The sequence below is a fragment of the Panthera leo genome, chromosome B4, assembly GCF_018350215.1.
Source record: "Panthera leo isolate Ple1 chromosome B4, P.leo_Ple1_pat1.1, whole genome shotgun sequence".
NCBI classification, from domain to species: domain Eukaryota; kingdom Metazoa; phylum Chordata; class Mammalia; order Carnivora; family Felidae; genus Panthera; species Panthera leo.
In genome coordinates, this window is record NC_056685.1 from 61,006,211 (window position 1) to 61,582,926 (window position 576,716).

Consider the following 576,716-nt stretch of genomic DNA (forward strand, 5'->3'; position numbering starts at 1 on the left):
GGGACTTATTGCCAGTTTCTATGGTTAAGATTTCTCAGTTACCGTATCTGAGTGTGCTAGGATTTTTGCTGTATCACTTGCTTCAGGCCTCATGCCACCCGAAAGTATTATAGGTGGAGCCATGTGAGAGCAATTTTCCTTCGGCACTTCCAGTAACTGAATCTCCTTGGATGGGATCCAAGAATAAAACCTTCTATACCAAACTGCACACCATGGTGGGCTGTATTATATATAATGAGACTCTGATGTACGTGTAATGTTTCTGTTTGTTGACGGTTTATGAAAGGATCTTGATTTCTGGTGAGTAAATTCATTGTCAAATCACTCACCCCTTGAAAATTCAGAATTTATTTCTTGCCTCAGAAGATCATTTCTAATCCAAAGGTAAGTTTTTACGTGATTATTTTGAAAGGTGAAATAATCTTTTCCCTCTCTGCCTCACCCTATGCTAAGAGGAGAAATTGATACCGAGAGAATTTTCAGGTCTTGGGATTACTTGTTCATTATACCTCCTGGAATGTATAATGGTGTTAGTACTATCATTTCCATTTTGAAGGAAGGAGGGGGAAGAGAGCTAAGAAAAATAAACAGGTGGGCAAAGTATTGTCTCTCCAAGTTGTATCTTGTGTTGGTTACCACAGTAGCTTTTCTCGGACAAGCTTTTGTTCAATGTTTGTTGCTAGGTTACTTCATTTAAATCCCATTTATACCTAAAATAAGCCACAGGGTCATTATTTTTATTTTGAATTTTTATTTAAAAAAAAATAAAAAATTATCTGTTAACCTTTGGTGGCTTTTCAGTATACTATATTCCTTTAAAATTGTCCATATTGGATCAGAATTCTAGTCAATTTTTTTTTCTTTTCCTAAAACAGTGATGTGAACATGTCAAATGACTTAGTGGTTCATCTGGCACAAGTAACTGAAAATTTGAATGCTTATCTGAACTTTATCTGAACTATCCTGAGTTTTCTTGGGTCTGTAAAATTGGAACTGAAATCTCATGGAAACTGGCTTTCTCAAGAAATTTTTGGTGAGCCAGAAATACTGTCAGAGCAGCCTTTCCCGTGGTGTTTTGGCAATTTTTACTTTGGCCCAGACAGAACCAGGAAGTTCAGAGGTGAATGAGAATGAAAAATAATGAAATGGTAACTGATCTTTTTTTTTTTTTTTTTTTTTTTTTTTTGTACTTCAGAAAGATTCAGTTCAAAATCTTTAAAGACCATATCAGGTCAGTCTTAGTAACTATAGCCCTCATGATAAACATTAAGAGAGATGTGGGATGCTATTAATGACTCAGCCCATCAGTGGTAAAGAAGGAAATTAAAAATTACCATTTCTTCTTGTTTTTCACACTGTTTGGCTACAACATTATATATGGAATTGCAGTTTCTATGAAATTATTGGTCAGTTTAATTAGCATATTTCCCCTGACATTAGCAATGACATGGCAGATAGTTTAATGAATTAATATCAACTTTCCTTACCATATCTTAATTCAAATTCTTACCACTGAGTAGATTGCATTTCCATGGATTTTCATATTTAGAGGTTGAGAACTTATTGTTACAGCTTACAGAGTTTTTAGTAGATAATCACAGATTTTCATGGAAATCAAGTTTCTATTTGTAAGCCAAATACATCTAGAAGATGCTTGAATTCTGTTCATAGAAGCATCCTGAAGGAGAGAAAGATTCTTATATATTAAAGCAGTAGTTCTCAAACCTTGGTCTACTTGTGGTACTTTTAAATAGAGATGCCCTGGGGCACCTGATGGCTCAATAGGTTTAGCTTCTGACTCTTGATTTCAACTCAGGTCATGACCTCACCATTCCTAAATTCCAGCCCCACATCCGGCTCTGTGCTGTGAGTTTGGGATTCTCTCTCTCCCCCGTCTCTCTGCCCCCACCCTGCTCCATCACTCTAAATAAACAAACTTTAAAAAAATTTAAGTAGACATGCCCTGGCCTAACCCCCATCCACTGCATCCAAATCACTGATCATGGAACCCATAGTACTGCATTTTTATCTTGTTCCACTGGTTACTTTGATGTGTACCAAAGTTCTCACTATGTACCACTGACAAGTGTTCACTTAGGTGTCATGATTGTAAAACGCAATTCTAAATGAAAAATTGTATTTATATAAGACTTGAAGAGGCTATTTCTATCATTCTTGCTTTGTGGTTGAAGGGACTGAGGCTCAGAGAGTTTCAATAGTTTTCATAGTTAAGTGGTGGCATTGAAACTCAAATCCTGCTCTTTTGCTTCAAGCTCTAGACTTTTTCACTATAACACCAATACACTGCAAGCAGAGAAAGGAGGAACATCTGTGTCTACTACTGAAAAAAATAAAAAAGGAATGTTTGGTTCAAGAAAGATATACCATCATAAACCTCAATAACACCAAGTATTTGACAGACATTTATTTCTAAATTACTTATCTAAAGAGACAGAAAGGTAATTGAGACAATCCACAAATAACTTCTCTCGGATACCTATTTGTAAGTGCTCAGTAAATCATTTGTGATAGACTGTTGACTTAAAGTTTTTGTTCTCTTTGTAAGCCTTTGCAAATCGGGGCAATGAAAGTGCTAATTGCCAATTCTGAAGGCTGTATTGTCAGTCACTGGGAAGAGTCCATCTGTCTTATTAGTCACTCCATTAATTTTGTGTTCATTTGTGTGCAGAGGCTTGGACAGCAAAGAGACCAGGAGCCATGCTGAGTTATTCCATTTTAATTTAATAACATAGAATTCCTGTAGTGTCCTAAAAAGCCAACATTTACGAATGTCTGAAAATTTTCAAAAATCTTCATGAAATTAATGCCACCAAAAGATTCTTACTTCATTGCTTTTGCTGGCTGTATTTTAAAAGCCATTTACCTTCAGTGAACTAAGGGACTGGGCTTCGAATAAATGATGCCCTTTGGATCAGTTGTGTCTGTCTGCTCTGTGATTTGTACAGGATTGGCCACCCATCACCCTGGCCTTTCTCCCAGGCATTCATCTGATATGTAGTCACATAAGATAGGGCAGGGGCAGGGGGACATGAGGGCAGAGAGGGATGATTTCCAAGCTCAAGGATAGCCAGGGGGAGGAGTCTATCCCTAGAGGAAAAAAAGTAAGTAAAGTTTGTATGTAACTAAAATACAAAAGTAGGTAAGGTTTCTGAAAAACACTGAACTGTATGCAAGTTACAACAGACTGCCCTTAGGCAGTTTTAGCGAGTGCAATTGGCACTCATACAAAAGATAACCTAACCTGACACTAACCCTGCCAGTAGTTCAGGGATAATATTTTCACTAGGATGAACTGCTCTTGAACTGTTTCTGTAATTTATTTGGTGCAAACAGGCTTTCCTTCAACATCAGACATGCATGTCTTATGGCCACCCATTTGTTTATTGTAAAAACATATTTGTTATAGCCAATGCAAGCAAACCCCTCCTTTCCACTGGTGTTTGAATTCCCCCTGAAGCCTTCTCATACTGTGTACCACAGCCCTGATGATGAAGTATACGCAAGCTTGTTCCAAACCATGTCCCATGTTTTCTTTGGACTTATCGTCAAAATCTATGGCTAAAGAGCAACTCCTAGTGTTTTATGACCTTTTAGCATGATGGTGCTTATCCTTTGGACTTGAAATGATTTTCCTTCTCTTGATGAAAATGTCAAGTATGCCTGAGGATCCAATCAGACACTGGACACTGGGCTAGCTGAAAAGAAAGGAGAACAGCTGGCTAGATGTAACAGAACAAACATGTTTTAGAAAATCATGGGAGTGTGGTAAAGATCACTTGGTAGAATCTATGTAAAGTGCTATAATGTATTATTAGTTTCATCACCATCATAGTCATTAATATATATTATATCCCACATGAGTTACCATACTTAGCTTCTGGACTGATCCTGAAAGTAAAGGAGACCTTGGATGATTCTAGAGATGATGGCTTCTATAGATACTGATCAATTCCAGAAATATTCCCTTGAGTGGCTACTATGTGCCAGTAAACCATCCAGAAAAAAAAATTATTTCTTTTGCCAAATCCAATTATTCTTTTGTATTTGGAATGACTCAATCCCCATCTTGTATTAGTAGAGCAGATTGTTTTAGGTTTATCCCCAAACTTTTGGATACCAACCATCTTTTAGAATGCCAAAAGAGTCCAAAGACCTAATGAGCATTTTAGACTTCATTTATGAGCCTGATAAGAAACGGAAATGAGGAATAATTGATTTGTCTATTCTTGTGGCCAAGGAACTTCCTGGATAGAGTTGAAGTGATTCTACAGAAGAATTAACACCTTTTAAATAACATACAATAGGACTGTTGCTAACGCGTATGATGCCTTTGAGCAAATTAGAAAAAAGTGCCTCCTTGTGACACTTCATTTCAATTTGGAATATTGTTTTAATCAATATGCAGATCCATTACATCTGTGTCACTCTTTTAGATGTGTTTCCCTGTGCAGTGCACAACTTGCCCAACCATATGCAGTGGCTCTATATGGTGGCTATCTCAGAGAGTGTGGAGGGGATGCAAACAAATTGAACAACACATCAATATGAATGGGTACCCTCCCACAAGAAGCATGTGCTAATAATACTCTGTCACCAAACTACTGTAACTCTCTCCTTCTTTTTAGTTTTCTCCCGAACACATATTTAGTTGGGAACTTGAATTTATCTCCAACATTTGAACAAGACCCATTTTTATTGCTTTTCATTTTTAATTTCCCTAGATTTTTTTTTTCTCAATTGAAAGCTCTGGTTTTTTTCCTGATTAAGCTAATTCCACTTTGTCTCTCATGGATTATAACCTATCCATATTTCTCACTAACTTCTTTTTAAGAGATCTTCCTCAAAATCCAAAAATGGATGAGAAAGCCCATGCATTATGTGACCACATAGTACTAAAAAGATATATAGATATCAGGTATCTATATAACCCCCACATATCTGAAAACAGTGTGTCACGGAAATTCTGGAACCCTGTAATTCTAAACTAAACTAAAACATGCATATTTATTTTTCTGCCCTTATCCAATGTGTACTTTCCATCATTTTTGTTATGTACCTATGTGGCAGAAAGAAGAAAGTGATTGCAAAATAAATCAGTTAAGGTCTTATTTTCTTTTCTAGCTTCAATATCTACTTATCAGAAAACCTCAATATCTTAACCTTTAGGTTGCTTTTATACTCAGGCACTTACCTCACAGATTTTGGTAAGACAAAACTGAATGGATATCTTAGAACTGGATTGATTTCAAAGGGTCAGTTTCTAAAAACATGAGCTTATCTTATATTTATCATAATTAAGACCTATGTGGAATGCTGTAATGTGCATAATGCCTCCTCCTAAGTACATGAATCCTTCAACTTGTTTGCAGACATGTGTATAGTGCCCATAGTACCCACCAGTTGATAGAGTCATTCAGGAAGACTTGAGGGACAAAATAGGCAATAAAATTATCACAAAATCTTCTCCATAGAAGTTTGGGTTTGGAAGGTCTGGTTTATTTATCAGCAATCACTTGGTTGATGTGGTAATAGAATGAGAAAGAAACTTTATCAATTGCCATCCCTCACTCCTTTTTATCTATCTCTTCTCTATCCCCCATTTATTTCTACTTTAAAGTTATGGGGCACCTGGGTGGCTCAGTCAGTTAAGCATCCGACTCTTGGTTTCAGCTCAGGTCATAATCGTGTGGTTTGTGAGTTCAAGCCTCACTGTCAGCCTGGAGCCTGCTTTGGATTCTCTCTCTCCCTCTCTCTCTCCTGCCCCTCCTCCATTCTCATGTGTTCTCTCTCTCTCTCTCTCTCTCTCCCTCTCTCCCTCTCTCCCTCCCTCCCTCCCTCTCAAAATAAACAAATAAATTTTAAAAAATAAAAATAAAAAATATTTCTACTTTAAAATAATACTTTAGTCTATGGCATGGCCATTCCAACACATATAGTGGGAAATTGCTATCTGTCAGAGGCTAGTATACATTAAATATATGCCCTCAATTAGTTGGACAAAATAAACAAATGTAAATATATAGTAAGGATTAGGAAAGCCTCTGTTTTTTCTCCCTGAGCTATCCTCAAAAACTTCAGGAGCTTCCATAGAAGAAACTTAAGGGTTCCAAGGAGGTCAGATAAGGGACCTAGCAAGAAATATTCATGGTGTCCCGTTCCTATTTCAATCAGAAGATATCTGCTTTGATGTGTCTAACAGTTTTGACTTATGTATAAGATTGCACTTGAACAAAGATTCAACCAATGCAATAAATAGCTTTGGAAACGCTTTGGCATTCAATCCTTAAGTAATTGCTGTACGTATTCTCCATTCTAACCTTTGCCTCCATCTAAATCCTCATCTCTTCAAGGGCAGCCACTGTGTCATAATCAACTCTTAGGCTGGCATAATGCTTCTTAAATAAAAAGGTCTGCAATAAAACCCTTAAAACAATTTTATTGATGTACACCGAAAATAAACTAGCCACCCCATTTTTAATATAATTTCTAGGGATATTGGTTGAGTTTAGACTGATGAAGACTGGTCAGAGAAGAGTAGGGCAATCATAAAGTGAGTAATTTCCAAAACACAAAATGGTTTTTAAAGCTTTGAGGAATGGCTGGTATGCCTGCATGGCATTTTGTGTTCTGAAACACTGGATGCCTCTAAAAGCAGCAACATTTCAAAGGACATTCTTTATTACTTATTTAATTACTACTTCTGTTTCCTTTTACATTGGTCCAGGTGTGATTCTTTATTTGTCATCTAAGAGAAGAAGGAAATAGCTCTGCTTTTCATGTTTTGTGGAACATAGTCTAGAAAAAAATGTTCTTACACCTTAAGTGCCCAGCCTGTTACAAAAAGAGAAACAGGTAAATTGTACTACGCATTTCCAATATCCATCCCCTTGAACTCAGACAGAGCCATGTGACTGATGAAACGTGACAGTAAGTCTCATGTGTCCCTTCCATGTGGAAGCTTCAAGCGATGCTACGTGCTTCCCCCTTCTTTTTTCCTTGTGCAGCAGTTTCAGTAGTGCTGTGTGTCCCCGAGTGAGATAGATAATGAGGAACAGAGACCCAGCTGACACCATGGGCATTGTAGGGTGAGCAAGAAACACAAACAACAACAGCAACTTTGGCGTTGGAAGCATAGGAGAGTGAAAAAGTGGTTTTTGGATGTATGTTTTTATTTTTGCATGTGGAGTCTGAGTCCAAATGTGTTATCAGACTCTTTTGTGGTCTTCCTGTGATCTGAGCAAAATCACTATGTACAAAATCAAACCACACTGGTTTCCAGCCCCCCCAAAAATCAGAGAAGGGGGAGATAGAACTAGTGCAGCTGTGGCAACAACCTTATTGTTCGAGAATGAGGTGTCTGATGTATAAGTGCCGAGGAAGTTGGAGTATGAGAAAAAGAAGCTACGCATATCAGGACAGGGAATTTTTCATTTAGTGGGAAGCCATTCTCGCGTTCATTTGTTGATTAGTTATTTTTGTTTTCAAAAATTGGGATGTAAATTTAAATCTCTTATTTTTACTAATTTAAGTAGAATTATGGAGTTCTAGAGTCTAGATTTAATGCTACCTTGGACCAAGTTGCTTTAATCATCTGGGGACCTAGCACTCAACCCTTTCCAGCCCACAGACTACGTGTGGGCCTGTGATGGAGAGTATCTGAGTGTTCTTCTTGGTAAGCATTAATTGCACTCCCATTGCCTTTCATGGAAAACTTGCCAGGAGCCCAAGCCAATATTTAGACTATTGACATTAATTCTGTCCCTCTCCCTCTCTAAGGTGGTATACAGTAACTTCTAAGATCAAATTGTTAGACAAGCAAAAGCTTTTTCAGATTTCCGATAATTTTATCTTTCATTTTATGCCAAAGATATAAATTTACATCCAGCATTTGCTATAATCACATGGCCCTCCACAGCTACCCAAGCAAGCAGCCAGCAGAAACAGGAAGTTTAATAAAACCCTATACTTCCATAAAATGTAGCCTGAAATGTGTCAGGGACCTAAGACTCCCCTTCCAAAGTGATAAACTAACATTTTATTTTTTATAGTTGCCTATTAATCTAAATATATTTGATTTTTTAAGTGACAAAAGGGAAAGACACTTCCAATGGTTACAGTCTTTGATATGAAAATGTATGTGGACATAAGTTTTCATCATTAATTACCAGGGTGTTTCAAAATAATACCTTTTTTTTTTTTTTACCAATTTCACACGAGCATAACCCTTGTATAATGATATTTATGGTCATATGTATATTTTGGAATGAACTGTGACATTTCATTTGTATAACATACATCATCATATTTGCTGCTTATCATGGAGAAAAAGTTTTTTCATAATTTCACTGTGATCTTTTTATTGAACATATAATTATAAAATCTTCTTAACTGTAACTGTATACTAAGAAGTGATAATTTAGAAAAATAATATGATGCTGACATATATACCAGAGGTTATAGACGAGGCTCGAAAGCAAACTGCTCTTTATGCTTTGTAAGGATTATGTCCTTATTTCTAAAATTCAATCATACAGGATGGAAAATAAGTTGTAGCTAGTCATAAATAAAGGCATGAATGTGACGAAAAAGTTAGAAATGAAAGCAATGAGAAATTCAAAGAGTATTTAAAGGTTATCTGCCATAGAAACTCTTTAAATACAGAATGTGCAGTTTCTAAGTGGATGGAATTAAGATGTTCTCACCCTCTCTTTTCTTAGAAATTACACAGGGGCGCCTGGGTGGCTCAGTTGGTTAAGCGTGTGACTTCGGCTCAGGTCATGATCTCACGGTCCGTGAGTTCGAGCCCCGCGTCCAGCTCTGTGCTGACAGCTCAGAGCCTGGAGCCTGCTTCAGATTCTGTGTCTCCCTCTCTCTCTGACCCTCCCCCGTTCATGCTCTGTCTCTCTCTGTCTCAAAAATAAATAAACATTAAAAAAAATTTTTAGAAATTACACAAATAAACAAGAAGAACAGGAAATAAAAGCCTGAAGCTCAGTTCTACGACACTAAAAGATAATTTTAACCCTGAGCCCTGATAGAAAGAAGGCTTCCAGATCTTTTGGAACAGGGATGCAAGAAGATGCTGAGGGAGAGTACAGAGGCTGTGAATCTAATGTAAGGCGGGCAAAGCCCAACTCTTGTTTGGGACAACACAGTTGGATGAATTGTCTAACAGCAAAAGCTTCCTTGGACAAGGTTTGGTGAAAAGAAGGGTAAGGTAGGGCTGCTTGAAGAAATAGGAATACAAATAGAAGCCATGTTGTCAGAAGCAGTCTCTTGGTGAGACAGGGTAGAGAAAAAATAATGCACTGTGAGAAGCCCTGAAATATCAGTCTCTATTGGCTGGAGAGAGTAACTTGTTAATACTCAGAGGCTAGTGTCTTCAGAGTTCCGTGTGGTCTAGAATATAGCCCCCGGCCCCCTCAAACACACAGGTAGATAGTTTTGGAAGAAATAACTTCATTCAAATAGGAACTTTTAAAAAACTGCCATAGAACCATCCAAATATATTCTATATAATTATTGGAAAAATCATGAACAGTGTTTGCCATTAATTTTTTAATGTTAAGAAGCTGTTGCTTCCATTAAATAGGAATTCCAAGTGTAGACATGAGAGTGTAGGAAAAATAGAGTGAGGCAACAGAATGTAATATAATTTGGATTGGCAATCTCACAAGAAGTGGAAGAGTAGACAAAACCATCAAAGAAATAAAGACCATGCTGGATGCAGCACAAAAGAGAATGCACTATAATAAAAACATAGGAAGGGACATAAAATATTGTAAAGGGAGCAAAATAGAATAGAAAGTTAAAAAGAGATTAGAAGAATTAGAAATGTTAGACCTGGAAAACAAATATAAAGGATCTAACAGACAATATCAACACTAAAAATAATGTTGTCTCCAAGAATGAAACATAAATTATGAAAAAATAAAAATATTTAAAGATATAATTAAGGAGAAGTTTGTAGTATTAGAAGTAGCCTTAGATATTTAGATTGAAGGGTCACATATAACATGAGGTAGGAAAAACTGCCTTAAAAAACAGAGAAACACACCCTGGTAAATTTTCTGGATTTACAAATAAAGAAAAAAATTACTTGAATATCTTCTCAAAAAGATAATTAAGATGGGCTTACAGAAAAGTTTGTAGAAAAGTTCATAGAATGCTAGAACATGGACAAGAAATAAAAAGAATAAACTAAGAATTTTATATCTGTCCAAATTTATTCAGAATAGGTAAAGATAATCCTCTAGAGGAAAACTTCCAGTCAACCGAGAACTGAATGAAAAAAAAAAAAAAGTAGTGGAATGGTGCATTGAATCCATTTAACTGTCAACCCCAAATTAAAAAAAAAGGAGAGAGAGAGAGTTTATATTTTGGGGGTGAAAATATTTATTTATTTAATATTTTTTAAATGTTTATTTTTGAGAGAGAGAGAGAGACAGAGTGTGAGTGGGGAAGGGGCAGAGAGAGAGGGGATGCAGAATCCGAAGCAGGCTCCAGGTTCTGAGCAATCAGCGCGGAGCCTGATGGGGGGATGTAAATATTTAAAAAATGACAATGTAACAAATAAGTAATTAACAGAAAACAAAAGACAAATATGCTTAAACACCAAAACATATGCTCAGTCTCACAAGAAAAGAAATGGAAAGTTTGTAATGAATAGCAAAAGACCCCAAATAGCCAAAACAATCTTGAGATTGAATTTAGAGATTACTTAAAAATAAAATTAAAAAAAATCACACACACTAGGGGTGCCTGGGTGGCTCAGTTGGTTGAGTGTCCGACTTCGGCTCAGGTCATCATCTCACAGCTCTTGAGTTTGAGCCCTGCATTGGGCTCTGTGCTGACAGCTAAAAGCCTGGAGCCTGCTTCAGATACTGTGTCTCCCTTTCTCTGCCCCTAACCCACTCGCATTCTGCCTCTGTTCTCTCAAAAATAAATAAACATTAAAAAAACACTAAAAAGTTTCTATACGTCAAAAGAAACAACAAAGTGAAAGGATACCCACAGAATAGGAGAACATATTTGCAATCATATATCAAAGAGGAAGTAAATATCCGAAACATGGCACCCCATAGTCCAGGGCTCAAACTTATGAACCGTGAGATCATGACCTGAGCTGAGATTCCTTATATCCGAAATATAAGGAATTCATGTAACTCACTAGCCAAAAACTAAGTCATTCAATTTAGAAATGGGCATGGGACATTAGACATTTTTACAAAAAAGGCATACTGGTGGCCAACAGGTACATGAAAATGTGCTCAACACCACTGATCTTCAGGGAAATGCACCTCAAAACCACAATGAGAAATCATCTCACATCTGTTAGAATGGCTGTTACCAAAAGACAAAAGATAACAAGTGCTGGTGAGGATGTGGAGAAAGGGGAACCCTTGTGTACTGTTGGTGGGAGTGTAAATAGGTACAATGACTATGGAAAATAATATGGAGTTTCCTTAAAAAATTTTAAATAGAACTACCATATGATCCAGCAGTTCCACTTCTACGTACTTATCCAAAAAAAGTGAAATCACTGCTTTGAGGAGATAGCTGCAGCCCCATGTTCATTGCAGCATTATTCACAATAGCCAAGACGTGGCAACAACCTGTCAGGTGACAGAGGAATGGATAAAGAAGATGTGATACACACACACACACACACACACACACACACACACACACAGGAATATTATTTAGTCATAAAAAAGAAGAAAATCCTACCATTTGCAACAATATGAATGAAACTTGTGGATATTGGTAAGCGCAAACTATCAGTAAACAAGGTATAAAACAGGTCAAAAAGTGCAGAGCAATGATGCATAAAAAAACAAAAAAAGAAAAATTATGCCGAGAGCATATTAAACACAAGATAAACATCTCTGTGATTAAATTCAATAGAATTCAATATACTGAAGACTTGGTCAGCTGGCCTGCAAGATAGGAAGCACATTCCAGGAGGTGTCATAGTTTAGCAGTTGAGAATGTAGACTTCGATATAGAATTTTAGTCAAATTTTAGTATTTTGCATGTTAGCTACATGACCTGGAACAAGTGTCATAACTTCTTTATGCCATGAATTAAAGATATGGTAAAAGATATGCCATACCAATATTAAGCAAAGCTGCTATCTTAACATTGATATCAGACAAGATAGATTTGAAAGCAAAAAGCATTAATGGAAATGAGGACTTCCATGACATAACAAAAGTAATGATCCATGAAGAACGTATATCATGAGCTTCAAATTACATTCAATAGACAAAAACCAAAAGAGATATAGAAGCTTTATTTTTTTAAGTTTATTTATTTTGAGTAAGAGTGTGAGAGAGTGGGGGAGGGGCAGAGAGGGAGAGAGAGAGAGAATCCCAAGCAGGCTCCACACTGTCAGTGCAGAGTCTGATGCAGGGCTCAAATTCATGAACCATGAGATCATGACCTGAGCCAAAATCAAGAGTCAGAAACTTAACCAACTGAGCCATCCAGGTGCTCCTAGAAGCTTTAAATAAAGAAATTTATATAGCTCTATAGCCCCCCAAGAAAAATATATATTTCTTGCAAGTGCATATGGAATATTTTTTTAAATCAACTATGTGTTAGGTCACCAAGGAAATCCTGATAAATTATAAGAAATTAATATATATAGACCACATTCTCTGACCATAATGCACTTAAATAAGAAGTCAACATTAAAAAGTAGTTTTAAAGAACCTATATATGTTTCAATTTTAAAATATTTCCTGTTAGGCAAATATTTAAATATAAATAACAATAAAAGCAGTACTATATATAACACCTGAGAAATATAACAAAATGGGTACATGGTAGCAAAAGTAAAGCCTTTAACATACTTAAAATTAAAAAAAAATGATTTGAAACAAATCAGTTAAGTGTTCAATTCAGGAATGTAGAAAAAAAGGAAAATAATAAAAACATTATACATGATAGGGAAATAATAAAGATAAGAGCACAAATTAATAAGTAGAAAATAAAGAAATAATATAGAGAATCAACAGGTCTCAAAACTAGAGCTTTAATGGAAAATTTAAAGAGCACATATAATCACTAATTAAAAGGAGACATAAATATGGATACAATAAAGATAAAAAAACAATAGGAACATACTAAATCAACTTAAAATTTAGTTGAAATGGGGGTGCCTGGGTGACTCAGTCAATTAAACGTCTGACTCTTGACTTAGGCTCAGGTCATGATCTCACAGTTCATGAGTTCAAGCCCCACATCAGGCTCTGTGCTGGTAGTGCAGAGCCTGCTTGGGATTCTCTCTCTCCCTTTCTCTCTCTCTCTCTCTCTCTCTCTCTACCTCTCCCCCATTCACTCTCTCTCTCAAAATAAGTAAATAAACTTAAAAAAAGAAAGAAAACTACAGAACAATTCCTAAATTGACATAAAAATCTAAATAAAATATTACAAATTGAAAACAGTTTATTAAAACAACACATTCATCATGTTCAAGTAGTATTTATTCAAGGAATGCAAAACTGTTTCAATATCAGAAAATTTGTCAGCCATACTAGTACATAATCAAATCACAGATGCAGGAAAAGGTAACAATATTGATACACTTATTTATTTATTCAACAGATACTGATTTAGCACCTACTTTGTGTTAGGCATTGCCCCAGGTAATGGGGAATATAACATAAATAAACAGAAGCCTCATGGATTTTACATTCAAGTGGATGAATGGGAAGATAATCAAATAAACAGCTGAATTATATAATGTCATGCATGATAATTGCTACAAAGAAAACCAAAGCAGGATAATGATATAGAATGTGATCAAGAGTGCTATTTTGAGCAGATACTTGGATGAAGCGAGGAAGTGAGACAAAGTTTTTACTCAGAGAGGACATCAGGCAAAGGGAACTGTGAGTGTGAATTCTCCAAGCTAGGAGTATGTTTGGATCAAGGATCAAGGAGGAACATTTAGGAGCCTGCTCATTGGGATAAGAAGCAATATAACTTGGATGGAGTGACTGAGCAAAAGACAGAAGATGAGATTAGAGAGATTGTTAGAATCTTGATCATTTTATGGTTTTGTGTGCCAAAATAAGGACTTTGGATATTATTCTTGATATAATGGAAACCCTTGGAGGGTATTCAGAAGAGTGACAAGATCTGATTTTTGTTCTAAATAACCTCTCTAGCTACTGTGTGGAGAATAATCTATACTAGTGCAAGCATAATTGATATGAAAGCCAGTGAAAGGGGGTAAGCCAGTCCCAAGACAATGGCCATATCCCAGACGAAATGCGTTGGTGACTTCTACTAGAGTAGCTGCAGTGGTAAGCATGATTAAATTGATTCATATATAAAATTTGGTAGCAATGTATTGATCACGGTTTTCCAAAGAAACAGAACCAATGGGATATATATGCGTTTTATCATAAGGAATTGGCATGTACAATTATGGTGGCTAACAAGTTTCAAGATCTGCAGTTGGTAAGCTAGACCCAGGATAGCTAATGGTGTAGTTCTAGTCCAAGTCCAAAGGCCTGAGAACTAAGAGAGCCGGTGGTGTAGTTCCAGCCTTAAGGCTGGTAAGCTTGAGGCCCAGAAAGAACCAATGTTCCAGTTTGGGCCTGATGGCAGGAAGAAAACTGATGTCCTATCTCAAAGGCAGTCAAGCAGCAGGAATTCCCTTTTACTCACTGGAGGATTAGCCCTTTGTTCTGTTCAGGCCTTCAGCTGATTGGGTGAGGCCCCCCACATTAGGGAGGACAATCTGCTTTACTCACTCTACTGATTTAAATGTTAATCTTGTCGAGACGCAGTATCACAGACATACTCAAAATACTGTTTCACAAAACATGGCACCCCATAGTCCAGTCAAGTTGACACAAAGTTAACCATCATGGCAAACTAGGAATAGTCTCTAGTAAGGAATAGCTATGAAAAACCTACAGATATCACACTTCAAAGGTGAAATTTTAGAAGTGTTCCCAGCAGCAAGACAAGGATTTCACTATAACCACTTGTAGTCAACAGAGTTTTGAAGGTGTCATCGAATATAATACAAGAAGAAAAAGATTAAGGGTACAAAATTTGAAAAGGAAACAAAACTGTCCTTATTTGTAAACAATGTGATTTTAAACAAAGAAAATCCAGGAGCTCTTCAAGCTACTAGAATTCATAAGAAAGTTCTATAAGTTTACTGGACTCAAATGAGCATGCTAAAGTAATTGTCATTTCAACAAACCAGCTAGAAGATTAATAGAAAGGAATACATATAAAATACCTAGTAATAAACCTAATACCTGATAGTTGAGATCTCTAAGAAGAAATTAAATATATTTGAAGAACAAAAAAAAAATATTTGAATACAGTCATGCACTCTACATTCAAAAATTGTAAAGATGTCGATTTCCATTCAAAATACTCTATAAAGTTAGTAAAACTCTAAGCAAAACATGCAACTTTATAGAACTTGACAAGTGATCTTAAAATTAATATAGAAGCACAAAGAATCAAGAATAGCCAAGATAAATCTGAAGAAGAATAAATTGGGGGAGGGGGAAATTTGTCTGAGCAAATAAATCAAGAATTTATAGAGCTATAGAAAATGAGACAGTGTGGTATTGGCATAGGAAGAGACAAATAAACCAAAGGAACATAATAGAGAGCCCAGAAACAGATACTTGCATATGTGGAAACTTGAAATATGACCAAGGTGGCACTACAAATCAATGAGAAGAGGCAGGACTGTTCAATAAATGGTACTGGGACAATTAGTTAACCATATGGAAAAAATAAAGTAAAATTGGATCCCATTCTCACACCATATACAAAAATAAAGTCCAGATGGATTAAAGGTCTAAATGTTAAAAGCAGCTTTTGGTAGAAAATATGGAATATCTTCATAGCATTTAGATGTGGAAAAACTTTTTAGACAAGACACAAAATGTAGAGCCAAAGATTGGTAAATTTGATGACACCAAGATAAATTTTAAAAGGCCTATTATATTTAACAAAGACACAAAAACAAAATGAAAAAAGAAACCACAGAATGTGAAAAGATATTTATAATTCATATAAATGACAAAGGAATTTATTTATTTTTCTAAGTAACTGAATGGAAGAATGAAAAAATCCATTAACAGGCAATTCAAAGAAAAAGTAACCTAATACTAAACATATGACATGCTGCTCAACTTACCAATAATCAGAAGGGAAAAATAACAGTAAGACATCGTGTCAGATTGGCAAAATTTAAGTAATGACTGTACCAAGAGTAACACTGATGCTCATAGACTGTTAGTAAGCATGTGAACTGGTACCACTACTGTGGAGAGCAATATTGAAATATTTCATCTCTAACTTAGCTATTCTACTGGTAGGTATATAACTTGGAAAAAATTTCGCATGTATGGGAGGAGATGGTTGTAAAGATATTTATTGCAGGTTTCTACTGAAAACAATTTAAAATGTTTATTTTGTCAGAGAGAGAAGGAGGGAGAGAATGAGTGGGGGAGGGGCAGAGAGAGAGGGAGAGAGTGAGAATCCCAAGCAGGCTCCATACTTTCAGTCCAGTGCCTGATGCAGGGCTCAAACTTATGAACCGTGAGATCATGACCTGAGCTGAGATCAAGAGTCAGATGCTTAACTGACTGAGCCACCAGGTGCCCCTCTAATGAAAACAATTTATTTTATTTCATTTTGTTTATTTATTTTTAATTTACATCCAAATTAGTTAGCATATAGTGCAACAATGATTTCAGGAGTAGATTCCTTAGTGCCCCTTACCCATTTAGCCCATCCCCCCTTCCTGCAATACCTCCTGTGGTATTTGTTCTCCAAATTTATGAATCTCTTCTGTTTTGTCCCCCTCCCTGTTTTTATATTATTTTTGTTTCCCTTCCCTTATGTTCATCTGTTTTGTCTCTTAAAGTCCTCATATGAGTGAAGTCATATGATTTTTGTCTTTCTTTGACTAATTTCATATATATATACACACACCACATCTTCTTTATCCATTTATCCATCGATGGACATTTGGGCTCTTTCCATACTTTGGCTATTGTTGGTAGTGTTGCTATAAACACTGGGGGTGCACGTGTCCCTTCGAAACAGCACACCTGTATCCCTTGGATAAATACCTAGTAGTGCAATTGCTGGGTCATAGGGTAGTTAGAGTTTTAAGTTTTTGAGGAACCTCCATACTGTTTTCCAGAGTGGCTGCACCAGCTTGCATTCCCATCTAATGAAAACAATTTAAAAGCAGAAATGTTATTCACTAGGAGAACAGATTAATAAATTATGATATAGTCATATGGTGGAATACTATATGGCATTTGAAAATAATGCACTAGAGATACATGTATTAAGGTGAATTGTCAAAAGCATAGATTGAAACACAAAAAGCATGGTGCAGAATGATATGTACAATAGTTTACTGTTTAAGTAAATTTAAAAACCAATAAACATTGCCACCTCATGTAGTATTATTTATATTGATGAATATATAAATCCTGAGTAAAGATATAAATTATGCATGGGACTTATAAAACATTAAATCTGTGACTGTAGTAGAAAGTAATACATTATATGTATATTATAATTATATTATTTATATCTATTATTTATATGCTGATTATTTATATACCACATTTATTTTATATACATTACATATATACATTTTATATATATGTATATATATCGAGAGAGAGATAAAAAACACATCCATACCATACTCCCGGCATGATTTCAATAAATTAAGAACTGATTTGGAGTGGTTCTTAAAGCATACAACAGTCCTACTTCTCAATGCAAATACCACACACAATCCCTATCTTCTAGCCCCTCACTTGGCATGTGGAAGGCAAGGACCACTTTGTATTTGTCTTTTTATCCTCAGTATCTGGAAAAATGAATAAAATAAAGCTTCTCAAAGTGTTCTTTGTATTTAGAATGTGATTGTCGGTAGTCTGCCAGGTTTCTAGGGTGTATGTCAGAGGATTTCTGAGAAACCTGAACTATCTTCATAGAAGATGATTTGTTAGAGAATCAGATACTGCAGTTTTCAAATTAAATACACGTATCCAATGAAAATGATTTAAACTGGAAGCACCAACGTCATAGAACAATTTTCTACAATGGCTATTTTCCTTTCAGCTGGAAATAAACTCGGAAGGTGAGGCTGACACTAAAATGGAGGAGAAGGGTGCCTCGGTGGCTCTGGCTCAGTCGGTTAAACATTGGACTTTGGCTCAGGTCATGATCTCAGGGTTCGTGGTTTCAAGCCCCATATCCAACTCTGTGCTGGCAGTGCAGGGGCGGCTTGGAATTCTTGCTCTCACTCTCCCTGTGTCCCCCCTCCCCCCTCAGCCCCCCCCCTCCCCCGCCTCACTTTGAATGAATGAATGAATGAATGAAATGAAGGAGAAATTTCAGAGTCTAAAATAAATGAGCTGAACAGAGTTGCCCTTCCCTGAACATCTGAAGACAAGCTACAGCTTTCATAAAGTGCAAACTACCGGAATTCCCTGCGCTGGTTCTTTTTGCCCCTGTTTACCGTGTGGCATCAACTTGAGAAGCTTGATTAAAACTGTTGTGTCAGAGGCCTTGATGAGTTAATGCCCAAATGGGTTTTTAAAGTCTTAATTCTTCGTTCAACTAGTAATTAAAATCCAAAGCTTAACTCAGTTAAGACTTTTTTTCTTCCATTGAACAGGTAGCATGCTTGTCACGGCAGGGGGTTTCTAAACTCTTTAAGCCCTGATTAAAATATTTTTACAAACACAAGACACAATCACCTGATATTATGTAGTTGCTTTTTTTTCTTTTAATCTTGTGGTAAAAATGTAAGCTGGTAACAGCAAAATTTTTTTTTCTTTTTCACTAATTTAACTCTACCAATTAATTTTACTGAAGATTTATTTCATTGAAAAAGTGTTTCACACTGTAGAAAATTTGGGAACTACAGAAAAGCAGAAAGTGGAGAATAAATAAAAACTCCATAGTCCCCTCACTTAAAGATTACTCCTATTATAAAGTTGATGCATTTCCTTTATTTTCATTTAATCACTTCTGAATGCAGTTTTTTGGTTTGGGTTTTACATCATTATAACACACCACAGCATCATTTTTTGGATTTTGTTTGTTTTTGCTTTTTAAGGAAGTGATAGAAACCTAAAAACACTTTCAGGCTAGTAGGGCTTACCTTATTTTATTTTATTTTTTTTAAGCAAGATATATAAATCAAACTTTGGTTGCATTTTCTTTGGCATGATTCTTAGCTAGATTTTTTTAGCTCATTCTTTAGCTCATGTAGGACTTAAAAGGTTTATTCGTCAGGGAAAGAACAGGGACTTTGGAATCTCACCAACTTGGGTTGGAATTATAGTTTCACCTCCTGGTAACTATATGTCCTAAGTGTGTTCACTGTAACAAATACGTACATGGTCCACTTTTTGTATGACAGACACTATTATTCAATCTGAAGCAATGTATTTAAGCTCTGAGAATCCCCATTCTTTACTCTGTAAAAGGAGAGTAATACACCCTCCCTTGCAGGGCTAATGAAGGTACTAAAGGAAATATATGAGAAGTGTGCATCATCAAGTACAAATTTCACCGAATGATGCTGATTTTAGTCGCTTAGAAAAATCTCCATTGATTTTAAACACATTAGCATCAAATTACACACATGAGCGCTGTTAATGACAGAAATAATAGTAGTCAGTTACAAAGGAGCTAATTCTCTCTGAAGAAGGTATTTTAAGTAAATCAACAAAAGGGCTTCTGAAAGATTTCACAGTAGCTGCTGTTTGCTCAGATCTACAGAAGTCCAAAAAGTTGAGACAAAGATGAGGAAGAAAAGAGGAGGTGGAAGGCAAGGAAGGAAAGATGAGGAGAGATACAGAAAGAGACACATAGATGGGGAGACAGAGACCCATACAGAGAAAGAGAGAGAGGGAGGGAGGGAAGGAGGAGGTGTAGGGAAAGGAGGAAGGAAAGGAGGGAGGGAGGAAGGAAAGAAAGAAGAATGGCTTTGACTTGAATAGGAAGACTAAAGAAATATATGCAGTATGACTTGATTAGAAGAAATGCAAATGTCTATAAATAGCTAAAGATACAAATCCTAAAAGAAGAGGAATGAACATCAGATGAGAAGGAAATACTAAAGAGTAGCTGCATTGGCTGGTGGCAATAAAGGATGAATTGGTTCCACAGCTGGATGGGGTGGTCATTGTGATTTTATTCCAATATACAAACATTTTAAGAACAAAAGCAAAACACTAATTGCCTCCTTCTGACATAGAAATCTGGAAAAAGTTTGTGTTACCTCAAGTCCTTTGGGTTAAATACCTTCTGGGAATAGTCTAACCCTAGTGACAGTGTGTTATTCAAAAAAGTCCTAACGTTGGCCAAGCTGTCACACTCCACTCCTCTTCTCCATCTAATTGTTTTCCCCAGAACACCTCTGAATGGAAAAAGAGTTTAGGGCAGGTAAGGAATGGAAGCAGTGGTATGCCTTCCTCCCATCGAAGTATATTGATTGTAATGAAATAAATAACCTCATTGTTGGGTTTGTCTCTCTAATCTTTTCAATTAAACACCAATGGGAAAAGGAATACACAATTTATAGCAGAATATATTTGTTTATCAATACTAAGTTGCATTAATTTGGAGTTTTATTTTCTTTGTTGTTTGTAAAGGAGAGCATATAAAATGTAAGGGTTAAAAATGTACAGTGTATAAACACTAATGAAGAGGTGAAACTCTGAACTTGGGTTTGGAGGCAGACGGTTGCAGGGATGGGTTCACATGGATCAGAGGCTGCCCTTCAGCAGCGGCTCAGATCCCTCCTCACAAAGGCAATGGAGCTTTTTTTTACTATAAAGAAGTGGAAATTCTTTTGATAAGTTTTCAGCGTAATTATTGAAACACATATGTGGTGCTCCTTGCCTGATTCTCTGGTTTCCAAGTTTCGGTTTTACCTCTTTAAGAGGATTACCAGCTCTTGATGGCACATTTGAATGTCTTTTATATTTCCTTCCCTCCTTTGACCTTCTCAGATAGGTCTGATTTGATTGTAGGTAAAGAATGGACCCAAATCATGACTTCTTCCATCCCTTAATCAGTTATAATCAGTACCACTTTTAACCGATTGTAAAATCCAGGGGGGGTTTCTTTTCTTTTTTTTTTTTTAATGTGAAAAGCTTCATCTTTACTTAGAGGATTTTAAGCTGAGGTATCTCTCCCATATATTGTAAATTCTTTCCTTTTATGAAATTTGGGGAAGAGTTTAAAAGAAGACATTGAAAATAAAAAGATCTATATATACAAAATAAACATAAAAATCTTTAAGTATAGTTATGGCAAAATTACATTAGTAAGAAAGTAACATTAAAACAGAAAAGCCATTTCTACATGAAGCCAAATTAAAAAAAAATTAAATACAAAGAAGTTCAAGTAGGAATCTAAACAAAAAATGAAATAAATGTATAAGGATTGCGTATATCTAGGGAATGATAACTTTTAAAAGAAAGATATACAAGAAGGGGCAGATATTATAACAGTAGTTTTGGGATGCCCTATTTCTAAATGTTTTCTTTAAGAATGAGGTTTTAATTATCAAAGGAATGTTTAAAGTGAATTATTGCATACATGTATTACTTTAAACAATCTATTGTGAATACCATGTATCAATCATTTTATACCTTTGAAGTTTATACTTTGACATCCTCAAAGCGATGAAGAAAAATCAAATTCAAGCCCCAGGGTGTAAAGAGGAACAGGGAAAGGTCAGGTTGAATTTTTTTCCATGTTAATGATGGTGAGAGTGGGTTTAATTCTTTATTGAACAAAGTGGACCTTTGTTTTGAAACAGCTTCTCTCCTTTAGAAAATTGGATGAAAACAGCCAACTTAACAGCAGATGAGAGAATTTCTTGCTGTCAGGAACAAATATAATGCTTAATCAAATTAAGAAGTGCCACAGAAATCCACACAGATAGGGTAGAATGCCAACTGGCTTGGGCACAAAACTCCCGGCTTCGTTGAAAATATCCAGATGCAGTGAAAATATGACATCTCTTTAAATATCTTCCTCTCTCTTTTTTGTTGTATTGCAAACATTTTGATTCCAGGTTCTCCCCCACCCCCGTCACTCTCTCCCCAATTTTCTAATGGCATACAAATACCATAGTTTTAAATTCTTTGGCCTGTTACAACTGGCATAACTTGTTTATTCTTCTTCCAAGAAATATCTTATGTCGAACCTTTCTTCATATTCTGATGCATACTGATAACAAAAGGGTCTCTAGTACTTTTTGTTTCAGATTAGGAAAGAAAAAAATATATCATACATCATGTACAGTCCAAAATAAACAAAATTGAAATGCTCTTAAGCATCTGCTTTGCTCTAGCTTTCAAAGTACTAGATCTGTAAAGGAGGTTCTTTTAGAAAGCACTTTAATAATGGAGTAAATTAAAGGAATAAAGATTTATATTAGAAAAAACAACAATTTTGGGAGGGGCATTTACATTTTTTTGGTCGTGTTTGGTAATTTATTTCTCCATTCTTATTTAAAAATTTGAGAATAGAAAGGTCTTATTTCAAATCATTGCAAAAATGTTTTTCCTTGATTAGTTAAAATGGTCCTTTAGATTAGAAACTGATGATAATAGAATGTATTGATTTAACACTATTTTTAGCTTTTAGTTGCAAAGTAATATATCATTAGTCTTAATCATTATGTGACCTGGAGAAGTAACACAGGCATTTTTCTCCTTACCTCGAAATTTCCAAAATATATTGCTGTTAATTGAGAAGCATTTTTTCCCCATCCATAGAAGGGAAAAAATTGCAACTTCCAATTTCAAGGTTTATAGATTTATCACTTTTAGCAGAAATAATTTTGAAACAAAAAATTGAAATAATCCAAATCTCATTGTATAGATAAGTAAAAGAAGTCCCTCAATTATTTTCTTTTCCTTTTTAAAACTAATCACTAGGTAACATAGGACTTTCCAGTAATTGTGGATTCTTTAGATTTTGGTTGCTGATTACACTGGTTTGTAAAGGTTTGTGTAGCTATAATATTGTGATAGGCATTCAATTAAGAAAAGAAATTGAAAAGTTTTTATCTTTTAAGTATCTTATAGATGAATTACCATCATTAACTAATCACAAAATAAGTCCATACTGAATTTTAATGCTATAATAAATGTGCCCTTTGATTATAATTTTTATTATATGTAGAAAAGTTTCATCTTTCTGTACACTTTAGTTAGTTTTATGGAGAAAATTTCTTTGTGTTCACTATAACACTTAGGTACAGCCACATACATAGTAGACGCTTAATAAACAATTGTTCTTTGTAAGAATGTGAAGCCAATATCATTTCACATAAAATGATCTCACGTGAACTTTCCTGTTCATTTCCCAGAAAAAAAAAGATTTTTTTGGATAACTCTTGTCTCCTCCTGGCCTTATTTCAACTGTAAACACGTCCTTTGGCAGTCTTTGAGGTAGATTTTTCTGCAACTTTGTTTGCTGATTAACTTACTCACATTTAATGTTTCATTTATTGATGCCCCCCATACATTCATTAATTCCCTGTTACCCCAGGAGACCATTATGCAGGTACGGGCAATTATCTGATTTATAGCAGTGATCTAACAACCAATATCTTTTACTTCCCTCTGCTTTGCTAACTCTGGAGGAAATTAAAACAGGTATCCTCCAAAGCGATGAAGGCAAAAATTACATATTTGCTCTTCTTCCCTCTTAGCATCCGACTTTTTTCCAAAATGAGTTAGTGGTTTCAAGTGTAAAAAAGTACTGAATGCTTTACATCACAATACCTTTTTTTTACGTAACACGATTCGTTCAAAAATGCTGTAGAATCCTAAACTCTAAAATACACACACATCTGGAACTGACATTCTATAGTTACCGACGCAAAGCCCTTTAGACCCCATCAGTTTCATTCTGCAGTACTGATTCTGCACCTATGAGAACTAAGCAATTATTGATGCCAACAGTTGGAACAATAAACGTGTATTCTTGCTTTGACTCTGAGGAGAATGATAGTGTGCTGATCTGGTAAAAATCACCGCAACAGGAAAAGCCGTGCAGGTGTACTCATGTTCGGCCCCCCTCCCTGACTCACTGCCATCAGTGAGTATGGCACTGGGTATGCCATACTCATGGGTATGGCTAGCCATTTTGACCATCATGTTACTCAAACGAAACTGCTGACCAAGGAATTTGCTGACCACCTACCTCACAGAAGTATTGTAAGGCTCAGCTGTTAAGCTTTTGTGAGGCAATCTGAAAACATAAGGCGCTGCGTAAGCGTTAATGGTACTGACTCAGCGAGGAAAGGGAGCACACCGCACATTAAATCAGGGGCATTGTTTCTTTCAGTCTTTTGTGGTCATTTCCTGAAGGGGAAAAAAGTACTCTTCCAGGGTGACCAGGTCTGAGCCTGCCCCTGGGAGGTAACTAAGAGGAATTGAATTTAAAGACCATAAAGCCATGAATGGACTGTATTACTTTTTTAATCTGGGGAAATCAAGGGTTTTTTTAATTAATAGAATTTTTTTTCAGAGCAGTTTTAAGTTCATAGAAAAATTGATCAGAAAGAACAGAGAGTCCCTACACACACACAGAATTTCCCTTATTATTTATGTCTTGTATTAGTGTGGTATGTTTGTCATATTTGATGAGCCGATATTAATACATCATTATTGACTAAAGTCTATAGTTTTTACTTCATACTCTTTGTGATGTTCACTCTGTGGGTTTGAAAATGTTTTTGTTTGTTTGCTTTAGTGAGCCAGAATGGGGGAGGGTGTAGTCGAAATCACACAAGCAATATGTGAGAAAGAATGACAAATGGGACCACACTTGGTTTTTACAATGGAGAATGCTTTACATCATTCACTTACATTGTAACTGAATATGCTAGAGAAGAGGGGGAAAGGCTGGAATATAAATGCATATTACCCTAGTCAGAATGATTACAACAAAATATTGATAGAAATTTGTAATGAAAGAATATTTTTCTGGGGAGTCTAGAGTCGTGCAAAATTTATTTCAAGCAAATGAGGTGGGAGAAGTCCTTAAAACTCTCCCCCGTGAGGGATCAATAAAAACTTAAGATTAAACTTGGGGTGGGCTTTGGAAAAGTATCAGGGTCACAGAAAAGGGAATTTAAAGCAAAGAATATGGGACGGTAATTTTGAGAGTAATTCATATCTTTCAAAAATAAGAGCCTGAAAATGTTTGAAATGTGACTTTATGAAGCCAAAAGAAATGTTGGAAAAGAGAAATGCTCAATCAGCATGCTGACTTTCTTATTTGGTTACCATTTTTCTTGTACAGAACCAGCCTTAATCTGTCCAGGGCAAACCCTTCACCTACTTCCCTCCAAGAAATACCAGTTCATGATTTATTATAACTATCAATGAAATATGGAGCCCTGTGAATGAAAAAGTATTTTTGTGAGACTTCTCATTCCTTACTTAAGCTCAAGTAAGGAGTTTGCTTGCAATTAAAATTAAAAAAAAAATGATCTTGGGGCGCCTGGGTGGCTCAGTCGGTTGGGCGGCTGACTTTGGCTCAGGTCATGATCTCGTGGTCCGTGAGTTCGAGCCCCGCGTCGGGCTCTGTGCTGACAGCTCAGAGCCTGGAGCCTGTTTCAGATTCTGTGTCTCCCTCTCTCTGACCCTCCCCCCTTCATGCTTTGTCTCTCTCTGTCTCAAAAATAAATAAACGTTAAAAAAAAAAAATTAAAAAAAAAATGATCTTGAAGGCCGTAATAATGAGATGACATGAGAAAGAACAAATAGACAAAATACCAGGCTTCACTGAATCTGAAACAGTCATCACCTATAAGAAGCACTGTTATCTTATGCATCACTAAAGAAGAGAAAGCTTTCCCAATTATAATTTTAACAAGAATCTTAATTTGAAAGGTGCAAATAAGAAAAAAAATGTGCCTTAGAGTTGATGAAATACAGTTTATGGAGTAATCTGGAAGAGGAAGAACTTAATTCTTTCAGACTGTTTAGAAATGTATTCGATTGCAGGTAACCTATTAAAGGGATCCTTAAATAGTTTTGCATGCAATCCTCCACTAGAGAGATTGCTCTCCTTTTTTGCCATTATGTTTTGTTGTATTGAATGTTACTTATTTGCCAAAAACATTACCGAGTTGCTCAATTTTAATCCCCCAATCTTGAGATACTCTTCTTCTCAGAAAAATTTTACCTTGAATCGGTGTCAGTTTGACTTAATTTCCAAGTTTCCGGAACTCACTGAGCTTCGGTTTTCTGATCTGTAAAAAAGCATCATAATGGTGATTTTAAAAGGTTATTATGAGGGACAAAAGAGCACAGTGCCTAGAATCTCGTGAACAATAATAATGATACCAACTACTGTCATAAAGGAACCAGACCGACTGAGTTTACCTTCTTTCTCTACCATTTTCTAACCATGTTAACTTGGACAAATTGATTATTCTCTGCACCTCAATTTCTTCATCATTAATGGGTTAATGACACTGGTCTTTCAGGTGCCTATAAGGGTTCAGCGAGATAGCTAAAACACAACATGTCACCTTCCGTACATGATGCCAGCCATATTCTACTGATTCACTCAAAATGGGATACTAGCGCATGGCATCTATTGAGCATTTAGGTGTTCAAACACTCTATTGTCATTTACTCATTTAATCCACACAATAATCTTAGGAAGTAGCTATAGTTATTATCCTCATTTTACAGGCAAGGAAACTGAGGAACAGAGTAGCTAAGTAACAGTCACACAGCTTTGGCAATGCTGAGCATAATGTCCAGGCAGCATGGCCCCAGAGTTTGTATGCTACTCAGGCTACTTCCTCACAGGCTTGGACTTTACCCTTTGGAATAATATAAGGGAGGCTGACAGGCCTTCTGCTACGCTAAAACAATGGAGAGATAACAATAACCTGAGACATGAGTGGCCACCACAGATGTGCTTTTCAGTGGAAGGCAAAGGCAAGGCATAGGACATGCTGTTAAAGAGGAGGATTGCTCACAGCTACAGCTTTTGGCACGCAGCTAAAGTTGAGTCACTGAGAACTCTGCACAGCCACATAAGCTGGGGAATAACATGGAAGGTATTTAACAATCTGTATGAACACGTAAACCCAGTGTAATAATGAGCAATCCGTCCCTTAGGTTAACAAAAAGAGAAATAGTTCTAGGCAAATCTGGACATTTATGAAGACAGCCATGTTTCAGGATGAAAGGAATGAAATACTTGTGCTTGAAAATATTTAATAGACAAGTCAAATGAAGTTCAAGGGAAAGCAAGCAGATCGACTAAAATGGTATAGGGAAATGGAAAGATTTAACAATCCGGGGCTGAGAAAATGGCAAGAGAGCTGGTAAGAATGGAAGAAGTATGAAAACTGGAAAATTGTGTTAGCTTATGACCTTGGACCTCCCATTGTACTTGTAAGTAATAGTGCAGAGTTTTAAGATTTAATGTTTCTTTGTTTCGTGTGTGTTTATGTGGGTTCCTAAGCAGGATTGTAAACTCTGGTGGCTGCGGCGGTACAGTGGAAAGCACACTAAATTCGGGATCAGAAGAGAGTTATCTAAGACCTAGCCTGCCTCCCCAGCCAAATGCCCACAGACACACCACTTCCTCTGTGGCAAAGCTTCCTATCCGAGACGTAAAGATAAGAATATCTACTTCAAACAAGAACGCATATGGAAGCACCGTATCAAATGTGTACCACATCACAAATATGAGGTGTTCAGCAGCAGGGAATAAAACAACGACAGCAGGAGATTAGAAGAAAACACTTGAGATCTGAAGACCTGAGATCAAGACTTTTCACTCAGCAGGTCCGTGACTTTGGCACAGAATAATCCAATAATGCCACCTCACCTTTCAGAACTCCAGTTTCCTCCTCTGCAGAACGAGTTAATGGTACTCAACTACTTCAGTTGATTTTTGTGTGTGACACACAACAGCCCCTACACTGTACAGAGCATCACCGAATTTTCTAGACAAGAGAACTGTGGGATAATGTTTTTTTTTTCTGTCATTGTTATAATGATTCTTGTAAAGTCTGTAAAAGTTCTGGATATGAAATAAAAATAAATACGTGTCGGTTGATGAATATAAGTACATAGTTATCTTAGTGGAAGAGAGCCATATGTCAAATAGAGAGAGGATCTGTTACCCACCCCAGAAGTTCATGTTGTAAAATGCCTTCATGGGAGGGTTGGTCCAGATGATCTCTCAATGTTGCTTTCAGTTATACGGTTCTGGGAAATCAAATAGAGACGGAACAAAGAACATAACAGCAGAAATGAAATTACTGCTTTTCTGTAGACAGTGCTATTTGTCTGAAAATTGTAAAATGTAGATGGGAAGGAGGAAATAACAGGTCTGTGATTCATGACACTAAATGTTAAGAAAAGGTGGGTTTTCTTTGTGGCTATAAAACAAACAAAAAAAGTATATAAACCCAGTGTTTAAATGTTAATTTGCTACAGCACATCATATGTTTATAGCAAGAATTTGATAGAAGCATCAGAATGAAAAAAAAAAAAACACAAAAAACAAATCCTTTCCCATCGCTCCATGCTTATAAAGAAGACACCCAGCTGTCTCCAGCAATGCATATTTACATTTCTGCAGGGAATACCCTGACCCTTTTTGCTGTAGAGACCATGAAACAATGCTTCTATGATGGGTAACATGAAATATTTCAGAACAAAGGAAAACCTTGTGGTTTCTTAGATAAAGAAAAGGATACCCTATCTTGCATTTCTTGTACTTGCTGCTATGTGTGTGGTTTATCTATTAGTGAATGTACCCTGGGTGCTTTGTGAACAGCCTTCAGACTTGCTCAGCTATCCACATTTTAAAGCAGCAATTTGAAAATCCAAAATGCCTACCACAGTATCTTATATGTTACAGATTTTTAGAGGAAATTCGGCCAACAATTAAATTAACAAGGAATTGATTATTCTTCTGAAATAATATCCCGGCACGGGACATGTTTCTTCCCAACCTTTCTTTCTCCAAACACACTTTCATCCACTTCGAGTTTACCTTATACTGCAGCATAAATCAGTGAGGAAAAAAAGAGCTCACAAAATTCCATAGCATTCCATTTTACAAACTGTAATAACTAGGCTGTTCTGTAAAATGTCTGGTCAGGGAAAAGGCTGAAAGTACTGACTAAAATGAGGTCTGAGTTTCTTCTGAGAATTAGAATTCCTTGTGCTCTTCCAAATCCTAGATGACATAGATAATGGAAAATTAATTTTAATGCTAATGATATGCTTAAATTGGCAAAGATCAGTAGTTATTATGGCCTGGGTTTTGTTCATGTCTTAATTTTGCCATTCTAAATTTTTGAGCAGGTTTTAAAGTACTTAATACAGCACTCCCCAGACTCTAGTGTTTACCTTCCTCCAAAACTCCATCTTTCATTATTTGACTTTCTTCCCACGCAGAGAAGTTAAGTAAGAGGGCTTTGGAGCAAGACTACAACTGAATTCAAATCCCAAGGTTTTTGCTAGGCTGTGTGGCTATGGATGAGTTATTTGACCCCTCCATGAAATGGGATGATATCTCACAAGATGGTCATTTTTATGAGTAAGTGAGGAGTAAATGAGATGGTATGGAGAAAACGCTCTGGATTAATTTAAGGTTTCTAACAGATGTTAGTTATTATTACTCCACCTCATAAGTGAAAGTTTGAATATTTAAACTTTTTTCTAGCTGATGTTAGGAGTACTTTCAAGTTTTTTCACTTCTGGGTTACAATAAAAGTTGGCCTATTACAACTATGTGAAACTGATGAACTCTACCCAAAGGAAATAGATTATATATGCAAACTAAAAAAATGTTAATGAAACACAAATCTCAACAACCTTAGTAAACTGATTTTTTAAACTCCAAACTCTTTTGTATCTCTATAAAGTATGCCTTAAAAACTCTTATAGATGTGTGAGTTTGCAGTTGACTTTGGCAGTGGTGGTGGGAAGGACACTTTTGAGTAAAATCGAATTTTAGAATTGAAAAGGACCTTAGATGTACAAGCCTAACATGGACTCTGGACTTGGACTGCCTGGGTGAGAACACTGACTTACAAGCTTTGAGGCCTTGAACAAGTTACTCAACTCAACTACGTTGTCACTTACTTTTCTCATCTGCAAAATGAGAATATTATTAGTATCCACCTTATAGTGTTACTGTAAAGATTAAATGAGTTAACATATTTGAGACTAGAGGGACGTCTGGGTGGGTCGGTCGGTTAAGCGTCTGACTCCTGATTTCTGTTCAGGTCATGATCTCACAGTTCATGAGATCAAGCCCCTACTGCCCCTCCCCCACCTCTCTCTCTCTCTCTCCTCTCTCTCTCTCTCTCTCTCCAAAATAAATAAATTAAAAAAAAAAAGAATTTGAGAGTAGTATAGTGCCTGACGTCTCCAGTGAATTCCCATTAAATGTTAGCTATTGTTATTATTTATTATTATTATTTTACAAATAGGGCTATCAAGGGCAAGGGAGGAAGTGAATTTCCCAAGGTCATATTTCAGTTAATGGTAAGGGATAGGGTCCAGTATTTCTGATTTTCCATCTGTTGCTCTTTTCCCACTAACATCAATTTACTCTTGATCGCGGCCTTGCCTCTATATACCCTTCAGTTCTCTCACCCTGTCACCTACAGCTTAGCCAGTGCAGATCTCGTCATTGATTTTTATTGCTGGTGATGTCCAAAGATTAACTTTGGACAGTGAACAGGCGAATAGATAGAGTTTGAACTAGAGAGAGTTTGAAATTTCTGCTCAGTTCCCATCTAGGGCCTTTTCTTTGCTTAACCATGAAATACACAAACAAAGAAAAACAGAAACAAAACTGCAGCAAAGCGAGAGAGGAATAATAAGAAAAATGTTCAAGAAGAAATAAAAACTGTAGCTCTTGCTCAAAGATTCATGAGGAACTTGAGCACACTACTTAGACCTGTCCCCAGACCCGCTAAACAGGGCACACAAGGAGAGCATTTGGGTGCAGATGAGCTGGAGAAGGGGCCTGCACAGTTTTCCCTGAGGAAACTGCCCTTTCAGAAAGAAGCGGCAGACAGAAAGGGTGGCAAGCTTGTGAGGGGGAATATGGTGAACCTCACTTGCTGTTTATCTCTTTGCACATCCGTGCTTCACCACCCACTGCAGCCCCTACCTGTTTAATCTCCTGTGTCACAATTCCAGGTGCACTCATCAGCGTGCAAAACAACACGTGTGAAGGGTGGACAGATTTGCATAAGAAGATGGATAAATCAAACCCGAAAATGGGTAACGACATGAGCAAGTCATCAATGTAGGCTTGCAACCAACGTTTCCAAGCAAACGAGGTACTTAATAGTCTTTCTAAAAACGAGTATGGCTTTCTTTTTTTGAGGTTAAATTTTTTGGCTTTGTTTTGGACAAGTCTTCTGAATTTATTTTGAATGTTAGAAATTGGGTGTCTGCTATTAGGAGGTTGCTTGAGCTTGGATGTTTGTGCTAAGATTTCTTTAGGCAACTTTTTCACCAAAACAGACCTAACCAGCCAAGAATGAATACGAGGGATGAGGGACAAAACCTGAAAAGCTCAAGCAGAAGCAGAGCTTTTTTTTTTTTTTTTTTAATCAAGTCTCCCGTATGTATAACATAGAGGTTAAAAGTATAGATTCTTGAAGCCCTGTGACACCACTTATTAGCTGGGTGACCTTGAACGAGCAGCCGATGTTTCCTCTGCCTCAATTACTTTATCTGTTAAGTGGGGATAGTAGTAGTGCCCTCTCTATGGGCTGTTAGGAGGATGGAATGAGTTAATTCAAGCGAAGTACTCACAAGACCTAGCATAAGGTGAGCACTCAGTAAATGTTAGCTCTGACTCTTTTGAAGACGATCACTTGCATTGTATGCTATGATACACTCTCGTTTGTTTAAAATAAAAATAACAGATTTCTACTCTCAAAAAATCAAGCAATTTATCCATGTATCCAAGAAGAATACATTGAGGACATATTAAGGGCTGATGCAATGGTAGGCATTGCAAGAGATACAAAAGATAAATGAAACACACAGTTGGGTCTCAGGGAACTTAAGGGCTTCTAGAGAAAATGCATGAAGTAGAGAATGGTCCAATAATAAAATAAATATTTATTTTGAAAATAAATATGTACTGACCAACTACTAGGTACCAAATTTTACTTAAATTAGCTAGACTCTAAATCCTGCAAGGTAGGTATTATTTTCACCATTTACTACTGTGGAAACAGGAACTCAGGGAGGTCAGGTAACATGCCCAAGTCACGTGACTTGCAGGTAATATGACAGGTAGTAATTTGCAGTCACATAATTTGCACGAGGATTTGAAGTGAAGTCTGAATTCACAGCCTGTGCCTTTTCTGCTGCACTTCCATAGTTCCAAATCATTAAATTCGTGGTCTTGGCCTGGAAGTTGGTAGCCCCAGATAATAACTGGCAACCAAGGAGGAGCAGAGGTGGGAAACATTGTGTAGGGATGTTTAGAAAATGAGAGGAGAGAAAGATCTCAAAGAAAATCCAAATCCTTGGCTCTATATTGGAGAGCTTAAGCCAGGCAAGGACAAAGGAGAGAGGTGGGTTTCATCTCCTGTACCGGCTCTGCTTGTCGATGTCTGCTGGGATACACGGCAGAGAAGTGTTACCGATCACCTGTACTCAATGGGAGGAGGGTCTTGTCCAATGAGCAGTCTTCTGTGGGCACAAGGATGGGGTGTGGCAGTATGGTATCTGCAAGTTCCAGCCTGGGGTAAACAGTGAGCCAGAAAAGCAATTAAAGCAGAAACAGATGAGGATAATTAGAAGGGACGGCTCCAAAGGGTAGAAGGAGGCAGTGAAACTAAACAGAGGATTGAGCTATTTCTGTCCATCCCTTGATGTCTGGAAAAATGGCCTTTTTTGGTTCAGACTATGGTACCACGCCCTAAATAACACTGCAACTGTTCTCAGCACTGTCCCCCTAGTTTGGATTCAGTGGTATCTGCTGGATTCTGCTCCCGAATTGCCCTGAATAGGACAACAGCCTATTGGACATGTCCATGTGGACGTTCCACAGATTCCTAACTCTACTGCATCAAAATTCAACTCCTCATGTTTTCGCAGAAAACCTTCTCCTTTTTCAGTATTCACCATTTTAGTTTAATGGCATCCAATCCACCCATTCATCTAACATAGAAACTAGTTCTATGTTTAAATAATAAAAGGCTTCCCTCAAGCTTTCTGTTTCTGTTTATGTGCTATCTCTCTCTTCTCTATCCAAAGGCCAAATGAGTGGATTCTTTGGATGAAGATATGTCACTGCCATTATGGGGTGGGCAAAGAGCTGTCGGCCCATGGAGTCCCCAGGAAAGCCCTGCCGGCAGGTAAGCCAAAGCCGTGAGGTTACCAGGGTTCATTTCCCATAACTTTATAACAATGTAGGAGGAAATATTGGGAAAGTGTATCTTTTGTTTAGAGGAAAGAGAGGCAGAAAATTTGGGGATATCCTAAAGCTTCCAAAAAGAAATGAAAAGGCACTAAGAAAAATAAACATTTTCTACTTTGTTATTTTGTGTAGAAAACATTGTCATAAGGAAACAGGCTTAGGACGTTTTAACACTGGCTGGAAAAAGATGAAAGATGAAAATACAAATTGGACAGTCCTTTCTTCTTTTGTTCTGCTATCCCCACTAATCCTTGAACCACCTGGATATGTATCTTGATTAGACATGGCAGAGGTCACAATTGCATAATTTGGCTTTTCACTAAAGCCCTTATAAATTGAACTTTTATTGATGTAGCCCCAAAGCTTTGGTGCAATATTTATATTATGAAAGCACTGACATCATTTCATATAATTTAGTGTTCTTGGCATACTCAAGAGCCAAGAATAAAACCTAGGGTGCCACAGGTCAGGCCCAAGCTACGCAGGCAGGACTGTCTGTGGGAAACTTTTTCTGTGTCTGATCAGGTATAGATTAAAGGTGACACAAATTTCTTTCTTTCTTTTAAATTTTTGTTTTATTTTTGAGAGAGAGAGAGAGAGAGAGAGAGTACAAGCAGAGGAGTGGCAGAGAGAGGGGACAGCCTGATGTGAGGCTCAAACTCACGAACCATGAGATCATGAACTGAGCCGAAATCAAGAGTCATTCACTTAACTGCCTGAACTACCCAGGCACCCCAACGTGCTACAAATTTCTAAATTTTATTTGTCCCAAGTTTACTAGGGGTTTTAAAGGATAAATCATATAGGTCAGAGTAAAAGAACCCCATGTGTTATATACGTCAATACATGAGTTGCCCTTTTGAACTATGTTGCTCTATTCATATATATATATATGTGTGTGTGTGTGTGTGTGTGTGTATGTATATATATTTTAATGTATATGTATATATTTTTATGTATATGTATTACATATATAGTTAGTTGTATATATATGTATACATATATATGTATATATGTATGTGTATATATGTATACATACATATGTATATGTATACATATATAGTTATATGTATATATTTTTAATGTATATGTATGTGTGTGTGTGTGTGTGTATATATATATATATATATATATATATATTTTTTTTTTTTTTTTTTTTTTTTTTTTTTAATTTGCCATGCTACCCTGGGTGGGTCCTATAAGCTGCTCCAAGCTGTAATGTCCTCATCCATACAGCAGGGGCAATAATATTGCCTAATTCACTCACCATTTTGAAGATTAGGCTAAGCAATCCTGGCACATGGTGTGAGCTCAAATAATGTTGTGTAATAACAATAATTCTACCAGTGAACTATTAATTTTGAGACAAAGGAATGAGCCCCTGGAAAACTTCTCTACTTCTATTACACAAAAAGAGAGGAAAAGAATATCTGCAAAGTACCCTTAATAGACAATGCTGGGATTTCACCTTGTTTTTCTTAGCCACCCCTTTTATCCCTTTTAAATCAAAGTACTGTAGGCACATAGTCTGAAAAGTCAAGTAATAAGTGCTATAGGAATGATGGTGGAAACAGCAGCTACCTCCACTATTTCCTTTCCACCCAAATCCTGCTCCCCAGAGGTAAGCCTTTAACTCTTAGTTCTTCTGGCATTTTTAAATACCAGGCCTGTGGTGATATTTTTCTCTCTTTCCTTATATTTCAATATTAGAATGTATCCATTGACTTCTAAGTACGGGAGATAAGATGGCTGCTTTTTTAAAATTATTTTTTTTAATGTTCATTTATTTTTGAGAGAGAGAGAGAGAGAGAGAGAGCTCACACAAGCAGGGAAGGGGCAGAAAGAGAGAGGGAGACACAGAATCCAAAACAGGCTCCAGGCTCTGAGTTGTCAGCATAGAGCCCGACATGGGGCTCAAACTCATGAACTGTGAGATCATGACATGAACTGAAGTTGGACGCTTAACCGATTGAGCCACCCAAGTGCCCCATGTTGGCTGCTTTTTGAATTTTACACACACACACACACACACACACTTCCTCCTTATCTATTAGGAGACTTACATTATATTTAGCATCTCTGTTTTTCCATTTTGATCACCATTAAGTCACATGATGTGCTGTGATTACATTTGCCTTATTATACTTTTTAGTTGTCCTTAGAAGTAACACATAGCATGTTTTTGGCTTTGTTTTTTCAATTTCTTCATTTTCTAGGTATATATTATTAATGTCCACTCAAATTCTCTGTCTTATCTATGAAACTGTTGTAAATGCAATCCCAAACATATTGGGTAATTTATCAATTCTTTTTTTTTTTTTAGTCACATCCCCTCACTGTCTACTACTCTATTCCAATCCAAATGGGCTGCTCATTGGGAGTACTACATAGCTGCTCTTGGGATTTCCTTTGCCATCACCCTGGGATTTCTCTCTTCTGTTGGGGCTCCTTGTTGTGGGTTCCACATCTTCCTCTTTTTTTGATTTACTTCCCCATGTTAGTGGCACATACATATACTCCGGTAGCTAACAAAGATGCAGGCAAGGTATGTTGTTTGAGTCCTTACAAGGCAGAGGTTGCTGGTTGCTACTGATACTTCTCTTCTCTCAGGGTGACAGAGTATTTAGCTGAGCCCATGCTACCTGCCCAGAATGGAGACTACATATTCCAGCCTCTTGAGCAGTTATGTGTGAATACTGTGACTGCAGTCTGGAGAGAACACTAGAACAAAAGCATAAGACCCTTCCATGAGAGAGAGCTGTAGTGCACCCTCTCTCATCGCTGGAATGTGGGCACCATCCTGAATGATGGGACGTGGGGCAAATCTAGGGATGATGGGGCAAGAAGTTGTAAGGGGTCTGGGTCCTTGAAGACATCATGGAACAAGGCCTCAATGCCAGCTCTGGACTGCACAACGCTGTGCTTTTTTATATAAGAGAGAAATAACTTCTATTTGAAGGAATAACCTGATCCTACTATTATACCTTTCACGTAAGAACGTTTCTTTACCTTTACACTTGAGTGAAAATTGGGTTGAGTTTAGAATTCTAAGTTGGAATGTTGCCTTTCAGAATTTTGAAGTTTTTTTTTAGCTGTCTTCTTGCTTCTAGGATTGTTGAGAAATCTGTTGCTCTTTTGATTCTTAATACTTTTGATATAAACTTATTTTTAATCTCTCTCTCTTTAGAAGCTTTCATGGTCATTCTGATATTTCAGGATAGCCTGCTTTGATATGGGTTATTTTTCATTTGTTGTGAAAGGAATTTGAAGGGGCTCTTCAAAACAGAGATTCATGTGTCTCAGTACTGGGAAACAATTTGTTTTTTTGGATAATTTCTTCTCCCCTCTGTATCTATTTCTGAAACTTCTATTACCTAGATATTGGACTGTTCAGACTGATCTTCTAAATTTCTTCTATGATTTTTCATATTTTCAATCTCTTTACCTTTTATAAATCTATATTCTTCCATGCAACTCTCCTATTGAATTTGTATTTCTTCTATTATTTTTCATTCATAACACACTCTTTGTTCTCTAAATGTATCCTTTTCAAATAGCAATCTATTTTTGAAGGATAATGATCATTTTTTAAAAAGTATTCTTTTTCTTTTGGGGCGCCAGGGTGGCTCAGTTGGTTAGCCGTCTGACTCTTGATTTCAGCTCAGGTCATGATCTTACCATTCGTGGGCTTGAGCCTTGAGTCAAATTCTCTGCTGACAGTGCAGAACCTGATTTGGGATTCTCTCTCTCTCTCTCTCTGCCCCTCCCTGGCTCTCTGTCTTTCTCTCTCAAAGTAAATAAACTTTAAAAAATAAATGAATAAAAGTTGTTTTTCCTTCTTTCCTGAATTAGCTATTCCCTATGAATTTCTTTTTGTCTTTGCTTTGGTCTCTGTCATGCTGGAGCTTTCTTCAAATATATATTTGGCCATATGTTCAAATATAAAAACGATCTACCAAAGAGCACACTATGAAGTCTCTGTGTGTGTAGGGCTGGGGAGCAGAAGTTTCTTACTGCTCACAACATAAGCTTTCACTTACATCTCCTATTTTAAATATGGTGCCTCATCCCTGACCACTACCTGGCTCCTCTTATTCTGAGTCTCTGTTAAATTTCTCCAAAGACTAAACTTCTAGTGTTTCTCCACACTTGAAGAAAGCTAATCACCTGGTCAAATGAAGTTGGAGAGATTAGGGATTTAATTTCTCTTACAGGAATTTCAACTGATCCACCTTCTTTTCTTTTTCTTTTTTTTCTTTTATTTTAAGTTTATTTGTTTTGAGACAGACAGTGTGAGCAAGAGAGGGGCAGAAAGAGAGAGAGAGAGAGAGAATCCCAAGCAGGCTCTGTGCTGTCAACTCAGAGACTAACACAGGGCTCAATCTCACAAACCATGAGATCAAGACCTGAGCCAAAATCAAGAGACGCTTAACCAACTGAGCCACCCAGGCTTATTTTTCAAATCTACCATCTACCCACTTCTTCTGTGGCATCTGGTGCCTCCAACTCCTGAGACTTTTCAAGGCTCTGCACTAGATTTCCACGTTCTCTTCTCTATTAAATCAGTTACCTCTCATATACTTGCTTTCCAGTTTTGAAAAAAAAAAATGTATTGACAGTCCTTGACCCACTAACTGACAATTCATTGACATCATTTTGCCCTTGCCCTCTCAGAGCTTATGTTCTAGGGGAGGAGATAGATAATAAAAACATTTAAAAAATGTCTAATGGTACTAAATGCTATGGAGAAAAGTATATTAGGGTGAGGGAGTGTGTGACAAGAGTGCTACTTTTACATGAACTATGCAGAGGAGATCCTTCCCTTAAGGTAACATTAAACAGCAACCTGAAGAAAGTTAGGGAAGGAGATATGCAGACATCTAGGGGAAATGGGCTCCAAGCACAGAGACATTCAAATGTAAAGCACCTGAAGTAGGAGCAGGAGGTCTGCCTTTGTAAGGAACAGCAAGGAGGACAGTACGGTAGGAAAGGAAGTGATGTCAGAGACTAGTGATTTGGAGACCAGTAGTGGTGACCGTATTGTTGCAGGGACTTGTAGCCATGGTAAGGACCATAGACTTTAAGTCTATGGAGGCCACTGACAGGGTTTTGAGTAGGGAGAGGTTGGATTAAGCTTCTACTTTGTATCCAATGTTGTCTCCTCTCCTGTTTTCTTGGTCCTTATGAACTTTTTATCCTTTTATTGTCTATTGTGCTTTTCATGAAGTTTGGTTATGGTGTGCAAGAGTTCAATCCACATATTTGACCAGAATTCCGAGCCTCATCTTAAGAATCTAACAGGGAGTTGTCTCAAAAAAATGGAATGACCTGCCTTGAAAGCCAGAAGCATGGATGATCACAGCCACTCCAAAACAAATGGAATTTTGCTTTCTGTGACTCCCTGTGGATCTACACAGCAAAAATGAGCTAATGAGGCAAAGTACATTCTTGGAGTGTCCCACAGTACAATGGTTCTCACTGGGATTGGACCTGCCCTCAAGGGGGCATTTGGAAATGTATCCACTCAGCCCAGAGGCATTGGAAAAGTGTGGAGACTCTTACAGTTTTCTTGTTGAGGGTTCCCCTTCCCTCTGCCACTGTTGTGCCACAAAGAATTATACTACCCCTAAATCCAATAGCAATGCCTATTGAGAAACAGCTTTAATCCTTTCCCTAAGAGGGAATCCAGGAATCCTAAACTCCTGTATCACTCGAGAATGTGAATGAGTCTGGGGTGCCTGAATTTGGCTCTAACCCTGTGGCTTCTTTGGTGTCCTGAGTTACACATGGAGGCATACTGGATGGTTACATTTGAGTTCAAACCTTCACTTTCCCTAAGTCAGACTGTGAGCTTCTTCAGGGAAAGCTAGTGCATCTTGCATTCACCATGGTTGTAGTCACATAGTTTGTAAGTAAATATTTGTGGATAACCCTGAGTTCTGACACTAATTTTATGGTTGAGGCAGTACTTGTGAAGCATGTATCTTCAATGTTGCCAAATCAGACTTGTGTAAATTAGCTCCCCTAATGAAAAATTAGTATGGCACATTTTGCTCTGGCTCCCGTGTGGTAACGCAACCTCCCTTCTTCCTCAAAACTCTGCGAGGAATAATTGCCACATGACTACAGAGCGCCATGAGAGTGTGAAATATTATGTAAGAAGGAGGTGAGGTAGGTCATTATTACATAATGCAGTTCTTCCTATCATGGCTTGGCTGTAACATGGAAGGCCTTGGAGGCAAGCCGCAGAGTGCAGACTGTGTCATCAACACACATCAACTCTAAATAATGAATACTCACCGCTTATAATCATAGATACAGCTGAGCCCACAGGAAATACCTAACCTGCAATCAATCTCCTCGTCGCTGTGGTCTGGCAGGACAGGTGATACCTGTCTTCATGAATTTTTGTGTGGGGAATTCATTTTCATTTCAGAATCAAAATCACAAACCTATATTGACCAGTTGGAAACATGTTGATGGTCTATCATGCTTTTATTTGTTTTTATAACAGCAACAGACCATCCATGGCCACCGCGATTTGTTTATATGACAGCATTTTTCATGTAAAAAGTTATTTTCTTTTAAAGTACTTTCACAATCTTTCACTTGTTCGTCTTCCAACAGTTTTGTGAAGGGGTTAGTAAAAGGGACTCGAACTTATGATAAATGGAGATTGGAAAGCCCAGGATGTTGAATAACTTGCTTACCGGTATCATGGGAAAGTGAATAAATAAATGATTAACAACCTCATGGTGAACATCACAGTAAAAACATCACATTCTTTGGGAGATTATAGTGCCATTTCTTTGCTATAATAAAAACATTTGGTTTGGTTTGTTAGCCAATTCCAAAATCTTTATCAAGGACTTGCAACGTGTCAATGTGTCAGGCACTATGGAAACCAGGATGTGGTTTATGCTGTAGTTTAAATAACTTTTGAAATAATTAGACAATCCCTACAACCATGTAAAGTATATGAAAACAGAATAAATCAATACCTTTATATTTTTAAAAAAGATACATATTGTGTGTATAATTAATAGAACTTGCCTACAATTGGCAATCAAAAGAAGAGGAAAAAGTGTTAAAGAAATGAAGTAAAACACCATATTTTAATAGTATTAAACGAATAAGAATAGTAAATGCAAATGGCTTGTTTCAGTACTAATGTAATGCCTGTTTGGACTCTGTTGAATATTCAGAAATTAAGATAAAAATGTTGCAGAGTAATGTTTACTTAAAAAGGAAACAGGGATACTTACATATATGCTAGATGGATTAAAGATTTAAGCACATATCAGAAATGATAATATTAATAGAGGTAAACTGCTTTATAATTTTGAGTCAGGGATGTCAACAATCATAAAAGAAAGGATAAATATATAAGTAGGTAAGCATTATAAGTTTCTATAATCAAAAGAAAACCTATACAGACTAATGGTAAACTTCACATAAGTTTCATGTTAGTATACCTAAGATACCTAAGATACAAGAAATATTAACAAATTAATAAAAATATATATACTCCAGGGGCACCTGGGTGGCTTAGTTAGTTAGGCGTCCTACTTTGGCTCACGTCATGGATCTCACAGTTCGGGAGTTCAAGCCCACATCAGTATCTGTGCTGACAGCTCAGAGCCTGAAGCCTGCTTCGGATTCTGTGTCTCCCTCTCTCCTCCTCCCCTGCTCTCATTCTGTGTGTCTCTTTCTCTGTCAAAAATAAACATTTAATATATATATATATATACTCCATTTAATATATATATATATATATATATATATACTCCATTTAATATATATATATATATATATATATACTCCATTTAATATATATATATATATATATATATATACACTCCAATAGAAAGGTAACCAAAGACCCTAAACAGGCAATTCACCAAAGAAGAAATATATATATGATTAACAAATGGGTGAATACACATTTTCCTTCATTAGTAACCAAAGAAATGCAAACTTAAACAATATTTTTCACATATTAGATTTGCAAAGATTAAAAGAATTCAAATATCCAGTGTTGATGAAGTTGTAAGAAAATGGACATGATCATTGGTGGAAACAAGTTGATCTGGTCTTTTTTTCAGACAGCAATCTGACAATAGATTCCACAAATTTTTATTTATTTTTTATTTATTATTTTTGAGAGAAATCGTGCATGCATGTGTGTGGGTAAGGGGGGGAGGGACAGGGAGAAAGGGAGACAGAGGATCTGAAGTGGGCTCTGTGCTAACAGCAGACATCTCGATGTGGGGCTCAAACTCAAGAACCATGAGATCATGACCTGGGCCAAAGTTGGATGCTTAACCTTCTGAGCCACCTAGGTGCCCAATTCCATATATTTTTAGAGGCATTCCCTATACCTATTCCTTAGTGGGAATTCTAAGGACAAACAAGAGCATTAAGAGTCGGATACATTAATATTCAAAGCAGCATTATTTACAGTGTTTTAAAAAGAGAAAAGTCAAGCAAAAGGAGACTACTTTCAAAATTATAGTTGGTCTATATTTCAAACTCAAGAGTGAAAATGCCCCCAAAGCCAAAAGGTCCAGAGATGAATCCTATTAACAGATGGACATATGGCTTTTCAGGAGGTTTTATATTAATATAAATATATAATTAACACAAATGACAGCATATTGAACCCTCTGTTCTGATGTTTGTTTTTTCTTTTTTAATTTAAATATGTTGTAGGCATCTTTCTTGGGCTGAAGAGTTGATATATATAGTCATTGGTTCAGAAAAATATTTACCACATCAAGGAAATGAGGAAAAGAAAAGTTTACAAAATAGCATCATAGCAGTGATTCTTGAACGGAGAGATGGGAAAAATGAGAGAAGTGGATTTTTCATTGATTCTTCTTTGTCTTCTCTCAAAAAATTAGATTTGCTTTTGTAGGAATCATGTTTGAGTAAGGTAGAGAGCCATGTTTACTTTGAGAAAGATCTGCAAATGTCCCTGAATCAACAGCTTCCCCCCAACCCCCCCACCTCTGGCCTTCATATAGACTCTTCCCAGGTTCAGAATCATGGAGATATATATATATATATATATATATAAAATAATTTTTTTTAGGATAATAATGTATGTGAATACAAGCACAGAAAAAATATCCACAAGAATGTTGACAGCAATTATCTTTGCAAGGAAAATATTCAGGTGATTTTTATTTTCTTTTATATATTTTTGGGGATTTTTAATAAAAAACAAGATTTTCATTTTTAAAAAATGAAGCAAACAAGAAGCTTGAAGTCCTTGAAAACCACGACTGGAGAAATCAGGTGACAGCAGCCCAATATGCAACCACAATCAAAACAAACTAAAAAAGTTCATAACAATGGATATCTTCTGTACTAAACCATAATTACATGTTTTAACCCAAGAAGCTAGATAAAGTCAAGTGTATGGCATAAATGATCCAAAGAAGCAGAAAAAGTTTAAGAATCTACAGCTGGAAAATGATGATTAAGTGTCAAAAACATTTAAGTTTCTAAAATCATGAATCCTATTAAAAACATATAATCATCCTATTAAAAGGGGGAATGTCCCCATAAAATTCGTTAGGAATTTAAAAGAAAAACATATTTTAGATGAAGGACAGAAAACTTGGAATTCATTACCTCCAGAAAAGAATGGAGACTACATACATTAATGGGTTAAAGAATTATTGCATAACAAAATTAACATTAATTAAAGGAAAATGGAGAATTGGGGAGTATGGCTCTAAATAGTTTGAAATTAGGCAATTTAACCACACAATTCCCCATCAGATATCCTCTTACTAGTCTTGCCAGAGACAGAGACCTGAGTTGGATGAACCTGTGTCTGATCAAAGGTCAAAGGCTTTTTTTTTTCATTATAAATTCCAAATTAATGGAATATAAATTAATGACAGCTTACTATTTATTATTTGTACTCACAACTGATAATTTAAAGATGTAGGTGAAATATTAATGGGATAATTTTTTTCATAGCTATGCTAAGAAGATTAAAAAATAACACACAGTTAATGCTAGTCTATTTCTTGTTTTCCATGCATTTGGTGTTCAAGTTTGACTTGCAGTTTAGTAGAATTTGGCTGTATTGTGTCTAGTGCTTCTGGTTTCTGGGCTTGGTAAAGTCACTCCAAACAAGAAGAGCGAGTCACCCCAAGTAAAGAGCAAAATTATTAGTGGACATATGAGCAACTATTACAGATAAAAAGGGGAAAGATAGGGTTCAAAGTGTTTAAGAGGTAAAGCTTTGACCAGGCCTATGGCTCATGGAGGTTCCTTTACTTTTATTTCCTATTGAGAGAACTATTCTTCCAACTTGTCACTGCTTTTTCAATCTGATATCACCTATCATCCAAAGAAGGAAGTTTCATTTAAATGGAAATGTCTTTGCAAACTGATCTTAATCTGCACTGTTGACTATTATTCTTCACCCCATTCCCATCCGGAATTAGTAGAACTCTTCTTCCTGAAAAGCTATATCCGGCATTACAATTATCCAGGTATTGGACTATTTAAGTTCATAATTCTTTGCTCCAAAGGTTCGCAGAATTATGACAAGTCATTCTTTTGTTAACATGCTTCTTTCCTTGTTCCCTTTTCTCCTGAACACACAAACACCTATTCTATTTAGAAATTCACTCGATCTAGGCTCTGTTCCCCCACAATCTCCACCCCTGTTGAAGTCATAAGTTTCTGAATACGACCTGGTAGTCTAGACACACTGTTGATGTGTTTGTTGTCACGTACAGGATCTTATAAAATCAGAGACGTGCATGTAGATGCAAGCCTGCTAGAGGATTTTGCAAGGTAGATGGTGACGCACACGTCCATGTTTTGTTCGCTGGGCAGAATTGACCCCACAGGCTGTAAGATTGGATACTATTTTCCAAATATTTCGTGTGGAAGAATTAACAATGAGAAAGCCAAACCTAATTGCTCTTATTTCATCAGTTAGTAGCAATAGGCAAAAGTTTCTTTTAGTTCATATACTTGTCTTAAGTAACCATTTCTTTTGTTATAAATGAATCTGGTTCTTAAATGTTTGCTTTACTATGCAGTTCTCTGCTTCTCTGAAACTCAGCTTTTAAGAGATTTAAGAAAATTATTGCGTAATATTACCTATTGTCCAAATGGTGCAGGAAAGGAATACCAAACACTTTCAACTAGCTGTTCTAATACTGTCTGTATTTATTTATTATTCATTCAACCAACATGCATTCAGCATGTATTACATGCCAGACATAGTTTAAACTGAAATAAAGACATTTCTCAGGGACCTCAAGGATTCATGGAGACCCCCCCCCCCCCATGTTATAAACTATGACACAGTGAGAAAAATGCTAATAGAGAGGTATACCTCCATGCTTATGGATGAAAAAAGTAATAGGAAGATGCACATGTATGTGGGGTGGGGGTGGGGGTGATGTTCATGGAATTTTCAAATACTGAACAGGAATTTGCCAGGTGCCTGAGAGGGGAAGAGCATTTCAGGCAAATGCATCAGACTCTCCGAAACCTTGGAGATGTGAAATAGCCTGGCATGTTTGGGAAACTGCAAAAAGACAGTTAAGGCTGAACCAGAGGCAGTGAGTTAGGGAAAGTAGGGAGACACAATCATAAAGGGGGGGGGAAGCCAGACTGTCAAGGACCTTTTATGTTTATCAAGGAAAGGAGCTGATAGGGGTAAAAAGTCATTGAAAGGTGTTAATCAGAGAAGTGTCCCGATTAGTTTTGTACTTTAGGTACCAGAGGCAATAGTGTAGAATACAGATTCAGGAGGAAAGGAAGATGGGAAAGCCTGTAGGCAGGGAGGTCTGGTCGGAGGCTAGTGCAACAGGATAGGTTAGAAATGATGAGAGTCTGAAGAAAGACAGAAATTGTGGTCATGGAGTGGATTCCAGAGATATCCATAGACTCAGACTTAATGACCTACTGGGTAAGTGAGTAACAAAGAGGAAGTGATCCTAAAGCTTCTGACTTGGACACTAAAATCAAACCAAGTGGAGAATTGGAAAGAACATAAAGGGGATTTAATGTTGGATAAGTTTAAGGTGTTGGTGATATATCTACTAAACGTGTCTGGTAGGAGCCTAGAAACACAAATCTGGAGTTCAAGGGAATGGTCTGTGCTGAAGATAAAAAGTCGAGTCATAAATACATGGTACCTGGTATTACAGGAATGGATAAGTGTGCCATGAGGAGTATATAGAGAACAGACATGAGCAAGGACAGAATCTTAGAGGAAAACCAGGGTGTGAAAGGACCTAATGTAGAAAAAAGAAGCCAAGGAGGGGGAAGGAAATAGAGCAAATAGAGATAGAAGGTGATGAAGTAACCACTACATAAAGAAAGGCAGGCACTTCAAATGGAGTTTGGTAAATATTTTGAATTCTAGGAAAAATTTGTTGCAATAATAATTGACCAGTGCCTGTTAAATTTTGCAGCCCCAGGGCCTTTGGAGACCATCACAAGACAATTTTCTGAATGAAGGAGGGAGAAGCCAGATTGCAATGGATTCACAAGTGGAAAGGAGAGGAGTCAGTGACAACATCAAGGTTGGTTACTATCAAGAAGTTTGAGTGTGAACAGAGGTAAATGAAGGTGAGCTTTCTTTCCCTCTTCCTCTTTTCCACTTCTTTTCTCTTTTTCTCTTCTCTCTTCTCTTTCTTCCTCCCCCTTCTCTTCCTCCTCCTTGTTCTCTTTCTGAGAAATAAAAGAGTTTTAAGCTACAATAAAGAGGTGCTATTCTAAAGAGATGCTCTTATTAGGGACGTTACTACAAACATCTGCTTTTGGGAATAATTCTTTCATATTAGGTTTTTCTCATCTGTAGTTATGTTTCTAAGGGCACTGATCTGTAGTAAACCAGCCTCTATGTTAATAGCCCTTCTCCCTAAAGCAGAATTCTACTGTGTTTACTTACACAGAAGCATATGTGGAGTGAAGCCACCAGCTAAAAATTGCAAGAATACTGAAATTGACACTCTTTCAGCTCAATGTGTAAGAGTGCCGTACTTATCATAGTCTTTTGAATTATTTTCTTTATTGAGTCTACTTGATAGATCAAACAGTAACTTTAAAACAACTCAATAAGGATTATTTTGTATAAAGTTGAAAGCATTATGGGTAATTTTATGACAATTATGTATAACATGCTCGAGTCTCTCCTCAGGTTTCTTACATATGTAAAAAGAAACAAAATGCATAAGGTGCTTTAAATCCATATGGTTCTTATATTTGGGAAACTTAAGACTGCTTTTAGATATTACCTTAGTAATCCTCATGGATTTTTAGGTTATTTTTTTTCTGAATTCCATATCATCACCTCAGGTGGAAAGTAAGATATGTGTCATTATGACAAATTTTGCCTCTATCCCAGGAAATGTAGCTCTTGCAGACAGTTTTGGCTGACTACTTGGTTTTGAAAGTCCCACTAAAATGAACTACTCTGTTAACTGCTTTTCTACTCACAGCCTCTATTTTACAGGTGAGAAAACTTACATGTGTAGCTCCACAGAACTTTAGGGCAGAGAAAAATATGGAAGGTTAGGACTGTTTGTTGCTCGTAACCGAAAAGGAGAGTAACCGGAACTGATAATAGAAAGGGTGCCATGAATCCAGGCAGGTTCTATCACTTATTTCTTGTCTCCATTTAATTTCTCTATATTTTCTAATCCTGCTTCCTCTGTATCCTGGTCAGTAAGGTAGAATATGGCCCAGGTTTACGTGCCATGACATTAAATATGCTCAACAACATTAAATACTGAAATTTTCTCTCCACCACAGTTACTAAGCCTTGGGGAAGAGACATTGATTGATGCCAACTCATAGTCCAATCAGCCATGGGCCAGAAATGAATTCATGGTCTACAATGGTTTTGGGGAGTATATCCCTGTAGCTTGGGGGTGGAGTAGGAGTTAGTTAAGGGTATGGCTGTAGACTAAGCAGATATTCCAAAATGTGCCCATCAGAAAAGCTACTCCCCCACCTTGTCCACACCCCCTGCCACAAATATACCATTTTATACGTAAGGAAACATTCCCTAGAATATTAAATTATTTGGCTAAGGTTATAAAATGAGAAGTCCTAATCCAGTGCTATTTTGGTATGTGACTTAACTTTCTTGACAGTGGATGTATTAGCACTAAGAAACTTTACCAAAAAACCAGTTTGCTTCTCTTCATATCACTCTAAATCTCATAGTCCCCTTTCTCTTATTTTCCTATTTGTTTCTTTCTAAGAAATTAGAGAAAATGCTACATGAAAGTAAGAGAGACAATTTTTCAAAAGATCCTACCTCGGTAATATATTGACTTATCAATTTGTTTTTATGCTCAGTAAGCATGTTTTATATACAAGTGGGAGGAAGAGTTGTCTCTAGAACATGAGGATGAAAGAATCAAAACACATGACCTCTACTCTCCCCAAATAGGTTTCCTGAATAATCGAGAAAATAATATATCTATATATGAACAAAATAGATAGCATAAGCAAATGTATAGCAATGTAAGCCAAACTGCATGTAAATTTCTGAGGAAATAGAAAATAAGAAAAAGGATGAAAACTTTGAGTAAGACTTTCTGAAGGCCAATTTTTAATAGATCTTACAGGAAGATAGTGGTTATACCTCAGAGGGTGCACATTTATGGTCCACAGGTCAAATCAGGTTTACTTATGTTTTCTTGAGTAGTACTTTAAAAAAATAACTTAAATTGTAATGCCTTTTTTTTGTGGGACCTGCTCTTCCCATTGAGCCATACTCTGGACCACTCAGTATTTTATTGCATTCTTTACTCTACCATGCCTCACCCTTGATGATATTCCCTGGATGTGGATTGCCACGATGAAAGAAACGTACAAATCGTTTATTCTTGGGAGATGAATATATACAAAGGCAAAGAGCTGTGAGCCACGGATATGTGCGTATAAACTAGGGATGTAGTAGAAACAGGCCTCCATGAAGCTAAGAGACTATTGGACTATTGGTGGAATTATACAAATGAAAATGGATAGTTTCAGAGGGCCCGGATGATAGAGGGCCATAAGCACTATGGTCAGAGAATTTAGACTTTTTTTTTCCCATTAAGCAGTTTTCTGTCACTCTAAGTTCCTGTTTGAGAGTTACTTGAGTTATTTGAGAAAAGGTATTTGACTACCATATAATGGTTCAACTTGAGGAGGAAGATAGGAGCTCAAAACCTTTTCGGAAACCTGTAGGAAATAACAGTTTGGATACGGGTGGTAGTTCTGACAACAGAAAGACAGAAAGGAGCACTGGCAGGTAAGAGAAAATGGAATCAGACAAGAACAATACAGGAAAAAGAAGTTATGAGGCTGCAGTTTCCACAGAGGGTAAGAAAATTGGAGAGAAATGGCAGAATATAACATTCTGTTACAAAGGTGATGAAATAAATAAAAGCTGGTTTTCATATTAGCACACAGCAGCTCTCAATCCTGTTCGTGGGTCTATTTCCTGCCAACAGTTACTCATGGCTCCAGCTACTTGACTCTGCTGCTCGTCAAGAAAAGAACAGGCAGCCGCATGGGGTCTTCTGTATTTTATTCATTACAGCTTCTTTTATTTGTTGTTTTAATGTATTTAATTTACTAAATTATTACAGATGTTTTATATTACAATGCTAATAAGAAAAATATGAAAAGATGCCCAACTTCTTTTAAGTCTGGTAGAAGTGGAAACATTTTTCCTTTTGCCTGTTCAAGTTTCAGTTGATCCTTTTTGAAAATGCTGACCGAAAATGGATGGTCCATGCTAATTTCAAGTAGAAGGAAAGAGGAACAAATTTTAAGTGACATTTCGAAGAAATCATTATGTATTCGGCTTTGAGAAGGTTTGAGACATTGAGAATGTCATGAGGACCTCTTGAAGATGATCACAAAATGCGTTACTATGCTTTTCTGGGATCTTCATTACTATTTGAGAACACTAAGTATACAGGAAATGCTTATAACATGCCAGCATTATTTGGTATTAGTAGTTGTTGGAGTGTGTGAAAATCTTAGACCCAACTTTTGTGGGTGGCTTTTGTGGGAAGTACACTTCATGTTGCACAAAGGGAAATAGTCTCCCCAAGAACTGTATTTATGTGTGATTCATATATGTGGATTAGAACACTTAGGGGAAAAGCTCAACAAAAGAAAGCAACTTTCCCTCGGGGCTTCATGATTTACACAAATTAAATTTGTCACTGTTAAGACAGATAGAGCAGGCTCACTTAAGATCGAACACTCCAAACCCTGGGCTGCATTAAAGCTCATGAGATAGCCACAGGTAACTACATTAGATTTTCTTTGAACTGGTCCTCTAATTGGAGCCCTGTCACTGCAGAAAGCAATTGAAATTTAATTAAGGGACAGGAAACTCCCAAGTCTAATTTTGTCCTGGAGCCGCTCTGTGGGTTGTCTCTCAGGACTTCAACAGCTGTTGAGTGAAGGTTTTGGCGCGGATGCTAAAGGCTGCCCCGGTGAGGCAGCTCCCAATCATGCTAGGGCATGATGGCTTATTTCTAGGTAGGCTAACTCTCCACCTCTGTAGACACTTTGTGTTACACTGATAGACTCCTGTTTGCTTTGATGCAGTTTGTAAGGGCACCTTCAAATAAAGGCCAAATTTAATCATTATAGAAGTAAGTTCTTTAAATTTAATCGTGATAGAAGTAAGTACTTTAACAAAGAACTCGTTTTTAATTTTCTCTATTCCATTTGTAAATTTCCTGGTTGTTTCTGATACCAAATCCCCCCCAAATAGTCAGGTCATCTGAACTTCGTGGGGAAAGCTGAGATGCAATTAAGTGAGAAAATGTAGAAAATATCTTCGCAAAGAGTGAAGAAAACTTAAGATGTTATCAAATATTCTTTTAACAAAAACAAACTTCTTGAGACACATTTATAAATTTCTGTAAGATTCATGCCACGAGGATAGCAGAACTCCACTTCTTCCCATAGCTCCTTGGAGTAGACCCAATGTGCTGTCTTAGATAGGAGCATGTCTTGCTACTCTAGTGGATTTCTTTTAACCACTCCCCAGGCATGAGGAGGATCTTTAACTCCCTGATTGGCTTAGATTATTTGGAACACAGCTGATTTTTAGCGATCCAATATACTAATCTGTGGAGCAACATTGTATAAATATCATACCTACTGTGCAATGCCTCCGGGGAATAATAAAAACGTTGTATTAATCTTTTCATAATATGAAGAACTTAATTGCCAATGAATAATTCCTATTTTGTCATATGATCTAATATGTATATAACTACTTGCAAGTTGAACCGGACTAAATTTTTAGAATGGCTGAAGTCCTGAAGGTTCGATTCAAAATGACAGAGTCATGCAGTGGTGAAAGCCTGGGTCTCAGACTGAGTGATGTCAGAACTACCCTTCAGATATAAAGCAAAGATTTTGAGTGCTGCTCTTGTTGGCATGCTTTCACTGATACATGTGTTTAGGGACATCGGATGGAGCAGAGGAGAAATGTGGTGTGTTACTTCGAACATATAATAAGCCATTGGACAACTGAAAGACATACTGGGGGCCAGCACTGACTGAACTCCTTTAACTGTTCCTTTCTTTGGGAAATATAAGGGGGGTGGGGAGTTGGATGGGAATCGTTTTGACCAGATTGCTGGTGGAGGCTAGACCTTCACGCTGTACCGACATGGGTGATGGTGGATGTTCAACTTTTGGCATTGTTGGCAATCTTTGCATACGGAGGAAATATGATTAGTAAATATCCCCAACTCACCAATTCTGACCTTCTCAGCATTGCTGACGCTTCTAAAACTGGAAGTTTTACTTCAAATGAAGAAACAGTGGGATACTTCACTCTTCTTCCAAATATGTTGTTTGGAGTTTAAGAATCTCTCTGACATATTGTTACCATGTTACTGTGTGCTGTAGATGCAACAGACTGGTTAAAGACCAAGTCTTAACCGCAACCATGTATTTCCTTTGTTTTATATATTTAGGTCAGATGCTAAACATAGCTTTAACATATTTTCTTTGTGGTTTAATTTCCTTTGTGATTATTTCTTTTATTTAATGGGAGTGTAAAAATGTCCCAAGGACTAAAAACAAATTGCAGCTCATTTTTAACATAGGCACTAAGAGGTACTCTGTTAGTTTGCCTTTGGGTCAAGATTAAACTTTCAGGATCATTTCGGGTTAAAAATGCAACAGTGAGACATTTACATTTTCTTAACAAAACATAGGGGACTATATTCATGTGGCATTCTTTCATACCCCCTTGGGCCCAAGTCTTATAACAAACAAGGAATGAGAAAATGTGGGCTCCACAGTGACTCTCAGTATATCTCTGGTCTGCGCCTCCCCAGAGATGCCCGTGAGGCGCCTGCAAGCAGCACCAGCCCGTAGCTTATAATGACTCCCCAGAGACGTGGAGGGATTCCTGGACATGTAAGAAGGAAAGGCAAACTAAGTCATCAGGGCAGCACCCCAGGACCACCATGAACTTCACAGCAGTGCAACGAGTGATGTGTGTCCATCTTCTAAGTGTTAAAGCTGCAATGAGGTTTTTTCATTACTATCCAGCTTATTAATGTGTGTTTGCTTCTGGCACTTCATTCAGTTTATGCCCTGATAGTGAACAGGTCTGTTTTAATGGTACGTGTAATTCTCATTTCTCAGTAGAGGTGTTGAAATATTTGCTTCTTAAACAAGACAGAGTTTTTTTTCTTTCTTTCTTTCTTTGTTTTTTTCTTTTTTTTTTTTTTTTAACATTCACTTACCTGTTCATTTAGTAAATAGCAGAAATATATATTTTTATCCTTTGGCCATTATGAACATAAAGTATTCATCAAATCCTAAAAGGCATCCTTAATAGAATATCCTTTGATTTTACCCAGGACTTAATATATTTAACACCTGGATAAATTTAGAGTTCTTTTGAACTAAATGAAATCACTGAGAATCTAACAGCTACCAGACAGCTGTTAATAGTTTTAACAACTACTTGCAGTTGCCCAGAGGAAAGAAAATGTGGTCCATATAAAAAATGCAGTGAATTACAATGGGAAAAATGGTTTAACTTTAATAAAGGGGAGACTTGTTTATTTTAATAGGACTAGTATTTCAATTGTTAAAAAATTAAAAATTATCATTTTAATTTCCTTGAATTAAAAATAATCCCTGAAGAAATAAATCCATGAAAAAAATTAGTAATGGCTTTCTTCCTACTCATATTCTCATTATGGTTGGAGAATATAGTTTGAAATGACATAGATATGTGCTTTTCTAAAAATATTTTTATTTGAATTACAAAATGCAATTTTTTTCTAAAATTATACTGAGAGTCAATATTATATTAAATGAATGGCAAGATAAACATACAGACAATCTTAAACAGTCTCTGTCTTTTTCCAGGAAGATGTCGGATATTTAAGGAAAGGAAGACATAATTATTAAATGAATATTAGTCTAAAAATATGCAAAATTAATCAACAAAATCAGGCACTTACATAGCTGATTTTTTATTTTAATATTAATAAAACTTTCCTAAGTTCTTGTTTCTTCACCCAAGAAAGGTATAATCCCCTGTACCACTTACCTAATTTGTGAAGATGTATTTTATTATATAAACAAATAATTGGGTATAAACATGATTACACAGATTTAATTCACAATGTTAAAGACTAACCATGCTGATTTTAATAAAAAATATTTCCCTAATAAAATCTTATTACTAACCTTTTTTTTCATGAAACATGTGTTTCCACCACTTCCAAAGACCTGGTAATCATTCATGCAAATGAAAAAAAAAAAAAGTGTATGTTTTCCATAACACGCATAAGTTGTTCCACAAACATCTGGTAACGAAGCTTTGAAAGCTGCTAGATTCTGAGCCAGCCCAGGTGTTCACTACAACATCTCTAGAACTCAGCAATTGCCTGCAGTAATTTGTTGCAACTCGTATTGGCATTTTTACGGTTATGATGAGGCAAAGGGTGATGACATCATGTTCTAATGTTACGAAGGTGCTGTGAATTCGGTGTGAGAATTCCATCAATGAGTGATTGTTACTGAAATTGACTACATTGGTGGCCATCACATTTTGCCAACTGCAACATCTGGGCACAAGTTAGTAGTGGCGCACCTTGTAAATAACTTAATTGAAATTAATTGCCAGAAGTTTGCAGCACCCTAGGTAGTTTGTAAGTACCATTTCTTATTCTGCAATGTTTCGCACTTGGAGAATTTTGTATTCTCAGATTCTGTTTTAGCAGCTTGGGATGAAAGTGAAAAGTGTAGAAAATGCGTGACGAAACAGCAGGACCACAAGGAAATAAACATTATGTATGAGGAAGAAAACATTGCTATCTGTATACCTACTTTCACTGATAAAATATTTTTCTCACAGAAGTAATTTTAAAATTAATGTATAAAGCAGTTTTTTAAAAAAGGGCAGTTGAATGATTAGACATAGGTCCCTATTTCCCCAGAAAGAAACATCTAGTATTTTGCCCATGTTGTAAGTATTAAATGCTCACTGTGCTGATATAAACATGTGAAATTATTATATACTATAAAACCACATATTTGAAGAAACGAAGAAGCTGTTCGGTGGAAAAACTAGGAGACTGAATCGGAAATACGGGTCCTGTCGTTGCTGCCATATTCTGAAGCGTTTAGAATAATTTTCTAGGTTATTCATAGCTTCATGCATCATAAATCCAAGGAAAGGTAACCAAAAAATAACAAGGATACTGTAGTCAACAAAAATGAATTTGTCAATAAATAATGATGTCAAATCCTTGCTTCTTCCCTTCTTCACTCCTCTTACCTTTGAATTTTTGCTTTTTAAAAAACATTTCACGAATGGAAAGATGATTAAAGGTATGAAATGTTGGTAGTTTAAAATTTGACATGAAAAACCAATTAATAAAGTTTACATTTGCCTTGAAAGCACCACAGCTTATATATTATAATATAAACTTCCATAATGCCCACAATATTTCAGAAACTTTTATAAAATCTATTTTAAAAAATAACTATTGTTTTGTTCTGTATGTTCAATAAGAAGATCTACAAAATTAACTTTTTTGACTTTAATGCAGGAAGAACTTTTTCTAACTAGTGTGATTCTTGTTATTTAAAGAAAAATTCTGCAACTTATATTTTTTCCACCCCTACCAAGAAGGTTAAAGCTAATTTTTTTGGTAAATCAGTAGTTATCCTGAGCCCACACTTTCTTAAACAACCAAATTGCTTTTTCTGCCCTTTTCCCTTTTATATTTCTTTGCTTTTGTGCTTTTGCACTTGCTTCAATAATCACTTATATCTGTGTTTTCTATGTAAATTAAAGTAGATAGGGGCTAGTTAATAAATATTCTAGAATATCTAGGACTACCAATTGGTATTCTTTCACATAAAATATTTACAATTCAAAAAATCTCTTCTTCTGAAAGGGGTGGGAATTTCAAATTTTATTTTTTTCTCCCTATAGCTCACTATAACAAAAAATTATACTTTATATAACAATATTTTGCTTTGTTTTTGATAACAGAGACCCTTATGTTCACACGTGAGCTTTTGATATGACAATACAACCTAGCTATTCCAAAAAAAAGAAAGGATTTGAATTCTTTTTTGAACAAAAAGAAAAAAAAATTGTATCTCTGTACTTATTCATAAAAGCAATCTTAGTGCTTTGTCATAATGGACATATTGTTCAGGCAAAGTGAGTTCAAGGCACTCTGCAAATATAAGAAAGGATTCCATTTAATCTTTGCTTTTGTTAGGAACAAGCGTGGAGAGTACGGGCAAAGAAGCAGCTTTAACTTATGGTTTTAATCTTAATGTTTGAATCCCTGTAAGTTTCCCTGAGGTTAATATTTTAATGGTATCAGATCAAATTAAATAGAGAATATGTGGAAGGAATGGCAGGCAATTAACAGAGCCATACAAAATCAATGACAGTTGCTTTTTAATCACATTTCCACTCAGCTGTTTTTTCCTACAAATGAATATATTTTACAATAAAAATGTATAAATCTTTGGAGCTATAGATAGAGCTATATGATCTTAGGATAAATCTTTATGATTTAAGGAATAAAATAAGTCCCTGTTCTTAAGGATCTTGCTATTAATAACAACAGCTACATTTATTAAAGCTATAAAAGAGCCTGAAGTAGAGAAGTGAGTCAGGGATTTTTGCTAATGAGTTGCAGAACTGACTATTCCAGAAGGTTCTTAGGAGGCAGTCTTGAGCAGTGCTATAAATAATGAACAGAATGTGATTCAGATACTGAAGGCAAGCTAAAAGAGATTTCTCAACTGGATATAAATGAATAGTTTTAATTATTTGATAAAGCATTTTTCTTGCTATATTCCACCATTTTTTTTTAGTACATTGTGGTAAGAGAATGATTTCAGTCCAAAGCAATTGCAATGGCCCTGAGAAGGTCCTAATAACATTTGGGTAGTAGAAAGGTTAGTAGCGTGGCAATTGATTTTGAAGATGTATTCTTTCATTCCATTAATTTTGTAGCACCTATGATGCTTCAGGCCCTCTACCAGGCTCTGTGGATATGGAGGCCAATAAGGCTACAGCCTCATCCTGTACTTTGTGCTCATAATAACTATCCTAAACTATTGAAATATGTTAGTTACATTTTATTTTAAAAGACAGGTACAGAGACAACAAAGCAGACCTACAGTGTTAGATGTCAAGAGAATAGTTATGCTTGGAGAAGATGGGAGATGGGTAGAGAAATGAAGCGTACACAAAAGAGGCCCTTGAGATTCTGGTAGTTTGTTTTTTGATCTGTGTGTTGGTTCTATTTGTGGTTCCATATTCACTTTGTGAATATTCATTGAATATACGCTTATAATTTGTGCACTTTTCTTAAGTTATATATTTGTAAAAATTTACATAGAACTAAGGAGAAAAAAGAGAGAGAACTGTTTAATACATATTTAAAAGATATGCCCTCCTTTTTCTTTGTCAACCAAGTTTCGTCATCTTTTTGTTACTATTCAATCCACTACAACATTCTAGTATAGTCCATATGATAGGGGTCTCTATGAGATTGCTAATGACAGAATCACCATCTCTCATGGCCACTCTTGGCTTGGGTCCTTTTGACTTTTTAACCATTCTTTCTTTTCTCTAAATAAGATAGTTCAACAAAAAATTTTTATCTCCTAATTTGACTTTTGTGACACCATACTCTTCGGGTTCTTTTTCTAATTATTAAATTGTTCCCTCCTACCCCCTTCACTAGATTTTCTTCTAAACATTCCTTAGATATTGATGCTCTGTTTTTTTTGTTTAAATTTTTCTCCTTGTTTACCTTCTTCCAGGGGAATTTGATTCAGAGATTTTATTTTTGTTTTTTTTTTTTTTGTTTGGTTGGTTTTGTTTTAACTACAGTCTATTAATAATGCTCAAATCCTTATCTCCACCTCCAAAAACCTGAGATCTAGTTCCATATTTTAGATTGTCTACTTGGCATTTCCACCTATTTTTCATATAAATATCCCAAACTAAGTAAGTTCCAAACTCAAATTATTGTCTAAACTCCAGAAGTCTCATTTTCCTCCTTTATTTCCTGTCTCAATTAGGAGTTCATCTTTAAGCCAGTCATCCAAAGTAGATATTTCTGAATAATTCTCTATTCTGTCCTTTCTCTCTTTCAATTCCCATATGAATAAGCCACCATGTTGCTATTAGTACCAATTAAATATTTCTCAGATTGAGCCTCTCAATTCCATTGAAATAAGTATAGTTTGGACCCTCATTATCTTTTCCCCCCAGAATATTTTTATATCCTCATATGTAGATCCCCTGCCTAAGATGTGAAAATCCTTCTCACCTGTTTTTTACATTGTTGCTGGAGTCAGCACACTGCTATTATGTTTGCAGCACCATTCAAAGGGAACTTCCTGCTGGCACAGCACCAGGAACACAGTTGGCTAACTCTTCTTTTAACATCTTCCTTTTGAGATGCAAGAATGGCTAATCTCAGCAACAGCACTAGAATCCAAGGAAGGGTGCCATTCACCTGTCATAATGTTCAAGAGATTTCCATTGGTTATAGGGCAAGTGTAGCCACATTTTAAAAAATGACATCTCATATGTATTTTAACTAAAATTCAGGAGAATGTGATCTCTATAAAATGACAGAAGAGAGCAAGTATATAAATTGAGACAAAGGGAGGTAATTAAAAAAGGGCAAAATTTCAAACTAGTTGAATTAGAAAAGACGACATTTAAAAAATTAAAAATGCAATGGGATTTCAAATAATCTTCATAAGAAAAGCAACAGTGCAGAAAATAAAATCAGCATTTAGAAAACAAATATGGAGAACAAAGCGTGGGAGAGGAGATGATAGATCTATATATTATCTATTATAAACAAGAGTGTAAAGACAATATGTCTTTTCATGTTATCTCCTTGTTCCTTAGAACAAATTTCTAATTGTAGACATATTGGGTCATATGATTTAGAAAAGTTTTAGAATGTGTTACCAAATTATCTTATCAAATGGTTAGATTTATTATTTTACCAATAGTGACTACAAAAACAAATTGTTTCCTATCCAAGCTCACACAACTATTACAAATCTTTTAAAAAAATCTTTCTTACCCTATTTTAAATCCCATTAATGTTTACCCTTAATCTTAGAAAATATTTTGTATTGGACATCTCTTTTTTTATGTTTATTTTTGAGAGAGAGAGAGAAGGAGCATGAGGGGGGGTGGGCAGAGAACAAGGGAGACAGAATTCGAAGCAGGATCCAAGTTCCCAGCTGTCAGCTGTCAGCACAGAGCCTGACCCTGAGCTCGAACTCACACTCACAAACCATGAGATCATGGCCTGAGCTGAAGTCAGACACTTAACCAACTGAGCCACCCAGACACCCCTTTATTAAACATCTCTTAAGAATGTTTTGACATTTGCACCAGGTTTGCATCAATAATTCCAACAAATATTTAACTTTAACTCAGTGTTGAACTGCCATTGATGCTCATTTCAATTTTTTCATTATAATTTCTTCTCCCTTTTATTGTTTATTTTTATGCATTTCCCATTGGACAAGGACACATCTTTAAAAATGTTTTCATTAAGAATATTTAGATGGTATATTTTCTGACCCCTTGCGTATATGAGAATGCCTTTCTGTTGACTTCATACGTATAGGACAGTTTAGCTGAGTTTAGAACTTTTGAGTAATAGAAGATTCTCTCAAAAGTAGGATACATTGTTTTCTTTTTCAGTGTTATAATAAAGCCCAGGGCCAATCTGATTTTTACTCCTTTACAGGCAATCTGTGTTAATGGGCTGCTATGTTGTAGAATATTTTGTTTTGTCTTTGAAATTTAAAATATTTATCCTAATATGTCTAGGTATTAGTATCTTTTAATTAATTTAGCCTGATTCAGTTATTGAACTATTTCCATTGCAAATGTACATGTTTCTTCAGCTTTGAAAAGTTTTCTATTATAATATTGGTTAAATTGAGAAGAAGAGCACAGATCAATATTTACTCATGGAATTGAGGTGGGGGGAAAGGGGGAAACGAGTAATAGAGGTATCAGGCCCAGAAGTTTTTGTGAGTTATTTCTAATTATCAAGCAATAGGTAATTCCCATGTGATAAATTTAAATTCTTTCAGAATACAGGGAAAGATAGAAATCTTCTCAATTCATTTTCTAATGCAAATGTAATCTTGGTAACAAAATCAAAAAAATAACATAATATGATATAACTGCAGAAATCTTTCATAAATATAATACAAAAAAGCCCAACTAAATAAAATCTTTTTAAGTTGATAGTATATTACCAAATACACCAAAATGAGGTAGGGAATTTTTTCAAATATGGCTTAATACTAGAAAACCTATTAATATAATTTTATCACATTAAAAGAAATTATATGTTCATTGCAATAATACTGATCTTCTTAAATTGGACTAGATAGTTGTTCTCTTGACATTACTTTTCTACCCTTTTATTGCAGAGAAGACGCCACAGATAGAATTTGCCAATAAGAAGCCCTGACATGAGATTTATTGGGCATGAGAAGGAAAGGCCATTATTCTCTGGAGGCAGTTGCAGACTGACAAATGAGCACACATGAGATTTACACTGCTTTCTCAAGAATTCTTGAGAGTTACCTGCTGTGGTGTTACAAACTGAAATCTTTACTTTTGAACTCCCTGACCTTTGTTTCCCCTGTTTTTCTAAGAGTTGCGTAAGCCCATGATTCCTATACTAAACTCTTGGCACCTGAATTACATGGAGTGCCTTCTGTGTTCCTGGTCGATCCCTGATTGATAAAATACAGAAATTATATTTGATAACATTCAAAATCCAATGCCTAATCCAACTTATGTAATATATATCATATATAGTAGATCAAATTTAACAAGTACATAAAAAATTAATAAAACTTTTCTTAGATAAATCTTGAATAAGTGGAAAGGTATACCTCATTCTGGGATGTTGAAGATTCATTATTATGAAGATATCAAGTACCTTCAAATTAATTCACATATGTAATAAAATTTATATGAAAATTCTCATCAGAACTTTTTTAAATTTTAAAACAATTTTTTAAAATTTGATAAAAATTTCATAAAGCTTTCTTGAGAAAATAATGAGCAAGACTAATTATTTATGAGAAAAGAACAATGCATAGATAATGGCCCAATGAACATTAAACCAAATTATAAAATTACAATAATTAAAAATGCAATACAGTGCCATGTCACCATAGACACAGATCAATAAAAGTAGAATAAAAAACACACAAATAAAATCTAGTATACATAGGAATTTAATAATAACAAAGCTGTATTTAATTTTTTGTTGTTTCTCCTCCACCAGATTAGTGAACTCTACTGGTGTGTTTCAATTTTTTAATTGACAAACAACTCCAATCCTCACTCCCTCATCAACTGCTTGGGGTTTGACATTTGGGTGCCTAGAATAAATTGCTTACAGTTCTTTTCATCCAAATAAGTGGGCTTTTTTGAAATGGTTCTTGTTCGCAGCCTTAAAGATATATTTGAAATTGAAAGACAATACTGTTAAAAAGTCCATACTACCCAAAGTGACCTACTGACCCAATACAATCAAAATCCTATCAAAATCTCAACAGTTTATTTTGAAGAATCAGGGAAAAACATCCTAAAATTCATATGGAATCTCAAGGGACCCCGATTAACAAAACAGTCTTCAAAAGGAAGAACAAAGTCAGATGTCTCATTACCTCCTGATTTCAAAACTTACTACAAAGCCATTCTATTTAAGAGTGTAGTATCGGCATACAAACAGATATACAGACAAATGGAATAGAATAAAGAGTCCAAACTACACTTTTGCACTTATGGCCAAATGATTTTTCACAAGGGTACCAAGACCATTAAATGCGGAAATGACAGTCTTTTCAACAAATGGTGTTGGGATAACTGGCAAGACACCTACCAAAAGAATGAAGTTGGACCTTTCCCTTACATCATATACAAAAATGAATTAAAATGGATCAAAAACCTACACGTGAAGAGTTAAAACTATAAAGCCCTTAGAAGAAAACATAGGGGAAAGTCTTTATGACATTGGATGTGTCAATGATTTCGTGGCTATGACACTAAAACACAGGCAAAAACAACAAAAAATAGATAAATTGGACTACATAACATAGTGTGCATACTACATAATACTAGCGTGCATTAAAGGGCATGATCAGTAGAGTGAAAAGGGAATGGGAGAAAATATTTTCAAATCATGTATCTCACAAGGGGTTAATATTTAGAATGTACAAAGGACGACAGCCCAAAACCAAAAATCCCCAAAGAACCCAGTATAACAATGGGCAAAAGACTTGAATAGATATTTCTCCAAAAAGCTATACAAATGGCTAACAAGCACATGAGGAGATGCTCAACATCACCAATCATTAGGGAAATACAAACCAAATCCACACGAGATAGTACCTCACACTGATTAGAGTGACTGCTATCAACACCCCCCCCCCAAAAAAAAAAACCAAGTGCTTGCGAAGGTGTGGAGAAATTGGAACCCTTTTGCTTAGTGAGAATGTAAAGTGGTGCAGTAACTATGGAAAATAGTATGGTGCTTCCTCAAAAAATTAAAATTAGAATTACCATATGATCCAGCAATTCTACTTCAGGATCTATACCCAAAAGAATGGAAAGCACCTTTGTGAAGAGATATTTGTATACCCATGTTCATAGCACCATTACTCACAATAGTCAGATGGTGAAAACAACCCAAGTGTTCAGTGACAGTAAAACTGATAAACAAAATGTGATATATACATTCAGTAGACTAGTATTCAGCCTTAAAAAAGAGAGGAAATTTTGACACATGCTAAAACATGGATAAACCTTGAGAACGTTGTTAAGTGAAATAAGCCAGTCCCAAAGAAACAAATACTTGATTCCATTTTTATGAGTTACCTTGAGTGCTCAAATTCATCCAGACAGAAAATGGTAATTTCTAGGTTCTGGGAGTCGGGGGGAGGAGGGAATGGAGATTTATTGTGTAATTGGTACAAAGTTTCAGTTTTGCAAGATGAAAAGTGTTTTAGAGATAAATGATGATAACGGTTGCACAACAATGTGAATGCATGTAATACCACTAAACTGTACACTTAAAAATGTTTAAGATAATAAATTTTATGTCTATTTCATCATAATTAGGTACATATGCAACTAAATATATATTGGAGATATATCTATAAAAGGGAAGACCAGAGATGTTTAATTCTCTTATGCTTTCTGATGATAACTGTAACCTCGTTTCCTGGTCCCTCCCTTTTTCCCCTTTAGGAGAATACTAGCCAATGTTGTGACCTTTCCCACTGCCAGAAATCTTGGGACTAGCTGAATTTTCTACTCTCTCCTTGTTTTCTAACAACTCAGTGTGCTCAGTGTGCTTCTTAAACTAGATACCATCCTTCCCCTCATGTGGTTTACAATCCAGGTTGAGGTGTATAAACAGCAAAAGGGGCAATCATAACAGAATGTGATGGTGTCAATTTCTAAAATGTTCACCCGAAGTCCTGATGGTACTGAATTCAGTAGGGCTTCCTATGGTAACTTAGCAGATGTAGGTGACTAAGCAAAGTGGTGTTAAGAATAGCATATTGCCTTGCAGTTCGAATTGGACATGACATACACTGAGAATATCATATGCAATATTCCAACAAGATAAAAGGCTTATTTTTGTTTTAAATTATATATGCATGAGAGCAGGGTTGAGAGGACATAATTAGCATATAAAAGACTCCTTTGTGGTTAACACAGAAAAAAATTTAAAGCTGCAGGGTCCAAGTATGGATAAGAGCTATTTGATTAGCAGGTATTTCAAGGGTCAAGAGTAAAAGATAGGAATATAGAAGTCAAATGAGGAATATAGAAGTCAAATGTGGAAAATTTACTACTAGACCTTTTTTTTTTTTGGTGGCTAAGAAACAAGTCCATGCCACTTATGATGTCATTTATTTAATTTGAGTAGAAAAACTAACAGATGAGATCAAGGCAACTACAAAACTTCCTATATGATTGAAAAAATTTCAACAAAAGCAGATGCTTCAACTGGAAAAGTTTCTTTCACAGCTTGGTTTCTGGGTTTTGTAACTGTCAGCAGAGTTGGGCAAAAATATAACAATGTATTTGGGCAAATGAGACTCCACCACAGGCTTTTTCAGCTAATACATAAAAAAATTCTAAAAATATTAAAGGAAGTCATATTTAGTTCTTTTTGTTTATTCAACCAGATTGTATGCAGGATTATTGAAATAGCCTTCTAACTCAACCCTCTACCTTTGGATTCTTACTTGTCTAATCCATCCCTCACAATACTGTAAGATCAATTTTCTTAGTATATAGGGCAAGTGCTAATTTAGGTCCGCTCCTACAACTTCCCATTGTCAGCTCAGTTTTGGGAGCATCTCATCCTGGTATTCAATACTCTCATGGACCTTGTTCACAATATAGCTCTCTAGCATTATTTCTACTACTACCTTTTACTTTCTCTTAAGCTCATAGGTCCTTTAACCTGCCATATCCATAATGTTTTCTTTATCAAGGATGTGCTGTTATCACTTTCAATATGTCTAAGAATTTTGCCTCAGCTGCAAGATTCAGCTGAGATTCGAACCCTTCCCAAAAGGCTTCATGTCTCCATCCTCTGAATTTTCATAACATTTTATATGTATCTCCCGCTTTGTACAATTCTGATCATGTATTTAATTTTTCACTTACACTTTAGTCCCTTGATAGATTTCAAGCTCATTTTGAGCAGGATTTATAGGTGCTTTATCTTGTTATATCCCACACTCCAATTGTTCAATAAAGTGTTCAGTGAATTATTCAATTGTGTATAAGATTGAAAATTCTTGAGAATTCAGGTGTGAGACATGTGAAGGAAGGAAATTTATTCACATTTGAATAATATTATGCATTTGTGAGTCTAAAGAGGAGAACTGAGTTTAGTAATCCCAAGACTATTGTCATAAATCTGAAACTGTAACACAGGATTCACTAAAAGCTCATTACCTTATGTCTCATGTAGTGATTGATTAATTTCTCAATATTAAGAATTCTATGTAGGGGGAATAGATACAACAAGTCTAACAAAACAACTTCCATAATCTATTATCTTGCCTGATTTCTGGTTCTGATTATTTGACATTGTCCCATAGGAGACATCCAATGCAGGAAGCAGTAGGGCCGATTACTGCACACTGCCCTCTGGTGAGCCACAAGGGTAATCTGGAGGGGAAAATTCAGGGTTGAGAATATAACTCACTCTCCATGTCCAGGATGCCAGCTGGTGCCAAAGAATGATGTCACATTTTGTGATGTGATCACTTCTCTCAATTGTGCTCTCCTGAGTCTACCAGTTCTTTCCATGTAGGTCATCAAACGGCCATCAGCTGGTAAAACTTTCCTCTTCACTTAGCCAAAAATGGATCCAGAATACTTGTAATGAGTTTTACTAAACCAAGAATTAAAAAAAAAATTACTATTACTTCCACCATGACCTTTCTCTGCATCTTCAAATATCCCCTAGCATTGCATGAAAACAATGGTAAAAAATTTCTCCTCAGTTTGTAAGGAAAATGGACTTTTAGTAATTGCCATGCTAAATTCTTCTACATTCTCATTAACAAGTCCTATTTTATCCATAAAAATATAGAGCTTTCTTATTCTTAAAGAGATGGCCAAAAACCAAATAACCAACTTAACAGCATTAGAAGTACTATTTGACTTGGAAGGACAGCAAGTTTATCTGGCTTTTGACCATATTAATACTGCCATACTGCTGGGTGATATTATTCATTTATTCATTACCACCTGACCAAATACTATCCATGACTAAAAGGGATAATTAAAAGTTTCAGAACAGACATGGAAATGCTCAAGACTCATATTCTAGGAAGGATACAAATAACCCAGTGACCAATGAGGTGTTTCATTGGTTTCTGCAATCAACTGTATTTGCTGTTTGTATGCAATGACGTTTGTTATTTTCTCATCTTATTCTTAACTTTGGGAAACTACATTTTGTATGAATGATGCCAGTAATGGGTAATCTTAAAATAAGTGGATATTGCCTTTCTGAAGAAGAAATAAAAAGACTTGCAAAAACGTGGAATAGTGCCATCTTTTTGTTTGATGGCATGCTAATCTTGTTTAAAAAAGGAAAGTCCCCTTTAATAAAAATTTTGACTCTTCAAACTCCAAGAAACTGACCTTGCTTTAGAAGCCCATTCTAACCTTCTAAAATGAAAGCATAATTTTTCCTTATGTTCTTTATTATGTAGTTGAAAGTTTAAATTACTTTAAACTAAAATCCTTTCTTGACTCTCAATCTTTTAATTTTCTGAGGCTGTTTACATGCAAATTAAGTAAACTAGTTTTTACTTTTTGTTAATTTATTTTACTTTCAAGTGAAAAAAAACATTCTGTGGGAGGTTTTATACTGGTTTCTGCTGAATTGTTGCTTAAATGTGGGTGAAGGGATAAATGAATTCAGAGAGAAGTTTAAATAAAATAGCATGTAAGCTCCTTTAACCTCCAAAATTCTATGTTTCCCATGATATCATACACTGGTGAATATTTATTTTAAAGCTTTAAGTATTAATCATATATGTAAGAAGTATTTAAGCCCAGTCTTTGTACTGTTGTATGTTATGTGACTGAAAAGGTACCGTGAGGAGAACTGGTATAAACAAAATTTGTTTTTCACCACAGAAATAATGTTACTCAGGCTTTGATTAAATAGCTACCAACTCTGCCTAGTAACCATTTAATCAAACAGGATATATTGTGTATTTTTCATTATTGTAAACCCTTATAGAATAAAGTAAATATTCATAAATCAAACAGGGAAACTGATAGCATTATGTGTGAATTAACACAATATTATAACCTATTATATAAAATTCTTCTTTTGCTTTTTCTTATGTCTAATTTTTTTTAATGGATACCAACCAAAGAGTGAAAAACAACCACCAGGGTCATAGAATTTAAAAGGCTTGTTTTTTTTTTTAATTTTTTTTTTTAACGTTTATTTTTGAGACAGAGAGAGACAGAGCATGAATGGGGGAGGGTCAGTGAGAGAGGGAGACACAGAATCTGAAACAGGCTCCAGGCTCTGAGCTGTCAGCACAGAGCCCGACGCGGGGCTCGAACTCACAGACTGTGAGATCATGACCTGAGTTGAAATCAGACGCTTAACCGACTGAGCCACCCAGGCGCCCCTAAAAGGCTTGTTTTAAAATGACTTTGATTATTAGTGTATATGATGTTGACACCTTTTCCTCCTATAGGGCTTTCTAATTTAAAAAATTAATAAACTTTATTTTTTTAAAGCAGTTTTAGAATCATAGCAAAATTGAAGCCTAACACATCATCAAGGGCCCCCAGTTAGAATGGAAGCATATGAAAGGCAATTTAAAAAATGGAGTTCTGTCCAAGGTTTAGCTTACAGTGGGTTCACTGGCTGCAACAGAAACTGCATGGCCTGCAAAGCCTAGAATAAGTTGTTAAAGAATTCATAGGTAGTGGGCCCATCATATCTCCATTTTGATTCACTTGTCTGGCTCCTCCAAAAACTGGATGGCACCTGGAAGTTGACCATAGACTATCTCAAGCTCAATCAAGTAGTATCCCTGATCACAGCTACTGATGGTGTCAGAGGTGGTTGTTTGTTAGAGTTAACCCACTTTGTTAGAGTGAATTAGTACAGCCTTAGGTACACAGTATATAGCCAATGATTTGTGAGTGCATTTTTTTCCATCTCATTCAGATTACAGCATCAAAAACCAAGTGTGCATATACATGGGAAGAACAAATACATGTTAACAAAGCAGTAGCAGAAAGGAAGTAGAGGAAAGAGGGTCAAAGAATTTCTTACAGTACTGGATGTGAGAGGGATTGATGGTTGTTCTCCAGAATACATTATCCCCTTCCTCTTTTGTAATAGAATCTCTGAGTTTTAGCAGGGCACAAAAGCTGCCCAGCTGAAAAAAAAACAAAAAAACAAAATACATTTCCCAGCTTCCCCTGTAGCTAAGCATGGTTATATGGCAAAGTTCTAGCCAATGGGATGCGAATTGAAGTCAAATGTGTGCCTTCTGTGCCGTCCACTTAAAAAGAAGACGTATTACCTTTACTTCCTCCTTTACCTTTTTCTGCCAGTTAGAATGCAGACATGATAGCAGGAGCCGGAGCATGTCAATCAGACCATGCAAAAAAAGCCATGTTTTAAAAATTGGGAGAGCAACAAGATGTGAGGAGGGGGTGATGGCTCTCTATGGAACCACCAGACCAGCCCTGGATTACTTTGCATGTGAAATAGAAATCAAGACTTTGCTTGTTTAAGTCACTATTTTCCAGCCTTTGTTAAAATTGCTGAAACTAGTGTCCTAACTAATGCAGACCATACAAAAGCAATTAAGTGAGGTTGAACAGAAAGGTTTTGTGGAGGATGGATAATGAGTTTGTTGTGGAACATGTAATTTGCCTATGGGACATCTAGGTGCATATCTCATAGGCAACTATATTCAGGTATATTCTGAACTCAAGAGATAACTGTGGCTGGAGAGTTAAAAAAAAAAACCAAAACTTCCATGGGATCAAAGGTGGATAATATGCATGAGTTTTGTGGACATGTAGAATGCATTAATGTAGGCTGAGTGAGAAGACTCTATACAGAAGATGCCAGTGTATTCCAGAATCATATGCATTAAGGAGATCAAGTTGGTGGACAGTAGAAAAAATTAACCACAGAGAATGGCTAAATCTGAGTGAGAAGAGAATAAAGGATGAAAACTTGTGGAACAGCTACTTGAAGTGGAGGATAAAGAAGAAGGAAGACCCTATGAATTGGAATGAAGATCACAAGACTGGTCTGAAAAGTCAGAGAATCCGCAGAGAATAATTTTGTTGAAGTTGATGGGGGAGTGAATTTCTGTAAAGAGACAGTGGCTGGTAGTCTCAAATGCATGTATGTTTTAGTGAATACATATAGTTAGGAGCTACCTATCGATCTTACATTTACATGTACTGAATGTAAAGCGTATTCATATTACTATAGATTGTTAACAATATCTTCATGCTATTATAAACTTGGGTGACATGTTGCCTATGCAATAATCACATAGTCATCAAGGATTCATAACATTTTACTGGAAAACAGAGCATACCATTGTTCATACTCTTTGTAACAGGACTCATATAATCCATATTTTACTCAAAAGCCTATCAAGTATTTTCATAAGAATCTAGATTTGGGTATCTCATAAACCTAATTTTACTAAAAAAAACTTTGGTGAGGTAAAAGCTAATTTTATTGTTACTTAATCTTTAGGTACTATTATTTAAAGGCATTGTTAACATTTGTTACATTGTAATTTGGGGTAGAAAAATTAGGCAAATCATAATTATGTTGGGGTTTAAGACACATCTTAAGCAAAGATTCTGATAAATGTGTTAAAATAATACAAAAACTTATAATGTGAATAACAGGCAAAACAATACCTTGGCTGTTAGTATATTCACCTCTTCCCCTAAAAAAGCAGTGGGTTTGTGGCTTATTCCCAAACACAGATTTACACAACTGCAGGTCTCATACACCCTGTGCCTTAATATCCTCATAACTTTATATCCTTATAACTATGCTTTTGAACTTAGAAAACTATTATCAAAGGAAAAATTGACTAGTCTTTCATTTATTTATAATTTAAATTGTTTCCAGTTACTCCTGCAGTAACAATGTAAGAAATGCACAGGCAGAGTTGGTCTCCAATAGGGACAACTTTCAGATTGGTATAAGGACATGGGATTCTCTTTATCATTAGAATTAATATCCAAGACTTAAAGAAAGAGAAATAAATGGAAGGGCCTTCCACTGTTCATATGCAGTACTTGGCTTTTCCTGGTCAACTTAAAAAAGTGATCAATTCTCGGGAGAATGCTGCGTGGGGAGAATGCTGAGTGGGGTTCGACCATGGTCTTTCAAACTCCATTTTTCAAACTTCAGAGTTTTCTCATGATGTGTTAATTTTGTGGTGCACCAAAACTTTTGAAAAAGTTTAATTTAAATTCAATTTATCTTTATTGTAGCAGCTCTCACATGGCTTTCTGCCCAGAGTATTGCTTGCTCCATCTGCAAAAGTGGTAGAGTAACTTCTAAAGAAGCAATATGATGGTTTAATATAGATGCAAAACCTAGCTCACTTTTTGATTTTTCAATATTGTCATAAAAAGTACTGTTTAGCAGCCAGAGATGTGACATTTAAGCATTGGGAATTATGTGAATAATTTAGGTGTTAGAATTAATCTAAAATATAAAAAAGATTCCAGCATTGATTTTTAATGTTTTTAGACAGTTTCATTCCACGGATGCTTTATTTTTAAGGATATAATGAAGAGTAAAGGAAGTAGAGTGGACACATGTGCTTCATCTCTGAGTTATCATTTGGAGTACATAGTTAAATGCAGCTCATTATGTAAATTAGTTTTTTATTAATTTATTATAATGATTACATGGATGACATGCTGGCTTCTTTTTGTGTATTAGGCACTGAGATAATAAGAGAAGAAGTTCATATTTTTTTATTGACATACAGTCGACATACAATTTTATCCTAGTTTCCGGTGTACAACATAGTGATTTAACATTTATGTACATTACAAAATAATCAGAACAAGTCTAGTTATCATCTGTCACCATACAAAGTTATTATATTATTATTGACTATATTCCCTATACTGTACTTTAAATCCCTGCGACTTATGTATTTTATAACTGGAATTTTGTATCTCGTTATCTCCTTCACCTATTTGGCCCATCCCCCCCAACCCCCAACTCTTTGGCAACCACCAGTCTGTTCTCTGTATCTATGAATCTGTTCCTGCCTTTTTTTTTAAGATTCCATATATAAGTGAAATCATATATTTGTCTTTCTCTTATTTCATGTAGCATAATGCCTTCTAAGTCCATTCATGTTGTTGCAAATGGCAAGATCTCATTCTTTTTTTATAGCTGAGTAATATTCCTTTATGTATGTGTACCCCATCTTCTTTATTTATTCATCTATTGATGGATACTTAGGTTGCTTCCATATCTTGGTTGCTATAAACAATGTTGCAACAAGTGGGACTGCATATATCTTTTCCAATTAGTGTTTCCATTTTTTTTTTTTTTCAGATAAATACCCCAAAGTGGAATTGCTGGATTATAATGGCACTTCTATTTTTAACTTTTTGAGGAACCTCTATACTGTTTTCCACAGTGGCTGCACCAATTTACATTCCCATCAACAGTGCACAAAGGCTCCTATTCTCCGTATCCTCATGAACACTTATTTCTTGTCTTTTTGATACTAGCCATTCTGATAGCTGTGAGGTGATATTGCATTGTAGTTTTGATTGTAGTTTTGATTTGTAAATTTCCCTGATAATTGGTGATGTTAACCATTTTTTCATGTATCTGTTCGGCCATCTGTGTGTCTTTGAAAAAAATGTCTATTCAGGTCCTTTGCTTATTTGTTAATCATATATATATATATATATGTATATATATATATATATATATATATATATATATATGTATATATATATATTGGTATTGAGTTGTATAAGGTTTTTATATATTTTAGACATTAACCCTTTATGGGACATATCATTTGTAAATATCTTCTCCCATTCAGTAGTTTTCCTTTTCATTTTGTTGATGGTTTCCTTCACTGTGCAAAAGTTTTTTAGACATTAAGGGAGTGATTTTTGCCCAGTTATGAATCAAGCCAAACTGTGCAAACCAAAATGGTGGCTAATGACAACTTGCAAACTAGTGTGAAGTGAGAGATCATGTATCTCCTACATAATGGAGATTTCATAAATGGGTTAGATGCTGCACAGAATTCATAAGAGACCTGCTTAGAGGAGGGACCTGATTGAACTTTCTTAAGTGTACTCTTAAGGACTTTCTTAGTGTACTCTTTCCATATTTTATATATATTGTTCTAAAAACATATCTGAAATAGTTTCCATTGGATTAATGTGAAAGCTGAGTATCATATGAATCTTAAAGAACTGCTCAGGGACAGTACATCATTTTCAGTCTCACTCTGGCATGAACATAGACAAAGGGAAAGCGAAGAAGGTGGAAAAAAATCCCATTTTAAGAAAATGACAATTCATTTTCTGACATTTAATATGAAGACAGAGATACAAAATCTTTCTACCAGTTAAAACTCTCGGGATTGAAGGTAACAGAAAACCTAATTCACATTGGATTAAATGATAAATGAAAATTGTTTTGAGAAATGAAAAGTCCTATAGAGGTGAGAGAAGTTTTAGAACTGATTTGATCAAAGCTTCAGCTCCATTTCTCTGAATTATATCATCTTTTTTCTATAATCTGTATCTGTTTTTATCCTCAGACTGGTTTCCTTTATGGTCACAAGATGACTATTAAAAGCAATAGGAATTACACGCTTTTCCGCTTGGATTCTCAGGAAGACAGAAAGTTCCTTCTAACAAGCACTGAACATTGGTCCTGAGTTTTGTGCCTATTGGATGATCCCTGAAGCAATTCTTATGGTTAGGGTAATGCCATGATTGACTTGGGACTGGGTCTGCCTGCCCCCACTTATGGTGGCAAGGCGTTTGGGAGTAACTTCTGGCTTCCACCAATTAGGACTAACCGTGGAAAAGGTTAGGGTTAAGCTCATCCAATATATCTGAATACTGCACAATGGGGGCAGAGTGAAATGCATGTTTGGATAACAACTACCACATCCACTGTAGTGTACCCTATTGCTCACCACCACTGTAATTAGTGAGCATCTTCTTTCTGTCTCTGCAAAGTGTTATATCTTCATCTGGAGTTCCTTGTGCTCTAGCAACCAGTGACAAGTCACCTACTGACAACAAATGCAAAATGCAATGGAAGAGAAAGGACAAAGTAATTGCAATGAAAACTCCCAATTAAACAGGGTATATCTGGAAACATTACATAGTAGTCACTGATCTTTGTCATAATCTGTAGACAGGAATAGTTAGGATTCCTGGATAGCAGTGGTATGGGTTCTTTTGGCAGGTACTGTTTTGCTTTCGGTGTTCTTTATGGCCCCGTCCAAGATGGTCATTGGGGGAAGATGCTCTTTTTAAGAGGTTACACTATTTTGGCAGCTTATTTCCTATTAGGTTGAATATAGAAGTCTGAGGCTTAAAATTAAATAGTCACAGGCTATTATCAGTCGGGTTTGAGGTTTATTTAATAATATATCTTCCTGCTAATATTAGGTTTTTGAACTAATTGCTTCTTGTTGCTTCTGTAGGCAAGTAACTATGGTCAGAGACCTTGTGTAGTCCAAGTTTTTATATCTTGGAATTTCTCTTTACTAGTAGCCCTTCACACTCTGCCAGTCTGAATTTAGTTTAACGGCCCATCCCAAGATCTCAGTTTAATGGCATCTGCATTGGGGATATTCTAAAAAATGAACCTACAGTCAGGAGGGAAGGGCACAAGTAATTTATTCCTTGTCTCCATAATAAGCACGATGTCTCCAGTCACCTCCATAATGAGCATGATTTTTCCTCCAGTTAAGCAGAAATTAAACTGTTCCATCGTTGGTATACTGAAGATTATTAGGATTTTAGACATTTTTTGTTTGAGGGTCTGAAGGGTGTTGTTCCTAAAAGTACAGACTACAGAGTTTGCTAGCTTCTTATAACCTTGGTCATGCAAGGTAGGGACTGTCTCTGAAATATTTTATTCAATCTTTGTATCATGAACACCACTGGTTCATCAATGAGAGTCAATTTATAACATCCATTATGCTAATAGAGAGCCCCTAATTTCACTTATGAAAACCTGTTTATCACATCCATTGATTAGCAAAGTCTCAGGCGTTAATGGAAGATAATGATAGCAGAAACATTTATGGTTGCTACGTTTGGAATGCAGTCTTTCTGATTAAATGCCAGCTGAATACATCTAAGGTGGGAAATCTAGATTATGGCAACTGACAACCATTAGGGGATAAAGTAAATTAAGTAACACATACGTGCACATTTATATCACATTATGTACAGGAAAGTATCTTGAGGGAAAGTATCAATTCAAACTGACTTAACCAATATTCAATACACTATTCAGTATTCAATACTGAGGAGAGTAGCAAAACGGTCAGACTCCATGCTGGTTTGATTTGAAGGCTCACATAATGGAACAATCGAGTGTAGAAAGAGAAAGGGGCCAGAAAAGTGCTTATTTAATAATTTCACAGTTTGTATTTTACATCCTTTTGCTTATATACAATGTTACAGATCTTTGTTTATTTGATCAGGGTTTCAGCTCCATTTCTCTTTCATTTTCTTGGTCACAAAATGACTGCCTTCGGCAACAAGGATCATATGCTTTCTCATTCACATCGAGAGGGAGAGGGAGCCATACTACACAATTTTGGAGCAAAAGTCCTATGATTGGTGCTCAATCCCAAACCATATGTGGCTAAGGGAACATCATAGGTCAGGGTTATCCTGATTAGATTCACTTTGGGATAAAGGTGAGGTTAATTCCACCCAAATTTCTCAGGTGTGTGCCACACAGTGTGGGAAGAGTGGAATAGATTTTGAGAAGGCAAGTATCCGCTACAATCATTTTCAAAGCATATAAAGATATAACAATTACATTATTTTCCTGTTGGAGTAAACAAAATGAAACTAAACTCTAAACATATGTAGTAATGACTCTGATTCCATATTTGGTGTTTGAAGGTTGACAACTTTCAAGCCTTCATCTGTTCCCTCTTGCCCTACATCTGTGCAGGCTGATGAGAAAGCATGGGTGCTCCCTTCTTTGGTGCCAGTGGGAAATTCAAGCCACACAAGCCTTGGCCCCTACATAGGAATTTTCACCCTAGCACCATGCCCTAGCCACCATAAAACCCCCAAGAGCCAGTCTCTCTTCCAACCTCCTTCCACCCTTCTCCCAGCCATTTTGGACTTGTTTGGGAAACCTACCCTGCTCTTCCTGGAAAGTCTCATTACATGACCAATAAATCTTCTTACATCCTCTTGGTGCATGTGTGGCATCAGAAGTCTTGAAATGTGGACCAGCTTTTAGGTGGACATCCATCTCATCTCTGTGGATGACTGCAACTGCATATAAACTGCAATAGGACTAAGTTGTGGTGTTTCATTATTCTTACCAGCAAGTGTAGCATCTTCTTCCTGAATCCCCTACCTCTTTGAATAGCACCAGAAACCAGGAATACACCTTCAGTTCTTTCCTATGTTTTTGCTGCCTACATGCCTTTCAAATCCTTTTAGCCAATTTCATGGGTACCACCTCTACTCGGGCTTCCACAATTCCTCATTCTAGTTGTTCTATCAGTCTTCTTTCCCTGTTTTTCCAGAGAAAAACCTGTTCCCTATCTAATAATCCAACCTGCACACTGCTGCTAAAGTAATTCTCCCCAACCCCACTTAAACAATCCATTTGTTTTCCATTGCCTACAGGATAGATTTCAAACTTCTTCGCAGTTTATAAAATTCTCCATTCCTCTTGACCCATCTACAGTTCCCATTTCTCCTGTCACATTCCCACACATTCACACCTTTGCCTCCACTATACCGACCTCCACATTATACTTACCTCTACAGTTCATAGGCAAGGAGATACATACAAAGGTATACGTGCCTGTGTATGGAGCACTCTTTGTCTCTTCTTAGCTTGGCCAATTCCTACTGGTTCTTCAATACTCATCTTGAGCTTGACATTTTTGAGAAGTACTTTTGTTGAACGCAGGTTGAATGAGGTGCTCCTCCTCCACATTTTAACAATAAACTTGATTTCAGTGCTTGTTCTCACCCTATTTGATATCATTATCTACCTTTTTCTCCAAATTTGATCCTCTTGAGGGCAGGAACCATGTTTCTCATCTCAAAAGGTCACAATCTATTAGGGTGATGGGCCTGCAAATACATGCATTACAAAGGTAAATAATAATACAAGATGGCTTATGAAAAATACCCTGAAAAGTAATAGAGTCATAAGTCCTAATGTAACAGAGGGATAAATTCTAGTACACTTAAATTCTTGAGGAGATAAGAAGAGGACTATGGAGAAATTAGAACCTTCACACATTGCTAGTGGGAATGTAAAATGTTTTTCACTCTGGAAAACAATCTGGCGGTTTCTCAAAAGGTTAAGCAGAATTAGCAAATGGCTCAGCAATCCAACTCCTAGGTATATATATCCATGAAAATGTTATGTTTACCCAAAAACTTGTATATGAATGTTTGTAGAAGCATTATTCGAATAGCCCAAAAGTGGAAACAACTCAAATGTCCACCAACTGAGGAATGGTTAAATGAACTATGAAAACATGATGTGAAGTTAAGGAAGCCAGTCACAGAAGACTACATATTGCATGATTGCATTCATATGAAATGTCCAGAATAGGCAAACCTAAAAAGATACAAAGTGGATTAGTGTCTGTCTAAGCCTAAGGGGCAGGGAATGGGAGGAATGGGGAGTGACTGACAAAGGGTACGAGATTTCCTTTTGAGGTGATAAATATATTCCAAAGTTGATTGTGGTGATGGTTGTACAATTCTGTGAATATACTAAAAACCATTGAGTTTAGACTAAAAAATAAAAAGTACAGATTACTATGTGAGGAAGGGAAAGACTTCATGGAGGTGGTGAAATTTGGATCCACTGATAAACAAATGATGTGAAAAGCAGAGGCAGTGTGTTGTGGTGAATAAACAAATCCTTTCATCGGGCAGACCTGGCTTTGGATCCTGCTCTACCACTTGGTTAAATTACTCTCCGTAACTCTTTATCCTTACCTAAAAAGTGAATATATTAATATACTTACTTTGGAGGATTAACGTTATGACAAATTAGTAGATTCAAAATATTTAGCCAGTCACATAAGATAATTATGCCAGCACATAGCAAATGTTCCATAAGTATTAGTTTCTGTTATTATCGTAAGTCTGTTTAATATTGAATATTGGAGTAAGTGGGACGGAGGAAACATACAGACATATCAATGAAAACTCTCAGAAACTCATCTGAGGTTTCCAGCAGAAAGGGATGAGACACAAAATGATATAAAGGTAACTGTACTTGGTTTAAGAAGCATTTATTGAATATCTTTCTTCTAATCACTAAATACTATGATATTGATGCATATACAAAAACAAATAAGAAGTAGACTCACAGATATACAAATGAAAAGTGGTCTTTGACTTCGTGGTCTAGTAGATAGGTGAATAAATTTGGGTAAGAAAGCATCAGTCTGCTATAATGGAAACGTGTTCATGATAGAAACACACGACAGAAAAAATGGATGTAGAAGACCGACTTTTGAGCTCAATATTGGGACTACTCATTAACCACCTGAGCCTCCACTTCCTGGAGAATTGTTAGGATTACTTGTTGACATTTTCCACTGCAAGTACATAGCAGAGATTATTAAAGGCTTGAGTCAATTTTGTTCAGTGGAAAGATGAGAAAATAACATCCAAAATGTTAAAGAATTCCTGTTATACAATGACTATGAATGCTCCAGAGATTTATGCTCAAAGTTCCCAGATTTTACTTGTTTATTTTTCCCACTAGACTATAAACTCCTTGAAGGCAAACATCTTGAATGAAATCTGGTCCATTCTCAGATTGCCACAACTTACTCCAGTAAGCCAAGTGGACATTTAATAAAAAAATTGCTAAATAAATGTTCTTCAAATCTCTCCCATGTCAAAGATGGAAGAATCATTGACAAGTGACTTGCTAGTTGACTGTTCCTCTTTAACAGTTATTGACACTTTGATATGAACACACACAAAAAATCTATATAACCACACTTCTTTTTAAATAAAACCCTGACAGTTATGTCATTCTCTTTTCTTTTTCTTCAGGAGAAATTATTTGACTGAAGGCTTGGAAAAAAGTGGCTTGGCAGCTGAAAATAAACTGTCTCTGAAACAGAGATGGCATATATAAGTTGCTGTGATCCGGAGCTGAGGCCAAGAACAAAAATAATTCTCAAGCAGAGTCTTTGACTGATGTCATATGGTCTGGAGAGGCTCTGGGTTTAGGTGCCTTCCGGTGCTTGAGTGTTCAGATATGCAGAGAAGAAATGGAGCAGTCGTCCAGTCAACTGTTTCTTGAGCACTTACTACCTGTCAGACATTTGGCTAAGTTCGTTTTTATTGAACTCTGCCTGGAGGTGGTGAAAACATCAGGCAGGCTTTTCTCAGGAACAGTCCTATAGAATCCCAGATGGGAGTATCATTTTGCGGATGGTTTTATTTGCATACATTAGGCATAGGAACTGCGTCCGTCATTCTAGAGGAATGAGAAGCTATAATCAACAGGAGGTAGTTTCTGCGTCAACCCCTTTCAGAAGGCAACCCTCCATGGACTACTCAAGCCATTAGAGGCGTGGCTCTGAAGATGGGGCCCTCAGCTCGGGTCACGTGACGCGCGTGTTGGCGTTGAGTGACAAGCGCAGCTCTGGGCGGGCCTTGGAGGAAATCAACTTCCGGGGGCAGAGGTGCTTGAAGCCGGGTGGTGCGTGGGCTATCCCAACTTGTGTGGCTGGGGTCGCGTTCCCCCACGACGGGTTTGGGGTCGTGCCCCGGGTGTGCGCTTGCGGGGCCGTCTGCTGGGGTGGCTCACCTGGCAGTTTGGGTGAGCGGCGCGGAGGCGGCGGCGGCGGGAGCCAGAGCGGGGAGCAGGTAAATGGAAGCTCGCCTTCCGGGCCTGGGTCTGGGGGGCCGGGGCCGCGTGAGGCGGGGGCGCGCCCGAGGCGGCTTGGGCGCGGGCGGGGAGCGCGGCCCGGCTTCCGCCTCTCGCTAGCTCCGGCCTCTCCCCTCCGAGGTGGCCGGGACCGGGAGTTGGAGGTGTGACCTGCTTCGGGCTGGAACGGATCCCTGCTGCCTCGGCCCTGAGTGCCAACCGGTACTTGCTCTGCCGGCAGGTTTCAGCCCTTGTACATTCCAGAATCCAGTATTTCCGAACGTCTACGGACAAGTGCACGTGATTATTGTGTCACCGAAGCTCCCACCGAACAGAGACTTAGATCCTTGCCAAGTTTTCACCGATGGCGCCTGGTTTATGTTTCCCCCTCTGCTTCGTTGTGTACACCGGTGTAAAAGCTTTATAACACCTGTCAGCCACATTACCTTATAGATACTCTGGGCCACATGTTGCCATACAAGGGGCATTTTGAGGTTACGGCAGGAGCCAGTAACTTTCCAAGTGGTGAGGCATCCATCATCCCTGTAAGTGCGCCCCCTTTCCCCACAATAAAGATGTTTCTTCTGTCTGCCCAAGTTGTATATTGTGGTGGAAAGCTTTGGACGTGAAATCTATTTCTGGCTTCACTTTAAGGAGTGGTAACCCTATTAAAAGTAGAGCTGGATGTTTTTTTGGTAGGATGGTGTTGCTGCTACTTTTACTTGCTTCCATGATGCGAGTTGGGGCAGAGCCTGATTTCCTGGAGGGTGAAATCCTGGCCACAGCTTTAGGTGACTCAGCGTCCCCTTAAGAATTCCGACTCTTTTACTTTCCTTCCCTTCTGAACTGTGAAGATATTGATACCACCATCCTCTCCAAATATTTATCCGGGCGGTAGTTGGTGATGGCTTTTGGGAGTAGTTTGAATGCTGCCTGGTGGAGTGATTGGGTTGGGCTAACATTTCACCGTACAATTTAAGACAAAATACCCAGAATATTTAGTTGGGTGGGACCACAGGGAGTGACAATAGATTCACTTTGTTCTCTGACATCAGAGAGTTCTACACTTCTAATCATCCCATTTGCCCTGTGCTACAATTTCTGTTGCAATGAAGGAATTGGCTGTACTTACTGTACCTGTTAGGTAAATGGAGCAAGGGGGATGCCAGGGAGAGCGCACCTGTGTGGTGCTGGCTAGCCAGTAAATTGTGTGGTCGCCAATTGCCCTGGTTACAAAGTTGGCTGGCTAGGGTTGTTCTGTGTGCTTGGAAATCTTATTATGAATTGGTTTCCTAGCAACAGTATAAGCCAAATGGAATAAACATAAAACAAAGTGATGAAAGTTAAAATTTACCTCTTTTATTACATGGGAAAATGTATCTTCTTATTGGATCAATCAGCTCAAAACTTTTTAGAGCTTTTGTAATCATTTTAATACACCAGAAAAAAGAAACTGCAGAGTCATCAGAGAGGGACAGCACTTACTTATTTTTTTAGTGACAGGACAGCACTTTATTATTATTATTATTATTAGTGACAGTAAAGAAAGAAAAAGAAAGAAAGAAAGAAAGAACGATGGTTACTAATGAGCTGATCTGAAGGTTAAATGGATAAATAGGAATTTGCCAAGTAAGAGGCACCCCTAGCTTGTACATACATGACTTATAAAGTATATAGGATTGTTACAAATAAAGAAAGCTATTTGAAAGTTTATTGTATTTCTCTTAATAGAAGTTGGGGTGGCAGTGCATTGGGCTGGATGAGACCATTTCCATTAGTAAATTGCAAGTGAAATGTTAGGTAAGTTGTTTCTGAATTCTGGCTCATAATCACAATGTTCCTTTATCAACCTGTTGCTTGTGACCTTTGGTCTTGTTAGCTAATCAAATTTTGTTATTTTCTGTTCAAACAGTGCTTAATAAAAAAGGCAACTCTTTTTAGATTAATTCTTTGTATCAGTATCTGTTCTTATTGATAAATCTTGATGGTAAATTGATTTTTTTTGTTTGCAATATTTCTAAGGATTTTTTGGTTTCCTCACTGTCTTACCCCCACCCCCAAACCCAGTGAACTGGAGGTAGCTCATTTAATTTGATGTGTAATTTTCAAAAGGGCATGTCCTGTGTCCTTTGAAATTTAGGTTTATTGAGGTATAATTTACAATTAAAATCATCATTAGGTCGAAAGTTATATGTGGATCTTTGACAGTGAGAGGGTTGGTGCCTCTAACCCTTGAGTTGTTCAAGGGTCAGCTGTATTTCATTTTCTTGTCTGATTGCACTGGCCAGAACCTCCAGTATGATGTTGAATAGGACAAGTATGAGTAGGCATCCTTGCCTTGTTTTTTTATCTTAGTAGGTAAGGCATGTAGTCTTTCACCATTAAATAGTTAGCTCTAGGTTTTTTGTAAACAGTTTTCATCAGATAGGGGAAGTTTTGTTAGCCTCCAGTTTGCTATTTTAGCATGGATGAATATTGTATTTTTTTTCATTGTGGAAATCATAGTAGATTATAGTAGAAAATTGGGAAATAAAGAATCCTATGAAGAAAAAAACGCTAACCCATTTCTGTTAACATGAAATAAGTTCTGCAAACATTTTGCTGGTTTTTCTTTTGGTCTTTTTCTTCTGAAAACATTTTAAAAACAAAATTGTAAATATTGTTTTATATTTTTCTCTTTTCAGTAGCATTACATTGTAAGTGCTCACTACATCATGAATTTTTTGAGAACTTGATTTGTAAGTTCTTGATTCATAGTTAAGCTTTCCCCATTAGAATTAACATTAAACATTTTTGTGCATAACTCTGGTAAGATTTTTTTTAAAGTTTATTTTTTGAGAGAGCACCTGTGTTTATGAGAGTGGGGGAGGGGTTAGATAGAGAGAGAGAGTGAATCCCAAGCAAGCTCTGCCCTGTCAGTGCAGAACCTTACTCCTGGCTCGAACCTGTGAGATAAGGACCAGAGCCAAAATCAAGGGTTGGCTTAACTGACTTAATTGGCTGAGCCACCCAGACACCTCTCTTCAGATTCTTAATATACACTGCCTCTTTGTTTTATTTGATATTCTTAGAATTTGTCCTCTGGGTTATTTATCATAATAAATTTTGGAGCAAAATGTGGTAGTCAACATATTGACTTTCTGGGCATCACTTTAAGATAGAATCCTAGAAGTTTAGAAACTCAGAGTACCTTGTATTTTATCTAGTTCAAACCATTTCTTTTATAGGTTTAGAGTCTAAAATGATTGAACAGCTTTTCTGCATACATTGTTTTTTTGCTGCCAATAATCTAGATAGAATTCTGGATGCGTTTAGTGTAGTGTGAAATACTTTTCATGTTCTTTTGATAAGAATTATGGAAATCTTTGAGCCTAGCATTATATAGTTGCATATGCAGAGTTTCTAAAAACTCCTTGTCTGTTGTTTTCTTGAATTCCACCCAGTACCTTTCGAGGTAGGTAGTATTTTTCCCACTTCATAGCCAGAGAAATTGAGTCTCATACAAGTGAGCAAATTTATCCAAGGTTGCATTAATAGTAAGTCGTAGAGCAGGGGTTTGATAACAAGTCTTCCTGAATTTTCTTTTATTCATATGCTATACTACCAATACTGAGTTCTTGTAATTGTTTTGTGTATCTTGTGTTTATTCTGAATCTGTTTTAATTTTGATGCTTAGAATAAACTCATTAAGCAAATTAATAACTCAACAGAGATGGTATCAGTCACTTGTAAAATGTTTATCCAAATTTATGTCTTTGTATATTTTTAAATTTTAAATTAGTTAGACATTCTTTACCTGTACCCTCTTTTTTTTTACTTTTACAAAGAGTGTTAGCTATAGGACGTATAATCCTACTTAAAGAATTAGGGATATATTTAATATTACTAGCAAAGGATATAATTTTTAAAATTTTGAAATGGGAAGCATTTTTTAAAATTACAGGTTTAATAGATGAAGAGCAGAGTTAATGTTATTCACTTTAAAATGCAGCATGTAATAATTCTATCGAAGTGGTTTTCCTTAGAAGGGTATGTCCGTTTTGGTATTTACATAACTCAGCCCAACACATTGTTGTCATATAGAGTAACTATATGAACTAAGTAACCACTGTTTTGTAAAGCATGAAGTCACTTTTTCCTGCTATTTGGGGAAGACTGACTTTTTTCCCCCTTTGCCAGCCTTGTTATCATTGACCATGTGCATCTCCTACCAAAAGAAGGCCTAGCTAATGCAGAGGCCAGCCAAATTGCCTTTTATGTTGTGTCCAACCTTGTGGTAAGGTTTGCACGATCTGCACGATCATTTCAAGATACTTTACTTTTGTATTATGAGAATTCAGAACTTCTACCATTGTGGTAAGGATAGTGTTGCAGTATTATGTAAGATCCATTAATCTGTGGATGTGCTTCACTGATAGGGACTCACATGAATATTACTAGAAAAGTACATGGGTAAGGGCACCTGGGTGGCTCAGGTGACTGACTTTGGCTCAGGTCATGATCTCGTGTTCAGTGAGTTCCAGCCCCACAACGGGTTCTGTGCTGACAGCTCAGAGCCTGGAGCCTGCTTCGGATTCTGTCTCCCTCGCTCTCTGCCCCTCCTCTGCTCGCACTCTGTCTCTCTCTCAAAAATAAATAAAAACATTAAAAAAAAAACTACATGTCTACATGTGTAGACATCATTAAAGAGAGTTGGTAAAAGTGAGAGTATCATTATTTTAATTATGGATTTAATAAAGACAACTTAACATGAGGTTATACCTTTCATTCCAACAGTTTGCCCACATTGGACATGAAAAATTGAAAATAAGCCTATGAAACCTGAATGGCATTAAATGGGCCACCCATTTGAATCACAGGACAAATTGAAATGAAGATTTGTTTTCTATTCTGCTGAATGGGAAAACAGTGTTTATTAACTGTTGATGGTTTTCACAAGGCATTTAGATATTTTAAGTTACTTATTTTGTCTGTTATGCAGAAGAGGTATAATTTATTAATTTCTTTTTAGGACTAGTTTCTGCTTAAAGGGAATGGTGTAAAATATCTCCTGCTTATTTAGTATATGTGATTTTTTTCCACAGTCATATTAGTTAAGGATACTTGTATAGTACCTTTTGTTGCAAGAACCTTTCGTAGGAGACTTTATTTTCATTGGTGTACTGAGTTTTATTTTCTATAGTTCCAAATTTAGGTGTTACTGATCTTGCTTCTCTTGTTATAAATAGGAGAGGTAAGAAATGCCACAGGGTTATTCTCAGTGTCGCAGTCATGCACATACAAAGTGATTTCCATATGGTTGATGAGAAGTCCTCTGAGCACTTAGAATCTAGTCAGATTGCAAAATGTTTTATGGTGTGATTCCTACAAAGTACTCAGGAGTAGAAAATCTAATGAACAAGTGAGGCAGCATATACATGAAATTTTTAGATGATTTTTCTTTCACATAGCAGGACCATGGATATTATCATCATAGTTACTTTCATCTGAGCAAAATAATTTAGCAGATTGTTTAGGTGGTAAATTGGGAATTATAAGGTAGATCTGATTCTTTAACCAGCATATACTTTTTTCCCCCACTTAAAGTATTCCAGAAGGTATCTATTGATGAACTGTGCGTGTGTGTGTGTGTGTGTGTGTGTGTGTGTGTACGTGTGTGTGTGTGTGTACTTTGGGAAGTATACTTTGGGAAGTAAACTTAGGGTAGTTTTTGGTCATTATTTCTTGCAGTATTCTTTTTGCCCCTTTGTCTCTTCTGGAACTGCCATAGTTTTTATGTTGGCATGCTTGATGGTTTCCTACAGGTGTCTGAGGATCTGTTCACTTTTCATTTCTTTTTCTTTCTATTCCTCAGATTGATTAGTCTCAATTGAGAAGCCCAAACATTGGCCCCTGGGTAGGTTTGTCTATTACCTATTGAATGTATTGAGTGTATGTATTGGTGTATAACACACAATGTTAATCATGGAAAAGAAACAGAGGCATTTAGAAGGATAAAGAGTGATCAAGGAAGAAATCAAGACAAAAGCTTTAGCATTATTAACAGAAAGTTGGGAGTTAGAAAGGAGGAGTTATTGATAGGCTGAGAGAATAATGAGTGGTTTGGGATACTAGAAATTTCAATAGGGGTGAATAACAGGTTTGGTAGGAATGATAGGGTAGTACAAATAGAAGTATACAAAGTTGTAGTAAGAAAATGAATTTTACAGGTTAAGATCCTGGAATTGAAGCAGTTATGTCAATATCACAGGTATCATAGGGACTACCTGTGTTTATGGACCAATTACTGCAATGATATATTGTGATATATGTAATGGCAGTAATAGTAACCACTATTTTTAAGTATTGGTAATGTAGCAAGTACTGCCCCTGGACACTTTCAAACATTTTTTAAAACACTTCTTTTTGATTATTTTTTTATTGAGGTGAAACTTACATAACATAAAAGTAATCATTTTAAAGTGTATAATTAGTGGCATTTAGTACATTCACAATTTTGTGGAACTGTATCTGGTTCCAAAATATTTTCATCACCCCAGAAGGAAACCCAGCACCCATTAAGCAGTCATTCCTATTTTCCCTTTTCCCCAGCCCCTAGCAAACACAATCTGCTTTCTCTATGGATTCACCTGTGTTTTGGATATTTCATATAAATGAAATCATATAATGTGTAGCCTTTTGTGTCTGATTTCATCCACTTAGCATAATGTTTTTGTGGTTCATCTATGTTTTATTACTATTCCATTTCTTTTTATGCCTGAATAATTTGTTGTATATATAATATATAGCACTTAGCACACTTTGTTTATCCATTCATCTGTTTATGGACATTTGGATTTCCCCACCTTTTTGCTATTGTGTTGATTCACTATTGTGAATAGTGCTGCAATGAACACTTGTATACCAGTATTTGTTTGGGTACTTGCATTCAATTTTGTTGGGCGTATATGTAAGAGTGAAATTGCTGCATAATGTGGTAATTCTGCATTTATCATTTTGAGGAATTGCTAAGCTATTTTCCCACGTGGCTGTATATATTGTATTCTACCAGCAGTGTATGAGGATTCCAATTCTCCACATCTTCGTCAACACTTGGTATTTTCCTTTTTTCTCTTTGGTTATGGCCATCTCAGTGGGTGTGAACTGCTACCTCATTGTGGTTTTAATTTGTATTTCCCTAATGATAATATTGAGCAGTTTAAAGTGTCTTTTGGTTATTTTTGTATCTTAAAGAAGTGTTTATTAACTTCTTTTGCTTATTTTGAAATTGGGTTGTTTGTCTTTTTGTTGTCGAGTTTTAAGAGTTCCTTTTAAAAATTTTTTATATATATTGGAGAACACATGCGAGTGGGGAAGGGGGCAGAGAGAGAGAGAGAGAATTTTAAACGAGCTCCATGCTCAGCTCAGCACAGAGCCTTATGTAGGGCTCCATCCCACAATGCTGGGATCATGACCTGAACCTTAGTTGGACACTCAACTGACTGAGCCACCCAGGTGCTCCTGAGAGTTCTTTATGTATTCTGGGTACTAGACCCTTACTAGATATATGATTTGCAAATGTTTTCTCCCATTCTGTAGATTGCCTTTTCCCTTTCTTGATAATGTTCTTTGATACAAAAAACTTTTAAATTTTGATTAAATTCAATTTAGTAAGTTTTTCTTTTGTTGCCTGTGCTTCTGGTGTCATACCTAAGAATCCATTGCCAAATGAAGGTCATGAAGATTTGCCCCTATGTTTTCTTCTATGAGTTTTGTAGTTTTAGCTGTTTTATTTTGGTCATTGATCTATTTTGAGTTAACATTTGTTAATTGTGTGAGATAGGAGGTCTATGAAATTTTTTAATTAAATATTTCAAACCTTTAGGGTAATAATACTGTATATATTTTTGTATCCACTTATATGGTGCTTGCAGATTCTGGGGACTGTTTTAAAGATTTTACAAATAATTAACTCATTTAATTAATATCCAAGTGTACTCACCACTCATTTTTTCTCATATTGACATTGCCTTTTGCTTCATATTTTTAAAAAGGAATAATTACTATTGCTATAATTTACACCCTTGAACCCATCCTCTTCTCTCCTTGTCCAAAGTGTAGCACTATTCTGAAGTTGTAGTTTATAATTTCTTACATGCCTTTTTAACTTCACTGTGGTTGTGTATCCATAAGAAGTATGTGTGATGTCTTTTTAAAAAAATTCATGAAAATGGTGTCATATTTTGTGTATTTTGCTGCCACCTCCTTTGTTTATTCAACAATACATTTTGAAATTTATCTATGTTGATACATATAACACTAGTTTATTCATGTTCATTGATTTATCGTGTTGTATGACTTTTACTAATTATTAATCAATTTCCTCTCTCTAAATGGACTTCTAGGTTATTACTTTTTTTTTCTTTTTGCTATTTTAAACAACCTGGCAATGAATTTTTTTCTTCACCTTCTCTGATGCACATGAATTTTTCTAGGTTCTGTCATAGAATTTGCTGGTTCTTACTATAAGAACATCTTCAAGTTAAGTATTACTAGATTATTCTCCCAAGTCATTGTTCCAATTTTTACTCTTAATATTAATATCTGAGAGTACGGCTCTCCATCCTTGCCAATACTTGGTATAATTACTTTTGCATTTTTTGCTAATCTGGTAGATATAAATGTCATTGTCAGTAACATATCTTTGTCCCTGATTACTAGTGAGATTGACCATTTTTCCACATATTTTATTTCTGTCCCTGATTACTAGTGAGATTGACCATTTTCCACATACTTATTAGTCACATGGATAATTCTGTGAATTGTCTATTCATATATTTGTCATTTTAGTGGGAGTTTAGAAGAGAATGGTGGTAAACATGGATGTTCAGTACTCCATATTTAACTGGAAATGCCTCCTACTCATTCTGGCTTTGGATGCAAGTACTCAAGGCTTCTGCCTGTGAGAAAACCTTAATTGACCTTCCAGAGAAGTTCAGATTCCTTTCTTCCCTCAATCTTTGCAACACTATGTGGTTGCATGTATTTTTAAGCTTATTTCTCTCTCTTTGCCAGACTTGACGGCAAGGGCCAATTTTGCTTACCATTATATCTTTAGCACCTTACAGGTGCCTTGAACATCATAGGTGTTAGTATTTGTTGAGTTAATGAACAAAGGGAAAATAAATGATGAATGAGGGAGCTGATATACATAAGACATTCTGAAGGAGCCAAGGCATCCAAGGAGATGAAAGCATGGGGATGGGCATGAGATTTCAACACTTTTAAACTTTTATTGTAGTTTACATTATATATTGATATTTTCTTTACTAATCTAAGTGGCTGTATTGATCATTATATTCTTCAGTAGAGCATGGTTGGTTTTTATTAAATAATTGTTGGATGAATGAAAATCAGATCTTAACTGACTTATAGGTTTTAGAAATGGATGCTCCACACTTCAGATTGTTGATAGTATACTATTCTGTTTATGAAGTTACTTAGTTACCCCAATATATTATTGGTGTATATGATTTTACTTGTGTCTTTGAATCTCAGGCATGTCTCTTGTAAACAGTACCTGATTGGATCATATTTTTTATCCATTCTTCCAATTTTTGCCTTCTAATTAGAGTTTTTATTAACCCTTGTGCATTTAATATAGTTACTGGTAAGATAGGACTTATGCTTGTCATTTTACTATTCGTTTTCTGTATGTCTTAATGGGTTATTTATTTTTTTGGTTCCTTAATTCCTGTATTATTATTGCTTTCTTTTTTGTTAAATAGATATTTTCTAATGTGCCGTTTTAATTCCTTTGTTTCTTTTACTATGTATTTTTTTGAGTTATTTTCTTAGCAGTAGCCTTGGGGATTATAAACAATATGTTAATTTATAATAGTCTGTTTGGTGTCTGTTTGGATTAATACCAGCTTAATCTATAATATAGTTCTATTTCTTCCCCTTCTTTTTGCTACTGTTGCACAACTTACTTCTTTCTACACTGTATGCCTGTCAACTCAGATTTGTAGTATTTGCTTTGTGCAGTTGTCTTTTAAATCAGATATGAGAAAAAAAAGAATTACGAACAAATATACCTTTGTACTGTTTTTTATATTTACCTATGTAGTTATCTTTACTGGTGTTCTTTATTTCTTTATGTAGGTTCAAGTATTGTCTATTATCCTTTCATTTCAGCCTTTAGGACTCCCTTTAGTATTTCTCATAGATAAGAACTGCTGGTGATGAGTTCTCTCTGTTTTTATTCATTTGGGTATGTCTTAATTTCTTCATTTTTGAATATTAGTTTTGCTGAATATAGAATTCTTGGTTGGCAGTCTTTTTCTTTCAGCACTTTGAATGTGTCATCCTACTGCCATCAGGCCATCATGGTTGCTTATAAGAAATCAGATTAAAAATCTTTTCTTGGATTCCTTGTATGTGATGAGTTGCTTCTCTCTTGCTACTTCCAAGATTCTCTTTGTCTTTGGCATTTGAAAGTTTGGTTATGATATATTGAAGTGTGGATCTCTTCACATTTATCCTAATTGGAATTGTTGAACTTCTTGGATGTGTAAAGTAATTTTTTCATCAAATTTGTAGACTTCCATAGCCTGATTTCTTCAAATATTCTTTCTGCCTGTGGCCCACCCCCCCTTTTTTTTCTCTCCTTTCTTTCTGGTGCTCTCATTATGCATATGCATATGTTGGTATGCCTGCTGGTTTTCCACAGATCTTTGATGCTCTGTTCATTTTCTTCATTTTTTTTTTTTCTTTCTGTTCTTCAGACTGGATGATCTCAAATGATCTATCTTCAGGTTCAGTAATTCTTCTGTCAGCTCAGACATGCTGTTGAGATCTTTCGGTAAATTTTTCATTTCAGTTGGTGTACTTTTTAACTACAGATTTTTTTTGTTGTTGTTTCATTTCTGTGATTACTGTCTTTTCATTAATATTCTCCATTTTATGAGACATTGTTGTCATAATATCCTTTAGTTATTTAGGCATGGTTTTCTTTGGTAATTTGAGACTATATCAACGAACACATATAAAGTAGTTGATATTGATATCTTTGTCTAGTAAGTACAATGTCTGGGTTTCCTCAGGAGTAATTTCTATTGACTGCCCTTTCCCTCCCGTATATGAGCTATACTTTTTTTGTTTCTTTGCATATCTCATACTTTCTGTTGAAAACTAGATATTAAAAATTGTAGATATATAGTGTATGTAATTACATATTATATATTAGATGATCCATAAGTGTATTGTATGTTAAAAATGTATAATATATATGACATGGAAATTTTGGATATCAGATTCTCCTTACAGGGTTTGTTATTTTTGCTGTTTGTTGTTGGTATTATTGCTGTTTGCCTGTTTAATGACTTGGAGAACTCTGTAAATTCTGTATTCTTTGTCTTGTGTGGTCTCTGAGCATTATTATCTGTTATATTATGCTATTTCATCTTTTATAATTGGGTATTAAATAGAGGAAACAGGGCTTGTGCATTATAATTAAAAAGGTCATTGAATTGTCAAAACAATTATGCTGGAAGGGGAAAGTAAAGAAGCGTTTATTGAATACTTACTATGTGCAGTGCTGTAACATATTACTTGGAGAAATTGGATTTTCTGGTTAATAAGATTTCCTAGTAAAGAAAGCCCACCAGAAGCCAAGTATTTTTTGCTTTGGTGAGAATCTCTTATACTTTAACTTGTGGATTTGAATGCCTTAGTAATCCAAGGTAACTGAATTCTTTTCTTCCCTGTCCTGTCCCCAAGCATTGAGCTGACTGGCTTAGCATCTTACAGTACCTGAGAGTCATCATTGGGAATATTATTTCCAGTGCTATAGAAGAGATTGGGATGATTGTTATCTTCAATTGATATGAACATGGGGTTAAAATGTAGTTGTATTATATCTTTGGGTTCTTAGAAAGTAAACATATGTGAGTTTTTGTATTTTACTTAATTTGCATCACCTTTGAATTTGAAGAAGACATAAATGGTTTGCCACTATTTGTAAATGTTACTAGAGATGCTTTTTTATATTTACATTAGTCTGTCCTGAGGTGCATTTATTTTTTTTGCAGTGAAGCATACGGACATTTCTTTGAGAAGTAATGCCATATTTCACCAATCAGAATTCCCAAAACAAGTAATTTCAAGTTGTCATACTCGTCATGAATTTAAGGATATGAAGGACCTGCTTAATATTACTAAGTTTTTCACAGGAGAGTGTCAGGTTAGGTATTTCCAAGGTGTATCTCCCTTTTTTCTTTTATTTCTCTTACTATGTTTGAATCCTGTGTAATTTTGGGCCAGGTATTTATTTACTTAGTTATTACCAGACAGATATCCCATGCTTGGGTGCTGTATATTGCTGCCAGAGGCAGCAACATAAAGTTGTTGAAGGTGATAAAATGTGTTTCTAGAAGTATAGTTAATTCTTCTGTGGTATCTAGTTAATGTAAAATACAAAACACCAACCAAAGACATTTGTACACAGTTAAGGAAGTATATGTTATTAAATGAACTTAGTAAATAAAAATAGTGTCAGTGCCATCACCCAATAGCTAGCATTTTTTGGACTTGATTATATATTTACTCATAGAGGAATAGCATGAGTTGACATTTCTGTAGGATTCTGACAATATGGCATATAAAAAATGTTGGTAGTGCCTAGTTTGCCTTATGGGAAAGCCTTGGATTTTTAGTTAAAATGGTGAAGAGAGAAAGTCCTTCAAATATTGCTCATAAGGGGTCAGGTTTGTTAGGGATATAGCCAATTGTAAAGGGAAGGAGAACTTTAAGTGTGTTTCAGACATGAGTATTGGTTTTTTTTTTCATTAACACACATATTTTATTATGTTTTTCTGGAGGAATTAGAGTGTGTAAGCATTAAAAGTCTTTCATAGATAAATTTTTACTCAGTTACTTAGTAAGTTTGGTAGTGAAAAAATTACAGGTAATTCATACTAAAGTTAGGATCAGATTTAAAAAAAATTATCTTGATGATGATACTGGTACTTTAAATTGGAGAAGAAATTAAAATTAGTGGTTAGAACAAGTTTTATATCATCATGGAAAAAAGTGAGCAAATGAGTCCTTTATGTGTTTCCCTCGATAAACAAGTCTATTTCAGTTAAAGGGCTTAATTAGCAGACCTCTGATAAATACATAAACAAGGACTTAATAATTGTCAAAATGGAGCTTATAAAAGTTAAAATAATGGACAACTGAGATACGTTGAGAAGCAAAATTCAGTTCAGTAGAAATCTTTATTGAGCCCTGACTATATTTCAGGTACCTATAGTAGCTGCTGAAGGATACAGAAATAAATGCCACTTGGTCTTCAAGAACCTCACAGTCAACTAGATGAGAGTAATATAAGCTAATACATTGTAGTGAGGATATAGATTGGGAAGGTATGGGCTTCTGAAATTTGATCAGGGACATGTGAGAAGACCCCGATGAAGCTGGAGACATTGAGCCCCCCAGTTTTGATGAGTATTCTTTCTTTGCCAGGAGGAGTGCGCCACCCCCCCCCCCCCTTCAGTGTTGGTGACCTCCCCATCTGTTGGGAGCTTTTTTCTTATTCCCCAGTGGGAATGACTTCTCCACCTCTGTTTGAAGTCTGAGGGGATTCATTCTGAATTGCCTAAGGGAGCTGTAATGGCCTCCCCTGAGGCAATTGCCATTGTAAGAAAATGCTGATTCTGGGACCTTATCAAAATAAAAAGCTTCTGCACTGCAAAGTGAACAATCAGCAAAACTAAAAGGCAACCTACAGAATAGGAGAAGATATTTGCAAAGGACATATCAGATAAAGGGTTAGTATCCAAAATTTATAAAGAACTTACCAAACCCAACACTCAAAAAACAAATAATCCAGTAAAGAAATGGGCAAAAGACATGAATAGACACTTCTCCAAAGAAGACATCCAGATGGCCAACCGACACCTGAAAAAATGCTCAACATCGCTCATCATCAGGGAAATACAAATCAAAACCACTAGGAGATACACCTCACATCTGTCAGAATGGCTAACATTAACAACTTGGGCAACAACAGATGTTGGCGAGGATGCAGAGAAAGAGGATCTCTTTTGCATTGTTGGTGGCAATGCAAGCTGGTGCAGCCACTCTGGAAAACAGTATGGAGGTTCCTCAAAAAATTAAAAATAGAATTACCCTACAACCCAGCAATTGCACTACTAGGTATTTATCCAAGTGTTACAGGTGTGCTGTTTCGAAGGGACACATGCACCCCAATGTTTATAGCAGTACTATCAACAATAGCTAAAGTATGGAAAGAGCCTAAATGTCCATCGATAGATGAATGGATAAAGAAGATGTGGTGTATATATGGCAATCAAAAAGAATAAAATTGCCATTTGCAACTACGTGGATGGAACTGGAGGATATTATGCTAAGTGAAATTAGTCAGAGAAAGACAAATATCATATGACTTCACTCATATGACGACTTTAAGAGACAAAACAGATGAACATAAAGGAAGGGAAACAAAAATGATATAAAAACGGAGGGGGACAAAACATAAGAGACTCATAACAGAGAGAACAAACAGAGGGTTACTGGAGGGGTGTGGGAGGGAGGATGGACTAAATGGGTAAGGGGCATTAAGGAATCTACTGAAATCATTGTTTCACTATGTGCTAACTAATTTGGATGTAAATTAAAAAAAAATAAAATTAAGTATTATGTTGAGAAAAAAAACTGATTTCCTTAGACCGGCCTCTACCAACCCCTCTTTGCTTCTAGATCTGTAACTAGATTCAAATCCCAGCAGGCCTCTAAAAGTGAGGTTCAAAGTGTGACTCATGAGGAAATGTGCTATACTCCAAAAGAACTACTTGAGTTTTCTGATTATAGACAGAAATCCAGGGAATATGCGTGGGAATGGACACTTCCCAGGGAATCCAGGGAATATGCGTGGGAATGGTGAATATGGACCAAAGGTAGGCTTCAGTAGACTTGGAGATTGGGATGTTAGAGTGGATTTGTCATTTAAGACCTACTCACCGAGACTAAAAGGGTCTAGAAGAGATACCTTTTTTTTTTTTTTTTTTTTTTTTTATTTTTATTTTTTTAAATTTTTTTTTTTTTCAACGTTTATTTATTTTTGGGACAGAGAGAGACAGAGCATGAACGGGGGAGGGACAGAGAAAGAGGGAGACACAGAATTGGAAACAGGCTCCAGGCTCTGAGCCATCAGCCCAGAGCCCGACGCGGGGCTCGAACTCACGGACCGTGAGATCGTGACCTGGCTGAAGTCGGACGCTCAACCGACTGCGCCACCCAGGCGCCCCTAGAAGAGATACCTTTAACCAGTACTAAGAGAAATATGTTGTGAGAGGTCCCTGGCATCCTTGAGCTCTGTGATTACTGTTATGTATAGGCTAGGCCTTAGAATGCAGTCACTGAATTGGGAAACCTAAGTGCAATGGGAGTAAATGAATTCCAAGGTGGTATGGGCCAAGTAGTGGTACTCAACTGCCAAAGGTAAGGTGAGCATGGTTTGGACAGCAGAATCAAAGCAGCAATTAAAATAGTCTGTTTCATCTAGACTAGTGATGTTGGCTGCTTGATTGTGGTGTTCCTGGTGAAATAGGTAGGAATGCTTCTAAATTCTTACTTGATTTGTATAAATAGAGAAGTTCTAGTTCAGGTGAATAAAAATCTAGCCTGAATCATAAAAACAAAGAGTCATTACCCTTCAATCAGTTCTTAGACTTAAATATTTATAGATCCAGAACCCCTTGAATGAACAGATGGCAGCGTCCCCTTAAGGAAAGACCCTGGTATACGGCCAAAAATTTATACTGTCAGTTTTTCTTCAAGTTTTCCCCAAAGGGACCTGTGGCCCTCTACCAGGGAAATTGCACACTGGGGAGAGAGATAATTAGACCTTTTGGAACTACTGGACACTGGCTCTGAACTAACACTAATTCCAGGAGACCCAAATTGTCCTTGTGGTCTACCAACAGAATAGGGACACATGGGCGTCAGGTGATGAATGAAGTTTTAGCTTAGATCTGTCTCACAAAGGGTCCCCAAGTCCATCCATTGGTTATTTCCCCAATTTCAGAATGCATAATTAGAATTGATATACTCAGCAGTTGGAGAATCCCCATTTTAGTTCCTTGAGTAGTGGAGTGAACACTAAGGGAGGCCAAATAGAAGGCCAAATAGAACTGCCTCTACCTAGGAGAATAGTACACCAAAAGCAATATCTCATTACTGGGGAGATTGCAGAGATTGGTGCCACCATCAAATAATTGAAACATGCTGGGATGGTGATTTCTGGCACATCCCCACTCATTGTGTGTGCATCCCCATTCATCTTGCCCAGTGCAGAAGACAGATGGGGCTTGGAGGTTAACAGTGGATTGTTGTAGGCTTATAACCAAATGATGATTCCAGTTGCAGCTGCTTTACCAGATAGGGTTTTACTGCTAGAGCAAATTATCCCCAGGTACCTGATATGTAGCTGTTGATCTGACAATGCCTTTTTTTCCATCCTTGTCAGCAAGGTCCAACAGAAGCAGTTTGCTTTCAGCTGGCAAGGTCTAAAATACATCTTTTTTTTTAATTTTTTTTTTTTTTTTTCAACGTTTATTTATTTTTGGGACAGAGAGAGACAGAGCATGAACGGGGGAGGGACAGAGAGAGAGGGAGACACAGAATCGGAAACAGGCTCCAGGCTCCGAGCCATCAGGCCAGAGCCCGACGCGGGGCTCGAACTCACGGACCGCGAGATCGTGACCTGGCTGAAGTCGGACGCTCAACCGACTGCGCCACCCAGGCGCCCCTAAAATACATCTTCACTGTCTTCAGGAATATATCAAGTCTGAAGTCCAGTGTTATAAGATAGTTTGCATAGATCTGTTTGCATAGAAAAGGAGTCTCCTTTTACTTCCATAAAATACCGCATTTGTGAATTAAATTGATGGCATTATCTTGATTGGACCTAATGAGCATGAAGCAGCAACTATAGACTGATTAGTAAGACATTTGAGTGTCAGAGCATAGGAAATTAACCTGATAAAAGTTCAGGGGCCTTCTGTCTGAGTGAAATTTCTAGGGGTCTAGTGGTATTGTGTATGTGTAGATACCCTTTCTTTAAAAAAAGTTTTTTTAAATGTTTATTTATTTTTGAGAGAGACAGAGTGCGAGTGGGGGAGGGGCAGAGAGAGAGGGAGACACAGAATCCAAAGCAGGCTCCAGGCTCAGAGCTGTCAGCACAGAGCCCAACACGGGGCTCACACCCATGAAATGTGAGATCATGACCTGAGCTGAAGTTGGATGCTTAGCTGATGGAGTCACCCAGGTGCCCCTGTAGATACCCCTTTTAAGTTGAAAGGTGAATTATTGTATCTGGCCCTTTCTACACCCAAGAAAGAGGCACAATCCCTAGTAGACCTCTTTGGATTTTGGAGGCAGTGTATTCCTCATTTGGGTGTGTTATTCTGACTCATTGACCGAGTGACTCAAGAAAGCACGAGTTTTGAGTGTGGCCCAGAACAAGAGAAGGCCCTGCAACAGGTTCAGGTTTCTGTGCAAGCTGCTCTGTTGCTAGGGTCATATAATCCAGCAGATTCAATGGTGTTTGAGGTGTCAGTGGCAGATAGGCATGTTGTTTGGACCCTTGAGCAAGGCCTGATTGGTGAATCATAGTGCAGGTCTTTAGGATTTTAGATCAAAGCCTGCCATTCTTGTGGACAATTATGCCTTTGTGAGAAGGAGCTGTTGGCCTGCTACTGGGCCTTCAAATCTGCTTAAGCAGAGGCCATCAAGTTACCATGTAACCTGAGCTGCTTATTGAATGGGTAATTATCTGGCCCAGCAAGCCATAAAGTTGGGCATGCACAGCAGCACTCTAGTCAAATAGAAACAGTATGTATGTGATCAGGCCTGAGCAGGCTCAGAAGACACAAGTAAGTTACGTGAGGAAGGGGCGTAAATGCCTTTGGTCCCTATTTTGCTAGCATTTTCTTTTTCTAAGACTGTATCTATAGGCTCATGGGAAGTTCCCTCAGGTCCACAGACAGGAAGAAAAGCCTTGGACATGGTTTATAGATGGTTCTGCATGAAATGCAGGTACCACCTGAAAGTGGACAGTTGTACCACTACAGTCCCTTTCTGGGACGCGCCTGAAGGACAGTGGTGAAGGGAAATTCTTCCAGTGGGGAGAACTTAGGGCATTGCACCTGGTTGTGCACTTTGCTTGGAAGGAGAAGTGGCCAGACAGATGATTGTATTCTGTTTTGTGGGTTATGACCAGTGGTTTGGCTGGATGGTCAGGGACTTGGGAGGAACATGATTAAAAAACTGGTGACAAGGAAATTTGGGTAAAAGATACGTAGATAGACCTCTCTGGACAAACATTGTGAAAATATTTATGTTCCATGTGAATGCTCACCAAAGGGTGACCGCAGCAGAAGAGGATTTTAATAATCAAGTTAATAAGATGACCCATTCTGTAGATAACAGCCTCTTTCCCTAGCCATCCCTGTTATTGTGCAGTGAACTCATGAATAAAAATGACCTGCGGGCAGAGATGGAGGTTACACATGGGCTCAGAAACGTAGACTTTGACTTATCAAGACCTGCCTGATTATAACCAATGCTGAGTGCTCAATCCATCACCAGCAGAGGCAAACACTGGATATGACACCATTCCCTGGGGTGATTAGCCAGCTAACTGGAGGCAGGTTGATTACATTGGACTGCTACCATCATAGAAATGGCAATGATTTGTTCTTACTGGAATAGACACTTACTCTAGATGTGGATTTGCCTTCCCTACATGCAGTGCTTCTGCCAAAACTACCATCTGTGAGCTCTACGGAATGCCTTATCCACCACAATCGTATTCCTAACTACATTACTTCTTATTAAGGAACTTATTTCAGCACAAAAGCAGTACAGCAATGGGCCCATGCTTATGGAATTCATTGGTCTTATGTTTCCTACCATCCTGAAGCAGCTGGCTTGATAGAATGGTGGAATGGACTTTTGAAAACTTAATTTACAGCCCTAGCTAGGTGCATCAGTACTTTGCAGCACTGGGGTAAGGTTCTCAAGGAAGTTGTATTCTCTGAGTTAGTAGTATGTGGTATATGATGTTGTTTCTCCCACAGTTGGGATTCATAATAGGTTCAGGAATCAATGGGTGGGAATGGAAGTGGCTCTGTTCACTGTTATCTCTAGTGGCCCATGACCAAAATTTTTAGTAACTATTTCCATGGCTTTATGCTCTTCTGGCCTAAGGGTTTTAGTTCCAAAGGGAGGAATGCTTTTACAGTGATTTCACTGAATTGGAAGTTAAGACTGCTGCATTGCCACTTGGACTCCTCATGTCACTGAATCAACAGGCAAAGAGGGGAGTCACTACTGGCTGGGTGACTGATCCTGACTATTGGGGGAGAAATTGGACTGCTGCTTCACAACAGAGGTAAAGAAAAGTATGTCTAAAATACAGGAGGTATTTAGGGTGTCTCTTAGTATTACCATGCCCTGTGATTAAGGTCAGTGGAAAACTAAAATAACCCAGTTCGAGAGAAATACTGATGGCCCAGACCCTCAGGAATGAAGGTTTGAGTCATTCCATCAGGGAGTCATGACCAACTGAAGCGTTTGCTAAAGACAAAAGAAATGCAGAATGGGTAGTGGAATAAGGTAATTATAAATACCAGTTACAACCATGTGACCAGTTACAGAAACAAAGTCGATAATAGTTATATTTCCTTTTAATTTTGTTATGAGGGGCGCCTGGGTGGCTCAGTCGGTTAAGTGTCTGACTTTGGCTTGGGTCATGATCTCACAGTCTGTGAGTTCGAGCCCCACGTCGGGCTCTGTGCTGACAGCTTGGAGCCTGGAGCCTACTTCAGATTCTGTGTCTCCCTCTCTCTGACCCTCCTCCATTCATGCTCTGTCTTTCTCGGTCTCAGAAATAAATAAACATTAAAAAAATTAAAAAAAATTTTTGTTATGAATGTATTTGTGTGCGAATATATATACACACATATATATTTTTAAATTCTCATTTCTTTATGTAGCATAAAATACATTGAGTGTATACATAGTATTTTAAGTAGTGTCACTTTTATGTCATAGTATGTAAAATTTGGGATATCAAGGAGAAGAGGAAATATCACTCTCAAGGACTTTATCTCATCTTCTGGGGAAGAGGTTAGTGTGTTTCTGGATGTACACAGGATAGTTGTATCATCTTAGGCTTAATTATGACCTTGTTATTGTCCTTATTTGGAGATTAAGTGTGGTTTAAGGAGATGTGTATGGGTGCCAAGTTGAGTAGGGATGGACTTGTGATGGTTGATTTTATGTTTCTAATAGGACCATGGTGTGCCTAGATATTTGATCAAATTTTACTCCATCTGAGTGTATCTGTGAGGGTGTTTCCCGATGAAGTTAACATTTTAATTAGTAGATTGCCTTCCTAATCTGTATGGCCCTCATCCAATCAATTAAAGACCTGAACAGAAGAAAAAGCTGAATAGGAGGGAACCTCTGCCTGATTGCTGAACTGGGACATTGGTCTTCTGCTTTTGGACTGGAACTTACATCATTGGCTCTTCTGCTTCTCAGGCTTTTGGACACAGACTGGAATACACCATTGATTCTCCTGGGTCTCCAGCTTGCCAACTATACATCTTGGGACTCCTCAGCCTGTATAACCTCATAAGCCAGTTCTTTTAATCTTATTTCTCCCTGTCTCTCTTCATATATACAGTAAAACCTTGGATTGCAAGTAACTTGTTCTGCCAGTGTTCCAAGTAACTTGTTCCGTGTGTGTTCGGCAAGATGAGTGTTCACAAGATGAGCAAACATTTCTAATAATAACTTGATAAATGAGTGATGTCTTGTAGTGCATGGTATGTGACCCTGAATGTCACATGATCATAACTGAGCTGATGGCTCTTCTCTTTCTTGCTCACTGTGGGATTGTGGGTGATTGTCAATGCAGTGTCACATTTCTGCGAAATCCTCAAAAGTAGGCAAAAGCAAGTGTCGTTGGATAGGTTCTGTTAAAGTTGCACGAAAAGAAAAAGATTCCATTGAGCCAATAGATAGCAGTGATTTTGTTAGTGATAGTGAAAGACATTTGCATAATAACCCACCTCTCTCTTGTCTCCTTCACACTAGCCACAGAAGGTTTTCAAAGGTAAGTGCAGGTTAATTTATTTTTCTTTATATTTTGTATTTATTATTTTGTATTATAGTATCTTAATCATTTTTATATGAGTATTTTTGGGTTGTGGAACGAATCATCTGAGTTTTCATTATTTCTTATGGGGAAATTCACTTTGATATACAAGTGCTTTGGATTACAAGTGTGGTCCGGAATGAATTATGCTTGTAAACCAAGGTTTTACTTTATATTTATCTGAAGGACTCTGACTAGTATACTCACCATAAAAGTAAAAAAAAAAAAAAAAAAAAAAAAAAAAAAGTATTTTTCTCCCAGTACAACCAACAGGTTGTCTTTGGCGTAGTGGAATGTCAAAAATGGGGCTATTAAAAAATTTAAATACTGTATGATCATCTTACCACTATATATCTCAAGAAGAATTGCCTTGTAGTTTACTTAAGAAATTACCTTTATTCCTTATAGTATCCAAAAGCCAACTTGAATGTAGGGGTACCTGGATGGCTCAGTCAGTTGAACTCCCAACTTCGGCTCAGGTCATGATCTCATGGTTTGTGGATTCCAGCCCTGCATCAGGCTCTGTGCTGATAGCTTGAAGCCTGGAGCCTGCTTCAGATTCTGTGTCTCCCTTTCTCTCTCTGCCCCTCCCCTCCTTGTGCAGTTTCTCTCCCTCTCTCAAAAATAAATAAATAAACATTTAAAAAAAAAAGAAAAGAAAAATGGTATAATCTATTTAAATTTTTAAAAAAATGTTTATTCATTTTTGAGAGAGAGTCTGAGCACAAGTCGGGGAGGGGCAGAAAGAGAGAGAGGGAGACCCAGGATCTGAAGCAGGCTGCAGGCTCTCAGCTGTTAGCACAGAGCCTGATGTGGGGCTCGACTGACAAACTGTGAGATCATGACCTGAGCTGAAGTCGGATGCTCAACTGACAGAGCCACATAGATACCCCAAGAGTATAATCTATTTAAAAAAATGACAATATAGAGGGGAGCTGAAAAAAATAATAAAATACTTTAGATGATAAGTCCTGTATAAGGAGAATTTATAGTAAACCTCTTAGAAATCAAGGCTGAGACCTCAGAATTAGAGACACATTTAAGTAGTGTAAGTAGATTAACAAGTATATTGATATTTAATCGCAGTTTATAATGATTTCTGACAAATACCTACTTTTGGCTTAAACATATTTTGTAAAACTTAGGTGCTGTTATAGCTGTCATTCCCTGAGTTTTATATTGTTTTTGTTTTATTTTATTAACCCATGTGTATTTAATGTAGTTACTGGTCAGATAGGACTTATGCTTGTCATTTTACTATTTGTTTTCTGTATGTCTTAAGTGGGTTTTTTATTGTTTTGGTTCCTTAATTCCTCTATTACTGCTTTTTTATTAGATATTTTCTAGTGTGCCATTTTAATTCCTTTGTTTCTTTTACTATGTATTTTTTTAGTTATTTTCTTAGTGGTGGCTTTGGGGATCACTTTGGTAGTATAGACATTTTAACTATTTTTTCTTGCAATCTATGAGCATGGAATGTCTTTCCATTTCCTTGTGTCATCTTCATCAGTGTTTTATGGTTTTCAGAGTATAGGTCTTGCATTTCTTTGGTTAGGTTTATTCCTAGGTATCTTATTATTTTTGGTGCAGTTAATTTCTCTTGCTACTGCTTCATTCTTGGTGCATAGAAATGCAATGGGTTTCTGCACTTGATTTTTTATCCTGCAGCTTTACTGTTTATCAGTTCTAGTAGTTTTTTTTTAATTTTTATTTATTTTGAGAGAGAGATAAGAGGACGTGAGGGGAGCAGAGAGAGAGAGGACCACAGAATCCCAAGCAGGGTTGTGCTGTCAGTGCAGATCCTGATGCAGGGCTTGACCTCATGAACCTTGAGATCATGACCTGAGCCAAAGTCAGGAGTTCAACACTTAACCGATTGAACCACCCAGATGCTCCAATTCTAGTAGGTTTTTGGTGGAGTCTTTCAGGTTTTCTATATATAGTATCATGTCATCTGCAAATAGTTTAAAGTTTTACTTTTTCTTTAGTGATTTGGATGCCGTTTATTCCTTTTTGTTGTCTGATTGCTGTGGCTAAGACCTCCAGTACTATGTTGAATAGAAGTGGTGAGAGTAGACATCCTTGCCTTGTTCTTGATCTTAGGAAAATAGCTCTCAGTTTTTCCCCATTAAGGATGATGTTAGCTGTGGGTTTTTCATAGATGGTCTTTATTATGTTAAGGTATATTCCCTGTAAACCTACTTTGTTGAAGGTTTTTATTATGAACAGATATTGTACTTTGTCAAATGCTTTTTCTGCATCTATTGACATGATCGTATGGTTCTTATTCATTCTCTTATTGATGTGATGTATTATGTTGATTGATTTGCAAATATTGAACTACTCTTGCAACCCAGGAGTAAATCCCACTCGAATGTAGTGAATGATTTTTTTAATGTATTGTTGGATTTGGATTGCTAGTATTTTATTGAGGATTTTTGTCTGTATGTTCATCAGGGATATTGGCCTGTATTGTCCTGTAGTTCTCTCTCTCTCTCTCTCTCTCTCTCTCTCTTTCTTTTCCTGTGGTTTCTTTATCCAGTTTTGGTGTCAGGGTAATGTTGGCCTCATAGAATGAATTTGGTAGTTTTCCTTTCTCTTCTGTTTTTTGAAAGAGTTTGAGAATAGGTATTTACTCTTTAAATGTTTGGTCAAATTTGCTCATGAAGTCATTGATCCTTGAATTTTGTTTTGGAGTGTTTTGATTACTGATTCAATTTCTTTGCTGATAATTGTCCTGTTCAAGTTTTCTATTTCTTCCTGTTCCAGTTTTGATAGGTTATCTGTTTCTAGGAATTTATCCATTCCTCCTAGATTGTCCAGTTTGTTGGTATATAGTTTTTCATACTGTTCTCTTATAATTGTGCATAATTCTGTGGAGTTGGTTGTTATTTCTCCTCTCTCATTTGTGATTTTATTTTATAGGGTGCTTTCTCTTTTTTCCTGCTAAGTCTGGATAGAGCTTTATCAATTTTATTGATTTTTGTTTTCAAAAAACCAGCTGTTGATTCCACTGGTCTGTTCTTTTTTGTTTTTTAGTTTCTATATCATTTATTTCTTCTCTAATCTTTATTATTTCCTCCTCCTGCTGGAAGCAGGCTTTGTTTGCTTTTCATTTTCTAGCTCCTTTAGGTTTAAGGTTAGGTTGTGTATTTGAGATTTTTCTTGCTTCTTGAGATAAGCTGTCTTGTTATATACTTCCCTCTTAGAACTGCTTTTGCTGCATTTCAAAGGTTTTGGACCACTGTGTTTTCATTTGTTTCTAAGTACTTTTTATTTCTTCTTTTGTTTCTGGGTTAACCCATTCAATGTTTAGTAGCATGTTCTTTAACTTACATGTATTAGTGGTCTTTCCAGATTTTTTCTTTTGGTTGACTTCTGGTTTCATAATGTTGTGGTCAGAAAAGATGCATGGTATGACTTCGATCTTTTCGAAATTGTTGAGGCTTGTTTTGTGGCCCAATATGTGATCTATTCTGGAAAATGTTCCATGTGCATTTGAAAAGAATGTGTATCCTGCTGTTTTAGGATAGAATGTTCTGAATATATCTGTTAAATCCATCTGATCCAGTGTGTCATTCAAAGCCATTGTTTCCTTGTTGATTTTCTGTTTAGATGATCTGTCCGTTGATTTAAGTGTGGTGTAGAAGCTCCCTACTATTATTGTATTATTATTGATTAGTTCCTTTATGTTTGTTATTAACTGTTTTATATGTTTGGGTCCTCCCATGTTCAATGCATAGATATTTACAATTGTTATATCTTCTTATTGGACTGTCCCCTTTTTTATATAGTGTCCTTCTTTGTCTCTTTACAATCATTGTTTTAATGTCTATTTTGTCTGATTTACGTATTGCCACCCTGTCTTTCTTTTGGCATCCATTTGCATGATACATCATACTCCATCCCCTCACTTTCAATCTGCAGGTGTTTTAGGTCTAAAATGAATCTTTTTTAGGCAGCATATAGATGGGTCTTGTTATTTTTTTATTCATTCTGTCACCCTATGTCTTTGAATGGAGCATTTAGTTCATTTACATTCAGACTCATTATTGATGGATATGTATTTATTGCCATTTTATTATTTGTTTTGTGGTTGTTTCTGAAGATTTTCTATGATCCTTTCTTGCTTTCTCTTTTTCATAGTTTGCTGGTTTCTTTTTGTCATGTTTTACATCCTTTAATTTTGTGAGTTCCTTGACAATTTTTTTAATAGAAATATCATTTTTACTGCTTTTGTGTGTTCTGCCTTCACACTATCATTTTTGACCTTCCCTTTTCATTTAAAGAATCCCCTTTAATGTTTCTTGCAGGGCTTGTTTAGAGTCCATGAACTCCTTTCATTTTTGTTTGGGAAATTCTTTATTTCTCCTTCTATTCTAAATGTATCATGCCACTGCTTTCTGGCTTGGAAAATTTCTACTGAAAAATCTGCTGATAGCCTTATGGGGGCTTCCCTTGCATGTAACTGTCTTCTTTTGTCTAGTTGCTTTTAATGTTTTCTCTTTATCACTGTATTTTGTCATTTTAATTGCAATATGTCTTGTTGTGGATCTGCTTTATTGTTTTTTTGAGGGGGAGGTTTTCTGTGCCTCGTGGATCTGGATATCTGATTCCTTCCCCAGATTAGGGAAGTTTTCAGCTATTATTTCTTCAAATAAATTTTCTGCCCCCTTTTCTCTCTCTTTTTTCTGGGACTGCTGTAATAGAAATATTATTACCTTTGATAGAGTCACTAAGTTTTCTAAGTCTGTTCTCATTTTCCATAATTCTTTCTTCTCTTGTTTGTTCAGCTTGATCACTTTCTGTTATTCTGTCTTCTAAGTCATTAATTTTAATTCATTCCTCTGCTACTTCCATTCTTCTGTTCCTTTCATCAGTGTTTTCTCTTGTTTTGTTTATTGAGTCCTTTATCTCTGCTGTATTATTCCAGATCTCTGTGTTAATGGTCTCACTGATGTCCTCTGGTCTTTTATCAAGTCTAGTTCATATACTTATGATCATTGCTTTAAATTCTCCATCAGGCATGTTTCTTACATTTGTTTTGCTTAGATCTCTGGCGTTGGCCTTGTCCTATTCTTTCATTTGGGACAAATTCCTCTGTCTACTCATTTTGTCTAAGTCTCTGTGCCTGTTCCTGTGTTTTAGGAATGTCAGCCATGTCTCCTGTTCTTAAGGGTAATGGCTTTATGAAGAAGAGGTTTTATAGAGCCCTGCAGTGTAGAGTCCCTTGACCCCATGGCCTGGTGCCTCTGGGAGTATCTCCAGTGTGTGCTGCATGCACTCTGCTGTTGTGTTCTGACCACTTTATCCTTCAGGGCAGTTGCCTGTAGAGGCTCTCTTTGCTTATTGTGGGCAGTGTTTGGTCCCTGGGCTGCATATGGTATATGGCTGCATATGGCATATGGTTAACTAGGTGTGCTCTGGTCTGCTTGTGAAATGAGATCGTCCATGCTGTATGTTTGTGGGCTATTTGCCTGCCTTGTCTCCAAGAGCAGCTCCAGTGCCCTCTGGGCTCTCCCTGAGCCAAACACACTGACTTTTAAAATTCTAGCCCCACTGGTTGTAAGAACTCATGAAATTCAGCCCCTCTCACTCTGAAAGCTAATAGTATGGGGATTTGTTTTCCCTATGCCCTCCCCTATGTGTTAGTCTGCCCGTCTCCATAACCATGGCTTCCTCCCCACTGCAGCAGCCAGGGTCCATTTTTCTCCCAACCTGCTTCTCTGCATTCTGCTTTCTTCAGTGTGGTCTCTCCTCTACCTTTAGTTGTGGAGTTTGTTCTGCCAATCTTCAGGTTTATTTCTGGGATATTTAGGATGATTTTATAGTTATCTAGTTGTATTCATTGGATGAGTTGGGCCTACGGTCCTCCTACTCCACCACCATCTTCCCCTTTTCTCTTTAAGCTTTTATTTTTATCACAATCTTATTTTATATTATTGAAAATAGTCATTAGGCCCCTGTTCTCCCTGCTGAAAGCTAAGGTGTTAATTAAATATATTGGTGGAATATTAGTGAATATAGTAAAATGTAATCCTATGCCAAATAAAGATACTGCTGAAATTAAAAGGAGAGGAGAAACCCATGAACAGTGGTACTCAGTACTCAGTTTGTTTTCGTTTTTTTAAAAGTAAAGTAATTTGAAGGAGTAATCATGAAGACTATAGGATTTCCCCTTTCATAAAACATTTTTAGGGAAAAAGAATGATTGTTTTGATGCTTTCAGCATTTAAAGCTGGTTAATTACCACACATTCTTTCCATTGTGATTGTGTAGCAATGTTGAGGTCTGGAATCATGCAAATAATTTCAAAACTTTTTTTTCTTTTTTTAAATCAACTCTTAGTAGAGTTCTTTCTCTGTTGGTTCTCAGGCTTAGAAAACATATAGTGATTTTCTAAGCAGGGCAAATCTGTTTTCTTCCTGCAATCCAATTACCTTAACATGGTTTCAGGAATTAAAAGAAAATATATATATTGTACTTCAAAAATATTACGGAACTCAGTTATTCTAATCAAGAAAGGTGTGCCATCTTTATGGGAAATTATGTGTAACGAGTTGTAGACTTTGTCAACTCTCTGGGAGGAAGGCAACCATAATAATTGAATAAAGCACCATTAATTGGTTATATATGTGAAGAAGTTGAAGCATGTATTTTTGTGTTAGGAACTATAGCTTTCTTTTAAGTAGTTATTTGTTCTTAGCCATTCTTAACATAGTGGACAATTGGTCAGAGTAGTGCTGTTCTAATTGTTCTTCATCTATGAAACCCAAACTGAGTGTTATTGATGACTTCGTGTGTGTGTGTGTGTGTGTGTGTGTGTGTGTGTGTGTTGAGAGAGAAAATCATTAAATAGCCTGTTACTTTTATTTTAAGAGTTTCTTTGTTTTAGCTTTTCTGAGTATCATGAAACTACTGCTGTAACTGGGTGCAATGGTGCAAAGACCCCTGGTTCCGGGGATCCTAAACAGAACAGGGTCAGCCAGTTGCTACTGACAAAATGGTGGTGAAACAAGAAAGGAATTTATCTGAGTGAGGCCAACACCGGAAAGACAGCAGATTAATGTCTCAGAGACTGTCTCCAAAATGCTGAAAATAGTTCCAGGTTTATATAAGCAAAATGTGGGACAAAGTCAGTGGGTACATGCAAGTGGGCAGTAAATGTCAAGTTGATCATGGTCTTGGAATCATCACATTGGGTATTGCTGGTGTATGGGCATCCCTTTTGCTTGAAGGAGTAGTTTCAGTTCCCATCAGGGAGTGCTTTGCCTACAGGGTCTTTTGCCTGAGTTAAGAGATTAGCTGGAAAGAAGAATTTAATGAATTGGAAATTTCAGACTGAGGTCAAAATGGAGGTAGTTGAAATCCTCTGTTACTATCCAAGACGTCAGAGAATCAGTTATAATGATGGTGGAGGAACCAATGCTTAGGAGAATTGCACTTTTGTTTATATCACTACCACTGTTTTCCTTTTACCATAGCACACGTGTCTTTCTCTTGTGGTAAGAAAATTATGGTAAGAAGATTAAATAAGCTCTTAATGTGTTACCAGGGAATATGTAAAATGAGCTAGATGATAATATTGTGGTACGGACAGTAGAGATGATATGACAGAATAGGCCACATAATTGAATATGTGTATATTTAAAGATATACATATATACCTGTATATATATTTCATATTAAATTGCCTGGGAATATTGAAATCCTCCACTCTGTTGTGTCTTTGAAATACCCTAGTGTAGTACTGGTTTGCACACAAATCAAGTTTGGTTGTGCATATTTAAGTTGTATGTAGCTCTTGGGAAAGTTTTAGGAAATTTTCTGAAATAGTAATTTTTAACTGACTACCTAATCTATTCATACTTGGAGATGTGCTTCACATTTTTTCCTATATATTTGAAAAGTTGAAGTCAGTGAGTCAATCAAAAATAGTAAGTATTTATTACTGAACAACAAAAAAGGGCAAACTTTTCAGAATGGCTGGAAGAGACAGATGAGACTGGAAATGCAAATTTGAGCCAGATTTAAGGAGCTATAGGATCTTACAGTTAGAGTACCAACACCATAATGGTATGATAATAGTATGTAATCATTCTGTTATGTAACAATTTGAAAAAATAAGTTTTGTGTGTATGTGTGACAAAGGGTGGTAGTATGATAGAAACTTAAAAAGTAAGACAGAAACTTAGTAAGTAGAAAGATGATCATAATTTGGGTATGCCTGGTAACTTCCCCAGTCTCAGACAGCCTAGCTTACTGATGTAGTGATGTTCTGTATTTCACTTTGATCTAAGGTTATCTTTTTTTTTTTTTCTTATTATGTCTATTCCACCCATCCCTGTTAATTTTCCTTAGTTTTCCAGTTTGATGACTCCATGACCCTTTCTCACTTCCTCTGTCCTGTGTTTGATCTTTTGGACAACCAATTTTAAGCTTACCTACATTAAGCACTCTGAGGCACTTTAAATACTGTATACCTTTTTCTCTATTCAATCCCTCCCTAGTTTGGTTTTCGTAGCAGTTGTAGTTCTACCTAAGATAATTTTTCCTCTGGCCTCACTTTGTTTTTCTTTTATTTTAATATAATTTATTGTCAAGTTGTCTAATATATAGTGTATACAGTGTGCTCTTGGTTTTGGGGGTAGATTCCCCTGATTCATTGCTTACATACAACACCCAGTGCTCATCCCAATAAGTACCCTCCTCAGTGCCCATCACCTATTTCCCCTCCCCCTGCATCAACCCTCAGTTTGTTCTCTGTATTTAAGAGTTTCTTATGGTTTGCTTCCCTCCCTCTCTGTTTGTAACTATTTTTCCCCTCCCCCTCCTCCATGATCTTCTGTTAAATTTCTCAAGTTCCACATATGAGTGAAAACATATGATACCTGTCTTTCTCTGACTGACTTATTTCACTTAGCATAATACCCTCCAGTTCCATCCACATTGCTGCAAATGGCAGATTTCATTCTTTCTCATTGCCAAGTAGTATTCCATTGTATATGTAAACCACATCTTCTTTATCCATTCATCAGATGGACATTTAGGCTCTTTCCATAATTTGACTATTGTTGAAAGCGCTGCTATAAACATTGGGGTACACGTGCCCCTATGAATCAGCACTCCTATATTCTTTGGATAAATTCCTAGTAGTGCTATGGCTGGGTCGTAGGGTAGTTCTATTTTTAATTTTTTGAGGAACCTCCACACTGTTTTCCAGAGCGGCTGCACCAGTTTGCATTTCCACCAACAGTGCAGGAGGGTTCCTGTTTCTCCATATTCTCGCCAGCATTTGTTATTTCCTGAGTTTGTTAATTTTGGGCACTCTGACTGGTGGAAGGTGGTATCTCAGTGTGGTTTTGATTTGTATTTCCCTGATGATGAGTGGTGTTGAGCATCTTTTCATGTGTCTATTTGGCCTCACTTTCAAGAAATACTCATTAGCTGGACTACCTGCCTAATGTGCTCTTTGTACTTCCACCTGTGCTAGAGTAAGGGGCTTAGCACTAGTGACAGGTGTTGAGGCTGTGATGAAAACTCAGAGTTCCTTTACACTATTTATTTATGTATGCTTTGGTACTATTAAAAATATTAAATAAATCAAATAATATCAAAAAATTGTCCATTTTATTGAGGTGTAACATTTATACAACTAAAATAATCTGGTACTATTAAAAATATTAAATAAATCAAAATAACCAGTAATACTTTGATGACTTTTGACAAATATTTACATATAAGAAACCACTACTACATTCATGATATAGAACATTTCCATCACTTTGAAGTATTTTCTTATGGCTATTCACAATTGATTCCCATCCTATCATTCCTGGTTCCTGACAATCTGATTTGCTTTTTGTCATTGAAATTTTGCCTTTTTTTTTTTAGAATTTCGACCAATTTCACCTGAAAGAAACATTGTAGATGTCATTTTGTGTGTTTTTCTTTCACTTGCTGTAATGAAGGTTCATCCATGCTGTCGTGTATATAAGTAGTTTTATTGCTGAGTAGTATTCCATTGAATGGATATACTACAGTTCCTTTATCCATTTACCAGCTGAGGGACATTTGAGTTGTTTCTGTTTTAAAATTTTTTTACTATTATGAATAAGACTACTGTAAGCATTCTCTGACAGGTTTTTATGTGGATATATATCTTCATTTCTCCAGAAGTAAATAGCTTAGCTAGGAGTGGCATTTCTGGGTTATATGGCAAGTTGTATGTTTAATTTTATATACTACTGTCAAGCTGTTTTCCAAAGTGGCTGTACCATTTTTCATTCTCAGCGGCATCATGTGAAAATTCCAAGTGCCTACAGTATCTTTGCCAAAGCTGATATTTTGGGCTTTTTAATTTTAGTCATTGTAGTAGACGTGTTCCTGCATCTTTTAGTAGGTGTTTGCCTATTTTTAGTAGATTTTTACTTGCATTTTGGTATTAGTTTGCATTTTTCTAATGACTAATGATGAGGACTTTTTTTCATGTGTTTTGTCATTCTCATACCTTTTATGAAACTTTTAAAATATCTCTTGCCATTTTAAAGAATTGAGTTCCTCTTGTTATTTAGTTCTAGGAGTTCTTATATTCTAGACACAAGACCTTCATCATATATTTTTAAAATATTTTCTCCTAATCTGTGGTTTGCCTTTTTATATTCTTAACATTACATATATTTTCAAAATTTTAAACTTGTCAAATGTACATAGTAAAATTTATCATTCTAATCATTTTTAAATGTACAGTTCAGTGGCATTCAGTACATTCACATTGTTGTGCAGCCATCATCACTATCCATCTCCAGAACTTTTATGTTATTATAATTGGTATTGTTTATTTTAATTTTCAGTTATTAGCTTCTAGTGTATAATAAAGTGCAACTGATTTTCTTATTATCGATATTGTATTCTTCATGTAACTTTTTAGCAGATTCCTTAGGATTTTCTACGTAGACAATAATGTTGCCTGTGAATAAAGATAATATTACTTCTTTTCTACTCTGCATGCCTTTTATTTCTATTTCTTATCTTATTACACTAACTAGGACCTCTGGTGATGCAGAGCATGCATCTTTGACTTCTTAAGGATCTTAGGGTGGGTGAGGCATTCACTCTTTCACCATTAAATATGATGTTAGCTGTGAGATGATGATGATGATGATTTTGTAGATAGTCTGTATCAGGTTGAAGACATTTTCTTCTGTATTCACTAAGTTTTTTTTTTTTTTTTTATCATGAATGGGTTTTAAGCTTTGTTGACATTTTTTTCCCCGCATTTATTGAGGTGATTATATGTTTTTTTCCTAGGGTGATTTATATTGATTTTTTAAAATATATTCAGTTAAGCTTGCATTTCTGGGATAAACTTTACTTTTTATGATATATTATCCTCCTTATATATTACTGGATTTGATTTGTTAAAACTTTGTTAAAGTTTTTTGCATAGGTGTTGATAATGGGGTATTATTTTGTATTTTATTTTGCCTTAATGTCTTTTTCTGGTTTTGTTATCAGGTTAATACCACGTATCAGTTCACTATTCTATTTTCTGAAAGTTTGTGAAAAATTTGTTTTTTTCTTATATTTCATACAATTCTTCAGTAAAGCCTTCTGTGCCTTAAGTTTTCTTGTGGAAGGTTTTTAACTGTGAAATCAACATTAATACATCCAGGGCTAGTCAGTTTGTTTTTCTAGAGTGACTTTTGGAAGTTTGTTATCTTTCAAGGAATTTGCTCATTTCATGTAAATATTTGAAAACATTTGCAAGAAGTTTTTTATAATGTTCTCTTATTCTTTTAAATTCTGTGTGATTTCTAGAAATGTATTGATAATGAAATTCTTTCATTTTTGACATTGGTAATTTGTGTCATTTCTCTTTTTTGTTTTCATTCTGGGTACATGTTTATTAATTTCATTGATATTTGGGAAAAATCCTCTTACGTTTTCTTTAATTTTGTCTGCTTTATATTTTGTATTGATTTCTGTTCTTTGTTATTTTCTTCCTTTTGCTTGCTTCGAATTTAATATGCTTTACATTTTTAGGTTGCTTAAGGAGAAATCTTCGATTACTTGAGTCCTTTCTTCTTTTCTAAATATAAGCATATAATGTTTATAAGTTTTCCTCAAAGCGTTTTTCTAGCTGCACCTCACAGATTTTGATATATTTTCAGTTGCACTCAAAATTTCTCTTATGATTGATTCATAATGGGTTATTTAGAAATATGTTGATAATGGGAATTTCTAGATTTCTGTCATTGATTTTTTAATGTATTATTTCTGTGCTTAGAGAAGATATTTTGTGTGATTTCAGTTTTTTAAAATGAATTGAGCCTGTGGCTCAGAATAGCATCTATCTTTAAATGTTATATGTGCACTTGGAAATAATGTCTATTCTGCATCTGAATGGTAGAAGTTTTCCAGAAATGTTAATTAGATTAAATTGTTTGATAATATTGTTCAAGTCTTGTATACACTTACTGATTTTCTTTCTTATTTTATCGTTATTTCAAGAGGACTGTTCATATCTCTAGCTATGGTTATTGATTTACATATTTTTCATTTCAGTTCTGTCACTCCTTGCTTCATTTATAATGAAGCTATTATTAGATGCATACACATTTACGATTGTTATGTCTGCTTGATGAGTTTACTTCATCATTATGAAACCTCTTTATCCCCAGTAATCTTTGATCTGAAGTCTAAGTTTATCTTTTTTCATTTATTTTTTTTCCCTAGCTAAAATGAATTTCTTGTGGCATATAGTCAGGTCTTGCTTTTTATTCAGTGTGACAATTTCTGCTTTTTAAGTTGTTTAGACCATCTGTATTTAATGTGATTACCAATACAGATGAGTTTAAATATATCATTTTGCTAATTATTTTCCCTTTTCCCTGCTTTTTCTTCTTTTCCTAACTTATGTTGGGTTTGAGGTTGTTTTTTGTTTTTGTTTCTAATGTTATGCCCATTATGGGGTTTCTACGTGTATATTTTGGCAAATTAATTCATTGTTTTAGGGTTTGCAGTATATATCTTTCGTCTACTTTCAAATAATACTCTATTTCAAATATGGTGTATTTTACAACAGCATATCTCCATATACTCTCTCATCATTTATGGTGTTGATATAATTTGTTTACTTCTACATATTCTTTAAAACCAACAAGGCATTAGTGTTGTTTTTGCTTTGTATAGTCAGTTATCTTTAAAATTTTTAATTTATCCACATAGTTACTATTTTTGGCACTCCTTATTCCATTTGCACCAATTCAAAATCCAGTCTGGTTTAATTTTTCTTCTTCCTGAAGAACTGTCTTTAGCATTTCTTTCAGTGCAGGTTTGTGGCAGAGAATTCTCTCAGCTTCTGTTTGTCTGGAAAAATATTTTTATTTCCCTTTTAAGTTTTAAAGATAGTTTCTCTGGGCAAAGAATTATATGCTATTATATTATTTTCCCTTATACTTTAAAGATACCTTTCCATTGTTTTCTGGCTTGTATGGTTTTGAATAAAAAGTATACTTATATTCTTATTTTAGTTCTTTTTTTAAATATAATGTGTCCTTTTTCCTGCTTAAATTAAAATTTTCTCTCTTATTGGTTTTCTGTGATAGAGTATGATGTGCTTTAGTGCAATTTCTTTATGTTTAGTCTGCTTGGGTGTTTAAATCTCTGGTTTTCTAGTTTATAGTTTTCATGAAATTTAGAAAAAATTCAACTATATTTCTTCAAATATTTTGTTCTATAACCTTCCTTTCTTTCTGGCTTTCCAGTTACACATGTTTTAGACTACTTGATATTATCCCACTCTTTTTTTTTTTTCAAATTATTTCTCTGTATTCATTTTAAGTAATTAGTATTGCATTTTTTAAACTTCATATCTTCTTTTGCTCAGTGTTTCATTTGCTAGTAATCCTGTCCTGTGTATTTTTTATTAAAAAAAATTCTCTGGAAGTTCCATTTGAGTCTTTTTCATATCTTATATGTCTGTCATCATCATGATCATTTTTTCTTCTTTCTTACGCATATGAGACATATTTGTAATAGCTGTTTTTATGGCCTGGTCTACTAATTCCATCATCTCTTTCATTTCTGTGTTGCCACTAAGTGCTTTTTCCCCTGGTTATAGGTCATATTTTCTTGATTTTTTGTCTTGGTTTTATATTTTCTTTTTTAAATTTCTTTTTATTTTTAATTGAAGTATAGTTGACATACAATATTGTTTTAGTTTCAGGTACAAAACATATTTATTCCACAATTATATATATTATGAAAAATTCATCATGATGAAGTGTAGTTACCATGTGTCACCATACAAAGTTATTACAATATTATCTTCCTTATGCTGTACTTTTCATCCCTGACTCATGTAATTTATAACTGGAAGTTTGTGCTTTTTAGTCCCCTTCACCTATATTGCCCATCCCTTCTCCTCTTCCTTTCTGACAATCACCAGTTCTCTGTATTTATGAGTATGTTTCTGTTTTTTGTTTGTTCATTTGTTTTGTTTTCTTAGATTCCACCAGTAAATGAAATTGTGTGGTATTTGTCTTTCTCTGTCTTATTTCACACAGCATAATATCCTTGGTTCATTGATTTTGCAGCAGATGGCAAGAGTTCATTCTTTTACATAGCTGAGTAATACTCAATTATCCACATGTATCACATCTTTATGTATTCATCTATCAGTGGATACTCAGGTTTCTTCCATATCTTGGCTACTGTAAATAGTGCTGCAGTAAACCTAGGGGTTTATTTATATATTTGAATTAGTGTTTTCATTTTCTTTAGGTAAATACCCAACAGTGGAATTACTGGATTGTATGGTGTTTCTTTGTCTTTTCTTTTCTTTCTTTCCTTTTTTTTTTTTTTTGAGAAACCTCCATACTGTTTTCCATAGTGGTTGCACCAGTTTACATTCCCACCACGAGTGCATGAGGGTTCCCCTTAGTTCATGTCCTTGTCGACATTTATTATTTCTTTTTCATACTGGTCATTCTGGGAGATGTGAGGTGATATTTCATTATGAGTTTGATTGATTTTCATTTTCCTGATGATTAATAATGTTGAGTATCTTATCATATGTGTTTTGGCCATCTGTATGTCTTTGGGAAAATGTTCAGGTCCTCTGCCCATTTTTTAATCACATTATGTTTTTCGTTTTTGTTTTGTTTTGGTTTTTGGTTTTTGGTTTTTTTTGTTGAGTTGTATGAGTTCTTTATATGTTTTGGATATTAACTCCTTATTGGATATATCATTTGAAAATATATTCTCCCATTCAGTAAGTTGCCTTTCATTTTGTTGATGGTATCCTTCACTGTGTGAGTTTTTTCAATTGATATAGCCCCAATTATTTATTTTTGCTTTTGTTTCCCTTGCCTGAGGAGACAGGTCCTGAAAAATAATGCTAAAGGTAATGTCCAAGAATATACATTATATGTTTTTGTTTTTGTTGTTGTTGTTTTGTTTTTTAAGTTTTATGGCTTCAGGACTTCTATTTAGGTCTTTAATCTATTTTGAGTTTATTTTTGCATATGGTATAAGAAAGTGGTTCAGTTTTATTTGTTTGTACATAGCTGTCCTCTTTTCAAGCATTATTTACTGAAGTGAAGGTCTTTCCCCATTATCTATTTTTGTCTCCTTTGTCATAAATTAATTGACCATGTTAACATAGATTTATTTCTGGGCTCTCTATCCTGTTCCATTGATCCATGTATCTGTTTTTGTGTCAGTACCATACTGTTTTGTTTACTATAGCTTTGTTAGTATAGTTTTGAAATCTGGGTTATGATACTTCCAGCTTTGTTCTTCTTTCTCAAGATTGCGTTGGCTGTTTGGGGCTTTTTGTGGTTCCATACTAATTTTAGGATTCTTTTCTTCCAGTTCTGTGGAGAATACTATTGATATTTTGATAGCAATTACATTGAGTCTATAGCTTGCTTTGGTAGTGTGGAAACTTTTACAATATTAATTCTTTCAATCCGTGAGCATGGTATATCTTTTCATTTATTTGTATTGTTTTCACATTTCTTTGATGCAGTTGTAAATGGGATTGTTTTCTTAATTTCTCTTTCTGCTAGTTTGTTACTAGTGTTTAAAAATACAGTAGATCTCTGTATATGACTTTGTACTCCTGCAGTTTTACCAAACTCAATTTATTAGTTCTAATAGGTTTTTTTTTTTTTTTTGAGTCTTTAGGGTTTTCTACATATAGTATAATGTCATCGGCAAATAGTGACAGTTGTATACATTCACCAATTTGGATGCCATTTATCTATTTATTTTGCCTATTTATTTATTATTTTGTCTACTGCAGCTATGACTATCCATATTATATTGAGTAAAAGTGGTGAGAGTGGACATCCTTATTTTATTCCTGATGTTAGAGGAAAAGCCTTCAGCTTTTCACCACTGGGTACGATGTCGGGTGTGGGTTTGTCATATATGGCCTTTATTATGTTAAGGTATATTCCCTCTAAACCCACTTTGTTGAGAGTTTTTACCATGAACACATTTTGAATTTTTCCAAATGCTTTTTCAGCATCTACTGAGATGATTATATGTTTTGTTTTTTGTTTTTACCAATCATTTTATTGATATGATGTATCACATTGATCGATTTGCTGTTACCAATCTATCTCATCCTTGACATAAATCCTACTTGGTGAATGATCCTTTCAATATATTTTGAATTTTTTTGTAAATATTTTGTTGAATATGTTTGCATCTACATTAATGGGGGATGTTAGTCGATAATTTTATTTATTCTTTTTCTGTAGTGTTCTTGTCTGGTTTTCATATCAGGCTAATGCTGACCTCATAGAATGAATTTGCAAGTATTCCTTCCTCTTCTGTTTTTGGAATAGCTTAAGAAGGATAGGTATTAATTCTTTAAATGTTTGGTGGAATTCACCTGTGAAGCTAACTGGTCCTAAGCTTTTGTTTTTTCGTGGTTTTTTGATTACTGATTCAGTTTCATTATTAGTAGCCAATTGGTCTGTTCATATATTTTTTCTGTTTTAAAATTTATTATTATTATTATTAATGTTTATTTACTTTTGAGAGAGAGAGAGAGAGAGAGAGAGAGAGGGAGAGAGAGAGGTGTGAGCAGGGAAGGGGCAGAGAGAGAGGGAGACACAGAATCCAAAGCATGCTCCAGGCTCTGAGCTGTCAGCACAGAGCCTGACACGGGTCTTGAACTCATGGACCACAAGATCATGACCTGAGCCAAAGTCAGATGCTTAACTGACTGAGCCACCCAGGCACCCATATATTCTTTGCTCTTGATTGAATCCTAGAAGTCTGTATGTTTTTAGGAATTTATCCATTTCTTCTAGGTTGTCCAATTGTTGCCATATGATTTTTTGTAGTATTCTCTTGCAGTCCTTTGTGTTTCTGTGGTGTCAGTTCTTTCACTTTCATTTCTGATTTTATTTCAGTCCCTTCTCTCCCCTTCCTCCCCCCGACCCCCATGAGTCTAAAGGTGATATCAGTTTTATTTCACTTTTCATAGAACTGGCTCTTAGTTTGTTGGTCTTTTCTATATTTTGGTCTCTGTTTCATTTCCACTCTGATCTTTATTATTTCTTTCCTTCTACTGTGGGCTTTGTTTTTCTTGTTCCTGTGAGTGTAAGTTTAGATTACCTATTTGCAATTTTTTCGTTTCTTGAGGTATACCTTTATGGCTATAAATTTCCCTCTTAGAACTGCTTTTGCTGTGTCTCAAAGAGTTTTGAACCATTTCATTGGTCTCAAGGTATTTTTTGAATTCCTCATTCATTTCTTTATTGACCCATTGGTTGTTTAGTGTTATATTGTTTAGCCTCCATGTATTTGTGTTTTTCTTGTAATTGTAATTTATTATAATTGATTTCTGCTTTCATAGTCTTGTGGTTTGAAAAGATACTTGATAAGGTTTCAGTCTTCTTAAATTTATTGAGACTTGTTTTGTGGCCTGACATGTGATCTATCCTGGAGAATATTCCATGTGCACTTGAAAAGAATGTGTATTGTTTTTGGATGGGAATGCTCTGCATATATCTGTTGAGTCCATTTCGTCTATTGTGTCTTTCAAAACCACTGTTTCTTTTTCGTTTTTCTGTTTGGATGTGTTCATTGATGTATATTAAGGCCAGTTTTCCCCTTTATGTTTGTTAATGTTTGCTTTTTATATTTCGGTGCTTCTGTGTTGGATACATAGATATTTTCAGTTGTTTTATCTTGTTGGATTGATCCCTTTTTTATTATGTAATGACTTTCTTTGTCTCTTATTACAGTTTTTGTTTTAAATCCTATTTTGTTTGATACAACTATTGCTACTCCAGCTTCTTTGTTTGTTTGTTTGTTTTTTTCCATTTGCATGGAATGTATTTTTCATCCATATGTGTCTTCAGGTCTGAAGTGAGTCTTTTGTAGGCATCATATAGATGGGTGTTGGTTTTTTTATCCATTAGGTCACTCTAATGTGTGTTGATTGGACCATTTGAATCATTTACATTTAAAGTAATTGTTGATACATATGTATGTATTGGTATCTGTTAATTGCTTTCTGGTTGTTTTTATAGTTCCATTCTATTCATTTCTTCTTCTCTTGCTCTTTTACCTTGTGATTTGATAACTTTTTTAGTGTTATGCCTGGAGCCCTTTCCCTTTATTTTTGTATATCTATTTTTTTTAAAGCTTATTTTATTTATTTTAAGAAAGAGAGAGAGTGAGCAGGGGAGGGGCTGAGAGGGAGGTAGAGAGAGAATTCTAAGCAGGCCCCATGTCAGTGCAGAGCCCAGCATGGAGCTCAGTCTCAAGAACCATGAGATCATGACCTGAGCTGAAACCAAGAGTTGGATGCTTAGCCAACTGAGCCACCCAGCTGTCCCTATTTTTTCTGTATCTATTATAGGTTTTGGTTTGTGACTACCAGGAGGTTCATATATAACATTCTAGCTATACAGCAGTTTATATTAAGTTGATGGTTGCTTAAGTTCAGACATACTCTAAAAGCACTTCATTTTTACTCCTTCCCTCTACGTTATACATATACGATGTCTTTTTTTTCCCACATCTTCTTATTTTGTATATCCCTTAACTAATTTTTGAAGATGTAATTGATTTTACTACTGTGTCTTTTAACCTTCATACTAGCTTTATAAATGATTGATCTACTACCATTATGATATGTTTATATTTATCAGTGAGATTTTTTCTCTTCATAATTTTCTTTTTTCTAGTATGATCTTTTTTTTCACATAAAGAAGTCTCTTTAACACTTCTTATAAGGCCAGTTTAATAGTCATGAACTACTTTAATTCTGGGGGGGAAACTCTATCTCTCCTTCAGTTCTTAATGATAACCTTTCCAGGTTGAGTATTCTTGGTTGTAGGTTTTTTCTTTTCAGCACTTTGAATACATCGTGCCACTCTTTTCTGGCCTGCAAAGTTTGTGCTGAGAAATCAGCTGATAGCCTTGTTGGATTTACCTTGTGCTGAAGTATTTGCTCTTTTCTTGCTGCTTTTAAGATTCCCTCTTTATCTTTAATCTTGGACGTTATTATTGTGTGTCTTGGTGTGGACCTCTTTGGATCTGTGTAGTCTGGGGCTCTCTATGGTTCCTGGTTTATTTCATTTTGCAGATTAGGGAAGTTTTCAGCTATTATTTCTTCAATTAAGTTTCCTGTCCCTTTCTCTCTTCTCCTTTTGTCTCATTTCCTATGATGCAAATGTTGTTACACTTGATGTTGTTCCAGAAGTCCCTTAACCTATACCCATTTTTTAAAATTATTTTTTCTTTTTGTTGTTGAGTTGGGTGGTTTCCATTATCCTGTCTTCCAGATTGTTGATCTGTTCTTCTGTATCTCCTGTCTTGTATTGACTCCCTCTAGTGTATTTTTCATTTCAATTATTACATTCTTCAGCTCTGATTGGTACTTTTTTTTACGTTTTTATTCTCTGTGTTGAAGGTCTCACTGAGTTCATACACTGTCCTCTCTAGTCCAGTTAGCATCTTTATGACCATTACTTTGAACTCTTTGTCAGGTAGATTTCTTACCTCCATTTTGTTTCATTATTTTTATGAGGTTTTGTCCTTTTTTGTTTGGAATTTATTCCTCTGATCCTCATTTTGTCTGATTGTTTCTGTGTATATTGGTCAGTTATATACTGCTCTGGAAAATAGTGACCTTATGTAGAAAACTTTCTATGGGTCCCAGTAAAGCAGTCTCCCTTGATCACCAGAAACAGGCATTCCAGGGGTGTCTCCTGAGTGGACTGTGTGTGCCTTCCTCTTTTGACTGGGCCTCGACTACTATGGTTGTGCTGGTAAGTATGGCTGGCCTTCTACAACCTCCCCCCACTTGGAGTTGCTTTAGAGGCTGCCTGGCTCTGAGATGTGGCAAGCTGGCATTTGCTTTGGAGGAGTGCCTGCTGGGATGGGCAGGTTAGTAGGATGGGTCTGCAGGGGCACACTTGGGTGGGGTGAGCTGTTTTAGCAAGGAAGATGGAGAGTGTTAGAACTGGCTCTTGCCTATGTCAGGCCACCTAGGCTGAAGGAAGGCTAGAAAAATAACTCCTACCAGTACTTCTGTTCTGGGGGAAAGTTCCTGTTGATCCTTGCCCCTCTGGCACATGCCCTAAAATTAGTTGGTACATCTCCTTCACCTATATAACCCAGGTGCTCTTCAAACTGCTGCCATTGTGCTTGGTCTTGGATGGGTGATATAGTGTTCTGGCCCTCTAAGACTGATCTTGGTTTCCTATACCTCTTTGGTTCTCTTGGAGTTATACCTGCTGATTTTCAAAGCCAGACATTATGAGACTTGTCTTCCCAGTACAGCTTCCTAGGGCTCGGGATATCCAATGTGGGGCCTGATCTTCTTGCAGTGGGTTTTGTTCCTGACCACTTCTCAGTCCCTCCTGCCCTTCTTGATGTGGCTTTTTCTTTATATCCCTGTGGTCAAGAGCTGTTCTGCTAGTCTTCAGGTCATTTTCAGAATGAGTTGCATTATATGTACTTTCAGCCTCAGTATGTCTGTGGGTGGAGGTGAGCTCAGGATGCTCCTACTCTGCCATCTTCCCTGTAGTCTCGTTCTGATTTTTTTTTTTTTTTTGAATGGCTATTGATTTTTATTGGATTATGATAATTTGAATTTTCACTTGTTGATTGCTAAATTTTATTGTATTATTTCAAATAGTGTATATTGTTCCAGTTCTCAGTTATTTGAAATCAGTTGGATTATTTTGAGGTGTATTTTAAAGATTTGTTAGTGTGGGTTCAGAACAAGCATATTGTAGGACAAGTTTAACCCCACTACTAAGGAGATGCCCTCCTGAGGATTCAGCTGAATCTCTATGCATTACAAGGTTTATCCACTCTGACTAGTAGGAACATAAACTGTTGCCAGCTGTGTGTGAGCTCCAGCTGTTGTCCCATCTACTCACTTTTGTTTGTCTTTTCCTAGCCTTCTGTAGTTTTCTGTCACTTGTGTATGGGTTTTAGTCATCCCAAGACTTGAGCAGACTTTTTTGAGATTCTTACCCAGTGTAGTTTTCTCACTTCTATGCAACTAGAATTTCTAGTTGCCTTATAAACTTAACTTTTTGCCTTATAAACTTTTAACTCTGTTTCCTTAGCTCAGTTTTGCTTGGGTTCCCCCACTATGTCTTCTAGTTTGTAAACTGACTCCAGGTTGTAAGCAGGGCAATTATAGTGCTTGCTTTGCTTTTTTTGCTTTCTTTCAGGTATTACAATCCTATGCTGCCTGTTGTCGAATATCCAGAACCCACTGTTCCATATATCTTGTTCAGTTTTCTAGTTGTGTTAGTTGAAAGTTAAGTCTGGTCCCCATGTCTCCATTTTGATTGGAAGTAGAATGGTATCTCTATACTGTAGTTTAAACTGTTTTTCGACCTTTGTCATACTTTTCCTTTGAAGTAACTATAGTACAGAAGATAATTGATCCTGTAGGAGTGGGTCGCACTCAAGATGTCTGTGCGTAAACTGCTGGTGATAGTTAGGAAATATGTGTTTTATTTTTTATGTTCACTCTTTTTATCTTTTATTATATTTTATATTTTATAAAGTATTTTATAAAAAGTAGAGTGTCTTCTTGTCCTTAAGTCTTTGTGTAAAATTTACACACTAGGAATATGCACTATATTTTTTGGTAGTTTCCTGTATCTTAGACACGACTTCCCACTCTTAGTAAACGTTGAGAAACAGACATTTCTCATTTCTGTATCCATAATAGATTATTATAATATTTAGAAAACACACACTCATTTTGGTATAATGTGAAGAATTTTAGTCTAAAAGTTTTATGCTGTTTGGTTAATTAGAGATTCCCTAATAGAGAATAGAGTATAGTTGCAGGGTTTTCTTGCTCATTTTCTGAAATGAGTCTAATCTGATCTTTCTCCAGATCTGTATTCTTTCTGACTAGGTGACAATCCCAGTGCTCTCTCTCCTTGGCATTATTCTCCTTTTCACTGTATTGAAACTATAGTTTATAAGATAGCTGCAGTTGCCCTTGGAGGGCTCTAATGCTTTGGCTTTTTAGGATTCATGCATGTGGTAACAAATAACCACCAGTAACATCATCTCTAAAGGATGAGGACTATAGATATGTACAATTTAAAATTATTTCTTTTGGAAACTCATCTATTTTTCCATTCTTTCTTTATTTCTTCTGGAAATTATATGTGTTCTTCAAGGTTATGCAAGCTTTGACAAGCTGTGCTTTGCCAGCCTATCCAAGGGAAAAGTCAGCACCTTATATAGAGCCAAAGTAGAGGAGAAAAATCCCCAATTTTTATGTCATTGTGTCGGGAAATGGAAAGCATAGTGGGTATGTGTGCAGATATATGTAAACTTGTAGCTCTGCATGCTGTTGGGTCTATATTGTGTTCTTTTTCTGTCTTATAGGGGCAATATGATACAGGCCATGGTAAAAAAGGTTTTTTTTAATTCACTTTTTAAAATAGGTGGATGTTGGGGCACCTGGGTGGCTCAGTCAATTAAGCATCTGGCTTGGCTCAGGTCATGATCTCGTGTTTTGATTTGTGAGTTCGAGCTCCACCCTCGGCTCTCTGCTGTCAGCGCAGGGTCCACTTAGGATTCTCTGTCTCCCTCCCTCTCTGCCCCTCCCTGGCTCGCAAGCTCTCTGTCTCAAAAAAAAAAAAAAAATACTAAAATAGGTAGATGTTTTTGTGATGCTGACTGTCAAGATAAAATTTCTATTTTTAGTTAATGTATCTGGTATCTATATGATATTTATATACATAAATGAAATGTTTATGTAGCCTTTGCATTTTACCCTAGACTTTGTTGTGTGCTAGCTTGTGTTTGACTCTGGTTTCATTTGGCCTCCTTTTTCTGAGACTGTACCTATTAAATGTACACAGCCTACCTTCTCGTGTTCCAGTGCAACTTTATGTTACTCATCTACTTTTTTCTTTTGCTTGCGTTCTGGACAAGATTTCTCCCTCTATATTTATTCTTTCCTCCTTTGAAAGTCACCTCTTTGGTATACCATTTCACTAGGGTATTATTATACAATTTGATAAATTGAGTAATCCTCATGTATTAATGATACTGCTACTGATAGTAGGGAGTTTTGGTATTTAAATTGATAATTACAGTAGGTTATTAATATTATGATGTTAAGCACTTTGAGTGAGAGTTCATTTTCTTTTATTTAATTTTAAGAGTTTTTAGGCTTTATTTATTTTTTCCTTTTGCATTTATTGCTGTTTTCTTTTTTTTTATATGAAATTTATTGTCAAATTGGTTTCCATACAACACCCAGTGTTCATCCCAACAGGTGCCCTCCTCAATGCCCATCACACACTTTCCCCTCCCTCCCACCCCCCATCCACCCTCAGTTTATTCTCAGTTTTTAAGAGTCTCTTATGGTTTGGCTCCCTCCCTCTCTAACTTTTTTTTTCCTTTTCTTCCCCTCCCCCATGGTCTTCTGTTAAGTTTCTCAGGGTCCACATAAGAGTGAAAACATATGGTATCTGTCTTTCTCTGTGTGACTTATTTCACTTAGCATAACACTCTCCAGTTCCATCCACATTGCTACAAAGGCCATATTTCATTCTTTCTCATTGCCATGTAGTATTCCATTGTGTATATAAACCACAATTTCTTTATCCATTCATCAGTTGATGGACATTTAGGCTCTTTCCATAATTTGGCTATTGTTGAAAGTGCTGCTATAAACATTGGGTACAAGTTTTTAGGCTTTTTTTAGATTCTTACCATGAGGAAAAGATATGTCTTTTTAAAACAAGTAGATAGTCTCTTAAAACCATCAGGTTATTGGAGAAAATTATTTTTCTTGAAACTCAGGCCAGTAGAGGTATGTCTGTATTGTTTCCTTGGTATCTACAAGTCAGGTATTTTCATGGATGTTCTGCTCGTCCCAAAAAGAGAGCGTAAAGCTGAGTTTTTCACTTGGGGAGTGCTTAAATGCTCCACAAAGCAGTGACCAGATTTGTTTCATTTTGTGCCCAAGTGGTTTCTGTGGGTAGTTTGTTGTTTTAAAAACTTTCAAAGAAGAGCATTTTTTTTTCCTGGCAATCATGTGTATCCCATGTAAGTATTTTTCATTATTAATAATCTTGAGAAGAACCAACTCCAGGTCATAATACATTTGGCTAAAATCATAAGGTTTTATCCAGTCATCCCATATGATTTGTGTCTGGTTTGCCAAAATCCATTAATTTGAAATTCCCAAAGGGCAGAGTAATGGTTTCCTCTCCTGTTTCTGTCACCAACCTGATTTTGTAAATTATTTCTATCAATTTTGTGTAAATTAATAGTCTTTAAGAGCAGTTCATGAGATATATAGATTTAATTTCTTCTAGGCCTATAGGCTGGTTTTACTTTGGGGTGTTTCCACCCCTTCTTTCATACTCTATATAGAAATTTCCCTTTCTGTTTATGACTTGAATTCCAGCTTTCTTATTGTGTTTTGCTTTTCATCTTCTTCCTCATTTAGGCTTAGTGGTTAGAAATCTTGTCTTTAATTGAATTTCAAAGTGGTTGAGTTTTTGTCATTTTCCGTTCTCTTGTCCAGCAGTGAGGGTTTGCTTCTGTAGGTATGCTGCAACCTTTTAATAATGAATTTGGTTTTAAAGAGAAATTGAATTAAATTCTTGAGTTATTTCAGAAAGTTGTAACATCATGCTATTTATATTTCTGGCCACAGTGAGGGTTTTCATGAAAATGAAGTTTTGTAGTGAAGTTTTTCAAAGTGAAGCTTTTGTGTCTCAGCTTGTAGGCATGAAAGGTGTCTTTAGGATTTGGCTAGCTCAGAATTACAATGTTAAATAGTCCACATAAATTTTTTAGTTATTAAGTGAATACTATTTATAATTAGGAAGTAAACAGAAAGAAAACCTGAAGAACCCCTTCTCTGAATTTTCTGATTTATCAGAGGACGAAACTGAAATCTAGATAGATTCCGTGACTGAGATAATCTGCAATTTAATGGAAGCATTAGGTCTAAGCGCCTAGAGCCCTGACCCCACATCCAGTGCTCTTTCCACTCCCTTGGAATCTCTTTACTATCTTATCCCTAATAAAATAACAATTTAGTGTAAAATGTGATAACATTCTGGTTTTAAAATACTCTAATACATTTTATTTTTGTGATATAAGTTTGAGTGATGAAAGCTTACAAATTCATACCACATTTTCCTCTTGTCCTATAAAAACAGTATTGTCTTTGAGGTTATCATTTGGTTATTTGAGGAACGAAATTGTTTGGCCTTTATTTGTTTAAGCCTATTCTTCATTGTATTAAAGTAATTTTTAAAATTTTCCAAGGCTATGAAAACATGCAAATAAGAACTTCCTATTTAGCATTTATTGATAGCCTATTTAGCATTATTTCTTTCCTGTCTTTCTAACTGAACCTATTTTCTTCAGGCATCTAACCCTTCTTCACATGACTCAGAAAAAGGGGTCTTCTTTCCTCGATCCAGGATGGAGAGTCTAAGTGAAACATGGAAATTCCCTTTCTTTGCTAGTGACAGGTTCAAAGATGGGCAGATCACAATCTCAGAATATCTCGATCGCTTTGTTTCCAGCCTGTTGGTAAAGTTCCACACAGGCACTCAGCCAGGGGAGTTTACAGAGAGTTCCTGAAGCTTTGACTTGTAGTGCTTAGAGCCTGCTGTATCTGTGTGCTTCCTCTTATATTTGACAATGGTTATACATTTCTTTATTGTTTAAGCTCGTTTGCTTTTGGAATTTCTGTTACTTCTGGATAAAAAGTATGCTATCTGATGCATCTCCTAATACTTTATTTTACACTGTGAAAGATGATTCAGTAAGAGATTTTGGCTACTAAATTGATGTGAATTCAAGGAATAGGGGAGACTTTCAATAGATTTGAAACTAGAAGAATCTCTGAAGAGATTTGTGACTGAGAGAATTATAAAATTAGGGCTCTGAAGGCATCATAACCCATTGTGGTTTACCTTTCATCTTTTAGCTCCACTGAACTTTTCCTTTTAAACCACTGACTCCCTAAATCCAGTAGTTTCTGTTCATTCCTTATCTTCTTTGACCTCTATTAAGCCTGTTTCTATTCTTGTACAGTTCTTCCTTATTATTTCTAGGGTATCATTCTGTCTTTGTATATTCATGATCATCTCTTTTAAATTTCTTTTACTAACTTACTTTATTCGACCTATCCCTTGAGTAGTAATGGTTTTCTATGTTGTTGTTGTTGTTGTTTTTGGCCTAATTAAAAAAAAAAAACCCTTTTATTGTTTAGAATAATTTTAGATTTATAAAAAATTGTGAACTCAGTACAGAGAGTTCTTATATACCCCACTCACAGTTTTTCCTATTATTGATATATTAGTATGGTACCTTTGTTAAAATTAATGAACCAATGTTTAAACACAATTACTAATTAAAGTACATGACTTTTTTCAGATTTCCATAGTTTTTATCTACCTTCTTTTCTCTATTCCAGATTCCCATAAAGCAGGATATCATATTACATTTAGTTGTTATGTATACTTAGGTTCTTCTTGGGTGTGATGATTTTTTAAACTTAACTTGCTTTTGATGACCTTGACAGTTTTGAGTAGTACTGGTCTGGTGTTTTATAGATTGCCCTTCAATCAGTTGAGGTTGGTCTGATGTTTTACTCACATTTGGAATGAAGTTATAGGTTTTTGGGAAGAGACCATGTATGTAAAATGTCATTTGATCATGTCATATCAAGGGTACATACTATCAACGTGACTTAATCATTGCTAATGTTGACTTGAATCATTTGGCTGAGATGGTTTTTGTCAGGCTTCTCTGCTTTACATTTCTTCTTTCCCCTCCTTTCCATATGTATTCTTTGGAATGAAGTCGGTGTGTTCAGGCCATACTTAAGGAGTGGGGAGTTCCTCCTTCTTGAATATAGAGTATCTGTATAAATTAATTGGAATTTTTCTGCATGGAAAATTTTTCCTTCCTTCCTTCCTTCCTTCCTTCCTTCCTTCCTTCCTTCCTTCTTCCTTCCTTTCTTCCTTCCTCTTCCCTCCCTCCCTCCCTCCCTCCCTCCCTCCCTCCCTCCCTCCTTCCTTTTGTCATTTATATCAATATGGACTTGTGGATATTTATTTTCTACTTTATTTGGCCTAATTTTTTAATTACTGTATTTATATTGATGCTTTCTAAATATGTTTATCTTGGCAATTCTCACTTCTGTTTTAGAAAGAGCTCTTTCTAGTTAACTCCCTATTGGACTGTATTCCGCTGGCTTTTGTTTTTGTTTTTGGTTTTGGTTTTGTTTTGAAACTTTAAATGTGACCATATTGCCTAGACTCATACTAATCATTTTATACCTCATCTCTTTCATTTTATGCCTCATTGTCCTACCTAAACTTTCTTTTCTACCTGCTTTCTCAAGCTAGAAACCAGTGGAATCTTTTAGTTTTCCTTTCCCTTTTACAACCCCCATTAGTAGCTCTTATTTGGATTATATTTATGTCTTTCATTTCCCTAAAACTAACCTATTACTTCCACCTCTTTATCCACATTGCTTCATAGACCTTTTTCTAAAATACATGTCACTTATTCAGAATACTTACATCCCTTCTCAGAATCCTTCAGTGAGTTCTGTCTTTGACTCTAATTTAACTGTGATTTTAGGCAAATTACTTGGTCTTTCTCTAGCCTAAGTTTTCTTTTTTAGAAAGTGTAGATAGATAATGATAGACATCTTCTGAGGATTAAAAGTGGTAGCATATCTAAAGAGTTTAGGTATGTGTCTGATACAAAGTAGTACACTGTACAAGATAGTTATTTTTATTGTTTTATGGCTCCAACTCCTTAGAATGACCTTTCACAATTTGGCTCCTACCTACTTATCCAGCAGCTTCATTTGTAGATATTCTTCTGCCATGGGCACCTTGTCATTCAACAGTTTCATATTACTCGTTGTATTTTGGGTTTGCCATACTATGTGCTTTTTATACCTGTCCTTTCTCACGTGTTCCTTTGTCAGAAGTGTTTTTATCTTTCTTGACTAACAGGAAAAAGTGGCTTTTGCATATCTCAATATTCAACTTAAATATTCCCACCATGCAGAGTTAATCATCACCTTTTCCTATTCCTGTCACTATACCATGTGTATAGATATCTAATGTATACTAATATATGTTTGCAAGTTTGTCTTTGTTAAATTGTGACCTCCAAGGGGAAAGGAGTAAACTTATCATTACATTGCCAGCATTTAATATCACTCAGTTAAATTTGTTACATAGACTGCCTTGCAAGTGCTGAAATCATGTCTAAGTATCCTTTACTAATGGTCAGCAGGCTTCTACTTGAACCCACCCTGTAGTGGCACATTTATAATTGGAGAGGTGGTGATTACTTTTAGCTGGGTCTAAATTTTAGAATTTTAATTTTATGTAGATTTTAAATCTCTTTGCTTTTGGCTTTCATTTGTCTGTTCTCTGGAGCCATCATTAGTCTGCGCATTCAGCATTGTGCAAATATTTGAGCACCAAATATGTTTTATTTTTATTTTTTTATTTTTTTAACGTTTATTTATTTTTGAGAAAGAGGGAGACAGAGCATGAACGGGGGAGGGTCAGAGAGAGAGGGAGACACAGAATCTGAAACAGGCTCCAGGCTCTGAGCTGTCAGCACAGAGCCTGATGCGGGGCTCGAACCCACGGACCGCGAGATCATGACCTGAGCCGAAGTCGGATGCTTAACCGACTGAGCCACCCAGGCGCCCCTACACCAAATATGTTTTAAGTATGTTTCAGAAATCTCTTGGTTAGAAATGAAATAAACCTGAAACACTCCAGCCTAAGAAAAACAAGTTTGACATTGGTATTCTCCAGACTTTTTTGATTATTTACCTCTATCAGGTATCAGGTATACGTCCAATATGGGTGTGTTTATCTACTCATTGTGTGTGTGTATATGCATGTGTGTATGACTATAGTCATACGTACATTATAAAACAGACACAAATATAGTACTTCGCCAAAGATAATATAAAATATGTGTATTTTATTTTAGATGGAGTATTTCTTCTCACATTCTGATGGATCCTCTTGCTTGTCTCCTGCTCCTCCTCAGGGTGGTATGTGCACACCATCTTAAAGACGTCTGATCTACGTAATCAGACTCTGTTATGGGTAGGGTTGGAGCTGGTCTTTGGGATGACTGAAAAGATTCATATGCCTTCAGGAGATTTGCTTTGTTTTTCTTCTTAATTGCTTCACTCTTTCAGACCAGCTTCTCTCTGGGGCTAGGGCCATGGTTGCTAGCTTTGGGCTTGAGCCTTTACAGCTTTCATTTGTTTATTGAACAAATTCCGAATGGAGAATATAATCTGTGCCAGGCACTATTCAAGGTATTGAAGATACAGCAATGAGTATTAAAAAGAAGTATATTTAAGTGATAAGTGCTATGTAGAGAATTAAAGTAAGATGATGTGACAGTGATTAAGTGACTGCTTAAGAAAGCCTTTGTCCAGAGGGAATGTTAAAGCTGAGATCTGAATCAAAAGAAATAACTAGCTCTGTAAATATCATGAAGAAGAGCATTCCAGGGAATAGCTTAGGCAAAATTTTTAAAGTGGGACTGAACGTGCATGCTGAGGAAGTAAGATAAGGTGGTGGAGTTCATAACTTAGTAGATAAAGAGAGTTTGTGAACAGAAAGGGAAGGGACTTTCTCCCTTCTATATCTAGTTGGAAACATCCCAAGGAAAGATTGATTGATTGAGCTATAGTTTCCTATCCTTAGGACTAATTATTAGTTGTGTTATTTTATTTAGTTCAGTTTGAGCAAATTGCCCACCGTTATGGCTAGGAGAAGCTTGGAGGGAAGGGTGTTGGGTTGGCAAAATTAAGAGATGCCACTTACTATGTGTGCCTTATAGCACAAGGGGTTTTCATTTTGTTATCTAAGAGTTCTGTTTTAATACATTTGAAGATAGCTATCATTTCTTTGTTGACTTTTTATGAAGGCTAAACTTTTGTAGTTTTTTTCAATATCTCTTCATTCTTCTCTGAAATAAGTCTTTAACAACATGTATTATTTCAACAGTACATGGTAGTGGTGAGGGTGAAAGGTGGAAAGAGAAAATGAAAGTCTCAGTTCATTCTTCGAATATATCCATTCTACTCCCTGAACAGCCATTCATGTGTAAAGGATACATGTAATGTGATGATTCTCTGTACTTTATTTTCTAAGACAGGGAAATTGACCAGTGTATTTTAGGAAGCATTTTTTAAGTTAAAACAAAGAGAGTTTTCAGATGTCTCTGCGTAACAGAGAAAACTTTAACTCACATTGTTTAATCTTCCAAATATTTTGAGTGATAGTTTTGCCTATTGTTTTTTGGTAGTATTAAAAACTTTGATCCAATATGACAGTTGCAGCTGCATGGTTTGCATTTTGAATAGTGGTGGGTGGACATAATATTGATTCATTGGTGGTATTTACCATTATGGGAAAAACTGGATACCAGATTTTGATGTTTCTGAAATGATGCAGTTTGTAGCATATCAGCACTATGTGATGTTTTGTAACAATCTTAATTTTTTTAGTTTATTTATTTTAAGAGAGACAGAGAGAGCATGAGTGGGAGAGGGGAAGAGAGAGGGAGAGAGGGAGAATCCCAAGCAGGCTTCGCGTGGTCAGTGCGTAGAGTCCTATGTAGGGCTCAAACTCATGAAACTGTGAAATCGTGACCTGAGCTGAAATCAAGAATCTGTGTCTTACCTGACTGAGCCACCCAGGCACCCCAACAAGCTTAATTTTTGAAGTCACATGGAATAGGTGTCTATAAGGAAGCATGAGAGTCTAATTTCTATAAATTAATATGATGTATACTTTTAATAAACTGTACAATAATTGTAGTATTTGATACCATGTTCTTTTTAAGAAATCATGTTATTATTTATTCAATTTATAGTGCTTGAGCTAAGTTAGGTTTGATTTCTAACCTAGAAAGAACTCTTACGTTAGAGTTCCAAGGTGAGCCTCATATATTTGAGTATATTTTTATTTTTTTTAAATTTATTTACTTTATTTTAGAGAGAACTTGAGTGCTCATGAGAGCAGGGGAGAGGGTCAGAGGAAGAGAGAAAGAATTTCAAGCAGGCTCCATGCTCAGCATAGAGCCTGATGTGGGGCTCGATCCCATGACCCTGGGATCAAGAGTCAGACACTCAACTGACTAAGCCACTTAAGTGGCTAAGTACTTAAGTACTTAATTAAGTACTAAGTACTTAATTTAGATATTGAAATGCTATATATTATGGATATTAGAAGCTTTAAGAAATTCCCTAAAAATAGAGATCTATGGTAATTAATTGGCTTTACTACTACTACTATTACTACTACAGAATTTTAGCAATGCCTTTCTGTATTGTAAGTTTGGGTTTTGAATAGTGGGTTGTGAGAAATAAATTGGAAATCTTATCTCTGTGGGTTGGAATCTGGTGTGGCTTCAAATGACAAACAAAATATTTTAGCATGTATATGCCAGGTAAAATTTCAAATGGATTTTCCATAGGGTACAAACTTTTGAAGCCAAATAATATAAAGGGATTTTATACTTACAGGCAGACTCCTGTTGAGTTACATTGGTTTTGTTAATTTATGGTGGGGAAATCAATAGCTGATGAAGCAAACAACTAAAGAAATATCTTGTACAGTTTGTTTCTGTCCACTTGTGACACGTTGTTTGGGGAGGAGTTCTGAGGTGACATGTAAGACTTGGTATCCTAAAAGTCTGGTGGGTTTTTTCTTTATATTTTTAAAATAACAGGTGTATTTCAAGATCTAGAATATCTTGTTTTGCTTCAAGGAATTGTCCTAGAAGAATTGAAGTTAGTAGTTTCACATTTATAATTATACTTCAATGAAGATATATATGTTTTCTTCCTTTCTTCTAATTTATTTGAGAATTTTAGGAAAGGAATATTGTGCTGCTAGTAGAGTGGCCGGTTTACAGGAGTCTAGGTGAATTTATTGTCTTTCAGCTTGCATTATTCTTATTTATATGAGTAGCTGGAGATGTCACATGTAATTTGAGGTCTACATCTGGTTTTATGTTGAGTGAATCTGATTTAGGCTCGGCTATCTTCAATGGTGATTTTCCCAGCTGTAAATTAGGAATTTGGCATAGAAAACTGTGTGGTTTTGTGTAAATAGAATTCAGATTGTGATGTTTTCTGTCACTTCATAATTCTAATTTTAGAGGTTCGGTTTTTAAAGCAGAATAATTCACTCCAGAAAAGTCTAAAATCTGATTACTCATATATTGCCAGGAACATTGATGGTCAATGGTTTGAGTCAAACTGAGTATCTTTTATTAGAAATATGGTGAAGAGTTTTACTCATCCACTCAGAATTGTAGCCATGAACTTTCTTTTGTTTTCTTGATTTCAAGTTTTTATTTAAATTCTAATTAGTTAACATATATGGTAAAATTGGTTTCAGGTGTAGTGTTTAGTGATTCATCACTTCGTATAACACGCAGTACTTTTCTATCTTGTAAAGACTACAGGAAACCCTTTGTATTTGCATTCTCAAATGTCTTGGAAGCAGAGATACTATGGGATTTTTCCCTCACTGGTAATAAAAAGGGAGGAGTAGGGGATAAATGTGCAGCATGAGCCACTCATTGCTGTTTGCCTTTCCTTAAAAAAAAAAAAAATTCACCTTTCAAATTAGTGGTCTAAAGTGGACAGGGTTTCAATTGGAATATGGCAGGTACCACAAAGTCTTTCCTTGTAGTTATTACCTTCTTGTGCAGTGCCATCTATTTGATTATAAATGCCTTGAGGATTGAGTTTACTGTATATTCATCTTTGTATTCTGTTACACTTAGCTCCTCACATAATTTACACAGATAAGTGTAGCGGGCAGTTGAGTTAAATTGGATTGGCTTGAATTGGAGGGGATGAGGATTAGGCAGATGGGAAAACAGGGCTAGTCTCTGGGAAGTTAAAAGTCTTTTAGTCCTTCTAGATATCTTGTTTTAGTTTAAGTAATCAAGATGGTGATGTTTTATTTACCTTTAAAACCCTTATGGTTGACGAGTCAGAAATTGTAGCGTATCCTTCTCTGTTACCAGCTGGCAATTTACCTTTCAATAAGCTGTTCTGGTTAATAATTCTGGTGGCTAAAAAATACCATTACATATATTGTTTCAGAGGATAATTCTCATGAATTAATTTCTAGACTAACTTCTTCAGTCTTTTTCTGCTCCCCACCTCCCCATTTGAAAAACTAATGTGGAATTTGCATATATTGTGAAATGTACAGATAGGGGGTGTAGAATTCATTGTGTTTGACATATATATAACTGTGTACTATATACTCCAATCAAGATAGGAAACATTTCCATTTTCCCAGAAAGTTCTTTCGTTGACCTTATGCTCTCTCTATAGACCATTTTACCCCATCCTCTGATCCACTCTTCTGATTTCTTTTACATAGGTTAGTTTTACCTGTTATTGAACTTCATATAAATGGAATTACACAATATGTACTCTTGGTGACTGGCTTGTCACCCAACATGTTTTTGATTTTTTTTTTTTTTTATTATTAAGTCTGTTGCTTTAGTCTGACACATAACATAAAATTTACTGTCTTCACCATTTTAAAGTATACAATTCAGTGGCATTAAGTGTAATCACGTTGTGTTATCACCACCATCCGTCCACAGATCTGTTTTCATCTTGCAAAACTGAAACTTCATCCTTATTTCTTAATTAAAAAAAACAACAACGTTTTCTAGAAAGAACATAGGGAAAAAAGAAAAAAAGCATAGGGGTGCCTGGGTGGCTCAGTTGGTTAAGTGGCCAACTTCGGCTCAGGTCATGATCACAGGGCTTGAAGGCTCCTGAGTTTGAGCCCTGTATTGCTCTGTGCTGACAGCTCAGAGCCTGGAGCCTGCTTCAGATTCTGTGTCTCCCTCTCTCTCTGCCCCTCCCTGCTTGTACTCTGTCTCTGTCTTTTTCTCAAAAATAAATAAATATTTAAAGAACAAAAAGAGCTTATATTACAATCTCCTTTATCCAACTCAATTGGATATTGCTTATAAAATTTTTTTTTAGCTAGAGTGGTTAGTCATAAAAATGTTATGTATATACCTTAAAACATAGTATATATTTATAACCCAGTGTTTTGATATTAAGCCCACATCTTTTCTATGAACATAGGTCTCCTGATTGAAATTCATCATGGCCTTTCTTAAATCACATCTACACCATTATCTTCAATATCTAGTTTCATTTTCCTTTTAGGTATGATGAGACAGTTGAAAAATAGTCCCAGTGGTTACTGTTCTAAATTTTTTAGTCTTACTTCTTGAAAATATTTTTTTAAAAAGCAACTAGACTTTATCAAATTGTTATGAGATGTTCAACTTACTCAGGGAAATGATGACTTCCAGTTCTTATAGATTTTAAAATATTTAATCATATAATTATATTAGCAAATAAATTGGATTAAATATGTTTAGAGCAAAACAACTGATTCTTACTAGTGTATAGTCAACTCATGGGAGGATAGGTATAGGGTCATGTCTTAGCCTTGACACTTTCCTTCACACAGTAAGAATCAAAAGTAATGGGGCATATATGTTTCTTTCATGATTAATTTATGAGTTACTTAATGGAAGACAAAGAAATTTGTACTGTAGATACTAAGTTGATAATTTAAAAGTCTCTAAAAGTTTCATTATTATACTATAAACAGGTAGTCTGCTGTCTTCCCTATTGTCATAGTGAGTTTATTTGTACATAAAATGAAATTGTAGTTTTGGTTTGTTATCTGTCATTTAGCACAGAACTCCCAAAACTTAGTTGCTTAAACAACTATTTTATTTTGCTCACAATTTTGTGGGTCGGGAATTTGGGAAGGATTTTGATGGCTGTGTACTGTTGTGTCCTCTAGCACTGAGGCTGCCATTTCTGGAAGAGTGGGAGATTCATTAGGTGTTTTTCTCTTGATGTGGTCTTTCCACATGGCTATTTTGGGTTACTTTACAACATAGTAGTCTTAGGATAGTAAAATTTCTTCTGTGGAGAAGAATCATCCAGAGCAAGTTTTCCAAAGTACAGGAAGTGAAAGCCATCAATTTCTTAAGGTCTAAGCCTAGAAAATGGTACAGTGTCATTTCTGTCACATACTAGTAGTCAGAGCCATCATGGACCTCATTCAAGGCATGCCATAGATTGGCCATTTTACATCTGATACAGGCTTAAATGGTATATACAATTGATGACATTTTTATTTTTAAAGGCCTGAGAATATTTCTGGTGGATGTCAGCATTGAAGTCTGTGGAAGAACACATGGGTCTATATTTAACTGATTCAAATTATAAATGAATATGAAACATCTGGAGAGAGTAAAACTGATGAAGGATAGAATGCTGGCAGCAACATCATTATAGTAATGGCTACTGTAAAGTTCTAATTTATCAGTTCAGCTCCTGTTCTACCGTTCAGTTTGAGTTATAGTGCTTCATAGCATTAGAAAAAAAAAGGAGGAAAACAAAGTACAGTAACATATGAATTTGAGTTTTAATCTTTTGGCAGGATGCAAATCCCATTTGGTGTCCTGGTAAAAGACATTTTAGACAACAGTGTGAGTTGGTTTTAAGTGGACTAGGTCATTTTAAAATAAATTTAATGGTTGCAAGTAACTGTTTTCTTCTTTGTTACTAATGCTAGTAATTTATGTACATATGTTGGTAAAATTTACTATTGATTTTAAATATAGTATCCTTTATCATCTCTAATGATAAAGGAAAATCAGATCTTCTGAGTATCATTTCATTTCAATGACACACTGTGGTCTTTTTTGATGATCAATGAAGACTCAGGGAAGAATATCTAAAATGATCATTAGAAATAATTTATTTCATTAGGCTTTGTTGTACTTTGCTCTTCGAAATAATACACTTTTATTAAGATCAGCCAACATTTGAGCATGTGTTATGTTTTGTTAGATCTGAGAATATCTAGGTCAAAGAAAGTTGATTTACTCTGTCAAATGAATGTAATTAATAATGTTGTTGAATTATTTTTCGAATAAAGCAGGAATGGAAATACTCTTCCTTTCCTTGTGATTGTTTGGTGCTGGCACCTGTTTTCCTGATGGTGTCAAGAAGAATTACTTTCAGATGTTAAATCCACTATAATTTCAAGAGATCCTTCTCTTTATAGGCAGAGTGGTATTTCCAGTGACTTTTAAAACATTGTTATTAGTTATGACTCATTAAATTTCTTATGTACTTTTATTCTGTTACATAATTCATAGAAATTAATATTTTTTTGTAGTCATTAACTTATTTCCCTTATTTATATAAATATATATTAGGTAGAGACAGTTTTCTGTGGAAGAGTGTTTCTGTTTGGTTGTATTCTTTTATATATAATATAGATACCATGAGTGACAGTATAAAATTACATTTATAAGCTTAATGTCACTGTGTGTTTGTATGTATTTTAATTTGGGTAATTTCTTTTTATTTATTTTGAAGTTTACTGATTTTTTTCCCCTTATTCTGTAGAGTCATGATAAGCCCAAAACGAATTTTCCGCTCTGATAGTGTGTTTTTAATTATCAGCATTTACATTTTCCTTTTTTTTTTTTTTTTTTGGTAGTTTCCATCTATCTGTTGATATCCATTTACATATGTTTTCTAACTTTGCATTATATTCTTATATTATGCACAGTTGCTTTTTTTTTTTTAAGTTCTTGTCATCTGGGTCATTTCTTGGTCTAGCTTTGTTGATTTATTTGTCTCTTAAGTCATTTATTTCTTCCTTTCTCCTTCCTTTCCTTGTTTGTCTTATAATTGTTGTCACCCTCTATAAAAAAGAGTGACATAAATTGTATTTATACCATAAATTGGACATACCTCTTTTTCTTCAGGTCATTGATGTTAGGGTTTCTAAAACATACTAAATTAATGCATTATGAAACTAAGGCAGATATGTAATAAATTGACAAACTAATTCAAAGGAAAATGCATTGTAAGCCAAAACATTTTAAATGCTTTTAAAAAAAATGTCCATTTACTTTTGGGAGAGAACAAATGGGGAGGGGCAGAGAGAGGGGGATGGAAGATCCGAAGCTGGTTCTGCGCTGACAGGCTGAAAGCAGGGATCCCATTGTGGGGCTTGAACTCAAGAACCACAAGATCCATGACCTGAGCTGAAATCAAATGCTCAGCCAACTGAGCCAGCCAGGTGCTCCTCGAAACATTTTAAAAGAGAAATATTTAAGTTTCATTTTACATACTTTTTGAATGTATGTATGTATAATTAAAAGAAAACCTTTTTATTTTAAAATAACTATAGATTTATAAGAATTTGCAAAGATAATACAGAGAAGTCCTGCTTATTACTTACCTTCCACTTTCCCAAGTGGTTTCATTTCATGTAACTACAGTACAATATAAAAGCCAGGAAACTGATATTGATAACAATGTGTGTGTATAGTTTTGTGTCATTTTATTGCATCTGTGCATTTGTGTTACCATTACTACATCAAAATACAGAACTGTTCCATCATCAATAAGATCTCCTTTGTACTACCCTTTTATAGTCACTCCTACTCCCTCCCTCTCCATCATTCTTTAATTTCTAGAAACCACTCATTTGTTCTCCATATTTACAACTTTGTCATTATGAGATTGTTATATAAATGGAATTAACAGTATGTGACCTTTTGAGATTGGCTTTTTTTTCACTCAGTATAATGCCTTTGACATCCATTCAACTCATTGCGTGTTTTGATAGTTTTTTTTTTCCTTTTTCTTTTTTTTTTTTTCCTTTTTAATGCTGACTAATACTTCAGTGGTGTGGATGTGGCACAGTTTGTTTATTATTTTAGGACATTTTGGTTGTTTCCAGTTTTTGGCTATTAAAAATAAAGCTGTGAACAATTACATACAGATATTTGTGTGGATGTTAAGTTTTCCTTTTTCTGAGAAAAATCCCCAGAAGGTCTATTGCTAGATCTTATGGTAAGTATTGTTTAACTTTTAAAGTAACTGACAAATACATTTTTCAGAGTGGCTGTACCATTTTATATTTGCACCATCAGTGTTTGAAAGATTTTTTCTCTACATTTTTGCCATCATTTGGTATTGTCACTGCTTTTTATTTAACCGTTCTAATAGGTGTGTAATGATATTGCACTGTTTTCTTAATTTACATTACTCTAATAACTAGGGATATTGAATGTCTTATAATTTGCTTAATTGTCATTCTCTGTGTATCCTCTTTGGTGAAATGTTTATATTTTATCCATTTATCCATTTTCTAATTGGATTTTGTTTTGTATTTTTTTGTTTTACCATTGAGTTTTGAGAGTTCTTTATGTGGACTTGAGTCCTTTGTCAGCAGATACGTGGTTTGTAGATATTTTTTCCTAGTCTGTAGCTTTTATTATGGCATTGTATTTCCTTTTCTTTTCTTTTTTTGAAATGATTTCAGACATATGGAAAAGTTACACATAGTCCAAATAATTTCTGTATGCTCTTCACCCAGATTTCCCTAATGTTAACATTTTACCGCATTAAAAAAAAAAAAATTCTCTCTGTCTCTCTGTCTCTCTGTCTCTTTCTCTCTGTATGCATCTGTGTGTGTGTGTGTGTGTGTGTGTGTGTGTATATACATACACATATAGGCAAAAAAATATATTTATTACAACAATAGGAAAACAGTCTGAACAATAGAAATACAAAAATAAAGAACCTTCTGGATTTGGTCATGATGGCGTAATACAGATTGGATTACCATCTTCCTATATTTTTACTTTTTAAATTTTTAATTACATCCAAGTTAGTTAACATATAGTGCAATAATGATTTCAGGAGTAGATTCCAGTGATTTATCCCCTTGTATAACACCCAGTGGTCATCCCAAGTGCCTTCCTTAATTTCCCTTACCTATTTAGCCCAACCCCCCACCCACAACCCCTCCAGTAACCCTCAGTTTGTTCTCTATATTTAAGAGTCTCTTGAGGTGCCTGGGTAGCTCAGTCAGTTAAGCTTCTGACTTTGGCTCAGGTCATGATCTCACAGCTTGTGGGTTTGAGCCCTGTGTCGGGCTCTGTGCTGACAGCTCAGAGCCTGTTACCTGCTTCGGATTCTGTGTCTCCCTCTCTCTCTGCCCCTCCCCTGTCCATATTCTGTGTCTCTCTCAAAAATAAATAAACATTAGAAAAAAATTAAAAAAAAGTCTCTTATGTTTTGTCCCCCTTCCTGTTTTTATATCATTTTTGCTTCTCTTCCCATATGTTAATCTGTTTTGTATCTTAAATTCCATATATGGGTGCAGTCATATGATCTTTGCCTTTCTCTGACTGACTAATTTCGCTTAGCATAATACCCTCTAGTTCCATCCACATAGTTGCAAATGAAAGGATTTCATTCTCTTCGATTGTGGACTAATAGTCCATTGTATGTATATATACCACATCTTCTTTATCCATTCATCCACCGATGGACATTTGGGTTCTTTCAATACTTGGGCTATTGTTGATAGTGCTGCTATAAACTTGGGGTGCATGTGCCCCTTCGAAACAGCACACCTTGGATTATCATCTTACTTCAAATGACTATAATACTGGACAAGATAATGAAGCAACTATTTTTAGGCATTCAACAAGAGACAGCACAGGGCTATGGTCCTTGAGAAATAGGAAGCATAGGAAGTTTTCCCTGACCTAAGCAATGGATACCAACTAGGGTAAAGGAAACAGAGGTTAGAATTCCAACTGATGCAGTCGGAATTTGCAGGCAGGGTACTGGAGAGGGAGTTGCATAGAAGTAACTTAAGAAATCTGCATAGGGTTTCCTTTAAATGTTAAAAATCTTAAATACATATGCACCTAATAACAGAGCTTCAAAATACATGAAGGAAAAAGTGATTGTGTAGGACAAAAAGACATATTTGCAATGGTAGTTGAAGTTTTTCTCTCTTACTATTTGTTACAAGTAGAGAGAAGAGGTATAAAAAACTTGAACACTTTCACCAATGTGACGTAGGTGACATTTGTAGACCGCTACATTTGTAGACCACTGTACCCAGTAGTTTCAGAATATACATTCTTTTCATATGCACATGGGATTTTTACCATGTCTTTCTTTTAGGTATGTAGTGGAGAGCTTCATGATGGACATTTGGATTGTTATTGTGTACTTTTAACTTTTTTTGTGTTCAGTGGCTATGAAGTAGCAGTAGCATTCCATTGTTTTAAAATTTACATTTCTCTGGTGATCTTTGAGGTTGAGAGTCTTATTTATTCAACAAAAATACATTGAGCACCACCTCTATGCCAGTTACTTCTAGGTGCTGGAGATAAATTGGTGACCAAACTGGTAACAATTCTTGTTCTTGTGGAGGTTCTGTTTACCATGTATGTGGGAGGCAAACAATAATTATAATTCAGTAAATATGTGAAAAAGTGGTGAGTGCTGTGCAAGGAAGGAGGAATCAGGAATGCTGAGGGGAAGGTTTTATCATTTAACATTGGATAGTTTCAGTGGAAATGATACTCGAACCAAGACCTGGGAGAGGTAAGAAAGGCAAATAGTTGCCTGAGGAAAGAGTATTCTAGGTAGAAAGGATAGTCCATGCAGTCTTAAAGCATTAAAAAAAAAAAAAAAAGCTGGCTACTTGTATTAATATTATCCAAAATCAACTTAAAAATCATGTTAGGGCTTGGTCATATCATAATGGTAAAAAGTGAACTTTATAAAGAAAATATAGCATCAAATATACAGCAAAAAAAAATGGGTAGTTATGTAGAGAGAAAGTGGTACTATTATAGTGAAAAATTTTAACTGACCTGTGATTATTGATCGATAAAGGTAAAAAAAAAAATCAGCAAGGATGCAGATCTGAATAATACACTTTGTGTACATACATAGAACTTAGTATATCTAAACTAAAACAGACATATAGTCACGGTTAAATCAGACATTAAAAAGATAATGAGAAATAAAAGGCATGTAATCAAAAGGAAGAAGTAAAATTGTTTTTGTTCACAGATGATATGATATTATATGTGGAAAACCCTGAAATTACACACACACACACAAATTGTTGGAACTAATAAATGAATTCAGTGAAGTAGCTGGATACAGAGTCAATACACAAAAACCAGTTGCATTTCTATACAGTAACAATGAACAATCTGAAAAGGAAATTAAGAAAACAGTTCAATTTACAGTAGCACCAAAAAAGAATAAGATACTTACTTAGGAGTTAACTAAGGATTGAAGGCTTATACAATTAAAACTATAAAACATTTCTGAAAGAAAGACGACATAAATAAATGGAAAGGCATCCCATGTTCATGGATTGGAAAATTCTAGATTCTTAACATGTCAATACTAATCCTAAATGATGTACAGATTTAATGTACAATCTATCAAAATCCCTATCTCTATCAAAATCCCAATGATATTTTTTGTACAAATAGATAAACTATCCTAAAATTTATATGGAATCTCAAGGGACGCTGAATAGCCAAAATAAACCTGAAAAATAGAACAAAGCTGGATGACTCACATTTTTTAATTTAAAAACTTACTATAAACTAAGCAATCAAAATAGCGTGGTACTGGATAAAGACAGGTATATAAATCTGTGGAATAGAATAGAAAGCCCAGAAATAAACCTTCCCATATGGTGAAATGATTTTTGGTAGAGGTACCAAGATCATTTAATGGACAAAAGAGAGTGTTTTCAACAAGTAGTTCTGGGAAAAGTAGATATCCACATGCAACAGAATGAAGTTGGAATCTTTACTAATAGTATATACAAAAATTAATTCCTAATGGACCCTTGACCTAGTGTAAGACCTAAAACTAAAAAAAGTTTAAAAAAAATAGAGGGCAAAACTTTGACATTGGATTTAACAATGGTGTCTTGGATATGACAGTAAGGTGTCTTGCATAAGCAAGAAAAAAAAACAAATTAGACTTGATGAAAATATTTAAAAGTTTGTGCATCAACAGGTATAAACTGTCACCAGTAAAAAGTTAACCTAAAAAATAGGAGGAAATATTTGCAAATAAAGGATTAATATCCAGGATATATAAAGGGCTCCTAAAACTCAACAACTGAAAACAAAGCACCAGATTAAAAAATGGGTGAAGGATTTGAATAGACATTTTTGCAAAGAAGGTATGCAAATGAACTTATGAAAAGATAGTCAAAATCATTAATTTGCATTAGGGAAATACAAATCAAAACTATAATGAGTGGCGCCTGGGTGGCTCAGTCAGTTAAGTGTCTGACTTCGGCTCAGGTCATGATCTCATAGTCCATAAGTTCGAGCCCCGCATCAGGCTCTGTGCCGACAGCTCAGAGCCTGGAGCCTGCTTCGGATTCTGTGTCTCCCTCTCTCTCTATCTGCTCATGCTCTGTCTCTGTCTCTCCCCTGCTCATGCTCTGTCTCTCTCTGTCTCAAAACTAAATAAAAACATTAAAAAAAATTAAAAAAACCCTATCCAATATGATGGCTACGATTGAAAAAAAAAGAAGAAATAGTAAGTGTTGATGAGGATATAGAGAAATTGGAACCCTTGTGTGCTGTTACTGGGAATGCAAAATGGCACAGCTGTTGTGTAAAATGGTACAGTAGTTCCTCAAAAGTAAAACTAGAATTACCATGTGATCCAGCAATTCCACTTCAAGGGAAATACCCAAAGAATTAAAAGCAGGTTCTTAAACAGGTATTAGTACACCAATGTTAATAGCAGTATTTTTCATGATAGCTAAAACATGGAAACAACCCAAATATCTATTGAGAGGTGAATGGATAAACAAAATGTGGTATACATTAAACTATTATTCAGCCTTAAAAAGGAGGGAATTTCTGTCATGTGCAACAATATGGAAGAACTTTTAAGGACATTGTGCTGTGTGAAATAACCAGTCACAGCAAGGCAAATACTATATTATTCCAATTATGTGAGATACTTAGAGGAGTCATAATCATAGAGACAGAAAGTAGAGGAATGGTTGTCAGGGGTTGGGGAGGAGGGGACTGTGGAGTTATTGTTTAACATGCAGAGTTTCAGTTTTGTGAGATGAAAAGTGTTTTGGAGATGGATGGTGGTGATTGCACAACAGTATGAATGTTCTTTATGCATTGTATAAGCTATACAATGTACTGAACTGTACAATTAAAATGGTTAAGATAATAAATTTTATGTTTATTTTAGCACAGTAAAAAACAATATAATGACAATATTCTTAGCAACTATATGTCAACTGTTTTTTTTAAAAACTTAGTCACATTTCTAGAAAAATATTGAGGGAGAAATTAAAAGTCTGAATCATCCTATAATTATAAGAAATAGAATCTTCCCACAAAGAAAGCAACAGGCCCAGATGTTTGCTAAGCAAGTTTCTACCAAAATTTTAAGAAATAGATTATTCCAATCTGTTGCAATCATTTTAATTAATAGAAGAGGGGTATTGCACCAGCTAGTTCTGAAAGCCCTCCATAACCCTGATTTCTAAAACAGATGAAGACATTACAAGAAATGAAAATTACAGGGGCAACTGGGTGGCTTAGTCAGTTAAACATCCGACTCTTGATTTTGGTTCAGGTCATGATCTCACAGTTGTGAGATCTAGCCCCACATTGGCTCTGTGCTGAGTGTGGAGTCTGCTTGAGATTCTCTCATTCTCTGCCTCTCTCTCAAAATAAATAAACATTTTAAAAAATGAAAATTTTCTCATGACTGTAGATGCAGAAATCTCAAATAAGATATTAGCACATTGAAACCAACTTTGTAAGAGAAGGCAGACACTATTGCCATGTTGGGTTTATTTCAGGTATACAAGAATGGTTTACTATTATATGATCCATAAATGTAAATGATGACAGTAGATTAAAAAGAGAAAAATCATGATAACTTCAATAGATAACAAAAATTTGATAATCAATGTAAATTCATGGTAAGAATGCTTAGTAATTAGGAAAATAGGGAAATTCTTTAATCCGCTGGGATAATTAAAAAGTCATCACCACATAGCTTTTAAAGTGGGGAAATATTAAAAACATTTCCTTTAAAAACAGGAATGATATAGGCATTGTTGCCACCCATTTATCACCCATTCTAGTTATTATTGCTACGTAACAAGTCCTGTTAAACTTAATGACATAAAATAGCTATTATGCTCATGGGTTCTGAGAGTCAGACTAAGAAGGCTTGTTACTGATCCAGCCTTGGTAATACATCAGTGGTATGACTTGAACACTAGACTTGATGACTAGGGGATGGGATCATCTGGAAGTATGTTCATATATCTGGTGATTTGATATCAGTTGGTAGTTTGGGGACTCAGGCAGTCAGTTGGAAAATTTACATATGGCTTCTCTATGTGGTCTGTCCAGATGGTGTGGTTTGGCCTTTTTCACATCATGGCAGCTAGGTTCTAAGTGCAAGCAGTACTAGAGCAGAAATGCAGTGCATTTTTATGCACTATCTGGGGAAGTTATACAGTGTTAGTTCTGGTGTTGTGTATTGGTTGTGGAAGTTGTAATTATCTACATAGATTCAAGGGGAAGGACAGAGACTCTACACATCATTGGGAGAAGTATGAATGTTCTAGTCTTAGAAGAATATGTGAGTTGGGAGATGTTTTTGTCCCTATCTTTGGAAAAAATAATCACCACCTTGCCTCTTGTGTTGGAGGATATAACCAATGCTTTAAGATAAGAAAAAGTAATTAGAGGTGTTAAATTTGGAAAGGAAGAAATGAAAGTATTATTTGGAGTCAGAATGATCACTTACATGTAAAGTCAAAAGAATATAGGTAAATTATTGGATGTAAGAGTTTTGCAAAGATGAATATATATAGACAGACTAGTATACAGAAAGTAATTGCATTTTTTGTAACAGTGACAGTTAGCAAACATACTTTAAAAAGACGTTAAAATAGTATCATGGAATATCAATATCTAGTAATAAACAGCAAAGACATATAAGACTTCTTTAGGGAAAATTGTAGTACTCTATTAGTAGACATTAAAAAAGATTTAATCACTGTATATTTGAGTTGTAAGATATACCATGTTCATGGGCAGAATGGCTGAATATCAAAGACTTCATTTCTACTGAAATAATTCTACATCCAGAAACAAATCCACTTATTTATGGAGCTTTGATATCTGATAATGATGGAATATCAGATTAGTGAGGAAAGAAGTTACTATTTAATAAATGAAATTGACAAAAAAAATGGACCTCTGCATCCACCATATATAAAAGTTAAATTGCAGATTGTTAAAGTACGTAAGTGTCAAAAATAAAATATTAACTTTGTAGAAACTATGGGTGTATATCTTTTAGACCTAAGGATAGTAAACGATTTAAAAACAAAGGCTAAAAATTGCAAAGTTATAAAAGAATAGATTAATAGAGTTAACATACTAAGAATTTTTGTTCATCAAAAGCTACCTTCAAGGAAGTGAAAAAATAAGTTATAAAATGGAGGATATTTGCAATATACAAAGCTGACAATGATTAACATCAAGAATATTTTTTAAAAGTTGTATAAATCAAAAGTCACAGACAAAAAAGCTATTTCACAAAAGAGTATATGGTAAATAATCATGAAGAGATTTCAACTTCATTAATAATTGGGGAAATCAAATTAGGGATACACAGTGAGATACCATTTAAAACCAACTGTTGAAAAGGGGGAGGATTCACAGAACTTTTATACATTACTCCACAACTACAATTTCTGCAACCATTTGGAAAATAGTTTTTCATGATCCCGTGAAGTTAAATTTAGACAAACTTTACAACCCAGTGATTTTACTTGTAGGCATATACCCAAGAGAAATACTGTGTATATACAAAAGTAGATGTCTTGGAGAATGTTCATAGCAGTTCTGTTCTCAATAACAAAGTAGACACTCAAATGTCTACTGACTGGAAAGTGACCGAATAAACTGTGGTATATTATGGTAGTTAAAAAATGAATGGTAGCTGAAATAATACTAGTGACATAATATGTGAAAAAGTTGTCTGCCAAATTTATATGTCATGGGATACCCTTTAAAAATAGCCAAAATAAAAATAGTATACTTTTTGGTAGTAGTTACAGATGAGATAAAACTTTATTAATTTGAGAGCAGGGGAATGATGAAAAATAAATTGAGAATTGTGTCCTAAGGAAGGGTTACATGTAATTTATTGTTAGGATCTTTAGTTTATGCTTGGTGGTGGGTTTCCATAAGCTGATTTTATAAAAAAACAAAAGTAGTAATAATAATAATAATAACAATAACAACAACAATACCAGATGCTTTAAGGCAGGGATATGACAGGGAGGCCATGTAGCTAGAACAGAGTAAGTGAGGGGGAGTTATAAATGAGGTCAGGGAAGCACTGGGGGCCTCTAATTAGATCTAATAGAAGAAAAAACACATTTTTTTTTTTTTAATTTTTTTATTTTTTTTTATTTTTGGGACAGAGAGAGACAGAGCATGAACGGGGGAGGGGCAGAGAGAGAGGGAGACACAGAATCGGAAACAGGCTCCAGGCTCCGAGCCATCAGCCCAGAGCCTGACGCGGGGCTCGAACTCACGGACCGCGAGATCGTGACCTGGCCGAAGTCGGACGCTCAACCGACTGCGCCACCCAGGCGCCCCAAAAACACATTTTTAACAGGGGTTTAAAGCTATTTATGAATAAAGTATTTGAACACTAAGTTTATAATTTCACTCTTGTCTATCCAGAAGAGTTTTGTGGATATTGTATCAGAATAACCAAGTTTCAGGTAGATGTGATTAGTAAATATATCTATCCAGATAAATGGGACTTCACTATAAACAGAAAAAAATGTAGGAGCATTTCAAATGAGAGCATTTGAAACCATAAAAGAAGTGAAACACTTTCTTATTGGAGAGAGCATTAAATTTGTGATCTTCTGCACCTGATAACGTCAACACTGTTTTTACTATGTTGTTGTATAATATTTTTCTCTATTTTTTCTTGTATAGTGTGTCCTTTTATGCCTTAATATTGTGATATAATTGTAGGCTTTTTATAGAACTTATTTTTACTTTAAAAATTTTTTTTCTTTTTAAATGTTTTTTATTTTTGAGAGAGAGAGAGGAGAGAGAAAGAGCAGGGGAGGGGGAGAGAGAGAGAGAGAGAGAGAGAGAGAGAGAGAGAGAGAGAGAGAGAGAGAGAGACAAAATCCGAAGCAGGGCGCAGGTTCTGAGCTGTCAGCACAGATCCCGATGTGGGGCTTGAACTCATGAGTCATGAGATCATGACCTGAGCTGAAGTCAGACGCTTAACTGACTGAGCCACCCAGGTGCCCCCTTATTTTTACTTTTAATGATTAATGCCAATGCAAGTCACAGCTTTGTCTTCGTTCTTACTTTGCTTATCAGTGAGGCTCCAAAGTTCATGCCTCAGAGAGATGGATTTTTCATTCTTAGTTTGAAAGCTTTGGAGTTGACATTGACATGATGGTAGTCTTAGAGTTTAAAACTTCATTGTTTTATAAGGAGTTGTCCAGTGTGATAAATGGATTGGAGAGCGGGATGACTAGTAAGTTCTGATAATTTTCAAGAAATAGTGGTAGATATCTGAGTCACAGGGATGATCACTAGAGGAGAAAGGAAAGGAAGAGTGGAGAAACTAATATAGGATTGAATAACATACTTGACTACGGTGTAAAGCAAAGAATAAAAGGTGACACCTAGCTTCTGCATTTTGCATGGATTAAAGAATGACGGTAATATTATTGGCTGAAAATGACATATTCAGAATAGAAAATATTTAGAAAGTTCTTTTTTTGTTGTTGAAACTTAAAAAGAAATTTTTTGGTTTTTTTTGTTTTTGTTTTTGTTTTTTTATGGGGCACCTGGGTGGCTCAGTCGGTTGAGCGTACAACTTCAGGTCAAGTCATGATCTTGCAGATCATGAGTTTGAGCCCTGAGTCAGGCTCTGTGCTGACAACTCAGAGTCGAGCCTGTTCGGATTGTGTCTCCCTGTCTCTCTGCCAATCCCCTACTCAATGTTCTCTGTATGTCTCTCCTTTCAAAAAATGAATAAACATTAAAAAAATTTATCTTTTTTTTTAATGTTTATTTTTGAGAGAGAGAGAGAGAGCGAGAGCCCATGCACGAGTGGGGTAGGGGCAGAGTGAGACTAGGACAGAGGATCCAAAGCAGGCTCTGTGATGACAGCAGAGAGCCCAATGTGGGGCACGAACTCACTAACCGTGAGATCATGACCAGAGCTGAAGTTGGAGGCTTAACCGGCTGAGCCACCCAGGTGCCCCATTCAGGAAGTTCTTTATGAAAAAGAAAGGAATTTGATTTTAGTCATAGAATAATATATTTAGAGGATCTTACAATGCAATATCTTAGAAGTCATGTAATCATTTTTTTCATTTTACATATAAGGTCACTGAGGTCGAGAGAGGTGTGGTGATTTGGCCAGAGTCACATGGTTCAAATATAAATTCTTATATGACTGCAGGGTATGGATGTATTAGTGATGAGGATGGTAGCAGAAACTAGGTTATAAAGGGTCATTCATTTCGGCCTGACTAGTTTTTAGATTTTTTTTATCTCTGCAGCAAGGGTTTCTTCTATGGTTTGTCTGCAGCAAGGGTTTCTTCTATGGTTTGTCTGCAGCAAGGTCTTCTATTCTGTTTTCAAGCCCAGCTAGTATTCTTATGACTGTTGTTGTAAATTCTTGTTCAGATATATTGCTTCTATCTGTTTTGAGCAAATCCCTGGCTGTGGTTTCTCCTTGATCTTTCTTTTGGGAAGAATTCTTCCATCTTGTCATTTTGTCTAGGTTTCTGTCTTTTGCGTGTTATGAAAGTGTGTTATGTTTCTTGCTCCTGAGAGTAATGTTATATTAAGAAGGGGTCATACACTGTCCAGGGCTTGGCACAAAGGTTCATTAATTTCTTGCTAAGAATTTTGACTTCGTAAAGTAACAAGGAGCCACTGAAAGGTTTTAACTAGGTGAGTATTTAAAAAGATCACTTGGGTAGCAGAGTGGAGAATGGAGTAGAAAGGAGAAAATTGGAAACAGAACTGTTTTGAAGGCTGATGGTATAAGCCAGATGAAATATAATGGGGCTCTAACTAGAGTAAAGGTTTGGATACTGAGTGGAGGAGATGGATTCTAGAGGTGTTTAGGACGTAGGATTTGGTTATTGATTGGATGTATGAGGTGAGAGAGAAAAGGAGGCAAAGGTGACTGCAGGATTTTATCTTGGCCAGCTGTTTTGTAGATGGTAATACCAATCACTGGGTGAAGGTATTTTGGAGGGACAGTAAATTGACTTTGATGGGAGAGATCTTGAGTTCAGTTTTGGTTGTATTGAATTTGAGGTGCCTGCCAAATTAGAAAAGTGACTATTCAATTGTCTGTTGTTTATGTGGGTCTGGAGCTCAGGAGGTGGATCTTAACTAGAGATTTCTTAGCTTATATTTTAAGTGAGTCCAGGGAGTGTTTCTGAAGTGAGAAAAAAAGAAGGGGTAGGTTGGAGTATTTAGGAACACCATCATCTAACTGGAAGGTAGAAGAACCTACAAGAGAGATTGAGAAGAAGCAGCCAGAGAAATAGGAAGAAAGAGGGAAAAGAAGTATGGTTGTCTTGTAAACCACGGGGTGAGAGTGTTTTGAGAAGGAAAGACTGGTCAAATGTTGTTAGTGTTCAAATAAGACAAGGAATTGAAAGTGTCTTTTTGCATTTAGTGAAAAGGAGGTAATTGGTTGCAGGCATGGGCTGTAAGAATACAGCACTTATGAAGTTGAGCTGTGAAAAGGAGAGGTCTGTGGTTGGAGAAGAATGTGTAGTTGAGGATGGTTTTGCTTTTGTTTTTGTTTTGTTTCATTTTTAAAGATGTAGGAACTGGAGCATGTTTCAGTGTTTTGGGAAGAGCCAAATAAGAGGAGGAAGTTCAGTATTTAAGAGAAAGAACGATTGAGAGAGCCAAGTCTCTGAAAACACAGATGGAGGAATTAGCTTTAAGAACATAGAGGGATTCCTCCTTCAGTGTGAGCAGAAGAAAGTGGGATAGCTTGGTACAGATGCTGGTAACTATAGTTTTGGTAGAAAGTAGTTAAGGAACTTCTCTAAAAATGGCTTCTGTTTTAGCAGGAGGATTGGTCATGTGTTTTGAATACAGAAAGGAATGAAAAGGTTGGAAGTTTGAGGAGTATTGAGAATCTTTGACATAGTTTCTGGAGAATTAGAAGTGGCTTAAAGAGAGAAAAAAATGGGTATGGATAGGCAGCACTGTGAATCCAGTGAATTACAGTGAATTGTCTTAAGTTCTCGGCAGAAGTTAGGTAATTGGATATTGGTGGTGGTTCTTGGGGAGAGCCATTATCAGTTGCCTTGTACCACTCCAGATTTGAGTCAGTTGAGAAGTAGAACCAAGTCATAGGAATCAGAAAAGTGCTTTTATTATTAAAGGTTTAATGTAAATGTGGTTTGGACAGAGGTGGAAATGAGGTCTCTCACAAGTTCTCTTCTGAATTCCTATTACTCATCTAGTCACAAGCTAAAAAACATGTCTTCATGCTAAGGAAATGAAGTTTTTCTCTGATGAGCTTCACTCATGGGAGCTGCACTGGAGGAATAATATGTTAACGGGCACACAGTTCCCAGTGAGGAACTCGAAGAGCTTGTACTGTGTAGGCACAGTACTGTGTATGGGAATTCTATACATTAATCTCACCCAGTAGGACACCTATGGATGTCCTCCTGTCACTTATTTTGATTATTTTTCTCTTGGAGAGAAGTAAAGATGAGAAAGAGACTGTAGTATTTCTTAAATCTTGTTTCCTTCTATCTAGAGGACTGTGTCCTCTTTTAAAATGTGAGAAGAGGTGATATCTGCCCACTAATATTCATTGAGGGCCGAGATTTTGCCAGATAGGGGTATAATTCATACAGTGAGAATTTTGAGTTGACAGTAAAATAGCCATACAAAAGTATTTATTATTTGGTTGGAAATATATGACTGAACCCAGTGAGGTGGTCAATTTTGGAAAATTTGAGTGGAGCATTAAGATCATGAGAGTGAATGCACTCTTTCAAGGAGAAGATAATGAGACAGGATCATAGATCCATCAGCTGAGGGAAAGATTGCTCTGAAGGAGTTAGAGGAGGTAGAAGAGTTAACCAAAGAGGTTGGAAAATAGAAGAATTAGCCAAAGAGTTGGAAAATAGGTAAGCATTTGGAGAGTCTAAGTGTTTTGCAATTTTTGTTTCTTGTTACCTGCTGGGATATGTAAATTTTCTTGAATGAAGGCTGGCAAAGACAAAAATTTAAGTACAGATGAAAATTATATAAAGGAAAATATTTAGTTACTAGAACTATTAATTGTTTTGGGGATGTTTTCCTATCTGATCATTTATGAATAGAATGTTTTTCAGGTAGTGAATATCTCAGTTATTTTTTTAACTTGTGACGATATTTTGCCATTGGCAGCGGTATTTATAGTATAGCAATTATTTTGTAATTCTGCTTCGTCCGGGAAGTGTCAAAGTTATTATTAATCCTAATAATAACTGGACACTTAAGAGAGAGGAGTGTAGCAGCATAATTTCTTTTAAGATGTAGGCCTTCAAACTCATGCCTTAATATGCATAGAGCTGTTTTAGTGCTAGCAACTTGATCCTCTACCACTCAAGTTCCAACATGTTTTTCTTGGAGAAGTAAAAGGGGAAGGAAAGTCATGTGGGAACTATTAGCAACTCATTTGTTTTCATTTAGTGGTTTTTTCCAAAAGCACTGATTCAAAAATATTTTCTGAGACCCTACTATGTGCTAGGAACTGCTCAGTTGAAGGTACCAGAGAGTTAAAAGTAGATAAAATTGTCCTGACACTACCTCAGAAGAGCTTACAGAAAATCAGGTAAATAAATAATATCCTTGAACAGATAAGCCTGAAATTCTGATCTTAGATGGTTAGACTCTTTAAGGTAGTTCAGTCTTAGTAGCTATTAATTTTTAACCTTATCTAAGAGGTGTGTGTGTGTGTGTGTGTGTGTGTGTGTGTGTTTCCTTTGTTCTGCTTTCTCCTTAACAATTTGGTTGCCCAGGATAGTAAAAAAAAAAAAAAAAAAAAAAAAAAAAAAATCACTTGTCTATTGCTTCTAGGAAATATGGCATGTAAAAGGATCAAATGGAAAAATACTGTGACTGTGAGGATGTTGGTTAGCCAGTAGTTTTTCAGATGGGCTAGAGATTGAAGTGCTAAGTGGACAGTGTCAACTAGTAGGACACTTTGGGATGATTGAATCATTTGGATGATCTCCAGAGATTGTACTTTTTGAGTCACTCACCTAAGGTTTTTTTTTTTTTTTTCTTAGACTTTTTTTCCAGCTCTGGTGTTTGAGGTACGCTTTTCCATTTTGTATAAACACTTACAATAAATGTTAATGAATAAATGTTATTAAGGAGACTACATGAAAAATTTTAATTTTTTCACTGGTTAAATACTAATTTAAAGCATTTATGCCTTTGTTTATAGTTTTGTTAAAAGTAAATTTCCCTGAATTTTATTTTTCCAATTATTTTGATAGAAATAATAGATGGTTGGTCATTGTGCCATGCTGTCTTCTAATACTGTTGTTAAAGAAATCAGTTATATGTGCCCACAGTTTAAAGTTGTAAAATACTTGTTATGAAACATAACCATCTCCTATGCCTGCTCTTCTTTTCTAGCCTCTCCTTTTCTTGTTTTCTAGAAGCAAGATGTTTAGTACATATGGTTGATAATTTTAGTGTTTACCAGTATATCCCTAAACATGTTTATTATTGCTACTTCTTCATTTTTCAGTTTCATACCCAGCAACTTTCCAATATGGAAGATGAAGCTTTAGCTGTCTTTCATCACCCTCTCTACACTTCATACCACATGCTTCTTCTTTCTCTTAGCTTTCCGATATGGTTTTAGTATAATTTTGGTGCCGTTAGTTATTCATTGTTTATTATTGCCATGTGAATAGTATTCATGGCTAAAAAATATAGTACTGTTATAATGTTTACTTTTCCTGTCCAACGTATTATTTTTTCTTTTTTTAATTTGGTTAATGTTTTAATCACTAATTCAACTCTTAATTCTCCCACAGTTGTTTAACATTACTCTCATGATATGGTAAAACACATGAGAGAGTCTATTAATTGGATTTGCTTGAGTCCTCCCAGGAGCTTTCTGATCTGCTTTAATTTAGGTGGGTTGCTCTCTGTTCTTGTGGTATAGATATAGCTTGGGAACTCACTTTACCACTATTCTGGGAGAATTTCCTTTGGTTTTCACTTTGGTTATATCACCTATTTTCTTTTCTAACCCCATTTCTTCCTTGTGTCTTATTCCCTTGGTTTACTCTATAGAATGGGAAATAAAAATTTTGACACTTTGAAGTATGAATATGACTTTAGTCTTCCCACACATTAGTTATTTGTTGGTTTGGCTGATTTTAGAATTCTATCTGCTAATCATTTTCCCTCATAATTTTAAAAGCATTGTTCCCTTGCCTTTCACCTTCCAGCGATGCTGTTGTGAAGACTCTAATGTGATTGTATTCTTTATTCTTCGTACGAAACCTATTTTATCTCTCTGGGAGCCTGTAGGATCTTTTCCTTGTCTCTACTGTGCCTTAGTGTGGGTTTGTTCTTCTATTTTCTTGGATACTTGAGGAACTATTAAATCTGGATATCGTATCCTTTAGTTTTAGAAAATTCTCTTTTTCTTTCTTTCTTTCTTTCTTTCTTTCTTTCTTTCTTTCTTTCTTTCTTTCTTTTTTTTGAGAGATAGCATGAACAGGGGAGAAGGGCAGAGGGAGAGAGAGAATCTTAAGCAGGCTCCATGCTCAGCACAGAGCCTTATGTGGGGCTCGATCCCATGACCCTGGGATTATGACCTGAGCTGAAATTAAGAGTTAGACACTAACGGACTGAGCCACCCAGGTGCCTCTAGAAAATTTTCTTGAATTATTTTGTTGATGATTTCTTTCCTTTTGTTTTCTCTACTTTGTCTTTCTAGAATTCCTGATAATTAGATATTGCATATTCTGGACTGGATCTTTTAATTTTCTTATGTTTTTACTCTGACTTTTCATTTCTTTTTCTTTTATACTCCTCTTTTAATAGGAATTTCCTCAGCTTTAGTTTCCACCCTGCAATTTTCATTTCTGTAATCATTTTTATTTTCAAGACCTTAGTCTGGGTGCACATCCCTCTCTCATTTCTTCCCCCTCTTCCCCCAAATGAAGGCTTCCTGTTCTTATTCCATGGATGCACTATCTTCTGTTGTTAATTCTCTGAAAGTACTAGTTATGGTTTTATTTTTTGAAAATTTTCTTGTGTAGTCTCTGTTTCTTTCTCTTTGGTTTGGTCTCTTATTTTTTATATTAGATACTTTCTTCGTATCTTTTATTGTCCTTGGCCATCTGCTCATATGTAAGAGTGAAACACTACTAATAAAGTAACAAACACTTATATAATACTTAGAATGTGTCAGAGACTGTTGTAAGGGCTTCATCTATTTTTTTATTTAATCCTTATAATGACTTTAAGAGCTAGTTACCATTATTATTAGTAGTAGTAGTAGTAGTACTAGTAGTATCTCTGACAGATGAGGAAACTGAGGTACACAGTGTTTAAATAACTTGCCCAGTGTAACACATTTAAGTAGCAGAACTAGAATTTGAATCAAGGCAACCTGACTTGATAATCTTTTCTTTTAGCCTTTATACTATTCATTATTTTACTGAAATCAGGAGCAAATTGGAAATTTTCTGCATATGGATAGGATTTGTCAAAGTAGTGATAGCTGAGTGAACTTTTTTTTTTTTTGGTGGTGCCTCTGATGACGTCCTTTTCATGAGTTGATTAGATTCACCAGAGAAGAATCTTCTACTCTGATGACTAGAGATTGAAACCTAGCTGCTGGCAGTTTGGTTGCCAAGTGATGAAAGAGGACTGGGAGAATGGGTCTCAGTATTGAATACAACTTTGACTTAGTCCAGCTGTCTCTGTGTCCTCTAATCCAGAGACCCTTGGCTTTGCCCTGTCCAGGGAATAAACCCAGTCTTCTGCTGTGATGAAGAACTATAAGTTTTCCTGTTGTGCAGATTGTAGAAGGGGATCTTGGGATATATCTGCCACTTTTATTTTGAGTTTTACCTTTACACAACTTTCATTGACATGCATTCCTAAGCCTTTTGTGGATTCTTTGATGTAAATGTGATTGATCCTTATTTTCCGCACTAGTAGTTTTAGATTCATCTTTCTTGTATTTGCTTTCAGAATTTTTTGCAGTATTCTCATTTCACATTCTCTTTGACCGTGTGTTTATGCAGAAGCAAACAATCAAAGCAAATCTTTGCTATCTTTTAGGAAAAGGCTAATAAAATGCACGTTCTTAATGTGCCATTTAAAATTCTTTGTTAGGTCTGTTGAAATAGATTTCTCAAATATCTCCCCCCCTGAAGCATTTATGATGCTCCTACTAGATATATCACATCTGTAAATCTTTCCTTCCACCTTAGACACTTTTTCTTCTTTCTTAAGGCTCTTTTATAGCTCATGTTATTAAAATTTGCATGTTTTTTTACACTCTTCCCCCCACCCCACTCTTCCTAGACTGTAACACCTTGAGGATCTTGACTGCTCAGTTCTACAGAGTCACGTAATAAAAATTTGTTACATTAAGTGTTGTATATATGTTTTCCTTGTAAAATATCAGCAATATATTAAATACTGAGAATAATAAAGGAGGGAATTTATATACTAGCACAACAGAAGAGATCAAATTCAGATATAAAGAAGTCTGAGAATTGTTAAACTAGATACTGTGATATCTTTCAATGTAGATACCTAATCATAATAAAGTATGCATCTTATCTCCTGCCGTGACACCAAAAGATGAACTAATGATCTGCCAATTTTTTGGTCAGGCTCATGACTCTATAACTTACGTGACAGGTATATTTGGTGTTGCTGTATTATAGTTGTAATTTAATGGGATATAATGTTAAATGCTAGAAATATTTTAAAAAAGGATAAATGCGTTTTAGATAAAATACTGTTTTAAATGTGATGGAGTAGCTAAATCTGTAAAGAAGACCACACTTGTAATATTTCTTTTTAAAAACTAATTTTTGTGTTTTGTATTTAGTAAAATTGATTTTTACAAATCAGTGCTGTTAATATTACTTCCTCCTGCTCTTTGTAAGGCTTAGAAAGAAACAGCAACTATTGTAGGATTTGAAAGTAAATTATTTGGAGAAATGTTAATGCTTTAAAATAATATTTCTCTAATTATTGTATTTTAAGAAACTCAAGGCACATTTATTCTTTTTTTTTTTTTTAAGTTTATCTATTTTGAGAGAGAGAAAGAGAGCCAGAGAGGGGCAGAGAGAGAGAGGAAGAGAGAGAGTCCCAAGTAGGTTCTGCACTGTCAGCGTGGTACCCAAAGCAGGGCTCCATGTCTATCTCACAAATCATGAGATTAGGACCTGAGCCAAAGTTAAGAATCGTGGATACTTAATGGACTGAGCCACCCAGATGCCCCAAAACGCATGTATCTTTTAAAATGTGTTAATATTTCATTTCTTTGAAAATAAAGTAGAAGACTACCATCTGCATTTTAATATGTAGAGGTTGTTGGGGTATGGAAAACATCAATGGTTGTTAATACATTCTTTTGTAGAGTTAAATCAGTACTTAAAAAACTGATGGTGTTTGGTTCATTACCACATGCAAACAAGCTGAAATGATTGTTAAATATGGCTATTTGTTTTTGTTTGCAAGTTTTCTGGTATCTTACAAATAATTTATTGGGATGTGATTTACAAAACACATAGAAACATTACTCTAGAAATTCTATTTTTTTGAAACCATATTATTTGGATATAGTGTGGTAGATGCTAAAAATATTTTTTAATTGTCTACTGAGATTCGTGGGATACATGTGGAAAACACAAAGTTAGTGTTTATAGTTAGACTTGGTTAATTCTCAGTATCCATATCACTCTTATTTCATAATTTCTTCATAAAAAATGTAATCACATACAGATTTCTATTTGCTTGAGACACAGAATTAATGTGAATTCCATTTTAAACTAACCACCATCAAAAGTTTCTGAAAGTCTGGTTTGTATTTTTTAAGTGTTGTATGTGGATGACTTGGTTAGCTCTGATTTTTTTGAGAAATACATCTTTAAAAAATTTTCATCAAACTACTAAATTGTAGGTAATGGTGACAACAGTGATATCTCATTTTGATTAATTTAATGTCTTTCCTTTTTATAATGTACTTCTGTCTACATATATTCCTTTTAGTGTCATTACCTACTGTGTTTCTATGCATATAAGTTTTCTTTGTCTATTAAAACAATCCTTGAGATTGTGTTTTACTGTGTATTTTTCTCTGACTAGTTTTTGAATTTATTTTTGAAGGCATTAATATTAATTTCATTGACAAGGCAAGACATGACTATAGATGACTACTGCTTCATCACTTAAAGCAAAGTGCCTTAGAAAATCCCTTTAGAATTATTGCTTAACATGGTTTAATTTGTTTTGCTGGTTTTTTTTAGAAGTTGGAGAAGGTTGTTTTCCTATAATCAGGTTCATCTTGTATTAGTGAGTCTAGGAAACTATAATTAATAATTTGGATAGTTCACTTTTGAAAGATAAGAAAGGAAACCAGTTATTGACTAGAGTAGTACTTGGGCCACTGAATTACAATTTATTATAAACTTATTTTTCATTTAAATGTATACCATCTATTGCTTGTTTTACTTTTCAGGGCTTCTTGTTTTTTTAGTGGTTTGTTAGATAAAAGCTTTTTCTTTTTATTCTTCTAAAAGCCCAGGTACTCATGTTTTTTTCCTTCCGTTTTTATGACACACATTTAGGACAATATAAAGCATGTATTCTCTTAACTGCTTGTCTGTCTTAACATAGTTTAAGTGTAAAGAAGAGAGGAATTCAGGATATTCACTTGTGTTTTTCTCTTCGCTAGTCTCTCGTGAATACATGACTTGATTTATCTTGATCAGCCTAGTAACTTGCTCCACATTTTTCCAAAAGTGCAAAGTAGTTTCAGCTAAAAATACACATATCAAAATGCTCCAGAAGTTGTGGCCACAGCTCAAAAATGCTGATCAATTTTGAAAATCTAAATCAACCTCGGCCATGAAACCGAGGGAAGAACCTTTGTGGTAGGGGACAGATTTCCAAAAATTCACCACAGTCCTGTTCTTAGCTGGAGTTTGTGCTGATGTTGCCAGACAACTGAGGAATAGATGCAAAAAGCAGGAAGCATTATTGAATTGAGCCCTAGCGCCAATTTGGGAAAAGCAAATTAAAATGTAAAAGAATATTTTTCCACTCCTGGCGTCTCAACACAAATGGCAAAATACATGGTTGCTGAAAAAGTCACAGCAATTGCTAATTTTGCCTGAATGGCTAATTTTGCCAAAAACCCCCCAGTCTTTTTGCATTAAAAAATGCATACCCATATAGTTTTTAAAAAGTAGTTTCTTAAAACCCAAATGAAATAGTTTTAGTTTGCAAGTCAAAATGTATATACATTTAAGTAAGAAAAATATTTTGACGTAAATAACTGTGTGTGTGGGCTTGTTTCAATGTCTTCTGATATTTTTCAGGTGTACTTGAAGAATGGATGATGATGATTTTGGTGGTTTTGAGGTATGTGCAATTACCTTATTTTGCTTATGTAATTGCTTTAACTTTGTGGGATTATAATGGAGTATACTATTTTGAAAATGTATTATCTGTCATTGGTACTCAGGATTATTTCTTGATCATCTTTAATGTAAAACTGGAATAAAAAAATGAAATCAAGGAGAATTAAAATATATCCCTTTTGAAAGATAAAAATGACTTATTATTATTGAACATCTGGCCATGCCCATCAGAATGGTTTGAATTGAAGCAATTAAGTGCTACTAGTGGAAGCATTAAAGAAGTTGTAAAAACTGTCAGCTGATGATTTTGCTGGGATACATGTCTATTAGGAAATACTTGTGAGATGAGGGATGAGTATTGCAGATCTGTCACATATTTTCATGTTTACACCTGTAATGAGTTGATTTAGTATATTAAATACGTAGCCTTTTGGTGGCTTATAGAGCTAATTAGTATGTTTGTGTTGTTAGATTATTCTCTCAGGTTTGAGTTGGATGCTTTGTAAGTGGAAATTGTTAGCTGAAGAAGCACTGTCTTTTCCGTAATCCTTTTCAGTGTGTGTTCATTTTATTGAAATATTTTGTAACCCAGTTATTTTTATGGAGCCAGTATAGTCTTGCAGGAAAATCTCTGGATTAGGAGTCAGGATGCCTGAGCTCAAGTCTTGGAACTACTAAGTGAGCTCTGTGATTTTTTTTTTCCTTTTTTTAGTAAGATTTTCACCTACTTTGGAATTTGGTAAAAAGGGGATTGTTTTTTAAAAATAGGGAGTTTAATTAAAGACATTAATAGAAACAAGATATTAAGTATATACTCAGTATTCTGAAAACCATGAAAGAATGGTGTGAGTTTTTTTAGATTAGGGTCCTTTTCTCGTCCGTTGATCTTTTTATCTGTCAAAATGGAGATATTTGGAATATGAGAATACCTGTTTTATTTCATCTAAAACTGGTGTTTGTTTAGCACATTTGTATGTTTTTTTTTCCATTTTCTTTAATATTTTGGGTGTTTTTGGGTGATTTAATCTTTTACTGAAATGTAACATTTAAAATTTTGTTAAAATTCCTTTCATTTTGAGGATAATATATGTTTCAGATATCATCTTAGTTTATTGTTTAGGAGTTGTCAGTTATTTGAAGGTTAAAACTTAGTTTGGTCTCCTTTGTTTAAACCATGCTTGATTTATATATCAGAGAAAAATAAAGTGGGTAGTTTACCTCAGAGTAAAATTATATTTCATTGTTAGAGTCAGTGGATCTATTCTTTTCAGTATTAAATATTTACAATGTTAACCAATTATTCTAATTTAATTGGTTATTAGGTTTCTTTCTTTTTGCATCCAATTGTAGAAATATGTAAGGTCTCTATCCTTGGTCATATAAACCATGTTCATTTTTCATAGTTTATAGATAATAATTACTATATTTTACGTCACTTAGCTTCCATGGCAGATTGTCTCAATTGACTGCTTTTTGGCTGACAACTCAATGCGGAATCCAAATTGAAATTCTGGCTCCTTTTCTCAGTAATAATTTTGCTGTGACCTGGACACTTAAGGGAGAGAAAACTCTTCACTCTTACCCACAAACTCAGCATTCAGTAATTGACTGTCCTTTACTTTTAAAACTGTTTAGTAGGAAGGCTTGTTAATTTAAAACACCAGCTTTAGGAATTCTGTATTAGAGTTGATTGCCAGTAAATCCACCTGGTAGATTATTCAAGAATATAGATGAATCCTATTTCTTTAGATTGATCTCGATTAGCTTTTGTGCTAATTAATGAAAAAGATTTGGTGTTGATACTTTTAAAGTAAAATATATTTTTTCTTACATACACGAGCAAATTTGCGGTGAGTTAGTTTAGAGTTCTTAGGTATAAAGCTCACAAGTGAAAATGTGATCAAGTATATACAAAATAAAAATTTCATTGGCACGAGATATATTTTAATAAGGAAGGAAGGTTTTTACTTAAAAATAATGCAGCCTGAGTACTGGGGGTGGTGAGTAGTGGTTGCGGTGGTAGCAATGAAGACTGAAAAGCAGTTGAGTAATTTGGAGGGTATATCACAGAGAATATGCTTGTAGAATTTGGAAGGCTTGATTGCAATTAGCATTTCTACTTTTTAGATATTTTAAAATAAATTTGCCTTTTTTTCCTAGGCTGCAGAGATTTTTGATGGTGGAAATGGTGAAACCCAAACTACGTCTCCTGCTATTCCTTGGGCTGCTTTTCCTACAGGTACTACTATGCAGTAAGAGAGGTTTTTCTTTTTTTTTCTTTTTTTTTTTTAATTTAACATTTTTGCCTTTTCTTTGAAAGCCTTTTTACTTTGCACTTAGCCTTCTTTGATCTGAAAAATGGAATGACCCAGATTTAATTTAGGTTTTTCTCTTAACAGATTATAAATTGCATAACAAATTCTGCAGTGTGGCTTGAGGCATGATTCCAAAAATGATATCATGAACATTAAATGAAATTAAAGTATAATTTACACTTCCTAACTCATCTTAGTTTTAGGAAAATGAGGTACCAAATAATATTTTTAGACTGCCTGGTTAATTAATTAAAAAGACTCCTCATTCTTATATTCTAAAAATATTCTAAAATAATTTTACATCTGTTTTTGTTTTTTTTTTTTAGGAAGGTCATTCATAAGTATTAAAAACAAAAATTTAGCCATCCAAGAAATCAAATGCAAAAATAAATTCTAGTATTTAGAGATATTTTATGGAAGACCTAATGTTCAGTATTAATATAATTCATGTATAAATAATATTTTGAATTTTCTAGACTTTTTGCTCTGCCAAATCATTGTAAAATTGGAGGTAGAAGATAAAAGGATCCTTCTTTAACAGCTCTGTTTAGTCTTAGATTATTAGAGTTATTCATCCTAAAATATTTTTCTAGTGCTTATTATGCATTAAGTACTAGGGAAATGTGTCCTTTACTTCAAGAGAAGATAGGCACATACATACTTGTAATATGAAGCAGATTTGTGATTTGGGAAGAATGATGATTTCGTCATCCATTCATTTAGCAAATGTTTATTTTAGGCCTCATATGAGTCAAGTACTGTCCTAGAAGGTCAGTATATATTATTGATCTGGGCTTTGAAGGATATTTATGATTTCAATAGGCAGAGAGGGGAGAATGGGGAAAGATTTTGAAGAGAGAAGAATAAATGAAACAAAGGTGTAAACATGGGAAAGGATGACATAGTTAGGATGCTCATTCTTGTTTGAGGGCTTTATGTTTGTTGTTTCCTTTGCCTGGAATTTCTCACGTTGTTCCCCATTGCCACACTCTCCTGCTCCCTTACTATACTGACTCCTCTGTTTTTTATGTGTTGTCTTCTGCTTTAATAATCTCTTTTTTCTGGGAGGCCTTCCCAGAGAACCTTCCCACACCTATATACACCTATTTTTTACTTGCATTTTAGGTTGTAAGTTTTGTGACGTTAGGTGCTATGTCTGTTTGTCCTGTTGTTGTGTCTTAAATGTCGAACACAGTGCCAAGCTTATAGCTGGCCCTAAATAAATATTCATAGAAAGAATAATTAAAGAAAAACATGAATGAATAGCTGAATGAATGATGACTAGGGTGACAGTGGAAATCAATAGGAAGAATTGGAATAATGATATTTATATAACAGTTTAGGATTTTCAGTGTGTTGTCACTTTTTTGCTTATTGTAAGGTAGATAGGCCAGCTTCAGTATACCTCTTGTACAAAATGATGGTTTATAAAATTTTGGAGTTTGATACAGATATATATGTTTAGGAATGAAATCTAGTCTTTCAGATTATATTTCCATTCTTTTTCAATAACTCTTTTGTGGAAAAAAAAAACCATCATCAGGGCTGTCTGGGTGACTGGATGTGAGGGAGAAGGAGGAGTCAAAATTGATATTTGAGATTTTAAGTCTTGGTTCTGAAGGAATGGTATTTCCTTGAACAGAAATAGAGACTTTTATTAAAAAGTTAATTTGGGACGGTTTGAAGCCTAATGAATTTGTCCTAGACGTGTATTTAAGGTACCTAGAGTTCAGGAGAGAGGTTAGGGCTGGAGTTCTTGGTTTGGGAGTTTCTTCATGGATATGATAGTTGCAGTTGTAGGTGATAACTGGAGGAAACAGTATGTAAAGAGAATAGGGTTAAGTAGAGAAATTTAGATGTCCTTAGTTGGGGAACAGGAGGAAGAAAAAGACAGAAGGTCGAGAGAGAAGGAGAGTATGGGCTAGGCATCAGGAGTAGAACATTTCAAAGAAGGGATGCTCACTGGTATCAAAGGCTGTATGTAGCGAGGTCACTGAGATTGGAGACTGAGAAAAACCTCACAGTCAGAGGCGGCTTTTAAAGAAATGGTTTCAGTAGATTACAAGTTGAAGACAAATTGTACTTCTTTACTATGTGTGAAAGCAAGAACAGAATCCATTTTGCTATAATTATTGTGGCAGTATAATAAAGAATTGTATATTGTGGGCAGATTATCTAATTCCTGTTCTCCAAGAGTGAATGTTATATGTCCCATCTATGTATCTATATATCTGTAGGTCAAGTCCTCAAAGCCTAATTAGAATTAAAGAACAATTCCTTTAGTGTGCACATGCGTACACACACACACACACACACAGTTTCTCCCTTACTCCCTTAAAAAGTCAGATCTGAAGTCTTTTGGAATTTCCTTGGTGACTTGCAGAAGTGGAGGTAAAGAAACCTGGCCACAAGCTGAAGTTAAGACATGGCAGATGTTTGCTCAGCCAAAATAATCTTTCTCTTTTGTTGAAGATGGTTTCTCTTCCTCTGCTTGCTGGTATTGTATTGTTTGCCTCTGATTCAGGTAACCAAAGTTGTTTAGACAAGAGTGATCTGAACAACCTAATTAGTATAACAATTTAATCATTTCCACACCAAAGTCCAGAGAAATAGGAAGCTTTAAGAGATCTAAAGTAGATTCTTTTCAGTTTTAGAAAAGACTAATATTCTCCTTTTGTCTGGTTTTCTACCTACATCCTCGCAGTCTGTAATCTATATGAAAGATCTTTTTAAAAGAGATGAATATTAACCAAGTTTTACCACATCCTAAAATCCAAGAAGATTACTCAGAAACATTTGGTTTAAGTTTTTAAAGTACTTGGGGGAGAATAGAAATTTTCCTTTTTGAGATTAGGATAAAAGATTTTAAGCAAAGAATGTAGTAGGCTTAGTGTGACTAATGGTTATCTTGCTTCAGGGCTGGCAGTTAGTTGGAGGATGATTTCATAATAGCAACTGGGATAATTAATTTATCATGTAAACAGTGTCTGTTTATAGCTTACAATACTGTTAATGAATCGAGGTACCTCAAAACATGCATCTCACTGTACTATTAGGATCATTTACCCAGTGGGACTTTTTAAAATGCTAGTTTCTGTGCAGAGCTGATGATGATAATAAAAAGTTGCCATTGAGAATAAAGGAAATTCACATGTTAATTTTGTATACAAACTGTTTCCTGTAAGCCTGTATCTCATGGCATTTAACCATATATGGCATTTAACCTGTAAAACGTGTCTCCACACTTCCATCATCATGGGAGTTGCAGAATGTAAGTAAGAGACAAGTGAATATGAGGTTATCAATCTCCTTTTCTTTCTGCCTTTACTGTCAGTACAAGGGTGATAATTATTACTTTATTTTAGTGAAAGATACTCAATGAAAACAGTTGCCTTTATCAAGCATTTTCCTCTCTATTTCATGGCCTTTCCTTCTAGCTTTATCTTCCATGGTTATTCTTTTTGAAGCCTGTAGCCAAACTTTGATCTGCATTTTGTTTCTGGATGATGTCTATTATCACTTTGCCATTGCTCTCATTTTCCTACCTTCCCTCATCTCCTATCTGCTTACTTGAGTCTCACTTTTCTTTCAAAATAAGGCATAGAGCTTTTACTGAATCTATATTTCATAACTCTTCTTTCTTCTGAGCTATTATATCAGTTTTTTTCTGCACCACTTGCTTGGGACTTAGGTCATGCCAGTGGTATTTTTTTTTAATTGTGGTAAAATGACACAAAATTTACCATGTAACTGTTTTTAAGTGTATAGTTTAGTATCATTAAGTATGTTCACATTGGTGTGCAGCCAATCTCTAGAACATTTTCATCTTGTAAAACTGAAACTTACCTAAAGCCCTTAAACAAAACCACCCATTTGCCCCTCCCCCAAACCCCTGGCAGCTACCATTCTACTTTCTGTCAACTCTAGGTAACTCATGTAAATAGAATCATAGTGTATTTGTCTTTTTGTGACTGGCTTATTTTACTTAGCATAATGTTCACAGGGTTCATCCATGTTGTAGCGTGTGTTAGAATTTCCTTCCTTTTTAAGCCTAATATTCCACTATGTGTACAGACCACATTTTGTTTATCTATTAATACATTGATGGACACTTGGGTTGCTTTCTTTGACTGTAAATAATGCTGCTATGAATATGGGTGTACTAATTTATATGAAACAATGTATTATCATTATGACTGCTACCTTTACATGTCTACTTTAGACTAAACTTTGGTAGGTAGAGACTATTTAAACCTTTATGAATTCTAAATACTTAGTATAGTATTTTACCTTGATAGTAAACAATGCTCAGTAATTATTTCTTGATGATTAGTAGTAGAACACATTTGCTTTCAAAAGTAACTCTTTTCAAAAAAGTTTTTATTTTAATTCCAGTTAATTAACATATGGTATTGTATTAGTTTCAGGTATACAATATAGTGATACAACAAGTAACTCTTTTTAAGTGTTTTTACTTCTTTGGAGGTAATTAAGTAGTCTTTCAACCACAGGGTAGAGGAAGCAAACCTAAACTTGCCTTAAAAAATACAGTAATCTTGGAAATCTTAGATAATTACTCAAATATGGCAAAGAAGGTATACTCTACGGTTCAGTGAACTTTCATGGTCATTCCTAATACAGACAAGTGACCTGGAAATAATGATTAACAAGAGTAGTCACAGATTTGCAGAAAAAGAGAATCGCTATTTTGCTGTTTTTTTGTTTTTGTTTTTTTCCCCTGATTTCTTGTCTGGTCTTACTGTGTGTTAGCAGGTAACAGTCGAGAACAATAGAAGTTAGACTAAATTTTAGTTAACAAATATGAGGGTCTAGACGTAATAATAGTATCCAGTTTTCTTTTTTTCTTACTTATGTTTCTAAACATTTTTCCAAAGGAAAATCATTCCAGATTCTGCATAGTATATAAGATCAGAAAGTTTTTGAGTTATAAACTCATAGAACTGTATTTTGTAGAATAAGAGTTTTTCTAAGGCAAGGAAATCTTGTTTTTTGAAATCATCTTCAAGCATCTTTTACAAATTTGTATAAGACTGGTAGTGCTCTACTTTTTTTTAGAAATTTGTTTTCTTAATGTTTATTTATTTTTGAGAGGGAGAGAGAGAGGGGGAGAGAGAGACAGCCCAGTGAGGGAGGGGCAGAGAGAGAGGGAGACGCAGAATCTGAAGCAGGCTCCAGGCTCTACACTGTCAGCACAGAGCCCTGCGCAGGGCTCAAACTCATGAACTATGAGATCATGACCTGAGCTGAAGTCAGACATTTAACCGACTGAGCCACCCAGGTGCTCCAGTAGTGCTCTATAGAATATGGACATACATATATACATGGATATTCTAATTTCTTCTCTTTTCCTCATTTTTACCTTTCAATGCAATTTGTCCTCTCTACCCATACCTTTCTGAAGGAAGGACTTTCTTTTTACTTGACCTTACAAGTTCTAAGAACATTAGACTGTTAGTCTTAGTTTGGGTTCAGTATGTTTTCTGATTGCTTTCCAATTGCAGCAGATCCAAAGTTTCAGAATCCATGGGATTTATTTAAATTAATTATTTAGTTTTTTTGTTTGTTCATTCGTTCACTAATTCACTCATTTATCAAATGTTTGAAAGTCGGCTGTGTATCAGACACTGAATGCTGTGTGCTGTAGACCTTATTCCATTTTCAGTGATCCCATATGGAAATTGTCAGCTCAAATGACTGATGTTTCATGAAATGCATTGTTAATATTGATAAGTGCTTTTATCAATAACTTTAGCTTCAAATATTTGATACAGGTTTCATGAAAAGAATATTCGGTCAGAAAGTATTGTCATGTTGCCATTGTGTACAATGTGGGTGGTGCTGTTTTAGAGGCAAATGACTGTTCACTTTTTACTTTTAACTTTAGAAATATAAATTGTCTAGAAGGCGAGGCGGGAGGCAAAACCTTGAATACTGTCCTTTCCAATATGTTTCTAAGTTCCTTGTAGCACTACACAGAACCACATTAGAATGCATTGACCATCAAAGGGAAAAACAAGCGGTCTAGATAGATACTTTAATCCAAATTAGCTCCTTCAAAACAGCTTATATAGAGGGCAAACTAAACTGTCTGTCACAAGCCGACCCTTTAGAAGGAGTAATGGGAATTGGACCAGCAGATGTTGAACCAAATAACTTAGATGTGGTTCACTTTGCATCTGGAGCTATTTGCATACAAAGCCAACAGGAAAGTTCAAACATTTTTCTCAAGACATTGGCAGAGAGAAACCTGGAAGACAGATGCCTTTTTGATTTCATGGTTCAGTTTTTCCATTCTCCATTCTCCTGGCCAGGAAAACCTAGGACAACAAATCGGTCATTTTATTAATATCCCATTACTCTTCTTGCTAACCCTGTTTTTCCAGTAGAATCTGTGTTACACATCTATAAGAGCTCAGAACCTGAGTCCACACATTTTTGTTTGAGAAAACATTGTTGTGATTTTTTTTCTTCAGAATAATCTGTGGTTTGTACATAGTCATAGTAAACATTAACTGAATTCATTGGTCTGATCTATATTTTAGGTTAAATTTGAAAGTGACTTATATTCAAATACCTGTATTATAATACGCAGTATGGGTGATGTTTAAAATTTTCCCATCCGTTCAACTTTGTATCCAATTAGACATTTTTTGCCAGGATGTAAGCTGGATTTCCATGGTAGTATAATAATTTTGTAGTATCTTTATACAGATTACTTGAATGGATGATTACCAGATACCTTCCTTTTGCTACTTTCTTTAAGTTTTTCTTACTTCCCAGATTATTAACTCATTTTTTTCTTATTCTGGAGCCAGTTTTTATAAATGATAACTAAGATGATAGTTTCTATGAAGCTATGAGTTATTGGTATACATGTAATATTAGTTTTCATGCAGGCTTTCAGTAATTTCTGGAAGTTCCTATCTTTATTAATACATATAGTAGGGACTATATCAGTGATATTTGTTATGACCTTGAATATTGGGTTTATAGTGTGGTTTAGAGTCAAATAACTCTGACTGTGAAGTGAGGAGTACCGGCTTTGCCTTCAACTAACTGTGTAACTTCTCTGAAACTCAATTATTTAATCTATAAATCAAAGAACTAGATGGTACATAAGTATTCTTCCAGATTTTGAGTTCCAAGTTTATTTTTTCATTTTTTTCTGTAATATGAGAAGCTTCCACTAGGTGAATCATGGTGCCTGGTTTTAACTTCATGGTCCTAGTGACACAGCGCTAATCTAATAAATTACATTTACTCTATAAATAGTTATAAACATGGAACAAAAATATTAATATGAAATACTATCATACATAAGAGAAACTTTTTTTCTATGTATTTTAATTATTGTCAGCTACTATTTAAACTGAATCTTACAATATTTTATAGAACAATCTTTATGTGTTCTAATTATTAACTTGCTTTTTAAAGACAGTGGTTTGATTTTTAGGATATTACACAGTACATTAAAATTCTTAAAAATAGAGCTTTGTAGGGATTTTCTTGTATTAATGAGAAATGAAGTTTGGCAGCAAATCTTGTTTCTTTAAGGTGAAGATAGTACTCTGACTCTTTATCATCATAATCCTGAATTAGCCAAAAAAATTTTTTTTCATTAAAAAAATTTTTTTTAATGTTTTTATGTTATTTTTGAAACAGAGAGAGACAGAGCATGAGCAGGGGAGGGGCAGAGAGAGAGTGAGACACAGAATCCAAAGCAGGCTCCAGGCTCTGAGCTGTCAGCACAGAGCCTGATGCAGGGCACGAACTCATGGGGCGTGAGCTCATGACCCGAGCTGAAGTCGGACGCTTAACCGACTGAGCCACCCAGCCAAAAAAAAATTTTAAGCCCTTTTTGGCTCAATGGCTCAGTAAGAGTAGGAATCATTGCTTAGTGCTTTTATGCTAGTTTTTAAATTTCTGTTTAGCTGTCTTTCTGACTTATGTTTCTTTGGTCTCAGAAAATACACTTTTTATTGTTTTTGACAGTCAGGCATATACATACATATGTAGTAGTATAAAAGCATGAAAGAAATGGGAAATGAAATTAAAATTCTACAGTGAAAGTTTCTTTTCTATCCTGGTCCTATAGTCCCACTCCCTTGATATAACTTGTTTTACATTTTCTTTTGTAGCCCTCTAGATATTGTACAGGGGAACAGAAACATGAATGCCACTTCCTTTTCTTTTTACAAAGATGACATTATACTGTTTATTCACACTAACACCTCTTGCTTGTTTCTCAATAGTAACTTGGAGATCTTTTTACAGGAGTACTTACAGATCTTCCTATTTCATTTTAAGAGTTGCACAGCACTCTTTTGCTTGGGTGTGCCAGCATTCATGTAACTAGTTATTTTCCTCTCAGTTTCCTGATGTTCTTGCAATGAATATTTTTTTCCCCTTGACTTTTCCTATTGTTTTGTTTTTGTCGTTCTCTTCTCATTTAACATTTTAGTGAGACTTGTTTTATAGAAGTATCCATTTATTGAGGTGTTTGGAAGCTTGCAAGTTGTGTTCCCATATTCAGGATTGTTTCTGGAGAGAGATCTCGATACAAATTCAGAAAAAGGGATGCAGTGAATATTCTTGTATGTATTCTGTTTTAAAATGGGTGATAGTTTATATTGTTTCTGTGATTTAATGGGAAGGTTATTTAAAATTAACACATAGTTCACTACTAATATAAGCAATTAGCCTACTTGTTTTTTTTTAACTCTAATGTCAAATTTTATATTTATATGGTCACACATGAATACACATTTGCCGTGTTGAAGGTGATGTTAATTTTGAGTCCTTTGAAAATGACATCTTTAGATGGTCATGGAAAAATTAATGGTAGGATGGTAGGTTGAAATGCTCTTTAGATGTCACATTCTATTTTTATGTGTAAAATTTTAGAACTTGTTTATAATATCTCCAAACTAGAAACAACCCAAATGTCAATCAAACGTAGAGGCTTAATATTTGGGGGTATATTTATATAACAGAACACTATACACCTGGAAAATTAATGAGCTCCAGTTACATATAACAACATGGAAGAATCTCACAATCATATATACTGCTCTTAGAGTATCTTTAAGGGATCAGTCAGAGGTCTCAACTGACAAACTTTTCTATAATTTCTGATCCTACTTCTGGGATCTTTGAAGTCTAGATGATCAGCTTCCTTTTGGAACAAGAATTTTGGAATTCTTGTTCTTCCCGAGAATGGGGGCTACGTGTTTTGGTTAGGAAACCAAGTTGAGAACTCGTTCAGAGTGAGCCCCATGTCTGAATCTTCGAAGGGCAGTAGTCATCATCCTGTTCACTCTAGGCTGGCATGGGATAGGGAACAGGGAGTAGACCTTAGATATGGGTGCTGTGGATGAATAGTACAGTGTGAGACTAGAGTAAATTTCAGTTTGGCCTAAAGTCTCTGGTATGGAGATGAGAGGCCAAGGCCAGATCTAAAGCTAACAGAACTGCTTGTGTCACTCTCTTCCTTCTCCCCTGCTTTCCCTTTACCCCTGAGATTCTTGTTTTAGACTCCTAGGCCTAACTGTAGCTAGAAACAATAAGTTCTTCTATTTTGGGAAATCTCAAGTGACCAGACGGCTGGGGCCTGCAGGAACATGAGACTGACAGGACAGTAGAACCAGCATAACTAAAGGCTCTGACCTGCACTGCGCACACTTAGTTTGATGTCTCTGGACACCAGTGGTGTCTCTAATGAACATTGTTGTTGCTCCTGAGGATTTTAAAGCAGCTTGCATTGATTTTCTCAGTCAGGTTGAGTTTTCTGGCACTTCCTTCTTTGTTTTGAAGGTTGGGTACTTGATGGTCTCAAACAGTGTGTCTGTCCTACTCTCGATGCTATTTTCTGCAGACACTGCTTTCCTAGTGTTTCTTCTTTGGGGAGTGCCATGATTTCATGAGATTTTTGAGTCTTCTGATCCTTTTCTCCTCCTGTTTCCTCTTGGTGGTTCTTTATTCTATGACCCATCCATCAGCAAATTCTGTAGGCTACTTTTCTTTTTTTAACCATTCCCTTAACATTGTATGAGCATGCATCAATTAGAACATAAGGACATTTTTGCCGACAGAATTGTTCATTTGTCTAGTAAATAAACATTTTTGAACTTATCAACCCATTATGTTCCTAAAGGAACAATATTAAAGTATTTTAAATTCTTGGTCTTATAATCTAAATACAAGTACTTTGCTTTGGTGGAAATATGTTTGATAAAATTTGTGAATATTATTTCTCCTGAATTTTTAAAGATGGACAGGCCTCTCCTTGTTTATGATCCTGTTTGAAGTTAAGGTGTGAGACTATTTACTTCTACCATATTTTCATTCACTTTTTTTTCCTATTCAGTAAGTATTTATTGTGTACCAAATACATGGGAAACAATGGAAAACAAACAAAATAGAAAATGCTGTGACTATTCAATTAACATTTGTTAGGTGGAGTAAAGATGAGTTGTAGTTCAACAGCAGACCACCAGAAAATTGAAACAGAGAAGTTTTTTCAAATATTAACATTCAAGGCTATAAGTTCCCCTCTGATTATTACTTTAGGTACATTTTGCCAATTTTGTTGTTTAAAAAGTCCTTCAATGATAAATGTTTTCAAATATTCAGAAAGAACTGATCTTTGTTATTTTAATGAATTAATTTTTATTTTAGAGAGCAAGAGTGTGAGCTGGGGGGAGAGGGGCAGAGGGAGAGAGAGAATTTTAAGCAGGCTCTACACTCAGCATGGAGCCCGACATGAGGCTCAGTCCTATGACCCTGGGATCATGACTTGAGCCGAAATCTAGTCGAACGCTCAGCCGACTGCACCACCCAGGCACTCCTGATCCTTTAGGTATTTTAAAAGTATTTATTAATTTCCAAGCATGGGGGGTTTTCTGATTATTTTTATTGTTGTTATTTCTTAACTTGATTGCCTTATGGCTAGAGAAAGTAGTTTAATAAAAATTATTTATAATTTATGAGACTTTCTCTGGAACACAGTGCTGTCTGAGGATGAGCAGCATTGACATCCCCTGGGAGCTTATTAAAAACATAGGCTCAGGCTCTGCTCTTCACCTGCCATTCCAGAATCTGCATTTTAGCAAGATCCCCAGGTGATGCTTAATGTACATGAATACTTGGGAAGCCTTGCTGCACTAGACCTGTCTAGATACTAGATTTGACAGTTGCAGAATGCACATATTTTATATGAAAATTAAATTATACAAGTATTATAATTTCTTATGATGGTGGATTTTATAAACTTTTTGAAGTTGTGTAACTTTGTGCTTTGTCTCAAGATTATGTTACTAGGTACATTCATATTTTCAGTATCTTTCTGGTGTATTGAGCTTTTATCATTATGTAGCGATCTTTTTATATGTCTCTGGGTTTTTTTTTTTGTCCCTCAAACCTACTTTGTTTGATTATAAACATAACAGCTTTATTTTGATTAAAATTCAACTGGTATTTCTTTTTCTATTCTTCTGTTTTCAGCATTGCATTCTTGTGTTTTTTTTATATATGTTATTCATAAAGAGCTTAAAGCTAGATTTTGTTTACCCAGTCTGACAGTCCTAGTTTTTGAATTGGAATATTTGTCCATATATGTTTTAATGTAATTACTGATGTACATATGTGGTTCTTTTTTCTACCGTTGTAGTTTTGGCTTTCTATGTGTAAGGCCATTTTATGTTTCTTCATTTTCTTTTTTAGCTTTTTTGAATTGATTTTCCTATTCCCTTTTTCTCCTGCTCAACCAGTTTGGAAATTATGTACTCTGCTTTGCTTCTTTTGGTGGTTTCCCTAGAAATTTTAACAAGCATTCTTAACTTACTAAAGCCTGAAGCAAATTAGTGTCTTTATCCTCCTCTTGAAAAACATAAGGACTGTGGAATCTGAACTTCAATAATTTCCTCTCTGGTAATTATGCTATTGTTGGCAAGTATTTTTTACATATCTATTCCCCAGAATCTGCATATATATCAATATATAATATATATTTAACTGTACAAGGCATTGTTACTATTATTATTGTTTATTCAAAGTATATTAGATATACCTGCATATTTACCATTTTTTTCTTTATTTCTCCTTGCAACTTAGACTCTGCATCACAAGTCACTTTCCTTCTGCTTAAAGTTCATCTTTGAATTTGAGAATTTTCCACAGGGGGGACACTGCCGAACTCTCAGTGTATACTTGCTTGGAAATGCTTGTGCTTGTTCTTATTGGTTAGTTTCACCTAGATAGTTCTAGATTGACAGTCATTCTTTTCCCCATGCACAATATGATTATTACCCCTCTGTCTTCTGATTTCCATAGTTTTTTTTTTGAGAAATTAATTGGGTCCATTAAGTTTTGCTTCTTTGAAGTTAATCGGTATTTTCTTTATGGCTACCTTTATGATTTACTCTTTTGTAATTGGTGTTCTGTAGGTTGGCTGTGGTATAGTAGGTAGGGATATGTTTTATTTGCCTTGCTTAGGTTGTGTTGGGCTTTTTGAATGTATTGAGCTGAATCTGTGGATTCAAGAAGCCCTGTGATCTATAGATTCAAGAAGCCTTACAAATCACTTATGGAAAATTATATAATTTCTAGGAAACTCTCAGCCATTATCTCTTCAAATATTTGTTTTGCTTCATTGTCTCTCCCCTCTTCTTTTGGTACTCTAAAATTAGATAAATGGCAGTTTTCTTCTTTTACCCTATCTCCATGTCTGTTAACCTCTTCTTCACATTCTGATATGCTACAGTCTGAGCAATTACACATATATCTTTCATGGCACTAATTCTTTCTTCATCATTGTCTAAGCTGATGTGAAACCTATACATGAGCTTATAATTTCTTTTTTCTTTCTCTTTTTCTCTCCCACTCTCTTCTTCCTCTCCTTCTCTTCTTCCCTTCTTTCCTTCCCCTTTTCCTTTCCGGTTTTTCCTTTTTGATCTTCTCTCCTCCTCCCCCTCCCTCTCCCTCCATCTTCTGTCCTCTCCTTTCCCTGATTCATTGCATTATTAGATACAGGCTACTTTCTTTCTTGCGTTCTAGGATGGCTATATTATTTTTAGTTCACTCTTACCAGGAGAATATAGTCCTTTGAGGTCCCAAATTTGTGGGGGAGGTCCCTTGAGTGGGGTCCTGAACTTTTACTTTTGTCCACTGTGTCTTTAAGGTCTTGAAAAACAAAGCTAAGTTTTACAAGCTTGACAAATGTCTTCAAGGCAAAAAATTGCTTATATCTTTTTGTTACATAATTTACTTAATTACTAAATTAATAGTTACATAATTTTTGCCTGAGTGTTTCTATTTTGCAAGATCCACGGTTAAGTTGATATTTTAAAAATATTACTCTATACTTCTAATTGCTTTCTATGGATGGGTTAGCCAGGTATGTAGTCTCTCATACTTTTTGAAATAGAAGTCCTAGGATTTTTATTTTTAAATTAAAAAAACTCTTTACCTATAGAACCTACTTCTTTGGTGACTGGTTTTCTTTAATTTCATTTAAGGTAAAAAAAAATACTGACATGAAAAATTAAGCTTATAGACTCTTGTTTGCTAGATTCTGATAATTAGTATATGTCTACTGCCAATACATTGTGTATTTTAATTTATTTCAGAGTCTTATACCATCACCAATTTATTTGCTATGGTTTAATTAAATATGATGGTGTCAAATGTGCTTATATTAAAAGTCTTTTTTTTCTGGAGCTCCTGGGTAGCTGAGTTGGTTGAGCATCTGACCTTGGCTCAGGTCATGATCTCATGGTTTGGGAGTTTGAGCCCCACCTTGGGCTCTCTTCTGTCAGCGCAGGTCTTGCTTCGGATTCTTTGACTCCTCTCTCCGCTCCTCCCCAGCTCACGTGGGTTCTCTCTCTCTAAAAAATGAATAAACATTTTTAAAAAAAGTCTTTTTGGGGTGCCTGGGTGGCTTGGCTGAGCATCAAACTCTTGATTTTGGTTCAGGTCATGATCTCATAGTTTCCTGGGTTCGAGCCCTGTGTCAGCCTCTGGTTTGAGAGTGTGAAGTCAGCTTGAGATTCTCTCTCTCTCTCTCTCTCTCTCTCTCTGCCCTCCCCTGCTCACACTCTCTCTGTCTCTCTCAAAATAAATAAATAAACTTAAAAAAAGTCTTTTTTTCCTTATATCCATGAAATATGTAAATTATAAATTTATATCCCTTGATTATCTTTAAGAATATTGGTATCTTTACACTAACTGAATATTACATATATATTATATATATAATTCTTACAAGTTTTGATTTACATTTCTTTAGAAAGAAAAGGCATTGTTGGTCATGATAGTGTTTAGAGTTTAAACCTGATATCATTTTGGATTCATTGGGTGTAAACCAAAGAAGTATATTTATTTCCTAGGCTCTTTTACGGTTAAAGTGAACTAAATCAACAATCATACTTCACGTGTATAATAAAAATAATTAGTTGTCTTTTATCTCTTGATGGGAAGGATATGAATTACATGAATTGTTTACTTCTGGAAAGTAGTTCACATTTTTATGTTTCTGTTGTACAAGTGTATAGTTCTGGGTGTAGCCCATGAAGTGGTAAACAGCTGGGTTTGACAGATAAGTTGTAATTTTTGCCTTATTCAGAGTGCTGAGTCAGTCTTAGGTTTTTGAGTCTGAATTAGTCTCTCAGTTTCTTGGGGAAACTGAATTTTAAAGTTTTCATAGAAGCACAGTGTTTTTGTATGTCTGGAAGTATAGATGTTTAACTGGTTTGATTTAGTTGTAAAAGCTCTTCATTGTTTTGTTTGTTGCAAATATTAAGACTTCTTTTTAGACTCCAAAAAAAAATCTAATGTGACAGGATCCATAAAATAAACTTTTCTGTGTTTGTTGAAATTTATGTAAGTATATTTTATGGGTTAATATATAGCTATTACATATATAATTTAGAGAAATTTCAGTTAAAATTTTTTTTAATGTTTATTCATTTTTGAGAGGCAGAGAGAGATAGATCACGAGGGTGGGGGAAGGGCAGAGAGAGAGTGAGACATAGAATCCAAAGCAAGCTCCAGGCTCTGAGATGTCAGCACAGAGCCTGACACAGGGCTTGAACCCATGAACTATGAGATCATGACCTGAGCCAAAGTCAGACACCTAACCGACTAAGCCACCCAGGTGCCCCAAGAAATTTCAGCTTTTTGATTTCAGATTTTTAATTTTATAATTACACTTTACTTACCTGCTAAGATTTATGGGAAATTAAATTTCAATGATTTGTTGTTAGTTTTCCTAAAGGCTAATTGAAGCTGTATTTCATTAGCCCATAGCTTATATTGATGTATTTACAGGTTTGTTAAAAAACATAAACATTTCTATGTAAAACCAACTAAGGTGAACATTAAAATTAATAAATGTTTTGGAAGTGAAAAGGCCTTATATTAAAACATGTTTTTATCAGAATAAAGTACAAACTCATGTTTTTGCTTATTTTATATTTTTTAATTATAATTTTTTTAATGTTTATTTATTTTTGAGAGAGAAAGAGAGACAGAGCATGAGCAGCAAAGGGGCAGAGGGAGAGGGAGACACAGAATCTGAAGGAGGCTCTAGGCTCTGAGCTGTTAGCACAGAGCCCAATGTGGGGCCCAAACTCACAAACTGTGAGATCACCTGAGCCAAAGTTGGATGCTTAACAGACTGAGCCACCCAGGTGCCCCTTTAAATTTTTTTGAGACAGAGCGCGATTGAACTGGGGAGGGGTAGAGGGAGAGAGAGAATCCTAAGCAGGCTCCATGTCCAGCATGGAGCTTACTGCAGGGCTCGATCTTAGGACCATGAGATCATGACCTGAGCTGAAACTAAGAGTCAGATTCTTAACCAACTGAACCACCCAGGTGCCCCCAAACTCATCTTTTTAAAAGTAATTCACATTTTAGAGATATATAAATGCCTTATTATGATAAAGGGGAATTTCTAATATTCATCATGAGTTCTATAGATACTATATGCCAATTAAGTGAGATTTTTTAAATGAGGTTAGTTAATCATTTTTGGTATATCAAATGCTTTGTCTTGAAATGACATTGGCTTTGGTTATTCCAGTTGTTTCGCTCTAGGGGAAGCTGAATACAAGTATGTTGGTCAGTACTCTTGGTCTCATTCTTTTGCTTAGTGCATCAGCTTCCTCTTCTTCGTTTTCACTTCTGTCAAACTAGTTCAGATTTATAGAACATCTCACATGAATTATTGCAAATATTATCTTAACTGACTCCTTTTCTCCTAATTCATACTGTACATGGTGTCCAGAATAGTCTTTATATAGAGGAGTTCAAAACCCCTAAGCTCTTTTGTCTCATTTTCCAAATCCACTCTTATCCGCTAATGGCCTAACTATGTTAACTTGTCAGTCACTATTACCCTTGACATACCAGTGGTCCAGAAAAACTGAAATTACTTGCCTTTCCCAGCAGGTCTTTCTAGTGTGTCCCTAGCTCTGTTTTTTCTTGTTTTGTTCTCGAGCTGGAATATTCTCCACTACATGTTCAAGTCACACCTTTCTTTCAAGGCTTGGTTTACATGTCTCTTTCTCCACTGAACTTCTTTAACCCCTTCAATTTCTGCCAGAGGAAATAACCTTTCTTTTCTATTAATTACTGTTTTGTTTTATCTATGGCATTTTATTCTGTTAGTTCGTCTTTTTTAGGTTGGTGGTTATGCCAGCGCATACCCCTGTTTTTTTCTACATCTGTATCCTTGCTTTTGGATTCTTCACTTCATTATCATCTTCTTTCTCCCTTCCTCTTAAAAGTTGTTTTCTAGGGTTCTGTTCTTGCTTCTTGTATTTTTTCACTGATGAAATCTTTTAATTGAGGGTATTTAGGTTTGTGCTTTTACTCTTGCCCTTCTTCAGAGCTTCAGACTTAAATTTTCAGCTGCTCTCTGGCTCTTTCTATCTGGCTGTTTCTCTTAGGTACCTTAAAGTTAACATATCTAAATCTTATCCTCCTTTTTACTGCTTTAAACCTACACTCTTCTAATATTTCTTTTCTCACTTAATAAAGTCAGCATTCAATCAGGTGTACCAGCCAGAAAACGGTTATTTCTAAGTCTCTCTCTCTCTTTTAATTTCTTACAACTAGTTGACTAGGGCCTCTGTAATCACCATATTTCTTTTGGGCTTTTTACTTTTCAATTATGTTGCCGTTCCCTTAAACATATTCTGTGGTTTCATGTCTCCATACCTTTTTTTTTTTTTTTTTTTTGAGTGTAGTTGACCCATTGTTCATATGCTCTTCTCTTTGCCTAGAAAGTACCAGTAAGAATTATACAGACTTGGCTATGAATCCCAGCTTCACCATTAAGAGCTCTGTGATCTTGGCCAAGTTAATTAGCCTTTCCAGTACCTGTTTTCTTGTCTGTAAAATGGTCATAATACCTGTTAAGAAGAAGTATTCTCAAGATTAAGTGTGAATACACATATGCATATATACATGTATATTATATAATCTACATTGTATATCTCTACATTGATATATATGTAGATATCTAATCACACACACACACACACACATATATATATATATATATATATATATATATATATATGATTAAAGGTGATAGTATATACTATTAAAGATTAAATGAGTATGCCTGAGATGGTGTTATTTAAGTATTTTCCCCTTTCTCTTGCTTTTCCTTTATCTCACAAGCTACATGTCCTATTTTAAGTTCATCTAGGGATTACATCCTTTGTGAAGACTTTCTTATAAAGATAAAGATAATCTTTTTCTTCTTTGCACTTAGACTTAATCTTCTACATCTTCTATTATTATAATTTGTTTACATGTATCTTCACTACAATGTGATCCTTAGGGTGGCAAACTGTCTTATCTTTTTATCCTCTTTTTAGAAACCTTCTAAATATGGCACGTATGAAACTCATCAAGTTGTATACAAAATTCTGTGTGTATGAGTGTATGGACCTTTCTGGAGAGGAAAGTTCATAGCTCCTTTTAGACTCTCAGAGTTATCTGTTACTTAAAGAAGGTGAACACTCCCTGTGCCAGCACATGGTATGATACTTGCACTCTGGGGCACTCTTTTATCTAAATATATATTATATACATAAGATGTAGTATTAAATCATTCCTGTTAGTCTAAAAAATTAGGGTTAGCCTAAAATATGTTACATCATATCTTTGTTTGTAAAGAGCCTATTTTTATCTACCTGCTATATCAGGGTTATACCTATTTTTATCTACCTGCTATAAACAGAGGAAAATAAGTGCTTTGAAGACAGTAAATCTCCAAATATATTTAATTTAAAAAAAAACCATTGTCTCAGAAAACATTATGATATGAGCACATTGTCACCTTTAAAGTCAGAATGGCTAAAATTAACAATTCAGGAAACAACATGTTGGTGAGGATGCGGAGAAAGGGGAACGCTTTTGCACTCTTGGTGGGGATGCAAACTGGTACAGCCACTCTGGGGAACAACATGGAGGTTCCTCAAAAAATTAAAAATAGAACTACCCTACCACCCAGCAATTGCACTACTAGGTATTTATCCAAATGGTACAAAAATGCTGACTCTTAGGGGAACATGAACGCCAATGTTTATAGCAGCACTATCAACAATAGCCAAAGTATGGGAAGAGCCCAACTGTCATTGACAGATGTAGTGTAGATAGATAGATAGGTAGATAGATAGATAATGGAATATTACTGGGTGATCAACAAGAATGAAATCTTTGCTGTTTGCAACAATGTGGATAGAACTAGAATGTATTATGCTAAGTGAAATAAGTCAGTCAGAGAAAGACAATACCGTATGATTTCACTCATATGTGTAATTTAAGAAACAAAACAGATGAACATAGGGGAAGGGAAGGAAAAGTAAGATAAAAACAGAGAGGGAGGCAAACCATTAGAGACTTTTAAATACAGAGAACAAACTGAGGGTTACCGGAGGGGAGGTGGGTGGGCAATGAGCTAAATGGGTGATGGGCATTAAGGAGGGCACTTGTTGGGATGAGTACTGGGTGCTATATATAAGTGATAAATCACAAATTCTATTCCTGAAACCATTATTACACTATTTGTTAACTAACTTGGATTTAAATTAAAAAAAAAATCAGTGTACAGAACAGAAAGTATGTGACTCTTTTTTCTAGGATTTGGCCTATTTAAGTAAGACTCTTGCTCTTATTTTTATAATACTGGAGGATCTTATAAAGTTTAATGTAATATTAGGGACAGAAAGAATTTTAGAGAGTTCAGAAAGCATTCTTTTTTTTTAGGTCTTATGTGTGAAAACATTTTAAATAATTTTTCATATTACTTACCCATTCTTCTGCTCTCTCAACTATTTCTAGTAGGTCCTTAACTTTTTCCTTGTACACATTTCTTGTTTGAAATTACCTACCTGCTGTGTGTTTTATGATTTAATCTATGCTGAAACAATACTTTCACATCCAGAAACTGGTTATAAAAACATTTTGTGTATAAGGTAATTATATTCTGTCTTATTCTAGATGTCATTTATGTTGGATGGGTAATAGATAATACAGAATTTTTTTATTTTTAAAAAAATTTTTTAATGTTTATGTTAGAGAGAGAGAGAGAGAGAGAGAGAGAGAGAGAGAGAGAGAGAGAATGAGCGGGGGAGGGGCAGAGAGAGAGGGAGACACAGAATCTGAAGCAGGCTCCAGGCTTTGAGCTGTCAGCACAGAGCCCGACGCGGGGCTCAAACTCACAGACCGTGAGATCGTGACCTGGGCCGAAGTCGGATGCTCAACCAACTGAGCCACCCAGGCACCCCCAGAATTCTTTTTGTAATCCAGATGTCTGTAACAATTATGGTTGGGATGTTGGATTAGGAGAACATATAAATAGGTTAATGACTCCGACTTCTTTATGAGCATCTTTCTATTAAAAACAATTGCCAATTAATGATTGAAGAGTCACAAAACAAGATATTCTATGCAATATGGCTTTCTATTTAATCTGGGAGATTTGTACTATCCATTTTTCTGTCTGTGTTGTCTTTTTTCATTTATTCATTACTTTGTTCAAGAAAGGGTTTAAAGTATTGGAATGTTTGCTGGCAGTGGTCTGTTTGGTTCAAATAAATTGGAAGGCTTTAAAAAATATTTATTTATTTATTTATTTATTTATTCATTCATTCATTCACTCATTTATTTAGAGACAGAGGCAGAGAGAGAGAATGAAAGAGAATGTGTGCAAGCAAGGGGAGAGGCAGGGGGAGGGGCAGAGAGAGAGAGAGAGAGAGAGAGAGAGAGGAGAGAGAGAGAGAATCCCAAGCAGGCGCCGTGCTGTCAGCGTGCAGCCAAGCTTGAGCTCACAAAACTTTTGAGATCATGACCTGACCTGAAGTCAAGACTCAGATGCCTAACTGATTGAGCCACTCAGGTGCCCCAGGAAGGTTTTTATCCATTAAGCAATTGTGGGAATATTTGAGTATTATATATTGTGTGGACATGGTATTTGTATCATACATGGTTTACTCAGAGAAGCAGAACCAGTAGTAGATATATATCGAGAGATACATTGCAAGTATTGAAAGATAATTTTACACGATTGTGGGGACTGCTAGGCAAGTCTGAAATCCATTGGGTAGGCCATCAGGAAGGGCAAGTTCAAACTGTTAGGCACAGTTTGAAGCTGCAGCCCAAAGTGGAATTTCCTCAAGTAAAAAAACCTCAGCTCTGCTTTTGAGGCCTTTCAATAATTGAATCAGGTCCACGCATATTATCTAGTATGATCTCCCTTACTGAAAGCCAATGGATTATAGGCTTTAATCATACAAAATACCTTCACAGCAACACCTGGATTAGTGATGCATTGAAAAACTGGTGACTGTAGTCCATCCAAGTTGACGCATCAGAAGACAATCACATTATTCTTACTTTCTTTTGTGTGTGTCTGTGTATCTATTGTAAATTTTATGATAATCATTTAATTTCCCCTTAGTTCTGCCATTAGAAAGTAGCTTGCAGTCAGGGTATTGTTTAGGAAGTAGCTAAAGTTGTAATTAAAGAAACTATTTTAACCTAATCTGTTAATCTTATTTCTGTTATTGCAGTTTTGTAAGTTTCTCAAAACTGCTGTCTAATGCTGCTGAAAGGACATACTTTAGTTTGATTTCTACCATAGGATCCTGAATTTAATGTCAAAAATGAGATAATCTGTATGTATAGAAAGGAGTTGTAAATCTTTTAATTGAAGATAAATTTTAAGAGGTAGCAGGAGGCTTCGTAATATAATTTAAAGGTAAAAATGTATATGTAGCACAAGTAAGAGACAACTAAAACAATGAAAAATAACTATATTCAAAATATTTATAAAGAATGAAGTAAAGCCTTGCATGCTACCATTAGGCTGGTAAGTTTTTCTTACCTTTAATGGTTTTCATCATCCTGTTGATACCAAACAGTTTTTCTATTCCAAAATAAGTCTAAATAATAAGATGTAAGGAGCATTCTGGAGTAGTGATGCTATTCGTCATAGAAGCTGAAATACATGAAAGAATGCAAGTTGTAGAATCATTGATAATTTTGCTAATCTTACAAGATTATTCTGAATTGCCTATAACTCTAAAACTCCATTTTAGTTACAAAATATCATCTTTATTTTTTTATTTTTTACTTTTTATTTTTAAAAGTATTTATTTTGGGGGAGAGTGCAAGCAGGTAAGGGGCAGATAGAGGGGGACAGAGGATCTGAAGCGAACTGTGTGCTGACAGGCTGACAGCAGCGAGCCCGATTTGGGGCTCGAATTTACGAGCGGTGAGATGATGACCTGAGCCAAAGTCAGACACTCAACTGACTGAAACACCCAGGAGCCCCTCATCTTTATTTTATTGCCATTTTTGCTTTAGATTTTTAACTTTAAAATATACATGGCACATTGTTTCATGAAAATTAATGTTTATATATTGGCAACGCTATGTCTTTCTAGGGTGAAATAAGCTCTTTTTGTTGTATCCTGGCGGGGGGGAACACTTTAGAGGCACATTTGAATAATCTTTTTTACAGGTAGTCAAGCTGCATGTTATTGTTTCAATTGTTTGTTTCTTTCCAAGATTACTATTGTTAATAGATTTAAGTCTCTAGTCTCTTTAGATTCATATAATCTTATAGGTTGCCCACTGTTTTCACTTGGATGTCTCTTAGACATTCTAAATTAACATGTCCTTCTCTAAAGATACATCTTTTGAGTTACACCTTCTGGTTCTCTGCCCCCTGGGAACGTGATGAAGTGGAATGCCATCCTTGTTACCAGGCAACAGGATAAAAAATGACCCTGATAAATAAGTTATGTCTTGTCTAGGGGCTCTGTGAATGAGCTGTATGCACTTGGCTGGAAGGCATAGTTTCGGACTTTCCTGAGTATGTTAATTTTTGTAACTAAACATGTCTGTTTTGAGACCCTCATAGCAATGCCCATTAGGTTGTTTCAAGAGATTCTCACTCTTATGGAGCTTGTGGCTGACTTCCAAGCCAAAATGGGCTTCACCCTTGCCTATGAGGACCTTGTCTACTTGCACATGAGCTGGGACTTGGGTTGAGGGCAGAGGCTAAGCCTTTTTATTGCTGCTGGAACTTTCCTTGTGAAAGAAACTTTTGATGTTGCTTGGATGCTATGTTTCTGTCCTATGTATTACAAATGAATCTGATGCCCCTTTATGGTCCAGTATAGTTTTAAGAGTCCAAGTGTCTAGGTGGAAATAAAAGACCCTCATGTGGGTATTACAAAGTCCAGATCTGAACTCCTCCTTTTCTGCCCTTTTTTCCATCAGCAGGCTTTTCCATTTTAATTGTTGAAAACTGCATCCTTTCATTCACTTAATCAAAATGCTGGAGTCATCCTTGATTCTTCTTTTTCCTCTTCTGCGCTATATCTGAATAATCAGGGAATCTTGTTGCCTATTCTTTCAAAATATATACAGTATTTTGTAAATTTTTAGAACTTCCACACTTATCATCCTGGTTTGGGTCCTGGTTTGAGTGTTTTACTGAAAAAGCATACTAAACAGATCTTCTGCCCTTGCCCACAACAGTCTATTCTCAACATAGCTAATCCTTTAATACATAGGATCATCTCTACTAACAATTAAAGTGACTAATAGAAGTGCCCTAAAGGGTTTTGTTTTGTTTTGTTTTGGTGGTAGAAAATTTATTTCTGAGACAGGTATTTCTCTCAAAATTTTAGGGTATTTTCTAGGCACATATTTGCTGTTATATGTGGAATACTAATAAGCTTTGCTTTCTTGACAAAATTATACCACACTCATGATAGCTTTTGAGGATGCCTGATGCAAATTAGGTTTTCTGCACTCTTCTAACACTCCCTGTTTTTACCCTTTGTGATTATACCTTTTTGTACTTAATGTCTATCTATAGAAATAGCGATTATCAGTCAGTCTTTCTCCATCTCCACAAATATGGCCAAGCTTTACTTAGTTTTTTTGAATTGTGTAATCTGGGACAAAAGCACACTTTTGTGCATGGTCAACAATGAGGATTAAATAAAAGTAGGTTTATTCTGAAATGATATGTTTGTTTTTTTCTCTTCTCTTCTCTTCTCTTCTCTTCTCTTCTTTTCTTTTCTTTTCTTTTCTTCCTTTCTTTTGCCTGGACTTCATACTACTCCCTGTGAAATAGCAAATACTGTTTCTTCCTGTAAATAGCCTCTAATGAAGCAAAATTTTTAATCTCTGAAATATAACTCTGTTTTCATAAACTTGAAAAGTTTCATGGAATGTTCACCCAAATGGTATTATCTTATGGAGGTAGGGAAAGAACTGCTATTAGGAATCAGGAAAGGTCCATTATAATCTTAATCTGTTACTGTTTAGCAGGATAATTTAGGCAAGTCACTTGAATTTTTTTAGTTCTCATTAACTGTAAAATGTAAAATTTCTTATATATGCTGTCTTGGTTACAGGTACTAGGATGTTGTATCAACATGTGAATTTTGGCACACTTTCTTGAAAGAATCCTCAGAGATGGGCACATCTTTTTTCATTAAATTTGCCTCTGTTCAAAGTTGGGAACTGGTTCTTGCTGAGTATATATATAAATACATATATTTGTATATTAGGTTGTATATTTGTCAGTATATTGAGAGCAGATTCATTTTTCAGAGATAGACAAAGCATATTAAGCTTAAATATAGAACCAGAATGCCAATTTATTAATTTACAATGAGAAATTTCTCTGCCAGATAATGGAATATTCCATTCTCTACCTATAGGCAGAACAAATGGTAACCAGATTGTGATCAAAAGGTGTGTGGTGAACATGGAATTAGAATAAATAAATTGAATTTAATGACTTATGGTGAGAGCATGTTTCTTTCACATTATAGAAGTGGATTTGCCAAGAGGACTGGAATAACTTAAAATGTTGGCTTAAGTGTCCTTTTCCCTGGATAATACTTGGATGAACTCTGCCAGTATTTGTCTATATATCTTTCCTTTTATTTAAGTTTGTGTAGCTGATCAACCATTCTTCTATCTGGTTGCTTGTATTTTTTATTTAAATATATTGGATAAATTAATATTTTATATTTCACTCTTTTTGCCTTTGGAATGGTTCTCTTTTATTTAGGAAACTTTGCATACCTATATGATTTGATCACCTATGTGATGATTCTTCTTGATAACTTTAGTTTTTAAAGCAATTCCCCAGTCATTATATTATTTGATTGTCATAATTTTTTAAAATGTTTGTTTGTTTGTTTGTTTAGAGAGGATGTGCACATGTGCGCACACATGGGGAAGGGACAGAGAGAGAGAGGGAGAGAGAATCCCAAGCAGGCTCCATGCTGTCAGTACAGAGCCTATAACGGCTCAGTCTCATGAACTGTGAGATCATGACCTGAGCCAAAATCAAGAGTCAGATATTTAACTGACTGAGCCACCCAGGTGCCCCAGAGTTTTTCTTTTTCTACACTATACCTTTCATAAACCATAAATTAAGCTTTCATCAAGTCAGTGTTAGACAATTGTGTTTTATTTTTTGTTAATTATAGATGGAAGACCATATTACAGTTAACTATCACTACTTTTGGTGAGTTAAATACTGAATATTCTAAACCTTAGACTGATATATCCCTTAAATGAACAATTCATAAGGCTTTGCACCAATTCCATGAGTTTGTAAGTATATGTTTTTTTACCATTTGTATTTCTTACTAAAATTTTCATTTTTGGGGGGTGCCTGGGTAGCTCAGTCGGTTGGGCGGCTGACTTTGGCTCAGGTCATGATCTCACGGTTTGTGGGTTCGAGCCTCATCTCGGGCTCTGTGCTGACAGATCAGAGCCTGGAGCCTGTTTCGGATTCTGTGTCTCCCTCTCTCTCTTCCCCTCCCCCAGTCACACTGTCTCTCTCTCTCTCTCTAAAAAATAAACAAACATTAAAAATTTTTTTTTTAATTTTCACTTTTTTGCTTAAGTCTTCTATGCTTATCAACAAGCATAACTTTGGTACTTAATTGGACTCTGTGACAGACATTCCTTAGGTGAAGGCATTTGCCTCTTGTTTATTTTTATTTTGAGATGTAAACCGTTTTCAGTTTATTTCAGTTTATGTTTCATTAATTTTAAGGAATATAATGACAATAGATCTTAAAATAACATTTCTTCTGCATTTGGGCATATACACTTTCTTGGAGGAAAAGCTGAGAGTTTAGGTGTCTAATAGCTGCTGTTGCTTTAAACTTGTTGGAAAGGGGGTATAAAGACATCCAGCAGAGTTAAGAAGTTTATGATAATGTAGTAGGCCCAAATTTTGCTTTAGAGAAGGCTGGTCTGCTGTTGTTGAAAACTGTTAGGACTATAACGTTTATAAAAGCTACATACATGTTTTATATACACAGTCATTAGATGCTGGCTAACTTTGATGGGAATACTTAAATATAGCACTCTATTTGGGTAGTATAGATGCTTCAGACTTAAATGTGGGCAAAATACTGCAAAACTCTAAAGTGAACAGTTTCATTTGTTTTTAAAACTTTTTTTTAATGTGTGTGTGTTTTTTGTTTTTTGTTTTTTGTTTTTTGTTTTTTTTGAGAGACAGAGAGAGACAGAGCGCGAGCAGGGCAGGGGCAGAGAGAGAGGGAGACACAGAATCCGAAGCAGGCTCCAGGCCCCAAGCTGTCAGCACAGTCTGACATGTGCTTGAACCCATGAACTGCAAGCTCATGACCTAAGCTGAAATGAGACGCTTAACCCACTGAGCCACCCAGGCGCCCCGTGAACAGTTTTATTTGTATACAATGATGCTCATTCTTTGAAAACTCTGAAGTTATTATGAGACTATTTATTTCACTTTAGGAGGCTGAGTTAGCTTCTGACAAATAAGAATTTCTTTTTGTGATCTACTGTTACTTGTCAGTATGTTGCAATGAAGTTTGTTTATATTTCTGTTTTATGATTTAGGTAACAAGAAAAGAAAAATATTTTAATTTTAAGGCACATAGTGATTAAGTCAAAAGTATTAATATACATTATAAAAAGATTTAGAGCAAGAATATCATGGGCATATAGGAAGAAAATTGTGAGAATAGTAGTTCTTTTCAGAGAATAAGAGAAGAAATCTGCAATTGAAGAAAAAAGTACACATAGAATTGAAAATATCTCCACAGCTTAAAGAGAATAGAAATTGTGGCAAGCTTTACATGGAAGGCTTAATGAAAGAGAGGAAAGAAGAAGTAATTGTGACTTGCATTTTGCTAATATTCCCATACTATAACTACATTTCCTTTACCATTTGAGTAACTGGAAGGGTGGATGTGAACTTTAAACTAGTTTTGTTTTCCATTATTTTGTTTTCTGTTGGGAATAGGATATGGTTAAGAATTTTGAGAACTGCTGGTTTTACTTTATTCTTTTAATTGACATTTATAAATTACTGCATATGTGCTATTCAGGCATGTTTTTCTTTTTAGACTTTGAATAACAGAACAGTAACTTCTGTTGTTATCATTTAAATATACATTTCATTGAGAACATTAAATACTTAAGTTTTATTAAATACTTAAGTTTTTATCTCTCTTTTTTTTCTAACTTTATGCTTTTACTATTAGGTGGTCTATATTTTGATTCCTTGTCTTGTATTTCTCATTGTTTACATCCTAAATGTGCGCGCACACACATACACTTGCGTGCACGTACATACATACACAAATGGCAAAGATCTACATGATTTTAATTAAAATTTTTTTTTTAATCTTTATTTTTGAGAGAGAGAGAGAGACAGAGTGTGAGTGGGGCAGGGGCACAGAGAGAGGGAGACACAGAATCCGAAGCAGGCTCCAGGCTCTGAGCTGTTAACACAGAGCCTGACGCGGGGCTTGAACTCACAAACGGTGAGATCATGACCTGAGCTGAAGTTGAATGCCCAATCAACTGAGCCACCCAGGTGCCCCGTAATTTTTTTTTTTTAATCATTGTGGAAAGAAGGCTGTGAGCTTTGGAGTCAAACAGACGTGTATTCTGATCTAGCTGTGAGATCTTGGACATAATAAATAAACTTTGAATCTTAGTTTCTTCATTTATAAAATTGTAGTTTTGGTAAGGATCGAATTGGTTGACACACAATATTTCTTACAACGCCTGGTGCAGACTATATACTCAGTCAGAGGCAGTTCTCTCCCCTTTATTTCACTTGGCTTAACTGAAATTTGAGCTATTCTTTTTGGTCATAAAGAAAAAAACTTTTCAAATGAAAACTATGCATTGTTAACACTGAGCAGAGGTCTCAGGGTTATCTGATTCTATCCCTGTTTACCGACTTTGAGCTATTTTACATTTTATAGTTTTCTGTAAGTTATATGTAATTGATAGACATGTAAATTCTGTGATGTCTAATAGAGTTTTGATCGACTTCCTTCTCTCCTTTGGGGAAAAAAATTCATGTCCATTGCTATTCATTTCAATATTCCTTAATCATCATGAATTTGTGCTATTTTGGATTTTCCTTTGACTGATTGTAACATTTCCTTGGTTCCCTCATTGTTGGAATAGAATAAAATCTTTCCTGTGTATTCCCTTTATATCTCTGAGTCAAATTTTACCCTGTGTTGGGACAATTACCCTTTTATGTTATATTTAAAATATTTAATATGTAAAATATTTCCAAGAAATATCTAAATAAATTCTCAAGAGTAAAATTGGTTTATTAAACACCAATTATGTGTAACACATTAGTATTTTATTTTAATTATTTGATATTTGGGATGTTCCAACAGTGATATTAACTCTGCAAACAATGGGAGGCCTTTCCATAATATTTAACCAGTTAGTACTTTAGATAAGGATTTATTTATTTATTTTCATTATTTCAATACTGATGAGATATTCTTGGGGTAAATTTTCCAAAGTAAAAGGTTGCAGATCTTTCATTGTCTTGATCGTAATGGTAACTCTGCAATTGTAGTTTGAATAAGTGAATAGGTAATAAAGGAGTCACAAAAAGAGCACAAGCACTTTTTTCCCTTAACTACCTCATCATGTTGTAATGAGTTAAAAAAATTATGTATGTATATGTTTAATTGACATATTATATTCATTTCAGGTGTACAACATAATACTTTGATATTTGTATATAAGTATACTTTGAAGATTTTGTGGGTTCAGTTCCATACCACCACAATAAAGTGAATATTGCAATAATGAGAGTCAAATGATTTTTTTGGTTTCCCAGTGCATATAAAACTTATGTTTATATTATACTTTATCTCTGTTAAGTGTGCAATAACCTTATGTCTTTAAAAAAGTACATACTTTAATTAAAAATCTTTTTTTAATGTTTATTTATTTATCTTGAGAGAGAGTGTGAGAATGTGTGCAGGAGCAAGGGAGGGACAGAGAAGGAGAGAGGGCCCCAAGCAGGCTTGAAGCTGACAGCCTCCCCCCAACTTCCATGCGGGGCTCGGTCTCACTAACCGTGAGATCATGACGTGAGCTGAAATCAGGAGTAGGATGCTTAACCAACTGAGCCACTCGGGTGCCCCAACTGAAAAATCTTTATTGCTAAAAAATGCTAACTATCATGTGAGCTTTCAGCTAGCCATATGTAACCTTTTTGCTGGTAGGGAAGGTTTTGCCTCAGTGTTCATGGCTGATGATTGATCAGGGTGGTTATTTGCTGCAGGTTGGGATGGCTGTGGCAATTTCTTAAGATAGTAAAAAAGTTTGCTACATCTATTGACTCGTCATTTCGTGAACGAATTCTTTGTAGCATATGATGCCATTTGATAGCGTTTTACCCACAGAACTTTTTTCAGAATTAGAGTCAGTCCTCTCAAACCCTTCCACAGCTTTATTAGCTAAATTGATGTAATGTGTTAAATCCTTCTTATCATTTCAACAACCTACACAGCATTTCACCAGGAGTAAATTCCATCTCAAAAAAACACTTTCTGGGGCGCCTGGGTGGCTCAGTCGGTTAAGCGTCCGACTTCAGCTCAGGTCATGATCTCGCGGTCCTTGAGTTTGAGCCCCGCATCGGGCTCTGGGCTGATGGCTCAGAGCCTGGAGCCTGCTTCCGATTCTGTGTCTCCCTCTCTCTCTGCCCCTTCCCCGTTCATGCTCTGTCTCTCTCTGTCTCAAAAATAAATAAATGTTAAAAAAAAAAAAAAAACCACTTTCTGTGCTCATCAGTAAGAAGCAACTCCTCATCTGTTACAGTTTTGTCATGAGATTGCACAAATGCAGTCACATCTTCAGGCTCCACTTCTAATTCTAGCTCTCTTCCTATTTCCACCACACCTGCAATTACTTCCTCCACTGAAATACTTAACCTCTCAAAGTCATCCATGAAGGTTAGAATCCATTTCTCCCAAACTCCTGTTCATATTGATATTTTGATCTCTGTCCATGAATTACAAGTATTGTTAATGACAACTAGAATGGTGAATCATTTCCAGAAGGTTTTCAATTAACTTTGCCCAGATCCATCAGAGGAACCACTGCTAACAGCAGCTGTAGCCTTATACAATGTATTTCTTAAATAATAAGACTTGAAAGTCAAAATTATTCCTTGATCCATGGGCTGCAGAATGGATGTTGTTGGCAGGCATGAATACAGCATGAATCTCAATTTACACGTCTATCAGAGCTCTTGGGTGACTAGGTACATTGTCAGTTAGCAGTAATATTTTGAAATGAATCTTTTTTTCTGAGTGTAGGTCTTAACAGGGGGTTCTAAATATTTAGTAAACCATGTTGTAAACAGATGTGCTGTCATCCAAGCTTTGTTGTTCCATTGATAGAATATAGGAGAGTAGATTTAGCATAATTCTTAAGGCCCTAGGGTTTTTGGAATGCTAACTGGGCATTGGTTTTAACTTAAAGTTACCAGTTGGATTAGCCACTAACAAAGAGAATCAGCCTGTCCTTTGAAGCTTTGAAGCCTGGCATGGACTTCTCTCTAGCCATGAAAGTCCTAGATGGCATCCTCTTAAAATAGAGTAGATGCTGTTGCGTTTACAATGAAAATCTGTTGTTTGATGTAACCACCTTGATTAATTATCTTAGCAAGTCTTCTGGATAATTTGTTGCAGCTTCTACATCAACACTTGCTGCTTTACCTTGCATTTTTATTTTACAGAGATGGCTCCTTTCCTGAAACCTCATGAACCGACCTCTGCTAGCTTCATACTGTTCTTCTGCAGCTTTTTCACTTCTCTCATCCTTCATAGAATTGAATAGTTAGGGCCTTGCTCTGTATTAGGCTTTGGCTTAAGGGAATATTATGATTGGTTTGATCTTCTTTCCAGACCACTAAAACATTTCCATTTCGGCAACAAGGATGTTTTGCTTTCTTATCATTTGTGTGTTTGCTGGTGTAACAATTTCCGTCAAGAAAATTTTCCTTTGCATTTACAAATTGGTTAATCATTTGGTACAAGAGTCCTAGCTTTCAGCCTGTCTCAGCTTTTGACATGCTTTCCTAACTAGGCTTAATCATTTTTAGCTTTCTATTTAAGGTGAGAGATGTACAACCGTTCCTTTCACTTGAACGCTTAGAGGCCATTGTGAGGTTATTAATTAGTCTGATTTCAGTATTGTTGTGTCTCAGGGAATAGGGAGGCCTGAGGAGAGGGAAAAGGATGAGAAAATGGCTGGTTGGTGAAGCAGAACAGACAACGTTTATTGATTAACTTTGCTGTCTTATATGGGCATGATTTGTGATGCTCCAAAACAATTACAGTAGTTAACATTAAGATCAGTGACCACAGATCATCATAACAAATATAATAATGACAAAGTTTAAACGTTTTGAGAATTACCAGAATGTATCACAGAGACATGCAGTGAGGAAATGCTGTTGGAAAAATGTCATTGATAGACTTGCTTGATGCAGTGTGGCCATGAACCTTAAACTTGTAAAAAATGCAGTATCAGCAAAATGGAATAACACGAACTCAATAAAATGAGGTACGCCTGAATATTGCAAAATGATCACTACAATACTTCTAGTTAACGTTCACATGTGATTACTTACTTTTTTTTACACATGAATATTTTTTAAGATCTCTTAGCAACTTTCAAATATGCAATTCAGTATTATTAACTTTAGTCACTATGCTGTACATGACATTCCTATGACTTATCTCGCCAGTATTTATTTCTTGTCTTTTTGGTAATAGCCATTCTAGTATTACTGTTCCTTCGAGGTGTGGGGTGATATGTCACTGTGGTTTCATTTGCATTTTCCATGTGATTAGTAATGTTGAGTACCTTTCATCTACCTTTTGGGCATCTGTATATTTCCTTTGGAAAAATCTATGTCTATTTAGATTCTCTGTCCATTTTAAAACAGGATTGTTTGTTTTTTTGCTGTTGAGTTGTATGAATTCTTGATAATTTTTGGATATTACCCCTTATCAGATATATGATTTACAAATGTCTTCTCCCATTCGGTAGGTTGCTTTGTCATTTTGTTTATGTTTTTTTTTGATGTATAGAAGCTTTTAGTTTAATATAGTCTCACTTGTTTATTTTTGCTTGCCTTTGCTTTTGGTTTCTACAAGAAGTTCGTAAGGACCCAGCTTCCACAGACTGGGAAGTCAAAAACTGCCTCAACAAATCAGTTTAACATACTGCTTTAACTTAAGTTGTGATACATGTTTTTTCCTCCTCTTTGGAAATTGCTTAGAATTTGCCTATGTTGGGTCACTTTTGTGTGAGCAAGAGTTGAAAGATTACAAATCTCAGATAGTAAGTTGGCTTAAAGATATATTTATGGTTCTGAGATATTTCTCCTATAATTTTCAAAGTTATTAGAGTCATTAGATACTACTGTCTGCATTTTATTAGTTTGTTTGTTTGTTTGTTTTTTTTTGGTTGCTATGGCATTTTCTTCCTACTATGATAATGAAGAAGTAGTGGGGATTTAAGTAGATTATTTTTTAATTTCCCTGTTCAAAAAGCTTTATTATATGATATGAATTTGTGTTGACCATTCTAGTGATGGATTTTGAGGACTCTGTTTCTGTATGTCTCTTTTATGAATTGAAACATAATTTTTTAGTCATGTGCATAATTCAAAAAACTTCTCATTATAATTTGTAGTGTATGGTGTTGCCAAACTGCTTTTAGGAACACACCATTATTCCTCAAAGAGGCAAGGAGAGGTGGAGCCTGTATTTACAGAATACTCTGGAGAGTAATTAAAAATAACTATATTGGTAGAAATTTCATGAATTTTGTAATCCCTCTTTTATTAAGAAAGTGACTGAATCTATTCGTTGTGTTGTTGTGTCTTAGCCTTTTAAAAGCTATTATATATTTCTCCTTAAGTCTCTAATCTAGATATCCTAGGTAATATCTTGACATCCATTAAATAGTAAATCAAGGGGAATTTCTCGAAGGGAACCTTCTTGGATATAAGTAACACTTTTCTAAACACTGTTTTCTGCCACTTAAAATAAAAAAACCTATCCACTTATTTTATATTTACTAACAAACCTTCATATTATTATTATTATATTTAGATAGTCCTCAGTTTTTGTATATTTTTTTTTTGTTTTCTGTAACTGAGTGATTTCCTTACATGAGTGAAGTTCAAAGTCTCAGCAGTGAGCTCTGAACCCGAAGAATGGGTTCATGCATAGACCTGATAATAAATTAGGATATCAGAGGATTTCAGGGAGATGGCAGTTTGTGTAAGGTAATCACCAGCCTCTGTGAAGTGAAAGTGTGCTGAAAAAGAGGAGCCTCGATTGGATGAAAGAATGTCTGGGGGTGCCTGGCCTGGGTAGCTCAGTCAGTTGGGCGGTCGACTGCATCTCAGGTCATGATCTTGTGGTCTGTGAGTTCAAACCCCGCATCGGGCTCTGTGCTGACAGCTCAGAGCCTGGAGCCTGCTTCAGATTCAGGGTCTTCCTCTCTCTCTGCCCTGCCCCTGCTCGTGCACTCTCTCTCTCTCTCTCTCTTTCTCTCTCTCAAAAATAAATAAACTTAAAAAAATTAAAAAAAATAGAATGTCTGAATGAAAAAGTCCGAAATTATTTTTTAAGTTAAAAGTTGTAAAAACGATTACCATTTTGTTCACATTCTCTTTGTGAATTATTAACCATTAGCGGAGATCAACAGATTTCTTTGGGCACAGTTAAGAGTGCATGAGAGCATTTACACCTGTTTCTTGTTTAGATTTTACAAGAGTTATTATGCTTATGTAAACAAAACAGAGTTGACCACAGGCGGAATTACTGGAAAAAAATTGCATACTATTTGGAAACTTGGTCTTCCTTTGCTTATGCGGTGTTCTGACGTAGTGGGCTTTTTTTGTATTTTAGAAGAGGTCTGTTAATGAAAAATGATATGCCCGATGACTTTGCTGATTACCATTACAAAGTGAAAGATGAAGATGTGCCATTCATTGCACTTTTGATTAGCTTTATAGCTGTAATGAGTATATGCTGACCTTGTATTCTCTGTCTTAGAAAACCAAGGATTTCACATTTGAAATGAAGCAAATTGTGTCTGTACTCTTTCTTGCTTAAGATTTAAAAGCAATCAAACAAACAAAATACCCAAAGAAACAAGATTTTGTATATTTTCACTTCTTAAAAAAATTTGGCCGAGTTTTTATGCAGATGATGTTGCTGCTGGTTATACTTGATCTTATAAAGGTTTTTAACATGAAGACTGACACTAGTCAACTTTTTAATAGACCAAAGAATACTGTAGCAGTTTGAAACTTTAACAGCTGTATTTTCTTGGCTAGGTGAGAAGATAATTATATTTTACATATTGGAATTTGTAATTTTCTAAGCAGACATATGAAATGTGTACCATCATTATTATTAAATTTTTTTAATGTTTATTTTTGAGAGAAAGAGAGTGAGACACATTGTGAGCGGGGGAGGGGCAGAGAGAGAGGGAGACACAGAATTTGAAGCAGGCCGAGACTCTGAGCCGTCAGAGCCTGATGTGGGGCTTGAACTCACGAACCATGAGATCATGACCTAAGCCAAAGTCGGATGCTTAACCGACTGAGGCACCCAGGTGCCCCCATCATTATTATTGAACAATATTTTGGTCTCTCTCTGTATATGGACAGTATTTACCAATGTGGCTTTTTTTTAGGGTAAATTACTGTCATTGGATGGTCACCTAAAATGCAGGGAAAATGTGTGAATTATAGCACAGTGAAAAACTTAGAGGCTTAACTGAACATATCTAGTTTCCACTTAGAGAGTAATGCATTTATATGTTCTCTTTCCATGGCACTACCCATTTGTTTTCTCATTTTATTTTTAAAGTAGGGTGTGGATTATGACATATTCAGTAAACATTCATATTATTCAGTTAAACAAATGCCTAAAACTTCCACTAATACCTCATAAGTTGAAAGCATATGTAAATTCTAGGCATTTGAGTTTCAACTTCTTTTGTCTCTGGAATAAATATTGTGATTAGCAGGATGCCACTTAGGCTTGCGCCTTCAAATCTTGTGTTTATTAGTCTGTTGCTGATTCTTGACATCTTTTCAGAAAAGCATAATTTATTTGAGTGAACTAATTCATCCCTATTTATCTTTAGTTTGAATTAGAGTTTCTTCCTATCTTACTTACCCAGAGCAAGTTTTGATCAGTGGGATAACATAGCTCATGAGGGTACTACAACCAGGAAGGGCACTGAAACAAGAAGTCTTCAGAATTAAGTTTTTAGGTATATGTACTTATTTTTTTCTGGGTTATATTTGAAAATTACACTCATGAATCTGCCATTTAATTTAAGAACTAGAATATTACCAATTCTAGTACTCTTCTGTCCTTTCCCTATGCCTTCCTCCAAAGGGAACTGCTGTCTTAAATTTTGTGTTATGTTTTCCTTACTTTTGTAAATATATTGTTTATTGTATATGTATGTGTATCTCTAAAGAGTTTTGTTTGTTTATGTGCCTTATAAAAATAGGTCAATACTGTGTAAACTCCCTATGATTTACATTTTTCCACCCAAATTTATGTTTCTAAGACTCCTCTGTGTTGTTGCATATACCTATAGTTTCCTTATGTTCACTGATATAAAAACTCTAATGTATGATTATGCCACAGCTGACTTAGCTGTTCAACTGTCAGTAGGTATTTTGGCTGTTCTCACTTATTTGCTACTATGAAGAGTATTGCTGGGGGGTATTCCGATACTTGTTTTCCATGATATCAAGTCTTTATTTAGCAGTTCTGCACAGGCAAGACTTTTGTTTAGACTAGGTAGTTTTTTCCCTTACGAGCAATTCTTCAGATCTCTTATTTTCTATTGTATAATTTCTCTTTTTGCTCTTTCCTGTTTTTATTTTGACTTACAGAAAAGCAGTAAGAAATGAAGAAAAGATTCCCGTATATCCTTCATCAATTTTCTTTAGATATTAACATATTACCATTTTTGCTTTATTTTTATTCTTTTTCTTCCTTCCTTCTCGATCTCTTATTTTTTCTTCCTCTTCTCAATATTTAGCATTGTTTTTGTTCTTATGCCGAGGACATATAGTCAAAATACCATGTCCCAAATTAATTTGGGTTAGTTCTTGACCTCCACCCATCCCCCTCCCACACTTTGTGGTGTGATAAGATTATTCATTTGAAATATGGTTTAGTTCATTTATTACTCTTTGTATTTTATTTTAGGATTCAATCCCTTTATTCCCCTGCTTGTTGATTTTAGTGTTATTTTACTATGTTTACTAGTGAAACATTAACATGGTTTCAAAAGTCAGAACCATATTAAAAAAGCACACTGATACACAAGGTATTTCCACCATCCCTTTCTTCTGTTTTTCCACTTCATATCACCTGTCTCGCACCCAGCAGTCTCATTACTTTTGGCTTTATTCTCTTCCCTGTGTTTCTTTTATGACAAATGAGTAGGTGCAAGCGTCTGCATCTTTTCATGTATTTAAGGACTGTTTGTGTATTTTCTTTTTGGTGACTTGTCTGTTCACATTTTTGCCCAGTATTCTATAGGCTGTTTTTTTCCTAATTTTTTTCCTCTTAAGTTTTAAGTGTTTTTAATATATATTAGGAATATTATTCCTTATCTGTGATACTTATTATGCATCTTTTTGTTTATTAGCTTTTAAAAATTTGATTGAAGTTAAGTTTTGATACCTACAAAGTTTTTATATATTTATTCTCTAGTCACATTTGTTAATTTTTTCTTTGATTGTATCTGGAATTAAGTTCTAGTTAAAAAGCCCATTAGTACATGCAGGGTAAAGAGGAACTCACTCATATTTCTCTTAATACTTATATGGTCTCAATTTTTAAGTATTTGGAGTTCTGATCAACTTAGAGTTTACTTTTTTGTCTATAGTGTGAAGTATGAGTCTAATTTTATCTTTTCCCAATGGCTAATCAGTTGTCCCTGCACTATCTTTGCCTTAGTGATTTGAAATGCCATTTTTATCACGTATCTAAGTTTTACACATACATGGGTCTATTTCTGGACTTTCTGGTGTATTCTTTTGGTCTGTTTATTGCAGCACCAAAACAACACACTGTTTTATTTATAAGGGGTTTATCGTATGTGTTAATATAATTTAAAATACAGTGTGTCTTAAGGTCTGTACTATGTTTTAGTATAGTTTAATTTGGTATATTATAATGAGGGGGTAGTATCTTCCTTACACTTTTGCATGTTTAGTATTTTCCTGCCCATTTGTGCATTTTTACTTTTCTATGTGACCTTTAATGTCCATTTGTCTAGCTCATTTATAAAAAAGCCCATTGATGCTTTTATTGGAATTATATTAGGACTGTTAATTAACTAAGGGAGAATTGACATCTTTGTAATGTTTAGTTGCCCTATCCAGTTCTAGGAGGTCTTTTCCTTTTTTCAGGTCTACCTTTGAGTCTTTCAGAAGTGTTTTAAAATTTTCCTCAGATTTCATGTTAAATTTGTAACTACTTTATCTTCTTTGTTGTTATGGAAGATAGTATTCTTTACCATTATATACTCTAAATAGTTATTGTTTTTACAGGTGATTGCTATTTCTGTTTAAGTTTATATCCTGCTACTTTATTGAGTGTGTATTGTTTTAGTTAGTAGGAACATGAAATAGTTTTTTTCCTTTTCCTATTTTTATACTTATGTTGAATTTGTCTTTTTTGTCTGCATTGGCCTGTCCCTTTAGAGGAATGTTCCATGGTGTGGAGGTAGTAGTCATCCTTGTTTTGTTCCTGTTCATTTAGGAAACAACTTTGTTTTTTTTTCCATTAATTAACATGCTGATTTTAGGATTAAGGTCTGTATCATGTTAAGAAAGTGTTCATCAGTTCCTATTTTCTTGAGTGTTTTTAACAGATACGGGTATTCAGTTTTATCAGAAGCATTTTCAGAGTCTTGGCAATAATCATGTCATTTTTATGTTCAAATCTGTTAATATGGAGTATTTTGTTAATGAATTCCTTAATAGTGAACCAGCCTTGCATTACTGGAATGAATCTAACTTGTTCATTGCATATCATTTTCTCGATATGGTATTGGATTCTTTTTACTAATATTTTACTTATAACTTTACCTCATTGTAAGTGATACTCTAAAAATCTCTATTCTTTTTTTGTACTGTCTTTATCAAGCTTAGCTTTCAATGTTACATTAATGTTACATAACGCTAATGACATTTTCCTTTATTTTCAACGTTCAGTAACAATTTCAGAGCATTAGGATTATTCATTTTTTGAATTTTGGATAGAAATTTTCTTGAAGTGCTTTATCAGTGGGGTTGTTGCCTGATAGCTTTATTTTTTTTCCAAAACAAGTTGATCTATTTTTAAGTGGTTTTTTTTTTTTCAAGCTCTAATCAGAACAACTTTTATAAGCTACATTTTTGTGGAGAATTGATCATTTTATTTAAGTTTTCAAATTAATTTACTTAGAAGCCTGCAGAGGAGTTTAGTATTAAAAAAATTCTTCTGCTTTAATTATTTCCCCTTGTCATTTAATTTGTATATTTGTACCTTCCCCCTTTTATTTTTTTAAATTTTTTTTAATGTTTATTTTTGAGAGAAAGAGAGCATGCAAGAGAGAGCGGGATGGGGCAGAGAGAGAGGGAGACAGAGGATCCAAAGTGGGCTCTGCGCTGATAGCAGCAAGCCTGATGTGGGGCTCGAACTCACAAACTGAGATCGTGACCTGAGCTGAAGTCCAGCGCTTAACCGACTGAGCCACCTAGACACCCACCCCTCTCTCTTTTATTTTGAATAAGTTAACTACTGTTTTGTTTTGTTTTTTTTTTTTATAAATTCGGGGATTTTGTTAATAAGATTTACTTTCTTAGTCTACTTCAGTATCTGTATTATCTTTATTTTCTTTATTATGCTTTTTGAATTTTCTTTCTATTTTAGTTTGTGAGCTAGGCATTTAATTCGTTAAATTTTTTTAATTGATTAAAGTGTTCAATACTTAGATTTTTTCCTAATCATTGCTTTAAATGTATTCCATAGATTATATATAATGTTTTGATTAAAATTATTTCTTAGAAATTCTGTCATATGTTGATAGTGGGATATTTAAATTGTATTATGGTTGGGTGGTAATGGAGCAGGTGAAAAGAATCCTGGATAATCTTGTTTTGAATGTTGACAAATGATAATTTCAATGACAGCTGCCATATACTGAATATTTACCATGTACCTGTCCGGTACAGTGAAGTGATTTATATACATCATCTAATTTAAACTGTATAGCTATGTTTTGAGCTACATATTATTTCCCCATTTTCAGATGAAGAAATTATGACTTAGATGGGTTTATGTAATTTGCCCAAGGCTGTGTAATGAGTAAATTGTTACTGTTTAAATTTATTTATTTTTTATTTATTCCATTTATTTTTTTATTCCATTTTGTTATTTCCGTTTATTTTTTATTTATTATTATTTTTTTAAGTTTATTTATTTTGAGAGAGAGAGAGGACACAAGTAGGGTAGGGGCAGAGAGAGAGGGAGAGAGAGAATCCCAAGCAGGTTTGGCGCTGTCAGTGTAGAGCCCAATGCGAAGATTGAACTCATGAACCGTGAGATTATGACCTGAGCTGAAACCAAGTGTTAGATGCCTCACTGACTGAGCCACCCAGGGGCCCCAAATTTGAATCCATTTTTGACTCCACAGCTGTGGCTTTTACTTAGGTAGTATATTGTGAGGTCACAGAGGTATCAAACAGTATGGCATAATGAGAACTGTTAGTAGCACAGTGTGACTGGAGTGAGGTTGGCACTTAATGGTATCATTTCTGGCTTGGGCAAGTAGTTCTTTGAGGTGCTGTTAACCAAGATGGAAAGCATGAAGCAAAGCAGGTTTCTATAAGATGATGGGTAAGTGTGACATACTACTAAGCAGCTAAATGGAACTGTCTGGTAGTTGGGTAAGTATATGGGACTGGAGGGCTATAGGTGGTGTGTGCTGAGACATATGAATTTAGATATTATTAGCTTGTAGGTCATTATCTAAATAATAGGTTTTGAAAGTGGTAATAATAATGTGGACATTGGGAAGATCAGAGGGTGTAGGGAAGAGTGAAACTTAAGATTGAATGGAGAGGGGCACCTGGGTGGCTCAGTCGGTTGAGCGACTGACTTCGGCTCAGGTCATGATCTCATGGTTTGTGAGTTCAAGCCCCGCGTTGGGCTGTGCTGACAGCTCAGAGACTGGAGCCTGCTAAGGATTCTAGGTCTCCCCCTCTCTCTGCCTCTCCCCCACTCATGCTCTGTCTCTCTCTGTCTCAAAAATAAACATTAAAAAAATTAAAAAAAAAAAAAGATTGAATGGAGAAAGAGCCTGAAAAGGAAACAAGAACAAAATAGTCAAACTGTTCAGAGGAAATATAGGAGATGGTGGTATTGCAGGTGCCAAGGGAGGAAGTTCAGAAACAGGGAGGATCATGATAGCAAGTGCTCTGGAGAACTAAAGAAAGATCAAGTAAGAAGTGTTCATTTAACTTAATAGTAACTGAAAGGAAAATTATTATCTTAAATGATGGATCCAGTGGAGTCATGAGGGTTGGGGGAGGAAGAAAAAAAAATGGAGCAAATCATTTGGAGACAAGAAGTTTGGTTCTAAAGGGAAAGTGTGATAGGGTGGCGGTAGCTAGGGGAAAGTGTGAGGTTGAGGGTTCCTCCCTGCCCCTCTTCCTACTTTTCTCCCTCAGCCTCTCCCTTCCTCTTCCCCTTATGTATCTCTTTCCTTTCTTTTCCTTCTCCTCTCCCTCCCTTTATTCTACCCACTTTTCCTTCATGTTTTTCCTAATATGATATACTTGAACATATGTTACAGAGTGAGAATTTAACTTGGGACAATTTGACGTCTTAGATTATGGCTATAAATATGAGTGACATAAAGAGATTTTAAAATGTTCAAGTATTAGATCAGAATGATATTTTGAGAGTTTCTTGAACCCAGGGGGCTCCTGGGTGGCTCTGTTGATTAAGAGTCCAACTCTTCGTTTCGTCCCAGGTCATGATCCCACAGTTTCGTGAGTTGGAGCCCTGTGTTGGGCTTTGCGCTGGCAGCATGGAGCCTATTTGGGATTCAGTCTGTCTGTCTGTCTGTCTGTCTCTCTCTCTCTGTCCCTCCCCACTCCCCAACTGGTGCTTTCTCTGTCTTTCTCAAAATAAACTAAAAAAAAAAAAAAGACAAATTCCTTAAGTCTCCCCTTAAAAACAAAAAGTTTCTTGAATCCAGGATCATAGTCACATATACCCTTTATGCCCAGAAATAAATGTAATTGTCTGACAAATTTTAATGATCTTTGAAGTAGTAATGAAAATAATACCCGCACAGTGCTAAGTGTTTTACATACTTTAGTCAATTTAAGCCTTATCACCACCTCTTTGTCAGTTTTACAGACAAGAAAACTGAGGGAAGTTAAAGTTGCTAGTTGTTCTACACCTGCTATGGCAATATGATTCTAGAGTTTATGCTGTTAATCACAAGGCTGTATTCCCTCTCACTGTACTATAGTACTTATTTTCATGCCTTTAAAAACTCATTAGTAATATTTTTTGTTACAAATTATAATTCAGAACTAGAAGCTAAACTATTTTGACATTTTAGGGAAATCTGTTAGCATACCGAATAGTGAAGATTAGAAAAAAGAATTTCTGAAAAAGGTGTATCAAGTACAAGCATGAATTGAAATTCTGGTTTTCTGTATTTTAGTTAAAATAGTGAAATGTGTGTGGGACAGGTAGAATTCCTTATACAGTATCTTAAAAATTCAGCATTATGACACAATAATAGCATAGATAAGATAATTGAATGATCCTATAGGGTACCAGTCAGAAATTGATATATTCTTTAGTTTTTAAATACCTAATGACCATACAAATGTCTTTCCTCAGGGAAAAATGCAATTTCCATTGTGAGCTGCCTTCCAGAATTTATGGTACAACTTCACTGACGTTGCCACTGATGCCAATGTGGAATAAAGGTCTTTATAATTTAGAAAGTCAAAATGTATACATGGATTACTGCTAAAATTCATTTAGTTACTCTTCTTAAACTTGAAAACACATAATGCAAATACTTTTGAATTTTTAGAAGAACATTTGAAAATAAAGTAATATAATCTTTTTATTTTATCCTTATCAGTATTTTTGTCTTATTTCATTTTGGCAGGTAGCTTTCCTTTCATGACCTTTGTATTTGAACCTAATCACAATCTAGTAATGTTTTGTTGTCAAACTAATTTCAACATTACTTTTTTATAGAAGCAATTCAAATTGATTTTAATATGAAAATTCTTTTGCCTATTAGAAAAGAAGTTAACACAGAGGCAGTTGGATCAGCTATTTTAAAGTAATGATTCCTCCTCTTAGGTCAGTTTATTGTAATAAATATTTAATTGATTTGACTTGCCAACTGGGTCATAGGGCCATTGCCTGCACGAATGCATCTGTCTTGCTCGCTGTTACCTTCTCAGTGCCCAATGCCTGTGACTAGTACACACACTAGTGCTTTTTCTTAACTGAATGTAGATGGATGATATATTTGAGTACTTTCAGTCAGAAATGCACTGCTTATGGTAGTGTATTATTATGTAAACACTAAGACACTATTACATTGTTTTATTGCCTAGGTCTCACATGGAAATGTCATGTTAAATTTAGAAATACTAGTTGTAGGTTTCAGAGAATGGTCCCTGAGGAATAGTCCTGGAATCTTCATTTTCAGTCTCATTGCTTTTACTTCCCTTATCCTTTCTCCTTTCCTTCCCTCTATTCTCTTTCTTCCTCTCAACCTATTCTTTCCTTTCTCTTTGACAATCCTTTATTTATTTATTCTCTAGTATCTGGAGTCCATCTTTCTCCAGCTTCTCCTGAGATTATACTGGACCATGACCGCTCTTCTCCTTCAGTTGGCTGCCTGTCTTCGGAACCCATCATTTCATCACCAGAGAATACACACACAGATGACAGCATTGTCAGTCAAACTGTTCCTAAAGCACAGGTAAAGACAAGTGTATTTTTTACAAGAAGTTTGCGTGCTTAAAAAATTGCTTGCTGGTTTAAATGAGGCCTTTCTGATTTTTTTTTTATTTACTTATTTTTCTGAAAGAAATATTTTTGTAGATATTTTGACTTGGAGGCTAATATCTAGAATTCCAAAAACTGAGTAATATGTTTTGTGGCATAATTGCAAAGTATTTAAGTAGCTGTAGTTACCAAAATACAGTTTTGAGTATATCATTTGTTAAAATTGGCTTAGCTTTGCATTTCAAATCTTGGACTTCAGAAGAAAACAATAATTACAAAAAAATATTTCTCTGTTCAGGGAAGCTAACCTTGTGTTTTTAGATATTAGAATGTTCATTTCAATTTTAGAGTAGAAACCAAAAAGACAGTAGTCATGGGGTTTATTCATTCACATATTTATTGATCCAGGCATTGTGTTAGACGTTACAGTTAGTCCAGATTTCAAAAGTGAAGTACACAACCTTGAGTCACCTGTTATCTTTACCTAGAGAGTGATGATCAAGTAGCAGTTATTGATAAATTTCAAATTCTGACTTACAATTTAAAATATATACAAATTCTGGATGTGTGTATAAATTTAAGGACTGGTGAGTGTCAGATGTGTTTATAGTTAATTGTATGCCTTCAAGCATAAGAAAACGTTTTAAATTTTTAGTGCTTTGCTTGCAAAATAATAAATGCTTTAGACTCTAAAGTTTAGAGACAGTTTATTTCTTAACTACAAAGATCAGGTTGTTGTAACAGTTTGAGGTCTTCTGTTGATTTACTTAAAGGGTGAAATAATTTCAGAACCTTTGCTACAACTTAATTTCCAAATGTGGTTTCTGGTGCCCTTTGGATGTTTTCATTATTGGTACAGTGTAAACTTTCCCTCTTGTGTATTTTTTTTTTTAATGTGGTTTAGATTCAGCAATCAACACACACTCATCTGGATATCTCACTTTTTCCATTGGGTTTAAATGATGAGAAAAGTAATGGAACAATTGCCCTTGTGGATGATTCTGAGGATCTTGGAGCCAATGTATCAAACATACAGCTTCAGCAGAAAATTTCAAGTCTGGAGATTAAACTCAAAGTTTCTGAAGAAGAAAAACAGAGGATTAAAAAGGTATATTTACATTTGCATAAAAAATAAATGTTTGAATCGTATAAGACTTGAAACTTGATATAGTCCCAATGTCTGATTAAGAACTCATGAGTTGGGGCTCCTGGGTGGCTCACTTAGTTGAGTGTACAACTCTTGATTTTAGTTTTGGTCATGATCTCAGGGTTGTGGATCGAACCCCTCATTGGGCTCTGTGCTGAATGTGGAGCCTGCTTAAGATTCTCTCTCTCTCTCCTCCCCTCTCTAAAATAATTTTAAAAAATAATAAAAAAAAAATAAGAATTAATGAGGGGAAGAAGATGCTGTCTTCCCTTGGCTGTAGATTTAAGTTAGTTTTATGAGTGTATCACTTAGAAAAGTCTTTGATAAGCAATTGCTAATCTTAGATATGTACTTTTAAAGATAGGAACATCTCTACTAGATTTTGTTCCTCTAATGTTTTTCTTCTGATTTATTTTTATTTACTTTGAAAACAGGTAGTGTTGTATTTCTTATATGATTAGAAGATGTGTAACATTGACTTGTCCCTATGGGAAGTTACATATCATGGGATATTTGCCTAGAGTACTTAGATACATAGCTATTTTAGTGAATTATTTATTTATGTTCTCATTTCTTTTTCCTACAAATATATCTATAAAAAGACTTTTGCAAATTTATAGAAAGTATATGTAGAGATAGTTTGTGCTGATTGCAGTTAGTTTAGATGCTATTATTCATTTATTAGTGTAAATAATTTTGGTGTTATGTTAATGTTAATATTGGTCTGGAAATGATAGGAGGGCATATAACCTGTAATATTGTTGAACTTTAAACCACACTCGTGTGAGTTCTTTCCTTACCAAATGTTTTATGCTGTGTTCATTGAGAACACTGAATATATTGTATGCCACTATAAAATATTATAACATTTATGCTTGGATTTTTCTTTAGGATGTGGAATCATTGATGGAAAAGCATAGTGTCTTAGAAAAAGATTTCCTTAAAGAAAAAGAGCAAGAGGCCATATCTTTTCAAGATAGATACAAAGAACTTCAGGTAAACCCGGTGAATTTAAAATTTAATATGTGCGTCTTTTGCTGAAGTATGTAGTGTAATTTCAAAAAGTGTTCAATAAATACTTTATGAAGGGTCAGATGCTTGCTTAAATATGTAAAATAATTAACCAACAATGGATGAAATTGATGATAAATGCCATTTTGAAAAGTATGAATCTGTGAGAAGCCCTGAGTGCTAGTTGAGACTCAGTTTAGTGTAAGATATGGTTTCTGATGGATGAAACTTTGAAATTGATTTTCTGGAAAAAGAAGAAATTGATATTCTGATTTTTCTTACTGTGACTACATTGAAAGAATTTGGAATCCTGTGAATTCCAAACTGAGATATTTAACCTTTTTCATAAATTGTAATCAGTGTCTCCTCTTCTTCCCCCCAAATTTTCTTAATAAACTTGTTTCTTCTACACTTTCCCATCTCAATAAATGATAGCTCTGTATTTGCAGTTGCTAAGGCTGATACATTTACTAACCATGTCTGTTCCTTTATCAAAACTTATTAGTTCTACCTTCAAAATGTCCAGGTTTTGACTATTTGTCATTAGGGTCACTATTCTAAGTCATCCTTATCTCTCCCTTGGAATACTAAAGGCTCTTCTGACTAAACTTTTTGCTTCTGTCATTGCCCACTTAAAGACCATTCTTCCCATTGCAGCCAATGTGATCTGTTTAATACTTAAAGCTGATCATGTGTTTTCTCTGCTCTGAAACCTTCATGGCTTCTCATCTCACCCAAATTAAAAGCCAAGTAAGTCCTTAAAATGGTTTGCAAGGCAATGCATTCTCTTTTATACCTCCCTCCCCATCTTTTCCCTGCCTCTTTCTCCTCAATCATTGTGGCTTATCCCTATGTCTGGAACACTCTTCCCTCAATTCTCTGCATGGTTTTCTTTCTTGTATCATTCAGATCTCTGTGCAAATACTACTTTATCGGAGAAGACCTTTCCAGATAATACTGACATCCCTATCAACCTTCCCATTCTGTTTTGTTTTTCTCCATAGCACTTTTTACTCTTGACAAACTATATATTTAGATGTTTATTTGCCTAGATCATTTTAATGGTCTCCTAAGTGGTCTTCTAGCCTGTACCCTTGCTCTTCTCCTTAATGAGTTTTTATTTCAGCAGGTAATGTTTTTAAAAATGTAAATCAATTCATGTCCCAACCTCAATTCTCAGTCTCCTTCCAATATAAATCTTCTGGCTTCTCCAATTTTTCCAGCTATTTACTTACACCAAAGTTCTTAATAAGGTCCAGGTGAATGTGTGAGTCTGTGTTGGAGAGGGCATTCCTTGGCTGTTGGAGTGGTGAGCGGAGGGAAATGGTTTGTGATTCATTCACAGTCTCTCTGACTGGAATGCTCTTCTGTCTGCATAGATTTGTTAAAAGAAAGAAAAAAAGCAAAACTTGAAAATAAGGGAAAGGGTGAGCTGTGTTCCTTCACTGCCTTACGGGGATATTGTTTAATAGATTTAGGATTGTATCAGAGAATGTACTTTATTTGACTCACTGTTTACTATTGATTGGAAGTCTCAGATATGTTGACATTCCATGTTAATTTTTTTTCCAGAAGAGACGTAAGTAATATCTGTTAGAAAAGATAACTTCAAAAATACTCTCTATTGTCTTGTAGGACATTGGTGAGTTTTTGTCTCCAATCTACCACTCTTAGTCTAACACACCATTATTTAAATTTTCTCTGTCTCTCTCTACATAAGAAGTATATATGGAACATATAGAGAGAAATATAGAAAATATAGAAATATAGGCTATATATAGAAAATATGGAATATATATGAGATATATATGTGATAAATATATATACACATACCTTCAAATGCTCTTTGAACCAGTCTTAACATCTGATTCCCTCAATCTTAACATAAATTATTCATTTATTAATAAATGAGGAGAATAAGTTCTTGGCATATGTTCAATTTATATTTATACAAGTCACATTTTAACTGTTTGAAAATTATACTTTTAACATTCTCACTGAATCCTAGCTTCCTTCAAATACCTGCTCAAATGCTACTTTCTTGTAGATTTTTTGCTTGACCGTGCAATAGAAAATAAGACCGTCTGTAAATGCTTAGCATTTCCTAGTTACCTTTCTTTGCTTTTTTCCTCTTCCTCTTAGCATTTATTTATTTTTTTTTCTTTTTTTTTTTTTTATTTTTTAATATATGAAATTTACTGTCAATCCTCTTAGCATTTATTCACCTGTTACTTTGTTTTGATTTGGTTATTTTTTGTTTTCTCCCATCAGAATGTAATCTATGAGATTAGGAACTTTCCTTCCCAGTACCTAGAGCAATACCTGGCATATAGTGTGAGCTCACTTAATATTCTTGAATGAATGAATGAATGAATGAATGAATTCACTAATATAATGCCGCCTGCTCCCCAAGGGCTAATTATGTTGTGTACAGCCACACTTACCAGCCCCATACTTGGAATTCTAGTGTTTATTGAAAGATGTAGTACTGAATACTAAAAGAACGTTGTGTTTTTTTCTGCCTATACTGAGTGACATTCTGGGCCCTTTAGTGAGACATATACCTTTGCAAATTCAGTTTAAGTTTTTCAGTCTATCTACGAGAACAGTAACACACCTGAGATACGATCGAAGACCTACATATACTTTGACCTTTTCACTATAAAGACCAGTATAAATTCCAAGTGGTATTTCCATGGTTGTCATTTTGCTCTCACCATTAACAGTGATAAGAGTAACAACTTGAATCTTGAAAACTCACATTCAATTTAAAAAGATCTGTCTTTTATAGGAAGCAGTACTTCCAAAGAAAACTTTTTTCAGATGATTTTGGTTCTGCACCAAGAGGGGTCTCTTTCCTTTTTATACCATGTGAATAAAAGGGTAAATTGACTTATGGAGTATTTTATCACCTTGGCTAGGTAAGTGACAAAAAAATGTATTAGGTGGTCTCATAGCCAAATTGAACTAAAAGGCAAGCATGCTATTTAGCAAAGCTTTTGGTTGTTGTTGTAGGTCTATGGCTCCATGTTTTTCTCTACATTTTTTTTTCAGTCTGCTTTTGTTCAGGTTGAATAGTTTTTATTGTTTTATCTTGTAGTGTACTAATTTTTTTCTGACCCTTTCATTTTGGTTTTGAGTCAGTTTTTGCTGTTTATTTAGTTTAGTATTTTTCAGTTATAAAATACTGATTTGGTTCTTTATATCTTCTACTTCTTTGCTGAAACTTTCTTTTTTCCTTACGTTTCAGTCATATTCATAATTACTTGTTTAAGCATTTTTGTAATGGCTGCTTTAAAATCCTTGTCAGATAATTTTAACATTGGTATCAGCTTATTGCTGTCTGTTCATGGTGTTTTCTTATTCAAATTGAGGTTTTCCTGATTCATGGTGTGATGAGTGGTTTTTAATTATATCTTATGCATTTTGGGCATTTTGTATGACATCTCGGATCTTGATTAAATCATGCATTTTAATTGGTCTCCTGACACTGAACATTTGGGGAAAGGTAGACGCCACTTTGTTAATCTCAGGTATAGGATGAGATTCCAGGTTTCCTACTTAACTGCCTTTAACCTCCTGGGTAGGAGGGGTACCTCCCTACTCCTGGGAAACAGTGGCATTTCAGGCCCCCCATACGCTTGGCTGATACACCCTGCTTGGCAGGAAGAGAGATACCTTGTTACTCCTCTCCATGTGCTTGTACTGATACCATGGAGCAGGGAGGTCTTGTTACCTCTGAATGGTTGTAAAAGTTCTGGTTCCTCACTCAGCTTTTTCTGACACAGAAAAGGGGAGAGAGCCTCCTGTGTCTAGGTGGGGATTCAAGTCCTTAAAATGCCTCTAAGTAAATTTGGTCTTCTCTGTTATCACCTCAGGGGGTGGGGGGTGGGATGGAAACATCCCTGTAGCTCCTTAAGGTGGAAGTCTGGGCATACTTAGCACTTTGGCCTTTGCTCACAGAGATGGACCGGCGTCCTATTTTGTTTTTTCCGTGGGGTTCCGCTGTCATCAAGCTTTTACTATCTAAAAGCTTTTTGTTCTGCGGGGTTGCCCTAATTGTGGTCCTTTGGCTAGAGAGGTATCGCTTTTCTGGGGGTTTTTGTTTGTGCCCATTGGTATTTCCTGGTTGCTAACCATTCCAATACCCAGTTTGGGATGTATGAGGCTGAAGGAAAACTCCCAGAACTTATTGCTGCATCATTCCTTTTTGTCCCCAGGACCCTAGATCTCTCTTCTTACCATCATCTAGAATCATCCTACATTTGTTTTAAATATAATGTCTAGGTGTTTTAGCTGTACTTATTGAGAAAAATAGGGAGAAATGCATTATTTTCTCTTTGTAAGTGGAATAGAAGGGGCACCTGGCTGGCTATGTCAGTAGAGCATGGGATTCTTGGTCTTGGGTTGTGAGTTCGATTCCCATGTTGGGTCTAAAGATTACTTAAAAATAATTTAAAAAGTCTTTATAATTTTATAGAAAAGAACATTCTGAATTTAAAATATTCTTTGTTGTAGCTATCGTAGGAAATTAATTTCAGTCTTAAAATACATTAAAACAGATATTTTTAGTACATTTTTTAAGAAATAGTTTACATAATCAGTGAGTCATTGTAAATAGAGGAAGGGCAAATAAAAATATGGATAACTCGGGGTGCCTGGGTGGCTCAGTCAGTTGAACATCCAACTCTTGATTTCAGCTCAGGTCACAATCCCAGGGTTGTGGGGTTGAGCCCTGGGTCAGGCTCCCTGCTGAGTGGGGAGCCTATTTAGGATTCTTTCTCTCTCCCTCTGCCCTTCTCTTCTGCTCTCTCTCTTTCTCTCTCTTTCTCTCTCTCTAAAGTAAAAAAATATATATGGATAAGTCAAACTGGGAAATAATTCATAAGTCTCTATATTTGCCTTATACTTATGAAGTTTGTGTATGTATAGTTGTATGTGTTAGACTTTCTGGAAATGTATTTTCGATAAAAATATTTCAATTGTATTGTAAAGACAAGGTTCATCAAGAATTTATTAGTATTTACTATCTGACCTCCTTTCTGGGGATATAGCCTTTTTTTCCAACTGATAGGAAGCTAGTTCAGTCTAATAAATTTTTAGGAATAGGAGGAGATATAATTAAATTTGTATCAAAAGAGACCATTGTATGTTAAATATATATATGAAATACTAGTAAGAGTGTTTTTTTTAATTTTATTTTTTATTTTTTAAAATTTACATCCAAATTAGTTAGCATATAGTGCAACAATGATTTCAGGAGTAGATTCCTTAATGCCCCTTACCCATTTAGCCAAACCCCCCTCCCACACCCCTCCAGTAACCCTCTGTTTGTTCTCCATATTTAAGGGTCTCTTATGTTTTGTCCCCTTCACAGTTTTTAATTTATTTTTGTTACATTCATCTGTTTTGTCTCCTAAAGTCCTCATATGAGTGAAGTCATATGATTTTTGTCTTTCTCTAATTTCACTTAGCATAATACCCTCCAGTTCCATCCATGTAGTTGCAAATGGCAAGATTTCATTCTTTTTGATTGCTGAGTAATGCTCCATTGTATATATATACCACATCTTCTTTATCCATTCATCCATCGATGGACATTTGGGCTCTTTCCATACTTTGGCTATTGTTGATAGTGCTGCTATAAACATGGGGGTGCATGTGTCCCTTTGGAACAGCACACCTGTATCCCGTGGATAAATGCCTAGTAGTGCAATTGCTGGGTCATAGGGTAGTTCTATTTTTAGTTTTTTGAGGAATGTCCATACTGTTTTCCAGAGTGGCTGCACCAGCTTGCATTCCTACTAACAATGCAAAAGAGATCCTCTTTCTCTGCATCCTCGCCAACACCTGTTGTTGCCTGAGTTGTTAATGTTAGCCATTCTGACAGATGTGAGGTATATCTCATTGTGGTTTTGATTTATATTTCCCTGATAATGATTGATGTTGAGCATTTTTTCATGTGTCGGTTGGCCATCTGGATGTCTTCTTTGGAGAAGTGTCTATTCATGTCTTTTCCCCATTTCTTCACTGGATTATTTTTTGGATGTTGAGTTGGATAAGTTCTTTATACATTTTGGATACTAACCCTTTATCTAATATGTCATTTGCAAATATCTTCTCCCATTCTGTCAGTTGCCTTTGACTTTTGCTGATTGTTTCCTTTGCTGTGCAGAAGCTTTTTATTTTGATGAGGTCCCAGTAGTTCATTTTTGCTTTTGTTTCCCTTGCCTCCAGAGACGTGTTGAGTAAGAAGTTGCTGCGGGCAAGATCAAAGAGGTTTTTGCCTGCTTTCTCCTTGAGAATTTTGATGGCTTCTTGTCTTACATTGAGGTCTTTCATCCATTTTGAGTTTATCTTTGTGTATGGTGTAAGAAAGTGGTCCAGGTTCATTCTTCTGCATGTCGCTGTCCAGTTTTGCCAGCACCGCTTGCTGAAGAGACTGTCTTTATTCCATTGGATATTCTTTCCTGCTTTGTCAAAGATTAGTTGGCCACACGTTTGTGGGTCCATTTCTGGGTTCTCTATTCTGTTCCATTGATCTGAGTGTCTGTTCTTGTGCCAGTACCATGCTGTCTTGATGATTATAGCTTTGTAGCAGAGCTTGAAGTCTGGGATTGTGATGCCTCCTGCTTTGGTTTTCTTTTTCAAGATTGCTTTGGCTCTTCGGGGTCTTTTCTGGTTCCATACAAACATTAGGATTATTTGTTCTAGCTCTGTGAAGAATGCTGATGTTATTTTGATAGGGATTGCATGGAATATGTAGATTGCTTTGGGTAGTAGCGACATTTTAACAATATTTGTTCTTCCTATTCAGGAGGTTGGAATCTTTTTCCAATTTTTTATGTTTTCTTCAATTTCTTTCATAAGCTTTCTGTAGTTTTCAGTGTATAGATTTTTCACCTCTTTGGTTAGTTTTATTTCTAGGTATTTTATGGTTTTTGGTGCAACTGTAAATGGGATCGATTCCTTGATTTCTCTTTCTGTCGTTTCATTATTGGTGTATAGGAATGCAACCGATTTCTGTGCATTGATTTTATATCCTGAAACTTTGCTGAATTCATGAATCAATTCTAGTAGTTTTTTGGTGGAATCTTTTGGGTTTTCCATATAGAGGATCAAGTCATTTGTGAAGAGTGAAAGTTTGACCTCCTCCTGGCTGATTTGGATGCATTTTATTTCTTTGTGTTGTCTGATTGCAGAGGCTAAGACTTCCAATACTATGTTGAATAACAGTGGCAAGAGTGGATATCCCTGTTGTGTCCCTGATCTTGAGGGGAAAGCTGTCAGTTTTTCCCCATTGAGGATGATATTAGCGTTGGGTCGTTCATATATGGTTTTTATGAACTCGAGGTATGGTCCTTCTATCCCTACTTTTCTGAGGGTTTTTATCAAGAAAGGATGCTGTATTTTGTCAAATGCTTTCTCTGCATCTATTGAGAGGATCATATGGTTCTTGTCCTTTCTTTTATTGATGTGATGAATCACGTTAATTTTTTGGGGATATTGAACCAGCCCTGCATCCCAAGTATAAATCCCACTTGGTTGTGGTGAATACTTTTTTTAATGTATTGTTGGAGCCAGTTGGCTAATATCTTGTTGAGGATTTTTGCATCCATGTTCATCAGGGAAATTGGTGTATAGTTCTCCTTTTTTAGTGGGGTCTCTGTCTGGTTTTGGAATCAAGGTATGCTGGCTTCATATAAAAAGTTTGGAAGTTTTCCTTCCATTTCTAGTTTTTGGAACACCTTCAAGAGAATAGGTGTTAACTCTTCCTTAAATGTTTGGTAGAATTTCCCTGGAAAGCCATCTGGCCCTGGACTCTTCTTTTTTGGGAGATTTTTGGTTACTAATTTGATTTCTTTACTGGTTATGAGTCTGTTCACATTTTCTATTTCTTTCTGTTTCAGTTTTGGTAGTGTATATGTTTCTAGGAATTTGTCCATTTCTTCCAGATTGCCCATTTTATTGGCATTAATTGCTTATAATATTCTCTTATTATTGTTTTTATTTCTGCTGTTTTGGTTGTGATCTCTTCTTTTTCATTCTTTATTTTATGGATTTGGGTCCTTTCCCTTTTCTTTTGATCAAACTGGCTAGTGGTTTATCAATTTAGTTAATTCTTTCAAAGAACCAGCTTCTGTTTTCATTGATCTGTTCTACTGTTTTTTTTTTGGTTTCAGAAGCATTAATTTCTGCTCTGATCTTTGTTATTTCCTGTGTTCTGTTGGTTTTGGGTTTTATTTGCTGTTCTTTTTCCAGTTCCTTAAGGCGTAAGGTTAGGTTGTGTATCTGAGATCTTTTCTTCATTCTTCAGGAAGGCCTGGATTACTATATACTTTCCTCTTATGACCGCCTTTGCTGCATCCCAGAGGTTATGGGTTATGGTGTTACCATTTTCATTGGGTTCCATGAACTTTTTAACTTCCTCTTTAACTTCTTGGTTAGTCCATTCATTTTCATTGGGTTCCATGAACTTTTTAACTTCCTCTTTAACTTCTTGGTTAGTCCATTCATTAGCAAGAGTTTTTAACTTTTTTTTAAAGTTTGTTCATTTTAAGAGAGAGCGCACAAGCAAGGAAGGGACATAGAGAGAGAGAGAGAGAGAAAGAGAAAATCCCAAGCAGCCCTCACATTTTCAAGATGGAGTCCAATGCAGGGCTTGCAATCACGAATGGTGAGATCATGACCTGAACTGAAACCAACAGTCGAATGCTTAACTGACTGAGCCACCCAGGTGCTCCAGCAAAAGTGAGTTTTTAAATAGGGAATATATATTAAATTTCATGCTTGAATTATGGCGTGGCAGGCATCCTTCAGCTACCTGAAAGTCAATATATTCTCTGTAGCATATGGCAATCCATATATTTTGTATATTAAGACATATATAACATATAGATATTATAAATGTAGAACTTAATGAAATAGAAAAAATTTTCTGTTATCTGTGATGACAGAATTAATATATTGGTGCCTATTTCTGTATGGTATCTTAAATAAGACCAAACATTTCAGAATACAAAGAGATAGTACTAACAAGACTGGATCAAATTAGCTGAAAATCCTTTCTCTTTAAAAATGTTGGCATGCTTATGTTTTTATAAGAATAGTATGTTTATTGTGGAAAATGTGGACAATTCAGAAAAATAAACATAAAAGAAAATTCCTACCTATTTCTCACCATAAACAAGTCAGGTATTTTCATGTGATCTCAATATAGGGCTCAAATTTTCAGTTTTGTAAGTAAATCTGCCTGTAATTAGACCATTGTTGGGTGTGCCTTTAAGATTTTAGTCTACCAGATAAAGAGTAATTAATAAATGTAGTGTTTGAAAAACCTTGAACGAACTTTCTTTTTTTTTTAAACATTAGCTATTACAGAGAATTCTAGCAGTGTTGTTTTTTGTGATATGGTCTAATTACCAGGATAGGTGGAGGGGTGTGAATGTGCCCATTACAGAAGGAAATAATGAATACTGTGAACTGTGCAGTACAATGGGGGCGTGCACTACCTCTCCTTTCCTGTTCTGTCCAGGGTGTGTAGCCTCACCGCCTCACCCGAGGAAGACAAGTGAGTCATGCTGCGTTTGTCAAAGGGAGCTATTTAGAGGACTTTTCACGAAACTTGAATAGAGAACTCCTCTTAGTACAACTTGGATGCCAATTTCTTTTGTCTTCTTTTTCTGACTCCCATAGCAAGTTAGTCTGCAGGTGTGAGGAGCACTGAAGAAATTGGGCAGCTTAGCAGATCACAACATCTCATAATGCTGCCACCCTAAAAAAAATGAATTAACAGACACAGCTGGTTATTAAACTATCATCTCTGATAGTTGTCAGAAATGTTAGCTATGGCTAGCTTTGGGCATTTTCTGGATAAACTTTTTAGAGGCTGGGCCTATTCTTCCAAGTGCCATTTCCTATTGAAATGCCTCCTGGTTATAGTATGTTGATTATTCTGTTTGGGAATTAATTAAAAGAAAACAAAACAAAAACAATTATGTGAAAATACAGTTTTCATTTTATATAGTGTTTAAGCTGATTTCACGAATGGAATTTATACTGCTTCAGGTTTCTACCTATATTCTGTTGCTGATATCACAGGTTATACTAATTAATATGAATAGATATTATTCTTAATGTTTTTGTATACTTTTTAAAAGTGAATACTAGTCAGATGTTGGATGGTTGGACCCTTAGCCAGAAGCTATTTTGATAATTGTGCTTTATGGCACTTGGCTGAGGGTAGATTTGAGCAGTGGCTTAATACCTCTGAGCATGTAGCTTGGGGAGCCAATATGCGAGGAATTACCCAATTCTGCACAGGTAACCCAAAATGTAGCTGCAGTCCTGCCAAGATGTAGAGTATGCTGAAGGAAATACAGATTAAGCTTCTCTTGAAGACATCCTATTCATTCATTGATCTTTAAGGATGATTAACAGCATTCTAAAGAAGAGGGAAAAAATGAAAGGAAAATAAAGATTTTATGTTTTGGTTGGTCTCATGTGCATTTCATTTAATACTGTATTGAAAAAATATTTATATTTTTGAGAGAGAGAGACAGAGACAGAGACAGAGACAGAGTGTGAGCAGGGATGGGGCAAAGACAGAAGGAGACACAAAATCCAAAGTAGGTTCCAGGCTCAGAGCTGTCAGCTCAGAGCCTGGTTTGGGGCTTGAACCTGTGAACTGCGGGATTATGACCTGAGCTGAAGTTGGACCCTTAACTGACTAAGCCACCCAGGCACCCCATTTTTAATACTGTATTTTAGATTGGGTGAGATATTGGGAAATGAATACATTTCAGTTGTTAGGAAACTCATCCCCTTTAAAATCTTTATAAAGGGAGGGGCACCCTGGGTGGCTCAGTCAGTTAAGCCTTAGACTTCAGATCAGGTCATGGTCTCAAGGTTCATGGGTTCGAGCCCTGCATCGGGCTCTGTGCTGATGGCTGGGAGCCTGGAACCTGCTTCAGATTCTGTGTCTCCCTCTCTCTCTGCCCTTCCCTTGCTTGCATGCTCTCTCTCTCTCTCTCTCAAAAATAAACACACATTAAAAAATTTTTTTAAAGATAAAAACCTAAAAAAAAAGTATAAAATCTCTATAAAGGGGGAGTCATTATAGCAGATGCATCTAAGAATTTTTTTCTTATTCCAAAATGAATTGTCAAATCCCGTGTAAATTGGGAAGACTTTTTTGTCAAACTGTATTAAAAAAATAAGCATTGAAGCAACAGGTTTATATATTTTTAAAATTTATTCAAGACAAGCTGGTAGAATTACACATATAAAAAAGCATAATTTTGAAGATACTTTATTTAATGTGTCAGTTATACATTTCTTAAAAATAAGATTTTGGATCAAAGTAATAAATTTAAAAATACTGCTTTATGTAGTAGTTTTCACTGATTTCTTGATTTTATCACTGATTTCACTTCCTTTAAATTTTGAAGCCATAGTCCTCAGTCATGGCTCACATTAGAATCTCTAGGAAAAGCTTTAGAAAGTGCTCCAAAACTCTCTCACCAGTTAAATGATGTGTGTTCAGGTGGTTCAAACAGCAAAAGCACATGCAGTACAAAAGGTATAACTGTACTGAAGAGCTCACTCCTCATCCCCTGAACAATCCACTTATTTCCTCTTCTCAGTAGGGAACCACTGTTGGTTCCTTTATCCTTCTAGAATCTTTCCTAATGCATACAGAAGCCAACTATGAATGAACAAATGAATGAATGAATGCATAAATACCCTTACTGTTTTAGATTGAGAAATGTACTTTAATTATTCGTTTTAAAAAATTTCCTCCATATTTAAGAGTATTTCTTGGAGGGGGGCATTTGGGTGGCTCAGTTGGCTAAGATTCTGACTCTTGATTTCAATTCAGGTTGTGATCTCACTGTCCCTGAGATTGAGCCCTGCCTCAGGCTCTGCTCTGACAGTGTAGAGCCCGCTTGGGTCTCAGTCTCAGTCTCTCTCTCTCTCTCTCTCTCTCTCTCTCTCTCTCTCCTCCTCTCCCCAATCCCCGTCAAAATAAATATTAAAAATTTAAAAAAGTTTTTCTTGCAGGCCCTTCCATAGTGGCTCATTAAGAGATTTCTTACTCACTTTCCTTTTTACAGTTATCTGAATATATCATTCCATTTTTTCTATTATGAAGTATTGCTGTCAAAGTCTTAATTTCAATCTATTTTTTTGATTATTAATTTTCTTTAGAAAAACAAATTTCTAATTTGTTTTGTTTAAAGTCAAATAATTTTATTAGAATATGCCTAGTATTAGTCAGTCTGGGTTGATTTCCCTAGATTCACAATGTATCCTTGTAATATACATAGTTTCAATTCCTTTTTTAAAATTTCAGGGAGTTTTTATTAAATTATAAATTTAATCCTTGTTTTATTTCTTATGTTTTTTCCCCTCTGGTGACCCTTATCTTGTATGTGTTGGATAGTGTTTGTCTTCTGTTAGCTCTTAGTGTTGAGTCTTTTTCATTGCTTTCTTCATTTCTTTTTGACCTAAAACATGTTTCCCTTTGTATTTTATTTCTCTTAAGGCATTTTCAATTTATCTTATTTGGTCTTATGTTCTTTTTAGTTTAGTCATGATTTCTGAAATGATTCATTCTATTATAAATCTTTCCTGAAATTTCTCCTATCATTTGAGTCTTTCTGTGTTATGATTTATGTTGTTCCTTAGTTTATCACTTAATATCTTTTAGTTCGTTTTGAAATATAAGTGTGGAGTTTTAAATTTATTTTTTTAATTTATATTTTTGCTGTGCTTCTGTTTTCTGTAAGGCTGTCATTTGGTTCCTTCTTTTATATATATAATGTTCTATGGGTTTGACTTTAATACTTTTCTGTTATTTGTTTTTATACGACATTAGTTTTCTTGAACTTTTAAAAGAGAAGAGTGGTTGAAGATAGTTTTATGCCCTCATGATTATGTAGTTCTCTGTATAGCTTTTAACAGATTTTAACAATTTTAACAGATTAAAAAGTTGTTGCCACGTTTATAGATTTTTCTGACTGTTCCCTTCTTTTTAAAAAAAATTTTTTTTACACTTATTTATTTTTGATAGAGAGAGACAGAGCACAAGTTGGGGAGGGGCACAGAGAGGAGACACAGAATCCAAAGCAGGCTCCAGGCTCCGAGCTGTCAGCACAGAGCCCGACGCTGGGCTCAGACTCCCAAACCATGAGATCATGACCTGAGTCAAAGTCGGACGCTTAACTGACTGAGCCACTCAGGCGCCCCTGACTGTTCCCTTCTACCTTTATCTTGAAACTCTCCTTTTCTTCTCTCTTTATTGTCTCTGGCCTGGTCAGTTTAGTTTCTCCTCAGTCTGGGGCTTTCTCCTGAAATTATTTAGTGTTTATTAGACCCCGGGTCTGCTAGGCCATTGATAACTTACTGAGGACTACTTATACTTATTCCCTATTGGAATATATAGGCCGTACGGTTTCAGCTGCTCTCCTTATATTGGCCTGCTTACCTCTCTGGTTAATATCTGTTAGCTCTTTTGGAGTTCCCATGTCTGTCTGATAGCCTGTTGCTTTCGTCTTTCTTGCACAAAATCTGTTTCCGTGAAGGTCTTGGGACTGTTCACAGTTTATCTTTACTTGCTCGTATTTTGACAGCCATAGAACCCTGTGACATGTATTTTTGTGAAAGCTATTGCTTATGAGTTTTTGATTCTACTTCTATAGGTGCCCTGTGTTTTTGTGAGGGACTTTTGAGAGATCTGAAAACTGTACCACCACTACTGCCATGTATCCACTATCCACTCACTGTTGTTTATTTTTAAAGGGAATTGTCTGTGATAGGAAGGGTTACATACATGCTATTACTGAGGATGCTTACCTTTTATGGAATTAGCAGTAGTTTGCAGGGAGTTGGAGGACCCAATCACACTTGATAAAATCTGAGGGAAAATACCATGTTTTATTTTTGTATACTATTATTTGATACTTGTAGGTGCCTGTGAGAATTGTTGAAATGAAGACAATGTCTAGAGAATAAAAAAAAATGCTTGGGATACATTTATGCTGCTGCTGCTTTATGCTTTGTTTTTGTTTTCAATTTTATAGAAAGTCAGTTATATTTTCCTCAGAGTCATTTAATTGCTCATGCTTCATTCCATTTTTTAAGTAAAGATAATAACTTCAAAAATTAATTTGAGGGGTGCCTGGGTGGCCCCAGTCTGTTAGGCGTGGGATTCTTGATTTTGGCTCAGTTCATGATCTCACAGTTTGTGAGTTCAAGCCCCATGTGAGGCTCTGCGCTGGCAGCTTGGAGCCTGCTTGGGATTCTCTCTCCCTTTCTCCTTGCCCCTCCCCTGCTCACACTCTCTGTCTCTCTCAAAATAAGTAAGTAAACATTAAAAACAATTTCATGAAGAGGGTATTTTTGAGTGTATCTGTGGAGCTACTACTTATTTGATTCTTTGTTTTTCTACGCATATAACTTGTATTTGTACCTTTTTATCCGCCTCTGTAGATACAGACTACAACATCATAATTGATATACTTAATAAGGACCTTAAGTCATTCTCTCCCACCTCCAAAAAAGTATTAATTATCTTAAGAATAAACTTTGTTTTATACTATTTCTCCTCATTCACTATCTTTAGTCTCTAATTTAGCAGTTAGCAGTCTTTCCCTAACTTAGGTGGTTAGCAACTTTTTAATGAGGATCATTTTTAGAAAATAAAAATTGTATGTTTTTTTCAAAATGAAAAAAAGCTTAATCTCTTGTTTATAAAAACGTTAGCTTGTTTGGTACAGTTTAAACAATGGGACAAAATTATGAACATTTTAAGAAGCTCCCCCCAATTTTATGATCAAAATAGACAGTTTTAAAAAGAAATAAAAACAATTTCTTTAGTGCTTTTCTAACCAATGTAAAAAAAATATATACTTTAAAATTGGATTATTTGTTACAGTAGTAGTATGAAATTAATGTGAAAATTGAACTTTTAGTCCCCCAAAATGCCAAGATTTGGGGGGATTTTTGAAAACTGTAGTTTTTTGAAATTTCATGCTTATTCATATTTGAAGGCAGTGTGTGATTTTTCTCATTCCTGTTCTAATAGTTCAGAAGTCAAATTGTTCTTTTATTTACCAAAACTTTTGAAGTCATTGGAAGAATACCATCTTCCATTCTACAGGCTAATTGGCCATTGTGGGAATGTTTTCACTCCCTCACACAAGAATAGAAATTTAACTTGTTTGCAGTATTTCCTCAAATCTATGCTGACATAGATTTTTTTAAGACACACCATCAATTTATTAATAGATCTTTTTTTTTTAAGTTTATTGAGAGAGAGGGAGGGAGCGAGGGAAGGAGGGAGAGTGAGAAAGAGGGAGAGAGAATGAATGAATCCCAAGCGGGTTCCGCACTGTCAGTGAGCCCAGTGCGGGGCTTGAACCATGAACCGTGAGATCGTGACCTGAACGGAAACCAAGAGTCACATGCTTAACTGACTGAGCCACCCAGGCAACCCAATAATAGATTTTGAGGGGACAGAAAAGACAACATTAAGTGTGTATTTCCATACATCCTAATTTTGGAGATCTTAAAGTATGATAAAATATACATCTTTGATTTGATGCAGTACATAAAATTTGTGTTCCAAATACTTTTCATATTTAGCATTTGTAAGTAGTTTAGTTAGAAATATAAAATATTTAAAAACAATGAAACAAGTAAACTGTTTCAGTCAGTTTAAACTAAACTTCAACTATTTCAGTAATGAAATGAAGTGTTTTCTCCTGTTTTTAAATTTAAAAATAGTTCCTCAATTTAAATGAATTAGCCTCATTAAAGAGATTTCCAACAGAAAAAAAATATTAATACCAAGAAATGGATTGAGTCTATCTTAAATTTAAGTCCTATCTAACTTCTCAATATGATTCTGCATAAAATGCCTTCACGAAGCATGTATTACCGCTGTATACTGACTTGGCTTTAAAATTTTTTAGTCATTTTTAATTGTGAGTGATTCAAGCCTAGATGCTAATTTCATAGCTATAATTCCTTTAAAAGTTGTTAGTACATGTCGACTTGAGATCTGTGCTAATGCAGGGGATTATATGGACACATTTTAGAAATGCTATAGAATTGTCATGATGATACTTATTCTGTGACATTGAATTTTGTCTTTATTTTATTATTATTATTTTTAATTTTAATCTTTATTTTTGAGAGAGAGAGAGAGAGAGAATGGGGGGGAACAGAGAGAGAGGGAGACACAGAATCTGAAGTAGGCTTCAGGCTCTGAGCTGTCAGCACAGAGCCAGAATTGGGGGTCGAACTCATGAACCGCGAGATCATGATCTGAGCCAAAGTCGGGTGCTTAACCGACTGAGCCACCCGGGTGCCCCTGTCTTTAATTTATGTTAAAAATTTAAATAACTTTTAAAATTGTCTCTTTAGCATATAATTAGATAAAATATAATTTTAGTATTTATTTACAGTCATTCCATATGCTATTAGGATGTTTGTAAGCATATTTATCACTTTGGGGCATGTTTTATCTTCTTTACTAGATTGTAAATCATCCAAACAGTATTCTTAGATTGCACACAGATTTTTTTTTGTATCCACTAATGTTTTTGAGAAGTGCTTAGTGATTATGTGTGTGTGTGTGTGCACAATGGTATTGCCAAAAAATAGGAAAACATGGACTTACAATGTGGGTAAGCCTCATTCTCAGACAGTGGTGAGGCAAACCTTTTATTTTTGAATACTCTAGTTTACAATCTCAAGGGATATATTTACTGTATTTCCTTACTTATCTGAGGTCAAACTCTGACCTCAACCATTCTAGAACAAAGCCACAGGCCTCAACAGTAAATTGAAAGACTGGTTTGAAGCAAATTTATCTAAAATCTATATATTTTATTTGATAGGTAAGTCATGGAGCCTTTGTCTCTCAACCAGACAATTGAGTATAAAGAAGTAAAGGCTACCCAGACTCATAGTAGACCAGAAATGAATGTTGAAGGAGAAGACACGCCCAAAGCTTCAAAATCTGAGAAATTTTTGAGTAGCTTAGGTGGCTTCCAAGGTCTGTGTTTTCTATTATTTGTTCAATGGATTATTTGTTTAGGACTTTTCTCAGGCAGGAACATTAAATGTGGAAAGAGGTGACTTTAGGGATATTTGCTATGTGTTAATAGATAAGAGTTGCTTTGTATAGCTCTACTGTCCCTTCTTCTTTACTTGTTGAGAGGCGTGTGTGCTTTTATATATTCTGTCAGAAGGAGGGGAGATACTGTAATTTTGATGGGAATGCACAAGGAATTTACTGTCTAAACCTTTTCACAATACAGATATAGTGGCTTAAATCTACAACTTTGGAAAGATGATTGTATACAATAAATGCTTTCCGAGCATTTTATGATTGGTTTAGCTTGTTCATTACTACCTCATCTTCATGCTTCACCTCTCAGCTGACAGGCCACTTCCCGAGATAGCTTTCTTCTGACTTCTCTGGCTGAAGTAGTTCCTCCTTTCCCTCCTTTCTCACTCCTGGTTTACTTTCCTCAAAGTAGTTAGCAGAATACTGTTTATGTATTTATTGTTTGACTGTTTCTCCTTTCTCCCAGAATGTAAGTTCCTGGAGGGAGATATTTTCTCATATTTCATCATTACATTATCAGCTCCAAGAATAGTGCCTGACACATACAAAATACATGTTGGTTGGTTGATTGGTTGACTGAAACGTGTGGCTTATGGAGTGCTATAGATTCAGTCTTCGCCTCTCCTCTCCCCCTCCCAGATTCGTACGTTGAAGCCCTAACCCCTCATGTGATGGCACTTATAGGTGGAGCCTTTGGGAGATAATTGGGCTTCAGTGAGTTCATGAGGGTGAGGTTCTCATGAGTGGGTTAGTGTTCTTAGAAGACAAGACACCAGAGAGGCTGGACACTCTCTTCCCTGTGTCCTGTGTGGACATAGCTAAAGGACAGATTTCTGTAAGCCAGAAAGAGAGCTCTCACCAGAAACTGACCATCCTGGCACCTTGATTTTGGATTTCTAGCCTCCAGAACTGTGAAAAAGTAAATTTCTGTTATTTAGGACACCAGTCTGTTATTTTGTCATGGTGGCCCGAGCAGACTAAGACACAGAGCGCAGGTGTTCTATATTTAAAGCTATAATGTATTATTTCATCATCCATTTAACACTGTTGTCATCCATCTCTATGCTAAGATTTATTTGGATTCAGTTTTAAAAAGATAAAAGTCAAATATGTCTTAGTTTATAAGGTTTCTAAAGAAACTTATGGTTTTTGAAGGAAGTTTTTGTGATAAAAGTATTAAGCGCAATGTGTATTTTCTTTCAAGCTAATACATGTATGATCCTTGTATCCTATTAAATAACATCTTATAAGAAAACAGTAGATTTGGTTTCAGCTGTGGATACAGAGTAGAGAGCATTTTAATAATGAAAAGTAGAGGCAAATATACTACTTACTCCATCTGCTTCTAAAATTACCGACTAACTGCCAGGGGGTTTCACAAGTTACAGCGGTGTCTGAATTCACAGAGCAGCACGAAACCTGCAGTCTGAAAAAGGCAGCCTTCATGGCAAACACTAGCCTGCTCTTTACTGCATAGGAATTTATGGATGTGGCAACAGCTCCAATCCTGCTTCTGCTTTAAGAATTTACCAAGGACCTCACACATTTTTGAAATCTTTGACCCCTCTTTTGCTTTCAGTTTCATTAGACTTTTTCCTTCCATCATTTCAAAGCTGTTCCCCACTTGGTTTTTTGAAGTCTCTTTTATTTTGTTGTAGTTTCTTTTTCCTAAGTAATCTGCTTCCTAGACAGTTTCTTTTTCTTTTTCTTTTTTTCAGTAAGTGTGTATTTTATGTGTGTCTAAATATATGGTCTCTTCTTTATTATTTCTTCTGTCTTACAAACTTTCTCTTGCTCTTTTTCTTAAAACACATAATTTTTCTAACAGCATAGTGTAGTGAAAAATTCAAGTATTTTAGAAAACTGTCATGTCGTAAAAATTGCCTATAATTTCATACCTTACAGATAACAACTTTAAGACTATCAATTTGTTCACTACGCTTTTTTACAAATTTACTTTCACGAAGAGATAAATGAGAGTGACGGTTTTAGCACATCCTTGCCTATACTAGATTTTATCAGTGTTTATAATATTTGTCAATTAGACAAGTGAAATGTATCTTTTGCTCTTTTAATTTTTATTTTATTAGTATATGTGATTTTTTTTTTGTACGGCTATTAATCATTTTCATTTCATCCCTGAATTTCTGCTATCTCTCTTCTGTCCATTAAAAAAAGTTCTAATGAGGCACCTGGGTGGCTCAGTTGGTTAAGCACCCAGCTCTTGGTTTCAGCTCAGGTCATGATCTCGCAGCTTCATAGGTTTGAGCCCCGCATCAGGCTCTGTGTTGGCAGCCTGGAGCCTGCTTGGGATTCTGTTTCTACCCTTCCCCCACTGGCACTGTCATAAATAAATAAACTTTAATAAAAATAAAAAATTCTATTTATCTTATTTTTAATGATATATAGGAACCTTTATATATACGGGTTTTTACTGTTTACACTTTGCAATATACTATGAAGATTGTTTTTGATCTATTTATTTTTGATGTTGATGGTATATTTTATAGCAAATTTAAAAAGTAGGGTAGTCTATTTTGTATGAATTTTCGGTTAGAAAATATTTACCCTTGTTTTATTTCAGTATTTTTACAATTTCATTTTACATTTAACTTCTGATCCATCTCGACTGTCTATTGATAAGATGAGGTAGGGTCCAATTATGATTTTCCCCAAGTGCCTAGCTTGTTGCCTAAACAATATTTATCAAATAATCCCTCTTTCCCTTCCTTATTTGGAATCAAGTACCTTTGCTTGACATGTACTGTATTTCCATATATGCTTAGATATATTCTAGACTTTATTTTCATTTCTATTGGTATGTGTCTGTTCCCATAGTAGTACTAGATACCTTGTTGTAATTACTATTGTTTTATCGAACATCTAGATTTAATAGGACTATACTTTCTTTTCTTGACTAATCTTTTCTTTTAATCTCCCAATTAAACTTTAAAATCATTAAACAAGTTAAATTTAAAAAGAAAACCCTTGGGATTTTGATAGAAGTTTTGTTAAAGTCTCGTATTTATGTATATAAAATTGACATTATTGTTCATATTTAATCTTTCTACTTAGTAGGTATGTTTCTCCGCTTATTCCAGACTCCTCAAATATCCCTCAACTGTGTTTTCTTCTTATAGTTTTCTTCTTATAGCTCCTGGACGTTTTCTGTTAACTCATTCCTAAAAATTTTGCGTTTTTGTTTGCTTTGTGTATAGTAATATACTCCTTATCTAGAATCGGACTTCCTTTAATATTACCCTGCTTTCAGTCTGGAGGGTTAATGCTCTTGAGCACCTAAAATTGCTACTGATTTTGTGCTTAAATTCAGCACACAAACTAGAATACATATACTCCCCCAGAAACTTTGTCACACAATGAAGATAGAAACATACAATTTCATGGTGAAATGAATAAAAGAATAAATGTAAGCAGTTGCCATATAAGCTGATGAGGTTTAGCATGGAGGTAGTGTACAGGGTATGGAAGAGCACAAAGGAGGAAAACTCATTAAATTTAAGACTCAGAAGATGAACAGGTCTTTTTCAGGTGTTCAAGGGAGGCAGGGAGATCTTACAGAGGAAGCAGCATTTGTGAAATCCTGCAGTTATGAAATAGCATGACCTGTTTGAAAAATTGCTAGTTCTAAGGTTTCAGTAGAGGATTTTTGATTTTGTATATTAGCATAGGATATGAGGGAGAAACATTTTATTTTTTTTTATTTTTTTCTTCAATATATGAAATTTATTGTCAAATTGGTTTCCATACAACACCCAGTGCTCATCCCAAAAGGTGCCCTCCTCAATACCCATCACCCACCCTCCCCTCCCTCCCACCCCCCATCAACCCTCAGTTTGTTCTCAATTTTTAACAGTCTCTTATGCTTTGGCTCTCTCCCACTCTAACCTCTTTTTTTTTTTTTTTCTTCCCCTCCTCCATGGGTTTCTGTTAAGTTTCTCAGGATCCACATAAGCATGAAAACATATGGTATCTGTCTTTCTCTGTATGGCTTATTTCACTTAGCATCACACTCTCCAGTTCCATCCACGTTGCTACAAAGGGCCATATTTCATTTTTTCTCATTGCCACGTAGTACTCCATTGTGTATATAAACCACAATTTCTTTATCCATTCATCAGTTGATGGACATTTAGGCTCTTTCCATAATTTGGCTATTGTTGAGAGTGCTGCTATAAACATTGGGGTACAAATGCCCCTATGCATCAGTACTCCTGTATCCCTTGGGTAAATTCCTAGCAGTGCTATTGCTGGGTCATAGGGTAGGTCTATTTTTAATTTTCTGAGGAACCTCCACACTGCTTTCCAGAGTGGCTGCACCAATTTGCATTCCCACCAGGGAGAAACATTTTAGTATCTGAATCTGAAGAGGTAGCTGGAGGCTGAAAACGCTTTTAGTAGTTCAGTAACATTGAACATACTTGAATGTTGGAAAGATATTTCTTGCAGGTTATAAGTATTAGTTGGAGGGAGATGAGATGGAGTTAGGGAGACCTCTCTGGAGCCTGATGGACTAGTCTGAGAGAAATATGATGGAGATATTAATGAAGTGGGGAAAGTGCAAATAAAGATGGGGAAGGCAGAGATTTTGAAAGGTACGTGGGCAGCACAACTTAGAGAATTTAACTGTTGGGAGTCAGGAAGAGGATGGAGTCTAAGATGGCTTGGTTTTCAAGTTTGCAGAATGCTTTAGGCTCTTCTTACTCATAAACTGTCCTTCTGAAGCTTCTTTAAACATAGGATTCATAAATATTGATTATTTCGTTTACCCTATTAATGAATAACAGTGATGTAATATGAAATTGGTGGAGTAAGGGACTATCAGAGGTGGACACAATCTCTACTTGCACTTAATCATTGAATCTCCTTGTTTCTCTTCCTCAGTCTCTCTCAAAATTTTAATACGTTTTCCCTCATCAATGTCATTACTCTAGCCTAGGGAGCAACCACCTTTCATTTGGGTTACTTCATGGAATTTTGCTTTGCTCCAATTTAATCCATGCTGACCCAGAATAATTCTTCAGATATGGTCATTTCATATGATGTCTTAAAATCCTTAAGTCGCTTTCTATTTTCCTTAGGATTAAGGCCAGCCTTTCAAAATGACTTACAGAGTCTCATTTTCCTTGTGTGTAAAATAGGAGTAATAATAATAATACTTCCTCTTTGGGTTATTGTGAGGATTAAATGAATTCGTGTTCTGAAGTGTTTAAGAACATTGCTTAGCACATACCACTATATAAATGTTTGTTCGTGTTTTTTGTTGTTGTTTTGTTTTGTTCTAATTCATGTTATTTTTGCTACTTGTTTAGTATCTTAACTTGATATTTAGACTGTAAGAACCATGAAGTTCCAGTATGGCTGGAGCAGAAGGAATGAGGGGAAAATGGAGGAGGAAATAGTCACGTACCTAATAGAGGTGAGGCATGAGATGGAGAGAGCTTACTTTTGACGTTTACTTAGGGAAAACTATTTTTATAAAAATATGTTTAATTTTACATTAAAAATATTTAGATATAAAAATGTGTTTAAAGAGTATGCCACAGTAGGAAGTACTATAAGAAATAATGGACTTTATATGCTGCAAGACAGGATAGCTATTTAGTTATTGTCATTTTATAGTATGTATATCCTTTGCAAATGAAATCTGGTCAGCAATAGTAAGTAACATTCTTCATTTCTTTATGAGTGACTCAGACATGGCTCTGCATACTCAGTTTCAGCTCCTTTTGTCCAAAATATTTCTGTGGCAGTCACATTTTTCCCGCCAATAGATCTCTCATTTTTTTCTCTGTGCCATTCCAAATATGGTGATTACGTTCTGTGTGGAAGTGAAATACAGGTCTATCTTTATTCCTCTCCAATTGTGAGATATGGCTGTGGCTCAAACTAGGATTAGTTTTTAAGGAAAATTAAACTTGGTGGACCATTTGGGATATTTCTTTTTTTTTAATGTTTTTTTAATTTATTTTTGTGATAGAGAGAGACAGAGCATGAGCAGGGGAGGGGCAGAGAGAGAGGGAGACACAGAATCCAAAGCAGGCGCCAGACTCTGAGCTATCAGCACAGAGCCCGACGCGGGGCTTGAACTCACGGACTGTGAGATCATGACCTGAACTGAAGTCAGACACCCAACCGACTGAGCCACCCAGGCGCCCCAAGGGATATTTCTTATATAATTCATCTTTTGTACACTTTCAGGAGATTTAATGTTTTAATGATTTTTAAACCCATTTTCTGAGACAATTTTAAGCCTCCATTCTCTATAGAAAATTTCACAGCTAGATTTTTACGTTTTGCTTTGCTTTTAAGAAAGGAGAGCTGATCAGTGAAACAGATTTTATTGCATATAGAATTCAAAGAATGCCCTTGTAACATGTATCCTTAATAATATAGAGATGCTCTGCTAATTTGAACACTACAATTTTACTTTTAAATCTCTATGTCTTTCAAAGCCATCACAAATTCAGTTGATGGTTGAATTGTTGTTATCAACCTTTCAAAGAATACAGGAAAAATAAGTCTTAGAGCTATTCCTATCTACTGTATATCATATCTAGAGAGAGAGGGCTGGACTATATTTCAGCTCAACTTCCCATTTCAGTTATTTGTAGTTTGGTTGTTCTGTCACCTGCAAACAAAAATTTTTCACATAGTTTTTACATTTCCTTATTTGCAGCTCATTTCTTTCCACAGAATTCTTGAGTATATAAAAAAAAATTTAAACATTAAAGAGAAAAGTATAAACTAAAGAAAATCAGGATTAGGGAATATACTGATAGGATGGAATATTAAGGCCAAGAGAAAAATCAGGACATGTATAGTTACTTCTGAACACTTATTAAGATTGAGCCACAGGTTTTATTCTCATCACTTTTACTAAATGGAAAGGGCAAATCATAATTTCTAAATAAAAGCTTACTGCTTCCTTAGTGGAAGATGCATAGAAGTTCAGTAGAATTTTCAGAAACGAGGCTTTGGAATTTGGATGAAGGGCTTATGTTCAAGCAGTATAGTTATAGTGAGTGAAAGGTATAATAGGAGGATAAAACTTGTTTCTCTACCCATACTGATGTTCTGTTGTTCATTAATGGAGAGGCATCACATTTTCTACATGCGAGTGATGAAAAAATGTAATTATTATTGTATTTTGTGAAGGCATTATATATGAAGTAAACAGATGTCAATTTTCTTTTAATTTAACCTCCCTTTATAAATGAGGCAGTGGAATCCCACAAGTCGAATTCAATTAAGAAATATATTCCTAATCTTTGCTTTTTAAAGGCCACTCAGGGGGCGCCTGGGTGGCTCAGTCGGTTAGGCGGCCGACTTCGGCTCAGGTCACGATCTCGTGGTCCGTGAGTTCGAGCCCCGCATCGGGCTCTGTGCTGACTGCTCAGAGCCTGGAGCCTGTTTCAGATTCTGTGTCTCTCTCTCTCTCTCTCTCTCTCTCTGACCCTCCCCCATTCATGCTCTGTCTCTCTCTGTCTCAAAAATAAATAAACGTTAAAAAAAAAATTAAAAAAAAAAATAAAGGCCACTCAGTTATAGGATAATTTCATTGAAAAAAGATGCTTAAAATAGGAAATTTTCCTTCAATTGATGGTTTGAAGGTAGAGGCCAACGATAAGCTTCAGACAAAGGAAAAGAAATGAGAAATGATGGTGTTTGGGGAAAAATTGTAATCCATTTACTTTCCACTAACCTCATAAAATTGGTCTTTTTCAAAAATAGAAATGCATTTTTCATACCTGGACTCTACATATGATATTGAATGGAAAATAAAGAAGTCTTCCTGAAATAATACTGAAGAAAGCAAATTAAAATGTGAATCAGTTCCCTGTTATGTAAATAATGATTCAGTTCAATGTTGGACTTCAAGGGCCAATAATTTTTATGAAAGTATTACTAAAGCAAGGTGTTTGGATTGGATTTTAAAGTCTATGTCCTTTGGTTGACTTTCTTTCATTTTATTCATTTTAGAGTACTTGTTTATAGTATTGTGGCATTTATTTCATTCCCAGTGAATTCTTTCTTTTGCATCCTGGGCACAAATATGGATATACAAGATCTAAAACCTAAAGATACAGTCCATATACAAAGCTCTTTTTCCATATGCTGTCAACCCTGTTGCATATATCTAAATGTATTATATTTTATTTTATATCATTGAGGCTACAGATGCCACATATGCTTGGCACACTTTTTAATTGTATAGGAACAGTATCAGTAATTATTGACCAAATGATACAGAAAGTATACATTATCTGACATTATTAAGACCATTTTGCCTAGCATTGACATAGTTGCTAAAACAGTAAGAGAGTGCCTAGGTGGGAACACTGCTGGGTTTTGAATAGCAGCTAGATTGGTAAATAAGGCAGCTGAGTAGCTGCTCTTTGGAGCTTATTACAATCTAATGGGTTATCGGTGTTTAGTTACTACCATTTGTGCTTCAAAGCTTTGCCCTTTTTAAAAAACAACAACAACAACTTAGTCATGGGAGAAAGTCTTGACAGGAGAATATTAGTCATCACTAGTGCAGATCATAAAATTGATTTTAGCCTGTTTTTTAAAATTTTTTTATTTTAGCAAAAAAAAAAAGTTCATGTTCCCAGATTAGAATTTATTTTTATGTTTTCAGTTAAATATCCAAGTCCAGGCATCTGTGATCTGGTGGTTTTTCAATTTATTAAAAAGATCAGGAAATATTCTTGGGTAAAGAAAGTCACTTGTAGATTTCTTTTGTATTTATTTCACCTTGGTCATATAAAAACTGATGAACTGCGGGCTAAATACTGCTTTCTAACCCCAAAGGCATGTTTAAACGCTATCTTAACTCCATGCTGTGGTTTTTGAGTTGTCAGTAATCTTCAGGATGAATACTGTGGACCAGTTATTTGGAGCCAACGTAGTATCCTCCTAACAGAGGTTCATGTGAGGAAAAAAAGTCAGGCTGGGCTAAAATTACAGGACAAAGAAGTGAAAGTATTGTGTTCTATGAAAATGGTGATGGTGTTGTAGTTTTTGCCATAATTCCGTTTGGAAAATCATTTTAAAACATACTGGAAGTGCCACAGATCTTGAAATATAATTTTGCCCTTATTTTGAAGCCTAGGACATAATGGGAATGATAGTCATAACAAATTAGTCTGTTTTTGGAAGGACTACTTTGTGTGCCATAGTTCTTCATCCTGAGCTAGGAGACAGTTCACTCTTTTTGTGCAATTGTATTTGCTCCGATATACTTACTTAGTAAGCATAAGACAGGTAAAAGTAGAACAAATATCCATTCTATTAAATACATCATTTGGAAAAGTTTGCAAAGATTGGGATTATTAATGTTTGTTTAGTATAAAATCGACCGATCTGGTTTGATGCCCATTCCTCCCCTCTGACTTTTCTAGGTTGTAGCTCCTTTAGTGAATTGGGAAGAAATAGGGGAATGGGTAAACACCTTTACAGTGTTAGGTACGGTGTGAGGCATGCCTGTTCTCCCTCTGGTTAGCTCTCTGTTTGGCCAGTGATGGCCCCTATTAATTTCTTGGTCCCCACACAGATTATCATGGTTTTCCTTGAGCAGTGCTGAGATTTACCTCAGCAATAGAGTTTGTTAAGGACTTCTTTTAGTTAAAGAGGTCATCTCCTGGCTCTATAAGTAGTCGAGGGTGCCAGTCTTTTCTCTAGATGGTCTGATTGCTCACTTAGTTTAGCAGCTGCCTAAGCAAGTCAAGAGGATCCAGAGTCAGGAGAGCCTCCAAAGACAATATGAGAAATTGACTCCCAGTATTTTCCCCAACTCATTATATAATAGCCATCTTTAGTCTTGTTGACATGAGCTCTCTTTTAGAGGGTCTCATGCCTTCAGATATCTCCACATCAAAAATGGGCACTGGTCACTTAATTTATGTATGCTCACAGACTCCAGAGGACTCCGGAGGGTGCATGCCAGGTTCTCCCAACAACTCCCTCACTGTACTTGGCTTTGTACCGATGGCGGGATGAAGGTGTGTCTGCATGTTTTATAACTCAGCAAGGATGGGGAAAGACCAAGATGCCAGTCTCTCTTTCTGTGAGTGGTTCTCTTGCAGGCTAAACACATGTACTTCTGGGGGAGGGGAAGGAGAAACTTTTCTCCATGTCCTTTCCATAAGACTGCAGGCTCCTATTCTTTCCTTATTCCTTTCCTGGTAGCAGTGGCATAGGCATTTGAAATTGATTAACGACCAGTTCTGCCAACGTTTAGTAAACTCTGGGAGTTAGAGGGCACATTGTATATCCTATCTTTACTTTTGAGGCTTAATTGCAATTCTGAAATCACAGAAAAAGTCCTGTCAACATCATTTCACAAATTTTTTTCTTTTTTATTCTTTATCTACGTGCGTGTGGTGGAGGGAGGAATGTTTGGCATAGTGGACATGCTTTTTGTTTTTTGTTTTTTTGTTGTTTGTGCCTAATGGCTTTGTCCAGAAATTTTACTGGCTGTGAGATAAATATTTGTGGGTAACATGTTTTCCTACTTTATTTGGGATCAGCTTCTGATCTTCTGTGAGGTACAACTGTGAGGCTTCTGATCCTCTGTGAGGCCTCACATTTCTGTCACAGGAGGCAATAGTTTAAGTCCAAGAACATTCAGTTGAGACACTATTTAGATGTATTAGAATACTTGGGCTCTGACCTCTTCACAGATTTTGTTAAATGTTTTCTGTCAGTGTACCTGTTTGGTTTTTTATTTTTATTTTTTTTTCCCCTCTGGGTTTAATACTTTTGAGCTTTGGGTCTTTTCCTCACCATAGTGGGTAGTTTTGAAGACTTTATTTTCATTTACCTCATGTAGCAGCCGTGTACTCTCCATTCAGAAGAAGAAAAAAGGATACTGAGTGCTGGAAAAAAGCTTTCTGAGACATTGGAAAGCTAGAGGCAGAGAATCCAGCACTAACTCCTTTTCCTCTCCCAATGCCCCACCCCTTTTGTGGCCTTGATGATGCTGACTTTGGTTTAGGAATTAGGAGACTCCAGTGCTTATAAACATTCTCTTAGATGGAAGGTCATGGATTATTAATGTAAGTTCTTCCAGAATGGTTGATATAAACCTTGAAAATGAGACAGGTTTTAGTCAGATGTTTTCTCAGATCTGGCAGGACACCGTGTACCTTAGCGTGGAACTGAGGACTAAGGGAAACAATATGCTTTAACTAAGGTGGTAAATGGCCACCTCACTTTTAAATAAGTTACCTTTTCTTGGGTAATTAGATTAGGAAATTAAAGGGGGTTCTGGCCAATGCATAATCTACCTGAAGATAGTACCTCAGTTTGTTTCTCTTGAGAATATTAGAATTTTCAGAAATTTGCCAGTGAGACTTAGATACATATGGGTGGGAGTGGTGCCATGATACGCTCTTCTGTGCCCCTCCGGAGTTCCTGTTCTGCTAATTTTCTACACTACATTACATTATCTGGAAAAAAAAATCTCATTAGGTATTGGGAGAGGAAGGTAGTGTGCCAGAGTTTATTCTGCGATCTTAACTTGCCATTTCTTTAATTTATTTATATATGTATCAATTTACTATTTCTGTGTAACAAGTTACCTCAAAGCTCAGTAGATTAAAATGGTAAACATTTATTATCCTTCATGAATTTATGGATCAGCTGGTTCTGCTGAGATAGGCAGGGCTCTCTCACATATCTGCAGTCAGTCAGTTTGCAGCTGGAGGCAGACACATCTAGCCTCATCTGTGGTGGTTGGCTGCCTGTTGGCTAGGGTGACAGGTGAATAGGCCACATGTCTCTCATTATCTGGTAGGCTCCTACAGATGTGCGCTTGTGCTGGCTGGGAAGGGTTCCAAGAACATCAAGAGGGCAAGCTTCAAAAAGCAAACGCTTTTTGAGCTTTTACTTGCTTCATATTTGCTAGTAACTCATTGAACCACATAGATTTCGTGACCATGTCCAGAGCCAGCATGGAAAGCCGCTACCAAAAGAGCATGGATCCTGGCAGATAGAAATAATCGAGGCTCTTACTACAAAAGCACGTTATTCACAATTTTTATATCATCAGACTTGTTTTCCCTTTATTTCTTTATTTTATTTTTTCTTTAGTATTTGAAAGGCCCCTTTCGATGGTCCCTTTTAAGCAGAGTTTTTTTCAGTTATGGAAAGTTCTCAAATTTCTTCATTGTTATCTTTTTACCCCCCGTGGAATTCTTATTCTAATACAGTTGATTCCCATTGTTCATGTTAGTTACCTTTCATGAAATCACTACACACACTGACTGCTTTAGCTAATACTAACCATTGCTCTTAGGAGAAATACAAGGTTAGGTGTTAGGTTCTTAAGGGCTTCTGGTTACAACATTTTCAGCAACTGATAAGTATATAGCCTTATTTTATGTATGTTTCTTTTGAAATCATTTTATTTAATATATGTTATTGATTCATTCACATTGGCCTCACTATCAACAATGTTGTAACTCATGCTTGAATGAAACTGAACTAACACAAGTATTTCTCTGTAGGTCATATCACAACCCTCCTGCACTTAGGAACACTAGATCACACTTCAGCACTAATGCTTGGGGACCATTTTAAACAATGATGTGAACAAGCACAAATGCAAAAAACAGGACAGTGAATTGATTGTGAAAAAGACCGTGATAGAATGAGAGCTGAAACAAAAAGGTAGAGATCCTCACCTTGTTTGACCTTACCTGGGATATGCATGTTGGGCACTTCAGGTTTATCATCACTCTGCACGGCCACAAATGACTGCTATAAAGTGCCTAGAGTATTGATTTTGGAGTTACAAATAAATTTTGTTTTGTTCATGGTTAAATTTTAAAAGTATTTTATTTAAATTCTTTAACCATAGAACTCTAACATATGGCAAACATCTTTCCATCCCTCTTTTCTTCTTTCTGTTTTTGTTTTTAGAGATTATTAAACATCTGTTAACATTTGTTTGGTGGAGGGACAGCTTTTTGAGGACCAATTCTTACATGTAAACAGTGTTGCTATCATGGTCTATAGGCAAGTCAGGACTGTTTGTCCCTATTAAAAAACTGAGAGAAAAATAAATAATTTTTTTCTTCATGGCATATTTAGCAGAAATATTTGCCATAGATTTTAACTTCCTCAGAAGTGATTTTGGCTTATTTTCAGAGAGTAGTGTTTGAGTTACCTTTAAGCAAAAGATTAAAAAAATAAAAAAAACGCAGCTCCTCTTGCTTTTTTCTTACCCCTAACCCCATTCCCAAAGAATCACAGATCATTTTATCTAATTTCTTAGTAATAAATGGGAAAAAATAAACAGGCAACTCCCAGTCACTAGGGCGCTAATTTAAAAGAACGGGATACTCCCAGAGTGGAATTGGCTGGAATATTTTATTCTTGTCTAGCCTGGATAGCTGTGAGCAGAAAATAATTAGTAATTGATGGCAAGACAGGAAGAGAATCTGATTCATAGATACACACAATCAGAATAATAAGTATTGGAAAATTGGGACATACTCATATTCTACTGGTAACTGTGATTTTTGAAAGAGTTTCTTAAGTTCTCTTGGAACAAACAAGATTTATACTGTATATTATTACACATATTGGACCTTTTAGCAGTGGTTACAGTGTGATTTTTGTAGTTGTGGTTACATTATCTCTTAAAGAAAACTTGTAAAAGGCTTAATAATTCAACTCCACAATTTTGTTTTAGACTAACATTTGGCAGGGTTAGGCTTAGTCCATTGATGACTAATTTATTTTGTAGAGCTTGAAGGATTTTGTTCAAATCCTAATAAATTGTTATTTCTAGCATGCATGATATTTTTTATGAAGAAGCATTTTGGGAAATGTAAATTTAAACAGGAAAAATAGGAAAGTCTATCATTGCTTATGCTTTTGCAGCCACAGATAAATTCATTATTGAATCACCTTAAAGATGAAAAAACCTAGCCCTTGCCAGAATGCTCTGTTGGAAAATTTTTATTTCTGAAGTAAAATGTGATAAGTATTTCAAATTTTTATATTTATATGGATCATTACACGTAAATTTCCATTTTTTTAGAGTTGCTGCTAAGGAACATATTTTCCATTTTTCGATGTATTTATTCAAATGCCTTCTGTAAAAAACCCTTTGTTTTAATAGTGCTATTTTATCTGGATGATATGCAAAATACTTTTCCAGCATCATTGTTGGTTCGAGTTACTGAGTGTTTATTAAAGCCTCAGTATCAAGTAGTTTTTCAATGCCAATTGTCCCTGATTTGAAATGGTAAATTTTGCTATCATTCTTTCAAGTTATGGCATAATTTCGAAGGTAATCCCTATTCCTTGGAGATGTGTTTTCCATGCCAGGAATCATAAAATTATCCATAATACTTCCACTAAATAATGTGCATTTGATGTTTTTCTTTTTAATGAATGTGGTCAGAATCATACGAATTATATGCTATTATCTATCCGACATAAACATTTTCTCATATAGTTATGAATTCTTTACAAACATAACTCCACGATATTCCATTATAGGAATGAGCCATAATTTTCAAAATTATCTCGTTGTATGGTTAGATTATTATTTTTCTTTTCATTACTATTTTAAAATCATGCTATCCCAGAATATCTTTATGTAGAAAAGCCTGTCTTGATCTATGATTTTCTTTTTAGTGTATATTATTAGAAGAGAAATTACTGGATCAGGGGATGAAAATTTAGAGTTAAATCAGTCTCATGAAATGTTGGGCCAAGTTAAATCATCAGTCTTTGGCTCATACTTGACTTACTGCTCAACTTAAATTATACTTAAAAATTTTTGTTATTTGAAACTCATAGAATAGCATCACCTTAAATTTTTGAATTTTTAAATTCAAAAAGTATTTTTGAATTTAAAAAGTATTTTCATCAGGTACTCTTTGTTTGTTTTTTACCTGTTACTTATTCCCAACTTTGAACATTTTCCTTCTAGGATTGTAATATTTCTTACCAACTACTACTGATACTTTTATGTCATAGGTTTTACTGTGAATATTTTTCCTAGATTAATCACTTAATGAACGCTTAATAAGTAGTTAGCAACAAATCACCAGACACTGTTAGGGGAAAAAGCTCTGAACCCAAGAGACAAAGTTTTGAATATATATAGTCTGCCTTTTAGTGGCAGTGTAGACATGGAACAAATAGATAATTTTATAGTTTGTCAGGACATAATAAATGCTACTGAAAAAAAAATGATGCAGAATAAAGGAGCTGAAAAATGATAGGGTATAATAAAATAATAATGGAAAACCTTTCTCACAATAGGCTTTTTGGAGAGAAAAGTACAGACCTTATGGATCTTGGGCATATGTGGGAGGTGGGGCAGGTAAAGGAAACTGTGTAAAGGTAAGGTTCTATTTCATGTTTTTAGAAAGAGCAAGGAGGTTGGGTTGCTGGAAGAGATAATCATAGTATGTAAGATTAGAAAGATACCATAGTGCCAGATTATGTAAGACCTTGTAGGCTAAGGTAAGGCCTTTGGATTTCACTCCAATTTACACGGAAAGCTGTTTTAAACAAAAGAGTGATTGGCTCTAATTAAAAAAAATCAAATTACTTTGGCTGCTCTGGAGAAAAGATACAATATAGGTGGCAGAAAACCTGTTGGAGGCTATCGCTGTATTCCAGGGAAGAGAAGAAGATGGTTTGAACTAGGTAGCAGCAAATAAAAGTGGTGATTGAATTCTGGTATGTTTCTAAAGCAGAGTTGGTAGGGATTTCTGACAGACTACTGTGAAGCATGAAGGAGATCCCTTCAGATCTTTGGTCTGAGAAGCTTGAACAATTCCCATTGCCTGACATGGGAAATCTGAGGGAAGAAAATGTTTGAGGGGGAGAGGGAATCTGTTCAGCGGGGAGAAAGTTAAATTTGAGATGACTTTTAGTCATCCAGTTAGATATGTAGAATAGGCAATAGGTATAAGAGTCTGGAGCTAGAGGCTTGGGGCTGGAGCATTTAAACAATGCAACTAGATGAGATTAGCTTCAACATAAATGTCAGTAGAGAGGTTTGAACCCTAAGAGGCTATATTCAGCCAGACATGAGCCAGAATGCTGAGGTTTAAATTTTAGCTCAGCTTCTTAATAAGCTTTAGCTATTTGGTTAAGTTCATGCTGCTTGCTCCTAATGACCTTCAATTTCCTCAACTATAAAATAAGAATAAACATAGTACTTATTAGGGTTATTGTGTTATGTGTGTTAAAATGCATACTACTTAGCTGTGTTTGGCACATAGTAGACTCTATATCCGCGGTTCTGAAACATTGTGGTATTTAGGACCATTTTACGCCTATCAGAATCGTCGCGGATCCCAAAGAGCTTTTGATTTTGTGGGTTTATTGATATTCACCATATTATATTATAAAACTGAAATTTAAAAAAAATATGTGTTAATTTATTTAAGAAACAGTAGTAAATCACCTAGAATAATATTTTTAATTTTTTTTTAACGTTTATTTATTTTTGAGAGAAAGAGACAGAGCATGAGTGGGAGGGGGCAGAGAGAGAGGGAGACACAGAATCGGAAGCAGGCTCCAGGCTCTGAGCTGTCAGCACAGAACCCAGCAAGGGGCTTGAACCCACGAACAGTGAGATCATGACCTGAGCTGAAGTCAGACGCTCAACTGACTGAGCCACCCAGGCACCCCTAAAATAACATTTTTAAATGAAAACATCACTATATTTTCCAAACTAAAAATGAATTTAGTGAGAGGAGTAGCATTGTACATTTCTGCAAATCTCTTTACTCTCTGATTTCATGGAAGGCCTCTGGATTCTCTTATCTTCTGGTTTGTTCAGTCTTTGGTGATATCACAGGTTTTTCCATGTTTGGAAAAATCCATTGTATATTCATGAGAGAATGAGAGTAAAAAGGACAAATAATATCTCAGTATTTTTATGAAAATAGTTTGAGTTTGTGAACTTTCTGACAATATTGCAGGAACACCAGTGAATTAGAATTCTGTGCTGTTGTAACAGCCCACATTCCTTGGCTCATGGCCTCCTTCCATCTTCAAAGCCAGAAATGACTGGTTGTGGCTTTCTCCTATCTCATCTCTCTGACCCAGAACGTTCTTTTGCTCTCTTCCACATTCAGGGACTCTTGTGATGGTATTGGACTCGCCAGGATAATCTCCCTATTTTAAAGCCAGCTGATGGCAATGCTAATTCCATTTGCTACCTCAATTCCCCTTTGCCATGTAACCTGAGATATTCACGGGTTCCAGGAATTAGGATGTATTTATCTTTGGGAAACCATTATTTGGCCTATTACACTCAGGATTCCTTTGAAAACTTCAGTTCTGTGTAGCCATTTCTTGTTATTAGTTAATCATCCCCATTATCATTACTTCTGGAATTTGAAGCACTCCAGTATTCGGAGAAGATGAAGAAGAGTTAGTAAAGGGAGATTTTTGGATGAAGTAGCCAGGAGGGTAGAAGGAGAACTGAGAAGTTGGCTGTCTTGGCCAAGAGAAGACAGAGTTTCTGAAAGGAGAGAATGGTCCAGTGTGTCAGATGTTGCTGAAAGTTTAGTTAGAAAGGAAGACTGAGAAATGACTATTGTATAGGTGTGTTAGGCAAAATAATGCGCCTCCCATCCCCAGATGTCCACATCTTAAATCCCAGAATCTGTGAACATATTGCCTTCTATGGCAAAAGAGACCTTACAGATGTGATTAAGATTCTGTAGTTTGACATAGAGAAATTATCCTGTATTATCTTGTGTGAGCCCAATTTAATCACATAGCTCTTAGAAGTAGAGGAACTTTCATGGCTGTGGTTCATGTGTGCGTGTGCATGTGTACGTGTGTGTGTATGTGCGTGTGCATGTGTGTGTGAGAGAGAGAGAAAGCGAGAGATAGAAGAGAGGCATGAGAAGAATTTGACATCCTGTTGCTGGTTCTGAAATGTAGAAACTGTGTGCAAGGAACTGAATTGTGGCAACAGCAACGAAAGGGATCTTCCCTAAAGCCTCCAGAAAGGAACACAGTCTTGCCTAGCACCTTGGTTTTACCCCTGTGAGACCTATGTTGACTTGTAACTTATAGAACTGTAAGGTAATAAGTTGGTGTTGTTATAAGTCATTAGGTTTGTAGTCATTTGTATGGCAGCAATGGAAAACTAATGCAGTAGGCCATTTGTTATCTTGATGAGCAGTTTTGGTATTTTGGGGCAATGAAGCCTGCTGGAGTGGATTTAAGAGAGTGGGAGGAAGGGAAATGGAGGCACAAGGAGTAGAGACAATACTGCAGTGCATGTGGGATAAGGGATTTTTTTTAATAGAAAATAATATAGTTTCAAAAAATATTGTAGCACGTTTATATCATTATAGGATTGATTGAGTTGAATGTGAAGATTGATGATCAAGTGAAGGAGGTGAGGAGGGGAGGGGAGTTGAAAGTCCTTGACTAGATAAGTGAGTGTGTGCGAGCCAGTAGATTAGTAAGAAGTGTTATCTTCTAGTGGAACTGTGCTCTTCAGTTCTTTATAATATGGGTATATCTTGTTTTATTCCACTTAGGTTTTTGGCAACCTTTGTTTGAGCAAATTTATTGATGCCTCTTTTCAACAGGATTTGCTTATTTCATGTCCCTGTATCACATTTTGGTAATCCTCACAATATTTCAACCTTTTTCATTATTATTATATTTGTTATGGCAATCTATGATCATTGGTGTTTTGATGTTACTATTGCAATTGTTTTCGGATACCATGAACTTCACCCATGTAAGGTAGTGAGCTTAATAAATGTGTGTGTTCTTACTGCTTCAGCTGGTCTCCTCTCCCTCTCCCCTAGGCCTCCCTATTTATTCCCTCAGACACAATAATATTTAAATTAGCTTAATTAATAACCCTACAATGACCTCTAAGTATTTAGGTGATAGGAAGAATTACACATGTCTTACTTTCAGTCAAAAGCTAGTGGGGCACCTTGTGACCCAGTTGGTTGAGTGTCTGACTCTTGATTTTAGATCAGGTCATGATGTCAGGATCATGGGATCAGGACCTGTGTTGGTCTCTGTGTTGAGTGTGGATCCTCCTTAAGATTCTCTGTCTCCTTGTCTCTCTCTCTCTGTCTGTCTCTCTATCTCTCCCTCGCTCTGCCCATCTCCCCTCTCTCAAATGAACAAACACAAAAGCTAGAAATGAATAGGCTTAGGAAGGCATGCTGAAAGCCAAGATAGGCTGGAAGCTAGGCTTATTGCACCAAATAGTTAGCCAAGTTGTGAACGCGAAGGAAAGTTCTTGAAAGAAATTAAAAATGCTACTGTTGTAAACCCATGAATGATATGAGTAATAAAACATCCTTACTGCTGATAGGGAGAAAGTTTTAATAGTCTGGATAAATGATCAAATCAGCTACAATATTCCCTAAACTGAACCTACTCCAGAGCAAGGCCCTAACTCTTCATTTCCGTGAAGGCTGAGAGAGGTGAGGAAGCTAGGGAAGAAAAGTTGGAAGCTAGCAGAGTTTGGTTTATGAGGTTTAGGAAGGAGGCCATCTCCATAACCTCAAAATGCAAGGTGAAGTAGCAAGTGCTGATGTAGATGCTGTCGCAAGTTATCCAGAAGGTCTAGCTAAGATAATTAATGAGACTAAACAGCAGATTTTCATTGTGGATGAAACAACCTTCTTTTGGAGGAGGATGCCATCTGGGACTTTCATAGCTAGAGAGAAGTCTGTGCTGTCTTCACATCTTCAAAGGACAGGCTGACTCTCCTATTAGGGGTTAATGCGCCTAGTGACTTAAAGTTGAAGCCAACGCTCATTCACCATTCCAAAAGTTCTAGGACCCTTAAGAGTTCGTTAAATCTACTCTGCCGGTGCTCTATCAATGGAACAAAAAAGCCTCGATGACAGCACATTTGCTTATAACATGGTTTATTGAATATTTAGAGCCCACTGTTGAGACCTACTACTCATAAAAGAAGATTCCTTTCAAAATATTACTGCTCATTGATTACATACCTAGTCATCCAAGAGCTCTGATAGACGTGAACAATGAGATTCATGTTGTATTTATACCTGCCAACAACATCCGTTCTGCAACCTGTGGATCAAGGAGTAATTTTGACTTTCAAGGCTTATTATTTAAGACATACATTGGGTAAGGCTACAGCTGCTATAGGTAGTGATTCTTCTGATGGATCTGGGCAAAGTTAATTGAAACCTGGAAATGATTCACCATTCTAGATGTCATTAACAATACTTGTGATTCATGGAAAGAGGTCAAAATATCAACATGAACAGGACTTTGGGAGAATGGATTCTAACCCTCATGGATGACTTTGAGGAGTTCAAGACCTTGGTGGAGGAAATACTGTAGATGAGGTGGAAATAGCAAGAGAGCTAGAATTAGAAGTGGAGCCTGAAGATGTGACTGCATTTGTGCAATCTCATGACAAAACTGTAACAGATGAGGAGCTACTTCTTATGGATGAGCACAGAATGTGGTTTTTTGAGATGGAATCTATGCCTGGTGAAATGCTGTGAAAACTATTGAGATGACAGAAAGGATTGAGAATAGTAAATCAACTTAGCTGGTAAAGGGTTTGAGAGGATTTGACTCTAATTCTGAAAGAAGTTCTGCTGTGGGTAAAATGTTCTCAAACAGCATCACATGCTACAGAGAAATCATTCATGAAAGGAAGAGTCAGTGTGGTAAACCTATCATTGTTGTCTTACTTTAAGAAATTGCCACAGCCACCTCAACCTTCAACCATCTCCCTGGCCATTCAAAAACCATGAACATCAGGGCAAGACCCTCCTCTAGCAAAAAGATTAGGGCTTGCTGAAATCTCAGATGTTGGTTAGCGTTTTTAGCAATATATATTTTTAAAGTTCTATTTACTTTTGGAAGAGAGAGAGAGTGCACAAATGGGGGTGAGGAGGGGCAGAGAGAGAGAGGAGAGGGAGGAAATCCCAAGCAGGCTCTGCACCTTCAGCACAGAGCCCAATGAGGGGCTTAAACCCATGAACTATGAGATCATGACCTGATCCGAAGTTGGACGCTCAATTGACTGAGCTACGCAGGTGCCCAGCAATAACTCTTAATTAAGAATGTACATACACTGTTTTTTCAGACGAAATGCTATTGCACACTTAATAGACTACAGTATAGTGAAGACATAACTTTATCTGCACCGGACACCAAAAAATTAATTGACTCCCTTTATTGCAGTGTTCCCTTTGTTGTAGTGGTCTGGGACTAAACCAGACATATCTTTGAGCTGTGCCTGTATTCATTTCCTCCTATTTTTTTGTTTTAAAAGAGAAAAGGTATCATATGCTCTTTTACTTAAGAACGTATCTTAGATTATTTCATTTCAGTGTAATAAGTTTCTTAATAATCTATTGAATAAAAAAACTTTTTTATTTGGTAAGTTCCCCATGGTAATAATTTTAGTGGTTTCTGACCTTTTATTTCTGTCCCCTTGTACAGGTAACCTCATGCATTTGGTAGACATTGTTACTTAATATGGAGAGTCTGGGTTTTATGGTTATTTATTCATTTACCTTATATAGTTATTGCAGAATGTAAGATCTAATGCAGGTAATGCTTCCATCTTTAGGTCTTATTAAAATTATAAATATAGTTTAAAGAGTCATATAATTCTCAACACTTTATTATGAAAGCAACATTTCCAGGTGTTTTCCCTGCTCCTGCCATTTTTCTGCCCACCACCCCCAGTAGCAACCACTTTCTTTTTTTTTTTTAAATGTTTATTTATTTTTGAGAGGGAGACAGAGTGTGAGCAGGGGAATGGCAGAGAGAGGAAGAGACACAGAATCCTAAGCAGGCTCCTGGCTCTGAACTGTCAGAACAGAGCCCGACATGGGGCTCAAACTTATAAACCAAGAGATCATGACCTGGGCCAGAGTCAGATGCTCAACCACCTGAGCCACCCAGGTGCCCCGCAACCACTTTCAACATGTTAAATTAGTATTTTTGCCCATATATATATTTTTCTTTCTTTCTTTTCTTTTCTTTTTTTTAGATTGAGAGAGAGTGAGCAAGCAGGGGAGGGGCAGAGAGAGAAGGAGAGAGAATCGTAAGCAGTCTCCACATGCAGTGCAGAGCCCGATGCAGGGTTTGATCTCACGACTGTGAGATCATGATCTGAGCCGAAATCAAGAGTTGGATGCTTAACTGACTGAGCCACCCAGGTGCCCCTATGCCAGTATTTCCAAGTAGCACTTAAAATATATTGCTACTTTTGGATATTTTATTTGCCATAAATTCTTGTGTCCAATCTATACTTAGAGACTCTTTATTCTTTCACTATAGTTATATCATAAATTTTATCAGATCAGTATTTAGTATTTACATTATAATGGTTATGTAAATGTTATTGATACTTAAATCACATATTATACTTGCTTGTCTTTTCTTTTTTTTTTTTTTTATTTTTTTTTTTTTTCAACTTTTTTTTTTTATTTATTTTTGGGACAGAGAGAGACAGAGCATGAACGGGGGAGGGGCAGAGAGAGAGGGAGACACAGAATCGGAAACAGGCTCCAGGCTCTGAGCCATCAGCCCAGAGCCTGACGCGGGGCTCGAACTCACGGACCGCGAGATCGTGACCTGGCTGAAGTCGGACGCTTAACCGACTGCGCCACCCAGGCGCCCCACTTGCTTGTCTTTTCTTGATCAACCTTTTATTTATCTTTAAGGGAATATTATTTTTTGTGTATTCTTATTCATTATGATTTTTTTCATGCAATTGTTCTGTTAATTTTTATTGTTAACTCATATATATTTGATCGCAGTTAATTAAATTTCTGGGCCCTACTTGAGAATTCTGTCTTTCACAGGTGTTTTATGCTTGTTTTTCTTGGGAGCAGGGAGTATCAGCTGGCCTGGCACTATCCTGGTACATTTTTCAGGGTCTCTATTGTACTGTAATTGTCTAATAACTAGTTATTTTTATTTGGTGCCACCTTAGGACTTGCTATTCTGATTGAAAATCCTGTAGTGGCCTTGTCCTTGAGACAACTTTGACTTTTTAGGAATGCTTCCTGTATAAAAATTGGGTTTCAGTTCACGCTTTTTAAAAACTATTTTGCTCTTTGGAAATTTCCTTACTTTCTGTAAACAAAGCAATATTGTAAATATTAAGCTGTGTGGATGATCTAGTTGTGTTTTTCCTGGAGGCCGTTTTAAGTTTGTATTAGTGCTGGAGATAAGTTCCTAGCCCATGTTTGTCCATTGTGGAGGAACTTGAGGCATCCCTTTAGTGTATAATGTTTGGATCTCGGAAGTTCCTTGTATGAACTTTGTTATTTGGATTACAATCTCTATTATCTCTTCTCTGTAACACCATTATTTGGGTCCTGGATCCACTGTATCTGTTTCCCATTCCTTTATTTCTTCTCTCCTTTCTGGAGAAGAGAAACTTTCACTTTACTTTTCAATTCTTCTTCTGATGTTTTCATACATACTATGTTTTGAATTCCCAAGAGTTTTGTTTGTTCTTTTTTTTTTTATAGCATTTGGTACTTGTTTTATGGATGTTATATCTTTTATTTATTTGAAGTTGTTGATGTTACTATTTTTTTATTCTTACATAATGTTTCTTTCAAGATGCTTTTTTTCCCCTTTTTTGTTACTGTTACTGTGTTCTGGCTTTAAAAGAATTTTTTTAATGTTTTTATTTATTTTTGAGACAGAGAGAGACAGAGCATGAGCGGGGGAGGGGCAGAGAGAAGGGGAGACACACAATCCGAGACACAGAATCCGAGCTGTCAGCACAGAGCATGATGCGGAGCTTGAACTCATGGACTGTGAGATCATGACCTGAGCTGAAGTCGGACGCTCAATTGACTGAGCCCCAGGCGCCCCAGCTGTGTTCTGGCTTTTTTTTTTTTTAAGTTTATTTATTTTTGAGAGAGAGAGAGAGTAGGGGAGGGGTAGAGAGAGAATCCCAACCAGGCTCCCTGCTGTCAGCTTGGAGCCCAATGCGGGACTCGAACCCACGAACCACGAGTTCTCGACTGGAGCCGAAATCAAGAGTCGGACACTTAACCGACTAAGCCACCTAAGTGGCCCATTAGAGGCTTTCTTTAAATGACTGATCCACAGCTCACTCTCTGTCTCTTTCCCTTTTTTTTTTAAGTTTATTTATTTATTTTGAGAGAGAGCATGCATGCATGCATGTGAGTGGAAGAAGGGCAGAGAGAGGGGGAGGGAGAGAATCCTAAACAGGCTCTGTGCTGAGAGCACAGCCTGACACAGGCTCAATTTCATGAACTGTGCGATCGTGATCTGAGCCCAAACCAAGAGTCGGACCTTAACTGACTGAGCCACCCAGCCATCCCCATAACTATCTCTTCTAAAGAGTGGGGCACAGAAGGTTGACTGGAAGTTCTGTGTTAGTGAATGGGCTTGTTATAGAGGAGGCTTCACTGTAGGGTTTTCTGACAAGGTTGTTGATTGTCACTTTTCCATCGTCAGTGTTTTTAAGCAGGGCTGGCTTCATGAGCATGCAACTTGTGCAGTTGCACAGCGCCCTGTGATTTCAGGGATACCATGCTTGGTTTACTGATGTACTGTTGCCATCTTGAAATTCTTAATTTTTAAGTAAGGGCTCCACATTTATGTTTCATACTGTGACCTACAAATTATGCACTGGTCCTATCTTTTCTTCTAGATTGTATTACATTTTGAATAGAAGGCCTGTTTAGTCTCCTACCTGCTGAGGATAATCCAACTACACAGGGAAAGATTTCTGGGGTTTACTACTTGATATAAACTTTCAGTAATTCTCCTGTTTTCAGTGGTGGTCTTGCCTTCATCTGTTCCTGGTATTCCCGTGTTGCCCTCTCCAGAGAATTGTCTTTTATTCTTCTACTGTAATTGTGTAGGAGTAGTCTCAGTCCAGGCTTGCTGTATTTCTGCTGGTACAACATTCTTAAAAACCTCATGCATCTTCTGTGGAAGTTGAGGAGATTCATGCCTTAGACAGATGGGTTCTCCACAGATCTTTCTACATAATGCTATTTATTTTTCTGGCAGATGTTTGATTGGGTTCATGACTCACATAAGTAGTTTCTTGAGCAAACACTGTCTGATCAAACCTTTGACCTTCTCTCAGAGCCATTTATTGATGTGAATTTCCTAATTCTAGCATCATTTGCTATTTGGATAGACTGAGAACCTCCCAAATGATCAAGTGTTGGTTTCTTTTTGCTTAACATATCCTTTCTCTATTTATCTCTTCTTGCATTTTACCATATGCAGCAAGGAGAAGACAGACTACTACACCTTCAATACTTTGCTTAGAAATCTCCTCAGCTAAATATGGAAGTTTTACTTTGCACCCAATAGTAGAACACAATTCAGCCAGGTTTTCTATCACTCTATATAACAAAGATCACCTGTCACCTAGTTTCCAATAACATGTATCTCATTTTCTTCTGAGACCTCACAGAAGCATCCTTAACATTCACATTTCTACCAAGATTCTGTTCATGATGATATATCATTTTTCTAACTTGATAGCTTTTGCTACTTTACTCTTCACTTCCTTCTGAGCCCTTACCAGAATTGCCCTTAACATCCATATGTCTACCAGCCACCTCTTGAAAGCACATGAGGTGTTTTCTTGTCTAGCACCACAGGATTCTTCCAGCCTCTGTCTACTACCCAATTCCTAAGCTACTTCCCCATTTTTAGGTGTTTGTGTAGCACCCCTATTCTTGGCACCAAAATCTGAATTACTTTCCTGAAACTGATATACTAGAGTTCCATCAACTTAGTGGCTGGAAACAGCAGAAATTTATTCTCTCACAGCTGTGGAGGTCCTAAGTCTAAAATCAACATGTTGTCAGGGCTCTACTCCCTCCACAGGTTCTGGGTGAGAATCTTTCCATGCCTCTTCCTGTGTCTGCTGGCTTGTGGCAGCATAACTCCCATTTCTGCCTTATCTTCACATGGCTTTCCCCTTTGTATCACTGTGTCTCAACTCTCACTCTCCTTTCTCTTAGAAGGAAACTAAATAGTACTTAGGGCCCACTCTAAAATCTGAGGTGATCTGATCTTATGATGCTTAATTGTATCTTAGTGAAAACCCTATTTCCAAATTTTATTACATTCACAGATATCAGGGATTAGGGCCTATCTTCCACCTATGATAAGCACTGAAGGTGAATTTCAGTGTATTTAAAATTGTGAAAGTATATTATAATATTGTGGACAGAAACACTCACGATATAAAAACAAATGACCAAAACATATAGTGATTTTTCTTGTTAAGCCATTCTTCTTCTCTTGAGCAAGCTATTAAATATTTTAGAAGCTGTATTATTAGAAGGGCCCTTTCTATTACCAGAATTAAAATACAATCAAACTTTGGAGGGTAAGCTTAAAATGAAAAAAGTCATAAAAATTGGAAGAGTTTTAGAGAGGTTCACATCCTTATTGATTGTTATGTTGTTTGTAGATTTATTGTATGTATAAGGCATAAGTCTTTTCTTTAAACATTGGCTGGCGAAGGATTGTTCTTGGGTACTCTCAAAGTAGGGAGGATTTGTTGTAATCATCCTGGTACAAGTGGTGCAGCCCTTTTTATGATCACAAACTATGTGCTTGTCTGTTCTTTCCTTTCTCCTTGCCTTTCTCCTTCCTTTGTTCCCTCTTTTCCTTCATCTCTCTTCCCTCCTTTCCGCTTCCTTCTTTTTTCCCCTGCTTGGCTTGAGTTAGTTTTGTTCATCTGCTTCTCAAAGCACTTTGTTTTTCATAACTTTAACAAAGTTGATGATAAATAGTCATTTCTTTTAAATCTGGTGCAGAGTGGAGTTTATACCTTTCCTATTGGAGCAAATAATAAAGTGGCATTGAAGTAGCAGTTGGAATAGGACCAGGCCAATCAACAAATTAGCCAGGAATTTAGCCAGAGTTATGCAAGAGGCGATTATTCTCAGGCTGTGCAGAATTTGACAATTCTTGAACAGATTGCCATTGGTAGAAGAGATGTGCTAATGGAGAAATGATAATGACAACAATAATGGCACTGTTGTAAATGTATGATCCTCTTTTATGAATTTCACTGGTAATTGTTTTCATATCCAGAGTGATGAATTAGGTGTGACCCGCTTATGTATTCTTAATTTTCTAACTGCTAATTCCTTTCCTTCAAGTTTTGGTTTAGACATGGACATAATATTGTTACATATGGTTTTGTAAGTTAGGGTATAGAAAATTCAATTACTTCTTTGGTAGTGTGAATAAAGTGTGAGTTTCTTTGCATACCTTCATCATTGTATTTGTTTGGAAACTTCCATAAGGAGTTTTTGTTATCTTGTTTTTGATTGAGAGGATTTAGCAAAGCTGATAGTTTTGGAATCTGTTGATGAAATCCATACAGTGTGTTAAGGCAGCCATTAATGGGCTAGGTCCAGAGTTGAAAACTAATTCTTTAAAAAATTTTGGGAATCTGAAGCTAAAAGCACAGATATATTAACCTATGTGTTTCAGTACTGGGTATAGTTTACTATGGTGAAAGTGCTCTATTTCCATTTGTAATACTACTTTATACCTTTAAAGTGATTCTTACATGATTTTGTTACTTTTTTTCTCCTATTTTATGTTTGGCTAAATATTTGAATTCATCTGTGGATTGACTTGGTATCATTTTGAAGGATTTTGTTATAGGCTGTTATTTGTTACTCATTGTATAGAGGGACTAAGAAATGAAGTAGAATGAGGAGATAAGAGATGAAGCATTTGTTCATTGGGAAAGACTTCTTGTCGTATAATGCTGTGTCATGCCAGTGAAGCCTACTTTTTTAAAGAAATTAAGTAGGCCTGTTGTAATTGTCAACTATAGGGTCAGTGAGAGATGGAGAAATGGTGTTTTGTCATTTTTGTTATGTTTTGACAGAGTAGATGCATATGGGATTATCTGTTCTTATTTGTGCTTCTCTGACATTTATAGTTAGTTAGGTTACTTCGGTGTGTTGGATTCTATAGATTTTGGTGTGTTAGTTGTGGTTCTGACCATTTCTCAGTCAGAACCTTTTCAGTGCATTGGTTGGTTGTTATCCCATTATCTTTATTTTGCTTTCTTGCCCTGCAAATTTCCTTTTGGAATATCTGGAAGTGTTTATAGCTGCCTTATCCAATATAGTTGATTAGTTGTTATGAAAGGGATGTAATCTTGTGGCTTCAGAGAAAGTGGTGAAGCCTATATTGGAAAACCTTTCTCAATCAGACATTATTAATTACCTTGTGTAAATTATGTTCACTCTAATTATAGACTTGCTCTTGGCCAAAGAATTTAGAAGGTGAGAAGCAACTGCTTTCTAATAGGTAGAATATAATGGTTAATTGGTCTTTGAAGTTCCATTCCTTCCTTCCTGTTTCTTTCTTCTCTCTCTTTTTAAGTACTGTAGTAAGTCATTCCAAATACATCAATCAAATATTGGCTTTTAACCATCTGTGTGGCACAGGATCCTGTTACTGTGCATTTACTAGATGTGATTAATATGGGTTGTTATACTTGGTTTGTTAATGGCCAACAATAATATAATGTTAATTGAGAAAAGTTTATCAGTTTGTGCCATAAGCTTAGTTTTAAAATTTTTTTTGTATAAATCTTGATTCAAATGCCCAAAATGAGTTTGTCATCAGTATAAAAAAAAGGGCTAATACCCCATTTTTTTGTGTGAAGTACTTATATTTGTTAATTGTATAGTTCCTATTTATATATGTACTTATTCAACAAATAATTTTTCAATACCTATCATGTCCTGGCATATTAAGGGTAGTAGACTCATGTGTATTTAATAATTTTGCCAAGGAGCTACTATCTGGAGTGGTTATGGGTAGTAGAGAATTGTTGGAATGTGCTTTTGATAATCTTTGAAAAGCAACTTACTTTACCACCTTTCTTGTCAGACCAAAATTTCTGGTTGGCAGAATAATTTGATGGATAACTAAGTCAAGTTTTTACCAAGAGTAACCAGTTTGTGCCATACTTTAATCAGAATGCATGACTTATGGCATATGAGTCTGCGTGTTATTGAGTTTTACATAGAAAACAAATCTTTTGATAAAGAGTTGGGAATATACTCAAGTTAGTTCAGTCTTTGATGGGATATTTTTCAGTGAACTTTGAGCTATCAGCAGATCTCTTTCAGGCTTCACCCTGCCCTTACAGAACTAAGTGGCCTTGAACAAACTACTTGACCTGTCTAGGCTTCAGTTTCCTCATTTACAAAATGACTGAATTGGAATGGCTTACCTTTCAAGTCTCTTCTTATTTAAAAAGTCTATAATTTTATTTAAGGTGAAAGCATTTTCCTGAATCTTCCCTTTCTAGTGATGCTTTTGGGTTTGACATTTTGAAAGAAAGTTATCATTGTGGTTAAATTTGGTTTTGACTACTTTGAAGATAGGTTGTAAATTTTTGGCTCTATATTCTGAAATAAAAATTTCAGGCCATGTAGGACTATCTGGTTATTCCTGTGTTTTCTTTTGGTAACTAGGCAGCCTTCTGTGTTACAATGTGGTTGTATGATTATGGTCAATAACTTTGAAGTAAGCAAAGGGAGGTCGATTGGTCTAGTTTTAGCATACTGTATCATAGAATAGCATGAAGAAAATTGGAAGGGTATTTTAGAAAATGATTGAATCCAACTCTGTCATTTAACAGGTAAAGAAACATGCCCAAAAATATTTGTTAATTTATATGCTGAACTTGTATCAGGAAAAGAATGTTGATCATAATCTCATTCATTCACTTAACAGACATGTATGTTAGTCTATTAAGTAACCTCCTTTCGAAACCCAGGTTTTAAATACATTTTTAATATACTTATTATGATAGAAAATTCTCTGTCTTTGATGAAGAATGAAACCCCTTTTTCACTTCCCAAATGTATTTGGCCTTCAAGTCCTGTCCACTCCCTCTCTTCTTTATACAGGGCATCATTTGGGATACATATATTCAATGGCAAGTAAAATTTCATCTTCCTGAATTGAACTTGGATTTCTTTCAGATATCCATGTGAAAACCTTAATACATAGTCGGATATATATATCTGGGGATCAGCCATGACAAGGTTGGAGATATAAATTAAGGAGTTGCACATAGATAATATTTAAGGTAATAAAATTAATTTAAGGTCAGTTAGAGGTTGAGAAGTTAAAGAGGAGATCTGATTCCCAGGGAACCTCTACATTTCAAAGTTACGGCAGTGAAAAGGAGACAACAGAAAAGACAGAAGAAATAGATAGGAAGAGAACCATGTAAACAAAATATTCCAAGAAGGAAGGGGTAGAGTTGGCATGATGATGGCTGAAGCAGTGACTGCAGGATTTTTGAATCTTATCAGATTTTCTTGCAAAATTAGACTAAGATGTTTAAAGAAAAAAAAGTTTTAAGTACTGTATTCAACAACAAAACAAGTAGATGACACTTGTTTGAATGAATTCTAAAGCCTAAGCAATAGAGCTGAGCTATTGACAACAATGAGACATATATGTCTATCACATCTGTGCTAGAGTAACACAGCGGAATATAAAGAGGGTTTAGGATGGTCCCAAGTGCTTAGTGATCCAGACAGAAATTGCTGCCCCAGAAGAACCATTGCCAACAGAGTAGAGGACTTAGAAGACAGATCTGAGGATAGCACCTGAAACTGTAAGAGTGCTCTGAGCCCTCATTTCTCTTGGAAGTAAATACCTGGTGAAAGCACCCTTCTTGTACAGAGGTGCATGGTGAAGGGAAATGGTAAGGAGTAGCACAACACACTAAAGGAAGGAGAACGTTCAGGTACTGGTAGAGGAGGGGCTCAGAGAAAGCAGAGATCAGAAAGTACAGGAGAAGTGGCTACCCTGATTAAACACACACACACACAAACACACACACACACACACACACACACACACACACACACACACACCACGCACTCATGCACTCATGCATGCACATTTTATTACCTTGTAATAACAGTAGAAGAGGAAGCCCTAGAATTATAAAGCTAGGGAGGTTGTTTAGGTCCATTTCATTCCTTATTCAGGAACCTCTTCCTAAAAGTCAGTTGGAACATGGAGAGAAAAGGACTGTGGTGAGACCATGTACAAAGATAGAAGCATTTTGAAGAATAACATAAATCAGAAGTAGAATGGTTCAGAAATGAGAAAAGATAACAGTTAAATAAGAAGAGATAACTGACAAACACAAGAAGAGAAGTAAAATTTTAAAAAAACTCACAAAATGAGGACTAAGCTTGAAAGAATAACACAATGAGTGCAGCACTGTAGGAAGAAAGAAAAATAAAAGATGGCACAAAGAAAAATATCAAATAAATGAAGAAAGGATTTGAGAGAAAGGAATAATTATAAGAAATAAGCAAAACGGACCCAGTATGTGTATAACTGCAGTTCCTGAAGAAGAAAAACTGAAGAAGTGAAACAAGTATATGAAGAAACAAAATTAATCAAACTTTCAGGAAATAAAAGAAGACTAGCACCTTAGATTTTGAAAGTATACATGCATATCTGGAGAATAGACCCCAGACAGTCGATTGTGAGAAATATTGTAGTGACTTCAAAGAAAGTAACTTTCAAAAGAACATTTCAGATATTTAAATATAATCACTTCTGCTTTTTATAATTTTGCCCAGGACAGTTCATATTTATGCCTATTATTCTTGTATTATTATATCTAGTATTATTAATACTAACCCCTGTGCTCTCAAAAGTCACCCAGTTTGGAAAATAAATTTTAGGCAACCAAAATGTAAGATAAAGGAAATTACATCCATCTGAGACTTTTAAAAAGCAAATTTCATGCCAAAAAATAATATAACACAATTAAAATACTCAAGGGAAGAAGATGTGAGTTGAGGATTTATGTATGGCTAACTAATGTTCAGTTTTAAAAGATGCAAATGGTTCTCAACATTCAAAAACTTAAAGAATGTTATTCTAATGGTCTTTTTATAAGGAATCTTCCTGACACTTCAATGTATTCCAAAAAATAAAATAATAAAACCAGCATTCTCTGATAAAAATGAAACAAAATTATAAATGAATACAAAATCAAAGAAATAAAACACCACCCAGCTTAGAAATTAAAATGACATAAACATACTATTTTTTTCTTTCATCAATTTTTTAATTAACATAAAATTCACATTATATAATATTCATCATTTAAGCCATTTTAAAGTATGTAATTCAGTGGTTTTTAGTATATTCACAATATTGTTAAACAGTCACTAATATCTACTGCCAGACATTTTTATCACCTCAAGAAGAAACCCCTTATGCAGTTACCCCTCATTCCCCCTCCTGCAGCACCCAGCAACTGCTAATCTACTTTCTGTTTCTGGGTTTGCCTATTTTAGACATTTCATATAAAATGGAATCATGCAATATATGGCTTTTGTGTTTGAGTATTTCCATTTAGCATAATGTTTTCAAGGTTTAGCCATGTTATAGCAAGTATGAGTACTTCATTCCACTTGTGGGTGAATAATATTCTATTGCATGGATAATTCTGCAGTTTATCCAGCCCATTGGTGTCATTTGCATTGTTTCTGCCTTTTGGCTATTATTAATTACGTCATGATGAACGTTTGTGTACAAGTTTTTGTGCGAATGTATGTTTTCACTGCCCTTGGGTGTATAACTAGGGGTGAAATTTCTGGGATATTTGGTAACCCTGTATTTAATTTTTTGAGGAACTGCTATACTCTTTTTCATAATGGATGCACCATTTTGCATTTTCACCAGCAATGTGTGACTGTTTCAGTTTCTTCGCTTCCTTGCTGACACTTTCTTTGTTTTGTGTTACAGCTATCCTAGTGGATTTGAATGGTTTAACTTGAATTTCCATAATAGCTAATGATGTTGGGCATTTGTGTCTTTGGAGAAATATCTATTTAGTTTTTTACCCATTTTAAAATTTGTCTATCTTTTTGTTGCTGAGTTATGAGACTTGTTTTTATATATTCTGGATATTAGAACTTTATCAAATATATTATTTGCAAATATGGAGCGGGTTGCCTTTTTGCCTTCTTATTAGTGTCCTTTGATTCACAAAAGCTTTAAATTTTGATGAAATCTAATTGATGTGTTTTTTTTTTCTTATTTGCTTGTGCTCATGGTGACTTATTTTCAGAAACCATTGCCTAATCCAAGATTACAAAGATATGCACCTATTTTTCCTTCAAGAGTTTGTTTTAGCTCTTATATTCAGGGATTTATCCATTTTTAGTTAATTTTTATATATCATTGAAGTGGGGTTCCAGATTTATTACTTTTTGTGTGGATTCAATTGTCCCACCATCATCTGTTGATAAGATTATTTCTTTGCTATTGAATTGCCCTTGTTACTTTGTAAAAATAGTTGATTATAGACATATACACTTATTTTGGATCTTCATTTCTATTTTCCATTGAACTAAATCCCTGTCCTTATACTAGTACCACACTGTTTGGTTACTGAAGCTTTGTGCTGAGTTTTGAAATGGAAAACACAAACCCTCCAACTTTGCTCATCTTTTCGAAATTGTTTTAGCTATTCATAATCCCTTGCAATTCTATGTGAATTTTAGGATCAGCTTGTCTGTTTCTGTAAAATAAAGCCACTAGAATTTTGGTAGAGATTGTACTGAATCTATAGATAAATTTGGAGATTAGTCACAACACATTAAGTCTTCCATTCCAGTAACACAGGATATCTTTCCACTTACTAAGTTTCTACAATTTTTTTGTAGTTTTTAATGTAAAAGTTTTGTATTTCTTTGGTAAAATTTATTCCTAGGTACTTTTTCCATGATATTGTAAATAGAAATTTTTTCTTGATTTCATGTTTGGAATTGCAAATGTGTAGAAATACACATGATTTTTGTGTTGACCTTTTATGTTATAACTTTGCTTAACCTGTTTATTAGGCCTAATAGTTATTGTTTATTGGATCTAATAATTCTGTAGTTTCTAGTATATATAAAAACATGTCTTCTGAAAATAGGAATGGTTGCATTTCTTCATCTAATCTAGTATTTTCTTAGGATACCTTTTATTTATATTTTATTTATTTTTCTTGCCTAATGCCTTGTACAGTGTAAAATAGAAGTGTTAGGAGTGGACATCCTTATCTTGTTTCTGATGTTAAGGGAAAGGCTTTTAGTCTCTTGCCAATAGTATGATGTTAGCACAGATGCCTCTTATCAGATAGGTTGAGGATGTTGCTTCCTCTTTTTAGTTTGTTCACTATTTTTATCAAGAAAACATGTTTGATCTTGTGACTGTTTTTTTTGCATACTGAGATGGTCATGTGGGTTTTTTTTCCCTTTTTTTAATATAGTATATTAAATGGATTGCTTTTTGTATGTTGAACCACCTTGGCATTCATGAGATAAATTCCACATGGTCCTTCGTGCATAATCCTTTTAAAATGCTGTTGGATTCTGTTTGCTGCTATTTTATTGAAGAGTTTTACATCTATATTTATAAGGCACATTGTTTTGTACTTTTCTTGTATTTATCTGGCTTTGGATTAATCTAACACTGTTACTCAATCTTTTAGGTTATCAGACTGAAGATAACTATTATATTTTTCATCATCTTTTTATTCCCAAAGTCAGCAGTCTGGCACTTAGTAATTGTATAAATTAAATATGATGCTTACTGAGAAAATTTGGTATGAAACAATGGCATCTGGGAAAATTTTAGGTCATCAGTAACTGTATATTCATAGTACTTGGGAGAATCTACATTTTCTACTTTGATTTATGATGAATATTACTGAATATCTCCATATCATTTAAAAATTATGAAGTACATATTGAATATAATAGTCAAAATTTTAGTTCTGATATGTAAAATGATTATCGAAACCCATTATGTCAGTAATGAGAATTTTCAGCATAATCCAGATAATTCCTTCTCTCTAGAAGATACAGCCATGGATAAAATGTTCATTGTGATTTAAAATGTAATGTCATAGAACATTTTGGTTACTTATGTCTCTTAAGAAAATACCTTTTATATGAATTGCTCAGTACATTGTACTCTGTGCTTTTTTTAAGCACATCAGTACTTTTTTAAATTAATGATTTGTGTCATTATTCAGGACTATAGTTATTGAATTATCAAACCTGATAATTGAAATGGTTCATATTCATCTTTAATTTGTAATTAATTAGGTGAAAGTAGAATACCTTCTCAGTTTTACTTAGTGGATCTAGGGTAATTTGCTTTGCTCAGACCAATTAACTCTAAGGCTTTTGACTTTTTTGGTTCCCAGTTTTCTGAATTTTAAACTGAAGAGACTAGTTAGTAATAGGCATTGTCAAGAGAGAAAAAAAGTAAATTTTTATTTTATTAGTTAAGTTTGGAAAATGCTGGTTTTGGTAAAGTTCAACATAATTCCTTCTCGGTTTGTCTGAAGTTTAATATGTTAATATATGCTGTTCATGTCCATAGTTTGACCATAGTTGCCTATTTTGTACGAGCTTCTCCTAAATCCTTGGCCTGAAAGTGGAACATAAGCATCCCAAGAATTCCCTGAGATGATCCACTATGATATGGAAAGAAGATGTCAGAATACCTATTACTATTTACATTTTTTTAATCTTGAAAAGAGAAAAATCTGTGTTAATATTTAGCACATGGATTGATGCTTTTTGTCCTCCCTAAGTCCTTGTATGAAACAGTCACATATTATTTGTGAGATACCCTGACATGAATGGGAGATCCAAAGTGATGAGTTGGTAGTGATACTCTTATTTATTTGCTTGTTTTTAGTGTAAATAGTGTATCACTTGCTTAACCAAGTAATTGGACTATTATTAGTGTTTACTAAAATAACTCTCATAGAGATGGAAAAATGACTTCAGAAAGATTGCTGAGCCATAGACTGATAATCGTAGCAACAAAAGTCTGTATTTATAACAAGTGCCTCTGGTGATTCTTTGTGTTTAGGCAGTTTTGGGAAATAGTGATTTATTCACACTGAGGTATATAAAGGGATGTACCAGAAACGGGGGATTAGATGTTAATAATGAAAGAGAATCTGTTAAATCAGTAAGGTATAATAAATGAGGGGAGATGATGAATGAGCAAGTGGCAGCAGTAAATGGACAAAAATTATTGGCATTATCTTTCATTCTAAATATAGTTGAGGTTTAATTTTCTCTCACAGTCCATCAGGGTGATGATGCAGTCATTCAGGGTTACAAGCTGGCAGAGGCTGTGCCATCTAAGAACCTGGCTTTCATTGTCATCTTGGGCATTCACATCCACCAGCAAGTAGGGGAAGAAAGGCAGAGTGGAAGACTTGTGTGGGAGGTTTTTGTGATTCAAACCTGAAATTCTGTATGTCACTTCTCCCAACCTGATATTCTTAAAATAAATCCCACTTGGTTGACATGTGTTATTCTAGTAATATATTGCTAGAGTCAATTAGCTTATACTTTGTTTAGAATTTTAATCTTTGTTTAGAATTTCTGTATTCATAAAAGAATGGTTCATAATTTTATTTTCTTTTAAATATTTTTGCAGAGTTTAGTATAAGGGATATACTGTCCTAATAAAATATGTGGGGAAGTATTGCTTCATTTCCTACTCTCTGGAAGAGTTTGTGTTTGTGTAAGATTTGTTACTTCTTTCTTTTTAATTTTTTTTACTAAAAAAATTATTTAATGTTTATTTATTTTTGCAAGAGAGAGACAGAGCACGAGCAGGGGAGGGTCAGAGAGAGGAAGACCCAAAATCCAAAGTAGGCTTCAGGCTCTGAGCTAGCAGCACAGAGTCCGATGCGGGGCTGGAACCCATGAATCACGAGATCATGACCTGAGTCCAAATCGGACTCAACCGACTGAGCCACCAGGCACCCCTGTTACTTCTTTCTTAAATGTTTATTAAAATCACCTGTTAAGTAATCTCGTCTTAGAAATTCTTGGTCAGAAGTTTTTTGTTTGTTTTTTTACATTAATGCAACATCAGTTTCTCTTAGGTATATAGGACTATTCAGATTTTTTATTTCATCTTTTTAAAAATTTTGATAAGTTGTGCTTTTTCCTAGGAGATTTTAAATTTTATCTAAAATTTAATTTTTTGAAATATTGTATAGTATCTTAATGTTTTTTAAAAGAAGTATATGTAGGTAAATGTAATATCCTAATTCATGTATGATGTTGGAAATTCGCATTTTTTAATTTTTCTCAATTTTATTTTTATCATCATACTGCATTTCCCTTTTTTTCTTAATTTGGATTATTTTTTTTAAAGATTCTCTTTTGTTACGTGTCTATTTAATCTTTTTACTCTGTCCCATGTTGTTTTAAATGCTTTCATTTTTTGGTGGTTTTTTTTTTTTTTTTTTTTTTTTTTTTGTATTTTTTGTTTTGTTTTGTATTTTGTGTTTTCCATAGTTTTTTCCTCTCTTTTTATTGTAGTCTCTTCCCCTGCCCCATCTTTTAGGTCTATAATCCTCCCTTCTGCTGTGTTTCATTTACTGTTACCTCATCTGTTGAGTTACTAATAGTGCATATTTCTCAGCTGTAAAATATCTATTTCATGAATTCCAGTTCTCTGTTGAAAATCTGTATCCTATCAATTTTCTTTATTTCTCCTCTACTTTCTTGAACATATGAATCATAGATGTTTTAAACTCTTTGATAGCTAATATATAAATCCTCCATGGGCCTATTCCTTTGGTCTTTGTGTTTTCTGTGTTTTTGGTCTCATCTGTTGTCATCTCTCTGATACTTTTGTATTGAAAGCTATTCAGAGTGTTTGAAAAATTAGAAAGTCTTTGTAGGATATTAACATTCTCCAAAGAGAGTTCATCCTTTCCTTTCCTAAGAAGGTAGAATGAGGAGGTGATCACCCTAATCCAGTGGTTCTCCAACTTTGTTATGTATTAAACTACTGGTATACATATATTACTGGAGAAGTAATAAAAAATATGTAGAAGCCCAAGCTCATTGAAGTAACACAGGCCTTCCTGTCTCTTGATTCAAGTCCAGAATTGCCAAATGTTCCAAGAGACAATCCCATTGCCTTATGTTTTCTCATTTTTGAGTATGGTTTTCCTCTCTCAGTTATTGTTTCGCTGTAAGTTTTCATTGTTTCAGTCCTCCCTAATACTTTTACACAGAAGTTTATTTTTTCTCTTTTTTAGCCAAAGCATTGATGTGCCACAAACCACTCAGTCATTCATGAATGCAAAAGTCAGTGGTTTTAGTTTATAAACGAAAGAACAAATCATGGTTTATTTTTTTGTTTTTGTTTTTCAGGACAAGCATAAACAAGAATTGGAAGACATGAGGAAAGCTGGTCATGAAGCTCTCAGCATTATTGTGGATGAATATAAGGTAGAGATTTGGGAGTCTGTTTTCTTTTTTAAACTTTAGCATACTTTCATAAAACATTTATACACATAGGCATATGCAAACATACACAAATTATAAAATTACAGTAGTCTTATTTTGGTATACAATTCCTTTCAATTGACTGATGTGTTAATTGAAAATATACTTAGTAGATTACAAAGGTAATGCTAGATGTTGCTCTGCATTTGAGAAGTTGTGGAATTTTTTAAGAATATAGAATCTGAAGCTGAAGAAATTCAAGAACAAAATACTGTAGAATTAATTGCTAGATTAGATTTTTTCCTTGCTGTGGTTCTACCTCTTTTAGAAAAAAAAAGGCATGATATAAATCTGATAGATATTGTGGGTGAAGGGGATTAAGAAAAAAAATGTCGTGGGGCACCTGGGTGGAACAGTCAGTGAAGTATCCGACTCTTGATCTCAGCTCAGGTCATCATCTCATGGTTCATGAGATCAAGCCCCGTGTTGGGCTCTGCACTGACAGCATGGAAGCCTGCTTGGGATTCTCTCTCTCCCTCTTTCCCTGCCCCTCCTCGCTCTCTCTCTCTCAAATAAATAAATAAAGTTTAAAAATATTGTTGTGAATATTGTTACAGAAATCATGATAATGTCAGTATCAGGGACATATACAATATTACTCTCTGATTCTGGGCCTGCATAAGCTTATTCATTTAAAGCAAACTGAGGACTGGTATGTTGCAAACTTTCAAGATGACCTGAACTTTAAAGAGTTTGTGCATTAGTTGTGTCTGATGGATGTAAATTTGCCTCCTAGTTCACTTTGTGTCAAGAACTAATACTGTGAACCTAATTTTCTCTTACTGGTGTTGTAATAACTTATCAAAAAAAATCTTTTTCCCCCTAAATTTCATGTTGTGTCATGAGGAATGTGTTCTTGTTGAAATCAAATTCAAACAATTCTCCCCAGAGGTAACCACTGTTAGTGTTTGATGTGTATCTTTCTAAAGGTTTTTCTCCATTTTTTCATAAGTATATATACTATCATACCATATATATATACACACACATATATACATGTATATATGTACATATATGTGTATATATATGTATATATGTACATATATACATATATATACATATATATACATAAGTATATATACTATATATAATATCATGTTATATAATTTTTTTATTTGGTTTTACAGAAAATGTTATTCCACTCAGTCTCTTCTTTTGTTTCTGTGTTTATTCACTATGACTTGGAAATATTTTAGTATCAGTATGTATCAACTTTATTTTTTCATACAATAGTGTTCCACAGTATATGTATACCATAATTAACTCTACCTGTATAGGTAAGCATTTCGTTTTTTGTTTGTGTTTGTTCATTACTGCATCAATTTTTTTTTAAAATCCTTCTACCACATGTGAAATACAGAAATTTTTTATTATTGATTAACCTTCATTGTTGGATTTGGCAGGAAAAATGTCATTTTAGTTAGCTAATAATTTATTTTCAAAAAGCTTCTTGTAACAAGTCATTTGAATAAAAGTAGAAAAAGAAGTAGATCCAGAATTATTTTAACTGAAAGCACTTGTTTGTTTTTTTTTTTTTTAAACTCAAGGTAAATAGTCTAGTTAGTTATGTCTTGGGACATGAAAGGTGATTTTTGTGACCACACCCAAAGTAGAAACTGGTGCCATTGTTGAGACATTCAGGTTTTTGCAGCTGTGATTACTGACTCTTTTTTTTTTTTATATAATAGTGAATTTTTAGTCCTTCTAATATAAACCAGCTTTATAATATAAATATATATATATATATATATATAATATATATATATATAATATAAATATAAATATAATATAAACCAGTTGGGTAAAACTATAGGATCTATTTTGAACTATCATCTTTTTTTTTCCCTTATGGCTAAGGGTGGGAAGAATTAAAATACTGGAATTTATATAATTTTCTTAGTGTATTAAGTGATATATTCTTAGGTGAAATTACATTTTACTTATTTTTATTTATGAATTCTAAATTAAATATTTTGAAAACATTTACATTGCATTTAGTTTACATTTGTCTTTTTATGAACAGCTCTGTTTGATATTTTAAATCCTTTTTGATTCTAGCTCCACATATTTCATTTTCTGAAAGCAAGTTTATTATGTATTGAATTCTTGGGTTTTTTTTTTATGTTTATTTATTTATTTTGAAAGAGAAAGAGCATGAGCAGGGGAGGGACAGAGAGAGAGAGAGAGAGAGAGAGAGAGAGAAAATCCCAGTTTGTTCCCTGTATTTAAAAGTCTCTTATGGTTTTCCTCCCTCTCTGTTTTTATCTTATTTTTCCTTTCTTTCCCCTATGTCCATCTGTTTTGTTTCTTAAATTCCTCATATGGATGAAATCATGAGATATTTGTCTTTCTCTGACTTACTTATTTCACTTAGCATAATACATTCTGGTTCCATCCACGTTGTTGCAAATGGCAAGATTTCATTCTTTTTGATTGCTGAGTAATATCTATTATATATGAAAACCACATCTTCTTTATCCATTCATCAGTCAATGGACATTTGGGCTCTTTCCATAATTTGGCTACTATATACATTGGGGTGCATATGTCCCTTTGAAACAGCATTTTTGTGTTGTTCAGATAAATATCTAGTAGTGCAATTGCTGGGTCATAGGGTAGCTCTATTTTTAATTTTTTTTAATGTAATTTATTGTCAAATTGGTTTCCATCCAACACCCAGTGCTCACCCCAACAGGTGCCCTCCACAATGCCCATAACCCATGTTCCCCTCTCTCCCACCCCCCATCAACCCTCAGTTTGTTCTCAGTATTCAAGAGTCTTTTATGGTTTGCCTCCTTTGCTCTCTGTAACTTTTTTTTCCCCCTTCCCCTCCCCCTTGATCTTCTGTTAAGTTTCTCAAGATCCTCATATGAATGAAAACATACAGTATCTGTCTTTCTCTGCCTGACTTTTTTCACTTAGCATAACACTCCAGTTCCATCCACGTTGCTACAAAAGACCATATTTCATTCTTTCTCATTGCCAAGTAGTATTCCATTGTGTATATAAACCACAACTTCTTTATCCATTCATCAGTTGACGGACATTTAGGCTCTTTCCATAATTTGACTATTGTTGAAAGTGCTGCTATAAACATTGGGGTACAAGTGCCCCTATGCATTAGCACTCCTGTATCCCTTGGGTAAATTCCTAGCAGTGCTATTGCTGGGTCATAGGGTAGATCTATTTTTAATTTTTGAGGAACCTCCACACTGTTTTCCAAGGTGGCTGCACCAGTTTGCATTCCCACCAGCAGTGCAAAAGCATTCCCCTTTCTCCACATCCTCACTAATACCTGTTGTTTCCTGAGTTGTTCATTTTAGCCATTCTGACAGGTATGATATGGTATCTCATTGTGGTTTTGATTTGTATTTCCCTGATGATGAATCATGTTGAGCATCTTTTCATGTGTCTGTTAGCCATCTGGATGTCTTCTTTGGAAAAGTGTCTATTTATGTCTTCTGCCCATTTCTTTACTTGATTATTTGTTTTATGGGTGTTGAGTTTGATTAGTTATTTATAGATTTTGGATACCAACCCTTTATTCATTATGTCATTTGCAAATATCTTCTCCCATTCAGTAAGTTGCCTTTTAGTTTTGTTGATTGTTTCCTTTGCTGTGCAGAAGCTTTTCATCTTGATGAGGTACCAGTAGTTCATTTTTGCTTTTATTTCCCTTGCCTCTGGAGACATGTCTAGTAAGAAATTGCTGCGGCTGAGATCAAAGAGGTTGTTGCCAGTTTTCTCCTCAAGGCTTTTGATGGTTTCTTGTTTAAATTTAGGTCTTTCATTTACATTAAGTTTATTTTATGTATGGTGTAAGAAAGTGGTCCAGGTTCATTCTTCTGCATGTTTCTGTCCAGTTTTCCCAATACCTTTTACTGAAAAGACTTGTCTTTTTTCTGTTGGATATTATTTCCTGCTCTGTCAAAGATTAGTTGGCCATACATCTGTGTGTCTATTTCTGGGTTCTCTGTTTTGTTCCATTGATCTGAGTGTCTGTTTTTGTGCCAATACCACACTGTCTTGATGATTAGAGCTTTGTAATACAGCTTTAAGTCTCGGATTGTGATGCCTCCAGCTTTGGTTTTCTTTTTCAAGATTGCTTTGGCTATTTGGGGTCTTTTCTGGTTCCATACAAATTTTATGATTGCTTGTTCTAGCTCTGTGAAGAATGCTGGTGTTATTTTGGTAGGGATTGCATTGAATGTGTACATTGTTTTGGGTAGTATAGAGATTTTAGTAATACTTATTCTTCCAATCCATAAGCTTGGAATGTTTTTCCATTTCTTTTTGTTTTCTTCAATATCTTTCATAAGCTTTCTATAGTTTTCAGTGTACAGATCTTTTACCTCTTTGGTTAGCTTTATTCCTAGGCATCTTAAGGTTTTTTGTGCAGTGTAAATGGGATTGATTCCTTGATTTCTCTTTCTGCTGCTTCATTATTGGTGTTCTGAAAGGCAACTGATTTCTGGACATTGATTTTATATCCTGCAACTTTGCTGAATTCATGTATTATTCTAGCAGTTTTTCATCTGGAACCATAGAGACCAGAAGGAAATAGAACAGTATTGAAATAAAATAACTGTCAATCCAGATTATATATCCAGTGAAAATACACTTCTGAAATGAAAGGAAGAAACCAAGATGTTCCCACTTGAAGGAAAACTAAGAGAATTTGTCAGAGGAGACCTACTCTACTTTTTTTTTTTTTTTTTTTTTTTTTTATTTTTGGGACAGAGAGAGACAGAGCATGAACGGGGGAGGGGCAGAGAGAGAGGGAGACACAGAATCGGAAACAGGCTCCAGGCTCCGAGCCATCAGCCCAGAGCCTGACGCGGGGCTCGAACTCACGGGCCGCGAGATCGTGACCCGGCTGAAGTCGGACGCTTAACCGACTGCGCCACCCAGGCGCCCCCGAGGAGACCTACTCTAAAAAAATGGCTAAGGAAATTATCCAAACAAAAGGCAATGATAAAGGAAGGAATTTTGGAACATTAGGTAAAAAACAAAGGAAAGGACAAGACTGTGGGTTAATGCAATAGACTTTCTTTTTTTAAGTTTAAAATTATGTTTGTTAAATTAAAAAATATATATAATATTGTCCGGTGTGACTTTAATGTATGTAAAGGAAAATTTTAAGAAAATTATATCATCAACATGGGAGAGTAATAGACATAAGGAAAAGTAAGGGTTTTACACTTGATTTGAACTGGAAAAAAAGACAACACAAGTAATGGTGTTATTTATTTATTTATTTTTTAAGAAGTAATGCAAATTTATTTACTTCTACAGTCTATTCTATGATAAGGCTTGGGATTATTTGGAGTTTGATTGCAAGATTTGAAACTGTCAAAATCATTTGGAGCTAGTTTACATTTGTATTTCAAAAACTATAGTACGTTTTCTCCATTTTTCACTCTGATTTCTAAGAACCTGATGTTATCGGTAGTGATTAAAACAGAGGAAAGTTTACTATAATTATATATTTTGATTTTGAGTAGGCTAATGATATTTTAACATTTTATAATTTTTTATTTTTGAACAACTTTACTGAGATATAATTCATTTATTATAGAATTCACCAATTTAAAGTTTATAATTCAGTAGTTTTTAGTTTTTCACAGAATTATACAGTATTCACCACAGTGTAATTTCAGAGCATTTTCGACACTCTATATGAAACCTTATTTCTGTTAGTGGTCATTTTTCACTCCCTAACCAACTACGTGTTTTCCTACCCTTGGTAACCATTAATCTACATTATATCACTATAGTCATAGTGACTATAGTCACTATGACTACATTATGTTTTCTGGACATTTTGTATAAGTGGAATCATACAACTTGTGATCTTTGTGATTTATTTCTTTCACTTAGAATAATATTTTCAGAGTTCATCCATATTGTTACATGTCTTAGTATTTCATTTCTTTTTTATTGTCCAGTGATTTTGCATTGTATAGATACACCACATTTTATTTATCCTTTCATCAGTTGATGGCCATTTGGATTGTTTTCACTTGTTGACTATTAATGAATAATGCTATGTGGATGTATTTTATTTCTCCTGGGAATATACATAGGGTTGGAGTTACTGGGTTGTATGATTATCTATGTTTAACATTTTGAGGAACTACCAGAATGTTTCCGGTTGCAGTGTTTTATATTCCAACCAACAGTGACTGAGAGTTCTAATTTCTCTCCATCCTTACCAACACTTGTTATTTTCCATTAAAAAAAAATATTTAGCCATGCTATTGGGTTTAATTAGCATTTAAGTCTTTAATCCATCCTGAGTTAATTATTATCTATGGTGTAAAGAGGGTACAACGTTTGTTGTCGTTGTTGTTGTTGTTGTTGTTGTTGATATCCAGTTATTCCCAACCTCATTCATTGAAAAGACTGTTTTTCCTCATTGAATTGTCCTGCGACCATTGTCAAAAATTAATTAACCATCTTTGTGAGGATTTATTTGTAGACTCTCCAAGTGGGATGATTTGCATTGAATATATAGACCAATTTGGAGAGTATTGCCATTTTAATAGCATTAAGTTTTATGATCCATAATGATGAAATGTCTTTATTTTATCCTCATTAATTCCTTCCAACAATCTGTTGTAGTGTCTCCTGTGTACTTTATTCTTTTTGATGCTATTGTAAAATGAATTGTTTCTATTTCATGTTCAGATTCTTCATTACTACCATATAATAATAGGATTGATTTTGTGTATTTGTTCTGATATATAAGTTCATTAGTTCTAATAATTTTTAATAGATTTCTTAGGATTTTCTATATATAAGATCATGCCACCTGCACTCTTTCCAGTCTGGGTGCCTTTTGTTTCTTTTTCCTGCCTAATTGTCCTGGATAGATGTCCAATACCATTTGAAGAAGAGCTGCAAGCACATACATCCTGGTCATTTTCCTGATCTTAGGAGGACAACATTTAGTTATTAGCCATTAAATATGATGTTTTAAGTGAGTTTTCAATAGGTGGTCTTTATTAGGTTGAGAGAGTTTCTTTTTATTTCTAGTTTGTTGAAAAAATTTTTTTTGATCATGAAAGGTTGCAGAGTTTTGTCTGGTGCATTTCTGTGTCTTTTGAAATGAAGATTTTGTTTTTTCTTATGAATGTGGTGTATTCCATTTGATTTTTGGATGTGAAATCAGCCTTGCTGGGGCATCTAGGTGGTTTACTCACTTGAGGGTATGACTTTGCTCGGGCGTGATCTCACGGTTCATGAGTTCAAGCCCTGGGTTGGGCTCACTGCTTTCAACATGGAGCCCATTTCTGATCTGTCCCCCCCTCTCTCTGCCCCTGCCCCACTCGTGCTCTCTCTCTCCCAAAAATAAAAAAATAAATATTAAAAAAAAATCAGTCTTGCATTCCTGAGATAGTCTCACTTGGCCTTGGTGTATATATGTTTTTTATGTGTTGCATTAATCTATTAATTAATATTTTGTTGAATATTTCATATCTTCATTCACAGGGGATATTGGTTTGTAGTTTGGTGTCTTAGGTTTTGCTATCAGTGTAATACTTTACTCAGAATGAGTTAGGATTTGTTCTCTTTTTTTTTTTAACTTTTTGGAAGCATTTGTAACAGATCAGTATTAATTTTTTTTGTTAATAATTTTGTAGGATTCACTAACACAACCTGGTGGTAGCAGACTTTTCTGTGTGGGTGAGAGTGTGTGTGTGTGTGTGTGTGTGTGTGTTGTGGGGGGTGGGCAGACAGAGAGGGAGAGAGAGAATTCCAAGCAGGCTCCACACTGTCAGCACAGAGGCTGACATGGATCTCGATCCCATGAACTGTGAGATCATGACCTGAGCCGAAATAAAGATTCAGACGTTCAATGGATTGAACCACCCAAGAGCCCCTGTTTTTTGTGTTTGTTTTTGTTGTCGTTTTTTTTAACAAATTCATTCTCTTGCTATTGATCTCTTCAGATTTTCTGTTTTCCTTCTGAGTTTGGTAATTTTATCTTTCTAGGAAGTTACCTCTTTTATCTTAGTAGTCTAATTTTTAGCATGTAGTTGTTTATAGTGTGTTCTTACAATGCTTTTATTTCTGTAAGGTAAGTACTGATATCTCCTCTTTCATTTCTGATTTTGTAATTTGAGTCTTTCCTCTTCATTTGGTTGATTTATCTAAAGGTTTTTCATTCTGTTTGTGTTTGCAAATAATTAATTTTTTTTTTATTTTTCTCCCATTTTCTATTCTCTAATTTACTAATTTTCACTCTAACCTTTATTTTGCATGACTTCTTACTTTGGCTTTAGTTTGTTGTTTTTCTGGTTCGTTAAAATGGATAAGTAGATTATTGAGATAATATCTTTTTTCTGACTTATGTAATTAATCTTTTTCTTTTTTAAAAAAGGCATTTATATTATATTTCTTTCTATAGGCATTATATTTAGGAATTATATTTTCTCTTGATTCTAGTTTGTTTCATCCCATAAGTTTGTTATATTGTATTTTCATTTTAGTTCATGTAGAAAAAGTTATAATCCTTATTGTGATTTCTTCTTTAACATATTGTTTCTTAGAAAAGTATTGTGTAATTTACACACACACACACACACACACACAGATTCCCCAAATTTCTGGTGGTTATTAAATTCTAATTTAATTTCATTGTGGTTGGAAAATTCTTTTTAATGATTTTATTTGGGTGGAGTGTTCTGTAGATGTCTCCACGTGTATGCAGTTGGTTCATAGTGTTGTTTAACTCTTCTGTCCACTGTTAGTAATATGCTTAATTTTTCTATCCTTTATTGATAGTGAGTGTATCAAAGTATCCATTATTCTTGAATTCTTCGTTATTGTGTCGGTTTGGTTTCATGTATTTTGGGGGTATTTTGTTAACTGTATATGTCTTCTTTATTGTTATATCTTCCTTAAGTATTGACCCTTTTAGTATTGTAAGATGTTTGTTTTTATCTCTGGTATGATTTTTTTTTCTCCTAAAGTCTATTTTTTTTCTTGACCTTATTATATCCTCTCCAGCTCTGTTAGAGTTTTTATTTGCATGGTATATCTTTTCCCATCCTTTTACTTTCAACCAGTGTGTATCTTTGAATCTAAACTGTCTTTTGTACAAATACAATTATGTACTTTTAAAAAATGTAGTTGCTTTTTTTATTAAATATTTTTGAAATGTTTATTTTCGAGAGAGCGAGAATGTGCAAGTAGGGGAGGGGCAGAGAAAGAGGAAGACAGAGGATCAGAAGTAGGCTCTGTGCTGACAGCAGAGAGCCCACTGTGGGGCTCAAACTCACAAACCATGAGATCATGACCTGAGCTGAAGTTGGCCACTTAACCGACTGAGCCACCCCAGCACCTCAAAATGTAATTTCTTTTTAAATCAATTAAGAGAAGAGCAGAGAAGAAATATTCAATTATTTTGTCTTTTAAAACTACCCACATGATTAACTTTACTGGCATGTTTTGTTTCTTCATGTGGATTGAGTCATTTTCTGATTTTACTTGTTTTAGCCTAAATGTACTTCTGTTAGTATTTACTGTAACTTGTGTCTGCTAACAAAGAATTTGTCTTGAAAGAGCTTTAGTTTCATTTTCATTCTTTAAAGATAATTTTCTATCTTTGAAAGCTTTTTTTTTTGTTTTCTTTTGTTGGGTATATATTTCTTGTGAGACAGACTTTTTCTTTAGTTTCAGCACTTTGAAAATGTCATCCCATTCCCTTCTCTCTTTCATTGTTTCTGATGAGAAGTAAGCTGTTAATTTTTTTTGTGGTTATCTTGTATGTGATGAATCATTCTTCTACTGTTCTCAGAATTGTTTTTGTCTTTCAACATTTTGACTATAATATGTCTGGGTATGTATCTCTTTTAGTTTTTCCTACATGGAAGTCACTGAGCTTCTTATATGTGTATATTGTATTTCATCACTGTGGGAAGTTTTTAGCTATTATTTCTTTAAGTATTTTTTATTCTCTTCTTTCTTTGTGTTACTTTCATTGTATATGTGTTGATTCACTTAATAGTGTCTCACATTTTTCTGAGGCTTTATTCATTTTTCTTTAATATTTAAGTGCTATAGTCTAGATTCCATGGTCTTTATTGATATTTCTTCAGATTTACTGATTATGTCTTCTCTCAGTTCAAACCTGTTTAAAACCTCTATGAAGTTTTTCATTTTTGTTTCACTTTTCTACTCCAGAATTTCCTTTTGTTTCTCTTGTATAATTTCCCTCTTTGTTGATACTGTGTATTTTATGAGATGTTATTTAATTGTTTAAGCATGGTATCCTTTAGTTCTTTAAACATTTTTATAATTGGTGCTTTGAAGGCATTTTCTGGTCCAGTCTAATATCTGGGCCACATTAAAGGTAGTTTTTACTGACTCCTGTTTTTCCTGTATATGTGATGCAGTTTCATACTTCTTTCCATGTCTAGCAATTTTTTACTAAAAACTAGACATTGTATATAAACTGTAGTAGCAATTTTGTGTTTTCAATCCTCAGGAAACTTTGTGTTTTTGTTTGATCATTTAGTGAAGTCTGTTTCTTTTGAATTGTGCAACTTCTGATTTTGTAGACAGAGCAAAATGGACATTCACATACTCATTCTGACTACCAGAAATGACTGTTTTAAAGCCATGGTCTCTTTAACTATTTCTTTCCTGATTTCCGTTTTGTGATTCTGACTTGTCTCTATTTTATTGTATCTATTTATTGTATCTTGCTGTTAGTTTCTGTTAATTTCTAGTTGATTGCTCTATTGTTCTGACAGTGCCCTAGAGTATCCACTGATCCAGTTATAGACTAGTTATAGATCATTCCTTTTGGCAGAGCTGGTTTGTGTGCCAGAGCCTCCCTGTAACCTGTCATAAAACCTATAGACAATGCATAGGCCCTGGAAGAGTAGGATACTTAATTTGCTCTTTATTGGTTTCCTCACCCAGATCCCTTTCACAGCTGGAGCTGTGTATGAGGGAAGGAGGGTAAGTACTATTCTGCTACATGGTTGCCACTGTTACTCAGTAGATAATCTTCTATGACATGGAGTTCACAAGGATGGGATAGTCCAGTGTTTATAGCTGTTAAATATCTCTGTAATAGTTCTTTTGCTTCAGCAGTGTAGGAGAGATGGGAACTGGCATTTGACTTCTGAGCTCAACTGAGCAGCTGTCCTGCAGTCGGAGCTGTGGAGGAAAGGAGGATTGCATTTTTTACCAGCTGCCTATTTATGTGATATAAGTCTTCTGCAGCATGGAGCTGTGGAAAATAGGATCTATTAATGTTCACCAGCTGCCAAGACTACCAGGAATAGTCTTTTACACTAATAGATTGGGGATGATGGGAACTGTCACTCAGCTGCTGAGCCTGCTGAAACAGTTCTGCAGGGCTCAGCTGTGGGTGGATGCATGAAGTCCCTAGAGTTTAGTATCATAGTTTCCCCTCTGTTCCTACCAGGTTTCTATAAACTTCATTGAATAAATATTGCTCAATTTATTGTAAGCCCTTTGATAAATCTACAGAGACTTTGAATGATTGTTTTTGCTTAAAAGATACCTATCTGGGGTAGAGGTTTCTCTGAACTCCTAATATCATCATTCCAGAAGTCCCACCCCACCCCCTCTTATATCTTTTCATCCATATTAAAATAGTGGTTACTTATTACATATGTTCTTCATTTAAAAATTATTATCTTGGGATCAGTGAATAGTTGGGAGTCATGGCATCTTTTGTATTTCTCACTGTATTAATAAGAATTAAAGATTTGTTTACATCATGTTGTCATATATGAGTACCTCGGCCCTTGGATCATTGCTGATTTCTTGTCCTAATGCTTTTCTAAAATGTGAGACTTTTTTTATGTGATTAAATTCTCTAATACTGTGCCTCTTAGGAATTTTAGAATGTTTCTGGGTTTTGTTTCAGCAAATTACCATGGATTCAAATATTAATTTAAAGCTTAATAATTTAAATATGAGTTGTACTTTTACATTGGTAATCAAATAAAAGAAAAAAAAAACCTTAATTTCCAATTCATTTGGTTAGCATACTTTGTGTGCCTAAGACCATTCAAATGAAATAGCACTTTTTAAAGTTCCCAAATGATGTGACCAACAGTTTGTGATTTTAAAACAGAAATAAGCTACGTTATAATTTAAACTTTCACAACGAATTGAAAATTCTGTTTTACCTTTAATTAGCCTCATGTAGACATACCTTGGAGATATTGCGGATTTGATTCCAGACCACCACAATAAAGTGAATATTGTAATAAAATGATTCAAATGAATTTTTCATTTTCCTATTGCATACAAAAGTTATGTGTACACCATGCTGTAGTCTGTCATGTGTGCAACAGCGTTATGTCCAGAAAATATACATACCTCAATTAAAAAATACTTTATTTCTAAAAAATGCTTACCATCATTTGAGATTTTAGCTAGCTGTAATTTCTTTTCTTTTTTTTTTTAAGTTTACATATTTATTTTGAGAGAGACAGAGACAGCGCAAGTAGAGGGGCAGAGAGAGGGAGGGAGACAGGAGAATCCTAAGCAGCCTCCCACTGTCAGCACAGAACCTGACATGAGGCCTGAACTCACGAAGCCGTGAGATCACAACCTAAGGCGAAACCAAGAGTAGGGTGCTTAACAGACTGAGCCACCCAGGCGCACCTAGCCATAATTTCCTTTTGCTGGTGGAAGGTCTTACCTTGATATTGATGGCTGCTGACTGATCAGGGTGGTGGTTGCTGAAAGTTGGAAGGCTGTGGCAATTTCTTAAAATAAGACAGCAATGAAGTTTGCCACATCAACTGACTCTTCCTTTTATGAATGGTTTCTCTGTAACATGCGATGGTGTTTGATAGCATTTTACCCATAATAGAACTTGTTTCAAAATTGAAGGCAGTCCTCTCAAGCCCTGCCACTGCTTAATCAGCTAAGTTGACCTAATATTCTAAATCCTTTCTTGTCATTTCAACAATTTTGACAGCATTTCACCAAGAGTAGATTCCATCTCAAGAAACCACTTTTCTGTGCTCATCCATAAGGAGTCACTCCTTATCTGTTAAAGTTTTATCATGAGATTGCAGCAGTTTAAATATAATAATAATGAAAAAGTTTGAAATATGATAATTACCAAAACATGAGAGAAAGACATGAAGTGAGCAAATGCTGTTGGGAAAATGGCGCTGGTATACTTGCTTGAGGCAGGGTTGCCACAAACCTTCAATTTATACAAATGCAGTATCTGAAGTGAAATAAGATGAAGCACAATAAAGCAAGGTATATACGTGTATTCAATGGATTAGCTGACCATATCAAATTGGAATTCAGTTCTTTTAGTAAATCCTTATTCATACAACTTCAAACCATCCATTACAGGAACTGGGTGAAGAAAACCTACAATCCAATTACATAAACAACTTTGAGATCCAAACCTATTTTGTACTATTATTGTGTATTACACACTCATATTCTTATCTTTTTCTAACTTTAATAATGATATGTAATAATTTATATGTTTTTATTCTATGAATTCCCAAAGAGGATTGCATTTCTACAAAAATTTCTACTTTAAGACAACCATGTACTTCTGTTGGTAGAGATAACTGATTATTTTAAAATCAGACAAACTTGATCAAAACCCCAGCTCTGGTACTTCATAACAATGTGACCTTGGGAAGTTCCTTACATATGAATTCTAGTTTCCTCATAAATTTAAATGGGGGAATAAACCATAGAACCTATTCATAGGAGTATTGGGATGATCCGGTAAGATAGTGTATATTGCTTGGCTGATAATAATGCTGCTAATAAATATTAGTTATTACATATATCATTGTTTTCCCAGCTTTTTAGCATAGCAATCTCAATGCATTATCATTATCTTACAGCTGATTATTAATTAGTTTACTTTTCAAAATGATACAATGTGAATTCTTCTTTCAATTTTCTTTTTAGAAATATCCACTTTAAGGGAAAGAGATTGTGGACCAGCCCTTCATATTCCTGGGCTCCTGTTAAAAAGCCAGCGTTCTTCTGTTCATTTAGAAAATAAATAACTTGCTCCAGATTGATGAAAGAGACATGTGAAATTCTGTTAAAGTACAGCAGAAAACAAAGCTAAAATTAAGCTAATGTGCTATATATGCCAACTTTTCCCATAATGTTTACTTAATTTTCTTTACTTTTTCTTTTATGTCATGATTTTTAAAATCTTTTATTCTGATAGTTAACAGCAGTAAAGTAAATGTAGATCTTGGAAGGCTTTTCATAGGAGCATGCCACATCAAAGATTGTTTACATAAGAATTTTCCTTTACTTGTTTAATTGTGCTTTTGTCTTGAAATTGTCATTCTTCATGATACACACTGGCTCAGACTTCACAGTTCTTTCATGTCTGTAGTTTTCTCTATCAAGGATTACTATCCAAGATGTAGACTATCTTAATTTTTTTTTGAGGATAACAAGCAGCTGTATTACTGTGAGTACTTTTTGTTTAAGTTGTCCTTAACAGTTGTCACTGTCAGGATTTCTTAATCCATTGGTTCTCACCTTTTTTCGGCACATAATAAATTACTTGTGATGCTTTTTTGAAATGCATATGCCAAGGCAGGTTTCCTCTCTGGAAATTCTAATTTGATGTTGATGGGATCCTAGTATGTATATTTTCTTTAAAGTTCTAAAAGTCATTCTGCTACCCTCTCAGGGGCAGTTATCCCCTGATATTTGGGGATATCATTGATATGAAGGGATCATTGTCTTATCCCTTCATATTTATTTGCCTGTCAAACTATTCTATTTCAACCTGTTTCCGTGTTTTCCCCATTTTTGTCATCTAATATTGAACCTGTCAAGGTTGTGTATATGTGTGTGTTTCCCATTGAAATCACTGGGGAATTCTTCTGTAGAATAAAGATGAGAGATACTCTAACAGAGTTTAAGTGACTTTAGGATGGACTGCTCTTTGATTTTGAAAATTAAAAAGTTAGCAAAAGTTTCAGCTATAACCAAAAAACTCGGATTTATTCTACATTAATTTTTTTAAACTTATGTCTTGGTTTTGCCAATGTGGGATAAGTGATCACAGTAAGGAAGAGGGACTTCCAAAGGTAGTCCAAAGGTAGAGGGACTACCAAAGAAAGTAATATATGGAAAAAATACAGGTATATTTGCTAAAACAGATTTAATTTTGTAACTTAAGGAATAAGATGTCTTATTTTTTTTTAATTTTTTTTTAACGTTTATTTATTTTTTTTGAGACAGAGAGAGACAGAGCATGAACGGGGGAGGGTCAGAGAGAGAGGGAGACACAGAATTTCAAACAGGTTCCAGGCTCTGAGCCATCAGCACAGAGCCCGACGCGGGGCTGGAACTCACGGACTGTGAGATCATGACCTGAGCCGAAGTCGGACGCTCAACCCACTGAGCCACCCAGGCGCCCCATGATGTCTTATTTTTTAAAAGAGAAATTATCTCACTTTCTCCACCTCTTACACAGATGTGTTTGTTTCTTTTTTATCTTTTTAGAAGTATCTCAGTATATATCTATTCAGTTAATGCACTGGATATAAGCACTTGAGCTAAAGCTATTTTAGATGCTGACACATTCTTAAAATGACTTTTCTTTTTATCCTAAATAACTTTTGGGAAGAATTTTCCAAAGGAAGTAGTAGTTGACTCAGTGTGTTAAAGTTCAAAGCTGGAACTATTGCTAACATGCTGTTACAGTGAGTGGAAAGTGCTCAAGAAATTAAATTCACATATTGCTTTTATTTTATCTTACTTTGAGTCTCATTCATTAAAACTTCCAATTTGACATAAATAAGATATGAACATATTTCTTGGTTAACAGTTTTGTTTACTACTGTATAGAGACAATGACAACAGGCTCCTCCCCCCTTCCTTGTGTGTGTGTATGTGTGTGTGTGTGGTGTTTGCTTTAAGGTAGAACAGTTAGAAAAGGAGTTTTCACTTGTGAAATTTTTCTATACAGAGTTTTTTATTTCATCCTGAATTTACATTTACAAGTTATTTTCTTGGTTCTGTCACAACTTGTGTATTTTTTAAATTAAATTATACTCTGTTGTTTTTATTGTTTAAATGTAAGGAATTTGGATATTTTTCAAATCATAGCAGATATGAGAAGTATTGAAACTTATTGAATTTTGACCTAGTTGACAGATTAGCAAAAAATGGTGTATAGAATAGCCTGAGGGGCACCGGATGGCTCAGTTGGTTGAGCGTCTGGCTCTTGACTTTGGCTCAGGTCATGATCTCACAGTTCATGAGTTCAAGCCCACATCAGGCTCTGTGCTGACAGCACAGAGCCTGTCTCTGTCTCTCTCTCAAAATAAATAAACTTAAAAAAAAAGAATAGCCTAAAAAGGGGGCATTTAGGTGGCTCAGTTGGTCACGCATCCAACTCTTGGTTTCAGCTCAGGTTCTGATCTCATTGTTCGTTAGATCGAGCCCTGAATTGGGCTCTTCACTTACAGCATGGAGCCTGTTTAGGATTCTCTCTCTCCCTTTCTCTCTGCCTCTTCCCCCACCCTCTCAAAATAAATAACTAAACTTAAAAAAAAAAAGGAATAGCCTGAAAAAGACAAAGAAGAAAATGTAGTTTGGTTTAGGATTTATATGCACACACCAAATAAATTATAACTATACTGATTTAAGGTGTACTCTATGTTTCTTGGCCCTCTTGTGCCTAATCTAAACATTTTCTGTGTCCATTTTTTGGTGATATGTAGTTCCTGGTCATCGCATTCTTCTTAAAGAGTTTTGTATACAGTCTTCTCAAAATCTGAAGCTTTCTTTTCTCATGCTGGTGTTTTGTGTACACATGTTTCAACCAAAGTGTATTTACAAAACTTATCCTTACAGATATCTTTATAGATATCTACACATCTCAAGATATTTCTATTAAACTAGATATTTACACACACACACACCCATTCCTCTTTTAGTCTCTACTTCGGAAGCGTGACTGATGTATTGATCTTTAATTCTGTGTATTACAAACCAGATGGTAAAACCCAAAGAGTGCTTGACACATTAATAGTACTTGTAAATACCATCTTGACTACTTTAATGAGAAAATAAGAATGAGTAGATTCTCTCTAGTCTTAGAACATCTCATGAAGAGAATTTCTCATGTATTTGTTTTTTCTTCTTGTTACGTTCAAATATGAGTATTGAATCAGATATGCCAGAATTTTTATATATTAGGCACATGAACTTTCTGTTATTCATAGCAGATGATGCAACATTTCTACATAAACTTAAGTTTTTCTGAAATTATCTTGATTAAAATTCTTGATATATTCATTTCCCATGTTAACCAACCTTGGTTTTATTGAAAGTGTCAGTCCTTTCCATTTTCTGTAAAGGTTAAGTACGTCTGAAATACCTTTTGGTAAGGATTGCTTTGAGTTTTAGCAGTGTACCATATGTTAAATGCCAGGCTGAAGTATCACATGCCTGCTGTATTCCATTTTTCAAAGCATCTACTTGCTAGTGTTTTATTTGAACTCTTAAGTTGTTTGTACTGTTTTATAAGGGAGAGCATATTACATTTAGGAGACTAGTTTTTCCCAGGGTGTAGAATTACTTGTATTGTATAAAGTTCTGCTCCAAGGAGGGGGAAACAACTTTGTTTTCTCTTCTTTTGATATTTTCCCTTGATTAAAGATTGCTAGCTTTTTGTGCAGAGAGGGGAGAAATAAATATTTAGGATGTGTGAGACCTGTCCTTTATCTTTTTTTAAATTCCATTATTTTGTTAACCCAAAGGTATGAAATAAATTTATAGTTTCAGTTATTTGATTGAACAAGGATTCTCATAAATTCCAGCTTTTATCGTATGATCAGATTTTTCCTGGACAAATACGGATGTTTGCTGTTGCCAATAGACTTTGGCCTAACAGCATGCTAGATACTAGTGATTGGTTTGGAACTAACGACTTGGCTTGTCCATTCTTATCCCTCCCACCAAACTTAACCTCAGCAGAGGATTGAGAAAGTTTGGTAGTTGAGAATAGCTCTGTGTGCCTCTGAGTTTCTTGGGCTAAGCCAGAATTTTGCATGCAAGGCTATTCTTGTGGTTTTTCCAGCCATGCCAAAACCAAAAGGCGTTGGAAATCTTGCAAGAGAACTTGTTCTAATATAGATTTAAAGCTTGCTTTTTTATATTATGAGTGGTATATCAGACTGAGAGTCAAAGGAATAAAGGGTAGAATACTTCATACTGTATTGAGGATATAAATTTCAAATTTCTGCTTCAAAGCAGATATTGAAAAATACCTCCAAAGATTAAAAAAATGTAAATTTGTGGGATTTATGTAGTTAGTTGTTTCTTAAGACATGTAAGATCTGCCTTTTCCCCATTGGTTATTATTGGCTTACCTTCTAAAATGCGTTTTGAATGCTGTGGGTTCAATTTTTATATCACATCAGGTTAATATATGTAACTAATGTTGATCACATTTGAAAATTTTATCAATATGTGTCCTGCCCACCCAGATGTTGTTGATTCATTATAAGATTTTTGCCTATTATCATAAAAATATTATATTATTATCATAATAATAAAAATACCAAAAATATTATCAAGCTACTCTATCATAAGTATCTTCCATTCATAGTAATACTGTCTCTTCATATTGACCTGAATGAAGTTTGACCTATTCTCATGGGACTGAAAGTTTTTTTCCAAATTTTCCTTTTATCTAAGCTTATTAAATCGGTTTCTACATCTAGTAATAATGCTGGAAGAGTGATTATATTCTTTACAGAATATAATTTCTGTAACTATTCTAGTCAGTGTAATATATCAGTTATGTAGTTCTAACTCTCTCCTTATTCCAGTGACCTGAATTGTCAGCAAGGTCTATCTGGATTCAGGCATTTTCAGTGTTAGTGCCTAAAAAGTGTTAGGGGAAAAATTGATGTGTGTGTTACAGATTTACTTTCATTAATTTTTATTCCTTTTCTCTCTTTTCTTTTCTTTTCTTTTCTTTTCTTGTCACCAATATTCCAGTTAGTGAAAGACTGCATATCATAGTTCTTAGAGGCAGAAAAGATAAACTGATGAAAGTTTTTCTTATTCAATTTTTTAAATCCAAATGAGGATCTCTCACAACAAGCTATTTTTAATTTTTTAAATCTTTTGCCTGTTTGAAAGGATACAAGAGAGGACTGATTACCTATATTCTTTGAATGATAAGACAGAGACTCTGAGGAAGGAGAGCAGAGATGTAATAGCCAGTGACATTTGGGACAGTAGCATCTTAAGATGTCTGTGATGTTTGTAATTAGTGTGCAACCCAGTATCATAATAGAAGGCTGGTTTTGATTTTATATTTAAGTTCTTGTTAATCATCAGCTTTGGGGATACTTTATATATAAGAATATAGATTTTATACCAAGGATAAATTATCAAACCATAGGATTTACCCTATTATTTTCAAAGTTATTTTTTTTGACAAGGTAACATATGTATGCATATGCAGTATAAAATTTGAAAGATATGGAAGCATCAAGTTCAAGGATTATTCTCTTTTCTTGCTTTAGCAATATATTCATGTAACCAAATGTTTTTAGTAATTAATCCATGGTAACAACCTAATGTAGGCCAATGTTCATCTAGCAAGCACCACTTTGTGCCATTTTCTAATGGTGAAATACTTCCATACCAGTTAGTATATTAATAATTCTTCTGAACCACTTTAATGATTTTGTTCCTTCCTCTGGGGCTTCTCTCTTACCGCATACAATCAAGCTGGAGCTTGGCATTGCAGGAGGTTTGGTATGTGCCCCATTACTGGGGATGGATTTCTGATTGTTTGGTGCCCAGTCTGGTTGATTTTAAATCTTTTACATATCACCTCAAATATTTTCACTTCTGTAGAAAAAGAACCCAGTGAAAGTATTTTACCTTGTCATCAACATTATTCTCTTTATGATGGAAAAAAAAACATAAAGGAAAATTTAATCTTCGTTAATAAGTCCTCTAATAAAATTGGTTTTAATGAAAACTCTAATCTCTCTCCATGTTGATGGCTTTACAGTGGGAAAACATTCTTTTCTAATCTTTGAGGTCTATATTTAATGAATGATGAATCTCGATTAATTTGGAGGAAAATGCTTCACTTTAATGATCTTAAATCTAGTAAATGAAAAAAAAATGTTGATCCTCACTTGTATTTACCTAGCATCAGTTATCATGAAAAGTAAGGAACTTAATTCTCAGATACCAGCAAATGGTTAGAATAATCCTATATTGAAGTATCAACATAAAGAATTAAATTAGCATTCATAATTTCACAGAACTCCTTTGTCATCGGCAGAGAGGAAACTCTATTATTCTCCCCCTTTATTAAAGGTAAAAAAATCTTACGTAGAGAAGCATAGTACTTTTATCAAACACATAAGTAGAGGAAATTTTATATAAAAGCCGGGTCATTCAAAGTGTGATGCAGGGCTCTATTCAGCCAGTTATACTGCCTCCTTGGAACATTAATGCATGTGTATTTAAGCCAAATATTTCTGACATTGAGATAGGTTTCTTTTTTCCCATGGTCTCTGATATTTCAGAAAATGAGACGCATAGTTTTTGCTGCAACCAGGTGCTCTGTTGTTTTAGTCACAATTCTTTTTTTTTTTCCTTCCCTCCCTCCCTCCCTCCCTCCCTCCCATCCTCCCTCCCTCTGTCTTTCTTTTCTTTCTTTCTTTCTTTCTTTCTTTCTTTCTTTCTTTCTTTCTTTCTCTCCTTCCTTCCTTCCTTCCTTCCTTCCTTCCTTCCTTCCTTCCTTCCTTCCTTCAACTGTAGCTCTTACTCAAGTCACAAGGAACAATATTGTGGCATCTGAGGGTGAGGCATATCCATATGGCAGCTTTTCAGAAGTTTAAAGTATCTGGAGGCAGACATGCAGAGGCTCTGTGCTGTACTTAATTTTAGAAACTTCTTAATTTTAATGTGTTGTCCATGGCACAAAAGAAATTTTCACTGGGAGACTTTTGTGGTGTTTGAGGTAACAACTCTTATGTTACTAGAATCCCTTAACAACAAGGCCAACAGGAATGATTCCCTCTGTCCTGAAGATTTTCTTTGGCTTTCACAGCGTCCAAAGCACTTTATAACATGGCTAGACTATATTGAATTTCCATGTTTAGATCTACACCCATAATTTAACATTTTTCTTTTTGAATTATATAGTACTATTGTATGCAATTCAAATACATAGAAAAACCTGAGGATCACTGTAATTCCAAATACTTGAAATCTGTAGCAGGATACATTTTTTGTAGTCTCAACATGACCTTGTTAATTTTCCTTTTTTAAATGAAGGAAAAGGGAAAGAGAAATCTTTTGTTTTTTAATCCATTTTTTCCCCATAATTTTAGGTAGTAGTGTTTGTCCTGTTTTTAAAAAGAACTGTGACCAAATTCATCACTATCACTCCTCAGACATACTTTCAAGAAAAGATGCACCTTCATTCTCCCCAAGAGAATGTTGAATTTACAGGACCTAACTTCTGCCAGCCAGGGTAGCAGGAGATCATGAACCTAAGCCTGAATTTGCAGCCAGTTTTGAGTAAATGAAAGCCTTAAGTCCATACCGAAGTCTTTTCTATAGAGAGTTATACTTCCTAATCCTTCTTCCGTTGCCCTTTTAAATCACCTCTCAATGATAGGTTTTAATCACGTTATTTGTGATTAAATAATCACATTATCCCAACAAAATTTTCTAAAATATCTAAATATTGTTTTCAGAGATAGCCTGATGTTCTCTTCTAACACATCCATATGTATATATCTAAACTGGATTACTAGCTCACTCACCAGAGGCCTTTTATATATACATATATATATATATATATATATATATATATATATATATATATATAAAATATCAGTTTGATTTGTGATACATCAAACCTCCACACTACAGGTCATCAAAGCTATAGATTGATGTCTTAGGCCCCCAAATTGGCAAGAGATATTTTTGATTAGTCAAGAGTCATTGAACACTAAGACAAGTTGGAAACCAGGCTCAACATTTAGAGCCAAATTTAGTCAGCTGCCATCATTTGGACACTCTTGTCTTCATTTTTATAGTCTTTGTTGCCAATCTATTTATAAAATGGAGAAAGTTAAGTATTGTAAATGAACTGCATGCTAATAGAGTGTCCAGATGAAGTTCACGTATTACTTGCCAGATATACTTGTAAAACATCTATGGCACTTTTTTGTGAGAGTATGAAAAACACTCAGCTTGTTCTTATTAGGATTAACTCCTCATTACCAGAGAGGAAAATTGCATTACTCTTATTTATACTAAATAAAAAATGTTTTATGCATGGTACATTAATTATAAGTTCCTAATATTATTGTATCTGAGTTGCCCACAAAGATCAGTGCTATGGATTTTTATTCTTTCACAAATTGTCCATTGGTGGAGAAAGTTTTAATAGCATTTGAGTGCTTTTGCTACTTTGCTTTGCTTTGTTCAAAGATATTTTAAAAAATGGTTTATAGATGCTTCCTTGTTTAAATCCTTTAAGGGTTTCTCTTCTCATTGCAATTAGAATAGAATTAAAATGCCTTTTCATGGTTCTCCATAGTTCTGGTCTTCTACCTACTTTTCTGATCTCTGATTCACTTTTCAGGCACAGGGTCAACAAGACCACAGTCCTTCTGGTAAGAAATTTGACCTGGTTGGGGCACCTGGGTGGCTCAGTCGGTTAAGCGTCCGACTTCAACTCAGGTCACGATCTCGCGGTCCGTGAGTTCGAGCCCCGCGTCGGGCTCTGGGCTGATGGCTCGGAGCCTGGAGCCTGCTTCCAAATTCTGCGTCTCCCTCTCTCTCTGCCCCTCTCCCGTTCATGCTCTGTCTCTCTCTGTCTCAAAAATGAAACGTTAAAAAAAAAAAAAAATTAAGAAGAAAAAAAAAAAAGAAATTTGACCTGGTTAAGGATAAAAAGAAGTCTGGTGTAGCTATAGCATCTGATGGAATTCTCTGGTTCATATGATCCACATTGGCCTTTTTTCTAGTTCTTGAACTCATCAGCCTTATTTCTACCCTTGGACTTTGCATTTTTTCCTTTGATGGAAATGTTCTTCCCCCAGACATTTTATATGGCTGAACTTCTGTTCACTTGTGACATCTCAACTCTATTTGTGTCTCTCCACAGAGCTCTTTCTTGACTATCCTTTTTAAAAATTGTCTTTTCCAGTATTTTTTTAAATCCTGTCTTTTTCTTCATAGCCTGTAACATCAGAAATGGTTTACTGTCTAATGTCCAATCTTCCTTGTCTTACCCACTCTCTCTATCCCCTTGCCAATAATGTAAGTTCAGGAGAGTCAAGCTCATGTCTGTTTTGTTCACTCTGTATCCCCAGTACCTAGAGCAGCACCTAGAATAAAGTATACGTTCAATGAATAAAGTTGAATAAATGAAGATTAAATAAATGATGAAGGGGCTGTAAAAATAGAGTAAGTGCTTAGTTCGTGAAGAGAAATCTGTTTCATCTGGTTAGAACAGCTAAGACAAACGAGGAACAAAGTGGGTGGATCTGAATTCAATTCTTTGTTCCGTGGAGTCATTTTATATGATTTTGGGTATGTTTCTTAACCTCAATGCCTGTTTCTTTATCTGTGAAATAATGAGGTAGAGCCCATGGAAAAAAGATGGATGAATTGGTTGGTAAAATGACTGAGATTCATCATTTTTCCAAATGTATCTCAGTCAAGGAGGCTCTCCTTTTCGATAACAAACTTGCTTGCAATATGTTTGAAAAGCTGAGATAATATTATAAGATATACTAGTAGTTTAATAGCTTTGCAAAATTTAAAGTAATATTTTGTTTAAAAAGAAAAAAAACATGAAAGTATCCCTTCAGAGTTTTAATGTACTCATTTTGCAGATATCTTTTAGTTTTGCTTATTGTATTTTTAGTTAAAAACTGGAAAATATCTGAAATATATTTTTGAAAAGCAAACTTACGTTTTTTCAAGAAAGGTGAAATTGTGCTTGACTTCAAATGACCCTTTACAACAATTATTTCGTACTACTGTAGTCAAAAAGCTGAACTAAGAATATAATTACAGACATCATTAACATCAAAGTTCTAATAGTTCGTCTATAAAGAGGCAAACAATCAGGCTTGGACATGCCAAAATTATGATTTATTTCTTCAGTTCATCCAGCACATATTTGTCTAATGTCTTCTGTGGGTGAGGTACTACTGCAGATATATTGGGTAGGTAAGTGAGTGAATTGAACAAAAGAAGTTCTTCTAGGGCTTAAATTTTAGTCAGTCTATTTATTCTATCCTTTGCTTCCAGCTTGCTCTGTAACTTTATACCTTTCTTCATTTGCAAAGTATGACTTAGAGGATTGATACAGAAAATTTGGGGGTGGCTTTTAAAATCATGTAATTACTGTTGCCTAAAATTAGCTACAGTGTGTTCTTTTGAGGTATATCCTAAATACCAACATGATATTAATGTTTTGGAGACCATCTGGTTCTTTAGACACATCTGCTTTGCAAATCTGGACAAGTCATTTAATTTGATCAGGCCGGATCAGATCTGTAAGTATTGGACTATTTCAAGGGAGAAGAAAAACTGGATTTGTTGAGACAGTAGACTGTAGTTTGGGTTCTAGTAGTATATTTTGGCTATACTTCTCCTTTAAATTCCAGCATATATTCAATTCCATTAAAAATATGTATCTACTGCTTATGGTATTGGTTGGAGTGGAGTGGTTTTTGACTTAATATATTTATTTTCTATGAGTCTAATAATTGTAGAATTTATAACATACTTTTCCTTCCAAGAACTTTGCGGTCCTTCACACACTTCATTTTATTTATTCAGAATTTGTCCTATGGAGTAGAAAGGATGGACATTTCTAGTCAAAAATAATAACTTAAAAATTGAAATACTTGGTAGGGATTGAATGTGCTTAGCAACGAATTTGGTAAATGAACTTGGTAGTTACAGTTTGAAGCTTAGTGAACTTTCCAGTGAATATTGGTATTGTCCGTAATATGATTTGTATAAAAAATATTCATCCTAGTACAAGGATCATCATTCACCAGATACCTATTACATGTGTGCGCTGTGTATGATTAATAGCAAATTATAATTCCTGCACTAAAGGGACCTACACTCTTGTTCACATATTTGAAATTCTTTTCAAAGAGGTATGGTTATTGGTTTTCCTTAAACTCAATGAATTAAATCCCCTAGGATGACACAGGCCATCCCTGATAGAACTGAGGCTAAAACCTAAATATGTTGAAAACTAATAAAACTTTCCCTGCCTTTAATAACATTTTTTTCATTACAGAATATGTGGATACATCTTTCTTTTTCTCCTCTACATACCATGAGTCTTCATGCTGTATCTTTGTTGAGAGTAGTTTAAAATAGCTTATAAAGGAAATAATTCTTTCAGACACCTCTTTATAGTGTTGTTCCTTGTATCTTTGATATTTATAGACAAAACTACGGAGGAAAAAAAATACATTGCAGGGAACTGTTAAGATTAATGTTCATTTTTATACTTACACAAAATAATAAAGGCAATTACTATCGTATATTACATTGGAACATAACTATCCAGTTATATAATGATGGATCATACTGTAAAAGCAGGTGGCTACTGTCAGTTTGTGTTTTCAGCATGTCCATAATGATTAATATTGTAGTTGTGAGTCAAGTTTTTGGAAATTACCTGTTTTGTTTGGACTGTGGCACCGATAATACAGTGTTGGGTAGTATTAGACCAAATTTTAAAACTCTCTTGTTATTACATACAAGGTTTTCTTATATCTGGCACCTGCTTAGTTTGCTACCTTCCTGTCTCCACTCTTAACTCCAACTATTCTTATCTATTTAATATTCTTTGCATATAACAGTGAACCTTACAGGCAGGCTTCGGGCATCTTTTCTTTAATACATACCTTGCATATTCCTGTGGTGTGTAGTTATCTAGAGAATATTTCTCTTCAACAATAGACTGCACTCAGTGAGGAGAGACTTTTTTTAAATCCTTGTATTCCTAGTATCTTCATTCATGTCCTGCAGATGGGTGGATTTAAGTAACTGAATGGGGCTAAGATGAGAGGTTTGAACTATATAAAAGGCTGGTTACTGCTGCATAGCTTTTCGCCATGTTCCATAACCATAGCTTTGGCTCTTATTTGACTCATTGTCCTATAGTAAGTACTTGCCTCCTTGAAGTTTGGATGAAAATGAGCATATGGTGTACAAATAAATTACTAGAAAAAAATACTGTTTAATTGTGTTTCTTAATAATGGTGAGAAAATGTTTTGTTTCACTAACGTACCTGTTCCTCCAAAGGAGGAATCTACTAAAGATCTATATAATCTATGAAATCTACTAAAATTGGTTAAACTGTGAGATTATTTGAAACCATGGCAAATAGGAAAGTGAAAACAGTTTTTTCCATTAAGCAAAACAGTCTGTCATATCCAAATTCCCAGAAAAGAATGGCATTTTTCTATCTATGAAAGATGTCATGAATATACCCAAGAGAATTGTTTATGACTATACTGTTCTTTAAATTTCCTGAAGTCCAACGCTATATTATATTTTACCAAAGGTAAATTATAATTTTACATTATCGAATCACAGTTTAAGTGGTTAAATTTTGTGGCCTTATATAAATTAATCATTATGGAATCTTTAGAGGATGTATAATGAATAAATGAAGGGCTAAAGCAGTTCGATAAAGCACTTCTTTAAATTTTGGTTAAACCTCAGTCAGAGCTTTATTTTCCTTTACTAATTTGCTAGTAATTATGCAGCTTCAGAGTGACAACTATTGAATTATAGGAGCGGTAGCATCATCAGACAGTTTAACATTTGCAAAAGAAAGTTAATTATCTGAAAAGTTGAGACTTATCCTGAGGTTTAAAAAATATTTTTGTGTAAGTTTTTAAAAATACATGCATATTTATTTATTTAGCTCCTTAATGCATGTTGTTTCCAACCAAGTAAATCTATTTTCAAAACAGAGATTATTGAAGAGATTTGGCTTATTTTTCTTTTCTTGGTGAATGTGCCAAAGGTCTGTTTTCTATAAGACATGTGTCTGTTTCAACTTACTATTTCGATTATGAGTAGTTTATTATCCAGAGAGACCTTCAAAAATAGAATATTTGCTAAAGAATTCTTATGTATATGGTTGAATACATATTTTAGAATGATTTAGAATTTATAAATAGCATGTAATATAATATTGGGAACATGTTAAGTATAACATATAATGCTTTCATAAAAAGGAAAGAAAAAAGATAATAATGTATTAAGCATTTCCAATAAGGAAGTGAGTGGGTGGAACATCTTCAAATGCTGATTTGGCTTCCCTTAAGATAGTGTTAACATCTTTATATTTAGCTGACTGAGGTTCCAGCATTTACACTACCCACTTAAGTTTGTCCAGTCTCCCAAGTTTTATTACTCCTTATGAATACTGCCTTGAGATTCTGACTTCCACACTTTGACTTCTACCTTTTTATATTAGGGGCGTGAACTTCCTGGGGGGCAGTTCTTTTATGTATGAAATTGCTCAGAGTTTCCATCTGCTTTCACTTGACTTGTGGTCTTGAAGATCATGCTTGGCCCATGGGATATTACAGTGTGCCGAGAGGATGTGGAGTTTTGTCAGCCAGTGAAATATGTCTGTTTTTTTTTTTTTTCTTTTTCTTTTTCTTTTTTTTTTTTTTTCAGCAGCTTTCATACACTCCTCATCCTGTGTGGTCTTCACTGAACTGAATTTATATTTAACAGAACTGCTCACCCTCTTTATCATCTTCTATGACTTGGCCTTTTTTAAGGAGAAGGTGTGTGGAAGTAACATCGGAGCCAAAAAACTGTAGTGTTGGCAATAGGAAAACTTAAAACCGAAAGCTTAAAGTAGGTTATATATGAATGTGTTCAATATTCACAAATGTGTATTTTGTAATGCAGAAGAGTGTTGTATTTCAGATATGTACAACTGTCAAAAAAAATTCCCATGCCAACAGTAGACTCCAAGTTTTGTCTGAGATCCAAATGACTTTTTTGCTTGTTTTTAGGCACTACTGCAGTCTTCAGTTAAGCAACAAGTAGAAGCTATTGAAAAACAGTACATTTCTGCAATTGAGAAACAAGCACACAAGTGTGAAGAGTTGTTAAATACTCAGGTAATAAAATTGCACATCCATTATATATTTATACTTTTCTGACTCTCCTCCCCTGAGAGCTCTATAACTGTTTATTCAGTTTCGTGCCATTTACTTTCCTTGGTGTATTTTGGAGGAAAAAACTATGCTTATGTAAACTCAATGTTAAAGTTTGGGAATTTTATGAAAGACTAAAAATAGAGCTAAAGGCCTAAAATATGTGGCTTTCCACCAAATTAATGATTCTTATGTTAATTTCTGAGTTACAGTATTATTCATCAAATAACAGAGGCAAAGAGATGACTGTGAACGTATTATGGCATGTGAAATGATCTTTAGTGCTATGAGATTTATAAATAATATTTGCATTTTTGAAAGTACTTATTTATGTTTAAGTTACCTTTCATTGCATATAGACATTGGTTTCTATTTGAATTTTTCCATTAAATTTGTTTCTTTTCTTGATTTAATGTCTTAGAAGACATAAAGACGTGATTACATTGAACAATCAGTTGAGCATTTATGGAGGTGTTATAGTGTAAATAATATATTCAAGAAATTCCCAGAAACACTTGTAAATAACATAAAACTTGGTAGGTGAAAATAAAACCAGCTTTGTTTAAAGGAACTCTTTTATATCATGAGAAAGCATACTGAGAATTTGGAAAACAAAGTTAGGTGTAGAATTTAAATGGAGACATAAATATGCTACCCTATTACCAAGATTAGGGTCAATTCTATTAAATATTTTTCAGTGTCATTTTAATAAATGGCTTGGAAGAAGAAATACATAGGGAATTTTATAAATTTAATATAACAACTATACTCTTTTGGGTGTCGAAATACTAGGTCACCAGAACTATGAAGTGTATGATTTTGTGAATGGAGAGAAAAATCATGGAGAAGAGTTAAGGTCACAGAACTGTGAAATAGCATAAAGCATGTATTAGCCAGGGCAGGGCAGGTTATGCCCTGTCTCTCTGGTTTCAGACAGCAAAGACTTATATCTTACTCATGCTACAGATACAGATACAATGTCTTGGGCCCTAGTCCCATCTTGTCTTCACCCTAGTGTAGTTCCTATGTGGAACAATACCTTTTAACATTGCAGAATGAATAGAAGCCCAAATATCCTACCAGTAATTAAATATTCTGGACTGGAAATGACGCTTCTACTCTCAGTTTATATCAGTAGTGCTTTACTTCATCATAATGAGGTCAGGTAGTGAGATCCTACTATGAATATGAAAGGGAGGGAACAGGAAATATTTGGTAAACAGCATTAATTATGCCACAGTTGGCTCTTATGGTTGCCAAATATTCCCAGTTTCCATCTTACTGGCAAATTTGCTTACCCTGTCTCCTTGGGAGAAAATCTGAAAGTTCTTTCCAAGCTGTGGCCTCAAGCTCAAAAGTCCAGGATCTTTGGATGATAGGTAGGGAATGATGTACCATAGTGTATACATTATCAGGTCCAGATATATAGTCCCTTTTGATCTAAAGAACTAGAAACTAAAATACATGTTGTTTACCTTCAACATATTTAGTATATAGTAGCAAGATAAAGGTATTTACTGTAAACACTCTCAGTAGGAAGGATGAAGAATCAGATGAACAGCTGTCATTAGTATGTAGCAATTCTAAAATCTCAATGGACAGATTAAATAATGTGTGTTATGGGGATAGGATTGCTCTTTGATTGACCATGATTCTGTTTAGGCTTTAGGGACAGAGTTTCTAGTCCACTGTTCTTCATGATCTTGTAGGTTTTAAATTCTTCAATATCTTTGTTGGCAATATCTAATATGAGTATTGGTGAGTATGCCATTTCTTAGCCTGCTTTTTGACTGTAGAAAATTGGGAGACATGGGTTACTTTAGATGGCAGATTGTGGCAGTTCAGAATAATGGTTCTTTTGGCTCCTTATCTGTTTGATTACAATCAGCTCCATTTGTGAAAGGTAAACCCACAGTTATTTTAGGGAACTACTTCCTACATTTAATTTGTTTATATGATTTTACCCCTATGGTTGCCCATTTTTCTATGTCTCTCTCTTTTTCTGATTAAAGATAACTTTGTTTATCAAGCATGGGTTTAAGAAATTCCAGGAGTCTCTTTCTCCAGACCATTTGTTCCAAATGAAAGTATATAGAGGACAGTAACAGTAATAGGCTTATTAGGTCTGTGCTTGGAGACATTTTAATCCATTGCATCCTTAATAGTGGGTGTAGCTAACATATACTTGATTCAGTACTTGCTGTAAGATTGAATGTAGTTGGCCTTTTGTTGCTTGGAGACCTTCTCAGTTGTTTCTTTTTATAAGTTGACGTTGGGAAGATAGTTATTCCTGCAAGTCCTCAAATTTCTGAACTTTTTTTGTTACCTGTAATTCGATTCTTATGAATTGTCTTCTTCTTGTGAATTCATTGCTGAATTTGTCTTTTTCTTACAATGCCTTATCGAAAATAGCCAATAACAGAGCTAATAAATGAATTCAGCAAAGTTGCAAGTTAAAAGATTAACACACAAAAATCAGTTGTATTTCTATACATTCTTGATGAATATTCAAAAAAGAAATTAAGAAAGCAATTCAGTTTACAATAACACATTAAAGAATAAAATACCTCGGAGTAAAGGAGGTGAAAGACTTGTCTGCTGAAAACTACAAAACAGGCTGAAAGAAATTAAAAATAACCTAAGTAAGCAGAAGGATATCCCATGTTCATCGACGATTTGGAAACATTTGGTGAAGAACAGTCTAAGACTACCTCAGGATATTTAGAGTATGATATTCAGTGTGATGAAATGCCATTTAAAAACCAAACACTAAAAGGGGATATGATTAGTAGGCCAAATCACATAAGGTATATAAATGGTCATCCCACACTTGTTTTTCTAATCATATTTCATAGATGCCATTTGAAATTTGAAATTAATAAATTTAATTTAACAAGAATAATAGCTGGATGGTTCCTTAGGAATAATTTAATTTAGCCTGTGTGTGTGTGTGTGTGTGTGTGTGTGTGTACACATGCATACCTTTCCCTTTTTTAATTGTTTTTTTTTTTTTCAAATTGAGAATTTAAGGGAAAAGCAAGTATATTCAGAGTAGTTTCAAGCAGATGCTCAGAAATCTGACTGCTTGATTTTGTCACTTAACTGTGTACTATGGAATGTCCTTAGCCTCTCTGTGCCTCATTTTTCTTACCTGTAAAATGTATATACAAGTAATTCCCACCTCATAGTATTGCTATGAGTATTATATGACATCAGACCTGCATAGTGCTTAGAATAGAACTTGGCACATTCTAGGTGTTCAGCTGGTATTGGCTGAATTATTATCATCTTTGCTATTCTTGGTCAAGATCATTTGTATGGCTCCTCCCAGAACCAAGGTTATGACTCACGTTTTCTAATTTCCAGTCTGTAGTAGAAAGGCTACTTATTTGTAGTTCATGTTTTATCTTGTGTTTGATTTAAAAAAGTGGCCTTTAAATTTTTATTCATTTGTCTTGGGGCCTCATCTAGTATTTGAATGCTAGACCAACTTTTTGTCCTTCTCTCTCTTCCTTATTTAATGAGGGCCTTTTTTATGACTGGCATTCTGCTGGAGTATATGAATATAATATGAGCAAGACACAGCCCTTTTATTAAGCAGGTGGAAACATGACATTATTGTAAAACTATGGTAAGTTATGATAGAATAAATAATTATGTTATATTAAAGGGTATGTAGTCCTTCATATAGGGTAAGGGAAGACTTACTGGACTAATGATGAGTTCTCTCAGGGTTCATGGGTCTAAGTGAGGTCAGAACTGAGAACTTAGCATGAGAGAGGTAGATGGAATAACGTATTCACAATCCTTTAAATGAGAGATTATAATATAAATGCTTGGCAAGGGTGGGTGAGGCTATTTAAGACTGCCAAATGAAAGATTATTTTATGCAATAGAAAGGATAATAAAGGCCCTTGTCTGACAGGAAATTGGGTCCTTAAGACATTACTAGAGACGTGACATTTGTTTGGATTTACATTTTAGTTATAATTACTCTGGCTAAAGTTTATAAAAATGAATTGATGAAAGACAGTATGAGAAGCACATAACAGCTTCTTAAACAGCCATTACAGTTATCCAAGTAAGAATGGTGGTGGCCCAAAGTAAGGTGGGTGCGTGGGAAAGAGAGATTTTCATGGTTCTGAGTCATATTAAGGGAACAGAAACCAGAGAATATGTGGGAATAAAAAAGAGGAAGTAAATGTTGATTGATAAAGGATATATTTACACACACACCAACACACACATTTTATATACATAAATATGTATTTATATACATAAATATATTTTTGTGGATGATGACCAGATTTTTGGTTTTGGCAGTGCAGTGAAATAGGAAACTTAAGACCTGGAGCATGGTTAGGGTTGAAAATTTTGTGTTTTGGACATGTTGAGTTTATAGTGCCTGTGGAATATACAAGATCAGAGTGCATAACAGAGTTGAATACAGAGTCTAGAACTATGAGAAATCTGGTTTTGAATTAATTAGTATATAGAAGTATATAGAAGGTCATTGAAAGTATGTCTGTGGATGAGACCAGAGGATATATAGAATGAGAAAATAAATTCCATCTAGGGTCCTGGAGGACCTCAATAAATAATGGATAGGCTAAGAGAGCTCATGAAGGAAACTGTAAACTGGCAAGAGAAAAAGGAAGAAACCAAATGCCTAGTATACCTAAGTCACAGGAAGAGAGCATTTTACAAAAAAGTGAGTGGTTAACATTTTCAAATGATGTAAAATAAGTAAGTAAGGTATGGATTTACAAATGACTGCTGGATATGACAACAAGAAAGTGTCATTAACAAGAATAGTTTCAGTGGAATGGTGGAGGATCGAAGTAGATAATCATATGAGTAAAAAAGAAGATGAAAAAATAGAAACAGAAGGTAAGTGTTTGAAAAGCTTATTAGATCATTAAAATAAGACAGCACACTGTAGGTAGAAGGAGCTATGAAGGGGAAATTTTATCCTCCTTGTATTTTGGCCTAGAAGTTGAACTCATTTAAACTTGCTCTTATGGGCAAGAGCCAAGTTAGTAAGACTAAAGATTTAAAAAGAAAAAATGGATAGACCAGAGTACCCAAGAAGGAGGAAGTAATGAGTGGAGGTTAACCTTTATTAGGTAAGCAAATATTTTGATGTGTGCATGTGTGTGTGTGTGTGTGTGTGTGTGTGTGTGTGTGTGTGTGACTGGGGGTGGAGGGATGTATATGTGCATAGATGTAAATTTTAAATATTATTTATACTTTTGAATTGTAACACTCATAAATTTTCTTAGTTCCTTTCTGTCAGCACTTGTAAAATCCAAATTTCTGTGAAGGATATGTACAATTTACTATTTAAAATCTCTTAAGTGCTATTAACAGATTTATATATGGAATGTTACCCAAGCACACAAAATAAACTATCTATATTATTACTTGCAGTGCCTTGTCAAAATGTCCAGTAGCCACCAACACGCTTTTTTTTAAGTTTATTTATTTATTTTGAGAGAGAGAGAGAGAGAGAGAGAGAGAGAGCACAGGAGTGTACACAAGCAGGGGAGGGACAGAAAGAAGGAGAGACAGAATCCCAAGGAGGCTCTGCACCATCAGTGCAGAGCTCACTGCAGGGCTTGAACTCACGATCTGACCTGAGCCTAGATCAATAGTCTGGTGCTCAACTTACTGTGCCACCAAGGGGCCTCCCAACATACATTTTTTAATGTATTATCTTCCAGTGTCTTCCCTAAGAAATACAAGTATCATTTGAATCCCATACCAGAATGTAAATTCTGTGAGAAATAGATTATGGGTTTATTCTGTATTTTGCTGGATCACCCAAGCCTATCAACTTTTTTGTGTATGCTCTAAGTGCAGGAAAATACCCTTGTTATTAAGAGATGTATACACCTGTTTATCCACTGTCACAATCAAGATACAGAACATTTCCATCAACCCAAGACATTATCTCATGCCCTTCTACAGTCATCCACCCTCAACAACCCTAACCCTAGGCAACCACTGATCTGTGTTTGCTACTATTGATTAGTTTACTTGCTTTAATAACAGTTGGTTGATGGGGAGTCTGGGTGGCTCAGTCAGTTAAGCGTCCGACTTCAACTCAGGTCACAATCTCGCGGTCCGTGAGTTCGAGCCCCCACGTCGGGCTCTGGGCTGATGGCTCAGAGCCTGGAGCCTGCTTTGGATTCTGTGTCTCCCTCTCTCTCTCTGCCCCTCCCCCGTTCATGCTCTGTCTCTCTGTGTCTCAAAAATAAATAAACATTAAAAAAAATAAAATAAAATAACAGTTGATTGAGCCTCCGAGTCTTGATTTTGGCTCAGGTCATGATCCTTGGGCCTTGGGATTGAGCTCCACATTGGACTCCATGCTTAGTGTGAAGCCTGCTTAAGATTTTCTCTCTCCCTGCCCCTCTCCCCTGCTTGTGCTCTTTCTCTCTCTCAAAAAAAAAAAAAAAAAAAATTAAAACTTAAAAACAAACAAACAAAAAACAGCAATGTCACCAGATACTACTAAATGGCCCCTGCAAGAATGGGGATGGTAAATCACCCCTGGATGAAAAGCACTGCTGTGATCTAGTTTTCTATCTGTACACCAATACCATACAGCTCTATTACTATGACTTTATGGTAAGTCTTAAAATTTTATGTATAAGAACTTTAATTTTATTCTTCAAAATTGTTTTGCTAGTTTAGATAATAAGCGTTTTCTTTTTTTTTTTTTAATTTTTTCTTTAACATTTATTTATTTTTGAGACAGAGAGAGATAGAGCATGAATGGGGGAGGGGCAGAGAGAGAGAGGGAGACACAGAATCTGAAGCAGGCTCCAGGCTCTGAGCCATCAGCCCAGAGCCCGACGTGGGGCTCGAACTCATGGACCGCGAGATGGTGACCTGAGCTGAAGTCGGACGCTCAACCGACTGAGCCACCCAGGCGCCCCGATAATAAGTGTTTTCTTATACATACATTCTATATTCAGCTTGTCAGTTTCCATTTAAAAAAAAAAAGCCTGTTGTGATTTTGATTAGAATTACATAATCTATAGCTTAATTTAGAAAAAAAATGCCATTTTAGCAATATTGAATCTTACAATATCCGTGAACATAGTGTTTTTCTCCATTTTATTAGATCATATTTAATTTCTCAATAATGTTTTGTGGTTTTCAGTATATAGGATCAGGTATACTTTGTTAAATTTATTTGTAAGTATTTCATTTTTAGAATACTCTCATAAATGGAATTTTAAAATTATATTTTCAGATTTTCTTTGCTAGTGTATTAATGCAATTGGTTTTTTGTATATTGCTCTTCATCCTGAAATCTTGGTAAATTCACCTTTTAAGTCTGTAACTTTTTTGTCAGTTTTCTAGGATTTTCTCTGTACCTTATAATGTCATCTGAAAATTACTCAGTATTCCATATTATTTAGGATTATGCTTTGTTTGCAATTTGTATGTCATTCATTTCTTTTTCTTGCTATTTAACTGCTAGGTCCTCCAGTATAACATTTAATATATGTGGTGACAGCGTCTTGACTTATTCCTAATTCTCAGGGAGAAACCATTTAGTCTTTAACCCTTAAGTGTAATATTAATTCTCGGTTTTCCATAGATGCCATTTGTTGAGGAAGTTATCTTTTATTACTACTTTTCTAAGAGTTTTATTTAAATCATGAGTGTTTAGTTTTTGTTCATTTATTTTTCTGTATCTATGGACATAATCATGTGTTTCTTTTTTATGTAATGTTATATATTATTGAATTTCATATATCAAACTGGTTATGTTCATGGGGCAAATCCTATTGTTAATGAGAAATTTTTATTTTATATACTGAAAGATTCAGTGGGATAAAATTCTATGGAGGATTTTTGTGTCTGTGTTCATGATGAATATAGGTCTGTAGTTTTTGGTTTTGTTCTTGTTTTCTTGTGATACCTATTTCTAGTTTTGGTGTCAGTAAAACTGGCCTCATAAAAAAGTATTTCTGCCTTCTCTGTTTTCTAAAAGGATTGGAATAGGAATAGTATTATTTTTCTTTAAATGTTTGGTGGGATCCACTGGAGAAGCCATATAGGTATATAATTTTCTTTGTTGAGACAGTTTTTAATTACTAATTTTCTGTTTATTATTTTTAGTAATTTATGTCTTTCAAGGAACCTTGCTTTGCACTTAAATTGTTAAATTTATCGGAAAAATATAATGGTGTTTTATTGTTCTTTTGTAAGATTTATAGTGATGTCCTTTCTTCTTTTCTTCATAGTGGGAATTTATATCAGTTGGTTTAGATTTAGTACTTTGTTAATCTTTTTTAAGAAGCAGTTTTTGGTTCCACTGATTTTTTTCTTTTTTTTTTCTTTTTTTATTTCATTGCTGGTCTGACCTTTATTATTCCTTCGAGTTTGATTTGCTCTATTTTTTATAGTTCTCAAGATGGAAGTACAAATACATGATTTTAGAGCTATCACGTTTATGCTAATAGCCAATTTGACTATATTCCACATATTGTAATATGGCATGTTTTCATTTTCATTTTGCTTGAGATGTTCTAAAATTTCTTTAAGATTTTTGTTTAAGCAATGAGATATACAGTAAGTTAGTTAGCTTCACATTTTTATTTAAATTCCAGTTAGTTAACATACTGTGTAATATTAGTTTCAGTTGTAGAATTGAGTGATTCATCACTTATATACAACACCCGGTGCTCATTAGAAGTGTGTTGTGTTGTTTACATTTCCCATATTTTGAGATTTTTTTTCTAGCTTTCTTTTTTTTATTGATTTCTAATTTAAATTGTTTTGTATTGAGAATATATTCTGTATTGAATCATTTATTTTCAGTGTATTAAGACCTGTTTTGTAGCTTAACATATATTCTATCTTTATGAATATACTGTGTACATTTGAAAAGAATGTATATTCTACTGTGGCTGGGTAGAATGTTCTATAAATGACAAATTAGGTCAATATGGTTGATGTTTTTCAGTTCTTCAAAATGCAGTGATTGTATTTTCTTCTTTCAGTTACTGAGAAAAAGAGTGTTGATCTCTCCAATTGTAATTGATTTTGTCTATTTCTTTCAATTCTGTCAGTTTTTTTTGTCTTGTATTCTGGTGCTTTATTGTTGAATGCATGTGATTTTGTAGTTGTTAAATTCTCCTATTGTATTTCTTAATGTCTATTTTGTATTATAATAACATAGTTAATTTAACTCTGTTATGCTTACTAGTTATATGGTCTTTCATTTTCCATTCATTTACTTTAAAATTATCTGTGTCCTTGAGGGGTGCCTGCATGACTCTATCAGTTGAGCATCTGACTTGATTTTGGCTCAGGTCGTGATCCCAGGGTCATGTGATCCAGCCCTGCGTCAGGCTCCTTACTGAGCACTGAGCCTGCTTAAGATTCTCTCTCTCTCTCTCTCTCTCTCTCTCTCTCTCTCTCTCTCTCTCTCTCATTCTCTGTCTCCCTTCCTCCCTCCCTCCCTCCCTCCCCCTCCCTCTGCCCCTCTTTCCTCCTCACACTTGCTCTTTTTCTCCCTCTCAAATTAAAAACAAAAAGACTGTTCTTTCACACATGAATTTTCTTTGTGCCTTATTTAAAATTAATAAGATATGTGTGTGTTTATTACTTAACTCTCTATTGGTTCCATTTACATGTCATAACTCCTATACTACTAGTCTTGAAGTCAGATAGCAGAAGTCCTCCAATATTGTTCTTATATTTCAAACTTGTTCTGGCTAGTCTGTGTTCTTTGCACTTACATATAAATTGTGTAATCAGCCTGTCAGTTTTTACCACAGAGCATGCTGAGATGATAGGAGCTGTGTTTACTCATATCATTTCTGACACCAAATGTGTGAGTTTCAACATCAAGCAATTCTCCAATTCCCCTGCTGGTTGTTGTATAAGTCAATTTAATTCTTCTCTTTTTTTAAAAAAAAGTTTATGTATTTAATCTGAGAGAGAGAGAGAGAGAGAGAGCAGGGGGAGGGTAGAGAGAGAGGGAGAGAATCTGAACCAGGCTCCACACCACCAGCACAGAGCCCGAGGTAGGGCTCAAACTCATGAACTGTGTGCTCATGACCTGAGCCAAAGTCAAGAGTCAGATGCTTAAGTGACTGGCCACCCAGGTGCTCTGTCAGTTTAATTCTGACAGTACCCAGAGTTAGTGCAAAGTTCAGATTAAGGGTTTACTCCCATAAGACTTACCCCACTTCATATTCCAGTTGCAAGTTCTATGCATTCTGTACTCCTAACCAACAGGCTATGAATCCAGGAGCTCCTGTAACCCCCTCTCAGTCCCTGGACCTCCTGTATTTCTGATCAAATGGCTATAAATCAAGACTTTCCACAAGCCCCTCCTGAGGTTCGATAATTTGCTAGAACAGCTCACAGAACTCAGGAATGTGTTTTACTTACTATTACCAGTTTATTATAAAGGATACAGCTCAGAACAGCCAAACAGAAGAGATGTAAAGGGTAACATGTGGGGGGAGCCAGGGTATCGTGGAGTTTCTGTGCCCTCTCCAGGTGTGTCACTCTTCCAGTTTACCCAGTTCACCAATCTGGATGCTATCTAAATCTTCTTGTTTTTATGGGGATTCCATTACATAGGCATAGTTGATTAAATCACTGACCATTGATGACTGATTCGATCTCCAGCCCCTCCCCTCTTCCTAAAGGTTGAGGAAGGGGGTAAGGTTGAATGTTCCAACCTCTAATCACATGGTTGGTTCTTCTGACAGCCCCATTCTGAAGCTACGTTGGGGTCCACCAAGAGTCATCTCATTAACAAAAACTCGGGCATAATTGAAGGGGGCTTGGTGTGAATAACAAAAGATACTCCTTTTACTCCTATCTCTAAGGAGATCCCAAGGCTTTTAGAAGCTCTGTGATAGGAGCTTGGAATGAAGACCAAATATATATTTCTTATGCTGTCACAGATGTTGCTTGGGATTGTGTTGAATCTATTTGGATGTAATTGACAACTTTACAATATTGTCTTGTTACCTAAGAATATGGTATACTGCTCCACTTATTTAAGTATTTTTTAATTTCTGTCAGTAACGTTTAAAATTTTTACTGTTCAGGTCTAGCACATCTTGTCAGATTTATTCCACATTTCTTCTTTTTTTAGTGCTGCTTTGACTTTTATATTTTTTCAACTTCAATTATCCAGTGCGTGTTGTACAAAAAAATACAATTGTATATTGGTCTTGTATTCTGTGATGATGCTAAAATCACTTGTGAGTTTTAGCAGCTTGTTTTGATAGAGTCTATTGGATTTTCTACATAGTCAATTATGTTGTCTGAGAATATAGATATTGTTCCATCTTCCTTTTAATTTAATGTCTTTTATTTTTCTTACTGCACTGGCTAAACCTCTAGTACAATATTGAAAACCTCTAGTACAATAGTACAATATGGAAGGATATCTTTGCCTTTTGCTTGACCATGGGAAGAAAGCATTTAGTTTTTCATCATTAGCTATAATGTTATCTCTAGATATCTTCATGAAAGTTCTCTACTAGGTCGAGTATTTTTCTTTCTACTCCTAGTTTTTATTCTGGGAATAGATGTTGGATTTTGTCAAACAAATACATATATAATTTATGTTATATATGTATATGTATTTTCTCATAATATTCTCTTGTTGTCCTTTTATATCTGTAGCAAGTTTTGTGATGTCTCTTATCTTATTCCAGGTATTAGTAATCTGTCATTTTTCTCTTTTCCTGATTAGTTTTGTAGAAGTTTATTGATTCTTTTAATCTTTTCAAAGACCAGCTTTTGGTTTCATTGATTTTATTTTTTGTGTTTTTCTTATTTCTATATCATTGACTGATACTCTGACCTTTATTATTTTATTTATTTAGTTTAATTGGATTTCAGTTTGCACTTATTCTGGTGTCTTAAAACAGAAGCTTAGGCCATTGACTGATACTTTTATTTTTCAGTATAAGCCTTTAGTGATATGTTTCTTTCTAGGTACTACTTTAGGTGCATGTCTCACATTTTTAAATGGCATGTTTTCATTTTCAGTGACTTAAATATACTTTTTAATTTTTCTTTTTATTTCTTCTTTTATCCTTGGGTTATTTAGAAGTGTGTTATTTAATGTTAAAATATTTTCTGGTTTTCTACATGTATCTCTTTTATTGATTTCTAATCTTATTCTAATGTGGGCAGAGAACATTATGTGATTTAAATATTTTTTTGAGGTTTGTTTTATGGCTCAGGATATGCTCTGTCTTGGTAAATATTCCTTATCTACTTGAAAAGAATGCACATTCTTCTGTTGGAGTTTCTTTATAAGTGTCATTTAGATCAAGTTTTTGATTGAGTTGTTCAAGTCTTCTCTATTGTTACAGATTTTCTTTCTTCTTGTCTGCCACTTATTGAGAGGCAAGTGTTGAAAGATCTGACTGTGCTTATGGATTTGACTAGTTTCCCTTGCAATTCTATTTTTTTGCTAGTGATTTTGACACACTTCTATTTAGTATATAAACATTTAGGATTAAGTCCTCTTAATATAATTTTCTCTTTAACACTATGAAATGCCTTTTCTCTGATAATGTTGTTTGTTATGAGATCTGCTTTGTTTGATATTAATATAGTTTCTTCACCTGTCTTTTGATTATTGTCAGAATAATATATTTTCCCCTATACTTTTACTTTTTCCCCCCTTTACTTTTAATCTATTTCTGTCTGTATGTTTAAAATGGGTTTCTTACAAGAAGCGGGTGGTTGGCTCTTACTTTTATGTAATCAAATAGCCACTGCCTTTTTATTATGTGGGATTTATTTGTTTGTTTGTTTGTTTGTTTGTTTGTTTGTTTGAAGTAGGCTCCATGCCCTGTGTGGAGCCTATAAAGGGCTTGAACTCAAGACTCAGGTCAAGACCTGAGCTGAGATCAAGAGTTGGACACTTAATGGACTAAGCCACTCAGGCACCCCCTTTTTATTGTGTTTTTAAAACTCTTTACATTTGATGTGATTATCGATACTTTGGGGTTTGAATGTACCATACTGCTATTTGTTTTCTGTCTGTTCCATGTTTTCTTTGTGTGTTTTTGTGTGTGTATGTGTGTGTGTGTGTGTGCCTACTTTTGGATTATGTTAATGATTTCATTTTATGTCTTTTGTTGGTTTATTATGTACAACTCTTTGTTGTGTTATTTTGTGATTAGGGAAGGTTGGCAACATTTTTTTGAAAATGGGTAGATAATAAAATAAGTATTTTAGATTCTCTGCTAAAACTGTTTTAACTCTGCCAGTATAGTGAGAAAGCAGCCATAAACAATATGTGAATGAGTGACCATTGCTATGTTTCAATAAAAGTTTATTTACAAAATCAGGCTACAGGTTAAATTTGAACCAGAGACCATACTTTGCCAAACCTTTTAGGATCTTGAATTCTTAATTTCCTCTTTATGGTAATTTTCCCCTCACATTAGCTTTATCATGAAAATCCCTTGGATTCCTTAGTAATGTTCCCTTTCCTGCAGAGTCTGATACAGTAGATCCATTGGGACAAAAGAATATATGAATGTTATGAAATTGGCAATAGTTAGCTATTTTTAGTCAAAACCCAGCATATTTGGGGGCTTCAATGTGGTGTTTTAACAAGAATCCAGGTATTTGTGAATATTTTGTTTCCACAATATTAGGAAACATCATTTGGGGCAATGTTTTCTAAGTTTCTTGATAATGAGAATAGTGGGGATATTTGTTTACTATTCAGATTAACAGGATTCTCCTCTATTAATTTTTATTCTTAACAATTTAGTTGGAGCCCAAGGCAAATCAGGTAATATCTATGAGAGAACTTTGATAGACACTGTTTTAGTATTGCCTTCATATTGCTAATCTTCAGCATTCCTTCTTCTTTCTCATCCTTCAAGTTGCAGAATTATAAGAGGAAAGAATCCCTACTCCTACTTTTACTATTCCTACTTTTTAAGGTGTTTTTAACCTCAAACCAGTTAAAGGGATAGGTTGGAAGAAAGGACATGTAATTTTTTGATATTTTTGTGGACTAAGAAGCTACTTCAAATGGTATCTTTTATTAGTAGTTTGGATTAGGGCAACTATAGAATTTCTTTGTACTTATTTTTTAAAATCTCTAAATTAGAGTTAATTGTAGTATCTAATAGGTGCTATATAAGGATTAAGTGAAGCAAAGTGTCTAGTATATAGTAATTACTCAATAACTAGTAGCTGTAGTTCTATGGAAAAATCTCTAGATTTAGTTCTTTTGTTATCTGTGATTACTTTTATGCAAAGGGATGTCCGTTATCCTGAAATACAAGAAATCGTTCACACATTCATTGTTATTTTTTAAGGTTTTTTATTTGAGAGAATGCTTAGATTTTTTTATGTGGTTACAATTTCCATTAGCATTTGGTAATTGATGTTTTCAAATAATTTCCATACAAATTCTGGAAAATTCCTCTATCAATTTTGAGACTTCCCGTGTCACATTTTATTGTAATTTTTGGTAACTAAATAAAGCAAACACAAAATTAGTATACTAGGCATAGCATTAGATTTAACACATGGTTTTGTAGCAGAGGAAAAATGTTTTTTTTCTAATATTTTCCTCAGTTCTCTGGCTGGGGCCTTATAAACTGAAGTGACAAAAGACAGATTAACAAAGAGATGACCATATATATTCACTTAATGTACTTTTTTCATGACATGGGAACTTTAATAAGGAAATAAAACCAAGATACACTAAAACCTGAGCATTTTTATACTAGATTTGATGAATAGTGGAAAGTCATGGAAAAACATGATAGGACAAAAGGCTATAAGCAAAGCGAACTGGGGGCAATTTAGTAAGACCTGTTCATTTGGATTCTTGACATCCACCTGTCTTCAGAAATAAGGAAGCTCCTTTTTTTCTGGGTATAGGGTGGGCACTTCTGACAAGAAGTTCTTACCACTTACGTCAGGGGAAAAAGAGAAGGTCAGAGGATTCTTCCTGCACCTTCCATTTCTCACATTCCTTCAGCCTAAAATATTTAGTATGTCAAGGTGCCAGAGTCTTGGATAGTGTGTTCTGAACACTGTCAATTTCATTATGACATATTTGCTTCAGACCTTTTAAATTTGGGGGGAAAGTACTGTCTCAACTTCTCTGTCATACTTCCCTTCCTCTTCTCTAAAGGACAAATATTATACAGGCTTTACCACGTTTTTACTCTTGCCTCCATGTACCCATACTTGTTCAGTATTTAGTTTCAGTCCTTAAATTCCCCCCAAATATTACTGTGATTATTTACATTTTTATTGTGATGTGCTCACATATTTACAGATTTTTTTTGTTTACCTGTTACTGCTTGCCTTCTCTCCTTCATGAGTTCAATCTACTTCTTATAGTCTTTATTAATTATGAAGTAGAAACTTTAACATTTTTTTTCTGAAACTTTTTATTGTATCATAATTTGTGAAAAGAATTCCAGTACTGTGTAAAATACTATAGCAGTTGTTTTTCCTGAAGGTATTATTCCACTGTCTTTAATGTGTAATGCTTCTTATGAGATGCCTGATGTTCGTTCAGTTATTGATATTTTATAGATCATCTGTCTTTATGCTTTGGTTATTTTTCATAGTTCGTTTTTATCCTTGATGTTCTAAAATTTTACTCTGATGAGCTTATAATATATCTTTGAATTTAGTTTTTATACATCCTGTGCAGGCATGGCAGTGATAGCTAACTACCCACCAAAATTTGTTCCTCTTACTTAACATATGGTTGTAACAACTAGCTGGCGTTCCCTGAGCGGGTCTTTTCCTTTGCCTTTGTGGAGTTGTTGTCATTCATAAAGGCGTCCTTTTGCCTATATCCTCCCATTAAATACCTATCAAGTGAAACCACTAATATGAATAATCCCTTTCAGATTCAACAGTTTAGTTTAGATTATGATTTCTCTAGACAGTAAACAAAGTTCAAGTAGCTTAGTTTTCCACCAGTGATTTGGGAGTGCAAGTAATGTGTGTCATTCACTGGCCAAGATGGTTCAAAACTAGATGGGCTTTGTCATATCTCCTCTTTGCCTGTAAGAGAAAACGTTAAGGATTTTGGCAATGGCAGAAACACATGTGTGAGGAGATTGGGTCTGTGAATTATCGCTTGGAGGGAATCTGCCATTCAAGACATTTCCATGAATAACAAAGAAAACTTATGTTGTTTTCAGTCAGTGAAAATTTTGGAATTATTTGTTGATAGCAGCTAGCATTACCTTAATATATCAAGACTCATTTGTCATCATTATCTTTCAAAAACTTTGATACTGTTAATCAAATATATTTTTTAGAACCCAGACTTTGTCACAAAAGTGTATATATATATATATATATATATATATATATATATATATATAAACCTGTTGCAAAGCTTAAAAATAAAAATATTATAGGGTCACCTGCATGGCTCAGTTGGTTAAGTGTCTGACTTAGGCTCAGGTCATGATCTCATGATTCATGAGTTTGAGCCCTGCATCAGGCTCTCTGCTGTCAGCTTAGAGCCTGCTTCAGGTCCTCTGTTTCCCTCTCTCTGTCTCTTCTCCCCACCCTCCAAGATAAACTTAAAAAATAAATGAATAAAATATCATAATAAATATAGGCAAGAAGTCAGACAGTTTGAATCTCACGTAAAAATTTTTTTTGTTTAGGACAAGGTAGAAGAGTTCATTTTAGTTGAAAAGTGGGTAAAATTTTATATGAATGTATGAAAGTATCCAAAAATATAATTTAAAAGAAAAAAAGTACCCCAACATTTAAATAATTGGTTTAATTTTTAAGATTAACTTTGAACTGGAATGCATTTAAAATGAAAGAAAATTATATCTGGGTTTAATTAAGATTAAGGAATGGGTGATTTATGCTTGGTCTCCTGAATATCACAAGGTTTTTTGTGTGGCACCGGCATTTGATCATACTAGGCTTTTTATTTCAGTATAAGTGTATTACATCTCCAGATCACAGGAATGTTTAAAAATATTCCTTGCATTCATTTAGAGGAAAATTGATAATGATAGATTGTTACAGGACACCCACTCTCATTCTGCTTGGACAGAGAAGAAAAATATTGTGGTCTTGGCACCTATAGGGGAGGAAAACTTTTTATTCTACCCTTCTAGGGTCTTTTGGTTGGTCTATTAATTAAATTGATATAAGACAGATTAACAGGAGAAAAACAAATTTAATTAAGTGTATACGGGAACCCCATAAGAATGTGATACCCACAGGCAGTCAGGCAGTTGAGGCTTACATGCTATCCTGAGCTAAGGAGAAGGGGGTACAAGCCTGAGATTTCAAAAGGGAGGAACATAATTCACAGGAAAATAAGGAAAACAAATGTTTGCCATGCTTTACAGATACTGTGGGACACGGAGAGGAATTTGCTCTGTGGGCCCTGCCAAGCTTCGCCAATAACGCCCCCCCCCCCCCCGCCCCCAGTTTATTACCACACCTAGCCCATATTCTTTTTTTTTTTTATAACGTTTATTTTTGAGAGACAGAGAGAAGCGCATGAGCAGGGGAGAGGCAGAGAGAGAGGGAGACACAGAACCCGAAGCAGGCTCCAGGCTCTGAGCTGTCAGCACAGAGCCTGATGCAGGGCTCAAGCTCACTGACCGTGAGATCATGACCTGAGCTGAAGTTGGATGCTTAACCAACTGAGCCACCCAGAAACCCCAAAGCCCATATTCCTTGTAGTTATCTCTGATGTTAGTTCTTTTCCTAGACCAAGCCTCTATCTAAATTCTTTTAGGCAGTTAAGGGGCAGGTGAAAGCTCTTCCTGAATCTTTTGCCTAGAATGACTTCAGCGCAAAGTAACCCACATCTCAAAGCAGCCCATTTGGCAGGGGAAGCTTGTTCCGAACACCTTCATACCTTAAAAATAGAAAAAAAGAAACAGAAAAGTCCATGGAGAAAAGAACCCAAGGGCAAGAAAGTAGAAATAACGCAAGTGCCATGTTGTTAAATCACATACTAGTGAGATTTTACATGTGTGAATCTTTTAGAAACAATGAGAAAACGATTTCCCCTTGTTTAAGGTTTTAATACTTTAGAACAGAAATCAAATCTTTTAGTGGAGGGGGGAAGGTAATTTTCTTACTGGCCAGAAAATTTGGAAAACAATTAAATGGAGATAAACCAAGGGTTTCAGGTATAATTAGCTAACATTTTGGTAATATTACAGGCTAAGATACTGAAAATTATTTTTTTATAATCTACTTTAAAGTTTAACTCTGATTTTTTCTCCCCAATTAAGTCTCTCAACTCTTGGCATCCAATTTAGGAGTCAGTTTGTAATGCTAATTATTTGTTTATAAAGTTGATTTTAAAATGAGTATTTTAAAGCAAATTTTATTATGAATAAGTATATGTTTATGTAACCATAATATACAAGGTGAAAGGTGATTTTATGTATAGTATTGTGATTGGCAGATAATATATTTTTTAATTAATTTTTGTTTATTTTGAGAGAGAGAGAAGGAGAAAGTAGAGGAGGGGCAGAGAGAGAGGGAGAAGAATCCCAAGCAGGCTCTGTGCTGTTGTTGGCATAGAGCCTCATGTGGGGCTCAAACTCACAAACCGTGAGATCATAACCTGAGCCGAGGTCAAGAGTCAGACACTTAACCAACTGAGTCACATAGGTGCCCCTGCAATTAGGCTTTTAAAAATGAAAATATTCATTAAGAAAGCTGTGTGTATTTTAAAGTTTATTTTTTAGTATAGAAAAGATTTGATTTGAATTAAAGTTTGTCTCTCTACCTGAAGAAATTTGTTGTTGAAGTCTATGTAAATATATAGTGGTTGATGATCAATACGGAAGATATGATTCAAAAATCCCAGAATAAAGTAGAAAGAAAAGAGTGTTGAAATTACTTTCTGAAGAATTTCATCATATTTTACAAAATAAGTCTACCTTTTTTTTTTTTTAATTTTTTTTTAACATTTATTTATTTTTGAGACAGAGAGAGACAGAGCATGAATGGGGGAGGGGCAGAGAGAGAGGGAGACACAGAATCGGAAGCAGGCTCCAGGCTCTGAGCCATCAGCCCAGAGCCTGATGCGGGGCTCGAACTCACGGACCGGAGATCGTGACCTGAGCCGAAGTCGGACGCTCAACCGACTGAGCCACCCAGGCGCCCCTCTTTTTTTTCTGATACTATTCACTACAAAAGCTGAATATAATTGTCAGGCTAATTTTTGAAAATTCAATGATCTATGTTTTGTTTTTTAACTTGTGAGATAATGTATCATAAAGCAGGATGGCCATTAGAACTTTATGTTATATTTGGATGAGGAGTTAGCACCTAAATAGCATTCCCATCCAGTTCTCACTTGGGGCTTCCAAAAATCTCAAAAGGATACTGCTCTTTACATCTGATAAACTTCCAATTAACTTTTTGTCTTCAAAGCATTATTTCTGACAGATAGGGATTATGCTCCTGTTGCTGTTATTATTATTGCTGCACTGGTTTGGTATGTATAGGTATGTGTTATTTGGGGAACTGTATTTTTCTTTTACCAATTGTTGCCTATCCAGAAGCTTCTTATGTGCAATCAGACATATTATTCAAGAGGGTGATCATCACAGAGAGATCAAATGTTAGTGAATATGGAAAGAGAGGTAGTGAGGTTTAATAGATATAGATGCAAACACAGAACAAGGTGAGACAGACTACCAAAAAATATAACTAAATCAAAAGATCAAAGCCAACAGGAGATGGAGGCCATTTCATGTCTGTAATCACGCATATACATAATATCACATACATAATAAATATTGTATTTATATAATTGTAGATATAGTTTGGTGTGTCTGGGTACTGATGAGTATGGATAAGACATCTCTTAACTAAACTTCAGTCAGGCTCCTCTAAACCCTCTTCTTTACTAGGTCTCAATTTTGGCCCCATCCTTGCCATGCTTGCATAGCCCAGTATACTTTTCCAAGAATCCTGCTAAGTCAGGTTGGAGAATCCCCACCCCGACCCTTGATATCTGGTCAATTTCCTTATGCTTAATCCTTGCTACCTAAACACCTTGGCTAGCCTTCAGCAAGAATTCTGTTATATCAGTTTAGCAAGAATCGCTCCCTATCCTTGATGTCTCATATTAATTTTCAATCAACCAATCCCCTCAACCTGCATCCCTGGCTGTAAATCCCCTCTTGGTCTTCTATTCAAGTTGAACCTAATCTCTTTTCCATATTGCAACAATCTTGGATCTATCACAATAGACTTGAACAAAGTCTTTGTTACTGTTTTAACCAGTATCAGAATATTTTTTTCCTTAACAGTATGTATACACTTATACCCACATAATGTTGGGTGGGCTCATCCAATCAATTGAAGGCCTTAAGCATAAATACTACAGTTTCCTTAAAACAGAAAAATTCTTCCTTAATAATGTAACACAGAAATCCTGCCTGAGTTTTCAGTCTGGCTGGTGCCTGCCCTAAAGATTTCATACTTGTAGCCCCTACTAATTGAGCCAATTCCTTAAAATCAGTCATCACCACTGATGCCCTCTTTCTCTCCTTTCCCACTTCCTCTTTCACTTTCTCTTTCTTCTTCCCTCCTTCCATGTCTCCTATCAGTTCTGCTTCTGTAGAGAATCTTGATTAATGCAGTTTGTAAACAAAGTTTGTATTTATTTACTTATCATTAATATTGCCATGACTTTTTAAGGATGCTTAAGTGCTTTGCTGTGCTTTTCTGTACATGCTTTGTGCTACTTGTCTATTGGAGTTTTGTCTAGCCTGTTATATAGTCCAGAAAGTTCTGGAAACCTGTATTTGGTTCTGTAACTCTTACTAGCCTCTGTTACTTTAAATAGTGTTGTTTGGATATTTCAAATGTTTTCTGTAAGCCATATGATTGATTGATTGATTTAGGTAGATACTGAGGAATGCTGGTTGTCATCTTTACTGTGTATTTCCAGAAATACTATAATTACATCAAAGTAGTCAAAGTTTAGTTTTCTGATACATTCAAACAGTTCATCCAGTTATATTAATTCATCACTTTCTTGGTAATTATTTTTTATGCTACTCTTTTGTATGGTAACACATAAAAACATAGGTATCAAAATCCTAGTTATAGAAGAAATAATGACACATGTAACCAGCTCTTTTTTCTTTTTACTTAATTTTATATACAATGGTTATAAAACAGTAACAACACTAATTTTATTACTTTTATGAGTTAGGGTATTATTCTAATCCATTCTTAGTACACCATCAGGATCACTGGAGTCTCATTCTCATAAAATAGAAAAAAAAAAGTATGCCTTGAGACCATTTATCTGCCAGGAAAAACACATTTTTATTACCTGCTAATTACTGTCCCAAATGTATATAGTGATATGTTAGCAGATTGTGGCTAGCCATAAAATTGTTTTTCTCTCTTACCACATATTTCACTTTTCTTTATTCTCCACATATAGTAAATTTAAGAAAATGAATAAAGAAGGGAAATTTTAAATTGAAATTCCTACACAGAAAATACGAAGAAGCATACCTTCTAATTTTCTTGAATGCATTCTTTGAGAGAAAAGACAAGTCATCATTCTAATTTAAAATAATGTAAGTAATGTTCACATTAAGAAAGCCATGGGAAGAATAGTCCTGCTTATTGTTTGGGGAATCATTTGTAAAGATGATAAGGAGAAATTAGAACTTCTTAACTTCTTAATTCAACTTCTGTTGAATTTTGTTTTCTCTGATTCCTATGTTGGTTTTTTTGTGGCGTTTTTGTTTTTACTTCACTAATCTAAGTACAAAGATGACTCTTCTTGACAAAGAACACAACTAAAGGAGAATAGAGGCCTTAGAGTACTGAAAAGGTTACAATTGTGCACCAGCCTCCTGGTAATAGGTACATAATTGTCTGTCTAGGTGAATTGTGATCAAGGAACTTGCACAAAGAAACAGTGAAACATTTTCTGTTATCTTTTGAGGCATTTGAAAAGAATAATCTGAGTGACTTAGACTACAAATGGAAAAGTACTCTTAGATTTGAAAAAGAATATTTCATAAATTGGTAATTGTAAAAATGGTTCTTGTACGGATTCCAGAGTGGATTGTTAAAGAACGGTAACTTCAGGAAATGAGATTGATCTGCTAAGAAAATATTATCAGGCTAAACTTATGCTTTTGGTGGACGGATTTGCTAGGTTAGTAAGGAAAATGAGGCAGAAAAAGTTATCTAAACTTTAATAAATTAAGTCTCTCATAAGATCAATTGATAAATGAAAGTATGAAATATATGAAGTCAAGGGCATTAGATAAATTGATGAAATGAGTGTAAAAATATATAAATATATGGATTGATATCCACTTAAGGGTTTATAGTAGAATGCCACAGTACTGTCTTCATCCTTATTCTGCTCAGTCTGGTCATGATTTAGATGAAAATATTGAAAGCATGTTTTCACATTTGTGTATGACATGAGGTTGTATTTAAAATATTTAAAGAAATGTTTTTAATCTATTTATTTTTGAGAGACAGAGTGTGAGTGGGGGAGGGCAGAGAGAGAGAGAGGGAGACACAGATTCCGAAGCAGGGTCCAGGCTCTGACCTGTCAACACAGAGCCCAATGTGGCGTTTGAACCCACGACTGTGAGATCATGACCTGAGCTGAAGTCGGACGCTTAACCAACTGAGCCACCCAGTGCCCCTGTATTTGAAATATTTTAAAAGACTGGGGTGCCTGGGTGGCTCAGTCAGTTAAGCGACCGACTTTGGCTCAGGTCATGATCTCACAGCTTGTGAGTTTGAGCCCTGCATCTTGCTCTGTGCTGATAGCTCAGAGTCTAGAGCCTGCTTCAGATTCTGTGTCTCCCTCTCTCTCTCTGCCTTCCCCACTCACACTCTGTCCCTCTCTGAAAAATAAATAAAAAACATTTTAAAAAATTTAAGAAAAAAGTATTTTAAAAGGCTAAAGTAATAGTATTATACCCAAAATGAAATTTAAAAGTAATAAATATTAGTGGCTCAAAATTAAAATTTAATTTTAGCATTTCTAGAGGTTTAATAGCCAAACTTAGCTATATCACATGTATTTAACATTTAGGGGTGTTATTTAACAGTAAGTTTTAAAAAGTAATATAATTTAGTCTGATGTAATTGAAATTAGTTTTCTGAAAAACTGAGGAGAGACCCACTCTAATTTGAATTTATATCCCATAATTCCCTTTAGTACTGGTTGTCATGGTTGTAAAAGATTGTAGTCAAATTGGAACATATTTAAAGTATAAAGGATAAAAAGTTGAAGGGAGCTGAGAATGTATAATATGAATACTGTTGAAGGTATTGAAATAAGTTGCCCATTTAGAAAACTTATATGAAAAAAGAGTAGACTTATTTTGGAACATAATGGAACTAGGGTCAATGTATTGAAACTAGAGGGAAATATTTTAACATGAAACTACAAAGTTGTTTTAGGGTTCACCTGTTCACATTGGAGTGACATTGATATGAAATCAGTTTTATGAGGCCATTCTACCTATAAAAATGGCTATTTCATATGGTTCAAGTTAATATAAAGGGATACTGAGTAAGCAGTGTTCCTTGAGGTAGCAAATTTCCTTTATCTGGATTAACTGAGTGATAACATGGACAATGTGTATATATACAGTGTATATATGTGTGGGTGTGTGGGGATACACACACACACACACACACACACACACATATATAATGTGGAAGTGTTTCAAACATTGGATGAGTAGATTAAGTGTCTTTTTTTTTCTTCCTTTTTTTCCCTTTTTATTTTAGAGAGAAAGAGAGTTCAAGCAGGGGAGAGGGGCAGAGAGAGAGATGGACTCTTAAGCAGACTCCACACCCAGCATAGAGCCCAGCGTGGGCTCAATCCCATGACCCTAGGATCATGACCTGAGCTGAACTCAAGAGTCAAAAGTTCAATCTATCAAGCCACCCAGGCATCCCAGATTAAGTGTCTTTTAAGTTCATTTCTGGTCCCAAGATTTTGTGATTCTAGAAACTGAATTGCATTTTGCATTTATTGTACATTTGCTAAATGGGGATCCAGATAGACATGGACATGACCGTAGTTGATGTTGTTGACTTAGAATGCCTCATTTGACTAGGTACATAAACATCTTTTACTAAATTTAAGGACATATTAAGAGAATATTCTATGTAGTGGTGGGCTGTTTAATGCTTAATGGGATTTTTTTTTTAACTATTTGTCTTTACATTGACAACCTTTTCTTTTTAAACAAGATTTTATGTCTGCAAACCAAAATCTTGGATATTTTTCTTCAGACAGATTGTTTTCTTTGAAATATCTACTCTGGATAAATTTAATACTTTGGGTAGACTTAATTTCTTATTATTTCTTATTATAAAAAAAGATCTTTATGGGTGCCTGGGTAGCTCAGTCAATTAAGCATCTGACTCTTCATTTCAGCTCAGGTCATGATCTTATGGTTCATGAGATAGAGCCCTGCATTGGGCTGTGGGCTGTCAGTGTGGGGCCTGTTTAGGATTCTCCCTCTCTCTCTCTCTTTCTCTCTCTCAAAATAAATAAACTTAAAAAAAAAGATCTTTATACTCAATACTCTATCAAATATAAAGAATTTAATAAATCAGATTGGAAATCTATTCATTATGTTGGTACCTTGAGGTTAAAGCTCATAAATCACAAGTTTGATATTAGATGAAATGCAGTTTTATTACCTGGACTCTCAAAAAAAGCATTGTTTCAATAGCCACAAAGGTTATCTGAATCAAGCTCTGAAATAATACTCTGAATTTAAATTCTCATCATTTGAAGGACTTTCACGGTCTCTTTCAAGAAATGATGATCCATTAAGTATCCCAGAAGGTTTTTTTTTTTTTTTCCACAGATGCTTATGAATTCTGCATCTATCCTTATCGTCTCTTAGCCATTGTAAATAAAGCCTGTAACACTTTGATAGTATTACATAGTGGCAATGACAGAGGAAATAAATAAATAAGTAGGTGAAGTAAGGGTTAAAATTCAGATCATAAAATTATCAGATTTACAAGTAGCTGTCCAAAAAAGCATGTACAATTACATTATACAATATGTACATGCTCTAAGCATTTTACTGCATTAACTCATTTAATATTTATATTTCACTTTGGATATTACTGGAATAAATGAAATAGACTATCTCAAACAGAACTACATGGAGAATTTGTAGTCATGCCCCAATGTAATTCTGACAGCTCTCCAGAGTAGAAGGACCTGGAGTAAATGGAAGTCTCTAGAATGTCAGCAGCCTCCAACTATTCCAGAGCACCTTCTTCTCTTTACACCACTGTGCTGTACTATCCATTTTCATTTTTCTCCCTAAAATGACCCTCTTTTCCTAGTAGCGTACGCTTGAGGAGTTCAGCTTCTGGTAAAAGCCCATGTGTGATTTTTCAGGTCTGACCATAAACAATTCCAAAGGCTTTACCTGGCAGGTCTCACAGGGAAGAAACTACACTCCCCACACTAGACTTGGTAGACAGCCAGTGGATTTTGTAGTCTTTGAAGTGAGTTGTGTTCAACTATTCAGATCTATCTGGCTAGCCATGGACTTCACATATTTGCATGTCTAGCTCAGGCACCTTCTTTCCTAGACTTCTTTATCTGAGTGTTGTGCAGTTGTCTTCCATTGCTTCTGCCTAGGCCTACTTATTAGAGGGAGGGGAAACCTCAAAGACAGTTTTCCCCGCTCGAATTCAGTTATTCAGTACTTTTCCACTCCTCATCCTCTATCCCCAAGGTCCTAAAAATGCCAGAGACTTTTGTTTAGGGCTCCCAGAGCAGGGAGATTACTCATTTCGGCACTGATTCACGTGGCCTTCACCTTGTGTGCAGTTCTTGCTGGAGGGTACAGGGGGAAGGAAGGAGTAGTATTTTCTCCGGTTTTAGCCACTTGCATATACGTTCACAATAAGTGATTAAAGCCTTCTCTGTTACTTTCTTTCATTTTGGCTTTTGTTGCTTAATCAGTATTTCCCACACCTGAGATTCACTCTCTGCAGATCAGCTGAGTTCTGACAAGCTAAGGCCATGGTTCTCAAAGTATAGTCCTTGGGTCAGCATCTTCAGTATCTGCATCAATTGGAAGTTTGTTAGAAATGCAGGTTTTCTAATACTGCCTCAAACTACTGACTCAGAACCTCCGTTCTTAGGCCCATCAATCTCGAACAAGTTCTCCAGGTGATTCTGATACATGCAAAAGTTTAAGAACCATTAATAATGTTCCCATTACACATTGTTTTGTGGGGCTTGATTACCATATATTAAGTTCTCATATACCTGGTTCTGTCCCATAGACCTGGGTCTGTATACCTGGATTACTCTTTCCTTTTATTCTTGCATAAATGTCATAGTATTTTTAGACTATGTTTTATTACAGTTTGGTATGGCAAATCTCGTCTTGATTTTTTTTTTCTTTCAATACTTTAAACATTTTACTCCACTTGTTTTTTTTTTGCTTGCATAGTTTCTAAAGAGAAAAGTCTATTGTAATTCTTATCCTTTTCTTCTTATAAATAAAGTGTTTTCTTCCCATTCTGGCTTTCCTCAAAATGTCCTATTTTCTTTGAATTTGTTTTTCTTTTTTTGGCATTTGAATATGATACACATAGCATGGATTTTTTTTTGTATTTATAGTCCTTGGTGTTCTTTCTGCTTCCTGGATCTCTGATTTTATGTGTGTCATTACATTTAGAAAATTGGCCATTATTACCTCAAATATTTCTTCTTCATTCTGTCTTTTCCTTTTGGTATTTCAATTACACATATGTTATGCCTTTTAAAATTGTCTCACAGTTCTTGGCTCTTCTATTCTGTGTTTTTGTTTTACTTTCCATTTTTTTTTCCTTTAGTTTCCTTTTTCCCTTTGCACTTCAGTCTAGGAAGTTTGTATTGGCCTGTCTTCATGATCATGATTCTTTCCTTGGTTAAGTCAAATCTCATGATTAACCCATCAAAGGAATTCTTCTTTTCTGTCTTTTGTTTCTAACATTTCCTTTTGTTTCCTTCTTAGAGTTTCCATCTGCACATTATCCACCTGTTCTTGCATTGTAACTACTTTTTAAATTAGATTCTCCAACATATTAATTATTTTTAATTTTGAATTTTCAGCCTGATAATTCCAAAGTTTCTGTCATATCTGAAACAGGTTCCAGTGCTGTTTTGTTCCTTTAGACTTTTTGGCCTTTTAGCATGCCTTATAATTTTTTGTTGAAGGATTAACATGGTGTATTATGTAATAGGAATTGAGATAAATAAACTTTCAGTGGGAGGTTTTGTTAATTTCTCTAGGAGTGAGTAGCTGTGTTTAATTATTTTCTGTTTCTGTAAGTTTCCAGACTGTTCAGATTCCTTAAAGGTCCTTGTTTTGTCTCCCCTGTTGCCTTTGGCTCCCCTAAGAACTCCTTCTTGGGTGGAGTCTGCATCTCACAGCTCTTTCAGCTGTTATCTAATGTCATGTACTAGAGTCCAGTTGGTTTGGTGATGAGGTATTGGGGAGGGAAAGCCTTCTATAATCTTACGATTACATCTCAGTCTTTTAGAGGATCTGTGACCTTTTAAGCGTTTGTTGGCTTTTCTCCCTTTATGTGAGCCAAGAAGACTAGAGGGACCTGGAACCTTGGTAATGTCCTTCCTCTTTCTTCAATTTTATAAGATTTTGATAAAGTCTTTTTACCTAAAGAAAGGCTTTTGTTACGAAGAATGCTCAGGGTATATTTCACAATGGCTATTATTTTTTTACTCCCTTGCCAGAGCCATAAGGGAAACTTCCTCAGCGCTTCACATTGAGATCCTGGTGGCTTTCTTGGAGAAGACCCCACAAAAATGTGGGGAACCCCCTAAGACATCAGTTCCCAAGAGTTTCACTCCCATACTCTTCTTCATTCAGCCTCCAACAGTTTTTTAAATTTAGCATTTAAATCTTCCTACCAGTGTGTGTCTCCAGCAGCTTCTGCTGTAGGTAAGAATATCTTGGCTGTGACTAGATAGATTTGCCTATCACTTTGGATTTTGGGTTGGCAGTTTGCCTTGTGTCCATTCTCTGGTAGATCTAAGGCATTTATCTTTTATTTGTTCAGTGTTTTTCTACTTTTAAGAATTAGAATGATGACTTCCATGCTCTTTCATGTCATGCTGAAACCAAAAATGTGAATGTATGTTTTCATTATTTACTTTAGCAAACTTGTTTTAACCATCAAAACTTTTCTTAGATTAAAAGTTTCTATTGAAGACTTTGCTAACAAATAAGACCAATAAGGCATAATGACTAGCTGATGTGGGTATGGGGATGTCTAGTACTCTTTTGGACAGAACTTGAAAACTATGTCCCTACTAGTAAAGTAATCAGAACCAGGACTGAACCCTTTGGAACACTATTGTTTATTTGTCCAGCATTCTTCTATTGATGTTGCTACATAAGACTGTTTTTTTGTTATATGATGTGCTTATTCATGCCCATTCACAGTGTTTACTGTGTGCCCTCATGTACTTCATAGAAATATAGTTTATTTGAGAGAGAAAGAATGGAGTATGTTCTGTTTTAAAATCTGTGCTTTTTGTGGCTCTAGAAAATAAAATGTTCTGCTTGAAGAAACTCCCGTTACCTAGGAAATGTGTTTATCTTGCACAAGGAAGAGAAAGAAACACTGTCTTTATTTTCTACATTGTTTCTCTGGATGGATGTATAATCTTTTAAGAAAATATGTAAAAGTGTTTTATATGATTACCTATCTAAAGAATATTCAAGATACGATAATCTTTCCCAAGATGTTACTCTCCAGTTTTTATTTCAGGATAATTATAAGGCTTGTGTGAGAAAATTGCCAGATATTTCTTCAGTGTCCTTACAACTTCAGAGTCTTAAAACTCTCAGCTAAATTTTGAGGAGTGGGGTTGTTGTCTGATATATAATTCTTCTTATTGACTTTTCAATTTCTGTCATATATATGCTTCTGACCTATTTTTCAACTGAACCAGTAATTTAGTCCATTACTGGTCTGTGTAAATCTTACCCACAGCTATTTCCCAAGGTGGTTTTGGGTCTAACGAGTGGTTGGTGTTGATGTCCAGCAGGAAATCTTGCAAACCAGATGATTGGTGTGGTTCAAACTGTAACCTTGTTAAAGCATTGGTCAGGTTGCACTTAGGAGAGTTATTTAATTAGTTTCCCAATAATATTTGTGTACAGTTTTTAGGTGACCACCACTTTTTTTTCTTTCATCATCGTTCAGAAAAAGACAGTTGCCTGTTGTTATCAGAGTCAGATATTAATCCAGTACTCTTTTTTCTTTAAGTTACCTTTGGGCAATCATTTTAATAACTGCTAGAACTTCTCTTGAACACTAGTATCTATAGTGATACCATAAATTTAAATTAAGAGATTTCAATGTACTAAGCACTGTACTAGAAAGCTTTTTTTAAAAATATAAGAACATTCTCTGCCTTCAGGAAACAGTCTTATAATGTGAGACATGAAAAGTGAATTACAATACAATAGAATAATTAATACCATACACTAGTGGTAGAAACAAAATACTCTAAGGTTACAGATAGGAGAGTAGGCACTTCTTCCGGAGTTTTCAGGGAAGAATTAAAAAGGGGTAACATTGTAATGGGATTTGAAAGAGTAGCCTTTTTACTGGAAGAGAAAGTAAGGATATTATAAGCAGACAGAAATAGTATCAGTTCAAAATTAACATAAAATGTGTGTGTATTTTTTTCTTCAAGTTTACTGAAGTATAATTCACGTACGGTAAAATCAACCCATTGTAGGTGAATCATTTTTTGAATTTTGACAGACTTCAGAAGTTTTACAGCTACTACCTAAATCAATGTTAAAAAACATTCTCATGACCCTCCAAAGTTCCCTCATTCCCCTTTATAATCTATGTGTATATGTATTTCTAAGGGATATGGAGTAGAATTTTTGAGAGAAAAAATTTTTCAGTCTTACTTTTCTGATACTGAAAAATTTTACCCTGTGTGGTATAATTTACCAAGAATTTTTTTTCTAGCCTTCCACATTTGGGTTATTTATTTAGTTAGGTGTCTTGGTAAATTAATTTGCGAAGCACTATTATAAAAGTTACTCTTTTAAAAATTTACAGTCATGTATTATTTTTAATTAAATTATAATACCTATTTCCATTAGTAAGGGGAAATGATGAAATTTAAAACCATAATATTAAATACACTGCCTTTTTTGTGATAAAGGCCAAGTCATAACCAAAAAAAGACTGATGATTTTAAAAGGAGATGATAAGGGGTGACTGGGTGGCTCCATTGGTTAAGCATCCTACTTCAGCTGAGGTCGTGAGCTCACAGCCCATGAGTTCGAGCCCCACATCAGGCTCTGTGCTGACAGCTCAGAGCCTGGAGCCTGCTTTAGATTCTGTGTCTCCTCTCTCTGCCCCTCCTCTGCTCACACTCTGTCTCTCTCTCCTTCAAAAATAAACATTAAAAATAATAATAAAAGGACATGGTGGAAACAGAACAATGGGAAGAAGTAGCTACACTTAGTGTGTTAACATACAAAACACTTAATGAAAATAGTACTCTAAATATGTAGAATTTTATTTTGTTTTATCAGTCATTCTGAGCACATCCTTGTGTAGTTTGCAAAAAGCACATATAGTCACTACTTTAAAGAAACTCACAGTATGGAATGGAAATCTGATTTCTAGCATTATATTTACATAAAACATTATTAAAAAATAGACATTCCATTGAATATGCTGTAAAGAAACTGTATATTTGAGAAGAAACCTAAAATGATGTTTATAGATTCCATTAAATTTCTCTATTTGAAAATATTAGAATTCACTATTTAAAGGATAATGAATTTCATTAAAGGGTGGATACTCTATCAATGGATTCTACTGTAATGAAGTACATATTTAAGTGTTATGGTAGAAATGATTTTATATCCCTCTTCTCTGTGAAAGAGAAATGCTCTGTGCATGCCTGGCGTGTCCTGTAGCTTCTCAGCCCTACAGTTAACTGTGACAGATAGTTGTGTCTAATTCAGCATAAAATTGTATTTTAAATTACAAAAAAAAATCCAAGTATGATGTTTTTTAATCTCTTAATTATTGATTCTTAATGATTACATCATGGTCAAAGAGTGATGTTTAAATGTCACTGAATTTTTGAAATGCAATAATTCCCCACTGTTTGTCAAATTTCTATAAATGTTTTATGTATGCTTGAAAAGAATATGTATTTTCCACTATTGGTATAGTGTTACATATATATCCATTAATCAAACCTGTTAGTTGTATTCAAATTTTATGTTACCCTGCCCATTTTCCACTGCTTGACCTACTGATTATTGAAAGAAATACATTAAAATCTCCTACTATAATAATAGAACTACCAGTTTTTCTTTGTGGTTCTGTTTTTGCTTTATATATTATGAGGCTATGTTATTGTGTGCATATAAATTTATTTTTTTTCTATAATCCTGGTGTCATTTGTAGTGATGTCTTTATTTGGGGAAATGCCTTTTGCCTAAAATCTTTTGTTGATATTAATATGGTTAAGTCTTGTTTTGATTAGAATTTGCCTAAAGCTCTTTAGGCACCCCTCATGCCTATAGAGCGTTCTTATATATGTCGTGCCCTACACATGTACAACCTTCCCTACCATTAATATCCCACAACACAGTGGTACATTTGCTACTGTAAATATCTCACACCACAGTGGTATCTATATTGATAACCTCATTGTCATCAGAAGTCTGTAGTTTACATTAGTGTTCATTTTTGGTGTATTACATTCTGCGGGTTTAAACAAATATATAATGACACTTTTCCACCACTGTAGTATCATTCAGAATAGTTTCACTGAGCTAAAATTCCTGTGTGTTTCACTTGTTCATCTTCCCTTCCGCCCTATCCTAGTAACCAGTAATTTTTTTTTATTGCCTCCCTAGTTTTGCCTTTTCCAGAATGTCATATAGTTGGAATATTACAGTACGTAGCTTTTTCAAATGGACTTCTTCCACTTAGTTATAGACATTTAAATGTCCCCCATGTCGTTTCATGGCTTGATAATGCATCTCCTTTTGCAGTGAATAATACTCTAGAGTCTGACTGTACCACAGTTTATTTATACATTCAGCTGCTGAAGGATATCTTGTTTGTTTCCAAGTTTTGGCAATTATGGATAAAGCTGCTATAAATACGTGTACAGGTTTTTGTGTGGGCATAAGTTTTCAACTCATTTGGGTAAATACCGAAGGGTGAGATTGCTGGATTGAATGGTAAGAGTATATTTAGTTTTATAAAAAGCTGCCAAACTATCTTACAAATTGGCTGTACCATTTTATGTTCCCACCAATAGTGAATGAGAATTCTGCATACTCACCAACATTTCATCTTGTCAATATTTGGGATTTTGACCGATCTAATAGGTGTGTAATGATATCTTGTTTTAATTTGTAATACTGAAATGACATATGATATTGAGAACCTTTCCATATGCTTATTTGCCATCTGTGTCTTTGGTCAGATATCTGTTTTTGGGTTTTGCCTATTTTACAATTGCCTTGTTCATTTTGTCGGTTTTGAGTTTTGAGAGTTCTTTGTATATTTTGATTAACAGTCCTATAAGATGTGTCCTTTGCAAATATTTTCTTTCAGTATACAGCTTGTCCTTTCATTTTCTAGATATTTTCTTTGTCAGAGTAGATGTTTTTAGTTTTTATGAAGTCCAACTTATACATTACTTCTTTCATGGATTGTGCCTGTTGTATGGTATCTAAAAAGTCATGGTCATACTCAAGGTTTTCTAGGTTTTTTCTTATGTCATCTTCTAGGGCTTTCATAAATTTTGTATTTTACATTTGGGTCTATGATTCATTTTGAGTTAATTTTTGTGAAGTAGGTAGGTTCTTTGTCTAGATTTATATTTTTGCACATGAATGTCCACTTGTGTTAGCACCATTTGTTGAAAAGAGTATCTTTGTTCCATTGTATTGCCTTTGCTCCTTTCTCTTAAGATTAGTTGACTATGATTATAGAGGTCTATTTCTGGACTCTCCATTCTATTCTCTTGATCTGTTTGTCTGTTCTTTTTCCAGTACCACATTGTCATTATTACTGTAGTTTTATAGTAAGTCTTGAAGTCAGGTAATGTCGGTCCTCCAACTTCGCTCTTCTCCTTCAATATTGTGTTGGCCATTGTGAGTTGTCTTCCCACATAATTTTTTGAGTCAGTTTGTCAATATCCACAAAATAGCTTGCTGGTATTTTGATTGCCATTATGTTGAATCTATAAGTCAAGTTGGGAACAACTGATACCTTGATAATATTGTGTCTTCTGGAATATATTTCCATTTACTTAATTGTTCTTTGATATCTTTTGTCAGAGTTTTGTACTTCAAATAATGGCTTCAGACACACATTTATTATCTTGCAGTTTGAATGGGTCAGGAATCTGGGCAACTTTGTTGGGTCTTCTTTTTAGATGTTGCAAGGCTTTATTGAAGGTGTTGGCCAGTGTTACATCCTCATTTGAAGTTTGGGGCCCTCTTCTAAGCTTGTTCAAGTTACTGGCACAGTTCAATTCCTTCTATTTGTAGAACTAAGGCCCCCCAGCTTCTAGAAGCTGTCTTCTACATAGGTGGTTTAAAAAGTGGCCCTTGCTTTTTCAAGGCCAGTGGCAGGCATTTCTGCTGCTTCAAGTCTCATCTTTTATAAAATGCCTCTTTTAAAGTGCTCACCTGGTTAGATCATATGCACCCAGGATAATCTTCTTTTGATTAGAAAGCTTATTTGTATCTTTAAAAATCCCCTTACTTTCTGTCATATTCTATTGGCTAAAATAAGGGAAAGATAGAGAATATCTACAGACAAATCTACTACTAACATCATATTTAATGGTGGTGACACACTCAAAGCTATCCTGCTCAGATCAGGTACAAGACAAGCATGTTCCTTCTTAACCATTTCTTTTCAATATTGTAGTGGAAGTTCTAGCTCAAGCAATAAGATGATAAAGGAAAAATATACAGATTGTGGGAAAGAAGAAACAAAACTCCCTTTGTTTGCAGATTATATGATCATCTATGTAGAATTGAAAGAATTGACAAAAGAAATTCTGGGGACTAATAAGTGATTATAGTAAGGTTGCAATATATGGAAGTCAATCACTTTCACATATACCAGGAATAAACAAGTGGAATTTGAAATTAAAACTACAATACTATTGGGGCGTCTGGGTGGTTCAGTTGGTTAAGTGTCAACTTCAGCTCAGGTAATGATCTCACAGTCTGTGTTTGAACCCTGCATCAGGCTCTGAGCTGACTGCTCAGAGACTGGAACCTTCTTCAGATTCTGTGTCTCCCTCTCTCTCTACCCCTCCTCTGCTCATGCTCATGCTCATGTTCTCTCTCTCTCTCTCTCTCTCTCTCTCTCTTTCTCTCTCTGTCTCTCTCAAAACTAAATAAACATTTAAAAAAATTTTCATGCAGTGCTATTTATATTAGCAAGCAAAAAATTGAAATACTTAGGTATAAATCCAACAAAATATGTCCATGATCTATATGAGGAAAACTATCAAATTCTGATGAACAAAATCAAAGAACTAAAAAGATATAGAGATATTCTGTATTCATGGATAGAAAGAGTCAATATTGTCAAGGTGTCATTTCTTCTCAAATTGGTTTATAGATTCAATCTAATCCCAATCGAAATCCTAGCAAGTTATTTTGTGGATATTGACTAAATGATTATAAAATTTTTATGAGAGAAAAAGATCCAGAGTAGTCAACAATATTGAAGCAGAAGAACACAATTAGAGGACTATCTGAATTCAAGACTTAAAGTAAAGCTATGAAAATCAAGACTGTGTGGTATTAGTGAAAGAATACACAAATAGAACAATGGAACAGAAAAGGGAGCCCAGATAGAGACCCACATACACATAGTCAGTTGATCTTTGACAAAGCAGAAAGGGCAATAAAAGAGAGCAAAATCTTTTTAACAAATGGTCCTGGAACAAGTGAACATCCACATGCAAAAGAATGAATCTAGACACAGACTTTATACCCTTCACAAACACTAACTCAAAGTCAATCATAGACTTAAATGCAAAACTCTAAAACTTCTAGAAGATAACAGGAGAAAACCTGGATAATCTTGGGTTATGGCTATGACTTTTTAGATATAGCACCAAAGGGAAGATCCATGAAAGAAAGAATTATTAAACTGGATTTCATTAAAATGAAAAAAAAAAAAAACTATTGCATGAAAGACAGTGTTAGAGAATAAGAAGAGAAGCCACAGAGTGAGAAACAATATTTGCCAAAGACACATCTGATAAAGGAAAGACTATTACCCAAAACAGACAAAGAAGTTTTAAACCACAACAATAAGAAAACAACCTAGTTAAAAAATGGGCAAGAGATCTAAATAGATACCTCATCAAAAAAGATATACAGATGGCAAATAAGCACATATGAAAAGATGCTCCGTATCATGTGTTATTAGGGAAATGCAAAGTAAAACAACAATGGAATATCAATGCACACCTATTCGAATGAACAAAATCCAGAACACTGACAACACTAAACACCGTAAGGATGTGGAACAAAGGGAACCCTCATTCATTGCTGGTAGGAATACAGAGTGGTACAGCTACTTTGGAAGACAGCTTCACAGTTTTTTATAAAACTAAACATATTTTTACCATATGATCCAGCAATCATACTCCTTGGTGTTTATCCAAAGGAGTTGAAAGCTTATGTCCACACAGAACCCTGTATACAAATGCACAGATGTTTATAGCAGCTTTATTCATAATTGCCAAACCTTGGAAGCAACCAAGATGACCTTCAGTAAATGGATAAATTAACTCTTTTATATCCAGACAATGGAATATTATTCAATACTAAAAGGAAATAATCTATCAAGCATGAAAAGACATGGAGAAATCTTAAATACATATTATATGGAGGCCCTTAAATACATATTACTAAGTGGAAAAAAGCCAGTGTGAAAAGGAGTTTTCCTCGTATAGCTTCTGTACTTATGTTGTTAGTTTTATGCCTAAGTATTTCAGTTTGAGGGATGCTAATGTAAATTATAATGTGATTTTAATTTTAAATTCCACTTGCTGCTGCTATATAGGAAAGGAATTGATTTTGTATCTTAACCTTTTATCCTGCAACCTTATTGTAATAGCTTATTGGTTTCAGGAATTTTTTTTGTCAGTTCTTTTGTATGTTCTACATAGATGACCATGTCATATGTGAACAAAGACAGTTTAATGTCCTCTTCCAATCTGTATACCTTTATTTCCTTTTCTTATCCTATTGCATTAGCTAGGACTTCCAGTATGATGTTGAAAAGCAATGGTGAGATACAACATCCTTGCCTTTTTCCTCATCTTACCTGGAAGACTTCTTTTAAAAAGTTACTCATTATTGAGTACAATGATAGCTATAGTTTTTTTGTAGGTGTTCTTTATAATATTCAGCAAATTCCTTTCATTCCTAGTTGCAGAGAATTTTTAATGATGGCTATTGAATTTTGTCAAATCTGCATGTGTTGGATATGACTATATAATTTTTCTTTATTATGTTGATGTGATGGATTACATTGATTTTGGATGTTGAACCAGCTTTACATACTTGACATAAATCCCACTTGCTTGTGTAATTTTACACATTTTTTAAATTTAATTTGGTAGTGTATTCTGTTGGGCATTTTTTGTATTTCTTTTTGTATGGTTTTGGTTAAGGTAATGCTAACCTTATAGAATAAGTTGGAAAGTATTCTCTCCTCTTGCTTCTGGAAGAGATTGTAGATAGGCATAATTTATTTCTTGAATGTTAGGTAGAATTTACTACTGAACAAACCAGGTCTTGTTGCTTTCTATTTTGGAAAGATTCTATTCAGAGTGTCTGTTTTTTCTTGAAGTTTGTCATATTGTAACTTTCAAGGAATTGGTCCATTCCATCTAGGTTATCAAATTTGTAGGTATTGTACATGGTATTCCTTTATTATTCTTTTAATGCTTATGGGATCTATATTGATTGATCTGTATTGATGTCCCCTCTTTCATTTCCAGTGTTAGTAAATTTGTCCTCACTCTTTTCTCTGTTAACCTGGCTAGAGACGTATCTACTATATAGATCTTTTCAAAGACCCAGCTTTTGTTTATTTTCTCCATTGATTTATGGAGGAGGGGTGGGAAGGAATTCTGCTTTGTCTGTAACTAATAGAATTAGTGTTAGCAAGGTATATTTTTTTTTCTATCCCTTTATTTTAATCGAGTTGTGTCTTTATTTTTAAAGTGGGTTTCTTTAGGACAACTTATATCTCTTATTTTGATTGACTCTTTCAATATTTGTCTTTTAATTAGTATATTTCAAACCATTGACATTTAATTTGATTATTGATATAGTTGGATTAAGGTATACTATATTGCTACCGTTTCCTATTTGTTGCCCTTGTTCTTTGTTCTCATTTTTGTCTTTCTCAGCTTTTCTTTTTTATTATGGTTTGAATGGAGCATTTTATATTCTCTGCTTTCTTCACATATCAATTATACATGTTCTTTTACCTATTTTTTATTGGTTGCCCTAGACTGTGTAATATCATTTACAACTAATCCGTGTCCACTTACAAATAATGCTATACCTCTTCACATGCAGTGCAAGTACCTTATAATAAGAAAGTATTTCTAAATATTTTCCTGTCTGTTCTGTGTATCATTCTTGTCATTCATTTCATTTATACAGATAAAGATATCACATATATGTGTGTTTTAATATATAGAGACTATATATGTGCACACACATCACATATAAAAACATACACAATAAAATACATTATTGCTGTTGAGCAAACTGTTACTGGGTTGAGCAATCAAGAATAAGAAAAATTTACTTTACCGTTATTCTTTCTCCGATGTTCTTCCTTTGTGTAGACCTGAGTTTCTGACCTATATCATTTTTCTTTTCTCTGAAGAACTTTCTTTTTAAAAACATTCCTTGCAAGTCAGGTCTAATGGTAATAAATTATTTCAATTTTTGTTTGTTTGAGAAAGTATTTCTCCCTCACTTTTGTAGAATAATCTCACAGGACATAATTTTAGATTTGTGGGCTTTTCTGTCATTACTTTAAATATTTCACTTTATTCTCTTATTTCCATCGTTTCTAAAGAGAAGTTGGGTATAATTCTTATCCTCCCTCCTTTAGTGGTTAGGTATTTCACCCACACCCCAGGCTTCTTTCAAAAAGTTTTCTTTACCTTTGATTTTCAGCAGTTAGAATATGATATGCATGGGTGTATTTTGGGGGAATTTATTCTTTTTTTGTCCTGGAGTTTTTGTTTGGTATTTGACATTAATTTGGAGAAATTCTCAGTCATTGTTACTTGAAATATTTCTTGTGCTTCTTTCTCCTTTTCTTCTCCCTCTGGTATTCTAATTACATGTATAGTATACCTTTGTAGTAATCCTACAATTCTTGGATAATTCTCTTCTGGTTTTCTTTTTTAGTCTTTTTTTCCCCTGTTTGCTCTCCAGTTTTGGAAGCTTCTACTGACGTATTATTAGTACTGAGCTGTATGAGTCCCTTACATATTTTGTATATTAACCCCTATCAGATATATGATTTACAAGTATTTTCTCCCATTCTGTAGGTTTCCTTTTTATTTATTTATTTTTTTTTTTTGGTCTGTTTTTTTTGTTGTTGTGTCTAAGCTTTTAGTTTGATGTTATCTCACTTATGTTATTTGTTGGTGCCATATCAAAAACAAAAACAAAAACGCATTGCTGTAAGACTAATGTCAAGGAGGTTTTTTCCTATGTTATAGGATTTTTAAGGCTTCAGGTATTGCATTTTAGTCTTTAATCCACTTTTAGTTATGTTCTGCATACAGTGTATGATAAGGGGCCAATTTATTCTTATGCATGTGGATATCCAGTTTTCCCGGTACCATTTATTGAGGAGACTGTCCTTTCCCCATTGCATGTTTTAGCTCCTTTGTCAAATATTAGTTGATCATATGTGAATGGGTTTATTTTGGAGCTCTTGATTCTTTTCTCTTGGTTTGTATTTCTATATTATGCCAGTATCAACTGTTTTGATTACTATAGGTTTGTAATATAGTTTGAAAACAGAAAGTGTGATGACTCCAGTTTTGCATTTTTTCCCTAGGTATTGTTTTGGCTACTCAGGGTCTTTTCTGGTTCCACACAAATTTTAGAATTGTTTTGCTATTTTTATGCAAAGCGCAATGGAATTTTGATAAAGATTACATTGAATTTATTGATGGCTTTGTATAGCATGGAGATTTGGACAATATTAACTATTCCACTTTGTGAACATGGGATATCTCCATTTATTTTTGTCTTCTTCAAATTCTTTCATCAGTGTTTTACAGTTGTGTACATATCTTTTATGTTGTTTAAATTTATTTCTTAATATTTTATTGCTTTTGATGCTATTGTAATTGAGATTCTTTGATTTCTCTTTAATTGTTTTTAAATGTTCATTTATTTTGAGAAAGAGAGAAGGAGGGCACAAGTGAGGGAAAGGCAGAGGGAGAGAGAGAGAGAAAATCCCAAGTAAGACCCATACTCACTGTCAGCACCACAGCCCAGTACAGGGCTTGATCCCACAAACCATGAGATCATGACCTGAGCCAAAATCAAGAGTCAGAAGCTTAATCGACTGAACTACCCAGGTGCCTCATTTCTCTTTCAGATAGTTCCTTATTAGTGTATAGAAGCACAACTTATTTTTGTATATAGTTTTATATCTTGCAGCTTTACAGATTTTATTTATTCTAACACTTTTTGGTGGCATCTTTAGGATTTTCTATATGTAAGCTCATATCATCTGCAAATAGTGGTAATTTTTCTTCTTCCTTTCCAATTTACATGCCTTTTATTTTTCTTGCCTAATTGTACTGGCTAGGACTTACAGTATTATGTGGAATAGAAGTGCTGAGAGCCTTGTCTTGTTTCTGATCTTAGAGGAAAAGCTTTCAGCCTTTCACCATTAGAGATATGATATTAGTTGTGGGCTTGTTATATTGGTCTTTATTATGTTGAGGTATAGTTCTGCTATACCCAAATTGTATGTCATGTGTTTATCATGTGAAGTGTTTATTACGCTTATCATGATAGTTTTTATCATGTGCTTATCATAAGAACATTCATCATGTTTTGTCATGCTAAATGTTTGTTTATCACAATAAATATCATGAAAAGATGTTGAATTTTATTAAATTATTTTTCTGCATCTACTAAGGTGAAATTTAAAGTGAGTACCACTGAATAGTACTTCTATGTAGGTATGTTGGTAAACTGTCTTTATTTTTTGTTTTTATCATAATAAACATTTATTTTTCATTCTTATAGTTTTACTTACATATGTAATTCTGAGTTAATACTAACTACCATTTTTAATAAGTGATTATTTTTTTCTTTATGGCTGCTGATACAGAATCTCTTTTTGCTTTAAGTTCTGCTTTTATACCATGATATTACTTGGTATGAGTATTTTTTAATTCTTTATGTTACATATTGGGCTTTAATATGGGAAATTGATTCTACCTCATTCTCTCTGTTATTTTCCCTCCAGAAGTCTAATTTACTGTGTTAGTTTTTTTTTTTTTTTATTTTAACTTTATTTTAGACAGAGAGAGAGCACAAGTGGAGGAGAAGGGCAAAGGGGGAGAGAGAGAATCTCAAGCAGTCTCCTTGCTCAGTATGGAGCCTGACATGGGTTCTGTCCCATAACCCTAGGATCATGACCTGAGCCAAAATCAAGAGTCTGATGCTCAATCAACTGAGCCACCAGGCACCTCTAAACTTTCTTGATCTCTATTCAGTGTCTCTCTTACTTCTGTAGCACATTTTTAATTTTGTTGTTTATATTCTTCATTTTGTATAATCTCTTTACAGGTCTTCCTTCCTGTTCATACTTTTCTGCCTAAACTGAAGTTTAAGCCAAACATTGAGCTTTAATTTTCATTTTATGTGTATTTAGTTTCCATATTTTATGATTTTTCCCAAGTGTACATGTTCATTTTTATAGTGTCTTATCTCTTACTCATACTTTTTGCACTTTAAAAAATATATTAAATGTACTTTTTGCATAATTTATATTGACTCATTCTGGTGTCTGCTGTTTTAAGGTCTGATTTTGCACAACTTTCTTCTCACATTCATGGTAGCTTGTTTTCTTGGGTATTTTGTGTTTTATGTTTGTGAGATCATCTTTATTGGAATTTTAATTTTGATAATTCTTTGATGCTTAGGTTTAAGGTCTGTTCTTCCATGGAAGAATTGCTTTGCTTCTGATAGTCCTTCACGGTAAAGTTTTAATTGGGGATTTTTGAGAAACAGCGTGCATAGGATTTTTATCCCAAATCTGCAAAGGAAGTAGCATGAGTAGCATGTGATTATGCATTATCAGGGAACCTCCCCTTTCCCCCTGTACCCCTAACTCAAAACAAAAATCTTTCACCTTCTCTTTGCTGTGTAGGTTTTTTCTAGCCTACCTACTTAGTGTGTTACCTTTCAGGCATTGTAGCTTTATACAAACAAGTCTCCTAACTTTCCCCTTTTCAGCCCCTGGGTTTTGTTTCTGTTTTTAAGCATGGTTCATTTTAAACAAAACTCAAATATTTTAGCATTGTTTAGATTTCCTAAGAACAGTCTGTATCCAGAGCTTGTTTACCTCCTTGAATTTGTGCTTTTTATCAGTTTTGCCTTCTTACTTATCAACTTAGTAATATTTAAAGAGATGTTTTGTATTTTTTATACAACACTTCTGTACTGGGTCTTCCATGTTATATTTTGTGTCATGTAACCAGAAAAGTATAACGTTTACTTTTTATTTACCTCTTTGTTTTATGTAAATGTAACATTATATAAGTGTTATTAATGAGCTTTAATAATTACATTCATAATTATTTTAAAATTGCTAAAATGAGGGTGTGTCTGGATGGCTCAGTAAGTTGAGTGTCCGACTCTTGATTTCAGGTCAGGTCATGATCCAAGAGTCATGGGATCAAGCTCCGTGTCAGGCTTTGCACTGAGTATGGAAGGCTTTTCTCTCTCTCTCTCTCTCTCTCTCTCTCTCTCTCTCTCCACCCCCCCCCCCCCCGCTTTCCTCCCTCCCTCCCCCTCTTTCTGTTCCTCTCCTCTGTTCACACTTACTGTCTCTCTAAAAAATAAACAAACAAATATAAATAAAATTGCTAAAATCAGTAAATAGCCTGTCAAGACAATAGTGGTTTAAACCACAGCTTCTCAAACCACACATCTCATAGTAAAAATCTAAGATGTTCTATAAAAAAACATGTTAATAAAATACTTCTAGGAAGCATGTGTACTTTCTTCCTATCTAGTAGTTTAAAATACTCATCACGTTAATAAAGATTCTACCTAAAAATGCACAGCTCTTTATATATTTTCTTAGATCCATAAAACTCTTTTGAGAGTATCTATCAAATGTCTCGAGAAATATGCAAATGGTGGTATAGCAAATAATTGTAGAAGAAAATAAGTTGGTTCTTAACATGTTGAAATGACTTTGAAGATAAATTAGATTGGAAAAGAATATATTAGGGTTAGATTATGGAAGGTTTTGAGTTTCAAATTGCTGATATTATACTATAGGTAGGCCAATAGGGACAGATTTGACAGTTAACATTAAATATTTACCCACAAAATCTACATAATCAAGACTTCCCGTATGCCTGTGTTTTTCTTTACCTTATAAAATTTAACAAAAAAGAGTAAATTGCTTGTGAAAAATTCTTCATTTTCACGGGTTTTAATTTGTTTTCTAAAATGTAGGCAAATAAATGTTAGATTAATTAATTATTATCAAATATTTTATGCACATCTTAGTCTTTTCCACCATTTTCCCCCTATGTATCAAATTATATTCCTGCTGCCATTTCAAGAGGTTCTATTCTTTGGGGCGCCTGGGTGGCTCAGTCAGTTAAACGTCCGACTTCAGCTCAGGTCATGATCTCACAGTTCATTAGTTCGAGCCCCACATCGGGCTCTGTGCTTACAGTTTAGAGCCTGGAGCCTGCTTCAAATTCTGTGTCTCCCTCTCTCTCTGCTCCTCCCCACTCATGCTCTGTCTCTCCTTCAAAAATAAATAAAAACATTTAAAAAAAGAAGTTATTCTTTGTCTTTTACTAGACTGATACTAAATTTAGAAAAGAATAATATTCATCTACCAGTTTCCCAGTAAAGCAATGTTCTTTTTTCTGTTCTCGTCCCTTTCAATATTTATTCAAATATATATAATATTACATCTTTATAATAATGATGATGGCTTTAAATAATCTTATGTTTTTTCTTCAAATAATTGCATTTTATAAACATAATTCTATATTTATGCATAGTTTTATTATGCTTAATGATCACGATACTCCTTTTAGTTGACATACTATCATTTCTTGTACTGTACCCCTTTTTTTGGACATTTTAAATGTTTTGGGTTTTACACTTTTATAAGGAATTTTGCCATATACATCTTCATACATATCGTTTTTATTCTTTTGTATTATAAGCATTCTCCTACTTTTGTACAAGATGTCTTTTTGAAAATATGCTAACACTGATGAATAAACTTACCCAGTATAAGGGTTTTCATTCCCAAGACATCTAAAAACTATGACATCAGTAATTACACCTTACCTTTATAGACAGATCTCTCAGTTATATTATTTCAGTATTAGAGACCTTATATAGACTGTCCTTAGTTCATTGAATATCCAATTAAGGGCAATAATTCATCCTTTTCAGCAAGTTTAATGATTTCCATATTATCATAATTGTATTTGTTTTATGAAACATATGCCTTTATCATTTATGTCAGTACTTTCCTTTTTCTGCTATTTTATATGTATAATATATATGTGTGTGTATTACTTGTGTGTGTGTATGTACGTTTACACACACACACATAAAAAAAATGGATGAAACAATTTTCGACACAGGAAACACAATGTAAACAGTAGGAGCTGTGCTCCTGAAACTGATTTTTGTCTGGCAGATCCCCATTCTGTAATAAATTAGAATATTCCTTTGTCAACTTTTTTTTTTTAAGTCTGATTCTAACTAGTTTAGGGATATTACTGTGCAGGATACAAAAATGGAGTTATAAAATCGACAAGCATGAAAAATTGAGAGGTAAGTACATAGTATTTTCTGATAATAAATTTTAAGAATAGGAAGCACAGACCAGACTTAAGGACAGTTGTTATGCTATTAAATTGGTTCCTGAAAGTACTACACCAGTTGCGTTATGCTTTTTTGCTAAGGGAATTGTCTTATATACATGGGTCACTTATTTCAGATGTCAATTTGAAAGGCACTATTATATTGAAACAAGCTTATTTTATTGTGCTTAGGTAAGTGGAAGGAATAATAGGATTGAGATGTATTTTCAGAGGGTATTTCACTTGAAAATGGTTGAAGCAGAAATATTCTATTTAAACTTAGGATTGGGGCATATCCTAATTTTCCATTTAATAAAATATACACTATCCAAATAAAGAAACCTCATTATGGAAATATAAACTAGTCTTACCTTTTTTTTTTATGCTGATGTATCACTCAATTTAAGAGGAATAACTAATTTGCTTATATTTTTTCATGCCTATTAGAAATAAGCCTATTTCAGTGAAATAAGTCTAGTGTAGCTTATAGTTTTATTTTATTTATTTTAAGAAGTTTATTGATATTATTGGGCTTGTGGTAACTGCTTTGAGTAGATTTAGTATCAGTTTATCTGCTTTAGGTTTTCTTTCTAAACAACATAGTTTTTAAAATGTTGATTTATTTGTTTTGAGAGAGAGAGGAGGAGAGAGAATCCCAAGCAGACCCTGCCTGTCAGCGCAGAGCCCACCACAGGGCTCCAACCCATGAACCATGAGATCATGACCTGTGCTGAAATCAAGAGTTAGACGCTTAACCAACTCAGCTACCCAGGCGCCCCTCTAAACAATATTTAATGTGTTGGCCCATGAATGGGTGAAATGTCTGCAACTCACTTTACATTAAGACATTTATTAAATTTATTTAGCGTCTTTAAAGTCGTGTTAAATGGAGGCATATATGAGCTTGTGCTTTAAAAACCTACTAGACCACTTGATCTTATTCAATGTCTGTACTTTATAGAAAGTGTAAGATGATGCTTGTTGAGTTTTAATTACGTAATAATATGCTACGTAATATACATACACCACACATGAAATTATGTGAAGTTTTTTGGACCTGTGATAGATAACCGTATACCTGAACATGAGCTTTCATGATTGCTTAGTCTATAATTTAACATGCAAAAAACTGTCCGTGTATGATTGTGATTAAATCTTTTTACAGTATCTCTTGTGGCTCACATTCCAAGAAAACAGAGAGTTTTAAATATTTTTTAGAGGAACCATGTAAAAACCACATAACCTCCATATTTATATTTGAGTCTGCATCAAACATTTTTCACTTGGAAGAACTCCTTCCAAGAGGAGGAAAAAACAATCTATTTCTGAATGTCTTTATGCTTTAGGCTAAATTTCAAAGGACTGTCCTTGAGATTCTTGCATTAGGCATCTACTCTGTAAGATTAATGGAACTGTGTAGTTTGCATTTATTTTTCCAATATCCTAAAGAAAAAAAAAACACTAAAATTTCAATACAATTTTAAGAATCAATCAATAGAATATTTTAGATAAGCAAAATGTCATCAGCTCTTCACTGTTCTTGGGTGAAATTTACTGATACAGATTTCAATTAATTTTCATAATGCCTTTTAAAATGCTATAAGGGCATGTCTTGCAAATTCTGTTGAATGTTCCTCTGAAGTTATAAATATTTAGACACAAATCTTATGATTGGATGTTGCCAATTGGCTCAATTTTGGCTCTGATGCTGGATGCTGGAGAGCCATTTCTAGGATGCTGGAACTTTTGGACAATTAAGGAATTCTGTATTGAGGCAGAATGCAGGAGTAATACAAATAATCCCCAGATATATTTCATACTTTATTTTAGATAGAATAAAGGAAGGCTGAAATCTTTTTGGCTAAGCTGTTTCTTAACATTATAATTTCTGGTTTGCTGTAATTAACTGAAATAACCTCTGGCCCAGAGAGGAAAGGCATCCCTACTTTTGGCAGCATCTCAGACAATGAAGAAACCTCAAGTCCAGTGCACTTTATACTACAGTCCTATAAAGACTGCAGAAAGAGCTATAACCACTTCCTTTTTGTGCAGATAATGCTAGTAATAGTTGGAAAGGAGTAGTACAGTGTCAAAAGTAGAAGTAGCACTTGTAAAGATGTTCAACATGCTTAGAGAAATGGAAAAAGCATCACAATGAGATACCATTTCACAATTACTAAGACGACTATCATAAGAAGAAAAAAAAGAAAGTAACATGTTGTAGAGGGTAAGGAGAAATTGGAACCCTTGCACATTGCTTGTTGAAAGATAAACTGGTGGGGTAACTGTAGAAAACAGTTTGGTGGTGCATCAAAAAATTAAACATAAATTATTATATGACCAAGCAGTTCTGCACATAGGTATATATTCAAAAGAATTGAAAACAGGGACTCAAATACATTTTTTACTCATGAATATTCATAGCATATTCAAAATAGTCAAGAGTTGAAAACAACCCAAGTGTCCATCAACAAATGAATAAATAAAATGAAAGTAGTATATTCACACTATAGAATATTATTCAGCCATAAACAGGAATGATGTTCAGATACATACTACAACATGCACGAGGCTTGCAAACATTATTTTAAGTGAAATTACCCAAACCAAAAGGTGACTACTATTTGATTCCACTTATATGAAATATCTAGAATAGGTAAATCCATAGAGACAGAAAGTAGATTAGAGGTTACCAGGGCTGGGGTGAGGGGAAGTTTCCCTCCAGCAACCCTCAGTTTGTTCTCTGTATTTAAGAGTCTCTTATGGTTTGCCTCCCTCTCTGTTTTTATCCTATTTTTCTATCCCTTCCCCTACGTTCATCTGTTTTGTTTCTTAAATTCCATCTATGAGCGAAGTCATGTATTTGTCTTTCTCTGACTTTCTTCGCTTAGCATAGTATACTCCAGTTCCATCTATGTTGTTGCAAATGGCAACATTTCATTCTTTTTGATTGCCAAGTAATATTGCATTGCATGTGTGTGTGTGTGTGTGTGTGTGTGTGCGCGTGTGTATCAATCACACCTTCTTTATCCATTTATCACTTGATAAACATTTGGCTCAAATTTTCTATAGAAGTTCATAATTTGGGGTGCCTGGACGGCTCAGTCGGTTGAGCATCTGACTCTTGATTTCAGCTCAGGACACGATCCCAGGGTCATGGGATCGAACCCCATGTCAGGCTTTGTACTGAGTGTGGAGTCTGCTTAAGGTTCTCTCTCTTCTTCTACCCCTCTTCCCTGCTTGTACTCTCTATATATAAAATAAAATTTTAAAAAATCGTTCATAACTCTAATAAGTAAAAATTATGAACACTGACAATAGGTGTGATGCTACATAAAACATTTGATATATTTGATCAATCATCAGAACAACCCTATAAAGTGGATGCTAATCCTCATTTTTCAGAAGATCAATACTGAATTTCAGGTTTAAAAAATGTGTCAAAGACCACATGACTAGAGTAGAACTAGCAAGGAGAGCTAGTATTTGAATCTATGTTTTTTGTGTCCTGTGATCCATAGTTGGTGCTATGATCCATTATGTTCAAAGTATAGTTGAATGGTCATGGTCAGATTTTACAGAGAGGACTTATTCTAGAGGGCAAGTCTAGAAACAGAAAAGACAGCAGTCATGTTGAGAACAAAAATGCATTGCAATCTTAATTTAGATTGAAAAAAGAAAGATTTTGAAAAGTTTCAAAATAGATGTCTAAAACTACTGCTTGTAGTCTTGGATAGCCTTTTCCGCAGATTCAAGTATTCTATGACAGGAATGGCCTTTATTCCTGATTATAAGGTCTACTATTTAGTAATATCCACTGAAATGAAATTGGCATGGATTACAAAGTTAACACTATAATTCAATGAAAGGTATTTTCAAAATTATTATTGAAAAAGGGTATGGATGTTCCTTCTTAGGCCTTTACTTTTAAGTAGCAACCAATATTTTCTTCTATATGCAAAAAAATTTTTTTTTTCATAAATGAACTGTATTATCTTATGAGCTGCTTGACAGGAAGTCTAGTTAACATTTTTGAGTACCAGATGTATTACCTACATTACTTCATTTAATTCTCATAACTGTGAGGTTGGCATTATTAGCCTGACTTTCATTAGCCTTTCTTACATAATAAAGGAAATAAAACAGAAGCTTAGAAAACTTTAAGTTGTACCTTCCTTAAGTGAAGAACTAGTGACTGACTCCAGATCTGTCTGATTCCAGCGCCCATGTTTGAGGCAAACATGATAACCACTGCTCTATGGAAACAAGACTGCAGTGTCCGTGTTAGTTCTAATGAGATATATTGCCTCCCAGGGAGATGCCCCCAAAATATAAATGGAACTGAAGAATACCTTTTTTTTCATCTTACGGAAATATATAATGCAGTCTTTATAATTGGCTACTAATAAATTAATTTATTCTTTCAGAAAAGTCTTTCCCTGAAAGTGTATGTGTCTTTTAAAAAGAGAAAAATGTGTTAGCTGATATAGGCATTGATTCCTGAGCAAAGTTTTTGGCTCATTGTGTATATTTCTTGGCATTCCAGTGGAAGAGTCTCATGTACCTAAATATCCTACAGTCTTGCTTAAAAAAAAAAAAAATTCCTCAAGGATGAGTGTTTTCCTCTTCCCTTCTAGTTTCTATGGTCTTGCCATCTCTGTTACCTTCCCTTAAGGGGCCAGATGTGGGGGGAGGGGGAACCATGACCAAAACATAACTATAATTCTGCATTTTTTTTTCTTATAAATTATAAGGCTAGGTAATTAGTATGAATGTATGACTGAAACCCAGAAAGTCAAAGAAACAGCCCATAGAGATGGAACAGAAAGAGCCCTTACTTGTATGTTGATTCTAGAGAATCTAGTGTAAAGTCTGTGATTTTGTATTCAGCCCTTAATGGGTCCCAGTCTCAGTTTTAACTGTTAATTAGTCCTATGAATGTAAGCAATTTATATTACCACTCTGAAACTCATTTTGAAAATCTGTGAAATGTAAGTGGTAAGACATTTCTGGGTTGTTGTGAGGATTCATTCCCACTAATACTTTAAAGTTCTTAACACAGTGCTTGACATATAATGTTCAGTCAAAAGATAAGATGTAATTAAGTGTTTTTTTAAAAGTGGTCCTAAATCTAGATAAGTATGGTAAATTAAATATACTCATCTCTTCTACCTTTCTGTATGTCTCTCCCCTCAAAAAATCACTAAATGACACTAAAGGGGACCCAAACAAATAAAAGACAATAAAGAAACTAGCAAAGGTAAGAGGTAGGCAGTATCATGGACTTAGCAGAGGCTAAAACATTGTAAGCTTAGTCCATTAAGGTGAAATTCATATGAGGCAGGCTGCTCTTTCCTGCAAATCCCAAGAGAGCCTCAGGAAATAAGGGCACCAGGTGCAAAGCTGAAGGAATGGTTGAAAGTCACCCTGCGGCCTATCATTCTTAATTCAGATAATTACTGTACACCCTAGCAAGACAAAGGAGGGATCGAACATGATACTCTGACCACATAAAGAGGAGTAAGGCAGGGACTAAAAACTGGGAGATTAAATCAAAATCCATTTTACAATGAGCTTTTCACCCCCATCCCCTTTGCTTATATCACTCCTAGAATGCTGCATATTTATTTGCCTTACAGCACCAGTGAGAAGATTGGGGAACTTTTTTTTTTTTTCGAGGCCAAAAGAGCAGCCCAAGAGAATGTGTATAGACATGACATTTGGGAATTGCCACCACAACCAGGAAAAAGCCAGCTTTTTGTACCTACTGTGAAACTTGCCCACATACGCAGAATTTCTTACCAGCTTTTTTGTGTCTGAAATTTTAGTATGCATGAACTGAAAAAGATTACCAAACATTGGAGAAATGTCTTAAATGAGAAAATTACCGACTCAAATAAACAGAAAAGGAACTCTAGAAAGAGCAGAGCCCTTGCCCCTACCCTCCTCGCTCCAAAAAGTTATAATCAGTACATTCAAAAAGAAGAGAACAGAAAAGATGCAACTATAATTCCCATTTTTCAAAAAGGGAGTGCGATGAGATAAGTAGCAATGGTTGGCCCATAGCAGATACCAAATATTGCTGATGTCTCTGTTCCAACAGTGGAATAGTTTCTTGGTTAGTTGCTCATCCAGTCCATGATTCTGTTTTCAAAGAGAATCTGCCTTATCCTTTGCCCTACTATTGTTTTTCTGGAATACAGTGTGAGGGCATGCCTCAAAATATAAACCATGCTCAATTATCAACCAGCCAGTACCATTCCTAGGAATATTTCATAAGGCCAAAATTGTACAAGTTCCCAAAGATGCATCTTTATATTGTTCTCGATTAGCTTCATTTTACAAATTAACTGTGTTTAATTTTAGGGTTTAAACATGTCATTTAGCATTTTTCTGAATCATCTCCCCAATATTAATTAGTATTTATTCAATAAACTATCTTATTTAATATTATTCTGAAAAGAACAAAATCAGAAGCATAGATTGGTCAAATGCAAGTGAGGCCTTATCTGACACATAACTTGTAATAACTTTTACAACTTGTAGCTTTTAGTTTTAGGTAACATCTAGGTACTACTGAGGCCACTTTTAGCTAGTAGGTAATTATTACTGTTGATAATGAGTACACAGATAAGATTATTGCTGAAGTGATTCATTAGAGACCTGGCAATTTACTTAGCTTCTCTGAAGTCTCTGATCACTCATCTGAAACAAGAAAGAATATTGCCTTAGTTTGTTATGGATTTAATATGATACAGCCACATACAAAGCCCCTTTAACAACGCCTGACATCTTAAAAAAGCTCCAAAAATGTTAACTACTGTTACCTATATTTATAAGTCAGTAACTTAATTATATTTTCTCAAGTATAATTTCTCAATTATATTTTCTCAATTTTATTTTCTCAGTAATTATATTTTATGTAGGATGCTTCTTTCCAATGGTAATTTAGGGTTTATTCTTCTAGAAGAAAGCTCAAAAATAGTCTTCCATTATAGTGTACTATCAGAATTAAGAAATAGAGTTTAGGAATGAATTTTCTAAACAGTGCATTGTCATTTTAGCTAATGTACTAGTTCTTAGACCACTAGAGAAACTTGGCCTACTTACAATTAATTACTTAATGATTTCCATTAGTCTGACTTATTAACATAACAATTCTTTTTAAGAAGAAATAATTTTCAAAGTTATTATTAGCTCTGAAAAGTTTATTTTGTAGTTTAATCCTAATAGTTTTTATTGGTTCTATTTTGTTATGTTTACCCCTACCCCCAAAGCCTAAGTTCAATATTTTTTGGTCTCATATGAGAATTGTATCATTTTTAAGTCTAATTATTTAAGTCTAACTAATAATCATTTTATCATTTTTAAGTCTAATTGTTTACCTGGTATAAGATTTTTTAACTTTTTTCTTGTGTGCGTATTTTAAATAGGATTAGATTTTTTTTTCTGATTCAGTGACATTTTGTGTGCATCTAGACTTTACATAGAATACAGAATTAAAGTCTCAGTTATGACGTAGCATGTGATAAGTCTACTGATTTGTTAGCTGCTATTCACAAATTCATATGGTACCAATAATTTCTCATAGGCGTGCCATGGTTAATATCACAGTTTGGATTTGTTTTTAATGAAAAAACACATCTTGTGATTTTTCTTATTTTCTTGAAAAATAAAGGTAAAAAGTAACATTATAATTAAAAATAAGAATAATAGATTCTCTTCCCAGGCATAACTATTTTGGTGACTTTGTCTCCAAGTAAACTGCCTCCTTAAAAAATACTTTACATCAGACAACTTTGAAAGACATTATAAAATATCGGGTGTTCAAGTAAGTTCATATTTTAAGGAGGCTTCAAAATCAGAGAAATCAGAAAAAGTATTCTTATTTGCCTGTAGTAACTGAATGAGAAATCTGTGTGAGTAGGCATATGTATTTTTCTTTGGGGTTGTGTTTTCTCATAAAAGTACTGTTCCAGAACAAGTACCTGGCTTCTCTATATTGAAGATATTAAGGATACAAAGGTTGAATTTTCTTAGAAAACTTCAAACTCTGAGCGCCTACTCCATGATAACTGGCTGATGGTTGTGTATGCTTTTTCACTAGCACATTAGAATAAAAGTAAATGTATGGATTCTGTGTATTGTTACATTAGCTACCACATAAATTCCTTTGACTGTTTTTATTGATTTATTTTCTGAATCTATGGTAAAATCTTGAAGTACAATAATTTTTCAATTTCTTTTAGTGCTTTACTAGAAACACAAATAATATGATAGTTGTTCATCAAACAAATATCAGTTCTTATCTGATTGCTTCTTTTGCTGCAAACTAATAATTTTAGTGAGTAATTTTTCTAAATTTAATTTTGATGAAAGATATTTAATACTTTTCTGATTTATTTTCCAATTTGGAGTAGTTGTGCCTAAGTTAGATCTCATATCATGTACTTTGTTGAGTTTGGAGCCACAAAAAGATCTCTTGGCCGATTGAAGAAAGGTGAATTCAGTGGGGTTTTTTTGGCTTGTATGCCTTCATTTTAGCAATCTTCCCATTGTTTCCTCTAGTGACTACTTCAGTAGAACCAGACAAATGGATTCCACAAGCTGTACTCCTTGTTGATAGATTATTGGTCTCCTAACCATAATCATAATCCATTTATCTTTCCTTGTAGCATCAGAGGCTCCTTGAAATGCTAGATACAGAGAAGGAACTGTTAAAAGAAAAGATAAAGGAAGCTTTGATTCAACAGTCTCAAGAACAGAAGGTAATACTTTAAGTTTGCTCAGAGTGTAGAAAGAACGTGTTCTATTACCTCAAATAATTACCTCAAATAATACATTCACTGTCTACCCAACTGTCTTATCGTTTACAGGTAATATTGGAAAAATGTTTGGAGGAAGAAAGGCAAAGAAATAAAGAGGCTTTATTATCTGCTGCAAAGGTATTTCTATCTGTAATAATGGTATTCTTTGTAAGTAAGTGGAATTTAAAAACTGAGTTCATAGTATAGTATAGTCAATCTACTTTTTTGCATAAAACCTCATTACAGAAAAACCAAAGAATTTTTTTCTTTCTTGTTTTTCCTGTTAAAGTTAGGATATTGCTGTTCCTATTATTGTTAAATTTAGGAACAGAATGGCATTAAAATATTGTAGATTATTAATTGTTAAAAAAGAACATATGTTGGGATACTAATAAACTCTTGGTATTTAATAGGTATCCTCACAAATAACGTATGAGCATGTGTGTATATATATATATGTGTGTGTGTGTGTGTGTGTGTGTGTGTGTGTGTATGTGTTTATGTATGTATTTATAAAGATCTATGTTTTTGGGGCAGCTCAGTCGGTTAAGTGTCCAACTTCAGCTCAGATTATGATCTCCCAGTCCGTGAGATCGAGCCCCACATCGGGCTCTGTGCTTACAGCTCAGAGCCTGGAGCCTGCTTTGGATTCTGTGTCTCCCTCTCTCTCTGCCCCTCCCCCACTTTCTCTCTCTGTCTCCCTCTCTCTCTCTCTCTCTCTCTCTCAAAAATAAACATACATTAAAAAATATTTAAAAAGATATATGATTTTTAAAGTCAACTTTGAAATACCTCTTCTAAATAGTATGTCCGTGATATTAAATATACATATGCCAGCAAGTACATATATAGCACTAACTTTTGAGATCTGGATTTAAATTTAAATTTAGTAAAGCAAATATCTGAAAAGTTTAATATTTGCAAATCTCTGTGCCAGGGGTGGAACATGAAGGATGACGATGATTTTGTCTTAAAATATTTACAGTCACATAAGAAAAATATTACTTATTACCAATAAGGCAAGGTGGAATGCATTAAATTACTATGAGTATATAGACAGTATTTCCATGTCATAGGAGTTTTTTAACAATAAACTACTTTTAAAATTAGCTTGAAGGATGACTAATATTCTGAATTGTGAGTCTGAATTTTATTCTACAGGTAACGATGGAAACATTGAAATTTTGAGTGTAGGTATGATATAATGCTAACTTACGTTAATTTGGGGGAAATTAGAGGCAACAAAGGCTAGAGGCAAGGAAAGAATAGAGTGTGTCCAAAGTCTATGTAAAAGATAGCGAGTGGCAGAAATAGAGTAGTAGTAATAGTTTAAAGGAAAGAAATAGACAAATTCTAGAAATAGGAAATGGAATCAGGATATATGTTTGGTGTGGATAATACAGAAGGAGGCCATGTTGGGAACTCCTAGAGTAGTGATTCAGAAACAACATGGAAAGTGGTACTATTTCTCTGGTATAGTTTGAGATGCCTGTGATATATTCAAATAAGGCAAGTAGGCAACTAAATCTACCTCACAGCTCAGAGGAGAAAGGAACGACCTGAAGATGCTAATATAGTTTATTTCTTTTTTTCAGCAAACAGATGGAATGGTAACCACAGAAATTATTGTTATGTATAATCACCTCACAGGAGAGTATAGAGTAACAAGAGATGCAAGGTCTGAGCACTGAAAGTCCAAAATTTAAAACCCAGAGAGAGAAGGAAGTTATAAAGAACTGAATAGAGTCAGCCATATAAGTAGAAATAAGAGCAGCATGCTGTTATGCAAACCAAGAAAAGGAAAACAGAAATAGTCATATGTAAAATGTCACTTCAACATCAAGATAAGTAAGGATTAAAAAAGGAAAAAATTGTTATTTGGATTTAACAAAATGGAGAGCATTGGTGAGCACCGTAAGAGAGTAGTTTCAGAGAAGAATCGTAGAGTAAAACAGGAGTTCAGAAAATGGTAACTCAGCTTTGAAACCTTGTGTCAAATTTGGATAACTGGAAGAGAGAGAAGAGTGTTAACTGTGGACATCAGAGGTGGAAGGACCATGGACATTACTGCATCCCAAAGTATGATGGTTTTCTAGAGAGAAATTCCTATGTTTGAGTTGCAACTGAAGTTGGTAACTTTTATGGAACACCATTTTAGTGAATAATAAGGTTATGCAGACTTTAGTATTTGGCAGACATTTTCTCCAAAGTAAATAGAGTGAGCCCAGCATCTCCAGAAAACTAACAGTTTTTGTTGCCAATGATAAAATTTGAGCTTTAAAGCAAAATTAGAATTTTGGAAAATTTGTATCTGTTTTCAGATAAAGACTTTTATTATGAAATTGATGGTGACATTAACAAATTTGACCTTTTTTGTTATGATATAATGAAATGTGTAAACATCTAGAGGAGATGCATAATTTATTGCGTTAATATTTTCCAAATAAAAATGTTTAAAAAAGTCACACATAGATAAAGGACTCATTCAAAGTGCAAGAAAAGATTGTAATATAGTAAGTAGCAGAATACAAAGATTTCATTGCCATTATGTGATTTTCCTTATCGCAACTACCCTTTAAGAGCTATCCCTTGATAAGTTTCAGTATGGAATCACCAATATTTACAAAGATATAAACTGGCTACTAAATACTCTTCCCTTTTCTACTACATGTCTGTGTGAGACTGAGTTTTCTTTATATACTTCAACCAAAAACCATTTTACAAATTTAAAACAGAAGGCCGGTATGAGACCTAAATTTCTTCTATTAAGTGAGGCATTAAGGAGGTTCACAGATATTCTTTTCACTTCTAAGTGTTGGAAAATATAGTTATTTTTCATAAAAGATTATTAATATACAGAACATCTAATGTTAATATAGAGTGAATTAATATTTTTATTTTGTCTTGGTTTGAATTTCTGATATGGTAATCTTAATATGTATAGCCAGCATAAACAAAAGCTCTTTTAATTACTCAGTAACTTTTAAGAGTGTAAAGAGATCCTAAGACCAAATAGTTTGAAAACTGTTACTTACTAAGGTAAAGCTTAGTTTCTTTGAAGTTTACATATGCCTTGGAAATAATGTATGGATATTTGTACAAAAACAAATATTTGATTCTGCACCAGGTATTAAGTGCATAAAAACAGCAGTGTCAGAACTAAACCCTATAGAATTCGAGTTTGTACCTTTTAAAGGTTAACCCACATCTTTCTTATTCAAGGACTTATGCAGTCACTCATTCAAATATTTTCATTAGAGTCATTATTTGTTTTGAAGCTTGAGAAAGAAGCAATGAAGGATGCAGTTTTAAAAGCCATAGAAGAAGAAAGAAAAAATCTGGAAAAAGCCCATGCTGAAGAAAGGGAGTTATGGAAGACTGAACATGCAAAAGATCAAGAGGAAGTATCTCAGGCAATTCAGAAAGCAATACAAGAACAGAGAAAAATAAGTCAGGTTAGTAAAATTAACTCTTTGTAACTGTCTTTTTCCTTGTTTTGCTCAAAATGAAGTTTCCTTGTTATTTATCTTAAAATCACCTTAGTGAACATATCAGTTTAATTATTTTGTCTATAATATTAATATTTTATGCTAATAATTTTTAGTATATCAGTATACTTCTGCTTTCAGATACTGAAAATTCAGTAACTTGGGGCGCCTGGGTGGCTCAGTCGGTTGAGCGTCCTACTTCAGCTCGGGTCATGATCTCTCAGTGTGTGGGTTCCAGCCCCGCGTCGGGCTCTGTGCTGACAGCTCAGAGCCCGGGGCCTGTTTCAGATTCTGTGTCTCCCTTTCTCTCTGACCCTCCCCCGTTCATGCTCTGTCTCTCTCTGTCTCAAAAATAAATAAACGTTAAAAAAATTAAAAAAAAAAAAAAAGAAAATTCAGTAATTTATAATTTTATCTTTTGACTATTTTTTAAAAAGTCAGGATCCAAATTTGTGTCTAGTTATTGCAACTATGTTAAACCTCTGGTTTATTTATTTTTTTCCTTTTTCACATACACACATACAGAGACAATCAATATAAAGTATTATATATGAGTAGAAAACAGTTTGATCCCATTAATTATACCCAATATGTGTATCTATATATCTGTAGTTGATACTGATAATTAATAGGACCTCACAGATAATCCCCATGGTTTCATAAAAGGTATCACATATCAAGTATGGCCTGCATACAAAATAAACTTTTGTCTACTTATCTGAACAATTAAAAACTACATTGTTTTCATTTTCCATAACTGAATTTGCATGGCTGTATTTTCCATGTATTTAGTCTTTTTGTTATGTAGGCAATCAGATACTTGAGTAAATCTTTCCTTAAATAAGTATATAAAGCAAAAGATAACATTTATAGAAGTCTTTGTTTTCCATGATCAAAGCATTATATATACTACCACTGTTTATTCAACCATACATTATGAATGTAGCTAAAACGACTTGTACCAAACAACCTGGAAGCTTTTCTTATGATTAATTAGCCAATCTAAACTCAGTGCTCTTAACATCCAGGGTAAATGTTATACACTTTTTTAAAAATGTCACTTAAATTTATACGCAAGAGCACATAGTTACTCATTTGTTACAAAAATTAAACAGATCTTTAGGTAGTATTTATGGTAAGATAACAGTTGTGTGGTCACAGATCTCATTCGTTTATTTCCTGGCCTTTTCATTTTGAGTAACGATTACTTTCTAATTCTTTTTGTAATCTGTTGCTAGTATCATCAAATATATATTGAGCACATATTGTATGTAAGATGTTTAATTGTCAGTTCAGTTGGTTGGAATTCTGTGCTAGTAAGGTCACGATCTTTGGTTAAGTTCTGATTCGAGAGAGTTTACTTAAGACTTTTTGTGACCACAGACCACTCCTCTAACCTCACATAGATGTGGGCTATTAGTCACCGTGAAATTGGGCAAGAGGGCATGAATAAATCAGCACATGGTCATCACTCAAACAGAAAAGTATATATCGTAAAGAGCATATTTCTCTGCTGGTTTGTCGGGGGCATTCTCGTCTCTAGAAAACACTACAGTGTATAATATACTTTAAGAACTGTTTGCCACAGTTTCAGAGTACTGTGAAGATAATCCAAGCATGTCATGAATAAATGCATTGTATTTATTTTCTTTCCAACGTTTGCATATTTTCCATGCATGTGAGAGAGAGAGTATGTGGGTGTGGTGTGTGTGTATGTGTTTAACTGCCGTGTGGTTAAGAGAATTGAATAGGGAACATATATAGAAGAAAGAACAATGTTTCCAGTTAACTCTCAAATTTTCAAATGTGAGGTGGTCATGTCAAATGTATTCAGCTGCCTTCATTTTCATGTAGTTGTAGTAAAGAACTACCACCAAACACCTGTCATTCCCTTAGCTCCTTAGAGCTTCATAGTCCTAGTCTAGAAAATTGACAAATTACGTTTCTTGGGAGCCATATGAAGCTCATTTATCTTTTGTTTATTTAGGCCGGTAGGGTAAGCAAACAAATTCACATGGTCAAATCTACTTTTCGGTGTTTCACATTAATAACTGAAGTGACTGCCTGCTATGTTCTAGGGACTGTACTTATTTCTGGTGACAGAGTAGTAAGAAGGAGAACAACAACTTCCCTGCCTTCTTATGAAGAAGACTGATAGGAAAGTATTAAAGATATAATGTGAGGTAGTGATCAGTGTCATGTATTAAAATAATGCTGTGTAAGGGGCCGGAGAGTCAGGGAACCAATATGTAGATAGGATAGTCAGGTAAAGCCTATGTTAGGAGTTAGCATTTGAGCTGAGGCCTGCGTTGAAGTGAGGAGTTTACTTTGTGAATAGTTGGGGATAGAATGTTTCAAGCAGAGGAGTAGCAAGTGCAAAGGCCTTGAATCAAAAAGATGTGTGGTGTAATTAAAACTGTACAGTACTGTTACAGATATAGAACAGACCAATGGAATAGGATGGAATACAGATACACAGATTTTTCTGTAATTTATAAATCTCTTAATCTGAGTTGCATGGAAGGGGCCCATACAGTCTGCGAATCTAATGAAATTATGCAAAACTGTGTGTATGTGCATATTTTTCTGCAGAAATGGTCCATAGTTTTTATTAGATTCTCAAAAATATCTTACTAATGAACCCAGAAAAAAAATGAAAATAATTGCAACTGGCTGCCCATTTTGTTCTGCATTTTGTGTACTAAAATGAATTTCAGGTAGATTAAATGTTTGCACTTGTAAACTGAATGTACTAAAAGGAAATTGAGGGACACCTGGGTGGCTCAGTCGGTTAAGTGTCTGACTCTTGAACTCACCTCAGGTCATGATCTCAGTTTGTGATATCAAGTCCCATGTCAGGCTCTGTACGGAGTGTCCTGGGGATTCTCTTTCTCCCTCTGTCTCTGCCCCTCCCCTGCTCACTTGCTCGCTCTCTCTCTGTCTCTCTCTCTCTCTCACACACACACACACACGCACACACACAAAATAAATAAATAAGAAATTGGGTAAATATTAATATTCTTTGAAATGGAGAGGCTAAGCACTTCAGGAATGATAAAGAACTCTGCAAATTAGCTTCTCCATAAAGACAATGACAACACTGGCAAAAATTGTCAAAATCAACTTTTTCAGAACTCTGGATATTAACCAAAGGTTTCAACAACCCAAGGAATATTTATTCAGCAAAAATAGTTAAATCTCACCAAGAACAGCAAGTTTGTAGATTTTTAACTTGCTTTATCCCCATCCCCTTCTCCCTGGTTACAAGGTAGTTTCAAAAAGTAGTAGTCTTTTGCACCTGAGTGGCTCCATTGTTAAGCAGACGTCTGACACTTGGTTTCAGCTCAGGTCATGATCTCACGGTTCATGGGTTAGAGCCCTATGTTGTGCTCTGCACAGATGGTGTGGAGCCTGCTTGGGAATCTCTCCGTCTCTCTCTGCCCCTCCCCTGTGCACTCTCAAAAATAAGTAAGTAAACATTAAAAAAAACACACACAAAAAATAGTAGTCTCACAATCATGGTAGCTATGAAAATCAGCAATGTAGAAGCCACTGGAGTGGGCAGACTAAATTTGGAGCTCCACAAGAAAACCTGTCTCCAGGGAATTACTACTATTTGACCTATCTGGCAGCTTCCCAGAAATTTCCCATTTGCTTAGAGCTTGCTTAGTGGGAAAAGCCCTATCCTCAGAATGTTTGTGAGAAACAGTGAGTGGCAGATGTATAACCTCTGCCTAAGAAAGAAATACCACTGGATCAAACAAAAGCCTGGCCAAAAAACCTAAAAGGGAAATTTGGGAAATATGATTATTATAGGTGGTTTTGAAAAGCTCTGATTTTTAAAAATACTCCTGGAAGGGTGCCTGGGTGGCTCAGTCAGTTAAGCATCCGACTTCAACTCAGGTCACGATCTCCTGGTCCGTGAGTTCAAGCCCCACGTCCGGCTCTGGGCTGATGGCTCAGAGCCTGGAGCCTGCTTCAGATTCTGTGTCTCCCTCTCTCTCTGACCCTCCCCCATTCATGCTCTGTCTCTCTGTGTCTCAAAACTAAATAAACGTTAAAAATAAAATAAAATAGGGACGTCTGGGTGGCTCAGTCGGTTAAGCGTCTGACTTCGGCTCAGGTCACGATCTCGCAGTTCGTGAGTTCAAGCCCCGCGTTGGGCTCTGTGCTGACAGCTCAGAGCCTGGAGCCTGTTTCAGATCCTGTGTCTTCCCCCCCCCCCGACCCTCCCCCATTCATGCTTTGTCTCTGTCTCAATAAATAAATAAACGTTAAAAAAAATAAAAAAAAATAATAAAATAAAATAAAATAAAATAAAATAAAATAAAATAAAATACTCCTGGGTTTCTTGAAGGTCACATACATGCACAAGGTTGTGCACATGCCCAGGAAAGACCCGAAAAGACCCTACCTAATCTCTCACCACTGGCTGATTTTGCTTCTATTCAAGCAGAAAGTGAAGGCTAAGGCAGGGTTGTAAACTGGCAGTGTTGAAGGTGTTCCCTAACATGCAAACTCCCTTGGCAAATGATGGATCACTTAACTAGTTCAAGGTATTTAGGGAATTCACTGTCTAATTATTTGCTGACCACTGAGGTAACCCAGCAGGCACTTCAGTGGTTATACATAACAAGGAATACAGACTTGGCAGAATTAGTCCAGAGAAGTTCTTAGACAAATAACAGCAATTCCTGTTTGGAGGCCCCAGGGTGGCTGTGCTTAGAGACTACTTAAATCATTTGTTGAAGAAGAAAAGGCCCTAACCTCTTATCTTGTAGTTTATAATTCTCTTACAGCATGAATCATATTCAAATACTTATCTTACTAACTGTCCCACTGAACTGAGAGCTTCTTAAGTGTCTCAGTCATATTGATGCTCTTAGGAGGCCCTAGCCTAATGTGTAGCTCATAGAATGTGTTCCAGAAAACCAGTCATTGCCGTTAAATAGCAGTCTCCAAAATGTACAATTAACTCAGGAAGATGACTTACAAGACTTAATTGTATTCATCCAAAATTCTCAAGTGAGGGGCGCCTGGGTGGCTCGGTCGGTTAAGCGTCCGACTTCGGCTCAGGTCACGATCTCGCGGTCCGTGAGTTTGAGCCCCGCGTCGGGCTCTGGGCTGATGGCTCAGAGCCTGGAGCCTGCTTCTGATTCTGTGTCTCCCTCTCTCTCTGCCCCTCCCCCGTTCATGCTCTGTCTCTCTCTCTCTCAAAAATAAATAAAAAACATTAAAAAAAAAATTAAAAAAAAAAAACAAAAAAAAAACAAAATTCTCAAGTGAATGTATAGACATCATTTCGTTAATTAGCCATATTAATTCCATGGAGAAGCAAATTGAAAAAAGCAATGAAGTATTACAGGTTGGTTTGTAAAAAATTCCTCCAAGTTAATTAATTATCCTAAATTACCTAAGTTGTAGGACCAGAAATGTATTTATAAATAGACTTTACCCTTAGGCTACCAGTGATAGGAATGTGAAATTCTGCCTCTTGAACTTGTTCATAGCCTTAAAATCACAAGATTTTAACTGTGAGTTTCAGATTTATACTTAATGTCCTTGTTACAACTTCTAGGAAAATGCCTGGAATATTAGACATTGCAAAAGTTGACAGAATGTTACTGTTTCTTTTAGCGATAAAGAAAGCAGTAAGGATGCTTGGGTGGCTCAGTCGGTTAAGTGTTTGACTCTTGATGTCGACTCAGGTCATGATCTCATGGCGGTGAGATGGAGCTGGCGTTCCCCACACCCCCTCCCTCCACTCTGGGTGTGGAGCCTGCTTAAGTTTCCCCCCACCTCTCTTCCTCCCTCTCATCCTTCCTGTGTCCCTCCCCCACTTTTGCGCTCCCTCTCTAAAGAAAAAACAACAAAAAACTATAATAATTCTCCATGGTCAAGCTTCACTTACCTGGCTTTATTCTATACAAATATTTAGGCTACTAGCTAAAAATGTATTTTTATGGAAGTTTTTCTTCATCTTTGGCTTCAGGAAACAGTAACATGACAGTAGTAGTGTAGCAGTGGTACTGGATGGAGACAGCAGGAATTCTACCACCGTTGGCTACCACTGAGTGCTAAGTACCAGGCAGTTTTCTAATTGTTTCTCCTATTTGATCTCATTTAATACTCACAAGCACCTTACTAGGCAGAAACTGTTGTCCCCAGTTTTACAGATGGAGAAATGAAAGCTTAGGACGATTATGCAACTTGCTCAAGGCCATGATAACTCCTTAGAAGAGATAACAGACCATATTCAGAATCAGGCAGTGTCACTCAAGAGGCCTTGCAACTCACCCCTAAGCTTTCCCCTTCTTCCCAATGTTCTCACCTTAGAATAAAGCACAAATCCATCTCATTGATTAGTTAATGTATAGATAATTTCAATAGCAAAAACTTAAAGGGACTGTTTTCATTAGTTTATTCACTAATATTTATTGTTGATCCTCTTAGAAGTTTTGGGCGTATAGCATCAAACAAGATAGACAGGGCCCCTAGGTACTCATGGAACTTACATTCAAGTTGAAAAAGACTTACAATGAATAAGGTACTTCCACATAGTGGTATGGACTATGGAAAGGGTTATGTGTTTGACTGAGAGGGCGGTAGAGGTCTTGTTTAGATAAGGAAATTAGAAAGAAGCCAGACTCAAAAAATTTACATGTTACAATTCTAAATAGAATATATGAAATTTTGAAGAAGGCAAAACTGATTTGAGAGAAAAGAAATCAGTAATTGAGGGGGAGGGGCACTTTTTGAAAGTGATAGAATTATTTTAATCATAATTGTGATTACACTTCATAAAACTTACCAAACTATGTATTGTAGAGTGATAAATCTTACTGTATGTAAATAATATTGTAATAAAGCTGGTTTTTTTAAACAAGTAACTATCAGAATAAATTATTGGATATATGGCAGTTTGAGATGGTGAGGAGGGTTGAGTTTCATCAGGATAAATAATCCAATTTGTGCATATTGAATTTGAGGTGCCTCTTCATAAGTTTAGAGGAAATGTTGGGTAGACAGTTAGAAATGTGTGTCTGGAGTTTATGTGCATTGTCAGGGCTAGAGATCAAAATTTGAGAATAATAACCATATAAATGGTATCAAAGTCCAATACATAAAAACAAAAATTTTCTGGAAGGGCGGGACCCTGCATGACATTTTTGTACGGAATGTGGCAATCTTCTTCCTACAAAAAATATGGCCACTTCAGATTAACTGTGTAGTAGTAGAAATAGTCTCACACTTTTGATGGTTGTATTTCAGGAGATATTGTGAAGGTGTTAAAGTTACTGGTGCTTTCTGTATCACAGTTACCCTGATCCAGTGGCCAAAGCTTCATCTACATTTTGTAGGAAGCTCAGGGTTACAAGTATTAACAAGCAGCTCCTGCCATCTTCTGCCCAACTCCTGTCTGATTTCAGAGGTCAACACTCACTCTGTCCTCTCGTTCTTTGGCAGCTACATGATCCCTGCAGCCTGGAGAACTACCAACTTCTTGAGTACTGACTGAAGGGATGACATTAAAAAAGCCAGGAAGCTGTGTTTTGTTTTTTGTTGTTGTTTGTTTGTTTGTTTTAATTCTAATATGCAGGTCACTTCATAGCACTCAGATGTTTTTTTTAATTAAAAGAATTCTGGAAATAAACCAGAGAATTAACAGGAATTAGCATGTTTGGCCACTAAGTCACACTAGAAATAAGGAAGGAATGGGGTGTGGCAAAGTGGAAAACAAGTAACTAAAATTACTCTGAAAAGCCTAAGGAAGACAAACAGCTTTTACTTTATAATTTACCTCTAGATTTTCTCTGTGTTAACACTGACATTAACTGAAGAGATAAATGATAAACTATAACAGAAAACACAATTTCTAAGGACTGGCACATATTTCTCCGACTCTGAGAGATGACTTTGGCCTTCATCACAAATTAAGACTAATCCTTAGAGTTGATTGTAGACTGTGTGTTTTTTTCTGAAATATTCGGAGGAAAGTTTATGACTCTGGCATTTTTGGTTAAATTCATTCTGTATCCTTTGAAAATCGCTGTTAACGAAAGGAAAGTACATTTGTTATTGACACCGAAATGGACAAAAAGAAAGGAGTCATTAATTTTGCTGTTCTAGCAAAGTCCTGTAAAAGGACTCCAGAGCACACAGACACTTAAGCTATGTCTGACGTTGGAAGCTCTTCATAATAGTTTATAACCACAGCCACTGTAATTTGGGGTTATGTTTTCCCCCAAAGCCACAGACATTACAATCAGTGGTTAAATTTTCTTTAAGAAATTTACCATTGCCACCTGACCCTTCTTTTAAAAAAGGAAATAGCATTTCTATTTTAGCTTAGCAGGCCAGATAATTTCACAACACTGAAATAATTTTTCTGTCTTGATTTATTTAGTTTTGATTCATTAGTTTTTTGGGGGTTTTTTTGGTTTTTTGGTTTTTGTTTTTTGTTTTTTGGTTTTTTTTTTTTTGTATTTACAAAACTGTGATAGCTGTCTGGTTATTTAAAGGTAAGATCTTGGGGCACCTGGATGGCTCAGTCCGTTAAGTGTCTGACTTCGGCTCAGGTCATGATCTCACAGCTTGTGACTTTGAGCCCCACGTCAGACTCTGTGCTGACAGCTCAGAGCCTGGAGCCTGCTTCGGATACTGTCTCTCTCTCTCTCTCCCTCTCTCTCTCTCTCTCTCTCTCTGCCCCTCCCCCCACTCATGTTCTGTCTCTCTCTCTCTCCTTCAAAAATAAATAAACATTAGAAAATTTTAATTAAAGGTAAAATCTTAATTACACTTTTGTCAGAATCATTGCATTTAGGGACAAGTGAACAAACAGTTCACCAAGTTACCTTCTCATCTCTCTACCACCTTTCCCTCCTGCTCTATTTCCTGTATCATTCATTGAGATCACCATCTACCAATTTGCCCTGTCCAGAGAACTGGAGATTTTCCTCATCTCTTCCTCTTTCCTCCCCATTTTAATACCTTTCAATCATTAAAACCTTTCCATTTTACCTAATAATAATCCTTTAGCACATACACTTCCGGACTGCCTGCTGCCACCGACTTAATTGCAGTTCTCGGTGTTTACCTTGACCTCCTACATTGATTTCTTTGCTTCCAGTTTTGTCCCCTTCCAATTATAAATAAAAAATCAATGAACTTTTAAATTCTTCAGCGACTCACCATAGCCTTTAGGATAATATTCAACCTACTTAGCATGAACTATAAATCTTTCAGTGACCTGGCCCCTACCAGTTCATCTTCACCATTCTGCTGCACATTTCATGCTTTTGGTACCAAATTGCTGGTACACATACCATGCTATTTGGTGGTGTTGGGCCTTTAGTCATACTGTGCCTTCACCCTAGGATACCATTGCTTTCCTGCCTTGCAGAAGCCAGTCTTATTTAATAACTTAGCTTTTTTTAACCTGAAAAACTTCTTTTTACACTTCCTAGATAGATTAAATCAAGTGATTTTTCTCTTTGGCATTCACTATATAAGTATACCATTGTCTAGGTATATTCTATTTAGAGGATCTATTTCTATGTCTTCTCCACTAGATTTAAGCACCTGAAAAGTAGGAACTGAGTCTTGAAAACTGCAATAGATTATAAGATGGTACACGACCAACACTATTTTAAAGAGACTTATTAATCTTTAAAAAGTGGACTTGATCTCCATCAACACAATTTAGCTCTTTGACAGTTTTGGTCGCTTTTAAATGGAACTTTTCACCAAAAGTAGGGTCACCGAAAATAGTGCTGGGTGTTATGATCCCTTTAAAAAATGTATTAATCAGATTATCTGTTGGGTGCTAAACTGAGATGATGATTCTTGTTGCTATTCAAAGAAATACTCAGTAATCAGGAAGAAAAAAGAGTACTTTGAAAAGCTAGTATAGATTTGCTGTAAGGTGATGCGTGGGTGCAGGAGTTCAAATAGAATTTTTAGGTGAAATAGTACACTTTCACTGGTCTGATGGAAGCATCACACTCATTTCCATATGCCATGTTTTAAGATAGTTCCAAATCAGAAGGAGATCATTTTATTTATTGGTATCTCTTCAGCATCTATTCCTCTCCTCCCAAAGTGTTACTTTTTATTTCTTAGCTGTATTGTTTAGGTGAGATTTAACCTACTTTTTAATTTAGACATAAGCCCTTATTTACTTAGGCTAATGATTATAGCCTATGTTCTCCATTTTGTAACTGGCTCCGTTTTGGAACTTGTATCCTCAGGTATATAAACACTGTCCTTCATAGTAAGAAAATGGGAAAATCCTTGGAACTATTAGTAACCATCCTGGGACCATATTGTGTAGAACTTTTGTGAAAATGGATCCTACACCAGAGGCAGAGCTAAGAAGTGGAGATGTATCCTTGATCACATTGTTTGAACACTAAAGGAAGCCTACCCTTAGTTCTTTCATGTTCTTTTGTGTGAGATTGCAAATTCTTTTTTAAGTTAGTTGGTGCTGAATTTTCTGTTACCTGTGATCAAAAGAATAATTGACAAAATAAATATGCTAAGAAGTAGGTGGGGTTAGATTTGAGTCCTACCTTGTGCTCCTGTAACCTTGAATAGTTTTTAAAAATGTATGGGGCTCCATTTCCAGTTCTGTCAAGTGGGATTAATAATACCTGCTTTACAGAATTGTTTGAAGGCCCTTGGAAATGTTTTAAAATAAAAACTGAGATAGATTTGTCAAACAACTTTAGAGGCTATAAAATGTCATGCAAATATTAGGTGGTATTGTGGTCAAACCAGTAACGGAGCAGGAAACCTCGTCACATACTATAGAAGGAATTGGAATATTTAGTTCAGAGAAGAGAAGAATAAAGATATGCTAACATTCTTCACCTGTTTGAAGGACTGACATAAAATGAGTTTTCTTCCAATTTTTTTTTTTAACGTTTATTTATTTTTGAGAGAGAGAGAGACAGAGCATGAACGGGGGAGGGGCAGAGAGAGAGGGAGACACAGAACTGGAAGCAGGCTCCAGGCTCTGAGCCATCAGCCCAGAGCCGACGCGGGGCTCTAACTCACGGTCCGTGAGATCGTGACCTGAGCTGAAGTCGGACGCTCAACTGACTGAGCCACCCAGGCGCCCCGAGTTTTCTTCCAATTTAACTGAAGGGGGGGACACATTAGAAAAAGTAGGTAAAAAAAAAAATTCATACAGTACAGTGTAAAGCTATCAAATCACAAGTTACCTAGCAAAAAAGGGTATCATTTTTATCCAGGATTGTGAAGAATGGATTGATTGGATGGAAGATTGAAGAATGTATGCATTGAGAATATAATTTCTACTGTCCTTTTTTGGTCTAAGGATCTCAGTTCCTATTCTGGTGTCATAGGCACATGGCAATTTCCAACTCCACAGATTTATACCTAGTTACTAACATTCCAAAAATCTGCCATTCTTATAGTCATTGAAATGCCCTTTTAGAAATAATTTGCCCTAAAGCCCCCTTTAAAGTATTTATATTGCCATTTTTTAAACATATAACTTAAGCAGCTTAAGTTAATACCTATATATACCTGGGTTTACCTGACTCTCAGAGTGGTTCTGAGGATGAAATGAAAATACACATAACTATTTTGTTAACTTTAAACACCAAATATCATTGCTTTTGTAATTTTATTTTAATACTTTTTATATTACATTTTACTTAACTCTGCTGTGTCTTTCACACAGATCTCTGTTAGGTTCCAGAACCTTTAATTGTACATACCATTAATGAGTTTTAGTAAGCCAGCTGAAATTCATTAACTTAGCATAGCATAGTGTCTGGAGCATAGTGTGTGTTGTTACAGAGACGGCTGCTGCTGTTTTTGATGTATTATTATTATCATCATTATTATTAGAGCCATCTTAATCACTTTTGTAGTGTTAACACCTACCTGAGTGCTATGAATGATAAACAGTGAGCGAATGGATGTTTACTGTAATTACCTAAGGCTGTAGTTTGCAGACTACATCAAGATGCCCTGGGATGCTGCAGGATATTCTAAAAATTAGAGGGCAACACACAGATGCTTGGGATCTTTTGGAAACCAGGTAACCTACTAGGGTGGCAATACTAATTTGTCTTACATCACGTTACGTTCTAGTACATCATATCTTAGGGAAGTTGGGTTTGGTAGTTGCTGTGTTCAGAAGTAAGTACCATGCAGATATCCATGTGGAACAAATGAGAGTTTTATTATCTGATCTTATGCCAAGATTTAAGGAGCTAAGCAATTCCAGCTATGTACAAAATTCTCATGAAAAAGTAGTTTATGTAAGGATAAATTTGAAGTATTTTTATTTCAATTTTTGTGTATCTTTTCAAATGGCTGCTATGTTACGACCTAACTAGTTAGTAAATGAAACAATGAGGTATTTCTTTTGGCCTAGAGGGCATTATGAAAAAAAAATTATTGAGGAAGCAAGGGAGCTGTGAACTGAGAAAAGTTTGGGAAGCTTTAACTTAGGGTGTACCCACCATACAAGTGCTCTGGGAAACACAAATATAAGATACAGTCCCTACCCTTAAGTAGATTTTCTTTGAATTGGAGAAACAAATTCACTCATTCATTGAATATCAATTATCCATCTATACCCTGTACCAGATACTATATTAGAATTCTAGTAATGAAGAGTATGAACTGTAATAAATATAACCCCTGATTTCAAAGGGATCTCAAGTTGACAAGATAGACAAGTAAAATAGTTGTTACAATTCCGAATTATGGAGTGCTTTGAGATATAAAATATAGGGTGCTCTTTGAGCACATACAAGGAGTGCTGAGTTCAATCACACTGTGAGAAGATGTGGAAGGTCTAGAGCATTTCAGGGAAGGCTCTTACAGATGATGATGCTCAGACTGAATTGTGCAGAAGGAGTACATTTGATCATCAGAAAAGAAGGCTAAGGGGAAATCGCTTCAACCAAAGAGCATGGCATGACCAGGGAACCGCATATTGAATCCTTGCTCTACGCATGACAAAATGATAGTTTTTGCAAAGCTTGCAAACATGAATGAAGTTTTTGCTATGTATAAATTTCTTTAAAGCTAAGCACAAAGGAAAAACAATGTAGTCATTATTAAAATAGTTATTTACTTAAAAATTTGTGTATTTCAAAGGAAAATTATAGTCTTAAATATGTATGTTAGAAAATAGAAAAGACTGGACAACAATGGGCTAACACCCAATCTATGAAGACAGAAAAGAAAAAATAGAATAATCCTAAGAAAATAGAAATAATACAGTTTATGACAGAAATTCACAGCATGCATCAGTAAGTTTAAAATACTGTCATTTCTTAAGAGGCGTAAAATTCACAAATCTTTGATCAGATTGATGAAGAGGGATGTTACAAATATAAATCATCAGAGGAATGAATAAAGTGACCTAACACAGATGCAATACAAATTTTAAAGATGACATAAGCAATATAAATGACTTAATATCAATCCATTGTAAAGCTTTGATGAGATGAAAACTTATCAAGATAATTATAAATCCCAGAACTGACACAAGAAGAATTAGAAATGCGGAATAGTTCTCTGGCTATAGAAGAAACTATCTATAGTTTTAAAATATGCATATATCTCTAAAAATAAATGTGGATATACTCCTTTCCAGTATATGGAACTTAATTTACTTCCCCTTGAGTGTTGGCTGGACTTAGTTGTTCATTTCTAATGAATAGATTATAGAAAGGGGAAAAATGTTAACTTTAGACTGGAGAAACCTGGCAGATACCATGTTAACCAAATGATCAAGGTTAACATTGCCAATATAAGTTATGTTTAAGACCATATTCCTCTGATATGATATAATGAGAAGCATGCTTCATCTCTATAGTATTCTTCCCCCAAATCATAACTCCAGTCTATTCATGAGAAAAAAAGAGATAAATCCAGATTTCTTCAAAATACTTGAAAGCTGCACTTCAAAAGTATCAATGTCCTAATAAGGAAAGACTGAGAAACTGTCAGATATTAGAGAAGACTAATGAAATATGGTCTCTGTATGCAACATTTTACCCTGCATTAATCCAAGAGAGAAAAAATATTAGTGGAAAACTTGGTGAAATACAAATAAAATCTTCAATTTATTTACTATTATTATTTGATGTTAATTTGTTAGCTTGATAAATTTACCTTAATTATGTAAGATGTTAATATTAGGAGAAACTGGATAAAAGGCACATGAGAACTCTTGTACTATCTTCGCAAGTGTCTGTAAATCCAAAATTAATTCAAAATAAAAGTTTAATATATTTTTCCTAACACATACGTAGTTAAAAAGAACGGAAAGAATACTCATTTTTATCCCTTCTAAAACTCCATTGTAATTTTACTCCCTTCTAAAACTCCATTGAAATAAAACTCTATTAAAATGGAGAACTAAACTGGAAATAAGAAGACCAATATATATTTTAGAAACTCCTAAGGGCTTTCTTGTTAGTGATGCCAGAAACTTCTGGAAGTGAAAATGAACATGAGGATTCAAAACGAAGGAACGTTTGAAAGTCTATTTAATAATTAGGCCTCCACTCATTTTTCCCCAAGTCTGGAAGAAAACTGGGGTTAATTCTCTGGAAAAAAAATAAAAATAAAAGGTAGGGTCTCTGGGACAGAGATCACCAAAGCAGTGTTAACATTGGGTTGGGAGGAGAGCAAGGTGAAAAGTTTCATGCTGCTTATGGAGAACCTTAGCCATTTTTCTATCCCAGCTCTAAGAATGCTGACAACCAGACAGGAAATTGGAAGATTCTTTTCTGAGGAATTTAGACAGCCCAAGATAAAAGACCTAAATATATTGGTATCAGAAATTGCCCCAAGGAAACAACCCAGCCAGATTACTCTGCTATTAAGATCACAGTCCATAAACCACAACTGCAAGCACAGAGATGTTACTCAGCATTTTAGTGCTCTACTCTTTAAATATGAGCATAAAGTCAAGTTTGAACAGAAAACTTCCCATGAAAAACAAGGAATAAAACAGATTCTGTAAAGGTGTAGAAAGTTAAAAAAAAAAAAAAAAAGAAAAGAAACTATCATTAAGCTTCTTAAAGGTAGGAGAAGATCTTACATCTACGAAACAGGAAGAACATGCTGTTTGTTAAGTCAAATAAAAAGATAGAAATGTAAAATTTAGTAGAAAGTTAAAAAAAGAAAAAGTCAGAAGATGAAGTTGTAGAAGTCTTCTGGAGACAAAGGTGTAAAAATACAAAGAAACTGAAAATAAGAGTGGAAAGAGTAGAAAATTAGCCAGTCAGTTTAGGAGGTTCATTAACTGAATTAGAGGATTCTTGGGAAAACAAACAAACAAGCAAAAAACAAAACAAAACAATAAAAAAACAGAAAATAGAATGCAGGAAATAACATTTATTGTTATTATTAAAGTATATCTCCCAAATTGAAAGACTTGAGTTTCTAGATTGTAAGACCTAAGTTTCTAGATAAACCTATACCTAGCTTTGTCATGAAATTTTTAAGAAATAAGGATGAAGAACATGTGTGAAATTTCTTCTAGAAGGAAAAGTTTATGCAATTAAGGAGACATCAGAATGTAATCAGACTTCTCAAAAACCTTTAAAACTGCAGAAATTTCCAAGCTAGAAATCCACACTTAACCAAACTATAAATTAAGTGTTAGGGTAGAATAAAGTCATGTTTCCAAGGAAATAAAACTTTTACTTCCCTTGTGCCTTTTCTCAAGAATCTCTTGGAGGAGGTGCTCTGTCAAACAAAGAAGAATTCAGTGGTATCCAGAAAGATGGAGTTATAGTTCAAGAGAGATGCAGTGAATTTCCAGAAATGTACCTGAGGGAGATCCAGAATAGACAGCTATGTAACAGACCTAGAGAACAGCCAATCCAGTTTGGAGATATGTCCACGAGATATGTCTCCAAGATAAACATAATAGAATGCTTGGGATCTTTGAATATACTGAAAAGAAGGTATTTAGACAACTAGATAAGAATTTGGGAATCAATTCATCATGCTTATTTGCTCAGGCCAATGGTAACATTGTATCATTTCTGACCCCATGTCTTCAGAGACCTTAACCTGTTTTCACTTTCTTTGGCACTCTGTCCGGATGCTGTGTAAAAAACCCTGAGCTAGTCCACTGGAGAATGGGAGACACTGGAAGGAGAAACAGGCCTTCCTACTTAAGGCTACTCAGGAATAGCATCCATATCAGCCCCAGCAGTTGATTTCACATAGGTGGAGGACACCAGCCAAGGCTAAAAGAACTGCCCAGCTGAGCCCAGCCCAAATGGCCAACTTGCAGAATCATGACCTAAATCAGGGATTGGCAAGCTTTTTCTGTAAGGGGTCATGTAGTAGTAATTTTAGCCTTTAGGGGCCAATATTATTATGATAGTAATCAAGACTATTACGTAGGTCCTTACATAACAAGAGAAAAAACATCTTCATAAATTTTATTGATGAAATTGAAAATAATGAAAATATTTTTTAATAATATAAATTTAGTGGCAATAAAATTGTCTTTGGGGAGATTAGCATTTTGCTTATTTGTGGTTCAAAATTAGGTATCCCCATCATGAAAAATGATTGCAAAACTCATTTATTAATGTTGATATGTAATGAGGTTCTACATATTTCATGTTTAAAAATGTCTAGCACAGATCAGTACTATCAAATGTTGATATCAGTCAGTGAGCATATGATTTTAATTGAACATGTCATTACAGCACAGATTAATTACTTCCAGTTAAAAGTTTCTCAGCTGTGCAGTAAATGCAGATATTTTATTTGCATTTGTATCAATGCCTGAAAACACTGGTAGAACTGTAGTTTGAACTCATAAATTTGTATAGCATTGGAAGTCTCACTTCTTTTGTTTAACTGTAAGGCAGCTTGACTGGACTTACGATTCAAGCACTCATTTTCTAAGGTGCATTTCCACAACCATGTGCAGCTGTTTAAATAATACATAATTGTGGAACATACATACATTGTTCATAGAAAAGAAAAGAAGCACACAGTTGCCCCAGAAAATTTTTGATACTATCATTTATAGTCCACAGACCAGAATTGAGTTGATTGCTGAGATTTGTTCCGTAAATAATTTAACTGTGTTTGCAATCCTTAACAAAATTGCACTGAGAAAGAACAAACAACCACAGATCTTTTATTAGTTCATGATCCTATGATTTCTGAAATGTGTGGTAGGTTAATGGATACTAAGGCATAACTATACTTTTAAGCAATAAGGAGAAATTACAAATCTTACACAAAATGTCACATAAACTTTTAACCCTAAATGATATTCATCATGAGCTATTTAATTGTTATAGTATAGAAACTGATACCAGTCGTCCAGTTTTGTTAAGAAATTAGTATATAGAAAACTCCTTCCACATTTAAAAACTAGCTGTATAACCATTTGGATATGATTTCTTGCATATATTTAGATAAAAATATTTAAGATATGACAAGAAACATAACTGATGCATTTTAACAAACTATAACATATATGCAAATAGATGTTTTTCCTTCCAAACTATTTACTTACATCAGTGGTTCTCAACAGGAGGCAATCTAGTGAGTAGATGCTAGATCTGCCACTTATCACAGGACCTCCCCCCACAGCCCCCAGCAAAGAATTGTCCTTTGTGCTACGGCTGAGAACCCTGCCATAGAGAATACACCATGTTCCAGAGGTGTAGCCAAACTAAAATATTCTGGAAAATACTCTTTCTTTTTTTAAAAAAAATTTTTTTTAACATTTATTCATTTTTGAAAGGCAGAGAGAGAGAGCGTGAACGGGGGAGGGGCAGAGAGAGAGGGAGACACAGAATCTGAAGCAGGCTCCAGGCTCCGAGCTATCAGCACAGAGCCCGACGCGGGGCTTGAACTCACGGACCACGAGATCATGACCTGAGCGGAAGTCGGCCACTTAACCAACTGAGCCACCCAGGTGCCCGAAAATACTCTTTCATAATCACTTATGTGATCATTGTTGGCAAATTTCTTCTGAGGTAATTTTATTTCAGACTAATTCTCATGTGTCAGGGAATTCAACAAAACATGAAGGCACTTTGTATACCTGCACATAAAACTCACTAGTTGTTTCCAACTAATTAAGAATTTGGTGTGGTTAGAAAATGAATGGCTTGGTTACTAGGAAGATGGCGGCATAGGAGGACGCTGGGCTCACCGTGCGTCCTGCTGATCACTTAGATTCCACCTACACCTGCCTAAATAACCCAGAAAACTGCCAGAGGATTAACAGAACGGAGTCTCCTGAGCCAAGCGCAGACGAGAGGCCCACGGAAGACAGTAGGAAGGGCGGCGAGGCGGTGCGCGCTCCACGGACTGGCAGGAGGGAGCCGGGGCGGAGGGGCAGCCCGCCGGCCAAGCAGAGCCCCGAGTCTGGCTGGCAAAAGCAGAGGGGCCAGACGGAGTGTGTTCCGACAGCAAGCGGGACTTAGCATTGGGGAGGTCATAAGTTAACAGCTCTGCTCGGAAAGCGGGAAAGCTGGAGGACAAAGGGAGAGAGAGTTGCTGAGCCCCTGGACGACGCAGCTCAGTTTGGCAGGGAACAAAGGCGCTAGCCAGCACCATCTCCCTCGCCCATCCCCCAGCCAAAATCCCAAAGGGAACCAACCCCTGCCAGGGAACTTGCTTGCTCCTCGCAAACACCCAACACTGTGCTTCTGCAGAGCCACCCCTCCGGCAGCGGGTCTGACTCCCTCCCGCTGCCACAGGGCCCCTCCTGAGGTGGATCACCTAAGGAGAAGCGAGCTAAGCCTGCCCCTCCTGCCGCCGTGCACCTTGCCTACTCACCCCAGCTAATACACCAGATCCCCAGCACCACAAGCCTGGCAGTGTGCAAGTAGCCCAGACGGGCCACGCCACCCCACAGTCAATCCCGCCCCTAGGAAAGGGGAAGAGAAGGCACACACCAGTCTGGCTGTGGCCCCAGCAGTGGGCTGGGGGCAGACATCAGGTCTGACTGCGGCCCCGCCCACCAACTCCAGTTATACACCACAGCACAGGGGAAGTGCCCTGCAGGTCCTCACCACTCCAGGGACTCTCCAAAATGACCAAACGGAAGAATTCCCCTCAAAAGAATCTCCAGGAAATAACAATAGCTAATGAACTGATCAAAAAGGATTTAAATGATATAACAGAAAGTGAATTTAGAATAATAGTCATAAAATTAATCTCTGGGCTTGAAAACAGTATAGAGGACAGCAGAGAATCTCTTCCTACAGAGATCAAGGGACTAAGGAACAGTCAGGAGGAGCTGAAAACCGCTTTAAACAAGATGCAAAATAAAATGGAAACATCCATGGCTCGGATTGAAGAGGCAGAGGAGAGAATAGGTGAACTAGAAGATAAAATTATGGAAAAAGAGGAAGCTGAGAAGAAGAGAGATAAAAAAAATCCAGGAGTATGAGGGGAAAATTAGAGAACTAAGTGATAAACTAAAAAGAAATAATATACGCATAATTGGTATCCCAGAGGAGGAAGAGAGAGGGAAATGTGCTGAAGGGGTACTTGAAGAAATAATAGCTGAGAACTTCCCTGAACTGGGGAAGGAAAAAGGCATTGAAATCCAAGAGGCACAGAGAACTCCCTTCAGACATAACTTGAATCGATCTTCTGCACGACGTATCATAGTGAAATTGGCAAAATACAAGGATAAAGAGAAAATTCTGAAAGCAAGGGATAAACGTGCCCTCACATATAAAGGGAGACCTATAAGACTCGTGACTGATCTCTCTTTTGAAACTTGGCAGGCCAGAAAGGCATGGCAGGAGATCTTCAATGTGATGAACAGAAAAAATATGCAGCCGAGAATCCCTTATCCAACAAGTCTGTCATTTAGAATAGAAGGAGAGATAAAGGTCTTCCCAACAAACAAAAACTGAAGGAATTCGTCACCACTAAACCAGCCCTACAAGAGATCCTAAGGGGAATCCTGTGAGACAAAGTACCAGAGACAATGCTACAAGCATAAAACATACAGACATCACAATGACTCTAAACCCGTATCTTTCTATAATAACACTGAATGTAAATGGATTAAATCCGCCAACCAAAAGACATAGGGTATCAGAATGGATAAAAAAACAAGACCCATCTATTTGCTGTCTACAAGAGACTCATTTTAGACCTGAGGACACCTTCAGATTGAGAGTGAGGGGATGGAGAACTATTTATCATGCTACTGGAAGCCAAAAGAAAGCTGGAGTAGCCATACTTATATCAGACAAACTAGACTTTAAATTAAAGGCTGTAACAAGAGATGAAGAAGGATATTATCCTTGTCCATCAACTGATGAATGGATAAAGAAATTGTGGTTTATATACACAATGGAGTACTACGTGGCAATGAGAAAGAATGAAACATGGCCCTTTGTAGCAACGTGGATGGAACTGGAGAGTGTTATGCTAAGTGAAATAAGCCATACAGAGAAGGACAGATACCATATGTTTTCACTCTTATGTGGATCCTGAGAAACTTAACAGAAACCCATGGGGGAGGGGAAGGAAAAAAAAAAAAAGAGGTTAGAGTGGGAGAGAGCCCAAGTATAAGAGACTGTTAAAAACTGAGAACAAACTGAGGGTTGATGGGGGGTGGGAGGGAGGGGAGGGTGGGTGATGGGTGTTGAGGAGGGCACCTTTTGGGATGAGCACTGGGTGTTGTATGGAAACCAATTTGACAATAAATTTCATATATTGAAAAAAAAAAAAAGGAAGAAACCAGGAACAGATTTAACTATAGAGAACAAACTGATGGTTACCAGAGAGGTCATGGGTGGGGAGATTAAGAATATACTTATCACAGTGAGAACTGAGTATCGTTTAGAATTGTTGAATCACTGTATTGTACACCTAAAACTAATATAACACTGTATGTTAATTCTACTCTAATTAAAATATAAACAGACAAATAAGCAGGTAAGCCTCTACTGAACACCTGTGTGCATAATAAAGCTTTCCAAGTTCCAAAAAAAAAAACAAAAAGAAAAAAAGAAAATGAATGGCTTAAACTTTACTTTTGTATTATATCCAAAGGAATTTATTTATTGACCAGTATTTTTTTAAGGATGGCTTCACAACCTTGACTGTCACCTGATTCCCAACTGGAGAGGAGAGTTGAATTAAGAGATGCTTTCCTTGAAAATGGTTTTTTATCAGCTCAAAAACCAAAGAGGATTGTCAAAAATGTGGATTGAGCAAATATAAACTCTCAGCCCCCAAAAGCCAATGGAAAAACAGATTAGCTAATTCTTCATGTTTTTTCTGGGTATATTCCTTTTTTTAAAATTAATGCTTTCGCATTCAACCAAATAAATTTACTGATCAAATTTACTGATATGACCCCCTGCTAATTAGAAATTTCTAATTGAGGGGTGCATGGGTAGTAGTTGGTTGAGCATCCAACTCTTGATTTCGGCTCAGGTCATGATCTCATGGTTCATGAGTTTGAGCCCCACATTGGCCTCTGGGCTGACAGTGTGGAGCCTGCTTGGAATTCATTCTCTCTCTCTCTCTCTCTCTCTCTCTCTCTCTCAAAAGAAATAAATAAATAAATTTAAAAAATAAAGAAATTCTAGCTGATATTTAATGTGGCATGGACTTGTCTTTTACATTCAAATAATCCTGGTCTACAGTCTCTGCAGTTCTAAAATTCTAGAGACCCTGAAACTTAAAGATTGTTATAACTCAGCTGTTGGCAAGCCCTAACCTGAACTAACATGAAGCTTTTTATACTTTTAATTTACCCACACAGTGTGAATGCTTACTCTTTACTACAGAACTGTTGATGTGTTGTATTTCAGGGGGCTTAGTAATATTTTTGCATTTCCAAGATATGAAAATTTTCAGTTCAAATCAGTGTGAAACCAGTAAGAATTGTAATAGTAGATGATTTTATTTTAAATAATTTTGTTTTCATTTTTGTCTTTGAAAAATTATCATAGCTTTTCAACTTTAATCTTTCCAAGTCATTAAGGAAACAACTTAATAGTCTATTTTTTAAAATTTTTTTTTTTCAACGTTTTTTATTTATTTTTGGGACAGAGAGAGACAGAGCATGAACGGGGGAGGGGCAGAGAGAGAGGGAGACACAGAATCGGAAACAGGCTCCAGGCTCCGAGCCATCAGCCCAGAGCCTGACGCGGGGCTCGAACTCCCAGACCGCGAGATCGTGACCTGGCTGAAGTCGGACGCTTAACCGACTGCGCCACCCAGGCGCCCCATTAGTCTATTTTTTATAAATGGAACTAAAGCTCAATGTATTCAGTGACTAAAGATAAAATAGTAACCATTTTCAAAGTCACCGCCACTATAAGGATTTTCAGATTTGTGACTTAATTTTATATTTTGGATAATGAATACAAAAAATTATGAGTATATCAATATTGAAGTGGGAAGAGGAGATATGATCAAGCAAATGATAAAATGATATGTATACTGCTTATATTTCTGTGAAAAATGCTGAATATCACATAATAATCTTTTAAAAGTACAGAATAAATTAGATGTCATTCTCCCTCAAATAAACAATGATTTTTAAAAATGGGACTAAAGTTTATAAGACAACTGTAAACATATTCAAACACAAAATTCATTCCTGTCTTTATCCTAGCAATGAAATATTTATACTTAGCTTACAAAGACCCTACACTATGTTATTTCTACCTCTCACAGATGAAAAATGTTGTCAACGCACCTGTTCCATTCAGCGGCCCCCCTTCCTGTTTTGATTATGACCCCACTTGTCATTTGGGTCACATTATGAGACAGTTAAAATATCTGACATGTTTGCTACAATGCACTTTCATTAAAAAAAAAAAACAACCAATGGGACTAAATATAATCAAAGATGTAAAAAAATAGCCATTTCCTTGGGCTGCTATTGGGGGGAAAAATGTGTACAAAATGTCAGAAGCTGTAAGAGAGCTCAAAAATTATATCCTTTCACCAGAATGATTCTACTTCTTGGACTTAGAGATATCTAATATGCTTCACAAAAATACATATATGAATGTTCATCACTGCTTTATTTTATTAAAAACAACCAAAATACACATGAATAAGGATTGATAAAATAAATTCTTATACATCCCTGTAATGGAATATAAATCATATTATGGAGGAATATATAATGGGTTAAAATATTCAAAATATATTTGGAGTGTAAAATGCCAGAATTAGAAAATAGTATGTACAGTTTGCACCCCACCCTCTTTATACCCAAGTGTGAAGATGTGTGTGTATTGTTTTGTGCTAATAATTTTCTGTATCTTCAAATTTTCTGCAGTAAACATATTCACAATAGGAAATTCTTAATATTATTTCTTATTTCCTGGGTTATTTACACATTCCTAAAATTATTTGGGGAAAAACTAAACAAAAACAAGCATACACCACAAAGTGAAGAGTCATCAAGAATAACAAAATGAAGCAAATATCCCTACCAAAGTTCCAGGCATTTTCTAACTGATCGCCTGTAAAAGAAGGATGCTACCTATATAGATAAGTGGAAGTTAACAAAGTCTGTTTTGTGTCATTCGTCCAATCCATCAAATGCTATTTTAGCAGACAATATACTTCTTGAAGTGTTATACTTCTTTAACTTTAGCCTTTTTCTCCTTATCTGAAATTCTGAAATCTCTGAGGTACTTGATTATAATTTCAGTAAAAGAGGAAGTACCACTTTTCTCCCTAGATTTCTCATTTCAACTATTAGCACACAGGGTGGAATTTTTACCTCTTATTCATGGTGTCCAGCTCTCAACATCTTAACCTGGCAGAAGTAACAAACTAGCTGTAAATCTTCACCCAGACCACACTTGATTACTGTATGATGGGAAAATTAAACGTGAATAAAACAGCTAGAGCATTAGGGTGTTCTTGGAAGAATAAACACAAGTTGGAAGTCTTATGTGGATAGTGCAAAGTACAGGAAGGCAATCAATCATGTAAACATCAAATGAAAGGTTGGTGAGGAAGCATTGGAGTCTGTCAGGCGCTCCCTGCAATAAATGGCTTATTCCATTTCTTTTACCTTTCACTCAGTTTAGAAAAATGAATTCTGTAGAATCTGCAATATCCTAGAAGATTTTGTAAATTCTTATTCCTGTTTAAAGATACGCTTTTGAACAGAATGAGCTCAACCCATTGAAGAGGAGTTTTAGTTTATATAAAAGGGACACAGACATGTCATAGTGCACACCTCCCTGACTTTTTCTCCTCCTCCCACAAACAGGAAACTGTTAAGGCAGCAATAATAGAAGAGCAGAAGCGAAGTGAAAAGGCTGTGGAAGAGGCAGTGAAAAGAACAAGAGATGAATTGATAGAGTATGTAAAAGAACAGAAAAGAGTAAGTATCCCCTGAAGGGTTTTCATTTGTCCTTCCATAAACTGAAACATTGCTTTCATACAATAGCAGGACATTAAAAAATATTTATGTCCTTTGTCAAGCTAATTTAAGGATCTCCAAGATTATTTTTCTGATATAATTGTATATTCTGATAGTTGTATCTTTAAACATAAATTCCATCTGTCAACAAAAAAGCAACACTGAATAACTTCCTGCTAGACTTCTAGAAGTGACCTATATATAGCATTTCCAACTAAACTACCTCATAAGAAGAGTAGACAGTTTTAGATTTTTAGGTTTTTTGCCATAATATTGTTAATTTCTTACACTATTTGTTGAAATTTACATACACCCTTTAGGCCTTCTATGTCAACACCACTGTGGTTCTAGTAGACTTCAATACAGTTAGCAAGCTAAGGCTCTTCTTTCATAGTTCCATTTCAGAAACATAATTCAGAATATACTTCTCAGAATTCAGATTACATATTGAAGCTTTTCAAAATAAATGTCACTTCAGTGCATTGTGGTCATTAATATATGGGTTTGAGCAGTGGCCGAAAATAATGAGTCAAACGTAATTTGTAGTCTTTACAACAAATCTTTAGACTTCTTAAGTAATAACCAAGATAAGATACACTTAAGATGTTTAATATAATATCTGTAATAAACATATTCTATTATAGTATATAATAAGTTACATAATAAATTTTCTTATATATGCAATGTTTCATGTTTTATTTGTATGTTTAGTATAACATGTTATATATTATAGATGTAACATGTAAGGATTATATAATATCAGGTATAAATGTGTAATATAAATATTATGTACCATTTATCCTGTGTGTTATATAATATAACATATAATAAAAATATAAATAAAACATAAAACTGTGTGTGTATGAGGAAACTTGACACATGATATCTAAATTTAATCGGTGATCAAAATGGCAAAATAAATAGAAAATATAAGATTATGTTTCAATTGGCAGTAAAGTGGAAGGCCAGAAGTACAGTAAAAAGTGCATGACACCGGGTTAATCACACACTCTTAATTTGAAGTCAAATTAGGTATGATACAAAGAAAATTCTCACCCCTCAATTGCTACCATTATGTTTCAACAAAGGAGAATTTGTTAGCAGAGTACAAATTGCTAATTAGGCTTTCTAGGTAAATCATCCATTCATAGAAGCATTTTGTATGGGACTAAATTTTTACACATGTTATCCAGGTGTCTTTAAAAGCAGTTTCACCCAAATAAATTCAATAAAACCAGTAAAGAGGTGCTTAACCTTCTGAAGAGAAAACTGAGCCAAAAATAGTCAATTGACTTTTCAGGAAGTGATATATTCTCAGAAAACTGCTATTTCCATATGTATCCCCAGAATGCTTATTTTAAATCGTCTGGTTTAAAAGTAGTCATGCAGCAAAGGAATTATAGATGCTTTCCACATATGTACAGCAATTGCAGTAGTGAAAGAACTAGACTTCACATAAATTCAAGATGTCTTGTGGGTGCATCCTTTTTTTTTATCAGGTTTTCTTAATAATATATGACCAATCCTTACTTGAGTTCTAAATCTGAACAAGAGATTATAGAACAAAGCAAACCCATTTATACCATTATTTTAGTATTTTTGTATTATTTAGTATTTTTTATCAAAATGGGAGATTTTTCTTAAAAAAATCAAAATGATACTACTTTCTCATCAAAAGGAGTCATGTGGCTGCCATAAGAAATATTTAAAATGAGAGCAAGAAATGCCTTTATAGGAGTTATCTGGTCTCTGGTAAGCAAAGTAACCCTTGAAGACAACTGACAATGAACTCTGCCACTTTAATCTGTATGTTCTTATGAATCGTATTAAAGGATTACTATTCATTTGTATTGGGTAAACCAGTTCTCACATGTAGAGACATTCATTAAATAACAGCAACAAAATCATGAAAGCATTTGACTCTGTTTGCACCAAAGTTCTACTTCTTTATGCTTGTTCCTGTATATGGTAAGGAGAATACACCTTACCTTACAGAATTGCTATGAGCTACTACGTATAATAAAATAGAACAGCTAACGTAAAAATTCAATAATGTGTGCTATGATTTTTATCATTTTCGCTGCATTAAGGAGAAGAACAAACTCTTAGTAGCATTATTTTTTGTTAATTAAAAATGTGCATTTTAGAAAGTTTTAGAAAATTTCTTCTGAAGTTTACAGTGTGATTCTAAGAGTTTATTTTACTCTTGTTACTAGAATCACAGAAGAGTAGGACTGATTTATTCAGTGTGCAAGTAGGAAGTTTATTACTTCCACTTGGAGATTTGGGAGTTTTTTTTTTATAACACATTGTGGAATACTTTTAACATTTGAATGTTTCCATCTCTTCAAACAGAAAAGCTATAAAAAAGGAAAATGGATAAAATATCTGAAATGGAGGACCAACTATTTACTAGACCTCTTTTTTATATAACTTTTTAAGAATTTAGATTCTCTATACTCTTCTTCTTTCCAAAACTGTATTTCAGTGTTTCAAGTTAATTTGTATGAATATCTTTGGGCTTGGAAATTTTTCACAAAAAATAAGATATCTCATAGCTTACAAAGTCATAGTTAGAAGAAACAAAAGTTTTTTAGCAAATTCATAATCTTCTAGTCTCTTTCCAAAAGAGTAAATTAGGGCAACTCATCTCTACTTCTTCCTTTGTAAGATGGATTTCTATTTGCATCAGAGAAGAACACTTTTCCAGAACGAAAATTTTCCTTTCTCCTCTCCAGCTTTTTTTAACTAGAGAGTCAACTTGAGATTTTTAGCATTAGACACCTCAAAAGCCCTATAGACTTTGGTTCCAACTGGGCTTACATTTCAGTCTGTGAAGTAATCTTCCCCTTTTGAAGTTTTCAGAAATCTTTGAAGGAAGAAGTCTAATGTTGTGTTAGTTCCTGTCTTTATATGTCTTTTGTCCTAAACAATTTTTCCTTTGACATCATCTTACCCTTACCAGATTCGCTAAACGGCTAAAATGAAGACTCTTTTCCTTACATCTTTACTTTCAGTTTTTTGCTTTTAAGAGACAAAAAAACACAGAAAAATCCAAATGCTTAACTTTTCAAATAACTTATAACTTGTCCTACACGGTATAAGATTCAGTAGAATCACATTATCACCATAGAGGGTAACATTGCTTTTTCCATATATCTGCAGTCAACAAGTTTTTAATCAATTATCCAATCCTTTTAAGTATTACAGTTATACTAGGAATTAGAATTAAAATTGTACAAGAATTAGAATTATACTGAGAAAATGTCTTATAAACACCATTTACTAGTCTTTCTTGTTTCAAATCAATGGAAGTGTCACCAAATTTTATAAATACTATTCATCTGATCTGAGCATCTTTGACAGAACAAAGGGGCTACCTATACATGTACTAATTAAGTGAATTATAATTTTCACTGAAATTGGGGCACCTGGGTGGCTCAGTCGGTTAAGCGTCCGACTTCGGCTCAGCTCATGATCTCGTAGTTTGTGAGTTCCAGCCAGGCTCTGTGCTGACAGCTCTGAGCCTGGAGCCTACTTTGCATTCTGTGTCTCCCTCTCTCTGTTCCTTGCCTGCTAACACTCTGTCTCTCTGTCTCTCTGTCTCTCTCCCTCTCTCTCAGAAGTAAATAATCATAATAATAATTTACACTGAAATTGCATCCTAAATTATTTGCTAAGTTGGCTACATGGTACTTATACTGTTAGTCCAAGTCATAATAATAACCAAAAATTAGTATGGAACCAAAATATCCAAACAAGGAGAGCTTTTTAAGTGATCAATCAGAAAAATAATTCAAATTGATAATGGATCTGTCCCAGTGATAAAAATGCCTTCCTTTTAAGTATTCGAAGTAATAGGGTTTTTTTTAATCCTCTGTAAAGTCTATCTTGTTAAGCCCAGAAGAAATAATGATTATATTGAATTTGCAGTCAGCATGCAATTGAAAAGCTAGTGTTTTGCAGCTTCAGCTCTTATACGTTTTCTATCTGATGAAAAGTATCTAATTTTTTTTTTTTCAACGTTTTTTTTTTATTTATTTTTGGGACAGAGAGAGACAGAGCATGAAGGGGGGAGGGGCAGAGAGAGAGGGAGACACAGAATCGGAAACAGGCTCCAGGCTCCGAGCCATCAGCCCAGAGCCTGACGCGGGGCTCGAACTCATGGACCGCGAGATCGTGACCTGGCTGAAGTCGGACGCTTAACCGACTGCGCCACCCAGGCGCCCCTCTAATTTTTAAATAATCTTATAAGTCTTCTCTATAATTTTTAGAGCCGCAAAGAAAAGATAAGTAGGATCATCTGCAAAGATTTCAGCAGGGTACCTTCAAGTGTAGTGCTTTGCATTGGAATGTATTTCATTAAAATTTAAATTTTGGTTTAAACTCTCTTGAATCATTATAAATTCTATATTAGAGATTGCAAACTAAAGCTCAAGGTTCAAGTCTGGTTTGCTGTTTTTTTTGTAAATAAAGTTTTACTGAAACACACAGCATACCCATTCATTTATGTAATGTTTTTAGCTGGTTTCGTGTTGCAACAGCAGAGTGGTTTGAGAGACTATCGGGACCATATAACATAAAATATTTACCATCTGGCCCTTTATAGAGAAAAGTTCATCAATGTCCATTCTAGACCATCAAAATCATCTTTTGGGGAAAATTTCTTCCTGTCAGGCCTTTAAAATATTTATTCTTTCATTGTGCCTCATTGTAACTAGACAATTGAAATTCCATAGGTGCCATTCTGGAAAAGATTTCTCTCTCGATATTAATTGCCAGGTAAGGTATTATAATATATCAAATCTTGTGTTTAGTGCCAGAAACTTTATTTTAGACTAAAGGAGATTGTAGAAAAATGAGATAGGAAAGACCACATCCCTTGACTCTTCCCTAGGGAGGAAGAATTTGTGGTTTATAATGACCTATGGCCCTTGGAATAAAATGGAGTGTTCCAACCCATCCCACAAGTTAAGACTGTTACACATGAGCTTGCTATGAGGGAGGAAGTGTGAATAACATTCAGCAAGCAACAACTACTCACAGCCAAGCAGTGATTCCTAAAAAATAAAATCTTGTCCAAATGTAATAAAAGATTATTTTTTTTTCCTCTTAACCAGAATTATGGCCTGTGTTTTCTAAGTCACCTCCAGGAAAATAATCTTCACTTTAGAGGATCCTTTTAATTTAGATCTTTAGAGAAGACTAAGGAACAATTATCTTACTTCAAAGTTTTTGTGGTCAAGTCATTGTCAGAATTTCTTAATTTTAAAAGGACTCTTTTAATCCAGTTTTGCTATGTATTCTTTAGTGTTTGCGTCCCAGACTATTTATTAAGAGTTAGTATTTGGCCAAAATGAACTCTCCAATCAGTTCTACAGTTACTTGACTTAAACATGATTTCAAGACAGTTATTTAACGCCTTGTGGTGCTTGACTTTTCTTCTCTTAACAATATGGAAGTTCCACTGTCTGATCTGTAATGTCTCTTACACCTCTAAAATCTATCAACATTGTATGTAACATTTTCCTTGACAACTGGTAAATCTTTCGAGAGGCTTTGAAGTCTTGGTATAAATCAGTTGCATCATACTAGTGATTTTATGCATTATTTATGCATTAATGTGGAAAAGGGCACTTTCGAACATCCCCCGGTCTTCTGCCTCATTTTCAATGATCTGTCAAATTATTACAATGACAGTTGGCTTCATTCTTCATTTTCATTCTAATTAATTAGCCTAATTAACTTGCTTCTACTCATCCTGGGGTAGGCTGTATCATCACCTATGCAAGAAGCATCTGCCCTTCTAACTGTACATTTGGGTATCATGTCAGAAAATGCTTCTGTCTGATCAAGGCCTAGTAAATTGAATGTACCCTCACATGTACTTGCTGCCCTTTCAGTCGTACCTCATTTTTTAATGCCAAAGGGAATTAAAGCTTCTGCACACAACCTGTATTTTAAGTTCATGCATAAAAAATTTACCTTCCAAATTTATAAAATTTCACCCATTTCAAATGGCACAATAACAAATAAATAGGTAGATAGATTTAGAAATAGCCAGTGCAAATCATTTTGCCACCTGATATTTCACTAGCTCATAAATTTATCCTCTCTAGATATAAAGAACAGAAAACTTAATTCAGAGGAGGGTTAGCGAAACCAGTGAGGTGAATAGGTTTCAAAAGTTTATGTAGTTTATAGAGGTGTGGTCTAAAAAATTATTTATTTTTTTTCCGTCTTGCAATCTTTGAAAACTTATTTCATACAGTATACCTTAAAATAAAATTTATTGCCATCCTTCACTTTATATTTTAACAGTCTTCTTGACCCTCTTTCTTATTTTGCTATACTCAGTTGCATAAGAATAACCTTAAAAAAATTTGCTGACATGTGAATAGTCATGGTCTCTGGTGAGGGAGATCACTGTTGATCATTTCCATTTCAACAGTGGAGTAATTGAAAAGATAGATACAACTTCATGCTTCATTAAAGCCAATTACTCTATCTGTTTCAGGAAATAACAACATATGTTCCAACTTAGAATTAAAATAACAATTAAGTACACATAAGAACTAATAGGTATACCAATTAATGTACTCTGTTTGGGGGATAGCATTTTGTTTAAAGAAAAAAACTTCTAAATCAAAGTACAGTAAGTAAATACTTCTGTTGAGGTCATTTAGAATCTAAAAATGCTTATCTCTGTTTTTGTGTACCAACTTAAACTATTCATTTAAATAATTATCCAGTCACTTCTCAAATTATCACAATGACAATTGGCTTTATTCTTCAATGAAATGTTTTAACTCTTTTTTAAATACTCAAATGACTTTTCTCCACCAGTACGCTATACCAAAGTTCTTAAAATTTAGATGGTGATAAGAATTGATTCAAAACAAAGATAAATCAACAAAATGTCAACTTTGAGTCATAGCTTGTGTCAGTTAGGAATTGACACACCTGATGGATATACTATCATGGAAGGCCTATAAGCAAGGTATAGCATTTGAGATGGACCCAACCCAGTGAAGCTTTTACTCAGAACGTCTGGATATCTCATAATATAAATGGTGAGCAACTGGTCAAGAAGGAAAAACCAGAGGTCAGACCTAGAGGAAGCAGTAGCTATCAAAGGCCTCAAAATTGAAATGATGATAACAGTGATGATGAAAGCTAATACTTATGTACCATTTACCATATTCCAGGCACTAGTCTAAGGAGTGTGTGTGTGTGTGTGTGTGTGTGTATTCATTGTTAAGAATATTATTAGCCACCAAATTATAAAACTAGAAAGTGATAGTCTGGCTCTGGAGCCTGAGCTGTTTACCAGCAATCTACCTATGTGAGCAAGATACAGCAATAAAGAATAGCAATAAAGAATTATCTTATTATGATATGACTGTTAAAAGAACACCTAGAAATGTTCAGCTTAAGTGGAATTGAAGTTGTTGAAGTGAAATGTTCTGTATCAGAAAACAATACAAAACAAAAACCATTTATTGAGTGCCAAGTTTGTCCAAAATATTATGGCAGCTGCTTTATTTACACTGTTTCACATAATCCTCAAAACAACTCTGAAATAATATCTGCTGTTTGCAGACAAGGAAAATTGAAAGTCAGTGATATTTGATCATGGCGCAAGATCAGTAAGAGAGTCAAAATTTTAACTTGGTTCTGTCTGACTGCAAACCATATAGGGAGATGCCCCAGTAGCTCCTTAAGTCTGATTAGATAATTTGCTTTCTGCATTACTTTTCATACAGTAGTCTAGGATTGTCAGTTTCTCCACTAGCAGGCTTTTAATCCGCTTTCTACTTTTCCAGGCTCTATTTGGATAAATTAAATAAATTAGCTCCATCCAGACAAATGAGGAAGGAAAGTAGAAAAACAAGGATAGTGTACAGTCATACAGAGTTCACTTGGGAAATTGCTTGCAGTTATGTATTGCATACAATTTATAAGTTATTTTTAAGTAGCTTTTTCACCTACTGGGAACTTCTGAGGACCCTAGCAAAGACTATTGGTTTAGATAGCTTAAATATTATTTCTGCAGGGTTTTAAGATTTGATTTATATAGCAAAGAAGACTGATGTTTTTCTAGTTGGCGTGACCATGTTAGGTAGTAGTAAAAGATTGACAAAGTCTTAAAATGAAGTTTTATGAAATGTACAACATAAATTAAGCTGTGATGTTAAAACCACCACCAGCTTATGTGATAGCAGTGATAAGGTAACGATAACTTTGCTTTGTCTTTTTTAAAACCATTCTAGCTCTATTATTCCAGGTGGTATTATCTCTATCTTTAGTTCTCATAAAAGTCTTTGTGGGTGTATTCCAGGAGTTAGTACACATTTCTACTCACATACAGGCTAATGCCAAACTCCCTTAAAATTATACCCCTGTAGGAATTAAAAAGAAAACTAACATGTCAGATTATTTCAGTCCTTTAAAATAGATCCAAATATACAAGTCATTATTGCAAACAAGTTTTTATGTAGCAAATTAAGAAAACTGAATCATGATCCCAACATAATCTGTTTGAAAACCAATTTTGTTAAATTTTGAAGTTAGTTGGCATGGATAATACTTTTTTACAAAAACTTGATTTTATATTATTTTAGCACAGAACTAAGTAGTATAATCCTAGTATTTACTTGTCTGACACTTCTCAATGGCTCTTGATTCTTAATTTAATCTTGCTAGATAGAAGAAATTGTCATTTAAAAGAAAGATGCAGTGTTCGAACAGTAACAATTCAGGCTTTGCACTAATATCTGCAAGAGTTTCTTGTAAAACATTTACAAATAATATAACTTTCTCTTGTGTACTTTGAACAATTGGCTATAGAAATTATATCTGTGGGATTGTAGACTTACTCTATAATAAGTTAATGTTCTTTATATTACCTGCATATTTATGAATATCTGTTGTTTCCCATTCTTTGACTTATTTTTTAAATGTATAAATAATTAAGAGATGAATTCTTTTTCATGTGCTACTTTTTAACTGAAATTCTTGAAATGACTATTATTTCCTTGTCAAAATTTACTTTCAGTAGAAAGGAGATGGTATTATTACCGAAAGACACTAGTAGTTTTTACATTTAAACTACTTGATTTATTATATAGTTGTTTTCCATCATATGTATCTCCTCAGCCATCAGTTCTTTCCTTTGAAAAAATAGCAAAAATAACAATTTGGTTTGTAACTAATAGTGCCTTGGAAACAGCATGAAAAAATCATTTTCTAAGAGATGCGGTATTTTTCTTCTCATATGAAAACAGAGAAAACCTCCTTGACATTCTGTTCGTTGCTGATTCATATGCACTGACATGACCTCTCTGTGCTCCTGTCTTGCTCTGGAAGCTTTGTGCTCCGTCTTTAAAGGAAGGCCAATTATTTAATACACGTGAACTCTAGTCTGTAACAGAGAGGAAGCAGATACATCATTTATTATCATCACATTATTTCTGAATGAAATCCATTAGATTATGGGTGAATCACATGTCTGCCTTAGTCTTTGACTAGATTGTCAGACAGTTTTTCTTATTTTTTAAAATAAAGAATACTAAATGGATAGATAAGACATAATTGTACTTCTTTCTCTGGGATTGATGCAGCAATGTACATCTCTTATTTTATCTCCTTTTAAAGATATTATTCTGTATTCTTTTTCTAGTCATTTTTCGTCAATTCTCCTCATCATTGATTGGTTCAGTTGAGATTCCATGCATGAGATTCCATAATCCTTAGTTTTATACATAAAGGTGCAGCATTCACATGAGTTTACCCCCTAAGAACTAATTTTTATCGTTGCATCCCTTTAACAGAAAATTTGCAGTTACCCTGATTAAGATCCTATAAATATCTGACAAGTTGTTGGTCTACTTGAAAACTGTTTATTTTTAAAATTCAGATTGAATTCCTAATTTTAAGCAGTAGAAGTTGACTCTGACTGCTTAAGCAGAAAAAGCAGTTTATTTATTAAGAGGTTATTGGGATGGGAAAATGGGCTTTGAAATTCAGCTTCCAAAAGCAAACCCCAAAACCATGACATAGAACTGGCCTCATGAGGAAATCTCATTGCTGCTGGTTCCCCACCAAACTCCCCCCAAACTTATTGCTTTCACTTCCCCACCTAACACCACTTGTGTATCACTGACTGCATCTCACAGCCTCTGGCTAAATCTCTGCCTCTACCCTCACCAGTTAAAAAAGTCCCATATGGAGTTTCATTCATCAGATTGCTCATTTCTTACTGAAATCTCATGGGTGTAAACCGGGCTGGTAGACCTTTGATCACATGTCTGCCTATATACTGGGTACAAAAACAAGCTAAGAAAATACTCTTTGTGCATTCTGTCTCACAGTGACTAAACTTATAAGCATAGGATATCTCCTGATATGTTAAGGGTTTTTCCAAAATGCCAAAACAAGAAAACATGACAAACATACACTATCCTACATTGCTTGGCTATTCAACATCAATTTATATATACCCTTTGCTAATACTTTAACCTTCAAAATAGACCCTTCTTCCATACTTAACAATATTAACGGTAACATCAGGTAAAGTAAGAGCAAAATACTTCAGCTATCCCTTATAAAAACAAAATGTGTTCACAAAGGGAATGGCCTGAAATCTGTTGCAGCAACCTACCACAAGGCAAGTATAGCTGAGAGTGTGAGTGATCTGATCATATGATCTCTGCTGTAAGAACTTTCTCAAGTCTCATTCCATATATGTCACAATCACTTAATATGGCTTGCTACTGAGCATGCCTAATTTAATAGTTCAGTGAATCAGCTAAACCAAGTTCATTTGGGGCAGATCAGGTCACATTTATTTTTTCCACAGTCCAACATACAGACTCCAATAGGACTTAGTAGCAAGCTAAATGCTCCTTTCCAAAGGAACAAATTTCCTGCCTGGTGATGTTGCTCCAAAACTTTAGAGATCTCAGTTGGGATTCCTCAATCAGAACTTGCCACAGGCTCCATCTAGCATTTGGATAAAATATTGGCAGTTCTAAGTACATTGAATCAGTAGATCATGAAGGCCAGGTAGATACTCTGTGGCCCGGATTAACTAGGAGGGCTCCTTTTTCCTCTTGTGCCCACTCATACCTGGGGGCTTTCAGGTCACTTTATAAATAGGTCAAAGCAAGATTCCCGATGTGATATATATTACTTTCAAAAGACACATGCCACTGCGCCTCTTTCTTGGTAGCAGGAGGCACAAGGCACAGTTACTTTTAACTTTGTAGAGGTTATCCTGATACACTTAAGATCACTGGGCCCTCAGAAACTTCACCGAGGTGTAGCTCTTATATATTCATATAATGTGTCTCCCACCTTACTACACTTATATTAGACTTATAGATGTGTTTAACATATCTGTACAAAGAATCCTGAATACTTATTACCTCCAGCTTTCCAGGTCCTGGAGACATAATGTCATCAATATAGTTGTCCTATGTTTTGGCGAGACAGTAATGGTCTTTGTGAAATATATTGCAGTTCAGAGCCAAATAATTTATATAACCCTAAGATAGAATAGTTTATTGCTCTATGAAAGCAGCTGTTACAGGTGTTCTCTCTCTGTTGGGAAAGAGGAAAAAAATCATTTGCAGATTAATAGTCATATACCTGGTGCTGAGAGCTTGAGTAAAGAATGTACATCTGCAATAGCAGGTGCTTATGAAATCACTATCTGATGAAGCCTCTGGTAATCTACTATTCTTCTCCAGTGCCATTTGTATACTCTGTGTGTTTAAGGTCCTAGTGGGCTGGATGTGAGGCAGATTCAGGGTAAAACTCCAGTCATCATTTGATTCCTACAATCATCCTTTGTGACCACTAATCCACAGTGATATTCTAGGTCCCTTGTTTTTTAGGATTAGTTCAGAGCTGTTATACAACAGTACTCAAAAGACCTGGTATTTCCCTTTCTTCAGTGCAGTTACCTTGATGAGAAAGGCCAAGCTCACAGTTTACAGTTTACACCTCTGATGTCATTACAAGCTATATCTTTAGGAACTTGCATTCTCTTCTTTGCTCAGAAAGCTCTGAGTCTGCAAATAATTGACAAGACTAGAAATTGGAAAAGACGTTATAAATTTTTGTTGTAGTGGCTCAAGACAGGCATCTCTTCATTAAACCTGGGAATCTTATAATTTTATTAAGTTGGAATTTTTTGATGCCTATCTGTTATATGGATCATTTGATCAAGTAGCCAAAGCCAATGGTCAGTGTGGGCCAGAGCATTCTGATTACAACTCAACTCCATGGAAAGCAGCATGAGCACTTCTGGTCTATAAAAAATGGACAGTGTTGTCCACCAGTGCTGGCTTTTCCTTCCCCGGGAGCATTAGGGAATAGTTGTTCGCTGCGATTTTTGTCTTGAACTGAGAAGTTAGAATTGTGAACATTTCATTATCTTTTTTAAAGCTGTGCTATGGAAATAAAAGCAAGTAATTTTGTCTTCTTCACACTCTTTATAATGTTGTTCCATATTAGTAGTCTCTGGATCTTCCGAAGTCTTGCCTTCATTGATCACTTCATTTCAAGTGACTGTAGGTAATAATTTTTTACTTTGCTACTATGCAGGCTGCCAGATGTTGCTTTTTAATTTTTTTTTTCTCTTTCAGAAAACTGGCTGGAATTTTAGAGCCATCAGCCCTTAGAGAGCCAGAACTAACCATAGATCTTTCTGATATTCCTGAGGTTACATTGCCTTCAGCCGCTGCTTAGTAGCCATTTAGTGTCAATCAGGGTTTTTCTGGCTACTTTAACAGTAAAAAAGCTTATTAAAAGGAAATTTAGTAGTTGACCAAATTGTTGAAAGCCGGAGAACCAGGATGAAGGTTAAGCTTCCGGAAACAATACCAAAACTACACCATAAAACTTGTTCAAAGATAAGTCCTTCTTCGCTGCTACATTCCCATCAAGCACCAAAAGAACCCATTGCTTAATGCAACCATTGAAATATCCAACAGTTGAATGTGTCTCATCCATACGAGCAAAACGGTTGGTCTACAGAGCTTCCTTCCTCTTGTTCTTTCTGAATCAAAGTCTATTACAGTCAACTTTGATTAGCAGAGACTTGGGAGTAGAGCAGGTTAGATAACTAAGTTTTCTGAGTTTTACCTAGGGGAGTTATACCTCATAAGGCTAGAAATTCATCAAACACAGGAAGGGTATCAAAAATCAGAGAACATTATAAATGGCCACTACATATTTTGAGAATTTTTTCCAAGTTGCTATGGTTACTGTAGAAATATTTTTCCAGCTTTTTAGTCTCATGGCTAATTCTAAATCTGATCCTTTGAAGTCAAACTACATGGGTTTCATTCTTACTAAATCAGGACTTTAGCAGTCGCCAGGTTCATCAGACATCTTGTAGAAAGTTTGCCACTTGGACACCACAAGTTCATACTTTCTCAAATAATCTGAGGTTTCTACAGTTACGCCTAAGTGATGTGACACTATTCAGAGGATATGCAGTATTTGGATAGATAAGGTTTTTGTTCCATGTATTTGTGCTAAAAATAGATAGTTTTAGAAGATATATATAAATAGATTTTTTTTTAAGTTTTAGTGATTAAATTTGTTCTTGCGTTAACCAACAATTTTTACCTTTGGTAATTTAGGGACATCTTTTATACATTAATTATAGTACTTGTTTTCATAGAGTGATGGCCACAAAGATTCCTGAAGTAGAAAGAACTTGATTAACTTGTAATTCACCTAGATTAAATTTTAGTTGTCTCTTGTGTCCTTGGAAACATCTTTGTTCTCTGTATTTACTTCACGCTCTTATCAGTGGATCTATTTCTTCTAAATCCTCTCCATTTTCTTGCTGTCAAGCCTGTTATCCATGACCTCTGCTATGTTTTTCAACTCTGAAGAAACTAAAGAAAATAAGAAACTAGATAGCAAAGTACTCTTTGTCATATTTAAGTCACATATGTTCTAAGTCTGAAAAAGGAGAATCTTTAGTCCCTAACTGTGTAATAAATATATAGGTTTTGTTCTGTCTATTTTCACAGGTCCTTTTTACTTCTGTCTTTGTTTGAGATTGTGGGCTATAGAAGATTATGGCTGCCCAAACCCTGGCTGCCAGTCAGAACATTATTATACTAGTAAGTTTCAACATTAGATCCCTCCAATCCATTTGAGGCTTTTCCAGATAATGTTTTCCAGCCTAGATAATTTTCTGAACATTGGAGTTGAAGTACAATATTTTAGGATAAATCCTATATCCAACATTCAGTGTATGTTGGGATCGATTCATTAAATGATCCCACTATTCTTGACACCAAGATTTTTCAAATTTTCATATTTTTCACATGCATAATGTGATCATTACCTTGTACCAGGAACATATTAATCATAGTTTCTTTGCCATTTTACAAGAATTTTAATGTCTGCTTTTTATTCATCTGTGGGGACATTTGGCGTATAAAATAACTTTGTTGCTTAGTTTTTCCTTTATAGTTTAGAGTGCTTATTCATTTAAGATTTAGTGTGACTATAATATATTCAACACTTCGCTTTTGTCCTCAATATTTATTCCATTCCTGTGGTTCACATTTTCCTCTTCTTATGTATCATGTGTTGAAAATGAAAATATCTTGTCTGGGGTGGAGCTTAGCCACTGGACTAAACAAACATGCTCTCCTTCTGCTCTTAGTTGATTTTAGTGGTTAAATTACTAAAAAATCCTATTAATAAAAAAAGAAGTTTTACATCTACCTTTTTTTATTGTGTACTTTAATAGTTAGTAAAAGTCCCTTCCTTTCAACTCTCCCACCAAAATGCAACTTGTTCACTCATATTTCTTTCATGTTTAAGACTCTGACATTAGTAGTCAACAGATTAATGAAAATAGCATAGACTTTCAAGAATCAAAGTTTTTGAATTTAGTGAAAGAAATTAAACCACTTGAACACAGTTTCTAAAAGTCAGAGGGTATCTATTATGGGCTATCCAAGGTATGTTCTTCTTACATCGATGGCAGAAGTGCAAGAGGGGAAACCCAAGAACGTGAACAAGTTTTTGACTGTGTCACCTCTGACATCTTGTGGGCCAAAGCAAGTCATATGGCCAAGCCCAAGGTCAAAAGGGAGAAAAGTATATTCCACCCACTACTAGGCCAACCATGTTGCACAGTCAAATTCAACATCAGTGGAGTGCAAAACTAATCCTCCCATGGAGGTGGAGAAAAAGAATGGGTTAATGGTTGCCAAACAGTAATCTAATCTACCAAATAAACCAATCTCAGCAAGCTACTCTCTCTTCTGCTAACCTTACTTTATTGTATCATGATTCCATTTTATTTTCTTCTTAGTATATAACATTATCTGAAACTATTTGAATAGTTTATATTGCATTTTTCATTCAATCATCAAATATCATCAGAGACCTAATATGTACTAGGAAGTACTCTAAGTACTAGAGATGCATCAATTAAAAAAACACGGACAAAAATCTGTATTAATTGTCTATCTCCCTCATTAAAGTATCTTGTCTATTTTGTTCACCACTGTATTTTCAGTATCTCAGAGTAAGCTCGGCACATAGCAGATGTTCAAGAAGATTTTGTTTTGAGGCACCTGGGTGGCTCAGTCAGTTAAGCGTCCAACTTCAGCTCAGGTCATGATCTCATGGTTTGTGAGTTTGAGCCCCACGTTGGGATCTGTACTGACAGTGCAGAACCTGCTTGGGATTCTCTCGCTCTTGCTCTTTTGCTTTCAAAATAAATAAATTAGAATTTTAAAATAAAAAGAAAAGAAAATTCTGTTTCATGAATGAAGAAATGCCATTAAACATTTATGTGATATAACTCCATTTGTTCAGATCCTCTGCTTATTAGGCAGCTTTCTGATTATGACTTGTTTACAACACAGGGAAGTTTTTACACAGTCTGGTGAACTTGACTTACTGTGACTCTTTTGAGAGAAAGATTTGTGCTTAGTATTGTGGAAATCTGAGGTCTTTACCTGCACAGCTAAAAACCAGTCCTTCAATGTAGTAAACTCACCATGGTAAAATCACCCTGAGAAACTTAGAGAGATACCATTGGCTAAGTATACTTTTAATTCCTTTCTAAGCAGATACATAGCAAGCACAAAGGATATGTGAAGAGTGAAATTAATACCATTACCACGTTTTGAATCATGGAAAGCTGTGCTACCCATTTGCTTTGGGCTTTTAAAGCTCTGTTTCAATAACTTTTTCTCAGAATATGTATATACTGTACAAAACTAAGAAAAAACTTAACAAAGGATTGTCAGTAGATCTATTCCATAGAGATTTGAACTGCATTATCAACAGTCAGCACAGGAATGTTCCCAACTTCCCTCCCTGAAGCTGTAATTGTTTTATTTCTACACTCAACCTATTAGTGTCTAATAGTGTACGGTCTGGCCAATTTGACATTTAAAATAAAAGCAGTTAGTGCTCACGTCAGCGGCACATACACTAAAACTGGAACAAAACAGAGAAGATTAGCATGGTCCCTGTGCAAGGATGACACATGAAATAAAATCAGCAATTCTCATATATGCTGTAGGTTCTTAAGACTTTCTCATACGTTAGGGTGTGAAAAATATTAGATGCCCTTGATAAAGTCTTTCAAGAGCTACTACTGTCTGCTAAAGAATATACTATGATTTAACTACAGGAATTTTTTTGTTTGTTTTTAATAATTTATTGTCATTTTAGCTAACATACAGTGTATACAGTGTAGTCTTGGCTACGGGAGTAGATTCCCATGATTCATCCCTTACATACAACACCCAGTGCTCATCCCAACAAGTGCCTTCCTCAGTGCCCATCTCCCATTTTCCTGCCTCCCCAACCACCCCCCCACCATTTCCATTAGCCCTCAGTTTGTTCTCAGTATTTAAGAGTCTCTTATGGTTTGCCTCCCTCTCTGTTTGTAACTTATTTTTCCCTCCCTTCCCCTATGGTCTTCTGTTAGCTTTCTCAAATTCCATATATGAGTGAAAACATATGATATCTTTTTCTGACTGATGTATTTCATTTAGCATAATACCCTCCAGTTCCATCCACATTGTTGCAAATGACAAAATTTCATTCTTTTTTTATCACCAAGTAGTATTCCATTGTACACCACATCTTCTTAATCCGTTCATCAGTTGATGGACATTTGGACTCTTCCCATAATTTGGGTGTTAACTACAATAGTTCATGATAAAATATAAGTGATTATGAACTGTTTGATAGAATTGGTGATGTAACACTGTTGAAAAATAAGATTTTGTACAATATTATACCAATAAAAAATTTCCCAACATTTTTATTGCCAACAGAGTATTATTGATTTCTACTGTATAGATTTTACATATTCTATTCACTCATTAACAATTGCTGATTTAATATTTATATAGTGAGTATATACTATAAGTAAGATAGACATGATGTCTACACTTCCAAGGATTATAGTCTTGGAAAAACTGTAGTCTGGGGAAAACCAGAAATTGCCACCCATGTGAAAGTGCTGAGACAGAAGTGGCACAGGGTGCTATCGAAGCACCTGGAAAGATGACCTAATGAAGTCCTAGTGGATCAGAGAATCCTTCTCAACATAATGATGTGTAAGCTAAAACTTTAAGGATTACTTCTCTCTCCCTATATCTAATATATAGGGATATCTATCTTTAAAATATATCCAGATTCTGGGGCGCCTGGGTGGCTCAGTTGGTTAAGCATCCAACTGTTGGTTTCGGCTCAGGTCATGATCTCATGGTTCATGGGTTCAAGCCCCACATCAGGCTCTGTGCTGACGGCACGGAGCCTGCTTGGGATTCTGTCTCCCTCTCTTTCTGCCCCTCCCCTGCTCTCTCTCTCTTTCTCTCTCTCTCTCTCAAGAAAAAATAAACATTAAAAAAAATTAAAAAATATATATATATCCAGATTCTGACCACTTCAATTGCTTTCACCACTGCCCAAGCCACTGTCAGCTCTTGCCTGGACTTCTACACAAACCTCCTAACTGGTATCTTTACTTCTTTTTTTTTTATTTTATTTTAATCTTTGTTTATTTTTTGAGAGAGAGACAGAGTGTGAGTAGGGAAGGAGCAGAGAGAGAGGGAGACACAGAATCTGAAGCAGGCTCCAGGCTCTGAGCTGTCAGCACAGAGCCTGACGTGGGGCTGCAACTCACAAACTGTGAGATCATGACCTGAGCCAAAGTCGGACACTCAACCGACTGAGCCACCCAGGCGCCCCGACTGGTATCTTTACTTCTACACTTGCACTGAAAAGTCATTTTTGAAACTTCGGTCAGATTATATCACTCCTCTGTATAAAATCTTGAAATGAGTCCATGTCACTCAGAGGAAAACCAGAGTCATTGCAGTGGCCTATAGGGCTCTACGTCATCTTGCCTCCTGTTTCTTCTCTCATCTCCTGAAAACACCAAACATAACAGTAAAAATACTACAACTTTTTCACAGATTTTTAGTGTCATACAATACTCAATTCAGTGTTTTCAAAATTTCACTAAACTCTGGAAATTGGAAAATGAGCCTCATGATTTAATAAGTAGAGTTAGCTATGCTGTGTTTCAGATTTCACCTACATATTATTTTGAGGTCTCTTTTTCAGCTCTGACAGACATTGAAACCAAGTGTTGGGGTACCTGGGTGGCTTAGTCGGTTGAACATCCGACTTTTGATTTTGGCTCAGGTCATGATCTCACGGTCGTGAGATCGAGCCCCATGTCAGGTTCTGTGCTGAGCGTGGAGCCTGCTTAAGATTTGTTCCCTCTCCCTCTGCTCCTCTCCTCTGCTTGTATGCATGTTCTCTCTCTCTCTCTCTCTTTCTCTCTGCCTCTCAAATTAAAAAGTAAAATAAGTGTTAAACTACATCTAGAGTCAAATTGCTGTATCAAGATTTTCAAATACAAGGAAGCATTATTCAATTGCATTATCCTTTTTTAAATAGTACTTATTTCATAACATGTATAACATATTCCTAGAAAAATGCAATATGTGTTCATAAATTAAGAAATAACCATTTTGTTGGGCCATGGAGGTTCTATTTTAGACCAGTGGTCTTTTCCACACTTATGTCTAAGAAAAGATAACCATAAAGATTTTTTAGAGAGCCATTATAGTAAGGAGAGCACTTATTTATTGAGAAAGTTGCACTGTTTGTTGAAGACTCTCTATTTATTGTTTCATTTCTCTTAATTGGAAGACATGTTTGAGAGAGAAAATGAAGATGGAAACAGATGCAAAATAGTTGTCATAATTGATTTGTACCACAGTTACTTCAGTGCTAAGTTTCAAGTTATTTTAAAATATACCTCACTCCTTCAGACCTTTGATATAACACAGGGTGGTGTTTTTTCTCATTTGTTTGGTTTTATTGTTGTAATGTTGTTAGGAAAGCTATAAGCTTAGGAACTATAGCAGAGAGCCAGTAAGACTCTTAAAGCAATTTAGAAAATAGCTAGATTGCTTAGGGAGTAGTCAAAAATGAAATATCTTTTAGAGCAACAATGATAAGCTATTTACTTTTCTAAAGAACAGGATTGAGATGAAATTCGTGAGTAAATTCATTAGTAAGTCAAATATCATATTTATATGATGCAGAAGTATTATGAAATCTGACACTCATTTTTGAGAACTTATGGGATGATGAGTCTAAATACATGTTTTAAAATGAGTGCATTGTACAAGGCAGCACACAATTGTTGTAATACATGACTCAGCTCAATGATAATTGCCCAGAATGTTCAGAGAAGGGAACATGAAGAAACAGGGCAGACTGTGTAAAGACCATAGTTCTTCATCTAGCACTGCAGAATTGTGGCAAACAGTGCTAATTACCTACATAAAATAAAGTCTCTCCTTCTGCTGAGTTAATAGGATTCCAGGGTTTTTAAAGGCAGCAGTGTATACAGTCACAGACAGCTTCCTCCTCAAACTCCTCTTCAGTCTTTAGTGGCCACATAACCCAGTTCTGGCCACTGAGGTGCTAAAGAGTCTACTGAGTGAGGTTTCTAAGAAGTTTCTTTTTTTGGTAAAAACTGGCACACTCCTTTGGCAAGTATGCTTTGCTTTTCCTTTCACTTCCTTCCTGTTTAGTACATAAACTAATACTTGAGGATGCAACAGCCATCTTATGATCAAAGGGAACTGTATATATATATATATATATATATATATATATATATATATATATATATATATTACACACACACAAACACACACACACACACACGCACTAAAGAGCCCCATGCAAGAAAATAGTCTGTTCCTGGACTGCTTACCAGCTCTGGACGGATTACTCCCAGAGACCATGGTGCATTAAATAATAAATCCTTCTTTAAGCCACTGTTTGTCAGATTTCTGTTGCACACAGCTAAATACACCTCTGACTGATAAGAAGGGTTGGAATTTAGATAAGAAAAAAGAAATGAAGGACAAAACCAAGCATAGAAGTCACAAGTGACAATAATATGAGCACCTAATTCAGAATCAGAAATGGATGTTACTTATCTGAGTACAATGTAAAGACTAAGGCCTCTAAAGTTTGTATTGAATCAACTGCTTTTAAATATATAAATTGCCTTATTTATTTTGGGGGAGTATTTTAAATTTTTTATTTGTTATCTATGCATTATCTGAAAGACATGGCATTCTTCTCTCCATTTTTCTTAAATGGAGGCAGAATTCCGTAAGTCCATGCCTTTAAGTAGTCATTAGTCCATAAGTCAAGTGTAGACTCCTGTATGCTTTTCCCCATTACTTAAAGACCCCAATTGTCATCTCAGGTAAACCCTTATAACAATTTTACCTGTCTTCCAACAAGTTTACACCACAGAAATGATATATTCAGATAAGAATTAGTCACCTGAACTGGTTGTAGTTCTCAGCAGCATTGTGACAGAGGGCCAATCTAGGATTGACACCCAGTATTAGTTCAGTGGAATCATATTTTTAAAAGCATGGTGCCATCTCTTAGTTTCCTTAGCTATAATATAGCAGCCTCTGATTTAAACTAAGGAAAACGAAAATTCTCAAAAGTAGTAAAATATGCAAGGTAGTGAGTGTTTTAGCTTATTGTACTTGAACTGAAAAATGTCAATTTAATGAAAGGAGAAAAACTTTGCTTGTCCATTCCCATGTCTGGGCTATGGCCTCCCATCAATTATGCAAGCCTCTGGTATCCTTTCAACAAAATTTCTTTTTCTAAAGTTAGCCTGATCCAGTTCTATTGCTTACAACCAAAAAACCCTACAGATACAGAGTAACTATATCTTACATCTGCATATATCCTATAACTTCATAAAAGTAGTTAGCATTCATCTGGTCTCTGGTGAGAAAGCGCTAGTAGAGTTTTATGTAGGGAATAGTGGGAATCACTGAGATGCCTCATTCCTCTGCTCCCCATGAGAAGTGAACGAATGATTAGATGCAGCTTCACACTGAAGAACATTACTCTGTGTTCATGGTTGAAATTAGCACCTTCTAAATCTCATAGCATGTTTTGAACTAGACTATAAATTTTAAAATTAGATTCTGGCTTAAAAAGTACCCACTGAAATAATTGATGACATTTGAATGTTTCTTAAGAATAAGGAAGGATATATATATTACCATAAGACATGGTGCTGAAACTGTCACTTCAGCAATCTTTAATTGATGAGTTCCATTATGTGTTCAGTATAGCACAATCCATGATATAAATAAATCCTTTGCAACGAGCATCCTTAGACTGTACAAAATGTAGAATTGCTAACTAGTAGGTTGAGAAAAGAGGGCATACAACTGAGAGGAAAGAATAATCAAAGACCACCCTGAATTAGTTGCTTCTTTACCACCAGGGGGGTAAAGTATTTCCTAGGAAGATGAATAAATTATGTAATCACTAAATATTTCCATGCCTTCTATAAGTTAGGTGGGTTTTTTTTTAGGAAGATTTTGAACTAATTATTTATTGAACTATATGCATGGAAATGTTTATGTCACTTAGAAGATTCTTATGCATGTATTTCACTCATCATATGTAGATCAAGAAAAAATGCCCTGTGGGGCAGGTAATGGACTTCAGTGAAGGTTAGCAGAACAGCTTCACTAAGGCTATAAATTAACCTGCCATTTTAGTTTTGGAAACTTGCTGCAGAATGACCAACTGGTCATGGTGCGGTAGAATACCCTAAACTGTACGCACTACAGTCGGTAAAGGCTGCTTCAGTAACACTGAAGATAGGAACTGTTGCCCATTTTGGTATCCATTAATGGACTTCTTTTCCCCTGTTTTTTCACAAAAAAACTGGAATTGGGCATAATTATTCTGTAAGAACAAGGAAATCTTTGACCTTCTTAACTACCCACTTAAGTTTTCCAAACTTTTCTGCTCAAAGAACTCTTACCGTTTGCCCTTAGAATCGTTTGCTCTGAAGTGCAGACAAATGAGTGGAGCGCCAAATTTTGTACACCAAGTGATGGGAAAGTATATTATTTCTGTGCCCTGCACTGAAATGCCATCTTAATAGCTTGTTCATAGTGCAGCCCCGCTGACAGAGGCATGATACTCCATGGCCTTGAAAGATTTATTCTGGGAAGTGAACGCTAAAGCAACTCAGAGATTGCCATTCTGTCTTCCCACAGTGAAAAATGAAGCGGATCAAAGCATCTGTAAAGCAAAACCAAAGTGATTATTCATTTCTTTCCTTGTTTAAGAAACATGCACTTTCACTGCTGCTACACCCCTCTCCTCTGACCCTGGATGCCAGTAATTGCAGATTCAGATTGACCACACAGAGTCTGACCCGTAGCTATACCCAAAGAGCAACCACATCCAAGACACAGAAGGAAAGCCAAAAATAATGAAAGCCTCTGTATCTGAAAAGATTCTTATTTAAGATCTCAGGTAAGCCTATAGAATTGTGGACTCAGGCAATCAGACATCAATCAGACATTCAGTTTCTTTTCACTTGCCTTGTATTTCTTGAAGCCCTACCAAGAAGTGCTCCAACAGAGAGCAAACAGAGATGACTGCTTAAACAGCACCTTTGCTCCACAGAATTTTCTTTTAGGTAAACAGTCCTCATAGACTTCACTGTGTGGGGATATGTATTAGGGCTAAAACCAAAAGCCAAATCAATGATAAAACGTATTTCTGAAAGCAGAGAGAAGTCACTAAATCTTATTTGCACTTACTATAATTAAATATCAATTAGATTAGATAATTTATGCAGATTTCAGATATAGCTGGTGTATATAGAGTTTTTTTTGGTTACAAGCAATAGACCTGGGTCAGGTTAACTTTAGGAAAAGGGATTTTGTTGAAAGGTTATCAGAGGCTTATGGAATTGATGGAAGGCTGTACACCAGACATTGGCAAGATAAATAAATCACCTTTGGAAATTCAGAGGCAACAGTGTTAACAATGGTGTTACAGTGAAAAATAAACTGGTTAGGGTAGCATTACCATGAATGGACAAAATTTACCATTTTCTGTGTTGTTTCTCTACTCGGTATATAAATTCCAGAGAAGGAGAATCTGACTGGGTTGGTTTGGGTTACATGCCTGCCCTTTGGCTAGGGGAGGGCAAGACACCTAATTACAGTCCACCGTACTAAATCCAAGGGGTAAGAATTAAATCCCCAAATGGAGTTCAAGTTGCCATTAAGAGGGAGAACTAAGATGCCAGAAGCCAAAAAGCAACAGATGTTCAATATAACTATCAGTTATTCAGTGTGCATAGTTTACCAGTCACTATTTCATATGCATTATCTTATTTAATCCTTAAAACAGGCCTCATAGTATAGTTACTATTTTACACGTAAGAAAACTTAGGCTTTTGCAGCCACTCTGGAAAACGGTGTGGAGGTTCCTCAAAAAATTAAAAATAGATCCTACCCTATAACCCAGCAATAGCACTGCTAGGAATTTACCCAAGGAATATAGGAGTGCTGATGCATAGGGGCACTTGTACCCCAATGTTTATAGCAGCACTTTCAACAATAGCCAAATTATGGAAAGAGCCTAAATGTCCATCACCTGATGAATGGATAAAGAAGTTGTGGTTTATATATACAATGGAATACTACTTGGCAATGAGAAAGAATGAAATATGGCCTTTGTAGCAACGTGGATGGAACTGGAGAGTGTTATGCTAAGTAAAATAAGTCAGGCAGAGAAAGACAGACACCATATGTTTTCACTCTTATGTGGATCCTGAGAAACTTAACGGAAGACCATGGGGGAGGGGAGGGGGGGGAATTACAGAGAGGGAAGGAGGCAAACCATGAGAAACTGTTGAAAACTGAGAATAAACTGAGGGTTGATGGAGGGTGGGAGGTAGGGGAAAGTGGGTGATGGGCATTGAGGAGGGCACCTGTTGGGATGAGCGCTGGGTGTTGTATGGAAACCAATTTGACAATAAATTTCATATTAGAAAAAGAAAGAAAGAAAGAAAGAAAGAAAAAGAAAGAAAGAAAGAAAGAAAGAAAAGAAAAGAAAAGAAAGAAAAGAAAGAAAAAGAAAACTTAAGCTTTGAGAAAGGTTAGGTAACTTACCCAAGGTCATACCACTAGAAAATGGCAGAATTTGGGACTCCAGAGGGAACAATCCTAACAACTAGACTCCATGCTCCCTCTTGACAGACTTGTGATTATCATTGGTGACAGTATATCCTGAGCATGTTTCTCAGGGCTAAAATACAAAACAATTTTATTTTAAATGCTATGTGTAGATATATTAAATCTACCAGTAGTACTATACAATGTATAAATTCTTTATTTGAATCAAGCTTTGGGAATAAATGTTATGTAAATTCAGAAGTGTAAATTTGAAAATGATTTTTTTTCTCTGATGTGAATTCAGGCTTTAGTTTCTTAATATAATGAAGGGTTCAGTTTCATAATACAATGAATTTAGCAGTAAATGACAGTTGTGAGCCTGCAAATCAAGCTTTATACATATGCTTGCTACCTCTTGGTTTGTAGGGATGTGATTAATTGAGATAAGTTCCAGTAGTGACTGCCATCTGGACCAGAAAAAGTTGCATGAAATAAAATGAACTACTATACACATTTTTACTGGTAGCATTCTTTTCAATCTTTGGCAAGTTAGTTTCCTTCACAGAGCTCAATTTCCCCATCTGTAGTAAAGAGATACTAATATTCCCCATAATCCCAAGAATGTAATGAGATAATGAATGTAATATACTTCATGACCTCTAAACCAGGGTTTCTCAGCGTTGGCTCTATTGACCTTTTAAGCCAAATAATTCTTTATTGTGGGAGGCTGGATAGTCATTGTTGGTTGGATGATTAACATCATTCCTGGCCTCTATCTAATAGATGACCAGTAGCACCCATCCCCTACTGACAAACAACTGACTCCAAAATCACTATCAATTTTCTCAATGACACTATTCTGTTTATCAAAGTAAGTATCCTAAATTATAAAGATATTTTTCCAAGGGACTCAGAAACTATTTTGAATGTTTTTTAGTTGTCTTCCTACCCTCCCACAACTTTTCTGAATTCTTTTTTAGGGAAAGGAAAGTGCTTCCCATTGAAAAGGAATGCTCTTTCTGGCCTCTTACAGCTCTAGGAGTTAATGTCTTTATGCCATATCCACATCTAATAATCAGCTGATACTAGTACAGCCTTACCAGTTTGTCTTAAGGCAGATGCCCCCACAAAAGAAACTCTGAGATTGAGATTTATGTGCAGGAAATTTATCAGGGAATACCCTTAGGATCAGTACCTATGTGGGGAGAAGGAAATAGGATTGAGCAAAGGGAGGAGTTGCAAGATAGTTGTACAAGGGCTTCAGCTAATTCTGTGGAGCCTCAGAGCTGGGGTGGCCCTTCAGAGTTGGATCAGATCACCTTGAGGCCAGGGGTCTGAACTTTGTACTCCCACAGCAACCAGTCATTGAATGCAGGAGTCTCTCAGAGAGAGGGCATGACCTTGGCCAAGGTCTCAATTCCCTGAGAGGGATTCTGCTAAAACCCACCAGTCACCAACAATCTCGGCAACTAGGGGAATTGGTATGTTCATCTTGAAAGTAGATTCTTGGTAGTGCACTACAATTCATCTTTTGCACCAATCAAATCCACTTCCATTATTTAAGTTCTTGAAACAGTTCCTTGAGGATCGTTTGGTCTTTGGTCTTCTTCTGTGGGGAAACCTACAAAAGGAAAGTTGGTGAGATGAGCTAGTAACTCTTGCTTTAGCTGATCTCAAGGCCACAACTAATTCTTATCTCCCTCCTCTACTCTTTGTTCTAGATTCCTCTTACTCTTGGCTGAACTCTGCTGTTTCAGGGGCTTAATGATGAAATAACCCCAACCGCATCTGTAAGACCTCTAAGATTCTGTTGCCATGTGTTTCTCATGCTATAGCTGTTAAACTTGTCTGTTTACAGTAAAAATAGGCAAAGGAGTTCTAAGAGATGCCCAACTGGATCACCAGGATGTCATTGTGTAATTGTGTAACAGGCCTTGTCTCCTCTTTTGTTTGTTTGTTTGCTTATTTGTTGCCCCTGTCTTTTTTGATCAGGATCAATTACCTCTGCCTTCTTTCCTTGCCTACTGTTCTTGGCATGAGGAGCCCAAAGTGACCAGTTAGCAATAATAGCTTAAAGTTTAATGAGACTTATTTTGTGTCCTTTGGTGGAATATCATCACCCTTCTAGGAATCAGTACCTCTAAAGCCTAGGGTCTGCAGGAGTGAGAAGCACAGATTCTCCAATTCAGTTATTAAGAATATGATGATAAATAGGGCCACTCTTCCTGCTACCTCTTAGTTCCTGGACCCATGAATTCTACTTTTTGGAAACACAGCTCCTTATAATGGTTGTTGACTTAAAGCGTATTCTGTATCCTAGAGAATGAATTATAGGATATCATCTCCAAGGAGCCCTAGCTGCACCTTTAATAGATCATTCCCTCATTCTGTCAGGCCAGCAGGTTTTGGATGGTGTAGTCTGTGATAGCACTTCTACTGTCTGCCATAGCAATTACGGCATTTCTGCTTCATGTTATATGGACCATTGCTCTCTGTATTTTTCCAAGAGCCCTCATAGCAGCGTCTTAGCATCATCTCATGTGATCTTGCTAGGGTATTAAATCCTATGAGAGAATGTTTCCATATCAATAATCTCCGTTATCTAAACTCAGTCTATCTCCTCTTAATTGAGGACTCTCTCATATATAGTGTCCTGTGCCCTGCTGGTATTTGCTTGACTAGGTCCTACGGTTCCTTTGAGCGATAGTCCCTTTCTTCTCTTAGCAGCCACAGCACTTCTTCCTAGGCTGGTTTATGATGTAATACTCAATTCATGACCTTGGTGTGGGGCCCACGTCTTGAATAGGTAGGTATAAATCTTAGTGGTGGGATGTGAGTGGGGGTGGTGGAGGCATATGTGTCATCTTGCAAGGTGGAAGGCTATTTATTGTTTTCAAGCAGCAAGGGGCTGCTATTCTCTAGACAGAAGTGTTATATACATCACAGTTTAGTAGATCTTAGTTCTGGATGATGACATGAGTGACCTAGTTTATGTTTTTAATATAATTGTTTTATTAAGTTCTCTTTTAAAAACTAGTTTGTATAGGGGCACCTGGGTGACTCGGTTGGGTTAGCATCTGATTGCTGGTTTTGGCTCAGGTCATGATCTCACGGTTTGTGAGGTCAAGCCCTGAGTTGGGCTCCATGCCTTGGAATTCTTTCTCCCTCTCTCTCTGCCCCTCTCCTGCTTGTGCACGCGCATGCACACTCTCTTTCTCTGTCTCTCTCTCTCAAAATAAATATACTTTAAAAAAATAGTATGCATAGATTATCAGTATGTAATTAAAGATGCATAATATTTAAAGATATACCATGTATAAAAAGATATGTGTGATAGCTAGCTAGATACCATCCAAATAAAAACATTTGGATTACTTTTCAAGGCTGATAATGAAGATAAGAAAGGGAGAAAAGGAATGCTCTAAAGCACAAAATTACAGAATTTCTATTGCTTGTAATATGAATATAGTATTTTTTAGGTTTCAAGGCTACTTCTAGCACAAAATGTTTGGTGAAGGAGTATTATTTTCACTTAGAAGTAAATTCTGTGTCTTTTTTTAAATGTTTGTTTATTTTTAAGAGGGAGAGGGACAGAGAGGGAGACCCAGAATCTGAAGCAAGCTCCAGGCTCTGAGCTGTCAGCACAGAGCCTGATGAAGGACCCAAACTTGTGAACCACAAGGTCATAACCTGAGCCGAAGTCAGATGCTCAACCGACTGAGCCACCCAGGCACCCAAATCTGTATGTCTTGATCCAAGAACTCTTCTCACATTTCTAGACCGCTAATAATTTTGAAAGGTCTAGCAGTGTATCAGTACTTACTCTTGCACTCTTCTGAGAGTATGGTTATACCAGCAGGGAGAGGTACCAGTGTTGAAGGGAGGGTGGCCACCAGAGGTTGAATCTTGAAATTGAAAAGGGTGGAGAAGTTGGTTTTTAGATAAGAAATGGGAATCAGAAATAGTTTTCCTGAAAGTCTTTTACAGTCCCTATCTAACTTGCTAATTCTTTTCACATAATTACACTTTGAAAAATAGGTGGATAATGATTTGTTTCCTAAGTTAATTTGTCATTTGTTTTTGACACCTCTGTTGTATACTTAATCCTTTGGATAATATAAATATGAGATAATCATTTTTCCCTAGAAGAACACAGTATCTAACCTTCCTTCCTGTGAAGTATACCTGAGGACATGGGATTAGACTTGCCATGTCTAAAGTAGGTTTCTTGATTTCCACCACCTGTCTCCTGCCAGATTTACTCCTTCTGAAGCCTTTCTTATCTCAATATCATAGCAGTCACTCAAACCATAATCCTGAAAGTCATTCTCTTTCCACAACTTACATGGTCTTCCAACAAAGCTGACGAATATACTCTAGAATAATACCGAACCCATGAACTCATCACTATCTTCCCATTGCATCCTCTCTAGACCAAGCCAGCATCATCTTTCAGAGGGTCAAATATGCCTCCAGAATATCTTCTGAGTGTATCATTTTATCACCATCTCCACTCCTGTGTCATAAGACCAAGACACCATCATCTTAACCAAGACTACTTGCTACCAGTTTTGTGCCCACTGACCCTGCTACAATACATTTTTCATGCAGCATTTTTGAAGCATAAATCTGATCATGTCATTGCCAAACTTGAAATCTTCCAAAGGTCTGCCAAATGTTACCTTTTCAAAATGTCCATCCCTGACCATCTTAGCTAAAATTACTCCATACTTTTCTCCTTCCAGCTACCATGCTCTACCACCGATGCTTTTTTTTTTCCTAGCACTTAACCAGTGACTGAAATTATTTTATTTACTGTTTTAGATAGTTGCTTTCTATTTCTCTCTAAGAATGGCATGTTTTAAAAGAAAAAAAAAAGCCATATGTTCCAATGCAGACACCAGTGCCTGATATTTTATAGTCATTCAGTAAATATCTGCTGAATAAATGAGAGTGGAGGTCATGGCAAGTACTGAGCCTGGGGTGATTCCCTCTTACTGAAAAGGAGTCTGAGGACAAGCTGTACTTATTTTGTTTCTTTGTTTTATGAAGGACCCCCTGCACTGTGTCTGCATCTCATATGTCAATTTTATGTTGGAAAAAAATGTGTTGGTGTGGTCCCTTGCTGTCATGTTGCTGTCAGGCTTCTGTCTCCACCATAACCAATGAATGTTATTTGTCACTGGCAGATGAACATGATTTTCAGCCATGAGAAAATAATAAAAGGTTCTTAGTTCTAGGGTACTCTAGGATTTTTTATGATGTTTTCAATAAAATGAGTTAACCTCTGTTCTTTCATTTTACAGAATGGCTCTGAATGTCATTAAAAACACACGTGTTTGTGACTAGATGGATTTCAGTACTTAACATCTTGTGTTAATCTTATTTTTCAAATCCCACTGCCAACCACTTCAGCCTGGCCAGACCACCCGTATGGGTTTCTGTGATGCACTCTATTATGAATAGGTTCTTTTTACCAGTGGATTTTTCCTACCTTATCTACAAATGTCAGTTTTCTGCTCTCAAGGGAAAAGATACCACAATGAGTACCAAGTCTATGCTCCCTATCAACTTGAATTTTTTGTCAAATTTATTTTCCTTTTTCTAACATAGGAAAACTCCTTACATCAGTAGAAAGTCTATTCTCTCTAGTTCTAGAGTCTAATTTAAGAATGGAAGAGGTGCATTCCAGGTTAGAAGTAGAGGGAATGTGGATATGTGCTCTTAGAGAACTCAGAATTAATGCCATTTCTCTCCCATTTCCTGCATTTCCTTTCTTAACATCATTGACTATGTCAAGCATGATGTATTTACTGAGGCCACCTGTCTGTGTAGCACTATAAAAGTATTGTGGGATAAAGCAGGCATTGGCCAAACATGACTAATGGGCCTAATCCAACTTGCTGCCTGTTTTTCTTTTTAAATAAAGTTTTATTGGAACACAGCTACATTCATTTGTTTACATGTTATCTATGGCTGCTTGCATGCTACAAGAGCGGAGTTGAGTGATTGTGACAGAGACCATATGGCCTGAAAAGCCTTCGTTATTTATTATCTGACTCTCTACAAAAAAGTTTGCCAACCCCGGGTATATAAATCATGTCCCCCATTCTTATAGTTTCTGAATTAATTGGGTCTGTTGTGAAAACATGGAGTAACTGGTAAATCAATACCAAATTGTATGATCCTGAAGAGAACAGATACCACAGAATACTTCTTGGTTGGAAAATAAATCTCATTTACAAAGGAACTGATGATTTTAAAATGATGAAATGCAGAGAGATTTATTGTACTGCCTTTACTCGATAATCCTGTGCTTTTCTTTGTCAAGTCTTAGATATGCTATGAAAATTAAAAACAAATTTAAAACTTTATTAGCAAACTTTTTCCTCCATGCTATATGTCCTCCATAACTCCCCCAAGTAGAAATAGCACAGGATTCTTAAGATCACAACATAACATGCCTGGCGCATCATAGATCCTCAGCTATGTTTATATAAATGAAAGAACACGCAAACTATAAAGGAAGAGAAATTCTGTGCAAATAATAGCTAACAGTATTGAGTATTCATTGTGTGCCATCTTGGAATGGGGTTTTTCGGCAGGAGAGAGACTGACTCTTATAAAGTTAAATGGTAGTTGGAATGTTAATTACTTCACTTAGTGTCTGATGCATGGCACATTATAAGCGCTTGATAAGTTTTTGCTGTTATTATTTAGTACATATTTTCTTTCAGACATAGTACTAATTATGCTGAGGTGCGTGAAAGTAAGCAAAGCATACAAATTAACCCTTGATTGCATCACTCTCCATCATTAAGAACACATTGTATTTGGGAAATACATAACAGAGTGATTCACATTAATGTAAAACTAGCTGATTCATCAGTGTAGAAAACATCTTTTTTTTTTAATTAAAGAAACATATTTTTTGTTATGCTGATTATTAATAGCTTACTAATATCTTTTACATATCAAGAGAAAGTAGCTATTGTATATGAGTTTGTAAGTACTCACCCACTTCCTTTTCTAAAAACCTCTTATTATAGTCTAACATAAACTCTAAGAATAGCGCTCAGTGAATTTTCACAAAGGAGGCACACCTGTGTAACCAGCACTGTGGTCAAGCAGAATATTACCAACATGCCGGACTACCTCCTTCCAGGGCTCCTTTTCAATCACCACTACTCTCCCAAGGGGAACCACTCTCCTGTCAAAGGAACAAGCATTATAAAGACTAATCGAGGAGATGCTAGCATGTTCTTTTAATAAGTCCACAGATTCTGTTAGGCCTTTGAGAACAATCTGTCATTTTAAGTAGAGAATAGTCTTCTGACACTAAAATATTTTATGCTAAATATGTCAAAGTTCTTTCTACATCATCTGTAATGTGCTTTGACATGTTTAATATGAAAGCCTTCAGGGGCAGACAATTATTTTCCTCTTCTTAAAACAGAGAGTGAGGCAGGGTTGAACTACATGAAAAGTTCATGATTGGCAACAACAGCAGCAACAGTCTGGAGTTTTCACTAGAATGTCCATTAGTCAATCATGCAAATTTAGCTAGGCCTGGCAATGTGGAAAGTGAATTTAAATAGATCTCTGTTCTGCCATTACCCCATGCATTCAGGGGGTCTTAGTTTTTGTATTTTCCACTAATGTCTGTGAAGGAATTCATATCTCCCCTTCCTTCTGTTCTCGAAAGGCCATGCTGATCTACCTTGGCAATTAATTCTATACTCTGAATAACATGAATGAATATCCAAGAAAATGCTTTGAAAGCTATCAAGTTTTCTATTTCTTAGAGTTATTCCCTCATCCTAAATTTTCTTTGTTTTACTTTATGCTATATGTTTTTAAATTACTTCAAACAAACAAACAAAAAAAAGGGGGTTATTATAATTCTTGTTCCCAAATGTTTAGTTTGGCATCTGATGCAAGGCCCCAATTGCAGGCTTATGTGCCAGAAGCTCAAGCTGAAAACCAGAATGTAGTGGGCCGGCTTGAGATTTGAACTTGGGAGGAGTGTTTATATTTTCCCAAGGGCCTCATTAACAAGAACCCAAGCCCTCGATGTTACTACCAACACATTTTAGCTCTGTTTTGTGAAGTAGAGTGTCATCTTATGTATACACATCTTTATCTTCTCTTCCCCCTCAATTGCCTTGTAAGCACCTCAAAAAAGTCTAACAATAAATCCTCATCAAATTTGAAGTTGTGTTTTTGCTCATAGCCCATGGCAAATATTCACACAATAGAATTTTATTCTTGGATATTTTCAAAATGAGAAACAACTGAATTGTCCATCAGTAGAGGGCTGGTTAAATAAATTATGTTACAGTGGAATGCTGTACATCCATTAAAAAGAATATTACCTGCATTTGTTGATATGGCTCCAAAATCTCCTGAATTATCTATCTCTCTGTATATGCTATATTAGAAAATATATTTAGGGGCGCCTGGGTGGCTCAGTCAGTTGAGCATCTGACTTTGGCCTAGGTCATGATCTCGTTGTTCCTGAGGTCGAGACCTGCGTCAGGCTCTGTGCTGACAGCTCAGAGCCTAGAGCCTGTTTCGGATTCTATGTCTCCCTCTCTCTCTCTCTGTCTCTCCCCCACTCACATTCTGTCTCTCTCTCTCAAAACTAAACAAACATTAAAAAACAAAACAAAACAAACAACAACATATATATGTATATATATATGTGTATATATATACATATATATACATATATATATGTATATATATGTATATATATATTTAAACAAGTAAAAGACAATGGTGATTGTCTTCTCTGGGAGGTAGAATGGGAAAGATTATGCCTCCTGCTTTATACTTCATTGTTTCAACATATAATATATTGATTATGTCATAGCTTTAAAAAGAGAAAACCAACTTAAATACATTGTTGTGTTGTTTTGTGTCTGTTTTTTATATGTCCGGTATTTCAACCCTTTTTATTTTATTTTTTTAAGTCTATTCAGAATCCTCTCCAGAGCTTTGGCTGGAGGGGTATATAGGTTGGACTTGAGTGTTCTAGACAGGAGTAAGCTAAAGTTTTGCTTTCCCATTTGAGCCATGCCATACTTAGAAGGAAATGCTGACCAATGAAGTCAATGCCAAGACTGACAGTGGTATCGAGGTCAGAGAGAGTTCTTTAGCTCAGTTTCCTACTCATTCATCTGGGTCTGTTTTGTGGCTTTAATAGGATTAGAGAAACATTTACATTGAGACTTTAGGAGAATTTTCACACTGCTCAGCTTACAGAACAATATAAACCCACAGGATTAGGGATGGGGTTTATATAAAGTCAGTAGGGTAAGATGAGTGCATACACCTGGTTATCTCCTGGTTTTCTACTTGCTGAGGAAGGCACTCTGAGACAATGGGAACAACGATGTAAGTGTAGGCAAGGGCATGTATTTCAGGAAGACACGATGTGATATATTTTAAGGAAGTTCTACCTTTTTAAAAAGAAAGGAAAATCCATTTGCAAGTGATTTGTTGAAAACAAGACTGACGTGGAAAATAATTTGCCTCTCAAATATATTGTTAGCATTTGCTTAATCTGCCATATATTCTTCACTCTTCAACCTTGCTTTTTCCTGCCTCTTGAGTCCCATAAAGATTGAAGTTATTCTTTCTGACTCTGATTCAGAGACCCATATTGCCTCTTGTAATTTAGGTGAATTGCTTACTGCAACACTAGAGATAAGATTAACACCCTCAGGAAACTGAGAATGCTAAGAAATAGTATCCAATTAGGACCTGTGGCAGGTTGTATTTCTCAAAAATGATCATAGCGGTGTTCCCAATCCACATTCTCCCTGTCAGTTGCTACTCCCTGTCAGTAAGCATAGTCTATATCCCCTCCTCTTGAACCTGGGACTGAACTTTGGGCCTGCCTGAACAAATCTGATAAATAGGACACTGAGTGATTTTGAGGCTAAATCAAACAAGGCAATAAGGGCTCCACTCTTTTTGTGTCTTGTAATAATCACTTGTGAATATAGCCATCATGCTGTGACAAAATTCAAACTGGCCTATTTGGGGCGACAACATGGAAGCCCCACATGGAAAGGAACTGAGGCCTCCAACCTCCAGCCAGCATCAGCCACCAGATGGGAGAGTGAGTAAGCCTTCGGCTGAATGTAGCTTCTAGTCTTCACGTCTTCCAGCCGAGATCCCAAATATCACGGAGCAGAGGCAAGCTGCTACAGCTGCACTATGTTCAAATTCCTGACCCACAGAGTTCATGAGCATAATAAATGGTTGTTTTACACCACTGAGTTGTAGGGTAATTTGTTTTGCAGCCATAGTAACTGGTACGGGGCCACTTCTCCACTCAGAGATGGATAAGGAAGTATCTGTAGACAAGAGCAAAATTCTTTTTGAGAGATAATTTTATATCTTCATGGTGTGGCCTGGATTCAAAGAGTAATTTTTAAGAGGCATATGTAACTAATATTGAGATGCACAGAGAAGAGGGGGCAGAGAACTGGTTATTAAAAACTGTCCGAGCAAACAGAGCTCATGCATTCAGAAACCACCGGAAAAAGTCTCTGTTAGGTCCAGTTAAGCACTCTGTGTGATTCCATGCTGTTTCAAGACTTGGAATATTATCTAGACTGTTGGAGCCATCCAGAAAACTGTCTTTCAGAGAGATTTCAACATGTCATTAACTAATTCTTCCAGCTTCAGAAGCACAAAATGAGCAGTGCCAGAAAGCAACATGGCTGGAGCTTTCACTGCATTAAATAGATCTGACAAAGTTTAGAAAATGAATGATTCTCAACAACAACAATTTTCAGTGATAGAAATTAAGAAACTTGACATTTTTTTCATTTTATTGTTAAAAATTCCAAAATGTGTATAATTTTCAAATAATTTTATAAGCTATTGTTACTAATTCTTTTACTCCTCCATTTATTTTTATTCTATCTATGTACCATGAAAACAAAGCATCTACGTACTGATGCAAACCTCTATTTCATGTATTTTATTAATAGATGATGTACATTTAAAGAATACCATCACTAGTGTGCTAAGTGCTTTGTAAAATAACTTGCAGTTTCTTTTAATCATTTTAAATCCCTTATACATATTACTTTTTGTGAAGGCAAAAGTACCATTTGTTGAAATTCTTGAAAATATATTACAGTATTTTTTTCTAGTATACAGTTGCTAAAATAAATTTAGTAATTATCTCTTCTCATTTTGTTCTTTATTTAGTAAATTCAGCAAACATTTAGTCAGCCCTCATTACATGCCAGGTACTGTTCTAGACTTCGGAGAGGCAGAAGTAAATGCATCAGAATCTATGTCTGGTTTCCTAGGATTTTCTTAGGGAGCCTACATTTTAATGAGGTATGAGGCTGACATTAAACAAATGTGTGATATTTGTGGATGTTACATGCCTTCGGGATCAGGGTGATGAGTTAGTGATGCGGCTGAAGAGCAGGTGTGCTGTTTAGAAGTGTGTGAAAGCAGGCCTCAACCATGAATTGAGGTTGGCGTGTAGAGAGTGATGAAGTCATGCAGTTATCTAGAAAGATATTCCAGATGGAGGGAACACCAAGTGCAAAGGGCTGATACAGAAAGGAACTTGGTTATATTTGAGAAAGGGCAAGGAAGACAGGGTGGCTGCAACCAAGTGAGCAAAGGGAGACCAAGTCAGAAAGATGTCCCAGAAGGAAAGTGAAAAAAAGTGATTCATTGGAGTTGTAGCTCTATCAAATGCTGCCGATATGTCCAGTAAATGTTGACTTAAACTTGAGTAGCCCTTAACTAATGTAATCTGATGAGCCCACATTGAAGGGACTTCAAAATTATAATTTAATCTCTAGAAGGTATCCGATTTGGGATTATTTCATTTTTTTAACTTTAAATATATATATTTCAGAGAAGTAAAATAGAGTGATCATTACAAGTTGTAAGCATAAGATGTATGCCTAGGATAAAAATGGGGGACCGGTGGTTGAATACAGAAGTTTAAGAAAAGAGAAGGAATAGTGTAAAAGTTTCAGATGTTTGTATTTTGTTTAAATAAGTTATGTGGGGTATAAATAGGATATATCTAAAAAAGTAAGTAATTGTTCTATTTATAGATGTCAGCAAGTATAATATAATATGCTGAAAATTCCATCCTTTGTAAAACTGTATAACTTACAATAAATAAAAGGTTAGATAGCAACTTAAAAATGTGTAAGGGGATACAAAACCAAAATATTTAGAGACCACTGAATTAAACCAATTTGAAAACAGTGTCATACATTTGTAAGGTACTAATGTCTAGTTAGTTTACTCTATTCCATGTGACACAGTGTGTCTGTAACCTTTATCAGCCATTTAGAAAATGGTTATCATTGGCCATACGTGTGTCCAGGAAAGTAATATTGGGATGGGACAGTGTAAGTTCTGTTCAAAGAACTCAAAGCACACGGGTCAGTAGCACTCATTCTCTCAGCAAACTATTAAATATTGGCCAAGAAGAAGATATTACTCTCATTATTTCCTTGCAATATGTGATATTTGGACACTATTCATTAGTGAATTGGGGCTAATGATAGCCCCAGTGCCATATTTGATCTGGGAAATTATATCAGTGTATTTCTTTAATGTTCATTATGCTTGATCTATAAGCAAAATGCAGGTATACATGAAGTTTTAATCAAGCTACCTGATTTTAATAATGGCATAATTCTACTTCAGAATATTTTCATTAAGTCTGTTCCTTTTCTTTGATTTAGAGAATTGTAACTGGCTTACCCATATTCAAATCAGGCACCTGTAATCTCTTTAATTAGGAGCAAATTTCCAAAACAGTCTTTATTTTTACATTAAATTTGTAATGTACAAATTTACACTTCACAGTAATGTACACTTCATTTTCTATTAATAGTTTGCTTGCCTGTGAAATATATAGCCTTTGAATATTTTCTTCTAGAGTAATTAAGAAATTACAAATTACATTTGTCAAGTAAGTTATGATTAATTTTTCAGTAACTCACATTTCAAGTGTTTGTTATTGGTAACTATAGTTATGATATTTTGATTAACTGATAAATATATTTCCCAATTCTACTTTTCCCTTTTTTGCATTACCAAAGACTATTGAGATGTATATAGTTAAAAATTATGTGGTTCCCTTTATAAGAACTCTAGAATACTAAAAACATAACCACTCATAGGATCCTTAATATTTATTGTGTTCCCCCTCCCACCTACTTGTTTTGGATAAAATAGCAGGGTAATGAAAAATGATTTTGAAATGTTGCTTTGCTGTGTTTCTTTTTCAAACTTTATTTGAATAGATAAAGATGTGGCGTATAGGGGTGCCTGGGTGGCTCAGTCAGTTAAGCGTCCAAATCTTGATTTCAACTCAGGTCATGAACTCATGGTTCATGAGTTCAAGCCCCACCTGTGCTGGAAGCTTCAGGCCTGCTTGGGATTCTCTCTCCCTCTCTCTCTGCCCCTTCCCCCCTCGCACACTCACTTTCTCTCTAAAAATAAATAAATAAGCATTTTTTAAAAAAAGAACGTGGTGTATATGTGTATGACACACATACACAATGGAATATTACTTAGCCATCAAAGAATGAAATCTTGCCGTGTATTATAATTAAGGTAAATAAGTCGGAGAATATACTTTGTGATTTTACTCGTGTGGAATTTAAGAAACAAAGCAGATGAACATAGGGCAAGAGAAAAAAAAGAGAGAGGGAGAAGGAAGCAAACCATAAGAGACTCTTAACTACAAAGAACAAACAGGGAGGGAGGAGGATGGGGGAATCGGCTAGATGGGTAATGGGTATTACGGAAGGCACTGGTGATGAGCACTAGGTGTCATATGTAAGTGATGGATCACTAAATTCTACACCTGAAACCAATTTTACCATGTAAGTTAACTAGAATTTAAATAAAAACTTAAAGTGCGTTTCAATAAAATACTTTATTAAATTTTTAAATAAAAAAAAGAAAGTTGTTTCCTTAGCCTCTCCATCGGCTTTACTGTTTGATTTGAACAACAGGAGTATTTTGTGGTCTTTATTACACACAGGTATTTTGTAACAATTTTCTTATCAAACGCTTTTGTCATGTTCCCTGTATTTTTAAATATTTTAGGATAGGAATAGTCTTTTGCAGTATTATTCATTCTTCCAACACAACTTACTAGAGTTCATTTTAAAAGATATTCTCCCCACAAATATTATTTTCATTAAATCTTAACTTTCTTCCATAATGTATTATACGTTAATTCATTGTGACAGTATGAGTTCATACTCTGGAGCCAGGAACTTACATGTTCTGTAAGTATGGTTTTACTACCAATTCTCAAATATAGAACTTTTTAATGTTTTAATTTCCTTGTTTGTAAAATAGAAGTGATAATCATAATTTAGTCAGTTCTTACTTCCCATTCTACCTTTGTTTTTAATTTCTTTTTAATGTTTATTTTTGAGAGAGACCGTGAGCAGTAGAGAGTCAGAGAGAGAGGAAGACAGAATACAAAGCAGGCTCCAGGCTCTGAGCTGTTGGCAACAGAGCCTGATGCAGGGCTTGAACCCATGAACCATGAGATCATGACCTGGGCTGAAGTCAAATGCTTAACCAACTGAGCCACCCAGGCGCCACCCCCCCACCATTCTACTTTTGATACTTCTTCTGAAAATACAGCTGACCCTTGAAGAATGCAGAAGTTAGAGGTGCTGACATCCCACAGTTGAAAATCCACGTGTACCTTTTGACTCTCCAAAAACTTAACTACTGATACCTTACTGTTGACCAGAAGTCTTATCGATAACATAAAAGTTGATTCACACATATTTTGTATGTTATGTGTATTATATACTACATTCTTATAATAGGGAAAGCTGGAGAAAATAAAATGTTATTAAGAAAATCATAAGGGGGTGCTTGGCTGGCTCAGCTGGAAAAACATTCAATTCATGATCTCAAGGTCGTGAGTTTGAGCCCCATGTTGGGTGGAGAGATTACTTTAAATAGGGGCGACTGGGTGGCTCAGTCGGTTAAACGTCCAACTTTTGACTTTGGCTCAGGTCATGATCTCACAGTTTTGTGAGTTCTAGCCCCATGTCAGGCTCTGCACTAACCCTGCAGAGCCTCTTGGGATTCATTCTCTCTCTCTCTCTCTCTCTCTCTCTCTCTCTCTTTCCACCCTCTCTTTATCCCTCCCCTGCTCATGTTCTGTCTCTCTCAAAATAAACTTTTAAAAAATGATTTAAAAAATAAAAGTAAAGAAATAAACTTAAAAAAATAGAAAATCATGAGGAGAAAACACATTTGCAGTACTGTACTATAAAAAATCCACATATAAGTGGACCTACATAAATCAAACCTATGTTGTTCTAGAGTCAACTGTATTAAACTAACCTGGTGAAATTAAGGAAGGAATGTTGAGTCCTAATATCAATAGTTTGCACCACTTTTTGTGAACAGTTTTATACCAGTGACTGCCCATTGTGGGTCATTAGCTTTTTCAGTACAAGGAAGCTGTGTGGAATGATCATCAAAAAATGAGATGAAGTCCCCCAAGAGAAGGAAAAACTCCAGTCAGCTTTCTTTGCTTTCTGGAACTTTATCTCACTTTTTGATGATTGTTCCACATTGTGCCTCAAATAGAGCAGTTGTGATTTTGTTTCCTGTCTACAGGATACATGTAGATCAGTATCCACTACACTCCCAAAGGTCTCAGTCCTTCTGCTGTCCTTCACTCAAATATGTCTTTTCTTAACTATGGTTCAAGTATCCTTTAAAAATTATTACTAGATTGATAATTTTTACAGTAATCCACGAACTAATGGAATTTGGCAATCCCATGTTTAAGTTTACAAGAGGAAGACTACTTCTGCAGAGATATCTAAGATCTTTGTTGGTGTGGTGGTCTTTCTCTCTAAATATCATCCCTAACTTTTCCCAGTTTCTCAGCCAACGATTCAGGCAAGGCTAGACACTTCCTTTATTTTTATGTAAAGCTCTCCCATCATTAAAAGACTACTTCTTTTAAAAAATGAAGTTTGTATTTCTGCATATACTCACCATAAATTTAAGAAATGTACTTCAGTGTTTTCTTTGAAGACATGCTATAAAATGAGACCACCATATAACTTTCTTAAAAACACTTAACTTTTTAGAGTATTTTTAAGTTTACAAAAAAATTGAGAGGAAGATACAAAGGTTTCCCATATACCCTCTCATCCTACACGTGCATAATCTCCCCCATTATCAACATTCCCCCACCAGAACAGTGCATTTGTTAACACTCAATGAACCTATATTGACCCATCATAATCGCCAAAATGCATACTTTACACTAAGGTTCACTCTTTGTGTTGTATATTCTGTGGGTTTGGACAAATGAATAATGTATCTATCATTATACAGAATATTTCCATTGCTCTAAAAAACCTCTGTGCTTTGCTTATTCATCACCTCCTACCCCACCCCTGGCAACCACTTAAGTTTTTGCTGTCTCCACAGTTTTGCCTTTTCCAGAAGTTTTGCCTTTTCCATTTTACAGTATGCAGCCTCTTTAGTTTGACTTCTTTCACTTACCAATATGCACTTAAGTTCCCTGCAAGTCTTGTCATGGTTTGATAACCGATTTATTGTTTGTGCTGAATAATATGTCATCATTTGGATATGCTACAGCTTATTTATCCATTTACCTACTGAAGAACATCTAGTTTGCTTCCAAGTTTGGGCAGTTATGAATAAAACTGCTACAAACATCCATGTGCAATTTTTTGTGTGGACATAAGTTTTCAGCTCCTTCCAACTCCTTGGTATATGGGTAAATGCCAAGGAATGAGATTGCTGGAACATATGGTAAGAGTATATTTAATTTTGTAAGAAACCACCAAATTGTCTTCCAAAGTGGCTGTACCATTTTGCATTCTCACCAGCAGTGAATGAGAGTTCTTGTTGCTCCACATTTTCATCAGCGTTTGGTGATGTCATTGTTCTAGATTTTGGCCATTCTAATAAATGTTTAGTGGTATCTCATGTTAATATACATTTCTCTGACGTAGATCTTTTCATAACTTATTTCCCATCTGCATGTCTTCTCTGGAGAGGTGTCAAGTTCTTTGGTCCATTTTTAAATTAGGTTTCTTATTGTTGAATTTTAATAATTCTTTGTATATTTTGGATTACAGACTTTAACAGATGTGTCTTTTCAAATATTTTCTCCTCCTCTGTGTCTTGTCGTCTTACCATCTTGATACTGGCTTTTACAGGGCAGAAATTTTTAATGAATCTGAGCTTATCAATTATTTCTTTCATGGATTGTGCCTTTTATATTGTATCTAAAAAGACATCACCGTACCCAAGGTTATCTAGGTTTTCTCTTCTGTTGTCTTTCAGGGATTTTATAGTTTTGCACTGTACCTTCAGGTCTACAATTAATTTTGAGTTCATTTTTGTGAAAGGCTAAGGTGTATATCTAGATTCATTTTTTTGTCCTGTGGCTATCTAGGTGTTTTAGTACCATTTGTTGAAAAGACTGTTTTTCCTCAATTGTACTGTCTTTGCTCCTTTGTCAAATATCAGTCCAGCTATATTTATGGGGGTCTATTTCTAGACTCTCTTCTGTTCAACTGATCTTTCTTCAATCTGTTCTTTCACCAGTACTGTGCTACCTTGATTACTGTCACTTTATAATAAGTCTTGAAGTCTGGTAGTATTGGTCCCCCAACTCTTTTCTTTCTCTTCAATATCGAGTTGGCTATTCTGAGTCTTTTATTTCACCATATAAATTGTACAATCAGTTTATTGATACCCATAAAATAACTTGCTGGAATTTTTATTGCATTATTTTTATTTTTTACCATTTTTATTTTTATTTTCTACCATTCACATACTCTTAAGCTATTACAGGAGATTATATTCCATTGGTTGTTTTTCAGTCCCCAAATTAAAAATGGCTAAATTGCTGGAAATTTTCATCTCATTCACTTAACATTTTGAGCTTATGCTCGAATTCTTGAGCTTATACTCTAAAAAGTAAATTTTTGTTTCTGATGTGATGGTAGACATGCACAGTGTAAAGTTGATACCTTTGTCACTGGGATCTATTTCTTCTCCTAACAAAAGAAACTAGAAATAACAGCATCGGTAAGTCCAGAGGTAAGCAGTTTAAAGCTGGTACAGAGCCTTAAAAAAAGTCATAAATGATTCAGGATCCTTCTGTCTTTGTACTTTTTCTATCTTTAGCACTGGCTTACATTGTTAAGGCTACAGAATAATAGCTGGAGCTCCAGTAAACACGTTTGTGATGGAGGAGAAAGGAAAAATGAAAACATTAAAGGAAAAAGAATTTGGGATAGGAGTCTGTCCCATTTTTAAGGAAATCCCCCAGAGGTCCTACCCAGTAACTTACACTCCCATTTCTTGAGCTACCCCTGGCTGGGAGGGAGTCTTGGGAGTGATGGCTTAAGGATATTCCTATTGGTCCTAGAACTAAACTAAAATTTTATTGGTAAGAAAAAGGAAAATGGAATCTTGGAGAGAGAACTCACACACTGTGCCATATTTCCTGACTTCTGATACCTTCTGTTTGGTGGGTGTTTAGCGTTAATTATTTTTCAGCATCTTCTATTTGAGCAGGTGCTATTGCCATTTTTAGGCAGCAATATCCAAGTTTAGCTTCCTTAATTGAAAGCAAACTTCCTTTACTTGTTTACAAGAAGGAGGAAGGTTAGGGTTTTCTTACATTCCTTGTTCCAGCTGGGAGGCAGCAAGGGATTTTAAAAGGACTGACTGGGTGTTTGCCCACTTGGTTTCCTCAGTAGGATAAATCTGTTTTAAAATGTGCCAGACAGATGGTATTTTTTCCTTAAGGCTTCACTGATCAAGTGCACACCATAAAATCCTGAATGAAGAGGAGGAGCGGTACTCTATATTTTAAATGAGAGAAAAAAGTCTATTCACACTAACTTCCATTTGGTTAAACGATGCTTTGTTCCATTGGTTCAGTTTTGAATGCTGAGGAGTTCCTAATGGGAATCAGATGTGCATGACAGCTGTGGAGCATCTCACACTGTATACTTAGCCAGTTATATCAGTAGTAATGGAAATATGAAGGTAAGAAAGTGAAGACTGTTTAAGTCTCAAAAGTACCACAAGGGTGAGATCCATACCATACATTGCTTTTACAAATGTTTGCCTTTTCTTTTGTTATGGACCTAGCAGGAAGTAAGTAGTCTGTTGTTTTTATATACAGCCGCTGAGGTTTATAAGTTCTTTAAGGCAGTGATTTCTTTTTTTTTTTTTTTTTTTAATTTTTTTTAACATTTACTCATCTTTGAAAGAGAGAGACAGGGCGTGAGTAGGGGAGGGGCAGAGAGAGAGGGAGACACAGAATCTGAAGCAGGCTCCAGGCTCTGAGCTGTCAGCACAGAGCCCAACGCAGGGCTCGCACGACTGAGCCCCCCAGGAGCCCAGGCAGTGATTTCTTATATGAAATATTTAATATGCCAGTTTTTCTTTAAATACTGCTGTTGCATTTTCAGGGAACTATTTGTGTATTGATATAACAGAAACCTTCCTGAACTTATTTAGGAAGAGAAGATGATCACATGTTTTAATGACTATCTGTAGGGCTTTTGGCATCTTGACAGGTTTTTGCACAAGTGTATGCAGTGCAAGAAACTCCTACATATTTCTAGCAAAACAGGTATTATGGCAAGGACCCCAATCATAACTGCAGTTCTTATCTGAGCAGGCAGTGTAGTATTGCGGTTTAGACAATAGGTTTCGTGTCATGCTCCCCTGGATTTGAGTCTTGGCCCTGCCACTTGGCCAAGTTATCAGTCTCTAAGCCTCAGCAGCCTCATTCATAGAGTTTCAAAAGAATAAAAATGAGAAAATACATAGTTTACGTTTCCCAATGGTGCCCTGCACTTAATGCAATCTCCCTGCCCTGAGCCTGGGCTAGACTGAATGAAATCGGGTTATGAAAAGATTGTGGCTTTTGTCTTGGGTGCTTTCTCACTCTCTTGGTGTGCTTTTGATCCCTCTCATTTTCTCTTGGATTGCTTGCTTTAGGAAGTCAGCTGCCCATATTATTACGCAGCCTTGTGGAGGGCTCACATGAGCTCTGTTAGAAATGGATATTTTGAGGCCTGCCAACAGCCACGAGAGACCTTGGAAGCAGATTCTTGCTCAGATGAACTTTGAATTGACTATAGCCAAGCTGAGAACTTACTTGATGGCAACCCCTCAGTAGAGACCAGGAGCGAGAGGCATTCAGTTAAGCGGCACCCAGTTCCCTTACCTACAAACTGTGAGATGATAAATATTTTCTGTTTTAAACCACTAGGTTTAGGGTGATTTGTTACACAATGACAGGCAACTAATACAACACATAAAGATGTTCATCTCTGCCTGGCAGGTAGCAAGCACTACCAATCAAGAATTAGTAACACTATTCTCAAAACAAGACGAGACTTATTTCAACATTGTGGGATTATTGATCATGCACTGTAAATCATTTTCAGTATATGTGTGCACAGAGCTCATGAACAAGCCTTGTGGACAGCCACTTACCTGTTTTTGTAGATAAAACATATAAGACAAAATTTATCAGTCATCTGAGATTATAAGATAGCATGGGAAGACAGGACCCAGGAGGTCATGTAATTCTTTCTTCTACTTCAAAATAAGATGAAATTTGAGTTGCTGAAGGTCAAAACAAAAGAGGAGATAGATAGTAATTGGCAGATGTTCCTTAGATTGACACAAAATAATGCTAAAATCTTTTAAAGATGAATTGACAAAAATGCAAGAGTTTGTGTTTGTTACTTGAACATTTTGTTACATAACAGTATCTATTTAGATCTTTGTGTTTATTTAATTTACAAAAGGCCATCCTACAGATTGCAGTATTTGCAGTAACCAAGACCTTGAAAAAATAATGTGGGAAAAGGTTGTTTCATTGTTTGGGAGCATGTAACAAATTACATTAAAAACTGTATGTGGAATGTCATATTAAAATCAGTCTTCTGCCTTGCCAGAATCAATCCATCTTATATTTGAGATAAACTCATAGCTTGCCATTGAACTCTAAAAAGTAGGATATGGAACTTATTAATGGGTAAATATAACCTTATGGCTTAGAGCCCTAAGATAGAATTTCTGTATACTACTTCTACAATTTTGTTTACCTTTCCTTTTGTTTTTCTAAAATTTCCCTAAATCTCTGGCTTTCTTTTTTTAAGTTGCTTTGGAAATTTTTATATTTTCTTTGGAAATTGTCAGAATTGGGACTAAAGCAGTTGTTACCAGAACCTCCCCCCACCAACCCTGCGCTTTTTTTCAAATTCATTCAACTTCGCATGGGGAAGCTCATATCATAAAGTCTAGTGGCTACTATCAGGCAAGTAAGAGTAAAATCTTTACTCACTACTACAGTACATCCTTTTCTGGCCAGCTGTTTGTTTCAAGATTGAATAAGGTTGTATTCCAAGGTGGTGTGCCTGCACGTCAGAATCTGGAATGCATATTGACTTATTCTGTCCAGATGATTTTGCAAGGAGCAAAAATGAATATTCCCATAGCCCAGTGGATTCTATGGTAGTTTGAGATGAAAAGACAGGACTGCCCAAATATGTAGAACTTAACTTTAGATGATTCAAAAACAGAGAATTTACTTGCCCTAAGACATCTTAAAACAAAACAAAAGAAAGCAAAAAAACAGTTCTTCAGTTGTGGCCAATAAGGTTTAAGACTCTTTATACCCGTTTTTCATTTACTCTAAAAGAGCATCTGTAATTCATCTTGTGCATGGTAGAAAGTTACACAATTTCTTTATATGTTGACATTTTTTAACTGTATAAATAGTCAGACTTGAAATATACTTTAAAGTTGAAAAGTATCCTCAAAGGGAAAAGGAGATGAGAACTCTGGATTGAAAGTCTTCCTGGGACATGAATGATGACCTGTAAATGTTCTGGTAAAGAGATTAGGCCTCCATTTTCTGAAGTTCATGGTTGAGGCAGTTGGCACTGCCTTAGTTCAGACCACTGCCCTGACTACATTGAACCTTTTAGAGTCAGAGTTATTCTAAACATGTATTTTATGTAACATTATTATCCTAAAGTTGGTTCAGAGTCCCTTTCAACATGATTTACAATAATGACATAGTTATATTCCCAGAGAGGGGATTTCATGTCTAAACTCAAGCTTTATATACAATAGATCCCTCTTGCAATCAAATTTTCTTATCTGAAAATGTCAAGAAAAGACTATTTTAAAAGAGAAACTCTTTATGGTTAATATACCAGTAATAAAACAGATAGCATAGAATCTCCATTAATGCAACTAGTAATGTTATACAAAAGTCTAAAGTTTCTTAGGCTGAAATGATGAGAAGCAGAATTTGAAGATACAAGAGAAAAGTAAAGATGGTCTTTAGAGCAAAAATATTTAAATGTCACACAATAAAAGTAATCACCACTCAAGAATAAATTGATCTTCTTCAAGTCTGTCAGCCCTTATTATGATGGTTTCATAAAACATACCAAACCACTACAGTTATGTTTGCATATTGAGTTTTAAAATGGATCTGCAGTCTACTTCCTTATGTCTACATTGAGGCTAAGAGTGGTGATGTCACCACACCCAGAATAGTTCTCTGCACCTTCTAGGAATGACTCTTACCTACCCATTGTTAAATACTTAGGGAGGGCCTAGAATGTACTTGATACGTAGTATAGTCTTTTTAAGCAAAGATAAACTCAGGTTGTAATACATTTAAATATATTTTAAAGAAGCATATTTTTTAAGTGTAGGAAGACATACAAGTTTGTGAAACTGGTCTCTGAACCACCCAGAGCATCAATTTAGACTATGAAATCTCAAAATATCTTCTCGCTAAAATTCCATGCTTACTTATAAGAGGAAACTCGATCAGTGTAGTCTTCTTCCTATATTTGCAGTTTGTTTTGAGTCTACAGTAGTTCTGAAGAAAAATCAATTTGTGGAGCATTTTTCCAGTTATGCTTTATGCACCTGCACACACACACACACACACACACACACACACACAATTCCAAAGTTTAAAAAAGTTGGAGAAATGTTACCATACTATAGCCATTTTGGCAATTCAAATGTTTATGAGCACAAAAGCTCTGAGGAGTTCTAAAGAAAAGAAACCTTTTTAATTCCTCATTTCCCAAGCTTACCTGACTAAAAAACCCTAAAACAAAAATAGAACATGTACTACATAGAAATGATATTTTACACATTGTGGGAAACACTACTCTAGTTTGTAAGGACCTCAACAACTTGGAAAAATCATTGTTAGTAGTTTCCTTGGGCTGCTATAACAAAGGACCACAAACTGGATGGCTTAAAACAACAGGCATTTATTCTTTGACAGTTTAGCCTTAGAAGCTAGAAGTCTGAAATGAAGGTGTTGGCATGGCCGTGCCATCTCTGAAGGCTCCAGGGCAAGATCCTAGCTCCTGCTGTTGCTGGCAATCTGATGCATTCCTTGGTCTACAGCCACATCACCCCAGTCTCTGCCTCCATTTGCACATGGTGTTCTTCCCTGTGTCTGTTTCTGTGTTTCCCTGTCTCTTGAGTAGGACAGCAGTGATTGGGTTAGAGGCCATCCTAATCTGGTATGACTCCATCTTACATCTTAATTATATCTGCAAAGACCCTTTTTCCAAATAAGTTGACATTCATATAAAGATGATTTCAAAATTTGTATCTCTTGCCCTGATCTCCCTCCTGAATTACATACACTCTTCTATCCAATATCTGACTTATCTGATAGGATTAGACAAACCAACCCCGTCTAAAACAAAATTCTAGTTTTCCTCACTCCAGCTGCAGTCCATCATCAGTAAATGGCAATACCATTCTGAGAATCACCTTTTATTTCTCTTCTCCATTCATCCACACTTCTAATCCATCAGCAACTCAAGTTGGTTCTATCTCAGATATGTTCCAAAACTGACCTACAGTGAAGCTTCCACTGGAAGTGGTCTGAGTAACGTTATATCTTGCCCACACCAAAAGTCTCAGAACTGGGTCTTCCTCTTCCACTCTTGCCCCACTACAGTCTGTCATCTCCAGTAACAAAATGTGGTCTTTTTCTTTTTTTTCTTTTTTTTTTTTAGCGTTTTTAATTTATTTTTGAGACAGAGAGAGACAGCATGAACGGGGAGGGGCAGAGAGCGAGGGAGACACAGAATCGGAAGCAGGCTCCAGGCTCTGAGCCATCAGCCCAGAGCCCGACACGGGGCTCAAACCCACGGACCGCGAGATCATGACCTGAGCTGAAGTCGGACACTCAACTGACTGAGCCACCCAGGCGCCCCAAAATGTGGTCTTTTTCAAACCTAGAGTGTGGTCATACTCCTGCTCAACACTCTCCAATGCGCTCCTACCACCTAGAGTGTCCTACATGCTCTGGCCACTGTCTTGTTTCTTTGATCCTCCCTCCTTCTCCCCATTGTTCATTTTGCTCCAGTTTTACTATATGTGTTGCCCATCCTTAGTCAAACCAAATCCGGACCTACATTTCGGACCTCACTCTTGCAGTTACATCTGCCGTAAAATTTTCTTTCCGGATGCATTTGCATGGTGCCTTTCTTCCCTTTCTTCTTTCAGTTCTTTTCGTTACCAAAAGCTCTCACCTTGGTTTTTGTCAAGTGCTACTTTGTTATTTTTTATACTACTGATCTCCACCTGAAAAGTATTAGTTTGTCTCCTCAAACTACAGTATAAATTATGATAAAACTGAGTATTGTCTGATTCATCACTGTATTTCCAGTGCCTATAATGCACATCGTAGGTGACAGAGAAATATTAAATAAATGAGCAAATGAAAGAATGTATGAATAGTCCTAAGCAGACTTTCTCCACTACAGTCAAGCCTCCTTCTTCAGTGTCTCTCAATAGTCTATCTTTGTTCTCCTAACCTGCTTTCCTCAAATTTCTAACACGTCTTCTCCTCTTTATCTAAGGAAATGCTTTTGATACTCTGAGCACCTGTTCAAGTCCCACCTCCGTGAAGTTTTCACTGCAGCCCTCCTGCCATGATCCCTCCCTGTCTGTCATCTTCCATTAGACTCCATCTTTACACATCATCTAATTGTTCTTCAATTACTGTGTGTGTGTGTCTCTCCTGAAAGATTATAAACTTCTTAAGGACAAGGACATTATTTTATACTTTTAGTGCCCAGGCCTCAGAGCAATCATGTACAAAGAGTAGGCGATTCTGACTTTTTTATTGATCAACTGATTAGCTGATTAATTGATTACCTCAATCTCAAACATGTAAATGAAACAACTTGAGGGCCTGTTGTGAGGGGAGGTGTATAATAAAGTCAGAAAAAGAGGGATGTTCATATCCAGATAACACCATTAAAGGGTCGGCATCATAACAAATAAGTGACTAAAGAACTATTTCATTTCTTATTAGAAGGTAAACAGTCTTTCTTACCCAATATGATGATGTTAACTGGAAAATCTGCCTGAGTAATCACAGTTCCAGATCATCATACTTGACCTTTCTTCAGTGCTCATGAAAGAGTTTGTTAGTGAATGTGAAAACTGAATCCATAACATGTACTATTACTAAACTGATAACATTTGTTTATGAATCACCTTCCATCAGTGAATTTGCCAGATATCCATTCTAGCTTTATTAAAAAATTAGATCACTTTGTAAGCATAGTTTAAAATATGGTGGAGGGCAGGTTAAAAAAGTAACATTGATAAAGGTGAACCTAGTATTTTCACATCTCTTGGTATATGTTGCTGGTAGAGGCCCAAAAGATATTGAAATTAGTACTAAGTGTGTTATATATATCATATATATAAGACATATAATATATATATTCAAAAACAATGTATAAGATTTTCTGGGATGTAAACAGTGCTCTTAACAGTTCTATTAAAATAACCTACATAGGGGTGCCTGAGTGGCTCAGTTGGTTAAGCATCTGACTCTTGATTTCGGCTCAGGTCATGATCTCATGGTTGTGAGATCAATCCCTGCATCAGGCTTTGTGCTGAGTGTGGAGCCTGCTTGGTATTCTTTCTCTTTCTCTCTCTCTCTGTGCCCCTCCTTGCTCCAGAAAAAAAAAAAAGCCATACTTGTTTGTAATTGACTTTGAATTGTGCTTTTTAGACCAAGGTATGTTCACCATCCATTGTATTGTATTTTGGAACGAAAGCTTATGTCTAGACATGTTTTTCTTTTTCTTTGCCATAGCATGAAATACTAATGGAAAGGTAAATCTAATGCAGGGAATTACTAGGAACTCATGTGTTCTTTTTTTCCCCTCCTAATCTTATTAATATTAACTTCTGGCAAGTAGTATGCTTTGAAATGGTTTTCAGCGGTATGCAAACTCAAGAGATGCAAAGAGGGGGAAAAATATTAATAAAGCACAGGTGTCTATTTCTGAGACCTCAGAATTTCCAGGTGATTTCCAGGTATCTGAAGGAGCTGAATAAAGGCTGAAGCAACAGAAAATGAAGGGAAAACAAAGCAGTTAGAGCTACAGTGTTATTAAGAGATTGTAAACCCCATATCCAGAAATGTTTGCCACCACTACCCTGGACATAATATATTGTCAGCGCAAAGTCATAGAATACAAATCTTTGATTCACTTTGAAATGAAAGTCACAAATACAGGACTAACCCCCAATCTTCAAGGGGCAAAAAGAGTTGAATATTTTGCAGAAATCTTCTTGCCTCAATAAAGGATAATAAGATAATGCCTAATAAAACAGAAGCTGTTGAAATTCAAGAATTTGCCGTGAACATCAGCTTGATATACTTGTTTCAGAGACAGGAATTCACTGTCTTCATAAGAGAAAGATCTTAAGTGTTCCTCCTCACAGATATGATGTTATGTATCATGCCCAGAAAGCACCACCAAATTAGAAGTTCAGCTCTGTGATGGCCCAGTTTATCTAGGGGATCAGTGTCACCTTATTGCTCCTTGAAGTGTTGAGTTCCTGTTGATTTAATGGATCCCTGTCTTCAGAAAGTCCTGGAGAGGCTTAGTGAAAGATGCAAAATGAACTTTGGAGCTGTCTAACCCCAAAACCAGTATGGCCATCATCATATAATCCACTAATTCCATAAGCAAAAGAAGAGAAGTGCTTGATATGTTTAAGTAAACATTTTATCAAACCTTCTTATATATATTATGCTTTTAAAATTTTTACAAAATATGTATTCATTCTGAATGGATAAGTAGAGATGATTATTGTTACTTAGCAACAGTCACAGGTTGCGTGTTATGTGAGCTTGTGTGATAGGCCTTCTAAAGCAGCAAAGTTTATCCTCCATCTCATATTCAGAAATTCTAATATATTCAGTTAAATTTCATTTTAATGGAACTCCTGATTATTCTAGGGGCTTCTAGAAGACTGAACTATTAAAGCTAACACTTATGATATATGAACATGAGTTATGAAACTTAATTGTAAAGCAAACACTCATGAAGCCACCTCCAAAATGAACCCATGTGTCTCACCCAGCCTGACACTATCCTCTACATACAACTCCAGATACAACCATCCTCATTTGTGATTGCATAATTTCCTTGCCTTAAAAAGAAATATATTATTGCCTACTGATGTAACTCAAAATAATACACTTTAAAATTTTGCTTGGCTTTGTGCTATATGAAAAAAAGGACATCAGACTATCTCTAGTCTGACCACTTCCATTTTAAATTCAATTTTATTACAAATATTCACTAATTTATATTCTTCTGAAATATTTGATGGCATAGTTAGTAATATGTTTCTTAACATGCAATATATTCAGGTTTATTATAAAGTTGTAATTAAGATAGCATTATATTTGTGTAGGGACAGGTAAATTGTCTATTGGAACAGAATAAGGAGCCTAAAGACGGACTCTTGCATATATGGAAACCTGATTCAAGGTAGAAATAACACTGCAGATGACATATGCTTTGGCTAATGCATAATTTTTAAATAATTTTTAAGTAAATTTTAAATAAATAATAAAATATCCATTTTTATATAAGTACATATAAAATTATAAATACACAATGGAAAAGTATGCAACGATTTAAGAGAAGAAAACGGGTGATCCTCTCATACACTGCAGATTGGACTAATATATTAGTATCCTCACTCTATAAAGCAATTTGGTATTATCTATCACAATTTAAAATATGCAAATATTATGATGTAGAAATTTCACCTATTAGAATCTGACCAAGAGACAGCATCGAAGATCTTTTGAAAGGAGTGCACTGAGGTTGTTAATGTCCTTGGTGCTTCAAAAACAAGACAAAACTGGAGTAAATTTACATGTCTATCAGTGAGGAGAGTGGCTACATAGATCATGGAACTCAGTCAAGTAATGTCTTAAATGATATCGGGAAAATTTCAGTAATAAAATTTCCACTAAAGCCGTTGAAATAAAGTGATTGTATGCACTCTCCCATAGTTAAAAATTATTAAGATCTGGATCAAATATTTTAAAAACCTATCTTTAAATGCTTGAAAACATCCCAAAATGGATAGAAACTGGGAATAGACTGGAGTTAGTTATTAGTACACCCTGCTGTACTATTTGAATTTGGACCAAGTGCATTTTTTTTAAAACTACAAGTATTTATATTTCAATTTGTTTTATATATATTAAAATAAAACTTTTAAAAATTCACCTTGATCTCCTACATATTTTTTAGATTAGGTCGAACATGTTTTCACTTTTAGAATTAAATATGTATCTGTCATTTCCTGGTAGACTGCCTTGCTCTGTTTGAGTAACTATTGATTCATTCAATCTCAGTAAATATTTACTGAGCGTCTAAACATGTGCCAGACCCTCTTCTAGTTGCTGGGGTACAATAGTCAGCAAGACACACAAGGTCTCTGCTCACTGGGGGGTTTATATTGTCATGATGAGCTGTCTTGTTGAATAGACATGTATAAGCAGAGGCATATATTCACCTAAAGGTATATCATCTGAGAGAGGAAGGGGAAAATAAAAACAGGAAAAAGGATGAGGAGAAATCCTATTTCTGTATGTACATTAATGTAAAACTGTTAGAATTGAAGGGACTCTTAGTAGTGTTCAATTTGTTTACATGAGCATTTTGCTAAATACAGTGCATTTTTATTAACTAATTTTTAGGATATTTCAAAGTTTTAATCTTCCAGTTTTTCAGTCATTTTGAATGTCAGCAGATTGTAGAAGTGGAATTTAACAGAATTCTTGGTTGAATTTTTTTCTTTTATGTTGGGGAAAGCTTGTCAGAAGATTATGTCAAATTTCACATAAGTATGAAAGGTATATTCTGTGAAATGGAATTTACTTAACTTTTTGAATTCCTTCATTGTTTTCTAACCTATAGGCAATGTGTTGTCATTGGTTATTTTTATACCAGGGGCAAATTTATTTTTCATTTAAGTTTTTAATTTCAATTCCAGGATAGTTAATATACAGTGTTATGTTTCAGGTATACAATATAGTGATTCATCAATTCTATACATTACTCAGTGCTTATCATAAGTATACTCTTTAATCACCATCACCTATTTCACCCATCCGCCAATCTGCCTCCTCTCTGGTTGCCATCAGTTTGTTTTCTATTGTTAAGAGTCTCTTTCTTGGTTTGTCTTTCTCTCGTTTTTTCCCTTCACTCATTTGTTTTGTTTCTTAAATTCCACATATGCATGAAATCATACGGTATTTGTGTTTCTCTGACTTATTTCACTTAGTTATACTTCCTGACTCCATCCATGTGATTGAGAATGGCAAGATTTCATTCTTTTTCATGGTCATGGCTGAATAATATTCCTCTTTGTGTGTGGGGCGCACACACACACACACACACACGTGTGTGTGTGTGTGTGTGTGCTGATCAAATGTATGCTATTTCTCTAGTAACTGAATACTAATACTAATCTTAAAATTATAATGATTATCACCTCACTTTAGATAATATAGGCCAGAATTAGTGACTACATTGTCTCTGAGTTTAAAGCACTATTTGATTTTCTAAATCATCTTAAGCCCTCATCTAGTGGGCTTCAGTGGCATAATATTCCTTACCCCTCAACTAAGTGTATTTTTTTTTCTCTTTTTCTCTCCCTCTTTTAAAAAAAATCAACAGCTTGATCAAGTCATCCGCCAAAGAAGCCTGTCCAGTTTGGAACTGTTCCTCTCTTGTGCTCAGAAACAGTTAAGTGCTTTAATAGCTACAGAACCAGTTGACATTGAATAAAGAGAACATGACAAGCAAACCCACACTGGCAATGGATAAATCATTAGACCTCTAAAATACATGCTGTGAATTCTAAAGATGCTTTTGTTTTCTTTCCAAACCTTGGAGAATTGATTTCCACTTCAATGGTAAACTAAACCAATATTTAGAAGAACTATCACAAGATCTGATTTATTTTCTCTTGTTTTCTCCTTTTACATTTACCATTATTTTCATAGTAGTAGGAGCAGCAGCAGCAACAGAAAATAAAATGTGACCCAAAAACCATTGAAAATTGCCACATTACCAAAAGTTAATTAAACTTCATATTCTCTGGTGGCCTATTACATAGTATTTGGTAAAAGTAGTAAATACCTTTACTTATTGCTTCACAGTGGCTCCTGATAAGATTCTGGAATGTAGCCATACATTTATTTGATTTTGTGGATAAACAGCATGGATTTCCACATCACTAATTTATCTGTGTAACTGGGATATAAAACACTGACGTGACAGAGTCATTCTGATATTACCAAACCCCTTTTCTATAGAGGGATCTATGTATTTTCATTGGTAGTGATTAAAAATACTGAACATTATTATATTAATTCAGCTTTGATCTGATGTACCACTTAAAGGGGTATGTGTGTGATATATATGCTTATTTCCTGTTTTTGTTCTTCGGAGTCACTATAAATCAATAAAATCATTTTTCTTATTAATCCTATCATGAACTTAATCTCTAGAAAGATAATATAACTTAGCCATTTATAGGAATTCAGGTTCAATATAAAAGATATGAAATCCTTTCCCATTACTTCAGAATGTATTTAAATTATGAGCAGTGTACTTTAATGCAAAATCATGAGTCTTTTTAACATCAGAATTAAAATGCTGTCATTAAAATGTATGCAAACATTTTGTCTTGTTTTCTGAAATGCTTCTATTTCCATGGGCTTTGTACTTTTCTGGGATTTCTCAATCTAATAAAAAGAACTCCAAAAGCTTACTTGGTTATTATTTTTCCTTTTTTAATCTTTCAAAAATTGATTCTTTAAAAAAAATTTTCTTAAACTTCTATATTTATGGATGGTGATGTTTTTATACCTCCACCTAAACATTTGAAATAAAATTTGCCAACAGTCATTTTTAAGTGTTGATAACTACTTAGTTTTCTCTTATAAATTTAAATGAGAAATTAAAGCAAACAGCAACATAGTAAATCAAGGAGGAGGGCTTTTAATTCAGGAACAAGCCAATAACACAATGTTATAGTCATATTTAAAATCAGTTGACTCTTAGGGCACCTTGATGGCTCAGTGGTTAAACGTCCAGCTCTTGATTTTGGCTTAGGTCATGTCACAGTTTGTGAGTTTCAACCCCAGCCCCAACTGAGATCTATGCTGACAGTGTAGAGCCTGCTTGGGATTCTCTCTCTCTTCTCTCTCTCCCTCTCTCTCTCTCTCTCTCTCTGCCCTTCCCCCTCTCTTGCACGCATGTGCGCTCTCTCGCTCTCTCTCTCTCCAGATAAAGTTTAAAAAAATCACTTGACTCTCTGTCATCAAATTTAAAATGATAAGATATTTTACAAGTCGCTTAAATGTGAATTAGATGAAAATGAAGCATAGGTCACTGATACTAAGACTCAGACTAAGATCCGGAGACAGTGGAAATGTCAAGAAAATCTAGTCTATACCTCTCTTTCATGCCTGTACCACCACAGATTGATTTTTTTTCTTTTCTGTTTGGGGTTCCAGCTTTGCTATTGGCTTAGACTAATTGTTGTCTGAAGTAATTTGGAACAAATTGGTACTGATCAGTCTACAGGTATTTGCAGAATACCCACCAAGCACAAGAAACTCCTGGATTGCTACAGTGCTTTTTTTATTCCACAGAGCTGCCCTTAAAGATAACTAAGAATAATCATCTGGGCAAAGAATCAATTATTTGAGTACATTGATCCTTCCAAACCGAATTAGCCGATAATCTGTTTCAGTGATGTTCAAATTATGGATTTCCTCTTTAAGAACTGTATTCTCCTTTTGCTCTGGTTATCAAAAGGACATAGACCATCTCCAGTAGTACTCACTAAGAGAATTAAATGCTTCAAGACTGTGCCATGACTAAAGGTAAGAGTTTTTCCCTGAAATGTGAGCCCAAAGTCTCAAAGAAAAATACCCAAATGTTTTGTTTTTAAACTTTCTTTGCCCATTGTATGATTCTGCTAATTATTTTTATGTAGCATTTGCTACCTTTATGTTTAGGTGACTAAGGCACCATTTTGAACGGCTGAGAGGAAGACAGCAGTTAGATGTTTTGAATGATAAAGCTTTATCAAACAGTGACTGCATTTTTAATAGCATGCTTGAGGGTTCATTAGTAGAAAAGTTTTCTGCCCCTGCAAATGAGTATCTTCTTTGTGCCAAGTATTTTCACATCTTATACCAATAACCCTGTAGTTAAAACAGCCCTGTGAAGGAGATGATCTATCCATATTTATTAGTGGAGAGGTATTTACTTGCTCATGCATGATGAATGACCAAGTGGAGTTGGGATTCAACCTCAAAGCTTTCAACATGCAGTTTACTCATTCTAGTACACTGGAGATGCTTAATATTCTCTCCATGAGAAGATATCTGAAACTCTCTCTTCCATGTAATCTCATCACACTATTTTAATCTTTTAAGAGGAAGACTACCCTCCCTCCTTGTAAACCTAGTTGGAGTTCTGGCTCTGCCTCATTCTAATTGTGGAATGTTGAACAAGTTGCCTGACCAATTTGAGTCTCCATTTTCTCTTTGTGAGGTAGAAATAGCGATTTTTATAGGCTTTTTGTGAAAATTAAATTAAGCTTTTAAAATGCTCCATATATAGGCCATGTTGGTGTGGCCACCAGTTCACAATTACTCCCCTTTCTCTGGGAACTGTCCATGAGATACAAGTGTGGTTACCCACACACAACTGGTTAAACAATATGGTCCAGCCTCTCTGACCTAAACTGATCCACAAGTGAAGATCTGACCTCAACTGGGCCTCCTGTGCAGAGTCATCTGGTGAGACACTTAACTACTTTACCCTACGGAACCAGAGATGAGAACTTCTGAGGTTGGAAGTCCCCTGATCCCTGCCTTGCCTGAGTCCTGGATTCTATGAGATACCCAAATATTCTTGCAGTATGCCAACACCACTTACTTTTTTCCCCTAAGCTAGCCAGAGCCAGTTTCTATTCCGTGTAACCAAAAGAATATTAATCAAGGCAATCCAGCACAGAGCCCAGCGCATAATCCCTGGATACTCGGCACTTGTAAATTCTTCATTTCCTCCACCATAGTAATCCACATCCAAAATGGGAACACTCTTTGATTTATTTTAAGGAATGTTAAAAATATAACTGAACCAAAGCCCCTATTGTCTAACAAAGCCAAGTAAATCACAGATACCTAAAACTATGAACAAACAGTGCCCTATTTAGAACTTCTCTGTCACTCAGAATCTGGAGTAGAGGTTTAAACTCAGCTTTGCTAAATGCTGATTCATGTTCCAATTCAAAGGAGCCTTGCTCAGTGATTGCTCTGAAATTAAAACCAGAACAATGTCCCTATGATTGGTGTTATTCTGCACTGAGTCAAGCATCTATAATGACTTTTTTTTTTTAATCTGGCAGTTAAACTGAATGGAATCAGGAAATGCTATCTATGCTTTAAAAAACAATAAAAGCAAAAGAATTATCTGTTCACCTAATTTAAAAAATAGCCTTTGCATATTAAATCCTGAACAAGGGGGGAGGAGGGGAAGCCATATGTAAAAACCTGGAAAACATTAAAAAGCCCCAAGAGAAAAAGGCAAGTTGGATCAAAGCATTTAGCTCCTAGTCTTCTGTTTACATACCAGCAAACAACTCTACTGTGTCTCCAAAGACTCTGCTAACAAGAAGCAGAAAGCCAACGTGTTCTGAGTCCATGGGCCACTTACTTGTAGCATCACCACCAGCATCACATTAAGTGGGCAGAAACTATATGAGCACTGCCAGCTGGGACAGCCAGAATTTGTTTAAGCCCGGCAAAACTAAAACCGTTCCTTTTATTTAATTGAAAACTAAACACATTTTCATACACCTCATCTGCCACAATGCAGGGGCTACTTGGGCATCAATCATTGCTCTATAAATAGAAGGAAAAGTGCTGGTAAAATTTCCCTTGCTCTTCTCTAGTTTTCTGTTTTCCTTTTCTCAGAAGCATCCATTCTCAACAAGTTGATGACCTTTATTTTTTTTTTTATTTTTTTTAATGTTTATTTATTTTTGAGAGAGAGAGCATGACCAAGGGAAGGTCAGAGAGAGAGACACACACACACAGAATCCAAAGCAGCCTCCAGGCTCTGAGCTTCCAGCACAGAGCCTGACACAGGACTCGAACCCATGAACCTCAAGATCATGACCTGAGTCAAAGTCGGACGCTTAACTAACTGAACCACCCCAGTGCCCCAAGTTGATTCCCTTTAAATTGTACCTCCCCCATCCCTGCATGTTACATACTGGACTTTCGTATGGAGTATTTATAGAAGCAAATATTTTGTGTTATTTTGTCATTTTTAATTAATCTGTGTTCTTAGTTTTTGTTGTATAATCTCTCCTCCGTAAGGGAGAACACATATCTGTTTCATTTATTGTGTCTTGAAGGCATTCCATAGTGCCTAGCCTATGGTGTGAACTTCGTATATAATTCTGAGTTCATAAATAATTGAATCAATCAAGCAATCGATCATTGCACTTGTAATATAATAAATCTACTAATTCTGAGATAGTGGAGTCTGACTACTAATTTAAAGGACTGGCTATGATTACTGTATTTCCATTTTTTAAATGTTTTTATTCATTTTTGAGTAGGGGAGAGGCAGAGAGAGAGAAACAGAGAGACACAGAATCCAAAGCAGGCTCCAGGCTCTGAGCCTTCAGCACAGAGCCCCATGCAGGGCTCAAACCCATGAACTTTGAGATCATGACCTGAGCTGAAGTTGGACGCTTAACCAACTGAGCCACCCAGCCACCTCTAACTACTGTATTTCTAAATGAAGGTTTGGTAGGAAAGTTACCTCTCATAAAATAGTAACCAGCCTTCAATGAATCAACAAAACTTCTAAACACTCTAAGGTGAATTCTGTACTTCCAAATGCTACTGAAATGACTAAATCACTATATCATAGCTACTAGAATGCTACTCAATTAATAGAGATGTGCTACCCAAGTTTAGAAGCTCTTCTAAGGGTGGGCGGAGGGAAGAACATCTGGAAAATGATGTGCGGAATAATTTCTTACGGTTCTAAGACGTGCCTGGCCCTAAGAGTAAGAAACAGCTTTCTGTTGAGTGGGCGGTAAGGTAAGTGTTAGCCTCACTGGTCATGGTCCATCAGGTTTCGGTTACAAAACGAAATGAGGAAGAAAGGCTGGAGAAGAGATTGCGCAGGGTTCTGTGATCAAGAGTAAAAGATTCAGAGGGCCCCACTGGAGTTGTGGTTGAGAGGAGAAGGAAGGTGTTTAAGAGTGGAATAGGTCAGGGAATGTCCAGAGCAATGTGGTGATTCTGGTGATCACAGAATCCAAAGAATATCTGATAGGCTTTTAAAATCCACCCCTAACTCCCATTTGTGAAATGAGCTGGTCTTGTATTTTTGAGAAATACACAGAAATCAAAAAACAAACTCATTCAAAAGGTAGGAAAACTTGACTCAGTCCTGGCAAACATTCGGTTCTCAGAAGTCTGGGAGCTGACTTAAAAAGAAAAATCTGAAGCCACAGAATGTACAAATCACTAATTTCAACAGAGCTCAGATACTGAAACAGATTGTAGAAAACTTCTTGTGTCAAGATATATAAGTAATGAATTTTGAGTTTTTGCTCTTTCGCGTTGGTGCTATTCTGTAAAATGTTAGTAACTGCTAGACGCCAGGGAAAGCACTACCCTGTAAAGTATTTTTATCTTTCTTTTTGCCTGTTTTCCATAACAACCCAAAATGTAAATATTTAATTTAAGCTATAAAAAATTTAAACAATGATTCAGGTAGTAAAATTTTAGTTCTTGTCTCAGTGAGCTGTTCTTTAAAATCCATCCTATGTTACAAATTTTATAGGCAAACCAATATGTTTTTAAGCAACACATATTTCTCTTGCACTTTTCTTTTTGTCTCAGAAAGCAGGGGAAGAACTCTTGCGCTTTGTATCAAATGAGAACTGTTTCTGAAATGTTGGTAGCCGTTATATAAAATGAAGTAAACTAGGTGGAAATATCAGATCAGACTTTTTAGAAAACTCTGGCCTGTTCTTTCAAGACAATCCAGATAAATAACCAGCTAGCTAAAGTTGTTGAAAAATGAGATTTGTTCACTTTTATATAAACGAAATTTTGTCAGTGTCAGGGTAATCTACTTAATACAACCCTTTGTTATGCTGGTAGTTCCTCACCTGAAGGAATTTTGTGTTCAGAAGTGTTTTCTCCCTATTCCTTATCATTTGAGATGCATACTCTCTATTAACACATATTAAGTAGTCTAAAAATTCTGCATAACCCATAATGCAGTGTTGTATACACCTTCACCTTAAATGTAACAGGGCCAGTGCCCTCCTTGTTTTAGTCTCTCTTTCTATGTGATCCCATCCGATTCCCTGGCTTTTTATATATTGCCCGTATGCCGAAGACCACCAGATTTGTGTCTCCAGCCCAGTTCTCTGAAGTCCAGAGCCCTATCTTCAGCTTCCTACTTAATATTTCCACTTGATGTGGTACTTCACGTACTAAACCCAATGCTCTTCGCTCTTCGCCACCACCCCTCCTCTGCTACTCGGAGGTCTTTTCTCTATCTTTTGTAATATTTCCCATCTCAGCAAATGTCAATATCATCTCCCCCTTTCTCTCTTTTCTCCCCCCTCGCTCCCTACCACAAAGTCAGTCCTGTCAGTTTTCCTCGAAGGTTTCGCCTGAATCTATCTACTTTTTCCCATTCATTTCACTACTACCTCCCTGACCAAAGCCTTCATTATCTCTTGCCTAGACTTTTAAAATAGTCTCCTAAGTGATCCCTTGCTTCCGTTCTTGCTCCCAAATAATCAGTTCTTCACATTACAACTAATGATCTCCTAAGACCTAAATTTATTGAAACAACTAATGTCTCTGTGGGAAAACTCATTCATAAGTTCACTTTGAATGCTAAGAATGTAAACAATGTAGTAGGGATAGAATAAAGTCGTCGGTGGTGGTTTGTGTCATTGCGGCAGAGATACTAACAGGATGAAGTACAGATGGTAAAAGCACGACTGGGTTGAAGACAAGGAGAAAGTTGGTAAATGAATGGCTAAGACACCTGCAAATCTCCAGTGGGTATGTATGTACCTGGGAGCCAGCTGGTTCCTTTTTCACCCTCTTTTCTTCTATATGGCTTCAAGTTTGACCTGCCTGCCTCTCTTTACTATGACTTACTCTGCAAAGCAGAGTGTCTTTCCTCGAAGGTTTACTGTGGAACAGAATTCATTAGTACAAATATCCACAAGCTCTTATGTAATCCTTTCAAGATTGGTTAGGAATTTTATTTGTGATGGTGGGAGAAGTGGAAGTAGAAAAGATACCCTTTTTTACCCCTAGCCCTTGAGGTAAAGATAAATCTTCATATAGAATTATGTATACTGCAAAAGAATATGTGGCTTCAAGTTATTCTGTGCATTTTCTGACTGAGTTAAAGTGTAGAATAAACAGGGTCCAGGTACAGGATAATGAAAGAATAGCCCTGGCTTGGAGCACAAAGGACCAACATTCTCTCGGCCTTAATTATCCTTCTAGGGAGGAGGGACATGCTTCTCAGCCCTCATGAAAAGGGCTTATTTTCTCCTTGCCATGTGGCACCACCAATCTCACCATTATGGTGAACATGGACAAATAATGAGAAAGGAAGCATAAATAAGATGGGATAGGTATCATGAGGGATAAGACATGACAAAATCCAAGAGATTCCAAATAGGAGCAGTAGGAAAGAAAAGAACCATTTCACTGCCTACTGCTTGCCTTAGGTAACAGTTTCAGCCTGTCCTTTCTTGAAGAGCTATTCTAATGAGTATGCTGTTGACCAGTAGAAATACTTGAGAGGTGCAATGTGTCAGGTAACCCTTGGGCAATCAACTTTTCTTCACCAAGCAGAGATCACTGTCAGGTGGCCATGCTTCATTCCCTTATAAAATCAAGAACATGGAACCACAACATTGGAGCAATTCCATTCCCATGAAGTAAGTCAAAACAAGGAGTGAGAGTAGGGGCACAAGACAGTATTCAGTCTTACATTTTGTGCTAGAAGTATTTTTACAAACTTCTTAAGGAATAAGAAAAATAAGAGGAATATATGTTAGTATGCTCAGTGAGAAAAAAATTATAATTGAATACCTTGACTGTCAAATCATTGAGCCAGACTTCCTGATAGAAATTATGGAGATGATGGAAACTGTATATTATATATGCTTTATGTAATGATAGTAGCCACTAGCTGTATGTGACTCTTGAACACTTGAAATATGGCTAGTGTGACGGAGAAAACGAAATTATTTCATTTTATTTTGTTTTAATTAAATTTAAATTTATATAGCCAGCTGTAACTAGTAGCTACCATATTGGAGAGAGTAAATCTAGAAATTCCCTTGCCAGAGAAGGAATTACCAGGTTATTTTTTCCCTGATCTTTAACAAATTTGTTTTCTTATATCCTTTTTAAGATTGAGAGTAGGCATGTCACCAGTACATAAGCATGTGAAACACTCTAAGAAAAGGTATGTTACCAGAAAGCTGGGAAGACTGTGATTGATATGTTATCTAATTTTATCATGAGTAAAGGGTAAAAGAGACTTTATTGAATAATCCTCTGACTAAGGTATCACTCCTGGGGCTAGGAACATTTCTAGTTTAGTGCCTACAAGCAGAAGGGATTTCTCTGATCTTTGGCCAAAATTATCCTAAAAATCAGACACTCATCTTGTCAATTTGAGGAACCACTATAGAATCAGTCTTGGCCTGCTTTTGCAAGTAATGAGGATCCATATGGCTTTAATTTTAAAAATTAAGCAGATTGAATAACTTCATTATTCAATTAATTTAGAATAGCTCAAAGTATTCATTATTCAGAAATTAAATAATAAGGATTCAGACTTCCAAAATGGATATTTGGTTAATGAAAAATAATGTCTTAGTTATGAGTCTTCAAAAATATTTTATTCACACTCTTTTTCTAATAATTGAATTTGTTGAGAAGTAGCCTTTCACTTAAAAATAATTTATTGAGCTCCTATTTTGTGTCATGCGTTGTGCTAGACATATTACAACTACTTAATGTTTTTTAAAGAAGAGGAGGAAACTAAGGCTGAGAGACATTCAGTAATTCACCAGTGATCACAGCTTGTCAAGTGTGAAGCTAGGTTCCAACCCAGGACTGCCTGATGCCAAAGCCATGCTTTTCAGAAGGGAAGATACTTTCTTTTGCCAGCTACATTCGCCTATTTCATTTAACCTAGCCACTCAAATCTGTTTGGATTCACTTTTGTAATATATCTCCCTTTAAAGGATGCTGATGATCTTTCTCAGTACAAACTTTAGTCACAGTCTCTTGGCAACCTGATTATGCTGAGTGGTGTATCACCAAAGCCTCTACCAAAGCCTGTGGCTTCTTGGAGAGTCAGGGTTTATGCTGATGGGGCAAAGTGGTGGGAAAATCATTTCCCTTCTAAGCCAAATTCCCTTTGATTGCTATTGTTTACCTGGTGGGAAAAGATTTATGTTCCACAACTCAAGTAAATCAATACCACTTAATACTGGGATTTAGCCTATAGTTATATTAGCTAAATGACAAGAAAGCCTGGCTGGAATATAAGGAAATCAACCAGCTACAAGCTTAGCTAATATAAATGTAACGATAAAGGTTCTTCCAAAAAACTCATCTTCTCCCTAATTCTAATCAATTCTCAAATCTCTGTCCAAATCAATAACATAATAGCATGATGAGCATTATAACCTTACATTTAAGCATAGAAAATAGAAATGACTGAATCAACATAATCTAATTCTGTTCTAAATCTTAGTCATAGAGCACAACACAGAGCCAAGAACCACTAGCTCCTTTCCTTGAATTTTACCTATTAATTGAAACTGATACAACCCACCAGTGATATTAACATCAGAAACTACATCACGTATTAAGAATTTGGAAATATTCAATATTGTCCCCATTGCAAAACTTAACAGAGAGAAGATTTGTGTTCTTCCCTTTTATAATTTATCACAGTTTATGCAGGATGGAGCCAGGCTGTCTGGGTTCAAGTTTCACATTCATCATCTATCTGCTTAATATATAACCTTACCATGCCTCAGCTTTCTCACTTTTAGAAAGACAATAGAACTCCCTAAGGTTGTTAGAAGGTTAATACATGTAAAGCCATTAAACCAATGTCTGACTTGTAATTAAGAGTTTGTTCTGTATTCATAAAGAAAAAAAAAAGTGCTGTTTCCATGATCTTTAAAATTTCTCATTATTTTTTGTTAATATTTTTCATATTGATGGAATGTCATTTTTTAACTTTTAGAAAACTTGTGTTATGTTGATTCATTTGTTCTGACTGATAGTTTTTCTTTTCTGTTAAACCATAGCTTAATTTATTGGAAAAGTATTTATGATCTGTCATCTTTCAGCCAGATGTCCCTTTAGCTTCTAAGAAGCTTAGAATTCTGAGAAACATCTTCAGAGAGGGAGCATAATAACACTTTACTGAATGACTTTTTCTTCTGGTGGTAGCAAATATTTTGAGAATTCTAAAATGCTCTTCAACTGTTCTCTAAAACTAAACTGTGAACATCTGACTGCCATGCAGCCTCCATATGTCATTGTTGTGATTGTCTCAGGTGTTTCCCTTGATCAGAGTTAGTCCCTCAATCTCTTCATTTTCCTCCCCTCCTCCTCCCCTTCTCCTCCCCCACCCTTCTCCTCTTCCCCCAGTCTGCTGCATTCCTGTCTGCTGTGAAGAGTGGTGACAAACACTAATCTGAACTAGACCACAGTCAAATGAAGTCAGAAGGAGGACTTGGCCTTGTCTCAAACCTAAAGCAGAGGGTAAGGGTGGAAACTTCTGTCTTGTAAATAGCGAGCCACCCAGAGCGTAAGCCCTGAAAACATGTAAATAACACTAAGTCCCATATGCTTTATTCCTCAATTTTGTCATGCTACCTTTGCCAGCTAGTTTGAGTATGATTTGCAATGTTATTTTATTGAACATTTTTTGACAACTTGAGTACAGTTTTGAATGTAATATTAAATCCTCTTCTGGCTTGGCAGATTGCAAAATTGCACGCTCTGTCTACACATCAAATTCTAGGTCTGGAGGGGAATTCAGACTTGACCTAGTCCAGCACATACAGAAAGTACTGCATTTGAGCTTTCCCATAGCACATGGTATTTCAAACTATCCTAAATTACATTCATACAAGAAGATTAATTATAATATTGAAGATGCTTTCACACAAAAGTTAAAATTAAGCTTGGCTTCCATTTCTTATAAATTCATGCAATTTCTTCTTCAAGGATCGCTAGCCAACTCTAATGGCTGAACCAGTAAGTTTAATCACACCTCTGTGACTGAGGAGGAAACTATCATAAGTTATGTTAATAATTTAGTTCTAAATTCTTTGTGTCAGGCTTGGGATCGGTCCAGTTTTTAATCCATGAGGGATCTGGTATTGAAAAAGTCCCAGAGAAAAGCTATTCTAAACAACTCTGAGAGAGTCAACTCAATTCTGGCAACCATTTTATAAAAGTTCTGTGATGACCAGAAACTATACTGGCACAATACTTCCAGCTTTGGCCTAGCATGAATTTAAATCATAATTACATTATGTTAGAACATTTTTCCTAGAATTCCTCAAGGAAAAAACATATACAATCAAAGGAAGGGAAAATGGCTTTAATCAAAGTCCCAGTGATTGTAGACCATATATTTCATGCCAGAATGAAAACTTACCTCAGAACAGAATTTAATCAGCTTACTATTGGGTTTCCTATCTTCCCAGTTCTATTATTATTTGTATTTTTTATTTAGATATAAATTGACAAACAAAAGACTGCTTTAAAATATTAGATACATGTTGTTTTAAAATAAACTCACATTGACTTTTAAAGTTAGCTTTAGTTAGATTAAAAATGTATTCAAGCTGGAATTTTCCTTCATAATCATCACCTAAGATCTGTTATTTTTTTACGATTAAGTAGTTTCTTCATCAATTTATTTTTCTTTATATTTCTCCCCCCTTCAAAGAAGCTTATTGCTTGTTATGTGTTTCCTTGGAAACCATTTAAACTGTATCATAGAGACTTCTGGTCTTATTGTATCCAGTTCTCTTCTGTTTCCGGGACACAGAGTGGACTATATTTCCCTAAACCATGAGAGTAAAGTGGAGTAGCGCCACCATCTAATAGTCTTCATCATCGGCTTCACAGAAGTGATATGTGTCACATCCATGCCAAACACATCTAACTCTTGATGCCAGTCCCAAGCTCTCTTCCCATGCTGGGGGGCAGGGGAAGAGACCTGTATTGAGACTGTGGATCTACAACACGTAGCTGACGCATGAAGGACAGTTGGCTTGGAGGGTTGCCTACATCCACAACTGATTTTAATTGAATGAGAACTAAACCTTTTTTTGTGTATAAGTCACTGAGATCTGGGAGTTTTCTGTTATTGCAGTATAACCTGGTCTTTTTTTTTTTTTCCATTTATTTATTTTTGAGAGACACAGAGAGGCAGAGTATGAGCAGGGAAGGGGCAGAGAGAGAGGGAGACACAGAATCTGAATCAGGCTGCAGGCTCCGGGCTGTCAGCACAGAGCCCGACGCAGGGCTCGAACTCACAAACCGCAAGATCATGACCTGAGCCGATGTCGGACGCTTAACCGACTGAGCCACCCAGGCGCCCCTAACCTGCTCTGTCTTAACCTGCTTTGTCTTGTAACCTGTTTACATTAATACTTCCTTGAGAATCTAACTAAGACCGACCTGGGTCTTGTTCCAGAGATCAGATCAACTTCAATGATTAGTATTTTCCAGTGTCTCATGTTTGTAGGCACTACACAAGATACCCAGAATACAAACATGATGAGGATACAAACCTTTGCTATGAAAGCACATGCCAGGGTTACGTTTAACTGTTCAAAGTTGGAAAATTTTACTAAACACTTTTTCTCTTGCCAAAAAAAGTGTATTAATCTGAAAGTGGCGTGCATACACACACACACATACATTGGGTGTATGTCATATATTGTCATGCATTTGCTCTGTATGAATGTTATAAATATATGTGCGTATATATATATATATATATATATTTGAAGGGGTACAGGCAGAGATAGAAAGATACAAACCACCACATTCTTCAGTTGATCTTTTACTACATTCCAAAATCCAGACCCTGGATTATAAATAAATTGGTAATCAGTGTACTTGTGATCTACCTGACACTATCTTACGCAGAATAAAAAATGGCTCCCAGATAACGGGAAAATCGCATAATTCATTTGCAGCTAGTCTGTAACTGGTAACTTTCCTTTTCTTTCTTTTGAAGGATGGGTTGAACTTGTCTGAAATGAATTAGTGCAATAAGAAAAAAAATGCCATTTAAAGTTTATTTATACATTGTATTAGCAATTCTTTGTACTAAAGCACAGATTCTATTGAATTGCTGTTAATGCCAGAAAACTATTTAATCACATAGATGTTTCATGGTTGCACCTCAGCCTATGTCTAGCCTTGGTTTGTTGCTGGGTGCTGACAAACATACCCTTCATACTTTATGTGGGTGAAAACATTAATTAATGGAAAATCTGGGCTTAGCTTTTCTTCATTTAGTTGAATAATCTAGCCCTTGAAATTATCAATACTAGGGGCGCCTGGGTGGCTCAGTCGGTTAAGCGGCCGACTTCGGCTCAGGTCATGATCTCGCGGTCCGTGAGTTCGAGCCCCGCGACGGGCTCTGTGCTGACAGCTCAGAGCCTGGAGACTGTTTCAGATTCTGTGTCTCCCTCTCTCTGACCCTCCCCCGTTCATGCTCTGTCTCTCTCTGTCTCAAAAATAAATAAACGTTAAAAAAAATTTAAAAAAAATTATCAATACTAAAGAGAACTATTAATGTTTCTATCGTACTTTTCATGACTAAGGTGTTTTTATTTTACATGCATTTTATCCCTATGATACCTGCTTGGAGCGACTAATGGTGTTATTATGCTACACAGTAGGAAAATAAAACTAATGACCTTTTTTAAGACACACAGGTATTAAATGAACAAACTACCATCCAAACTCCAGTTTGTGCTCTGATGACATACGTCATCACATTTTTTAATATAAAAAAATCCTTCTGCAAATATTTTTCTTTATACAATATTCTTTTTTAAGCCACAAGGATTGAAAACTCCAGATTACTCTTGGAAATGCCTAAATAACCTCTAATAGCATTTCTGGAGGGATGGTCTGTGAATCTCCCACATCAGAATCACCGGGGATACCTGTTAAAAATGCAGATTCCTGGTTTTTTACCTAAACATTCCAAATCAGAATCTTCTGAAGAAGCCTTCTGAAATTTTCATTTTTTAACTTATGTTTCAGATTATTTCAATACAAATAAAGTTTAAGAACTTCTACCGAAACTTCTACTTAAATAATGAATTACAATCATTATTCCTGAGCACTGTTACAGAGACGACTCTGACCTTATCAAAACAATACCTCAGTAAACCCCTTTATGTTTGACCGCTTCACCTATAACAAGAACCTGAACAGTGAATTAATTTTAACTAATGGTGGGAGCCAAAGAGATGCAAGTGGTAAATGAAGAGCAAAGGGATAATGAGAGGAATCATTTTTTTCTTAATTTGATGTATAATTTGAAGAAACACTGAACATACATATACTCAAGGGTTAAGTTTTTTAAATGACATTGAATGTTGGCTTTGCAAAATATTAAAAAAAGTGTAAATTCAAGGATTATGCTAAGGAAGAATTTGAATATACAAATAAAGGTGAAGCAGGTGGCTGGTGGGGAAGTTAGGCAGGAGGTTGTCTATCACTGGATGGAAAGAAGAGAAAGAGGGGTGTGGAGAGCAGCACTTGAAAAAAGAAAATAACCTTTACACACATTCTTTAAACCCAAGGTTAAGTGGTAGTATCCTGTTTTGCAGCTTCAAAATTTGAGTCACAGAGAAGTTCCACGAATTGCCAAAGGTCAGTTGGTTAGTCAATGGCAGAACCAACCCCATACTCCAGTGACTCCAAACCCACTGCTTTTTCCACCTAATTATAACGCAGTTTCTTTTGTTTTAAGCCTTCCAAACAGTTTTCAGCCCATCTGAAGATATCATATCTAAGTCAGTTCGAATTAATGTGGTAGGACCTTGGGTAACCACATTAGTATTTTTGAGCCTTTCTTACTATTTTTTCTCTTCAGAATAATTACAAACTGCTGTGTTTTAATTACAGTGACTTTTAGGATGCTCTAGATTTCTTCCAAACAGTTGGTTTTTGTAATTTCTCCCTCTTTTCATCGCAAAAATTCTAAACTCTCCTGCACCCCAGTGGATTTTCTCCTTAAGAAGAAACACTAACTGATGTAGTCCATCTGAATGGCATGATGGAGGTGCACAGAAATAGTCTCTGTTGAATATGAGATGTAAATGCTCTCAGGTAGCTCTCCTTCTTTGAAAGCGATGTAAAGCAATATTGTTTTCAAAGCCACTTGGAGGCAATTTACAGGCAAGAAACAAGATGGTCTGTGTAAAAACAATAATTCCTATTTCCTTGTGTTATCTGCATGTCGCACAACTCTGTAAATTATTCATAGAAACAGAACTTAGGAAAAGGTAGTAGTTCTACAATATTCTGTGATTAGAGAACCACTGAGCATCCCTTACTTGGTTGATGGTTAGTATCTATATTTGTTTATAAAGAAATATAATGTAACTCTAATGGAATGGCTCCTGTAACACAAAAAGAAAACAGCTAATTGTATTACGAAGGCAGCAGGGCCTTTCCACCAATGACCCAAGAGACAGTTTTTTCTTCCCATTAAGAGTCATCTCCCTATGACATATTTAGTAAAGAAAAGAGACTATTTAGTTTATATTTGTTTCTGAATCATCCCTGATTGCTGCCTCACCTGAGATATGTAGTTCTCCTCTTTCCTCCTCAGTGTGTCACATCCACATTGTCAAAGGATGGTCAAGAAGAGGTGAACAGGGGCCTTACTTGTATTGATAGTTCTGTCATTTCTATCTTTTTCTCTTTTGTTGTTGTTAAGGTATAACTGACATGTAAAAAGTTATACATATTTAATATTTACAACTCAAAGAGTTTGGGGTAATCATACACCCGGGAAACCATCACTGCCATCAAAGTCTTAGACATACCCATCACCTCCCAAGGTTTCCCCTAACCTACTTTGTAATAATAGTAATAATGGTAATAATAATAAGTCTTTATAATAATAATAATCTACTAGCAAATCTCTAGAACTTATTTATTTTACATAAATTAGACTTTACAATCTTTATTTATCACTTACCCATATTCCCTTAGTCTAAGCCCTTGGCAATCAGCATTGCACCCTCTGTTTCTATGAGTTTGACTATTTTAGGTTTTAGGTACAAGTGAGATCATACAGTATTTATCTGTCTCCCTATGTCTGACTTATTTCACATAATGCAATGTCCTCGGGGTCTAGCCATGTTGCTACAAGTGTTAGGACTTTCTTCCTCTTTTAAAACTGGATAATATTCTTTTGTATGTATATATCAGATTTTCTCTATCCGTCCATCTATCGGTGGGCATTTAGGTAGTTTCCATATTTTGCCTATTGGGAGTAATGTTGCAGTGAACATGGAAGTACAGAGTATCTCTTTGAAATCCTGATTCCAATTCCCTTGAATAAATACCAAACGAGATTGCTGGATTTTGATGACAGTTCTATTTTTAATTATTGTGTCGTTTCCTTGTTTACTGCCATCTCATAAAGTTATAGACAGGTAGCTGGCTGTTCTCAAGCTCTAGTGGAAACAAAAAAGAATTGTGATGTATTACAGGAAAAAAAAATTGACCATCCACTTATTATTTCCATAGTCCAAGAAAGATTCCCCAAATTAAGTCTTTACAGGCAGTATACTATAGCCATTCCTGTTCCTAACCTTATTTCTTGATTTCAATTTTACTTTTCTCTCCCAAATATAGTGTCTTTCTTTATTGCTTTGCTCCTTGAAAGCAACACCTACTTTTTGGGAAATTTCATTCATTCACAGGGGGTTATCATCCCAGGATTCATTCACGAAATTCATCAAATTTCTTAAAGTCTAAGCTTATTCTTGGAACCACTGAGAATTATACAGTAAACACAACAAAATTTATGAGCTGCAACAAAAGTGATGTTTAGAGTGAAATTTATAGCATTGAATGCATATATTAAAAAAGAAGAAAGATATAAAATCAACACTCTTAGTTGCTAGCATAGGAAACTAGAAAAAGAAGAGCAAGTTAAATCCAAAGTGAGCAGAAGAAAAGAAATAAGAATTAGAGCAGAAATCAATGAAAATGAAAATAAGAAATAGAGAACACCAATAAAGTTAAAAGCTGATTATTTGAAAAGAGCAACAAAACAGTAAGCTTTTAGTCAGGCTAACTAAGAAAAAGAGAGGACACAAATTGCTAATATCACAAATGAAAGAGGGGTCGTGACTATAGATCCTGTGGATGCTAAAGAAACCTATGAACAACTCTTTGTCCACAATTTTGACAGCATGAATGAAATAGTCCAATTCCTTGAAAGACACAATTTGCTCAAACTGACACAAGAAGAAATAAACAATCTAAACAGGCCAATATCTAGTTAAGAAATTAAACAAATAATTAATAACCTTCCAAAACAATAAGCACCAGGCCCAGATGGGTTCACAGCGAATTCTACCAAAGATTTAAGAAGGAAATTCTACCAATTCTCTACAATCTCTTTAAGAGGATAGAATCACAAAGAATATTTTCCAATCCATTCTAGGAAGCCAGTATTATCCTAATACCAAAACCAAACAAAGACATTACAAGAAAACTACAGACCAATATCTCATGAATATAAATGCAAAAATCTTCAACAAAATATTAGCAAACTAAAACCAAAACAGTTTAGAAAGAAACACAATGACCAAGTGTGATTTATCCCAAGTATGCAAGGCTGATTCAACATTCAAAAATCAATTAATATAATCATTATATCACATGCCACTGATGATATCACCATTAATCATATCAGTAGATGCAGAAAAAGCACTAGATAATATCCAGCACTCATTCATCATAAGAACTCTCAGCAAACTAAGAACAAAGGAGAACTCCTTCAACTTGATAAAGATATATCTACAATAAACCTAGAGCTAACATCACACTTAATGAGGAACCCAAATTTTTCTGACTAAGGTCAGGTACAAGGCCAAGATGTCCTCTCTTAACCACTCCTTCAACATTGTACTGGAAGTCCTTGCTGATGCAACAAGACAAGAAAGGGAAATAAAAGGCATACGGATTGGAGAGGAATACATAAAACTCTCTTTGTTCATAGATGACAAAATCATCTATGGAAAAAATGTGAGTCAACAAAAAAACTTCTGGAACTAATAAGCAATTACAACCAGGTCACAGGATACAATTTTAATATACAAAAGTAAATTGCTTTACTATATACCAGTAATGAACAAGTGGAACTTGAAATAAAAAAATACAACACAATTTACATTAGCACCCCCCCCCAACTTGAAATACTTAAGTTATAAATCTAACAAAGAGGTAAAAGATCTATATGAGGAAAACTATAAAACTCTGATATATGAAATCAAAGAAGAACTAAATAAATATAGATTCTTCATGTCATGGAAAAGAAGACTCAATATTGTCAAAATGTCAGTTCATCCCAATTTCATCTATAGATTCAATGCTATCCCAATCAAAATCTCAGCAAGTTATTTTATAGATATGGATAAATTAATTCTAAGGTTTACATGGAGAAGCAAAGGATCCAGAATAGCCAACACAATATTGAAAGAGGAAAACAAAGATGGAGAGTTGACATTACCAACTTCAAGACTCACTATAAAGCTACAGTAACAAGACAGTGTGATGTTGGCAAAAGAATAGACAAATAGAGGGGTGCCTGGCTGGCTCGGTTAGAGGAGCATGCAAATCTTGACCTTGGGGTTATGGTTTCAAGCCCAATGTTGGGTGTAGAGACTACTTAAAAATAAAATCTTACAAAAAAAAAAAAAAAGAATAGACAAATGCATCAATGGAACAGAAAAAAAGCCCCAGAAGTAGACCCTCCTAAATGTAGTCAACTGATGTTTGACAAAGGAGCAAATGCAATAAAATTGAAAAAAGAGTCTTTGGACAGAAAAGGACATCTACAGACAAAAAAAAAAAAATGAATCTAGACACAGATATTCCCCCTTTACAAAAATTAAAATGGATTACAGACCTAAATGTAAAAATCCAAAACTATAAAACTCCTTGAAGATACCATAGGAGAAAAAACTAGATGAACTTGGATTTGGTGATGGCCTTTTAAGGTACAACACCAAAGGCATGATCCATGACATAAATAGTTGGTAAGCTGGAATTCATTAAAATTAAAACTTCTGCTCTTTGAAAGACAATGTTAAGACAATGAGAAGGCAAATCACAGACTGGAAGAAAATATTTGCAAAGGATACACTGGCTAAAGGACCATTATGCAAATATATAAAGAATACTTAAAACTCAACAATAAGAAAACAAACAACCCAGTTAGGACATGATCTAAAGGCCTTAACAGACACATCACCAAGGAAGATATATAGATGGCAAATAAGCAAATGAGAAGATGCCCTACCCTGTGTTATCAGAGAATGCATATTAAAACAATGATGAGATACCACTGCACACCTATTAAAATAGCCAAAACCTGGAACACTGACATCAAATGCTGACAACACTCATTGCTGGTGGGAATGCAAAATGATGCAGCCACTTTGGAAGACGATTTAGTGGTTTCTGCAAAGCTGAGCATAATACCCTTACCATACAGTCAAGCAACTGTGCCCCTTGGTATTTATCCATTGGAGTCAAAAACTCATGTCCACACAGGAAACCTGCACGTGGACGTTTATAGCAACTTTATTCATAATTGTTAAAACTTGGAAGCAAACAAGATGCCCTTCGGTAGGTCAATGGATAAACTGTGGTAAGTCCAGACAGTGGAATATTATTCATTGCTAAGAAGAAATGAGCTCTCAAACCATGAAAAGACATGGAGGAAATTTAAATGCATATTAGTAAGTGAAAGAAAATCTGAAAAGGCTACATACTGTATTGTATGATTACAACTATGTGACATTCTGGAAAAAGCAAAACTATGGAGACAATGAAAACATCAGTGATGAGGGGGACAGCAGGTGAAGGGGAAAGTAACGAATAGCACAGAGGATCTTTAAGGCAGTAAAAATACTCAGTATGATACTCTAATAATAGATAAATGCCATTACACATTTGCCCAACCCATGGAATACAAAGAGTAAACCCAAAGTAAATTGTGGACTTTGGGTGATTATAATGTGTCCATATAGGTTCATCAATTATAATAAGTGTACCACTCTGGTGGGGAATTTTGGTAATCAGGCGGGCTATGCATGTGTGGGGACAGGGAGTATTTGGAAAATCTCTGTATCTTCCTCTCAATTTTGCAGTGCAACTAACACTGCTTTTTTTTTTATATGTATACTTTGTTTTATTTTTTTTTCAATATATGAAATTTATTGTCAAATTGGTTTCCATACAACACCCAGTGCTCATCCCAAAAGGTGCCCTCCTCAATACCCATCACCCACCCTCCCCTCCCTCCCACCCCCCATCAACCCTCAGTTTAACACTGCTTTTAAAAAACTTAAGTCTTTTATATAGAGAAAGAAAAAAATGAGAAAAATATAAACTACAGACTTTGTAATGCTGCTTCCTTAGCCTCACAAATTCTGGTCACGGATTTGAATCTATCCCCTGGATTGGCCTAATTAAGCTCTCCTATAGATGTTGCCTTTCCTACCAGTCTCCATGGGGTGGACAGGCTTCACTTCTGAGCCGCTCTCACTCTCCCATCATGTTCTCCCCTGTCTCTGCAAAGGCAAGTGAATTACAGATAGGCCATACTAATGCAGGCACTGAAGAAATGAATTAGTTCAGTTAATAAGTTAAGAAGTGTTTGTGTATGAATCCTTAGTAATATGATCATTTTATGATGCTATAAAATCACTTGCTTGAAACATAAACATGTTTCAAGAGGAATTGGTAATGTCAGAAGATTGCGCTGGGATTTGGGTGAGGTTTCAAGGACGTGTGTTCAAATTTGGTAAAGATATTGGAAAAAATAGCTTGGATGTTGCCATCATTTAAAATAAACTGTCGGGGGGCACGTGGGTGGCTCAGTCGGTTAAGCGTCCGACTTCAGCTCAGGTCATGATCTCCCAGTTCAGTCCGTGAGTTCAAGCCCTGCGTTGGACTTTGTGCTGAGAGTCAACTCTGTGGCTCAGAGCCTGGAGCCTGCTTCAGATTCTGTGTCTCCCTCTCTCTCTGCCCCTCCTTGGCTCATCCTCTCTCTCCCAAAAATAAATAAACATTAAAAAAATAAAAAATAAATACAAAAAAAAAGAAATAAACTGTTGGGGAACTTGGGTGGCTCAGTCGGTCAAGCGTCTGACCTCAGCTCAGGTCGTGATTTCATGGTTGGTGAGTGTGAGCCCCACATCGGGCTCTGTGCTGTCACCACAGAGCCCACGCAGATCCTCTGTCCCCCCCCCCCCCGCTCTTCCTCCACTCGTGCTCTCCCCCTCTCTCTCAAAAATAAACATTAAAAATAAATTAAAAAGAAATAAAAATAAATTTTAAGGGAGAACGAGCCTCCCCCACGTCTCATGCAGCCTTCCATATGGAGGGAGCTTACAAGTGTAACTTCCAAAGTGTAACTTTGCCCCTTTAGTGACGTGGCTCAAGGCAGCTACACTGGTTTGCAAATTGGTAAATTTGAGGTAAATCTAGTGGTGACTAATAACCCTGTCCTTCTTCTCTTTGGAGATGAGCGTCTACCTGAGAACTTGTCTCCACTGTTCTGCCTCACCAGTGAGAGGCCTGGCCAGACCACCACTACTGCCACTTATTTGACACCTTGACATTCAGCTGGATCTCACCCTGAGCTGTGTCTTCCAACTTCATTTTAGTCACTGGCCTTTATCTCTGCTACTCCCATGTCTGATTCTTCAAAATACTTATCACTCTCACATGGAAGCAAGATGCTATTTTATTAGGTCCCTGGCCCTCAAAGTCTCTGTGGACTCTAAATCTTCTTGGGAGTCTAGTAACTACAGCACTAGCTCACATGATGGAGATAAAGAGGATCTAAGAAGTGTTGCTTGTTTTCCAAGGTTAACACTCTTTATATTGGGTAGAACACACAGTAGGTGACTCTTCCTTCAATCCCACATAAACGGATGAGACATAGAGAGTCTCCAGTCCCCAGTCAGTGGTACAGACATAAGAAAGACATTGGCTGGAAGGCCTAAGAGGGGGAGGTTAAGGCTTTAGCTGAGCTTTAAGGAAAGGGTGGTACACACATTCCAAAAAGTGCAGTGTGCTATTAATGGAAAAATAAGCACATCAAGCTGGTTCTATTGCAAATATGTATTTATAATTACATCCTGTAAGTAACTGAAAACTCTGTCATTACACTAAAAAATGTGAAACCTGCTGGAGCAGCCGAGCGCACGGCACGGCAGCGGCTGCAGCATCAGCAAGTTCCGTCTCACCCGCTCCACGGACAGGACAGCCCGTGGTGATGTTCACCATGGGCTTGGGAGACGGGTTAGCACTAAAGAAAAAAGAAGCTCTAAATGTTGATGCCAACACCCGGGCCTCTCCGTGCGACCGCAGCCAGCGAGCAGGCTAAGAGAAGACGGAAGCGACTCTGAGAACTTAAGAGAGCAGTTGCTTGACCTGCTCAGGGCAGCCGGGGTGGGAGCTGAAACTCCGCCCCACGGGAAAGCCGGCTGCAGAACAGACATGCGCACGCTGCGCTTCGGCAAAGCCTCGGAGGCAGCCCCTGGCCCGGTTGTGAGCCGCCGACCCAGGCCCTTAGGTAAGCACAGGAACGGGGCTCATCCCCAACAGGAGGCAGTAATGGAACAAAGTCGCGGGCAGGAAAGCACTGGAGCTGCTCCGAGGAGGCAGGTGGGGGAAGGGTTCTGTCTATACACCATGGTTAGCCTTGGAGAGTCACCTGAGGCCTCTAGCTCCCATGAACGCCATGGGCCCCTGTGGCGCCGTGACCGCACTGTTCCTCTCAGCAGCCCACTGATGGTGCGGAGGTGCTCTTGCATAGTTTTTCTGAGCAGGGTAAAGTGTCCGTGCTGAGCCAGTCACACGCTCTGGCTCAGGCCTCCTTTTGCTCAATATCAGGCACTTGCATTGCTGCTGACCAGAGACCTGCCTGCTGGTGTACGTTGGAGAAAAACGAACGCCAACACCAACCTTCCGTTTGGGAGACAGGGGAGCCATTTACAGGCTCCAGAGAGCTTTCCCGTCCCTCTCATTTCCTCCTCGGGTCCCATCTGGTGCTGCTCAGGCACAACTGAAAGATCAAATGGTGGCAGACCACATCTGGAAGAGTGTACATCTGGCACTCTCACCCACACCACCTCCCTTCCTCTCACCCTCACAGAACTAAAGATAGGGAGTCAGGACACCTGCTTCCAAGCCCCGGGCCTGCCATTGACTGAGTTCAAGGGCAACGTCATGGGATCACTTCTCTGGGCATAACTGTGTATGAAGTGATTTCTGAAGATCCTTCCAGCTCCAAGATATGTATTTTTATTTTATTGTTTTAAATATTTATTATTTTTGTGAGGTGAGGGGTAGAGCGAGAGGGTGAGAGCAAGAGAGAATCCCAAGCAGGCTCCATGGTGGTAACACCAAACCCTCCGTGGGGCTCTGTCTCATGAACCCATGAGATCATGACCTGAGCCGAAATCAAGAGCCTGAGGCTTCGCTGACTGCACCACCTAGGCACCCCTCAGCTCCATGATACCATTATCCTGTGACAACCTGGAGAAGTAGACAGAAAGAATATTGATACCCTCCATGAAAGTGGAGACCCTGTTGTTCAGAGAATTTAATGATTCTGACCCTAAAGTTACCCACATGGTAAGTGGGTATGTCTCTGAACACTTCATGTAGTGTTTTTTCCACTGTATCACACAGACGTGTGTATGAGCACGCACACGGATTAACCGTGACCTGCTTCACTTTAGCTCAGATAACTAGACACAGATGAACAAATCCACGCTTTCAGTTAAATGACACTAATTACTTGGACAGTATGTGGCTAATTAGATTTCAGAAATTGACAGCTTGCAGACAGAATTTGTCCTAAAGCCCCATTTTATTTGGCTCCCAGAGTGTTTTCTATGTATTAAAAAAAAAAAATGTTGCTCTCTCTTCAATTGGGGATATTTTACAAAAAAATCCACATTTTCAGATTCTCTTCAACAGATCTGGCAACATGACAATAATTGGCTGAAATGGGTTTGTCTATTGTCCTTTCAGTTAGTGTTTTTCAGCCTGGCATTATTGACATTTTGGGCTGTGTGATTCTTTGGTGTGGGGAGCTTTCCTTGTATTTGGAGGTGTTGAATAGCATCCCTGTCCCTCACCCACCTAATGCCAACAGCAGTAGCCCCTTCCCACTGTGTGACAACCAGTTGTGACATTGCCAGATGTCTCCTGAAGGGCCAAACTGCCTCAGGTTGGGGGGTTGGGAAACATTGCTGTAGGCATTTGACTAGTGAACCCTGGAAAGCAGAATTTTCAAGCCGGCAAAGATGGAATGAAACCTTCTCCTTTTATGGAGTAGGAAACTGAAGCCCATCCGGAGATGTTAAGTAACCTACCCACGGTGGCACAACCAGGACAACTAGTGTAAGTGCCAGGACTGGGACCCAAGTCCTCTGAGTCCTTGTGCAGTGCCCTTTCCCCTCAACCTGCTGCCTCCCACACTACCCATTGCCTGCCAGCTTCTACCTGCTCTCCTTGCTGGCGGGATGGTGGCTTGTTGCTCTCCCACGTGTGCAGTCTGGTCCCTGCCATTGGGTTTGGGTCACGTGGAGCAACTCTTCACTTACATGGAACATCTGCTGGGTCTAGGCAGTCCCTGTTGTCTCACTCAGATAGAAAGGGGGATTTCATAAACATTACTTTATTCTCTGTTCCAGTCACTTGACATAGGATTTTCCTCATTCCCAGTCTGGTTAGATCACCACTCTCTTCTGCATTCTTCTGCATTCCACAGTTCCTCTAAAGCCACTTACAAAAGGTGCCGCCAGAACCAAATGTTTGTTTGAAGTCATTTGTCACTCTGAAAACCCCTCTGGAATGTAGTCATTATACAACAGTTGGATGACATTGTTTATACACTTAGGATTTGTTTCGCCATCTCCAGTCTCGTCCTTTTTTTGATAAAATCAGTTTAAGAACATAGTACTGATTTCCCACAAGAAATATTTTCTTTTTAGAATAAAAGAGTCCTCTGATGTCAGAAAGTTCCTGCCAAGGCTCACTGGACCAGGAGCCTCCAGTGCTCAGGTTTTCATTGTGGCTCTGCCACATATGGGCTAAGCAAATCTGTAGCTTTCTGAACTATAGAACAGTGAGTTCGGGTGGCCTCTTAGATCCATTGAAGCTCTCACATTGAGTTCTATTCTTATTTTATCATTAGTTGAAGAGTTCATGTGAAATTTCTCCCTTTATTGAGTCCTGTTCTGATTGGTCAGGCTATTTCATTTTTGACAGAGAAAGCCCCAGAGCCTACCTTAAAATATTATTCCTTTCCACACCCACAGGGTGACTTTTCCATGGTTTAACTTGAAATTTTTCTAGTTGTTGGTGAAATACTATCTTAGTACTTAGTACTTTGCCAAATGGTCAAGTAATTTTCACTCGGGGTATGTCCTTCTTGGATGTCCTGCTGACTGTAAGAATCGTTCGAGTGAGGAATGATGGCATGAGTCACCCTCTCTCCCCCCACCGCCATCAATTCTCCCTCCCAATATGGTAGGACATGTCTTATGTCATCCTGTATTGTGATCTGGAGTTTATGGAACACTGCCACGTGACCACCCACTACTGCAGAGTCCCACTCTGAAGTTTGTGCTTAGTGTTATGGTTTCTATTCTGGATATATAACTCTTTGGCATGGTTTCCTACTGTCTTGGCTTCTGATTGTCTTTTCCCTTTCTTTTCCTTTCCTTTCCTTTCCTTTCCTTTCCTTTCCTTTCCTTTCCTTTCGTTTCCTTCCCTTCCCTTCCCTTCCCTTCCCTTCCCTTCCCTTCCCTTATTTTCTTTTTCTTTTTCTTTTTCTTTTTCTTTTTCTTTTTCTTTTTCTTTTTTTCTTTTTATTTCTCTTTTCTTTCTTGGAACTTGAGGAAAAAAGACTCCTTGCATGAAAGGTAATGATAGCAGCATGGCAGTGTATACAAAGGATGTGAGTAATGTCCCCCTGTATAATGTTTTGGGTAGGCTTGCTCATGAGGTATGTTTGCACCAGTGGACAAGGGGAAAAAATTCACCAGAAGGCCAGATTCATGAATTGAAGAAATGAATTGGGCATTATGGGCAGACTACAATTTGGACTCCCCAACACACACCAAATGGTGCATGTAGAGCTGAAAGACTGCTCACCAGTGATCACCTGATCGGGATTGGTTGGGGGACTGGGCAAGGCTGGGCCCACAGATGATGCCTTCACTGCCTAAAACCCAGCAGGGCCAGAAGGCCAGTGCAGCGCCGGTCGCTCTATTTCCAAACCACAGCCACTCTTAATCAGACCCACATTGTGAGTCTCTGTGTGGAGATACACACACCTTTTTCTTTTGTCTCTATATCAAGAATGAAATAAAATCAACTTACTTAAATTTTTGCTTATTATAAAAAAAACACATTACTGTCGATTGAACATTGACTTTGTGTCAAACATTCTACCTATATTGTTTTGAGGATAGTTGCTAGCTGCCCTGGAGTATGTATTCTCTTTTCCTTTGTTAGCAAGACAAGTCCTGATTTTTTTTTTTTAATTTAAATTCTAGTTAGTTAACATACAGTGCATTATTGGTTTCAGAAATAGAATTCAGTGATTCATGACTTACAACACCTAGTGCTCATCACAAGTGCTCTCCTTAGTACCCGTCACTCATCTAGCCCATCTACCACCCTCCTCCCTCCATCGGCCCTCAGTTCTCAATCATTAAGAGTCCCTTGTGGTTTGTTTCCCTCTCTTCCCAACCTGCTCACTCATATGATCACCTGTTTTTTTCTTAAATTCCACATATAAGCAGAAGTATGTGGTATTTGTCTTTCTCTGGGTGACTTATTTCACTTAGCATAATGCACTCTAGCTCCACCCAGGTCGTTGCAAATGAATTGGGCAAGATCTCATTCTTTTTGATGACTAATACTCCATTATATACATATACCACATCTGTATCCATTCATCAGTGGATGGACATTTGGACTCTCTACATAGTTTGGCTGTTGTTGATAATGCTGCTAGAAACATTGGGGTGCACATGACCCCTTTGAATCTGTATTTTTGTATCCTTTGGGTAAATACCTAATAGGGCAATTGCTACATCATAAAGTAGTTCTATTTTTAGTTTTTTGAGGAACCTTCATGCTGTTCTCCAGAGTGGCTGCACCAATTTGCATTTCCACCAGCAGCACAAGAGGGTTCCCATTTCTCCATATCCTCACCAACACCTGTTGTTTCTTCTGTTAATTTTAGCCATCTGATGGGTGTGATGTGGAATCTCATCGTGATTTTGATTTGTATTTCCCTGATGATGAGTGGTGTTGAAGTTTAGCTGGGTATGTGGAATCCCGGTGGAAGACTCTGGCTTGTAGTTTGTGGTGCAGATTGTTGTGACCACATGACTAAGTGCTAGCCAATGGGATGCGAGCAGAAAGATATAAACAACTTACAGTTCATACCCTTAAATTTAGGGAAAGATTGTGCCCTTCCCTTCTCCTTCCTTTTCACTGGCTGGAATGTAGATGTGGAGACAAGAGTTGGGAACAGACAGTTTAGCCCTGAGGTGAAAGCTATGTGTTGAAGATGCAAAACAGGATCCGAGGAGCCTGGCCCCAAACTGGGGAGCTATGCTGTTAACTCTGGACTCATTGTGTTCAAACTGTATCATGAGAGAGAAAACAGCCCGCCTCTTTTAAACCACGGTTATTTTGACTTTTGTTATAATAGCCAGACCTGTTTTCAAACTAATAGTGGCATTCATTTTTATACTCTTTGTGCAAATGAGCGTGTACACCTCAAAGAGATAAATAATTTGCCTGAAATTGCTTATGGAACAGTCCCCTCAAGCAGCTCAAATATGATACTTTCTCTTAGAATTCCTCTCTGATATGGAAATGCCAGTGAAATCATGCAGCTCTTTCCCCACACCACAAGAATAGCCAAATCTGAATGACATGTGCATCCCGGAGCATCTGCCTGGCTGAGTGGGTGAGGGTACGTTCTCTGTCAGCCTCCATCCTGAAGTCCCACCACGGCAGAGGCTGAGTTAGTTTTGAGGTTCAGATAGCCTATGTGGTAAGTCAATAAATATTTCATAAAAAATGGTCGTCTTCACTTAGTATCAATTTCATTACTAGCATTTTATCCTTAAGGGCTTATGTTTGGAGTTTTGTATATTTAAAACAAAGTTATTTAGCACCAGAACAGAGATTATGTTGCAAGATACTTTATTTGCTTATTTAACATTTTTAAATATTTTGTGTTCGCGGGGTTTGGGTTGTGACAGCTATCATGGTATCTCTGACTTGTTTTTTTTTTTTTTTTTTTTTCTTTCAGGGCTACTGAGGTCCTTACTTAGGAGATTCCAAAAAAGAGATATGACGGCCAGCGTTTCTTCAGTCCTCATTGACAAAGAAGACGATGCATCTTCATGGTGATCTCAGCGCTTCTGATGCCATTTGGAAATTCGGAAACGGCTCAATTATATCTGTGAGCCATAACTTAATCATCTCTGAAGCTGTTTCCAGGTAAGTCAGAATCATGATGGCAAACAAAGGGAGAGGCAGAAGGAGACATTTCTTCCACTTCTGCATATGAGTGGGAGTGACTGAGTCATGAAAGCCAAAGCTGGGAATGAAAGCAGGGACCAGATGAAATGGCAGGAAAGCCAAGATAGCAAGGAGGGAGGGATCAGGGGTCAAAACAAGCAGGGAACGAACCAGGCTGGGGAGGGTTCATCTGCACCGACTTTGAAGCTTTTTGAGGCTGGGGGAGAAGGAAAGGGTTAAAAGAAAATTTAGAGAGCTTTACTTGATATGAATATTTTACTGAATGAGGAAAAAAAGGTCACCGTCAGCAGTGCTTGAGACCCAAAACTGGTATGAAGTTCAGAGGCATGATGTTATAGGATGGCTTATAAACTGACAATGAGGAAGTTGCTTAACCTTTACAGTGATTGGTTATTATGGTGGGGGTTTCCAGATGGCAGGGGATTGGTTAAAAGTGCTTTTCTTATACCATTTTAGGAGGACATTTTAAATTTCTGTTATGATTATCAGTGGCATATACAAGAAATAACCTAAGGTAAGTTTCATGTACACTTATAAAAGAAGCTGCATTTAGTTTTGCTTATTTGGCATAAATGGTTCTGTTTGCTTGGGAGATAGATGTTCAAGGCTGATCTCCATCTTATTTTATTTTAATTCAAATAAATAAAAATTGTTGAGGGTCTACTATGTGCCAGACACTGTATATTATCTAATCAAATTTTCACATAAATTCTTTAGATGGTATAATTACCATTTCTTAGCTGAGAATGATGGTCTTCAGAAGTTAGGCCAATGATGTCACATGACTGATGAATAGTAGATCTGGGATTCAGACTCTGGTCAGATTCCAAAGCCTGTGTTCTTTCTGTCTACAGCAATGACTCCAGAGTCAGAAGCCAGCCAAGAGAAGGCAGGTTGTAATGAACTGGGTAGAGCTGACAGGGAGTCAGACGTGGACTTTGTGTAACCATATGGGGACAGGGTATCCTCTGGCACAAGGCTTTTAGGGAGTAGACTGTCTTTGGGGAAACACATTGGTAAACTGCCCTGGATGTGGGCCAAGAGATCCCAAGGTCAAGGTCTAGAAGATAAAGGCAAAACCAAATTTCTCTACAGAGGAAGTCAACTAGGATTTGGGACGTAAGCCAAGAATTTGACAGAAGAGGGGAGGAGTTAAAAGAAAAGAGGGGGCCAAGTACAAGGTGGGAGGTGGAAGCTACAGGGAAATGTGGCCAGGGAATGAGGTCCTGGTGATGAGGTACCTGAGGGGCTTTGAAGACTAGAAATGTGCAATATTTAGTCATAAGCAGATTGGTCACTGCACTGTTGACTCCAGCAGTTGTCTGAATTGTCCTGTAAAAGTATGTCACACACACTTGCACAGCCTTGTGTTTGAGACAGGCTCACGTGGAATGTCCCAACAGGAAAACAGAGCGCTGCTTAGTGTGGAGGAAGAGGCGACAGTAGAAAAGAGAATAGGCATAGAAAAGAGAGGGCTCCATACATGGAGCGATTAAGCCTCAGCCAGAGGTGGCCTGGACAGTTATAAACAACCTCCTGCCCACATGTCAAAGATTAACGAAGAGTTTGAAAGAGTTGCTGAATGGCTTACCTCATAAGGCATGAGAATTCAAAACAGTTTCATTTAAATATGAAAGGGCAAGTTGACTTTAGCTGACATCTGGTTTATGAAAAGAAGATATGTCTAAAAGAGCTACTCAAGGATGAAATGGGTGACCTTGGGCAAGCAGTAAATTCGCCATCCTTGGTAACGTTTAAGCACAGATAATAACAAAACCCAGGCATGGCAGTGGCAGAGAGGGACTCAGGTGTTGGAAGGGACCAACTATACAACCTGTTGAATTCCCTCACAACCCTGAGAGTCCAGATTCTAAGTCTATAAATTCGTAAGTCTACAGATTTGCAATTTGTAAGGCTCCTAAGTGAATTAAGTATCCAAGCAAACAGAACCATTAACATTGGAGAGATAAAGTTGCCTTACTATTGAGACACACTTCTGGGTCACTCAGGACTTTCTCCTATGCTCCCTGACACTCCATTATGAGTGGTGTGGTTTAGGCAGCCCAGGATTTGCTTTTGGAGCAGGTGGGCTAGTGTGCCTGTCTGAACAAGGATTCAGGCTTCAGTGTCAGCTGAAGAGGAATCTAACCTTGTTTGCCTTTTGAGATTTGTGTCTGAACCTGACCACCCTTTGTCCCAGCTCTTTAGTGATGTCCGAGGGCTGGAGGCACCTCAAGGGAGTGAAAGCCCACCCGCGTCATGAGAGATGGAAGAGAAAGAGAGAAAGAAGCAGCAGTCTATGGAGAAAGTCAGGAACAACTAGCTCCCTTTTCTCCCTGGCCTGGCCAGAAAGAAAACAAACCAGATGCTGCTTCAATCCTAGACTGTTTGCAGGCACAAAGTATATATCAATGGCTGAAAAACAACTAAGAAGATTATATTAAAAAAAAAAAAAGCTTCCTGGATTTTCTCTCAAAATGCACCCAGAAACCCAGAATAGTATATTCCCGCAAGTTGGAGAAAAATACCTAAGTAAATATGATATCCTGCCAATGCTCAAATTTTGAATCAGCCAGGGATGAAGATAGCTTGGGTACATGAAATTCGTAGATAAACCATAAACTTACAAAAAGCAGACTTTATTGGTTTGAATTTCAGCTTGTAAGGTATTTCACCACCCACTCAGGGTAGAACGACAGTGAGTAGTCAGAAGTCACGAAGGAGGAGGAGACGCAAATAACTTACATCAACCACAAACTAGATCATCAGCCCTGGAAAGTTGACTGTAGACCTCAGACAGTCTCTGATATTTGAATTAAGATTAAAAGTTCCCATATGAAGCCGGTCTAGGAAAGGCATTCTTGATGACTCTCTCAGACTCTCTCATGTGTTAGATTCCTCCACTGAGTGGGACTGAACACGTCTCTGGGGTTCACACCCACTCAGATTAGGTTCAAGAGGCTAAGCAGTTCAGTTCTTGCCCCAGAGCTTCCTTCCTTTGCGGTAACTAGAAGTCAGTTGACCACCTCACCTAGGAGTTCTGGAAGAATTCTGAGTCCCATGTAAGCTGCCTGTCAGCTTCAGAAATGGTTTTCTTCCAAGAAACTATTTTTGAGTTGTGAAAAATGTTAGCACACATGACCTCCTGTTCTTCCACGTTATGAGCATTTTGAAGCCATTTCTCCAATCCAGATGTCGTGCTAAGTTCTGCAGATACAAAGATGAAGACACCATCGATGCTTTGGAATAGCTTGGAGCTTAGTCAATACGGTGCTCATGCGAACAAGATGAAAACCCAGCAGGCTAACCACTAAAGGGTAGAGTGTACTGTGCACGCAGGGGCTCTGGAATTTGGGAAAGGCCTCCCAGCAGAAGAGGAGCCTCAGCTGAGCCTCTAAGGATGGTTGAATGCAAGTTAATCAGGTGAGAAACAGGGAATGGCATTTCAGAAGGCAGGAATGGTACCTTGCAAAGGTACAAAAGAGGGAGAGATTAGGACAGTGGCATAAGGAGAGCAAGTAGTGCCAGGGTCAAAGCAGTACATTGTACCCTCTGGCTACCTAAGAGTTTTCCTGGAAAATGAACAAAGGCATGGTGAAGCTCAGGTGCTTTCCTGCATTTGACATTCAACAAACCTAGAGATACCAACTCAGAGCAAAAGGAAATGACACACCCTGACTGGTTTCTTTGTGATACCCCAAGACAAGCGCCAAGGGACTTAGAGATTACTGTCTCTGGAACAGTCAGGGCTGCTCATGTGTGTGTGACCTGCAGCCACAAAGAGCTCTGTGCTCAGAAGCCTTTGGACTTGGGCGAATCTCTGCAAGTGTTGTCTTGAAATTCTTTAATACATCTTGATCAGAGGGCCCTTCATTTTCATCTTTCCCTGGGTTCCCCAAATAATGTAGCTGATCCTGAGAATAGGTCATTTTCAAAGAATTTAAAATAGTTTAGTACTGTCATATACAAAGTGGAAGGAGGGCAAGGTGGCTGAGGAGGTTGAGAAGGTAGGCAGTGGCATATATGGAAAAGCCTGGAAGCCTTGCCTTTAAAATTTGCCTGTGGGAGAAGGATAGTCATTGAAGACTTTGAACAAGAAAGTAACGCGAAGAGATTTGACTTTTAGATCACTCTAGTGTAATGTAGGTGATGGAGTGGAAATGTAACAGTTTTTCCCATATAAAATTAACACCTTTTTTTGTTCAGATTTCATTTATCAGGTCAGGTCTGAATTTTTGATCCATGTCAAAATGCAAAGGTCCCTGAGAGGAATAACTGCTGCTATGGTTAATGTACATTTTAGGGTCAATTAAGATAGCAAGACCTGTGAGTACTTTTGAGAACTGGAGGTCGGAAAGAGAGAATGGAAACCAGGAGGCAGAGGGTTCTGTGTGGAGGAGGGGACCATAGAGAGGCTGAGCCTTTAGAGGGAAGCTTATAGGCTTTTTCTTTGTTTTCATTTTTCACAAGACCAGCCTGACCCACACGTAAGATTTTTTTTTCCCTAAAATTGCTTTTAGCACTCCCTACCTAGAGTCATTTAGTGCAGCAGTTCTCAAAGTGTGGTTCCCAGGAAAGCACCATCAACATCATGTGTTAGAAATGCATTCTCTGCCCCATTTTAGGTACACTGACTCAGAAACTCTGGGGGCAGAGACCCCGCAATCTGCTGCTACCAGCCTTCCAGGTGATCCTCATGTAGCTAAGACCTGTTGCATCATCGTGAGTTATCTATGTCCTTGGAACTCACACATGACCAGTGGAAGTGCCTATCTGGTATTAGAATGGAGAATCAAAAGTGATTTTCATACCAAGAAAAAGTTTGGCTTTGTTCTAAACATGCTTTTCATGGAAGTATATTCAGTGGGTGATCTAAGGTTATATATGATTACAGTGTCTTCATAGGTGATAATTCCATAGTTCCAGAATGACTATAAAAGGTCATGTATTATTGCACAGACTCAGAATCATAGCTGCTGGAGCTAACAATGGCATTTAGCAAAACAAGATAAAGATGATTCTTTTTTGTGTATGCAAGCACGGTTGTTATATGGGAAGCATGTTTCACTTGTACCGTCATCTTCCAAAGGAAAATCTTTGCTGATAGTGCTGGAATTTTCATTTCTCTGCGCCTTACGTTATACCAGTAGTGTCACGGCTATGTTAATACATATCCAAAAGTTGCTTTCGTTTACATAGTCTATAAAATTTCTGAAATGCAGTCTAAGTTGTTGTTAAAACCAGCATTTCTCAGATTCTTTCCATTGTCCTCCATGAGTAATCCAATATACATGGAAGGATAAAAGAGTAAACACTTTTGTGATAATCCAAATTTTTCCAATGGAATTTTAAACAATTTGACAGTTCAGTCTTGTTAAAAAGTGATATAAAATAAATGCTTCTTAGCAAACAATTGTCCAGTAAATATTATAATTCTGTCTCATATTCTCACAGTGGATTGCTTTCTGAGTCTTTCAGTGGAATTCTTTCAAATTAGAGCTCAATGATCTTCTTTATATTTTATCCAAGGTTTGAAATACATGAACCTGTCTCTACTTACTTGAACAATGGCCTCTATTATGGTGTCTTTTTCTTTAAATCCAAATATTATACTCAGCATTTTAGGAATTCCCTATTCCAAATACAGGCAATTAAATTGTCTATAAGTTATTCAGAGCCCTAGAAAACGAAATGAAATAGGAGTTTGTACTTTGAAATGAGTTCAAAAATGTGTACCATTTGTCAATGCTAGACTCTGTCAAATAGTCCTCATTATCTTCTGGTTCTGCTGTTAACAGACGAAATAATCTGACACAGACTTCTCTAACAAAAATATTTCCTTCTAGGAGAAGTCTGGCCTTTCTCAGCAATCAGGATTCAAATTCTTGACCTTGAAGATGGGAGAGAGAACAGAATGCTTCTTGGTGCCACTCTAAGCTGGATGAAATTTGAAAACATCCCCCAGGATGAATAGGGGAACATGCATGGAAATTTGCATTGCTTTTAGCAAAATCTAGGACTAATTTGGAGCGGATAGCCTGGTACTCCAGAATAAGAGAAAACCAAGTGTGGAACTTTGGAACCCCTGGAGATGTTGCCTGGGGACAGGGCTCAGATGCAAGGTTCACATCACTGGCCAAAGAAGGCAAGATGATTCTGAGTTGAGACCAGAACAAAAGTGGTCATCATCCTTTCCTGTTCAGTGACTGTTTACCCCAACCTCCTTTGCATTTGCCCTTTTAATTTAGGATCCTGAAAGTGTGATTCTGTTCCCACCCTCTTGTAAACTTCAGTAAAACAAGGAAGTAAACAAGTGTTTATTGAACCAACTTGAAGGAATGAAAGAATGGTGGTCTCCTTAATCATTTCAGGATACTTGAATATTAACCCAAATGAATTTCTAATTAGTGGACTTTGAGACAGTGTGAAGAAAGTGTCTGGGAGCAAGAGCCTCTTTCTAAGAGCAAAGGGGCTGGGGTTACAAACTCATTTCTTTTCTCCCCAGCTGCCTCGTCCACCTCTTTCCACATATTATCCTTCTTGGCAGGGAGCAGGGGGGATAGGGTATCTATCAACGCCACCATTTTCCTCTTCCATCAGATCACCATTTCCTCTTCCTTGTCTGGTGCCTGAAACCCTCACTGTCCGTCTCCATCCATCAGTGAAAGGGTGGGATGGCAGAAAGTGGGAATTCCCTACTGAACACTTCTACTTAGATATCCTAGAGGGACTATAAATACCATCTGAAAAATAAACTCCCTACATCCATACCTGCTCCTTATGTTGAAGAGCCTCTGTTATTATGGTATCATCACCCAGTTGGCCAAGTGAAGAGTTTGGAGATACTGGGTTCCTTGGATAGTAGTTAAACTACCATGAGGACATGCAGGGGGGGTTGTATGCAGCGTGAAGAGTGAGAAGAAAAGGTATTTTGGAAAACAGAGATTAGGTTTCAGCCTGGAACATGTGGAGAAAGGCAGGAGCTAGGGTCTGAAGGGCAGGCATGGGGCGCCAGAGTCCACAGTAAGGCTCGGAAAACCTCAGCTAGAGCGGTGGCTAGAAGGTGGGTAAAGTGAAGAGAAGAGGGGCAACTACAAGTGTCTTCCCTGGATGGGGGGCACTTCTCTAACCCTCCAGACTTGAGAGGCATTCTCACTTCCTTTCCTGCTCAGCTTCCAGTAACAATGTTTCCATGCTGAAACACCCTAATGCATGTGATTGTTTCAGAGACAAGTTCTAGAAAGGACATGGTCACATCTCCTATTGAACCCAGTCCAACAAACAAACCGAAAGTAATCAGAACTAATTCATATCTTTGCTCAGTCTCTCAGGAAACAGGCAAAGGTGGAGCTGGGATAGACAAAGTATGTTTTCATGCCCAATAAAAGTAGCAAATTGTTGCACAAATCCATTCATCCTTCATTCACCACTTTTCATACTCCTCACTTCCTAATATCTTCTGAAAATCCCCACACTCTCAACTGCCAACTTCAGTACCCACTCACTTTCTAATATAAACCTTCCAGCTTGTCCAGATTGCCCCCAGCTATTTACTTACACCAAAATTCATAATAAGGTCCAGGTGAATGTGTGAGTCTGCGTCAGTGGGAGGGATCCTCCCTGAGTCAGGGAAATGGGCTGATTCACTCACATTGTTTCTGCCTGCAATGTTCTTCCTTCAGCTATCTGTGTGGCTTTTTTTATAAGAGGAAGAAGGAGAAGAAGGAGGAGGAGGTGGAGGAGAAGGCAAACTTAAAAAGGTGAGCCGTATGTCCTTTCAATGTGCCACGGATACATTGTTTAATAGGCTTACACAAGAATGTGCCTTATTTTACTCACTGTTTACTATGGATTAAAAATCCTAGATGTAGTGAAGTTACTTGTTATAGATTTTTTTCCAGGAGAGACCCAATTTCTGTCTGTTAGATAACCTCAAAGAATATAGTTTATATAGAATATAGTAGGACGTTAACCAGTTTAGTCTCCAATGTAACATCCTTTCTTAGTTGAGCACTCTGTTGTTAAACTCCCTGTAAATGACAGATTTTTCAATGCCCTTTTGAACCAATCTTAACATTTTATTGATCCTTTACTAACTACTGAGTAGAATAAATCTTTGACATATGTTCAGCTTCTATTTATGCAAGAGTCGCTTTTTGACTGTTTGAAAATTATACTTTAACAACTCTTACTGAACCTTAATGTCCTTCAGATACCTGCTCAAATGCCACCTTCTTGTGGAGGCTTTCTTTGACCATGCTATAGAAAACAAGACCCTGTGGACATGCTCAGTGTTTCCTAGCTCTGTTCCTTTGTTTTATTTGCCTCACAGCATTTATGTCTACCTGATACTTCATTTTGATTTTTTTTTTGTCTCTAGCCACCAGAACGGAAGCTCTGTGACCTTAGACACTTTGTACCCCACTGCCTGAAGTGATAGCTGGCATGTAATGAACACTCAACGAACATGGAATGAATGAATGAATGAACATTCTAGTATCATGCATCCCTGCTCCTCAGAGGCTAATTACATTGTATACAACCACACTTGTCAACCCTACACTTGGAATGATGGTGCATATTAAAAGGTATGGTCCTGAAGTTGTATTTTTTTCTGTCACCATTGAGTGACTTCTTCTGGTCCCTTTAGAGAGACAGATACCTTTGCAAGTTTGGTTTTCCATCCGTTAATGGGGCCATAACACACCTGAGAAACCATCTATACCCTTGCATGTGGCACTTGAACTTTTCAATGTGGAGACCCATATAAAGGCCAATGTAAGTGACATTATCATTGCTGTCTCATTGCTTCAACTATTAATAGTGATTGTCAACGATGACAACTTTCAGGCAGTATGAAGCCTTTCAGAGTGTTTTTTTTTTCTTCCAGAGTCTTCAAGACTAATACTCAACCTGAAAACATCTTCCTCTTACCAAGACAGCACTTCCTAGGAAAACAAATTTTTCAGGTAATTTTACTTCAGTACAAGTGGGCTTCTCTCCTTGTACAGCACGTGAGTAAGAGAAGAAACTCACTTATGAAGTACTTTACTACCTTGTCTAAATAAGGGAAAAGAAAATGTACCAGGAAACCTCAGAGCCAAATTGAGCTCAAATGCAGGCATCCTCCTCAGCTACACCTCTCAGGAAAGCACCTCCTTTAAATACATATTTGTACCACTTCAACATCAGAAAAACTTGGTATTTTCCAAAACAGTTTTTTTTCCCCTGCCCAATAGCTAGAAATTTCTTAGGAGTGAGTGTCTTCCCTAAAACAACAAACCATCTTCTTTTAGCTCTGTGCCCTCAGAGAAAATAAGACAGCCTCAGAGATTTGAGTTTCCGTAACCTCAGCACTTGTAGACAGTAAGCAGACTAGCAGGGGACTTCACCAACAGTTATGATCTGGTGGTACAGCGGGAAATCTGTTTTTGGAAGCTAAAATCAATGGGCACTCCTTGAGCTGGGAAGATTCTGAGGTTTAGCAGCTTAGATAGCAGAGATGGTAACATGCTGACAAAGATGGCTGAAGCCATACGTCAGGGAGCAGTCCTATTGTAACTACATTAGGAACACTCCAAGGATTGTAAGCATAGAATATCTCTGTCCGAGTTCAACAGAAATTGTAAGAAACCTCAGATTACTTCTCAGAGGAGCAGGGAGCATCGTCTGTGCTAAAATCAGAAAGTGGAGTGGCCTGGAGGCCTTCCTAGAGAAAGGTTGGAAGTTACCAGGGCATTTGATTCAGTCCACCTTGGCAGGAAGACCCTAAGAATGCTTTTCGGCTCTTCCTCTGGATACTCCCTCTTTAAATTCCTTAGTGGCTGTCTCCACTTTCCCATATCAGGTCAAATATCTTAGCAAGTGGAAAATATCCTCTTATTATAAAACAAAAATATGGAGGACTTCTGCCCCATGCCTCCAAAAGATTGGTTAATGGGTGGTTACATGTTTACTGTCTTAGTGTAAGGCTAAGTGTGCACTTTGCAGGCTGATGAATTGGAAACTTCTCTTCAGTAGGTGACAGCAGGCCTGCTTGAAAATTATTTCTCCTGTCAAAATAGTACTGATAGTAATAGCTACTATGCATGGAGAGAGCATAGTAGTAAAGAGCATGGGCCATGGAGTCAGATGGATTCCTGACTCTGCTGCTTACTGTTTGTCCATTTCCTAAGCAAGTTACTTAACCTCTGTATGTTTTAGTTCGCTCGAGTATAAAATGGAGATACACAAGGAAACTAACAACGGCAAACGATTTCAAATGTTTGCTAGGTACTAAACATCATTCTGGTGTTTTGCCTTCCTTAACTAATTTAATGCGTTCCATGACCCTATGAGGTGCGTGCCTTTGTTATGTGACCCCTGAGTTTCCTGCACTCTCCTGCCTTGAGTGCCAGAGACCCTGGACACCTGTGAAGGAGGATGACATGCTTCACGGGCATTATCTCATGTAATCCTCACAGCACTTTTATGAGGAGGGCACTCTTATTTGACCCACTTCTGCTTGAGAAAACTGAGGTGCAGAGGTTAAGTAAGTAGCAGTAGTAAAGACAGTAAGTAGCAGTGCTTGGAAAAATAGGCAGACCATGCTGTTAATTATTAGGCATCATAATATTTGTTCCCCCAGAGCTCCCCCTGTTTGTTAAAGGGGAATGAAACCAACTCAAATCACATGTTTGTGAATGGGAAACATTTAAAAAGGATGGCTGAAGAGCTGCCTCCAGTGCTTGCATCAAAATAAACAGAACTGATAGACACAATCAAAATCTCTGGCTTTAATTTTGTTGTTGTTGGGTTTTTTTCCCCTTTGGTACAGGATTTTATGATGAAGTTTCCATGAGAAAAGGGATCCTGTGGTCATGTAAAATAATCAACAAAAAGAATGTAGGAAAGGGTACTGGTAAGCCATATGAGGAAATCACTAACAAGATGTTTGTCTCCATACTGACATGAGATTACCCAAATGTATGATTTCACAATCTACAAGATGGCAATAAACTGCCCCTAGAGGGCGCCAAAGTGATCTCTCTGTCTCTCTCTCTCTCTCTCTGTCTCTGTCTCTGTCTCTCTCTCTCTTTTTTGCAAATCTGTGTCTGTAGATCTGATCTGGACCTCCTGCATCTCTGAGGGTTTCTGGATGGTCCTTAAAAAGCCCCTCAGGGCCTTCCTCTGGTTTGGGGTGTGGGCCACGGTCACCCAGAAAGCTAAATGCAGCCTCTGGGTGATAAAAGCCCTGCGGTAAACTGACTTCCAGCTAACCGCAGGGCAGGCGAGAGCGTCTAATGCAACCACAAAGTGGTTTGCTGGCACAGAACTTTCCCAACCTTTGGAACAAGATACCAGCGGATGTTGTTTAGTCTCCATCTTGGAAATCTTTCTCTCGGCAAGAGGAAAATTCTGATATCCATCAGTCTGAAATCAGCTGGGCACAGCCTTAGGTGGAGGCAGGGGGGCAAGCATGTTGTTTGTGGGATCTCACAACCTCAAAACCTATGGTCGTAAAGGAGCTGCTTACCCAATTAATTATGAAACAGGCAAGGATACAGACACTGGCGGGGATCAACAAACTGCATGTAGACTAGCAGAGCTCCTTGAACTATGACATTTGTTTTCCTAAAAATGTTAAGAGAAATTAAATTTTAATGCAGAATTAGGGGTGCTTGATGAACTTCTGGAGTCTTCAGTATGCATGCAATACCTAGCATCTTGCTGTCAGCTCGACGTGGACTCCTAACAGATGTCCTTTGTCAAGGTCGCTGTGTTGAGCTTGAACAGAACCACTGACCTCATGCAATCAGGCTGCTGCATTGGGATCCCTGTTCTGAAGAAACTGAGATTGACAGTGTTGAGACCTTGAGTTTTTTTCTTTACAGTATCGCCACTGCTTATTCTTCAGCCCTGCCTTTGAGCTAGAAATTGATGTACTTGGCTGATGAGACTAAATTACATGAAAGAATGGCTTTCATCATATTGCTCAATTTAGGGATTTCTTTCATTTCAAAGCCAAGGTTAATTACCTCTAGAAAATGTTAAGCAATTATCCACTAATAATAGCAGGGAAGATGCTCCTGGAGCAACCAATTCAAGGTGGAGGGAGGATTTGTGAGGAAGGCAAGAGACTTAGATTTGAATTAGCGCTGAGAAATGAAAACTATGTTAAGCTTTTAAAGACTTTAATAGGGAGAGACAAGACTGTTGCTTTAGCCCTTCAGCAGCCTTGGCCGTCAGTTTATCCCATTTTTTTTTTCCAGGACTTGGATGAAAGACCTAGTTGATGCATATTCCCTGTGATTTTTTCCTGTAACCGCTCATAACCGAGGGTGGAGGGGGCTCAGGTCTCTGGCAATCAGTGGGATATAGCAAAGGTGTGGGCTCTGCATTAAAGGTGAAGAAGAATCTAGTCTGAGACTTTTCAGTTGCATCCAGGGATTTCCTATGTTGCTGTATATTAGAGTACTCATAGTTCGGAGACTTGCTCTTGGAGTTCAGTGATGAGTGATATCTTCCAAAAGCCTGGGCCCTTCCACGTGCACCACACACACACACACACACACACACACACACACACACACACACAGTGCTATTTTATCTCTCCCTCTCATGCTCAATTTCAAGTCATTGTACAATGATAAAGCTTCCAAGTAAAATTATCTGCCATTTGCTCAGCTCAAGATCCTATGGCAGGTGGACATAGAAAGCTGAACAATCAACACTCTGTTCTTTCTTTGATTCCTTTAGTTCGAGAAGGAAGCCTGCGGTTCTTTGTGTACAGAAGCTTGTTACCACATGCTGGACTTTCTCCCTGTTGTGGACATAGTTCTCACGCAGCCCCAGGATTCCTTAGCATCTGGGAGGAATGCTGGTCAGTAGATACCAGAAGATGCTTGGAGGAGTGGGCCCAACCTGGTGCTGAAGTGGGGGCAGTTGAGATACTTCTCTATCCCAATAAGGCTTCAATGCAGGGGATGCCAATTCTAAAAGCAATGCTAGCAGGCAGCTGCCTGCTGTTCAAATAAAATCCTGTTGCCACATGAATGCATTTCAGTTCCTTTCTCTCCAGACAGAGCAATTCCCAGATCTCATGGGCTAACCATAAGATGATCTTAGAACCCCCAAATTATAGCCCTTTAACATTTCAGTATTAATCTCCTATGTGCTTAGGCCTAAGTACGATAGAGTTTACAGGAATTGATCTTTAAATTGAAGCTCAGAGTTTCAAGGATTCTGCAAGGGAGAAAATTATTTAGTTGCTGGGAGAGAATTATTTATTTGCAGTTATGAGCATTGAGAAATCAGGATTCTCATTTCTGACAGGTAGCAACCACCATCAGTATGTGGTGCCTATTTTGGACAGTTTAGGACCTGATGTTAAAGCCTACCTTTAAATATTGAAAGTAAAGAAAAATAAGAATACATCATGTGACAAATCTCCCAGGTAATGCAAAACAAAATATAAAACTTTTCTAGACAGAGAGTGAAATTAGTTAAATTCATGTTACAGAAACCACACAACCTAAACAGACTTGTTTTCCTTCTTTTTCTTCTGTGAAGTTCCAAGGGCATTTTGTCAACTAGGCAAAGCTCAGTTACCAACCTTTGCCTTTTTTTTTTTTTTTAACCACATTCTAGCTTGGTCACAACTGTGGGTTTACCTGTCTGTTTATTCCCATGTCTGAAATATCACTAAATGTTACATAGATGAGCTGGAAAGAACAGTCAGAGACTCTTAGTCCCATCCTTCTATTTTATAAACAAGGAAACAGAGACTTAGAGAAGTGGAGTAACTTTTGTAAGGTCCCACAGCCAGATAGTGGCAAAAGTGGGATGCAAATCCAGACTTCCTGACTCCTAGTCCAACAGTGTTCGGATGCAGATTGTACACACGACGTGAGATCTTCCTTGAAATGCGACATGCCACCATAAGACCCCAGGCAGAGCGCACCACATGCAGCCACAAAGGAAAGGAGTGAAGCAGGAAACGAGGAAGAGTTTAATTTGGAGGCTGTGTTTCTTTGCATCCTCTAAATATTAGCTCTTAGGCACAAAGCCCCATTCTTCTGACCCAAGAAATCACCGCGACATTGAAATTACCACAGATATTGAGCTAGAGGTGTTCTTAGGTCCACATGAGATGCCGTGGAGTTACTACATTTAAACCTAATATAAGTAGGTTATAAAAATATAAATATAAAAATATTTAAAGGCAAGTTTCTTTAAGCATTACAGTGTAGAGTTGGTCTGTGCTGATAAACTGATGCAGGTCTGATGACTATATAGTACTGATTCATTCATTCATTCATTTCCTCATTGATTCACTCAACAAATCCTTGTTGAGTGCCTAGTCCATGTCAGGCGATGCAGTGGTGATCAGGACAGGCATAGCCTTGGCTCCCTTAGAATGTATAATTTAGTGGGTACAATGGGCACTGTACACATATTTGCAGTAATTTATGGTGGAGCACACCACAGAACTTCATGAGGAACCAAGTCCCTAGATTGACATTCTAACTCTGGTTTTTCATGAAGGTAGTTTGGAAAGCGGTGGAGACATTTGGGTTGTTATAATCCTGGAGGGATTGTACCCACCTTTAGGTATAAGGAAGCAAAGATGGATATTTTGTGCTTTGTTGCCCTGCCATGCAATGTAGGGATTTTCCCCACATCCTTTGAGACCGTTCACAAAGGTGAAAAACCTGCTTTTAATTACCCAAGCCTAGACTCTAATTCCACTTATAGGTCTACATGAAGTATCTTTTGCACAGCTTGAACATATTAGGAATGCTCAAGGAATGAGTCCATGTGGAAGACATTTTGTTTTGTTCCCTTATGAGCACCGTCCAGACTTTCATAAGAGTGTGCCACTGGTAGTTATGCTGCTAATAAAACACAACTCTATCAGGTTACATTTAGAGCTATCTCAGCCATAAAGATGGAGCATAGAGGTATATCAAAATTCATTTCCAAATATAAATTACTTTCTTTTCATTATTCCATTATGTTAGGACAGCGTGTTGACTATAGCTTATTTTACTTATGAATTTCATTTCTGGTTGGTTTGTGAAGGAAAGTGAACAAGATCTCAAGGACCAGGAAGAGAATTCTATTGTTTCTCCTCTCTAGTGTCTAGGAATGCCTTTGATGGTGTCCCTTAGCTGACAATTGTTGTGGCTGTGTCCATTGAATGGTTACTTGTTTAGGTAAGGTACAGGGGCTTTCAAATCTTCTTTTCTCCTGTTTCAATGACTGTGGCATCAGAAGATGACAGACTGAAGAGAAACCCAAACACATGAAGGGATGTAGAAGGTGTGACTGCCTACCTGTACGTTAATTTTTGTCTGCACAATCCTGAAAGCATATATCTATCTAGATTTTAGTTTACTGGAACACAACACTCAGAGAGAATTTTTGTAACTAGTGTATATGCTATGGAACTAAAGTCACAAGAAAGAGTTCAGATGCCAGATCGTGGCAGTGAATGCAGGGAGATCCAGGAGCCCACAAGCTTAGGAACGCCAGCCTTTTTACAGTTCTACCTGTGACTCCACTTTTCTGGCTGAGGCAATGCAGGAGAGTCTGAATCAATGACGAACATGTAATAGATCGTGGACTTAACAGTAATGTTGAAAGAGCTTCAGTGTACCTGGGAATTTCACATCCTCGAGCACCATGATGTTCTCAGGCACTTTTCTGATAACTCTTATTTCCTAACCTTCCACAAAACAAAGGTGTAGCAATGCAGGTTACAGGTGACAGACAACCATCTTCTTTATAGATGGAGAGAGATAGCAAGCCTTTGCTGACTCAATTTTATTCCTGTTGCTATTTGATTCAGCTATTTGATAGCTTAGAGTTGGACAAGCAAGACAGAGCAGGATCCGGGGAAGACAGGCATTAAAAAGAGCACATAGCCCTGAAAGATGACTTCCCTGGAATCTTTGACTGCACTTGAATATAGGGCAGACCTGGCCCCTGCTAAAGAACCTCCTGATAGCTATAGTAGCTTACAGTTACCAAATCACCATGGTGCTTTCTTAAAGAAGTCTGACTTAGTAACTAAACTTCAAACGTTAACAACTTGTTGTTGTTTTGGGGTTTTTTTTAATCTTTACAATTTTGACTCTCCAAAACTGAATGAGGGCCATAGAGTTGGAGTTTGTGACTCAAGCATTTTTAAAATAATGTTAGTGTGGGACTCCTATCTCTGCTCTAAAAAGAAGCCTATCGGGGCACCTGGGTGGTTCAGTCAGTTAAGCGTCCAACTTCAGCTCAGTCATCATCTTGCAGTCTGTGAGTTTGAGCCCCGCGTCAGGCTCTGTGCTGACAGCTCAGAGCCGTGAGCCTGCTTCGGATTCTGTGTCTCCCTCTCTCTCTCTGCCCCTCCCCCTCTCACGCTCTGTCTCTCTGTCTCTCTCTCAAAAATAAATAAACATTAAAAAAAAATTTTTTTAAGGAAACCTATAGCAAGAGAACACTTGGGATTTTTTTACTTTGGGGATGTAGCCCCTGCATGTGAGGTCAGCTCTCCTGGTAGCCGGGATGAGATGACCAACTTGTTTTGCCAAGGCCTCCAAATTGTCTCAAATGGCAACTAATTTTAGTTGAAATGGACTTAATCCAAATTCGAACCAGGGACTGAGAAGAGCAAGGCTCCATATCCCATTACAAGAGCTATCCAGATTCCCCATAATACTGTATATTAAATCCTTATAATAAGCTGCTTTGTGAGTCTTGGTGCTCGTTCAGTATTTTCATTGCAGTGATTACCCTATGGTCTGCTGGCCAGCTGAAGCTGGAGTCCTCTTTCCCTTGATACGTTTCCATAACATCTCTCATCGGCCCAGTGAAACTTGTTGTTAAGGGCAGAGCTAATCTATTGCAGCCTGCCTTGCTGCATCATGCCAAGAAACTTGGTGTGTTTCTTTCAGCTATTTCTGTGAGGACAGTTCACTTCTTTGGAAGAGTTTTAGCTCCATCGAGTCAGTGAACAATCCAGCTGCAAAGAATAGCTCTTGAAAACAGCCTCCCCAATCCATCCTAAAAGTGGGCGCCCCTCGCCTAGACTGACACCAAAATGAAGGTGTTATTTCATATAATGGGTTTTAACATGCATGCATTTGGATATTTAAATATCCATGCATTCCAAAAGAATCTGTGGGAACTTTTTTAAAAAGTACCAGGATTTACATATCCTTGAGTGACATGGTTTCCTAATTCCAGGCCCACCTCCGCTGCCCACCGCTCGGGCTACTTGTTTGTAGCTTGTTAACTTTGTTGGGCGCTGACAACAGAGAGGGTTGAGACAGCTCCAGGCTAGTAGGATAGAGCGACAAATAAACTAGACTTTTGTGTGATATATGTACAGGAGCCAAGAAACTCAACAATACCAACCAGTTTGAAGACAGCCCAATAGAGTTTGCTTTAAATTCTAGGGCTGGGTAAGTAAACACATTTGTCAGCAGCTGGGCAGAGGGGAGGGTCCCTGACAAGGGCTGAGCAGTGTGGTCCTCTCACCTGGCAGGAGGGACCTGGAAGATGGGTGGACATCTGACTACATCCCCTGTCTCGTGCTCCCACCCTCCATCTGGCTTGTCTCTCACCCTCATGTTTTCTCTTAGCAGCTCATTTATGAGACTTTCACCTCTGTGATTTGTCCCTGCATCTATTGTTTTGGGTTGGCACCCACTGCTGGCACCCACTGCTCTTGGCCTCCTCTCCCGTCTTGGACCCTGTGTTGGGAACAAGGTTTGCTCCTCTGGCTTAGCATTCTCCCCTCACCGATGATCTCGGCCTCCACCCCAGGCTGTCCTCCACCTGATCCCTTGTCTCTGGGCTCAGGGAGTAGGTGCCAGCTCAGTTCCAGCCACACCCTTGCTCCGTTCTTAACAGGGCCAAGGGTTTTTGTTTTGTTTTGTTTTGTTTCCTCTTCGGGTCCCACCCTTACACTCTTCCTGCCATTTTGAAACAAAACCCAATGCTTTAGGCCCCGATAAAACAAACAAACTGACAAATATATTAAACAGCCAAGTCTGGGTCAAAAATCAAAGCAAAACAAAACTAAACCCTAGAGAACATTTCTTTTGTTATAGGATTTGTGCCTTATATTCCCAGTCCCCATGGTGGTAAGAGATATCAGTGTGGTAGATACATGAGAAGCATAAGGCCAAAGAAAAGCTGCTGAGGACGCACCCCAACCATAATCCTTGTACCCAGAAGAGGCCTCCGTTAACCAGAGCTCTTGTGGCTTATACTTTCAGGACATTTTATACCAACACTGTCAATAGAAATATAATATTAACCACATATCTAGTTTTATTTTCTAATAGCCACATTAAAAACAGCAAAAAGAGGGGTGCCTGGGTGGCTCAGTCAGTTAAGCATCCAACTCTTGGTATCAGCTCAGGTCTTGATCTCAGGATCGTGAGTTCAAGCCCCGCATTGGGCTCCATGCTGGGCGTGGGGCCTACTGGAAAGAAAGAAAAGAAAGAAAGAAAGAAAGAAAGAAAGAAAAGAAAGAAAGGGAGAAAGAAGGTAGGAAGAGGGAAAGAAAGGAAGGAAGGAAAAGAGAGAGAGAGAAAGAAAGAATTTTAATAAATTTTGTTTAACCAAACATACCTAAAACATTCTCATTGCAAAATACTACATAAAATTACAAGATGAATTAGTTCTAGGAGTATGCTGCATGGCATTGGGGTACTAAATAATACTGTATATTGCACTTGAAACTTTGCAAGAGGGTAGATCTGTGTTGTGTTCTTACCACACACACAAAATTTTTGGAGGTGATGGATATGTCTATTACCCTTATTGTGGGGATAATTTCCTGGTTTTATGCATTATGTCCAAACTCATTAAGTTGTACATGGTAAATATGCATGGTGTTTTGTATATCAATTATATTTCAACAGAGCTTTTAAAAATTATTAATGAGACGATTTACCCCCTTTAATTATCATACTAAGCCTTAGACATATCCATTCAAATGCTACATTTTCAACAGAGTGTAATATAGTCCTACCAAAACAAACTTGCGTTTCATGGAAAAATATTTTACATTGCTTAAGCTTCTTTATTTAAACTAATTACAATAAAATAAATGAAAATATTTCTCAGTTGCCCTAGCCACATTTCCAGTCCTCAGTAGCCACATGTGGCTATAGCTAACGTATTTTACAGCACAGCTTTATAAACAAAGGTGCTTACTCGTGAGCTGCACCTCACATCAGCTCAGCAAAATGCAGAAACTTTTCTCCCCATTGAGACAATGACAGTCATTGAACAGGGGAGGAGGGAAGCAGGTCCCAAACCCAACTCCCCTGGTCTTTCAAAAGTCTTCACAAATGACATGAATTCGCATATTATTTCCTGTAATTTTTACTTTTCTTTTTAACATAAACTTTCTTCAAAGGAAAAAAAAAAGAGCAACTCAAATACAACACAGATGACATTTACCAGTAAATTATATATATTTTTTAATCCATAAACTTGCCATCTTGGCAACCCAATAAATTTGCCAATTAGTGTGTAAAAAGTAAACAGAGCACCAGGCTCCATAAACATCTCTTGAAGCATTAGTTCATGCCTTGGGTCTCTTTTCAGGATGAATTAGTCTTAAACATAAGATTTCATCTACTCTAAGACTTCAACTGTTGTCTGTTCATCACATTGCAAGCATACCTTGGAGATATTGTGGGTTTGGTTCCAGACCACCGACAATAAAGCAAATATCGAAATAAAGCCAGTCAAATGAATTTTTTGTTTTCCCAGTGCATATAAAAGTTATCTGCACACCATACTGTAGTCTATTAAGTGTGCAATAGCATCATGCCTAAAAATATGTACATACCTTAATTTAAAAATGCTTTATTGCTAAAAAGTGCTAATCATCGTCTAAGCTTCCAGCAAGTCCTAATCTTTTTGAGGGTGGAGGGTCTTGCCTCGATGTTGATGGCTGCTGAATGATCAGGGTGGTGGTTGCTGAAGTTTGGGGTGGCTGTGGCAATTTCTTAAAATAAGACAACAATGTGTTTTGCCACATTGATTGACTTTTCCTTTCATAAAGGGCTTCTCTGCTGCATGAGATGCTGTTTGATAGCATTTTACTCACAGCAGAACTTCTTTCAGAATTGGAGTCCTCTCAAACCCCACCACTGCTTTATCAGCTAAGTCCTTTCTGTCAACAGTCTTCACAGCATCTTCACTGGGCGTAGATTTTATCTCAAGAAACCACTTTCTTTGCAGATCTATAAGAAGCAACTCCTCCCCCGTTAGCGTTTCTTTCACAAGATGGCAGCAATTCAGTCACATCTTCAGGCCCCACTTCTAATTCTAGTTCTCTTGCTATTTCCACCTCATCTGCAGTATTTCCTCTGCTGAAGTCTTGAACACCTCATAGTCATCCATGAGGGTTGGAATCAACTTCTTCCAAACTCTGATCATGTTATTATTTTGACCCCTTCCTCTGAATCATGAATGTTTTTAATGATATCCAAAATGGTGAATCCTTTCCAGAAGGTTTTCACTGCCTATAGCAACTTTAACCTTATGCAATGTATTTCTTAAATAATAAGACTTGAAAGATGAAATCACTCCCTGATCCATAGGCTACGGAATGGATGTTGTCGGCAGGTTTGAAAACAATATGAATCTCATTGCACATCTCCCCTCAGTGCTTTTTGGTAACTAGGTACATTGCCAATGAGCAGTAATATTTCAAAAGATACCTTTTTCCCTGAGAAGTAGGTCTCAAAAGTGAGCTCCAAATATTCAGTAAACCATATAGTAAACAGATGTGCTGTCATCCAGGCTTTATTGCTTTGTTGGTAGAGTACAGGCAAAGTAGATTTAACATAATTCTTAAGGGCCACATAATTTTCAGAATGGCCAATGAATGTTGGCTTCAACTTCAAGTCACCAGCTGCATTAAGCTGCTAACAAGAGAGTCAGACTGTCCTTTGAAGCTCTGAAGCCAGGCATGGACCTCTCCTCTCTAGCTGTGAAAGTCCTAGCTGGCATCTTCTAAAAGAAAGCTGTTTTGTCTACATTGAAAATCTGTTTAGTGTAGCCACCTTCATTAATGATCTTAGCTAGATCTTCTGGATAACTCACTTCAGCTTCTCCATCAGTACCTGCTGGTTCACTTTGCACTTTTAGGTTCTGGAGACGGTTTCTTTCCTTAAACCTCATGAACCAACCTCTGCTAGCTTCGCACTTTTCTTCTGTAGCTTCCTCACCTCTCCAAGCCTTCGTGAAATTGAAAAGAGTTAGGGCTTTGCTCGGGATTAGGCTCTGGTTAATTAGGCAATGTTGTGGCTGGTTTGGTCTTCTAACCAGACCCCTGAAACCCCCATATCAGCAATAAAGCTGTTTTACTTTCCTTTCATTGATGTGTTCACCAGAGTAGCACTTCTAATTTTCTTCAAGGACTTTTCCTTTGCATTCACAATGCGGCTGAATGTTTGCTGCAGGAGGCCTAGCTTTTCAGCCTATCTCGGCTTTGGACATACCTTCCTCACTGAGCTTAATCACATCTAGCTTTTGATTTGAAAGGAGAAACATGCAACTCTTCCTTTTACTTGAACACTTAGAGGCCAAAGTAGGGTTACTAATTGGCCTGATTTCAATGTTGTTGTGTCTCAGGGAATAGGGAGGCCCGAGGAGAGGAAGAGATGGGGGAATGGCTAGTTGGTGGAGCAGTTGGAACATGCACAGCATTCAGGGATTAAGTTTCCCATCTTATATGAACACAGTTCATGCATTTGGCCCCAAAACGATTATAATGGTAACATCCCAGATCACTGATCACGGATCACTGTGACAAATATAATAATAATAATAATAATAATAATAATAATAAAGTTTGAAATATTGTGGGAATGACTAAAATGTGACACAGAGACATGAAGTGAGTACATACTGTTGGGAAAACGCAGCCAATAGACTTGCTTGATGCAGGGGTTGCTACAAACCTTCAATCTGTAAGCAACACAATACCTGTGAAGGGCAATAAAGCCAAGTGCAGTAAAACAAGGCACGCCAGTGCTGAGAGCCTGCTATGTGCCATTCTCTGTTCCTTAATGTTTAGGATCATCACACAAACTTCCCATTGAAAATGCTTTGTTTTCCCATCCATGACTTCCACTTCCAGCCTTCTGTTCAAGTCTGCATCCCTTCCAAATAACGGTATTTTCATCACAGTCTTTATCTGGTGATCCAAAGGCACAGCATGGGACGAGGACTAAGGTGCAGGTGCCTTATTTGAGGTGTCAGCTCACAAGGAGGAGTGTGGAGCTGAGGAAAGACAAGAAAGGAGGAGGGGCAAGGAAAGAACGTGCTATTGATCTCATGACTAGCACCTGCAGCTGAGAGGCTCAGCCCCACTGGGAGCCCTCAGGAGTCGCATGGCACGTGCTTCAGATTTGTCCCCTCAAAGGGCAGAGGCTGGGACATTTATCCACCAACTTGCCTTCCTTCTCAGTTGATGCTACTCCCCACCTCAAAGTCATAAATTCTCACACATTTCTGGCTGTTTCCATGCTAGGACTTTCCAAAACCATGAGGAAGAACACCAGAGCCACTTAGCAGGTCCTTGAAGCGGGACACTAATGGCCCATGTGGGAATTGCTCACCATAGCCGCAGCCCGAATCATAGGTGCTCTGGAAGGAGGTGAAACCAGGTACCCTCCACCCCCAACCCAGTCTTCCAACTCTGAAAGCTTAGAGCTGCCCTTGTATTTGCCTTTGGTCTCCATCCTTTTCTCTCCTTCTCTTAGTGCCAAATCAGGATTAAGCCCACCCGCTAAATTTCTTCTCCAATCTTACTTCTGCTCTATATCAGTTACCTCATCTAATGACAAACCTTCATCATCTCTAGTCTGCAACCACTTCCTACTGCATCTTTTGTGTCCATGCCTTCACCAAAGCTGTTTTTCCAAAGTATGAATGAATGATTTCAGGGGCTTCCCATTGTTAACAGCAGAGGTGACAAATAGAAATGCCAACTCTTTTTAACTGGAAACCATTCTCTGGGAGTGTCATGCGGAAAAGCTTTCTAAGAGCATGCCTAGTCTGAGTGAGAAAAGTGGAATGACTAATTCAGTGTTGCCAGGGATGAGAAAGGGGGTGAGCCAATGTGCTGGGTAGCCACCAGCCAGAGTCACGTGGAACACTCAGCTTTTTTACGTGCATTCAAGAACAGTCAGCATCTGGAGCACCTGGGTGGCTCAGTGGTTAAGCGTCCAACTTCAGCTCAGGTCATGATCTTGGGTTTGTGAGTTCAAGCCCCACATTGGGCTCTGTGTTGACAGCTCAGAGCCTGGAACCTGCTTCAGATTCTGTGTCTCCCTCTCTTTCTGCTCCTCCCCTGCTCGTGCTCTGTCTCTCTCTGTCTCTCAAAAATAAAAATAAACATAAGAAAAAAAGGAATAGTTGTCACCTGACTGCAACCCGTGTCCTTCACTCCAATCATGTAGAGCTTTGTGCCATTTTCTGAATTAGCCCTGCTCTTTCATATCTTAATGACCTTGCACTCCCAGTTCCTCTGCCTATAATGCTTGGTCTGGCTTATGTTCCATTATCCCTCAAGGGACAAATCAAAATATACCTCACTGAGAAGACATCTGTGTCTTCCAAAGAAAATGAGATCCCTATCACCCCAGTTCCTCTGATCATCCACTGCTTTCTATTTAACTTTAATTCATGTATAGTTCTTCGTGTAATTATATTTTAATGGAGTATCTGCCTCCCCATATGTCCACCATCAATTAAACAAACAAACCAACACTAATTTTATTAATCCAGGTTAGCACTGCAAAATCCTCAACATGGAATGGAGCTTAAGTTTATATTCTCCTATTCCAAACTCCCTATTCCAAAATAAAAACATCGGGCTCCACAGGACAGTTTTAGCCAGTAAACCTGGTCACTGGCAGGGCCAACAAGAAGGTAGTGGTGACTTCACCCTGCATAGACATGCGCAATGGGAAAATACAAGCTGTTCCTTAGCGGGGGTCATAAAGCAGCGGCAGAAATAAACATTGACCATAAAAAATAATAAGACAGCAATAATCCTAATATATACTTTATATTGTTTTAAAGATTTTATTTTTTAGGTAATCTCAACACCCAATGTGGGGCTCAAACTCACAACCCTGAGATCAAGAGTCACATGCTCCACCGACTGAGCTAGCAAGGTGCCCCTACTTTATGTTTTTGGTAACAAAAATAAACTAACATTTCAAAAAAAAGAAAGCAGATGGAGAATACCAATGTGGAGGAAACCAAAAGCAACCTAAAAGCAAAGGAAGTTCAGGGTAGTGATAAACATGAGACTTTGCTAAGAAAAAATGAGCTACATTACATGTTATATATTTAAGAGTAATCACTAAATAATAGGAAATAGAATTATAAGTTCAATTCCAACAAATGGGAAAACAGATTCAAGAAAACATCCTTATTCCATTGGAAGAGAGGAAAAGAGGAAGATTAAAAGTAAAACACACACACGTACACATACACACAAAGAGAAACCATGGTAAATGAGAAACAAAAAATCAGGTGGAAGAATTAAGTAAAAAATTTTTTTTTTAATTTTAATGTTTTAATTTACATCCAAATTAGCATATAGTGCAATAATTATTTCAGAAGTAGATTCCCTAATGTCCCTTACCCATTTAGCCCATCCCCCTCCCACAGCCCTCCTATAACCCTCTGTTTGTTCTCCATATTTAAGAGTCACTTATGTTTTGTCCCCTCCCTGTTTTTATATTATTTTTGCTTCCCTTCCCTTATGTTCATTTGTTCTGTGTCTTAAGTCCTCATATGAGTGAAGTCATATGATATTTGTCTTTCTCTGACTATTTTGCTTATCATAATATCCTCCAGTTCCATCCATATACTTGCAAATGACAAGATTTCATTCTTTTTGATTGCTGAGTAATACTCCATTGCAAATATATACACCACATCTTCTTTATCCATTCATCCATCAATGGACATTTGGGCTCTTTCCATACTTTGGCTATTGTTGATAGTACTGCTATAAACATTGGGGTGCATGTGTCCCTTCGAAACAGCATACCTGTATCGCGTGAATAAATGCCTAGTAGTGCAATTGCTGGGTCCTAGGGTAGTTCTATTTTTTATTTTTTGAGGAATCTCCATACTTTTTCCAGAGTGACTTCACCAGTTTGCATTCCCACCAGCAATGCAAAAGAGATCCTCTTTCTCCACATCCTTGCCGACATCTGTTGTTGCCTGAATTGTCAATGTTAGCCATTCTGACAGGTGTAAGGTGATATCTCATTGTGGTTTTGATTTGTATTTCCCTGATGATGAGTGATGTTGAGCATTTTTTTTTTTTATGTGTCGGTTGGCCATCTGGATGTCTTCCTTGGAGAAGTGTCTATTCATGTGTTTTGCCCATTTCTTCACTGGAATATTTGTTATTTGGGTGTTGAGTTTGATAAGTTCTTTATAGATTTTGGATATTAACCCTTTATCTGATATGTCGTTTGCAAATATCTTCTCCCATTCTGTTGGTTGCCTTTTAGTTTTGCTGATTGTTTCCTTCACTGTGCAGAAGATTTTTATTTTGATGAGGTCCCAATAGTTCATTTTTTCTTTTGTTTCCCTTGCCTCTGGAGACGTGTTGAGTAAGAAGTTGCTGTGGCCAAGATCAAAGAGGTTTTGCCTGCTTTCTCCTCGAGGATTTTGATGGCTTCCTTTCTTACATTTCGGTCTTTCAACCATTTTGAGTTTATTTTTGTGTATGGTGTAAGAAAGTGGTCAGGTTCATTCTTCTGCATGTTGCTGCCCATTTTTCCCAGCACCACTTGCTGAAGAGACTGTCTTTATTCCATTGAATATTCTTTCCTGCTTTGTCAAAGATTATTTGGACACACATTTGTGGGTCCATTTCTGGGTTCTCTATTCTGTTCCATTGATCTGAGTGTCTAGTTTTTGTGCCAGTACCATATTGTCTTGATGATTACAACTTTGTAGTACAGCTTGAAGTCCGGGATTGTGAGGTCTCCTGCTTTGGTTTTCTTTTTCAAGATTGCTTTGACTATTCAGGGTCTTTTCTGGTTCCATACAAATTTTAGGATTGTTTGTTCTAGCTCTGTGAAGAATGCTGGTGTTATTTTGGGAGGCATTGCATTGAATATGTAGATTGCTTTTCATAGTATTGACATTTTAACAAAATTTTCTCTTCCTATCCAGGAGCATAGAATCTTTTTCCATTTTTTTGTGTCTTCTTCAATTAATTTCATAAGCTTGCTATAGTTTTCAGTGTATAGATTTTTTCACCTCTTTGGTTAGATTTATTCCTAGGTGTTTTATGGTTTTTTTGTGCAGGTATAAATGGGATTGATTCCTTCATTTCTTTTTCTCTTGCTTCATTGTTGGTGTATAGGAATGCAACCGATTTCTGTGAGTTGATTTTATATCCTGAAACTTTGCTGAATTCATGAACCAGTTCTAGCAGTTTTATGGTGGAATCTTTTGGGTTTTCCATATAGAGTATCATGTCATCTGGGAAGAGTGAAAGTTTGACCTCCTCCTGGCTGATTTGGATGCCTTTTATTTCTTTGTGTTGTCTGATTGCAGAGGCTAAGACTTCCAATACTATGTTGAATAACAGTGGCAAGAGTGGAAATCCCTGTCTTGTTCCTGACCTTACAGGGAAAGCTCTCAGTTTCTCCCCATGAGGATGATGTTAGCATTGGGTCTTTTGTATATGGCTTTATGATCTTGAGGTGTGATCCTTCTATCCCCACTTTCTTGAGGGTTTTTATTAAGAAAGAATGTTGTATTTTGTCAAATGCTTTCTCTGCATCTATTTAGAGGATCATATGGTTCTTGTCTTTTCTTTTATTGATGTGATGAAACACACTGATTGTTTTGCAGATATTGAACCAGTCCTTCATCCTAGGTATAAGCCCCACTTAGTCGTGGTGATTATTTTTTTTTAATAATTCTTGGATCCGGTTGGCTAGTATCTTGTTAAAGATTTTTGTATCCATTTTCATCAGGGAAATTGGTCTATAGTTCTTTTTAATGGTGTCTCTGTCTGGTTTTGGAATCAAGGTAATGCTGACTTCATAGAAAGAGTTTAGAAGGTTTCCTTCCATTTCTAGTTTTTGGAACAGCTTCAAGAGAATAGGTGTTAACTCTTCCTTAAATGTTTGGTAGAATTCCCCTGGAAAGCCATCTGGCCCTGGACTCTTCTTTTTTGGGAGATTTTTGATTACTATTTCGATTTCTTTACTGGTTATGGGTCTGTTCAAATTTTCTATTTCTTTCTGTTTCAGTTTTGGTAGTGTATATGTTTCTAGGAACTTGTCCATTTCTTCCAGATTGCCCATTTTATTGGTGTTAATTGCTCATAATATTCTCTTATTATTGTTTTTATTTCTGCTGTGTTGGTTGTGACCTGTCCTCTTTCATTCTTGATTTTATTTATTTGGGGTCCTTTCCTTTTTCTTTTTGATCAAACTGGCTAGTGGTTTATCAGTTTTGTTAATTCTTTCAAAGAACTAGCTTCTGGTTTCATTGATCTGTTCTACTGTTTTTTGGTTTCGGTAGCATTAATTTCTGCTCTAATCTTTATTATTTTCTGTCTTCTGTTTTTGGGTCTTATTTGCTTTTCTTTTTCCAGCTCTTTAGGGTGTAAGTTTAGGTTGTGTATCTGAGATGTTTCTTCCTTCTTTAGGAAGGCCTGGGTTGCTATATACTTGCCTCTTATGACTGCCTTTGCTGCATCCCAGAGGTTACGGATTATGGTGTTATCATTTTCATTGGCTTCCATGAACTTTTTAATTTCCTCTTTAACTTCTTGGTTAGCCCATTCATTCTTTAGTAGGATGTTCTTTAGTCTCCAAGTATTTGTTACCTTTCCAAATTTTTTCTTGTGGTTGACTTCGAGTTTCATAGCGTTGTGGTCTGAAAATGTGCACAGTATGATCTCAATCTTTTTGTACTTATTGAGGGCCGATTTGTGTCCCTGTATGTGGTCTATTGTGGAGAATGTTCCATGTGTACTGGAGAAGAATGTATAGTCTGCTGCTTCAGGTTGAAATGTTCTGAATGTATCTGTTAAGTCCATCTGGTCCAGTGTGTCATTCAAAGCCATTGTTTCCTTGTTGATATTTTGATTAGATGATCGGTCCATTGTTGTAAGTGGGGTGGTGAAATTCCTACTATTATGGTATTATTATCAATGAGTTTCTTTAAGTGTGATTATTTGATTTATATATTTGGGTGTCCCACATTTGGTGCATAAATGTTTACAACTGTTAGGTCTTCTTGTTGGATAGGCCCCTTGATTATGATATAATGCCTTTCTTCATCTCTTGATACTGTCTTTATTTTAAGGTCTAGATTGTCTGATATAAGTACGGCTACTCTGGCTTTCTTTTGTTGACCATTAGCATGATAGATGGTTCTCCATCCCCTTACTTTCAATCTGAAGGTGTCTTTAGGTCTAAAGTGGGTCTCTTGTAAACAGCATATAGATGAATCTTGTTTTCTTAACCATTCTGTTACCCTATGTCTTTTGATTGGAGCATTGAGTCCATTGACATTTAGAGTGAGTATTGAAAGATATGAATTTATTGCCATTATATTGCATGTAGTGTTGGAGTTTCTGGTGGTGTTCTCTGGTCCTTTCTAGTCTTTGTTGCTTTTGGTCTTTATTTATTTGTTTGTCTTTTTTTTTTTTCTATCTGTTCTCCCCTCACAGGGTCCCCCTTAAAATTTCTTGCAGGGCTGGTTTGGTGGTCACAAACTCCTTTAATTTTTAAACTTGTTTATCTTTTTTAAACTTTTAAAAATCTTTTTTAAACTTTTTACTTCTTCTATTTTGAAAGACAGTCTTGCTGGATAAAAAATTCTTGGCTGCATATTTTTCTGATTTAACACATTGAATATATCCTGCTACTCCTTTCTGGCCTGCCACGTTTCTGTGGATAGGTCTGCTGCAAACCTGATCTTTCTTCCCTTGTAGGTTAAGGACATTTTCCCTTGCTGCTTTCATGATTCTTTCCTTGCCTGAGTATTTTGTCAATTTGACTATGATATGCCTTGTTGATGGTTGGTTTTGTTGAATCTAATGGGAGTCCTCTGTGCTTCCTGGAATTTGATGTGTGTGTCTTTCCCCAGGTTAGGAGTGTTTTCCACTATAATTTGCTCACATAACCCTTCTACACCTATTTCTTTCTCTTCCTCTTCTGGCACCCCTATGATTCTGATGTTATTACTTTTTAAAAAGTCACTGATTTCGCTAAATCTTAAATCATGTTTTTTTGCCTTAGTCTCCCTCTTTTTTTCTGCTTCATTATTCTCCATAAGTTTGTCATCTATATCACTGATTCTCTGTTCTGCCTCATCCATCCTTGCCACCATGGCATCCATTGGAGATTGCAGCTCAGTTATAGCATTTTTTTTATTTATCCTGAGTAGCTTTTACTTCTTCTATCTCCACAGAAAGGAATTCTAATCTATTTTCGACTCCAGCTAGTATTGTTATTATTGTGATTCTAAATTCTGGTTCAAACATGTTGCTTGTATCTGTGTTGGTTAAGTCCCTGGCTGTCGTTTCTTTATGCTCTTTCCTTTGGGTTGAATTCCTTCGTTTCGTCATTTTGAAGGAGAAAAGGAATTAATGAGGTTAAAACATTAAAATTAAAAAAAATACTAAAATTAAAAAATTGAAAACACACACACACACACAAATATCAAATAAATAATGCTAGATCCTAGGTGTGTTTTGGTCTGGCTGTTGAAAGGGGCTTGATAGAGTAGAGAAAAAAGGGGAAAGAAAAAAAAAGAAATTGTTTGAAAATTTGAAAAAATGAATACACTGAAGTAGACTAAAATGAAATGATGGATGTAAAATAGAATTTGAGAAACTTTACACCAAAGTAAAAAATATGGTAGAAAAAAATTAAAGAAAAATATTTTTAATAAAAATTGAAAATAAATATGATTTTTCTCTTTCTGTATCAAAAAAAGAAAAGAAATGAAAAAGAGAAAAAAGAAAAAAAGAAAGAAAATTGAATAGATTGACTGGTGAACAACTGAAATACGACTTAAATTACTTCATTTTCCCCCAGAAGTCAAACTATGAAGCGCTTTATAGTCCATAAACTAAGCTGGCAGAAAGACTTGTGCTCCTGAAGAGCAAGGTTGGCCCAGTTGGGCGGGGCTTAGTGTAATGGCTCTGTTCTCCACTAGATGGCGTTGCTTAGTTTACTGAGGTAGATTGTTGCCAGGCTTGTAGGTGCCTGTGCACATGCGCGCGTGCTGTGATAATGGCGTCGCCCAGCTCCACTCTCTCTAGTATTGGAACTCTGTTGTTCCCGATCAGGATTCGCACACCCATCCTTTGTCTTCGGCTTTTGTCCACTCCCGCTTTTACACCGTCCCTGACCAAGCCCCAGGCAGAACCTTCCTCCTGAGTTTTGTCTCAGATGTGACTGTTTTTCCCGACCCCTTCCTTTTGAGGGACTGCGGCTTTGACCCATTCTGCCCCTCTGCGGGAGGGTCTCACTGAGCAGTGGCCTGGTGCCGGCCATACCCAGGAACGTTTGCGGGACCATGCTGCTGCCGAAGCCCAGAGACTGCAGCTGGGTGCCAGCCCGTCCCAGAGAAAGTTCGCGAGATTGCGTAGCATCAGCAGCATTTCAAGGATTATGGCAAATCACAACACACATCTGGCACCTGGCTTCACCCTTAATGACCTTGTTCCAGCACCAGCGAATGTGGTTGTTCTCCCGGGTCCACTGGGGCCTTGCCTTTGGGGCACCCACACAGACTCTACCCCGTGTCCTCCTGGCAAGGGAGCCGCCTCTTCCCGTGTGGCCTGAAGATACCTGGACTCCACTCTGCTCCTGGGGATTCACCTTTCTCACCAGAGCTCTGCCAGGTATTGAGCTGCAGAGCTGCAGACTCTGCGCTCCCCCTGTTTATAGTCTTAATGGAATTTAAACCCTCTCCTTTCTCCTTTCTCCCTTTTTAGTTCAGTCCTTGCGGCTGTTTCCACTTTTCCACTTTCTCTCCAGCTGCTTTTTTTTGCGGGGGGGGGGGTGCTTTTCCCGTATTCTAACCTCCCCACCCTGTTTCCATCTTTCCAAAGCGGCTCCCTGCCCACGGCAGCTTCTCTCTCCCCCTGTTCACCTCTCTGCGTCATGCACCTGCTGAATTCTGTGGTTCAGGTTGTGTAGATTGTTGTGTTCATCCTCAGATGAGTTTTCTAGGTGTGCAGCATGGTTTATGTTGGTCTGGCTATATTTCATGGATGGGAGACACACAAAAAACTTCCATGCTGTTCCCCCATCTTGGCTCATCCCCAAGAAAAAACAAGAATCAAGTAAAAATTTATTAAGGATCACAATAAATGCAAATGGAGTAACTTTGTCTAATTAGAGAGGGACACTCTTACATTTGAAAACATAATCTAGCTCTATTCTATTGATGAGAGACCGGGTTAAGGTGAAATGACACAAAAAGGAAAAAAAAAGGATGGATAAGAATACAGCAGATATACTGACCCAAGGAAATCTGATGTCATAAATATCTATTTCCATCAAATAAAATTAATGTTGGGCTACAATATAGCCATTTAAGCAAATGCAGTATAGCTATGTGTAGCAATAAGGATAGATCTCAAAAACATAATATTTAGTAAGTAAAACAAGTTGATCACAAATAAACAACATGATATGATCTATATATAATTTAAAAATGTATACAAAGCAACACAATAGTTACTCTGTGGATATGTACATAAAAATGTAAAAGAATTTTCCACAAAAGGCTTAAAGGCTAATTTATAATACTGATTACCTCTTAGAAATGGAGAATATTTTGAAAACGGGTTACAGATTAAAGAGTACTTTTATTTTCCTCTGTAACTTTTTAATATTTTTTCTTTTAAGAAGACAATGTAGTCATACATTAGTGTAATATCTTTTAACATATTTCCATAGAAGAAAAGCTGAAAGCAAATAAGGCAAAATGTTATTAGTGTTTAACTGTCAATGGGAAAGATAAGAATGTCTGCCATTTAATTCTTTGTACTTCTCTGTATTTGTGAAATTTCCAAAAAGAAAAGAAGAGAAAAGGGAGAGAGGGATGAAGTATGGGGGGAAAAGGCAGGAGTAGATGATTTTTCCCACTATTATTGTTTATGATTACAAAATAGACAAAGGCACAGGCACCGAAACCCAGAATGTCAAGAAGACCTGGGAAGATTCACAATTGGTCCCAGAAGTGAAAATTTCCAACCTTCTTTACCATGGCTTGTCTAAAGTAACCCAACCTCCCTTACCATGGCTTGTCTAAAGTAACCAGCGCTCACAGTACTTAGTGAAATAATGCAGAGTTTTGACTGCTTTTCTTACCATTTTTCTCTATTCAAAGCCAAGTGCCTCATTAAAAGAATCTTCAATACTGGGAGTTACCAATGTGCTACTACTTTCAGATTTCAAAGATCCAGGGGAATAATATTTCATAAGCCTATAAAAAATGTTAAAAGTCTTTTACCATTTAATTACATTACACGCAGTTATGGCTCCCCACTTAATGGCTGCTGTGTAAGAAAAAGAGGGTTTTGGTAAAGTCCAGAGTGGCCTAGTAAAGCAAGGACTACTACATTTTATTGCTTCGTGTAACTTCACTTACAAGATATATTTGCAATAAACCTTGCACAATTTTTCATGACCATGTGTACAGGCAAAACTGAGAAAGTGGTTAATAGCTGTTCCATTTAAATACTAGGAGCGCGTTGCCGTGTTCTAACTCATCATCTGTAATATTCTGCTGCCACTGAAATCATTAACCAGCTCTATTTACAAAAAAAAAAAAAAAAAAATTACCCTTCATTTTCACCAAATGCCTAGATAATTAGTGTCCAGTACTGAACAACTTTCCACATTGCTCTTTTCATATATTACAAATCTATTATATTCTCTTGAACAAAATTTTTAAATCAGTCAACTAAGTATTTCTTGAGCATCTATCGATTTTCTCCCTCCTGCTACCTCAAAAAATCATTTGATTCCAAAACTTTACGTGTGTGTGTATGTGTGTGTGTGTGTGTGTGTACATAGACCTGAATCTTTTTAGAGGAAAGTTCTGGGTTTTTTTTAAGGTTAAAGCTTTAGTGGAAGAAACAGGCCTTGGAAGGCAGATTTTACTTCATGATTTTTCTAAACATTATTGAAATGACGCTTAAAAAGCACAAAATAGTGCAGAATGACACTATAGAAATACAAAATAAAGTAAATCCATAACCATTTAGGAGCAAATGGACAAGGATCATCAGCAGGCGCGATGTGTTGCTGACTTTCTAGAATACAGGAAGCAGGTAGATTGCGGGGAAAACTCAGCCACTAAAAAGAGGAAGAAATTGGTGAAACCCAGTTTCCTTGTTGAACCTCAAATAAATTCCAAGCATGGTATTAGTCAAAAAGCAGGGACATAAGGAGGGTTGGGCATGTGGGTATGAAGCCGCAGGTCTGCTGTGAAACAGCTGATTCACCTGCCTCCTCATCCTCCACTCTCTTTCCCCACCTGTGTATGGGCAGAGCGACTGACAGTGGAAGTTATCCACAGGCAGAAACCAAAGAAATGCAAAGAAGTTAAACTAGCTGCCTGGAAATAAGCAGGATTTGGGTGTGGATACATATTCCATGGCAACTCTTCTAATTTTGGCTAGTAATGACCACTCAACCAGTTACCCCTGGAGACAAGATACTTACCCTGACCTGTATACACAGTTCTAGAACAAACCTCCACCTGGTAGAAAGGTTTGCTGAGAAAATAGACTATTCCTCAGTGGAGGAACTTGACTATCAGTCTAATTTCTTTATTCCAAACATAAACAGGCAACCAAGACAGTTGAAGAAAGCCAATGGCATACAGACAAGAACTGAGAAGAAACACACAACAATTAACCCTAAAGAAATGGAGGTAATTCAGAAAACTGAAGAGAAGTTTTTAATAAATTGGGAAATTTATTAAATCCAAGGACAAGAAAACTTTATTTGAATTGAAAACTACCATGACCAAATTTTTCAATAGAATGCTAAAAGAAAACTCATGGAAGTCATCCATATTTCAGAACAAAAAGGCAAGAGAAGAAAATGTAATATGAGCTTTCAGAGACATAGAGGATTAATTCAGAAGATGAAACATCTAGGAGAAGTTACAGAATCAAAGCACAGAGAAAATAGAGGGGAGAAAATAATTTTTTAAACTTTTGAGGGAAAGTCTCCTAAGCTGAAGAAAGACATTAAGTTTTTTTTATTGAAAGGCAATATAGAAGACCAAACTGGAGTGAAAAGATACCCATCTTAGTACCTAGACTACTGAAGTCTTTAAACACAAATGATAAAAAGAAGTTACTAAAAGCATCTACAGAGTGGGGAAAAAACGAAGCAGGCAATATGGAAAGGAATAAGAATCTGATTTGCATCCCCCCCTCTTTTTTCAGATGTGTTGAATGCTAGAACTAGTGAGGCAATGCCTTCATAGTTCTGAGAGAAAATTCATTTAAATTTAGAATTCTATACGGAGTTAAATTATCAATCAAATCTGAAGACAAAGTAATGACATATTTGAGATGTGCAAGACCTGAGAAAGTGTTCCTCCCTTCTTTCTATAAAAAGTTCCTTCAGGATGTGCTACTGCAAAACCAAAAAGGGATCCAAGAAAGAGGAAGGCATGAGTGTCAAGATCCAGTTGCCTTATCAGAGAAATATTATGAAAAGAATTCTTAGGATGCTTTTGTGTGGCAGGCCAGGAAAGCAATCATTCAAAATTAGAATGGGAATGGGGCGCCTGGGTGGCTCAGTCGGTTAAGCATCCAAGTTTGGCTCAAGTCATGATCTCATGGTTCATGAGTTCAAGCCCCACATTGGGCTCTGTGCTGACAGCTTGGAGCCTGGAGCCTGCTTCGGATTCTGTGTCTCCCTCTCTCTCTCTGCTCCTCTTCTGCTCTCTCTCTCTCAAAAAAAAAAAAAACATTAAAAAAATTTCAAAATTAGAACAGGAAGCCAGAGTTTGAGGCAGAATGTCTTTGAGAAAAAATGATACTAATTATAACAGACAAAACTTGAAAAAGCTGGGTGTGCTTGGTGATCATTAGAAACACATTATTACCCTAAGAACTGTAAAAAGGAAAGCAAACAAAGAAAAAGATAATTAGAAATGCTAAGAAAAAAAATCAGTACAAGAAAGTTAAGGTGTAAATATAAAGGAAAGTCAAAATTACAAAATTTTTGAGCAATTAACGGAATGAAGTAACAGAATTTATTTGAATTTAACATTTGAGATAGGTTCCTGTATGAGCCCACATTTCATGTTGTTGATTACATTTCCTCTTCCCACTTTCAATCACACTGTGTGTATCTGCACTCATTAACACTCATGATCATGATGCTATCAATGTTCAAAATCATTTTATTGACAGTACAGAAGACTTAATTATAAATACTGAGCAAAACATATTTTGTCAAGTTTGCTATTTTTGGAGTTCTGGTACAGCTGACAAAAATTCAGAGGTAGCAGAGGTGGGACAGAGAGAAAAAGAAAAGTGCAGGGAAATTCATTTTCTAATCTTTAACTTTTCTGAAGAAGTAGATATAGAGGTTTTAGCATATCATCTAAAGATAAAAAGATCCCCAAAGAACTAAAAATATAACTGGCAAATATCAGTAGACATAGATGAGAAAAGGAGGTAGAGGCTATCTTGGGTGACCTAAGTCTGTGCCTTTCAAAGTGTATAGAGGCCGTTTTGAGTATAGAGATTGCCAAGGGGACTTTAAGCAGGAAATTAATGAAGCGTTGGGGTTCCTTACTCCTCCAGGCTCCTTATGGAGCCTGGAGATGTATACAAACTGTCAGATGAATACTTTTCCTTTAAAAGAGTTCCACAGAGTGAATACCTTTCAGGCTCCACAAAACCTAAACCTGGCCCCTTCTGGAGGTGATAAACTGAAGAGGTTGAACAACTCACCTGTGGGGAAAGATTTAGGGAGATGGAGTTGTAAGAAACTTTGTCTTTCAGTATGACTCATTAGTACTGCTTAAACTCTTGAACATGTGTATATGTTACTTGTTTGGCGGTATAATTTATTTTGGACTATTAGAATGTTTGCCTCCTTTTCTGTGCTCATCGTATTTCCTCTTTATGCCCCAAGGTCCATCCCTTCCCCCATTTCCCTTCCACCGCACCTTCCCTGAAATCCCCCAGCCCCCACCCTAAACAACTAGACTGAGTCACCCACTTGGGGCACATAAAACAAAGGCTGCAGATACTTTTATTAATTCCAATAGACACTACTCCAAGTGTAAGACAATTAAGGTGATATTTGCAGAACAAAGTTTTTTGTTTGTTTTCAATCTCTAGAGAGTAGACTAAAAAATGCCCAAGTGCTGATGAAGACAGTGGGGGCAGGAGTCATGATACATGAGAATGAGACAAGACACTGACATGCATGCTCCGTTGCCAGTGCCCCTGGAGGTTGAGTTAATGCCTGTTTGTCCTTCTCGTGGTTCTTCTTGTCTAACAGCCAAGGGCAGCTGAGGCCCCTGGAGGAGAGAGAGTTGCTTGCACACTTGGTGGGATGATTGATAGCATGAAGGGTAGCCCTGAGCCCTGACCAAAGTGAGTGTAGACAGAGGCAGGAAAATAGTGACATTGACTGACTGTCCGAGTCATAGGTATGCTTATTACTGTGAGCTTCTGAAGGGCACGGAGTGGAACTTTAGTGCCAATTCTCTCCCACCTCCCCCAACAAACACATTATATATATAATATGTATATTGCATAAAGATATTTATTTAAACATCTTAGATCTTAGAGATATTACATTAGATATTATATTAAATTATGTATTAAAGATACTATATTTACTTAAAGGTATATATTTCTTTGTGCAAAAATATTTACCCATCTTTGGCTTTTCCAAAGGCTGGTGTGCTAAAACTGATGTGATGGGGTCAAATGGTGTGAACATTTTAAAGCGCCTATAAATAAATAAGTAAATAAATAAATATTAAAAAAATTAAAAGTGCCCAGTATATCATGCCTAATCGCTTTCAAAAAGCTTGTGCCAATTTCTACTTCTGCTGGCAGTGTATGAGCCTACTTCCTCTAGGCAATGCTATTTAGTTTATTTTTTTTAATATGAAATTTATTGTCAAATTGGTTTCTGTACAACACCCAGTGCTCATCCCAACAGGTGCCTTCCTCAATGCCCATTACCCACTTTCCCCTCCCTCCCACCCCCCATCAACCCTCAGTTTATTCTCAGTTTTTAAGAGTCTCTTATGATTTGGCTCCCTCCCTCTCTAACTTGTTTTTTTCCTTCCCCTATTTTTACTGTTGGTTATTTTCAGAGACTGCACAAGGGGGAAAGAATTTAGATTTGATTCTGCCTCTGCTTCTTGGTCGTCAAGTGTCTTTAGAAGAGTCCCTTCATCTAGCCAGGCCTCAGTTTCTTCACGTGAAAATTAAGCCAGCTTTTCTCATTCTCTTTGGCAGTTTTGTGTCTCATTCCCATTAGTTTTCATCCTCACGCTCTAGGATAGGACATATTCATAATCAAGTGGCCTCATTATCAGGGACTGTTGGGGGTAATTACTGAAGCAGTGAGCACAGTCTACTATCACAGCAGCTAAGCAGAGTGCTTCCAACTCAAGTGATGGAACACATTTAGTTGCAAAAGTATTACTTTCAGGCCCAACCTAGCTGCCTTCCCTCTTACATTCCCCTTTCCTGTTCCTAGAAATGCCAACCTTAATCTCCATGTGACAACATTTTCACTCTTTATGGGGTTGACACTAGTGGATTCCTTCAAATAAGTGACATTCCTCTGTTACTTTAATTCTCACGGTAGAAACAGTTTCTCAGTTTCTCTACTTACTTTGCTGATAATTGGGATTTGGAAAAACATAGAACTGTGCTGAGAAGTGCTGGGAAGGAAATTCCTCATGGAAACACTACACTAATCCCTACAATCGCAATCTCATTTTAGAGAGAGGTCATTTGTTTTAAACAACCAATGATATAAACTCACTCTACTTTGGGGGCACCTGACTGGCTCCGTCAGTAGAAAATGTGACTCTTGACCTCAGGGTTATAAGTTTGAGACCCACTTTGGGTGTAGAGATTATTTAGAAATAAAATCTTAAAAAATAATAATAAACTCATTTTTCTTTGTAAAACGATTTTTATCATATCTCCAATTTTGTTGTCACACAAGCCTGTATGACTAACTTCCTTACCCTCAAAAACCTAGTCTCTGATGTCCCGATCCCAATGGCTTATTGTGATGCAAGTCTTATAAACTTGCTAAGTAGGCATGGTTGGCTTGGTGAGGTGAGGTGGCTTCTTTAACAGGAATTCTAATAGCCCTCCAAGTTGCCATGTGCCCTTCTTCCCACCACAATGTACTGATTGACTAACCTTCAAAGCCCAAGGGTCTACTGATTTCAGAAAATGTTGTTGGGGAGAGAACCTTAATTTGAAAAACTGGACCCACAAACATTAATCCATTGTATAAAAATGTATTCACCACATAATAAGAGGCACACATCATGCTAGTATTGGGATCATAAAAAAGAATGAGACCCAGCATCTGCCTTTGATGAGTTTATATAACAAATGATAAAAATATGTGTTGTTATAGAGCTATGTATCAAAGAAGTGGAGTGAGAGTTTGGTAGAACCTCACAGAGTATGGTCCTAAAGATGGGTAGGAGTTCACGTGGGCAGAAAAGGGACAAAATACTAGTTTCAAGGACTAGCACATATAAAGGCATTTCCCTTAGAAAATCCTTACGGAGGGTGGTAGGATGTACAAAGGTCTAAAGTGTTTGCAAATCAGCAAAGAGTTTAACGTGGCCAGAGGGAAGTGTGCATTAAGCAGAGTTGCCATTGTGAGGTGAAGATGGAGAGAATTTTTTCTATCCCAAAAGGATGGTAATACAGTCACATAGGCCCCATATGTCATGCTAAGTTTAGATAATCTGTGCCTAGTGGAAAATTATTGAAGGTTACTGAAATTATTAAATTAGCTACGCCTCATTACATTCCCTTATCCAGCAATTTGATAGAAGAGGCTTCTGAAGCTGTTCTCTGTGATTCTTGGTTCTGTTAGTTAGAAAACTGTCAATTCAAGAAATTTATTTCGAATCCAATTCTCCTGAAGAAACCAACTTAACTGCTCCGATTTCAGTTTTGCTCAACAGATATTTATTTAAGAGTGTCCATGTGCCAAGCATTATGCTAGTTGTTGTGTGTGCAAGATGGGGAAGGGACAGTCTCCATCCTGCGTCATTTTATAATCTAACAAAGCAACAGACATCTGATCAGATAATATCAGAAAGTGTGTACAAAACACTATGGGCTTGTGCTCGTTGGGCTTTCATGGGTATAATGAAAGATTTCTTAGATTCTGTCATATTTGACTAAATTTACTGTGGGTCATTAATAAATCAGAGTCAAAATTCCAAAGGTTAATAAGGTTTGCTAAGAGTAGACGAGGACACAGATGCTGAAGTAATTTCTCTGTTTCTCATCCTGCTTCATGAAAACATATTTAAAAAAAATAGGTGATTCTCATTTGGAAACTATGCAAAAGGGTAAGCAGTTTCAATATCAAAAGTAAATTATGAATTTTCTGGGGTTGTTTTAGAAATGTGATTTTTAGAGTAATTGAATTTTTGAAGTTGGAATTTATTTCAAAAATCAACTGGTCGAACTGCCTTATTTACCTAATGAGGGAGCTGTTCCCAACTACTTTAAAATGTGTGTTTCAGGTTAGACATAGCACTTCTTTGTTCATATTTGAACGATTCATTTTAGTCACTAATTCATTGGTGAACATAATACCTCTTCTGTGTAGTCCGTCAGTATAATTCCCATTTTTTAAAAAAAAGATGAAACACAGAGAGGGTAAGTAATTTACCGAAGGCCACACAGCCAGACAGTGTTTGAGAAAGAGCAGAATTCAAAGTTCCTGATTCCCAATCCAAGATGCAGTTCATTAGGCCATGCAACTTCCTTTTGAAAATAGTTATAAACACTGTAAGGCATTTTTTTCTTGTTTTAACAAAACATGTTGTCACTGTTTTTTATACTAAGCCCTTGGAAACTCTGGGAATGAACTAGTTTCCTTGCAAATACTTTTTTTTTTTTTAATCTGCCCACACTTGTTTATTATCATAGGGCTGTTCATGAATGCTACGTTGCTGGCATTGTTTCTTTTTTTAAGGGGGCAGTGAGTCATTTACTTTTTGAAATGTATATCTAGAATAAGATTGGTATTCTCCTATTTTGTGTAATAAAACTTGGTCTGTATTGGTAAAGCACTATGCTCAGAAAGGCTCTCTTGCTAGTGTTACTGTGTATATTATTTCTGACCTTGTTCAAAATATTCTGAGTGCAAGGTATTGAAGTCTTATAGGATAGCATCTTCTTACCTTCTCTTTTAGTCCCTTCATTTATATGTGTACTGGAAGAATAAAAGAAAACAAGAATAACTAAAAAGACAATGAAAAAGGCATTTTGAGACATCCAAGGGAAAAGAAAGTGTTCTGGACCAATGGTAAAATAGCACCTAAGCACCAAATACTCTCTTTTCTTAAGCAGAGGTTTCCTGTCAGCTCATTTTGTTACTGGTACTGGACCAGTCAACAAATACATGTCTGTAATACATGGTTATTATCAGGATTGTTTCCCCTCTTCCTCTTGCATTTTCGTTCTTTATCCCATGTGACCACCCTTTCCCTCCTCCTTCCCTTCTCTCCTCTTCCATCCTTTTATTTCCCATTATTCCTTTCCTCTCTCTTTCTTCCTTGAGTTCCAGTTACATACCAGGTACCTTGCCAGGCACTGGGAGGTAAGATTTAAGACATACACCATGTTTACAAACATCTCATTGTCTAGTATTGTGGTTTTCAAAGAGTTTTTTCAACCATATTCACATGGAAAAGGCAACTTGGCTAGCACCGATCTTATTATTTATTATCATTTTTCACTAAAAACAAAAGAGATTGGTGATAACAAAAAATTAGAGAGGAAATAATGTCATGAACACTTTACTTAATTTTCATTATGGATTAGGATTGCAGACCCTTGAGCCCAACGGCCTGAGTATGAATACTGACTGTCCCTGATGAGATATTTCACCTTCTAGTACTTCAGTTTATTCATCTGTGAAATGGAAATGTTAATAATACTTATACTGTTTGGCTGTTGTGAGGATTGAAACTGATAGAAAAAATGCCTGGTACCTAGTAGGCATCATATAAGTAGTAACGATTATTTCGGTTACTATTATTATTAATACCAGTCCTAAGTCATTGGAAAAATAAAGTCTGTGCACTTAAAAATAGAAGGAAGGGGGCACCTGGGTGGCTCAGTTGGTTGAGTGTCCGACTTTGGCTCAGGTCATGATCTCATGTTCGTGGGTTTGAGCCCCATGTCAGGCTCTGTGCTGACAGCTCAGAGTCTGGAACCTGCTTTGGATTCTGTCTCCCTCTCCCTCTGCCCCTCTTCTACTCACACTCTGCCTCTCTCTCTCTCACTCTCTCTCTCTGTTTCTCTCTCTCCAAAACAAATAAACATTTAAAAAATGTTTTAAAATAAAAAATAGAAGGAAGTGTTTACATTTCAGCACATTGGGAGGACTGTCATGATTCTGAGGGATGAGGACCACATTTGAAAATCAGGTGTTAATAAAAAAAATTAGTGTTAGAGATACTGTGCTTGAAGCATGTTCAGAACAAGTTTCAATGGGTGCACAATGAAGAGAAAGAGAAAGATCTAGCCTTATATATATTAGTTATTCTAAGGAAGGATTGGAACAAGACAACATAGAGCCTAAGAAAAGAGCACCAGAGAAACGAAAACACAGAAGGGATTTACTGACAGAAAGCCAACAGAGGTTCCTGTCTCAAAGGACACTTGAGTTCAGGGTACAGGCAGAGGACAGATCTTATGGCCTGAGTTCAGCATGTGTTTTCTCTCTCCCCACTTCCTTTCCTTGATTCTGAGAACCAGGAGTGATATCCCTATGGGAGACATTGTAGGACATACTCCAGTGACTTAAAGCATAGTTGGATTATCACCCTAATATATAAACAGTAGCTCTGATGTTTTTGGGTGGTAGGTTTATTTTTCTTTCCTTTCCTTTCCTTTCCTTTCCTTTCCTTTCCTTTCCTCTCCTCTCCTCTCCTCTCCTCTCCTCTCCTCTCCTCTTCTCTTCTCTTCCCTTCCCCTCTCCCTCCCTCTTCCCTTTTCCCTCTTTCTTTCTTTCTTTGCTTTCTTTCTCTCTCTCTTTCTTTCTTAAAACTTTTCTTATAATGTTGTTACAATCAGAGAATCATAGATTGTCTCTTCATATTCCTACTCTCTTTCCAACTAGAAAGTGTTAGGAGAGACAATTCTTCATGGGCCCTGAGTGCCCCTGCACATGTACACTGGATATGCCAAGCATGCAAGGCTCTGGCCACTCTTTACCTGGGCCATTTCTCAACTGCCTCATAGTTTAACTCTGTAGTTGTATTTGCAGTTAGTGTAGTCTCAGGATTGTATTTGCAGTGGTAACCTTGAAGGATGAGATAACATCTCCCTTCAGGCAAAGAGTAGTCTTATTCACTACACCCTGTAAAAGTAATAAATACCTCAATAGTCATTTATCCTCTTCTATAATTCAACAAAATGTATTTGCAGAAATCCATTTAATCTCATTTGTGTCACCCATGGGACTTGGAGAGTCATAGGGAATCAAAGCAAACCAATATGAGACTCATGCTGCCTAGTGCGCAGTGAACAATAAAGTCCTTTGTCTCTGACCCATGAGTTTCATGTCTTATGCCAGCAACCATCCATAAAACAGTAACAAACTAACTTGTCAGCTTCCCAATAGAGTAAAATGTGAGTCCATTCAAAGACAATGACAGAAAGTACATCTGGAACCTTACAGCTAGGGTTTCTTCAATGCAAGGATTATATAGCAGTTGTATAAATTAACAGCAGACATTCATGACATGTAACCTCTTTCTTTTAAGAAGCATGTACTGTGGCTGGACAGAAGAAACTAATGCTAATTCAAAACATGAGGGAATATGATAACTCAAACAGCTATCATTCTGTATACTTCATATTTCAATTCTCTACTCTTCCCACTCTAAGGCGAACATACGGGTACTTCACTTCTTAATGATTTACTCATTTTGATTATTGTGCCTTCATAATCATTGAATTTTATAATATCAGCCAAAAATAATCTAATGAAATTACCTCACACTTGTGAAGGTCTTGCTTATGGACCCAAATACTTGAAATCTATGAACCATGGCACCAACTACCTCACCACTATGGGAATGGTCTTCTCAATGGGATGGGGATATTTGAAGTCCACTGGTTAGGCTTCATTTCCTTTCGACTATACTCAGATCTGCAATCATTTGTCTCTTAGCTACTTTTTTTCTTCAGCTTCTTTGGATAACTTTTCTCCTCCCTTCTCTGAGTGACATTCCTTTAGAAATGTTCATTCATTTAATTGGACTAAATGCACATTCAGGAATATGAGCTTTTTTTTGCTCAAATCTCTTATGTCTTGATTTTTATACTTTGGTAGTAAGAAAGAATTTTTCTTAGTTAAATACGTTTAACTAAGTTTTAACTATATTTATTTAAACTATAAAATTAATACAGGCTCATGGCAAAAAAATAAAAATAAATTCAAACACTGTAAAAAGGTATTAAATGAAAAAGAAAGGTTGATCTATCCCCTCTTTTGCCATACCTCATTCTCTCTCCCCCAATATAATAACTTTTAGCTGTTTCTATGTAGTCTTTTAGACATTTTCTGTTCAAATATAAGTAAATATTTTTCTACTTTGAAAGTTTTTTAACATAGATGGGAGTAGTCTAAAAATATTTTTCTGAAAATTCTTTTCTTCTCTTTAACAATATCACTTAGCCCGTGTTTCCAAATAAACTCAACCATATCAACCTCATTATTTTTATTAGATGTATATTATAATAATATTTGGATATCCACTAGAATAAATACTTAACAAACACAAACATCTGTGTGTGTGTATGTGTATCAATTATGTATAGGTTCCTGTGTACCTATGTGAATAAAAAGTGCATAAAAGAATTTATGCACTTTAGATTTTGATTAATATTGCCAGACTGTATTAAAAGGTAATTTTATTTCTCCAAGGTCAGTTTAGAGAGGGACAGGCACCACCACAACCCCTGAGAAATGACAACACATTGCAGAGGCTAACACTAATGATTTTAGATATGGTCAGATGAAGGCCACTCGGATGGTGGAGACTTTCAGAACAGAAACGTTACACCATGAGGAAAGAAATGGGGATTTAGCCTAAGGACAAGTAGAGTTGGAACAGAGGGGTCAGGGAAAGGGAGAGAAACAGAGGTATAGCTTTTGGAAAGTTGACATATACAAAGGAGGTGGGCTCTGAGAATGAAAAGAATGTGGGGAAAGGGAGTTTAACTGTAATGTTCTAAGTTTCTAAGAAAGGGAATGTATTTGTATACTACTTATGTAGATAAAATCAATGAAAATAAAAAGAAAAAGAATCTGACTTCTCCATATGGAGAATAGTAGGATTGATGTATGCAACAGGCAGATTTCACCTCATCTAGAGGAAGAGCTTTCTTATAGTGACTAGAGCCTATTGGGTGTTCTGACAGACACTGAGTGAACAACCCTCAGGTAAGGCCCTGCACTAGGGGAGAGGAGGTTGTGTTAAATGACCTCTAAGACTCTATTATACTATCATTCCTTAAACTAACAATTACTGTTTACTTTGTACCAGGTGTTCTACGAGAGGGCTTAATGTGGGTTATCTCATTTAACCTCACCATGACTCTGTGAGGAAAAGAAATATTATTATATATATATTATTTCTCTTCAACAGACAATGAAATCACAGTTGAAAGCCATTTGTTTTGTTTCATTTTGTTTTATTTGTGTTAACCTGAACTTATCCTCAACCCTGTTGCTTCTAATCCAAGTCTTCGTTTAAACATGGTGACTCACAGACACCAGCCAGTCACAACATTCTTTACTGGGAAGATATAATATACTGAGAAAATTTGCCTCATGATGTAGTTTGCATAAATACTCTGCAGGGAAGAGGGACGGATTCTTCATTTGAAACATAATAACTGATACCTACCATTACTGGATACTGTGCAGGGTGCTAGGGACACCGTGGTGACTGAGACCCAGTCCCTGTCCTCAGGGAGGTTTCAGATTAGTGGGAGCAGCAGGCAAGTTAACAGAACATTTCAAAGTATCAAGTGCTTGGCTTGGAGTTAACACAGAGAGTGAACCTCCTTCCAAATTTGGTGGCTCAGGGAGGACATTCTAGAATGGAAGGGCTGTAAATCTAAAATTCTTACCTTGAAGGAAGAGGAAGAATTACTTAGAGTGAGAGGGGGCGGGTGGGTCTTGAGATGGGCATCAGAAGGAAACGGAAGGGCTGAAGCTACATTTTTGGCCAACCTCCAGAAGTTTAGTTTGGCTGGAAGGCACTGTGGGAGGGGCCTGAGAAGCTTAGGTCTTAGCTGGAAAAGCAGGCAGAGCCTTTTTATGGCCTAGCTAATGAGTTTGGACCTCTTCCTGAGGGCAATGCTTACTTACATTTATATAATAGCTTTATTATGTATTTATAACATAAAATTGCAGTTATACTCCCCTATGTCCAACAATAACCCCTTCATATTTGAGGTAACTTTAAATTGGCTGCATTTTATCTAGAAGCTGAAGTTCAGCCCTTTCCACATCTAGTTTAAGTAAGGCAAGGAATTGGAGCTCATGTTGACATTGACATGCTGTCTCTTCAGACTACTTCACTCAGCAAGCCTAAAAACTCAAACTGAAAGCAGTGTTCCCACTAACCTTCATAGATGAGGCTGGAGTTCAGGAGTAGAGCAGAAAGGGTCTGTCCAGAAGGAATGCTTCCACACATTTCAGCTATGGAGTTGATCCTCAGCGCCCTGTGGGAAGATGAGAGGCAGATCAAGGAAATATGGTCAGTTAGATGAACAGCCTTAGGGAAATCTTTGCTCAGCTTCACTTTCCTCAGCTTAAGAAGGCACACACAAAACCCTGGTTTCTCTCCCTTATGCTATCCCTACACTCCAGGCCTGGGAGCCCATCATGTGTCCGTCACCCTACTCAAACCAAATAATGCACTTCTTACTGTGGTGTGGGCATATTACTCCTGGGGGTAAATTCTGGAAATCCATTTTAGGATGGTTGTTTCTTGTTGGTGAACTTCCTGTTTATCCCATGAAGTATTCTGTAGAATTTGACATTAAAAAACCCCCCACAGGCTGGTAGTCTGAATTCTTAGAGATAGGAAATACTTCTATAAAAGAACTCCTAAATAATTCTAAAATGACCTAAGTGCCCTCTTCTCTGTCAGAGATTCTACTGACAAAAAAGCCTGTTGCTTCTCTTCAAACACCTCCTGGTGAAGGATATCAGATAATGCAAGTATTTCCCCCCATTTCTAATCTTCTTATTTTATGATTTTCAGTTTTACATGGAAATATGTGGCATCTGGTGAAATTATCTCATCCTATCTGAATTTAATTCCTTCCATCAGGGGACCCATGTAGATTTCCACTGACTTCACTAAAACTGCTGCATATGTGTCTTAGATCAAATAGTGCCCCATGGGGTTCTTTATATCATAAAATAATTTTTCCACAAAGAAGCTTACACATGAAATATTTATATTCCAGTGGTGAAGATCCTCCCCAATCCTATGTGTGCTGGAGGCAATAGCAGCTCTTCCTTCCCCCAGTGAAATCTTATGTCTATTGAATAAAATAAGGGATTCAGAGGTTTCAGTTTTATAGTGAGCCGGAGAGAAATAGTTTTTGAATGTATGAATAAGACTATGAAGTCAGTAAAAAGACTCCAAGGAGGGACGTGGCATGTATAGGGCAGTGTTGAATTTAAAAGAGTTAAAAATAAATACACATATATATGTACACACACACACGCATGCACACAGGAAAGATGCATTATAAACATAGTGGCAAATGGCAGGCAGTTAGAAGGCCAGCAGGTGTGAAAGATGACAGTAAGCAGTGCTGGTTGCAAGGTTTTCTTTTCTTTTCTTTTCTTTTCTTTTCTTTTCTTTTCTTTTCTTTTCTTTTCTTAAGTTTTATTTCTTTATTTTGAAAGGGAGAGGGAAAGAGACAGAGAGAGCAGGAGGGGCAGAGAGAAGAGGGAGAGAAAATCCCAAGCAGGCTCCGCGCTGTCAGCACAGAGCCTGATGTGGGGCTAGATCTCAAGAACTGTGAGATCATGACCTGAGCTGAAACCAAGAACTGGACGCTTAACCGACTGAGCCACCCAAGAACCCCAAGGCAAGGTTTTCTGTGAAGTGATGTGAGATGTGAGCCCTAACTAATGGATTCCCATCCGTGCTACGGTTCTTATTGAGAGACTTGTCACAGGGTTCTAGGAGCAGAATCTTAGGTGATCCAGTTAGTAGGTCGCATACTCACAGACAGGACAGTTCATCCTGGGGCTGAAGATGTGGCTTGGGGATAATCTAAACTTCTTTCCAGGGGGCAGCCACTGGCTTCACAGATAAAGAAGATCAAAGCTAGCATGTATCAAGTTAGATTTATGGCAAACTGAGTACTGGTACCTCATCTATTAGTTTAGATTTTTATCCCAAAGTGCTCCCTACTGCAGTCAAGTACGATGTGTGTCCAGAATATCTATTTCTAAAACATACTGATGTGTATCTAGGATGATTCAGGATACAGAAGAGAAGAACTTGGGATCCAAATTTGCACACTAGGAAGAACCGATACCTACATTCTTAAGTAGGATATATTTGTTTCATAATGTGTTGTAACCAAGAGCCACAAACTGGATTTCTTAAGACAATAGGAATTTATTCTTTCACAGTCTGGATGCAAGAAGCCTGAAATCAAGATGTTGGCACTACTGTTTTCTTCTGAGGGCTCTGAAGGAGACTCTGTTCCCTGCCTCCCTCCTAGCAGCTGGCATTCCTTGCTGTGTAGATGCCTCACTCGTATCTCTGCCTCCTTCTTCACATGGTGGTCTTTGTATAAGGACACCAGTCATATAGGATTAGGGCCCACTCTGCTCAAATATGACCTCAACTAATTACATCTGTAATTACCCTATTTCCAAGTAAGGTCACATTCTGAGGTACAAGGGGTTAAGACTTCGACATATCTTTTGGGAGGATATAAATTCACCTTATAAAACAAGGTCAGTGGTGAATACAGGAATCTTTGGGAAGTTGTGTCATAGCTGACGGTTAAGAAAACTCACATATCTGTCTATGCAACCTTAATTTGAATATGAAGCTATTATAGTCTCCAATGAGCTGCTGATGAATCCATATGTCTCCTACTATTTATATTTGAAAAGCAAAAGCAATGAAAAGAAACAAAATAATTATATATAGAGAGAAAGAGATAGAAGAAAAAAACATGGATGGAAAGTAAAGAAAGATAAGAACTTCCAAAGTACTTTCTTGCTATCACAGATGTTGTATGAGTTCAATCAAATCTTAATATTCTACTTAGATTTACAGAACTTCAAAAACAGAAAAAACATTTTTCAAACATATATATGAAACCTGGAAGAGAGAAAAAGTCCTCAACAAAAAGCATTGTGACATTTCAAAAGCATCCTGTGCTTTTACATGAAATTCAAAGCAAATTTTAGAATTTCTGTTTTCTGTGAAAGCCTATCAGTTAAAGAATCATAATAATGAATGGGAGTAGGCTGCACTCATGGCTCTTTCACCATTACTGACTCACCTGTTGGATCCTAGCAAAATATGCCAATACCTCTTCTTCTAAGAGGAATCTAGCCTTCTGTTTCCTGTGCACAATAAGGCCCTACATTGTGCCTGCGAGCCTGTGTGTGCAATATGTACTACATTGTTGCCTTCAGGGGTTTAATATAAATGTAACATCATGTTGTGCAAAAAGAATTTCACTGTGATTTAATAACTAACATACTCAGAGGGAGTCATCATTTAAAACAGCATAAGAATGCAAGAACCGTTTGGCTGATGAGAACTGAGCCAATTGGGATCAACTACCCTGTCATCATTCATGCAACAGAACATAAATATAGATCAGATGAAAGAAAATGTGCAGGTCAAATGCAATGGGTTGTTCCAAACTGTCACAACTGAAAGATAATGCTTTGCTTGAGTTGAGAGGAAGAAATAAGTAGACATTTTCTAAACATTAAATACCAGAGTGAAACCAAAGCTTTTGAACTGAAGCAACTGCCTGAGTCTAATGACTTCATTTCTGCCTTGTAACCTGGGGAAACAAGATGTCAAAAATAATCCATTAAAAAACGGAGCAAGAAATGTACAAGACCTCTATGGAGGTAACTATAAATCTTTACCAAAGACATAAAAGAAGACTTAAATAAGTGGAGGGACATGCTGTGTTCCTGGTTGCAAATATTGTAAAGATGTCAAATTACTCCAAAGTAATTTATAAATAGTACATAATCTCAGAATTCTAATGATATTTTAGGGAACTTGGTGATTTGGTTCTCAAACTAATCTGAAAGAGAATACTTGCAAGAATAGTTAATATAAAAAAATCAAAAGTAAAACAATTATGGGGGTCTTGCTTAATTAAAATTATGTATAAATAGTACCTACTTTCAGAATTCTAATGATATTTTAGGGAACTTGGTGATTTGGTTCTCAAACTAATCTGAAAGAGAATACTTGCAAGAACAGTTAATAGAAAAAAATCAGAAGTAGAACAATTATGAGGGTCTTGCTTAATTAAACTTTGAGGGGGGTTACTGGTGTATGAATAGGTTAAAATTGATCATTGAAATAGAACAAGTTTCAGTAATCAATCTTTTCATACTAATTTTGATTATGACAAAGGTGGTATTTTGAATCAGTAGGAGAAATAATGCCATGGGAAAAGCTAGTAGTCTATTTTGAAAGTGTTATAGTAAGATGCTTTGTCCACCTTACATCATTCATTTAAGAAAATCCTGATGGATTGCAAGTGTGAAATGTAAAAAGTGATTACAGAAGTATTAAAAGGAAATAAGAGAACTTTAAAAATCATACAGGGAAAAGGCTTTCCTCCCCCACCCAACCCAGAAGCTATAAAATAAAATGATAGATTTAATTACATAATATTTTTAGAGTTCTGCACTCAACAGATATAAAAATGCAAGACTGAGTTGCAGAAAATATCTGTATCATATAACATAAAGATTAATACTCAGACTATATTAAAGAGCTTCTACAAATCTGGAAGAAAAGGTAAGCAATCCAAGAGGATAAAGGTAAGGTCACAGTAAGTACTTCACAATAAAACTAGTAATTTACAAAGAAGATATTCAAACAACTAGCAAACATATGAAAATGAATGCTCTATTTCACTACCAGAGAAGTATAAATTAAGCACAATAAAATTTTTTGCCTATCAGGCTAGCAAAAGTGAAAATAATAATACTGTTATTGGTGTTATGGCTAGGATACAGTCACTTTCTGTGAGAATATTCAAAACTTTTCTTTGGAAGCGACTTGGTAATATCTTTTAGAATATAAAGTGTGCCTACTTTTTGATCCCATAATTTTACTTCTAGTACTGTATTTGAAAACAGTTCAAATATGCATAAACATAAATATACAAGGATATTCATTTCATCATTGTTTATAATATAAAAAATTCAAGTTGAACAAATGGCAAATAATACAGGAATGATTGATCTTAGTATATAACACTATACCTGCAGGATTGGCTAGGTTACGCTGCTATGAGAAAACAATCTCAAATTCTCAGTAGGTTAAATAAGCAAAGATTTATTTTTCACTAATGATACATACTCATCTGGCTCAGCTAAGGGCTGTACTCTGTGTCCTCCACACTCTGGGACCCAGGCTGTTTTATCTGCCACTATTTAGAGCATTACCAGTCACTATGACAGATAGAAAGAAAGTGCTGAATTGCATATATTGAATCTTAAAGCTTCTACTTCAAAGAAATGTGGGTCACTTATGGGCACATTTCATTTCATAAGGTGGCCAGACCTAACTCCATGGGCAGAGCAATTGTTTCCTGATATTGGATTGAATTAATCAGTATATAACACTAATGACTATCATAAACATGATGCAGCTATTTAACAAGAGAACCTCAGATCCATATGTAGTATCTATAACATGATATGCAAGCTAAGTGAAAAATATAAAATAAAAATAAGTTGCAAATTCTGGAAAAACAGTAACATTTGTTGAATTTTACACTTAAAATAAGTGGATTTTATGGCATGCAAATCCTCTCAATTTTTCAAACAAAATTGCAGAACCTGTAAGTATTACTTAATATTGCCTTTGGCTCCTGTAACAGAGCTCAACTATAGTGGCTTAACAAAAAGAGGTTTTTGCTTTTCATACAAAACAAAACAAAAAGGTCTGAACATAGGCAGACTAGGGTTGGCTTAGCAGCTTGAGAAGTCCTCAAGGATCTAGGCTTATTCTAGCTTCCTCTCATCCATTCATAACATATGGCTTTTCTCTTCACTATTGAAAGATGGGTGCTTTATCTCTGACCATTGAGTCATCTTCCCTGCAGGCATCTTCAAGGGATGAGAGCAAATGTTCTATTAGTTGGACACATTGCCACTCCTGATAAAGTTGAGGTTTTGTTGATAAGAAAGAAAGGGAGAATGGGAGAATAGATATAGGGTAGATAACTAGCCCTTCTTATATCATACCCTTTTCACTGGTAATATAGTATGAACATTATCCCATATCATTATTTTTTTCCTTTCAAATATGCACCATAATTTATTATACCTTAATATAATTATTGGACATTATTTCCATTTTCATCCTCTTACGTAATGTTGCAATTAGCATTCTTGTACAAAAATTTGTCTAAATCTCTGTTTCTTTAGTATCTTTTGGGGATGATGATGAATCAAGTTTACAAGGAGTTTGAGGTGTTTTTTTCTTCCACTTCCAAATTATTATGTAGTAAAACTTAAAAACCTTTTAACACTTAATAGTTACTCAGGAACTAAACAAATCTTCCCTAATTTAAATTACCACAAAAACTTTACTCCAGGACTAAAGACTATTTATTAAGAATTATAAATGCTCAGAGTCAACATTCAGAATAACAGTTTTGAGGCGATCTCAGTGATGGTGTGACTTACATACGGTGGTGGTGGAGGAAGGTGGCAGTGTAGACTAACAGTAGTGTCCGCAGCACTGCTGGTGGAGGGAAGGGTACTGGCTGGGGATGGGGGTGAGGATGGAGGTGGTGGTCGTGGTGGTGATGAAAGTGGTTGTGAAGGATGTGACAGAGATGATGATGGTGAAGGTGGATGTATGTGGCAGAGGTGGTAGTGAAGGAAATGGTGAAGATGATCTGGAAATAAGATGATTATCACATTATCATCACTGTCATTGTCACAGAATAATTTATAGGCATTTCTTAAGCATTCTTCCACATCCTGTTAGGGTCACTTCCTACCATGGCCAGCCATTGTTGTAGCAATCAGTTCTGTGTAGGCTTCCATACTTCATCAGGTGTACTTCATCAAGAGTGCTTTTTACTGGATCTTTGCTTCATAGTTCTTACTTCCTCTCCTGGGGCTTTGGATACTACAGCATGGGATGCTTGTGGACCCAGGCTTGCCACTTTGCATCCAGAGTCCAGAAAAATAGGGAAGTTGATGCCCCGGGAGCCATCGTTGAAAGTGATAGTGTGATGTGATATCGTTGAAAGTGTGATGTGAACTGATAGATGAATGCTTTCCAATTTTGTTCTCTGGGTAAGCCATCCAAACATGTATTTCATTAAGCTCTTCCAGAGAATTCCATAGAATTGATCTCCATTTCTCATACTGGGGCCAACACAGTAATGCATCTTCTTATTGACTTTTTCTTATTCCCTGCCCAACTTTCTTCCACTTTTTATAGCTACTTTCTAGAACTGCATCTCAAATTTAGTACCTGATCATAGCCTTTGTTTTAGATTCTGCTCTTAAGACAACCCAGTCTAAGGCAAACAGTAAGAAAAACTATTTCAAGAAGGGCTTTATCAGAATGACACCACCAAGGTTGGTCATCCATGGTTCAGAAATTTGTTTTTATTTATTCACATATTGTAAATTTGATCCATAGGATCTTGTCCTCCATGAAACCACTAGTGAATCTCTAATACGTAACACAGTCTCTAGCACAAAGTAGGTGCCCAGTAAAGCACCATAAATGAATGAAAGAATGAATTAAAAGTAGCAAATTTTAAAGCCAAGTGCCAAGCTTACACATACACACACCTTTCTTTTTTAATTTTTTCTTTTTTTTAAAGTTTTTTAATGTTTATTTTTTATTTTAGAGAGAGAGACACACACACACACACGAAGCATGAGTGGGGGAGGGGCGGAGAGAGACGGAGACACAGAATTCAAAACAGGCTCCAGGCTCCAGGTTCTGAGATGTCAGCACAGAGTCCGATGCGGGGCTCCAACCCATGAGCAGCGAGATCATGCCCTGAGCCCAAGTTGTCAATTTAACCAACTGAGCCACCGAGTCTCGGGTTTTTTTTTTTTTTTAATGTTTTTTTAAATTAAATTAAAATTTTAATTTTTTAAATTTTTTTTAAATTTTAAATTTTTTAAATTTAATTAAAAAATTAATGTTTAATTTTTTTTCTTTTTTAATGTTTACTTATTTTTGAGGGAGGGAGGGAGGAAGAGAGAGAGAGAGAGAATGGCAGTGTGAGTGGGGTAGGGGGCAGAGAGAAAGGGGGACACAGAATCCAAAGCAGGCTCCAGGCTCTGAGCTGTTGGCACAAGCCTGATGCAGGGCTCAAACTCATGGAGAGTGAGATTATGACCTGAGCTGAAGTCAGATGCTTAACCGACTGAGCCACCCAGGCACCTCCCTACACACACATTTCAATCAGGGAATGGAATCCACTTGCTAAATCAAATTAAAATTAGAAAATTACTTCATGTATCCAGAATTAGAATAGAGTTGTCATAATATAAGAAATAATACCGTGAGCAAAAGCTGTTCGATAGAACAACCAATCCAACATGAACAACAGTGTGACTTATTCAGGGTACCCTCTGGAAAAAAAAATATAACTATATAAACCTAGAATCTTATTCTCAAAACTTTTTCTTTCTTTCTTTCTTTCTTTCTTTCTTTCTTTCTTTTTTTTTTTTTTTTTTTTTTTTTAAACTCTGTCAACCTATCCTGTGTTTTCACTCCCCAGTTTGGTAGTAATATTACAATTTTCAAGTCTAAATTGACCCTCTTTAACCTTGGTTGCATTTAAGGGTGTCTTTGTTGGTCTCTACATAATCATAAGGTGACTCCAAATCACAATACAAAATAGGCTGTTGTAGGTCCATTCTTGCAGAAAGCGCATTTCATAGACGATATATGAATTGACATAAAGCTTACTGTTGGGTCCTCTATAACTGATGATTTTGGTCTTGTAGCCCCATGGCTCACCCTCTGCTAAAGAGGATAGACTCTATCCCCTCAATTTTTTTTAAGTTGCAGAACATGAAGACTGGGCAAGGCCCACTGGACCACCTACCCTACCACCACACACATACACAAATCTTGAGAAATCTTTTCTCAAATTAATAATCATTGCTGAGGTTACAGTTTTAAAATATTGATTCTTATATTTTGATTTCAATTCAACAAATGAGTTAAAATAAATTTGAAACACACATTTAGACTGATTTTTAGAACATATTTGTAATTAGCCACAGGACCACCTACGACATATTGGACCACCAATGGCCCTGAGATCACAATTTGAGAACAATTTATCTGTACCACAGCAAATGTACATTCTGGCAGAGAATGAAGTGAAATAAATATGTTTCATATTTGTTAATTTAGCTTTCATCTTCTTTTTTAAAACAAACTCTTTTTTATCCTTCTTGATTGGGTTGCAAGGAGTCAGCTTTAACAATGTCACCTCCTCTAGTTCTGGGAAAACAGAATCTAGAAAAAGAAGAAAAAGGCTAACCATGGCCTTAACGATCCAGCTTATAGCTGACTGGTGAATCTGTTAGTAGTGAGTTAACCATTCCAGAGAGCTGGCTGAGACAGCTTAGTTCATGTTTCTGAAGGTGATAAATTTCTCTCCATAGGTGTGTTACTGCAGTTCACATACATTTGCTCATTCATGGGCACTGAAAAATTTAAAATGAGTTGTGGCTGGGACTGCGTGGTGCTACTCTAACGTCCATTCTACCATTCCTTTTGATATTTTGCCCTGCTAAAGGTCTAGATTCTCCAGTATCCAGTACTCCCTCCCCCATTCACTTAGGTGTGGGCCTGTGACTAAGGTCTGACCACTACGATATATTGTAATATTGTCTTGTGTGTGAGTTCTAGGAAGCCTTCTTGGGAGGGGACGGGAAGCATGAGAACTTCTTGATCACCTCCTTCTTCTTGCTCCCTGACATATGGATGGAAAGATAAGAAGGTGAAGAAATGTGCTAGGACCTTAGATGTGCTAAAGATGATGAAGCAGCAAGTAAAAAGGAGCTGAGCACCACTGGCATTGCCACAAAATGGGATGGAAATGTGTATCTGATTTAAACCACTGTTATTTGGGTTTTCTGATCTGTGCAGTTAAACATAATCCTAGCTAACACAGAAGGGAAGCCAAGATAACTTGTCACTTGGGAACATAGGGCAGCATACCTATATGTTCCATCCTGCTTTTCTGCCTGTACTCCCACCATGTATCTGGAGGCTGGAGGAAGAGGTCATGATTTGGTCATGATTTGGTCTCAGGTCATGATTTGGTGAGTACAGTGCAATCTCTCCCTTTTTCTTTACCTCATTGTCACTTTTTGTAGGAGTCACTGTAACAATAACATACCAGGCTTTCTTTTCTTTTCCTCCTCTTCTTTCCTTCCCTCCTTCTTTCCTCTCTCTCTCCCTCCCTCTCTCTCTTCTTCCAAATGTCCTTCCTATGTTTGGGAAATTCTCTTCTCTATGAGTCTTGGTGGGATCCACACAAAATAAAAACAAAACAAAACAGCAGTATTTCCTTTGCCCTGCTGCCTTAATAATCATCTAATCATATGTACCCATGTGGGTACTAATGACCCAAAGTAATGACACAAAGTCATTTTGGAACCAATGACACAAAGAAGTAGGAGTGAAGGGTTCTCTCTGGAGACAGTTGCAGGGATGGTAGCATTCTTCAAGGGCAGCGGTGGCGGAGAGCCAACTATGACAACTGCCAGTTCCCTTTAACCAACGACATCAAGGACCACTTCTGTAGTTGGACAGGTTGAGTTTATCACCCTTTATAGCAAGGGAGTATGTAAATCATAGAGAACCATGGGGTGTCTCAATAAGAGGGTGTTGGAAAGAACTTATAGGATTTGGAGTTTGGCTGATAATTTCAGGGAAAATCAAAGAAGGGAGGATTCACTCTAGACAGGATACTGTTAGAACAAGGAGCAATTCTATGATTCAGTATCTCAATCTTATCCATAGGGATAACTGCTAATAATCTACCATTACTGGTAACATACAGAGTTGATGAATACATATTTTGTTATACATATCATATATTGCATTCTTGCAATAAAGTAAGCTAGAGAAAAGCAAACACTATTAAGAAAATCATTAGAAAGAGAACATATATTCATAGTGCTGTAGTGTATTTATCCAAAAAATCCATGTATAAGAGGACTATGCAGTTCAAACCTGCATTGTTCCAAGGTCAACTGTACTAAGCTTTAAAAATATCCTACTAAGTATAAGAGATGGCTATATCTTCTTTAATCCCCACAACAACTGAAATGGATGCCTTTTATTAGTGCTATTTTATACCTGAGAGGACGGGGACTGGACAGATTAAGTCACTTGTCTTTATTATAGGGGTAGCACATGTAGGAACTACCTTAAAGCAACATGGCCATGTATGCAAATGAATATGGTAGCATGAGAACTTCTTGGTCACTTCCTTCTACCTGGTAGAACATTTGGCTTTATTTGACTTTCTGACCATGCTTCAAAGAATGCAGCCAGATGGAGAATTTCTGGGGCCATGAGGCACGTGGCGGGGCACGTAGTGGTAACTTGTGCTGAGAAAATGTGTGCACTTGGTCTGTGCCAAGTTCATTGTTCCTTTGCAGGCCGGGCCATGAGGAGAGGCCACTCAGTGTAAAGGGCACAGGGCCTGGCTTGGAAGCAAGGACTTAACCTTTAGAAGCAGAAATGTGTTTCAGTTTTCAGGTTCAGTTCACGAGGCAATGAACAAATTATAACATTAGGTTTTCTCCTCAATTCCATCCGAGGTGGGAACAGTTGTGGCAGAGAGTCAGAGATATTCTTACTGGGGAAAAAATGGTCTTGAGACTGACCTTGTGGAGGAAGCTGGATACTCTCTTAAGGGGAAGAAGAGACTGTTGTTACCAAAGCTTTTCTCTAGCACACCAGAAAAAGGGAGTCCTGGGAGGTTAGGGTTCTTGGGATAAAGTTAAGGATGGCTTCTATCTGGGGCACACTCTTTGCCTTGGCCAGGGAAGCACCCTTGAAGGTATGTAGACACAGACATGCATGAAAGCTGAGAAGGCTAAATACTTACCTCATGCATGCTTTCTCTATTCTACATTCTTTCTTCCACTTAGTATTTATACATTCTGATGTCTCATAAACAATAGCAACAACAACAGCTGTTACCATACAGGACCTACTATGTAAGTATGGCAATATTCTAAGCAATTTTTGAAAATTGACATAATCTTCAAAACCAATTCTTGACATACTTGACAGAGGGTACCATCATTATCCCCATTTTACAGATGAGAAGACTGAGGTATGGGGAGGCTAAAGACTTTCCTATGCTCATTCAGTTAACAAGAAGGCAGAACCAGGGATCTAATGTAGGCATTCTGACTCCAAAGCGCACGCTCCCAACACTGCCTTTTGAAAAATGCTTTTTGTGGCACTCCAGGAGTAAACTGAACAATAATGGAAACAATCTCTTTTCTTATAATTCAGGTTTAACTCAGGTTCCCCATCATGAAATGAGCATAATTTTATGGTGATTACTTATATAATCCATCATGGGATTTTGGAAACATGTTTAATGTTTGTACAGCACTTGGAGGCCCATTAAACGTGCAATAAAATGTAGACAAAGAAACATTCTCGGCATTGCTTATTGATGATGGCAGTGGAAGTTGAAGTTTCCTTTAAAGGTTTTTACTACTCCAGTGATTCCTTCTTTGTAATATTTCCTATGGCCCATTTTTCTAGGTCTCCCATGGAGAAGAAAATAAAATGGCTGAGTGAAACCTCCCACCTACATTAAGTTAGCCACTCATAACTAACTTCCTTAATCAAAGGTAACCCTCCTTTTTTGATTAATCATCTTTTTATAGTACACTTAAGAGGAAAAAGAACCAAATGAAAATATTAAGTTGGAGGCAGCACAAACTAATTCGATAATATTGCCATTACAACTGAGTAAAGAAATACATGGAGCTCCCCTGGAAATATTTTTCCTGTGAAAATTTATGCCTTTTCTAAAGGGTGTGTGCAAGGGGGTGTTTTTCTTCATACACTCTATGTGGATGTAATGAGTAAATGTTAGCTTTGTGCCTTTTTTGGCCCATTAGGAGTCACGCACCATGGCAATTTACAAACAAGAGGGTGAACAGGTAGTCAGGGCCAAAAGACATTTGATGAATCAGAAGAAAATGCAAATGATTTATAAAGCATAATCTGCCAGCTGAAATTGTCATGTCGCACTTCTTGGGAATACAGTCACCCCCTAAGTAGCCACTGGTTGAGTCATGTTGGGTTGGCTATTATCTTTAATGATTGGGGGCCATGGATTCACCCACCATTTGCAACAAAGCACTCTAATATTTTTCGGGAGTAAAAGCACTTTTCACTGGCTGCTCCAGAGTAGCTGATTGAAGTAAGAGCCAAGCGTGTAAACGACCTCCTGAAAGAACTGGCAGGCGTGAAGAACATTGAGCCCCAAAGCACGAGTTGTTTGCGAGGCGCTCCTCCAGCTGAAAGCTGGGGAGGGGAGGCCAGCGAGCAGGGAGGCAGGGAGGCAGGCGGAGGTGGGCGGCTGTCTGCGGGCGAGGGGGAAATGTTTACACAGAGCAAGTTAAAAGGTGGACAACAGACAAAATCCTGGTGTGGGGCTGCTCTAGGGTGAATTTGGGAGGTACCTACTTTGCTCCCAAGAGGAAAAGAGATGTTAAAGCCAGCAGCATTTCAACCTAGAAGCATCTTTGCCATTTGGGGTTAAAATCTTTGCTTCGTTGCAGAGCAGGCGCTAGCTCCCCTGCCCCTAATTCCCCTGGGCACAAGGAGTGCAGAAAGTTTTACTTGGTAGGTGAGTTGTTTTTATGTGAAACCATTTTGGCCAAGGTGGGGATTTTTCACTTGGGTGTCAGTGGTGCCCTTCTGATGTTTATAAAACGGAGCAAATGTACAGTTTGAACAGTTATTTTAGGTAAAAACGTCAATTTCTTCATAGAGTCAGGCACTCTAAGTTCTGTGTTTGAGACAAATTCTTAGATTTTCCAGTGTTGAGAAAACTTTCACCTTGCTTCATGCAGTTCTCAAGTTGAGTTATGACCCTGACATCCCTCTGCTCTCTAAAGTGCACTGATGGAGGTCACTTAAAAACAACTAAAAAAGAAGACAATGTAATGTTCTATCTCGTGGTGGTGGGGAGGAGATAACAGATTCTTTCAAGGTGGAATTTCCACTGACAACTGACCTTAGCATTCATTTCTTTTTGAGACTGGGTCACCTTGCTAGGAACATCCCATTGGGTGTCGCTGCCTCGACATTCTGTGTCTTAAACCCATATCAGAGCTCTTTCTGCCTCAGCTTCTGCTAACTAATATACTTTCCCGACTACTAGATTGTCCAGAAAAATTTGTCTGAATCATTTCCATCGTCCTTCTGGTTTTTTGGTGACATCTTTTGTTCCATTTTGAATGTCTGAAGTGGTCTCCTGATCTAAATTTCTGAAGTGGTCTCCTGATCTAAATTTCCTGTATTTCTCTTTTCACTTGTTTCCAAAGCTGTTCAAAGTCACTCCTAACCAATGGCATTACTATCTTGGGACTTGAGGTGTTGAGTAGTCTTTGTTTCTCTACTCTCGTGACTAACAAGACTGATGTACCGTCAGAAATGGTTCTAAGCAACAACTCTGAGTATAGTTCAGATGAGACCCTCTGTACTTCCTCCAGACATGCTGGTGAGCCCAACTGTAATCTGTTGTATATTGTGTACGTTTTTTATGTGTTACTTGGCTGCATTTCTTGGAAATTATCTGTCTTCAATGTTTGATTATCCACTTCATCAGTAAGTCCCATTAGATGTCTAACCTTGTTCTTTGAAGTGAGAAGTAATACATGACCTTTGTACAAATTTCAAATAATATTGAGGCATATAGAAGGGAGACATAAAAGTCCTTCTTCACCAGTGTGAGTACCAGTGTAATTTGGTAGATTTCATTTTCTTATGCACTTAAGTTATTTGTGGAAATGGGTAGGGAATAAACAAACAGCAAAAGCTCCATTTTAACTTTCCAATCAAAACTAACCACAAAAGATTTGAGGGGGTTCCACAGCAGTGTCATTCACCTGTTAAACAAGAAACCAGTAACGTCATCTTTGACTACTTGTTGAGCTTCTTTACTTTTGGTTAAGAAAAGTCTGCTTTTGCTTTTCCTTCTGGAGTCTCATGGATACAGTCTTTTCCAGGCTCATTCTTGGTTATCTCTGATCCTTCCCCACCACAACTTATCGCCAGTGTTTGTTGGTTGGGTGCTGGAACCGGAGACCTATGCCTTCCAGACAAGTAGGCAAGCTTAAGGGCAGGTGCTCTCCAGATTTCAAACAGAATGAAAATAGACTCTGATTAGAAAAATTATGCTCTACCTTGATCTTCTCCATTGCTACTGTACTTTCTCGTTTATTTTCTCTTTTTGTTTTGAGCCCTCCTCTATAGATGCTCTTCATCATGAACACACATTGTCTTGAATTGTACTTGGGCTATTCTTATATCCCTTGTTACACGACCTTCACCCCTGCCTTTCTTTATAATTGCAGAATCCAAGTTTTAACACGAAGTCCGCAATCACTGGTGTCTACATAGTGACAATTTCCCCAATTGTCTCTTCAAAACACCATAATCTCTAAGGAAATGAAGCTGGTTGTTCACTGTATACCAGAAACAGCATTTGGAATCTTTGGTTGTATTATACACATATGATTAAGTTTGACCTTGGCTGCACAATAATTACAGAGAGAATCCTTCATAGGAAGGAGATTGATTCTTCACCCTTGTTGTATCGGTGAGGATAGACCAGGTTCTGCTACAGTTATAAACAACCCCCAAATCTCAGAGGCTCAGATAAGCAAGGTTTATATATTGGTCATGCTACATGTCTATCTGGGACCAATGTAGGGGCTCTGCTCCACATAATCTAAGGAAATCTCCTATCATCTTGCTCTCCAAACACTGGCTTCGGATGTGATAACTTTATGTAAAGCTATGGAGTGTGCCCTTCTGCAGCGATTCTTGTTGGAGATTTTGCATTTAGACTTATACTTCACTTGCATAATCTTACCTTTGCAAAGTTGTTGCCTACTCTTCTGTCCTTTGGGGTTCCCTAGTTCAGTAGTCATTTCATTAACCTTTTTAAAGTAAATATAGTCGTAAGAGAAAAAAACACACTCCCGATCTTGCTTTGTCAGTCTTGAGAACTTCCAAGGGACGTCTCGGCCTTTCTATTTCCCATATTTTTCTCTATCTGGTTCATTAAATTTATGAAATACTCTGATATTGTCACAATTTTTTCTTTTCACTTTTTTAAATCCAGAAATTTTATACTCTGATAGAGAGATATGTTTTGTAGCAATTTTTCCAGACTCTTATTCTAACTTCAACACGTTTTTCCTGTGTCCTGTGTATTATGCCATTAGAGATATTCAGCTCCTCTAAAATCTTTTTGCTACTTAGGTTTTCTTCTCACAAGTGGCTTCCATTTCCTGATTTTATTGTTTGTTTTCAGTCCTTGCTTCATGATCATTAATTCTGTCTTGTTTTAAAAAACAATTTCTCCCACCTATGCTGTTTTTCCTTACTACGGTGTCATAAAAGAATGACACATAAGTAGTGTCTTATGTGCAAATATATACAAACATACAGTAAAATCTTGGATTGTGAGTAACTTGTTCTGTGAGTGTTCCACAAGACAAACAAACATTTCTAATAAATTTTTAACATGATAAATGATGTCTTGCAATATGAGTAGTACATGTCACCGAATGTCACATGATCACAACTAAGCCAATGGTTCTTGAAATTCACTTTGATATACAAGTGCTTTAGATTACAAGCATGTTTCTGACATGAATTATGTTGACAAACCAAGGTTTTACATATATGCAAATATTTATGTGCATACCTGACATTCTCAAAGATAATCACATGCATTGGGGATGCTGAATAAAATGTTTCACCTAAATGAATATTTGGAGCATTATTTTAAACGTTTCTTCTACTAACTACTGTCTATACTTACATCTCTAGTTCTCTATGAGATAGGACTTATAATTCGATTTTTATACAATTTTTACAAAAACTGCATTAATGTATTAATTATCTAATGGTGAACCAAATTGGAACTTCCCTACCTGGGAGCTTAGAAACTTGTTATTGACCTAATATTATTAGGTCAATTATTAATTCATTCCCAGTTTATGCCCCTGCCTAAGGACATATATAGGATAACTTAATCAAACACAATTTATGCCTTTTATTGCCTAATTCTACACCTGTATGATATGTATTAAGAAAGATACATGGGTGTGATCACAAGAGTGCTAAATATGTTTACTTATCTCCATCAACACATAATATCTTCCTATGTGATATATATACTATGTAAGGTGGTGTTGTATGTGTATGTGTGTGGTTTAATTTGGAAGTGCCTAAGAATGACGTATGGAGACCAGCTACAGAGCATTAGCTTTTGCCTTAATGGCTAGAATGATCCTTGGAAATGGTGCCCAGTTTAAGGTTAGTGGATGGGGGTCAAGAGAGGCCGAGTCTTCAGGGTGCTTCTCATCTTTTATCATCATCTGTCACGGCTGCTCTGTTGCATATAACATTTTCCATTCTTTTTTTGCCCCTGTGTTCTGGTACTGCTCAACAGCAGCAACCTGTTGATTCTGGACTGCTAAGTACTCCTGGCTGGCATATGAGGCTGCAGGGTGACTTAACTGTGGGAGACAGACAGAATTGTTTCCAATGTACACCTAAGGAGGCCCTCAGCAAAGCAAACATTGATTTTGGAGGAGTATTTTTTTTTTCTCTATTTGCTTGCTGCCAGGGGACTCTAAATAGGATTCCTATTTTTTCCCCCTGTTAATATTAACCCATGTAGAGACTGAATGATAAAGTTCACGCCAGTAGGTCTTGCAGGATGTTGTAAGACGCCATCACCTTCCCGAACAGAGTAACTCCTGGTGAGGATTCAGTAGGTGGTTGAACATGAACTAAAACCTTGGAGGCAGCTCTGAGTGCTTGGGTGGCCTCTGGTTTACTGCTGGTTCACTGGGTTCCTCCTGCCTCAATGGGCCAACTCCCAGTATTATAAATCATATAGATGTGAACTTCTTCCTGAAGTAACTTGTTTGCTTTATTTATTTGGAAAATTTCGGTAACTGCCTTCTCAACGGCCAGGCTGTTGAACTTGCCATAACTGAGGCTTACTCAAGAATGTTTAGTCTTAACACTGTGTGGTTTCCTTTAGTGACTCCTGAGCCACATTTTGAAGAGAGACGTGCTGGTACTGAAGTATGGTGAATTCACTTCCAGGTAACCTAGGGGCACCTCAGAATACCTTAGGTTTTGAGACAGAGTGGGTGGCAATGGTGAAGTGCAACCTCTCCCCAAACAAACCAGGCCCACACGACCATAAACATACCCACACCCACATACACCTTGATGTTTTAGGGGTTGAATATGCAAAAAAGGAATGCCGTTTTAACAGGGAATTTTTAGAGTAATTTTTAATATTTTTAATGTAGAGATCATCACGTAAATCTCCCTTCTGAAACAAACCTGATTCCACTTCGTCTTGGTGCCTTGCGTGTCTTAAAAAGTGTATTTGAATAAAAGAAAATAGGTGCCTTAAAATGAATAAAATCATTCATTGGTAGCAGTGATGTGAGTTTACATTTGGGGCTCCCCAGCCAAACTGTCAGAAAAGACCACATTATTCTTTGTAATTTGCCAAACAGCTTTCTGGTGGAGAGCAGAGTAAGACAGAGAGTGGAGGTGGAGAAAATGGGGAGGGGGTTAATATTTAAGGGTATGTCTAAAATGCAGAGGCTACTTGTATGGCTTCTATACCTGGGATTAGTAGGCAAATGAGGGAATTTTGGCAAACCTTTAAGTCCGTGAAAAATTTCCTCTAGCTTTTTAAACTAAAGTGGTTGTGTAACCCGTGTAGGAAAATGCAATCATTTTTTAACATCATGTGGATGCATAGTGACATTTTTGTGCCTAGATTTTGGGACATTTCCATGTACTGAATTGCATTAGGGGGGAAAAAAGGGAAGGAGGAGGGATGCACTGTTCAGGAAATTTGGTGCTCACAATGCGTGGAAAAGGCGATGTCTTCCAAGACTGTTGCATGCCTTCTGTTAGCTTTTATGGTTAAGGCTAAGGGGGTCACTGATGCTTTACTTACATCCACCCCTCAGTATCCCTAACAGCCTGCAGTTTTTTAGATGGTTTCTTTATATTATACTGTCAAACGCTGAACATCTTTGTATCTGTGCTTATATTCCTTCCCTAACTCTTTTAAAATGTGGATTGCTGTCCAAAATCCTATATTCTAATAGCCCAAGGCAAAATATGGAGAGAATTAGAAATGCCAACTTTATGATTTATCAAGGGCTCCTGAGTTCCTTGGGGACCGAGTGTTATGCAGTGTATTTATTGTTTTGAATGTACATGGGATGACAATGAGGAGGCAGGGCTTAGCAGATGGAATGAGGATTTAAAAAAAAATACAGAGGAGATTGCAGCAAAAGATGGCAGTCCAGGAGTGCCTGGGTGGCTCAGTTGGTTAAGCATCTCACTCTTGATTTCAGCTCAGGTCATGATCTCACAGTTGTGGGATCAAGCCCCTCATTAGGCTCCATGCTGATGGTGTGGAGCCTGCTTGGGATTCTCTCTCTCCCTCTCTCTCTCTGCCCTTTTCCCCCACTCACATGCTCTCTGTCTCAAAATAAATAAATAAATAAATAAATAAACATAAAAAGTATATATGGCAATCCAATCAAGTGCAATGGCTTCCATCGCTTTTACCCACTCAATTTAAACCAACAGGGGACTGTAAGGAAAAGTGAAATTTCTCTTGCATAGTCCCTTAGATTTCCATGTGTGTGTTTGTCTAAAGGTAGGATTTTCTTTCAAAGAACGACTACACTTTTAAAATCTTCTGAAAAAAAATAAAAATAATAAAAAAAATAAAATATTCTGACTAGTAAGAGCATAATTAAGGCATTGTGAACACTCGAAATAGGCTCTTAAATAGAATGGCTCCTTGGCTGAGTTAGAACTATAAACTGAAAATATTAACACAACTGTTCTCATTGTAAAAGGCAGTATCAAAACACTTTAAAACAGTGCTAGTCAAACATTGTGCATGAGGATAATTTGGAAAGCATGTTAAATGCAGATTCCTAGGTTCCACCTTTGAATTTCTCATTCAGAAGGCCGTCAGTTGGGCATGAGAATTTGCATTTCCTACAAGCTCCCAGGTGAAACTAAATGCTGCCCTGGCTTCCTGGATCACACCCTGAATAGCACTTTTGTAAAACATTGTTTTTGTTTTAAAATGTTTTAAAAGTGTTTGAAAATGGAAAATGGGGGTGAAATAGGGTGGTGGTGCACCAATAGTGGGGGTTAGGTGGATATTTATTTAGATGGGCAACTCAGGCTCATCCCATGGTAAGAAGATTTGGTAGAAGGACCAGGTTTTAGCCCAATATATGTCTGAGGGTGGAAGATCTTCAAGCCCATTGTCCTGCACAGTGCTTGTGCTTGGGAGAAATGCCAGCTGAGGACTGAATTATGAACTTAAATAGACTGCACCCTTCATGTGCTCTAATGCAGCCTAAAAGGGGACATTTCTGTGGTTCCCTAGCAATAAAGGACATGCTGACTGCAGGGCTGCTTGTGAACTAGGACACCACATGGCAACCAGAAGCAACAGCAATGATGACCTCTAGCTATCTCCGTGCCTTGCATTGTTTTTGGAAGCAGGATTATATACATGGAATGAGTGAGCCCCAAAGTTTTTAGACAATCTGGAAATGGGTGGGAAAAGGAAAAGTTTGGAGGAGAGACTCTTTTCCTGCTAATAAGATCGGGTATGGGGAGAAGGTTAAACTATTAGTTGTAATTCAATATGACATAATTGGCACCAAGTTTGCAGAGTGTAATACACTGATTTTCAAAGAGATATGTCAGGTGGGAGATTGGAACCATGAAGGAAACAAGAGGCAAACATGGGTATAGCATCCTCAACAGTGTCTAGAGAAGGAAGTGGGCTCTGATACAAACAAGAGTATTTTTTCCTTCTGGAAATTCTTTTTCCCAGCATGGAATAAATTCATCAAGGTAATTTTAGCTTGATAATGCCTGCCATTCTAATCACCCAGCTCAGTCCTCTGGCTCAGACTGCATACTCATCAGTGGGTTTTTCATCTCCACAAAAGGACTCTTGGGATTTTTATAGCAATTACACTAAACCTATAGATCAATATGGGGGAGAATCCACATCTTAACAACATTGAATCTTTCAGTCCACTAACATAGCATATTCTTCTATTTATTAAAATCTTTCACTTTCCTCAGCAATGTTTAGTAGTTTTCACTGCATAAAGATCTTTCAGTTGTTTTCATTAGATTTATTCTAGGTATCTGATGCATTCTGATGCTCCAATAAATAGCAGTCCTTTGAAATTTCACTTATCAATTGCTTTGTTTTTGTTTTTACTTGTATAAAGAAATACAATTGATTTGGGTTATATAAGAGTCTGACTCCATGTTTTGATGTTTGACTTCTGACTTCTTATAAGCCCAACTTCCTTTTTCTCTTCTGTTCCATATCTGGGCATAATTGATAAGAAAGTCCAAGTGAGCTCCTTTGGGACATATGGGAAATTCACACTTGGCAAATTCCCAGTCCACCCTCAGGGACTTCTCTCCAGTCCTGCCCCCTTGACACTCTAAGGCCCAACCCACTCTCTCTGCTCTGCTGAAGACTGCCTGGACCTGCTTATGCCCTTTCCGCTCTCCCTAGGAGTCCCTTGTTATAACAATAAACTTTCTTTCAAATTCTCTAGGTCTCTGGATTGTCATCAGCCTCAACATTCTACCTATGAATTAGGAAGGGTTATAGCCTACCTCTGGGAGTAAACACAAAACAGGGTATATTTACCTTGTATTTAGCAACCTTCCTAAATTCACTTACAATTTCTAATCATTTGTAAATTATTTTGAACATGCTATATGTACAATTATATCATCTGTGAATAATAATATTTATTTTTCAATCTTTTATTCTTGAAAATATTTTTTATTGCTTCCTTGACCTAGTGAAGACTTCCAATTTTGGAAAGAACTGGTAGTTGTAGAAATCTTGTCTTCTTGCCATGCTTAGGAGTTAGGGGGTGGAGTGGTCAATATTTTACCACATTATGTTAGCCATTAAATTTTATTTTGTAGATACCTTTTATCAGGTTGATGAAATTCTTGGTTACTTCTAGTGTGTTGAGCATTTTCCTTTTAAATAATAAATGTATGGTGAATATGATCAAATACGTTTTCTGTATTTATTGAAATAATCATATGGCTTATCTCCCTTGTTCATTTACTAGGTGAACTATATTGGTTGATTTTTTCAGGTAAATTTCACTTAGTTTTGATGTATTTTTTATATAAAATTAGATTCTGTTGGCTAAGGTTTTACTTAATATATTCATATTTGTATTCATAAGAAATATAGGCTCATATTTTCCTTTCTTAGTTCTTTTTAGATTTTAGTATCAGAGTTTTGCTGGGTCATAAATGAGTTAGGAGTTGGTGAGTTGAGTGTTTTGCTCTTCTTTGGGAGAATTTTTGTAAGATTGGCATTACTTTTGCTAGTAGGAAGAATTCACCAGTGAAATCATCCACACTTGGAGTTTTGTGTGTTATCCTTGCTCAGGAGCCATGCCAATCTCCTCTGTATCACTCCAGTTTTAGTATAGGCACTGCCACAGCAAGTACTACACCTGGAATTCTTATGAGAAAATATTTTTAATAATGGATTTGATTTTTTTTTAAGATGTATGCATGTACAGGTGTTTCATTTCTTCTGGGTCATTTTTTGGTAAATTCTATTTTTCAAGATTTGAGCACTGTATTTTTCAAGTTTTTTGGCATAAAGTTGTTTATAATATCCTCTTATTATCCTTTTGATGTGCATCCGATCTGCATGGATGTCCTCTGTTTATTCCTCATATTAGCAATTTGTGTTCCTTCTCTCTTGTTAAGTGTTAATCAGTGTTATTAATGTGTACAAAGAACTAAAGCCAAAGCTTTGTTAATTTTTCTACTTTATCAATTTCTCCACATAATTTTATTACTTTTATCCTTCTATTTCCTTTCACTTGTTCCCCTTTTCCAGATTCTTGGGTTAGAAGTGTAAGTCATTGATTTTAAATCTTTTTTCTGTTCTTATTTGTATTTAAAGCAATATATATCCCTCTAAGCATTGTTTTTGCTGCATCCCACCAATTTTGATATGTTGTTTTTTTATTATCATTCAGTTCTGTATGTTTTCTATTGTGTCTTGTGATTTCTTCTTAAATCTTTTGTTTATTTAAAAGCATGTTGCCTAATTTCCAAACATTTCAAGATTTTTCTAGTTATTTTTAATTCCACTCTATAATTTAATTCCATGTTGGTCAGGGGACACACACTTATGATTTCAGTTCTTTGGTTTTTCTGTTGTTGTTTTTTTTTTTTCCTCTCTCTCTCTCTCTCTTTTGAAAGAGAGAGAGAGAGAGAGAGAGAGAATGAACAGGGAAGGCGAGGGGTAGAAGGAGAAGGAAAAAAAGAATTCCAAGCAGGGTCCGTGCTCAGCACAGAGCCCCACAGGGCTCCATCTTACCACAGTGAGATATTGACCTGAGCCAAAATCAGTAGTCCGACGCTGAACCGACTGAACCACCCAGGCATCCCTGATTTCAGTTCTTTGAAATTTGTGGAGATTTGCTTTATGGCCCAGAATAAACTTTAAAATAATGTCTACTTTTTGTATTTATTTCTTCAATTATTGAATATAATGCTCTTTATCTGTGAATTAAATCACATTGGTTAGTTGTTTTATTCAAATCTTTTATGTTCTCATTGAATTTTTTGTGTTTGTTTTATTAGCTCTTGAGATTGTGTCAAGAACTGTCAATGTCTGAGAATTCATTCTATTTGCAATCCAACAAATAGTTTGCCACAGTTGCATGCATAGGTTTACTGATTATTTGAATTTCATTTTATGTAAACTTCTTTTGTATATACTTTGCTTTTTTTTTATTGTATGGTTTTCTTTTTTAAAAATATAAGTAAGAGTTTATAAGGTGTTGTTTTGTTATATATTGAATAATGTTCCTTTAACAAACACACACATATATATACTTTAAAATAGCTTTTTTAAACCAAGGATTATTTAAACTTTTCTTATGATGTCTTTTATTGAAAAAGTGTTTTAAATTTTAATCTAGTCATTTATGTAGATTTTCCTTCATGGTTTGTGTTTTCTGTATCTTGTTTAGAAAATACTTCCTTAACCCTCAGTCATAGAGATACTCAATTATGTATTTTTTTAACTTTAAAGTTTGCTTTTAATATTGTCTAAAATCTGTCTAGAATTTATTTTTGCATATGATGTGAGTTATCTACTATTTTTTTTCTACATGGTTAACCACTTAAATTTTTGAATATCCTATTTTTTCCCATTGATTATCATTGGACCTTTGTCAAAATTGAGATTTCATTTATGCATAAGTCTATTTGGGAATCTGTATTCTGTTTTATTCATCTATTTGTCTATTTGTCTGCCTTTTATCACTGTTTAAATCACTAGGTGTCCATGACAGTTTTTAATATCTTATATAAGTCTTTTCATCTTTGTTTTTATTTGTTTTTAGTTTATTTTGAAAGAGAGAGAGAGAGAGAGAGAGCATGCACAAGAGGGGGAGGGGCAGAGAGAGAGAGAGGGAGAGAGAGAATCCCAAGCAGGCTTTGCACTGTTAGTGCAGAGCCTGACAACAGGTTCAAAGCCGGGACCCATAAGATCCTCACCTGAGCTGAAACCAAAAGTTGGTTTAAGTGACTGAGCCTCCCTGTAACCCCTCATCTCTGTTTTTAAAATCTGTTTTTAGTTGTTCTTGTTTATGCCTTTCCATGTGAGTTTTTAGATCATCTTGTCAAGTTTTACCCACAAGAACCAAAACTTACTGAAATTGCATTAATTTTATAGGTTCATTTGGGAGAGAGTTGATATCCTTAAATTTTATTATGTAGGAACATAGCATAGATCTCTACTTATTTGGGTAGATAGTGTTCTTCAATAATTTTATTTAAGCGTTTCTTCAAAAAATTTTGTACATGTTTATTGGATTTGTTCCTGGGAATATTGTATTTTTGTTCCTGATACAAATTTTTTTCTACCTCATTTTCTATTATTATCACTGGTTTTAGTTATGCTATTTGTTTTTAAGCATTGATAATTTATCTAGAAACTGTGCTAATTCCTTATATAAATTTAGTATTTTTTATGGATTTCTACTTTTTATGGATTTCTATGAAATCTATTGGATTTTCTATGTAGATATCATCAACAAAGAAAAGAATTTTGTCTTTTGCTTTCAAATTATGAAGGATTTTTAAAAAATAGCATACTGTTAAAGAGAAGCCATAGTAGCAGACATTCTTATCTTGTTCCTGATATATTGTGAATAATTCTAAAGTTTCATCACTTTGAGTGAAGGAAGAAAGAAGAGGAAGGAAGTTCCATTCTACTTTTAGGGTACAGTGTTTTTATTATGAATGTTTATCTGAATGATTCTCTCCATTTATTGATGAATGCATATATTAAGAGATCATATGTCTTATCTCTTTCTGCTAATATAGTGAATAATAATTAGACATTTCATGTTGAATTATGTAAGAATTCCTGGGATAAACTCTATTAATTAAAATGTGTTTTTTTATGTACTACCAAAATCAGTTTTTTAGTATTTTATTTAATATCTGTACATCTATGTTCATAGGTGAATTGGTCCATAACTTCCTTTTCTTGGACTCTCCATGTCTGCCTTTGGCATGAAGTTTATTTTAATAGATTTTCCAATGTTCCCATTTTTTGAAACATATTTATGATATAAGAATTACCCATTTCTTGAAACTTTGTTCAAAGTCATCTTTGAAGTTACTTAGATCTGATTCCCTTGGGGTAAGGTGACTTTTATTTTCTTTAATGTTTTTTTTTTTCGGTTTATTGGATTTTTTCTTTCTTGAGTCAGTTTTAGAAAACCATCCTTTCATCTAAATTTTGACATAAATTTTTTTCATAGTATCGCTTATGATTTTTGAAAACTATTTTCTCTTAGATATATTTCTAAATACATTTTTATTCTATATTTTTAGAAAAGGACACAAGTCCTTAATATACATGACTCAGTGCAGCTACCCATTTTCCCCACTATTCAGTAATCCAGGTTAAAATTCTCATTTAATCATTTAAAATTCTAATTGACATCTTTACAAAAAAGACCAAGTATAATTTGATGATTATATTAATCATGGTTTTATGGCGATCATCCCTTTATATGTAAATACATGATTCCTTCAACTGAGTAGTATATTCTTGTCAAATTTAGAGAATATTGCTAAGGCACCATATATAATCACATTTTCATAAGACTGGTTCCAAGCAATCTGTTAGTTATAACTAATTGGACTGTAAACTACACAGAAATGAGACAAGATCTGGAAAGTGAAAGATGAGAGTGGTAAAGGCAATGCTAAGTGCCAGCTGGATATGTAAACAAAATGAGCAGTCTTAAGAAAAAAGTGACATCTTCTCAATTAGCAGGCATAAACATGTCAAAATTAACTCTGGAATCTGTTTTGATAAAAAAAAAACCGCTATAAACCAATATGACTAAGTTAGCAGACATTTAAACAATTTGCTCTTTGGCTAAAAAGGATGCTGCTTCCTTTCTCTGGTCACCAAATGCATAAGGTTCAAATATTTTCATTGCAATAAAATGGCTAATTTTTTCTTAGACATTTTATACCATTGTCCATATTGTCTAGGAAGATAATTTCCAGGCTGCTGTTTTTCCTCCAACATCAAGACAGGGTAATTTCTTCATTTTAAATTTATGACATTGGGACACCTGGGTGGTTCAGTTGGTTAAGCATCCAACTCTTGGTTTCGGCTTAGGTCGTGATCTCATGATTCATGGGATTCTCTCTTGCTTGCTTTCTCTGCCCCTCCTGTGCATGCACACACATGCTCTCTCTCTCTCTCTGTGTCTCTCTCCCTCTTAAAAATAAATAAGTAAATACATACATACATATATAACTTAAATATAAAATAAAATTATGACATTGATCTTAAGATCTTAATCTGAAAAATATCATCAATTATTTGGGGCCTTACACAATGATAGGAGAACATGGAACTTCTTATTTGCTTACAATCTCTGAGAATTCCCTGGCCCACTCACACATTATTTGATAACACATGAAAACAGGTTAGTGAAAATGAGTTAGAAAGCTCGTTATGTAACACTTCAGAATATCAAGCATCAAAGCAACGGTGGGGTTTGGATTAGATGACTTCTGAGGTCCTTGCCTACTTTAATATGATTTTATGACCCTAACAGGTAGTGAACCCCGATTTACTTTCAAAAGGAAAGGGTAGAGGGATCTTACCATAATTTTTCTGCCTGGAGACTGAGCTTTTAATTTATATAGTCATATTTTCATTTTAAAGGAAAGGGTATTAAAGAATTTTTTTTATTCATCTACTTTACCTTTGTTGTCTTACCTATACCTTTCTATGATTTTGGCTCCTCTTCTTTATATATATTTCATTTTTTATTTAAAAAATTTTTTAATGTTTATTTATTTTTGAGGGAGAGAGAGAAACAGAGTGTGTGTGGGGGCGGGGGAGGGGTGGAGAGAGAGGGAGACACAGAATCCAAAGCAGGTTCCAACCTCCAAGCTGTCAGCACAGAACTCAACACAGGGCTCCAACCCACGGACCATGAGATCATAACCTGAGCTGAAGTTGACGCTTAACTGACTGAGCCACCCAGGCATCCCTATATTTCCTTTTTTATTATTTTATGTTCCGATTTTTATGTCGTCATTATTGTTCACCTGTTTGTTGTTGTTATTGTTGTTGTTGTTGTTGTTTTACATTCATTTGGGTGACTTTACTTGGAAAAAAGGTGAAAAGGATTATTTACTTTTACTAATGCTTATAATATGTGTCTTTCTGGACAGCTCTATAGATGGGATACTGTGGGGAAAATGTGGGAAAGAATCTTCAGTAGAATTGGTGTATTCTTTTTGAGTAATGGTTAAGTCCTATCTCTGATTGTTGCTGGCTGTATTATATAAGTTAAAATATTTAATCTCTATCTCACAGGATTATAGTTGTGAGTTCCTTATAGAATTATTAAGAAGAATAAATGAGTTAACATGTGTAAAGTGAAAGGGCCAAGGGCAGACTACCCAAGATGGACTACTTTGGCATAAAAATTATTTTGAGTTAAAAGTAATCAAAACCCAACAGATTCAGGAAAAGCTCTCTCCCTCCCGTTCAACTCCTTAAATTTACATCGGAACGGGAGCGCTTGTACCAGGTAGAGAGCTATTAACAGAGACTCCCCTTTACAAATAAGGAACGTATCTGCATAATAGGATAACCTTTATTTTTCCAAACACCTCTTTTCACTTTCCTGCTAATGGCTTTTCTCTCCTTTGTATCCTCTGATCCTACCCCTCTCCTTAGCTCATATAAGTTTCATATTGCCTCATAGTCTTTGGAATTTCATGTCTGTCTGTACATATGCCTATTAAATTTGATTTTCTCCTGTTCATCTGTCTCATGTCAATTTGATTCTAAGTCCAGCTAGAAGGATCATAGGACGGAGGAAGATTTTCCTCCCTAACTAAAGCATTATATTTGCCATTGGAGCCAGGTTTTGATTAACTGTCTACACAGAGATATTTCTGGCTTCTTTAATTAGCACTGAATTAAGAATCAAGATTTCAGGTGTACACGTTGATACATTCAGCATGAAGCAAGATTGTATATTTTCACTCCTTTTCTAAAAACTTTAGAATTCATTTCTGCATGTATTCTCCAGTTTTTCTTCTGATATAAATGAATAAATCTTTACAATTCCTTTAGAGAATAATCTTTTCCTTCCAAGTTTGACTTTCCAATTGGACTTCTGAGGAATGCTGAGGTCTCACTGTCATTTAGATGTGGAGGCCATGATAGATGGAGGGACAAGGCTCCAAGAGAAGTGGGATTCTCTTGCAAGTAGCTATCCCCAGTGAGACCAGTCCATGTCTTCCAGCTGGGAATGACTCATTTCATTAGACAGAATGAAGGAGGCTCAGTGGGATGTAGGGATTAGAGAAATTCTCTATCTCCCATATCTGACAAAATTTGATAATTCTATTTCTTGAGGTTTTTCCTTTTTTCCAATGTCTTAGCTTTCACAACCTTCAGATAAGAGATTAAAACTTCATTGTAATTTGAAAGTTTGTTTCTACCTTTAAGTTTTGACTATTACATTGTGGTCATTAGAGATAGATTTGTTAGGACAGTCATAAACTTCCTAATTCTCTGATCATTCTTGGTTCTAAGAATTTAAAACCCTAATTCTTTAATAAAGAATGTTCACTGGGGTTTTTGGAAGTGACCATTCCATCCCACAATCCTTGTGTTTCACATGACATATGTATTATATAAAAGCAGTCACCACTTGATTTGCCAACACTACCACACCTTCAATGAGCATTTTATTCCAAATAAACACAGGTAATAATTTGTGTCCTTAGATTATCAGTATCCTATCCTTGAATGCCACCCAGATGGTCAACCACTCAAAAGTGGTTGTATAAGTGAAATGTAAACAATCTCAGATTCTCAACCTTGAAAATCTGTTACCCATTGCCACTTGTGTGGAATCAACTACTTTATCTGTCAAGGTTCAGTTGCAGGTAACAGAAATCTCTCTATGTAGTTTAAGAAAAAGGGATATAATACAGGAAAGTGGATGCTTCTAAAAGTATTGGATGATTTAGAAAAACAATCTTTAGGTTTGGTTTCTATGAAGGACTCCCAGAAGAACATTGCACTATTGGCCTGCCAACGGGACTATTATCTCTGCCATGGTTAGTTAGTTTGGAAATCAGGAATCTCCCAGCACAATGTTGCTTCAGGACTTCACTACTGCAACCATGATTCATGCCAGCAATCAGACGCCCTCTATCTTGCCCCTCAGTGTGTATGAAGACTGGTGACCAGATATTGGGCAAAAAAATGCAAATATGGCCATCACTGTGCTTGCAGGCATAAGGAGCAGAAGGGTGGTCTCCACCTCACTTCCATCTTCTACCTTCTCATAATGCATCCTAGGCTTAAATTCATGTTAATACATTTAGGCCTATGGAATAGACCAAAATTAATTAAATCCCTTAGGATGAACACTGAGGTGGTTATTTTTCAGTAATATGAACAATGCAGAAATAAATGTCTTTGATTCAGCCTTCCTAGGCACACACTGAGCTTTTATCCAGCATAGAAACAAACAAGTACAATTTTATGAATCATAGGGCTTGCTTATCTTGAGTTTTAATAGATATTACTGAATTGTTAAATTGTCTTCTTGAGTGGCTATACCGATTTACTCTCTCACCCATAATGTTTAGCAATACCTACACAAATTTTGTAATTCTATTTCTTAGGGTTTCACTTTCTTGCCAATATTTGATACAAATTCTTGCTGACATTTGATATTACCAAACTTATTTAAATTTGCTAATTTCATGGGTAAAACATTCCACTGTATTGTTTGAATTTGTATATTCTTGATTATAGTTGTGGTTTAGCATCTTTTTGCTTATTTAACATTTTAATTTCATCTGCAACTTTCCCAATTTACATCTTTTGCTCATTTTTTTATTGGGTTGTTTTTTCTTTTTCCCCTCGATTTGATTTGTCCTCAATCTGGACACTATTTGTGTTTTTAAATTTTTATAATTTATCTACCTGAGGACATAAACATATTCTTCCATATTTCTTTAATCTGCTTTGGTAGCTTTGTTTTTTCATTTTGACTTTTAATTTTTAAATCATTTATTAAATAGTCCATTTTTACTTCAAATGCTACTTTTATCATAAATTAAACTTTTATATATACATGAATTTTTTTCCTTGCTTTTTATGTTATTCCACGGAATAGTCCTGCAGAATTATCACTATATTAATTTTTATAGCTTTAAAATATGTTTTGTATCTGATAAACTAAATGTTTTCTCTTTTTAGACTTTTCAGAATTATTTTAGCCATTTTATTTTTTTATATCAATTGCTGATTTAACTTGAAATTTTCCATAACATTTATTTTAGGATTTTTATTGAGATGACATGGATTATTGATTAATCTTCTATTTTTTTATATTCCCTAAAATACTGATTCATTACATCAAAGCATAGTATGGTTCTTTTAGTAAATTTTTAATTTTACCTCAATAAATATCTTCTACATTTTAAGTTAATTCATGTATTTGTCAAGGTAAGTTACACTAGATGCTGCAACAAACAATCCCCAAATCTTATTATGTCATAGTATAATGTGGACCAAGTTGGTTGATGTTCTACTTGACTCAGTCATTTCGTTTTGGGAACCTAGATTGACCTCTCTGCCATCAGCAATGAGAGACTTCCAGATTGTTCTGTCTTACCATCTAGTAGGGAAACAGAGAGTGTGAAAGATAATTTGGGTTATTTTTTGGCCAGACTGAAGTGGTGTGCATAATTATTGTTACATTCACAGCTCAGTCATTTGCCCCACATTGCTGGGAGAGACACAAGGAAAGAATCTTCATGGAAGCCCAAGAGGTAAATAAAATGGTTTTGGTGAACTCATAAAATTGCCTTCTTCACCCACATAAAAGTCCAAAAGAATCAACTAAAATACTATTATAACTAGTAATAGAGTTTAACAAGGTGATTGGAACCAAGATTGATTTGCAAAAATAAATCAGCTTCTTTTATATTAGCAATAACCAATAAGAATTATAATAGCTAACACGACAGAGGATTTTCTACCTGTTTCATTTAAATTGTCTCCAAACAGTGCATATTTTGGCTCTTCCTTTTTAATGTTTCTAGTCTCATATTTATTTTAAATTTAAATACTGGAACATTCCATGATATTGAATTGAATGGTACTAACTGTCTTGTTTGTTATAATAAAATTTCAACTGGTTAAAAACAAAATAAAATGCTGGAATGCCGCTGGCTGAATTTCTGAAATGTTTGTCTTGATGAAACTCCTCTTTTCAAAATGAAAAGACATGATTTTGTGATCATTCCCTTGATAATGAGCCTCTACTTGTGTGGCTCTGAGCTTTCTCTTTTCCAAAGAGACAGTTTTTCTTTACTGTTGAAGTCGATACAGCAAGCAATTCTGCCTAAAGGTTTCTAGAAATTAAGTTTTTTTGTTTTTGTTTTTGGTATGGTTTTAGAAAATAACAGTTAAATGAAAGTCTCGGTGATCGTTTAAATACTGGCTGCCTAATTTAGCATATCTATTAGAGTTGTTTCTCCATTTTAGATTCCCACATAACTTATAGGCTACCAAACTACATTATAAAAACTGTTGTTGTTATTATTTACTATCGTTAATGGAAATAGCCAAATTTATAGTCAGGAACCTAGACTTCAAGCTCTTCTTTTACCATTTGTTATTTATTGAGCCAGCTAATTACCTTTTCCTTATTTTGACTCAATTTTTAAAAAGAATTAAAAACATCTTTCCTGCTGAGTGGTGTGGACTGAACAAGCAATGTCTTTCTGCTTAGTTTCTAGGGAAATCCACCTTTTTCCAGGCTTTTTACTACCACTTTGAATACTGATAACTTTTCAAACTATGTGTCCAGCATTGATCTCCCTACAGAGATCCAGCTCAGATTTCTAAATCCCTGGTGGAATCTCCATTTGAATGTAGGACAACACCTCAAATATACTTTGTCCACCATGTAACACATTGTCTTATCTCTCATACTTGATCCTCTCACTGTGTTCTCAATCTTATTGCTCCCTTAGCACCTGATAAATAAATGATCCTATAAATTTTAAACATTTTCTTTCTCTCTCAATTAAGTAATACTACTCCATGCCTGTGGCAGCATTGTTTTTAAACATTTTCTTGTACATATTGGGAGAGTTTTATTCTGAAGCAGCCTAAAGAAGTCTCTCTCAATCTTGTTGACTTGTAGCTGTGAAAGTCAGTCCTTTCTGTGAATGGCTTGATGGGCCAGAAATGCAGAATCTCAGATCTGAACCGGATACTTGGCTTAGTCATTTTAGGCCAAGGTTTCTCACTAACAGTGTTCTCTCCTGTGAAATGACTTGTCACACCAATATACCTCACAGAACTATTCTCTTTTCATCTACTTGCTCTTCATGAGTGATGCCATCTGCTCCAGCAACTTTAGTTACTGCATGATTACCATACATCCCACATTATTTCTCTAGTACAGTTCACTCTCTCATCTGTCAACCAAATGCTGACTGCACAGCTATACTTGAATGTTCCTTAGGTATCCAAATTGTCCTTATTATTTCTTCTATTTTGTGTACTCGGATGCTAAAGCCAGAAGCTTTCTTTTCAACCTTAATTTCTTTGAATAACCTACTCCCTACATCAAATCAATCACCAAGTTCTAGTCAGCTTTCTTACTATCATTATAGACTGAGCACCATTACTCAGTCTGTATAGAACAAATTGTGATAACTATAAACTTGAATGTCTCTTTTATCAAATTGTAGAGGACAAGGAAGAGACTGTATTTTGTTCATTTTATAACCCCAGTGCCTAGGACTTGTCTGGCACACAGTGTCCATTAACTATTTTATTTTAATAATTTATTGTCAAGTTAGCTAACATACAGTGTATACACTGTAGTCTTGGCTTCAGGAGTAGATTCCTGTGATTCATCCCTTACATACAACACCCAGTGCTCATCCTCCTCAATGCTCATTATCCATTTTCCCTGCTCCCTCAACCCCCCACCTCCATCAACCCTCAGTTTGTTCTCTGTATTTAAGAGTCTCTTATGGTTTGCCTCTCTCTGTTTGTAACTTATTTTTCCTTCCCTTCCCCTATGGTCTTTTGTTAAGTTTCTCAAATTCCACATATGAATGAAAACATATGGTATCTGTCTTTCTCTGACTGACTTATTTCACTTAGCGTAATATCCTCCAGTTCCATCCACATTGTTGCAAATTGCAAGATTTCATTCTTTTTCATCAACAAGTAGTATTCCATTGTTCAGGGTGGCTCAGTATGTTAAGTGCCTGACTTTGGCTCAGGTCATGATCTCACAGTTTGTAGGTTCGAGCCCTGAATTGGGCTCTGTGCTGACAGCTCAGAGCCTGGAGCCTGCTTCTGATTCTGTGTCTTCCTTTCTCTCTGCCCCTCCCCAGCGTGTGCTCTGTCTCTCTGTCTCTCTGTCTCTCTCTCAATAATAAACATTAAAAAAAACTAAAAAAAGAAATAACACATTAACTGTTTACTAAGTAAAAAGATTAACAGCTATTGCCTAAAACATTTACAAAATATAAAATATTATTTGTATATATTTCAAGCAGTGGCAATACTACTTTTAGAAAGAAATTATTACTTATTAGATATTGACACTCCTGCCTAATTTTAAACTAACCCCACAAAAGGATATATTCTTTTGGAGTTTTTTTTTTTTTTATAAACACTAAATTTCATTAACTTTTCCTCTGGAAGGTGACTTATAGATTTGAATTCCAACCAAAAAGGAAGAGTTAGCTCTTTAGTGTTCAAAATGAGAATTAAATATGCAAAGAAATTCTGTCATAACTCCTAAGTCAGAACACACAGACTCTTATTTATAAAATAGCCTAATTTTCAGAAAGAAGGATTCTGAGACTATTTTGAAAACATTATATTGTGCAATGGAATTATTTAATGAGAGGAGAGACACCATTTACCTTTGAAAACTACTATTTTGTTTATGTTCTCAGTCAAGGTTCAGCATTTTCATTCACATCTTTCCTTTCATATATTTTTAGTTTCTGTGTTGCTTACATTCCAATTAATTTCTTCCCAATGACATGTCAAATTATTTCTTTTATCTTGAGTAAAACATACGAATGAAATATGACTTTTTTATTGACTAGTATATGAAATGCTTGAAAGGCATTTACTGAATGAACAGATACATTTTATATGACCACCTAGGACCAATTTTCAGACTCACCATCAATAAGGAAATGAATGAATATTCCCTTAAATAAGTGAAGTTACTCAATACATAAACCTTATTTCTAAAATCCATGTATGAGACTCCAAAAATTAAGCAAAGCAAAGAAAAAAAAACCCAACTAAACAAATAAAATCAAAATCACTATTTGCTATCCCTGTCCAGTCACCATACAGGAGTCCTAGCTGTAAACATGTCCTGTCCATATACTCAGAGCCTCTATTCAACATATGGATGCACTAATCTAATATGACAGAAACAAAAAGAAACTAATAGAAGAAAGAGCACAGTTCATGAAGCAGAGTAGTTTTTAAAATTTCATTTTATTTTTCACAGATGGAAGAGTAGTTGTTACATCCAAAACATAGGAGCAAGCCACCATATAAGACAAACATTTAGGGAGCAAGAACTCTTGAAAATTAAAGGCACAAAAGCTGAAAAAAAACATGTTAGAAGTTTGGAAGATAAATTTGAGGGGATTATATAAAAAATAGAACAAAAAGGCAAGGAGACAAAAATATGAAGTCTGATTTTAAAAATGGAGAATTGATACAGGTAAAGAATATTTTTATCTCCATGCACCTTAAAAAGCTACAGTAGTATTATTTTACCAAACCAAGGGTCAAAATCAAAAGAGAGGAATATATGGAATCTGGGAAATAGAAAACCTTACTACCAGTGATACATGAAGGGAATTTTCAGAATAAAGGTGAAGGGTAATCCCAGATTACATGTACATCAGATTGTCAGAGCATCTAGTCCACACAGAATGAGAACTGAGAAATCCTAAAGGAAGTCTCTAAGGAAGAAAAATAAGAACCTGAAATAATAAATTATCCAATGCATATGAATATTTTGGGGGGAGATTTATAATTCTTTTAAGAGTTTGGGGAAATATTAGTGATAGAGTTGCAGCTAAGTTATAGCACAATCACTATAATAAGTGATTAGCGGTCATTAATTGGAATTTAGCCAAACAAAATGTAGGACGAGATGTGAGTGTGACATCTAGAAGAGGGAATAGGAAAATTAGGGAATTAAGCCACTAACCAGATTTCATAAAGCCCTGGTACAGGTAGACAAGTTGGAGAGTATAGAAAAATCTGAGGAGCCAACGACATCCAGCCACCGAAATGGGTCTCTCAAAGGGGAGCTTGTGGAGAGATCTATGGGAAGTTCTTACTTCTCTGTTGACATCACATCTGATGGTAAACCTAAAGTCACTATTGGAAGAAGAAGAACTGGACAGGACACAGAGGAGAGCTACCCAACCTGCACTTGCTGGGCGCCTCTGTGTCTGTCTGTCACAGTTCTGTGCATAAAAGGACCTTTGAAAACTAGTGCTCAGTGCTTCATCTCCACCTTCAAGGTTTTGTACAAGTTTCTCTTTTGGCTAACTCTAACCTGGAACCACACAGAAAAGTGAATTCTGGGAAATAATTCCCAGATTCACCACATTAACAGAGCAATCCAACATAGGTAAGTAGAAGAGGTTAAAAAAGCAAATAAAGAAAAACAATCCTAGGCAACTATTAACTCCAGGGAAGAAATGTTTATACAAGAAACAAATATAATCAGATCATTTCACAGGGCTCATCTCTGAATAATATTTACATAATCATTGTAAAACTATCTGACTTATTGATTTAACCACAAATCATAGCTTCATTGAACAGATGGAAGGGAAGAGGATATTTGCTTGGAGGATGAAGTAGAAAGCAAGATTTCAGATTTCTAAATCCTTATATTCCATAATAGAATTCGAAGTATAACAAGCAAACCTGAAATTTCTTTTTAAAAAAATCAAGAAAGAGCAGTACGATCATGTTACATAGACTTAACATGTAACATGTTTCCTTTCCTTCCTAGCAAGGAAATAGCTAGAAGAGTTGAAGTTGTCTTGGGGGGGGAGTGATGATGAGGGGTGGGATGGGAGACTACTGCATGTTATCATAAGGCACAGAGAACCATTTACTTTTTAAGCTATTTATTGGTAATAATGTAATAAAAATGGAAAGGTTTGTAAAAATAAGCACTATATTAGAATAATGCTATAATTATGTATGTAAATAGAGTTAAGTCTACAGGAAGGAATTTCTGGGAAATTTTTAAGATATAATCAGTGGAAAAGGAGTCTGTACTCAAATCAATAAAGGGAATATCGTAAGAAAAATAGGGATTAATAAAAATATCATAAGTAACAAAACATTTCAGATTCCTCAGAGTAAAATTACTATATTTAGGTGCCATTAAACTTTTAGGGAAAACTCAACAATTTTATTCAATCAATGAGTAAAATTCATTTAGAACTCACTGGTTAGAACTTATTTTATAAAACAATACCAGAGAATCATGGGTAATTATAACTTATTTAAAATGTTTCTTTCTTTATTTTTGAGAGAGAGAGAGAATGATCAGGAGAGGAGCAGAGAGAGAAAGGGAGAGAGAGAGAATCCCAAGCAGGCTCTGAGCCGTCAGTGCAGAGCCTGATGTGGGGCTCAAACCCACAAACCGTGAGATTATGACCTGAGCAGAAATCAAGAGTTGGACGCTTAACCAACTGAGCCACTCAGGCACCCCTATAACTTAATTTTTAAATGTATTTTTATGGTTCTGCTAAGAGCTCATAACTGAACATTGATATATGAATTACTTAATTGTCTTAGAGCAGTAGCTAGCATGCAATTAGCTAATACATTGGTGTGTTCTGTTTGCAGTTTTGCGGGTGGCTTGTAAACTAATACTGAACATTCTGTGTTTCAATTAAACTCAACTAACCATTTAGAGAATCCTTCTCATAGTGAGAATTTCAGATATGCAAACAAATTCTTGAGACATCTGTCATTGAAATAATCACAGGTTCAGTCCAAATGTTAAGCAAATGGAGGCCAATGTTTTTGAGATAAGTGCTTCAATTAATCAAATAATTGTTCTAGGCTGAGTTGAGTCTAATGTTTACAATATTCAAGAGAACTATAATAAAGGATTAAAATTATGCTGTCAGAAGACAGAAGTATTTCCATTTAAAGGCTCCTAAGAATTCACTGAGCTGGAAGAAGTTACTACCATAATATTCTGTAGCCTTTTCTCAAATCATATGATCAATGAACAATATGATAATTGAATAATTTTAAATTGTGATCTATGCATTCTGAGACAATATGAGCACTTTTAGGATTCTAGTCATTCGTTAAACAACATTCTTGGAAAGACATCAGAACATGTTCTTGCTTGGCATCCTTAATGATTATATGTTAATAGGGATATGGACCTCTTAATTCCACTAAGTTCCATCCTTGTATCTTTTTACTAAGAGTAAAGAGTAAGCTTATCTGGAGAGAGAGAGAGAGAGAGGGAGAGAGAGAGAGAGAGAGAGGAAGAGGGAGAGGGAGAATACAATATACATTCAGAGAGACCTGGAATATACAAAGTAGAGATAGAAAGAATAACTGTGTGACTGTGGAAAGATATCCAGTTTCTTATTCTAGATTCTTAAGAAGCCAATGTTTCCTGTCCTTGAATTCCATAGGTCCTCTAATATATTTCCAATATATTTCACTCAAGCAACAACCTGTGCTGTAGTGATCGACCATCTCAGTTCTCTAGCAACTGTCCCAGTTTTAGCACAAAAGCCCTGAATTCTGATAAATCCCTTAATTCCAGACAAATTGGGATTGATGGTCACTAATCTGTGAATATTTGCCTCTTAAAATAATGTGATGTGGGTTTTGGAAACTGCCAACCAGAAAAGCCTTAACTAAGATAGAAGATTTAAGCCACATGCCACTGATGAATGTCTATTATATTCAAAACCTCTGTTAATATGTCTTACTTTCTGCTTAGTTGTATTGTTTACAATTTAGAATATGGTATAGTTGTGGCCAGGAGAATTGCCATGAACAGAGATGAGTTAACTGTAAATAAATAAAACAGTTCAGATTAGGATGATCCATGTTGAGAGGAATTATTAGAATATGTTATAATTTTCAATGTCAGAATCCTAAGTATCATTAAGCCACAGAGTTGTTTTAAGAGTACAAAGTTTATCAAACATTCATTATACTGAAATAACACTCTTCTTCCTTTTCACGCATCTATTAAAAAATTTTTTGCTATACACTGTATATATGTGTACACACATGCACACACACACACACACACACACACACATCTACTAAATCAGAGAAGTTGTGCTTTGTAAATTGGTTTTATTCCCCAGTATCATGTGACTATCAATATTTGCAGCTAATACAGTTTAATAACTGTATGCTGTGCAAGAGAGGTTAATGAATGCAAGAGAAGTCAAATCCATAAAAAAGCTAAAGAGATGATTGCTTAAGAAATGTCAGCAGCATCAGTCTGAGCAGCAGCAGACAGACAGACCACCCAGAGAGGCTGCCTCTCCACGGGGGCTCCCCCCACACACACCCAGTTTGAGAAAAGAAATGATGACAGCCTAGTTAAGAGGCACAGCCTTCACCAATAAAAAGATTGTCAGCAGCTTTGCAGATGGGCTCAGAAAAGCCTCTTAGCCTATAAAACACTTATCTCATCCAAACACCCCTGGTTTTCTACATCTTTATTAGGGTCATCAGTTAATGAAGAGCAGTGGAGCCTGAAAATATATGATCTGCTGGGGATGTCTTGTATCCATATAGTTCTTTACTGAAACTCTTTCATTTGATCCTCTCAACAAACTGTGATGGAGCCAATGGAGTTATAATTATTCTCTTTTGTTGATCAGTAATCAGGAGATCTCTGTTGTCTTGCTCCATTGGTTAATACCACAGTTCTATTACTATTAGCTAATATTTATTGTAACTATGTATTAGACACTGAGTTAGACACTAGAAATGGATTACTTCATTTGCCTTCACAAAACCACTTTGGAGCAGATAATATTGTTCCTAATTTACAGAATAGAAGATTTGGTCTCAGAGAGTCCTAGCAACCTGTCCAAGAAGCACCAGAATTTAAGTCTGGGGCCTAGAATCTATGCTTTCCACATAGTCTTGATCCTATAATATAAGTCAATATTTTTTGAATGTCTATTGCTTGAATTATTTTGCACTCTTTTTTTTAAATGGAGTTTTTGGCACCAATCTAGTGTTAGACTGTTATCCTATGAGTTTATGCTAATTATTTCCACATTCATCTAACAGACATTTACTGAGCCCTTAATATGTGCCAGGCACTGTTACAAGTTTTGAGAAAATAATAGTTTTAAAAAAGACCACTTTTTCGGGGTGCCTGGGTGGCTCAGTCAGTTGAGCGTCCGACTTTGGCTCAGGTCATGATCTCACGGTTCGTGGGTTCGAGCCCGCGTCGGGCTCTGTGCTGACAGCTCAGAGCCTGGAGCCTGCTTCAGATTCTGTGTCTCCCTCTCCTTCTGTCCCTCCCCCACTCATGCTCTGTCTCACTCTGTCTCTCAAAAATAAATAAATGTAAAAAAATTGTTTTTAAATAAAAAAATAAAAAGACTACATTTTCTATAATAAGATGTTTATAGTCTTTGCTTTTCTTTAACTTTTTAAAACAATTTATTTAAATTCTAGTTAGTTAACATACAGTGCACTTCCATGGGTTGTTTTTTCTGCTTGTAGACATGGAGATTTTTTCTTTAAGACCTTTGGTTTCTTGGGTGTTCATAATGACTTGATATTTATCTAGCTGTGTTCAGGGAGGAGGCCAGCTTAGGGTCCACCTACTCCTCCACCATCTTAAACCCCTCCTCTTTAATATTTCTTAATTGGTTATGCAAGGATGCTGTTTGCGTTCCTACGTGTTTTCTTATATATGTGAGTAGTAGGATAAGAGTAGAAATCATGAGACTCAAAAGGTTTTGACAAGAAGTTTGAAGTTTGCTTTTTTAAGGCTTTTTCAAGCAATATTTATTAAGCTTTATAATCCCATCAGTGTTTTTAATGTTATTTATTTGTTTGTTTATTTATTTATTTATTTTGAGAGGGAGAGAGAGAGACAGACAGAGACAGAGCATGAGCAGGGGAGGGGCAGAGAATGAAGGAGACACAGACTCCTAAGCAGGTTCCAGGCTCTGAGCTGTCAGCACAGAACCTGATGTGGGGCTCAACCTCACGAACCATGAGATCATGATCTGAGCTGAAGCTGGATGCTTAACTGACTGAGCCACCCAGAGGCCCTGAGAGGTTTAAAGTTTGAGAGACTTCCAATAAATATGCAATATAATCAGTGCTTGGGGGAAACACTCATCTCCCACTCTTCATAGTTATCTGTAGAGGACACCTGTGCCTCAGTAACTCTAGTCACCTCTCTCTATCTGCTCACTCACCCTTCCCCAGATTTTCTGAGTTTGGGAGAAGGAACTGAAAGTGTCTGGCTCAATCTCTTCTGTATTTGGTTTGGGATCTTGTTGCCTGCTGAGAGGGGTGCCTTTGAGTCTGCTTCTTTCAAAATGAGGTCAGTTAGTGGAGCAGATTCTGTTCCTTTGTGTGTGGAGGTCTGCTGGTGCCCTGTACTTCCTGTGATGGGTACGTCTGCATATTCATGGATGAAGTGTCAAGCTCATTAGGCCTAAAACTGATGTTTATTCTCTAATGAGTTCTTATTTTCTATATAAGAAATATGTATATATATATAATTTTCTAATATTTTCTATAGTAATTTCTATCTCTCATTCCTGCTTCTTTCTTTTAATTTCATCTGAACTTGGGACCATGGAACTGTATCTTCTCTGGATCTATAAAGGCTATATCAGAATTGTCTGTCAGTTTACTGATTTGCGCAGATCCCATACCACAGACAGTGCCTGTTAATTTCCAGTACATACTATGCATCTCAAGTCCTTAAAAGGTGCCCAGTAAATATTTGTTGAAAAAAAAATGGGTTTCAGTTTTCACATTTGTAATATAAAGAGGTTGGATTAATTTCTCCAGTTCCAACTAGGAGAGATGTATGCAATTAAAAAAAAAAAAATGCAGGAAGGATGACTTCTTCCAGTCAAGACAGAGTAACAAGGACTAAATTAACTGACCTACTTGGTTAAAAAAAATGATGAACTGGACTTCATCAAAATTAAGAATGGCTGCTCTTTGAAAGACACTGTCAAGAGATTGAAAAAATGAGCCACAGACTGGAAGAAAATGTGTGCAAAGTACATATCTGATAAAGGATTTATATTCAGAGTATATAAAGAACTTCCAACATCAACAGTAAGAAAATAAAAAACCAAATAAAAATATGGTCAAAAAATATGAGTGGACACTTCACCAAAGAATCCAAGATGGTAAAAAGCACATTAAAACATACTTAACATCATTGGTCACTACTGGCTTTCCTGGATCTCCAGCTTGTGGATGATGTTTCTGGAATGTCTTCTTTTTCATTGACTTAAATATCTACCCTTTCTCCTACATCACTCTTAGTGAATTATCCTTTAGGATGACTAAAAATAAGAAAAATGTGTTTAAAATATTTATATTCATTTTAGCCATATTTGGGAATTTTCATGTCTTTAGGTAGGCCTTAAATCTGGTATCCCATTCCTTCTGCCTGAAAATGTTCCTTTAACATCTCTATAGAATGGATTCCTTGTAATGAATGCTCTCCTCTCAGCTTTTGTTATCTGAAAGAGTATTGTGTCTTTATTTCTGAAAGATATTCACGGATTATAGAGTTGTAGATTGATAATGTGTTTTTGTTTTTTATTCTGTCAGTTTTTTAAAGATGTTGCTCACCGTCTTTTTGCTCACATTGCGTCTGATGAGAACTCTGTCATCCTTATCTTTGTTTTTCAGCACATAATGGCTGTTTTTAAGATTTTATCATTGGGTTTCAGCAATTTGATCACAATGTGCCTTAGTGTAGTTTTCTTTATGCTTCTTGTGCTTGGCCCTTGTTGAGCTTTTTAAATCTATGGGATTATATTTCCTATCAAATTTAGAGCAAATTCAGCTATTATTTTTTCAAATATTCCCCCTCTGCTTCCATGGGAACTCCAATTACATGTATTTTAGGTTAGTTGAGGTTATCTCACAGCTCACTGATACTTTGTTTTGTTTTTAAAAAACATTTTTTCTCTCGGTGTCTCTTTCTGTATAGTTTCTATTTCTATTTTTTTCAAGGTAGCGATCTTTTTTCTTTCTTTTTTTGGCAACATCTAATCCACCATTAATCCTCTCCAATGTAGTTGGATGTGTAATTTTTGACTGTGGAAATTTGAGGGCTTTTTTTTTTTTTTTTTTTTTTTTTTTTTTTTTTACATATCCATGTCTCTATACTTTTTGAGCATGCAGAATTTAGTCATAATCATTTTAATGTTCTTGTCTAGTAATTATAGCATCGGTATAAGCTCTAATTGGTTTCTTTTTCTCCTTGTTGAGGGTCATGGTTCCTTGCTTCTTCAGATGCCTGGTAGTTGTTTGTTTGTTTTTTAACAGTATTCTATTTTAAATGTTTCATTATTTCCTTTGAGAGAGAGCACACAGTGTCAGCAGGGGAGGAATAGAGGCAGAGAGAATTCTAGCAATTCATGCTTATAGCACCGAAGTCCAATGATGGCTCAATCTCATGAACTGTGAGGTCATGACCTGACCTGAAATCAAGAGTTGGACGCTTAACCAACTGAGCCACCATTACCCCAAACTGTATTCTATTTTAAATAAACTTTCCATTTAAGGACAGTTGTGGATTTACAAAAAAAGTGTGAAGATACTGCAGAGAGTTCCCTTATACCCTATGCCAAATTTACCCTACTATTAACATCTTACGTAAGTTTGACACATTTGTGATGATAGATGACCAATATTGATACATTATTATTAACAAAATCCATCTTTATTCACATTTCCTTATTTTTTACCCAATGTGTTTCTGCCCCAGGATCCCATCCAGATGTCACATTACATTTAATAGTCATGTGTTCTTAGGCTCCTCTTGGCTGTAATAATTTCTGACTTTCCCTATTTCTAATGACTTTGACAGTGCTGAGGAGTATTAGTAAGGTATTTCATAGAGTGGCCTTCAATTGAGATTTGTCTGATTTTTTTTCTCATAATAAGGCTGGGGTTATGGCTCTTTGAAGGGAGAACTGCCATTTTCATCACATCATATCAAGATACATCAACATGACTTACCACTGTTGATGTTAACTCTGATCACCTGGCTGAGGTAGCATTTGTCAGATTTCTCCACTGTAAAGCTATCTTTCCCCCTCCTTTCCATATTGCACTCTTTTGAAGGAAGTCACTATGCACAGCCCATGTTTAAGTGAGAGGAAAGCTGTGCTTTCCCACTTCTTAAAGGTGGAGTATCTACATAAATTGTTTGGAATTCTTCTACATGGGAATAATTTTCGATTGGATGCGAGACATGTTGAATTTTACTGTTGTTCTGAAGCTTTGTTGTGGGATGCAGTTATGTTACTTGGGGGAAACCATTTGATCCTTTTGGTTTGGCTTTTAAGAATTTTTAGGTGGGACCAGATTGCTGCTTAGTCTATGTCAAATTAGTCTCCACTCCTGAGGCAAGGCCCTTCTGAGTACTCTAACTAATGCCCTATGAATTATGAGATTTTTCTTTCTGGCTTGTGGAAACAAGCAATATTCCGGGGCCTAAGTGAGTGCTGGGTACTATTCCGTTTAATCCTTTTTTGGGTGATTCTTTCCCTTGGCTTTAAGTTGTTTTCTTGCATAAACATGGTGATCAGTACACTGCAGAATACACAAGCAGGACCCTCTGCAGATCTTTTGAATTATTCTTCATGCAGCACTTGCCTCTCCAGTGTTCCATCTTGCTAACTCTAGCCACCTTTGTACCTTCAGACTCTCAGCTCTGCGTCCTCAACTCAGAGAATGTGCTGGACTCTGCTAATGTTCTCTTTCCCTGCTCTGAGGCATATAAGCTCATTAAAGACACTAAGCTCAGGAAAAAAAAAAAAACAACAAACCAGTATTTGTTGATTTCCCAATTCTTTGGAATCATTGTTCTTCATTACCCGATGCCCACACAATATTTTTAAAATATTGCTTCATGTATTTAGCCCAGTATTTTTTTTTTGTCAGGCAGGAGGATAAATCTGGTCTCTGTTAGTTCATTTGGTCAGAAGTGGAAGTTTCCTCTGTCACTTTTGTTCTCTAACTTCCAGTGTTATGGAAACTGCCATTTCCACAGTATGCTGTGGAAATATCACTGGCCTCTGGTTTCTGTAGATTCTGACCATTCCATCTCTTTCATACTTCCCCTTCCTTTCTCATCTGACACCTTCTTTGTCAGCTTTTACATCCTATTATGGAAATCTCTTCATTCATTCATTCATTCATTCATTCAGTTTACTGCTTTAAAGTCTTATCAGATGCTATCATCTTATTTGATTCTCACAATATTCAGTTTGACTTAAAATGTGTCCAGTCAGTAATGGAAGTAGTGGGAGAGGGTTCTGAATTCTGATTTTATCACTCTGCTCATGTTCCTTTCATGGTGCATTATTATTTTCCTTCAGAATTTTTTGAGCATATGCACTGTTTCTAGCCTTGAATTAGAGTACTTTGGAAGTGGTCCTAGTTCTAGAAAACATGGTCTTTATCCTCAAGTGTCTTAAAATGCAATCAAAAAGAATAAGCATGCATTTAAAACAAATAGGTAATAGAATAAGGAGGTATAGGACCAAAGGTTAAATGAGGTGGCACAGAGGATCCTTGCATTGTTTCTGAAGAGATCATAATAGGATAGAATAGTTGATCAGTGCTTTATGGATGGCATGCAAGAAGAGCAAGATTTTTATGAATATTGAGAATTTGACTAGATCAGATATTCCTAATTAGCTTGCTGAGGTTCAGGAGTGTTCCTAAAAGGATTAAAGGTGTATCTGAGATATAAGTCCCATCATCTTCAGGGTGCCTAAGGAGGACCAGCAATCATCCATTTATCCATTAGTACCAAATAGATACTAGATCATCTTTTTTGAACTGAAAAGATTGTGAAGTCCTGGGATAAAGGGCAAATGAGCTACAGGAAAAGCAAATAAAGATTATAACGAGCATGGAGGGGAGAGAGCTGAAGCTTGTGACGAGCAATCATGAAAAAGCTCAGTCAAGTGAAGGTTTCTGAGATTGTGGAATGGGACCTAGACCAGTCACTGTACAAATATAACACCTATTTGTAATTGCATTTGTTCAATAAAGAAAAAGGAAGGATAAAAAGAAGTAAAAAACAAAAAATGAGGGTAGTACAGAGGATGTCTTTCAAATAAAAATAATAATCTTGAGGCACCTGGGTGGCTCAGTCGGTTAAGTGTCCAACTTCAGCTCAGGTAATGATCTTACGGTTTGTGAGTTCAAGTGCCATGTTGGGCTCTTTGCTGTCAGTTCAGGGCCTGGAGCCTGCTTCAGATTCTGTGTCTCCCTCTCTCTCTCTCTGTGTGCCTCCCCCACTCACGCTCTCTCTCTCTCTCTCAAAAAGTGAAAAAAGGTTAAAAAAATTTTTTTTAAATAATAGTCTCTAAGTTCTTAAATGAATCATTTCCAGTCCAGGAAATCTTGTCTCTGTACTTCTCTGTGGTTTTATGGCATTAGTTCTTTGAGGAGAGGGGGAATAGTAAGTATTTGGTTTTTATTTCATTATCTTAAACCTATTTTACTGAGGTAGGACACTATTATGAAGTATTAATTAAAATATCTGAGAATATGTGTTTGAGCAGAACAAGCTCTCCTTATCTTTTTGGCTAATTCCTCAGATTAGATCAAGATCCTTAAGTTTTGGTAATGGAAAGAAGAGCTGAACCAGAAGAAAGATAATCAGGTCTGTATGCAGATCTCTCAGCCAAACTTTCACTTCATTAGGACCTCCCCTTTCCCCAGGGGTGGGAGTGGGTAAGCTTCATCATGGCATGGGAGAGAAAAAGTGAAACAGCTACATGATGTATCTAAGGGACACAGATAAGCATCCTCTCAGAGTCCCTGAGGCTCCCCCAAAGATACGTTATATATTTGACCATGGCAAATGGTGAGACATGATGCTGAGAATGGAATACTTAGAGGCTCTCATTGTCAGGGTGGTCAGGATTAGGGAATATGCTCAACAGATGGGAAATCAGACATCTCAGTGGATGCAAAAATGGAGGAAGAACAATAGTGAGGATTCAATAATGTTCAGTAATGTACAATAGATTCAATAATGTGCATATCATCAAATGATGGATGCTTCTCCTTGCCCCACTCAAACTCCACTGACACAACCTAGAGTACCCCAGGAACTTGGGTGCCATTCTGGGGAGAAGGAGTCATGACAAAGATTCAAATTTACCAACAATAAACCTTATACTACTAGATTTATCTGAAATTTACCAAGATTACATTCCTAACCCTGGGCATAGTGAGGATTCAAAGTAGATACCATATTGCTTTGCCAAAAAAAAATTATGTTAAAGTTTTGCACGTCTGATTACATTGATTTAAAATTTTGTGCACTCCACCTCTACTCTGGGGAAGTCAATTAAGCTACCAGCTTGAAGAGATTAAGAAGAGAGATCCCGGGTCATAATTCTAACTTTTCCATCAGTTCCTTATGGTGTTTTGCCTCAATTTCTCTATTTGTAAAAGCAAATTTGGCATGTTTCCTTCTCATACACTAGTGGTACCTAGGGTGAGGACACCATGTGGTTTCAATTTTTCAGAGTGCTAGTTCAGCTGTGTAAGTTTCACTGTCAGCCTTAAAGATAGGAGAGAATTTTAAGTAAGACTTTTCCTGGAGTTGGCATTCATTTTCCAAGTTTTTGCTTACTTGGTACCTTATAATATGGTAATGTATTCCTGTGACCTTGGGAATGATGTATATTCAAGGTAGAGGCTTATGTGAAAAAAAGGCTTTTATTTTATTTTTTAGAAATAACTTGATGCACTGCCACGCCTTTGTAATATGAATACTTTCAATGTGCTGAGTCTTCAGGGTTGAAAGATACTAAATTGGTTCACTCGGGCACCTGTTATTAAAAGCTATAAATGTCTAACGTACATCAGATATTTCAGTTGTCTTGCTTAGGATTGGACCCTAGATTGATGGGAAAAGATTTCCTTGTACAGAACGTTCCCTGCCTCCATTCAAGGAGGGAGGTGAGCCAGGGGAGCTGGTTGTTTATTTTCGAGCCCATGTAAAAGTTGCTCATGAGTAGATACCTCCTGCTGTAGACCAAGCCTGGCAAAGAGGTCATCTTTGTTGCAAGTGGCTGAGGAATTGCCTCCCCTGCTGATGATTGGGGATATTTTTAGCTACAAACTGAAACTTTTCATTCTTGAAATTGTTTTCATTTCCACCCAAAGAGGCAAACTGCATGAGTTGGGGGAAAAAAAACAAAATAAGAGGCATAAGCACTAATAGGAGCCGTGTGTCGGTGTAAAAAGAAACCCGATGAAATTTCTTCCCCTAGTGCTGACAACTTGGTCCTGGCACCAGAGTGGTTCTAATAGCTGTAGGCTAAAAGAATCATTTCCATAGTGCAGCCATAATGATAATGTAAATTTCACTTAAGTATACATGATTACAGAAAATTGCACAGAATTGCAACAGACTTTGTGCTGCACTGTTTATGGAGCAATATAGATTTACCATTTTTTCCCCTAAATTCAATGGAAGGCAAAATATTTTGATTCTAGGAGAGGATAAAGGTCTACAGCATTGTGTTAATGTGTTTTAACATTCAAATGCAGATTTGCCACACATTTGCTGAGTGCTAATAATGAAGTGAGAGATGGGAGAGATTCTACCACACTTACCAACTTGCAGAGCCCCACTTTGAATGAAGTGTTTTATGAAGTCTACAGGAGTCCTCACTCATATATATGTTCAGAGCAGATGGAAACTTTTCAAGACTCTCATGGTTGAAAGGCTACATGAACATACATTCTAGGGCACTTGTTGCTATGAACTCTTCTAACACCATGTGCACATCTCTTGAGGCACTTCCTTGTCCCATCACATATTACTGTGTTTGTGTATATGCTGTGTATTAATCCCCTCTTGTATGTTTCTAAAGAGCAAAGACTGTTTCCCCCATTGAACTTGAGTTCAGTACTTTATACCTAGAAGGTCTTCAATAACTATCTGTTTAAGTGGAGTAAGTCAGTTCCTTATATTAAAACTACAGAAACACTTCAGTTACAAAATATTTACATAACTATTAAAATTTTATTCGATTCTTACAATGGCAGAGCCATCTGTCAGGTGTGGCAGAAAGGAGACATCAGGGAATATAATGTACTCTTGGAGTGTTTTGACAGAGCCAGCAGAGAACTAACACCCAAAAAGAAAGGGAAAGAAACTAACTAAAAGGATTACTCCCCATTTACTCATTTACTCCTCACAGCAACACTCTGAAGTAGATACATTAATTCTCTTTTTACAGATAAGAGTATTGAAATTCAGAGAGGTTAAATACATCTCCCAACCTCATGCTCCTAAGATTTGACCCCATCTCTGTCTAAATCCCTGTCCCAAGTCTCTTCTACCACTGTCCCTTGTTTCTCAAAGTAGAGGGATATCTTACCTGTGCCCAAAGCCAGAACCAAACTTCTATTTCCATTTCAATTTACTTTTCTTAAAATAACCAAGCCTTCTTGGGGTGTCTGGGTGGCTCAGTTGGTTAAGCCTCTGATGCTTGATTTTGACTTAGGTCATGATCTCATGGTTTGGGTTTGTAGGATCAAGTCCTGTGTGGAGCTGCACACTTAACAGCATGGAGCCTGCTTGGGATTCTCTCTCTCTCTCTCTCTCTCTCTCTCTCTCTCTCTCTCTCTCTGCCCCTCCCCTGTTCATGCACTCACTCTCTCTCAAAATAAATAAATAAACTTTAAAAAAATAACCAAGCCATCTTCAGAGAGGAAAACTCTAAGGTACTGACAACAGTGGTTCAGCCGAGAATCTAAGAAGAATCCTATTTACTTCTTTCCATCGTCGATGAGTGACTCATATTATGGGTGATTCCTGGGAGTCAGCGTGATCTGTGCTCATAGCTGTTGACTCTTGTCCTTCCTTGTGTGTGCTCTGGGATACTTGCTGCTTCTGGGTTATGGTGAATAATAGCATTCCTTGGTGGTAATTAATAGTAGCAGATGGGGTGCTGAAGCTAGGCAGATGTTCCTGTGCGGGTGTGATGGGACTGAACACTCAGGAGAAGGAGAAAATGGGGAAGGATTATCATGTAGATTGTGCACAGGGTTCTGCTGTAATAGAGAAAGATGACTCCTTGGCCATGAGTTGTTTTTTAGGAAAAAAAAAGAAGAAGGAGAAACACAAAGGGAATGCTTCTTCACTGCACACACATCCCATTGCTCGCCAATATGTATAGTAGTTAGCATGTTCATTTCATTTTCCAGGTACAAAAGCAAAAGGCCCTGTGTAATTATTCTGTAATTGGCTGGAAATTACGATGTCATAAGCAAATAGCTATAAATATTTCTAGACCTTCCGGATTGCTTGGTAATTAGACTTGGAGTTCTTAAGAGAACCTGGAATCTTTGAAAATGCTTTCCAACGGTATTTGTTATTGGTGCCATATGAAACAGAGAGTGCCTGAAATGCACTATGACTTTTGCAGCATTTGGGCTTTTAGGCAGCACTCTCCAGGTATGTAAGAGTATTGCCAACAACTAAGCCTGTAAGTTGTTTTAGCTAAAATAACTAACACTACGTACTTATTTAAAATAAGTACAAATTTGAGGTATGAAAATAGAATCCATATATTTTGTCTTCACGATCACAGTGGACACTTCACTACCTCCTACATGGGGTAGAGCACTAGTGGAAGTGATCATGTGTAGGTGCAAGGGAAAGGAGTAATGCCAGTCTGGCGATGGCATGGAACCCCATGTTCCTTGATTAACTCCCTCTAAGGCTTTCCATCACATCATATTGAAGTGATCATGTGTAGGTGCAAGGGAAAGGAGTAATGCCAGTCTGGCGATGGCATGGAACCCCATGTTCCTTGATTAACTCCCTCTAAGGCTTTCCATCACATCATATTGAGGTTTTCAAGTGTGAGGCAATCATTTTGGAAAACTTGAGTATAACAACAAAATGAATTTATATTCAAATTCTGCCTAGAAACCTTTCCACGTTTAAAGGCACTCTCTTATGCATTGTTGTGTGTATTCTTTGCTAACCATTTTATGGTTCTTGCAGTCCTGTGGTTTCTGCCTTTTCTAACTTCTTGCGTGTTGCTCAGTTGAGACTAGTTGCTCAATAAATAGTTTGGGAATGAACAAGGAAGGGAAGAAATGAGAAAGTCCAAAGAAATACCAGGATTTATAGTGGGAGACTGCTATTCTGAAAGTCAATAGCTTAAGCCTTTCTAATTTGCAAATGAGGACTAAAAGCTTACTTGCAAAATTTATGAGATGACAAAAAAGAGCGGAAGTAACCTCTAAACCCATTTTGTGACAGTAAAGAATTACGGAGGATTTCTTGAACTGGAATGGAATACCTGGTTACTTTTATTTAAAGATAGGTTTGTTTTACGGTGTATTAGATGTCTTAAAATATTTATGAAGAGCCTCATGTTCAAAACTTTGTGCTAATTAGAATTTAACATGTTGTGATTATATTCATAAAACTTTCAACTTTTTAAGGTGTTTATTATTTTTGACCAATAAATTACAGGCAAAAAGTTCTCAATTTTCTGGTTCTCTTAGAGATCAAACCTGTCCCCTCCTTTCTCAACAGCAGCAATTCTCAAACATTTTGGTTTCAGGATGCTTTTATACTCTTAAAAATTAGGGAGGACAACACAGTGCTTTTGTTTGATGTAGGTTATATCAATTTTTAACATACAGAAACTAAAACTAAGAAAGTTTAAAATATTTATTTCATTTCAAATAACAGTAAAGCCCATTAACTATTAGTACAAATAACATTTTTAATGAAATATAATGTTTTAAAACAAAAAACATTAGAGAGAAGATTGACATTATTTTATACTATGGCAAATCTGTTTAATTTCAGACTTAATAGCGACACCTGGGTGGCTCAGTCAATTAACCATCTAACTTTGGCTCTGGTCATGATCTCACAGTTTGTGGGTTCAGGCCCTGTGTCCGGCTCTGTGCTGACAGCTCAGAGCCTGGAGCCTGCTTCAGATTCTCTCTCTCTCTCTCTCTCTCTCTCTCTCTCTCTGCCTCCCTCCCTCCCCTCCTTGTGCTCTCTCTCTCTCTCAAAAATAAATAAAAAAACATTAAAGTTTTTCCAGTTTTTGGCTTCACAGTAGATAGCTAAATTCTTATATTTGCTTCTGTATTCAATCCGTTGCGATAGGTTGTTTTGTTGAATTATATGAAGTCAGAAAAGTGCAAAGCATTTTACAAACTTTTCAGATAATTAGGGCTGTTCACTGATATTATATACAAACCTGACAAGTGGTATTTTCTTAAAGGTTAGTGCTATATAGAATCTGGAGCTATTATCAATGAAAACATACTCCATTATATTAAAATCAGGTGGTCAATCTTGTGCTTTTTTTACACATGCATGATCTTGGATCATCATGTATTGGTCATTTACAGAAAATTGGTTTGTTGAGTTATGCAGATCTTCCAAATGTTGACCCATTTTATTACATGATGTAAAAAATCACATTCATTAATAACTTTGCCTTCTTCATCTGAGAAGCTTTCAAGTGTAAGGAAGCTATAAATCTATCAGTGGTGGGAAAAACCACTGGCAATAAAACTATCTATTGTTTTCCATTTGTGACAGTCTCACTTGCTTTTTTTCATTTTTTGAAAGATTATCAACCAAATGCCCAAATCTGAATAGTCATAATTTGTGTATAAATTGGTCTTTCAAGTAAAAATAGTGTTCTGTAAATAAGAGCTGATGATTCAGTTAGTAATTTTTTAAAAATCACAGAAGAGCTTATCTTTGAGACAATTTTCATACTCTGATATGCAGCAGACATGCCTTTATGAATTCTTCCCATTTCAACAAATATCGCAAAATCCAAGGAGTTGGTTTAATAAAATCTAAAATGTTTACTGTTGGGGCGCCTGGATGGCTCAGTCGGTTAAGCGACCGACTTCGGCTCAGGTCATGATCTCGCGGTCCGTGAGTTCGAGCCCCGCGTCGGGCTCTGTGCTGACCACTCAGAGCCTGGAGCCTGTTTCAGATTCTGTGTCTCCCTCTCTCTCTCTGACCCTCCCCCGTTCATGCTCTGTCTCTCTCTGTCTCAAAAATAAATAAACGTTAAAAAAAAATTTAAAAAAAAATGTTTACTGTTTTATCAATGACATTCTTAAGTGAAACTGGCTTTTTTTTTTTTTTCCAATGTGTAAAGTGAACAACATAGCTACTTATTCAGTTTGAGGTCATTGCTTAATTTGTGCTAAAGCACAAGCAGTTTATCCATCATTGCCTTTGCAATATTAGTGCAAATGTCAACCCAGTGATAAAGAACACCAACATTTCGTATTATCATAAGATTAGGGTTTTTCGTTTGCTTGTTTTGTTTGTTTTCTGAGAGAGAGAGTGCATGCACACACAAGGATGGGGGTCGGTGAGGGGCAGAGGGAGAGAGAGAATCTTTTAAAAAAAAATTTTAACATTCATTTATTTTTTGAGAGACAGAGAGAGTGTGAGTGGGGGAGGGGCAGAGAGAGAGAGAGAGAGAGAGAGAGAGAGACCCAGAATCTGAAGCAGGCTCCAGCAGAGTCCCATGTGGGGCTCAAACCCACAAACCGTGAGATCATGAGCCGAAGTCAGACAGTTAACTGACTGAGCCACCCAGGTGCCCCGAGAGGGAGAGAGAGAGAGAGAGAGAGAGAGAGAGAGAGAAAGAAAGAGAGAGAGGGAGAGAAAATCTTAAGCAGACTTCACACTCAGCTCAGTGCAGAGCCCAAAGTAGGGCTCCATCCCACAACCCTGGGATCATGACCTCAGCCAAAATCAAGAGTTGGATGCTCAACCAACTGAGCCACCCAGGCACCACACAAGATTAGTTTTTAACCTTTAGACCCCTGAAAGGATCTTGGGACCCTCGGAGGACCCAGACTATACTTTGAGACTAGCTGTTCTACAATAATTAAATATTAAAATGGAACTAAGTTTTGTTCACCAAATATGTTTTCCATATGTATTCTGTAAAGATAGACAGTGGTCAATCAAAGAGAAATATGTGATGCTGTTTTTTTTTTTTTTTTTTCAAGGAATTGCCACTTGGGAAGTAGCTCTGTTTAGCTATACACTTTAAAGCCACATTGCTTAAAAAGCATCATTACTCTCTTTAAAATATTTTTTCTTGATTTAATGAATTTACACACATGAAAAAAATTAGGTGCACACAAATATTTAGTTGATGTGGTTTTTGAGATGCTCATGGCCATGATGACGAGACAAACAATCCCAATATAGGTAAAAGTGTGAAAAGTGTTGAAGGAGAGGCCCGTACAAGATACATAGGCCTTTGGGAGAAAAATTGTCAGTGGGATCTGGATTGACTGAACTTGTGGGAATGATTCTTCCCAAAGGTGAGAAGGGCTGCCTCTGTCCATCAACCATTTGCTATATTCCTATCCCAGAATATCTTAAGTTATCTCTCCTGGCTATACCAATTGCCCTCATCACTCCCCTCCTTCCAACCTCATGTTTTAGTCATCATTCATTCTTTGTCTTTCTCAGTAACCTGATCTTATGCACATACACACACCAGACAAAATAAGTGGAAGTGACCTTCCAAAACTATATTAAACTCCATTACAACCTTTCAACACAGTCATCTTAGAAAATATTTCCTTCTCTGTATTCTTCTAATACCACTGAATAGCTGTGGGGCAGTGGGACATGGTTATTAACTTCAATAGCAAAAGAAAGGTCACCATTTGATTTTTTCCATTACAATGTTTTAAAAATTAAGACATATTTATTTCACATGGCAGAAGATTAACTAGATATTGAAGGACTTTTCATTTCAAGTTGTGGTGTTTCATTTGGTTTTATAGAATTCTATGCCTCCTGTCTATTAATTTCTTATATTTCCCCACCTTCCTGGTAAAGGCAGGTAAATGCTTAGAGACAACTATGGATCAGTTATGATAAGAAATGCATGTACAAAAATATGTGTATATAACAAATACATATACAATAATGTATAGATCTGTGTATATACATATACATATATATATATATATATATATATATATATATATATATGAATGACAAGATGAATGACAATGTGAAGTATAAAGTATCAATGAAGTTGATACTTTGTTGATGATTTTTGTGGATAGGGACTTTATATTTGGCTTATTCTAAACAGGAAGACATCACTATCACAAAGTCATCATTATATCTGGGCAATATTGTTTCTGGGTTCCCCCCTAAGGTTGATTGTTTAAAGAAACTCAGATGTTCTTCACTTCAAAGGGATTGTCTCTGGTTAGTTTTGAGATATACATGGGTGCGGAAATTCCCTTGGTTTTTCTTTCCAGTCTCCATTCTGAATAGAGAGACATCTAAGATAATGTTAAACTCGCCAGCACTTTGTATCTTGAATCAGAAAAATTTTTTATAATGGAGGCAGATAGGGGACAGATGAAATGCTTACTGCAATAATATGAGCTAATCTTATTTCTCCTTCTTTATACATTTATATTCCCCACCCAACTCCCTTTCTCAGGGGACAGGTCACGATCATTCGCAGAAAAACAGGACTTTGTTGAGTTTGGCTTATTCTGCTATTTAGAAGGTGCGACAATTTTATTCCTAAAATGAAAGAGACAGACTTTGTAAGCCAGAACACACAAGGGAAATCCACTTTCCTTGAAAAGTCTGGCATCTTTTTAACCTGGCACTTAAGGCAGTTCTACAAAAGGTCTACTTTCCATTTCCACACAGTGTCAGGAAATTTAAAGCAAGTCCAAAGTCATAGCTGCATAGAGTGGACCTGGGGTCGTCAAGAAATGAAGAGTATCCACCTGACTTGTCCACTGTTTAGATGTCCTTAGGAACTTCCTCTGCTTACCTGGTACTTACTCCCTCTGCTTTAGATCTGGCACAAAGATACTATATATTTCTGAGACAACCCCAACACAAACTATTGGTCTTTATTTTTGTATAATAACTCGAGACAAATGGCTGATTCCTCTTGTCTACCAATACCATGTTTTTCCCCTAGAAAATTGTACCACTTCTTATTTTTCAATCTGGCACTGCTGTGGGGTTTCCTCCAACTTGATTTGGTAGATTATTATTATGTATTCAAAAAGGAGAAGATAGATTCTGATAATTTACCTTACATTTTTATAGCACTTTAAAGATTGTTGAAATATTCTCAACACATTAAGTCATAAGAAATTTCTCAAAACATCATTAAGAATATTATCTGCAAGTACCCTGAAAATGTTGGTGATATTTGATTAAGCAACGTATCTATATATCTCAGCAAATATCCTTGTAGTTTGGCCTGGAAAACATATTTCAGACAGTTTATTAGCATGTTGTACAAAATAGTGTAAACAGGGATCCCTTATTCAAAGCCATAAAAGATAAGATACTAATATCAAACATACCTTAAATGGCTGTCACTTAAATGTTTTGGGACTATGATAAAGGTCAAAATATCAAATGGGAAAACAAAGCTCAGCAGGCATTTGTACTGAGAGGCTATGAGTGTTTGTTGTATAATCGAGGCAATCATTCTTTTTAGCATCCTTTTTCAGGGCTGTCAAAACCCAGACAAGGCTCAAATTTCAAATTGTTTCTCATTAAAACTCCAATCTGTGTAGACATTTGATTGTGATAGCATCTAAGTGACACCAATGCAACGACTTGAAAAGTGAGCATTCTGTGCCAGGCAACTGGTTTGATGGACGCTCCTTAAGTGAATTGAGTGACTTGGCTTGTTGTTTGGCCAACTTCTTTTTCATGTAGACACAGTCTAAGAGAAAAATAGCTCTACTTATTTCCTTTGGCACTTATCAGGCAAATAGGTTCCTGTAGTCAAGTTGTTCTCCAGTAATAGAACAGCTAATAAATCTAACCTGAAGACTCTTCTCGGGATACCAATTATTTCTGAGTGTTTGAATCTTGTTTTTATCCACTCACAGTTTATAGCAAACCTGGTTTTCCTCCCATTCATAAATCCCTACTGTTCTTGGCTGTATATGGAGAGCATTTGGTGCTCTCTAAAACTTTAGAGTCTTGAAAAATAAAATACAATTTCAAGAAATTAAACAGTCACTGTCCTAATGATTTGATCAATTGCTTTTTAACTCTCATTCACCCTAACCTTTCACTGGCTAGGCAAGAATTCTCAGTCTTCCTGATCAACTCATTAACCAATCAGATTCATGCAGAAGCCAACTTTTGGTTCTAAACAGAGTCATAACAAAGTAACCTTCCTTTTATCTTTATGTACCCAAAGAAAAATGGCAAACTCAGGCTGGGCAAAACTCATCTTATGGGAGTCCTATTCTATAAAATATTATATATATATATATATATATATATATATATATATATATATATTTATTTAAAGATGAGCTCTGAGAAGTTAAAATTGCACTTGTAAGGCCATGTGCTTTCACTGTAGCCACTGTCCTATAGAACTGTCGCATCACAATCACAATATCACAGAACATTCTGTTAACATAATGATTCTACATACCAACAATTCTCTTTATCCTTACATTAGAAAAGAATTCCATATGTGAGTCTACCACTTATTTCAATGGAAGGGCCAAGTGGTTTGGATAGAACAAGATCTTAGTTGAACCTTTGCCTTAAACTGAAATTGAACCTGAATCTTGTTTAAGGTTCAAAAAGTTGAGTTAACTTTTTCCCCTTTATTTTAATTTTTGTGCATCTCTGCACTTCCTGATTTTGGTTGGGAGTAGAAACCAAAATACCGCAAGAAAAGCTATTCTTGTTGCATTTCCAGCCTTTCAAAGCCAAAAAGCACTGGAAATCTCACGAAGAAAACAGTTCCCACCTAATTTCTAGCCCCAAAAGGTTCAGATAAGTTTGAATAAACTTTGGATAATGTTGCATCTATTATTTGGAGAATATCTAAGACAAGCAGTGATAAAAAGCTTTAATATGGTAGAAAGAGGGAAGGAAATAAGATGACAATAAACTGGAAATTTCTTCAAATTAAACTAAGAACACTATCATTAAGCAAATCAGAGTTTTGTTTGCTTCATGGCAAAAAAGCCAGAATATTATAAATTTTGGATGAAAATTCTGAACTCAGCTTCCTAACTTCTTAAGTGTTGCCATTCACAAAATACTCTTCAAATCTAGATTATCTTTAAACTACTTAAAACACAATCACCAAAGCCATTTTAAAATAACTTCACTTGTTACCACATTAAAAATCTGTGGGAATAAATCATAATGTATAATTATAATGTTTCTGGAGCTTTACTTGTATAACTGTCTACTGGTTCATTCAATTCTGTTTGATATCCACAAGTATTGATTGAATACTTACTGTGTATAAGATGCCATATGTGTGACGATGTGTGATGATGCCATATGTGTGAGATGCCATATAAAGTGCTAAGAAGCTGATGATGGGTAAGATATATATTTTCCCTCAAGCACTAATACTCTTGTGGGAGAAGACAGGCATGTGAACTAGCGGGATCCAGCAGGCTTTGCTAAGGGCTCTAGTAGGGATAGGCAGGGAGGGTTTGGAGAATTTGTGATGAAGTCCCTAACCCAGACTAGGAACTCATGTATAGTCTCTTAAAGGAATCAAGGTCACAAGGAGGATGCAGTGAAGAGGATGTAATAAAACCGTTCCTCTGGTTCAATGTCTTTTCCTCATTCTCTTACTTTTCCACAGAAAACTTGTCAGAATCAGGACTTGGTTGGCAGCACTAGAGGCCAAATAAGAATGAAAGAATTGTGAAAGCAAAAGAGAGACTTGAAATTCTGGTCAAGAGCTTGGGCAGGGCAAACGTCAGGCTGGGAAGATGGAGAAACACAATGTTAGGAGCATCAGATAACAGACAGAAGCAGCATGCAGGAGGGCAGATGCTGGGGACATGAGCAAGGCCTGAGCTAAGGAAGTTGAACTTAGGAATGGATGTCCATCTTCCCTTTGGATTCTGCAGGAGCAAGACTGCTATTGTGATTATTGATGTTACTATTTAATGTAGTTTGGTGTTATAGAAAACCACAAGTCTTGGAATCAAACAGACACTGTAAATTCCTGGCTCCACATATTATAAGTTCTGTGGCTCTGGATAATTGATTTAACTTCACTTAGCCTCTGCGAGTTGGGGATGATGATATCCTGTCCTAGGGTTAATGCAGGAATCCAATGGGACTGTCATGTGAGTGGGACTGCCATGCTTTCCAGGACACAGCTATGCCAACAGATGATCATATCTTTCTCTCTAGCTTCAGGGCTCACCCATTTCACCCCTGACAAAATCTCCCTCTGAGCAGGAGCATGCCCAACTTATCTACTCTCTAGCTCTCTCCTTAGAAACAGCATTTTCTCTCACTGTGCACTGCAGCATTTACTTTTGGGGACTCACAGTTGTTTCTATTCCCCAAAACACCATTTTAGAATTGAGGAAACAGGCTCAGACAGGTTAAGCAATTAGCCCAAGGGTACAGCTGATAAATTACAGTGTTAGCTTTAGACCAGAGCCTATGTGAATCCAACGTCTGTGTTCTTTCCAGTCATTCTCTCCCTGTGTCTGTATAACACATAAGAGGTACACATACTGGGTAATTGATTTTGTAGTTTGGTGTTTGTACAGCAAACCAGACTCCAGCAACAGTCACACTGAGAGGTCCCATTTTGGGAGAGGCCTCCATACATTTCCTTATTCTACTAATGAAGTGAAAACAGGATAAAGAAAATCTTCGTAATTTTTACTAAAAACTGGGAAGGGTTGAGAGCTAAGCTATCCCTTTCTCATTTATCCAGGCAAGTGAGTACTTCATTCTTTGAAGATAAATGCATATCTGTTTAAAGATATTCTATATAAGCTGGTTCAGGTATTAAAAATATGCAAGGCAAATAATCCAACAGTCAGTATTCTTGCCAAAGAAAAGAAGGAAAAAAAGGCTTCACCCTGAATACAGACAGCTCATATGTTGGCCACCAGGGAAGATCTGAAATTTAAGTCTGTCTGAGTTCATTGCGTGAATTTTCAGTTTTGCCCTGGGCTTCTCAGCTTATTTATAAAGAGGGAGAGAGTTTATCATCAACAGCACCAAGGTTTGCCATTTTCTTCTCATAGTGGATGGGTACTTTGTCCATGGAAAAACATTTTAATTCTCTATGATTTTGTGGCTAAGAGTTTGCCACAACAGACATATTCCTAAATAAATTGTAATGACATATATCTTTATATATTGCCATTGCCTAGATTTCTTAAATGAACTTTCTCCTATGAGAGGGCTCATTCACTCTTACTAAGGAAAACTTTTAAGTAAAGACATACTCATAGCTGTCTCTTTGCCAGAAACTGCAGTGTCAGGTTTCTCCAGGGGAGGATGACCACAAATGCCACTCACCAGTGTAAATTAAAGTACTCATCTATAGCTGGTGTTTGAGGTTGAGCCATATACAAATAGAATTAGGGCCAGCCTTTACCAAGATGACTCAAGAGAAATGGCCTGAGTTCTGCAGTAGGCAGGGATTCTCATCTATAGTGGCTTTCCTTGGTTTTGTGGCATCCCAAGCAGAGTGTTTTGTGGGCAGAGGGGAGATGGTGAAAGAGTTAGGGGAGGAAATTGATCTTCATATGCAGGAGTCTCAGAGCTCTGTATTCTTTTCTTATACTACATTGGCCTATTCTGACCTGACTTAAAACAATGACTTCCTCCATTTCATGAGAACAGTTGGAAAGAATAATAATAAAAGATACCTGTGGTACAGGTTGGACTGTGTCTCTTCAAAGTTCATACATTTGAGTCTTAAGCCTCAGTACCTCAGAAGGGACCTTATTTTGAGAACGGGTCTTTACAGAAGTAATTAAGCTGAAGTAAGTTCATTAAGGTAGGCCTTAATCCAACATGGCTGGTATCCTTATAAAAAAGAGAAAATTGGACATAGAAATATGCAGGGGGAGGCGGCGGGTGCCTGGGTGGCTCGGTCAGTTAAGCAACTCTTGATTTCTGCTCAGGTCATGATCTCATAGTCATGAGATCAAGCCCCAAGTTGGGCTCCATGGAGCCTATGAAGCATGGAGCCTGCTTAAGATTCTTTCCCTCTTTCTCTCCCTCTGCCCCTCCCTTGAACACACATGCACTCTCTCTCTCAAAAAAAAATTTGCAAAAGGAAGACAATGTGAAGACAGAGAAAGAAAAAATGGCCATCTGCAAGCTAAAGAGAGGTATATGAACATTCTTCCTCACAACCTTTAGAAGGAACTAATTCTGCTGACAGTTTGATCTTAGACTTCCAGCCTCTAGAACTGTGAGCCAATAAATTTTTATTGTTTAAGCCATCCAGCATATGGTATTTTGTTATGGCAGCCCTAATGAATGCAATATCATTTGCTGCACACTTATAGGTACTGTCTTATCTGCTTTGCACACATTAGCTTATCTAATTCTCATAAAAAAACCTATTAGGTAAGTGGTTACTAACCCTATTTATAGGTGAGGAAATGGAGGCTCAGAAAAGCTAAGTGATTACCCAAGGTCACATATTGGGAGTGGTAGAACCAGGATGTTTCTCAAACTTAGAATGTTTCTCAAACTCATGTGATTTCTACCATGCCATGCCCTCCATAAGGGCAAAGGACTGATACTAGATTATGTCAAAATTACCTTACATATCACATCATTTTCTTGTCATGGAATTTGGTGCTAAATTCTGAGGATAGTTCTTGTAACCACAATTTCGTTGAATTAAAAGTCTGGGAAAGCATCCCAAATTTATTTTCGAGCTGATACTTAGCAGCACAGGTGTGATGAGATTAAGGGAACTACACTAAAAGAGTTCTCTAGTTTTTAGATTTGTTGTTGTTTTGCCAGACCTCTTTACATGTACTATAACTGCTATCCATCCCAAAGAAAAAAATAGTATATAATACTCTTTTCATAAGTTTCATTGCAGGTATTTGTTGATTAGTCCTTTTGAATTGTTGATTTACAATTGTATTGAGGACAGTGAATACAATGATTTAATTGGTTTCAATTTGTTTGCCTACTTTTATGTGATTTCATGAAATCACAGTTCTTCTTTTACTGAATACAGTAAAACTTTTCTTTGTAGATCTAATAATACTCCTTACATTTATTTAATCTAACATATACGTGTGATAAAAATAAGTGGCACTTTTTACTTGTTTGGCTTTATTCTTAACATTTTATTTTATGTCTCCTGTTTCCTATGCTTTCTTGTTTTGTATTTTTTGTTGGAACATTTCATTTTTTTTGTTGTTACATATTTTTTTCCTTCTAGTGTATGGAAATGACATATTGCATTTCCACTATTTTATAGATATACTCAGCATTGAATAAAAATATTTTTTTGAGAATACTGAAGGAGTCTAATCCTTTATCCCTTTTCTTCTGTATGTTGCACTCACTGAGAAATAGACATAGCATCATCCTGTAGCAATTAAAACATAGTATTTACCTCAAGGCTGGTAAAACTGGATTAGAGAAGGAGCTTAGTTGAGTCTGAGGCTGAAACAAAGCTTCCTACTCTTTCACCACAAATGGAATATTCCCACCTGTCAGAAGAGGAGCAGGGTGCAAGAGGCTTTCCCCAGTGTGCTAGCCTTATGGCAACAGGAAACAGAGAAGTCAGGAGCAACTTGTGCCAGGCCAAACTCAAAGAGAGAGAAGAGGCAGCAAGAGCAAGAGATAGAGTAGTAACACCAAAAGACTCAGCAGTAAGCACACTAAACCACCAGTGACCTCCACCCAGCCTCAGGAATCAGATTCTTCTAGGATGTTTTAAAACCTTTGCAGGTCCTGGCAACTTTTATTTAAGAGGCCCCTATATGTCAAATCAAATGGATTTAAGCATATTCAATTATTCTTTATACATTTTTCCTTTATAACTTTTTAAAAGTTTATTTATTTTGAAAGAGAGAGAGAACATGAGAGTGGGGAGGAGCAGAGAGGGAGGGAGACAGAGAATCCCAAGCAGGCTCTGTGCTGTCAGCCTGGAGCTTGGTACGGGGCTCAAACCTACAAACCATGAGATCATGACCTGAACCAAAATCAAGAGTCGGATTTAACTTACTGAACTATGCAGGTGCCCCCCCTTTATAATTTTTGAAAAAAATTTTTTGTGTGTGATTTTGATTTTGAAAGTATTTAGTCCCGAATAAATCTTAATTTGTACTCAGCTATGATGTCTTGGCAATCATTATGCAGAGTCAGGTGTTTCAATTAGATGAAAAAAGTTAATCTATAAATTTCCAAAGGTAATTATTTTTTTAATATCATACTTAACAATTAATAAAGTTAATATATGGTATGTTGTTAGGAATATGATTACACATTTACTAAAATTTCAACTTCTCAGTTTTACTTTTTTGGAAAAAACTAATTCTGTTTTCCAGTTCCAACATATTTATGGGTTCTAGATACTGGGCCTATGATTCCTAATGATACATAGCTCTGTGGGGAAAAGTTGGGGTGGGAGGTTGAATGATGGAATGTTTTCTAGAACATCCTGGAACATTTCTACAACAATTTTCTCAGAACTTCTGTGAGAGGATAAAAATTTCTCTTTTAGGGACTGAGGATGGGATACTTGAAGAGGTAGAGAGCTTCCAGTAATATTATATTCTCTATTATGTCTTGATTTAATATTATACCACATATAAAACAAAAAATATTATATATTGTGCTTTTACTTTGCCCGAGAACTCTCATGTTGAAGTCCCTTTTGATTTTCAATTAAAATGCTGTTTTATTTTTATGTTATGCATCACCAATTTAGATTTAATGATAAGTATACTGAGCAACGAATGGATAAAGAAAATGTGGTGCATACACACACACACACATACTAGAATATTATTCAGCTTTAAAAAAGAACGAAATCCTGCCATTTCTGACAATATCGACAAAACTTTAGGACATTATGCTAAATGAAATAAGTCAGCCACATAAAGACAAATATTGCAAGATCTCACTTATATGTGGAATTATCTTTAAAGCCAAATTCATAGTAATAGAATCTAGAATAGTGGTTACCAGAGGCTGGTGTATGAGGGGAAAAAAGGTAATAAAAAGAAAGAGAGAAAGTAGAGTGGTGGTTGCCTAGGGCTGGAGAAAGGGGGTCATGGGAAATTATTGTTTAATGGGTACAGAGTTTCATTTTCACAAAATAAGAAGAGTTCTGGAGATGAATGGTGGAGATGGTTACACAACAATATGAATGCACTTTATACCATTGAACTATAAACCTAAAATGGTTAAGTTTTGTGTTACATATATTTGATCTCAATAAAAAACAAAAAATAATGCATTATTATATATATATATATATATATTAGCAAAGTAAATCCATATATATATATATATATATGGATTTACTTTGCTAATATTTTGTTTGGAACTTTTGCAAGTATGTTTATGAATTAAATTAACCAGCATTTTATCCTTTTTTGCAATCCCCTTGTTGGATTTTGATATTAAAAATTGGCCTTAAGTAAAAAATTAATAATTTAAAATTTTATATATGGAAAAGAAAAGTTTTGCTGAATTTCTTGCTTTTTAAAATAAGTGTACTTTTGGATTCCCTTTTTGTTGTGTCATTCTTTTATAGAAGGTAGATAATAAAATTCTGAGCATATACTGCAGGTCTAAGGCTATAGATTCAAAATTATATTTCCATTGAACTATGAAGTTAATTGCTCTGCGGTCTTTTATATTCAGTGCTACTAATCTTCAGTACCTGAAGATGTAAATATTGGTTAACTCATCCTGCTCAGTACTTGGTGGACTCTCTGGATCTGAAGATTTGGGCTTTAGGTCTGGAAAATTTTTCTTTTGTTTCTTTGATTTTATCCTTGCCTCAATTCTTTCTGCGCTCTTATTCTGGAACTACTATTAAGTGGCTGTGAGAAATGCTGGGTTGTCCTGTATGTACCCTAACTCCTCGTCCACGTGGTTTTTTGTTGGTTCTTATTATAACCTCTCATTATTATATCATGAATGTGAGATCTTCTCTTATTCTTTTGAAGATGTGTTATTTAAAATTTTTTAGTGACTTTATTGACATCAAATTCAAATGCCATAAAATTAACCTATGGAAAGTGTGCGATTTGATGGTTTTTAATAAGTTCACAGAGTCATGCAACTATCACCACAATTATTCTGTGGTGTTTGAGTGGAGTATTCTATAGGTATCTGCTAGCTATAGGTAGTTGATAGTGTTACTCAAGTCTTCTATATCCTTATTGATCTTCTGCCTAGTTGTTCTACCCATTACTGAAAATGAAGTATTAAAGTCTTAGATTATTACCATTGAATTGTCTCTTTCTCCTTTCAGTTCTGTCAGGTTTTGCTTCATGTATTTTTGGTGTGTATACGCTTATGATTATTATATCTTCTGATGGATTTAACCATTTTAACATTATAAAATGTCCTTTTCTGTCTCTACTAACAAATTTTTTAAAGCATGTTTTGCCTGATATTAGGGTAGTCACTCTAGCTCTCTCATTGTTGCTTTATAGATGAAATATCTTTTTTCAACCTTTACTTATCAACTTACTTCCATCTTTGAATCTAAATTACTCTCATTTAGATGGTATATAGTTACATCTTGTTTTTTTAATCCAATCTGATAACTCTACCTTTTGATTAGATTGTGTAATCATTTATGTTTAGTGTTAATATTAATATGGTTGCACTGGGTCTTGTATGGAAACCAATTTGACAATAAATTATATTAAAAATATTAATATTAATATTAATATTAATATTAATATTAATATTAATATGGTTGCTTTATCTTTGCTATTTTGCAGCTTCTTTTCTATGTCTCATGAATTTTTAGCTCCTCTGTTACTTTTTTACTGCTTTCTTCTGCAGTAAGTGAAAATTTCTAGTGTAGTGTTTAATTCCTTTACTGATTTTTTTCACCATATCTTATTGAGTTACTTTATTAGTAGTTGTTTAATGCCTCAAAATAATCTTAGCTTCTCATAATCCCCCTAAAATTTATAATAATTCTTCTACCAACTCAAATCTACTGTTGATCCTATTTAATAAATTTGTCACTTCATTTATTGTATTATTCCATTACAGAAGTTCCTTTTGGTTTCTTTTAAAAAATAATTTCTCTTTAGTGCTATTCTTTATTTGTTGAGCCATTGTCATCATATCTGTTTTTACTTCTTTTAGAATGTTTTCCTTTAGTTCTTTGAACATATGTACAATTGCTACTTTTACGTGTTTATCTGCAAAAACTGACATCTGGGCTCTCTCAAAAGCAGTTTCTCCTGACTGCTTTATTTTTCTGTGTATGGATCACATTTTTCTGTTTCTGTCTATGTCTCAATTTTTTGTGGAAACTGACTTCGGCAACATATTGTAGCAACTCTAGATGCTGCGTTCTATAAGCTCTATCCTTCTCTGGTCTTGTTTTTGCTGTTTTCTTGGTTTATTTGTTTTCTGGCCTTGTTTTTGTTGTTTTCTTGGCTTGTATGTTTAGTGACATGGCTGGACTATTTCAGTAAAATTTATTTCCATACCAATGTGCAGCTTTTGATGTTGTTCCCTAGAGGGCATAGACTTAGGCATGTGCATGTTTATTCTGATCCTTCTCCCCTGGAGACAACAGTTGTTTTCACCAGGCTTTCATTTACTCTATCTTTTCCTGACCTGACTGTTAGGTTTCTAGATGTTCTGCCTGTGTTAGTATTATACCCCGCTCAGCCCTCAATGATTGCTAAGTGATAGGTCTATTGTTTCTAATAACAGCCTGTAGCACATATTGGTCCTCATTCTGATCCAACCAAATTCAGGCCCCTTTGCAGGAGTACTCGTTGAGGGTACTTGCTCTGACCACCATATGGTTCTTGTCAGTTGTACTTTTTCCTGGTTTTCCTGATTTAATTTTCTCTCTTGTCTACTGTTTTGCTTGTGGGTACCATGGGGCTACAGGTCTCTTCTCAATTGCTTGCTACCAAATTCTCAATTTTTTTTCAACAGTGCCCATAAGCTTGCACTTTTTTGTGTTCTATCTCAGATAACATTAGTTCCATTAAGGAGAGCAACAGAATTATTTGTTTTTATGACCTGCCTCTTCTTCCTGGGAAGTACCTTTGTACCTTTGCTCTGGAGCTGGTGGTGGGTACAGTGGCCCACTTCTTTCAGAGTGACACCTTTGCCCTATAAGTAGAGGGATATATACATTTGGCTTTCTTGGCTCTCCCAGTATGCAGCCCTGCACTACAAGTGACCAGGGCAAGGGTGATTAGAGTTTAATATTGCATTTGGGTAGAGATTCTACCCTACAAATTGGGTCTGGGTAGAGGAAGGGAGCCCAGACCTTTCAGCTGTACCTGCCTGATATAGAGCTTCTGAAACACAGAGTTAAGAAAAAGAAGAAATATTGACAGTCTGCTTCTCCAGAAATAATAAGAAATACTGACAATCTGCTTCTCCTAGAGAGAAACTATAACTGAAGCTGTGGTGACAGGAAGTCCTGTGTTCTTGATTGCACCCAGTGAGAGTATAGCTACTATGATGCTGAACTGAGGGTAGGGGGAGGGCAGATTGTGGCTCAAATGCCACAGACCCTCCCTGTTCTTACCAAGAATTAGTATATTTTCTTGAATAAGTATTTCTCCATTTGCTGTATACCTCTAGGATACTTTCCAGGTACTTTAAATCATTATTTTTTATAATTTTCACCAGTTTTGGTTGTTTTGTTAGGGAAAAGATCAATGGAGCTCCTCATGGCTAATAATGTCATTCTGAACTATCATTGTTTTTTTTTGAATCATAGTTTGATTAACTATATTTGCCATGATACTTGTTATTCTAATGATAATCAATCTTAATTGCACAATGGAACCAACTGGGAATCTACAAAAAATATTGATGCTTTGGGTCCACCCTGGATATTTGTTTGTGGTGCAGTCTGGGATCATAATTAAAAAAAATTCTTCATGTTATTTTTATGTGTATTTAAGAGGAACACTCTTCTATGTGTTAAGTTTTATGCTTCTTTTTCATGGGCTTACTTGTCCTTGTTTTATTATGTTTTTCTTTGTACCAATTGTCCCTATTTACTTGTTAAAGAATGCTGTTTCTGTTTAGTGTATCCTGCTTCTCATGATTGGGGGAAAAAATTAGACATTCTTAAATACATATTCAAGTATATCCAATAAATATTCTGGATATTCTGACAAAAGTGTCCGTCTTCTGGGGTGGGAGACCTTTTTCAATATGGATATGACCAACACTGTGCTCTCTCTGCTAAAAGTGTCTGCATTACTCTATTCAGCAAACAAACATTTCTGTTGACTACTGCTTATGTGGGAGATACAGGAGAGAAGCATCCAAGGAAAAGACTTCCAAATGGAAGGGCTGGAGAAGGTGCAAGGACTTAGGACACATTTACATAGCTTAACATGGCTGCAGCTCCTAAGGAATGCCTAGAGCCGTTAACATTGTCCAGGGCTGGATCCTCCTTCACACCTGACCCTTCATAGTGTTATAGAAACCAATTAACTCGAAATTCAACCTTGGAAAGCTAAACCATTAGGTTGATTAACACACTTGCTTAGCTGACTTTATGCACATAGTCTTTAGCAATTATCCTAATAAAAAGAAACTTCATTCTGGAATCAGGGCCTCATTCTGACTTGAGTATGAGGACCTTCACTTAACTGTACTTCATTTGTGGACTCATCTTTTGCGACTCCGGCCATACTCCCTGCAACGTGCTTACACAAGTCAGGACAGAAGACAGGCCTTCCTGGGGAGCTTGAATGGTTCCTATAGAGACTACTTCTGCTCCTTACATTCTTTAATTCTAAATATGCATAACTCAGAATATCTTATATAAATGGAATCATATAATATGTGACTTTTGGTGTTTGGCTTCTTTAATTTAGCATAATGTTCCTGAGGTTCATCCATGTTGCATTGTGTATCAGTTCTTTTTTTCCTTTTTATGGATGAGTAATATCCCATTGTATGTATATGTCATGATTTATTTATCCATTTATCCATTGATGAACATTTGGGCTATTTCTAACTTTTGGCTATTGTGAATAGTGATGATATGAACATGTGTGTACATGTTTTCATTTAAAAACAAAATAAAAAAACCCAATTCTTTGGGGTAGAATATTTAACTCATATGGTAATTCTATCTTTAACTTTTTAAGGAACAGCCAACCTGCTTTCCACAGTGGCCAAATCATTTTATATTTCTTCCAGCAATGTACAAGCATTTCAATTTCTACACAACTTTGCCAACACTCGTTATTTTTCATTATGGCTATGCCATTGGGTGTGAAGTAGTGTCTTATTATGGTTTTGATTAGCATTTTCTCAATGACTAATAATGTTGAGCAATCTTTCATTTGATTGTTGGCCATTCATCTATCTTCTGTGCAGAAATATCTATTTGAGTACTATCTTCGCCTGTTTGGGCTGCTATAACAAAAATATAAATTGGGTAGTTCATAAATAATAAATATTTATTTCTCATGATTCTGGAGGCTGGGAAGTTTAAGTTCATGATGCCAAAAGATTCAGTATCTGGTGAGAGCCCAGTTTTCTAGATGGCTGTCTCTTTGCTGTAACTTCACACGATGGAAAGGGTGAGGAAATTCTCTGGAACCTCTTATATAAAGGCACTAATCTGAACCATGAGGGCTCTTCCCTCATGACCTAGTATTTCCCAAAGGCTTTAATACTATTATGTTGGGGGTTAGGATTTCAACATATGAATTTGTGGGGGGCGGGGGGAACACAAACATTCAGACCACAACAAGCGCTTTGCCCATTTTTTTAACTGGGTTGTTTGTCTTTTTCTCATTAAGTTTCACAGGTTCTTAACATATTCTGGACTTTTATCAGTTATATGATCTTCAGATATTTATTTTGCATTCTGTAGGTTGTCTTTTTAATTTCTTGATAATGATCTTTGATGCACTTGCAGATCAGGTAAGATTGCCTAGAGAGACTCTCATCTTGGCCAATACCTGAAGCCTAAGGAAGAGTTAGCAGATAAAGGATGAGTTGGGGAGTTGAGGGTAGCAATGACCAAAGTATTCCAAGCAGAGGAAACAGCATATTCAAAGTTCCAGAAATAAGAGATCATGGCATAACCAAGTTAATAGAAAAAATTCGTTATGTCTGGAGAGGATGGAAATCAGTGGACTACGGAGTGTCTCTCAAGTCAGATTAAAAAGTTTGACCTTTATGCTGAGGATAATTGGAATCCACCAAAATGTTTTGAACACAGAACCAACCAGGTGGTCATCTTTGACTTTTAGGTACATCACTTTGCTAGCAGAGGGGACAATATAATGTTTAGGAGGGTAAGTGGACATCTAGAAATATAGTAAGTATCCTGTTGAAAGGATGCAGGCAAGCAAAGAGGAAAAAAGTAAATGTATAAGAGAATTTCAGAAGATGAAATTTACCTATCTGGATGACTGATTGGATAAGAGGCCACTAGGAACCACTTTAAAGATTTAGAACCAAAGAGTGTTATCTTCTTATATGCTAAGCACAGGACCTGACTCTTCATTATTCACTTAGTAACTAGTTATTTAGAGTTTATAAAGCCAGTTGCTGTTCTAGGCACTGAGAATGCAGCATTTGGTAAAATAGACAAGATCCTGTATTTATGGATTTTTCGGTCTGTTGACATAGTATATTAGAAGAAATAAAAGAATGTGACTGGAATGTAAAGAATGTGTAAGAGAGTCATATAATATAGAACTGAAGAAGGCAGGGAACAGGGAAGACTCTGTGGTGTTTTCTGGACCATCAGGATTTTGGACATTTTCCCAGAAAATCAGAAGTCATTTGTGGTAGAACAATACTAATGGACCACAAAGATTTATTCTCTCTATCTTCCTTAGTAATATGGTTGTAGCTGGACATGGGTCCATTCAGGAAGAAGCTGCATTTCCAGTATCACTTGCAGCTAGGTATTGCTGAGTTATTGCCAAAACCAATGCCAAGTGATACATGCCACTTCCTAGTCTGAGCATTAAAATGGGCAGACCCCTCCCCCCCATGCCCTTTCTCTTCTCATGAGTTGGAAAACTAGTGACCATGACCAAAATTCAGTAATGTACAGATTAGAATAGAGCTCTAGAGTAGGGGTTGGTAAACTATAGTCTATGGACCAAATTTGGTTGACCATTTACTTTTATAAATGAAGTTATATTGGAGCACAGCCATACCCACTCATTTACATAGCATATATATAGCTAATTTTGTGTTAAAATGGCAGAATTGAGTAGTTGCAACATAGACAGGAGACATATGACCCAAAAGTTTGTTGGACCATGCCCTAAGAAATGGAGGAGAAATAAAATGGGAGGAACTTTAGCTCGGAATGATTATGTGGAACTAAGCTGTCTGCCAATCTAGACTTTTCTCTTTAGAGATGTTACATGAAAGAGAAATGATACTTTTATGTTCTTTAAGCCACTGTATTTTGAGGCCTCTTTTATATAAAATCTTAGTCTTTAATAATTACACTTTTGAAGATTTTAAGCCAGGAAAGATAAGCATTCTTGACTTCTGTGTGAAAAAGGGCTTCAGGAAAGATGAAAGCAGTTAAGAACTTGCTGCGATCATGCAGATGTGAAATAAGAGTAAATTAGATTAGATTGGTGATGGATAGAGATGAAGTGGAGTTGGTTTCCTGGACATATAGTTAATAAATAAATCCAGTGAACTTTGGTACACAGGTACTCAATAGATGTTCATTGCACAGACCAATGGGAAAGTCTCAGGAAACTATGTGTTCTAATGGCTTTCATACTCCACTTGGCAGTTATTGACTATGGGCTGCCCAAGAGGGCAAGTATAAACTCCCAGATACTTCCTGCTGTCACTAAGTAGAAGGCAAAGTGGCTGAGAGCCCTCGGGTAGATCCCCAAAGAGATTCTCAGGTGCAGAGACAGAAACGTGAGAAGGAACCTTACAAAGAAACTGAGGGAATGGTGTATAGAAATGGAAAACAAGATCCAAAGGGATCTCAGCTGAGCATTGAAGGTGTCAGCTATATACCGACATATAGGATGAGGGAAGATTCTAAAGGGGAAGGATTTTTTGAGGTGGGTCTTCAAGAATAAGTAGGAATTTGCATAGTGGAAAAGGGAGGGCCTGCCTAAGCAAAAAGAGCTGCAAATAGGTGGATGTAAGCACAGTGAAGATGAACGAATGTTTATATCTGCTCAGCCTTCTGATCATTATGAAGAGTTGCTACTCATTACACCTTGTATTTATTTTGAAACTAACCTCAGATATCATATAATTCCATCCAGAAATATTTCAATATGTAGCTCTAAAAATAAGAACTTAAAAAAAAGTAACAAAATAACACTATCACATTTGGAAAAATTAACAGTGATTCCTTAATATCATCAAATATCTAGTCAGAGTTCAAATTTCCCCAGTTGCATTTTATATATATAAAATATAAACATAGACTATTAGTTAATTAGGTTATTTAAATATATATTTATATTTATACATAAATGTGTGTATACATGATTTTGGTCAGTGTGTTTGACTCAGGATCCAAACAAGGACTACACGTTGAATTTAGTTGGTATGTCTTCTAAGTCTCTTGTATTCTACATGTTCCCTGTGAACACCCACCTTGCTTTTCTTGAAGGTTATTTGTTAGAGAAGCCAGGTTATTTGCTTAATAGAGTTGTTTGCATTTTGGATTTTTTTTTCATTTTGGATTTTTCTAATCACATTTGAATTTTCCTTAATTGACACTGGGGTGTCATTAAAGTGTTCCTCTGTTCTGTATATTTCCTATAAAGTGCTAGTTCTGTGTAGAGACTTGATAAGATTTAGTTTTCTTTTCATTTGTATGTTCATTCATTTTACAAGAATACTTCATAGTGTGGAGTTGGATTGCATAATGTCCTGCAAAACTAAATAAGCATTTACTTAATAATCTAACTTTTAGGAGTTTACCCTTAAGAAACATCTACCAAAATACCAATGACTTAGTAATCTTCTTTTTAGGAATTTGCCCTCAAGAAATACCTTTCAAAATACAAAATAACATATGTAGAAGGCATATTTCTAATAGCAAAATATTGGGAACAACCTAAATGACTACGTGTAGGAAAATGGTTGACTATACCATGGTACGTCACACAACAGTACCCTGTGGCCATTAAAAAAAAAGGATAAAAATCTCTATGAACTGATGTGGAATACTTTTCAGAATATATTAAGTGAAAACAAAATCAAGGAGCAAAAGAGTAGATACACCACATACAGTTTATGTAAGAATGGGAAGTACATACACATATATATTCATATACTTGTAATGCTCATTTTTATGAAAAAGAAAAGGCTAATAATCCATGAATGAAAAAAATATAATTATTACCTTTAGGGTAAAAACAGGATGACATAATAGGAAAGGGGATGATATAATATGAATTTTTGACTTTTGAGTTGCATAAATGATTTATATATTTAAAATGTTTTTTTAATGTTTATTCATTTTTGAGACAGAGTGAAAGAGAGACAGAGCATGAGTGGGGGGAGGGGCACAGAGAGAGGGAGACACAGAATCTGAAGCAGGCTCCAGGCCCTGAAATGTCAGCACAGAGCCCAATGCAGGCCTTGAACTCACAAACTGCAAGATCATGACCTGAGCCAAACTCAGATGCTTAACAAACTGAGCCACCCAGGTGCCCTAAATGGTTTACATATTTAAACATGCCAAATGTATACTTAAAATAAAATTAAATTAAGAATATATTATGAGAAAAAAAGAACATATTATGAGAAATGATTTCTAATTACTACATAGAACTTTCCCTCATATCTATCCTTTAAGACAATGGTCAGACACTTTCAATGTGGATCCCCTAAAAAAGGACCTATCACTTTAACTCACTCTATAAAAAGTTTAAAGTTATCTAATAAAAAAGATAGCTTTAAGGTGCATTTTTTGGTGATTATAACCATTACGTAATTAATTTGATCAGTGCTTCAGATATCCTAAATTGACACTTTGATGGTGGTATTGTTATATTTTACAAGTTGTGCAAAACTGATTTGATATTGCACCATTCCTGAAGGTCTGCTTTGAAAGAGAATCTTAAAATGACATAGTTGAGAATATGTCTACAAAAATAACCTGATCAAATACTCTACGACCTCATATCCAAAGTATTGTTTTAGGGGTCTCAAAACAAATATATTTGTAAATATATTTCTTATAATCCAAATTAGCAAGGTGTTCCTAAACCTAAAAGAAAATATCCTACAACAAAATATTGTAGGCAAAATAGTGCTTTTCTCCTCTGGATTTTAGGTCTGTTTTATAACTGTAAGGATGACATTATTCTACAATTTGGGGAGCTGTTAAAAGTATTCTCAGATAATTTGAAGAGGCAGCTAAAGAGAGTACCTTCTTTTATAAAGTGAATGTGGAAAAAGAAATGAAAAGTTTAACAGTGACACCAGGAAGTGAAAATGTGAGACCACGTCACAGAGGAGAAAGAAATGCTCCAATGGGGGCAAAGATGGTGTGGATATTGCTGACCAAGAGGTTTTGAAATGTGATTGAATAGTTGAGATTGTGGAACAAGTTTGCAGTTGTCAAATATTCTGCTTCAGAGGTGTCAAATTATTTCTCCTCCGTTGAAAGCATCAGCACCTTAGTGCCAGAAATCTGTAGACTTTGGCACATGTCTTATCCACTGTTGGCACATGTGACCAGCAATAGGAGAACATTTTTCATTAATGTTATGTAAAAATACAATATGTGGTTCTGATTTTAAAAGAAGAGTGTGTCTGTTTGCCATTATCCACCATTTAAGTCATCAATGGAGTGAGAGCCTGAGGTCTCAGGGTTAAGAAGACACCAAATCTTTCATATCCAAGGGCGTTAGATGAACTGGGGTCAGTTCATCTGAAGGTGGCATCACCAATAGTTTTTGTTCTCATGATTTTCTGCAGCCTCTACCATTCCTCATAACTTCTTTTCAAAGGTTTCTAAAATTTGGCTTCCATGGAATAGCGCTGTCTTGGGTCTCAGTCCATTTTCTTCTGTTTTCCTTGTTTTTTTTTTTTTTTTTTTTTTTTAAGCTTCCTTTTTCTACCTTTAGAATTTATATCTGGTCATGTAAAACTACACTTTATCATTTTAAAAATACCCTTTCAGTTAATATTCCTGGGATTTCAGGAGTATCCAATTCTATCAAATGCAAATGATGATACTATTTGTCTCCTTTTCAAAACCTTATTCCTTTTTGCTGTTCTATTTCTTTGCCAGGGACTAAACAGTTTTAATAAAGCTGGGAAATTTGAGATTCCACCGTATTTCCGATGCAGGGTGACCCTCCATCTCCTGCCGCATCCCAGCAATTACCCAGAGGTACAGACAGGGAACAAGTAGTATGTCACAGGGAGTCATTAGGCCCAGTGATGCCACGGTCAGCTCCTGCAAATAGTCTAGAGGGAAGGGAAAAGTTTGGAGGAGTCGTCATAGAAATTTACTTCCTATTGTTTGCAATCCCAAGACTTATTAAAGAAGTTCCCAAGAGAACCAGAAGAAACCCTTCACCCCGGGAGCTCTTGAGCAAACAGAGACGACTCCGCCTCCCCGCCACTGAAATGCCCAGCTATAGGCACATGATAAACGGCCCCCTTCCTCTGTGTGCCAGACCTCAGTAACATCCAAACCTCCACTTTGCTCTCTCAAACTTCATCTTGTCTGAACTCCTCACTGTGGATTTGGTTCTCGTCGCTGTGCTTGACCGCTTTGAAAGTGATGCTTTGCTTCCGGAAACTGTCCCACCTGACATGATGTCTGTAGTTTCTCTTTGACTCTGTGTCCTGCAGCCTGGACCTGAGAATCCAGAGGGAATGTAGACAGGCCTTGTTTTCCTAAAAATCAGAGTATTTTTGATGTGTTATGTTGGTCTATAGTTACTTTTTTAAAAAGATTCTGTCAATCAAAAGATTTTTTAGGTTCTGTCTTTGTCAATTTGGCTGGCTTGCCAAAGGGAATTCTACTTGTATCTTTTTCTTTTTCAGTCTCCTTCCTCATCCAATTTCAATTATATTATTATATTTTTTTGGTCTTAATTAGTCTTCTAAGGATTTTATCTATTTTCATTTTATTCTTT

At 36.0% G+C, this 576,716-nt stretch overlaps 1 protein-coding gene, 4 long non-coding RNA genes and 2 other non-coding genes across 30 annotated transcripts; 3 read left to right on the plus strand and 4 right to left on the minus strand.

Annotated features, from left to right (window-relative positions):
- Window positions 1-1,516: 1,516 nt before the first annotated feature.
- On the minus strand, window positions 1,517-26,345 carry LOC122224390. Its single transcript, XR_006204744.1, has 3 exons — window positions 26,275-26,345; window positions 3,609-3,716; window positions 1,517-1,678 (listed from the first exon to the last, which is right to left on the minus strand). It is a non-coding gene; the product is annotated as an uncharacterized LOC122224390 (long non-coding RNA).
- Window positions 26,346-46,207: 19,862 nt separating this feature from the next.
- LOC122224387 lies at window positions 46,208-78,060 on the minus strand. 11 transcript variants are annotated; one of them, XR_006204742.1, is made up of 9 exons: window positions 77,766-78,060; window positions 76,306-77,432; window positions 74,727-75,046; window positions 74,093-74,241; window positions 64,362-64,550; window positions 57,393-57,581; window positions 53,266-53,307; window positions 51,315-51,453; window positions 49,136-49,312 (listed from the first exon to the last, which is right to left on the minus strand). It is a non-coding gene; the product is annotated as an uncharacterized LOC122224387 (long non-coding RNA). The 11 variants fall into 11 exon arrangements; XR_006204741.1 differs by lacking the exon at window positions 77,766-78,060 and having other exon boundaries at window positions 74,965-75,046; window positions 76,306-77,653; XR_006204732.1 differs by lacking the exon at window positions 77,766-78,060 and having other exon boundaries at window positions 76,306-77,653.
- On the plus strand, window positions 77,741-425,500 carry CCDC91 (coiled-coil domain containing 91). 10 transcript variants are annotated; one of them, XM_042946159.1, is made up of 16 exons: window positions 128,601-128,659; window positions 151,956-151,982; window positions 152,718-152,819; window positions 155,233-155,278; window positions 158,265-158,307; window positions 160,467-160,545; window positions 203,445-203,605; window positions 204,536-204,739; window positions 205,670-205,774; window positions 261,233-261,310; window positions 289,472-289,579; window positions 342,548-342,640; window positions 342,749-342,817; window positions 345,958-346,134; window positions 370,436-370,549; window positions 425,313-425,500. In XM_042946159.1, exons 5-16 carry the CDS (start codon window positions 158,278-158,280, stop codon window positions 425,421-425,423), a joined length of 1,329 nt encoding a protein of 442 aa, XP_042802093.1. In that variant the 5' UTR covers window positions 128,601-128,659; window positions 151,956-151,982; window positions 152,718-152,819; window positions 155,233-155,278; window positions 158,265-158,277; the 3' UTR covers window positions 425,424-425,500. The 10 variants fall into 10 exon arrangements, with proteins under 10 accessions (XP_042802098.1, XP_042802103.1, XP_042802096.1 ...); XM_042946158.1 differs by lacking the exon at window positions 155,233-155,278; XM_042946163.1 differs by lacking the exon at window positions 152,718-152,819.
- LOC122225680 lies at window positions 387,053-387,160 on the plus strand. Its single transcript, XR_006205294.1, has one exon. It is a non-coding gene; the product is annotated as a U6 spliceosomal RNA (small nuclear RNA).
- LOC122224389 lies at window positions 395,967-415,858 on the minus strand. Its single transcript, XR_006204743.1, has 3 exons — window positions 415,729-415,858; window positions 398,984-399,065; window positions 395,967-396,781 (listed from the first exon to the last, which is right to left on the minus strand). It is a non-coding gene; the product is annotated as an uncharacterized LOC122224389 (long non-coding RNA).
- Window positions 425,501-448,312: 22,812 nt separating the features above from the next.
- On the plus strand, window positions 448,313-460,986 carry LOC122224391. Of its 5 annotated transcripts, XR_006204747.1 has the most exons (6): window positions 448,313-448,646; window positions 454,425-454,615; window positions 455,114-455,171; window positions 456,858-458,080; window positions 459,283-459,344; window positions 460,504-460,986. It is a non-coding gene; the product is annotated as an uncharacterized LOC122224391 (long non-coding RNA). The 5 variants fall into 5 exon arrangements; XR_006204745.1 differs by lacking the exon at window positions 459,283-459,344; XR_006204748.1 differs by lacking the exon at window positions 459,283-459,344 and having other exon boundaries at window positions 457,863-458,080.
- Window positions 460,987-523,008: 62,022 nt separating this feature from the next.
- On the minus strand, window positions 523,009-523,114 carry LOC122225713. The gene has a single exon (XR_006205321.1). It is a non-coding gene; the product is annotated as a U6 spliceosomal RNA (small nuclear RNA).
- Window positions 523,115-576,716: the final 53,602 nt, after the last annotated feature.

Coding starts and splice junctions, on each gene's coding strand:
- CCDC91 (XM_042946169.1), top strand. CDS start 78,293: ATGTTGCCATACAAGGGGCATTTTGAGGTTACGGCAGGAGCCAGTAAC. Junction 78,371..128,595: donor GTGAGGCATCCATCATCCCT/GTAAGTGCGCCC, acceptor ATTTTATTTTAG/ATGGAGTATTTCTTCTCACA. Junction 160,559..203,444: donor CCTACAGGTACTACTATGCA/GTAAGAGAGGTT, acceptor TTTATTCTCTAG/TATCTGGAGTCCATCTTTCT.